Source organism: Ctenopharyngodon idella, chromosome 9 (assembly GCF_019924925.1).
Source record: "Ctenopharyngodon idella isolate HZGC_01 chromosome 9, HZGC01, whole genome shotgun sequence".
Taxonomy (NCBI): Eukaryota; Metazoa; Chordata; class Actinopteri; order Cypriniformes; family Xenocyprididae; genus Ctenopharyngodon; species Ctenopharyngodon idella.
Genome location: NC_067228.1, coordinates 9,325,304 through 9,890,215, shown reverse-complemented (window position 1 = coordinate 9,890,215; position 564,912 = coordinate 9,325,304). Strand labels below are relative to the sequence as shown.

At 37.2% G+C, this 564,912-nt stretch overlaps 3 protein-coding genes and 2 long non-coding RNA genes across 11 annotated transcripts; 3 read left to right on the top strand and 2 right to left on the bottom strand.

Moving 5' to 3' along the window:
• The first annotated feature begins 5,107 nt into the window (after window positions 1-5,107).
• Window positions 5,108-53,437, top strand: cps1 (carbamoyl-phosphate synthase 1, mitochondrial). Its single transcript, XM_051906829.1, has 38 exons — window positions 5,108-5,979; window positions 6,134-6,255; window positions 6,898-7,042; window positions 7,194-7,283; window positions 7,360-7,416; window positions 7,498-7,590; window positions 7,666-7,755; window positions 7,844-7,972; window positions 8,299-8,405; window positions 8,620-8,761; window positions 9,227-9,304; window positions 9,499-9,597; window positions 9,696-9,791; window positions 11,623-11,812; window positions 11,901-12,058; window positions 12,165-12,293; window positions 12,853-12,997; window positions 13,477-13,687; window positions 16,656-16,854; window positions 17,056-17,232; window positions 19,817-19,935; window positions 21,934-22,075; window positions 22,173-22,238; window positions 22,571-22,634; window positions 22,790-22,971; window positions 28,512-28,706; window positions 30,640-30,707; window positions 34,363-34,438; window positions 38,370-38,447; window positions 40,817-40,924; window positions 42,196-42,285; window positions 42,578-42,748; window positions 47,738-47,812; window positions 48,416-48,514; window positions 50,213-50,272; window positions 50,437-50,549; window positions 51,966-52,095; window positions 52,170-53,437. The coding sequence occupies exons 1-38, from the start codon at window positions 5,887-5,889 to the stop codon at window positions 52,296-52,298; spliced, it is 4,515 nt and encodes a 1,504-aa protein (XP_051762789.1). The 5' UTR covers window positions 5,108-5,886; the 3' UTR covers window positions 52,299-53,437.
• Window positions 53,438-97,590: 44,153 nt separating this feature from the next.
• Window positions 97,591-102,144, top strand: LOC127519103 (uncharacterized). Its single transcript, XR_007931724.1, has 3 exons — window positions 97,591-97,748; window positions 99,708-99,848; window positions 101,824-102,144. It is a non-coding gene; the product is annotated as an uncharacterized LOC127519103 (long non-coding RNA).
• An 18,035-nt stretch (window positions 102,145-120,179) lies between these two features.
• On the bottom strand, window positions 120,180-438,635 carry erbb4b (erb-b2 receptor tyrosine kinase 4b). Of its 2 annotated transcripts, XM_051905832.1 has the most exons (28): window positions 438,275-438,635; window positions 289,453-289,604; window positions 249,047-249,233; window positions 222,483-222,614; window positions 219,554-219,619; window positions 210,594-210,712; window positions 208,567-208,708; window positions 205,204-205,317; window positions 202,908-203,034; window positions 201,805-201,878; window positions 196,937-197,027; window positions 193,323-193,522; window positions 190,099-190,231; window positions 187,258-187,329; window positions 183,770-183,863; window positions 176,197-176,351; window positions 174,757-174,801; window positions 169,938-170,070; window positions 167,656-167,778; window positions 166,187-166,285; window positions 163,525-163,710; window positions 136,850-137,005; window positions 135,948-136,023; window positions 135,612-135,758; window positions 133,427-133,524; window positions 133,013-133,183; window positions 127,847-128,180; window positions 120,180-126,500 (listed from the first exon to the last, which is right to left on the bottom strand). In XM_051905832.1, exons 1-28 carry the CDS (start codon window positions 438,351-438,353, stop codon window positions 125,815-125,817), a joined length of 4,191 nt encoding a protein of 1,396 aa, XP_051761792.1. In that variant the 5' UTR covers window positions 438,354-438,635; the 3' UTR covers window positions 120,180-125,814. The 2 variants fall into 2 exon arrangements, with proteins under 2 accessions (XP_051761792.1, XP_051761793.1); XM_051905833.1 differs by lacking the exon at window positions 187,258-187,329.
• Window positions 438,636-449,756: 11,121 nt separating this feature from the next.
• LOC127518726 (uncharacterized) lies at window positions 449,757-465,575 on the top strand. The gene is made up of 2 exons (XR_007931626.1): window positions 449,757-449,820; window positions 454,569-465,575. It is a non-coding gene; the product is annotated as an uncharacterized LOC127518726 (long non-coding RNA).
• On the bottom strand, window positions 462,732-493,073 carry ikzf2 (IKAROS family zinc finger 2). Of its 6 annotated transcripts, none has more exons than XM_051905747.1 (9): window positions 492,896-493,073; window positions 488,183-488,231; window positions 482,206-482,310; window positions 479,496-479,585; window positions 477,555-477,758; window positions 474,606-474,773; window positions 469,867-470,004; window positions 467,550-467,675; window positions 462,732-466,472 (listed from the first exon to the last, which is right to left on the bottom strand). In XM_051905747.1, the coding sequence occupies exons 2-9, from the start codon at window positions 488,214-488,216 to the stop codon at window positions 465,745-465,747; spliced, it is 1,593 nt and encodes a 530-aa protein (XP_051761707.1). In that variant the 5' UTR covers window positions 488,217-488,231; window positions 492,896-493,073; the 3' UTR covers window positions 462,732-465,744. The 6 variants fall into 6 exon arrangements, with proteins under 6 accessions (XP_051761707.1, XP_051761708.1, XP_051761706.1 ...); XM_051905748.1 differs by lacking the exon at window positions 492,896-493,073 and adding an exon at window positions 491,269-491,796 and having other exon boundaries at window positions 477,567-477,758; XM_051905746.1 differs by lacking the exon at window positions 492,896-493,073 and adding an exon at window positions 491,269-491,795.
• Between the last annotated feature and the right edge of the window lie 71,839 nt (window positions 493,074-564,912).

Sequence of the window (564,912 nt, the reverse complement as noted above, 5' to 3'; positions counted from 1 at the left end):
GCTCGCTACATAATTCTTATATAACATTTTCTATATTTTATGACACTGTTCTATTCTATTGTGGAACTTTTTTGTTCTGTTCTTCTCTGCAGGTTCAAACCTTATCAGGTAAGGTAAATCTACTGTATGGGTGTGTCCTGGTCACATTTCAATCTATGATGTCTGATTATATTTAAATTATTTTAAAATTAAAGGTAAAAATAAAATGGAAATGTTAAAAAAAAAAAAAAAAAAAATCTTATGCCCTAGCCTATACACAAATTGTGTTTCAGACTGATCCTCTATATATGCTAGAAGCCCAGGGGTTTTCTCAGTTATGGGTCATCTGAGTAGGGAGAGACGTTTGTCAAAGAATGGAACTCTACCAGCATCCAAATTCGTCAGTGTCTGTCATCATGTGTGTGAGCAAAGTGCAGACAGTATGAGAAATGATGAGAGGCAGAGAAATCAAACTGTGAAGTGAATGAAAGCTGATAGTGACAATGAGTGACTAAACAGTCTTTGTTCATCTCAGCCTGGACTCTTGGGAAAGGGAGTTAGTGGAGTCTAGAAGTCTTAAGGAAACCTCAGCTGCTGATGCCCGTTACCTCACAAAGCGCACAGATGAGTTTTTCTCTCTCTCTCCAATCTAAATATGTCTTGCTGGCCATTTCCCCACCCCCAGAGGAGGGCCATTAACGTAGAGACTCAAGATATTCATTCACCTGTCTCAACCCCCCCTGCTTTCACTTGGACCTGCTTTCTCTGACCCCCTTCAGTTGTAGCCCCCCAGCTGTCATCAGGGCTCACCCCTGCCATGTAGAAGCACCTTCTCCAAGAACCTGCCCCCTCCCATTCCATCCACCTGCCCACCAGAAACAACAACCCCCTCAACTCTTAATGATTTTAGCAGCTAACTCACTTTTAGCCTGCTTGGTTATTTGGTATGATGTTGGGGGTGGGGAGGAGTCATCAAGTTTGATAGAACATGTCATCTTCTCTAGTATGTATCAGGTTTGGTGGAACCAGAGTTGTTTGGCCCTGATTCCTCATTTTTGCCTAAAAAAGGTCATTTTTTATGTATTTGGTGCTAAATAAAGGTGCTTAAAGGGATAGAGACTGGACTATCTCTTTAAGAACGTTTAAATATATTGAGCAGTGCTTGGCGATCATACGGTATAAACGGTATGGTATAAACACCTGTGACTCGTTTTACGTCATTTAATCATATGTTTTCAGTGTATCATGTGATCTGCACAAGAATATCCTGTTTTCCACAGCAACCCGAGACTGAGCTTTCAAAACATCAGTGAAGCCTCAATATAAAACTCCTGCATCACAAACATGCTACTCCAGATCAGATATGAAAACATCCCCATTTGACTCTCCTCAAACTACACAAGCTATACTAATGAGGTAAGCAAATTTATGCCCATCATCATACAGTAAAAGCCTGCAGGGTGTCATGCCAAGGTGACGCACATCTCTGGATTAATTTAGTATCTTTTTGAGAGCGCAACAGGGAGGACGTGCCAACCGTGAGGAAGGAGACAGACACTCTGAGGAAAGGTGAAAAGGTCTCACGGTGAAACACTTCACCATGTGTGGCCAAGGAAATGATGATGTTTTTCTTCGATAGCACACTTTCACATAATAAATAACATGCGTTGACATAACATTATTTGTTTGTATTATTTTTGGTTAAATCTTAGCACTTTTATATGTGGACTAATTTTTAATCTTAGCCTATAAATAAAATTTTGCTAATTGGATAATAAAACATGAAGTATCGGTGACTAAAAAGACACATAAAGTCAAAGTGATTTGTACAGTGTCTTTCCTATGTCTAAAAATATTAAAAAACTACTTGAGGCATTAGTCATTGGTGTCTTATAACATTAAGAGACACAGATATGGGATGATCATATCTTATATACCCACAACTATCTGAAACACAACACAACTACACATTGATCCCATAGAAATACTTCTTAATGTACGTTATCTTGTATTTGTGTCTCTCTTTGTATATTTTTTTATTCTGTCTGAATATTTGACTGAATGTGACTGAAAATAATGGCTTACGGTATCAGCTAACAACATTGAAACTAGATTCAGATGTGATGTCTCTTTTACTGTCACTGGGACAAGAAAAAGTCTCATGATGTCACATTGAATGTGACTCAAAGTGACACAAAATTAAGTGTATCTCCATCATAAATTCCTCTGACATCTTTAAAGTTGAGTTTGGGCCTTAAACACTCCACCGAAAAACACTTTTGTCCTTCACAAATATGATCAAATATATTTTAGACACTACTGACAGATACAAGTATGCAATTGTGGATAAATGTGAATAATGTATAGTTTCCCATGTGAATAATGTATTTACCTAAGTATATGATTCAAGATTTCAAGAGATACTGAAGGACAAACTGCGCTGAGTGAATGAAACATGGTGCTGCCATCTTAAGAATAGAGTAGGAAATGACTGGTGTTATTTTCAGATAACCTTAAGGCAGAGCAACAGAAGCATTCTGACTCATAGAGGTCACAGATTCTGCATAGTTCGGACCTCAATGGTTCTGATGTGAGTCCCCATAACTAACAGTGCCGCTCACCCTCCTGGACTCCTTACTAATTCCATAAGGAATGGGATTGTAACTTAGCCCCTGGACAGATGGGCCTTATTTATAGCCCTTCCTGAAGAGGTGCGAAGTTTTCTTGGGATCTCTCTGAGGGGGGGCCACAGCTCCTTAAGGGGGTTGATTCAACGTCACCTGCCTATCCCTTAAAGCCGTCTCAGACAGATTATAAAGGGTAAAGCTAAACAAAGCAGCACACAGCCTTGAAAAGCGGCTGCAACTCCCACTGAGGGTCTCCAAGCCATCTGAACGGCAGCCCCTTACTCTATAAGAATACCTATTATAGTTCCTTGGAATTGCTGAAGTCACCAACAAACGTCATCAGAGAGGCCCGCCCATCACTTCTGGTTCAAGTGCTGAGATGGAATAAAATACCAAGTAATCATTTGCATATACTAGAGGCTGCTAGAATGTTCTAGTGCTGCATTAGATATGCTGAGATGTGGATAAACACTTCAGGATTACAGCTATTACAACGTCAGGCCCCAAATCTCACACATAAATATAAAAAATAATTAAAAATAATGTTTGCTCAAGTTTCTGAAACTTCCAAAATGGCTTTATGTAATCTGCTTTAACTTTACATGCATCATTAAATTTGTTGTTTTACATTGGAAAATGGTCACTCATTTTATTCTGTTGTCATCTATAGAGGAAAGACACGACTAATGAGCATTTAGACCAACATGGCCTTGGTTATTTTCAGACCTTTGTATATGGCTGGGGATCTCTGAAAACAGCAAATGGGATCCCAGCCAAAATGGATGGGCTCCAGAAGAAGAAACTAACCGTATTTGTGTAGTGTGAGGATCCAGCGCTGAGCTGTAATAGAAAGCTATGCATTTCTGAAACACCCCATACCCCCTAATCACTTAACAATTTTCCGTCTTATTATGCCAGCAGGCTCTTAGAATAGAAAAGGAGCACAGAAGTATTGAAGGCTATGTTAAGACAGGGATGTTCTCTCCATTCAATTTCTTATGTAGACACAGGGATCACATTGCAGGAGAATCAGTTATTATAAACACGATGATTTCATCCCATAACATATTTGAGATGAGGAATACTGATGCTGAAGTACAACGCTAGATTTAGCTTGATGCTAGATTTACATATTTAAATTAAGATGAACTTAATATCTCATATTCTTGATTGTGAGGGGTTTCCCCATTATTATAATAACGTTAAAACTCAAAATACTGTTTAATCATCGCATGGTCTTTACAGACTTACCTCATAGAATCTCAACAGTAGATGAGTTTTCATAGGATGACGACTAGAGGGCAGTGCACTGTAAAACAATGGATCAGGGTTTGGCTGGTTATTTTCTACAGTATACCCCTGCTGGTAGAGGACGTAACTACACAACAATAAAAAGAGTTCTTGCATAAAACATACAAAAATGTAACTAGAACTAAGCTAATACACACAAATTATAATGCCAAAAACATGTGAACAGGTGAATGAGGGACCCTGTTTTCTGACTGAAATGGTATGGTCCAATTTCCTGGTGGTGTCGCATTAAGTTGGAGCCGAAACCTTTGATTTTACCAGTCACTCCTTTAGTTCAGAATCGGACTCGAGTGGGTGAACAGGTAAATCACCTAAATAGCAAGCACTATATACACGTGCAGTACTCTGTATATGATATCTGTGAATTCAGGTAGATTGGGACACTTTTTGCCATTGAGATGGCTGGGGAAAAATGTCCCAATCAAACTGAATTCACCCTAATATTCTTAATAAAAGTTGTAAAAGTTATGTAGGCTAATTTGAAAGAGTTTATAATTGAGATAAATAAACTATAATAAAACAAATCAAACCAAATGTTGATGAGACCAGTTTCACTCATGCATTTGAGTGTGCAGTGTGCAGTGTGCTACACATCTGTTACACAGAATACCATGGTTTAGTCTGTGGCCAAGTTTACGCTACTTACAACCTGCCACAGCTGATGTATATTGTTCCTGTTCGACTTTGTCTTTGCTGAATGGTGCCACACATTATGTGCTGTTTCTGACAGACTGCTGAATCCACCAGAGTGGCGGCCTTGGCACTGAGCCCTCCCAGCATGCTCAGCAAAGTCCTGCACCAGCATTAATCCCCTGATAGGGGCTCTCTCTATTGTCAGAAGGAGAGGGAAAGAGCAGAGATTTGCTCACTGTAGCAAACTGTGGATCAGGGTTGCAAATGTGAATGCATGGTTAGTGCTGTAGTTTCATCGGAAGTCTGTGTGATTCTCCTTTACAAGGCATATTAGAGCTTACTTTTAAAAATCCTAAATACAACATATGACATTTGCTACCTGGTCTGGCATGTAGACTGATGCAAGGTTTTGCATTGTTGAAATTATATGGAAATTAATTATATGCACATTGCATCTGACTCCACCTTCCCCCCTCCAATTTTTAAATTGTATTTTTTATTCTTCTCTATAAGAATTTTTTTGTGATATTTGAAATTTATTGGACGTTATAGTTTTACTATATTAATGCTTTTCATCATTGTAATTATCCGTGTTATTTTAGTATTATTTATAAACTATTATATCTTTATTTTGAATGAGCTTTTTATATTTAAAAATGAGCTTTTTATATTTTTTTATATTTTATAATTTTCGTTTAAGGTTTGGTAATTTATCTTTTGTCAACTGAATTCGTTTTTTAAACGTTATAGGCTAAGTTTTTTTTTTTTTTTTTTTTAAATCAGTTTTAGTTTTAGTAATTTTAGTGCTTCATCGGAAACTTATTCCATTTAGTTGTCAAGACAACACTTTTAGAAGTTTTTCCATATAAAATATTTATATTTCATTTGAGCTTTATTTCAATATCGGAAAAGTATTTTTAAATTATTTTAACATTAATTTTAGTTTTAGTTAACAGTAAAAACACTGCCATTTTTGTAATATATTTAAAAATGTAGCAGGTGTATGGACATGCGTTACTTTACACGGAGGTCTAAATATGATTTACAATTTTGAAACGCTGATAATGGCAAGAGTTATTCAATAATCACCTGCATCGTCTTCAGCCATCGAAGTCAAACTGACCAATCAGAGCACAGAGCGTTGAGTAAGCGATGAGAGTGCTAGTATCTCGTGCTCTCTCTCCATCTCCAACTTTACACAGCGGCAGCGGTTGAACTGAGCGCGGTGTGTTCACCGGTGCATGGAAATATTTTAAACCCTCTTCAAGCTGATATTCACATATACTTTGAAAATAGCGCACATTGTAAAGGAGAAAACAAAACTTCTGGACAGAATATGTCAAAAATCTTAACAGTCTGTGGAGTTGCCAAATCACTGAGGCTGGGATGGCGCAACTGGAGAACATCAACGAGGTTGCTCAGCTTTAAGGTGTGTTAACTTTGAGTTTATATGGTTGAGCACATTACATGATATGAGGTAAGAAAGCTTTGGTGAAAATTGAACTGTGACACGACAGTCAAAACTCCTGGAAATCTGTCTCACATTTTGCTTCACTTTGCACATCATGAATTCCTTGCCACAGTCTAACGTCCAGGCTCAGACTGCACACCTGGTGCTTGAAGATGGGACCAAGATGAAGGGATACTCCTTTGGCCATGATCACTCTGCAGCTGGAGAGCTAGTCTTCAACACAGGGCTAGTTGGGTAAGAAGGGATACTCTGAATATAGTCATGCATTAGAGTGTTTTGGCAGTTGTGGAAAGTGCAAAAAAGAAACATCTTTCTATTTTTTTCAACCAATCAGTGGCAACACTCATGTAATAAAACATTTTCTAACCTAAAACCAAATGTTTCAGCTGTAACTCCTCCTAAAGCTTTCAAGTACTTTAGCCTAGAATCAGTCTACCAGCCATCCAGAACACTCTTGTAACCACATCGTTTTCAAACTTGAAATCTCGCCTGAAAGTTTTAATTACGTAAGACCTAAATGCTTTATTCTTTGTAACGTCAATATTCCCAGTTACTTTGTCAAGTCAATATACAGAGGTTTCTGTCATTATATTAGCTTTAAAGTCACCACCAAGAAATCAAAATGGACAATTCTTGTATTTTTAGAGTATATTATTGCAGCATTTATAAATGATTTATATATATATATCCCCAACCTGTCGCATAGATGAGATCGCAGCAACAGCAAACCACAACGATCCCGTCATACATTTTTTTTTTATTGTTCCAAAAGCCGTTTTACTTGGATATACATCACAATAGAGAAGAAAAGATTATTGCAACTTTAGTTTGATGCTGACTTTAAGCATTATCTTAAAGTTTGTCTATTATCTCCAGCTATCCTGAAGCTCTGACAGACCCCAGTTACAGAGGGCAGATTCTGACCCTCACCTACCCCATTGTGGGAAACTATGGTGTTCCCAACACACAGGAGCTGGATGAGCTGGGATTGAAGAAAAATGTGGAGTCTGATCGCATTCAGGTGAACTATGCAGCCCGTACAGTACTAGCAATGCTAAGATCATGTGTTTTATTCTTAGGGAATGCACAAACTGATAAAAATAAATGTAAATATATATTCAGCCCTTACATGCAGTCATGATTGTTTGTTTCCATGTATTTGTTGTTGGAAGGTGTCAGGATTGCTGGTTCAGGACTACAGTGCAGAGTACAGTCACTGGAACTCTGTAAAATCACTGGCACAGTGGCTTCAGGAGGAGAAGGTGTGTATCCATTTATTCTACTTCTACTTATTAATATTCTTACTTCTACTTACTTCTACTTACTTTTTACTTTAAGGTGCCGGCACTTTTTGGGATAGATACCAGGATGCTGACAAAGATTATTAGAGACAAGGTCAGCATTTCCGCAACTTTGAAGTATGCACAGTTTGTCCTAAATACATTCTGAAGGTTCCTATTTTTTTCTTCTAATAAGGGTACTGTTTTGGGGAAGATTGAATTTGATGGTCAGCCAGTGGAGATCACAGACCCTAACCAACGAAATCTAGTGGCTGAGGTCTCAACCAAGGTAACCAGCATACTTGATTAAATTGCTGTCACTGCATTTTCAGTGAGTGTTCACCATATCTCTTCCTGCTTTAAGGATATTCAAGTGTTTGGGAAAGGTAACCCAATCAAAGTGGTTGCTGTTGACTGTGGAATCAAGCACAACATTATAAGACTACTTGTCAAGGTAGGGAATTTTGGTTGTGGTCTTCTGTGGAAACAATAAACATTATAGCTTACATTTAAAATCTTTTCTTTTTTTATATATATTCTAGCGTGGAGCAGAGGTGCATTTAGTGCCATGGGACCAAGACCTGATGAGTTTGGAGTATGACGGTCTCTTCATTTCCAACGGCCCAGGAGATCCTTCACTGGCAAACACTTTGGTTCAAAATGTTCGCAAGGTATGATAGATAGTATTGTCATTGCTTTGAACAATTCATTTGGAATCATTCATCTGAAACCACTTTCATTTTTTGCTGTCATCTATTAGGCCACTGGTAACCAAATCATTTTTTTTTTTTTCATTTAATGTGCTGTTTTTTTTTTTTTTTTATATGTTACATTACAGAAGTAAAGTGGGTTGCAAACAGCAGTTTAAATTGACTATTTACATTAGGTAACAAGTGAAAAAATAATTAAGTTAGGTAAACTATAAAATGGGATTTTGAAAATTAATAAATTGTCACACTATGCTCATTTTTCATCCTGCCATCATAATGACCTTTAGGTGCTGGAAAGTGACTGTCCTCAGCCAGTGTTTGGTATTTGTATGGGGAATCAAATCACAGCTCTGGCAGCTGGTGCACAGTCTTATAAACTACCAATGGGAAACAGGTACAAATCATTATTATTATTGTATTATAGACCCACCTAGTCTATTACATAGACCCTAGTTTACTGATTATATGTCAAATTTGATTTCATGTGGGTCTGGTAATGGAATACAAGGACAAAATACTATGGCAGAAGAAGAGAAAGCATAACTTTTGTCATTTGTACCCTTAGACTAATTAGAAAGACTTATTTTTAATTAGTTCTTTTTTTACAGAGGCCAAAACCAGCCAGTTGTGAACGTGATGACGGGCCAAGCTTTCATCACAGCTCAGAATCATGGGTATGGCATAGACAGCGAGTCTCTTCCTCCAGGCTGGAGTCCTCTCTTCATCAACGCAAATGATGGAACCAATGAGGTCTGTGTCGCTGGATTTAACCTAAAGGGATGCTTCTCCTAAAACAATTCATTTAATCACCCTTATGTCTTTCCAAACCTGTTCAACCTTCTCTCTTACATGGAACACGAGTAAAAATATGAATTTTTCCATATAAAGAAAGTAGTGGGGAGTCTCTCTGTCAAACTCAAAAGCTTTGTCATTGTTGGGTGACCTATCACTTTAACTGTGACTGACTGTCGAAAAATTAATTAAAAAGTGCCCGGAAGGTTTTTAAGTAATGTGTTTCGCTTCTGTGGTTGATCTCCCTTAAAGTAACACCTCAACATTGGTTTGACTACTATGGCCTCTGATATACTATGGTCACTGATTGATAATTAATTTTTAGGCTGTTTAGAAAAGATTCATATTTGTGAAAAGCTTTTGTTTTGCTTTTAGGGGAATCTGGGTTAACGCCTAACACTGTTTTCTCTTCTACTCTTCCAGGGCATTATGCATAATACCAAACCAGTGTTCACAGCGCAGTTTCACCCTGAGGCCAAAGGAGGACCCACAGACACAGAGGTACCACAGCACTGTCAGAGGATTGTGAAGAGTCTGATCTTTTTGTTTTTCATGGCTGAATGTCCTCTCTTGATCATGTTGTGTTGAATCCTCCATAGGGATTCATACATGACTTCCCTACACAGCAGGATGCTGATTATTTCATTAAAAACCAGTCAGTGTACTTGAGCACTTTCTTCAATTATCTTTTATAGTTCCTGTTTGATGCTTTCATCTCGCTGATAAGGAAGGGGAAGGAGGGGAGCATCTCATCTGTGATGCCAAAGAAACCTGTTGTTCCTCAGAGAATCCAGGTGGGGGAGACAAACTACATAAGTTTAAAGTCCTATCTGCTGGCATGTTGTGTTGAGTTCAGATACAGACACTTGTTTGTTGTCCTTCTTTTACTCAGGTATCCAAAGTGCTGGTGCTGGGGTCTGGAGGCCTGTCCATTGGTCAGGCTGGAGAATTTGACTACTCAGGATCCCAGGCTGTCAAAGCAATGAAGGTGAGCTGTTTTGTTTATTTCTGTGGGTTGTACCTCTTTGCAGTGACCTAGTTCAGTCCTTCTCAAACCTTTCAGGCCAAGTACCAAAAAGTACCACCCTTTTACAGTCATGAGTCTTAATAGAGTCTTTTTGAGCACACCTTAAATAAAGCCTTAGAATAAATTTCTGAAGGTTCAAGATTGTGTATGTAAGTTAGTGCTAATTTGTTGCCGATGAACTAGACATAGATGTGTTGTTCACCAGCAAAAATGTTTTGTGGTAAATCTGGTTGACCAAGGAAGTCTTGCTAGTAGTTGGGACATTAGCAGACCATCATCCAAAACGGCAATCTTAAAGGGATAGTTCACCCAAAAGTGAAAATTCTGTCATCATTTACTCACCCTCAAGTTGTTCCAAACCTGTATAAACAGTTTTGTTCTGCTGAACACAAAGGAAGATATTTGGAAGAATGTTTGTATTACCAAGCAGATCTAGCCCCCTTATTGACTACCATTTTATTTTTTTTCCTACTATGGTATTAAATGGGGGGCGAGATCTGCTTGGTTACAAACATTCTTCCAAATATCTTCCTTTGTGTTCAGCAGAACAAAGATATTTATACAGGTTTGGAACAACTTAAGGGTGAGTAAATGATGACAGAATATTTTAGCTTTTATTTTTATATTTTCAGTTTTTATTTTATTTTTAGTTTCAGTTAGAGTCATTTTGTGCTTTTAAGTTTCATTTTTTGTAATTTTTATTAGTTTTTTTTTTTTAAATAGTTCTATTTAGCTTTAATTTATTTTTATTTGTTTTAGTAAATCATTTTAGAACTTCAACTTAAAATCATTTTAGTTAGATGCCAAGGCAACATTTCAAATTTTTGTTTAACCCTTAAATGTATGAATGTTTCGCCAATCATTATTACATATTCGAGTCTTTAGCAACCCAGAACTATATCTAACACGAATGGATCTCTACCTGTGGTGATAACATAAAACTCTCCTGATATTAGAGTAACAATTACAGACGAATAAAATGAAGCATATTTTGTTACCTTTTGGAGCTTGGAAGGGTTCAGTTTGAGCAGATGTTTTATACCATAATCACTGTCCTCGTCAGAGCTCATTACTCAGTATTTTCAGCATCTGGCTTATATTATAGCTATAATGTTTATTGCTGACAGCTTCTTCACCAGATCCAACATCAAGTGACAGTGACACTAATATTTGATTGCATTCAGTACTTGCTCTGCAGTAAATTGCTGAGCCATTTCAAGTTTTGCTGATGATACTTCTTATTCTTTTGTTTTCTGTGAAACGTCACTTCATCATTGTGTATCAGACATTGCAACCTTGTGGAATAAAGGTGAATTGCACTTGTTCAGTCATCAAAGATTCAGTTGTTGTTGTGCAAAAAAAATATACTTTCACTGTTACAAGCCTCGAGTCTTTTTTCTTGTTATTTTGTTTGTAATGAATTGATGAAGTAATACTAAGAATGGTGATGTCTAACTTTAAAAAATGAATGAGAAGGAAGGTAGTGAATGATGTCTCGGGTCACTAAAGACCCGAGGGATGCTTTAAAGGATTTAGTAATATAGTATGTATATTTCAATTCATATTTCATTTCAATTACCGAAAACGATTTTTAATCATTTTAGCCTTAGCTAATGTGTGTGTATAGGATTTTAAATATTATTATTATTATTAATAATAATAATAATAGTAATAATAATAATCAAAATATAATTCTATACTTTTTTCAAAGAGTTGTACATTTCCAGAGTCATGTTGAAACAACAGTACAGATGTTCTTTCTCACCTCAGTGTTTCTTGTTTCTGTCTACAGGAGGAAAACCTGCAAACAGTGCTGATTAACCCCAACATTGCCTCTGTTCAAACTAACGAGGTTGGCACCAAGCAGGCAGACTCTGTGTACTTCCTGCCCGTTACTCCTGAGTTTGTGACGGAGGTGATCAGAGTAGAGCGACCTGACGGCATCCTGCTCTCCATGGGAGGACAGACTGCTCTCAACTGCGGTGAGCATTCAGCGTCACACATTACCAAATTTAACAGGACTGAAAAGGATTGATTAATGGTACATTATGTTCCTGTATGTGGTCCCAGGGGTGGAGCTCTTTCAGAGTGGCGTCTTGCAGAAGTATGGAGTGCAGGTTTTGGGCACACCTGTGGAGTCTATCATGGCCACTGAGGACCGGCAGCTCTTTTCAGACAAACTAATGGAGATCAACGAAAAGATTGCTCCCAGTATCGCTGTTAAAACGGTGAGTTGCAAAATGTGGTACTTTTCAATGTAAATGCTACATTTGGGCATTGTTTGAATAGATATTTGTCTGTCATGATGTACTGATGATTTTTTTTGTCTGGAAGGTGGCAGATGCCTTGAAGGCAGCAGAGGAGATTGGCTACCCTGTCATGCTGAGATCAGCTTATGCTCTGGGTGGCCTTGGTTCAGGCCTGTGTGCTAATAGAGAGAAGCTAGAGGACACCGCTCGCAAAGTAAGCACTGTAAAACATCACGCAACATGATGTTAATTATTTTTTTAATGCTGATGCTCTAAATTTAAATATTTTCTGCTTTATGATCAACTGCAAAAATAGCTGAATGTTTGTTCCTGAACAGAGAGATTTTTATAAAGGTTGTTTCATGTTTAAGAGTTCATGTTGTACCTTTTTATTTATGTTCCTCCCCCAATGTTAGTTTTTTTTTGTGCCAAATATTTTTTGTCGATTATTTTTTGATTCTGTCTTTAAGACTCCTACTTAAATATGTTTTTAACTTATTTGTCTGCAGTGGGTTTTCTGTTGGGCATATTTCAATATTTTGAAATGCTTCATCCATCAATAAACCTACATTTTTGCAGCTTAGGGTCTCAATAAATGGTCTTTTTTTCACTGGGTATGAAGTTGAGTTTTGAAAGTTATGTGTTCATAGTACACTCTTTCATCTCTGGAAGATCAAGGAAATTTTGATTCTTCTTGATATGGCCGCTTTCTAGATGGTTTGGCATGATGAAAGTGGGTTAAGTCCGTTCACTCTTACTCTGTTCTGTTACAGGCCCTGGCCATGAGCAAGCAGATCCTGGTGGAAAAGTCCCTGCTTGGCTGGAAGGAAGTGGAATATGAGGTAGTGAGAGATGTCGCTGATAACTGTGTCACTGTCTGCAATATGGAGAACTTTGACCCTCTGGGCATCCACACAGGTACCATATGTAGAACAAAATCTTGCATGCGTGTCAGAAAAAAGTAGTTTTAAAATATTATATATATATATATATATATATATATATATGTGCTAGTTAATTAATTAAAAAATTAACGAAATATGTAAATAATATATATTTTTTCTTAATCAGTTTTTTCAGAATGTTTTCAAACACATTGTTCAAGACTTGCACATATTCTAGGTGTAAGAAAAATATTTTATTTTATCTTATTACCTCAATGGTTGCACTACTTGACATGTTTAGAGTCATTAAATCAAAAACATGCATGTTAAACTAGATTTTCAAAAGACTTTTTCTCTTCATAGTCTTGTAAATCCTTGTTTGTCATTGACCTCTGCATACACACATCCATATTCATAACCCATAAACCCATGTGAATTGAAACACCAGTCACATGATATACATTGTAAATCCTCAAGCGCTTCAGTTAATAGCCCTTTCTGGTCATCTCAAAGGCGACTCCATTGTGGTTGCACCCAGCCAGACTCTGTCCAATGAGGAGTACCATATGCTGAGAGAGACCGCTATTAAGGTGGTGCGTCATCTGGGCATTGTGGGAGAGTGTAATATCCAGTATGCCCTGCATCCGTCCTCTCTGGAGTACTGTATCATTGAGGTGAATGCCCGACTCTCCAGAAGCTCAGCACTGGCGTCCAAAGCTACAGGGTGAGATCTGCACACTACAGTATTATTAAATAAAGCATTCATATTTTTAAAATATGTAAGCATGAATGCAAGCATTATGGGTAGCCACAGTTAGGCCCTGTTTACACCTGGTATAAAGATATGTTTTGGTCGATCGGATCACAAGTGGACAACGCTAAATACAGGTGCAAATGAAGTCTAAAACGTTTTGAACTTGTCCAATTTCAACCACTTCCAGAAAGTGTTGTCAAAACTACCGACTTTGACAACATACATTTTTTTTTATATATGTATATTTGAAGCGTTGATCATTGTAGCCAATCACAGACATATCTTTTGAGCGCGTGAACACAATGGCCAGTCAGCAATGTTTAAGAATCTGCTCAACATCGCTCAAAATGCTAGGGGGAGATGCTGGTATTGTCACGTTTGATAACAGTACTTTTGATAACACTACTTCCAGAGGTAGTCAAAAACGCATTTGACTGGATTGCTTTCGTAGTGTAGATGCTCATGTGGTCGAATGTGTTTGAACAGCCATAAAAGTCGCCTTCTCTCCGCCTACTGACTTAATGCGTAAACATTAATGGGAAGCGCACTAGCCAGACGCGATTTATATTTTGTTGGCTGAAGAACCAAGTTTGGTTTAAAGAAGATTTCTGCGTTCAGTTTGGTCTTGCGGCTATCAGAGCAGAAACAAAAGCTGAAGCTATCCGTGTGTTTTTGTGCAAGCTTATTTCGTCCTTTAGATCAAAAGATCTGAAAAAGCCCATAGATTTACCCGCCCATAGACCCTCATCTTAAAGAAATTAAGAGGAGGGAATGTGTCTCCCTCGTCTACTTGTGATCCGATTGATCAAAATACATCTTAATACCAGGTGTAAGCAGGGCCCTGATTACTGTAAGTCTTTAGGTACCTCACCGTGTTGTATTTGAGTTCATTTAATGCTGTATGGTACAGATTTAAGCATGTAAATTGCTTTGGCTTGGTTCAAGTTTTACCTGCGAAACAGACGTTTCCCGGTGATCAACTGAAGGTGTCAGTTTCACACTGTCTTTGGTTTTGAGTTTTTTGTCACCAAAATATTGAGAACTGACTGCAGCCAAAGTTCTGTGTATGTTGGGAGCCAGACTCTAAAAAAACAACCACCCACAACTCTGTCTGTTCAGTGTGAAATTAATCTATATCCTTTGAAAGAATTGATGCCACACGCTTCATAAGAAGACAAACAAATTGTGTGGAATAAACAGAACAGATTTTGTTGTCTTATAAAAAGATTAGTGTGAAGAAGCAAAAATAGTTTTAATACCTTGTGGGGCAATTATTATTATTATTTATTTTTTTCGAAAAATCATTATGGAGGGATTTTTGGAAAGCATTGTTATTTAAATTGTGCTAAGGGCTAGGTTTATTATTATTTTCGAAATCCCAATAGGAAAGACTAAGTAATTTTAATTTATTAATTTAAGTATTAACTTTCTCAGATGTTTCTCCTTAAATTCATTAGGAGAAATACAAATAGGCACAAATGAGATAATGGTTGACACACAGTAAGAGAACTAATGTTATATATGGATATCCAGCTTAGATAGTTGCCTACATAGTATAGGTGTGATCGTGATCTTTGCCAGTTTTGCAGACTTTGCTATCTTGACAAATCTGAACACGGTTTGGGACACTGTTGAAATCTGTGAAATTACTGGAGTCTCAAGCCCAAAGTATACTTCGGCCGTCCGTATCCACGCACCGTCCGCATGACGTCATTTTCGTCATCAGGTGGGTCCGTGTACAACAGCGCATGTGCGAGTGACTTGAGTGCTTGAAAACAAAATCCACTAGATAGTGCGCCGAACATGTCTTTCTGCGTTCACGGCCAAAGGAGTATACTTTGAAAGGCTCGTGCGCTCAACTGTGTGCAAGACGGAGCGAGGAAAATGAAGTATACCTTGGCCTTCAGTCACAATTTGTTCTTCACAAAATTTTATTGCTGTCTAGGAGAAACAATTGAGATCTTAAAAGAGTCTGGAGTCTTGGAGTCTAATGAACTTATATAATAATTATAAGCTGCAGTTACTATTGTTCTCCTATTGTAGATAATAGGGTGTAACGGTACACAAACATGATGGTTCGGTACGTATCTCAGTGTTGAAGTCACGGTTCGGTACGGGTTCGGTACAGCAGGGGGGAGAAAACTAAATATAATTTTTTTTTTTTCTTTTCCATTTAACAGTGGTTTACTGAACAAATTGTGTCTCTCTCTTTAAATAAATTCAATCATAATTAATATTTTCTTAAAGATTAAAGTTTACAATTAACAACAGAGCCCAATCTATTAAATTCAGTTGCTATTTATTATTAGATATAATAATCAACACTTAAATAAAAAAAAAACATGTAAGTTGCACATAAGGTAAGTTTTGCCTTAACTTTCATTTTTGAAATATGATTATTTACACAGTTACTGTCATAACTTGTTTTCATGGCAAATTTATTTAAATGTATATTAAATAATTAAGACATTACTTACAGGTAAAGTAAATATAATGAATATATAAGTTAATATAGTACATATATTTAGTGAAATGCCTCCCTCTAGAGTTCATTTCTCTAGTGATCTAACATGCTGTGGACACTAAATGACTTGCCTGAGGTAAATGTAATGCTACGTGAGTTATTATTTTCAAGCTGTTTTATTGATGTCTTTCCATGGTTGAAACACTGGTTGAGAGATTACACATAAACATTTATCTATGCATAGATCATCTGTTCTTCTTCTTCTGTGCTTCTTCCTGTTGTGGTGGTTAACAAACAGCATTGACTTACCGTGCGTGCCCCCTTCTGGATCGCCTGTATTCGTCGTCTAACTGTATGCACCGAACCATGACGTCCATACTATACAGTTCGGGACGAATACATGTACCCTTATACCCCTAGTGATTAACGTTATCCATTATATGACATTGCTGCTTTCTGACCCTTTCTCATTAGGTACCCACTAGCATTTGTAGCTGCTAAACTAGCACTGGGCATTCCTCTGCCAGACATAAAGAACGCCGTGTCGGAGCAGACCACGGCCTGTTTTGAGCCCAGTTTGGATTACATTGTCACCAAAATACCTCGCTGGGATCTAGACCGCTTCCAAGGGATGTCTCGGGAGATCGGCAGTGCTATGAAGAGTGTTGGAGAGGTGCGGCAGTTGCCATGGCAATCGAACACTGCTGCTTTCTAGCACAGATTAAAACAAATCCAGGACTGGATTAGGATTTTGATTGTTTATTGCCAATTTCGTTAAAGTCCATATCACAGTTAATTTAGTGCTGTTGATTTACAGTAATAGTCAAAAAAAGATTCCGTCTCCATTCTTTCCTCTTATTGCCTCCTCTCACAGGTCATGGCAGTTGGCCGAACCTTTGAAGAGAGCATCCAGAAGGCTTTGCGAATGTGCCACCCCTCAGTGGACGGCTTTGTACCACGTCTGCCTCTGAAAAGAGCCTGGGCAGAGCAGCTTGACCTGCAGCGAGAGCTTTCCATGCCTTCAAGTACTCGTATATTCTCCCTTGCCCAGGTATGTGACTGAGAGCATTAAGAGACGTGCATTACAGTCTAGATGATAGATTCTGATTGTGCTCAACTCAATATGACAGCCATGATTAATTTAGACTCATGATTTATGAGTCAATGAGACAACAGCTTTTACATCAGTCCTAAATCTTAGGTTAGACCATTCAAAAGTTTGGGGCCAGTAAGTTTATTTATTTATTTATTTATTTTTTAAAGAACTGAATAGTTTTATTCAGCAAAGAATGCTGTTTATACATTTGAATATTTATTTATGTTTATACAATTTAATACATTTATACTGTTGTAAAAGATTTATATGTCAAATAAATGCTATTCTTTTGAACTTTCTATTAAGCAAAAAATCCAGGAAAAAAATGTATTATGGTTTCCGCAAAAATATTAAACAGCACAACTGTTTTCAACATTGATAATAATACGAAATGTTTCTTGATCACCAAATCAGCATATTAGAATGATTTATGAAAGATCATGTGACACTAAAGACTGGAGTAATGATGCTGAAAATTAAGCATAAATTAGTTTAAATTGTAATATTTCACAATATTACTGTTTTGTTTTGTTGTTGTTGTTGTTTTTTTGTTTTTTTTTTAACTTTTTTTGATAAAATCAAATCAAATTGATTCTCAAAACAAAGAAAATGGCAAAACTATCTTAATAATTCAGAATTGTATACATTCTCTGTAAACATTCAGTGTAAAAATTAGGGAAATCATGCATTCCCACAGGATATTTAACTAAACCCTAATTTTATAGGATTATTATATAGAATCCTTGACTCTAATTTGTCAGTCGCCTTATTATGTGTTCAAATATTTTTGTATGATGACCATTAAAGTGAGTAATTGACCCATTGTCACTCGCCACCAATTTTCTAATTCCTCTCAGCGAACTCGTTCCTCTCCTTTTTCTGTTTCAGTTTAAATCAATATTTTGTGTATTTTGTTTATTTACTTGCCTTGTAATGCTGGGTACACACTAAAAGATTTTTGAAAATGTATAAGATTTTCAAAATGTGAGAGACCACAAACATGAGGACAAAAAAATCTTAGATTTAACCGTTTTGCTCCTATAGTGTGTGGTGTGCCGTGATGTGACTAAGACAGCACACCACACATGAACAGAGTCCCAACTGTGAACACGGGAAATCTCGCAAAATCTCTCGAGACTTCGGAATAAACATGACGTACAATAGGCAGGAAGAATTTGCGTTGATAGTGTTTGGAATGATTTTTTTTTTTTTTTTTTTTTTTTTACACCTCATGAGGAATAACAGTCAATTTATTATGGTTACTTTTTTTTTTTAATGCAAAAAAATATACATTATTAAGATTTATTAAGATTATTAAGATTTTTACATGCATATACAGCTCACAAGAAGTAGAAAACAAATAAGCATACATAAGAATCTGTAAAGTACAATATGTCATGCCAGGGGTAAAATTACAACAATTTAAAGTAACAAAAAGCTTCATAGGTCTGTTTGTAATGAGTTTGGTATGTTTTACAGTTCGTGCTGTTGCCACAAATCGACAAGCTGATCCTCCATCTCTGCTGTCCAAATCCTTTTAACTTTGTGCTGCGCCATGATTGTGTTTGTTATGCTTCTGTCTTCTGACAGCTTGCTTTTTTTTGGATATTGTTTTGTTTCACATGATAATGTCCAAGCGTGTGCGCGTTTGTCCTCGGGGTTCCCCCCACACATCAGGATTTCTGATCGCAACTCGCGATCGGAGCGGCTCCGCCGTTCTTCCGAACAGATTTAGTCACTCTTAACACACCTCACACCACAGGAAAATCTGATAAAATAATCTGTGGAACCATCAAGATAAGCAGGACATTACCTAGGATTGTCGGAAGGCAGAAATCGGCCCAAAATCAGCCTGATTATCTTGTAATGTGTGTACCCAGCATAGGTAGCTGTGCAGCACTAAGATAATGTAGTACTGTACAGTTACTTGTAGTACTGTACTTAGCTGGTCATTATTGCAAAATAAACCCCTTTAGGATGATACAAGACCGCTCTGTATCAACTGGACATTCATTAAAAATTAAAATTACCTGTCTGCCTAAAGAGAAAACAACCTACTTCTCATCAAAAAATGTGTCATGTGAGTGTCAAATGAATGCATTGATGCTGGCAGATTTATTAAGGAATAATAGGCCAAATCCTTTCAAGACACGAGACATCAATAACTCCCAAGGTTGGTCTCGCTTTTGTGGCACTAGAGTTTGATGTTAGTCTCCAGGCACATAATTTCATTCAGAGCAGGTTATGCCTCCTATTAAGCAGACAGGCTATTAAGTGCTGTGTCCTGATTGGCCAGGATCCCTGTCCCCCTCACAGCGCTACGGCAGCAGCGAGTTACAGCTCATTGGGCTCTGCTCTGTATTCAAGGGACACTGCAGGCTAACAGCCAACAATCAAGAGCCATTATTTCTCATTTAACAATGACCCAACAATTTCTTGTAGATCGCAATCATTTATTAGAAAAGCCTGTTTATGTTCATGCCATTTATAGTATCGTCTGCTGATTTTAGGCATTATGTTGATTGTTTTGTTTCTCAAGGCCTTGCACAGTGGTGTGACTGTTGATCAGATCCATGACCTCACTGCTATAGACAAATGGTTCCTGCACAAACTGAGGCACATCACTGAGATGGAACAGCACCTGGGTCAGTATAACAGGTGAGAGAGGTTAACAGTCACATTCGGACACTCATAACTGATATTAACAAGCAGAAAAAGAACTAAGCACACTTATAAACTAAACAAATTTATTGCTTATGAAAGTTAATCACCACATTAGTGGTAGTCAGAGAGAACTTATAAGTATTAAAGTACAAAAGGGTGATAAATTCAAATAACTAGCTTCCAGTGGACGACCATACGCAGAATGCGCAAGTCGACTTGGGCCAAATGAGTAATCCTCTGACGAGATGCATGAGGCAGGATGTGGGAGTATTGTAAGCTTAGACGCCTCTCATGGTTCAAACAAATAGGGCTGTGCAACATATTTAAGCTCCTCTTCTTTTATATCAAAATCCTCCAAAATTTCTCTTTAAAAATTATCGTTTTAGACTTACAATCCATGACCGGTGATTTGTTTTGCTCTATCCTCTGTAACTCCACGTTCATCATTACGTTGTGCGTCAGGTCAAAGGATACTCTTCCGCTGCAAATTGACTTGCGCATTCTGCGTACGGTCGTCCGCTGGAAGCTAGTTATTTGAATTTATAAAGTTTTAAATATGGATATTTTTCTTACAAAAACTCATCGCTTCGCTTTAGAAGGCCTTTATTAACCCACTGGAGTTGTGTGGATTACTTTTTTTATGGATGGATGCATTATTTTTGACTTCAAAACATGGCCCTCCATTCCCTGCCATTATAAACCTTGGAGGACTAAGGATATTTTTAAATATATTAATCTGATTGTGTTCGTCTAAAAGAAGATACACCTAGGATGGCTTGAGAGTGAGTAAATAATGGGATAATTTTCATTATTGGGTGAACTATCCCTTTAATTCAGTGTGACATAGATTCAACACGGTGCTGGAAACACTGTTGACCCATCCCTTACACCTTAACCCACTCTTATAAAGTGGGACCATTTGAGCTTTGTGAAATGCCGTGTTATCCTGCTGGAAGTAGCCATCAGAAGGAATGGACATGGTCAGGAACAATACTGGTTGTTACTTACTGGTACCAAGGGTCCCAAAGTGTGCCAAGAAAACATCCCCCACATTATTACACCACTACCAGCAGCCTGATCTGATGATACAAGGCAGGATGGGTCCAGTGTTATATGTTGTTTAGGCCAAATTCTGACCCTGCCATCTGAATGTTGCAGCAGAAATCCAGACTTATCAGACCAAGCAATCTTTCTCCAATTTTCTGTTGTCCAATTTTGGTGAGCCTGTGTGAATTGTAGCCTCAGTTTCCTGTTCTTAGCTGACAGGAGTGGTACCCGGTGTGGTCTTCTGCTTCTGTAGTCCATCTGCTTCAAGATTTGACGTGTTGAGCAATCAGAGATGCTCTTCTGCAGACCTCAGTTGTAACGAGTGGTTGTTCGAGTAACCGTTGCCAGTCTATCAGCTCGCTCTGATAGACTGGCAACGCTCTGTTTATTAACAATGCTCTTTGCATTGTTAATAAACAAAGATTTAAACCCGGATCAGTATACGTACTAAAGGCTTGCTGTATACATTGCTAAAAGTTTCTTTAGAGCTACTTTTTTCACATTAATATAGATCAAATAGTTTAACAGATGTTTTGATCACCTGAATTGTTTTATGCCTATGCAGAGCTTATAAAACATGAATGTTAAGGAAGAAAAATCTACATGTTTTGATTCCATTTCCCTTTGATCTTTGTTCAAATGTTGTATTGATTTGAAAATAAGTATTAAGCATCTTTAGCTAGATTTTCTTTTTTCTTTCCTTCCATATACACTGAAGTTTGAACTCTCTGATGATGATCAAAGGTCTACAGTTTGCTATTTATCCTAAAAGCATTTTCCCTCTAATGATTTTGAATGTATTTACCAAAAAATATTTAAAAACCACCTCGGAAAATGCTATGTAACCAAGCAGTACAGAACAACATTAAATAGATAACATTTTGCAAACTTTGTGTCAGCACATTTGTGTTATGTTGAGTTTCTTAATGCAGTTTACACCCTCAGCGCCACAGTGCCGAGAGATCTACTTCTGAAGGCCAAGAGGGATGGTTTCTCTGACCGACAGGTTGGCCAGGCTCTGGACATCTCGGAGGGAGAAGCTCGGGCACTGAGGCTCAACCAGAACATCCGACCTTGGGTCAAACAGGTTTGAGCCTATTGCCAGAAATATCCTTTTATTATTGAGATGCAGTGGTTATAATAACACTTGCTTCGTGATAAATGGCATTTGTGCTCACTTTCAGATTGATACACTTGCTGCTGAATACCCCGCAGCCACCAACTATTTGTATTGCACTTACCATGGTCAGGTAAACCAGTCTGTCCAACATTTATGTACAGTAGGTCTTTGATGATTGAAGTGCCGAGCAATTTTTGTCTAGACTTCTCCACAGTAGCACAATTTTTCTCAATCATTGTAGTACACAAAGTAAACTTTATTTAAGCTTTAGCAGCATGATTGTTTACATTTACAATATTGCTAAACCACTTACAGAACTTGGAGCACCAAAATGTGCAATAAATAAGGTAAAATAAGTAAATAAAATGATGAAATAAAATAAATTATAAAATTAATTGTGGATATTGAAGTTTGTGGCATGTGTATGAGGATGAATCCATTTTTTTTTTCTATTTTCAACAGGAGCATGACTTGGAATTTAAGGATCATGGTATCATGATTGTGGGTTGTGGTCCATATCACATTGGTGAGCTCAAATTTTTTTTACCTAATCATCCTTTGATTTTTTTTTTTTTTTTTTTTCAATTTACACCAACCCATTCATGTACTGTCTTCATTAGTTCTAATGAGCAATTAGTGCAAGAGTGGGTCAGGGCAGCGTTTTGGTCTACTCCCTCATAGGCAGCAGTGTGGAGTTTGACTGGTGTGCTGTGTCAAGCATTCGTGCCCTCCGACAGATGGGCAAGCGTACAGTGGTGGTGAACCATAACCCGGAGACGGTCAGTACGGACTTTGATGAGTGTGACCGTCTGTACTTTGAGGAGTTAACCCTGGAGCGCATCCTAGACATCACACAGCAGGAGGTGAGAGGTCAAAGTTCAGCCCGTACATCTGGTGCATTTGGGTAACTGAAAGGTATTATTCACTTTCATGTTTGACAAGGGCATTGTTATGATATGGTCCGATTTCTGAAAATGCCTTGCAAAAATGTATATTATAAAGTGGATAGGTCTTGATCTAAAATCTGATTGGATGAGCCGTGTTAAAAAAAGCTTATAGATGGGCTAAGTCAGTGTTTTCGATTATTATTACTAATACATGTAATTAATTTAAAATGTGCCTTTTATCATTGTGGTTGCTGGCATTTTATAAAAACATCTAGAAAAGGACATTTGTGCTTGACAAAGCTCTGTATAAGAAAGGTTCACTGTTAAATCACTGTTGTGTTGTTTGAGTACTTTAAAATCTATTTTTTGTAAAGGGATACTAGATGGATTGGTTGGATTTTGTTGGATTTTTGGGATATATTAGATTGTACGCTATGGGAAAATCATAAAAAAGATGTCAGAATGGACTGAAGGACTATGATGAATTTGTTACAGTGCTATTTCAGTATTATTATACTATTATAGTATTGATTAATATTTTGAATTGGCTTTTATTTTTATATTTTTAGTTTTGTATTTTAATTTTAGTTTAAGTTTTAGTAATTTTGTTATGTGCTTTAATCATTTTTATTAGTTATTTTTAATATTTCTATATAGCTTTAAAAATGTTTCAGTTTCAGTAATTCTGCTACATCTTCAGCTTATTTATTTCAAATTATTTAGTTTTAGTCGAGGTAAAATTTCAAATTTTCATTTGTTTTAAATCTAATTTTATTTTATTTTCGAAAACAATTTTTTATAGTTTAAGGTTTAGTTAACAATAACAACACTGGTTTTGTGGGCATAGCTATTGCACATCTTGACATTATTGTAGGGAAAATAGTACGTTCAAATAATAAAGTTTAATATGAAGCAAATACATTCATCTTATACTGAACCTGTTTTTGTTCACCATCCTTATATCTCAAAAAAGGAGCCTGATATTGTGTTATCAGGTTGTATGCTAGCGTCTTCAAACTGTGGAAATAGATTTTCTTCCATTTTGTTCCTTGCCTTATAAGAAATAACTTGCCTATAACGACTTTCCAAACTCCTCTGTTATCTTGTGTCTGAAAGTATATAAGAGTAAATGTGTTATGTTTTTTTCCCCTAATGTTCGCTGTGGAAAAAGTAGCAGTGTCTTCTATAAAAAAAACGGCAACAGACTGTCTGTAGAGTGCGAGCAATTCCTCATTTTCTTCTTTGATGTTCAGCAATGTGTGACCGTAGACAAGAGCCGACTGGTCCACTGGTCTTAATATGAATATCACAGCAAGACTGGCTCCACAGCTATTGCCATCAGCGCTAGACTGTTTATGCAGCAGTGTGCTATACAAACAAGATCATGTGTTTCCAGTGCATATGAATACTTTAATGCCTAGGATGGTACTTTTAAAATATCATCACATTTAGAAAAAGAGATATTCAAACACAACAGTGATGGCCCACGTTTTCAGCTGCATTGGTTCTTGAAATTGTTTTCCCATTAATTTTCTCCATAGGCACTTCAGAACGAATTACAACATACAGCATTTCATTTTAAGCAAAAAATGTTTTTAAAAAACAGAAAAATAGACATGCTATGTTCAGAATAGCATATCACAATAGAATTTCTGCAGGAAATACTAGTATTATTCATAAATACAGTACGATAGATAAGTGTTAATAACATTAATAATACAATATACAACTATTGACTTTCAATGATTTAAAGGGCTGATATGAGAGCGTCACAACATCTATACTCTGCTGTCTGCGTTGACCTAAAACTTTCGACTTTTCTAATCTTTTAAAAGTATTAAAATCATTCTGTTGCTATTATGCATATTGCAATTTGTTCATTTGCGATATTTCAATCTTGCAGCCCTACTATTATACACAGATTTGTAAACTGTCTGAAGACTGACTTGTTTATGTAATTTGCAAAGTTTTATGGGAATGAAATTTCTGTTTTCATGGTAACAAACTTCTGTGATTGGTCATTCTTCAGTATTATGTGTAGAGTAGTTCTTCACCAGGAATTTGGCAGTTTAAAAAGTTGTTATATGAAGTTGAAATCACACTGATTAGTAGCTACAGAATCATATACCATCACTTAAAAACTTTTAGATTTTATTGCTGGAAATGAACTCTGTTTTTATACAGCTCATTATCTCAAGAGGAAACCAGGAAATGCCTGCGAGCATCCAAGCAGCTCTTGGTGAGCTTATTTCTGTTCCCTTTATAGAGATAGAGCCACTCAAGTCTCCACTGATGATGCAAAGTCTGACCTCTGTAGCAGCCATTGACTTTTCCATTCAGACACATTATAAGCTAGTTTGAAGCTTATAGATTGAAGCATGGGTTGATCAAGTGTTTGTTGTTTTGCTCAGAGGTTGTAATAAATACCCAGGTGCTGTGTAGTGGTTTATTACCATCACATTAGCGTGCTCAGATAAACCTGGAGGGAAATGCAGAGCTGGCTTATGTATGGTGAAAATGGGCATACATGTGGTTGCCATAAGAATGCAACGAATGGGATTAGAAGGTATATGACAGCTCTCAGAGCGTAAAATAATGCCATGTCATGTCCCAGGTTCAGCTCCTGGGACCACAGCTCATCTCTGAAACAACAAGAGAGGGAGAGGGAAAACATCAGTGGATAAGAGTCTAGATTGAGTAATGCATATAAAGAAGAGTGGAACAGAAAATTATTGTGAATTCATGCAATGAATGAGCAATGATTATAGTCATTTCTGTCAAAACAGTGCTTTGATTAAAACATTCTTAGCTTAAAACAAACTTTCTGTCATATATTATGGAACGAAGCAAGCTTTATTGAGTTCATAAGCAACAGAATTTGTAGTCTCTGGTCTTGGACAGATAAAATCAGTCATATGTTAAATTGTAGAGTAAAAACTGTAATTATAAAATGCATAATGCTTGTCATTTTACACGTATGTTTACTGGAAGGAATAATTTGGTTTTAAAGGAATATTTGGGTCATTTACAAATGAATGCCTATGGCCAATAATTTTGTCATAGTGTAGATTTTTACAGATAATAATTTAGACTTGTTGCTCAGTTTGTAAAACAGAACAGGAAGTGCATTTAAAGGAACACTCCAATTTTTTTGAAAATAGGCTCATTTTCCAACTCCCCTAGAGTTAAACAGTTAAGTTTTACCATTTTCGAATCCATTCAGCCGATCTCTGGGTCTGGCGGTACCACTTTTAGCATAGCTTAGCATAGATCATTGAATCTGATTAGACCGTTAGCATCTCGCTCAAAAATGACCAAAAAAATGAGTTTCGATATTTTTCCTATTTAAAACTCGACTCTTCTGTAGTTACATTGTGTACTAAGACCGACGGAAAATGAAAAGTTGCAATTTTCTAGGTCGATATGGCTAGGAACTATACTCTCATTCCGGCGTAATAATCAATGAACTTTGCTGTCGTACCATGGGTGCAGCAGGCGCAATGATATTGCGCAGTGTCTCTCACAAATGTTTCCATGGTTGCAAGGCACGCTCCCTGTGCAAGCAGGGGGTCACAGGCGCTGAGTAATATCATTGCGCCTGCTGCACCCATGGTACAGCAGCAAAGGTCCTTGATCATTACGCCGGAATAAGAGTATAGTTCCTGGCCATATCGACCTAGAAAATCGCAACTTTTCATTTTCCGTCGGTCTTAGTACACGATGTAACTACAGAAGAGTCAAGTTTTAAATAGGAAAAATATCAAAACTCTTTGGTCATTTTTGAGCGAGATGCTAACGGTTTAATCAGATTCAATGAACTATGCTAAGCTATGCTAAAAGTGGTACCGCCAGACCCGGAGATCGGCTGAATGGATTCGAAAACGGTAAAACTCAACTGTTTAACTCTAGGGGAGTTGGAAAATGAGCCTATTTTCAAAAAAAGTGGAGTGTTCCTTTAAAGGATTAGTTCACTTTAAAATGAAAATCCCCCAAGCTTTACTCACCCTCAAGCCATCCTAGGTGTATATGACTTTCTTCTTTCTGATAAACACAGTCTGAGTTATATTAATAAATATCGTGACGCATCCAAGCTTTATAATGGCAGTGAACGAGGCCAACGAATATGAAGCTCAAGAAAGTGCATCCATCCATCATAAAAGTACTTCACGCGGCTCCATTGGGTTAATAAAGGTCGCTCACGTCCGGTGTAGACACGGTGTTATATTCTTTGAAAACAGCGACAACTTCGTTGCAGATAAAACACACCGGCTTTGCATTCACAAAACTAGGTAGGATGAACGCATAGTTGTCTTTCCATTCTTCTTTGTATGCCCTATTTTCGATGTCAACTTTCCTATTTAGACTCTTTGATAGTGCCATTTTCTCTCACCAGCTAGCTTAAATGTTAACATCACTCTGCACACGACGTAATAGCATACCTCCAGCATGCAAACAATTTAAAAAAAAAAAGTGTAAGTAAAAGTAGGCTACATCAAATAATTATTACAATAAGTTAGGCTCCATTGTGTAACAAGCAAATTAAAATGAGACCTTTATTATTCACAATATGGAAAGAGAAAATATAGTTCGTTAAGAGCATGACTCAAACATGCCATTAATGGACTTATTCAAGTCCTCTTTTATTTTTTGAGTTACTCTTATCCATTCCACATCTCCCACATATGTGTGTTTTAGCAAGGCGGTCTGTGTTGCAAGTTGGTGAATGAAGATACTTGCCAGGTCACTACTCTTTATTAATTTATCCAGTGTAAAACCCAGACTCTGCCACACAAATGTGGCTTTTTGTTAAAGACTGTACTACTACAGGATTTAACACGGAGTAACAGCTCAATACCAGTTACAAAAGACACTGTAACAGTCTGTCACAGGCAATTCTAGTTGAATTTTTCATCAATTAATTTAAATTATCCTTTGACTATATTCTGGCCCGCCATCTAGTGGCGAAAATTTGTTTTTGGCCTGATGCCAAACTTAATTGTCGACCCCTGGCGTAGGACGTAGTGTAAGCGTTTTGAACTGCTAGAGGTGTTACACTTTCTTCCTAAGTTCCGTCCTCCTGGCGGAAGCTAGATATTTTTCTTTATAACTTGTTAAATATGGGTATTTTTCTTATGATGGATGGATGCACTTTCTTAAGCTTCATACTCGTTGGTCCCGTTTGTGTTTTCGTACAAAGGATTTTTAAAAATTTTAATAATATATCACAATATTTCTGTTTACTGTATTTTGGTGAGCACGTGAGTTCTTTCAAAAACATTTAAAAAAAGAGTCTCTTGTTTACAAAGACTACACTTTGAATTGAGTTTTTTTTTCTCACACCTGTGCCTCTCTATTACTTACTCTATGGTCTCTTTACATGCAGACCAGGCATTTCTTCTCATCTATGTGGGCTGTTCTTGACCAGAATAAACTGCAATGTGGATCAGAATTCATCCCGATAGTCAGAAGTGTTTCATGCAAGACTAAGACTGCAGAGACTTTCCATCCCTCCACAGGGCTGCACAGGCTGTATAGTATCTGTGGGTGGGCAGATCCCCAATAACCTGGCCATGCCCCTGCACTTGAATGGGGTGAAGATTCTGGGAACCAGTCCTCCTCAGATCGATCGTGCAGAAGAGAGATCTGTATTCTCTTCCATACTGGATGATCTTGGTGTAGGCCAGGCCCCGTGGAGGGCTCTCAGCTCGCTGGTAAGGCCAGTTTCACTTCAAACACGCTTCATTTGTTTTTTATTTCAGTAAAGATAAAAGAGGTGTTGTTATTGGTTCTTAATTTCAAATGCATTTATTTGAACCACTGAGTAATAATTTTGTGTGCCACAATCTTGATGATGCTCATCACGTTCCAAGATAAAAGAGTCAGGATTATCTGGAGTCTGTTGATTTGGGTCAGTTGAGTAATATGGATGTGATTTTGCAGTAATAGTAACACCACCCGCTTTACTTATGCATTTTCTTGTTTAATTAATCATTCATTGCTCCATTCATCCCAGGCTTTCAAGAAATCATCCAACCGAGCAGCCGCACAGACATTTTCCCAATATAGTTACATTTCCAGACTTTACACTTTTACAAATGCTGCATTCACTCCAAATACTCCAGAGGTGTCAGAGTGCTTTCAAACAGCAAACATTAGAAGTGCTGAAACATGTTGACTGGAATCATGCTCGCTCGTCCGTTAGCTACATCCAGCCTTCTTGCCGTGGGCCATGGAAGCGAAGAGCTGAAGTCGGTGTGATGAAGGGGGAGAGAGAGAGGGCATTCTGCCCCACGGCGCTGCCCACTCACCCTCCGTTGGTTTCCGTCTCGCTGCTGAGGGTACATCCAGCATTTTAATGGCCTCCCTGTTGTTGAAACAAGCTAGAAAGGCAGTAGAGATCAGCAGAATCTTTTGGGATTCTTCGGTTCGCTCACTGTGCTGTTTCTGGCTAGAAGGGCAGTGCTTTGGAAATGTGAGGATAGAGGATACAGTTGCTTACTAATGTCGCACAGCATTTCCTGCTTAAAGAAGTAGTTCACCAAAAATGAAAATTCGGTCAGCATTTAGTCATTGTTGTGTCATTTTAAAGCTGTATAAGTTTTGTTCTAATGCAAAAGGAGACATCATGTACTGTACACCAAGTCTTTAAAAGCTTTACAGTACAGACTGCTGTAGGAATTAGTCCTAAAACCTGGAAAAAAATGATAAAAACACTGATGTTCATTTACTGAAGTGGTATGTGGTGTTCAGGAAGTGTTTATCTGTAATTACTTTTTGGCAATGTAATGTTGTCTTGTGTCTTTTTTTTTTTTTTTTTTTTCATTTTGCTGTATAGTGTAGGCAGAACTGTTTGTTATCACAAACAGTGGGTGTGTGTTTTACTTCAAATAAATTACTGAACAAATTACTGCCAAAAAAACATTACTGGCCATGATATCTTAACCAAAATAAGAGACCTTAGTTTGATCAATATGGACATATAAGTAAAAATATACAAATTTCAATAACAGATGTTGTATAAGTAAAAAGGTTAGGAGTTTCAAGTGCTTTTTTTTTAGGAGGGGTGTGGCGCAGGGGCCTCCAACATTAATTTTGCCTAGGGCCTCCAAATATCTAGAACCGGCCCTTGGAATCAGGGTGATGCAAACAAAAATATGTAGTCTCTGTAGTACTCTATAGCTTTATGCGACGTACAGACTGAAATTAACGTCATTTTTTACTTGATCTACCTTCTACTGTAGCTCTCAATTGGAATCTTAGATGTGTTCTCCTCTGATTTATTGAAGATCAACACCCAAGTATCCATTTTTACAATATGAAGCTTTACTGGGTGCATTTTAGCTCTAGTTAGGCAAAATCTCCTCCAATGCGATCTGTAAAAGATAATTCCACTTGCTAATAATGGATTATTCAGGTAGAGGGTTGTTTTATCTTATAGTTTTTCTCACTGTGAAGTAGCCAGTTCACAAAGCATTAAAAGTAAGGTGAATAGATGTGGTCAGCGGTAATTGTCTGGCCCCTTGCCCACAGCCTGGGACTCAAATGGAGAAAAGAGCAGAAGAAGCTTGACCTCATCTGAAACAAAGACTAGGTGATTCCATGCAGCTGATTGCAAAGGGATATCTAACTGTCTTTCTTTTTCAGGAAGATGCTGTTTCTTTTGCCAGTAATGTGGGCTACCCATGCCTCCTGCGGCCATCCTACGTTCTGAGGTGAGTACAAGGGGAACGATGAATTTGGAATTGATTTCCCATGTGCACATTTCTTTGGCAGAGCATTTTGGGTAAAGATGTTTTCATACAGAGAGCTTAAAGGAGCTGTTCACCCTAAAATTTTAATATTTACTGACCCTCATGTCATTCCAAACCTGTATTCTTCTGTGGGATGAAATATTTGATATTTTAAATAATCTTTATGCAGTTCACAACAGTTCAGAGATGGGAAAAATACCATAAAATCTATATTTCAAGTTTTGTACCATAGTTTTGTGTGGTAAAAAGAAAATGTTTTTAGTCACATTACACTAATAATCTTTCCCTCAAGTTATCTGTTAACTCAAACTACTGTAATCAGATCAGTGAGTCAGTGAACAAATCAGTTTGATTGGTGAATGAATCATTCACTCTGATTTGTCAACCAGTTCAACTGAAAAGAATCAGCTCAAAAGAATGATTTGCTTAAGTTCAGCTCAACGAAACCTGCTTGCACTGGTTCAGTTAATAGCTCCTTAGGGGAAGATTTTCAGTGATTTAATTAATAAATAATAATAAATAATACATTTTAATTAATAAATAACAACAATAATAATAATAGATAGATAGATAGATAGATATGTAGCCACTATCAAGTGTCATTGTAAGGAAAAGACCTGAGTGAATATTCTGAAATTTTTGCTTCACAAATGAATGAATGAATGAATGAACGAACGATTGAACAAAGACAGCATATATGTAAACTGTTGATTTGTCAAGAGCAGAGAAATTTTACTCCAGACTCTTCTCAATGACAGCCTGTAAAAATATTGGGTAAAATGCAATTCACCCTCATTCTAAGAATCCAGATTAGCAGGACTCGAACAGCTAATTTGCAACAATCAGACAGCAGGCATCCGTTTTGAGTGCCTTAATGGAAAAATTTGATTCCTTTTAAATCGATTCCGCTGTGCAGCAAGAAGACACAAAGAAATAGCAGGTAATATTGCCTTTTTACCGTTACTCAGAGCATGTCTCAATCATAAAAGCACTTTCATCAGTGGAGTTTCTATTTGTTCTCATTAGATGTTGCCTCATATGTTATTGTCTGTTTTGAGACCAGTTCAGATTTTTTTGTTTTTGTTTTTTAGGGAACCACAGCAGTCAAAAATACAGAGACTCGCATTGTGCCAAGTGTGAAGCTAATAGTTTTCAGTGGAAGGTGCAAAGCACAAATTTCAGTCTGGTTTTCTTGTAACCAGATTCACAACATATGAAACTGAAGCTGAATGAAAGTAAAGTGCTTTAGCACATCCATTCAGCTCTATAAAATCTTTATACTGTTGTACGGTGTAAACCAACAGCAACATACAGTATAGTCTCTTGCAGTGACAGTGATTTGCTTTTAGTTTTCAAGAAAAACTGCCAAAAACATGACTTTTTTTCCTTCTTTTATTCGTTTGAATATTTACTGCACCATGTGAATCCATCACTGCTTAGCTCCTCAGTTGAGAGCTGTGTTTTGAGTCCTACTCTGTGTTTCTGAGGGTGTTTGTGCCAACTGTGGTTTGGCATCATTATATTGCCTAAACCCGTGCCTCAGGCTCAGACTCTCAGGGACTGCAGCTCTGACACAGAACCTGACAGAAACACTGCCAGTTCATCTGGACCGTGAAGCGGTTCTTACTGAAGAGAGACACTTAGGGCTGTCTCAGTATATTTCTCTCTTGTCTCTCTGTGTCGACTGCATTTTTATATGTTAGTGAAACATATTGCTGACTGTCAATTAAATAGTGTGACGGTAAGCACTGGTCACCTGTTGTAATGTTTTTGTGGAGTTCCTTTAGAGTTCAAAATTAACTTTTTGCCATACCCGCCAATAGCGGGTGATTAGAGATTATTTATTTGCCATAAATTGGTCATTCTATGAAAAGGGAATGCCTTGTTTTGCAGTCTGATAAGGTGATATCAAACTCTCGCCTTATCAAACTATTGATGTTGATTAGTATGTTCTGATTTCAAACCTTCTATAAGGTATATAATGATGAGGAGCGTTAAAGGATTAGTTCAATTTCAAATGAAAATTAGCCCAAGCTTTACTCACCCTCAAGCCATCCTAGGTATATATGACTTTCTTCTTTCTGATGAACACAATCAGAGATATTTTAATAAATATCCTGATATATCCGAGCTTTCTAATGGCAGTGAACAGGGGTCATGAGTATGAGCTAAAGAAAGTGCTTCCATCCACATCCATCCATCATAAACGTGTACTCCACACTCCGGGGGGTTAATAAAGGCCTTCTGAAGTGAAGCGATGCATAAACCTTCCAGTTAAAACATTTAAAAGTGTAAAACTCTTGCAGTTCAAAAAGCTACGCCCCACGCCTTCCTTATTCAATTTACGGAAAAACGATGCAACGCCAGTTTACACTTTCTTCGTAAATTGAATATGGAAGGCGGTCTGGAGGAAGCTAGATATTTTACTTCATAACTTGTTAAATATAGATCATTTTCTTACACAATTACGCATTGCTTTGCTTCAGAAGGTCTTTATTAACCCCCCGGAGCCGTGTGGAATATGTTTATGATGGATGGATGTGGATGGAGACACTTTCTTCAGCTCATACTCGTTTGGTAACGCTTACTGCCATTATAAAGCTCGGATGCATCAGGATATTTATTAATATTTCTCCAATTGTGTTCATCAGAAAGAAGAAAGTAATATACACCTAGGATGGCTTGAGGGTGAGTAAAGCTTGGGCTAATTTTCATTTGAAAGTGAACTAATCATTTAAGCGTTAATAAATTACAATGTGGCATCTTAATCTAAATTCATAAATTCTGTCTGTTGGGACATAAGAAAGATATACAGTGTTAATTGTTTTACAGTTTAATTGAACTTTACAAGCCTTATGGTTATGACTGACAAAAGTTTGGGTTCAGTAAGATTTTTTTTTTATGTTTTTGAAAGAAGTCTCTTATGATCACCCAGGCTACATTTATTTGATAAAACATACAACAATACTGTGAAATATTATTACATTATTAATAAATTATTACAATTGTTTTCTATTTTAATAAATTTTAAAATAAGCAAAGCTGAATTTTTAGCAGTGATTACTTCAGTCTTCCAATATGCTGATTTGGTGCTCAAACATTTATTTTCATGATGCTTTGAATAGAAAGTTCAAAAGAACAGCACTTTGTAACAGTGCAAGTTTTCACTGTCACATTTAATCAATTTAATTCATTCTTCCTCTTTATATATATATATATATATATATATATATATATATATATATATATATAAAACATAGACAGATAGACAAGGTGGTCCAGATATATGGATAATCATCTGTTTGGATTGCTGTCACCGTTAGACGTCTGCCGACACCACAAATGTTAGCTGCAGGGCTGATGCCATTAAAATCACCAAAAACTGTCTCTTTTTTTCCAATATGAAATGCATTCAGTGCTGATCGCCCCAAGGAGCAGCTGACCCAAATATATTTCTCTAGTTTGGCTTTTTTCTTTCTTCTTTTACACAACTCTACATATCTTCCTGTTAGGTTTGACTCTACAACCATCGAATTATGTTTTTGTCTCATATTATTTCCTGATGGACTCATTTAAGTGTCAGAGTGATGAATGATACGAATCTTTCTCTTTTCAGTGGCTCAGCCATGAATGTGGTGTACGGTGAAGATGAGATGAAACGTTTCCTTGAGGAAGCCACACAGGTGTCACAGGTGAGGACTGCACATTTAACCATTTGGCCCAGTTGCAGCACAGATAACTTCATGTGAAGCTTGTTGGTTTTGCCACATGAATCATGCAATGGCTCAGTCAATAAATAATGTAATATGCACCCTTTATACCCATTATCACAAATGAATGATGCTCTTGGAATTATATTTCATCCTATCTGAACATACCCTTTAGAAAAAGATGCCCAAAAGAGCTTTTTTTTTTTTTTTTTAAAGGGGACCTATTATGCAATATTCACTTTTGCATGGTGTTTGGACATAAATGTGTGTTGGCAGTGTGTGTACACAACCACCCTATAATGATAAAAATCCAACCACTCCTTTTTTTTTTTTAATCCCCATAAATCATAAGCAGTTTCTCAGAACAAGCTGTTTCCAGATCCCTGGCAGTGTGATGTCACATTAGCTACAGGCCCCGCCCACGAATGTTGACAGACACTGCCGTTTTAACATTGAACCGTCCTGAGCGAGTTCACAGCCAGTTGTACACAGTCCGCCATTGCTGCACCGACGAGAATGTCTCCCAAGCGTTTTAGGTGTTCTTTAGCTGGATGGATTAATCCACATAGCTCTCTCCATTTGCTCCCTAAATCTGAGCCACTGAAGACGAGGTGGATTAATTTTGTTTTCGAAGAAAATGCTCCCTCAACTCTACCGAAATACGTTTATATCTGCGTGAATCATTTCACACCGGACTGCTTTGTGAACGAATGTCAATACAAAGGGACAATACAAAACAGAGGTTGTGCTAAAAATTTGTTACTCAAGGATGGATCAGTAAACTATTCATGATCCATCTTACAGTCTCCAGAGTGATACTGGATACGGCAGTAATGAAGGTGAGAGCACTTTATTACAGTTCATCGGAGTTGATTTACGGATATAAAGTTTACCAGTTTATTAAGCTCCACCCGAAAAGGCATAAGGTCTTTATATATTTGTTTATTGTTAGTTTTAACAAGTGTTTCTGTGTAATTCGCTGTGTATGTTGATGATAATGCAAAGGAGAGAGAGTTTATGGATAATATTTTAATGCACACTTGCACTGTTTTATGAAGCTCTTACAGTGATTTTCTAGAGTGAAAACGGACGCTTCATATTTTGTGTGAAGTATAATAAACGTTATAAAACTCATCGGTAAACAGGCTTGTATAATATAGTGGATAAAAACAAGAAGACAATATAAGTTATAACCTGTAATTGAACTAAACTATACCTGTTCTATCTCCATGCAGCATATATTTGCAGTTTCTGACATTATAGTGCGTCCTGACGGAATCCTGACCCCGGAGAATCAGCTCTTGAAGCTCCGCCCTCTTAGGCTGAGCGCAGCAGCTCATTTGCATTTAAAGGGCACACACTGAAACGGTGCGTTTTTGCTCAACCCCAAAAAGTGGCAATTTTAACATGCCTTGAAAAACTATCTGTGGGGTATTTTGAGCTAAAACTTCACATACACACTCTGGGGACATCAGAGACTTATTTTAACTTATTTTATGGGGCATAATAGGTCCCCTTTAAAGGCAGACCAAGCACATTTCCATCAGCTCCAGTTTTCCTGTACTTCAGGGCCAGTATTGATTTTCATCTCCTGTTCCTGCTGCCCCTTTCAGTTTTTCACTTAAGAGTGCAATAGTTGTCCTGAGTCCAGCAAAACTGCTTTCCCATCACTGTCAACATCATTGAGCCATTCCTGAGTGCATAAGCAAGGATATATAGGCCCGGTTTCACAGACAGGGCTTAGCCTATGCCAGGATTAGACCTTAGTTCAATTTGGATATTTAAGTAGCTTTTATGAAAGTACACCAGAAAAAAACATTACTGGTGTGTATCTTGAGACAAAACAATGGCACTGACTTATTTTAAGATATGTCAGTGCAATTTGCTTTCAGTTAAAACGGCTCCAACATGCAGTTTAGTCTAGGACTAGCTTAAGCCTTGTCTGTGAAACTGGGGGTAAGTATTTTTTTTCACCATATCTTTTTTTATTAATACCATCACTAACAAAAGATGAAAATGATTGTTTTTATATTGTTATGAGCTAGTTATTGAGACTTGTAGCTAGAGGATATAGAGAATCATTGAAGAACTGCAATTCTTTGCAATACTTACATAAAATCAATGTTTTCTTAGATCTAGATGGACCTCTGCCAAAGACCAACAACAATTAACTTTGTCTGAACTGTGAAGCATAGCAGGTTGCACATCACCCCATATCTTAGACTTAAAGGCCACATCAATGGATGAATAAATTGTATCAATGCCCTCAGCAAAATCTAGCAATGTTATAATCCATTTTGCCAAAAGAGAAAGGCTTTTAGTTTGTAAAAATTTCTATATTAGCTAAAAGTTAAATTAGTCAACTTTTCTTGCTTTCTTTGCTTGCTTTCTTTGTCACTGGCATATAGAGGGCATCTAAGCTAACAGACGTGACTAAAAGCCACAGAATTCAATGATTTCATGAGATATTTAACATCACAGTCATATAACGGAGCAGATCAATGAGATTTATAGAGTTGTGAACCCTTTTATGACTGGTAAAATTATATGGCTGGATTTAGAAGGAATGAATAATGTTCTCAAGCACTCAATTAGCCTTAGTGTGTCTTTCATCAAGTAATGATATATTTGCTTAGCATATGTGCTATATATTCTCTCTCTCTCTCTCTCTCTCTCTCTCTCTCTCTCTCTTTCTCTAGTGTGTGTGTGTGTGTGTGTGTGTGTGCTTGTTTTTGTTTTTTATGAGGACACAAATTTGTATAATGACATGGGTATTACACTGGTATTATGATGTAAACATGAAATATGAGGACATTTCATGAGGACATTTCATCAACATTTAAAATAGCTTTAAAAACATACTCAACAACATTTTATAAAAAATGTAAAAATACAGAATGTTTTCTGTGATGGGTAGGTTTAGGAGTAGGGGTAGTGTAGGGGGATAAAATGTACAGTTTGTACAGTATAAAAAGCCATTACGCCTATGGAATGTCCTCACTAAGATAGAAAAACAAACCTGTGTGTGTGTGTGTGTGTGTGTATATATATGATGTCTGGAGGGGATATTTATTTTTAATGACCCTACAAGTTTCATGAAACCATCAAAATATGAGAAAATATTTTATATTTTGTATATTTTTATTTTATTTTTTGATATTTTAAATATTAGGAAAGCTACAGTCTTTATTTTACTATGCAAAAAAAAAAAAGAAAAGAAAAGAAAAGAAAAACATCACAGGAAAAAGCATACACTGACTACAACAAAATCAGTTACCTTGGTTCTCTCTTGTTTTTACATGTGTTCATAATTTCTTAGTTTGACCATCTGGCCAAAAATTATGTCCGCACAATTTGGCAGGTTTCGCTACCTACACGGCAAAGGGTCGCCCTGTTACTTACTTTATATGAATACAACCAGCACACAGGTCAACTTAAAGATGAAAGCCTAAAATATTCAATACACATCTGTACATCAGCCACATTCAATGAAAATCTACCAGCCTAAAAGCTTGTTTCACTTTCCCACACAAATTATTATTTTCAAAGTGCCGGTCAGGTTGTCTTGGAAAGTCACTCATATAACTAATGGATATAACAAAATTGAAATATAGACAGGTCTTTCAGGCAGGTGCTGGGTGGAAGGGTTAAGTTCTGCACTACATGATGCTTATATTCACGCAAGTAACAGGATGACCCTGTGCTGCATGAGACTCAGGTCGACGTGGCTGTAAGAGACGGTTAGCAATTCTGGGAAGCACTTCACAAACACTCTGTCCTTGTTAATGTACAGCTATAGCCTTGAAAGACTTTTTGAATCAGCTTTTCAATACAGTGTTTTTGATGTCCTTTGCAGTATTCTTAAGAGATGTTTTTAGCAATGTTGTTATTTGCTGCATTTTCTTGGAAACAGGATCATCCTGTGGTCATCACCAAATTTGTCCGTGGTGCCAGAGAAGTGGAGGTGGATGCAGTGGCCAGAATGGGCAAGGTGAGCGATTCTAGAATCATGCTGGTGTTTTAATTCTCCAACAGAAAATGGGTAAAATGAGTAAAATAAATTTATCAGGTATTAAATAGAAATCTGTCTAGAATTGAAAGCAGAATATGGAACACTTGGTTTTGATTGAAAATGTCTCGCCGAAACAAAGATCTACGTTGCAGTGGTTTGATTGTTCAGAGGATGCAATTTGTTGTGTAAGACTTTTTAGAATGTTTTTTAGAACACTGTTATCCCACACACCCACACATAACAAAAACAAGACAACTAAAAGAACTTAAAAACTAAAAGCTGGCTCTGGCAGCTTCTCTATGGAAAAAATGCTTGTATCTTCTTCCTTAATCATGGCTTTATTTATCACCTAATTTTTGTGGTGAGTAAAATTAGGATTGTCACATGATGTGTATTTTGCATTAAAGTGAGTATAATCTTAATTGTAGGTGGTTTTGGTTTAAATAGGTGTCAAAATGTGTTGACACAGTAATTGTTTAAGTCTTCTGATTGGCTGAACAAAGACTCTGACTGCTCACGCTCAAACTGAAGTTGTCCCGAGCCTGTGTGTGCTCAGTTATCACATCCAAATCACAAACCAAAAATAAAAAAATTACTACATAAAACATATGTGATTTGTAAAAAGTCTTACCTAATGAAATTTGTGTTTGCTAACTGGAACTCCATTTTAGTCCTGGTGTCGTGAGAAATCAAGTCTCGTTTAAGACCCAGGTAGTAGCTGTTTTTAATGCCTGATCAAAAGTTATCATGATATCTTATTGCATGGCTAATCTGATGTTGTAGCCTATAGCAGGCTAAATTGCTTTACAAAAAAACAAAAACAAAAAAAAAACATTTAATAATGGTTCAAAATAAAAGCATTACAAGATTTTTTTTATATAATAATAATAATAAACAAACTAATAATTTAATAACATTACATTATTTTATTAACTAAAATAAATACATGAAATATTTAGACAGTTGTGAATATATCTAGGGTAAGTGCAAGTGCAAAGTGTATAAGCTAAGATAGCAGGTTAATCGGGTAGCTCTATGCTATGCTAGTACATAAAAAGTAAGAACGAGAAATGTTTGATTTCATAACCTATATATTTGGTTATACTAGTATATAATTTTAAAGACATTACTGGCATTATTATGCAGTTCAAACTACATCATAACTTCATATCATAACTTGGTTTTGTAGGAATTGTAATAAGGTACTAAAAAGAGTACCCACTTGCTTTGAGACCAAAAGGCCTATTCACACTCCACCGACAGACGTTGATCAATGCAGACAGTCACCAGATTATGGTACATCACTTCTCAGACATTCCAAGACCCAACAAATGCAGATTTAACATGTTCAATCTGCGAAAACAAACACTGACCAATACCAATAGACGGCGACAGGAGTAACACATTGATCCGACAAAGTGTCTGTTGCCCTCTGTCGTGCAGTGTGAATTGGCCTTAATGGAGACCCGATGTCATGTGAGGACCGTAACTTAGACTTGATATCACTTCCTCAGACATCAGTTCAATGTACAGGCCGTTGCATGTCTCTCTTTTTTTCCCAAAACAATATACGAATTATAAATATATGACACTTGAGAGCTAGTACCATTGACAAAAGTAATGAAGACACTTACAAAATTAATCAAATTACAAGATTTACAAAAAGAAATAAAGTCTGAGTCTTAGAGCAACCAAAGACACAAGATGATCCATTATATATTGTTACATATATATAGCGCTTTTCTCTGCACTGAAAGCATTTTACTTATGGAAGTGAAATCTCCTCAACCACCACCAATGTGCAGTATCCACCTGGATGATGTGACGGCAGCCATATTGCGCCAGAACGCCCACCGCACACCAGCTTATTGGTGGAGAGGAGACAGAGTGATGAAGCCAATCAGTGTATGGGGATGATTAGGAGGCCATGATGGACAGAGGCCAATGGGCAAATTTGGCCAGGATGTCGGGATAACACCCCTACTCTTTTCGAAGGACATCCTGGGATTTTTAACGACCACAGAGAGTCAGGACCTCGGTTTAACATCTCATCCGAAGGACAGTGCTTTTTTTGACAGTATAGTGTCCCCATCACTATACTGGGGTGTTAGGACCCACACAGACCACAGGGTGAGCACCCCCTGCTGGCCTCACTAACACCTCTTCTAGCAGCAACCTAGTTTTCCCAGGAGGTCTCCCATTCAGGTACTAACCAGGCTCAGCCCTGCTTAGCTTCAGTGGGCAACTAGTCTTGGGCTACAGGGTGATATGGCTGCTGGCGAACATGCTATATGGAGTTGAAATAAATTATAGCTAATTAACTGTTTTAAGTTTGGCTGTCTTTACAGGTGCTGGCTCATGCTATCACAGAGCATGTGGAGGACGCAGGAGTGCACTCAGGAGACGCCACACTTATATTGCCCACCCAGACCATCAGCCAGGGAGCTCTGGAGAAGGTCCCAGCCTCATTTTCATTCAACGAACTTGCTGTGTCCTTTCTAGTGAAGCCGGTTTGCACTTTGTTCAGACAGATGTTTTTTTTGCCTTTCCAACACATTTTTCACAACCCTCATCCAAACCATCTTCATAGTGTAGAACATTTTTAGTTATTTTTATCAGATTTTTCTTCTAGTCTGATTTTTATTTTCACCATTCATTGTAGTATGTGTTTTTACATCAGGGGCCGTATTCATAAAACGTCTTAAGGCTAAAAGTAGCTCCTAACTTGGGTGTGTCAGTCCTAAATTTAGTACTCCTAAATTTTTGCTCTAAGACTATTTCACAAAGCATTTTAGCACTAAAACCAAATCACAAACAATCCTAAAATGGTTGTTGCCAGCAATCCGCCTCAGCAGTCTACCCGAAGACACTGTACACCATTGAGGCAATAGGAGATAGAGCCTTGGGTGCTGAGCCTTTTCTTCATATATACAATAAATATTTTGATTTATAGATTTCAATCTGCGATGATATAACATAAAGGATTATTTATGTACAGGCAAAATGTATTGAATGATGGACCTTCGTGGACCTTTCCCGATCCCATCCCCCCCACCTCCTCTCTCCCACATCGTGTCCTGTCCTATCATAATAAAAAGGCAAAAACACCAAAAATAAATCTTTGAAAATAAATAATTTGGATACTGTCTTCATGAAAAACATAATGCTGAAACCACCACTGCTAAAATTTGTATTGTTACTATGACAATCAATGTGTGCTGGCAAAAACCACTGCAGTCTGAACAGGAAAATTCAAACCTGGCTACATATAACTTGCCATTGCTCTAAAAACATGCTGGTGTCATTTTTCATCTAAAGTTTCTTTCCCTCCTTTGGTGTGGTCTTTATTGTGTTTTTCATGAGACACAGATGTGACTTTTCATTCTCCTTCAAGCTGAATCAATGCCGACTGTCAAAAATAGTTAGTGTGTTTGTGAAATCCACAACTTAAAACACATCTGACAAAGCGTGTTTATTCCCAGCAAAGTTACAGTCTCTCAGAGGACCAGCAGTCAGTCAAAGTCTTCTCTTTTCAGCTGCCTCGGTTTATCAGAGTTGATATTAAACTTTCTGTGCTTCCTAAAATGTTTGTATATTTGATTGGTGTATATTTGACAGGACATGCATAACTCAGACTGTGACTGATGTTTTCCGCCTGTGCATATGCAAAGAGTTATTACTCATAGTTTTTATTTATATATTTTAATATATATATTCCTTATTTTAGGTGAAGACTGCTACACAGAAAATTGCAAAGGCGTTTGAGATATCAGGGCCATTTAACACTCAATTTTTGGTGAAAGGCAATGATGTAATGGTAAGTTATTGGTTCTCAGTTCTTCATGAAAATGTTTCTGACTTCAAAATATAGAAATTTAAACATTAATTTTTCATGGCTAGTGGACGAAAACATTTAGAAACATATTTTTGATCCAGAATGAACTATTTGCCAGTTTTTTTTTTTTATTTACTCTGTAAATTATGCTTTTCATTGAAAATCATTAGGTCATAGTAAGGAAAAAATAAATCATGCTAAGCTTTTGAGTTTGCGCTCAGCTTTATATTTGTAATTTGTAAAATATGCTCAGGACCATGTGTTTCTGTCTCAGGTGATAGAGTGTAACCTGCGCGCCTCTCGATCCTTCCCTTTCGTCTCTAAAACTATTGGTGTGGACTTCATTGATGTGGCCACCAGGGTCATGGTGGGTGAGCCAGTGGACGAGTCTCATCTGCCGTCCCTAGAAAACCCAATCATTCCAGTCGACTATGTTGGCATTAAGGTATGTAAGCGAAGTAAGCGGTGATCTAGCAGTTTTTGCACATGCTTCAGACACATTGAGCTTTTGTGTTCATGTGGAAGAAGCAGGTTCAGTTGTAGTTCTTGTCATGTCATCATCACATTTGTCTCTTTCCCCCAAAGATGTGTAATTTTACCAAATCACTGTATTGAAAAAATTTAATTTTTTCCTGTGATGGCAAAGCTGAATTTTCAGCAGTGTTTTCAGTGTCACGTGACCCTTCAGTACAAACTACTACCATAGATAATTTGTACTGCTGTTTAGATATTTTATTTGTCTTCTCATGTTCCTACTTACTGAGCAAGCCAGTTAAGAATGAGTTTTAAAAGTGATTGATTGTACAATTAAATTACTAGAGTGTTAGTGACGGTTTGTATCACAGGTTCAGGAGTCCGCCTTAATGGTGTCTCTATTCTCCTAAAGTCATTTCCTGTGAAATGATCAAGGAGTTTCAGTGCAGTAGCCGCAAAGAGGAGCCAATCACAAGGGAATAATCCCCGTCTCCTGCCAATCTCAAAGTTTTAAATACCTCATTTAGTGCTGAGAGGAATTTTAAACAGCTAACTGGATGTTTCCATTAGGGAGAGACGTATAGGGGATTTACACTCTCTCGCAAGATGAAAGATTAATTCTCTCTCTCTTTTTCAAATGCATCTCTCATGATCTTTTTCTTCAGTTTCCCATAGAAAAGAAATGTCTTGGCGGAGATTTTACTTATAACTTAGTTGTTTCCCCTAGACAGCTATATATATAATGCTACCATTCAAACGTTTTAGCCAGTATTTTTTTTTATGAAAGAAAGCAATACTTCAGCAAGGATGCATTAAAATCAGAGTAAAGACGTGTATAACGTTACAAACGATTTCTGTTTCAAATAAATTAAGTTTTTTTTCTATTCATCAAGGAATCTGGAAAAAGATTATCATGGTTTCCACGTTATTAAGCACCACAACTGTTATCAACATTAATATTAAGATATGTTTCTTTAGCACAAAATCAGCAATGATTTCTGAAGGATCATGTGACACTGAAGACTGGAGTAATGATGCTGAAAATTCAGCTTTTCTATCACAGGAATAAATTACATTTTAAAAAATATTTTTAAAACAGTTATTTTAAATTGTGCTAATATTTCATAATATCATGTTTTACTGTGTTTTTGATCAACTAAATGCAGGCTTGGTGAGCGTAAGAGACTTCCTTAAAAAACATTTAAAAATCATGCCAACTTCAAACTTTTCAACAGTAGTTTATGCATATTTATTATAATATTTTCTCTCTCTTTCTTGTTTGACATTATTGAGAATTAACAGATTTGTGGCACCTGAGAAAATAAATGTGTGGTAAAGATAAAAGGATCTTAAAGGATTAGTTCCCTTTCAAATGAAAATTAGCCCAAGCTTTACTCACCCTCAAGCAATCATAGGTGTATATGGCTTTCTTTTTTTCTGATGAAAACAGTCTGAGAAATATTAATAAATATCCTGACGCATCCGAGCTTTCTAATGGCAGTAAGCATTACCAAACGAGTATGAGTATAAGAAAGTGTCTCCATCCACATCCATCCATCATAAACATACTCCACACGGGGATCAATAAAGGCCTTCTGACGCGAAGCGATGCATTTGTGTAAATTTTTTTTTCCATATTTAACAAGTTATGAAGTAAAATATCTAGCTTCCGCCAGACCGCCTTCCGTATTCAACTTACGAAGAAAGTGTAAAACTCTTGCAGTTCAAAAAGCTTATGCTATGACGCAACGCCAGTTTACACTTTCTTCGTAACTTGAATATGGAAGACAGTCTGGCGAAAGCTAGATATTTTACTTCATAACTTGTTATGGATATTTTTTTTTTACACAACGCATTGATTCGCTTCAGAAGGCCGTTATTAACCCCCCGGAGCCGTGTGGAATATGTTTATGATGAATGGATGTGGATGGAGACACTTTCTTCAGCTCATACTCGTTTGGTAATGCTTACTGCCATTAGAAAGCTCGGATTGCGTCAGGATATTTATTAATATTTCTCTGATTGTGTTCATCAGAAAGAAGAAAGTCATATACACCTAGGATGGCTTGAGGGTAAGTAAAGCTTGGGCTAATTTTCATTTGAAAGTGAACTAATCCTTTAAATTAATTGAATTAGTTAAATTCTGTGTGAGCAGTCGGGTACAGGATGACACAAATAATATGAATTAATATGACAGAGTGCACATTGGTACATTGTCATTTTTCATGTTTGCTTGCTTTTGTGAAGCTGGGTAGCGTCTCAGAAATCGCGCACTCTCTGCCTAGCAAGTCCCCAATGTGAAGTCTTTACCACTTTCCCCAGCTTCACAGATAGCTGTTGGAGAAAGGTCGGCATGTACTGTAAGAGATTTTCAAAGTTCATGGACACACTTCATCTTTGTGTTTTCTGAAAGTGCTCATTATTCTTGTTTGAGAATTTCTACTCTTCACATTAACAAGAGTTTTTTGAGAAATACGTCCACCAAGATGATTCTGATACTGTATCACTCAAAAGATCCAATACAAATTTGCTCACTGACTTTTCTTCAGCGTTCTGCCGGCATTATGTGATACAATTGTCAGTGTACAATATTTGTAATTTTCGTCTTGTAATGTATGCAGTGACCCGATGGGACCAGGAAGGCCTGGTTTCCATGCCAACCACTGGCCTTTAAAGGAAGCTCTATAAATTGGTAATAGGAAAGACCACTCTTTGCTACTTCACCTAAGATGTTCTGAGATTCTCCTCACAGGGTAGAGTGAATCCTCAGGGGGTTCAGTTGTAAATAATATATCTGCTATCACGATGAACTGTCTCTGGAACGGTGCCCGGTTTGGAGTAGTGGTAGTAGTAGTAGTAGTAGTAGAACTAGTAGTGTCCTTCACCTCTACAGTTCAGCCTGGCGGAGGTTCCACTGGGATTCCTGCCACATTAAAAGCCAACAATGCATCAGTAACAGAATGAATCAAAGCTGCTTGTTTATTCCCGCCGGTGCAGCTTCCTCTCGCATTTACATGCGTAAGTGAGGCTGGCTTATCCAGGGCTGATTAGATGGCTTCAAGGATGAGTTCCCCCTGGTGGCACGCTGCAGTGCAGGCCGAGGTGGCGTGTTAATCTGTGTCCCGTTTCCCCTGTGCAGGTAATGGGAGCTGTCTGCCTTTAATTGGAGAGATAAGGATGTCACTTCTCACAGGCAATCAGCTCGCCCCGTCACTTGAAAACTGCTTGAATAGAAGTCAAACCCGCTCCCCTGTTGGTCTAGTCCAAAACATTCAGATTTAGCAGTCTCATCATGTTCTCTTCACTTCCAGTTATTTTTAGCTGTACAATTAATAATTGCAAACTATTTTTTATCACATTATTTTAATGTATTGTCTTAATTACAAACAAACAGTTTTACTGTGTACTGCCTTTGTTATTTTTCTAGTTGTTTATCTATAGCGGCTAATGAATCGGAAGTCTCGCACATTCACAGAAATTAGCTTGCATCCGCATTGCAAAATAACATGGATAAGCGGACTCTCAGTAGCACCCAAAATTGAAACTTACCCAGCATCCTTATTTTCCTTTTAGATGTGTTCTGCTTAAGTTGACCTTTCTGTTGAAGTCTTTTCATTGTGTCCTTGTTATGTCTCTTCTTCAAATGTTTTTTGAATGTCGCCTATGTGGGTGATTCAGGTCTGCTTATGTTTTGGCCTGTGGGTGGCAGTGGTGTAGCAGGTTTCCTGTTTTCTTATACACTCTCAATCAAGAAGTTTTCTTATAATCTCATTTGATTGGTGAGAATCACCCTAACATGTCAAATGCTCTTGAAACCATTAACCCTATATTAAAAATGGACACATTAGACTTTCATTAGGCTTGTATACATTTTCTCGCTTTCTTTTTCCCAGGATTCGTGATAAACACTGAGCAATAATGCTTCACAGATACGTGTCAGGAAGTAAACAGCATTTGTATCAGATAGCTTTTCTAAATAAATGGTACGTCTCCTAAATTGCAATTGTTTTTCTTGCAGGTCTATATATGCTGATCATTCTAGATGCTTAAATGTAATAGAGAAATATATTATATAATCAGACAATTTTATTGCCAACAGTTTTTAATGTTTTTAGTGAATTTTGAGTAACAATTGTGTAAAATAAGGGTTAAGTTTTTTTTAAAGCTTTTTATGTACAATTTATTTGCCAAAATAATTATTTATATATATATAATTCTATATAATTATCTCTCTCTCTCATATATAATGCATTAAATAGATCAAAAGTTACAGTAAAGACATTTATAATGTTACGAAAGACTTTCTGTTCACAAAATATGTGCAGCACAACTGTTTTCAGTATTGATAATAATACGAAATGTTTCTTGAGCAGCACATGATCAGCATATTAGAATGATTTCCTGAAGGATCATGTGACACTGAAGACTGAAGTAAATTCAGCTTTGCATCACAGGAATAAATTACATTTTAAAACATATTCAAATAGAAAATACTTATTTTAAATTGTAATCTTTCAGTATATTACAGTTTTTACTGTATTTTTGATTGAATAAATGCAGCCTTGGTGTGCATTAAAGATCTTTCAAAAACATTTTGAAACTTTTGAACGGTACTGTTGTCACACAGTCTGTCTGTGTCGTCTTAGTTTCACTTTCATGGATTTTAGTTAGTATTCATTGGTTTCTGTTTTCCTTTGTTCAGTTCCAGCTACTCGTTTGTCATCATGGTAACTAATATGATTTGTCATTCTTTTCATATATCTGTATATATGTTCCTGTGTTTTCAGTGGTCATTGTCTGGTCTCGTTAATGCATTGTGGAGTTTATCCTGTGTTATATTATCTGTGAGTTATATTGAAGTAATATTGATGCTTCAACAGTACTATTGATGCATTAGCCAAAAAAAAAAAAAAAAAATTGAAAGACTACTTGAGTTGAATATTTTTATACTTTTTGCTAGGCTCCAATGTTTTCCTGGCCTCGGTTGAGAGAAGCTGACCCTGTCCTGCGTTGTGAGATGGCCTCCACTGGAGAGGTATGGAGCTGCTTTAGACACATTGATTACTGTTACATCTGTCAGAGAATCTGAAGAGGCTCCAGCTCATGTTTTCATCACAGTTATCTGGGAAACAGCCCCTCCATCAGGGATAAACATTTACATATTGTCCACTTGTAGTCCTATTAGTTCGGAGGTGCTCGTGGACACCTACATCTAGTTTTTCTGTCCTGCCTTCAAATTCAGCTCTACCTGCTCTCCCTGGCAACGGGAAAACCATAGAAACCAGCCTGGAGGACAATGAAGCAGGAGGAACGTTTTTATCGTGCAGCACTGATTTTCAGCTTTAGAACAGGAAGTATAATATCTCCACCCCAGATTTTATGATGGCCCCATTCTGTCCGGGTTTTTTCTTTTTCATAATTTTAATATCACACCAGTCTACCTTTATTCAGCAACATCTTTAATATGTTTGATTTATCTCACTTTGGCTTTGAATATTGTACTGATGGAGATAAATGAATAATTTATCCAGGAGTTTCTGTATGCTGCAATGAAAATTTACAGATTTGCTCATGATCTTAAAGATCAAGATATTTCTTTCTTGCTCTTGTTTTTCAGCGTTCTCTTTTGTCTCTGCAGGTGGCTTGCTTTGGACCAAACATCTATTCTGCCTTCCTGAAGGCCATGCTCTCTACAGGATTCAAGCTTCCTCAGAAGGGGATTCTCATTGGGATACAAGTAAAGGAGAAACTTTTTTTTCTTTCCTTAAGGGATGAATTTCAAAAGACTGTCTGAATTACATCCTCTCAGATTTACACAATAGTACATAAACATTTCTGGCTTGTTTTGATCAGAGCAGGTTGTTATTTACTCATAAATTGATAAAAGCCATAATATGAAGTTTTCAAGTAGGAAAACAATTCCTGGAAATATTTAGAGAGCATTTATGAGCTTAAAAGTTAGCATGGGAAAAATATAAAATTATGTTAGTTTTTTACCCTTGTGTCATTATGAAATATAAGCTTTTTTTTCTTCTGGCTGCTTCTATACAATGGAAGTGAATGGGGACTAGGTTTGTCAAGCTAAAAAAAATGACAAAAAAACACCATAAAAGTATCATAACCTCCTTAAATAATATTTAATCTTTAAACTTTGCTAGATTAAGACTTCCCTGCTTCTCCATAACACAATGGAAAAGGAGACATGATATTGTGCATTTGATGGGATTTCTTCAAGCCCTTAAATTTTGGATGGCAAAATGTGATTGAAATTTAAACTGCACAATTATTGTCTCAAATAATTATGATTAGATCAAATAACCATGATCAGATGATTAATCAGTCGTCATGACAGGCCTAAATAAACACAGTCAGCCTGAAAGTGTATTATGTGTATATTCACATAAGTCCTGCTTGGATCTGATCCAAACTTTTCCTCATCAATATCGCAGACATTGATTATCTATAAATGACTACTGAAATAAGAAAGCAGGTATAGAGTAGTTTGAATGTATTGCATGTAAATCTCCCTGAAGCTGCACATGAACGTTTAACAGTCTCGAATGGACGGATACGCGATCACATATATTCACTGCAATCACATATATTCACATGAAATGCATCCTGAATCACCCTGTTACAGTGTTTTATGTTCTTGCAGTACTCCTGTTTTAATTTCAGTGAGTTGCACTTGACTGAGAATCAGAGTGAAATGTCTTGCCAAATTCGGCTAGTGCGACACAACCTCGTTCTGCAGGCACAAGATGTATTAAACAGGCTTTATAAAGAAATTCCTAAATGCTTAAAACACAAAGCACTTAATAGATATGATCTGATCTGTATCCTCAAATGGTTTTCTATAGGCAAAATGTTATTGTGGTTCTTTTTCCATGGGTGTAACTGTGTGATGTTCACACATCATTATAAGCCTCGACTATGACACTGGAATTCAGAGGCTTTGTTTTATGTTTTTATGTAATATTATCATCGGCATGCCCTCTTTCATTTCCTCCTGTGCTCTCTCAGATGTTTACGATTCATGCCCACTCTCAGCATGGAAATCAAATATCTTGTCAGGGTCATTGACGATGCTCAGACAGCATTGTGTTCTAATGTCTCGGGTATGAATGAGAGCATGAAATTCCCATTCGAAACAAACCTCCGGATTCTGTAGACGCAACCTGCCTGATGGCCGTACCTGGGGACTGCAGATCTGACGTGCTTTTTAAAGCCTGATTACCAGCCCGTGGTTAAGTCTCCGTGAACACAGAGCTGTGCCATTGATCTGGAAGTGCTTAGAGGAAGACTTTTCTTCTAGAAATAGTCTTTTACTCTGTGTCCATCCACACAGACTGCCTGACCTTTTGGCTTTGATCTTTTTCTTCCTGCTTTTTTATTTTGTTTTATTTACGTTTTTTTTTTTTTTGGTCATCTCCAGCATTCTTTTAGGCCTAACTTCCTGTCCACTGCTCATCAGCTTCATGAGGAGGGCTTCAAGGTGAGAAATTTCCATCCACTTTCTTTGTTGAGTTCGATATACAGTTGGTTTTACTATCGTGAACCAATAAAACAGCCATTGACATGCTTTAGTAGTCTTTTTCTTAGCTAAATTATATCTCATGTGGATAAAGAACAAACCTGCTTCTATTGTTCTGTCTTTAGCTCTACGCCACAGAGGGTACGTCAGCTTGGCTTAATGCTAATGATGTTCCAACGATCCCCGTTGTTTGGCCGAGACATGAAACCAATAACACACCCTTACCAAGCATCAGCAGGTGTGTACTTTTGACTTGTACTTTAGTACTTAGCACTATAAATTGATTAAATATTGAAATAAAATATATTTTAAAAATGTATTAATAGTCCTATATAAATAAAATATTATTATTATTGATTGCGATTTAATGTCATATATTTTTTCACACTTAAATCTCCTTTAAGGACAGAAAATATTTGTTACTTTAATGGCTAATACATGTACTGTTCAAAAGTAAGTAGTCATTTATGCTCACTATGGCTGCATTTGTTTGATCAAAAATACAGTGAAAACAATATTTAAAATAAGTTTTTATTTTAAAATGTTATTTATTCATGTGCTGCAAAGCTGAATTTTCAGCATCATTACTCCAGTGTCACATGATCTTTCAGAAATCAATCTAATATCAAATTTTCTCAAGAAACATTTCTTATTATTATCAATGCTGAAACAATAGAACAATAGTAAAAAATCATTTATTTGTGGAAAGAGTGATCCATTTTTTTCAGGATTCTTTGATTAATAGAAAATTGTAAAGAACACTTAATTTGAAATAATTGTCAACATTATAATATAATATAATATAATTACTGTCCCCTTTAAACTTTAAAATGTGTCCTTGATAATATTAACTTCTCATATATATATATATATATATATATATAATATATATTATCATTAATTCAATTAGATTAGAAAACAGACAGTCATGATGCTGAAAAACATGATTAGGTTAGTAGCTTTACTACTTTGAGTTACAGTTATGGTATTGCATAAAAATGAAAATGATTGTTGGCTTTGTTTGGCGGAAGCACTTAGCTGTGACAGTAACCGATCTGCTGTTGTGAGACCCAAGAAGCCAAGCCTGTCAACAGAGGATCCAGTCACCTTTTAGGCCTTCAGGCATCTTTGTTTCACATGTTAGCATTCTGCTCTGGAGCACGGCTGTCGTAGCAAAACGCCCTCAGACACTGCATACTGAGATACTTCAAGTATGTCTGCCGTCTGCCCTCAAGGGTTGCAGTAAAAGGCCTCTACCATTTTGGTTTAGTAAGAGATGTTTACTAAAGTCAGATCACAGATTCAGCTAATCACATTTATAACTAATCAGAGGGAGCTTTTAATGCAGCTTCACATACATTATTTGAGACTTAGGTTCACAATTTAAGGCTTGGTGTCTGGTTTGAATATTTAATTAACATTTTTGATACTTGGATAAAGGCGTATACCCTAAATAATGAATAGCACTTGTGAAAAATGCTAAATTTATCATGCATACTTACAAGAGAATCTAGTTATATCAGTAACGTAATAAAAACTGGTTAATTTTACATTGAACCGGTTGCCTCATGGGGACCAAAAAATTACTAACTATACCTTTTGAAATTTGTAAAAGGTTTATAACGTGCCACTCTTTGTATTATGCTCTGAATAGACTTATCAGTGAAGGACACATTGACCTAGTGGTCAACTTACCGAATAACAACACCAAGTTTCTCAAGGACAACTTCCAGATCCGGAGAATGGCGGTGGATTACGGAGTACCTCTTATCACAAACTTCCAGGTCAGCCTTGTCTTTTAAATGTATCATGAATAATTTTGGTTCTAGTATTAAATACCTGTTTCCCTTTTCTACAGGTAGTAAAGCTGTTTGCAGAAGCCATTAGGTATTCCAGTGACTTGGACGCCACCAGCCTGTTCCACTACCGCCAACGTGAACCCAGACTGTCGGAGAGCTCTGCTGCATGGTTAACTTGTAACCTCTAAAACAGGAAACTCAAACTCAAAAGTTAGCTGAGGAGGTGTTATCCATCCACCGGGGGGCCAGTCGAACAGTTACAAGTATTTTAACAAACATAAATCTAAGTAGACAGGACTCAACATTAAGGCTTTTTTCTGTTGGCCCAGTCAGGACAGTAACTCAGGTTTCACTGGCCACATTTCTTTAGTAACTTTTTTTAAAAATTTCTATAATTTTATTTAATTTATTATAATTATACTACCGGTCTACTGGTTTTTAATGTTTGTGAAAGATTTATTTGATCAAAAATTCAGTGAAAACAGTAATGTGTTTTAGTATTATTGATTTTAAAATGTAATTTATTCCTGTGCTGGCAAAGCTGAATTATTTTCAGCTTCCAGTGTTCAGTATCACATGATCCTTCAGAAATCATTCTAATATGCTGATTTGACCTTAAACATTTATTATTATTATTATTATTAATGTTGAAAATATTTTTGTGGATTTTTTTGACACTGAAGACTGAAGTAATGCTGCCTGCTATAAATAAGTATATATTTAAATATATTTAATTTGATAACAAAAACAACTATAAATTCATACCAACACACTTTTGCAGGAAAACATTACTGATTGATCCTTATTGTTGAGCCCTGCTACAGTTATTGGCACAATTACAAGTTTTTATCAGTGTTTGTCCACTTCTCTTGAAACGGTCTCCTTCCTTTAAGGTAAAAACTAACAGATCAAGACAAGCTAGCTATCCTTAACCATAACCACACTGCTTATATCCAAAAATCTAGTGGGCTCAATGTGGCATGTGAGTGGGTTGAGACCGACTTGAATCTTTCTGGCTGTTCTTAACAGTCAGCACTGTCTGTTCAATGTACCAAAGAGCGAGAAACTGCTGCTCTCAGCACACAATAGCAGATATGCGTGTGATTACACAAAAAGAAAATCATTTCTATGAATGTGTCCATGTTTGTGTCTGTCTTACGAGAGTGAGAGTGGAGGAAACATCTAGACTTCATTCCTCAATAAATATTAACAAACATCACAGAAAGTTATTTTACGCTAGAGCAGATCTTCAAGAACAGGTCATCTATAATTAACATGTTTAGTGAGATGGAGTATCCAATAAAAGACCCAAAATATTCATGCACCATTTCATAGCCTTTTATTTTGTGCTTTAATTTGAAGTGTTTAATCTAAATCACAAACAGAAGATACTGGGTTCATATCGCCAAGATAAATGAATGGATTTGAAGGTAATACGTTTATAGCAGCTTATTAATCAATGGAATGTTATTTATTCATTTTCTCTAGCCTCAAACTAATGTCATTCATGAGTGAAACATTTAAAGCTTCTTGGGAGATCCTCATTCAGCTTTATTAGTCTGCCAGTAATAGAGATATCAAGCATTTGGCCATTACTCTGCGCACACGCATTATGTTTATCACTTAAACATTGCTTAAACTCGGTGCTAATTGGAAAAAGCTAATATTATGACCAAACAGCCCACTAGAGTGTTGCACATTATCTTGTGGTCCAGATATTGATGCCACAATTAAACCCAACACATCTGCGATTGTGTGGGAGCAAAGTACGATACATGTCACAGCTCATAACAAAGAGAGACTGCAGGAAGGGAGAAACCAAACAGAAATGTAGAGTTTGGGGAAAAACAGCAGTAGAGCGTGGGAAGTTTTTTTTTGACCAGAATAATATATATATATTTTTTAGATTATTAGCACACATCACACAGACAGACAGTTCACCTCAAAATGAAAATTGTGAAGATTCTTCAAAATTTCTCCTTTTGTGTTTCACACACACAAAAAGAAACAGTTTGTATCGACTTGATGGTGAGTAAAGATACATTTTTATTTGTTGGGTGAACTATTCATTCACTTAAATGCACATTCCTATAGTTCAAGAGTCTCAGTTTAAGCAGTTACAGATTAAATCTTTGAGTTCATTAGATCAGCGGGAATCACGGATCTGGCACACAGGCATTTGAAACACCAGCAGGCAGATGGCACCTTATGCCAGCCAGATGAGGGGGCACCCATGTGGCAGCAATAGAGTTCATATTTAAGCCATTTCATATTGGCTAATGGCCATTCATTTACAGCAGGGCATGTTAAGGCATTATGCTGAATATGCCCATTTTGACCCTGATGCTATTTTGCAGCTGTTGGATCAAACCAGCTCTGTGCTGTACATTTGCACAAATGGATGACAAATGGATGACAAATGGATGGAAAGCTGGAGTTATTTTATCGTGTTGTGGGATATATTGATGAAACAAACAGCCTAATGCAGGTTGTGTGCAGTCTAAACATGCAGGAGTGCGAACAGGTTTTATTTCTGTTTGTCCATTATCAGGCCCAGGTGGAATCTCCATTTTGTTGTTTTTGATTTGTTTTTTTTTTTCTGTACTGATTTTGAGGGGAAATTTGCAGAATTTTAGCGTGGGATGGATTTAAAAATGGTAAAATGTGTTAAATGAAGCAGAAAGTATTCGAATTAAATCAGTATAGGATCATGAGAATGATGGCTGTTCTAATTCTGCAAAATATCATTTTCATTATAAAACTGCTTCTAAGTGCTGAAATCCAGTCATTTGAAGCAGCTGTACACCAAATAAATCAATTAAATTTTATATGCATAAGTTGTTTGGCACCCTTAAACATCCTGATATTAGGCTTATTACTAATAATAATCAACTACACTTCCCGACCAAAAAAAAAAGTCGCTGTTTGGATTTTAAAGGGGTGGTTCATTGCGAATTCACTTTAACTTTAGTTAGTGTGTTATGTTGCTGCATGAGCATAAACAGTATCTGCAAAGTTACAGCGCTGAAAGTTAAATGCAAAGGGAAATATTTTCTTTTAAAGAATTCTCTGTTTAAGGACTACAACAAACGGCTGGTAGGGACTACAACGAGCTTCTTCCCGGGTTAGTGACATCACTAACCCTATAATTTACATAAACCCTGCCCCAGAGAACACGCAACAAAGAGGTGAGGCCATGTTATTGCAATACAGTACGTAACACAAATGCAATAGCATGTCATAAAAGCAAGATGACAAAGTGACAAGTTATAACTGTAATTAAACTAAACTATACCTGATCTATCTTCATGCAGCACATATTCTCTGGCTCTGTAAGCATCTTACAACAGTTCCCACACAAGCGATTTATAGATTATCATGACAGAATATGCTAATCAATGATTTAACTCCACATCAGCTACATAAATTCATCATCTAACTGTTCAGAAGCGTCCTGTTGCATTCGAAATGTTGTCACTTCTTCTTGAGTCTCTCCATCATTGTCCGACTCCGATTTGAACATAAAAGGCTGAACAGTTTCTGACATTTTCAGTGAGTCTGCATGAGGTAATGTGAGGCGCTGCTAAGTGCTAACAGGAGCTCCTGAAACTCCACCCCCTTTTGAGAGCAGCAGCTCGTTTGCATTTAAAGGGACACACACAAAAACAGTGTTTTTGCTCACCCTATAAAAAAATGATCTGTAGGGTATTTTGAGCTAAAACTTCACATACACACTCTGGGAACATCAGAGACTTATTTTATATCTTGTAAAAGTGGCATTATACCACCCCTTTAATAGGCAAATACTTAAGAATCTATGAATGGATCATTATTACAGTGATTATTATGTTTCTAGCATGTTTGATGTTTGACAACAGTTCTTTTAACCCTTGAAGATGGAGTGTGTAGCTTTTCATTTCTTAAACAACCATGTAGGAAGACACATCATGACCATATTCCTGGATGACAATGCCAAGATTCATCAGGGTTAAAATTGTGAAAGAAGAGCATGAAGACTAATTTTCACACATGAATTGGGACCTCTGAGTCCTGACCTTAACCTCAGTGTAAGTTTTTGGGATGTGCTGGAGGAGACTTTACAGAGTGCAGGATCTTGACCAAAGATTGATGCACCTCTTGATGAAAATAACATCACAACATTTATTTCCATCAAGAGGTGCATCAATTTTTGGTATTTGCCCATTGAAATCCAAACAGTGACTTTTTTTTGGCTGGGCAGTGTATATTGCTTGGTGGTCGTTTTCCTACTTGTACATTACAATAACAATTTACAATAACTTTGTATAATTTAACATTAGTTAATGCAATATGATATATAATATAACAATAAATAGTACATTTACAGCATTTATTAATATTGGTTAATTCTTGTAGCCTACAAATTGTATGAATTAACATTAGCAGAAAATTGAACAATGCGCTATGAACATGAATCAGCAATGAGCAGTATATTTTTAAATTAAAAAGATAGATCAATGTTTTTCCACATTTTTTCAAATATCTTCTTTTGTGTTCCACAGAAGATAGAAAGCCGTGCAGGTTTGGAATGCTGAATGCTCATTTTTGGTTGCATCAATGAATGTGATTAAAGTTAACAAATTGAAGCTTATTGTAAAGTGTTACCTTCATTTTGCGTATGAAACTGTCTGTATGATTGACTCGTGTAATGAATGATCAGAACATGTAGTAAGGGAACAGGCAGTGCATTTCCTGTTCAATCATTAGTGCAGGTTTAGACTGGCTCCAGATCTGCCTCAGGCTAATTTCTTATGTGCTCTGGGTTAGAGAACAGAGCAGCCACACAGCAACTTAAGTTAATTCTCCAACGAATCAAACGATCCAAATTTGTCTAAAGTGCAAAGCGCTCTGTTTACCTTGTAAAGAGTTTGAAGGGGTCTTGCTGTGTTCTTTAAGCAAATGGAGGTTAATTTGTTTTAGTCAGGGGCTTTGATTAAGTTCTTTAGAGATGGCAGGACTGCACCGATAGCATCCTTTTTTCACAGACCTGTCTACATCCATTAAGACTAAGGACGGGGGAAAGAGTGTTGTCGTTAGAGCCCGTGAGGGATAGTCTACAGCCTCGAAAACAAGTTGAACTCAAACTATCTCAGCCTGAATCTAATAGGCCTATCCAATTTCAATACATCCTACAAAAACTCCCTGAATTAGCCAGAATTTGTCTATAAAAAGAGCCCACGAGAGGATAGTATGCTAATAAGCGTCTCTCACGTTGAGAGACTCAGGGCAAAGCTATTACTTTATTAGTTTAAAAAATATGCTATAGAATAATCAAGCTGCGCAAGACTACCCTAAATACTGTAGGCCTACTTATTTTTCTGGTAAATAAGGTGGGCCTATATGTTACAAAAATAAGACGCTTTTTTTGCCCACATAAATATATCGCTTCTGGCTGTGCAGCAGTTAAACTGTCGCATAATGGGCGTATAGAGCAGTGACTTGTGGACCCTGAGGGGCACTTGGTACATCGTTGCTGACAACGTGTCAAAATGGATCCTTAACCCTCTTCATATTATTATCACTCGAAAATGAAAAGCGATAGAGGGAGAACAGAGGCGAGAAAAGCTGCTGAACATAATTACCACGACATTAAGGCGCGCGTGATATTTTCCCCGCCATGCGAAACCTCTCGGAGGATTCCGATGTGCCTTGATATTCCGTTTGCTGTGAGAACTTTTAATTATACATGAATGAGTTTTAGTGCTGCCTCTCGGTGAGGACCTCCGAGATTAGAACGCTGTATGCCGAGCTTCCAGGGGTCATGATTAGCTAGTCACACAAGGCTGAACGTTTGATTGAATTTAGCCAGGAAAATTAAATGTTGAAATTTGATAGGGTAGAGATTACTGTATAAGAAACTTACAGGAGAGTGGTGTACTTTTAAGGGAATGGAATCAGAGTCACTTCTAACCCTCTGAGGGTCAGCAGAATATTATATTATAAAATGCAGAGTAACATTGATTAGAATGATATTAGATTGATGCTGATCCCACTGTACCGTGGTACATGTAACCTAAAAGCTCTTTAATGAGATAGAGAGTGCATTCCCCCTACCTTTATGTCTCTTTAGGTTCAGAAAGAATGAAAGACATCATGTAAAATGTGTTAGTGTGGCTATCAATACAGCCCCAAGATACTGCTGTGAGAAGCCGGAGATTAAGAGACTCGGTCTATATAGGCCTATATGTGTGTGTGTGTATGTGATTAAATGTGGTCCAGTTGGACATGGAGATGTAGACTTTGCCTCAGGATGGAGATTGCACTGCCATTCATCTGCATATGCCAGAGGCAAGGAATACATTTTTCATCTCCGTTTGACATTCTTTGGATACTGCAGTTTAGGTAATTTGGATCATACATGGGCCACGTAACTGATATTTCCATTTAATCTGTGAAGTCATGTCACTTCACATTCATTAATTCATTTTGTGGCTTTCCATTTTTTCTTTTTCTTGACAGCCTATTATATTTAGATATCAAATTTATATACTGCATATTTATCTCTCTCACACACACACACACACACACACACACCATCCATGTGATGTAAAAGAAAACATGATTCAGATTCATCAGACCAGGCCACCTTCTTCCATTGCTCCATGGTCCAGTTCTGATGTTCACGTGCCCACTGTTGGCGCTTTCGGCAGTGGACAGGGGTCAGCATGGGCACCCTGACTGGTCTGCGGCTATGCAGCCCCATATGCAACAAACTGCGATGCACTGTGTGTTCTGACACCTTTCTATTAGAACCAGCATTAACTTCTTGAGCAATTTGAGCTACAGTAGCTCGTCTGTTGGATCGGACCACACAGGGCCAGCCTTTGCCCCCCACGTGCATCAGTGAGCCTTGGCTGCCCATGACCCTGTCACCGGTTCACCGCTGTTCCTTCCTTGGACCACTTTTGATAGATACAGACCACTGCAGACCGGGAACACCCCACAAGAGCTGCAGTTTTGGAGATGCTCTGACCCAGTCGTCTAGCCATCACAATTTGGCCCTTGTCAAACTCACTCAAATCCTTACGCTTGCCCATTTTTCCTTCTAACACATCAATTTTATGGACAAATTGTTCACTTGCTGCCTAATATATCCATAATCAGTGTTAATCACTTCACCTGTCAGTGGTCATAATGTTATGCCTGATCGGTGTGTGTGTGTATATATCAATAGCAAATGTACTTAATCAGAACCCCTGATTAAAATGTATTATTATATTATTAAAATATTAATTATAATAATCATTAATTGATTTGCTTAAAGAACACAGCAAGACCCCTTTAAACTCTTTAGAATTAAGGTAAACAGAGCTCTTTGCAATTTATGCACATTTTAATCGTATCACACTTTCACGCCTAAATTCAAGTCCAATTTAATCATTTCCATTTAACAAAAATGCATATGATGATCACTACAGCAGCAAAGTTCAGCTACAATTTTTTCTTGCTTTACTATGAAAAAGCCACATATTAGGACAGGATTTGAACCTAGATCCTTTTGTGCACTAAAAACAACTGTTCCACAAAATCGAGATGATTGTGAGGAATTGTAAAGTTTCAACAAAGTTCTGACAGTGTCAAATAAAATAGAATTAAGTTCAAGACATGAAGTAACATTCATTTGGAAAATAGCAATTACTAAAACACAATATATATAAATCTTTTGTTTACACTTTATTGTAAGGTATCCTTGTTACGTGTAATTATACATTTAAGCACTGAATAATATTAATTAACTATGTGTTTTTACTATAGGTTTATGGGTAGGATTAGGTTTGTTGTAAGGTTAGTTGCATGTAATTATGTGTACCGGACGCTGGGCGTGTAAACCTCACTCCCCGGATCTCAAGAGGCGCTCTAGCGACTGATGTTAGAGACTGTGGTCTTTAGCCTCCTTGTTAGAGAGCCCGACTCCCATGCCGGAGGACCCGGGTTCGAGTCGCGCTTAGAGCAGGCGGTTTGAACAGGAGGGGTTACATATGCATTATGTATAGTTATTACTACAGTAACTACATGTAACGTGTAAGGACACTCTAAAATAAAATGTCAAACTTTTTTTTATCTAATTTTCAGCAAAAACCATCTACAGTATATTGTGATATATACTGTTAAAATGAGTGCTATATCAGATTTTAGTACCAAAGATAGTGTACTCTCCTCAATAACATAAAATAATTAGTGTAGGAGCATGGTCCTTGAGGTTAAAGGGGTCCTGCTTTGTTGTCCATGAGCTTTCTGAAGATAAATGGCCTGCAATCAGTGGTTTAGCACTGCAGAAAAAAGAAACCCAGATGACTGTAATTGCATCTCTCTTTTTTTTTTGCCATTTTTAACCCTCCTTTAGTACGGATGAGTGAAACTCGTGATGCTACTCTCGCTGCCTCGCCGCAGGTGGGAACAAATTGAGCTGAAGCTCATTAAGGTAAGTGTCGTGACGATGGTGATCTAACCTTCAGCCGTCTCTCAAAGGATCTCAGAAGAGGCCGGACAGCTGCAGTCGTCTCTGTCCCTGTGCTGATCGAGTGTGCAGACTCAGCCATACTGAATAATGCACGGCACCTGCCTGGGCTGAAGGAGGCATGCTGTGTGCTGAAGAAAGAAAAAAACGGCCTGCTAATTGACATTGGTTTCTCATGCTGTGCTAATGAATTATCCATGGGGCAGGGATACGTGCTGTCCTGTGAGGTGTGTGTGCTGGTATCTTCTAGAGAGGTTAACAGATAAATGATGGGTGTTTTTAACTGTCATCTGATTCATCAGCCATTATGTTTCTGGATTACTTTATGTCGGATGGAAGAGATGTCATGCAAGGGAGATGTCAAATTTCTTTAGGGAAATTACAGAATATGTCTTCCATGTTCAACTCATGATATTACCATGATGGTTGCCATTACACTGAAAGAACCCCAGGCCATTAATATGCTTGGGTTTGATCTCTAATAATAGGGTACTCCCCCAACCCCTCTACACCTTTTGATGTTTAAGTGATGTTTAAATTGTTCCAAAGTAAATACAAGGTTTTTTTTTTATTATTATTATTATTATATTACGTTTAAATGTATATTCATTCTTCTTTAGAACATCTCGTAAAAATTTATTATTGCTTCTATTTGTCTTCTTTAAGACTTTATCAAATTCTAAAATGTAGAAGAAAATGATAATAAAGAATAAGTAGTTGTTTCCAGACTTTTGACTGGTTGTCCAACAGGTGGTCAATAATGGAACAATGCAAAATGTGAGTAAATTTTGCTAATGTAACATTATCATTTGTTTACATAGGAGCCACTATCATACTTGGAACAAAATTGGCCACCGCATTGCAAGCAGTTCCTCTTCTGCATCATGAGTGTAGTGATCTGGCCAGATTTGCATCCAACAGAGCAGAGAAGGAAGGGAAAATCAGTTTCCACCATCCGTTTTTTCCCACCTGCTATTTAATAGTTCCTGTAAAACAAGTGGGTAAAAGGTAAGATATCCTTTAGTTGTTATGAAAGATTTTTATTTGATTTGCTGGGTCCAATTATACCTTTCTATTTTATGTGTTAGCTCTGTATAGTTCTCAAGTATTTGATATGCACATACTGTACATTCTTCTACACAATGCTAATTGCAAATAATACAATGCATCTTACCATATAATCAGATCAATTGATCAGTTTAGAACCATTGATCTAGTGCTCATAAAGTGTATTTACCTGGTATACAGTAAAAATGCAATAATATGATCAGTTTATTTTATTGCCATTCAAAGAACCATATTTTGTCAGATGACAGGCTGTATATAATGCATCTTCAATATGAGCAATCAGTCTGGAAATTGAACGTCAGCTACACATTTTATCCTGTGCATTATCACCCACAATAGGTGCTGATGTAGACAAACAAGCAAGAAACAGCTGTATACAAGCATGTTTAAATCACTGCAGGAGCCAATGTGCTGCACACAAAGACAAGCCATTTATGTCTGTTATTGTAAATTGATGTCGCTCACAGCTTGGTTTCATACTCGTCCGCTTTCTAATTCACTTCTTATTCTCTCTGTGCTCTTATCTGAAATTACTGTTCAAAATTACTGTCTCTTATGAAGAATTTAAAACCCTAATTAGTCATACCTTGTCTCAGAAAACCAGAAATGTAACTCAACAATTTCCCTGTCATATTTTCTGTGAAGACTCAAAAAACCCAAAATGAGCCACTCTGTATTTTGTATAACAAAACTGCCTGTAGTATTACTTCTCTTCTTTTATGAAAATATAAACAATTAGACATAACTATGAGAAGTGATTAGTATTCCAGTGGCAGTAAGACACTCAGTACTACAGTTAAACTCAAATATGTGCTTAAAGTAAAATTTAACAATGCACAAGGCCCTGAAAAAAGAGACTTCCTTTTTGGATTTAAAGCACCCAAAATGATGCTACATTGTTAGTAGTGGCTAAACTCAGTAATATAATGGTTTTATTAAAGGTAAACTATGTAACTTTTCATCCTCTAAACTGCATACATTTTGCAGAAGAACATTGTTTTGGTTGTGCTTTGGCTCAGAGTGACTGAGCAAATGAATATGACCCCTCACAATAGAAAATTCTTTACAATGAACTCTGTTATCTGTTCAGTAAAATACCTTACTCACCTGTTGAGTAATTAAAATGTTATCTACGAATAACTTTTACAACATTTCAAGTCCCTCAGTTTTTGCCATCTGCGAAAAGCCAAGCCAATGTTGATTCTCGTTTTATTATGAGCTGTCGTGTTATCTTTTTGCCAGCAGACTTCAAAACGGCAGACTTCAGCGTTCAAAATGGATGATTCCGCAGAGGTTTGAAATTTAGCGTGTTCCATGTCAACCTTTCTCGCTCATTGTGACAACAATGCCACTCCCACACCATACAAGCTTCAAAGCAGCCGGAGCAACTTTTCTGTTAACGGATATGACGAGTTAGTACAGGCGAGTGATGTATGTATGCAATTTCCCATGAAAACCATCCCGACAGATCTAAAATACAAACTTACCACGGTGAATTAGGGTAAGACAAAAACATGTTTTGGAAGAAGGATAGATGATGTATTGACTCATTATTTAAATTCTGTTAATTTTGAACAAAAAGTTATAGTGTACCTTTAACTAACATTAAAGTTCACCCAAAAATTTAAAAAATATCCCATGATTTACTCACCCTCAAGCCATCCTAGGTGTATATCTTCTTTCAGACGAGCACATTCGGAGTTATATTTAAAAATATCCTTGCTTTTCCAAGCTTTATAATGGTAGTGAATGGGGCTCGAGATTTTTCGCGCCGGTCCTGAATTAGACATCTAAAACGAGAATTTTTAAAGAGAAATGTCGGAGGATTTCGATATAAGAGAAGAGGAGCTTGAGTTTGTTGCCCAGCCCTATTTGTTTGAACCGTGAGAGGCATCTACTCTCACCTAAGCTTACGCTACTCCTACATCCTACGTCATACGTCGGGTCAGAGGTCACTTTTCCACCTGAACTTGACTTTCGTACAGCTGCTGCAGGAAGCCAGATATTATAGTTTATAAAGTTTTAAATATGGATATTTTTCTTACAAAACCCCATCACTTCGCTTCAGAAGGCCTTCATTAACCCCCTGAAGCCGTGTGGATGACTTTTATGATGGATAGATGCACTTTTTTGGGCTTCAAAATCTTGAGCGCCACTACAATTATAAAGCTTGGAAGAGCCAGGATATTTTTTAATATAACTCCAATTGTGTTCATCTGAAAGAAGATAGTCATATACACCTAGGATGGCTTGAGTGCGAGTAAATCATGGGATAATTTTCATTTTTGGGTGAACTAATCCTTTTAACAAACAATAACTGTAATGGCTCATAGTTAGTTAATGGTAATGCATTAATTAATGTTAAGTAATGAGACCTTTTTGTGAATTTTTACCGTTTTTCTTTTATAATATTTTATTGTTTGTGGAATACAAACAGAGACATTCAGAAGACTTTTAATACAGGTCTTTTTTATAGTGATCATGGCTGTCAAGCTCCAAAATGACAAAAAAAAAGAAAAAAAAAGTTTCATAAAAGTAATCCATACAAGTAAGTAAATGAGGACAGAATTTTCATTTTTGTGTAAACTACTCTTTTTAACTGTTTTGCAGAAGACGGAAATTCAAGTATCAACATGAGAGTGTATACTGTTTAAGTATTGAGCTTATAGTTAAAAAACTGGCAGTAAGAGCTGTTCTGTTTCTCCAGGGAATGAAAGTGTGGCTGATACCGTGGGTGTGGAGTGCAGAATGAGACTTTCCCTCCTCCTCTTCTCACCTGCTCCTGTTTTGTTACAACTGGCACTTGATGAACTTAATAGACCAGGGCGGATAATCAATATCTGAACTACAACATTCTCAAGAGGCCGTTTTCCAGTCCCAGTCAGGTGCGAGACCCCCCTGCCTCCAGACATAAACCCTGTGCTCTGTTTCCTAATAATTATCTCGCTGGTGTCTTCAAATGGATTTTTTTCTTTCTTAGTTGCAATATCTTTCTCTAAGATGTAATCAAATATTCAAGACTACGGAGACCAAATGTAAAACACTAAGTATCTTTCATTGTAAAAACCCATTTTAGTTGGGTTAAGTATTGAAACTGCCTATGTAAGCTGTAGACAACTTACTGGGTTTTTGAAACAGCTATAGCTCAAAATATCCTGAACTCTCATACTTTTAGACATTTAGACTATTAGACAATATTTTAATGGACTCTCTACAGGTGTATCATTTAAATTCTCTCATCCATCGTGTTCATTATGCAAAGTTTATCTAATGTGCGTCTTATTCTGCACATTTCTCTATTACATAAGAAAGGATTTGATACCTTACGTTGCTTTGTGTTCTGAAATGTTTTCTACAAACTCCAGCGTGGATACAGTAATGCCTTCATTTGCATGTTTTCATTTTGCTAGACATTTTCAGAGAGAGGGAAACAAGATGCTTGCAGGCTGATTACTTCTCCTCTGTGACTTTTAGTTAAACATCAGCCCACATTCAATTCTCTTTGCTGTGCTGTGTTTTTCCTCTCCTGTTATCTCGGTCCTTTCTCACAGCATTGGACTCCCTGCTCCTTTGCATCACTTTTTAACAAACACCCACTGAACTTCACATCTTAATTTGAGATATAATTTAAAATATTAATTCTCCAAAGTCTCCAACATTTTTTTCCCCCTCAGAACTGAAAGTAAATATCATATGATCAAGGCACGCTTGCCTCACATTCAGTGTGGAATAAATGCAAATAAAATATTTTTGTATTTTATTTAAGGGCCTTGTCTCAATAGTATTCATGTTTTAAAATTTTCATGTTTATTAGGCTATATTATATGTATAATTTTTTATGTATTTACCTGATAATATCTGTTTTGAATAACTCCATCCATCCATCCATCCATCCCAAAACCTTTTTCTTAGCTACATCACCCAGCCCATGTTATTCATTGGGTCATGGCCAACCAATATGTAGATAATATTTTAAGGTACTGTAGTACACTCAAAGATGCCAACTCATGCTTTATGGTACAGTATGTGCAGATCATCTTGAGCTTCCTCGTTTTACTTTATACCACCTTTAACCCTAACAAACTAATGTTGTCATGATAAGCAAAAAACTTTCTCTGTGCGGAAAAAAATTCAGATGTAGCAGCCAATCAGTTAAGCTTGGCATCTTGCTGTTGTGGGGTGAGCTTTTGTAATCTGTTGAGTGAAGCTTAATAAAATGCGTGAGTGGAGAGGGGTGCTAAAGCCGGGCCTGTTGTTGATGGTTTTGTATATCCCTCTAAAGCCACTCAAGCAGGTCTGAGGGTGGGCTCACTTTCAATATTTATGAAATTGGCTCTGTGTGAAATTGGTTTTTGCCTAATGGATCCTTGCATGACTGCACTCCTTAAAAGACACTGGAGTCACAAGAAAGGAGAGATGAAGAGAGCAACAGAGTTGAAGAACGGGATAATATGAGAGGAGTGAAGAAACTGCGAAACCCTTGAACCCAGGCCTACTAAATATATTAATACATTACACAAGAGAGAGAGAGAAATAAAGCAATAGGTTAGCACACATTTTAAGGAATTGTTCAATGAAAGAATACTGACACTTCACATGAACCCATAGTTATCTTACCCAACTATCCTATTTGCAGATTTGTCAGCTTTCAAAATTTTGCCTTGACTTTATGACTGAGCCATTTGCTTCAAATGGCAAATCAGTAAGTCGCACGATGAAGTCACCCAGAACGCCGAACGCAATTTACACGGTTTTCAGGAGAAAGCCATTTCGCTGCATGGAGGGAAGCCGAGGCTTTCCAGAGAGCTCTTTACGCTGGTTTTATCGTCTGGGACCCAACCAGCCAGCTAATGAGGATGACCGTGAGCTTGCTCACTGTAACGGTGATATGGATGCCGGGGAAACTAAAATGTAAAGCTGCCCGGACAGAATGGCACGCACTATAATACCGTGGTACATTAAGCAATAATTGGAAGGACCTCCTGATTATGAAGTCGGCCCATTTGGCTGGAGTGCCACATCTCCCCTCTTTCACAGATGGTTAGGTTAGATTAAGTGGGGGAAAATCAAATGTATGAGTCCTATCTCATTGGGGCAGTGCTGGAGCATCTTACTCAGCGGCCTTGGTAATTTACGAGGAGGACAGGGCTCCATGGATCCCTCTGTTTCTCCATATGTCTGCCTTGACATTTACCAGACTATCTGGATTAATTAGTTTTCATGGCCCATACGCACGGGGCATGTTCGGAAAGAATTCCCACAACCGTTTCAGCTTCTGATTGCACCAAAGCATCAGCCTGTCCCATGAGCCTTTTATAGCCATTTATATATGAAGTGTGACCTGAAGAGGTCTAAGAAGGCTACCCATTAGCATTCTCATTCATCTTAACAGTAGTTTGCAGTAAGTATGCGATTTGAAAATGATTTCTTATAATTTAGGGTCAATTCAGGGTGATTGGGAAACTTTTTGCCTTTGAGATGACTTGGTAAAAGTGTCCCAATCAACCTGAATTCACCCCTACTACATTGGACCCCATTGGTTTTCATGGCATAATCATACACTACCATTCAAAAGTTTGGGGTCGGTAACTGAAAGATGTCTCTTATGCTACTTATACCAAAGCTGCATTTATTTGATAGAAAATACAGTAAAAACAGTAATATTGTTAAACATTATTACAATTTACAATAACTGTTTTCTCTTTTAATATATTTTAAAATGTAATTTATTCCTCAGTTTCAACAGCCATCATCCAGTCTTTAGTATCACATGATTCTTTAGAAATTAATTTAATATGCTGATCTGCAGCTCAAGAAACATTTCTTAATATTATCAATATTGAAAATTGAACATTGAATTGAATATTGCTTAATATTTTATTGTGGAAACCATAATAGTTTTTTAAAATAGGATTAATTTGATGAATAGAAAGTTCAAAAGAACAGCATTTATTTGAATACCGTTTGAACGGTAGTGTAAAAAACAAGACATTTTTCAAAATATCTTGTGTTCCCACAGAATAAAGAAAGTCATACAGTTTTGGAATTTTTTATTACCCTCATGAGTGAGTAAATGATGAAAAAAATATCATTTTTGGGTGAACTATCCCTTTAATAACCATACAAAAAATGAGCTAACTAGGACAAAAATTATTTCAAAGAAGTTTCCCAAACGCTCCCTCCTTCCACTAGCACCTAAACTAACACCATTGGTTGAGATATTGTTGATATGTCTGGTTCAAACAGAGTACTGTGTTGACTGCACCACAGAGACCGTGATTTGGAGAAATTACCCTACAGCGACTGACTTACAGTCGTCTGGCTGGTGATGAAATACAGTATCGCAGTAGGCTATGTGGTCTGCTCAAGTGGGAGAGAGTCGCAGGCACACAATGCTTGCTCCAGTGCCCCGTGTTAAATGGGAAGGACCGCAGGAGGAAGCTCTTCATTATACAACCGCTTAAAGGAGTAAAATGCCTCGAGAAGGGGGGGAGGGAATAAGAGAGGGCAACTGACAGACTCATCCCTCTCTGTCTCTCTCCATCCATCCCGTGTGCTCAAGACAGCTGTCAGCCAAGCAGAACGCTACTGCCAGTGTGGTAATTCATATTCCCAGCCTGCAACCACAGAAAGGGATGGGGTGGGAAGACAGGATGCTAGATAGGGAAAAGTGAAGGATTAAAAAGGTGATGATACTTTTGTTTAAAGCCAAGGAGTTTTTAAAGAGAAATTAAAAAGATGTCCATGCAATAGAAAACATCAGTTACATCCCATCAGAACACTGATTGTACAGTATGAGTTTGAATCTCTCTCAAAGCTGGATCTCCAGGGGATCCTGCATGAGATCGAGATATTATCCAGGTATTATAACCATAGTTTGGGTGCATGAGAGTGGGTCTACCAGCTAGACCAGTACCAAACCAGTACAACTTATCTGATTTGTCCTTTGAGGTTCAGGACAAATCCATAAGAAAACTAAAAAGAAAAAAAAACTCTCCACATGAGATCTAGGAAGAGAGAACAGACCTGCTCTGCCTTGCGTGACCAATAGTTGATACAATTGTACGTAATTCTCCATAATGGGAAGGCAGGCTCAAGGCTGTTAGCAGTAATGAGAACAAGGTACGTGCTCTATAGGGCCGCACTCTCTGATGTCCCCTTTCTTTTCACCAGACAAACTCCACTTTAAAACAAGCCTGAGAAATAGCTCTTACAGACACAAGTGCAGACTCTACCTGACTTATTTCTGCCACACTGTCAAAACCCAGTTGCATTGCTGCTTTTTATATTAAATGGCTGATTCATAAGCAAGCTACACTGTAGAATATGTCTACTGCTGGAAAAAAAATATTTTGATCTATAAAGAAAATGAAAGGAGCATTCTCTCTCCCTCAAGGTGAGCTAAAGTAGACATCATGAATGGTGTGCTTTATTTGTCAAAGATTTAGCTCAATGTGACAGAGATATTCAAGGTTGTATTCATCATCCCAAGGAAGTGATGAAAAGCTGTCTGTCTATGTGTTTTGTTTTGATAAATGCTTTTGTAAATGAGGTTCACTCAAAGCCTACAGTTTTGCAAGCCTACAGTTTTGCAATTAGGGCTGGGTCATTCAGTTATATTTCTGTAATAATGTCCATTTTGCTTAGTGCTACATATGAAATACACTCTTATACAGTACAGGGTTTCAAACTGATATAAACTGATACATCTTCTTTTTGAACTAATCATAAAATAACCAGCTCACAAGAGTCATTAGTTTTGGGAATCAGGGTTTTTGATTCACTAAAAAAAGCTGACCTATATGCTGTGTCTGAAATCACTTAATCGTACACTCATTCTCTGTTCCATATAGCAAATTACATGATTTGAGTTATATGGGGAAGAAGTGAATGAAAATAAATGAATGAATTCAGACACTGTTGAAGTCATTAATTTCAGGCTACACTGTTCACACTGAATGTTTGACTCATAAGAGTCATTTGTTCCTTGAATTGAGCTACACACTTTCTGCATTGAAAAATCCAAGATGGAGCAGTGGAAGGAAAACAACCCCCGCAAGGTCTCGAGATGCGTTTTTTTTTTTTTTTTTTAAAGCCCTGCACATGACATGTGCAGGGCTTTAAAAAAATTAAATCATGTGCACGATTTACTAATTCCCTCGATTTACTAAATCGTTCACACAACTTACTATTTCGTTCCCTCGATTTACTAAATTATGCGCACGATTTATAAAAAGAGGGAACTAAATAGTAAATCATGTGCACGTTTTAGTAAATCGAGGGAACGAATTAATAAATCGTGCGCACGATTTAGACTACTATTTTTTTCCTGCATGTCATGTCCGGGGCTCCATATATTTTAACTTTAAGCGCCACACTACTTTTCCATAGTTTTTTTTAAAAAAAAACATGCCTAGACTGACGTGTTTGACCGTTACATTTGCATCTCACATTGTTTGCGCATGACCGCGGCGATCAAGTATATAAGGTTAAAAGTCTTTTTTTCCCCCCTTTCCACTGCCCTGCTTCTGGTGTTTTTAATTATGTACATATTCTTATTATAAATTAACAGCAGGGCACAAACTATGCAGTTGAGTAAGGGGTCATTCACACAGAACACATTTTTACATTGAAAAAAAAAAAAAAAAAAACGCAAGATGTTGGCAGTGGAATGTGAAAAAAAAAGTTCAACTTCATAGATTGAGTGCCACATGTTTAGAATGTTGTGTCATGTGTGAAACATTGAAAAAGATTAGAGTGAAAAAGTAAAAGATTGTTTCAGAAAAAAAAGTTTCAGCCATTTCAATGTAAATATTCAAATGCTGGAACACGCGAAAGGGAATTTGTTACTCACGCGCTGTGTGGGAAGTTTAACATCCGAAGTGCGCGACCTGAAATCCGTATCTCTCAGACAGCGCACAAAGTTGAGCTCTCTTTCATGACTTCCTGTGCTTCAATAGACAAATTCACACAAAATTATGTAAAAAAAAAAAAAAAAAAAAAAAAATGCCTGTCTCGGCAAGTATCCTAGTAAACGTAGTCGGTTATGTCTAAAGTGAACATGATCCATGTATGCATTCTGTCTTAAAGTGACAGCATCCTAATAATCCTGCTACTGTCTATGTTTTTAATGTTAACCAAACAAAAAAGGACAATCTAAAATTTTGTGTCTTCTTAAGACACCGGCTATTGGCAGGTTTGACAAAAAAATTAGTTTCAGGCCCTGAGTAGGCCTATCTTTACCCAGCTCTAATTGCAAATTGTCTCACTTTGTCCTCCAGACCTGCACCGCATTCGTGGAGAGACAGGTTGGCACATGCGGTGCTGCCTGCCGTCCTCTGCCTGGCACATGTTCCTGGCACTGGGATGTGCAGTGAAGACCCCCTTCTGTCCGTCACATGTCACTAGCATGTTGCCAGTGCCAGGCTTCCGCACCCCTGCTGAGCACAGTGAGTGTGATCACATCACCCTTCTGCTTGAGTCTTACACACACCTGCAGTAGTGTCAGTCCATGAGCAGGACAGCCACCACAACAATCACAATCAGTCGTACACACACCCGCCCACACACGCGTTCACACATTCATTTAGCATGCATTCAGAACGGCACAAGCAACCGAGATTTGTGGTTTCCTCACAGCTTGGTTTTGCAATGATTACTTTAAAAGTAAGTTTCTACAGTTCAATGCACTTGAATTGCTACATGGGAACAATACATCATACTCTCTCGGAGTGGATGGTTGATGGATAATTTGCTGGAATTACCAGGCACAATGAGCGACTGCGAAACAGCTGCATAGAAAGGGACTTTATGACAACCAGATGCTTTATTGTTCTCTGGTAAATCACAGATCAGAATCTGCTCAGGGAGGTAGAAAAGGCTGATTCAGAAATTTCAGGCCAGGCCAAACATCCCCACAATCTAGATCCTCCACAAAGAGGCACTTTACCTGCTTTCATGTTTGGTCGTCACCTTCTGTGCCACATTATGGCATGTATATGGCCAGTTTAAATATGCCACTGGATCATACACTATTCCAGCACAAACATTTGCTATGACAGTGTGCAGCCTTTTCTGTTCTTTCCGCAACTGTTGTGCGTTTAAACAATTTGTATTGTGAAAAACACTATACAAATAAAGTGCATCAAAACTTAACTGCACTTAGCGGACCATATGAATAGATCAACTGAATATTTTTGCTGTGCACTCAGTGAGGCTGCTTCACCAGCAGAGGGCACTATTGCCGCTTCTAGTTCTGAAAAATTGTTCTTGACTTCCCTGTCAACCTTCTTCACTCACCTTTTCATAAACATCCACATGATATCATGTGCGAGTCACATAGGGTGTTGTTAGTCATGTACCCTTTTGGCGCTCTTAAAACATTAAAGCACAGTGGATAAAAACAGAGCAGCTGCAACATTCGGATGCTTTAATGCCCAGACTTCAAGGCTTTGAACAGTTAATAAGAAATTTATGTCAACAAGAATTTAAAGCAAAATGATTACTAGTTTATCTAGTAAGGCTTTTTTTTTTCTCTGAGAGCTCTTGTGTAAGTGCATGTTGAAGTCTGTTGTCATTCATATGTACTGGTGGCGATGCATGCCAAATTACACATTACCGTATGCGTTATTCATATCAGGCAACAAAGGGGATAGACAAAGCCATACTTTCACCCCTATTAGATGATGATGTTATTGTGTACAAATGCTTTTATTGGCATATGATGTAAGTATTATAATTCATATATATATATAATTTATTGCACTTAGAGATTTAAACAGGTTTGTAGAGCAAAGCCAATAGCCCTCTTTTGACTCTTTACAGAGAGAAAGCAGATTTTAAAAAATCTGCTTTTCTCTGTGTTAAAGGGATAGTTCACACAAAAATGAAGTCTTATGAATTCCATATGACTTTCTTTCTTCCATGGAACGTTCAAGCTGCTCTTTTCCATACAATGAAAGTAAATGGTGACCAAAGCTGTCAAGCAAGATTTTAAAGGTAAGTTTTCCAAATGAATAAGGATTACATTTACAGCTTTCATGTGGCATCTGATGACTTTTATGATGCTTTTGTGGTGTTATTGTAGCCCGTGGTCTCCATTCACTTTCATTGTCATGAAAGAGAGCACTTCAGACATTCTACTCTCTTTAAAGGGGACCTATAATGCCCCTTTTACAAGATGTAATATAAGTCTCTGGTGTCCCCAGAATGTATCTGAAGTTTCAGCTCAAAATACCCCACAGATCATTTATTATAGCTTGTCAAATTTGCTCCTATTTGGGTTTGAGCAAAAACACGCCATTTTGTGTGTGTCCCTTTAAATGCAAATGAGCTGCTGCTCCTGGCTGCTTTCCAGAAGAGGGCGGAGCTTTAACAGCTCGCGCTTTGGTTGCTCAACAACAAAACTGGAGAATCTCACTCAGCTAAAATGATGATTGTCAGTAACGGTGTTCAGCCTTACATTGTTCAAACCGGAGTCTGACACTGATGGAGAGACTCAGGAAGAAGTTACAACTTATAGAATGCATCTGGACATTTCTGAACAGTTAGTGGATAAATTTATGTAGTTGTTGTGGAGTTGATTCAACTCTTCGACTAGCATATGCCGTCCTTGAATTGGCCCTCGTTTGTGAAGCAGTCTGGCATAAAATGACGGCATGGTAACAACACTCTACTACAACAACTCTTCCTCTTCTCTAAAGCAGCTCAACATGGCCTCACCCCCTTTGTTGCGTGTTCTCGGGGGCAGGGTTTATGTAAATTTTAGGGTTAGTGATGTGACTAATCTGGGAAGAAGCTCGTTGTAGTCCCTTCCAGCCGTTTGTTGTAGTCCTTAAACAGAGATTTCTTTAAAAGAAAATATCTCCCTTTGCTTTGAACTTTGAGCGTCCTAACTTTGCAGATGTTGTTTATGCCCAAACTGCAACATTACACACTAACTAAAGTTAAAAAACTGAAATCATAATCAACCAAAAGGGTTAAGATATACAATGAATACTTTATAATCATTATATCCATGAAATATATATGTCAATGACTAATATATGTCCTAATTTCTGTATGTCTTTCACTGTTATATACAGTAAACATGAATGCTATGACTCATTTTGAGAGAGGAAACAGAGATTTCAGAGTCTTTAGTACAGCTGCCGTTGAGATTTTCATGTCTTTCTTCCAGCTTAGTGAGGCTGGTCTTTGAAATACTTCAAGGACCTCGTTGCCATTAGTGTACATATTATCATTTCATCTAAACCTATACTGCACTCCATCCAAATTAGGCTTATTATTAGCTCAGATACATTCATTATTGATCCCAGACAGGAGGAGGTATGACCAATTAGAGGCTCTCAGATCTGTGCCGAGGAACATGCCAATGTGTGTATAGTAACAGATTTGTTCAGATGTGTTCATCATTAGGGCACAGATCATTTTCTTTGTGAATATAGAAGACCTTGTATGTGGTTTTAATGGGCTAAACACATGCATGTTTGAAGAGTGAAGAATAAAGTGTAAATGTGAAGGAATATATATATAATAACATTTAAATGTAAAATAACTCTTTTCTATTTAATATGTAGTTTATTCCTGTGATGGAAAAGCTTAATTTTGGAGCCATTACTCCAGTCTTTAGTGTTACATGATTCTTCAGTAATCATTATAATTTGCTGATTTCCTGCTCAAGAACATTTATTTTTATTATCAATGTTAATGTTAATGTTAGCTTAATATGTTTGTGGAAACAGTGATACATTTTTTTTTTTTCAGGATTCTTTAATGAATACAAAGATAAAAAGTTCTTTTCTTGTAAATGTCTGTCACTTCTGATCAATTTATTGCATCCTTGCTGAATAAAAACACTAATTTCTTAAAAAAAAAAAAAATAAAATCTTACTCCAAACTTTTGAATGGTAGCGTACATGAAAAATTACCTTGAGACCGGTTGGTTAAAAGTATCTCAGAAAAGTGAAGTTAGTTCTGAGAAAAGCTCTAGGATCATTTGTTTACAGATGCCAGTTGGTTTGATATTTTGTCTCTAATGTGAATTAGATTTAAAATGCGAATTGATTACATTTAGACATTCTTAAATGTGATTTTTAAGTGCCAAAAGTGTCCACATACTTTTTGAGCCACTGTATATACAGTACATATTTGTCAAAATAATATTTTAAATTGTTAATCAATACTTTTCACTTTCAGAATTGAAATATTCAGTGTATTTATAATTGACATTTCTCAGGACTCCTCCCCACTGAGCTCATTGTAGTGCATTCTGGGATTGCCTTCTCTGCAAATGATGCATGCAGTGGTACTTTGGAATTTGGTAAAAATTTAAAATCTTAGACGGCAGTATAATTTTGCTGCCTATAACATCTTAAAATGCTGACTAGGTAGGCAGCAGTTTTTTTGAACACTTTTAGCAAAACATTTGTTTTCTGTTGGGCATTACAGTGGTTGACCTCAAAACCTGACCTGACCTAACCTGACCTGAGATGTTCAGAATTTAGATTGCATTGCATTTCTCAAACCAAGCCTGAATCCTTTCAGTCGCTGATGCTTTAGAATAAAACAAAAGCATATAAATAAACCAAAACAGGCAGTGATGTTCTATGGGTTTTAGACTCATCACACGTCTCTCCACTCAGTAGCTAAAGTCACTGCAATACTTTATGTTCTGCTCGATTGGGTTTTTTGTCTCAGGATATGAGCACATTGTTCGAGCGAAACACCTGAGAGCTCTTTTTATCAGGTTACACTAAATGAGCAAACACACACACACACCGTAAGCTCAAATGAGGTTACACAGAAAGACGCCTGCCACTGTCGTCTTCCTCCAATTAAGGCTGTTTATTCTGCATGCAGCATTTTTTGGCTATGATAAGGCACAGCACGTTCCTGGTTCTTGCTGTTCCTTCAAGCATTTCCGATTTATCCGTGTAGGAGCAAGGAGACAAGCGGCACGCATCCATAATTACAAACTGATTCAATCATCATTGTTGTCATTACCGTGACTGATACATGCTGGCGATGATAGCACAGCAACACAGGAGTGTCACACTCAAAGACAATGTGCTTCCTCCCCTAACGTACCTGTGTGTGTGTAAAAGAGGGCGAGAGATCAGAGTGAAAGAGCTGGCTTTAATAAAAGCCATTGTTCTGATTTATGAAGTGTGACCCCAGATGATTCATTTGATCAGATGGTGCATGAGGGGCAGGCATGTCACAGGACTCGCTATGTGTGGCACCTTTTACATGCAAGATAATATGAAATTAAAAATTCTGTCATCTTCATGTCAACCTTAACATCATTCCAAGCCTGTATCACTTTCTTTAAGACAGTATGCCTCTGTTTTTTTTTTTTTTTTTTTTTCTCCATCCAATGATAGTCTGGTGTTGTTTTGATGTTCACTATATGTTACATGGACAAAACAGTTGAAACAGTCTTTAAAGCTGCAGTCTGTAATTTTTGTTTTGTTTTGAAAATTATCCAAAATCAATTATTGAGCAAGTACATAACCAGCCAGTGTTCAAAACTATCTCCTTACCTTAGCCCGATTCACGTTAAGCTTGTAACAATGTTTTCTAATTCGAGTGGTACTGGTAGGTTTCCTGCGGGAAATTCGAGCATGACGTCTTTGCGTCATTACGATCTAAGCGATCATTAGATTTAATCACCATTGGCAGCTCGATTTTATATAATGCTTTTTTACCTTCAGTTGGTCAGAACAAATGTGGCAGATTTGTTACTTACTTGTACAGATGACATTTTCTGGTGAAAATTCTTATTTTGGTCATACTTCCAAGACTACAATCTGTGATTCCGAAGTACCTGTACAGTATTCACCGCAGTGCAGTGACTGACAGCCACACATTCTCCTCAAAACATTAGAATCATCTGCACTGAGCTGTGCCAATGCACAACCCAAGTAAAAATGATAATTCCGCAAATAATTGCAATTGCAGGTTTTGGACAGAGATGGCGACAAAGAGGCAAAACTTACAGACTGCAGCTTTAAGTAAGCAATAAGGTACTCAAGGCTGTGCTGTATCGTGAATAAGTCACGGCTGAAGGGCATTGTTAAAATGCAACCCCGTTCAGCCGTGACTTATTCATGATAAAGCACTAGCCTTGAGTACCTTATTGCTTTTATAAAACGTTTACCACACAATACAAATATTAAAGCCAAAAATATGTATCAATGCAACTTTCATGAAGTAAACTTTCAATAAAAGCCTTCCTTCTGCCAAAAAAAATTGTCCCTGAACGTGAACAGCAACAGAAGTTACATTATTACGCCATTAGATGGCGGCAAAGACTGTCTTTATGAGTGTGTCAGTCAATAGCGAAGCAAACTTTTACATTGAAAAGACTGAATTGTTGTGAACATGGAACAAGACGCAATTGACAAATGCTTTGACTAGCACTGTCAGTTATGGGAAAACCCCTTAACTGTTAAAAGGACAAGATAATACATCGGACATTTAAACAGATGTTTTATTATGAACATAGGACTGACCTGAAGGAAAATGCTAAATCTGAATGCAGGTAATAAACTCGCTCACTCGATCTTTTTCTCACAACACTCTTCTACATAATACAGTAAGCTTCAATGAACAATATCAATTAAGAACAAACAGTTTATGTTACTAAGAGTGGTTATTAAGGGTGTTGTGTAGTGATACACAGAACCGTTGCATGAAGCGGCCATAGCCGTGTTTTATCGTGAATAAAACAGCTATTGACCAATCAGAATCAAGGACAGGAACTAACTGTTTTATAAGTAGGCCATGTTATGCCCTTTAACAAAGTCTTGATTTTGTTTTTGGTATCTGCTAGAATAGGTTTTCATGCTTGAATGTTCAAAAAACAAATTTTTTAAAAATTTTTTACATTGTTGCTGCACCTCTATTCCCAGTCTGTCAGTAACGCTCTGTTTAGTTCCTGTCTCTATGAAGCCCCTCCTTCCGAAAAAGCGAATGTGCTCTGATTGGTCAGCTGGACCAGGGGTGTTGTTATTGGTCAACCGCTTCATTTCAGAAATGTCACTGGCCTTACCATAACCGTGAGTTTCAACACACTACTAAAGCAACTCACCAGGCCTCGCCACCTTTTTGTTTTGCATATTATTTGTGCGGAAATTAATTCATGAGGAATATTGTGATGTGAACATTCCTAAAAGAAAACTCAAGACCACAATCAAGGCATTTCAGGGAGTTCAGAAACAGTGCTCATTAATATAAAAAATAACTTTCTTTGAAGCAGACTTTGTGCTTTGTAAACTTGCAGATATTTTTCGTGCTCGAACAGTAACATTACACACTAATGAAAGTTTAAAATGTTAAAATAATAACAGGTCCCCTTTAAAATATCTACTTTTGTGTGCCACAGAAGAAAGAAAGTAATGGTTTGGACCGACTGCAGGGTGAGTAAATGACAGAATTGGGTCAACTATCGCTTTAAGCGGGTCAGTAATTGCAGAAGTTTAATTCTTAAGGTTAGAGATTACAACAAACCCCAGACCAGATTGTTTGAGTAATATAAATACAGTCCTGTGTTTAATCAGTTATTGACGAGATCAGAAGAGTTCAGGAAGTTCACCAATGCTATGATCTCTACCACACTTACTTGATATATATTTTGCTGTTTTTTTCTTTTCTTCTATTTAACATTCATTCAATTACTTTTCTGATCAGACACACTTGTCTTTCCGAACACGTAGCGCAGGAGCAACATCTCACTCTGTTGCCGGGAGCGACACATTAAAAGCACACCACTCACAATAGAAATTTACCCGCAGACAGCCAAAATGACTTTTATTCACCACAGTAGTTGCTGGCCGTGACTGCTCTAGAGGGGATCACATCCTCGTGGAGTTGTGCTAAGCATGAAATCAGAGTGAGACCATCTGTTGCTTAAACATCTGCAAGTAGAGAGGAAAAGCACCGGAAACTACAGTGACACTGAGTGTCATGACACAAGAAGAACGCTCCATTACAATAAACAAATAGTCTGCATGACCACTTTCACATTACAATTTTTTTCATTCAAACTGAGCTTTTCAGACAAAATTGCCAGTGTGAAAGCCCTATTTCTGAACTGGACCCTAGTTGTTTGACCCTAATGTTTTTTAAAATATCTTTTGTGTTGAATACAACTCATGCAGGTTTGTAACGACATGAGAGAGTAAATGATGACAGAAATTTAATTAAATATTTTTTTTTGATATACATAAATTATTGATTGAAATGAAAATGATATAAAAAATAAATGTAAAATATGTTATTTTCTGACTTGAATGTGTACAGAATGTCATAATAAGGAATGCTCAACTCAGTTTTTTTTGTGTGCCATTCACCTGAACTGTAAATGTCATCTGACCTATATCACTGTAGCCAAGGTCATGACTTTTAAAAGAAACTGATGCTTTTTGTCCCCAGATTGTGTATAGAACTTACAGAATCTTCCATCAGGGTCATTCTAGCCTGTTAAATCTCGACTCTCTGATTCAGATTTTAAGCAATCAAGTGGTGGTCCTACATTGTACTGTGAGAGAGGTTCAAAGTCGGCCGTTGTCATGGTCTTGTGACCAAAGATAGCCAGCAAAAATTTTCTGACAGTGTTGGAAATTCTCACAGTGCAGATGGTGCTGCTACTCACTACTGATCTACTGACTAGCCAATAAAAATGCAAGATGAAATGATGTATGGATCAACACGGCATTGTGCTAAAACTTAAATACCATGGAGGCGAAAAGAGCTAAAAGGAATACCGGTATGTGGGATTTCAATAAGAAAGAAAATCTTGTAGAGTTGTGGCCATCTTGCCTATATGACACTTTTTTCAGTACACATAGAAACCACAATTGCCAAAGCATGATTCATCTTGCTCTATTTGTTTATCACTAGTGCATGCTGAGGACTTTTTATTCATTATTTAGACTATGATTTAGGTGTCATCATCGTACAGTCCACATACATTAGTTTATTAGATCCGTGTCATACAGTGTGTGAATCTTAATAAGATTGCTGAAATTGCACAGTCTGTAAAAAGCATTAACCATTAACTTCTAAAGTCTTGGCTAGTAATCTTGAACTGATATTTATCTGTGTAAATGTTTTGAAGGATTTAAGGGGAAAGGAAGTTCAAAGCAGCCATCTTTTCTCATGCAGTACAGTATACATTCATAACACGTTTTCAGGCCAGTCTGTTGAATTTTGAAAAATAACACATTCACATTTTCCCTCCATTTTGCTATAGGGTGATATAAACCTATATTCAGGTGTGATAACAGTAAAAGTGTGGATAACACGTTCAGAAGTGTTTGTAGAGAGAGCCCAAAAAATGTATGTATGACAGTCCAACTTTTTGACAGTCTACAATAATGGCAGAGAATTTCTTGCAGGGTGGGGCGGGTGGGGGTGGGAGACTGACCTATCTGGAACTTTGCAGTAATACTAAGAAAAAACAACAAACTGTTTAGCTAACACCTGCTTGCATCAAAGTTTTTCTGCCTCCCCCAACGTCCGTTAATATTCTGTGGCTGCGCTTGTCTCTGAAGATTTGTAACTTGGTTTGAGCACATTAAAGCCACTCTCATCTGAACAGCAGGCAGACGCCAGCGCTTTCATCTCCAATGCAAAACCGCTCATTTTTTACAGGATAGGTTCAATGAGTTACATGGGTGACATTAGATGGTATATCTCAGAGATGGATATAGCAGGTTAGAGAAGGCTCCGAAAGCAAGTAAATACTATAATTTCTGGGGGAGTCAGCTGGGGAAGAGAGAAATGAACATTAGAGAAGTGCTTGATTTAGGGCCCGTTCTGTGGAATAAGTCTGTCACCAGAGGACACCAGACTCTCAGCTGTTTCTGCTCTAGTGGAAGAGAGTCTTTAGACTCTTGCAATGGGTACTTTTGGCCTTGTCGACATTCAGAAAATCATCTTCCTGAAACTCCCACAGTTTTCTGTCTAGTAAAAATGTTGTTTTTAATAAACAAAAACTGGAATAAAGTAACAGTAATTGATTAAACAGACAAATATGCATGCATTGATGTCTGATAAATGAATTCAAATATATATTTGACGTCATTCATTAGTATCGTAATTTTTCAATTACAGCAAAAAACAAAAACATAAAACTTCAACAATCTGCTCTAATGACGTCCACTGTACAAAAAAAAAACAATTTTCATTCAGAAATTGCTACTAAATTTCACAAACTGTTACAAAGAATCAACAACATATTCAAACATAACATTCTAAAGTAGAAAAACAGAAATAATATTTTCTTGTAAAATGTACTCAATCTTTGATTTATTTGCAACTTCGAAAATTCTTTTTTTTTTTTTTTTTTTTTTTTTTTTTACAGTGTATATATAAATATGCAAATCATGTGATAGAGACATTTATTTTATCATCCAGCCTTTGAGTAGGTCATTGATAAACATGAGATTCCATGGTGGGAAGTCCAGCCAATAAGCCATTTCCCTGGAGAAGAGAGGGTCATTTGCTTGGCAGAAGGACAGAGGGGGTTTCATTTATAGCCTTCCAAAGAATTTGAACCAGTTCTTCAAATGAAAAGCACAAAAGAACAAACTTTATCTGTGTGATCTAACCTCTGCCATGCTTTCAGCAAAATATTCCCTAAAGAAGCCCATTTGAAGAAGTTCCTAATTTCTGCATTCTAAGTCTATTGAAATAAAATGTTTTGTACAATTTGCTGCAAAATTTCTGCTTTTAAATCTTTTCAAAGAACTTTCAGCTATGTTGTATGGAGGCTCAAGATTATGTGTTTTTGATCTTTTTATTCTTATTTTATTCTCTTTTTGTATATTTTTTAATACTGGCTGAACCATTCGTTTCAGCTGGAAAGAGTCCTGATTTGATATTGAGCCAACAACAGAAAATTAGCAAAAACCTCCCTCTCCATACAAAGTATATAAACAGAGATGGACCATTAGCTTCTACAGAAGCTAATATTAACTCTCTGTGGATACACAAACCTGGAAATGAAGAGGTAATGTGTTGTCATGGCACTGTTTACAATGTATTTGCATTGGTGAGAGGTTTGTAATTATGCGGTTTAGTTGCCATCACTGATGTTAATATTAGTTCGAAATGCCTCTGACCTTCGCTTGAGGAATCAGCTCTCCACCCCCAAATAGTTTCATAGGTCTGAATATCTGATTTTAATTCATTGTTACCATGGCAATAATGTAACAAGGGGACAAAGTCCACTACAATGCATATAAGCATAATTTTTTAAATCTGACTATTGCTGCCAAAGTTGCATAGTTGTTTTTGTTAATGACAGCGTTCAAAGATGCAAAAGTATATTTTCAAGTTGCATTACTTTAATGTGAGTCCCATAAGCAGATTTAAGGGCCTTTTACATGGTACACGACAACCAGGCAAACAAGCTTTGATTGCTGTCTTGAGTGCCAGCCCAAATGCAATGAAGCTCCTAGTGCCCTTGCTTCACCAGCTCAATGCTAGCAAATGAGAAAATGCTGCAATTCTTAATAAGGTGATTAGTGCAGGCTATTGTATTCTGTGTTGTAATAAAATCATGAAGTTAATAAAATGGCATTTATTTCTCATCTCCATACTCAATGTTAAATAAACAAGATTGGTGGACAAACATTCTGACCTTTTTTTCTACTAATGACAAATTCCTTTGATTATTGTTGTTGTAAGCATAGGCGACCTTGGCTGTTGCCTGGCGTTTCAATGACCTTCGTTTATCTTCGAAACACAAATTAAGGTATTTTTAATGAAATCCGAGAGGTATATGATTTGTCCATAGACAGCAATTTAACCACCACTTTCAAGGTATTGTTGAATAAAGTTGTTATTTTTGTTTTGTTTTTGTGCACAAAAAGTATTCTTGTCACTTCATAAAATTACGGTTGAACCACTGCTGTCACGTCGACTGTTTTAACAATGTCTTTAGTACCTTTCTGGACCTTGAAAGTGGTGGTTAAATTGCTGTCTATGGACGAGTCATATACCTCTCAGATTTCAGCAAAAACATCTTAATTTGTGTTCCAAAGATTAAGTTTTTACGGGTTAGGGAGTAATTAATGATAGAATTTTCATTTTTGGGTGAACTAACCCTTTAACATTAACATAAATACACTACATTTTGGCAAGAATTCACCGTGGGTTATGTACATTTAAAGGTGCTGTCCATAACTTTTTTTGGTTAAAAATGATCTAAAATCAATTTTTGAGCAAGTACATAACCAGCCAGTGTTCAAAACTATCTCCTTACCTTAGCCCGGTTCACAACGGTAAGCTTGTAATAAAGTTTTATAATTCAGGTGGTACTGGTGTGTTTTCGCAGGAAATTCGAAAATGTCACCATTTGTCTTTGTGTCATTGTGTCACGTCACATAAAGAACGAGTCCCAGCTAGTAGGCTATATCGCATGTGAGGCGGATCATTTATAGCCTTTTCTCACAGCAGCTGCAATAATTAAACTTATAATTTTGATGGCGGATTTTATGGTATGACAAATTAACGTTAGTGATTAGACTGTACAGAAATTGAAATCTACAGGTAACGCTAATACACACTAAATACACAGTCACACAATGCTGATGTTGTTAACATTAACAATTTGAGAACAAAGTATAACAATAATAATAATTTGCACGGTTTGACGTGATATGAGCTAAGCGATCGTTAGATTTAATCACCAATGGCAGCGCGATTTACTGTAATGCTTTTTTACCTTCAGCTGGTCAGAACAAAAGTGGCAGACATGTTACTTGTTCAGATGACATTCTCCAGTGAAAATTCTTATTTTGGTCATACTTCAAGACTACAATCTGTGATTCTGAAGTATAGTATCCACACCGGTGTGGTGACTGACAGCAAACATTGGATTCATACGCACTGAGGAGCCGTGCCGAGGTACAATGCATGTAGAGATAATAATTTCGCAAACAACTGCAATTGCAGGTTTCAAACAGAGATGGCGACAAAGAGGAAAAATTACAGACTGCAGCTTTAAGCAGCTGAATATTAGTATAAGAAAGTTTGTAGCAATTTTAAAATTTCAAATTTTTTGAGTGTATTGAAATTACGTTGTTTTTTAAATGAATGCTTCTGCAAAATAATGCAAGTAGGGTGGTAATTGCCATGACTGAAGCTTTCCTGTGGTTAAAAAAAAAATCCAGAAAAAAACATTTGTTCAGAAAAAAATGTTCCATTCACATTTGGAAATAAAATCTAAAGGCTTGAATATTCTGAATAATCATATCAACTATTTACAAATATAATATGAAAAAAATCGAATCAGTACTAAGAAACATTACTTAAAGGCCAATTCACACTCGACCGACAAACACAGACCAACGCTGACAGTCACCAGATTACATAAGTCACTTTCTAAGACATTCCAAGACCTGACAAACGGCAATTCAACATGTTCAATCGATGAAAACAAGAGCTGACCATCCAACAAAACCCAACAAAGTGTCTGTTTCCGTGTGTTGGTGCAGTGTGAATTGACCTTAAGAATGTTTCGCTTGTGAGATATCAATCTCAATTCATGTTAAGTTGGGACAATTATGAGTACGTTTTCTGGAGCACAGCATGACTGGAATGCTTTGAGTTTAGAAATGGGAAATTTTAACTTGATTATTCACACTTCTGATCAGCTGATTTGTTTTGCTTAATATTTTGATCAAGATTTGAGATACCAAAAAAGAGTGTATTTTTGTCATGACAACTCTCAAGAGTGTTTGGCATGGTAATGGATATGACAATGTTGATATGTTTGGTCTTGGTAACAATTTGCTACGTTGCTGCTGCTGTTGGTTATTGCTGCTGCTGCTGCAGAGCAAGTACAGGACTTGCTGCTGCCAATACATAAACAACACGCTAATGTGAGCAAGTAAGACATGCTGCTGCTGTACAATATAGCATACACGAATTACCTGTAGCAGATCTATACAGGTGGAGCTGGGGATGGTGGAGGGTTTCTGAAAGCGTGCTGCAACTTCTACAGCAAATGCTGACCAAGTATTTGAAGGTTGAGCAGCGAGCTCATCGGCTACTGATACAGCAGGAACCAATCAGCTGTGCTTTATAGAGAATGATGTGATTGCAAGCAGACTGAGTTAAGGACCTATCTAGAGTTTCATGCCACAACTTTGTATTAGTTTCTCTGCTTAACACATTTTACCATGTTTTAATCTATTCAGTGTAATTGGAAAACTTTGTTCTGACCTTAGAAACTAAAGTGTAGCCTGCATTGCTGTTATACAAAACAACAGAGGATTACTTATACCAGCCGACTGCACATGAATGGCACCTCAGCAGCAAACTTGACTTCATTACCTATTTTAAGGCTATGACAGTAAGTCTCGTCCTAACTTATGATGTCAGTCTCTCCTGGGCAGAGTCAGGGGAGATGTTTTATTCATCTGTGTGTAGCATTCAGAAGTGTTGTAGGAGAGTTCTCTAGTAAACAGATTTAATGGGCCAGGCTTATTTTTCACTGTCTGGCAGGAGCAGCAGCACTAGAGAAAACCATGTATAAGAAATGAGGAACAATGCTAGCCTGGGCTTGAGAACTATAGACGTGGAACGAGAGGCAACTACAGGAATGTGCTGAAAGAGGAGAGATACATGCTTGGGAGTGTATGTGTAGTGTTCTCATCTCTGCAGACAGAGCCATGCTGCTGCTTCTGAATGCAGTTTGAACATACTGGGAAGGCCTACCAGTAGCAGATGTGACATGACAGGAGATTTTTCCCCTATATAAATAGAAAAGAGCAGGATCGCTCAGACAGTTTTTAAAGGCCCACTGAAGTGTCTTGAAATGCGCAGCATTATTCAATGTGTTGACGTAATTTCCACTGAAAAAGGAAGATGGGGCAGGGCATATTGAACAGCCCCTCCCCTTTTTAAAATAACCAATAGCGTTTCATTTATATCACAGCTCGGCCAGAGCTGTTGAGCTTGGTAAAGCTGCAGTTTCCTCTTAATCTAACAGCTTCTCCTCCATATTCCTTTAAAATATAGCATTCTTTGCAGAATTCAAATGGGTCCGATACTGTCCGATATTCTGGTATGCACCAACTCGTGCATATGATCCTCTCTGTGCTATCGTGTCTCTGGACCGGAGCAGACTGTGTGCGTGCTGTGGTGGTTCACGTGACACTTGCGTGAAACCAGACTTCATTTGCTCTGATGGAAAGCATATTTACACTGTCTGAGTCATTCGCTATCCCCTATATAGTGCACTATGTGCCATTCACCATGTAGAAAATAGTGTGAACAAGTGACCGATTTTAGCCGCAGCTTCAGCTTCTGTTTATAATGTAGGGGGTGGGACACTTTAGATTCTAGAGAGCATTTAATTGGACAGAAAATCTGATAAGAAGCTGAAGTGCAGAGTGATGTCATCAAAATCATTGATCCATATTGGCAGAAGTGAAAGACTGTAAGTTTTGAATGCACTGTCAGAAAAAAAGGTACGGTGCTTGTCATTGGGGCAGTACCCTAAGGTACAAAAGGGAAAAGGTACTAATATGAATGATAACACATTATTTTAGTGTCCTTGTTACATAAGTTGCATGTACTTACTATAGTAATAACAGTAAACTATGCATGATTACATGCAACTAAGCCTAAACCAAACCCTAACCCTAATTATGTACAAAGTACATGTTGTTAATTTCTATTACTCAGTACTTAAATGTATAATTACACTGTAACAAGAGCACCTTAAAATAAAGTGTAACCATATGTACCTTTAAGGTACTAATATGTACCATTTAGGGGTAAGTAAGGTACAAAGATGTACCATTTCACTTTTGTACCTTAGGGTACTGCCCCAGTGACAGCGGCATACCATTTATTCTGAGAGTGTGCTTATATCTTCTAAATGTGAATTTTCTTCATTGTTTTGGACAGTAAACACTCAACATCCAAAATGAAAACAATTACAAGTAGGCGCTCTTTTGTAAAACTACCCTTTTTTTAAAAAAACTGAACAAAGTGGACAGAGTTTTGTTCCTGAATGAATCAGTGTGGTTGAAAGAGTCAGTGATTCAGTGACTCACTCATACTCAGTGCTGCCAATTTAGCGATTTTGTCGCTAGATATAATGACTTCCCCTCCCATTTTGACACTTTTTTCAAAAGCCTAGCGACAAATCTAGCAACTTCTTGGACAAACCTTATCTAGATTCCGTGACTCACCCACTGATCTATATTTATATTAATATAGATCAGTGGACTCGCGACATTTAGCGACCAGTTTTAGCTACTTTCAACTGAGAGCAACTGGCAACACTGCACATACTTGTTTTGATACTGAATGAATCACTGTGTTTGAACAAATTGGTTGAGTGAATGATTCATTAACTCAAAGACAGTTACTTCTTGTCACCTGCTGGTGTATCGATGCAACCTGCAGAAGGAGTCAGTTTACATGCACAGCACTCAGAATTTAAGGTCTGAAGAAAATTCCCCCTTGGTTTAAAACCAACATGAAAGCATGGGTTAAAGTCAATAAAAAGCATCAAACAGCATTAATAAATGGGAGACCTTATTTAGGAGTCCTTTAAAAATGTAGTAAATGTCTTTTTCTAGCTAAAAACTCATTTGCCCAGTTTCTCAGACAAGGCTTACTGTCCAACTAAAATTACTTGAACATATTTTGGAAAATCATTTGTTATCTAGTGCAGTGGTATTCAATCCTGGTCCTGCAAAGCACATACAATGACTTTGTATACTCAAAATGCTATTTATGAATTTGCTTATGTGTACACAACAAACTTGATTTAGAAACTTTCTTATAGTAGGCCTATTACATATCACCCACTCTGAGTGGAAAACAACCCGCGTTACTACCTCCTAAATTTTCAGGTGGCTAAAGTAAATCACGTTGAGTCATGGAGCTTAGCAATCATGAGGTCTGACAAATAAACAGTGGAGGATATGCGTTCAGGTGGTGAAATTTGAATAAATGGCACAAGCAAGCAGGAAAATGTTGATTACCCCGACATATTCATATTCATAATGCACCGACCAGCTATTACTCTGAAAAAGTGATCTCAACACATTTCTCTATGGCTGCCCTCATCAGCGAGTTTTCTACGCTGTGTATCAAACGCCACCGCTGTACTCTGCCCACCCGAGCCAGCAGCAGCCGTCAGACGTGAAGCGCTACCGGGGCGAGTGAGGTTTGAGCAGTGCATCACCGGGAGCAGGTGCCATACATCAGAGGAGCGTAACCTGTCAAGGCGTGAATGGGTTTTGTCATGAATGAATAACTACTGCAAATGTAGCAGCAAGGAGGAGAGCTTTACGCTACTAAGCCTTTTCATCTTCTCTGATCCAGGCTTTGGGCCAGACAGAAAATAAACAGAATCTTCTACAAACACAAAATCTCTGTCCCAAATGGAAATGCTGTGTGAAGAGATTTTTCCCCCTTTTTTCTATTCTGAGACGTGGGACAACTGACACAGAGAGCGTGTGAAAGTGTGAAGTCTATTTTAACTGACAGTACGGGTGTCTGCGTTGGGTTTTTGTGTGGTGGCAGCCGTCCCCTGTGGGCAAGTACAGCTGACTACAGTTGTGATCGTAACAGAAACATCCATTGGGTGTTTAAACCCAGTGAATAGTTTCATTCCTGAGGCGATACTTTAATTCAGCCAACTATAATAGATCCATGCTGCATACAGCAGTTTTACACTCTGCAGCAGGAGTCTGTGATGAAATTAATTAGCACTGTTGACATTATACAGCAGATTATGACCCACAGACGGATGCTTCGCCATCCTTTCCACACAAACAAAACAATTAAATACAAAAAAACTAATTAAATTATACACAAATCAGCAACAGCAACAACAATAGTAACTGATAATAAAATAAAAATAAAACAAAAAACAAATGAAATAAGGAATAAGGGCAGTCTTTCACAACAATACACTATTACAGGTCTATTTACCAAATAAAAGTATAAATGGACATGAAACATTGATTTGAGTTGAAATTATGATGTAAGAAAAAACTGACAAGTTATTCAAAATCTTTGACCGCAGACTAAAACATTCCAGAGATCCATGTAAGGGTACGTTTACACGACAACGATATGCTTAAAATGGAGAAGTTTTTTCTTTTGAGTCTTCCATAGAGACGACTATGGAAGCCCGTTTCCGCCACTAAATAAAAAAATAAAAACAGTAATTGCAACTTTTTTTTTCACAATTGCGAGTTCTAAAGTCACAATTCTGAGATATAAACTCGCAATTTCGTGATACAAAGTCAGAATTCTGAGATATAAACTCGCAATTGCGTGATATAAAGTCAGAATTGCGAGATATAAACTCGCAATTTGCTTGATATAAAGTCACAATTCTGAGATATAAACTTGCAATTCTGAGATATAACCTCGCAATTAAAAATTGCGCAAAAAAGTCAGAATTGCGAGAAACAAAGTCAGAATTGTGACTTTATATCACGCAATTGCGAGTTCATATCTCAGAATTCTGACTTTTTTCTCACAATTGCGAGTTATAAAGTCAGAATTGCGAAAAAAAAAAATTGAGAATTCTGAGATAAAAAGTCGCAATTACTGTTTTTATTTTTTTATTTAGTGGCAGAGACAGGCTTCCATAGCCGATTCCCATTTATATGAATCTGTAAAAACGACTAAAAACGCTGTATTCTGCTGGCAGGCCATTAGATAGCGATGAAACACTATAGACTGAACATGTAATGCGCATGTTGTCACATCCACGCCTGCCCGGACTCCGTTTCCCAGTATCCTCCTGTTCCGCACTCCTGTTTGCACTTCCCTCATCAGTCTTCCCGCCATCTCCCCGGATTCCCAGCACCTGTTGTCCTCGTCAGCACTCCCTTTAAGTTGGACTCACTCCCTGCACTCCCTGTCCGTTATATTGTTAACTTTACGTGTGTTAGTGTTGGTTTTCTGTCCCTACGTTCATTAAAGACCCGTACTTTGTGGATTACCGGGTATCGCCTCATCACTACACCACCTACACTGTAACAGAATAACGGACCAAAAAACTGACTGGTAATCTGCAACAAAGATGGGATTATTCCTGGTTCCCGAGCCTCCCCAGCAAGCTTCAGCTGTGGATCGTCTGTGTGGCTGCCGGCAGGACGGTCGCCCGCTGGAGAGGTATGTGGAGGAATTTACCGAGCTTGCTTATTTGGTGAACTGGCCAGATGCCCCGTTAAACGCTTGTTTTCTGGCGGGGCTGGACGAGAACATGATTCGTTTTATTGAACCAGCGTGTTTTTTTTCCCTAGTCGAGACTATTAATCTGATTCTCTTTCTGAATTGTTCTGATTTCGTAATTGAAGAGGTTCAAGAAAAGTCATGTATTCCTCGTCCAGTCCCCACAGAAAAACAGGCGGCCTGGCCAGTTCGCCAACCGCCGGTTTCCTCCGTCTACCCCTCCAGTGGGTGTTCTCCTGGGGTCCTGCCGGACCCAAACCCCAAGCCGGCAAAGAAAAGGAAGAAGGCCGCCAAACAGCCCCAGTCTCCTGAGTTTTTTGCCTCCGTGCAGCCCCAGTCTCCTGAGTTTTTTGCCTCCGTGCAGCCCCAGTCTCCTGAGTTTTCTGCCTCCGTGCAGCCCCAGTCTCCTGAGTTTTCTGCCTCCGTGCAGCCCCAGTCTCCTGAGTTTTCTGCCTCCGTGCAGCCCCAGTCTCCTGAGTTTTCTGCCTCCGTGCAGCCCCAGTCTCCTGAGTTTTCTGCCTCCGTGCAGCCCCAGTCTCCTGAGTTTTCTGCCTCCGTGCAGCCCCAGTCTCCTGAGTTTTCTGCCTCCGTGCAGCCCCAGTCTCCTGAGTTTTCTGCCTCCGTGCAGCCCCAGTCTCCTGAGTTTTCTGCCTCCGTGCAGCCCCAGTCTCCTGAGTTTTCTGCCTCCGTGCAGCCCCAGTCTCCTGAGTTTTCTGCCTCCGTGCAGCCCCAGTCTCCTGAGTTTTCTGCCTCCGTGCAGCCCCAGTCTCCTGAGTTTTCTGCCTCCGTGCAGCCCCAGTCTCCTGAGTTTTCTGCCTCCGTGCAGCCCCAGTCTCCTGAGTTTTCTGCCTCCGTGCAGCCCCAGTCTCCTGAGTTTTCTGCCTCCGTGCAGCCCCAGTCTCCTGAGTTTTCTGCCTCCGTGCAGCCCCAGTCTCCTGAGTTTTCTGCCTCCGTGCAGCCCCAGTCTCCTGAGTTTTCTGCCTCCGTGCAGCCCCAGTCTCCTGAGTTTTCTGCCTCCGTGCAGCCCCAGTCTCCTGAGTTTTCTGCCTCCGTGCAGCCCAAGATGCCAGTCCTGGACACGGAGGACTGGTTAATAGACTTTTGGGCTGAACCAGCTCCCAATCTCCTCGACCTTGTTTCAGCCGTCCATGTGCCAGCCCTCACCGAGCTCGCTCAAGGGTCCGCCGAGCCAGCCGCTCCAGCCGCCGCCGAGCCAGCCGCTCCAGCCGCCGCCGAGCCAGCCGCTCCAGCCACCGCCGAGCCAGCCGCTCCAGCCGCCGCCGTGCCCACTCCAGTAACCCATGAGCCCTTTGAACCCCTGAGTCTCCCAAAATATTTTTTGGGGGGGGGGAAGGGTATCTGTGGGTGGGAAAGATGGGGGTGGGCTAAGAGACCCTTCGTGGCCTGCCAAGGCTCCTGACCCTCCGTGGCCTGCCAAGGCTCCTGACCCTCCGTGGCCTGCCAGGGCTCCTGACCCGCCGTGGCCTGCCAGGGCTCCTGACCCGCCGTGGCCTGCCAGGGCTCCTGACCCGCCGTGGCCTGCCAGGGCTCCTGACCCGCCGTGGCCTGCCAGGGCTCCTGACCCGCCCTGGAGACCTCCGCACCCGCCTGCACCCCCCGCACCTGCCTGTAGGTCTCCAGGGTGCCCACCCCCCCTCCCCGCTGTTTCATCTGAGGCGTGAGGTCACGCCTTCCGGGGAGGGGGAGGTAATGTCACATCCACGCCTGCCCGGACTCCGTTTCCCAGTATCCTCCTGTTCCGCACTCCTGTTTGCACTTCCCTCATCAGTCTTCCCGCCATCTCCCCGGATTCCCAGCACCTGTTGTCCTCGTCAGCACTCCCTTTAAGTTGGACTCACTCCCTGCACTCCCTGTCCGTTATATTGTTAACTTTACGTGTGTTAGTGTTGGTTTTCTGTCCCTACGTTCATTAAAGACCCGTACTTTGTGGATTACCGGGTATCGCCTCATCACTACACCACCTACACTGTAACACATGTGCATGACGTCATCATTTTCACAGATACGTGTTTTTGTTGTTTACACAGAGACCATTTTTAAAAACTTGCACTTTGAAACCCGTTTTCAAAAGTTTGCGTTTTCAGGCTACCAAAACGGCCTTGTCGTGTAAATGAACTGCCAAAACACATAAAAAGTTTTCCATTTTTAGTTGAAAACAGTGTAGTGTAAACGGCCCCTAATAAATAAATTTAGCATCACTGATTTAAAATCAATAAATAAAATAACCAGGGTTGCAGGAATGGTCTGAAAAGTAGGGGGCACATATTTGTCTCGTTCATGAGTATTAATTAGGTGACATAATGTTTATCAGCGGCGCTAAATGATTTGCTGAAATGCAGGTATGTGTGCTAGCTATCCTAGATAACCGGCAGCTATCACCCTGTAGCCCAAGAAGCCCAGTGAAGCTAAGCAGGCTTGAGCCTGGCCAGTACCTAGATGGGAGACCTCCTGGGAAAACTAGGTTGCTGCTGGAAGAGGTGTTAGTCAGGCCAACAGGGGGTGCTCACCCTTTGTCTGTGTGGGTCCAAATCCCCAGTATAGTGATGGGGCAAAAAAGCACCATCCTTTAAATGAGATGTTAAAGTGAGGTCCTGACTCTTTGTGGTCATAAAAAAATCCCAGGATGTCCTTTGAAAAAAAGAGTAGGGGTGTAACCCCAGCATCCTGGCCAGATTTGCCCATTGGCCTCTGTCCATCATCATGGCCTCCTAATCATCTCCATATATACATAATATACTGATTGGCTTCATCACTCCGTCTCCTCTCCACCAATAAGCTGGTGTGTAGTGGGTGTTCTGGTGCAATAAGGCTGCTATTGCATCATCCAGGTGGATGCTGCACATTGGTGGTGGTTGAGGAGATTTCACTTTCATATGTAGAGAGAAGTGCTATATAAATGCCACAAATTATTATTATTATTATAACCACATAACGCTTGTTCATTCATTCAGTCCACTGCAGAAGCGACCGACTGGCCTGCGATTTCTAGAACAGGGACCCAGAATGTGATTTTAGTCATGGCCCCACAAAAAATTGTACAGTACATACACACTTATTTTGTGTGCTGTAGCACCAACCCTGTCATAGGCTACTGGTCTTAAAGTTGTCATTTTATTAAACCGAATGCAATATTTCTTATTAGCAAGGCATTTAAGATGCCCCGTTTGCGTTTCAAAGTACTGTTGTGGCTTCATATACCACAATGCGACAGTATTTCTTATTTTTAACTACATTACTCATTTTTAAACTAAATGATCAAGAACCTACTTTCCATATTAAAGAGAAAGTATTGCTTTACTAATGAATACAGCAGTGTTCTCCTTGCTGTGGCCAGGTAGGGAAGCAGTGGATTAAACAGCCCTTACTGTGAGAAGAGAAGAATGAGAGAAAGGAAGGACAGATTCCTCACCACATTGCATGTATTTTTCCTCACTCCCAAAATACCCCCTGCTGCTATCCCATCTGCCTTGGCACTCCTCAACATGGCAGCTGGCACGCAATCCCTACTAATATCAAAATGGCAACAATGGATTTACTACAAAGAATAGAGGCAAACTATAACTGTTTAAAGGGATTTTTAACTTATGGACTGTTTCATGTCAGTCACAGGCCTTCAAGGTACACAGGACAAGACGTGTGATTGTTTGATGCCAGTGATGAGAAAAACAACAATAATAGCTTTTCAGACTTTGCTCCTGGAGGGAAGTCTAATACTTCAATGTGTTTGCTGTAGAGATTCAGCTGTTCTCTCAATTATTTACTAAACTGAACAAAAACAACGACAACAAAAAATTGGTACATGAAGACCGTTTCTGCAGAGGTTAATCCATAAAGTAAGCCTACTCTAACTGCTTTTGATGAAACATTAGCGACAGATCTCTTTGAGCATACATGATCTAACTAGTGCTGTGTGATCCAGATATTTATCAGCTTTTTGATTCTATAGTATTCAGTATATGTAAATCACATTGAGTCATAGAGCTTAGCAATCATGAGGTCTGATAAATAAACAGTGGAGGATAAATTTGAAAACGATTCACTAAAACAAACACTTTAAACTGGTTTAAAAATATGAACTGATCTCACCATCTCTAACTGAAGTTTAAAGGGTTAGTTCACCCAAAAATGTAAATAATGTCATTTATTACTCACCCTCATGTCGTCCTTCGTTCATCTTTGGAACACAAATTAAGTTATTTTTGATGAAATCCGATGGCTCAGTGAGGTCTCTATAGACAGCAATGCCATTGAACTTCTCAAGATCCAGAAAGGTACTCAAAAAACATATTTAAAACAGTTCATGTGAGTTCAGTGGTTCAATCTTATTATTATAAAGCAACAAGAAAACTTTTTGTGCACCACTTTTTGAGGCCTCTATCTATAGAGGCCTCACTGAGCCATTGGATTTCATCAAAAATAACTTAATAACTAAAGCCTTACGGGTGTAGAACGACATGAGGGTGAACTAACCCTTTAAATCAGAGACTCTGTTTAAAACATATGTTATAATGCTCTCATACTCACAAGAAACAAATCGCAAAACATGTCTGATTGTCAAATAAGTAAAAAAAAAGAAAAAAAAAGAAAAAAGGTAGAAATAAAACACAGGTCCATTTTTGAAGCATACTTACCATTTTATGCAACCTGCAATCCAGGACCATAACTGTCCACTTAGGAGCCCCAGCATTCTCTTTAAAAGGCCTAGTAAACAAATAACAGGGCTCTTGTCTGTTTCTTAACTAGATGTTCAATTATTCCTTCATAAAGCTCATATGTTCCCAAGTAAATTTTAATGAGAACCATACTTCATGTACCTACAAACCCTTCCATTGCTAGGGGCTGAAGTTAAACCGGCGTCAGAGGGGATCCATAAAAGTGTTTTGGGTTTGTGTGATTACTGTTGGTACAAATGTAAGTTTCATTGGATTTATGGAGCCATTTCCCTGGAGTGTTCATTTCAGCCTGTACATAAATCCCCTGGATGACCAGCTCCCGAGGACTTCTGCAATTGTTACAGACTGATGTAAAGGTATGACAATATGACAACATACTGTAACGATATTATGGTGGGTGTATTTATCGGCAAACTGCATTACGTCAGAGACGGCTATAGATCAGCAGAAGGTGTCTGAACATTATTGTAATGCTGTCTGTGTTTATGTGCTCCACTATTTCAGGTTAACAATCACACACTCGCATCCGCATGCGTGCGCACACCTCACCTCTCGTTTCCCATCTCGGTAATTAGTTCATTAATCACAGTAATGGAAATGACCCAAAACAAAAAATGTTCTCTTTTTCCAGCTTCACCCATAATGCTCCTTTATGCACAGAAGGGGGCGGCACTCTTCAGCTCAATGGAGGGGAGGTGGGACACTCTATCTATCAATTACCTTATCAAGGATTCTTGCTCTGCCGGTGCTGCACCAGGACATTTCCCGCAGGACACGTTTTGTGAAAGTATTTCATTAAACAGCAATCAGACAGCACTCTGTGACAAGAAACTGAAAGTAAATTGCCATTACTAAGAAATATACGATTTGTTAGAACATATTCAAAATGTACGTGGGCATTTCTGCTTGGAAAACGTTTTGGGAAATAATCATTATATTTTAAGAACTTAGTTTTTCTTGGCCGCAGTACAAAGTTTGTAACCAGCCATGTAAAACGACAACTTTAAGACTAAGAAGCATCTGGTTGCATTGGTGGCAGACTAAAATAAACACACAAGCACTGGTCAGCACCCACTTGCCTGCTTTTCAAAAAATATCTTAGGACTATTGTGCAAATATTAGCCAAATTAATATTCATAAGTCAAGCTTACCACATCAAAAACCATAGGTTGCGTCCGAAATGGCATGCCTTCTGAGTCAGTACTTCTTTTGAATTAGTAATTACTTCACAGATGTTAAAAAAAGTATGTTGTATATCAGGGGCATCCAAACTCGGTCCTGGAGGGCCACTGTCCTGCAGAGTTTAGCTCCAACTTTCCTCAACCCACCTGCCTGGAAGTTTCTAGTTTAAGGATTAGTTCACTTCTGAATGAAAATTTCCTGATAATTTACTCACCCATAAGTCATCCAAGATGTTCATGTCTTTCTTTCTTCAGTTGAAAAGAAATTAAGTTTCCAGGATTGTTCTCCATTTAGTGGACTTCACTGGGGTTCGCCGGATGGAAGGTCCAAATTGCAGTTTCAATGCAGCTTCAAAGGGCTCTACACGATCCTAGCCGAGGAATAAGGGTCTTATCTAGCGAAACGATCAGTCATTTTCTAAAAAAAAATAAAAATGTATATACTTTTTAACAACAAATGCTCGCCTTGCACTAGCTCTGCGATCCGCACACATGACGCAATCACGTTACAAAGGTCATGTGTGACGTAGGCGGAAGTACCGATCCAGTGTCTACAAAGCGAATGTGCAAAGATTAAGCCAAAAAAAAAAAAAAAAAAGTAAAGTTGAAGGATTTTGAAGTTGAAGGAGAAATTTAGATTACACCCATTGAAGTCCATATGGAGAAAAATCCTGGAATGTTTTCCTCAAAAACCTTAATTTTTTTTTTCCACTGAAGAAAGAAAGACATGAACCTCTTGGATGAAATGGGGGTAAGTAAATTGTCAGTTAATTTTCATTCAGAAATGAACTAATCTTCTAATGCTGCATTCACGCCACTGCGTAATTACCGTAATCTTGAGATGACAACACGTGACATTATATTCGGAGCTGTTCAAGTCCTCGGACTGGGAATTATGCGTTTCTATGGCACCACGGTCAACATCTAAATGAATCTACAGTGGTCAGGTGGTATAGCGGCCACGTGGTACATGTGGGAGCTTTCAGAAAACTCCCAGCTTACAACTTACAAAGGAGTTTAGCCAGAGATTGTATATTCTAGGGAAATGAGAGGGTCTGTATCTCTTACAATTGGAGAAAGCGTAACGACTAACTTAATCACGTGCGGCACCTCTCAGCCTATTGTGTAATGGCAGTGACATCAGTGATCAAAGATCAGCGTTCCCCACACCTGCACTAGACTATGGACATAACTTTAACTGTATCTTCTGATCACACTGTAAAAAAAAAAGTGTTCTGTTTTTTTGTCTCGTTTTCCTCCTAAATCTGAGCGCTTTTTACGAGCCAGAATCTCATAGTTACAATAATTACGATATGGCGAGAATGCATCTTATGACCTTAAATAGCTGGTTCAGGTGTGTTTAATTGGGATTGGAGCTGAACTCTGCAGGACAGTGGCCCTCCAGAAAACAGGATTGGACACCCCTGTTATACAGTATAGTATGTTTAGTATGAATGTAATCCGGACGTACTAAATCTGTCATGTGACCTACAAGCATCAGTTGCATTTATTACCATTCACAAATGCTGTCCTGTGGCCTCATGGGATAGTAAAGTGTCCAACTATGCAATTTCGGATGCAGCTATACTTAATATTTCTATTTAAAGGGAAGCTTATTTTTAATAATTTAGTATGGCAATTCAAGATGCCCAGCTAAAGTTAAATTTATTTAGCCTATTCATACACATTTTTTTTTTCTGTGACTGTCTCTTTAACAGAAATCACTTGCCATATGCAATCGACATCCATGACCGCACTGTGCACAGCCACGGAAACTTGCCATATCATGTTATGCAAAAAGACCTTTCGCACAGGCAGCATGTGAGTAAAATTCAGGATGAAGAGATGAGCAGCAATGATCAATGGATGGGATAATCTCTTTCCACCTCATTTCCTTTCTCTAGTATGCTGGGTATATACATGCAGAAAGTATCAACCTTAATCTGGAGATGATCTGAGCCTTTACAGGTGAGTTCTTAAACAAGCATGCTGACAAGTGAAAGCAACTCCACCACAGGAGACGGTCTATACACTCCTGAACATGACATTACACCCGAAACAGATATCTTCCCTGTGTGTGCATATAGCTCGATTGCAGTCTCGACACGTATGGAAATGCAGACAAACACACTTCATCTCCCTGTCAGAACGCTCTGAATTTGATGTGCACACTGATTCTCGCAGGTAGTCTGAGGCCGTTTGCGAGCCACGTCTGGTCTATGGTTCTCTGCTCCGTGTCCATCACCTGTAAACTACACAAAGAACAGTAATTGCTTGTCTGGGCTGTCAGCTCAGCTTTTGGGGAATCTACACTTGCCGAGACCAAGCAGATATTTACACATGAAATGAAATTACTCCCTTTTCAGTGCACCACTCCAGAGAGACGTTACTCACGGACCTGTCAGTCTGTTTGGGGCATTTTTTAAAAAAATTTTTTATTTAATCTCACAGAATAATGTACAGCAGTTGGAGTAAAGTATTAAGAGTGGAGTCCTCACCTGTTTGCATTCTTGCGACAGCAAAGAAATCCCAATCGTTGAACTGCATTATTTGTTCAGTCTATCAGTTTTCTGTTATGTTTACACACAGACGTACTGCACAAGCTTCCATACTCAGTCAGAATCCCAAATTTCAGGGTCATATGATGAGGTTACATTCAGCTTATGGTTAAAATCTCACTGTTAAAGGGTTAGTTTACCCAAAAATTAAAATTCTGTCATTTACTCACCCTCAAGTTGTTCCATACCTAAGAGTGTCTTTCTTCTGCTGAACACAAATGAAGATATTTTGAAGGATGTCGGTAATCAGACAGTTGATGGACCCCATTGACTTCCATAGTATTTTTTTCTACTATGGAAGTTAATGGGGTCCATCAACTGTTTGGTTACCCATATTTTTCTTTGTTTCTATTTGAGATGAAACACAGTATGACCCTGGAAGATAAGACAGACATTTCAGTACAAACGGTAAGATTAGAAAGTGCACGTGAGAAAAAAATAATTACATTTTATTTTTAGATGTTTTATAAATCATTTGTCATTGTGAAACTGTCTTGAAGAGGCCTTCTCTTCCAAGTACGTGAGGATATTGTCTTATATAAGATGATCGTTTCAGATGATCTCTGAAAATGTAAAAATAGCAGCCAATATTCGCAATGCTCTATTTACTGACTAACAGCAATATTGAAGTCAATTTCACCACCACCCCAGGCATATACGCCTGTCATAGTGAGCATAACTTTTACAGGGCACTTTTCAAATGGCACCTCCCCTGGAGAAATTCACAAGGCTATGAAACTCCTTTTATTTTTAGACAGATCTCAGGCATACACGACTTTATCATTCAGCAGACCAGATACGTCAGTCAACAGACCAATCCACCAGGTCCAATGCTTTTTAGAGTGCATTATACACTCAAAAAAATGCTGGGTTAAAAACAACCCAAGTAGGGTTGAAAATGGACAAACCCAGCGATTGGATAGTTTTAACCCAGACGTTGGTTTAAATGTTTGCCCAACGTACTGGGCAGTTTTATTTAACCCAACTATTGTTTAAAAATTACTATATGGCTTGCTTACAATGAACCCCAAATAGGTTGGAAATTAAAAATCGGACATAATTACTAGAGGCAATCATTTGGGTTAAAACAACCCATTTGCTGGGTTTGTCCATTTTAACCCAGCATTTTTTAGAGTGTACACCCAGACATTGTGGAGGAAGGCTGGAGTAAGTAGACCTTAATTGTACGCAAATGAAAACGAGACTGTAAGGGACAATTTAATAGGTTCAACTGTCTTAAAGTGCGGACCCCACGCTAACCTGCTTTCATTATCTATATCCTCTAGAGTGCTTTCTATTACATTAACATCAGGCTCAATACAGTGACTAATAATCTGTGCATCTTTCTTTAATTCTGTCGGTTCAACAGGTGGCTGGAGCTCAGAGACACTCGCATCAAGAGTTGAGAGGAGGGAGAGAACAAGAAGGCATCCCTATGGACCAAACATGTGCAAAGAGAATGCGGCACAGCAGTACACAGTTCAGCTGTGAAGGGAACAACAGCACTGCAGTCAGTACATTTTTGTTCATCTTAAGATGGAGGTGAATGTTAACAGTAACACAGGGGTCATTAGACAAAAGATGAGAGAATCATACGACTGTTTCACATTGCACTCATAAGCAGCATGCATTATGGCTTTATGCATAAAATAAAGCCATTTCTGGGTCTCTACATTGAGTAGCCTATTTCCTTTAACAGCAGCCAGAACACATTTGTCTGATGTTCACAATGAGACATCTTTGTTTTTGGACTGGAAGGAAAGTTATATGTTTTAATATACATCAAGCACTTTTATCTTAAATGATCAAGAACATATTTGATGTCTCATGATACAACTTGTTTAATCTCTTCATGTTGTAAACTCGGTACAGAACCTAGAACTACAATCGCACTCAAATATATCTACTTAAATATTTAAAAGTCCCCATGGAACATTAACAGTCAGAGGTGGTATGATTACAAAGTTTAGACCCTCTACTTTTCACACAAAACCATATTTTTTTCATTTATTTTACATAACGCAGCATTTGAATATTAGGAGTGCATGACATTTAGGACATTGGTTTTACTTTTAGATTCCACATTAAAAATGTATAAAATATTATGAATTGCAAAAAATTAGGGATGCACCGATACCAAGCTCATGTACTTGTACTCGTAAAAATAGAGTTGTGGAAAATACTCTCTCTTTCTTGCGCGCGATCCCAGTTTTCTCAGACAGCGCGCGATCAGTTCTCACGCCTGAATGATCAAATGCGCACACAGTTGTCAAAATGTCCATCGTGTGGAGTATCTCATGTAAATATACAGTCGGTTATGGCTTAAATCGACGTAAACATTTGGGTGAAAACAGGATATGTGTCAGTATCCATGGATTCGGTCTTAAAGGTCATTAATGTTCATAAAACAACAAAAGATGCTAAATATATGTATACATGGTAAATAAACCTACTGTATCTGAAAAACAAGTTTATTTAATTTGTATCTCTATAGTATTTGTTTGTAATTTGTTTGTAAATTTCTTTTTATATAACAATTATATATATTGGTAATTATGCCCTTTGAAGGTTATTGGACACTGTGAAATTTTTGTTCTTTAAGTTTGTGACAAGCACATAAAAATTATTACTTTTTTCATTAGAGTAATAATAAAGAAGCTGTCCTACATTCATTAGTCTCACTGTGTTGTGCTTGGAAAACTGCAACATCAAAAAAAAAGAGAGAGAGAGAGAGAGAAATTAATAAATGTATAAGCATCGGTATCGGTGAGTACTAGAAAAAAATATCGGTACTCGTACTCGGTCCTTAAAAAATGGTATCGGTGCATCCCTACAAAAAATATATCTGGAAAATATTTATTTTCTATTAAGATCTTTAATATCTTTTATAAACCAGAGCAAAAACGAATTAATCACAATTATTACTCACTATTATAATTAATATTATTGTTTTTACAATTATTCCATTTAAATATATATTTCTCACAGTTATTACTCACAATACATTACAATTATTATTCACAATTATTATTTACAATTATTCCATTTATATATGTATAAAATATTATATTGTAAAATATTATAAATGGCAAAAAATATAATATCTGTAAAATATCTAGAAAATATTAATTTTCTATTAAGATCTTTAATATCTTTTTCAACATTAGTTGACATATAAACCAAAGAAAAAAATATTACTCAATTAAGTAATAATAATAACGTTATTATTATTAAATTATCACACAATTATTACTCACAATTAGTCCATTTTGATAATTATTTTACAATCAATCACAATTATTAATTACTATTATTAATAGCCATAGTTATGGCTAATAGAATAAAATAATTGTGATTAATTTAATTATTTCTAATCAGTCTTTAGAAAGCAGCAAAAACAGTAACAATGTCAAATTCTGCACATTTCAACTTTTTCATTTTATTATACTATTTTTCTCTGAACTTTTCTGCTGACCACTTTGCAGGCCTCCTGGGGGTCCCTGGACTGCAGTTAGAAAACTCTTGATATAGGCAAAAACACTGCAATATTTTCCTCATCCTCAAGGTGGAGTTGAGTCTGCCTGTAGCCCCGGACGGACAGCTTAACTCAAGCCTCCTTCCTGTCTACCAACTTACAAGAGCAGCAGTAACCATGGTAACTCCTTCAGAACCCAGGGCAAACATTTATAGGGCAATGGATTTGCTTGAGAAATACTCAAAAGAGCTAAAATAGAACACGGCAGTCGGAGAGAAGCATGTCTGTGCGTTTGCAGGACAGCATGATAAAAACAAAAGCAATCAAGAGCTTTTTATGAGTTAATATGAACACTTGCCTTGATCCTTCACCTCTCTTCCTGTCCTTTTTCTCCAAGCTTTTTTGGTTGCTTTGTTGTCCTTCTCCTGTTTCCATAATTACAAGATTATGAAGGATTTGAGAGTTCTGCGAGCGCTGCCTGGGTTTCTCTTTCTCTCTGGTGCTGAGTAGTGGCAGTAATTTAGCATCACTGAAGCCTGCAGCAATAGGGGAGCGTGCAACACTATAACCCTCACTCAGAGGAGCACAGGTGAGACTAGGAGCAGAGCTGCCATTACCTCAGGAAGAAAGACAGTCCTTATTGCTGTCTATTTCAGAGCCAGAGAGAGAACTGTCAAAGCTCGGTATGACACATATCCTTGTGATAATACTGTGTTATTAGGCCTAAAAGTTACAGTAAAGAGAGTATTCCATGTTGGAAAATCCAGCAGTTCAACAGTTAGCTGTGTTTTGGAACAGTAGATGGTTTCTAGCTGGCCATTAACTAACTACGTTGATCACTTTGAGTTGCTATGACCAGATGGTTTGTTGCTGGTCCAAGATGGTCTCCTAAATTTCAGAACTTTAGCATAAGTTGGATTTTCCAGGAGGGTTTGAAAGTGTTCTGTTGTTTGAGAGTGAGCAAAGAAAGATTAGTCTATGCCATGTCCCACTAGAACAGTCATCAGTACGGAGACAAGAGACGTTACACACCTTACATCAGTAAAATGATCCTGCTCGTCAGCGCTCTTTCTACTAATGAGCATCCTAATTCATGATTGTATCACACACACTCTGACTAATGAGTCTAATTGCTAGTAAAGGAAGACAAACAAAGTGGAGCAAAGGTTTGCACAGGAAGACTTCAGCTGCACAATGCTGCAGAAAACAACTCATTGTACAATAGCGATGGTTAGCTTTTTTTTTGTCACTGCCCTGCAGCAATAAAAAAATGCATGACCTTTCTATTTCTACTCTTATTTCTATATCTATTCTCAAAGGCTAGTGATCTGTATGTATTTCTTTTGCATTTATATATATTGGTAAACAATTTTATCCAAGGTAATTCATTGTACATATTTTATCAGTTCATTCAATCCCCGGCAATCAAACTCATGGTCATGATAGCGCCATGCATATGTTATTGTCTGATGTACAGAAAAACTTGTGCAGGGGGAAACACACATTCAACCCTGGAGGTCTGTAGTGGAACTGCAGTGTACTCTAAAATCTATGGTTTGTTGTACTGTTGAGCAGTACTTAAAAGGATAATTCACCATAAACTACACTAAAACTAAACCTTAAACTGAAATAAAAGTACATTTAACCTAAATATTAATATTTAAACAAAAACAAATAAAAATAACAAAAGCACATAATAAAATTATGCAGAGCGCATAACAGGATATGGTGACGATAAAATTGGGATGGGAGAAAAAAATTATATTTAATTTATATTTCATCCTCATGCAAACGTTTGTTTCACTGAGAAACTTTGGTTTCTCAACTTTTGTGCTCGAAATAATATGAGCTGGGAGGAAAAAATATATTTCATTGATTTTGCAAGCAAACATACAGAGCTCCTAAAAGGACATAGTGATGGAAAAAATAAGAGATGGGTGGAAAAAATATATTTCAATGCTTTGAAATTTCCCAGAGAAACTTTGCTGACTTCGCTTACAAAACCTTTATGTTCCCTCGCAAAACTTTTGCTTTTCCCCGTTCGCTCGAAAAGAACTCAAAAGTTTTGAGAGCGAACGCAAAGAATCTTGGGGGAACGCAACACATTTGCGAGAGAACGCAAAAGTATGGAGGTATAATTTTTCCTACTATCTCAAATTTTTTTCATCATGTCCCTTTAGGGGCTCCATACGAATGCAAAGTGCCTCAGGGAACACACTACTTTTGCAAGAGAATGCAAATGTTTTGCGAGAGAACGCAAGGTTTCTTGTGGGAATGCAATACAAATATAATTTTTCCTCCCATATTATATTTTTGTAAATATATCTCTGTAAAATTACTAAAAATTAAACTAAAATGTAAATGAAAACTGAAAATATAAAAATAAAAGTTAACTCAAAATATTAATAAAAACTAAAAATAGTATGTAAATAATACTAAAAAAACATTGTTCCAAAACAACATTGGACCCCGCTGACTTTCAACTAACCCATATGAATTGAACGGTTTAGTCCAAATTTTCTGAAGGGACACAATCACTTTATATGAAGAACAGATTTAACGGCTTTTATTCACATATAAACATTCATCAACGCATTCATCAATCATGCTTGATTGACGTGAGAGAGACAATGAGGTTCATTCTTGTGTTAAGCAGCACGTTTGAGCTACCGCAAGAACCAATGAGATTTGTTCTCGTGCATCAAGCAAGTACAGTTGAGCTTTATGTTTGCTGATCAATGTTTATATGTGAATAAAAGCCTAAATTCAGTCTGTTCATCATATAAAGCGGTCCAGGCTTTGGACTAAAGCGCTCAATTCATATGGATTAGTTTTATGATCTCCTTATGAACTTTTTGAAGCATCAAATTGGTAGTTGCGTGAACTGTCAACGGAGGAACAGAAATCTTTCAGATGAACGAAAGTCTTACGGGTTTGGAATGACATGAGGGTGAGTAATTTATGACAATTTTTGGGTGAACTAACCCTTTAACCATACTGTATATCATTATACTTCACTTTGATATTCATGTCATAGAATACATTTCTTACAAAAATTCTTACAGCGTAGGGAAGGGAACCTCTAAAATAGGTGCTGGATCAAATTCACACAAATGAAGTCCTGCTTTTGCTAAAGTTGTATGCCTATAGGTTTTACTTGGTTTGTACTACATATCTGCAAAAAAATAAATAAATAGTGAAATGGAGTTTAAATAGTTTTTATCTTATCACCTCAAGACATAAAAGCTCACATTCATTTGTTCAGGCTTCTCGGTAGAGAGCTTTGGAGAACAGGATTTGATATTACAGTGCTTCTGGTACAAGGACAAAACCTGGAGCGCTCTCTCCATCTCTTAGAGTTTGTCCGTAACGAAGCGCGCGGGGGTAAATGATTGATGTCAGAATAAATTAAAGTGCAATGGAAGGACGTAACGCACTGTTCAGACTGACATCCATCAATTTAACCCTTAAAACTTTTAAATGGCAATTACAGGACTGTGGAACAGCAGAAGAGCGAATGCAACATACAGTAGCCATTTGTCAGGAAGCCATGTCATCAGTCTATCAGCCTGGATTAACATGGCATCACCTTTGATTTATCTGCAGATGAGAAAAGCAATAACATTTCATACCCCTCATTAGTGTAGGATAGCACTGTATTTCTGTGACATTTTAACATATCCAGTTTTATCACAAGATGCTTGGCAATAACAAATGAAGCTTGGGTAGGAAACCAGGCTGAAATTATGTGTTATAATTTCAATTCAAGAACAAAAGATAGTTTGAAGCCTGGGGGAGCCTACCTTTGGATGGATTGGCATTTCTATGAGTGTCTGGAACACTTGTTTGCTCAACCAGTCGCTGAAAGTTTGTCATTTCAGACAGCCATCTTCCAAGGATGCAGCTGTTTTACAAAGATCGACTTTCACAGCATTTTCTCCTTCCCATACTCACAGCCCTTTATGTAAAAAATTATATAATATGCTGAAACTCATCTGAACATCTGGCCTTTTTTGACGTCACAACACACGCGTACACATTTGTGCATTTGACAGATGATTTTATCCAAAGCGACAAACAGAGAATAAAAGGTAAAAAAATAATTAATGCTTTTCTTGCATTTTCTGAGAATTGAACCCATGACATTGGTATTGTTAAGAGCCAAGTTTAAAAAGATGAAGGGAGAGTTATCTGAATAGAGACAGACTTGTACTTCTCCACAAAGTCATGCTAGGATAGTGACGTGAGGAGACAGAGGGAGATTGATACTGTCATTTTGCCATTGGACGGGTGGAGGACACAGCCTGTATAATGAATTGTGACACTTCAATTAGCCCCTCCAAGATAAACAATACAAAAATAACCCTCTTGCCTTTTCAGTTTTATGGCTAACTATCACAACACATTGTATTGTTGCCATAAATTGTGTACGAGGGCATAATTTCTACACTGGCACTAACGATTCTTGGAGGAATTAGTGAAAAACTTGAATATGTGTTGGATTACAGCAGATAGATGTCTTTAGCAGTAACACAAGCCTGTGCAGACTGTAAGTTCTTCATTAGAAATGATTCATCTCATTCGAGAGCTCTCAGCAGGACTGTCTGATACCCATGGAATAATAAACGAGAACTTATAAAGTCACAAGTGTTTTTGAATGTTAGTTGGAAGTATGAATAAACATTGGATATGAGGAAATCAAAATGGATTATGGGTGAGTCATTTGAATCATTCGCTGAAGCGATTCCCTCAGCAACGAGGCTTTCACAACCGAAAAGGGCTCCTTTTTTTTTATTATTATTAAATTTTTAATGCTCCATGAGGTTCACCTATAATGTAAATAAAAATTATTATATTTTTAAATAAAAAATAAAACAGAAACAAAATATGCAGAATGATTATTTTCAACCCTCATTTTGAGCCGCTGTCTGAATTGATTTGTTTTTAGAGGGCGACTTCTTTAAGGCTTGCACATGAGTTTTTTTTTAAAACATTATCCATTAAAAAATCCATTCTGAAATTGTTAACTTGCAGTTTGAGATGTAACTGCTGTCAGATCCAATGCAGTTGGCTGCTTCATCTTTCAACAAAAGTTTCTTTGCGAAGTCTCCATTAAACTGTGCTTCATTGACAAAACAATCTGCAGTCAAATGCTCAGAACAAACATATATGAGAATATATGAATGAGGATATATAATCCTCCGACGCGCATCTGTATACTGCAAGGGCATAAGTGATTTTGACATTGAAGGAGACATAAAAGCAATTTCATGTCATCTAAAGCCTTTATTTATAGTTATAAAACAGTTAGTTCCTGTCCTTGATTCTGATTGGTAAATAGCTGTTATTCACGATAAAACACAGCTATGACCGCTTCACCCAATGGTTCTGTGTATCACTACACAACACCCTTAGCAACCACTCTTAGCAACGTAAACTGTTTTTTCTCAGTTGATATTGTTCATTGAAGCTTACTGTATTATGTAGAACTAGAAGAGTATTGTGAGAAAGAGATCGATTGAGCAAGTTTGTTACCTGCATTCAGATTTAGCATTTTCCTTCAGGTCAGTCCTATGTTCATAATAAAAATCTGTTTAAATGTCCGATGTATTATCTTGTCCTTTTAACATTTAAGGGGTTTTCCCGTGACTGACAGTGCTAGTCAAAGCATTTGTCAATTGTGTTCCGTTTTCAAAACAATTCTGTCTTTTCAATATAAAAGTCTTCGCTACTGACAAAGACAGTCTTTGCCGCCATCTAATGGCATAAAAATGTACCTTCTGTTGCTGTTCACAACCTTCCAGTGGAAGGAAGGCTTTTAGAAAAAGTTTACTTCATGAAAGTTGCACTGATACATATTTTTGGCTTTAATTTTTGTATTGTGTGGTAACCATTTTATAAAAGCTGCTTTGCGTCATGCCTAACAACGCCCTTCAGTCGTGACTTATTCATGATACAGCACAGCCTCTCGTACCTTATTGCTTACATATGGTACTCAAATGTTTAGAACGTCTAAATAAATGTAATTTAAACTGTATAGTTTGCCACAAGAAACAAACTGACAAACCTACCTGTCTTGAAGTCAAAACTCAAGATTTGCATATAACAGACAGGTTTTATGACTTTATTTCGTCACGTCTGTTTAGTTTTTGTCCATTTGTTCTGAAAATGTATTATTTATTAGTGCGGTATGCAGCAGTTCTTTTGTATGGAAGAGTAAACAAAACTCTGTGGTAAATTGTGCAAAGTGTGGAGCTAAGCATGTCTTCAAAAGCGCTAATGATCCACGGGGCTCCAGCTCGCACTAAGATGCATGATTGTGTGTTTATGCTGTCTGTGGGTATATTTACGTAATAATGCTGTATGTGTGTGCACCACCATTAGCGCTACGGGCTCGTCTGAAGCAGGGGTATAATTGGAGGTACAGTTGCAATGAGAGTTAAAGAATATGTCTGTTTACTGGCGTCTGCCCGTGGTTTGGATGAGAGGAAAGGAAATGAGAGGATGAGATTATGTATTTTAATGTAGAAAGAATATGAGAAGTGAGGGGCCATATTATAAACCTTATCAGTTTGACCCATGAATATTAATTAGATGATGTACAAACTATCGAGCAGGCTGAATTCTATTCCCCATAGCTTTGTTTTCATTTGTCAAATTAAATATGACTTTTATCCCAGGGTTTTTACAGTTAACTAAAACCATAAATTATTTCTCGTTTTCATTCAGTTTAAATAACTAAAACTGAAACAATTTATAAAAAATATACACATTTAAAAAAAACCCACAAGAAATTACTAAAACTTTAACTAAAATGAAAACGGAAAATATAAAATAAAAACATTCAAAATATACACTATAAACTATAATATATGTCAATTATATTAATTAACACTGATCTTTTAGGTTGCTACACCCCGATCACAATCCATGTGCATTTGATATATGGAAAAATAAGTGAGGTTATTTTAAAATCAGCAAAAAAGTTGACACAAACCTTCTGTTTTCTGATTAGAAAAAAGTTTCAAAATATGAGAAGATAATATGTAGGGAAATTAATTAACTGATGTCATGGTTGATTTCATTTTTCAGATTTTTGGGATAATTTGTCAGATTGGCTGGCGGGGCTTTTTGAGGCTGAGCAGAATGGCAATGAATAGTCGCTAACATCACACATCCAATGCCGTCACTTTGTTAGAGCACAGACGCAAACATGCAGTCAACACAGTGGTCAGATGGCTGTTTATAAGCGGGAGCGACATGCTAATGATGTGCATTAGCAGCTCGCTCTGGCTCTAGGCCTAGTCATAATGGCTCCAATCCTACAATTACTGGACATAAGCTTTCGCGCTAAAATTACTAAAGCCACTTTGTTTTAGCGAAAGGCCATAGACGGAGAAATGTTGACTTGAGACCCAGTGCTGAAGCGGTTATTATGGTGTTAAAAACCCAATAACGCTGTCAGAGGACATTCACATTTATCCTGCAGGGATATTACTGCTTTGAGGGAACTCCCAAGAGTTTGCTTTAGGCTGATGCTCATTTTCTAAAGGAAACTGGACCAATAAGGCACAGAAAGAGTGGGCGGCCTATCCTCAGCCCTAGCCACCAAGCTGTAAGAAATCTTCCATCTTTGACACTGCTGTCCCTATAGAGGGAGTACAGGGAGTCATAGATCTGAGGGAAGACTGTATTTACCAGTGCTGGGGAAGCTACTTTGAAACTGTAGCTTGAGAAGCCATAAGATAATCATACGAGTGAAAGTATGATTATAGTAGCTTATAGTGTAGCTAAGTCAAGCTTAGCTACACTATAAGCTACTAAGTAACCTAAGAATTACACTGAATCGGATTTAGGTGGAATGTCTTTTAAAATAATAATCTGTTAATATGTTAACATTTATGGGCGGTAACACTACACGTTTTGTTCCATTGACATACACATGCAAATACCGGAAATCGTAAATGCAAATGTGAATTTCACTGCATTCCAAAGTTAATTGTCAGTTTGTATCATGTGATCACGTCTGTGTGACCAATAAAATTGCAGAATATGTGGTAGATTTTACACTTACTTTGTATTTACTATTATTTGTTATATGTTGAATTTATATTTTTATAAAAGATGAGTGTGACGTCATCATGACCTATTGCAGTGTCCGAAGAAATGTAGGTATCGTAAACAAAATTTTTTACAACATTTATTAGGTTAACTCATTCATAATACATTACCTATTAATGAATGGTTATATGAGAGAGTTTGTTTATTTGTTCAGCTCACTCTGTTGCAAGGTTGCATGCTTGATGTGACAAATACATTGATGTATTTATTTATTTATTTATTTTTTTAATCACACTTTGTTGTGGAAAAAAGCTTGTAAAAAATCCACACATCTGAAAGATTTAGTAAAAGTTATGAGTGTCCCTGCTTTTAGTTAGTTACTCCCCAACACTTGTGTTTACAGCACATAGTGTTGTGCTGTAGAAAAGAAAGTGTGTGGTTTCCTTGGAGGTTTTGTTTTGTTTTTGCTTCAGCATGTGCCATTTTGGCTTTTTTTGTAAGGATATTTATCTGTAGCCATGAAGGCATTATTAGTAGAGTTCATGACTGAATATATTTCCCCATGCCTTGCATTTTTCATTGTATAAATTTCCATTCATCGCTTGTTCTCATGGGATATGTGTAAAGACAGAAACATTCTCTGGACTGACAACTATATTCAGAAACGTATTGGAGCTGAGCAGCTGATCTCCATGAGGCAGTATATAGAGGTGATGACCTGGAAGAGGAAGATGATACTGACCCAGGATGACTGAATGGGCTTCTCTCCTCTCACACATAGTCTCTCCCGGCTGTCTGTGCAGAAATGTGTCTCATCACCCACCTGCAGCATGGAAGGTGTGACTCATGCCCTACGAGAGAGCTGTTTGTTGGCACTAGCGCTCACAGAGGCCACGTCTTGGGTTATTTGCTTGCCAGACACCAAGGAAGCTTTTTGGCTTTATGTTAGAGATGGATGCATGAGCCATATACACCGATCAGGCATAACATTATGACCACTGACAGGTGAAGTGAATAACACTGATTATCGTTTCATCACGGCACCTGTTAGTGGGTGGGATATATTGGGCAGCAAGTGAACATTTTGTCCTCAAAGTTGATGTGTAAGAAGGAAAAATGGGCAAGCGTAAGGATTTGAGCGAGTTTGACAAGGGCCAAATTGTGATGGCTAGACGACTGGGTCAGAGCATCTCCAAAACTGCAGCTCTTGTGGGGTGTTCCCGGTCTGCAGTGGTCAGTATCTATCAAAAGTGGTCCAAGGAAGGAACAGTGGTGAACCGGTGACAGGATCATGGGCGGCCAAGGCTCATTGATGCACGTGGGGAGCAAAAGCTGACCTGTGTGGTCCGGTCCAATAGACGAGCTACTGTAGCTCAAATTGCTCAAGAAGTTAATGCTGGTTCTGAGAGAAAGGTGTCAGAACACACAGTGCATCGCAGTTTGTTGCGTATGGGGCTGCATAGCTGCAGACCAGTCAGGGTGCCCATGCTGACCCCTGTCCACCGCCGAAAACACCAACAGTGGGCACGTGAACATCAGAACTGGACCACGGAGCAATGGAAGAAGGTGGCCTGGTCTGATGAATCAGTGAGGTTATTACCTACCTAAGCATTGTTGCAGACCATGTACACCCTTTCAGTATTCCCTGGTGGCTGTGGCCTCTTTCAGCAGGATAATGTACCATGCCACAAAGCAAAAATGGTTCAGGAATGGTTTGAGGAGCACAACAACGAGTTGAGGTGTTGACTTGGCCTCCAAATTCCCCAGATCTCAATCCAATCAAGCATCTCTGGGATGTGTTGAACAAATAAGTCCGATCCATGGAGGCCCCACCTCGCAACTTACAGGATCTGCTGCTAACATGTTGGTACCAGATACCACAGCACACCTTCAGGGGTGGAGTCCATTCCTCGACGAGTCAGGGCTGTTTTGGCAGCAAAAGGGGGACCAATACAATATTAGGAAGGTGGTCATAATGTAATGCCTGATCGGTGTATTCTATACATACAAATTTGAAGAGAGGGTCAAACATTTATTGGTGCAGCTATCAAATTATGTAGAGAAGAACTGTAAAGCTTGTGAATGACATGATTGTGAATGAATGAGGGAAAAAAATGCTTTAAAGTATCTTTTGAAGTTTTGTTTGACAATTATTTAGGCTGTTTTAATAAATAAATCAAATATAACTACTTTGAGTACAATGTAAGTCACTTAGTTTGGATAAAAGTGTCAGCCAAATGCATAAATGTAACCCGAAAAATGTAATTACAAAATATGACAATCATAATGTTACTCAGACATTATAGGCAAATAGAATAAAGTGGAGGATTCAGTAGAAGAAAACCTTTCGCTGTTCATTTTGTCCCTTTTACCACCAAAACTTAAAGGGTTAGTTCACCCAAAAATGAAAATTCAATCATTAATTACTCACCCTCATGTCGTTCTACACCTGTAAGACCTTCGTTTATCTTCGGAACACAAATTAAGATATTTTTCATAAAATCCAATGGCTCAGTGCGGCCTGCATTGTCAGCAAGACAGTTAACACTTTCAAATGCCCAGAAAGATACTAAAGACATATTTAAAACAGTTCATGTGACTACAGTGGTTCAACCTTAATGTTATGAAGCGACGAGAATACTTTTTGTGCACCAAAAAACAAAATAACAATAATATCAAACTGCCAAAGTCACATGATATCAGTAAATGAGGCTTCGTTACGTGGTAAGTGTTTCGAAATTTCAATGGTTCACCACTGGGGGGCGTGACTTTGGCAGTTTGATACACGCTCCGAACCACTGATTTGAAACAAAAGATTCGTAAAGCTTCAAAGCTTCATGAAGCAGTGTTTTGAAATCGCCCATCACTATTGTTGAAAAAAGTTGTTATTTTGTTTTTTTGCCGCACAAAATGTATTCTTGTCGCTTCAGAGAATACTTTTTGAGCACCAAAAAAACCAAAATAACAATAATATCAAACTGCCAAAGTCACTTGATATCAGTAAACGAGGCTTCGTTACGTGATAAGTGTTTCGAAATTTCAATGGTTCACCACTGGGGGGCGTGACTTTGGCAGTTTGATATGCGCTCCGAACCACTGATTCGAAACAAAAGATTCGTAAAGCTTCAAAGCTTCATGAAGCAGTGTTTTGAAATCGCCCATCACTATTGTTGAAAAAAGTTGTTATTTTGTTTTTTTGCCGCACAAAATGTATTCTTGTCGCTTCAGAGAATACTTTTTGAGCACCAAAAAAGTGAACTGAACTGAACTGAAACTGAACTCTGACGTCAAACGGACTCAAGTATGCACAGAAAGCGGCCTTTGAAGAATGGAGCTGATAGGCCTTAAAATCCCAATCAAACGCTGCTGATCACATGCACATGAGCGAGCAGAGAGAGACTCATCTCATTTACAAAGAGCAATGTGTGAGCTTCAAAAAATTCATGGAACAATTACGAAGAAAGAAGGATGAGGCAGCAAACGTCTGGAGATCAGATCACTTCACATTGGTGCAACAGAGGCAGGATCCGCAGTAATTACCAAGACAAACATGCAAACGCACGTCTTGCCACGGCTTTGCATGACGGCTGTTTCCTGATTGCTAATTGTGATTAAAAGCAGCACCTGAGGATGGAGCTGACCTAGAGAATGGTCCTGTTGTGGTAGAGAAATAATTGGGGTAATTTTCTTCGCTTTAGCCGTTCCGCTTAAACGAGGCTGCGTGATTTAAAATAAGCGAGAGAAACAAGAACATTTCTAACGACTATTCCTTCATAAAAAGGGAAAGAAAGGAGTCAGGAGAAAGAAGTATGTGCAGGAAGAAAGCATAAACAAAAAGCAGCCGTTGTAAATTGACAGACGATTCTGTAGCCACAGTTTACCTCTGTTACATTTCTCCAGGTGTGATGAATAAAATGAGACGGGCATCATTCCCTATTCAGACTAATGAGACATTGTGTTCAACAGTCTCCCCCTCCCTCTGAACTGATGACAACCCTCCCATTGGAAGTGAGTGTTTCAAATGCTCAGCGAGTATGTGGATGGTGGAGTAATCAAGTATGGTACCGAGGTATGTATGTATACATGATATCATACTGCAGATATAGGAATAATACACATACGTATATTTGGTATGCATACTGTGTGCAGAATGTGCATTTACTGCAGGACACTCCACTTGACCTTCCATTTCCAGCACAAACTGGAAGCAGTAGCAGTGAATTTAATTTCAGTATCTTTTATGACTCATTGTTAAATCATATTGCCAAGGCGTAAGACATTTTTTTATGCAAAACTGGACTGCAAATGCAAAATAACCATTTTTCTTTCCAGGATGATAACTTGATACTTGGTGAATATTGATATGCACATTTCTAAGGCCTCTAAATTATCATCATGATCCAAATGTTGCTGGAAAACCTGACCAAAAGCAAGTTAAAAGGCCTTTTAGTTTTAAAATGTCCCCTTTCAGGTCATGGTTGTGTCTTTTTGCTGTAAAATGGTTTGTGATTTTTATAAATTAAGCATAAAATAGCTTTTATATTGCTATTTTATGTTGCCAATAGGCATGTGACGGTATCTAATTTTCATGTTGCGATAATTGCTGAAGCTTTTATTACGGTATACGGTTTTATCACGATATTTAAAAAAGTTACAAAAAAGTGGTGTCATAGTATAACAGGTTTAAGAACTCTTTTTCTTATAACAAAAAGAACTCTGAACATTTAAATACAATAGTGCAATACACAAAAAATATATAAAGTAAAATGTTTCAAACAGATTAAAGTGCAAAAGAATTATAAAGACCAAGAGGTAACACTTTACAATAAGGTCTCATTATTTAACGTTAGTTAATGCATTAACCAAGATTAAAGAATGAGCACAGGGCATGTTGTAGTCCAGATTGAAATATAAAAATGTTTAAGTTTGAAAATAATTAGCCTATTAAGTCTTTAAGTATTAAGTATTTGGTGCTGTGATGAACAACAATGAGAATACAAAAAAGTGAATGGCTAATTTGAAGCATTTTAAATAACTGTTCAGTGGCGCAGCTGCTTTGTTTATGGCGTTTCCGGGGTAACCGCTGCATTTCTGCTGTTGCATCAGCGCCCTCTGCTGTCAGAGAGTGAACGTCCACTTTCATTCAGTGTGTCTCCATGTGCTTCTCGTGCATGCTGGGCTTGTTTACACAGTGCGCGTGTCCTTTTGACGCAGCATACAGCGGTGTTGTGCATTTTACTCGGTTGACGGGGAAAGTATTCTTAAAATGTATTATAATAGTTTGAATAATTAGTAATAAATAATTTTTCACGGTATTTTGCAACAATATCGTGCATTTTCATTAACGTGATATATCGTATTATCGATTAATTGCTTTTTATAATATTTCGAGATGAACACTTACTGGACTGAAGCATATTAGGTTTACTTAATTATCCATACATAATAAAACAAAATCATGTTAAAAGTGAGTATCAAATATGATACATCAGGATTTTGAGGAACGTCTATTTGTAAATTGCCCAATCATTGATGTATTGCATTATGTTATCCCTCACAATAATAATAAAAAAAACTGCAGAGCTTTGATCATAAGCATTTAAATATCATCTTACTAAAGCATTTTAATGGGAGATATTTGGGAGATACAGAGTGACAACTGATATTTATATGCATTTTATGTAAGTAGTCTACAGTTATAAAGATCTTATTGATTTACATTACATTACATTAAGCTATCAAAATTTTATCTTTCTTTTTGGCCATATAAATATCAGCAACTGCACCAATTTGCAAATTCCATTGCACAAATTGTTTGTCTTGTTCAATAAAAAACTGTTCCATTAAAAATAAATAAATAAATAAATAGTTCCATGAGAACTATGTGACTAATGCAGGAAAATTACATCATGACAAGGCTGATGGCAGCATAAGAGAACAACCCTTCACTAATGACTATGAGCTCTGATGTCAAAGGCAACAGAAAGATTTTCATGCTTTTAAGTGCACTGATAAAATATCTTCTATAATCTAATGAAATGTTTGTGATTTATATAATTTGTTTTTCATAATACACAGATACTTTTGAATGGCTGTCAATGGAGAAAAATGCTTGTTGCTGCCAGATGATGTAGTAACAGAATATAACAGCAGGGGCTTACAGGGCTGTGATACTGTAACTAGCCAATCCATGAACCCTAGTTACTACCAGTAAACAGCAAAATGTGCTACCCTGATACTGACAAACTGCATATCATTACAGAAGATGGAAAATGAAGGGAAGATTTAATAAAATGCTGTATCACTTAGTATGTCAGATTGCAGTAATCTGCTGCATCCACCACAACCTAGAACTGAGAATTGCAAGATGTGGATTTCAGTCTGTTACTTCATTTGCAGAGAGCACTTGAGAATAAACGTAAAATGACACAATTTTTCTTAGATTCTACAAAAGGCCAGCAGTGAGGATCTACTTTATATATCTCTGAACCCATTTTGCTTGAATGAGAAATTGCTCGGATGGTGCAAAAGCATTCCAGCCTATTTACTGAATCGGGCGACCAGTTCTAGTGTTCAGCAGGAAACTTGTTCACATCCCTAACATCTGTAGATCCAACAAGATATATATAGATATATGTAATGAGATTTAGTTCCACTTTTATAGATTAGCAGACTACAGCATTGCTCAAAACCACAGCAGCCGGGAAAATATCCAACATGAAATGCTAAAGTGTTTGGTGGCGATCGTTCTGTTAGATTCAAAAATTATATTTTGTAATGGGATTCAGTCAATGAGATTGCTCTGGAGATTGGCCCATAGGTTACCTGTAGGCAGAGGCATATCGATGGGCACGTTGAGGGAAAATGAAAGACTCCTGCTTGGTGGCTTTTGCGCCTCATCTCTCCACTGCAGGGAATGTAATATGCGTCCTATAATGAAAGCTCTCAGGGGAACTCTTCCTCTGCTTAGTGGTCTATACCGGGCCCACTCAATCACAAACGCAACGCGTGCTGATGTACCGACAGGGCTTTCAGTAACACCAGGCTGCGTAGTCTGGAAAATGCCTTCTATCGCCTTTAGCACCATACACTTTTCTTGCCACATGATGAAGCACAACATTTATCTCTGCATTTATGGAAACGAAGATGCTCGGCTCCACAATGCGAAAATAGAATCCCATTGCTCTGTTGTGAAAGAGAACACCATTGCCTTTCCCCCGGTTTAGCTGGTTCATTAATGCAGACAGTTGCAGTATATTTTCAGGGTAAATGTGACTCTAAAGGTGATTCTTTATACAATAGACTATATTTAAAGAATTGTAACATTGTAGGGAAAAGGTCTGGCTATGTAGGGTTGTAAAGACTGGAATACACTACTATGTGACTTTTGTCCAGATTTTTGCCCCGATTTGCAGTCTGGGAGGGTCGACGATAGTTACCTAAAGTCAGAGCCATTCACAGATTTAAGTGAATAGTTCACTCACTCATTTGCATTTCTTAAGATTCCTCATTTGAGGAATCTTAAGAAATAATGGAGAGAAAAAAAAAAAAGTACTTACCCCATACAGGTGTGGAATAGTGAGTAAATGATGACAGAACTTTTATTTTTGGTTGAACAATTGCTGGAGTTAAAGGGTTAGTTCACCCAAAAATGAAGTTTCTGTCATTAATTACTCACCCTCATGTCGTTCCACACCCGTAAGACCTTCATTCATCTTCAGAACACAAATTAAGATATTTTTGATAAAATCGGATGGCTCAGTGAGGTTAATTTACACTTTCAAACACCAAGAAAGGAGCTAAAGACATATGTAAAACAGTTCATGTGACTACAGTGGTTTAACCTTAATATTATGAAGTGACAAGAATACTTTTTGTGTGCCAAAAAAACAAAACAAAATAATGGCTTTATTCAACAATATCTAGTGATGGGCGATTTCAAAACACTGCTTTATGAAGCTTTGAAGCTTTACGAATCTTTTGTTTCAAATCAGTGGTTCAGAGCTTGTATCAAACTGCCAAAGTCACGCCCCCCAGTGGTGAACCATTGAAATTTCGAAACATTTATGACGTAACAAAGCCTCGTTTACTGAAATCACGTGACTTTGACAGTTTGATACACGTTCCGAACCACTGATTCGAAACAAAAGATTCGTAAAGCTTCGAAGCTTCATGAAGCAGTGTTTTGAAATCACCCGTCACTAGATATTGTTGATTTTTTTTAATTTTTTTTTATGTCTTTAGTACATTTCTGGGCGTTTGAAAGTGTAAATTAACTTGCCGTCAAATGCAGGCCTCACTGAGCCATCGGATTTTATCAAAAATATCTTAATTTGTGTTCTGAAGATGAACAAAGGTCTTACGGGTGTGAAACCACATGAGGGTGAGTAATGACAGAATTTTCATTTTTGGGTGAACTAACCCTTTCATTTCCCATTATTTTCAGTTCATGTTCACACATGAGTAACATAAAAGTACCTAATTTGATCCTAATTTAGAGCATATTATCCAATCATATGAATCATATTAGTGCAGAATGCAGAGGTTGTTAGAAAAAAAACAAGTACAAAAACATCGGCAGTAAACCACAGCTGGAGAGATCAGGTCATATTTAGATCCAGAGATTCTGATCATTTCTCTTCATAGGAAAATCTATACAGAATGTCACAGGTAAAGAGGGGAGAGCTGGGAGAATGATGGATTGCGTCTATCACACTCAATTATGTGCTTGAGAAAAGTGATTTGACTCGCTATGAGAGGGAAAAAAAGAAAGACATTACTGATCACACCCTCTTACAATATTGGATTTCCAGTGACAATACCATAAAATGTCACTGCGAGGAAAAGAGCAGAATCTGTCATGCACAAGCACACAACACAAATAATCATGCTTTATCATCTTGTGTTGTGATTATCAGAGATATTAAGTTTTAAGGTGGTTGCAATGCAATTCAGGTATAAGTGCAAGAACTTTAATCCGATTGCCGTCTAAAGCACTTTTCAGGCGGTAATGGTTTATCATGGTGATGTCTAACAGAACATTTGCATGGCTCCTCTATGCTAAAACCCAGGCATACAAATGTCAGGTACGAGAGAGTTGTAATGTAATTTTATTCCGCACACTAATATTACCTATACTACATTGCAGACATAGTCGGGACCTGTTTGGGTCAATTTATACGTGAGGGTCAGGTGTAAACAAAACAAGATGGTGCTATGCCTCACCAAAACAATTTTGTCAGCAGTGCCAGAATTCACTCTAAAAAAAAAAAAAAAAAAAAAATAGGTTCTATATAGTACTAAAAGTGGTTCTTTGGCTTGTAATCATAGGGGAAGCACTTTAGGTGTTGTATAGCACCAACTTTTGGTGCTTCAGTGGTTCTTCAGTGGTTCTTCACTGGTTCTTTTGGGATGACTGAGGTGCTATATAGCACCGCTACCATATACAGAACCTGTTAAGCCCCTGCATGGTTCTTCAGCGGTTCTTTGGGGTGGTTAAGGTGCTATATAGCACCACTGCCATACAAAGAACCTGTTAAGCCCCTTTAAAGGTTCTTTACGAGCCAAAGAACCACTGTTGGTGCTGTTTAGCACCATTTTTGTTGAAGAAATAAAATGCGATGACACCTCTTATGGGTTCTACATAGCACCATTTGACAAAGGTGCTGCCAAAAGTGGTTCCCCTATGATTATGAGCTAAGAAGCACTTTTTTTTTTTTTTTTTCCCTAAGAATACAAAATAACAAGCAATTACAATAAATAAAAACCTCAAATGACACATTTCACTGAAGTTAACTGTCCTGCCACAACTTCCCATGACTAGCAAGTAATTTGCCAATGAATTTTCTTCTGAAATTAGCTCACATTCCCATATAAAACAATTACCACCTAAAAAGGGCTCGAGTTAAACAAGACTTCTGATGAAATAAAGTGTTAAAATATGCATTCAAGAACATCTGGCCAGAATGTCTTCTAGTGGTTCACTGTGACATTTTGATGTTATATTCCAGCTTTTTTACGATGCTTAAAAAGGTTGTAGTATGTGATTTTGAAATCTGAAAGTGTTCTGAAGTGGTATATCTGATTTTAAGAGACTGAAATTCTGAATCATTGCCTTGAGATGACTGCAGACTTGACACACTCTCGCTATCCATCAAGACATTCAAAATGCTGTGAAAAAATGTCAGATTTTGACATTCAAAAGCAAAAATCTCTGAGCCGTCTTAATGTCATGTGTAAAGAATGTGAGATGCATTCCCTTTTGAAAAGGAAAAAAAAAAAAAAAAACCCACAGAGACTCACATATCAGGTGTTGTATTTATTTATTTATATTAAATTAAAAATATAGATTCAGGTAACAAAACTGTGAAACAGTATTTAAATGCTCTAGCTTTGGGGAATGGGAAAGCTGTGGTGGAGAAAGTTACTGTGACCAGAGCTGAAGATGGGCGTCTCAACTCTCACTGTATGCCTGGATCAAGAATGACAAGACTTGACTTCAGTTTTGACGAGCCGTCACTCAATAACAATACGGCCAAATGAACACTCCAGGCAATTAGTCCTCTTGACAGCATGAATAATAAACTCTGACTTATGAATCTCTTGGAGGATCACCGTGGCGGATGTATTTGAGAAGGTTGAGCTCAGGGACTGTAGCTTTTGCCTTCATTTTTCACCGTGTTTGCGCTCGCAACCCTCGGCTAAGCCTGAGCTCACCGCGTGGTTGGCTGCAGATGTGAAAAGAGATGGGAGATCGTGCACGATTATGAATTATATACTGAGAAAGAACTAGACACTACCGATATGACCAGGACTAAAGTCAGGAAAAGCCTAACTGGAGCTGAGAGAGATTTCTGGGAGATACAAATGCTATCGTCACACAGCTGCAGATTCCCCACGCTGGATTCTGTACAAAAAGAGAAAATTGTGGGGTGAACCGGGGAGGCTATACCTGACTGAAAGAAAACATCTACCTCTTGAGCATTGGCAGAGGTTAAAGAACACAAAAAGCACCAAGCCGGGCTACATACGGTCACGAAAAAACACACCGAAGTACTAAAAGAACCTGCAAGATCTACAAAATCAAATATGTGCTGTTCAAATTACAGATATATACAGCCATCAAATAAGAATAACCAGTCACACACAATATAAGTGAACAAAACATAATGGGGAAAAAAAGGTCAGTCGAAAAGAGCGCAAGTTTCCCAGCTATTTACAAATACATCTGGCCAATTCAACTGTCTATAAAAATACTATTCACATTTTCTCATTGACGTACAGTAGTAAAATCATGAGGAACAACCATTCCAAATGTCAATGTTGCAGGAAGATGTTTTTCTTCCCTTTATTTGTCCTTTGTGATATAAAATGACTTTTTAAACTGTGCTTAGTCTACCGATACTTTCCGAATACCTTGACACAACTAATGAGAAGGACCCAAAAGAACAACTTGTGCTTGTTTCCATCTGACACTGCAAATTTGATATGCAAATATGCATGATCAGATCAGCAATGGTAGACTCAATAACACTGCAAATTAATTTGTGTTAAACATTAAATGCCCTAACATATTATAAGTACCCTAACAGTAATGTGATAAACTGAAATACATTGTATTTTGTAAAGCTTATTGCCTCTCTATACTGTAAAATAAAAGATGGCAGGGTCTTTATAAATCCCTTTAGAATTATGAAGGGGATTTTATGTGCCTAAATCACATATATTACAACTAGCTGACAAATGTGTTGTTTTAAAAATGAGGGAGGAAAAAAAAAAAAGATCAATGGGTAAATTCACTAAGGCTCCGTTTACACTAGTGCGTTTTCGTTTTAAAACACACAAGTTTTGCTATGGTTACACCTGTCGTTTACAATACGCCGGTGTTTTCGAACCTCAAAAACGGAGACTTTCGAAAACGCTGCAGACCCCATTTTAGTTTGAAAATGTCGGGGTTGTGTTTCAGTATAAACGGAGACTTTTGAAAACGATGGCGTGGCTGCCCATGTTCGCTCTGTGTATCCTTAACAACCGTGTAAACAGTAACATGGAGACTGAACTGCAATCTTTGCTGGCTTTGTTGTCATTTTTAGCAGTCATTGTGCCGTTAAACTCTGCATTTTTTTTTTTTAATACTGCAGCTACCTACATGCGCAAGAGGCAATTGTTTACACTTGTACGCGGATGCCCAGTGTGCATGAACAGTCATGTGACAAGCGTTTTCGGCCGTGTAGTGTAGACGGAGATTGTTTCTGACACGCTGTGGAAACGCCAGTGTATACGAGGATCGTTTTCATTTTAAAACACCATTTTAAAACAAAAACGCACTAGTGTAAACGGGGCCTAAACAGTTGCACCACTTTTTTAAACTCAAAACCCTGTACTTTCTAACCAATCACCCACAATCAAGTTCAACCATACGCTAAAAGTGGTAAAATAGTTCCGCGCTTTATTTAAATGAAGTCATTGTTTTCAGCACAAACACGCATTATGTAAATTCAACTTAACTCATTGCTATTGACCTATTACTCCTGACAGAAATCAGGCCATTTTACAATATAAGCAGATGTTAGCGTACATTTTGCGTACATAATTCATCAAATGATGATTGAGTGATGGAGAAGAACATTACCACCAGTCATATATCCAGATGCGAGCTGTAGTAAAGTGCACTTTAAGCATTATAAAGAGTTGATTCAAGTGTCTGGATCTCAGTGCTGGAGATTCAAGTCTCCTACATTATTCACAACCAAGATCGGGATTTACAAATTGCATTCAACACAGATTCTCTGTGCATTTGTACCGTTACCTGATCTGCATAATTATTTTAGTGAATCGGTCACGTGTGCAAATAAGCGTTATCAGTGGTTTCATTCTTAGTGAACTCACCCATCAGATCTTTTTATGCAAAAAAAAGGGAATATAAGCCTTCACCAATATCTCACCACTCTTCACATAATTATCTCAAAGTCCATTCAGTTATATTTACACAAGTTCATGTCAAGATGTCTGTCTTGTGTTCTCCTAGATTTTGATAAAAGTGAGTCACCAATTAACAATGTGCAGCGAGACAAAATGTTTGTGTTCCAACTAAATCTCATTTCCCAGAAAGTGGAAATGTTTCCAAATATAATGAGTCCCATCCTCTAACAGTCTTTAACTGTGAAAGCCTTTGCAAACAGTCTCTCATATCACATTTCCCCTCCATTTTGGTGTAGTTGTTCCTCACTCGAAAGATTTAGTAGATCTTTCCCCACCCTGTATTCACAGCAGTTGCTACATATGTAGATTTAGACACCCTGACCTGCGGTGATGTTATCAGTAGCATATGCATGAGGTTCTTGTCTTTAATTGGGTTGAGAGAAGAGCTGTCCATCCCCCATATGGCAATTGAAAGCTTCAACCCTCTTGGAACAATAAGCAAGAGGGTTTTCATGGAGGTTGTACTACTTTAAGCTTTTCATAACCATAACCAAAAGCCTTTACATAACTATGCATTGGGTTTGTCACAAATACAAATAACAAAAGAATAAAAATATCATTTGGCCTTAGTTCTACACACTGTATGTACTTCATAACTTTTAAAACATTTCCAAATTCTATAGGAGCTAAAATTAAGCAGTTTCAAGTATCAGTTTCATCTTGTAAAGACGTCTTATATTATTGTTATAGGTAATCTTAGCGTTCTTTTACTGCAACCCAACTTAAATTCTGCTCTAATCATATTATTTTTAAGGTTAAAAGCTTGAGATTAATACTTCAATTAGTAAACATCTGTGTTTGGCAAAATTACTGCGCATCACTAACATTCCCTGATTTCGTTTCCAGTAGAGAGCCAAAAATGTCATTTGTCTAATCTGTTATCACATGGGAACAGCAATATCCACAATGAAAGGAACTCCACTCTATCTTTGTTATGTTCATTAATTAAAGTGCTCCATGTATCCGTAAACCTTCATACAAAAGGAAAAAAAATGACAGAGCAAAACAAACGCATGTTGGCGGGTGGTGTTTGCTATCGTCATGTGAGCTATGATTATAATAAATGAGTATTCAATCAGTGCCGTTGGTGTTTAAAACAAACTCATGCGGCTGTGCCAGGCTGTAAGTGCTATAAAACCATTTCACATCTCCAAACCAGCAACACAACATCATTATTATTCCTCTTTGCAGAAAAGCATAGTGACTGGCAGTGTTCAAAACTATACATGAACCTGGCCCTAGAAACCGGGATGGCGTGGTTGGTATTGAAGATGTAGCAGTTGTTTTCCAACATGCTCACATAAGCTGCGTTATCTTCCTTAACTTGTATCCGTGTGGCTCCATGAGATGCTTCTTATAGAAAAGTTGTTAAGGGAGACAGTTCAAATGGAGATGACAGATTTGAGGCAGTCTCATCTCTGACCTCGGGGCAAATATTCCATTCATACGTTCTCATTTGTTCCTCATAGTACTGTATGATGGTACTCCTTGTCTTCTCGATTTCAAAATGTCCCTCATTGTTGCAGTTTAAATGTACCCAGCTACAAAAAGCTGCCATCTTGGTCGCAAGTCTTGTGCATCTCATCGACTCGCACGTGGATAAAGTTTATACAGTTGTAACAGTTTTCCGGCCGTATTTCAGAACTGGAGCCAGGCGTTGTGTGCTGTTGAGTCTTCCGTGCAAACCTGGGCCTCCGTAGCTGTGTAAATATCCATTCGCCGCAGTAGATCCGTCTACGTGGACGCTGTTGGTCGCTAGTATTGATTTTAGCTTCTAAAGTTCAAGGTAGACCCAATCTGGGTTTTTTATTCCACACATTAAATGACAAAATAAGGAAGGCTACCTTAAGGTGACAACTCCGTGAGCGTACAGATCAATGCTGGCTAGATCGACAATAAAAATGTTATTACAGTAGACTGTTGCAGATCTGCTTTTATGAAGTTATTGATTTTGTGGCGGGCTGTGGTACGGTCTCGTTCATATGCGGGCTGATACTGTTCTCAGCACGGAGTGCTTCTCTTCATCAAATTGCCTTTACACAAGTAGTTTTACAGACCTCTAATGCGGACCGCTGGACTGTTTCCAGTTGTGAATCGTTCCAGTCTTGCGAATTATAAGTACGGCTCAATATAAGTAATAAAAAGTGCCTTGTTTGAGTAATATGATATATGTGCATAAAACCAGATGAATTATGGAGATATTTCGAACAGAACATCACACAATGTGTTGTCTTTTGAAGATCCGAGAAGGATGTGATCAAAGGTCCTGGTTGACACCACACTGTAATGAACATATGTTTTTGTATGTAACATACAACCAGGCCTGTCGCTTACATTTTTATGAGTTTCAGTTAGTAGGCGACATCAAGGACCTTTTTGGGCCCTGTTGTCTCAAGGGCCCATGACGATATTTCGAGTACAACACATCTGTCTCATATAATCATGTATGGAGTGCTAAAACAAATAATGCTAACCAAAGTCATAAATTACAACAGATCATATAATAGCTTCAAATAAAAATCCCAAAAACAAGATAAATGATAAACATTTCTGTAATTGCACAAAAGAATGACTCCTCTCTGCTATTGGATCGACCCACGTTGCATGTCATAATCAGTACTTGCTTTCAATGAGATGAGCGTAACATCTACAGTATTTTATGTTGGGAACAGTATCGCTTTTCAATAGGTGGGGTCAGGTAGAGGGAAAGGTCTTAATGGGGATCGGAGTGAGGAGAGACAAGCAGGAAGGAGCTTTGATTGATGTGGTCATATGTGACCAGTGCCTCTGGAGGAGAAGCTCACCCAAGTGGATCAGTTCCAGGTCGTTGGAGGTTGGGTGTTAAATCCAGTTCAGAGAGGAGCGGAGAGATCAGGATGCTGGTGTGAGAGCCAGGGTGAGAACACACTATGACTCTCTCTTTACCTCCATCTTTCCTTCTTTCTCTCGGTCGTTGTTGCTACACAACAGTGTTCCTCTGGCGGTAGGGAGGTGGCGGCAACACGGTGCCCGGTTTTAGCGCATACTCCGACAGGTACTCCTGGTTCTCGGCCACGGCGGGTCGGATCCGGCCGTTTTGCCGATAGAAGAAGCGTGTGCTGCAGTCCTGCAGATACTCGGGGTTGTGGAGAGTGGCCTTGGGGGGAAGACTGTGCTGCCAGTACTCAGGATTGTCAAATGTCTTTTTGGGCTTTATGTCGGCTTTGATGGTCCCGGAGTGAGCAGGATGGAGGGTGTGTGTTGGGTGGAGGGTGTGTCCGGGATGGGCGGAGTGGAGGGTGTGGCCTGAGAGGGTGGAAATGCTTTGTTTGCCTTGGTACAGCGGCTGTGTTGTGATGTGTGCACTTGGTGCTGCTGGTTGCATGGTCTGGGAAAGATTTTGGCTGTTGGAAGTTCCAGTATTTGCTGCTACTACTGCTGCTGCCACTGACGTGTGCGCCACAGGGGCTCCGTTCTTCCTCAGAATGTCGTGGCTTTTTTCTCCAGAGTTATGGAAGGTGTTGAGGTACAGCGGGTCATTGACGTACTCATCCTCCATCTTGGGCTGCCCGTTGGAGGTGCTGTGGTAACCTCGCTCCAGAGTGTGGACCTCTCCATTTCTGCGATGGGTGACAAAGGGGTTCTCCTCCACAGGGTTGAGATAATCTGTGAGAGAAAAGAAAAGAGCAGTGAGAATAGAGAAGGTGGGCAGATTGAGAACATTGTGTCAGCTAGCGCTCTAAGGATAACGTCGACTACCATTGATTTAAACAGGTTTTCTACACAGACTCAATTGCATGCCCTCTGATATGCCCTCAATTATAGTTATATAGCGAGTCCAGGACTGTGCAAGAATTAACACAAATTAGCCAAAGATTTAGTAACTTTTTTTCATACTATCCTAAAATCTTTAAGGCAAGACACAATATGTGAAAAGGGTAAAAATTAACTATATATATATATATATATATATATATATATATATATATATATATATATCACTTCTTTTCTAGTTGATTAATAACAGTAATAGGAATAAAACTGGAAAGTTTGGTGCATCTAAGTACTATTGAAGTGGAAATTTCTGGCTCAATGCATGAGAAAACACTCATTTTAAGAAAACAGCGTTTAAAGATTTGTATTGTATTTGAAATATTCAGATGCAAATAAAGTGTAATAAAAACTTGAATGTGTATTTTGGATATTTTCTTTCCACTAGCAAAATTAATGCCTGAAAAAGCATGTTTTGCTGTAGTGTCTTGTCTTAATGTCTTGGCAACTTTTAATGATTAGCAACAGTCAGCCAATCACATGCTTTCCTCATTAAATATGCATTAGATTTGAACCGTCAGAAACTTTCACAGGCTCTATTTAATTTCAACATCTAAGGGGAAGTCAAAAAGGTCAAAATGATGTCAAATGCTCCCTTGAGAATATATATATATATATATATATATGGTTGTGTGTGTCTTTGTTTTTGCATTTGTATTTATATTTCATAAGACTTAAAGGGATGGTTGACACAAAAATTAAAATTCTGTGGAACACCAAATAACATTTTAAGAATTTTTTTCATTGTCCATACAATGTAGTTTGGTTTCTAACATTCTTTAAAATATCTTCTTTAGTGTTCCACAGACGAATGTCTGACGAAAAATGACAATTTTTATTTTTTGGTGACCAATCCCTTTAAAACATCCAGAGTGGATATGGTGAAATTTACACAGATGAACAAGCAGTTATTAAACTAGGTTTTGTGCTGTATTTGTTGAGGCTCTAACCCAGGGTTTTTAAATTTACAAAGCGAAATCTCAAAACCTGACTACAAAGGATTAATCACTAACCACTGGGTAAAAGCATGAACAGCATGAATCATTGAACAAAAACAACACAGGGTTAGCAATGACACTGGATAAAAATTTCAACTGTAAAAAGCGTAACATCTCTATGTGAGCTCTCTTAGATCAATCTCCTCTACCACTCCTGCTTGCTCCAGTTTATTCCTCCAGTACCTGAGGGCTTTTTGTCCTGCATAGCGCTCATGTATCCATCCTGGTCGGGCTCAGCTCTGGCTCCACGCTCACACAGTATCACGGTTGGATCTGCGCTGTACCGCTGGCCACTGCTGTCCTCCCCAGTGCTCGCCCTGGGTGAAGCCTTCTTCCTGAGAGTGCCATTACAGCGACTGTCCTCAAATGCCTCAGAGGACCCTGAGGCCCCCTGCTGGGCCATAGACTGCTTCTGAGCGGAACAGCCTGGGCTGACCGCGGACACAGCCACGACCCGCGGGATAGTGGCCATCATCTCCTCCATGCCGAAGCTGCCGTCCTGGTATGCGAACTGGTTCTGCAGAATCACAAACAAGCCTATTTGTATCTCTGCAGTGAAATATTTCTGTTTGCTTTACAATTAAACACTTCAAAAGAGTCAAATATTTTATGCTAGTGAGACTCCAAATATTAATACAGTTTATGAGATTTAATGAAAACTTGGCAACAGTGAATGAACAGATGAAAGTGTGGGAACATAGCTCTCCTGATGCAATTAGAAATCTCATCACAATTAAACTATTTGTTTTTTTCTTATTCCTAATCCTCAGATTCTCTCCATCTGCCTGTCTTTGTTTTTCGGTCTCGCTGTGAACTTCTTTATAATAAAGTACTGTGGCGGCAAAACTGTTGCAAAAATTCACGCGGCCACGGGACAAATTTACAGTATCAGATGGTAAGACCATGTTAATTTAATATCTACCACGGTACTGAACAATACCATGCCATATTCATTCATTATGGTATATATATGGTTCTCTAAAGCAGGGAGGGCCAACGTCGGTCCTGGAGAGCCACAGTCCTGCAGAGTTTTGCTCTAACCCTAATCAAACACACCTGAACAAGATAATCAAGGTCTTATGGGTTACTAGAAATCTACAGGCAGGTGAGATTTCATCAGGGTTGGAGCTAAACTCCAGGTAACATTGACCACCCCTGCTCTAAAGTATTTCAGAGAATACAATGGTATTACTAATAATTCAATCAGAATCCAGGCACAAAGATCCATTTAATACCCTTTGTTTTTCTGTTCTACTTTACTAGTTCTACTTTTTTCTTTGTTTTAAAAACAAACAATTGTGCCGCTTAGCTTGTGTCCATCAAAATCCAAATACAAAGAAAAAAATATGATTTTTGTAAAGAATTCACTGCTTTATCCAAAAATAGGCACCCAATTTCCCCCCCCTAAATTTGAATTTCCCCCCAAAATAGCTATAGTGTGATATATACCATTACAAAAACATGGTAATACCTAGAACCGTAGTTGTACATTTCTATTAATGCTGCGATCTCTCTGCAGTAAGTTTGCAGGTGCTCTGTCTGCTCAGAGAAACTCTTGTCCTGAATTCAATGACTGTTTCCTTTTTTCCCCTTTCCTCCGCCTCTCCACTAACCACAACACACCCGCCTCATCTCTCTTTCTCTTTTCCCATCCTGTCTTCCCCAGCACACACCCACAATGCTCTTTGAGCAGTCTGGATCTAATGGATGCCGAAGAGTAATTGTCATTTATTATATCATTTATTATAGCTTGTCAAATTTGCCCGTTTGGGTGTGAGCAAAAACACACAGTTTTTGTGTGTGTCCCTTTAAATTCAAATAAGCTGCTGCTCCTGGCCTGCTTTCCAGAAAAGGGTGGAGCTTTAACAGCTCGCACTTCAGTTGCTCAACAACAAAGCTGGAGAATGCATCTGGACGTTTCTGTACGGTTAGTGGATAAATTTATGTAGTTACTGTGGAGTTGATTCAACTCATCGACCAGCATTGAATTGACCCTCGTTTGTGAAGCAGTCCGGCGTAAAATGATGGCATAGTAACAACACTCTACTACAACTCTTCCTCTTCTCTAAAGCAGCCCAACATGGCCTCACCCCCTTTGTTGAATGTCCTTGGGGGCAGGGTTTATGTAAATTTTAGGGTTAGTTTTGTCACTAACAAGGGAAGAAGCTCGTTGTAGTCCCTACCAGCCATTTGTTGTAGTCCTTAAACAGAGAATTCTTTAAAAGAAAATATCTCCCTTTGCATTGAACTTTGAGCGTCGTAACTTTGCAGATGTTGTTTATGCTCTAACAGCAACATTACACACTAACTAAAGTAAAAAAATTTAAATCACAATCAAACACCCCTTTAATTATTCAATAAATGAATAATCAAATTATTGAATAAGGAATAATCATCTAAGGAATACAAAATAAATATTTAAATATATGTATAAAATATATTTACTTATTACAAAATGAATAAAAACATATTTTTCAAAATTAACTTTAATTTAAAATACACAGATTTCTACCATCACATGGTACATTCCATCATACCATACAGCCATACTTAGGTTTGAGGAATTTACCAACTCATTTAAAAAAAAAAAAAAGTTTATTAAAGTAGTTGTTAATGTTTATGCCAAACCTGAAAAAAAAAAAGCTTTTTTCCTAGTTTCCCATTAAACATTTACAACTCCGTGACCAAGGCAGAGCTGAAACACACATGCACAAAAATGTGCTTTTTCCATTATGCTCAAACTTCACAACATTTTGAGTAGAGATGAATTTGAGTTAATATTGCAATCCGCTGTTTGGGTTATTTGGCAGAGTTTTGTTTTCCCAAAGCTCAGTTTATACGGCAAACTGCAGGCGAAAGATTTCTGTAATGTTCCAAAGAGGCTCTGAAGGATTGATGTCCCTCATTGATATTCATACCGCTCACTCTCTTTTCTCTCCCAGTTAGACGAAAACAAAACGCAAGTTAGAATACAAAATGGCACACATGGTTAGCGAACACGGTCCAGGCGAAAAGAGGAAACATTTCATCACACCCACCCCTCCCACACACTCTCACACCCTCACTAAATCCCTTCTAAGTCCCTGGCAAAGACTGATTGAACCCTGAGATTTTGTCTTTCTAAGTTACAGTTAAGAGCTGTTCGAACTGCATCCCAATTGATTGTCCTTTCCCATTGCCGGTGCGCATACCAACAGTTAATAACATGCTCATGGCTTACTAACACAGAGCAAATACCCACACTGGACTTCCTGTCTATGGGCAAATATCATCTTCACTTTAGTGAGGACCCAGTTATTTACACTGGCATGCCTCTGTAATGAAAGCCCAGGCATGGAGCCCATTATAGGCACACGTATTTGAGGGCGACTTTATTTTCCTCCCCCACTCCACAGGAAAACCTTAATGCGTGTCACAAAAGCACTGCCGCTTTCTAAGACAAATTAGCATCTATAAATAAAAAAAGACTGTGAATCTCAGCATTTCAATACCCTTCATCAACAGGGGGACATTATTTATGCTATGAATGAGACTTCTTTTTTTGTTGTCATCGCATTCGTGATTTCATATTTCAATGGCAGACAAGTTCGTTCTGGGAGATTATAGCATCTGTCAGTGTAGGAATGGTGGGCTGGGCTTTCTGAGATACTCGCATGGGCGGCACTTAATTGGCTAGGGGAGCATCCATCCACTCCAAGGTCAACGTCAGTTAGATGATAGACTCATCTGAAAACTCAATTCAGCCTCAGACAAGCAATAAATAGAGATTCATAGAGTGAGAACTAAAAGTGCATTAAAATGTAAAAGCTATCCTAAAATATGTAAATATGTGCAAAATGCCCAAATTTGAAGGTGTTGCATGCATGATGTATGTGTCAATGCATCAGCGACCTCTTGTCCTTTGCCTACTAAAGAAATATTTCAATATTTGACAAGACTCAAATGCTACATTCTATACAATTGTCCTGAAGAATGCCACCAAAGCTAATTGATTCCAAACCTTTTACCAAAACAAATCTAGGACTTACTAAAGTATTCAGATGAAGTGGTAGGAGCTTTAAAGAGTTAAAATGATGACAATACAATAATTTTGAAAGAAAATGCAATCTGATTTATGCACTAAACCTTGACGGAAATCCCTTTCAAGGCAAGTCAGTTCATTCAAGTCTGTCATACAGGTATAGCACCTATCTTATTGAACAGGGAAACACTCAAAAACTGCTTGTTAAAATTATAATGTGCTATTGTAATGGTCAGTAAGATTTAAAAAAAAAAAAAAAAAAAAAAAAAAAAAAAAGTTTATTTTATTAGTTTATTATAAGAATTCGCTCATGCTCACCAAGGCTGGATTTATTTGCTGAAAACTCAAGTAAAAAACAGTAATAATGTGAAATATTATTACAGTTTAAAATAACTTTTTTATATTTTAATATATTTTCATTTAATAATGAATAATAATGAAAATGATGACAATCCAATGATTTTGGAAGACTTCACACAATTGCATGGACAAAATACAATCTGATTTAGGCACTAAACCTTGACGGATCCCAAAGTCCCTTTCAAGGCAAGTCAGTTCATTCAAGTCTGTCATACAGGTATAGCACATATTTTATTGAATAGGGAAACACTCAAAAACTGCTTGTTAAACTTATAATGTGCTATTGTTCAAAACAGTCAGTAAGATTTTTTTTTTTTTTTAATGTTTAAGAAGTCTCTCACCAAGGCTGGATTTATAAGGCTGGTTTTATATTTTAATATATTTTCATTTAATAATGAATTTTAAGCAGCCATTATTCCAGTTTTCTACAGAAATCATTTTAATATCCTGATTTGGTGCTCCAGAATAATTTCTTATTATCAGTGTTATAACATTGTTGTGGAAACCATGATACATTTGAATAGAAAGTTTAAAAGAATATAGAATAATATTGAAATAATATAGATTTTTTTTAGGTAGTCTTTATTGCCACTTTTGATCAATTTAATGCATCCTTGCTGAATTAAAAAATAAATCTTACTGACCTCAAACCTTTGAATGCTAATGTATCAGCAATCAGCACAAAAAGTACATTTAGTACATTTCAGGTTTGGTCTAGCCAATTCTCATTTTGCATCACCAAACAAGAAGCAAGTGTTGTAAAGACCAAGCCTGACTTTGCTGAGTGGCTCTTTATTTAGACAGGACTTTCTTTACTAGAGGCGCCTCGATTGAGCATTTCAATTTCCCCCATTCATTGTAATACAAATGGCCCGTCTCTGCTATATACTGTCGCTGACAGCATGGTTTATTAAATTACTGAACCTAAAGACACAGTGTGTGAGTGTGCGAACTGTTAGTACACTCACTCTGTTGGGGTCCATGCGTGATCTGGTTGTGTATGCCAGTGGAGGAATACCGAAGGCTTGTGGCACCAAATACTCCTCGGCATCCATCAGATCTTCCAGTTCTTCCTCATCTAGCAGACTTTGAAAGAACTTACTATCATTGGGGCTGGGCAGCTTCATGCGGTCATCCCCCTGGTACAGAGAGCATCAGGCTTGAGATACTATGCATTATGCAGAAAAATAACACTTTTATGATACTCACTTGTTTTATACTTACTTGTTTTATTTATTATTTATTCTGTTATATATTTTATTATTGTACAGCACAACAGTCTGTTCTTTATAAGTGTGCTTTATAAATAAACTGAACTGAACTTAAGATCCTTGACTCTCATCACAATCTTGGTCATTTGATCTGAGCTGTAAGGCTCTTACCTGGATGACTAGGTAACGTTGTGGGTCTCTTGCCATTCGGCAGAACTCTGCTGCAAGCTCCTTGAATCTTGGTCTGCTGTCTGCATCTATCATCCAGCCTGGAGGGGCACACATAGCACAACTTCAGTCAGCAAAGTAGAACACAATGGATAAACAATGCAATGAACACTCTGTTAAAATACATTTAAAAGAAGGTTCAGTCAGGACCACTTCGTCAAGTATTACATTGTAGCATACAGTCAGTGCTGGCAGTATGGTTCTGTTCTGGGCAAAACTCCCCACGCCTGTCCATGCAGCCATGCTTGGACAGAGCGGGGAGAGCAGCAAGTAAAAACCCCCCTGGGGTACAGAACAGATCCAATATAAGCATACATAATTACAATTCGTAATTACATGAGTTGTAGAAAATGCAAAATACATTCTAGAAAATGTTCAAAATAGTGAACTGTGTACAGAAAAGAAACAAGTTAGATAAGATTACAGGTTCGGTTTGGTGGAGTTGGGGTTGGAGGAGGGAGTAGCAAAGCAATAGAAGAGATGCTGAAGGTGTGGGAATTTAAATGGCCCGCTATGATAGGTGTCGAAACTAGATTGGTACACGTCAGCAACAGCTGACTATCGGCCGACGCGAGCTTGCCTGACATGGCCTGCCTGAACTAACGCGATGCTTGATTTATGATTACAGTATCTACCACACGTTATTGTTTACCACATAACTGTAATCATTTTTCCCCTCTAGTTTTAAAAATATTTTTAAATGTCTTTTAATTATGAATCTACAATTTCTTAGTGATAATTATATAGTTTACTTAAAGGGGACATATCATGAAAATCTGACTTTTTCCATGTTTAAGTGCTATAATCGGGTCCCTGGTGCATCTACCAACCCAGAAAACATGAAAAAGGACAACCAAGTAACTTTGTTTTGGTAAGCCTTTCTCTGCAAGCATGTGAAAAAACGAGTCGCTCAGATTTCACTCCACTAGTGATGTAGGAAGGGGATCTTATTATAATATTACTGCCCCTTAATCTGCACATTTCCATACACGACGCCTCCATTTTGTTTTCGCAAGCGACAACCGTGTACCAATTCTTCTAAAGCCATGGCAAATGTTCAAGCAAAGCATGCTAACTGTTCTGTCGTTGGCTGCACAGACGAGCACAAAACACTATTTAGGCCATGTTGGGCTGCTTTAGAAAAGAAGAGTTATTGTAGTACAGTGTTGTTGCCATGCCGTCATTTTACGCCAGACTGCTTTACAAATGAGGGTCAATTCATCGCTGGATTTGAACAAAAAAATTAAAATGATGGCACATGCTAGTCGATGAGTTGAATCAACTCCACAGAAACTACATAAATTTATCTACTAACCATTCAGAAATGTCCAGTTACATTCTATAAGTTGTAACTTCTTCCTTAGTGTCTCCATCAGTTTCCAAATCCAGTTTGAACAATGTAAGTCTGAACACCGTTACTGACAATCATCATTTTGGCTGCGTGAGATTCTCCAGCTTTGTTTTTGAGCATCCGAAGTGCGAGCTATTAAAGCTCCACCCTCTTTTGGAAAGCGGGCCAGGAGCAGCAGCTCATTTGCATTTAAAGGGACACACACAAAAATGGTGTGTTTTTGCTCACACCCAAATAGGGGCAAATTTGGCAAGCTATAATAAATGATCTGTGGGGTATTTTAAGCTGAAACTTAACAGACACATTCCGGGGACACCAGAGACTTATACATCTTGCAAAAAGGAGCATAATAGGTCCCCTTTAATTTACTTATATACAACTACAAGATTCAACGGCTGTTGATCTACAGTATGAACGCAGAAGGTTTTCTTTAGCCAACCTACTTGAACACTACATCAGAACTTCTATCATGATATGTTAAAACTAGGGCTGTCAATAGATTAAATGTGAAATCGGATTTCAACAAAAAAATCTTAATTTGCATTCCGAAGATTAACGAAGGAATGCGTGTGGAACGGCATGAGGGTGAGTAACAAATGACATTATTTTCATTTTTGGGTGAACTAACCCTTTAATTCACGTTAATGATGCAATTACATGTATTTGCGTTAAATTATTTTAACGCTTTAAGGATTTTGAATTAATTGCATGCTGTTGACAGCCCTAGTTAAAACCAAAAAAAAACCTGGGATGAAAATTTGTGCAAAGCTCCTTTACATTTGACCATGACCATGTAGACATCAATAGTGCAGATGGGAGGTTGAGGAAGCCTCTCTCCTTTCTCCAGCAGGTCAGGGATCTCTCGGGTAGGGATTCCATCGTACGGCTTTCCTCCAAAAGTCATTAGCTCCCAGATAGTCACTCCTAGGAAAATAAAAAAAAAAATCCAATAAACATGATTTAAAATGCTTGTAGGCATGTTCCAAGACAGTTTGGTCAGTGTTTGCCCAATTCATACAGAGTGTGGTTGCACAAAAAGACTCGTAATTAGGCTTTAACTAAGATAAATTACATTGTACTGAGGCATTTAACTGCAATCAAGGCTCATCTCACCGTAACTCCATACGTCACTCTGGTGGGTAAATTTCCTATAGTGGATACACTCCAAGGCCATCCACTTTATGGGCATCTGACAATACAAGAGGAAACATTTCAAAGGCTTGTGTTGAATAATAATAATAATAAAAAAAACACAATAATACAGTACATGAAAATGTAATAAAGTTAAAAAATAGCATTCATCAAGTGAGCACAGGGAGTACTGGATTATTGTTTATTTACACAGCTTGACAAAGTTTCTTCAAAGCTTACACCACTAAAACCAAACCTTATCACAGTATCATGCATTATATATTAAGTCTGGTAAGTTAATATTTCAGAAATGGAATAATCAGTGATATCTGATTCTTTTCATCTCTTGCTTTAAAGGGAAAAATAAGAAACAGGTTGGGCTAAATGTGAGTGCAGCGCTGCTGGGTATCAAACCACACTAAAGCTTTAGAGTTTCAAGAGGTTTAAAATTTCTCCTATGTGGGAGAACAAACATGGCTGATTTAAAATGGTAGCTGGTCGAAGCTGAACAGAGCAGAGCGAGTCCCAGGATGCTCTATTCCGGTACGGAAACAAGAGGGAGATTTGATCACTCAAAAAATTTGAAATGGTTTGAAATCAACCTGTCATACTGTCCAGACTAGTCTATGGTTAGTTGTGTAAAGTGCACACCAACAGAACCTGTGAGTTTTTGAAAGCATGCGGAGCAGTAACCTTCGGTCTAGTCAGTGTATGGCCTTATCAAACATTGTTAATTAGCCTGTAATAAGAAGCTGCATTCTAAACCCATAGACAAAACCTTTGACTACTCTGTGTTCTTCTAACACAAAGAGCAAATATTAACTGATGCCATGCAAACAGGTCAATGCATGCCCTTTGTCTTGTAGGGGTCATGTGACACTGACTTTGCCACCATCTGCGTTGTATTCCTTCTCATCTGCATCCAGAAGGCGAGCCAGACCGAAGTCAGTGATCTTTATATGGTTGGATGACTTCACTAGGACGTTCCGAGCTGCCAGATCCCTGTGCACAAGTCTCCTCTCCTCCAAGTACATCATACCCTGCATCAACACACAAACACACACTTATTTAACATGGCAATAATTTAACTGTTGTGTGACAATCAAAATCATTATCAGCACTAACAATATCACAAGAGTGATGATACCATCTCATAAGCTAATCAAATTCACATAAAAAAAGCAAAAAATACCAGAATTTCTTGCTAGACAATTGAATAATATTGTGTATGTCTGCAGTACATTATTTTGCAGATTACTGGTTATGTAAATTTATCCAATATTACATATAACATATAAATTCAGACTAATGGGATTTTTTTTCCCTTATAGTACTCAAATATATGACAAGTTGCTGGTTGTAGTCAGGGTTATTTTAGTATTATTTATGTAGGCTACTATTGTAGTATTTATTAATATTTAGAATTAGCTTTTATTTTTTATATATTTTTCATTTTTATTTTCATTTCAGTTTAAATTTTAGTAATTGTTATGTGCTTTTGTCACTTTTGTTACCAAAAATGAGAGGACAATACACAATAATCAGGTTTATCAAGAGATTACCTAATATACATTTATATTTATGATGATACCATCATTATCTCTCATACAGTAAGCTATTCAAATTCTTCATATATATCTGCATTAGTTTCATCATGAGGAAGAATTTGTAGCCTTTAAATGTAATGGTTAATAAGAAGGCATTAGCAGTAAAATCAAAGTTTGTTTGTTCTGCCATCACTTTTTTCAAAGACTTTATGGAGGGATTACACTGGAAAAAAAGTCACAGAATTATTAATGGAGATTGTTCATATTGATAAGCGATGAGTGTCTTCTCAGGCGTGGCCGTGTATCGCAAAACAATGAAAACTCCAGACATCAATTTTCTGGAGGAGCGAACAATGCATGTAATCGATTTAAGTCCAAACCGCAGCATGGAGGCCTTTCACAGAGTCGCTCTCCATTCGCAAGAAAACTGCCTCTCTACTTTCCCCTCCAACGGGGCTTTCAAGTGCCCTTGAGCTGGTGGCTGGATGAAATTTAAATCTTAATGTGATTGGTAGAGAGGTAAGGACAGCTTGTGGCAAAATGGTTTAAGAGAGCGAGATAGTGAGAAGGAGCTTGTAAAAGTGGGGAAATACAATTTGAGAGGTCCAGTGTAGGCCATCACAGGTGCTCTCTGAGATGAGAAGACTGCGTCTGTCATCACAGAAAGAGTCTGGTTACAAGCGCTTTTAATATCAAATAACTGTGAGAATATATTCAGGAGGAAAGCGTATTGCACAACCTGTAAGATGGCAGTACATCATACAGTATACTGGGGGAAATCCTTGTGGCTACACATTCATTTTTATAGGGAACTGAAGAGAAATGTCAATATTTTTAAAAGAAACAAGTTTTCGTCTCTTTTGCCCATGATATAGAAAAACCCTGAACTTTACTTGCAAGACAGTTTAATAATACTGTGTATGTTTGCACTACAGCACTTTGTTTGCAGTAAATTTGTCTAATATTACATATACAGTAATGTAAATTCAGTTTGATGGGATAGTTTTTTTCTCCTACTTACTGTTCAAATGTATGACAATTTGCCAGTTGTATTTCAAGGGTATTTAGTATTATTTACTTACTATTATACAGTATTATACAGTAGTATTTATTAATTTTTTTTAATTAATTTTTTTAATATATTTTCAGTATTTATTTTTAGTTCTAGTAATTTTGTTGTGTGCTTTTTGTTGCTTTATTTTTACATTTCTATATAGGTTTTTTTTTTTTTTATTATTATTTTTTTTTTACTTTTAGTAATTTTAGTACTTCAACTTCAACTTTTAAGTTAAAGTTTTCATCTAGTATTTATATTATTTTGGCTTTATTTCAATCACCGAAAATGATTTTAATAGCTTTAGTGTTTGTTAATTACAAAACTGAACTGAATCGATGGAAATATCAAAGTATGAATAATTATGCTGCTAATATAAAACTAGAGGACAATTAACAATATTCAGGATCCAGCTGAACACACTAATTTTATGACATTCACTTTATCTCATTTATTATTTACTTATTTAAAATATGCTAAATAGGGTCTAGTGCAAGACTACAAGATACGCAAAACACACATTTAGATTTGTGATTCCACAGGCGTTTCTTATTATCTTGTTGCTGAATTGCTTGTATCCACTGTAGTCTTGAGTAAACTTTTTATATTTAAATGAGATTTTCTGCTTTTATTTGAAGTGCAAAACAACACATAAAATGAGTACTTTATAAAAATAGCCAAATCTGTTGTATATTCTTCTATTTTTCCCAGAAGAGTGTATCTATGCTAATAACATGGTCACATGTCAAACCTGAGTGAGAGCTCAATTCTAATTGGGAACAAAACAGTGACACATAAAACGTATAATGAATGAGGAATGTGGCTTGCTTTGCAGCAATGTCAACAGTCTAGACTCATGACTTGCAGCACAGTCAGATCTGAGAGTGTGTTTCCCACTGTACTTATTAACATGATGGCAGCAGCTCTGAAAGAGCAATCCCCCAATATAAGATGAGCCGAGAATACATGAGTGGACCGGCTAAAACAGTCTAGGAATGGAAAGAGGGTTTTATTTCAACCATATTCAAATGGGTTTGGGTTAAGCTGGGAAAGAATATAATGATTTACTAACAAGAGTAAAAGAAGACTAATACGTTGCTCAGACAGTTCTATTATGAAACAAGTGTTCTTTACTAAAACCAAGTGATCTGGCTATAGAGGCAGATTTCCAAGGCATTATGCATTGTGATTAAATCAGTAAGACATAAAAAACAATATATGGCACCACATTATTATATCATATCCATTACAAATATACATAATTCATTCTTTGCATTTAAAATTTCAACCAACATTGGCTGACCTGATGCGTCTCCCACAGTAATAATTGATGGTCTAGTCTAGTAAAGCCACAGATGGAGGTATTGTGAATGGGATTTGTAGGATATGATAAATTAAACAATAAGCCCTTAGTGTCCCTCAGGGTTGAGGTCAGTGCAGTCCACCACCATGTTCATTATGGGTCACAGCACAGGAAAAATGCTAATCGGTATGCTTTAAAATACACAAATGTCTGCAGAACTGTGAAGGAGGAGGGAACAAATCTCTTTATGCCATGCGTATGCAATCTTTCCCCAGCAAGCAAGTATAATCTGAGGTAATGGTGTGGGGATTACACCCTCTGTGCCTGCTGAAGGAAAAAAAAATCACTTCCTCTGCTCCATAGCACCACATTTCTTACAGAACTGTATCACATCTAGACATACACTACTGTTTAAAAGTTTCAGGTCAGTACAATTTTGTAAAAATAAATGAATGCTTTTATTCAGAAAGGATACATTAAATTTATTACAATTGACAGTAAAGTTTTCTATTTCAAATAAATGTCATTTTGCTGTTCTTGAACTTTGAAAATGTATCATAGTTCTCAAAAATATAAAGGAACACAACTGTTTTCAACATTGATAATAATAAGAAATGTTTCTTGAGCACCAAATCAGCAAATTAGAATGATTTCTGAAGGATCATGTGACACTGAAGACTGGAGTAATTCAGCCTGGCCATCACAGGAATAAATTACTTTTTAAAATATATTCAAATAACAAAAACAGTCATTTTAAATGGTTTGTTATTGTATTTTTTATCAAATAAACGCAGCCTTAATGAGCATAAGAGACTCCTTTGAAAAACATTTTAAAATGTATTATCGACCCCAGACTTTTGAACAGTAGCGTACATGGTCATTTTGATATATTTGATGTTCGATGTAGCACACAAAACTGAAAATCACTTTAAAAATTAGATTGACTTCAAGAAACATTCTTATGCACACACAAAAACCCACATTCACAAAATCACAGGCCTTTGAAGCAAACATGAACATACACAAAAGAAGTGACAATCAGATCAAATGACCACGACTGGCAGCCATTCTGTTGCCTTCCTCCTCCCTCAGCACACACTGCAGGTACGTCTTACCAAAGACATGGTCTTAAGAGCTTTTCAAAGATTAATGAGCCTACATTAGCATTAATCGTCTATCAAAATGCAATTATCTTTGCGTTTGCAGAGCTGAGGTAGAGAGGAGGGAAACGTACATTTCAGGGTAAATAATCTTGACTTCTGCACAGCTGTACCTGCAAACAGGGAAAGTGCTTGCTTGTCCCACATAAAAAAGCATTTATGTCATACTGGCATGGCTTTTCAAGAGTCTTATTTGGACATAAAGCATATTTAATAATCATATTAAATTTTTAAAACATTTAAGCAGTAAAATAATTATTATGATTATAATGTTAGTGGAGGAAAATGAAAATAAATAAATAAATAAATAAATAAAAAACATTACATAGATGTACCTATATCAGATGTTTTCCTTGTCTTTAGGAAGGTTAATAGACAAGAAAAAGGGAGGCACTTTTTCAAAAGCAGCTGTTTTTGCATTGAGACCCTGGAAAGAGTGAGTTTTAGCATTGGGGCCTCTCAAAAAACATGGAGAGAGTGAGAGCTGGAGTGCTCTCAAGAGCCATACATTACAGTCAGGAAGAAAATCACTGCCTACTCAGTAAATATGAAGGAATTTCTTATTTATGTTCATATTGGAGCCATGCAAACAAAGGTTCAGTCCATAGGATTGTCCTATAGAATGCGTTTTGTCAAAAAAATAAATAAATAAAAAATGGTGCCAGTGGTTAGATATTAAAATTATTTTTGTCGACTTACTTTTGTACTAAGTATAAAGTAAAAAATAATATTTTTGTTTTAAGTATTCTTATACTCATTAGAGAATCAAAATGTTAGCTTAACATGGTGAACCAAACTCTATTATAAAGTCACTTGTGAATCTATGTAGTGTTCCAAATCACTTATTTATGAGGTTCCATTTCACTTAGTATGCTGCCTTAGAAGGATGGTGTTAAAGTTTTGGAACAGAGCCAAATTCTGTCACCCAAAAGCCTGATAAAATAAATATCATATCCCCATGTATTAAAAACACAAGCTACACAGTGCTTCTCTAGCTCAGTGTGAGTGAGCAGTGCACTGCAGTTTCTATCAGTTGTTCCACGTCTCTCGCAGGACTAAATTCGAACCCATTCCACAGTCAGATCACAGGCCGCTTTGCCCCATTCACTCTGGTCCCAGTGTATTTAAAACAGATTACTTCTGCAGCCCGGACAGCCAATCAATACTCACTCTGATTACAATAAGCCACAAGATGGCCGCGCCACACACTATTTATCCCCAGAGTGAACTTCAGTGTAATTAGAAATCAATGGCTCACACAGTCCATTAATGCAGCGGACGTGCTGATAGAGCAACAGAGATTGTCGCATGCGTGAGTGTTAAAAGCCCGGAAGAGAGAGTTGATCAGCTAAAGGCAACCCCCTTTTAAATATAATGTTCAGTCAGGGGATTCTACATATTAACATGTGTTTATAAGGGCTAACAGAGGTTTTCAAAGTGACACTGAACTCACAAAGTGTGCAATATCTATTCAAGGCTTATAGAAAACATGGGTGACCATAATTCACCATAAATCAGTATAGAGCAGGTGTCTTCAAATAAAATTGAACGAGGGCCTATAACATAACATAAATAATAAAAAAACGTATTCAATACAACATTCATATAGTCAGAATGAGCTCTTGAAGCTCCGCCCTCTTAGGCCGGGAGCAGCAGCTCATTTGCATTTAAAGGGACACACACTAAAATGGCGGGTTTTCGCTCACTAATATTAGACTAATAATAATAGTCATAATAGGTGCCCTTTAATGTATATACATACATTGTAGTGATGCTTGCATTAATCTCTTTACTCCATGCACTGTTTGTTTACTGCATGCACTGCTTTGTGGCATCGCTGCTGAATGAGCAAAAGATGTCATATTTAAGTATTTTGATTTTGCAGTCCAAATATGTGATAAGATAAAAAAGGGCATGGACTGCAAAATACTAGCAAGAAAACCTCTTTCTTTTAAGTTGTAGTTACGGACTATACACAGTAAATAAAGCCTGACCAGTCCAATTCACAAACAAATGACTCTTATGAATCAATTCTTTTAGTGCATAAAAATAAGAGCGAACCAGTAAAGTCTAATGAATCCTTTAATGAATCATTCAAAAAGACTCATGAACTCAGGAGTTCCACTTCAAATCAGTCTAATGGAATCGTTCACTGAATCAACTCAATAAATCCTTTAGAGCTGTCAATATCAAGTGAACATTAAATATACTACAGTCTATTTCAACATCACATGGGCAAAATGATGTTCCCAATATTAGTACAGCTCTTATTTAGCCATAGATCAGTTATGTTTATATTCTGACCAACAGCAACAGAGAGTGTGATTATCTGAAATATTGCTCTTTAACAACAGTTCAATAAACAAGAAGATAATATTGAGTAACTTACATTTTTACACACAATATTGCAAATTGTCTAGTTTTGTTCAGCCAAGGAAAATAGTCCCAAACAAAGCAACAGCAGAAACTGTTGTGCATCGACACTGCTGCATTGCTCTTTGAATTGTGAAATCGCATTGGAAAATTCGTATTGATACCCAGTTCTACTTAACTAGCTAATTGCTCTAATTCTTATTATGTTTTTAATTTTAATAACACATTTTAATGCAGGAGGGACAATGTTTATACTTAGCTTTAGTTTATATTTAGCTCTACTTCAGCTTCATTTAAACTGTTGTATTTTTGCAACACATTATTTTAATTTTTTCACAAAAATTTAGGTCTTAATCCAACAGATTGACGGTTCCTCTACAGTACACCTCCCCCCCCGCTGAAGACCATCAATATGGAGAGATCATTCTTGCACTCATCAAAGGAATCTCAGATAGGATTTGTTTCCATGTATAGTAATCATGTTTCAAAATGAGAATCCTCCTGTTTCATTATTATTAGATTACTATCCCTACGCCCATACTGCTTCCCCCATAAACTGCTCTGATTAAATTAACTTCCTACCCAACTTGCTTTTGACCTTTTGAATGATGTCCTCCATTCCCTAAGAGACGGATTTAAATTGTGTTTGTCACTTATTAAGTGTTTGTCATTTTGCAGTGATGTGAACTTCTCTAAATTTGAAACCTAAAGCCTTCTGCGCACTTCCTGTCTCTGTGGAGGATGTGTATTTGTGAAATAAGACTGGGAATAATCTCTGAGTAAAGAGTGAGGAGGGTGACCTGTGAAGACCCACCGCAGAGAAAGTGATTCAGTCCTTCTGTCTCTTCACCCTCATCCAGTCTTTATCCTCTCTTATACCGGTAACCACATCTGACTGGGATTAGACTCAGCCATTTTTTCCCCATCCGAGCCAAATAATCTGTCCCTGCTATTTCATCTGCACAGAGCGTGGAGCCGCGTGATAGGCTTAGTCTTGCAGGTGTCATCATCAGTATTCTGAATGTGCTTTCTGAACAGTTTTACCAGCACAAAACCATTCCATTAATTCCAGACCTGTCAGCAGACCACAGTCGCTTAAAAAAATTATGACAATCAACAAAATTGGAGGGGAGATCTGTCTATCGATTATAACTTCAATCACACTAGTGACTCCTAAATAATGCCAGCAGGCTCTTTTTTGGGAAGAAATTGGGGCTTTGACCTTGTAGATAAAATTCACTTCTCCTTCTTTCAGGCAATTAAAAATCACTGTCCAAAAATGTAGTCATGTCGGAAGAGATTGTATCAAACAGTACATCAAGAACATCAGCAAACTGCATCAGATTTAAAGGGATAGTTCACCAAAAACGAAAGTTCTGTCATCATTTACTCACCCTTATGTTGTTCCAAACCTTTTTTTTTTCTCTATATAATGAAAGTCAATAGGGTCCAGTGTTGCTTTGTACCCCAGTGACTTTCATTGTATGTGCAAAAACGGTTAAACACTTCAAAATATCGGTAACACAATAAGGTTCAATTGTTAACATTAGTTAATGTATTAACATGAACCAACCATGAGCAATACATTTGTTACAGGATTTGTTAATCTTTGTTAACGTTAGTTAATAAAAACACAGTTGTTCATTGTTACTTCACAGTGCATTAACTAATGTTAACAAATACAACTCTTGATTTTAATAATGTATCAGTAAATGTTGAAAGTAACATTAACAAAGATTAATAAATGCTGTAGAAGTGCAGTTCATTTTTAGTTAAAGTAAATAAAGAAGTTAACTAATGTTAACTAATGAACCTTATTGTAAAGTGTTACCAAAATATTTTCTTTTGAGGGTGAACTATCCATTAAAGTTTTAAAAGTACAGCACTTTATAAAAAGCTATGATTTACAAGGATCATGATTAACACACACACACACACACACACACATTATATATATATATATATATATATATATATATATATATATATATATATATTAACATAATATACCGTACCCTACACATTAGAATGATTGAAGGATCATGTGTCACTGACGACTGGAGTAATGGCTGCTGAAAATTCTACTTTGCCATCACAGGAATATATTACAAACAGAAAAAAGTTATTTTAAATTGTAATATTTCACAATATTACTGTTTTCTTTACTGTATTTTTGATCAAATAAATGCAGCCTTGGTGAGCATAAGAGACTTCTTTCAAAAACATTAATTATTCCAAACTTTTGACAGGTAGTGTAGATTGCAAAATAGCTTTCTTGTTATTTATATTACTTCATTCTAAATGCCCAGTAGATAATCATGAAGAAAAATGTTTAGAAAAAATGTCAGCAAGAAATTGTTCCAACGACAGCTCCAGCAGGGACGTCTGCTCACCCTAGTCTGTGTGTCCCAATTTGAGACTTCAAAAACTGGGTCCTCCTACTTGCTGAATAGAGGAATAAGAAATGCTTATTAGAAATGATGTCTCTTTTTCCTCTGTCAAGCATGTTATTATCTGGCACCTGGACTGTGCATTAATAGAGGTTAAAGAATCTCTCTCTCACCCACACACACACACATACTGGCTGCAGAAGGCAGGCGGTACACTCCCTCTGTGACCAATTTTCAAGCCAGTGTTTGGAAAGAACACAGCGCAAGCACAGGAAAAATAATAAAGAGCGGCATGCTGCACAGACAAAGGGCTAATTAAAAGCTGAGCAGCACAACATGGCTGACAAAAGAGAGGCCTGTTTAAGTAGTTTGTGTAAACATGCCACTGAAGACTACCGGTGCAATCACAGAGAGGAGGAGGATGGGTGTACCAAACAATGACAGGTGGTGAGAAAGAGAGAAAGAGAGAGAGAAGAGCACAACAACAAAGAAATGAGGTGCAGTACTTAGAGAAAGAAAGACGCAAGAGAGAAATTAAGTGTGGAAACATAAGAACGAGTCTTACAGCATGTGTCTCTGAGTTAATGCAAGTTGCGCTGCATTAAATAGCCATGTTGTGGTGTTAATGAAATGAAATCAGTCAAAAGCAGGGTTGGTTCAAGGTTGCCAATGATTTATTTGTTTAATACCAGGCATAAAATTACTTTAATTTTAAATTTAAATGATACACTTATTTTTAGTTTTTACTTATATAAATGTGTATAAGTTTATATAAACTTATATAAATGTTGGGTCATGTGTAGGTAGACACATGACCCAACCTAATATCCATTTTATAAAGAAACCAAGCAAAATGTAAAGCCATGGTTCATCATGCATTTTTATAGCATGGAAAAGAGCAGCTTTTTTTTTTTTTTGAAAAAGTTGAGGGACATGAGTTAGCAGTTGATGAAAGAATTCAGTTTAAAGAAAATGAAGGTGTAGATCAATGTGAATGTATAATTTCTGCCTCCTTATATGTGTAATATTATAAAAATTTCATTATTAAAATGAAAACAAATAAAAAAGTATTTTTTTTTAATATATATTATTACAGTTTAAAATAACAAATTATCTATTATAATATATATTATAAAATGCTATTTATTCCTGTTGCCACGTTTGTTTTGTGGTTTTATAATGTCTTATATTTTGAAATTCTCATAGTAATGGTTCCTTTTTTGTCATGTGATTCCTTGCCCTCATGTGATAGTGGCTGCATCTGAAAACTTAAAAATGCTGCCTTCAGAGGAGTCATTCCATGGTAGGAAGACATCAATGTTAGCTTCACTTTCTGTCTCCTGAGATACCTTTATCTGATCGATTTTTGAAGGCAGCATAGATTATCCCACAATCCTATGACAGTTGAGCTAGAAACTGGTTCAGTGGTTCATTGATTGGTTCATTGTGTTCATTGCTTTTAGGTGTGTCTTGTTTAGTCATTAGTCTTGGTGTATAAATAGCCCTCATGTTTCCATTGTCTCTTGTCTAACTTTGTTTCTTGTTATGTTTAAACCTGCTGTCGGTGAGTCTTAGTCATGTTTATGTTTCAACTCAATGTATTGCCAAGTCAGTTTCACTTTTACTCCAATAAACTGCACATGGATTCTCCTTCAACTTGCCGTCAGTAGATATTTGTTACAGAAAGCTAAACAAGAGACAATGGGAACATGAGGGCTATTTATACACCAAGAATAATGACTAAACAAGACACCTGAAAACAATGAACACAATGAACCAATCAGAACATGACACATGAGATAGGGACAAAGCCACTTGAAGGCAAGCCTGCAAGGTTAGCAAAAAAAACAAACAAACAAAAAAACATAACACCTGCTAATGCTGTGGTGCGCAGGGAAAGAGACCAGAGGCCGTTTTTTTTTAATGGATGTCAATGGAGGAGAGGCTTCATTATGCTGAATAAACTGCTTTTGTGGGAAAATGGCTCATCCTTGAATGAATCGACAGCCCATTGGCTAATCTTCAACATATTTGCTCTTAAACATTCATTTTGGATTGATCTATTTCTAGAGTTTACACAGTAAAAATGCTGTTTTATAAGAGAAGTCACGGCAAATTGCACGATAGGTACAGTCTGATTCAGTTTACAGCACTTCTCATTCATTTCTATGGTATCCGCAAACAGTGATTGACTGTCGCACAACTCTGAATGAAATTCAATGACGTCAAGGCTGTAATGTGATTAGTTATCAAGGCACACGTGATCCAAGCTAGCAGCTACACTTTTTCCAATGGTAGAGCCACGGACCCTCGTATCTTCCAATAATAAGATGTGGGCTGCGTTTAAGTCCAATTTTTTATGTCCTTTCCTCGCTAACTTCCCTCTGTCTCGTTCAATCAGAGGTACATCATTGCTTATGTTGCACGAGCGCCCACTACTGGCGGAACCCTTGAAATGTGTTTAAATGGAACACCCGAAGCCCTTGATCACTTGGAATCTGCAATGGAGCCAATTTATTATTTATCTGTTTTATGCACCGTTCTGTAGACCTGTATGTATGTTTGGGTTTTTAAAAAATTAAATATAAACAAATATTAAATATGAATATATTAATATATTTATATTAAATATTAAAAAAAATACACAAACAAAAATGATAGCAATATAATGCACTATAACTGTTAAAAAAAACTGCCAACAAGTATTAAATGTGGATACATGTCAAAATAATGCAAATATTATACACTAGAGTTGTTTGTGGGTAAATTAAGCACAAATTAAGATTAATTTTGACCTATACAATGCATCCTTGCTGAATAAAACTATTAATTAATTAAATTAATTAAATTAGACCCCAAACTTTCGAACGGTAGTATATGTAAATTTAAATGTTGCATTCAAAATCCACTTGGCATCACCCCAACATTGCCGCTCTTGTCAAATCAATTAGTGTGCCTTGTTTTCAGTCCACTGCACCAGTGAATAAATGATGCACATTCTAACAGGGGGTAGTCTAATTCTAGAGGAAGTTAGCAATACTACTGAAATGTCTTACATCACCTTTAAGCCTTTACAATTCCGTTCCATGCTCTTTCAGAGTGAAGCTCACGGTGGGATTGTGGTTACTTTGGTAAAAATCAATGGTCTGTTTCCAGGTTCTGCATGCTGAAGTGGGTGATTTTCCAAATACTCATTTTTTTTTATATACAACTACACACTTTGAATTGCCAAGAGCAGTTCCAGTATGTAGTACGCTGAGAAACAAGGCCATGCTAATCAATACTGACATGATTCTGACTTTCTGGTGTAAGTTTACTACAAAAAGGGTTTTTTAGTGATGAGCATGATGTATTATTTCACTCTCTAGCATTCAGATTCATAAAAATGAGAGGGAAAGAGACAAAAAAGAGGAAATTGGAAGTGTATGTGTGTGTTTGTAGTGGTGTGAGTGTATATGTGTGTGAAAGTGTGCCCTTGTGTGTAAGAGCTTGGCTTCTGTCCGTCACACTTCACTACCCATTCAGCAGCGCTCAGAGTGACAGAATACCAATAAGGAACTTAGACAGGAGAAGGACAACCAGGCCACAGTGAAACCGAGCTGGACGCTGACAGAAAAAGAATCAGGCAGGAGAGGCAGGACCCTGATCAAATCCTTCAATATATCACTGACACCTGCTTTGTAAATCATGGAATTAACATTAACCTGTCATTCCTATTTATAGTTAATCCATTACGGCCAAGACTCTGGAGTCACCATACAGTGCTAAGTTACACTATGCTTCTTTTCTGTTCTGATTGCTTTAACAAAAACTCACAAAAACAACTTTCAAAGTTCTGAATCTCGCTAAAAGTTCAGCCTGTTTTAAAAGCATGAAAAAGAGCTGTACATTTGTATATCCAGTGTTTAAAGCTTAGATGCCAATGAAAACAACATAATGAAGAAAATGATATCACAGTCTTCTCATCATAATGTCTTTCTAATGTTATAAGTGGTGAGCTGTAAGTGTTCCCAGATTTTACTCGCCGTCTTGATGAATTGATTTTGGCCTGCATGCATTATACTGTATATGGCGTTCCAACAGCTCTTAAAATCTGATTGGATAAGACAGAAATGAAGCTGTTACCAAACAGCTAGTATATAATATAGGATTACCTTCATTTCTTGGCAAACATAGACAGTCTATAGTTAGGATAACAAACTATATTACTTAAAGTTACTATATAACTCTAAGTATTTGCAGTGGTTCTCAATTTTTGGGGGTGTTTTACATGTTCTTAGAAATACTGAATAATGGGGAATAATTACCCCTAATTGTTGCTTATCGATAATAAGTAAGTTAGTTGTTGTAGTGGTTAAGTTTAGGTTTGGGGTAGGGTTAAGGGATGTAGAATATGGTCATGCAGAATAAGGCATTAATATTATGTGCTTTATAATTACTAATAAACAGCCAATATGCTACTAATATGCATGCTAATAAGCGACTAGTTAACAGTGAATAGTGTCCCTAAACTGTAAAGAAGACAAAAAGATGAGAAACACTGATTTAAGGTATAGATATGGTTTTTATGAGAAAATATAGTTAAAAAGTCAAATTTGACATCTACTGAACACATTTTCTTGTCCATAATTATAGTATACTAGTATTACATCGTGTCCACACCGGACGTAAGTGGCGCGATGCATCAAAAGACAATAGATCCCATTATAATTAGTGATATTGTTTACACTGGATGCAGCGCGATGTGACACAATAAATTCCCGAGAGTAAACGGATTCCCCATTCTATTTCTGACGTAGTCCAAGTGCTTTGCAACAGTCGGTTTGTCACGTTCAGTGTAGATAGCTTTCAGCTGTTGCGACGCACGGTGTTACGCTACAAATACCTCTTTAGTTATTACTAGTCCTTGATCACTGTTACCAGAGATCTTTCTCTTTCTCTGGCAAAATTACCTCTAGTTACGCCTCTAGTTGGCTTCACAGCACACGGTTCTGATCTCAGGTGTTGGGCCTTTGGGGAGGGAAATGGTGTGCCAGAACATATGCCAACACATGACCTTGTCCTGACGGACTGGGCTGTACTTGGCATGGGGCGCAGGGCACCAGATGGGCTTGGTAATGTGCTCGGCGTGAGGGAGGAGCGAGACCTACGTGCTCCTCTCAATCAGGTGAGACCTGAAGACCTGGAGACCTGTGGAGGCCTTAGGGGTGGGGGTCCAAATTCATTAACGACACAGTGTGGGGGGCACAATAGGGGAGAGGGGGCATCACCCCCACCCAAAACACACGCTCTTATTTGTCCTCTGCTGTGACCTACAATCGTTAAATGACACAATGGAGTCATAAAACGGAATGATGTTGTTTTCCTTCATACCATATTTTACCACAAGGGATAGTTCACTCAAAAATGAAAATTCTGTCATCATTTACTCACCCATGTCATTCCAAACCTTTATGGATATTTTGAAGTCCAAACTACTTTGGACAAAATACCTAAGACGTTATTCCAAACAACATCATTTATGTTCTACAGAATAAAGAAAGTCATACAGGTTTAGAATAACATGAGTATAAATGATGACAGAATTTTCATTTTTAGGTGAACTATCTCTTTAAAAGCTTCCCAAGGCCTACTAAAACAGTTGCTATGAACAACAGTAGGCTATATAACTGTATATTTCAGAAGAATATTTAGAAAAAAAAAAAAAATACAATAAAAATGCCATCCAAGATGGAGCTGCATGTATTGAGGTTAAGACTGACTTCCACTCTTTAGACTTTAAACTTTAAGGAAAAATTAGTGATGGTGGCAAATGCACTCACACACTCTCTCTAGGATGCTGTCACTCTCTTCACATGACTTGTTGCTGTTAATTGAACCTCATATCCACCAATTTACTGCTCAATTTGTTGGCCTGGATGCGTCTCTTTAAGCTGTAACGGATGCCTGGCAACACATTAACCATTCAGTGGGATACAGACATGTTCCCAGGGAATCACACTGAGAGTGAGAAAAAAGACTGATGACTGAATAGGCTTCAAATGACATCTATAATTCAATATTAAATCTTTAGTAACCATCATCATAAAGAGCTCTTGACTGTTTATGCTTTACATAATGGAAAGGTTTTTAATTACGTACAGATGAACCATGTGAGTGATATGAGGTCTTAGATGAAACGCAGTTGGTGCAAAGATCTCAAAAGACAGAAAGAATAACCTGCAGACAGGCCTCCAACCTCATGTGTGCAATTCATATAGACTACTTTTATGTCCTTTTTGAAGCTTTTCTATAATATTTGTATGAAAACGTGCACCCTACACAGTCAGCAAAACCTCCCTTTGTGTTCCACAGAAGAAAGAATCTTCTTTGAAATGACATGAGGGTGAGCAAATAACTCCATAATTTTCCTTTAAATCAAACCACTCAATCCAGTGTGGATTCATCTGCTGTAAGGTCATGCAGTTGTCCTTCGCCTCATGTGGCATTACACCAGGGTACAAAGAAGAGCTTAACTCTCATTTGCTGGGTGATTAATTTACCCTCGATATGATCTCAGATAGCTCATTGGCACCGCCGCCCATTTCCTTTCTAACAGCATCAGCTTCTCCCCCATTTTAGAGTCTTTTTCTCCCCTTTTTTCTCCCAGTTCTTCATTGCCTCTGACCTGGCCTGAACAATTGTTTACAGATTCAGAGCGAAATCTGGCCTTCCTCGGGCCACAGTAAATAATACACACCTGTCTGTTCCTCAAAACACTGCTCTGTCTTCTAGTGTTTGTTAGGCACTGGTCTTGCAAATCAATATTGCAGGTTGTGTTTGGCGCTCGGGGCCGATGTGTGTATTTTTTTCAGGAAAGGGGATGTACATGCCTTTCCTCTGAGGCTGGTCTGGCTCCATTGCAACAATGAGTAAACCTCTGTGGCAGCCACGATAAGGGCATCAGCATAAGGCTTCTGGAAAATGTAATGAAATGTCACTGGTGTGTGAATATTGGCTATTTTACAACGGCTCATGCAATCATATTTACAATTTCTTACGGTTTTGTTGACTTAAGTGTTATGTAATTTATGTAGTGATAAACTTGTCGATTTGCTATTATTAATCTTTTTGGGTTTTGCCAATTAATACAATACAAATAAATCCCCCCCCAAAAATAAAAATAAAAATAAAATAATAAAAGAAAAGAAAAGTAATTACACATAAAATGCTCACAAAGGCTGGATTTCTTTGATCAAAAATACAGTAAAAAAAGCAATATAGTAAAATATTATTACAGTGCAATTTAAAATAACTGTTTTCTATTTTAATATATTTTAAAATGTAATTTTCAGCATCATTACTCCAGTGTCACATGATCCTTCAAAAATCATTCCAATATGATGATTGGGTGCTTAAGAAACTTTTATTATTATTATCAATGTTAAAAAAAGGCATTTATTTGTTTATATAATAAAAGTGATACTAAACTCATCTGTTAGACCATAAAGGCCTCTGTGTATGGATGGCGCTCTGCTGATGTTCGCATGCCTGGAAGAAAAATTAAACAAACAAACAAAAAGCATTTTCCTCAGAAATGAGAAAAATGAGAGAAGGGAAAAGTCATTTTGCTTGAGGCGGCACAGCACATTCATTCTTACGCTCCTTTAACTTAAAACGCTATGCCAAGTGTGTGCGTGCTTTATGTTTCAGAGCAAAAACCTCCTTCTGACAGCAAATGCCTGGCTTGGACTACACATGCACAAGCTAGAAATACAGAGAAAACAGAAAAAAAAAAAAAAAAAAAAAAGAATGTGGGAGAAAGGTCTGAGATTACGACAGCAGGTATTGCGTGTCAGAGCTGAAGACAATCCTAATGTGGGGAAAATCAATTTTTAGCTCTAGGTTTTAAATATAACAATCAATAGTCTGTAATTTTAAAGCTAGAATCATCTTAAATGTAAATGATTATCTTCTGACAAATATGATACAACAAATTCAAAAATTAAATACATTTAAAGAGTTTGCCCAAACATGTCAATTATGTCATCATTTATTTAACTAGTTACCATGTTGTTCCAACTCTGTATGGTTTTCTTTCATTTGTTAATTATTTCATTACCACATATTAAGTCATGTTTTTATATATTATATATATGAAGTCGTATGGACTAATTTTATATTAATTTTATGATACTTCTTTCATGGTGCTTTTTTGTAATTTTTCGAGCTTTGCACCACATTTTTGAGTGTATGGAAAAGAGCAGCTCAGACATTCTGCATAAAATCTCCATTTTTATTACAAAGAAGGAGGAAAAAACAGGTTGGAATAACATGAGGGTGAGTCATTTTTTCTTTTCTTTTCTTGTACTTCTTTAAGCTCCAGTCTATTAATCATTAACTTTGTCCATGTAGGCGTCTCTAGGGGTCTAATATTGGCTGTGTGTATATCAGTTCATTTCCACCATAAGTGCTCAAAGCGCTGACTTAAAACTAATTAAAACCCTGAACGTTATGAAACTGTAGCCCTGGTGGAAAACCTCAATACCAACTGACAAGCGCTAAGTGTCAGTCAGCGATTCAGACAACCTCTCCTATTTTCCCAGACATTTCTGCTCCAAATGTGCATCTGTGCTCCCAGCTGTCTGTCTGCGTGCGAGCGGCCAGTGAGCAGTCCGTGATACTCTCTGCACGCAGCCACATGGCTAGTCATCCTTTCTGTACACGCTTCAGCATAACAGATGGCTGCTTGTGGTAAATATGGCTAACTTGACCTGATGAAATAGCACAACAATTGATCCAAGTCATTATCGTCTCCAGCTAATTGCAGAGGCCTTGATGAAACAGCAAGAGGAAAACCGTTTATATTCAGATTAGATGTTTAGATATGCATTTGCAAATGACTCACGTCTCTATTGCTCTTTAAGTCTGATAAAAGCAATTATATGCAATTTTCTCTTCTTGTCATTCCAATTCAAATTCAACATCCTGTAGTAGCTGTGACCAATTCAATTCCAGGGCTGTGTTCGAAATCGCCCCCTTTACCCTTAAATAGGGCACGTTATTGAGTGCACTCATTCAATCCCATAATGCATCGCAATAGTGAGTGTACAACTGATGTACACTCACTGGCTAGAGAATACCTATAATGCACTGTGAGAGTCGTGCCGGATGAATACCCACGTCTCCCTAGAAGACTCCACCGGCAGCTGAATCATCCATCCATCCATTTCCAAAACGCTGGTCCAATGTGGATACAGTGTAATATCATACAGGTAGGCTATACATTTCTTTTTATTTGATTATTACATTGTTTAATTAAGGTTTATACATGCTAGTTTTCATGACAGAGTACAAGATAAATCTTTTCGTTACTACTGGAGCTGCCAGTTTGCTAAGTTCCAAATGATTATCAAACAGCAAGCACAAATTATGCGAAAGGAGCAACCCTTCCAGTGCACTCAGTATCCGAATTTGCTAACTTGCTTCATTCAGGTGAATGAAGCAAGGTGGACTATATTAGTGGACTAATGTAGGGAATAGTGAATGAGGGTATAGGGAGCGATTTCAAACACAGCCCAGCTGAATTAGAAAGGGTCCAAATTCTCAAAGTGGTAGTTCATGCTAAAATGAAAATTCTTCACTCAATTCTTCAATCACCATCATGTCATCCCAAACCTGAATGACTTTTCTTTCTTCTGCGAAACACACAAGAAGATATTTTGAAGAATGTTGATAACCAAACAGTTTTGGTGACCACTAACTCCTTAAGTACGGACAAAACATCTTTTCACATTTCTCAAAATATCTCTATGTCTGTATTTTTTACTGAGCTTGTCACAATGCATTCTGGGTTTGCATTATCTACTAATTATCAGTGCTATTTTAGTATTATTTATACCATTACAGCTTTTATTAATTTTATTAATTAATGTTATTTTTTATTAATCTATTTTGAAATAACTTTTAATTTTATTTTTTCAGTTTTCATTTTAATTTCATTTTAAATTTAGTTATTTTTTATTATTATTTTTATTATTATTATTTTAATATTACTATTTAGGTTTAATTTATTTTTAATTGACCGTTCGCAAAGACCCGCCTCCTTTAGTTACTGTTGCTATGTCCGACAAGCCATACCGCACATCTCATGCCACACATGTTCTCACGCAGTGAAAAATACATCGCGGAGCAAAGAGGACACTGACAACGTATCGACAGACAAGACAGAGCAGGTTACTTCTGATATGAAACAAAGTCTCAAATTTCAAATTTTGTAATTTATTATTTATTATTTAAATAATAAATTCCGTTTTGTGGCTCTTTAATGTGAAAAAACATTTCTATTTCTAACATTTATATTTTATTTCTATTTATTGCAATTAACAAAAATGTTTTTAATAGTTTTAGTTAATGATAATAACCCTGCTAAGAACACATGCAAAGCTACTTTAGACTGTGATCACAGCAAAAGACTTAAGGCAGCATAATGTTGCCACCTTCCTTTAGCAATGCACAGAGTCTGCCTATAATGCTGTCTTTGTAGGCAGCCCACTAGGGTTTAGAACATACTAAGCATATCTTTCATAAATCTCAGTAGAAAACTCTTTAGAAAGTTACTGTTGTGTGTGTGTGTTTTTTTTTTTTTTGCATGTCACATCATGTCACAACCCCCCTCGTTCCCACCACAAACAACCGACAGATCCACCGAGGTCAAAGCAATTAAAGCTGCTCTGTTAGACAGGCAGTTTTGATATCCAGATAATTGAAAGTGAAGCCCCTGCTAAACTGTTGGTGTCCCTTTAACTTCATCTCTAACACTGTCTGCAGGTCTACTGAGCTGACAAACCCTCTGTGTTCCCTGACACCTGTGCTGTCTTCCTCTCTCTTACCTGTTTAAAATCTCAGCAGCCCAACATCGAAAAAGAGCAAGGTTGAGAAAGAATGAAGAAGAGGAAGGAGATGTGAGATGAATGATTGTGTGTGGGAGAATGACAAAATATATTTCATATGAATATTGGAAAAGATCTGTACGGATGGCCTTTAAAGTAAATTGCTTTGGATCCATTTGTTTGTCTTGGGTTTGCAGAACCCAGAGGATGTCTTTAAAGGTTCAATTCAAACAGGAGAGTTCTAGGTTCAGGTATGAGCCAACCGGGATGACATATCCACGATGTTAAATTACAGCTTTATTTAGCTAATTAGGTTACATTGTTCAGAAAAGGTGTACTTTCAAGACATCTTCAGATGTCTTTATCTACGGTCAATCCGTAGCTTATAATTAGCACGTTAGAAGCCAGACGATTGTCATCTCAACTAAAACCACCGAATATCAAGCGTCAATTTAATTACAACTATTGAAAATTCAATTGGATTTGCTTCAAACACGAAGAATGGGAGGATTCCAAGATTTCCTCAGATGAAATGAACCATGAAAGGATAAAAGGGATAATTGTTGCCTGTGATTGTATCAGTATCATCATTGTGCTTAATAAGAACCCTGTAACCTGAAATAAAATTTAACCGTAAACCACCGTCTACCCACAGTGTATTTACTCTTTCCATTATAAACTTCTCTTCCAATTGGTAGAACAATGTCAGGTGTGTTTTGGAGGATATATTATATATATATATATATATATATATAAAATTTACTTTATTTCTCTCTCTATACACCTCTCTCCCCTAAAATATATTCACATACTATCTTGTTTTACCATATTTATGTTAGCAACAGTCTGCATAATATAAGCCAAAATGCGTCAAACTTGTAGAAATGGATGGACTAATTAAAAACTAAACAAATCAGACATAGCTTTCGGTTACATCAGAATTTGAACGTCTTATTACTTAAAAACTACTGTGATGTGTATTTGTCCCTTTGAGGATTGCCATAGGTCATATTTTTCCTAGAAACTGATGGACAGTCGGCAGGGCCGTTAACTCAGTATTCCCTGAAAGACGCAGGCATAAACACCAACTCTCTCTGATTCCTGAACGACTATGTAAATGAAGCTTTACATCAGAAAAATGGGCTGAAAAAGAAGTTCATGGGATGCAGCCTTAATGAGTGTGCAGGCATGTGTGAACATTTTGCTGTTTCATGCTGTGTGTGTGTGTTGTTTGCCTGTGCTGTCACTTTCTATGTGTCACAGTCTGATTCCTTAACAATTACACCTCTAAGCCGCTTTCCTGAATGCCACTCGGAAAATACAGACTCTAGTGGTAAACATTCAAAACACAATGACCAAATGTGTAATTACTGCATAAATGTTATGGTACAGTGCCTCACAATTAGTATTTGAGGGAAACTTCAGTTTTGCATGGCTGCAGATGGTTGTCAGCTCCACAATGTTAATTTGAGAGATGGTGTTGCTTTGTACTGCTCTACAAGATCCTTACTTGAAGATCTCACCTGTTCACAAACACTGCCACTATCCAAAAAAAAAAAAAAAAAAAATACTCATGCTAAGAGGATGAGGGTTGTGACAAATGACCAATAGAAGGCACAATAAATCATTGTTTTTGTCACACATATACACACACACACACACACACACACACACACACACACTGCAGTGCCTGACCTTTTCTTCAATAAAAAAGTACTACTGGGGTCTCCAGTGATCTCACAGGGCATCAAAATTTAACCTTCACACGTAAGGCTTGTGTTGGCTCGAGTCAGTTTTTAAGCGTCTATACTTGAACACATCTATTCTGTTTCACACGTACATGTGCAATTCATTAACAGAGCACACTTGAAATGTGAAGGAAATAAGGAAGCGCAAATGCTGGTTTAGTGCACCTCTGGCCAAACTCATTTCTATTGCATTATTCATTTATTAATCTACTCATCAAAATTACTTTCATGCCTGATTATTTCATCAATAATCTATTGATAGTGCATTTTTTCTCCTCAGACTGCCATTAACCTGTTGGGCACAGAGAGACAAACCAGAGAAAATAGGCTTGTAGTCTTTTAGAACACTTTACCTTGTTCTTTCCCTGTGAATGTTATTTGTTAAAAACGCTTTCTGTTAAATTTTTTCTTCATGTCCTACTCTTGCATCTCTTTCACTCTTTTTTTTTTTTTTTTGTGGTACATTACAGTACCATCTCCAGAAGAACAATCACTTTGTCAAGTTCCAGTGGTAATAACTGCAGGGCTCAACAATAAGGATGGCCTGCTGACTCAGGGTCAGTGACGGAACAGACACATGACCTTTAGGGTCAGTGCTGCGTTCTTACATTCATTGATCTTGTACATCTATTTTGTATGCCTTACAAATGTAAATGTTTGTTTTTCTGTGATATATTGTATTCTACATTTTCATTGCAAATTCATCTTTTTTTGAAGTTTTGTCAAATTTGCAAACATGACGAAAAACTTATAGGGCCCTATCATACACCCAGCGCAATGTGTTTTTTGCTAGTTTCAGCCTGACGCCCATGGACGTGCTGATCTGAAAACGAGGTGTGTTCGCAACTGAAAACGACTGCGCCATTGACCAACAAAAACCTGGTCTAAAGTCAATGACGCAGTATTTTTTTTGTTATTTAGAGCACGTTAGTAATATGTGCCTATAGGCGGGTGCACAGCGCGCATACTCTCTGTTTGTTACACACACAGGGATGCGCAGCAGCTCACAAACATTTTCAAATATTAAAAATTAAAGGATTCCTCTCTGGAGAAGCGTTCAGTCTTTCTGCTTGCAAATTCCGCCATGTAAATAGCAAATCTGCCATGGCGTGAGCGCAACTGACTTTTAAAGGGAATGGGAGATGAAACTCTGATTGGTTTATTGCATGTTATGCCTAAAACACACCAATGACTCATTAAGAGACAAGGATAACCCTTTTGGACCATGCGTCTGGCGTGCCAACCATTTTTTCCGTCGTTAAACTAGCAAAAGAGGATCGGGAACACGCCCTAAGTGCACCTGCGCCATGCGCTTCAGACCTTGCTCTTAGATCGTTAAAATAGGGCCCATAGTCTTAAAAGCATCAATAACATTGTTGTAATGTTTTTGAAAATGTTTGCAGGGCAAGAAAAAAAGTGGACTACTTGTGCACTGTTCAAGGACTGTCAGCATGGCTTGCATTATAAGTATAAAAAAGATGGCACTAATTGTTTTGTGCACTGCAAGGAGAAGGACACACATGTTTAAATACTTGAAGAATTGTCAAGAGGACATTGGGCAATTCATTGTCTCCAAAAACAACTGAGTCCGTTCTTGTTATCATATAGAACTACACAACGATCTCTCAAGTACAGTGCTCAAAACCTGATTGTGAAAGAAAGTACTTTCACTGTGTTCTTTCTCTGTTTATTTGACATTTTTTCTTTTCCTCTGGCCTCATTAGAAGAAGCTCCTCATAGCCAGGTGGCCTAACACACACACACACACACACACACACACACACACACACACACACACACACGTACGTTTGTGTTTGAGTATGGAGTATATGTCAGAGGAGCTGCATGAAGAGGGCATTGCAAAAACAACATGCTCTATGTCTATAATAAGGTACTTGTAAATAATGTATATATCACAGTTTTACTTCATCAATAATGCATGGACCACAACAAAACATAAGTAAAAAATGTATTTTTCCTTCTCAAAATGAGTTGGTGTATAGTAACAGGCCAACTTTGTGCAATGGATTAAAATAAAAAGTATGTAGAACAAACAGTTTTTGAGACACTAAAGCCTTTTTTCACTGATAAAGATTAACCACATAAACAATCACCACAGTTGTTTGCAATAGGGCTTAATATACTGTATATGCCCAAGAAATTGGCTCACTAAAATATCCCTCTATATTTTTGTATAATTCATCTGTGAAAGGTTGGTTTAAGGTATTATTTTGAAGCCAGTAATTTAACACTATGAGTATATGAGGTGACATTTCTAAAGCCTCGGCTCGTTTTGCCCATTATCTTGAAAAGAACAGGGCAGACACTGTCTGATTTTACTCCCACATTTCAGCCTGCATGCTCTTAGAAAGACTTTCATAAGGTGAGACTAATACATAAATAATAACCTCCGGTTGTATCACTTCAGGTTAACATTTCTCAAAAGTATTGTGCCTAAAATCTTTATTCTGTACAGCTGATTTGGAAAGCCTCTGAAATGGTCATGTGAGTACAGCAACAAAATGCCTGAATACCAACTAGCCCTCTAAAACTACGATTTAAATGCATGAGATTCATCTAAACAGCTGAATCACACATAAAAATATATGCAACACTGGCTTTTGTCTGTTCATCTGTACAATACAAAGCTAAACTCACACCAGCAGTGGATGACATGGACATGAACATCTTTTGGTTAGAATGTTTATTTGTATGCATAAGAGAAAGTATGTATTATACATAATTTCTTTATTAATTGTTTTTCAGTGACCCTTTCTGCATGTCTGTTTGAGTGAGTCATGAATCATTCACAAATGATTGTTAAAAAAAAAAAAAAAACATTAATTCAGGAACCAATCAAGTTTATGAGTGAGTCACTGAATCATTCATTCAACCGAAACGTTTGCTGAATTTGGAACCGCGTACTAGCATAGTACTCTTACTATTTTTACTACATCATTATGTGTGTGCTGCCATGGTTAAAAAAGCAATAAGCTCCAAGAAGCCATGATTTATTTGCGCCTTGGCTTTTTTTGGAACTATTTCCATTGACAGAGCCAAAAGAAAGAAAGTAACTGGCAATACTGAGTGTAAAATGTAAATTAGTCAATTTTAATATAACTTGAATTGTGGATGGATGGATGGATGGATGGACGGATGGATGGATGGACAGAATGAAAGAATGATGATGGATGGATGGATGGATGGATAGATAGAACAAAAGAACAATGGATGGATGGATGGAATGACAGACAAAATGAAAGAATAATTGATGAATGGATGGATGGATGAATGGATGAATGGATGGAATGATAGACAGAGCGAAATAACGTCGGATGGATGGATGGATGGAATGATAGATAGTCTGTTTGAGTGAGTCATGAATCATTCAAAAATGATTGTTAAAAAAAAAAAAAAAAAAAAAAAAAAAAAAAAAAAATCATTCAGGACCCAATCAAGTTTATGAGTGATCATTCATTCAACTGAAACATTTGCTCTATATCATTATGTGTGTGCTGCCATGGTTAATAAAGCAATAAGCCCCAGGAAGCCATGATTTATTTGCGCTTTGGCTTTTTTTGGAACTATTTCCATTGACAGAGCCAAAAGAAAGAAAGTAACCGGCAATACCGAGTCTAAAATGTAAATTCGTCAATTTTAATATCACTTGAATTGTGGATGGATGGATGGATGGATGGGCAGAATGAAAGAACGATGGATGGATGGATGGACAGAACAAAAGAATGATGGATGGATGGATGGATGGAATGATAGACAACGAAATAACGATAGATAGATAGATAGATAGATAGATAGATAGATAGATAGAACGATGGATGGATAGATGGATAAATAGATAGACCGAACAAAAGAACGATGGATGGATGAAACGATAGACAGAACGAAATAATGATGGACGGATGGATGGATGGCCAGTCACAACACATATAAAAGTGTATAAAAAAATAGGGCTTACACTACCGTTTAACAGTTTGAGGTCAGTAAGATTATATTTTTTGAAAGAAATTAATACCTTTGTTCAGCAAGCACATATTAAATTGATCAAAGTGACAGTAAAAGACATTTATAATTTTGCAAAAGATTAGTATTTCAAATAAATCAAATTACAGTTATTTTAAACTATAATAATATTTCACAATATTACAGTTTTTACTGTATTTTTTTTTATTAAATAGATGTGCCTTGGCGAACATAACAGACTGTTTTCAAAAATACTTTAAAAAACTTAATGACCCCAAACTTTTAAGGTACTATATGTACCCTTTCTCTCTCTCTATTTGTTTTTTTTTTAATCATCAAATACCATTCAGTCACTGCTTAAATTGTCATGTCAACTACCACCTGTTGTGATGTAACTCCTGTATAACCTGGTGCACTCATATTCAAGAGCCCTTTTTTCTTTTCCTTTTAAGAATATTTTGTAAACAATTTCTGAAATAGCTCTGTTACTGTTCTGCTCAAATCATTGTTTTAACCCCCCTCCCCCCCTCCCACACACAGAACTGATATACAGTTCTGCATCTCAGAGGTGTCAGAGGTTTTTGTTTCGAATGACAAAAAGCAAAGCTCAAAGATACAACGTGGAGCTCAGATCAGACAGAGCGTGCTGTACGCTGCTTATCTATCCCAGCAGCCTTTGAGGTGCTGCTGCTCTGAGATCATTCACATGCACTCCTAGTCTGGGAGACACACGGAGGAGGAAATATGACCACCATTGGTGTGGGAGGAAGATAAACAGAGTGGTACAGACAGTAGACGGGGTTGGGGGTCCAATATCAAAGAAATAAGGCAAAATGATTCTCGCTGCATGACTGGGAGGAAGAGAGATTGAGTGAAGATTTGAACAGTGTTTTAATGTTTAGGCAGCAAACCAAAAAACAAAAATACACTTCAACACTTTTACTTTAAACATACAGTAAGTTATTTATTTCTACTTTAAAAATTTAATATCTAAAGAAATGATTAGTACTTCTGATTAAAAACTTGAGCCATATCAATGACCACAGAAACATAAGATACATCGGTCTCAACTAATGTTGCATTTAACTAGATCCTTAAATCTTTGGTTCAATCAGGATATGGGGTGTCTTACCTTGGCGATCTGAACACACCAGTTGAGCAGTAACTGGGAGCCGATGTTGTCTTTGTGTTCGTGCACGTAGTCCAGCAGACAGCCATGGGGCATGAGCTGAGTGACCAGCTGTATGGTGGGGCTCAGACACACACCCAATAAACGCACCAAGTGAGGATGCTCCATGCTGGCCATGATCAGAGCTTCCTGAAGGGAAAAAAAAACAGCAACTCAGGGCACAGGAATCCATAACCGATCAATCACAATGAGTGGTTTAAATGTAAGGTGTATATATATATATATATATATATATATATATATATATAGTCAAACCAAAAATTATTCAGACAAGACATTTTTTATATTTTTGATATATTTTTACTAGTGGGGGCAGGACACTATAGTTCATTTATGTAAGTGAGGATAGCAAAATAAAGTAAACTGTGACATATTATACTCAAAAATTCTTCATACAGTAGACTACCAGTAAAATTGATAAAAATTTGTAACCAAAAATTATTCAGACACTTTGACCTGACCATGTTTTGCTTAAGTGTTATCTGACATAATTAATATAATTTTTTTCTGAGACAGTTTAACTCTGAGATCTTGTCATATTTTATTACCATTTTTTAAACTATAGTGAATAAACTGTAATAATGAATGAAATGTTCAAGGTGTCTGAATAAATTTTGGTTTGACTGTATACACACACACACACACACGTGTAAAGTATATATATTAGGGGCGTAACGATACCCTCATGTCGATATATATCACAATACTGAACTCACGATATAATATTATTGCGATATTCCAAGACATATGGTAAAAGGTTAACAAAAAATGTACTGTTGATTAAAATGCTAAATTTGGTATTACATTGGGGGTGGAAATGAATAGGCTTGGACTTGGTGCTGGTAAACCAATGCACAGGACAATGGTGACACCAGAATAAAAATATTCATAATTCTGAAGCTGAAAATACAGAATTATTTTAGATGAATATGCTTACAATCTGTCACTGACTAGATATATTTAAAGTAATGTAGGCCACCAGTAACATAAGACATTTGGCATTATCAGGACCCACAAATATTCCCCCATTATATTATTATGCATTATATTCAACATTGTATACAGTAGGTTAATGTCGTACTGACACTAAAACTCTGTAAACTTGAATTTTTTCTCACACAGTAATTTTCATTTTGGATGAACTATACACTATACATATTGTCACTATCCACGATACATATTGTTGCATTTTTGTATTGCGATATAATGTGACACAATATATTGTTTCATTGTTGCACAGCTCATACCAAAAATAAATTATCTGTTAAAAGATGGCACATTCTGAGACGAGATAAAACACTGCATGACTTATTGGACTACAAATATGTGAGACTGAATGACAGTGTGTTATATTTGACAAATGAGAGCATGTTTCAATTACAAAAACCGAAGTGCACACATCTTACAGTTACAAACAGATTTAGTACAGACAGTTTATTAAAAATGTGTTCTGAAGCACTTCTCATGCATGTTGAAACACACACCCATGATGTCCCACTGAGATTCATCTGTGAAACAGCCCCACAGTTATAGTCTGCTACAATGAGCATAGTCTGCAAAATGAGTGTTGGATTTATTCGCTTTGTTTCACGACACTTGCATAAGCTGGAGGATTTACAAGGCAGCCTTATTACCCATAAATCACTAACACAGCACACTCGCATGGTGAAGATGACCATCTACAATATCCGGTCTTTATGCTTGCATGAAAGAGTCTTAGGCCTATCCAGTCTAATTCCAGTTTATATCCAACATATTTAACCTGTGGTCCAAACAAAAGATGGCACAGAGTATAAAAGCATCAGGGACTAAGAACGTAAAAAATACATATAATTTCCACAAACAGCTGAGGGGATAATTCAGAAATAATATCCAAACCTCGGGCCATAAGGTTATATTACTGCAATAAAAGATACCTCAGCCATTAATATGATTTCAAGCCTTCGAGGGATCCTCTTACGTTTGTTCGAACATTTTAAAAACTAAAATAGTGTGTAACACACATCCTACATCCACAAACACACACACAAACCCATTATCTGAGCACTACATAAAATTACACACTTGACAGTTATATAATGAGCATTCACACTCCTGCTATTCTCCAGCTGCTGAGATGATTGCGTGCACGCATGCTGCTCGCCCAATCAACAGCGGAGGCCAGTGTCTACACGTCCGATCCGCCTTCACGTGCTTCTGTGGTTTAAGCGCAGTATGAGTGGATCTACAAACCCCTAAGAATATTCTGAAAGTGAAATGCCCATTAACACTGATGAATTGTGGGAGATACCATACATGGGGGAGTCATGGAGAGGCTGCTCTAATACATGCACATATGCACAAATATCTTAGACAAACACATGAGGAGCTAACATGAAAAAGAACTGGCATCTACACGCAAATAGGCAAAAGTAACCTATTTTAGATTGCACTCAACATGTGCGTGAAAAGGGCTTTGGTAAGTGTTTCATAGTCCTTGCATCATCTAAGAGGATGTTTCAAGGTTTACATGCATTTTTCCTTTTGAACTACTAAAGAGCTGAATATTCGCTTAGTGGAATTACACAAACTACAGCTGCAAGCCTTGCAGCATAGTGACACTCACATCCATGAACTCTACATTGGCTTTGGGGCCCGTCGCCTCGTTCAAGATCTTTATGGCAACGGGAATCTTCACAGTCTCACCCTCAGGAACCCAGATGCCCTGAAATCACAAAAGAGATATTTCTTAGATGGAATTGGGTGAACTTGGGTGGACTTTTTTACTGAAGAAAATATGAATGTTCATGCAAAACTTGCATGCATAGATGCTAGGTTGTTGATAAAATGTTCTGGCCTGTTCTTAACACACTGCTAAGGTGTTCTTGGTGGTTAGTTGGTTGTTAGGTGGTTAAAAAGAGTCTACCCACAAATACCCATTTCAAAGTAAGTCTATTGGATATTTTCATGATTTTTGATCACTTTGATATGAAGTGTACTATAGATCCAAAGTTTAGGGTTGGTAAAATGTTTGGTTACATTTTATTTTACAGTGCCGTAGTTACATTGTAATTACTCAAATAAGTACTGAGTACTATTAATTAACTACATGTACTTATTATAGAGTTACACTTAGGGTTAAGGTTTGGTTTAGGGTTAGTTACTTGTAATTATGCATAATTTACTGTTATTAATGTAGTAAGTGCATGTATAACGTGTAACTATGGCACTGTAAAATAAAGTGTTATCAAATGTTTTAATGTTTTTGAAAGTGGTCTCTTATGCTCACCAAGGCTGCATTTATTTGACCAATACAGTACAAACAATAATATTGTGAAATATCATTACAATTACAATTTTCAGCAGCTATTACTCTAGTCTTCAGAAAACAGTTGTGCTGCTTAATATTTTTGAGGAAACATGAAACTTTTTTCAGGTTTTAAAAAAAATAATTTTTTTTTAATAAATAGAAAGAACAGCATTTATTTGAAGTAGAATTTTTTGTATCGATGTAAAAGTATTTTTTGATTAATTTAATACATCCTCGCTGAATAGAAATAAAATAAAAAATAACAACATACTGACTCTTAACTTTTAAATGCTAGTGTATCTTTCATGTCCATAGCACTGTATGGGACAAGTTATGCACAAAAAAACAAAACAAAACAACAACAAAAAAATTTAATATTTACTGTTAAGGGTTTTGATAATCACCCAGCAAATGTATGTTCAGTAGTAATCATAATGTTTTCCTTATCAAAATATATGGGTTATACAGATCTTTCGGTGACACTTTGGTATGGGAAACACATATTCACTATCAACTATGACTTTTGCCTCAATAAACTCCTAATTTCTTGCTTATAAATAGTTAGTAGGGTAGTTGTTGTAGCGTTTAAGTTTAGGTATGGGGTAGGATATAGGGATATAGAATATGGTCATGCAGAATAAGGCATTAATATGTGCTTTCTAAGTACTAATAAACAGCCAATATGCAAGCTAATAAGCAACTAGTTAAAAGTAAGAATTGTTCCCCATACTAAAGTGTTACTGATCTTTCTTCAGTTCCCTCTATCTACACTCTGATGTTATTACCTTGTAGACGGTGCCGAAGGCCCCGGCTCCCAGAATCTTCACCCGTTTCAGCTCGGTCTCTTTCAGAATGCGCAGTTGGGCCTGGTTTGGGGCTGCACCGCTGGGCGTCAGAGGCTCTACCAACTGAGACACACAAAACAACGGAAGGGAGACACTGTCAGTGACGCTACAATCAATCTGGACAATCAATGAACATTCGGCCCTAACTCAAACAAATTGAAGAGCCCAGAACATAGTGTATGAATTCCCTGTAATTTATTTAGTCTTTCTGTTCCCTTATGTGGCGCATATAAGAGTTTGGGAGTTCAATCAATGCATAAAAACCCCTGGCGATAAAGGAGCTATTGAAATGTGACGAGAGAGAGAGAGCGAGAGAGACAGAGATAAGAGGAAAAAGCAAAGACAGAAGATACAGGAAAGAAAGACAGAAATAGAGAAGGTTAACCTGATAAAAATATGAAGGGAGAGAGTGTGTAGGAGAGATTGGGAAGCGTAAGAGAGAATGAGAGATAGAGAGAGAGAGCGTAAATCAGCCGTTCTATCGACCCTTTGCGGCGTCCCCCGGCTCATCACAGCCGCCTGATTAAAAAACAATAGCGCTTCTTCATTTAAATGGAATTGTAAATCAGGAGCTCGAACACAGAAGGCGGAGGAGAGCCAGGGGAGGGGACGAGCTGTGATCCAGGGAGCTGTCCGCTGCAGGCGGTGCTGAAACACAGATCAGGAGCTGTCCGTGGTGCTGATAAACATAAGCAGAATTCTGCTGCTCCAACTTGTAATTGTGTTGCTCCAGCTAAATATGAATTTATAGTGAGAGAAACACCCTATTCCGGTGAAAATTGAGATATGGGAACGTTCAAGACCATTTGGGTTATTGGCATACATGATGTCCATTTTCACAAATATGTGCTTTCTTATGTGGCATGCGTGGGCCTGCTCCAGATTATTCTATGGAGTAACTGAAGAGAGCATTACAAAGCCTGAGGCCATACGGATATATGTACGCATGACGAGGAGAGGTCGGAACCTTCGGGCACAGAAACGCGGGATCCTTGCGTAACCTGCACTCTTATGAACCCTCCACCCACACTGCAATATGAAAAATAAACTACGATATTAGGAGGATGAATAGAACGAGAATAAGTAAATGAAAAGGAAGGACAGAAACAGTAAGCATTAAGAGGAAAAATAAGCCATAAGTGAGGCCATCATCCCACCAGCAAGGACACGACTTCTCATAAATGTTAATTTAATTAACACATACAATCTCTTTATAAAGAGGTGCTATTATCCTAAGAACTGGAATAATCCAGTTTGACTGTTCATGAGGTTTACATAGTAATCAAAAGTAGATTGAGTTAAGTAGATTTTAAAAGTTAAAAGTCTTTATAAGTTTATTATATAAAAGTCTTTATAAGTTTTATAAAGTTGAAATATGTTTGGTTATTGAAATCTTAATTAACTGTAATTTTCCATGAAAAGGGTACAAAATAGGGCCTAAAAGAGTAATTTTTTTTTAGTAATTTTCAATAAATGGTCAGTAAAAGGAAGTGGTTAACCTTCGGAAAATGTGGATGAACAAACTTAGGAGGCCATACTTAATAATATATATGCTCTTTTCTATTTTATTTTCATTTTACAATGAGGTTTGCCATTTTTGCAACTCCGTTACCAGAATTTGTGACATTTAAATACAGTTTAATACCTTGATTTGTGTCATTTTGCTATTTTCTAATTATATACAATACATTTACTTAATACTTAAGATAATACAGACATTTGATGTGTTTAAAACTTTTCATGCAAGGTTAATTTTGTTAGATAAAAGTTCATCAAACATGTCTAATAGGTGTCTAAACAAAAAAACACTGGGTGCTGCTAAAGCTTTGAAAGAATGTGTGCCACATTAAAAGAACTAACTTTTATCTTATTGTGTTCATGTGAGCACCATTTGTGGTGTGAAACTGGTTTGAAAAGTGGACCAAGTCAAGAATTCACCTTGTGTAAAACAAGCACAATATAATGACTAAACAAGGGCAAGTTCCTTTTTCAACTTATGAAAAATTTCATAAGGAAAGGACCTCACTCATCGTCCCTCACTGGTGGGTACTTCTCAAGAGACTTATCCATCTCTGATTTGTTTTCAAATTCCTTCTGGTTTTCAGGCCCCATGGAATTGGGGGAGAGAATGGTCTTTAGGAAGTTTTCTGTCTGTTTTCTGAACCCATGCTTAGTAAAAAAAAAAAAAAAAATAAGAAAAAAGAAGCTGGTCTGTGTCTAACCTCAGTCTCCAAGAAGCGTCTCAAGGCTCTCTTCTTCTTGATGCTCTTCCTTCTGACTGATATAGCAACACTCAGCCCCACGATGATCACCACAAACAATCCCCCAATAACCCCAGCCGCAATGAGGGGAGTCCTGAGGGAAACACAGGAGAGAAAATAAACATTAGCCATAAGCAATAACAATAAACTACTAGGTAATTGGTCCCATATCACATAAACCAGTGCTTCTCATCTGGTTCTGCTTCATGACTAAGATATTTTATAAATAACATCAGACATCATTAAAATGAAACACTGAAATGTATGAATAAATAAAAACATCCATTTATTAATTTATTGAATACCACATTTTTGGAAAAACTCAACAGACTTATCTTTATAGTTGAGAACCACTGACACATACTATAGAAGAACAAAAGAGCTGTACAGCTCACTAGAGAAACCCATCAGAGGAGTGGGCTGAGAATTGCCAATATCCCATAAATGAGAAGGAACCTGAACAAAGCCTCACTCTCAGAAAGAAAGGAGATATTTGGTTGGATGTGTCTACAAAAAGCCTTTCCAACTGCTGTCATCTTGCATCAGTCCTCTCTGGGCTGTACTTTGAGCTTTCAGTTTGAATCTCCATCTGAAAATGTTCCTTTAGCATTATTGAAAGGCCTAATTCAGTTAGCATGGAAGACGGCAGCACTAAATCAGTGTAGACTGCATACAATACATAGCACATGCTGTCCTATTACAGGTCTTTCATTAAGATCCAACTCTTCAGACTGCCAGTCTTACTATCTAATTGTCTCTGCACTTCTTCATCCTTATTTCTAACAGCACATGGATATAAAGTAGACTCGCCGCTTTGGGGTGGGTATTAAAAAATATCCCGGGCCCAAGTATAAAGTGTTCTTTTTAGTTTTTCTGGGAAAAAAAAGATGTAAGCAAGCATATAAGCGGCATACACACAGGATGTGCTCATGTTCCAACTGTGCTATTTTATAATTGTTGGATGGGTATCTTTGGCATTTTATCTCAAATTTGCCATTTGTTTTTGCATCTTGTAGGTTTAGCATTGTAAAGACACCATATTAAGTTCAAAATAGCTAAATTGTTATGCAATGAACATCATGTTGAAGGACCAATAACAAATACAAATAATTCATCCTTTTTTTTCTCTCTCTTTTTTTTTTTTTTTACTGTTTAAAGTGTCTTGTGCTGTTTATTTCTCAAGACACTTACTTCAGTGATTTCTGACAGGTTGCAGGAACATTTTTGGTTATTCAATAAAACAAATTGCTTACAGCAAATTTAATATCTTAATTACGGCTGACTGGCAAAAAGCCTGGGCTTAAAATGCATCTTGAGACCCTCCCGTTTTGTTCTATTCCATTAAACTTGTCCAGTGTATATCTCTGTACGGAAGAGTTTAGAGCCTTAAACCAAGCTGTTTGTGTTTGGTCTTCCCTCCTGTGTAAATTTGGAACTGTAAGTTTGTGAAATGGAAATGAATTCCCACTCAATATAGTGAGGACAGTGAAGCATTGCCCAGGCATGATGAGCGATAGACTGCTAGATTATCTATGGGCGAGATGAGAATCTCTCCCGTTAATTTGATATTGATCTGCAGTCAGAATACAAAGCTTATGAGCCACGGAGACCATAGCTGAGTGCATACCATCACCCACCAAAGCCTGTGTGAGTGTATAGATCCCACATGCGTGAGGGAGCTTCTTTCGCACTGACAATGAGCAGGCAATTATGTTGATGCTGCATTGCTGTCAGCACGCACCGTGCCACTGCCGTATATTGCAGGGGAAGGAGGACAGGATACCTGACATCTTGTTTTATGTAACCTGCCATGTCTTTTCCAAATGTGCAAGAGAGACTCTAGAGAGAAACACTTAGAATACACATTACAGAGAGGTTAAACAAGGATTTTGGGTGGTACGGCTGTGATTCTGATGCCCTAGGCGAGATAAGACATGACCCACCCATCCAGTATTACTTACATTGAAACCATTCTGTGATAGTATTATATAAACAAAGTATCTAGAAAGAAAAAAAAATACTGTTACAGCCTGTGCCTTAAGAGTGTTTTGGTTTTCTCTATGTGTAACATCATGACTCTGTTATTTTCATTCTCTGTCTGAGTTTGATTGTTTAGGTCCGCCCCTGTGCACCTGCGTCTAGTTGTGTGCGCTGTTTGATTGACTATATGAAGGACGCTGAAGCGGAGCATGGCAGGAGAGAGGAGATACACCAGCAAACAAGCTTCTTTGTTTCTTTATTTGTCTTTCTTTATTTCTTAAGTGGATTTGTTAATTTCTGTTTTGCTTTGGTTAAAGTTTCAGGTATTAATATTATTAATTTGGGTTAATTGTCTTCTGTTATATTTGGAATTATTTTATTTGTTCTTGTTTTTCGTACGATACGTGTTCCCGATTCTTTGCCTTTTAATAAATATTTAGTAATGTATTTGGGTTTCATGTGTCCTTCCTTTATGTTACATTTTCCCCTTTCTGACGACTTTAAGTAGGGGTTTGTAACATAAATTGGGGGCTCGTCCAGGATTTTTTTTTAATTTTGTGTTATTGAGCAAACTATTATAATTGTGCAAAACAAACTCCGGATAGAGTAAACCATGAGGACCATGACTAGTGCCGGCCCTTACTATGGTTTACTGATTTGTTGTTTTCTTTTGTTATTTTAGTTTTTTAATTTTAGAGGTAATCTGGGGGGAGGTTTGCTTCTCAAATGGTACCCTCTGAAGACTAGTTAGGTCTTATTTAGTTTTTGGATAGGTAGATTTAGGCCTGGAGTCATTTGCACTATTATATTATGTTTGCACTATTATATTCTATTATATATTAAATAAATAATCTAATATAAACGTAACAATTCTATTTAATATATATAATATGTACACTACCATTCAAAAGTCTGAGGTCAGTAAAATTTTGGGAACAAGATTTTTTATTTTTTTTTAATACACATGTAATATACGGATAAATATGCAAATGCCATTAAATAGCCACTCATGCTTTTTGTTGTGAAAAATATCATCTTTATCTGACTCTACAGGCTGTTGTGAGTGTTGACTATCACCTGCCTCTCACCTTGTCCACACTAGAGATGTTCAACTCTCTCCTGGGCGTGTTTGGTCTAAAAGGATAGCAATGTGTTTTATCAGGATTACTCCCTCCAGCCTTTACTCTGATAGTCTGTCCAAACAACCAGTATACACTCTTGCTCTATAGTACACTATTAGGACAGGACAGAACTATATGTATGTGTGTGTGTGAGAGAGAGCAAATAGTCTAGATATAAATCCTGGTCCACATTACAACTCATTCTGGCCAAAAAAAAAAAAAAAAGTCTTTGGAAATGCTCAGTAAAGAATAAGACTTCATATGCCAGTGGATATAAACCTAAGCTCCCTGTTTTTAAAAATATTATCTAAAGAGAGCCAATCAGATTGCAGCTTGTGAGAACCTTTTGCCCTAGTTGTTTTCAATATGCATCAAGCAGTCCGTGAACAGTCAGTGGTTGTGATGTGTGAGGCCGAGACAAACGATTTCTAGCTTAGCTTCCCTCCCCTGCCAGGACTGTGTGTAACACTATGGCGGACATGAAACAGCAAACACATTTGCTCTGAGCAGTTAATGGTATTTTGTTCCAGCTTTCCCATGAGAACAAAAGAAAGTGATATCAATTTATCAAATATGCCATGAAGCAAATGTACACGCACACACACGCGCAGGCCTCACAGCATCACATTAATCACAGAACTGTGGCCTGGTCATTATATAACATTTTTTTCCCCCATTGTGCATTTTTGTGTTAAAGCAGAGCTCTATGTTGAAAGGCAGCTGGCACTAAAACAATGAGCCATGTGTGTGTGTGTGTTAATGATGTCATCAACACAGGAATGAGCCAATCAGATGCAGCTGGGTTTGACAAACCAAGAGCCTTGTACTGTACGCAGCCAGTGGAGGATGAATTTTATTGTACAGTGAGAAACCACTAGTGAAAATGCCTCTATTTTGCAAGCTTTGCTCATTTAAAATAACATTTCATTACAAATTATATTATAGCATATCTATTTGAGTGAAAACTTCATGTGATCAAAGTCCCACATTTGCTTATTTAAATAGTAACCAAGAAATTAAAAATATATTAAAATTACAAATAATATTTCTTCATTCTACATCAATGTTTTGTAACTTTTCTAAAGTAAAACTGAAAAATTCTGAGATTTTCAATGTAGTCTTAGACATTTGGATCCCACTGCTTGTGTACAGAAGTCTTGTAACTGAATCATCAATATGACATAACAGTGTGTGTGTGTGTGTGTGTGTGTGTGTGTAGAACTGTGTGGTGTAAAGGATCTCCAGACACAGTGATTTTCTATTGATGCCAGTCTGACTAGAATCAAGTGTTGGACATTGGGCAGAACACCAAAATAGAGACCATGAATAAATGATGGCTTAAGGTAGGGCGAGCAAGACAGAAAATAAAGATAAGAGAGAAACTGGTGACAGAATTCTGACCTTGCAAACCTACTGACAGTGGAAGTCACTGTGCCTTAGAGAATGTGTGTGTGTGTGAGAGAGAGAGAGAGAGAGAGATAACACGCAGAGTAGTAAATTATTTTATATAAAAAAAAAAATCAAGAAATCTGAAAAAAATCTAAATCATTTGAGCCATGGGAGACCCAAGTCCTGGCTCAAGGTACTGCTGCCCTCTCTCTTCTCCCATTGTTTTCTATTAATTAAAGGTGAAAAACCCTAAATATATATAAATATAAATATATATTAAATGAGTGTACCTGTCCATCATGCCAATGCAGTCTTGCAGACGAGGCCCTGTGCATCTGAAACAATAATTACAGAAAACAAATGAATAAATAAGTAAACATCCAAACACACACACACACACACACACACACACACTTGTATATGTGGTTTACGGGGACTCTCCATAGACGTAACGGTTTTTATACTGTACAAACTGTATATTCTATCCCCCTACACTACCCCTACCCCTAAACCTACCCATCACAGAAAACTGTCTGCATTTTTTAAATTAAAAAAAAAAAAACACCATTTAGTATGTTTTTTAAGCCACTTGGTTTACGAGGACACAGGAACCATGTTTACTTTGTAATACCCATGTCATTTACACATTTGTGTCTTCATAAACCATGTATACAAGAACACACACACACACCCCCTTGTTCATACTACTTTGTGGGGTCCAAATGACCCCACTAAGATAGTAAGATCAGGAATTTATGACGTTGTGGGGTCCTTCAGTTCACAAAAAGTATTCTTGTCGCTTCATAAAATTAAGGTTGTAGTCACTGTAGTCACGTCGACTTTTTAACAATGTCTTTAGTACCTTTCTGGACCTTGAAAGCGGTGGTTGAATTGCTGTCTATGAACGAGTTAGATACCTCTCAGATTTCATCAAAAATATCTTAATTTGTATTCTGAAGATGAACGAAGGTCTTATGGGTGTGGAACAACATGTAGTTAACAACATGTGAGTAATTAATGACAGAATTTTAATTTCTGGTTGAACTAACCCTTTAACGGTCAAACAAAAACACAATAAAATCATCTCAAAACTGCTTAATTATATATTGTCACAATTCATGAAATCTACCAGTGCTAGACCTATTTTCAAGACACTGTCTCTCCTTTCTTTTTCTTGACATCTGAGTTCCTGCCCTTCCACCCTGATGCTCACAGCTCTTGTCGTTTTGTCAGCAAACCGCTAACATCACTAATCGTCCCTGGCTGACAGCGATCGCAGATCAGACAGTCAGCAGATGAGGGCTTTCATGTGACACAGGAGGAAGAAAAGTGAATCCATGACTCAGTGTGAAGATTCCTTGAGCAGATAATGTTTTTCTGCAGGAAATTTGAGCCGTCTCTCATGTAACCCCAAGGGGCTGAGGTTAAGTTGCAGGTGCCCAGCTGGATAAATTCGGAGAGCGTGATGGTTATCATTTAGACTAAAGTTAGATGGCAGAGACGCAGCAAGGGCAAACTCCTTCCTCTAAAATTAATGATCCTTTATGCACAGCCAGCTCCGAGGACACAAGAGCTCTAAAAAGGGTCAGTGCATTGACAAATAGGCTCTCTGAACTTCCTGAGGCTAGAACTGACGTGGCAAACAAGCACAGGAAATAGTTGGACTGCTACAGATATATTTCCCCCACACACACTCACAAATTGCAAACATTTAACAAACATGTCCATACCCCTGGGTGCAGTTGACATGGCAGGGGTGACACTCATTGTTGGCCTCAGCATATTTGAAGATGAAGCTGTTTGCTCCCTGTAGGCCATCAGGGCATTTTTCCACGCAGTTGGGTCCGTCTTTAAAGTGAAGACATTTAACACAGTGATCAGGACCCTGCAAGAGAGAGAGAGAGAGAGAGAAAGTGGAGAAAAGAGACACATAAAATACCAGCAACTATGGATAATAACCATCCCTCACCACACACACAATGACCATAACAATCAGCTGGCACAGGATTTATGGCGGTAATATGGAGAGAGGAGACCGAAGAGGGGGAATTGTTAGCTTAGATATCAATATGAGCACCCTTAGAGTCATCCGAACACCTCATCAACCAGAAAGACAAATAACACTTTGCGGACAATAGGAAGAGATACTCCGTATTGTTCTATTAAGGGTGGAAAATGCACGCTGCGCCTACCTAACCTTGAGGAACATCTGTATGCGAGTGTATCAGTCTGTGCTCTTTGAGACCGAGGCTGATATGTGCTTCTTTATGAGTGAATCTCTTGTGAGAGATGAATAAATGCCTTGCAGCAATTACAGCTGCTCTTCATTTCATGCTGTAAACCTTCTCTGATGCAATAAAGCAGCAGACGGCACCCAGACGCGGCCGTGGGAAGCACGCAACAGACACAGCTTCAGGTCCGTAAATATACAGTTTTCAACCCATATTAAAAGGGACACACAACCGTAAAAGAAATATATACAGGAAAGACATTTAAAATGTTAGAAAAGATTTCTGTTTTAAATAAATGCTGTTCTAATTTTCTATTCCAAAAAAATATCAACTTTTCAACATTGGTAATAATAAGAAATGTTTCTTGATTACCAAATCAGCATATTAGAATGATTTCTAAAGGATCATGTGACACTGAAGACTGGATAATGATGCTGAAAATACAGCTTTGCCATCAGAGGAATAAATTACATTTCAAAACATATTAAAATAGAAAAAAATTGTTTTAAATTGTAATAATATTTAACAATATTACTGTTTTACTGTACTTTTGATAAAATAAATGCAGCCCAAGTAAGCATAAAAGACTTCTTTCACTGTAAACCCTAATGCTCAAAATAATTATTTGGTTTGAGTAGGGTAAACTTAAATTAAACAAATTAGTTCAGTCAAATGAACTTTTATGAGTATTTAGAACTTTTTTTTCTTTTGAGTTAAAAAAACTGACATTTTAAGTTCTGAAGTGTTTCATTGTTTTGAGTTTTATGAACTTGTTTCTTTTAATTTAGACAAACTGGTCTGGGATTTCTATTTCCCAGCATGCTTTGCCATGACAGTTGAAAGGAAGAGTTTTTTGTTCAAGATTAATGTTAAGTGTGAGAAATAGCAGTGTTTAATGTTTTGCTATACTAATTTGGAAGAGTTTTTTTGGTGATGTGTAGAGCATTAGCTTGAGAACAGATATATGTTAAATTAGAGGTCTGCATTCCGCGGGACCCGATAAGATTTCTTGCTGCGCGGGATTAAATTTCGAATGAAAGGCGGATTGCGGTCAGTAACTATAGAGTGCATTAGGCGAGAGCGGGCGGTCTGACAATAACCCGGTCGCTCCCGAGATGCTTTGAACTTGAAGTGAACAAATCTTTCTGCAGTGGTGGCGTTCACACAGTCCCCAGTTCCCTGTCCTGAGAAACCTAGCAAAATATGTCATTCGCATTAGAGGTCTGCGTGAGTGCACCTTCAGAGAACATTCAACCTTTGTGATCGGATTTTGGAGGAGAGAGACGTTCTGAAACGGTCGTCAGTCAGCGTCATTCTGTTCTTGCGTGGATGTTAAAAAATATTTCATTTTACAGTATAGCTAGTAAGCCAACATTTTTTCTCTGACATTTTTTAGGGTGTTGACAGCATCATAGACAAATAACAAATCTTGTATATATACACAACATTTTATATTTGTTATCCCCAATCACTCTCTTTCTTTAGGGGAAGTTTAAACGCGAGATTCTGGAAACGATCTTTAGCGGGACCCGTCGGGTCGGGAAGAAAATCACTATATGTGGATAGCGGGTGAACACAGAGTGAATTTTAGGCGGGAGTGGGTTCGTGCGGAATAGAACCATTGCGGGAGCGGGACGAATAAAACAGTCCCGCGCAGACCTCTATGTTAAATGTTCTGTATTCATTCAGCAATACTCATACCAAAGCATTGTGTTACCAATTAGCATTTACTGAATTAGCTAGCAAGTTTCCACTACTTAAAATATTTAAGTTGAGATTACATGATACGTTTGTGTTAAATGTATGAATTACCTTTTTCAAATATTTCAAGGTAAAGAGCAATTAAAATGTATTAGTACAAAATAAAAATCTGCCAGTTCTACTTACTTAAACTTTGAATTTCTTAACTTAAAAATGTTGATGTAACTGATTACCTCAATTTTTTTAAGTTTTGCCTTATTCGGGTTTACAGTGTACTGACAACAATATTTTGAAGGATAGTGACCAAAAATGACACCTCTGTCATCATTTACTCACACCTCATATTGTTCCAAATCTGTATGACTTTCTTTCATCTGTGGAACACAAAAGAAGAATTCTTAAGAATGTCTTTGTCCATACAATGAAAGTCAATAGGGCCCTAAACAACACTGGACTCCTTTGACTTTCACTGTAAAGACAAAAAAGACGTTTTACAAAATATCTTCTTTTTGGTTCCACAGAAGAAAAAGTCATACTGGTTTGGAATAACTTAAGAATGATGTTGAAAGAAGTTTAATTTTTGGCTGAACTATGCCCATCATTTCTCATTTACTCTCTACTATTGCTATAGCGGCAAAAGGCTTAAAACAAAATAAATAAATTAACATTAAACCACAACTACATGCTCTATTTAGCATTACATTATTTATTTAAGATATTAATAAATCTATTGCATTAATTTTACCTTCAAGTCTTATCAAAATCATCTATAAGAATAGCATGCATGAACGTCACCAGAATGACATAATTACCAGTGGGGAAACTCTGGATATTCATTGAGTTTGGGGCCATGTTAATTAAAGAATCCAGGCAGAAGCAAATTAGTATTGGTTGTGATTAAGTTTTAATTGAGAATGTTTACTGTACAATTTAGTCTGCGTGCATTGTGTGTTGCTATAAAGCTTGCCAGAAAATACTCATCATTTAGCTTGTTTACGAGATGACAGGCTTGGCAACAGAACTACATTTCCCATCATTCTCTGAGGGAGAACAAGAAGATAAAATACATAAAGTATCAACTAAACACCTAATGTGCATCATTTTGTTATATACTTTAGCTCTGAAAAACCTTACTGTCTTTCTTGGTAAGTAAAAACGAGAGAAAGAAATATGATGGCCGGGCAAGTCATTTTTATTCCGACATTGGGCCTGCCAAAATCGTGCGGAGCATTGCACAGCGATAAAGGTGGATGTAAAACTCCTCCAAGGCTATAACTAGAAAGCATTATCACTTTCTCTGTTAATTGTGCTGCTTCTCCAGACACCTGCTGCAAACAAATCTCCACACAAAAAACACTGTTTGTTAGTGTTGTTTAATTATGCCTTTGTGAAGCAGATGTTGCTGATTGCTTCACAGGTAGGTTAGACCACTCAGCAGTTAATCTGCACTAATAACAACAAACATTTTAACAGCTTAGCTAAGCCTGGCATCATCTGAGAGGCTCATGGGTGTGTATGTGTGTGTAAAGTCAGTTGGATCACTTGGTTATAACTTTAGTGTCTCTATTATTTGCATATTGTCTCTAGTGGTCTAATTTATAGTGGACCATGAAGTTATCATAATTCTCAATAGCAATTCTCATAACATTCACATTACTGTAATGAAGGTTTTTTTTTGTTTTTTTTTTACCACATTGCATGCAGTAAAAATGGTAATGCAAATGACTTTTGTTAAAAATGAATAATTAAAGGATTAGTTTACTTTCAAATGAAAATTAGCCCAAGCTTTACTCACCCTCAAGCCATCCTAGGTGTATATGACTTTCATAATGGCAGTGAATGGGTGTCACAAGTATGAGCTGAAGAAAGTGCCTCCATCCACATCCACCCATCATAAACGTGTACTCCACATGGCTCTGGGGGGATAATAAAGGCCTTCTGAAGCAAAGTGATGTGTTTGTGTAAAAAATATATCCATATTTAACAAGTTATGAAGTAAAATATCCAGCTTTCGCCAGACCGCCTTCTGTATTCATCGTACAAAGAAAGTGTAAAACTCTTGCAGTTCAAAAAGCTTACGCTACATCCTACGCCTTCCCTATTCAACTTACGGAAAAAGTGTAACTGACGCGACACCACTTTACACTTTCTTCGTAACTTGAATACAGAAGGCGGTCTGGTGGAAGCTGGATATTTTACTTCATAACTTCATTTACTTCATTAAATATGGATATATTTTTTTACACAAATGCATCGCTTTGCTTCAGAAGGCCTTTATTAACCCCCGGAGCCGTGTGGAGTACACGTTTATGATGGATGGATGCGGAAGGAAGCACTTTCTTCAGCTCATACTCGTGACCCCTGTTCACTGCAATTATAAAGTTCGGATGCGTCAGGATATTTATTGATATTTCTCTGATTGTGTTCATCAGAAAAAAAGAAAGTCATATACACCTAGGATGGCTTGAGGGTGAGTAAAGCTTGGGCTAATTTTCATTTGAAAGTGAACTAATCATTTAAGAGCAGTACAACAAATACTACCATGTTGTATAAATATTTTACAATTTAAATACTTTTTAGGCATGACATTTTTTATACATTTTACTGTAATACGAGTTACAAGGAAATGTGCTTAACTGTAAATTTCACAATGCAAAATATATTAATGATTCTTTATGGAAATGTCTTTATTCTTTATATAACAATTATTAACATATACACGCACTAGGCCTCATTCACGAAACTTTTAGTAAATATGAGTCATTTTGGAGTCATTTGCGCATAAAACAGACCTTCTTGAAAACTCTCCTCCAGATTCACAAACACTTCGTAAACATCAGATTTTATAGTTAAACGCATGTATGTTAATGAATTCCAATCATTCGTAAATAGTAAATTCATAAATTTACACATGGTAGGGAACAGGTGTACATTTCTTTCATACCAACTAACATTTTAAAAATACAAACATTTTCATGAATCTGAAAATTTACGTCAGAACAGCTTTACGACCGATTTACACAAAAATTTGTTCAGCTTGTGTTTCATGAATGAGGCCCATACTGTATTTCTCTCCTCCGAAGACGTTTTTGTAAAAGGCTCCATATGGGTAAAATTTGTTTGGGTAATGGTTTTATTACAAAATTATATTTATTCAAAAACAATAGAAATCTTTTCTAAGTTAGTTTCTAAGCTGTGAACAGGCAAAAACAACATGAAAGAGAATATTTATCCTCTAAATTTCCAGGCACAGGCGAAAAAAAAAAAATTGTCAGGACACACACTCAGTTTTAGACAGTTTGTTTTTGTCTATGTTTGTGCTGGTATTGGTCTCGGAGGGCTCATGATCGCGTCATTTGCGAGACCTTTCTGTTTGACTCAAGCAGACAACAGCCCGAGGCCTTGGAGCATTAGAGACAGATCGGCTAAATCCTCTTTCAGCAACACACACAAGTGCACGGCCGTACGCACCTTGTCATGTAGTCATCAATTTAAACCAAAGTGCTTGAGGCTGTTTTGAAAAAGGGGCAGCGCTGAGCGCACAGCCCATCTGTGGTAATGTCTCTAACCTGATCAGATTCATGGACATCCAAACAGCTTATTCATCCCAATCCCAGGTGTCTCCTATGGGGCAGGACTCTCTGTAAACACTTGCCAAGATTAGGCAACTTAATCTATTTTCTCACTAAATTAACAAGAAGTAAAATCAATCCCACGGCAGCAAAAGTACACTTCAACAAGGGATTCAATTAATCATTGGACCAAGCCAATCGAAGGTGGTGTCTGCCGTTCAGCTCTGTTTGTGCTTTAAGCTAATACATATTCAAAGAGATTGCATTGAAATTAAAGAAACATACACACAGAATCTAAAATTAATAATCACCAAGCACCAAATTCAAGAAAAATCAGCTTTTGTGAGTGACCTTGCAAAATCTCAGTATGATTATTTTACTCAAAAAAAAAAAAAAAAAAAAAAGTTAGCATGAAAAAGTCAAATCAAATTGCCATCAATAAGCTCTTTTCTTTTCTGTTATAACAGATATTTTTAAATTATGGCACAAAAAAATACAATTAAAATATAAGCGAACACAATATTATATGGTTCTGAATATGATGCTATGACTGACACAACGGCCTCTTTGCCTTAAATATTGAAGAGAAAATCTGATTCATTATTTGCCTTTTTTTTTTTTTTTTTTGCAAAATCATAATGCAATATTGCAAAATACAGTTGCCAGTAAGAAATAATGATGGTCGGTCAATTATCTAAATTCACTTGCCATAGGAAGGTTGTCTTTGTGACAGTCCTATACTGTGCAAAGAACAAAAGAAGATTGAGGGGAGTGGCCAATCAGAAACACTCTGCCTGTCAATCACTATGACATGCCTTTGAAGGGTGTGGTTTATGGGCGGTCTAAATCAGTGGCTAAGTCTGGTGAAAAAAACGACACAGTTATATATGACAAAAATATGAGGTTACACTTTAGTTTACAGTGCCGTAGTTACATTGTTACTCAAATAAGTACTGAGCACTATTAATTAACTACATGTAGTACTTACGGAGTTACAGTTAGGGTTAGGGTTTGGTTTAGGGTTAGTTACTTGTAATTATGCATAATTTACTGTTATTACTATAGTAAGTACATGTAGTAACATGTAACTATGACACTAAAATAAAGTGTTACCAAATATGAAAATAAAAATATGAAAACGTATTTCAAAATACTTTGACCAGACTGATTGATCTGATTATTCATTATATTTATGAAGTTAACACTACCTTTTAAAAGTTTGGGGCTGGTAATATTTTTTAAATGTTTTTTGAAAAAAGTCTCTTATGCTCACCAAGGCTGCTTATATTTGATGAAAAATACAGTAAAAACAGCAATATTGTGAAATATTAATATTAATTTAAATTTTTTTCTATCTAAAATGTAATTTATTCTTGAGATGCAAAGCTTAATTACTCAGTGTCAAATGACCCTTCAGTAATTATTCTAATATGCTGATTTGAAACATTTCTTATTATTATCAATGTTGAAAACAGTTTGCTGCTTAATATTTTTGTGGAAACTGTTGTACATTTTCAGGATTCTTTGATGAATAGAAAAGCAGCATTTATTTGAAATCTTTTGTAACATTATAAATGGCCTCAATGTCACTTTTGATCAATTTAATGTCCTTGCTGAATGAAAGTATTAACTTCTTAAAAAAAAAAAAAAAAAACTTGTAATCAGAAAATGTCTAAAACACCATGGCAAGTAAAATTGTACATTTTGTTAATGTTGTTGTTGTTTTAAAAGACTGATATTATTAGCTTTATTTTGTTTGTTTTGTAAGTGTAGCTGGACAGAAATATAACTGAACTCACAGGCCCAGTGCAGGTAAGACCGTCATCATCTGCCACCTCACACTGTGCGTCACACTCCAAGCACACTGAACCATTTGCGAACTCACGTACATCCCTATAGAAGAGAAAGAGAGAGGGCACAAAGAAAAAAAATGAGGTATCATAACACACTACAATAACATTTAATGACCGTTTAAGAGCATTCATGTTTCAGATGGGAAAAAATGGCAAGTCAAATCTTCAAAGTTCTTCCAGGAATTCCTGCTCAAGGATCTAGATGATTCAATCACTAGCCTTTTAAAGTCAAGACAACTCTCCAGTTTCAAACTAGATATTGCAGGTCATTATGTACACTTCAGATTTCAAGACCTGAATGAGGAAAGGCTGAATCACAGGCAGTAAAAGAAGAGTCACCGCACACACACACACACACACACACACACACACACACACACACACACACACACACACACACACACAGGTAGATTGTGAAAGCACAGCCAAAGGGAATTCAGCGCTTGAGGCGCTGCAAGGCCGTAGGGAGGCAACAGTGGAATCTAACACATCCGCCGGGTGTTTACAGCACTTTTCGGATGGCTGCCACAGCTGGCAAACACAGTTACTATTGACCAAAAGTAAACAGTCAGCCTTCACCATCTATCGAGGTGACAATTCATCAAGCACATTCAGGGACACCTCAAAGCACCACACGGAGGAAATCAGCCTGGGACCTCTGAAACAAATGATCACAAAATGGTTCAATACGGGCAAACACAGTCGCTTCCTGGTCCCATCACTCCTCTGAAGATGGTAGTGACATGTTAGAAGCTGACATCCGTTACCGTGACAAGTGGAGGATGACAGCTCAGTGAGAGAGAAAAATATTTTAAATATTTTTTTATTATTGACATGTGCTACATCAATGAGTGTTAAATTAAATGAGAATTAATTATTCTTTATCTAAAAGGCACAGAACATTTTGTGCAGAGTGTGGGGAAGCTTTTAAAACAGCCCCTTATCATTAAAGGACTTCTCTTTCTCCCTTTATGTAAACGTTAACTTCACAGGTTCTGTGGTGTTTGCATGTCCACCGCATGTTTCATGGTTCACTCTGTGTTCTCTTTGTTTGGTGTTTTCTTTAGGACACATATTTTACATTGGACATCAAGTGGAGACCCAATACAGACACAAAATGGCTTTTCATTCAAAAGTAAAGAAATAAGTACTTTAAATCGTACTTGAAATGTATTAATGCTACTGCTTTGGAAATGCAAAACATGTTTCTGTATTGGGTCTCCATTTAATGTCTATTGTGAAACATGACTTGGCTGAATTTTGCAAAATCATAAACAACAGCAGATGATGTGATTTACAGGAGAAAAACAAAAGGTGCACTGCTACTGTTTATACTCAATAGTTTGGGGTCGGTAAATTTTTACTTTTTTTTTTTTTTAAAGAAGTCTCTTATGCTCACCAAGGCTGCATTTATTTGATCAAAAATACAGAAAAACAGTATTATTTTGAAATATTATCACAATTGGCAAACAAATTTTTTTCTATTTTAATATATTTTAAAACTTATAATTTAAAACAGTAATTTATTCCTCTGGTGGCATAGCCGAGTTTTCAGCAGCCATTATTACTACAGTCTTCAGTGTCACATGATCCTTCAGAAATCATTCAGAATATTCTGATTTTGCACTCAAGAAACATTTCTTATTGTTATCATCAATGCTGAAAACCATTATACATTTTGTTCATGATTCTTAGATGAATAGAAAGTTCAAAAGAATAGCATGTGAAATAGAAATCTTTTGTAAAATTTTAAACGTATTCACTGTCATGTTTGATCAATTTCATGTATCCTGGCAGAATAAAAGTATTAATTTCTTAAAAAACAAAACTGACCCCAAACTCTAGAATCATATCATGTCCTCCCTCTCTAATATCACCTGACACTGAAAACTGGATCAGAAAGCTTTATGGACTGTTTTCACATCTGTATTTAGTAGGGGTGTGACGAGAGTTAGCTCACGAGACAAAACACGAAATATAGTTCACGAGAACGAGACGAGACAAGATTTTTATTTTTAAGAAATCTTCAATGATAAAATACATGACTAGAAAAATAGTCTGCAGGTGCATTTAAAATGTTTTAAGTAATCATCTTGTAATGAATGTCATTTCATTTCTACTTTCTCAGTATGAATTATCATGTGTAATAAAAGACAACAACACTCAAGCACTGTAAAAGGTTTTGCCACAAACTCAACTGAATGGCTTCTCTCCTTTATGATTTCATATGAGTCTCTTCAGACCTTAGAACTGTACATGATTTATGAGTTTCTACAACTTTTCATCTCCTAACTGAACTCCTTTCTACAAATTGATCAAATAAAAACAGTATAAATAAAAATTAATAACAGTTTTCTCTTAGTCTTATTAAGTGCAAACAATAAGTGCAACCATAATCAAAGTACTCTTTCAATATTCAAATTGCAAACTGAGATACAACTAAACAGCCCAGCATAAGATAGCTTTCATATTGGGAACTCGCGGTTTACTTTCGCTTTCGATTTCATGCTCAGGCGTACTCTTGTGAATAGGAAGCGCCGGTGCTGAGCATGCATTCTACAAGATAAAGACATTTGTCAGACGCTTTTAGGCTTTGTTGAGCCACGAATCCTCCACCATGGTCTTATCAGTCATCTCGTCACTTGATCAGTGAACTCTGATTCCTGCTGCACTACGTATGTGTCTGTTGCCCATGTTGGATGAGCTGAATGGGATTGAAGCCACCGTTATCCAACTGAATGAAATGGTTTTTATCTCTATAAAAAGCAAAACAACAGTGGAAGCATAATGTAAATGTAGCAGTAGCATATTCAATCCTAATTTCTCCCTCACACTCCGTCATGGCAATATCGCGAGACAGCTGTTCAACTTGACGAGCAATCTCGTCACAATTTAATCTTGCATAATCTCATGGCACAAGATCTCATCACACCCCTAGTACTTAGCACTAGCCACTTGTGATCCAATCATCTGAAATGAATGTTAATACCAGCTGTAAAAAAGCATACAAAATTATGCTTACTTCCAACAAACCACACAACAAAAACTGCCCTAAACATCTTCAAAAACTTTCAGATAGAGTTCAAAAACTAATACCAGCTGTAAAAAAGCATACAAAGTTATGCTTACTTCCAACAAACCACACAACAAAAACTGCCCTAAACATCTTCAAAAACTTTCAGATAGAGTTCAAAAACACCACAGTGGGTCTTTTCAGTTTTTAGCTGTTTGTTCTCAAAAACTGAGTGAATCATCTTGTGCGAACAGCGAGTTCGACCGCAGAGGTCGACAACCAGCACACAAACAAAACACAAACACACACGCACACACACAAAAAGAGCAAAGATATTGGAGCACTGGGTGACTCGTGTGGGACGGGTGAGTAGGCAGACGTGACAGTGCGAGACAGTGATGCGTCTGTGGCCGTGCCGTACCTCTCCAAACCCGCCTCCCGCTTCTCGACCACATAAGGCCTGGTGAGCAGCTTGGGCCTAGAGCTGGCCAGTCTGCAAGGCAAAAGAATCATGTGGGACGATCGCAGGGTGCACGAGCCCTGGTGCTGATTCACTATCAATGCAAAACCAACATGGATGTGGCATTTATATAAAATACAGTGCACCCATCCATGATAGTCCTAGTCCTAAACACTCAAAGGACGAGGGACCGTCTTAAAATGGCAAATGGCTGTTGTTTTAGAATGTGAAAATGGATGTCGTTTGTTTATTGTCTTGTTTTAGCTCTGGGCAAGGGAGAAATTAAATTTTGCTGCTTCGCTCAGTCAAATCAATCAAAAGCTGATATTCATCTTTCCCTTTGAGCAGTACGTAAGTACACAACAAATAAAGAGGGAACTCAAAACCAATCTGTAATTTACCCTCTTCACTGCACTGATCAACACCTTTATTGTTTATTTATTCCAATTGTGTTAACCAAGAGAAGGAGCTTAGTGTCAAAACAATTTTATGAGGAATCAGACAAAGACTCACTACCAAAAAGATTTTTCATGCTGGTTTGATACTGATAAAAGGTGGTTTACCAAAGAAGGCTGGCTGGTTAAGTTAGTTAAGTAGCATAATAAGAATATCAGCACACCAGCATTTAAAAACAGAACATGTGCACTTTCTAATTTACAGTGCCATAGCGAACAAAATTATTAATTTTACCTTGGGTTGTTTAGGAATTTATGATGAGATAAAGACACAGGGTACCATGAAATAACACAAAGACAATAAATAGATAAATTGTCTGGTTACACTTTATTTTGATAGTCCACTTCAGACATTCTACTAACTATAAGCAACTTGACCTGGCAACTACATGTCATTAATTTGCAACTACCTGCCAAAAACTCTCAGAGTATTAGTAGACTGTTAGGTTAGGATTAGAATAAGTTGACATTCTAGCAAGCTGACATCCTAATAAGTTGCAAAGTTACTTATAGTCAGTGGAATCAGTTGGGGAGCATCAAAATAAAGTGTTAGCAAAAGCAGATAGTCTACTAATTCTCTGATAGTTGACATGTAGTTGCAAAGTTACTTATAGTTAGCAAAAATGTCTAAAGTCAACTATCAAATTAAAGTGTTACCAATTGTCTATCTATTATTGGCTACACATGAAACAAGAAAGGACGACAAGAAAATACACAGATTTACTACACAAAATATGTTTTCTAGAGTGCTTTGGCACATATTACAATTTCCTGTGCCCTACATAATCCACCTACTCTACTAGTAACTAGACTAGTAAAACACACTATATCTACAGTATTTTTTTCTTTTATTAAATAAGTTCTTTTGTTGTTGTTGTTAAATGACTACAGGTTGACTAGACCTTCATTTATTTCCCCTACTTTTTAAATGCTTTTAAAAGAATAGTACACCCCAAAATTTAAATTCTGTCATCATTTACTCACCCACATTCATTCCAAACTTGTATGACTGAAAGTTTTTGTTTATGGGTGTGTTTGCCCATACAATGAAAGTCAGTGTGGTCCAAAACAACATTGTCTTTCAAGCATGGATTAATAAAAAGCACTCAGATATTTTTTCCAAAAAACATTTTAGTGTTTCACAGACGAAAGAAAAGATTTTGTGAGTAAATGATGACAGAAATCTTTTTTTTCTTTAATCTTGAACTATCCCTTTAAAGTTTACATTTTATTATTTTAACCTTGTCACATATCCAGACTATCAAACATAAACTATGATAATCTGCCATATATTAATAAATTGTTTAAACTTTTATTAGTAACATTAAACCATCAATTAATGTCATGAAAAATTATGTTATAAAATATTTATTGTGTGGAAAGGATAGTGAGTTTGAAAAGCGTGTGTTAAAAGAGTTTATTTTCTAAAAGCCCACAGGCTCAAAAGTGCCCATAGTTGAAGAAGCACTCGTATATGTGTGTATGTGTGTGTCTGTTTATCTGCCGTAAATCTTTGTGCCTGTGTGAAAACAAAACCAAGGCTTTACTCAGTTCTTCACTCTGTCATGGTGCTCACACACTGCTGTATTTGATGTAAAGGTAGGAGATGTGATCACTGGGATAAGATATGTTCCTGGATCAACATATTTTGTTGATCATGGAACAATATTCTTGCTTGAAAATGTAGTCCTAACCCTATCCTTACCCCTAAACCTAACCCTTCCCATAACTTCTCCCTAAAATCAGAGGGAAATAATAGGCAAATAACACTGATATAGAAGCACCTGACTCTGGTTGTAAGCCTAAACTTGACATAAACTGTAAACTTGTCCCTCAAATCTGATTGGTTGATTGGAATTTTGTTCCAGGATTAACAAAGATGTTGATCCAGGAACATGTTGTACTTGGTGAAATCACGTTCACCTGGGAGATGTACCCAGCTCATCTAGCTCACCCAAACACAGTTATTTGTTTTCCAGCTCAACCAAGCTTACGTTTCATCATTGCAACCTGCTCTCCAAAGCCAGGGGACGTGCTGCACTGCTGTTTTGTTATTGTTTGTCTAGAGGATGGAGACATGAATCTTTGTGAAATCCCTGGAGAACAGAACTAGCTTTTGTTCAACCTTTGGAAGACACATCTTCTACAAGCGAACATTAATAAACAATGGCGCGAAGTGTATGCAAATACTCCAACAACATTGCTGGAGCACACCTGTGATACTTGAGATTTGTAGATTCATATAGTAAAACTCCTGTACAAATATAGTTTTGTGGAGTTATATATACATATCTATATAACATATAAATATTACATATCTGTGGGAGTGTGGCATTTAACAACTTACCCTTCGTGCAGGTTGCAGGATTCAACACAGGTGCGTCCCCTGCTAAAGAACCGACAGGACAGGCACTGGTCGGGCCCCGGACCCCAGCAGCCAGCATCAGAGCACAGCGGGTCACATATCATACGATCCAAAACTGCAAAAGATATGTTTATTATTAATACAAGAGCATTCATGCCAGTAAATACCTAACTTCCCCATAGTTTCCTATCATCTCTCATCTGTCCTACCACTGAAAGTGGCAAAAAACCTGTCTTATTTAAATAAATGATAATACAAAATTTATATATATTATACATTTATAATGCAGCACAACTGTTTTCAACATTAATACTAATACAAAACCAAATAAGCATATTAGAATGATTTCTGAAGGATCATGCGCCACTAAAGACTGGAGTATTGACTGCTGAAAATTCAGCCTTGCCATTAAGGGAATAAATGACATTTTTAAAATATATTGAAATAATAATGGGAATAAATGACATTTTAAAACATATTAAAATAATAATAAAAAGTGATTTTAAATTGTAATACTATATTTAATTGCAATACTAATACAATGTTTTTTCTTTTTTTTTTTTCTTTTTTTTAACTAATACTGTTTATTTAACTATATTTTTGATCAAATAAATGCAGCCACAGAGAAACTTCTGAAACTTTTGAATGGCAGTATATGTAATTTTAATATATATATATATATATATATATATATAAATATTTATTATTATATTTATGGCAATAGATGATAATACGGATATATTTTTAGAATAAAAATGCTGAATTTTATATTTGCCTAAATTATTCTGTGTTAATTGTGCAAGTGACCACTCTAATTGACTTTTTCTAATAAAATGTCACCTGTTCCAAGGTGTCACACTGAAAAATTAATTTCTGTCCTGCATTTCAATCTATTGCACATTTGTCTCAGAATGGTGCTGTCAGTCCACCCCAGGGATACGTCCAGTCGATAGCGGGAAAAGATCCTTTGTCAAACCATGATTGAACACAATGTACACGCCATCTGTGAAAAGTGTTACTTGTCCGTTCATGGATGTATTACGCCTGTAAGAAGCTGGCTGTATATGAACTGCTGGCATTTCAATTTGAAATGAGGACAGAATGGTCCTGGCGCCCACCCACTGAGGCGCTGGATTTTGCAGCAGCTGGAAGAGTGTTTTAAAATACTGCTGACACCACTTCAGAAAGTTTTACAGACGTCCTCTTCAACACACTAACTTTTTAAACTAACAATAAGAATTTCATCATCGAAGAGTGTATAGCGGGGTCAAACGTTTTGAAACCACAGTTAAAATATGGATGTAAACTAATGTGGATTAAATGTGAGCAAACTTGTGACAATGAGAACAGAAAGTCATGTTCTTGCTTTCATTGAACGCCTTTGGAACACCTCAAATCATGCTGGATTTTACAGCGTGAACTTGTGGAATTCATACTGCTCACGTGCTGCTGATAAAGTCAGCATGAAACGGAAGTTGCGATTGTCTTTTCTTCCCTATTGTTATGTACATCCGAGTGAAACGGCTTTTTGACAGAGAAAAAAAAATGTAGAGCAGGACTTGATTTTGTCCATGGGGAATTTATTGGATCATTTGAATTGTTACAGTTTGCTATTGCTGTGATCTCATGTGAGTGACAGGTTGTCACACGTCATCAAAGAAGAGAAAAGATGTCCTAGCAAGAGTGAGGGGAAGTTATTTTGATTAAAGAACACTGCAAGATTCCATAAAAATATCGTCCATTTTGATATTGTGGTGAATTGAAAGAAAAAAATAAAATACTAGAAATTTTGACATTTATGTATATTTTTAAATTCAACTTTACACTCAAATTGTTATGCTGCTAATATACAGTAATATGTAGTATGAACACCTGGGAGGGGTTATTTTATATGTGATTACATTTTTTGGCAAAAATCAATGTATAAATGCGTAATAACATTAAAAAGCACTCCAGAGAGCACTATACAAAAACCTAGCATTTCTCAGGGAACAACATGTTCTAGTTCAAGGACCAACTTGGTGCTTAACGCAGGTATCCAACAGCATGAGGAGCGACAGAGAGAAGTGGGAAGCCCTTTCAGCTGTACGTTTGTGGCAGATGGATCAAAAAGATGCCAACTTCAAAGTTTTAACCTGGTTGAAAACACACAATTCGGGTTGTGTTGACGTCAAAAGCAATGCTGGTTGGTTACCAGGGAGATAGGTAAGAGCCAGGGGGATCGCTAAGCCCAACAAAAGGCTACGGTTGCCGTGAGACTTTAATGATTGCTGTTGCATCACAACATCCTGCACATTGGAAAAGAAGGGGGAAAACAGCTTTTTAGATAGTCATAAACATCACTCAGCAGAGAGAAAAGAGAGAGTTCTTAAAGACAGAGGTGAAGGTAAATTCCCTGTGGTGATTACAGCTTCTCCTAGAAAAAAACTGAAATGTCAAAATTGTTGCAGGGTCTCCCTGCAATTAATTCCCTGTGATCGTCTATAGAGCGACTTAACATTTGCAGAGAATGGGTAATTAGATTGGCGGTCCATGCACAAACCTGAGGCATTTGGGGTCTTTTTTCAGGTTTACAGTAACATCGTTCCACACATCTTCAAGTCTTCTATAAAATAATAAAAAAAAAACCTCAAAGAAGTCTTTATTCTGGATCTCGGGGTGATTTTGAAAGGTAAAAAGGGAGCACATAGTAGGGGGCTTGCATCTGTACTCGTATTTCACTGCGGAGTGAGACTCTGATCGTCTGACATCTCCTGACCCCCTCCATCTGCGGAGGAACCCGGGGCTCTCATGGCCCCCGCTAGGCGCAGTGAGGTGCACTGACCCAGCCAGAACGACAGGTATGACGGAGCCACACCAGCACCTTCCAAAGTGACCGAATTTACTGCCTCAAAGTCAGCAAGCTCTGTGTGAGGCATCGTGATCCCTGGCTGTGGTTCGGGTGAACCAGGACAAACAGCAGCTGGGAGCCTGAGAACCACCCTAGCCTCAAGACTTCTTCTCAAAGGTCAGATGCTGCAGATTGTTGGTAGATGTTGCGAAGAACTGTTTTTTGAAGCATTTTGATTTGATTTTAGATTTGTTTCCTGACCAGAATAAACTGGACCAGACCTTATGCTGTAAGTGTAATGTCTGGCTGTGCTAGAATATGACTAATTTCTCTTAAAAACGAATGGAATAATAGTAAAACAGAGCGATGGACTCACTGCACTCCTTGGGGTCGCGGTTGTTGCGGATCAGGGCCTTCTGGGTGTTGGTGCGGAAGAGTCGTGTCCAGTTGACGGTGTTGTAGTAGCAGAGTTGGCTGTTGTTGGTGACATACACGTTTCCAGCACTGATCTCATTAAGAGACTGCAGCTGCAGTGATGAAATCCACTGTTGCTTCAGCACCAGAAGAGAGATGCCACTAACAAGAGAAAACACAAGGGGGACAAAGTTACCGTTAACACTTTAAAGAAGAGTTAATTCAGTTACAAAAATAAATGAAATACAAAATATTTCATGAGTTCAATCACATATTTCATGATTGGTTTATGTAAACACTTGTGCATTAAGTCATCATGGACTTTATACAATTTAAAAAAAAAAAAAAAAAAAAAAAGAATAAGGCAGAAAATAGAATACCTATCAAAAGTTTGAAAACATTACAATTGTAATATGTCTCTTTTGCTCACCAAGGCTAGATTTATTTCATCAAAAAATGCAGTAAAAACAGTAATATTGTGAAATAGTATTCCAATTTAAAATAGCTATTTTCTATGTGAATATATTGTAAAATGTAATTTATTCCTGTGATGGCCAAGCTGAATTTTCAGCATCATTACTCCAGTCTTCATTGTCACGTGATCCTCCAGAAATCATTCTAATATGCTGATTTACTGCTCAAGAAACATTTCTGATTATGTTGAAATGTTGAAAAACAGTTGTGCTGCTTCATATTTTTGTGGAAACCATGATACCATTCAAACATTTGTGGTAAGATTAAAAAAGAGAGGGAAATTAATACTTTTATTCATCAAGGATGCATTAAATTTATCAAAAGTGCCAGTGACAATAAATGCAAATAAATGCTGCTCACTGAACTTTCTATTCATCAAAGAATCGAGAAAAATTAAATGTATCATGGTTTCCACAACAATTTTTTAGCAACTGTTTTTAACACATAATAATAAGAAATGTTTCTTGAGCAGCAAATCAACATATTAGAATGATTTCTGAAGGATCATGTGACACTGAAGACTGAAGCAATCATGCTGAATACATTTAAAATACATTTTAAAGTATATTCACATTGAAAACAGCTATTTTAATTTGTAATAATATTTCGCAATATAACTGTTTTTACTGTATTTATTATTTCATAAATGCAGCCTAGGCGAGCATAAGAGACTTCTTTCAAAAACATTAAAAAGGTTGTCAATTAGCACTGCATTATTCATATACTTTATTGTCAATAAATACCTTGAGACTGCTTGGAAAACACACATAAACCATATCTTGTCGCAATCGTGTGTTTAATGTCTTCACGTTTCATCAGTCAATACGTTTCTGCATTTTATTCAGCTGCTGCTAATAGCTGAATTACTTCTACGAAACCGTTTTGGACATTCTGCGAGAGAGCGCCCTCTGGCTTCCAGTATGAATGAAACATATTACATGAGAGTGAGAGCTCCATAATGTTTAGATCGTCTCATTTTAGTGAAGATGCAGGTCATGCATAGACTATCTTGTCTATTTGAATTTAAATCAAGATTTATTCACATTGGCCTCTATGTGAACACACTTGCCCGAAAAAAGTGCGGGGGACGAATTTACGCTTTATTAATTGCAGGGGACACTCCAATGAGAGTTAGTAGACATGTAGGTGCAACGTTACTTGTAACAAAGAACTTATACTGACTATATGCTTGTAAAAACAAAATGTGTTAAAGGGACCATCAAAATAAAATGAAACCTATATTTCAAGAGTTAAACGTGTTAGTCTAAATAACTGCTAAAATTATTATTTTAACAAAATGTTGTCTTTACTCTTTTGTTTTATCATGATTTACACCCGTGTGTGAAAACTTGATGTAGTAACACAAAACCTAGGTACAATTAAAATAATAATTTGTGGTCATTGATGTTTTGAATATTCATGGATCCTGGAATTCATAGATCATGGAATATTAAATGCTGAAATAAACTGATTTCAAAAGATGAAACAAAAGGCTCAGCCATGCATGAAATAACATAGGAAATGAATACGGGTCATTTTAGACCCATGTTGTGCATTAGAAGAAGGGGTTTGCATAGCTTGTGCATCAAAGGGTTAACATGTTAAATTAACAGCCACAATTTTAAACAATCAAAAACAACTAAGAAGACAAGCCTTTTTTTTTAGCCTGGACACTTGATCAGATCAGAATGAGTAAGAATGAAACAAAAGAATGAGATCTGACACAAAGAAAGCTGAAATGATGTCTTCGTGAACAAAAGGCGTGAGCAATTTGTCAGTATGAGAGATACTGTTCCCTTTTTAAAGCAAGTGTTTAGCTTGCGTCCCCCATCTAGCGTCGCATAGGATTTCCCACTTCAGATGTGATGAGATCGGTTAATGCTGAGGTGTAATCACAACAGTGTTTTTAATCACAGGCAGGCGTGCTGAAGAGCACATCAAAGGGGCTTTGAGACGACCATCAGCAGAGAGTCAGAGAGCCGCGGCAGAACGTGCAGGTGCACTTAGACACTGACATCGCTCTCATCTCGCCGATCTGCCTCTCGGAGACTTCTCTTCTGTTTCTCTTTCTCTCTACATTTCTCTCTCTGTGTTTCAGGCAGAAAGCCAATGTCAGACACAGAGCACATCATGTGACAAATGGTAATTGCTACAGTGGTAGAGCTTTCAACAAATGACCCACAAATGTTAAAACAGGCTGGCGGATCTGTGCTCTTGCTCTCTTTCTGCCTCTCCTGACTCTTTAACTCTAAGCAAATGGGTGTTGCACAGTGTGAATAGAGCTTTTTATTTGTGCTCTTTGAACTCTTGGCAAGAAAGCCTTAGCCTTTAGAAAACACGAAAGAGGGGATTCACTAAGAATGAATTAGGCATTTGCACATGCTGTCTGTGCTGTTTTACTAAAAGAATGATGCAAATCAGGAGATAATAGAAAAGTAGTCAAAATTACAGTTTAAACAGCTCTAAATCTAACAGGCTTACAGGCTAGATATTCATCAAATGATAATATTGCAGATTATCATTTGATGAATAAATGCCATGATTAATAGAAACTTCTCTTTTAAACAAATATCTCTTTTAAATAAACATTCATTAACCACCTCTTTAACATGGATGATAAAGGCACAACACATCAGACAGGCTCTAAATTTTGCAAGCGGAACAAGTCTGTAGCGAATTATAATGAATGATTTTGCAAGTTATTTTAACTTCACATACTGTATTCCAATTAATTTTTAGGTTTGATTACCGAACCGCTCAAGGACAACAAATGAAAAGTTATTCACTTGATTTTCACGGTTTGCTTTATGTAATACAATCATTTAGTTTTGATACCATGTAAAAAATAGAGATTTAAATGAATCATTTTCATCATTTTGAATTCAGGTGTACATAGATATTTGGGTTCACTTCTCACAATATAATTCTTTTGTTTTGTTCAGGCTACTTCTGTGTTATGTTTCCGACTTGAATGTGTGACTTGTCGTAATAACGAATGTCTGAGTTTCCCAGGTGCACCTGAAGACAGCAACAGACCTTTAGAAGTAGGAGGAAGGGGATTAATTCTGGAGCTGGCAACAAAGAGTGAGCTCTGGATCTTACCTGTAGAGAGACCTGCCTCCGATGGTTGCCAGATTGGAGAAGACACTCAAATCAGTCATGTTTTCTGGCCAGGACTGAATGTTTAGAAAACCTGCAAAACACAAGATAACACATACAGTGAGCCAAAGGATCAGCCAACACATGGTGCCACCTACAGTAATTATTAAGAGAAATGCATTACTTTGATTGCAGCATGAAAAAAAGCTCCCTCTTAGTAGCTTATTAAAGTCATTAATGAGTGTGGATGATCAGTGCTGAGCATACAATTGTGTCATTTGAGAAATATGACCACTTTATAATGCCTGACTATATTTTATTCTCATATCCTGCATCTATCTCCGTTTATTTAATGCAGATTGAAGAGCTGATAGCTATAGATCAAGGAGACATTTTAATAATGGATTCAAAAAATGAATAATTTATCGAAGGGAAAACAATCCTGTGCATGCGGAAAGAAAAGACAAACAAGACAAGAGAAAGAAAAAAAGAGGACTTTCTTTTTAAAGGACAAGGAGAACATAATTTACTCCAATTACTTTAACAATGCAAAGCTTGGATGGTGCATATTTCCAGTAATAACTGATATTTGATTGCCTTCAGACTAATTCATTACTTTCAGAGGGACATGCTTGAGCAATAGCAGTCTTGTGTTAAGAAACTAATATAAATATTATTCCGGCTGAGAGTTTATGGTCATATCTCTAGGCCACAACTTGTAGTTATCATTCCTGGTCTGCTTTGTTGTGCTTCATTAAAATTTTGGATTCAGAAGTTTGGATTCCACACTCATTAGCATGTCTACCGGAAAGGACTACAGTAAATATTAATGTGGCCATTTGATTAAGACATTTGCCTCCAGTGATGGTTTTCTGGAGAGAGAAATGCCATCAATAAATCTAAATTTGACATATTCTGACATTAATGGAACTCTGTTCACATTGTTGATAGCCAGACTGTTTATTATTAATGCAAAACCTGCAAAAAGTGGGCATAAAATTTCACGATTTTCACTCTTAGAAATTGATCGTTTCAGAGCTGAAATGGGGTTAAACGCTTCAGCTTTTGCATTTTCCGCTGCCTGAGTTATTTCATCTAAGGTTGTGGAAGCAGATTAGAGGAAGTGCCTCAGTGAGGTGTCGTTAGCGTGGTGTCTGCTGACACTAATTGCCTTAATGACAAAACTGTGCGATGGGAAGTCTAAGAGAGTGTGTGTGCAGTGCCTTGAGAGTGGGCCGCTTGCCTGTCTGTGTTGTAATCTGTTTATTTTACGTGTGGAGGCGAGACTTCATCATGATAATAGTGCTAACGAGGTCCCGGCGAACACCTGTCGGCTCCAGACTAACATCAGGAGAGTAATGCTGCCCCACAAATGAATTACAAGCAAGAATCACAAAGGGAACTGCTGCAAATGAGTCTGAGTAACACAAAATATAGCTGCCGACACCAGAGGGTTTATAGATGTGCACCAACATGATCCTAAGGCTAGGATTTAGGTCATAACTCAGAAATGTTCATGCATATACCATATTGTAGGCTGTTTACTGTAACAGTATTGTTATATCGGTGCATATAAAGTACAATACTGTTCAAACGTTTGGAGTCAGTAAGATTTTTTAAAGAAATGTATGCTTTTATTCAGCAAAGATTCATTAAATTGATCAAAAGTGATAGTAAAGACATTTATAACATTACAAAATTTTTCTAATTTAAATACATGCTGTTCAACATTATATATTATCGGTCAAAAGTTTTTGAACAGTAAGATTTTTTAATGTTTTTAAAAGAAGTCTCTTCTGCTTACCAAGGCTTCATTTATTTGATCCAAAATACAGCAAAAACAGTAATGTTGTGAAATATTTTTACAATTTAAAATGAACTGTTTTCTATTTGAATATATTTTAAAATGCAATTTATATCTGTGTTGGCAAAGCTGAATTTTCAGAAATCATTCTAATATGCCGATTTGCTGCTCAAGAAAGATTTGACAATGTTATCAATGTTGAAAACAGTTCAACATTTTTTTTTTCAGGATTATTTGATATATAAAAAGTTCAAAAGAACAGCATTTATCTGAAATATAAAGCTTTTGCAACATTATAAATGTCTATACTGTCACTTTTGATCAATTTAATGCATCCTTGCTGAATAAAAGTATTAATTTCTTTAATTAAAAAAAAAAAAAAAAAATTGAACAGTAGTTCTTTTGAACTTTCCATTTATCAAATATCCTGCAAAAATGTATCGTGTATAATATAATAATTGAATTAATTATTAATTATATATTAATTATAATATAAAAATATGTTTAATATTTGTAATAATTTATCTAATTATTAAAAATATTAAGCATCTTTCAAACCATCATTTAACAAAAAATAGTGTGGAAAACTATATTTTAAACTAGATTTATAATATAACATTTGCAACAAACATTCTGAATCTACTTTGTAACACTCTCTGGTTGGTTGAAAAAAAAAAAAAAACCATTTCAAGTAAATTCAGAGAAAATACAATAAATAAATTTGGAGAAATATATCAGACTGCGAAGGCTGCAAAATATTTAGTTTTTTTTTTTTCTATTAGAAAATATTGATAATTTTTCAAAGTTGTATGTTCCAGTGCCAACCCCCTCCCTCAAGTCCTGAGACAGAGCAGAGGGTAAATCAGGTCAGCCTCTTCTGTCCATCTCTTTTGAGAGATGATTCACACAGGGCTTGAGCTGAAGGCAGTGCCGGCAAGAGCCGCAGGCATTTCCTCAAATCGTCAAATACTAGTGAAGAATCATCCATCTGAGGCTGTGAAATGATCATTTAATGTAAGTCAGGGTTGTTTGGGGTTTACTGGGAGTCATACTGATCATGCAACCATACAAAAATTAAATAAAATCAATCTGAAGGGTCTTTCGTTTCAGCTGCAACTTCTCACAACTAGACAACCTTCTTCAAGTGTGTTGGCAATCTTCAAGCCAAAATGTACACTGAATTCAGTCAAACGGAGTAAGTAAACACATTCGATTTAAAAACCCGCTGTAAAGAAATACATAGAGCAGGCGCCTCTGGATCTGTCAAAGTCTTCAAGCTGGGGGTCACAGAGCAGAAATAACACCTTCCAGTGAAGACGTTGTTCTGTCAGAAATTGTGGCCACCTGCATATAGATGTGACAGCCTGACATGCATGCCTCACTGACTTGGAAAGCCCTCTTTGCTGTCACCACAGCAAGAGAGAGCGAGAGAGATAAAGAGTGAAAGGAAGAGAGAGAGAGAGAGAAGTGTTTTCAACTGCTTTCATGTTTCTTATGAGCCAAGAGTCCTGCTCTCCTATGGGAAGCTCTCTTCAGTTGGAGAAATCTCCCTCATCATGTATTCATCATATATAGGGCCTCCCCGCTGAGATACAGAGAAACGGACACTTGTACAAACACACACATTTACACACATCCCACAAACTCGTCTACAAATGCACAAACACGCTAGATCTTCCTCTGTGCTTTGCTCCATGTGTTTTTGATGTAACTCTTCAATAAAACAGGTGGATTATGTAAATCTGGGCATGTGAATCAGCTATTTTTATTTTACAGGCTTCTTTATGGAAGAATGAGTTAAGGAGTGTTCCAAAATGTAGGAAGCTGGCTCGCTGTCTACTGTCTGTTACCTTCTAAGACAGCACCCTAACTGAAATGGACCCTCGTTAGTGACTGGTTTGGAACACTCTCTTAGGCCCTGTTTAAACCTGGTATTAAATATGCATTTTGAGCATTTATATACAGGTGTAAACAGGGTCTAAAACGTTTTGAGCTTGTCCACTTTCTACCACTTCCAGAGGTAGTTGAAAACGCATTCGACCAGATTGCTTTCATAGTGTAGACGCTCATGTAGTTGATTGCAAGTTGTAATTTTGTGGCCCTTTGCATTTTATGTGGTTTAAATGCGGCCCTCTTGACCTCCGAACTTGAGTATCCCTACTTTAATGTATTTAACAGGCATTAGATGAAAAAAACTTAAGTAAAAACAGATAATTTAATAATTTATTAAATAACTTAAATATTGCTATAAATACGTTGGCGACCAACATGTTGCATTGAACAAGATGAGGTTATAATGTGCAGGCAACCCAAGTTACAACAAGACTTTATATATAGAAAGACGGTCCACTCCTATTATTAAGAATAGGAGAAAGTGCAACGTGCAATATGGTGGAATAAGTCCCGCCTTCTAAATAAGAGCCAATCACCGATTGGTAAAGTCATCGCGTCGCTGCAGCTGCCGTTAGAAGCGCAATTTCCTATAGAAACAGTCAGAGGCGTGCTTCCTATAGAGACGTGTGCTTAGGACTGTGCATGCACATTAGCTTGATTCAGCCTGAAAAATGCAATTTTTTGTCATGATTTGAGTGTTTAGAAATAAAATTTATGAGGCAGTTGTTGTCAGATTTCATTGGTGATTTTAAATATGAAATTTAATCAAAAGCTTGGCGAACAGCTTTGGAGAATTTGATGTTTCCCCATTCAAAGAGCTGCACTTGCATGCCCGAAAGACGTTTCAAAGATGGCTGCCAAGTGAAATCACTTGTCCTAAAGGGACTTTGGTTACAATGAGGTGAAATAAGTCACTTCCAGATAAATAAATAAACATAAAAAATCATGATGTAGCCAGTCAATATTACCATATAGCATTTATTTAAATATGTGCCTGCCAGAGAAGGATAGGCTCTCCCTACTGAGAGCTGGTTCTTCAGAAGGTTTCTTGTTTGCCATTTTTGGCTTGCTCGCTTTGTGTTTGTAAGGCACTATACATTATTCAAGGATGCATTAAACAATGTGTTGTATTATTATGTAAAAGTCCAATCTAAATAAAACTAACTTGACTTACCAGTGATTTCTCGAACGGTGCGGAACACATTGAGTTTCTCTGGATCCAAGGGCTCTATGTTGTGGTATATGTCCCTGTAACACACACAAAGATCGATGCAAATACACATCATGCTAAGTACATACTGAGAGCCACATCATTTCTTTAAGAAATCAAGAAAAACCTGGCATTTTGCTACCAGATGAAGCTGATCGTGTAACAAGCTCTAAACCTAATCGTGGGAAGCCCATTTGCAAAAAAACCCCCAAAATATTATTAGAGAGTCCAGAAGTGCAGACTATGAATACAAAAGCATTTAACCAGTGTCTGCTGACCACATCCATCCCAGTATTTTGCCTTATAATGTTCTTTTGAGCAGTACAGCAGGTTTTAATAGCACCACTGAGCTGGAGATCTTCAGGGAGGACGTGTCCAGAACACCTGCTGACTCGGCATGTGTGAGAATGTGCACATGGGAATACGTGTAAGAAATATGTGCACTCCATATCACAGTTGTGTTGGAGATGATGTCATCTGCATGCCTATCAGGATGTGTGTATGTGTGCACATGGGTTTTCCCAGCATGCTGCGGCTGCTGGCCCTGGATTGCTCTTTAAGAGCAGAGTCAGCTATATGGGGTTAGAAGGCTGGCCAATCGGGCGCAGTGGGATCAGAAAGAGGCCACTGGAGGGAGCAGGTCAACCAGAGGTCAAATGGCTTCTTGACAAGCTGACAATCAAATATTTCACAGCACTTATATAAAGAGGGGGCAGCACATTTCTCATATAAAATCACATTAACTGCGGCCGTCTTGAGAGTCAGTAGAAGGTCTCGTAGGTCTTGCTTGACTGTCTAAACTCGCAAAGTGTGTTAACGGCACTGTTATGTGAGCTATTAAACTGACCACTGTAGTTTTTTTTACACAGCCATGATGTGAATGGTTTCTCTAGAGCTTTTCTTCCACATGAATCCCCTCCTGCATCATTAAAGCTGATGTTATCTGATAAAAAGAAGCAGCATAGGTCAAATGGCTTCCGACAATCCAATATCCGATATTCAGCTGTAAAGCAGAGTGTAATGGCTGTGAAGTGAGCCGACGTAGGCCGTGAAGGAGCCACTCTCACCCTTTAATGCCTGTGATGAGGAACACCAGGTTTCCGTTGATCTTGGTGCAGTTGATGAATCTGTCGATGTTGCTGGAGTCGACGGTTTGAGACGTCTGAAGGCTGGCAGTGCCAATCCCATCACATGCTATAACATAAACCAGAATAGAAATTTCAGGTGATGCTTAATAACTTTGAGAGAAAGAATAATAAATGAATGGTTAATGTCTGGTCAATTCACACTTTCAGAAATTGGTTTGCAATTGGGTTCCCACCAAAATATAAATAATTACCAAAATATAACATTACTGTTACCGCTATAAAACACGGTTGAGGAAGCTAGCTTAAAATTGTAGTTTTTAGCTTGCTAAAAACTACAAGGTACTCGTCAAGTCAAGCTACTCTAAAAAGTAGTAGTATGCTACAAGCTATTAACAAAAGAAATTAAATTATTTAACTGAGCAATATCTTTTTCAATATATAACAATGAGATTTTTTTTAACTTAATTTTTTAGTTTATTGCTTCACTTCACCGTGCACAATGCATGTACTGTGATGCAGTGTTTTGTCACAATACACAGCTGCATAATGAACAAAGTAGCTTGTTTATTGGAAAGGCTGCGCTATCCTGATAACAGTGAAGCTACTGTCACACTATTGATAAAAATTTGTTAATTTAATAGTTATTTATTCTCCAACGCAGGTAGTAAATTTGTGTTTGCCACCTCTGTCATGAAAAAAAAAAAAAAAAAAATGCAATGCACAAAATGACAGAATAATTCTGAAAACATCTTTCAGTGGTTGAAGGAGATTTAGTTGCTGATGGGGAAAAATGGCCAAACAACTTTAGATGGTCAAGTTTTTTTTGGACTAGCAACAAACCAGCTACCATATTACAAGATCAACCTCAGCTAGTTTTCTAGCTGATCAACCATCTACAGTAGATCAGTTAATGACCATAAGTAAATCTGTAGAAAAAATAATTTTAAGCTACACTAGTAAAATTATTAAAACTAAAACTGAAAAAATCTAATTCAAAATATTAATATATAGCATATAAATAATACTAAAATAATACTGTTATAAATTAAGGAGTGTGTTCAATAGCATTTAAGTTTTTGCTTTGATATCAGATTGTGAAATTTCACTGACAACTGAAATTTTGGTTTTGTGGCAATCATCATAGTAAATATAACATTTTGGTGAGATTCAAAGAGATGAAAATGAAAATTCTGTCATCATTTACTCGCCCTCTCAGCAAAGTAGTTCCAACCCTGTATGAATATCTTTGTTCTGCTGTACACAAAGGAAGATATTTGGAAGAATGTCAGTAACCAAACAGATCTCGTCCCCCATTGACTACCATAGTATTTATTTTTCCTAATTTCCAAGATCTGTTTGGTTATTGACATTCTTCCAAATATCTTCCTTTGTGTTTACCAGAACAAAGAAATTCATACAGGTTTGGAACTACTTGAGGGTGAGTAAACGATGACAGAATTTTTTGGGCAAACTATCCCCTTAATCTTCTCAAGCGTGAGTTTAAAATATTCTAACTGACTCCCCAGAGTGAGTTTTTTTAAGGCGGCCGTTATTTTTAGAACGTTTGCCCTTATTGTTAACACACCACAGCCACAATAACACTGTATGACAGATGTATCGCTATTATTTTGTTTTTTCTTTATTTAAAATATATTCACAAACTTGCTTACCATGTCATCAACCATCTGATATTCCGATTCTCAAATATGTGTAAGAGTGTGTTTTGTCATTTAAAAACCTTCATAAATGATCTTTATCTTGATCTATAACGCGAGATGGGTGCCGCCATCTTAGTTTGCGCCGCAGTTCGCAGAGTCCTGTCAGTCGGATTTACAGCACGTAAATTCATTGGTTTCTCCGAAAAACATGCAAGTAAGTGGCTGGTGAACTGGAAGAATAATAGAGTAAACTTCATAGTTACTTAGGCCCACTTTGTGTGTCTGATATGAATAAACACTGGCAAATTATATTTGAATGGATTGTTATTGCTGCTTCCACTGATGTCTGACATCAGTGTGTATTTTATAAACTCTACATGTATTGTTTTACTGGTGCTTATGTGTATTTAAATGTCTGAAACCTTAAAAAAAAACAAAAAACAAAAAATAAAAAATAATGTGGCTAAAAACACTGCATAGTTGTGATATCTGGCAGTTATGTGACGTCATTGAACGTTCTAAATCCCATATGTGGGACCGTACTCTCAGGGGCACAGAAATAAAAATCCCATATGTGGGACCGTACCGCTCAAAAGGTTAATGAAGTGTGTGATCACCTTTAGGGCAGATATCAGTGCAGGGGATGCACATCTTGATCCTGTTCTCCTCCACCTCCATCTTGTTGCTGGGACAGGCTCTGACACAGGAGCTGTGGTCCACCACAAAGTTATCTGTCACGCCACACACAGAGGCAGAACAAAGTGTCAGATGGCAGCATGCCCCTGAACAAACTCTAAGCAATCTCTGTGAAAAAGGCCATTGACATTTTGTAATGGTAGAGAAGAAATATCCATTCTCAGACAAAAACCATTAACACATCTGCACAAACACAGCGGGGACTGTGGCGTGTGTGTGGAAAGAGCCTATTTTCGGGAGTGACTGTGCAGCGTGACATCCATCACCAGAGAGGAGAGAGGGCTCACGGAGGGCCAGATAAAAGAAGATGGAGCTCTCAAGTGCAGACGTCTCTCTTCACCTCTTACATGTAACGTGAATCTCAGAGTCTTACTGTGGCATTACATTTAACGTGACACCAGAAAAACGAATAACCCTGGGTAAAAAACACAACCCTCACTTAGCAGCTTAGTGAAACACAACCAAACTGAGGATTTCAGAGCTGTACCATTGAATGAAGTGGCCTTGTGTGACTGCAGAAGGTGGTTAAGGTTATGGGACGGGTCTCTCAGTACTGCACGATAACATTCATCGTGGACTGAGCACTGGAGTGGGCGTCTGTCAGTGTGCAAACCCTTCATTCTGCAGCAGTGGCGGCCCAGCAAGGGGGAATAATGGCACTCCTGCTCACCTATCATCACCATTATCACAACTCTCTTTCATTATTTTGATGCTGCTTTCTCTTTCCCCGTTCTCTCCTCTTCAAAGAAGTCAGGCCAGTTCATAAGAAACATTCATCGTTTCACTGAGAAACACATGAGATTATTATCTCCATAATTACCCCATGAGGTCTTTTCACAGTCAGCTCTGTTTTATATTGTATAAACTGAGTGTTACATTGTATGCATGTGTATAGTACTACATGTACATACTTTGTTATGGTGCTGACATTGCAAAGCCATTAAAACATTAAAAATGTACTTGTACATCATATTTACATTTTTTACTTAATACATTTAAATTTGAGATGGAAAATAAAACATTTGAAACATGGTTAAAATTAAGTTTATCTTCTGTTTGGGGTCTCAGGTGGGATTCCCGCACTTTTTGACCAATTAATTTCCATGATTTTTTCATGAAATTTTATAGAGATTGCACCCAAAAAGAGCTATTTCTAGCCTTAGCCAATTAAATATTTTTAGGATTTTGTTCATTTCCACGACGTTACCATAGTTTGATCAATTCCCTGATATTACCAGGTTAACTATAACTGTGGAAAATCCGTCAGGACTACTATCGTCAAATATGATTGACAATTAGCATACAGTTTGGATTGGCGGTATGGTTCTGTTCTGGGTAAAAACTCCCTGCCCATTCATGTAGCCTAGCATGGATAAGAGCAGGGAGAGCAGCGATAACCCCCTTTAGGGTAACAGAACAGAACCAGCATATGCAGATATCATTAATGTTCTAATGACAATGACAATTATTTAATGTAACAACATGATTCAAGAAACATAAGTCTGATTCAAAGAGGTATATCAGAGGCCAAGTCCTGACTGGATGAGAGGAGGAGCTGGGGATGGAGGAGGGTAATTAGCTCCTGAGCAATGCGATAAAATTGCTGATAATACTGAATGGACCTTATATATAAGGATGCTATGATAGGCGTCATATGCCTATAGGTAGACATGGGTCAGCTGAGAGTCAGCTGATATGAGCTTGACTAACGTGACCTGCCAGAACTAACGCTATGCTTGATTTCTGTTCAGAGACCCCTCAAAAACATAATGAAGATTGAAGTATCAGGTTGAAAATTCATGACTTTTCTGATTAAAAGTAAAATTTCATAACTCATGATTTAATCTACATAAGGTCGTTTGGGGTCAGTAAGATTTTTTTAATGTTTTTGAAGTCTCTTATCTTTACCAGGCTGCATTTATTTGATCAAAAATACATTAAGAACAGAAATACTGTGAAATAACATTACAATTAAAAATAACTGTTTTGTATTTTAATATGTTTTAAAATGTAATTCATTCCTGTGATGACAAAGCTGAATTTTCAGCATCATTACTCCAGTCATCAGTGTCACATGATCCTTCAGAAATCATTCTAATATGCTGATTTTCTGCTCAAGAAACATTTCATATTATTATTAATGCTGAAATCAGTTGTGCTGCTTAATATATTTAAAACCAACATAAATTTTTTTCAGGATTCCTTGATTAATAGAAAGTTTTATTTGGAATAGAAATATTTTGTAACATTATAAATTGCTTTACTATCACTTGTCAATTTAATCAATTAACTGTCACTTCTGATCAACAAAATCCAAACTTTTAAATGGTAGTATATGTTTGTGGACGCCAGTTATAAAATGCAAAGATTATACATGCATAGATGCTACAGTTCTCTAATTAGTGTCCACACCGTTAATTATTTTTATTGTATTTCTGATTTCTGATATATATATATATATATATATATTATATATATATATATATATATATATATATATATGTATATATATTGCTTTTGCTGGTGTCAAACTCAGTCAAAAAGGAAGAAACAATAATAAACACTGATCCCAATCACATTTCTGAAAAGCGCATTACTGCCTTGTGGTTAAAAAAAGAAAAAAAAAGAAAAAGAAAAAAGAGGATCTTATAATATCACTCTACCAGAATTTGATTAGGTTAGAATAACTTATAATAAGTAAATTAATTAATTAAATTAATGCGAAGGGAAAATAAATTTAGTTTAATTTTTACACACACATTATTGTGTCTGAAATAAAAATAAAGTAATTCTCAACAGAACGTGGGGGTTAACTTAGTGTCGTTTTAACGCATATTTTAATATTTTCACAATAATTATTTTGAGATCAAACAGTTGTTGGACCCCCTGCAGAACTGCCACAGATCCCCGGTTGAAGACCCCTTTCTTTTTCTTTCTTTCTTTCTTTCTTTCTTTCTTTCTTTCTTTCTTTCCCTCCCTCCCTCTCTCCCTCCCTCCCTCAAGTCAATAGGGAAAACAGAGGTCAAGAATCTGAGTGAGATTTAGCAGACAGGTTCACTCCTGGGGCTCTACGTGTAGGCCGCACCACATCAGGGGCTCAGAGGAGCGCGAGGACTCAGGTGCAGCCGATCCGCCTCATTTGCATTCAATCTGAAACATGCTTACATGCCCGCTTGTGAACACGCCTAGACGTGACACCTGATATCCATTTATGTGAGTGAAAGATCCAGCTTGAACCGTGTGCGTAAGCATACAGAGGTTTGTATTCATTCTCTCTGTCTTACGTGGGCACTTTTTGACGCAGAAGGCTCCATATGTGTATTTGGCCCGTGGGTTGTGCTCCAGCTGGAACGTGGTGGGGTTGTAGACGAAGGGCTGTGGGCATTGCGTCACACATGCACCGCTGTCGTTGAAGTTAGTGCAGGCCTGGACACAAGGAAACAAGGTTATTGACAGCAATACACATTTATTTAATAAAACAGCTGACAAAAACTATTACAGACTCATTTTAGGGCATTATGCAATAGAAGAATGTGCCAGAACACCACTAATCAGCTCCAACCCACAAAAAAGTATGTCAACCAACACCAATACTACATAAAAACAATATAAAGCAGCAATACTACTAATAAATAATGATTCAAACAGGTTAAAGGAATTGAAAAAGCTCTATACTTTATAAATCTGACATGAGAAAATATATGTTTTCTGTCATAGAGTTACTGCATTGATCCAAATCCCAATGCATGCCACGAAAGTGCTTTTTCAATTAAAAGGGAACAATTGAGAAGTACAATATCAATGATTACAGCTGAGGATAACTAATTAAAAAACCGGAGAGGTGCGATAAATCGCTTTCTCTGAGGGCCGGAGGAGCGAGGAACAGTCAGAGACGGTTGGGATCTGCCCAGGCAGCACGTAACAAAAGAGCTACAGAGGTGTGGCCCCCACTCTCATTCACAGCAAAGCATTGTGGGAGGAAATGAGATTTTAATGGTATCTCTGGTGCAAAGAACGTCTCCTATAGGGAGATTTCTGGTCAAAAGCGAGTCATCTGTAGGCAACATGGATCTCTTTTGCAGAAGTGAACATCACAGCTGAACAAAAACTCACAGATAAGGTGAGAGAGCCAGAATAGGTCTGCTGCTGTTACCGTAACACTTATACAATTGCAGGTTTATGGGATGCTGATAAGGCCATAGATGACTGACAGACTGTGTGTGTGTGTGTGTGTTTGGGGAAAAATGTTATTACATACAGTACTGAGACATCTAAGAGAGTTGTGTGCAAGTATACTCACTCTGGATGTAAAATTTGAAGTTAGGGCTTCTATTCAACTTGTAACCCGGAAAAGATGTTGACTAGTCGTGAGGCACAATGCCTCTAGTTTCACTTTAATTTCACATTTGCATAATTTCAAACACAGAGAGGTTTAAAAGCCTGATTTCCTATTCAAATCTGAGATTCAAAATCTAATTTAAACCTATAAAATCAAAGTTTTAGAATTTTGTAAAAATCTTGAAAACAAAACATTATCACATAAGCTGAAACACAAATATTTAACACTGCACAATTTCTAGACCACTAGGCAGGTATGTTTGTGACATTTTGACCATGTTCAAAATCCCGTTCACAGGATAACAACAACTATAAAGTTTTAAGAATCACTCTAATTCTATGAGAATAGGGAAGTCCACACCACAACTATAATAATAACGACAGAGGTATGACATCATTGGAATCACAATTTTTTCCAGCTGATAAATGATAAAAACACTGAAGGCCAATCAGAATCCATCCTGCTTTAAAGAACTTGAGATTTAAAGTAGCAGATGTTATAATTGCAGCGTGTGCTTGTAATAAACAGAATGTCATTGTGCGTTGGTGTGGACATATATATAGTTTGTGTAAAACCTGATCATCATCATATATATATATATATATATATATATATATATATATATATATATGCTGTATATATTCATGTTATTTTTTCAGTTTAATTTTTCAATCAAATTGTGTGTGTTGATAAAAACCCTATTAAAACAGAAAAATGAAAAATTGCTAGTGGACTTTAGTTTGAAACTCCACTTTATATTTGACTATAACATGCAAATACACAAGGACATAGTTTGTGGACAGAGGAATTTTCGTCCTGCTGTCACAATATAGGACAAACTGTAGTCATGTGATCTGTGACTATTTGACACAGAGCTAAAGCATCAACTAGTGTCAGAGCTAATCGACTATATTCTGCAAACACCAATATGATTGGGTGGGTGTGTGTGTTACAAAAATACTGAAGACATACAAAGCAGTCTGTGTCCTTTGGTCCTGAACAGCCTCCAGCACATTCACGATGGCAGCAGTCACTGACGTACGGCCCAAAACAGCGGCCATCACACTGCTCGGCACACACCGTCTTCGTCACTGAGAAGGAAGCAGAGAGACAAGTTCAGAAACTGTTAGTGAAAAATGCATTTTCTTATAACCATAATGCCTCATCATCGTACTGCACAGCTGTCTAGATGCCATAGGAGTGGTATTGTGAGTAAACAGAGCTCTAGCCAGAGAGAACAAGTGGTGATGTGTGGTCTCTTAACTTCAGAGTGATGGTGAACATGGAGCAGAGCTGCTTTCCTACTCCTAGCGATACTCACAGTAATGAATATAGACATTCACAGTAATTTCTACCATATGGCTTGCCGAATACATCTCTGGTGTAGCTGCTGAATGAGCTTAGGAGCTTTCTGAAATAAGGCCAGAAATATACTCTACATGCTGTAAATATGCAAACGCAGATGCGAATGCTTGGCTAATGCAACTCTTCTTACATTGTTAGGATAGTAACAAACCTTACTCAAGGATGTGATTGAGTTACTATAAAAATGTATACAATATTATTTGCCATTTAAAAATGTTGGCTTGGTAATTTTTTTTTTTATTTAAAGATATATTGTTAAATATTATTACAATTTAAAATAACTAATTTCTATGTTAATATATTTAAAATTTTAATTTATTCCTGTGATGGCAAAGCTGAACTTTCAGTAGCCATTACTCCAGTCTTCAGTGTCACATGATGCTTCAGAAATCATTCTAATATGCTGATTTGGAAACATTTCTTCCTATTATCAATGTTGTACTGTTTCATATTTTTTTGTGGAAACAGTGATACATTTTTTTCCCCCCACAATTCTTTGATGAATAGAAAGTTCAAAAGATCAGGCATAACATTATGACCACTGACAGGTGAAGTGAATAACACTGATTATCTCTTCATCACAGCACCTGTTAGTGGGTGGAATATATTAGGCAGCAAGTGAACATTTTTTCCTCAAAGATGATGTGTTAGAAGCAGGAAAAATGGGCAAGCGTAAGGATTTGAGCGAGTTTGACAAGGGCCAAATTGTGATGGCTAGACGACTGGGTCAGAGCATCTCCAAAACTGCAGCTCTTGTGGGGTGTTCCCGGTCTGCAGTGGTCAGTATCTATCAAAAGTGGTCCAAGAAAGGAACATTGGGGAACCGGTGACAGGGTCATGGGTGGCCAAGGCTCATTGATGCACGTGGGGAGCGAAAGCTGGCCCGTGTGGTCCGATCCAACAGACGAGCTACTGTAGCTCAAATTGCTCAAGAAGTTAATGCTGGTTCTGATAGAAAGGTGTCAGAACACACAGTGCATCGCAGTTTGTTGCGTATGGGGCTGCATAGCCGCAGACCAGTCAGGGTGCCCATGCTGACCCTTGTCCACCGCTGAAAGAGGCAACAGTGGGCATGTGAACATCAGAACTGGACCTCGGAGCAATGGAAGAAGGTGGCCTGGTCTGATAAAATATGTTTTCTTTTACATCACGTGGACAGCTGGGTGCGTGTGCGTCACATCTGTGGGATGTGCTGAACAACAAGTACGATCCATGAAGGCCCTACCTTGAAACTTACAGGGCTTAAAGGATCTGCTCCAAACATCTTGGTGCCAGATACCACAGCACACCTTCAGGGGTCTTGTGGAGTCCATGCCTCGATAGGTCAGGGCTGTTTTTGCAGCAAAAGGGGGACCAACATAATATTAGGAAGGTGGTCATAATGTTATGCCTGATCGGTGTATTTGTAACATTATAAATGTCTTCAATGTGTCTTTTGATCAGTTTAATGCATCCTTTAGCTAGCTGTAAATGTGTCGACTTTAACTAACTTCCTGAGTAAGATTTTCCTAAAATGGTTCCTCTGCCATCACAAATGTTGACCAGAAAGAGAAAACTAGCTATAGTAGAATACAGTTTACCCTAATGGCCAGTGGGTTACGTTATGAATCGTGGTTCTGGAACGCAACAAATGTACAAAATCACAAAGACTCAAATCCTACAAAGACTGTCATTTTAATTTATCTACCAGCCCCCACATGAATGTTAGTGTGAGTGTTACTAGCACGGTGCTTGTAAAATGGTGTAATTGGATTTCCACAGCAGCATTTGTATGTGCAAGCTTGTTCGGGCTGACTGCACTCTACACAGCCTCTTACAAATGCATGTTAATTCTTTATCAAGAGTTCATAAGGCTCTCTAAGCGTGGCAGGATTCAGGTGTACATGGATCTTGGTACATTGACATAAAATTTCAAACAGTGACAGCAGTGTCCTGCTGGGTAACATGCTACACTTAATCTAAAATATTTTTTATAATTTTAGTATAACTATTATTTATGCAGTTTTTAATGTTCTCATGCTCACACTGCTTACTGAATCACTTCATTAAACAAAAAAGAAAACTTATTGAAACTAAACTGCACAAAAAAAGGGTTTGAACTTCAACTTTAAAGATAGATTAATAAATTATTATAGGATCATCCATGTTTACATATGAATGATGCCTACTGGGTGATCAGAAACATGGCCCACCCAGTCATTGTCAGACAGATACGATTAGCAGGAGAATGAACAATATACAGTAAGAGTAAAGTGTTTTACTAAACATAAAGTTCACCAAACCTTTCTGGTTGTGTGTAGTACCTGCAGCTCTGCACATCCTTGTGAATTATCTTAAAGTTGGAATTTTATTTTTATATTCCAAGGTTGATCAAGGCTGATCATTTCGGTCTAACCTTATTAATTAGAAGTTTAATTGTTTTATGTATCTGTCACAATGTGATGCAACCTAAAAGTTGTTTTTAAAGGATAAGGCAGTTAATACTATATTAAACACAACAACAAACCTGCTTCCCATATGAGTGAAAAAAAAAAGTCTTTCTAAGGAAAGAGGGAGGAAAATTGCACTTTTTTACTACTTTTTTTTTTAGGGGGGAAAACCTTAATACCTTGGTACCAGGGGAAATAATAATAATATAAATTTTTTAATATGAACCCTTCAAGAGAACTATAAAACAGGGCATTGGAAAAGATGATTATCTCAGCACCTATACACACTTTCCCTTGTACATTTATATAACATTTAAACTAAAATGTTGATAGAAAAAGGTCATCGACCTATTTACATTCACAAGTGTCTCTTGTTATTACAGCCTCCCTATAAAACCTGCATAATGTAGCTAAGAATTTTATCTCTATGAAAAGGTACATAATCAATATGATAGGCATATGTATAAAAGTTATTAATTGAATAGATTCAAATGATGCGAATTGGCCTTCCTCTGAAATACCACTTTTCCACTGCCGTTATGGCAGTGCAAGCCATTACTGCATAGACACCAAATGGCCTATTTTACAAAACAAAAGACATTTTACTGAACTAAAGGCCCACTCAGAAGGGCGATGTTGATTCATTTGCCACAAAACATGCTTTTTAAAATACACCCAGCTCTGGCAATTATACACCATCAATCTGATAAAGTACACAGAAGACCATAAAGCACAGAATATTTAGCCTCTGAGAGTTTCATTAGCAGCTCAACTGCCGTGTTTTATGGCGCAGACACATTTTAGGTCAAGAAGCGCCGCTCTTGTTTAGATGTAATCCCCGTTTAGCTATGCACAAATTGATTCCAAATCTAATTATGTTTCAAAAAAATCATTATTTGAATATACTAGATTGAAATATTTACTCAGTATCCACTGGGTTGAGGAGAAATACACATTTAAGTTTGCAGAAATGACAGGGAAGCTACAGTGAAAATCCAACAAGAATGTTTAATGCTCTCGACTTAGTAAATAGCTTCATTAGCGTGAGATGGAACTCGAATCCATTTCACAGTCGTGCAGTTCTCCAATTACTTCGTCCTTATCGTTTCGACAATTAAGACTACTCAAGCTAGGCGGCTGGTGGCAAGGCGAGCTGCGGATTTAACCGCTGTGATGAGAGAAGGAAGGTGAGGACGGCGAGACGGGGGGAGAGGAGAGAGAACAGACGGGACTTATCTGGTGCAGTGCGGTGACATATAGTGTCTTTGTGGAGGCAGTGCAAAGGTTTGCTTACGACTATCTAAATGAGATCAGAATATACTAGAGAGAGAGAGAGAGAGAGAGAGAGAACAGGCTACGGTCCAAAACCTAGTGAGCTGCTTATGTCGGCAAATTTTAGTTCACCCAAAAATGAAAATTCTGTTATTATTTACTTGTGTTGTTCCAAACCCATATGCTGTTATGTGTGCTATGGAACAGACATTTTTTGAGAATCGTTACACTGATTTTTCCATACAAGAACAGCTCAGATGAGTTTGGAATGACATGAGGATGAGTAAATAATGCCAGAATTGTTATTTGCTGTGGTGAACTGCCCCTGTAAAGGTACAGTAAGGTCCCAAAAAAAGTAAGCAGCATGATTATAATTCCAAAATCTAAAGAAACATCACATGTACAATATCTTTCAATGATATAATAATTCTGATGAGCTCAATAAAAGATCAACATAATAGAAACTCTTTCGAATGTCAAAAATAACTGAACGTTAAACATTAACAGATGTTTCCCTTCACTCAAAAACACATAAAATAACACTTAAATGGTTAGTTCACCCAAAAATGAAAATTTGTTATGAAGCGACGAGAATACTTTTTGTGCGCCAAAAAAACAAAATAACAACTTTATTCAACAATATCTAGTGATGGGCGATTTCAAAACACTGCTTCATGAAGCTTCAAAGCTTTACGAATCTTTTGTTTCGAATCAGTAGTTCAGAGTGTGTGTCAAACGATCTCAAACTGCCAAAGTCACGTGATTTCAGTAAACGAGGCTTTGTTACGTCATTACTGTTTTGAAATTTCAATGGTTCACGTGACCTTCACTAGATATTGTTGAATAAAGTCATTATTTTGTTTTTTTGGGGCACAAAAAGTGTTCTTGTTGCTTCATAACATTAAGGTTGAACCACTGTAGTCACATGAACTGTTTTAAATATGTTTTTAGTACCTTTCTGGGCGTTTGAAAGTCTAAGTTAACTTGCTCTCACTGCAGGCCTCACGAGCCATGGGATTTTATCAAAAATATCTTAATTTGCGTTCCGGAAATGAACGAAGGTCTTACGGGTGTGGAACAACATGAGGATGAGTAATTAAAGACAGAATTTTCATTTTTGGGTGAACTAACACTTTAATTTCAATATGCATAATTGAACTAAATCTCTTAAAATAAATAGGTAGCCTTCTTTCCTTAATTGTATTAGCCTCATCGGTTCCTCAATTCAAGCCTTAAAACTGCTTAAGTTTCCTTCAAAAAATTAGGAATATTATATATATATATATATATATATTACAAATTCAGCTTTGCCATAACAGTATATATATATACTGTTATGGCAAAGCTGAATTTGTCTTCAGTGTCACATGATCCTTCTAATATGCTGATTTGGTGCTCAAATTTCTTATTATTCTCAAAGTTGTGCTGCTAAATATTTTTGTTCATAAGAACAGCATTTATTTGAGAATAGAAATATGTTGTAACAATGTAAAAATCGCTTTTGATTAATTTAACGTATCCTTGCTAAATAAATGTATGAATTTCTTAAAAAAAAAAATTAAAAAAAAATAAATACTGACCCCAAACTTTTGAATGGTAGTGTACAATTCTTTCAATAAATAACATTTTATTGATGAGCATTAATAAAATAATTAAATGTAATCAAACATTGAGTGTTCTATCCAATGTCTGTGTGTGCTATGTATATCCACATTAACAACAACAATGAAATCAACTAAAATTCCAGTCTTTTGTGCACTTTGCTATTTGTATGAGTTGCAGTTCCAAACTGCTTACTACATATGAGGTACCATTTTTGTTAGTATGCTTGCTTGATTCAGAACCCAGCCACAGAGAGACAGAAGCTCCTGTTCAAATAAATGGTTTCTCCATATAAATAACAGATTTTCTCTCAGAGGTCTTGAAGATGGAATGAAAACAAAACTGAGCGAGAAGAATGAGAGTGTTGGTACCCAGATGGAGGGACAGAGTAAAATGACAGGTACATCTGCAGAAGAGAGAGGAAAGAGGAAGCAGGAAGGACATTATGATTAATTAGAGAGTATTTGAGAAGCAAAAAGGCTCATATTCTCCTACTTGACCCGCCAAACCATTTTACTGTATGGAGAAGTCTATAAAAATGATTGTCCATTACGTGAATAAATGGTGATATCACCAGAGTAGTACAAGTTTCAGGTACATGATAGTTTTCCTGCCATTCCATAAAGTGAAATTGCTCTGCTCTGCTCATCTGTGTGATGATACTGTCGTGAATACCGATACATGGTCTCATAGATGTGCTGAAATACCATTAGCAGCTCCAGACAGAGTCAGCAGACTCTCTGCTCTTTTTTAGGGAAAAATCTGCTAAATTTTGTGGCAATAATTTAAATATGTTTTTTATAGAACTCGGACAACCCTAGTGAAAAATAAATTATACCAAAATGTATTTGAAATACATTTATTTTATGCTAAGAATACTACAAATACATTTACATATTTATGTACTTAATAAAAATACCCTGCAATTGTACTTTTGGTATACTTAACTGATACACTTAAAGTCTGCTAAATTGGAACAACTAATTTTGTACTTAATGCACTTTAGTTATCCGGAAGTAGTGCTGAGGTCCAACTAAAGATATACTTAAGTATATTTAATTGTGCTAAATTGGAACTATTGCAAGTTTAGGTAAACTTTAAGTATCTTGCATTTAAAGACTAATATTATACAGTGATCATTATATCCTTACTAATAGTAATATTAAAACACATTTTAGGCTTAATATTAAGAAATGTGCATTGTGCAACAACAAAGTACTACAAATAAAGTTTAATTATAATATTTATATCAAAGTCTCAAGTGATATGTCAGTAAATATGGATTTGTACCATATTTAGTGTAAAATAAATGTATTTTAAATACATTTTGGTATAGGTTTTTTTCACTATGGAAAACAAGCTAGAAAACATGAAAAATAAAAGTGTATGGAGAAAAAAAAGAAAAAAAAAAAGTATATGTTCTGGTAAAATTTCTGCTGCTTTAAAGTTTTCCTTGCCAATCATTAGTATGGAACAACACCATCAGATACAAAAATATATATTATTTAATATAAAATATCCACTAAGTTCAATGAAAAATGAATGAAGACTACAGAATATGCAAGGAGCAAGCGATATGCATAATTTTTAAATGAAAGGCGTTCAAATTCTGTAGAAATCTGTGTAATATTCTGCAAAAATGATCGGGCGCAGATTCCGTGTTGGCCTGCCGATTAACTTTCCATCTCCTCCAGCTCATGCTAATGACATAAGAGTACTGTTATGCAAACTACCTGCCATGAGAGGTTTTTCTCTAAGATGAAAATTTCGAAAAATGGTTTCTTTTTTCAGCAGAAAAAAATCCAATATAAGTTACGAGTGCTTTGTCCTTAAAAAGAGACCCTTACGGCTGCATTAGCAAGCTTTTCGAGGCAGGGGTAATGACATGTTTTTGAGCAGTCTCACTTAGCATTTGACTGCATTATACGAGCACGTCGGGGGAAATCAGAGTTACTGCGTGTTGTGATCAAGCATGTTGAGAGGAAGACTGCAAGAGAGAGACAGAGTATCTGTCTAGGTGTGAGAGTTTTGAGGGTCCTAAAGTAATTAATCCTGGCAGTTTTAAGTGCAGCTGGTTTCCGCAGCTACATGTGAGAGGAGAGGAAGAGTCAGGCTTCCCGTCTCTCTCTTCAATTATCCTCCACTGGGAGGGCAGCGGTTTGCCACGGCCTGCTGGAGGTGCCGGATCGGGCCTGTGGAGAAAGCTGGAGAACTCTCACAGAGTGGAACGACTCTTCACCTCTCTCTGGCGGCTGTCTCTGCAGAGTCTAGATATTATATTCATGAGTAAAAGTTACTTCTGAGAGATTTTTCTTCATCCTAGGTTGATAAGCTTCAGTATGCTTATCGACTCTTATTGACTTATCGAGCAGATTCATTATGCTCCGGAGCTTCCTGAAGCAGTGTTTTGAAATCAGCCATCACTAAATAAGTTGTTATTTTGTTTTTTTGGCGCACCAAAAATATTCTTGTCGCTTTATAATATTAATATTGAACCACTGTACTCACATGAACTGATTTAAATATGTTTTTAGTACCTTTATGGATCTTGAGAGAGGAAATATCATTGCTCCCTATGTAGGCCTCACAGAGCCATCGGATTTCAACAAAAATATCTCAATTTGTGTTCCGAAGATTAACGAAGGTCTTACGGGTGTGGAACGACATGAGGGTGAGTAATAAATTACATTATTTTCATTTTTTGGGTGAACTAACCCTTTAACATGAGCTAATAATGAAACTGCACTTATACAGCATTTATTAACTAATGTTAACAAATGAATCTTATTGTAAAGTTAGGTTTTTTTTTACATTTTAGTTTTGGTCTTTTTGTCACTATATACATGTAGATAGTATAAGAAAGACCAGAAACAATGGTTAATTGAAAAAGGACATAAGCCAGATTTGAACTCGTACTGAGATTTGAACTCATATTGCCCGCATGAGCACCAGAGTTCAAAGCATTGGCACACATGTGCAAAGCCGCTAGGCCAATGAATGAAAATCTCTGAACATCAAAAGGATGGTGGCATCATTTCAAACATGTGTGTGGTACATTGGTTAAAGCGCTATGCTGGTAACTGAAAGGCTGCAGATTCAAATCCTGTGAGGAATGACTGTCAAACACTAGTGGAAGTGACACTCTGTCATGTGACCAAAGGTTGAGAAAACAAACTTTTGCACATTCAGATGTAGGCATACATTTATCATTTCACAATGTCCTGCTTTTTTTAACCATTTTGAAGTCACTAGTGAATGACTTACAGCTCTGACACTGGTCCTCCTTTGGCCCCCAGCAGCGTCCATTACATGCTCTATGACACCTTTGACCTGCAACAAGGAATGACAAAAACATTTAATTATTGCAAGTTTATGCATTTTAATAAAAGATTACACAAACAAATGTTTTATTTAAAATAACATTCACTTATGCAACTCTGCAAAATAAGACCAGAAAGATCAGTGCATTTAGAAAGTTAACTTCGAGTTCATTTTTAAGTGTGCATTCTTATCACACTATTGTTATGGCGTTGTATACTGTTTAATCACAGTAACCATAATCTGGATCATTCCGCTTTGGGATAGAACTCTTTTCATCCGCACTGACCCTGTTCTGATGAAGTGGGGAAGAGTCGTCACTGACTGACAGAACAATGTTCTCCCTGACTCTCTGGAGCTCTGCCTGAATCCTCCCCGCCCCAGAGGAGACGGCCCGTATGGCTTTGCTACACTCATCTGCGGTGGCTGTTCTGCCACCCAAGCTTAATTGACTGTTGGGTAATTGCAGTGTGAGCATGGCTGACTGATGGAGTGTTGTCCTCTGTCCCTGTTCCACTTCAGTTAAGAGTAATTACACTAGTGGCTTGCTCTCTTCAACTACATGGACCAGGCACTTTTGACTATCTCCCCTTTTTAAACATCACCCTTTTTTTACACTCTCTCTCACTTGATTTCTCTCTCATTCATGGAAAACTTTTGTGAGATATGGTGAGAAAGGGCCACTCCATTGCCTTTCTAATAGCTCAGCCTAAATGAAAATTCTGTCTTCATTTACTCACGACCATGCAATGGAAATTCACACTGTAGAGCTCCAAAGAGGACAAAAGATCAGCATAAAAGTAGTCTATATGACTTGTACATTATAATTCATATACAAAAGTTTCTTGTGAGGTATAGACAGCTTACGAGTCGTATGGGCCACTTTTATGGTGCCTTTTTGAGCTTGGAAGATCCTGGTCACTGTGAAGATTATTTCACAATAATTTTCCTCTATTCCACTAGAAAGAGAACGTCATTCAGGTTTGAAAATAAAATGAGGGTGAGTAAATAATGACAGAGACGCTTAAGGTCTCATTTGGTTCATTTTAATGTTTACATTGACCATCAAGATCATTCTATGCTTCTTCTTACCGCCCACACTGCTGCTTCTAACCGAATCTGAAGGTTACAAACATTGGAAATAAGTAATTGATAAACATTGGCTGGAAGGGCAGGATTGCATTTTAATTGGTGAAAGGAGCATTGCCTATTCCCTGTTGTTTTTTTGAACATCTAATGTAAATAACCTCGCTAAATAACTAAATAAAATCGATGAGGACAATCCCTCCCCCAAAACACTAAGAGATTATAGTGGATTACAGATTCAACACCCTTGATCTGGGAAGTGGGGAGAGAAAAGATCAAAAAGATTGATTGATTGGATATAATATAATCTGCCTCTCCAAATTTTCATTAAAAGCTGTAAAAATTAGTTTTTAAGAACAGTTAACCCCAAAATTAAATCTCACCCTCATCTTTTTACAACCCAAATTCAGGAAATGTTGGGACGTTTTTTAAATTTGAATAAAATGAAAACTAAAAGACTTTCAAATCACATGAGCCAATATTTTATTCACAATAGAACATAGATAACATAACAAATGTTTAAACTGAGAAATTTTACAATTTTATGCACAAAATGAGCTCATTTCAAATTTGATGCCTGCTACAGGTCTCAAAATAGTGTTTACCATGGTGTAGAATCTCCTCTTCTTTTCAAAACAGTTTGAAGACATCTGGGCATCGAGGTTATGAGTTTCTGGAGTTTTGGTGTTAAAATTTGGTCCCATTCTTGCCTGATATAGGTTTCCAGCTGCTGAAGAGTTTGTGGTCGTCTTTGATGTATGTTTCTCTATAGGTGAAAGATCTGGACTGCAGGCAGGCCAATTCAGCACCCGCACTCTTCTATGACGAAGCCATGCTGGCTGTTGTAATAGCTGCAGTATGTGGTTTTGCATTGTCCTGCTGAAATACACAAGGCCTTCCCTGAAATAGACGTCATCTGGAGGGGAGCATATGTTGCTCTAAAACCTTTATATACCTTTCAGCATTCATAGTGCCTTCCAAAACATGCAAGCTGCCCATACCGTATGGACCTATGCACCCCCATACCATCAGAGATGCTGGCTTTTGAACTGAACGCTGAAAACACGCTGGAAGGTCTCCCTCCTTTTCAGCACGGAGGGCATGGCGTCCATGATTTCCGAAAAAGAATATCAAATTTGGACTCGTCTGACCATAGAACACTTTTCCACTTTGAAACAGTCCATTTTAAATGAGCCTTGGCCCACAGGACACAACGGCGCTTCTGGACCATGTTCACATATGGCTTCCTTTTTGCATGATAGAGCTTTAGTTGGCATCTGCAGATGGCACGACGGATTGTGTTTACCGACAGTGGTTTCTGGAAGTATTCCTGGGCTCATTTAGTAATGTCATTGACACAAGCATGCTGATGAGTGATGCAGTGTCGTCTGAGGGCCTGAAGACCACAGGCATCCAATAAAGGTCTTCGGCCTTGTCCCTTACGCAGAGATTTATCCAGTTTCTCTGAATCTTTTGATGATGTTATGCACTGTAGATGATGAGATTTGCAAAGCCTTTGCAATTTGACATTGAGGAACATTGTTTTTAGAGTATTCCACAATCTTTTTACGCACTCTTTCACAGCTCTGCCCTCTTTACTTCTGAGAGACTCTGCCTCTCTAAGACATCCCTTGCTCTCATTTTGTGTCCAGTAAGATTTTGTTTGAAAGAAATTAATTATTGAGTCTTCTTTCAAAAACATTTAAAAATCACACTGACCCCAAACTTTTGAACAGTAGTGTAGTAACAATCCAGTTTTGAACCTCAATCTCTAATGGTCAATACTCACAGAAGCTGCTGCTATTAGACGGCACAACCAGGTGATCAGGGCGGGCGTTCTTCACTATATCCTGCCAGTGGATGGTATCAGCATGACACAGGAACTTGTTCTGGTCCACGTACACACCTCCATTCAGAATTTCTGTTAAAACACAGACAGCAACAATAAAACACCATTCAGTACTTAATGACTTGTGTCAGCGGACACCTCTGAGCCTATCATTCCAGTGAAGGTGACCTCATCACTATCTTACCTTACATGGAATATAGCAGGGTTAGGCTCTCCTGAGAACAAAGATAATGTATAAAATAATTTGATTTCTTCACACAATGTCTCTTTTTGACCCTCTGGTGTCAGTACTGGCCTACTTCTGCTGGTTAGTCAACCTGGAATCCAGTCAGACAAGACTGGTGCTTTAAAGGGACAGTTCACTCAAAAATGAAATTCTGTCATTATTTACTCACACTAATATCATTCCAAACCTGTATGATTTTTCTTCTGTAAAACACAAAAGGAGAAATTTTGAATAATGCACTAGTCATTGTTTTTTGTAATGTATATATTGATTTTATTTCATTTTCCTTATTTATTCAAAATATTCCCAAACTTGTTAACTATATCATGAAATATCTGATATTTCAATTCTTAAATACGTGTAATTACGTGTTTTGTCCCTTCTTTTGCCAGCGTCACATTATGAGATAAATCCAGCCCCGTCTGTGTATGACACAAAGCTATTGTGTGATATACATAACTCATGAGTCAAATATGATGCTTTTATGATATTTTTATGATGCATTTGCATCCGATTTGGAGCTTAAAAGCTCCAGTCCCCAGTCATTGTAAAATAATTTGGTTTGGAATGACATTTGGGTGAATAAATAATGACAGATTTTTATTTTATTTTATTTTATTTTGAGATGAACTATCCCTTCAACAAAGAGGCCAGACAAATTCCACTATTATTAATAACCCTAATCTGTTTTTATTTTTATTTCTTTCTCTATTTTTCCCCACATCCTTCCGCTCCTCTGAGAGATGTCTACTCCCAGCAGACACAAACAGAGGGAAGGAAATGATTACATTCCCCGACAATGTCAGAATCAGATCCATCCTGGATTTGGAGCCCCGACACTTTGGACAGCAGCGCTAACAGATTTCTAATTTCATATTTCATCTGCAGGGAGACACTTCTCAATCCTTTGCCCTAATATGCATCATACTGTTTCACACGGATCACCGGATCTGAAGAGGAATCAATCTGTTGTTCCCCTCCCCACACGTTCATGGGTGAGACGTCTCTGTTTGGGCACACCAGACGACAATGAACATTATGATCTTAACGTGTCTGGAGTAATCCTCAATTGCGTGGACAAAAACACTGGAGAGCTTATAACAGATTTGCATTATTTACTGCACTGGATTTCTCTTTCACGGCTACAGGAGATTAGCTGTGTGGCGGTAGAACAGATGAGACATATTCATAACCACGGGCCATCTGAAACTGATAATAGCCTAACAAAAGCTTGATTAAACTGTACTCCATGGATGATTGGAGACAGTGTTATTGTGTATTTCTCCTATCTCTACAGGGCATTGAGAAACCTGTCGCTCAATGGATAAATTAATTTTAGCGTTCTCTACGTCTGACATGCTGGGAGGGCTGAACGCAAATGTCTCGAGCTCTCCTAGAGGCAAGAGACAGAAAAACAAATAAATGCAATGGCAGAACTCGGCAGGGGTCCTTAGACGGCCCAACCGGTTGATGGAGAGCCGGGAACGCTGTCTTTCTCTCTACAGACTATTTCACTCCAGCTTCACTGAACCTTAGCGTGTACATCAGATAAGAACACCTGAGGGAAGAGAGTCCACAACTGAAGACTACATAGTCTCAGGCAGCACTAATTATGCTATTAGCTATATCATAAAACACTGACCATACAAAAGAAGACTAAACACTAAAGCAGATAATAGTCTGTGTTTACATGCAAGCCTCATGTAAATGGTACACCAGGCATTGCGGCTAAAGCTAGTTGCTAGTCTAACTTCCTACTCAAAGGATCATAATTCCCAAAGACAACATTCAAAGCCCCCTACACAGGTTATGACATACCTGTTGTACTTCCCGCCAAAGATTTTTTATGTAGTTGTTCCTATTTTAAAGGGACAGCTCACTCAAAACTGACAATGTTGTCATAATTTACTCACCCTCATGCTGTTACAAACATGTATGATTTTCTTTTTAATCTGTGGATACATAAAGTGAAAATCAGTGTTGTTAATCTGGACCCCACTGACTTTCACTGTATAGACAAAACCATTCTTAAAAATGGTCTTATTTTGTAAACCTTTAAAGGTCACCTATTATGCTTATTTTTACAAGATGTAAATTAAGTCTCAGGTGTCCCCAGAATGTGTCTGTGAAGTTTTAGCTTAAAATACATCACAGTTCATTTATAAATCCATTTCTGACTACAGTCAAGAACAGGCTGTTTTCGTGCATGTGCCTTTAAATGCAGTGCCCCGCCCCCTTTCTACGATCACAGTTCCTGCCTCAATCGGATTCTCTGCAAACAAGACATCTGCTGGGTTTTGATTATCATCTATATCGCGAATACTGTCACGGATAGCATAGTTTTTCTTTCATCATTAAAATTTTTTTTATTTTTCACGCATTTTAAAGCTATATTAGTTTAAACTTCTAATGGATCGTTTTCTGAGCGCACTTATCTGAAGCGCACACACACAGACAGCTGTCAGACGTCAAGTCTCGTGAGTAACTTCTCTTTCACATTTTTTGTTTTGTTTAAACTGTCAAATACACACAAGGTTCTGTCAAAAACACATACAGTTCACATAAACACAGTCAGTTATGTCTGTGAACGTAAATAGCAGGCAATGTTACAGAAATCGTATGTGTATATTAGATCTGTGGCGCATTCCCTTCAAAAATAAAACTAATCCACTGAGTTCAGCGGCTCAGATGTTAGTAAATGAAGACTGTTATGTTCACTCTTACCAAAGACTTAAAGGGACTTTGCTCTTACATCCAAGAACGGAACATTACTTACCAGACATTGTTGTCGCTACGGCTAAGTTACAGCTGCTTGAGCAAGGAGAAAATGGCGGACAGCGCACAGCTCGCCGAGGGCGAAAACTATGGTAATACAGGACTGTCAGTCAGTGGCCGTGGGCGGGGCATGAGAAATGTGGCGACACATTACTCAGAGAATCAGAATACAATGGAATTAAATAGGGTCAATCAATCAAATTCAAAAGATCTCTTTTGTGTTCAGAAGAAGAAAGAAACTCATACAGGTTTGGAACAACTTGTGGGAGAGTAAATAATGACAGAATTTTCATTTTTGGGTGAACTATCCCTCTAAGTTAAAGATTTAGATTTATTATTCTGATTTGATATTTAGATTTATATTTAATGTTTATATTTAATACTCATTTACATCTGACATTTACATTAATATATTTGCAATGCAATATTTGCATTTATTTAAGCTTACAGCATAAAAATGAAACCTGAAAGAACATATTTGTGATAAATCTGGAAAAATGGGGCACATTATCACCCTAATTCCAATTTCTCAGCTGGCACAGATTGGCAGGCAAGTTACCTGTATCAAAGGACACACAGCTGGAGGGGTAGAGGAGCGCGCGCGCGCACGCACACACACACACACACACACACACACACACACACACACACAGCCGGTCTAGATGCCAGCACTGGCGCTGGGTTCAGTAAAGCGTTTCTCTTTGCAGCGATGACAGCTGGTTTCATTTGAATGAGTGTTTGACTTGTTTTGGGGTCTGTAAAAGCTACAGGTTCAATTTTGACTCAAATGCTGTATAAAAAACACACACACACCCCTTTCATTTCTGCATATCTACAAACTTAAAACACACGGCTGAACTTGTAGCATGTTTGCTGTCTACTGCCTACATAGGCAGCATCCTTCTAAAGCAGTAAAATGGAACATCACAAGTGATTGATTTGAAACACTCTACACAACTCTGTGCATTTTACAAACAACGTAAAGTATGCAGGAGAGACTCCACTTGATAATTGACTTTAATAGATTTAGCTGTTAACATGTTGCTAAGCTAATGACACAAGACTCTAATAAAAATAAAATACACATTTTAGTCCATTTTTAATTATACTGAACTTTTTTTTACTGCTACTCTTTAGTATTTAATAAAATATATGTATATTTATAATTGTCATTCACTTTGTCCACCAATTTTAATTTAATTTTTCACTGATACTTAGCATTGCAATAAGTGATTGTCTTCTCTGCTGAAGATAAATGCTATAAATGAGAATTTGGCTAATCTTGGAGTATTAAAAGGTATCTTCAAGAAAGTGCCTATAATGACTAACTTACAGAACACACAAACTTCTGGGCTTAAGGCAATCAGTTTTGTTTAACTAAATGGACCAGAACAGGACATCATTTTGGCACCAACATCTCCTTTAACAATCACAGAGTCCTAATCCAGTAGTTCATTCACACTTTCTCTATAAGATGATCAAGTCAATCGGGCATAGATGTGGCTGTCTATTCATCACAGAGTGCCAACATCACCTCGGCCTTACGCCAGTCACTGCCAGCAGTCTGGCTCTGCGTGTGGCACAGAGGGACTACGCCTGGCAGGGCTTATGAGGAATGATATGCCAGACTGTGCCAACTTCCCCTGCCGCCACTGTACAAATAGGTGATCTTCTGCGCCATCCATCAAAGTGAGGCTCTGCACCACACAGCTCGGCCTCTCCAGCCGCGTTACCAAGGAGATGCTGTCTGGGTAAAAAATGCAACGAGTAAAGTTGAACAAACAACAAGAGGGAACAGAGTGATTTTTCTTTCCGATAAGGAGAACAAAAATTGCCTGTAACCCAAACACATTAGGACTTTTGTGAGAAAAATAAACACTTTTTAATCGTAGTTTAACCTAACATTATTGTCCTTTTCACTGTTGAGGGTGATATCTGTCATGCTGTCTTTTTCTTTTGTGGGACTTAGAGCCCTAAAACAACAGCATAAGTGCAAAACAAGACCTAACCCTGTTGACAAAACCAGCATATTCTGGTTAGGTGTGTTTTTTGGCATGGCCGCTGGTTTGAGTTGGTTTAAGCTGGTCCTTATTTGGTCCTTAGCTGGTTATGAGTTGGTTTAAGCTGGTTAAGTGCTGGTCCTAAGCAACTAGCTCCAGCTCAGGACCAGCTTACAACCAGCTCAGGACCAGCACAAACCAGCTCAAACCAGCTGCCATGCTTCTAAACATTCCTAACCAGCATATGCTGGTTTTTTCAACAGGGAAGTGAGAGAGAGTATCTTACATATCTTTCACCGGATATTTGAAGATCAAGTGTCCCTCTGTGTCCAATTTGAGAGAAAAAAAACCCAAGTAATTCCTTCAATGTGTCCATTAGAGTCTTATCACAACTGGCCGACACAGAAATGACTCAAAAGCAGGCAGAGAACACCTCAAAGTCTTCTGGATAAATAATAGCATTCTGTGCTCTTTTTTGTCTGACAGAGACAACTACCTGAAATGTTCTTACTACCTGACAGATAGATTTCGGTGGTGTCTGTCAGGTAGTAGGGACATCTTCTGTGTGTTATTTCACAAAAAAGTCACAGTTCGTAATGATTTTTTCTACCTTTTGAATCTGAATTGGATACAGATGATAATGGCTGATCGTCAAAATGAATGAAGATAGGTGTGTAGCATAAATGTAAAAGATTTTAATTAAAATATGCTGCAAAAAAAATCTATGATCTATGATGAACCAAAAAAGCTCTAAAAACCAACACACTTTGAAATAAAATTACAGTCAGTTAAGCACATGCTAAAGCTTCTCATGCACACACACTACCATTCAAAAGTTTGGGGTTGGTAATTTTTGAATGAAGTCTCTTATATCTAAGGCTGCATGTATTTGATCAAAAATACAGTAAAAAACAATATTACTGTGAAAAAGTATTACAATTAAAATAACTGTTTAATACATTTTAAAATGCACTTTATTCCTGTGATGCAAAGCTGAATTTTCAGCAGCCATTACTCCAGTCTTCAGTGTCACATGATCCTTCAGAAATCAGAAATGGTGCTCAAGTAACATTTCCTATTACTATCAATGTTGAAAACAAATGTGCTGCTTAATATCTGTGTGGAAACCGTGATACCGGAGGTCACTTTTAGTCATTTTTATACATCCTTGCTAAATAATAATATCAATTTCTTTCAAAAAAAATCTTACTAACCCCAAATATTCGAACGGTAGTGTAAAAGCCCACAGTTGTGTACCATTGCTCATTTACTCGTTATTTAGCTAAGATAATAAGAAGCTTCAGTGATGGGCTTTCCACGAACACCTTAACCAAGGTCAGAGCAAAAGAGCCACTCACATAAATCTAGAGGAACAGGGGTGGCAAACTAAGAATAAAACACAGACAGACTCCATTTGAATTTAATTGCACTTTTATGTATTTAACTACTGACCTGAAAAGAACAACGGCTTTAATTTAACTACATAAAAGCATTTATGAGGAGTTGATGCCGCAGGCGTTCGGGAGAGAGAAAGGGGGAAGGCACGGACCTGTGCGGGAGTAGTTCAGCAGGCATCCGTGCCGTGCTGGCTGCGAGCAAATGCACTTTTAACGAGACACTGTTGACATTCAAGCATGAGTGGCCACGGCAGGCAAAGCATCATGGGAGCCTACTGATGGCCCATATGTGATCGGCGCTGACAGCAGAACATGTGTTCTACTGGTTACATGTGTCTGTTTCGGTCCTTGGAATTCATCTGAACCAAGGACCCTCTTGTAGCGCTCAATGCATCTTTTTTTTTTGCTCAGGCTACAGAGGGACAAAGACCAACTCGATAACAACTCTTGAAAAACCAATGACAAAGGCAGTAAATAACAGGCAAGAGCTGCATTGAAATAAATCCCTTTCAAATCCAACCAAGGTTGATAAAAAAAATGGTGCTGGGACAAATAGAACACCCTTTCTATCTACAGGAGGGCAATTTTTATTGGCAATTGTTATAAGGGGAATTGTCACAGTGACGGTATGATATATAAGCAATAAAGAAAGAATTGAAAGTATATTGAACGCTGAGTTGAAAACTGCAGTGCTGGACCAGTGGTTTAAAAGCTGTGACAGATGCTCGCAATACACTATAACATCTATTTATGAACAGTTAATGCAGAAGCATTTGAACCCAGTCTTATTTTGAGTTGTTTGTTGGGTTACAAGGTATTTCAGGGTTCAAGGCTGGTCGGCTCAATAAATATATATAAACAGGATGGACGACAGCTTCAGACAGTGGGCTTAACTTACAATCCTCCATGCCCCCTGACTTCCTCAGGGTGGTAATTGCATTTAATGCAGGCTGATTACATTTTGTTATCCCTTACGCAATTGTTTCCGATGAATCTTTATGAAAAATGGCTAAGATTAAAGGCTTATGGAATTATCTAGGGCAGGGAGCATCTGCTTATTTATCTGGGAAAAGAACAGAAAAAGAATAGCTGTATAAATGAGAGAGGGCAAAGGGATAAGAGAGGGCAAGACTTCCCCTTTCTTATTTCTAGTAACTGAAATAACCTTTCATGTAACATATCTGGGTCGGGTAGGTGAGCTTGTTGAATTAGAACAGCTAAATCACTACATGCAGTGGCACACTTGAAGGAATAGATTTCTAAGGGCTAGAGGAATGTGAACATACAGTTATGGTGCGTCTGCTGATAAAGAACACAGATAAAGACCGCCGTCCAGAAAACTGTACACAGCGTGTATTCGGCCAGCTATCTGCTCTGAGAGGATTTGAACGCAGTTACTGAGGGTCAACACTGTGAATAATTTTATAAGAGAAAGCAGTGCAGAGTGCCTGAATATGATTTTAGTGCAGTGTTGGGGGATAACATTACATAATCTCCATAATATCTTTCTGTGTATTAATAAATATATAATATAATATAATATAATATAATATGTTTTTGATAAAAAATGTACAAACAGTGATCAAGAAAAAAATGTGTTTCGAGAATTCAGCTGTGGTGAAAGCTGTTGTCAACTCTAAATAGCAATTCAAACATTCATTCTCTCTTTCCTTGGGCAGAGCAAAATGCCTCTTTAACTGTACAATGGCTCAATCAGAGAACACAAGAGAGCTTAAATGCATGCTTCAATAAAAATAAAAACCACAATGAAATACATAGGTAGAGAGAGTGGAGGCCAAGGGTGGCTTCTGACTGAGTGACACTTCAGATATCAGCGCAGGACCCCACACCAGCCCTGCAATGAGCTCTGTACCCCGCAGCTCCACTGAGAGGGGGGAAAAAAAGCCAAACCTAACTGAAACAGAAGAGCACCTGCATACAGATGACTGTACTGTGACCTCTCTTAACCTCAGGGAAAGGTCAGCATTCCCCTGTTAGGCTGCAGGGGCAGCTAGGAACGCCTTTGAACTCAACCTCTAAATCTCATAACAGCTTGAAAGACTATCTATATATGGAAGGCTTGAAAGGCCATATATATATATATATATATATTTTTTTTTTTTTTTGTCTGCATTCTTCCTACAATGACAATGTACTGCTGTAGTAATAATAATAAAAATTCAAATATAAGCATTAGAGCTATTGTCATATCTTATTTTATTTCAGAATTTTATAATGTCTATTCTCAAACTTACTAAAGAATCCGAAGAACAAAAGAATCCTTGCGAACGGTTATAGAACCAGAGTCATTAAAATTCCTTAGTTAAAGTGAATTAAAAAACTTTTCTTTTGACTTCAAAATTTTTGACTTCAAAACTTTTCTAGGGCCAAACTTAGCTCTGCTACCAAAACTTGATATGACATAAAATACCTTGTGTAACGCATTATAAATTAGTTCATGAGTAGTGCTGCAAAGTGATGCAAGAGGGCTGGATGAGGTAATTCTCTGTATTCAGAAAAGTGATTTCAGATGTGTGCTGAAAGTAAACAAGAGGCCAGGTGGGGAAGTGAGGGAGGAGTTTGGGGTATATTTAGCATCATGCATTCATCTGCATGGCAGACCCCACCTGGGCAGTCTGAGCGCTTGGCAGGGTGGCCGTAGCAGCAGCAGGGGCTATTCATGTCCTATTACCCTCCACTGCATTCAGTACAGCCCCTGAGCCTCGTCCCTGTGAGCCACTATGCAAAAAATAAATACATTAATTATTAAGCCACAGAGGGAGACGGGGATGCTGCGGCAAAGACCTCACTGTGCCAGTTTAGCTGAAACACAAGAGCCGGCGCATACTCGATTTACCACTCCAGATGCACACCAGCTGCTTTCTGCATCTCTCGCTCCTTCTGGTGTTTTCTATGTCACTGGGCATGTTTGGTGGTGTCATCTGATGTGCCATGACTTCATGGTGGTCAGGTCTCCCAGTTACGTTCACCTGCTTCTTCCTAGGTAATGACTCACTAGCCAAAGAGAATAACTTATGCTGCTTTCACGTGCTATAGGAAATTTGATAATTCCCACTTCTGAAGTCATGATTATGAGCTTATCGTATTCAAGTTTTGACATGAGAGGGCATTCATGTGCAATTTTTGAGCCCAGTCTCATTAGAAAAACGTAGCTGTGTGAACATTTTTGCAAAAAGAAAATACGTAGCGCCCTGTACGTCTCGTAACAGTTTCAATGTGAAATGTCCACTGAGTGGCGCTAAAAGCGTGTTCAGTTTTTTTTTTCCGAAACAGATGAACATGAATATGGCACGCTTTAGCTTGTTTTTGATCTCTCATCTTTGAGCTCTTTTACTGTGACTCGTTTTTCCCCGGATTCGTACCCAAGCCTTCCGCATCCTAAGTACAACTCTGTATCAGCTGAGTTACCAAGCAAACTTATGTTAGAAAAGCAAAACATATGGAGCTGGTTAAGCGATACAAAGTCCAAAATGTATTTGTTTACAAATTGTGGACTTTGGTAAAAGCGTTTTGAGATCATAACATAATATTGTGCAAGGAGACGTGAAAACAAGTCTTTATTAATCCATAATCTGACCCTGTAATCATAGCTGTGTATGAAAACGATTAAAAGCGCTTGCTGTTTTACTGCCTCTAGTGTTCATTTCTGTTGGAAACTGCAGTGATATGTACGTATTGGTACGTATTACGTATTGCAAAAATGTTACCACAAGTATGTCTTTCCATGAGAGCAGGTTGCAATTTTTTTGCCTAGAAAACTCGTAATTACGATAATTCCGAGAGCACGTGAGGGCAGCATTGAAGTCGGCCTTTTAAAAGAAATGATTTCTGGGCATTTTCCAATTATTTTCTTGTCCCTAGCGTGTGCCTCCATACACCCATATAACATTCATCATAATACTGCATAATATGTATATGGACTTCAAACTGCTAAAGTCAAATGTTTTACATAACATTGCAGAATATTTTTTATAATTAAATGAACATTATACATAACATTATACAAATGTCTCAGCCAGCACATCTATGGACTATCGAACATCTACAGACTATCTTTTACGCTTGAAGAGAACACAAAACACAAAATTATGCCAAAATGCCCGTTTTGTCGAGTATCCTCGTAAGCAGTCATAAATGAGTTAAGTAAAGTCTTAAATGAACGTTGTGATGAAATGGGATGCATGTCAGATCCATGTCATGTGCGTCAGGTTAAAGTGACAGCAGCCTAATAAACCAGCTGCGGTCTGTCATTAAGATTAATCAAAGAAAAGAACCAAGAAAAAGAGAAAATCACTCACTGCTCCTGAATAACTTTTATAGCTTTAATGAGGATTGTTCTATATTTAATTGATCATTTATGCAGTTAAGACTGTGGTGTTTGATAACTTTATTCAGTTTCTGTAAATTTCCTACCTGTTAGTTCAATTATTTCTCTATTTAAGTATTACATTTCTGCACTATATATACTATATACTATACTTGTTTCTACACTAATTAAATGTGAAATTATTACAATATAAAAATGTATTAACTTTAATGTTAGGTGTGATTAATCATGATGTGAGTGAAAATGTGTGAGTTATTTTTTAATTGATTGACATCACTAATAAACAGTAAAATTACAAATAAAATTATTATAAAAAATAAAGTATCAACTGAAAGTATTGTAGATTAACCTGCTCCTAAACTGCCTGAAAAAAAAAAAAAAAAAAAAAACTATAGCAGGTTGCTTTATATGCTAGTCTCTTCCTGTCTAAATGAAAATTAAGCGATGTGAATTAGACTTCATGACGATATTCTGGCTACGCAAACCTATACAGGCTCCATCTGATGTATCAAACATATGACCAAACCACAATCCGCAGCTTCAACAGAACAACCATTCCATCACATTCCCTCTGAAACAAGAGTTCTGTGATTCATCAGGAGCGGTGGTAATTGACTTACCACTCTTAAATGTTTCATTAACGTTTCCTGCTGTGAGCTTGATGAAACAATGCCAAATCTGAGGCGACATCAAGAACAGGAGGACTAGCGAAGGTGGAGATGTTTTTTATCAGTCTGTAGTGTATGTGTCACTTGAAAGCGTAAGTGTTTGTGTACGTATAGATGTGTCTGGCTGTGTGCGGACTCTTCTCTGCATGTTATTGATGCCAATGACACAGGCTTTGGCTGGCATACACTGTGAAACCCAGCCAGAACCGCTGGCAAGCACAACACACCACTGTTTAAACATCCACAGCGTTATACACCTGCCAGGAAAAGCTCGCCTCGATCACCTGCTACGCTCACTGATCAGGTCTATAGCAGGATAACAGGGTGACTTTGATGTCTCTTCCTGCTCCAAGCACCCCACAGTCTTCGCTTTGGTTGCATTGTGTAGAATGGCCTCGTTTTTGACTCTAAAAAATCGCTGCAGGGCTATAGAGGAAACTGTTTTGATTATTAATTGGCATTAACATTCTTTGCACGCCTCACATTAACTTTTAATGAGGCCCAAGTCTGATATCTGAGGAGGTGGAGGGCTGAAACAGTTCGAAGTGGACAGACGAGCAGAGTTTGCAGCTTTATGAGTGCTGCTGATACACATTGTGTCTGTGTATGTGTGTGTGTGTGTGCAGGACAAAGGTGAGGTGCGGGCACACTGCTCATCAGTGGCTGGAGTTCCTGCACTCCGGCTGGCCCTGAAGCCCCATGTGCTGCCAGTTCTGAATTATTCAACATCCACAGCCGCTCTACTTTTTTCAACCGTTTTTTGCTCCTCTTTTCTCTTGACTATGAGCATTTGCCTGCACTCAAAGCGGCACACGCATATAATCAAAGGCATAAATGTACAGAGTCATTTAGCATTATTGTGATGTACAGCTCTGGGTCACGGAACAGCTCTATTTGTGTCAAAAAGCTTGCACCAGTCTGTGTTCGGGCTAGAGCATAATGACTGATTTTACAAAGGCTCGAATCAAATGGTAAAGTCAGGTGCTAACAACACCCTAGAGACTCTTTGACTCCATTAGCAGAGGCTTACGGGTAATGGAGACAAATGGGGGAAGCTAAAACGTGTGTATGTCAATGCTTTCTTAACACAGGAGCAAGCTGTCGACTAGCAGCAACACACTAAAACAGGTATAATGTTATTGTTATACTTACATTTCTGTCTGTTGAACATGTCCTTCCACTAAACATGATTTAAGGCTACAAAGTTAGCACGAAATGGCATGATAGAGGCTTTAAAGGTCATCATTTTCACCTGCTAACTTTTATTAACCTCCAGCTCTTTGTTTGGTCAAAAGCAAAAGGAGATCCTTAGGCACAATGTTTGAGCTTCTGTTTTCCGTTTTCCATTGCACCAAAGGTAAAAAAAGGCACCATAAAAGTTTTATAAAACTCATGCTGAATTTTCCAAGCCTTATGGAGTCTTGCTTACTTGCTACTGCCAATACATTCACAGACACTGCTGTGAGCATGTAAGACATTCTGCTGCTGCATATGTAACATACATGAATTAACCCATTAGCAAATCTATAAAGGTGGAGCTGTGGAGGTGGAGGGTTTCTGAAAGTGCGCTGCACACTACTACCAGCAACACACCAGCATTTGTTTGAATGTTGAGCCGCAGCTCATTTGCCACTGATGCAACAACAACCAATCAGCTGCTATGTAGATTATGACGTGAATGTTACCAAATGGAGTTCAGCTTGCACCATCTAGAGTTGCATGCCAGAACTAGGTATTTAATTTTATTTACAAGTACAAATGACATTTGAGAGCACCATAGAAGGGAAGATTATCCAAGAATAACATCTTAAATTTCAGTTTGTTTCTCACAGATCTTCAGAAGTCTTGAAATATAGACTTAGTATCTCCCATCATCAAACTGTCAAAGATAAATCAAGCACTAATTTCTCTTCTATCAATGCTTGTTCTACACTGATATTCTTTCCACCTGCCTCAAATTATATAACCGCTCTGTGATGCGCTCCAGTTTCTCTTTGCTGGGATTCTTTTTTACAGTCCACAGAATGTGGTGATGTTAATTGGCTGTTGTCTCGGGATGCTTCATGCAATTGAATTAACTATGAGGCCATGAAAAGCTATACACACATTAGAATAACTGATGGAGTTGGCTGTTGTCATGATGTTGGGTTCATGTTTTTCTTTAGGCTCAATCCCTCATTATATCCAAAGAGGAAAGTTTATTAGCTGCACATTTTTGCATATTTACTTCATGGATTATGGGGAAAAATCTTGGAATTCTGTAGAATTGTTTGAAACATTTTAACAAGAATTAAACAGAACATAGTACTACGTTCTAATAGGCAGTTTTTAAAGGCACAATATGTAGGATTTTTGGATTAAAATGTTATATATTTTGTTGACTTGTGTACTTACATTATCCCAAATGTTTCCAAGAATGTTTAAATCCAGAGAAATAAACAATTTTAACCAGGACACGGGCTGTGTCTGTGAGTCGCCTATCAATTACATCATACCCACGTTACCCTCGGTTTCCGGTTTTATTTTGTAGAAACCATGGAAACACCAAAGATGCTTTAGTATATTATGTGTTTTATTAGAGAGGTGAGCAACTGTTTGGATGGATACATTAATCGACAGAAAACTAATCATGTTATATAGCTCAACACAGTAAGTCTTATTGTTTAAATCTTGTTTTCTTGATTTACTGTGAGTACCATGTTTTACCATGCCTAATATCGATCTAGCTTACTGCAGTGTGCATATCTAATATGATAAACAGCGCTGCTTTAACCCCACATACTCATGACCAGAAGAAGCGGAAGCTCTTCTTCTGCCCGAGTCCCATCCCGATTCTTTTCCACCGGATGTAGACGTGAAGACAACACATCCCATGATTCCGCGAAATCAAGCTACCCCTTTGTTTTGAATAAGCGACCTCTAGCGGCGAAAATTTAATGTTGAATGACTTTTTACTTTCTCAGCTTAATGTGTAGAGATAATAAGCAATTCAAGGGCTCTGTGGCACTTTCAAAACAATGTTCTCTGTGTTTAAGCACCTAGCATATAAACTTCTGGTTCAACCAATGGTGCAGAAGTTACACACTTCATCTTTAAAGGGATAGTTCAACCGAAAATGAGGGTGAGTAAATGATGGCAGACTATTCATGTTGTTCCAAACCTGCATGCATTTATTTATTCTGTGAAACATGAGATTTTTGTAGTAACTTTGTGAATGACAGACAATCCAATACCATTTAAATATGCAGACTTGGTATGTTTCATGTTTCGTAAGTGTTTCATATCATTAGTTTTCCTTCATGTATGTGTGAGCTCCTTTTCTTTTTTTCCTTTTAATGTGAAATGTGGTGTTTGAAGCCAGGAGATATGTTTAATCATTCAGATTCTTAATGATAACACTAGATTCATTATTAATGGACCTGGTTTCTCCAGTGATTGGGTTGGGCGAGTGGGTATTAGCACTAACTCCACGCTCTCTATTTGATCTCTGTGTAATTACAGCTTTTCTTTTCTCTCTCTTCCCAATTCACATTACAGCCTTTAAATACAGACAACTTCAAAAATGGATTCTTCCATTTTTCTACTCCACTTCTCAGGGCTTTTGTTTTCTTCTCAGCAGTTCTGTCATCCTTTCATCTCCATGGTAAAGGAAAGTACACTCTGCATGTGTTCTGTATACACAAACACACTGCTGTTAGAAAGAGAATCACATTCACTAGGGTTAAATATATATATTTTTAAATCATTTTACACACATTTTTTCTCTTCACACTGACCAAGGAAAAATTAACTTCTTAAAATATAATCATTAAAAAAAATGAGGAGGGCGTATGTAGTATTTTGTAAAAGAGGGTCCATACAGTGAAGTCGTCACACAACAGGTATTACAGCTCAATGAAAAGTCATCCATCCCACATCTTTAACTGCTTCGATTACAATCACATGCATTTTCATTCCTTTGTGAGGGCAGAAGGGTCAAATCTTTCTAATGATTAAAATTTTGAAAGTCCTTCTGTGGTTAGGCATCAATATTTCATTACATTCTTTTCTCACAGCTTACATAATTCCCATAAGCTTTAATTAATGAGCTTGAAAACAGTCAGCAAAATTAATAAGTGAAAAGCACAAAGAATATGTAAGTAGGAAATGTAAAAACAAAAAAATTGCAACGGTCTTTTCCAAGGCCTAATAAAGAAGCACTTGTTTGTGTTGTTGCAAATGAGCAGAATCATAATACTGTCACTTTTAATGCTGTTTTTCCTCAATGCCCAGGGAGAAAATGTCCTGTCATTGACACCGTCCTTTCCACCTCTGTAACCTTGCGTTTGTGGTTTATGTCACTGGTTATTACTGCACTACAGCTGCGCAAAAAGATTAATAATACGGCCACATTCTAGATTTGCTGCAGTGCAACTGTTGTCCTTCAGAAGGAGGATCGCTCCCCTGCGCCTCAAACAGTGAAAAATCGAGTATGACACAAACGTAATTGCATGGGAAGTAATCAATTAGACACACAATTGGAAGTGACCCGGGGTCTGGAAGCCTCAGCGCGAAAGATGGAAATGAGTGTTGTGCAAGCACCAACAAAAGTAATTTTCTTTTTTCTCCTCCCGGATCCCTTTACACAGACCACTCTGAGCCGAAAAAGAAACGAAACGGGTAAAGAGAGAGAGCAAGAGACAGACATGTGTCTGAGGCAGTCATAGGCTGATCTCCTTCTTTTCTCGTTCTTTGTCTTTCATCTCCGGTGTGCTGTTCCAGAACGCTTTCATGAGACGCTGAGCAGGACTCAGTGAGGTTAATGCACGATCATTGAGATTTTCTCCTTGAACAGGTGCAGGTTTATTGAAGAGTAAACTGCTGCTCTCATGTGTACGTGAATGTGTTTGTGTAGATTTCTGTCTCTTTCATTCCGTCCATCCATCCGTCGTTCTTTCGTTCTGTCTCTTTCATTCCATCCATCCATCCATCCATCCATCGTTCTTTCATTCTGTCTATTTCATTCCGTCCATCCATCCATCCATTCCATCCATCCATCCATCCATCATTATTTCGTTCTGTCTCTTTCATTCCATTCATCCATCCATCCATCGTTCTTTCATTCTCTCTTTCATTCCATCCTTCCATCCATCATCCATTCATCCATTGTTGTTTCGTTATACCTTTCATTCCATCCATCCATCCATCCATCCATCGTTCTTTCGTTTTCTCTTTCATTCCATCCATCCATAATTATTTAGTTCTGTCTCTTTCATTCCATTATCCATCAATCCGTCGTTCTTTCATTCTATCTCTTTCATTCCATCCATCCATCCATCCATCCATCGTTCTTTCGTTCTGTTTCTTTCGTTCCATCCATCCATCCATCCATCCATCCATCCATCAACCTTTCGTTTTGTCTCTTTCATTCCATCCATCCATCCATAATTATGTCGTTCTGTCTCTTTCATTCCATCCATCCATCGTTCTTTCATTCTATCTCTTTCATTCCATTATCCATCAATCCATCGTTCTTTCATTCTATCTTTCATTCCATCATCCATCCATCCATCCATCCATCCATCGTTCTTTCGTTCTGTTTCTTTCATTCCATCCATCCATCCATCCATCCATCATCCTTTCGTTTTGTCTCTTTCATTCCATCCATCCATCCATAATTATGTCGTTTTGTCTCTTTCATTCCATCCATCCATCCATCGTTCTTTCATTCTATCTCTTTCATTCCATCCATCCATCCATCCATCCATCGCTCTGTCGTTCTGTCTCTTTCATTCCATCCATCCATCCATCCATCCATCCATCCATCCATCCATCGTTCTTTCATTCTGTCTCTTTCATTTCATCCATCCATCCATCGTTTTTTCGTTCTGTCTCTTTCATTCCATCCATCCATCCATCCATCCATCCATCCGTAAAGGTCTATAAAAAGTCACTGTTTTTAAAACTTTTAAAACTATAAAGTAAAGCTTTGTAAAGCCAGTATTCAAAGTTTGTCATGACAAACAACAGGTGGAGGAACTGATATTTCCTCCACCTGTTGTTTGTCATGAATCTGCAAGAAACAGCAAAGAGAAGTAGTAGAAGGTGGACAAAACCACAAAACGCATGAGAGCAGTACCTACACTAGCTGTGCATTTCTAGCTCTAAGCTGCACATTCACAATTCACATTTCTAAGCCTCAAAATACAGTGTAAGATATAGTGACAACACACTTACATAGATGTCAGTATGTAAAGATTGCAGTATTCAAATGTCCTGTCTGCATTTGTACTTGTGCATCTGTAAAATGTCCCTCAAACGTACTTTCTTGGCATGTAAAGAAATAAAAAGGTTACGCTTACAATACCACTGTGACCATTCTAGTCATGGTGACTCTAAAGCCAGGCTCACACTATACAGGAGTTTTAAATTCCTAACTGATTGTGAAATCTGGTTGCAGTACATACATTAGGGGAATCTTCACAGATTTTATTCTCGCAAATCTCAAACATGCACACACTACAAAATTTGAAATTTGTAGTGCAGCACACATTACAGGATATTATTAAGATTATCATGACCAGAGGAGCACCACACATGATCTCATGGGGAAAAGTATGTAAACATATATACGTAGCAGGTTGTCGCTGACATCTAAACAGGTAACTTAATGTTTATATTTGCTAGCAGCTTTCTACACTCACCCAGTATGTTCAAAACCATAGCGATTTCTCCCCAGCTTTTCTCTTTGTCCGTACGTCATGTTTTCGAAGACGCGTTATTCAAGCAGTCATGTTGTTGCAACACTTCCAAGAGCCGCTGTCCAAAAGATCCATTCAGCAGCTGATTTCGCGGTCGTGATTTCAAAAGCGCTCTCATTCACTTCTCTCATTAGATGTTGTTAAAGAACTGATGTAATCTTCCTGATTTAAAATCCTAAATATCAAACATGTTTGATATGATCGGGGCAGCCCCGATTTGTGTGAGAGCAGATCGGGAGGTGCAAGATTCGATCTGTGAACGCCTCACATTACCAGATAATCTGCGCCGAACATCGGAACCGATTGAGGTCCTCAAAAAGATTTTTTTCTCCGATTCTCGGCCTAAAACTCCTGTAGCGTGAGCCAGGCTTAACATAGAAAAAAAATAACACCACTGTACTTTTAAAAAATGCTTATGCTTAAGAGTGCAGCTGAAAGTGTTTTTTTTTTTTTAAGTGAACAAAATGGCATAAACTACATAAAAACCCACCATCCACTTATACAAAAAGCCTCTGTTCAAGTTAATGTTAAAGACAAGCAGAGAAGTCGGCAGAACAATCAATAAAAAACTAGTGTACAGTACAAAATCAGAACCTTGAGACAGCATAGACACAAACCTTGACAAAAACAAAGTCCTCTTTCAAGATAATTTGTTCTAAAAGGCAGGAAAATAAATAGCTTGCATGAAGGACAGGACGTTGAAGCCCATTTTCCACAGCTGAAAATAAGAATAATGAGCAGTGCTACTACACTTCTGAGTGTGTGAGAGGCAATCAGCAATTCATGATAATATCATATAATAAGTCTAATCAAAGGTTGAATTATGAATTTCAGCTCAAATAAAAATTAGCTGGGAAAGTAGAAGAGGAAAGTAAAGTAAGTAAACGCTTAGTTGCACCCATCCCTTACAAGAATTTACTATAGCTACAGTACAATGTAATAAGTTACTACTTTTCAATAAAACAAAAAACAAAACAAAAAACTAATACCTTGGTTGTCACCACCACTATAATAGAAATATTAAAACAAATGTATTAATGAATGAATCAATGAACAAAAACAAACAAACAAACAAACAAATTAATGAATACAGATGAAACACATTTGCTGTATTGCAGCACTAAAGCACAAAAATACCATATGTTTGCAGAGATTTAGGAAACATGCTAAGTTCACATACTTGTTTCTCCGAAAAACAAAGCTACAGCCAGATATTCTACTTTGAAATGTGCGTTCCGTGTCGGAATATCTGTTTTTGTTTTGGTCTGTGTGATCCCGCCCACTGCCAATTTACCCAATAGTTTTTCGCCACCCCAGGTTGCCAGTTGGCGGAAAACACAGCGTATTGTAGCCACGGAAGCCAGCAAACAAACTGGGTCAGAGATTGCGGATTCTACCCGACCTAAAAAGCCTCGGCATCCATCTAAAAAGCTCTATATCCAGAGGAATATTAAAACGCAGATAAATCAACTCATCAACAGTATAAGGCTCATAGCCTTCCATTATCATTTGTGCTCATTCCTGTTGCTTGTCCTCAATTTGGCAACCTGTGTGAGCATTAAGTCTAAGGAGGAGGGGGCGGGAGAAACAGCCCTCTCCAATATTTTGAATTTGGACTGTAGTACCCATTTCAATCACTAGCTGTCAATATTACATACTGCACCTTTGGCATTGATATTTTTCTATTCAAATTCTGAGTAGAGAAGAAAATGATGTGTAATAATCAAAAGCACTCATCAAGGGCAAAAAGCAAAGTGGGAGAAAGAAAACAGACAGCACAGAACTAAAGAAACTGTATACTAGCTGAAAAAGAAAAGCAAGTAAATGGTTAAATTACACACTCATCTGTTCTTATGGAGGTTGTTATTATTGTGAGGTAATTACTGTCTAAGCTGCATTTGTGTTCGGCTGAAAAAAAATAAAAAAAATAATGAAAAACAATGAGGTGCACAAATGTTGAGTAAAAAATCTTTGCATAGCCATGAAAAAAACATTCTAATTCTTCTGAAAATGACAACAGAGAGCCACTTTGAAATGTCAAAGAAGGGATGCGAAGTTTAACCTTTGCCTTAGCAGTGGGACGAGGTATAATTATTACAAATCACCTGCCTCTCGAGGCCTTTGAGGACACGGCCACAAGATGACACAGCTCCTTCTGGACTGACAGTAGCAGATGGCAACACTTTCTATGAAGCCTGTATACATAAAACAATACAATGCGCATTCTAATCCATAATAACTTTTCATAAATAATTGTAACCAGAACTAGAATTCATGATTATATGATTATATATTACAAGCTATTCATTGTTACACTTAAAAGAGTAAAAATACAACAAAGGACATGACATTTTGACATGCACATTAATGCACACAAAAAAGATATAACCGTGAATATTATAATGTATTATTAACTATTGCAATTATTTATGAGAACATGCAATGTATAAAATGTATTATATATTATAAGGCATTACTGAAGCATAAAGAATACTTTTACACTACCTATCAAAACGTCTACTCTTCATTGTTGTTATTGTGCACATTTTTAATAAATCAATATCACAGTCATTAAAACTCTAAATGAAGTATAGGAATTACAGTATGTAGTGACCAAAAAAAATAGTTATTCAATATTCAAGCAGAAGCTATATCTAAAGGTTTTGAAGATCATGAGAAAAATAAATTCAGTTATGTGTGTCCAAACTTTTGACTTCTTGCATTTAATGCATTATACTTGCAGTCTTCATAGAAAGTGTTAACAATCAGACAAAAAAAACAAAAAAAACATGATGGTTGTACAATGGAGTTTGCTAGTGGGCAAATTACATCATGTTGTGGAAACCAATAGATACAGGAGATATAAACAGCCTAAAACTATATATATAAAAAATCTTGGTTATTATTTCATTCAAAAATCCTTAATCAACAACAATCAAATGTTTCAAATGCTTTTCAAGGTGAACTGAAAGTAGTGTTGTACCATTTTGCATTCAAACAAATAGCTCAAATAGCTCACTCCATTGACTCCTACTTAATAACCCAGCAGGGAGGACGTTTGAAAGCCAGTCGCAAGGGAAGCCCGAGCACCACATCACTGTGTCGCCCACACACCACCTCTCAAAAAATCAATAGAGCAATATCAGAATATACCAGCGACAAATTGATTTTATCCAGGGCAATTTCTACCTCCGTGGATTTCAACTCTGGTAGCAACGCGGACAGGCTGGTTTGATCAGATTCGGGATTAGACCCAGTGCAGTTAATAGCCTTTGTTCTCTTAGATATCGTTTATGGATGGTATTGATCACTTTACACATCTCTGGAGAACTGCTATGAGAGGAATGACATGATAATGTGACAGGATCAAAAGGCTCATAATGTGTAGGTCTGACAAGCTGTAGTCCTCGAAAGAGAGCGAGAGAGAAGTTGCTGTGCTCTGTTTCAGCTTTGATCTGTCTCAGGGTTACAGGGCACTGACTGACTTCAATGTTTAGAAGACCAGTGTTAGGAGTCAATGACTATGCATTTCTTTCTTCTGTGGAACACAAAAAAGAATGAAAAGGCCCAAGAATGACTAGACCCTGTTGAATTTCGTTGTACCAGCAAAAAAACACTGAGATTTTTAAAAAATATCTTCTTTCCACAGAAGAAAGAAAGTCATACAGCTTTTGTACTACAAAAATTTTTACAATTTTCATTTTTGGGTGAACGATCCCTTGAAAGAACAAACGGTACAATTCCAAAGTCGCTTCCTCATTGCTGTGGAGGACACATGCAGCTTCTTCTAGGCCCATAATCCTTCGCTCAATGAAAGAAAGAGAAAGATACAGTTAAAGTTAAGGGGGCAGCCAAAGCAGATTTCACAAAGACTCACAGAAAATTGGGTGAAAACGAAAAGAATGAATGTATGCAGAAAGAGAGATGGATGAGAGAATGTGAGTAAACGAGAGAGCAGAGCTTCTGTGTTCTCTCCTTCCCTGTGGGTATGGCTTGGATTTCAAACGTTCCTTGACTCCACTGCTGTTCCGTGTTAGTCTGCCTAAGACGGGATCACAGTCCTCTGGGAGCACCTGATCTTCTCGACGTTCCTAAACACTGTCATCTTCCAAGAATACAACATGAAATGCAGCACGGTTATGCTTTAAATGATGTCAGCATTGCAATGTGGCATTTGGGTTATGTACGCTGCGTCGAGTGGACTGAATAGGGACTGAGTAAGTGGAACAATACACGCGGCTTGAATTATTTACCCAGTCTGCTACACCATGTCTCTCTCTGCTCTATTTCCTTTGCCTACACAGCAAGTGAATGAAGATGTTTTCTGGACCAGAAACATTGTTCCATAAGAGCCAGACAGTGTTCCCGAACCATTTATGTGCACTAGGTTAAGTACCTAGCCAGATTTCACATTGTAATTGGCTTGTTTGCAGAGATATAGACTAAAGCAATTGCAATGTAAAATAAAAACACAACTGTCTAGAAGTCCATTCTTCACAGTGTAGCTCTTTCTTCCCTTGTCTGCCACAGGTCACAAACAATAGTCCCACCCCCAAACTTATACCATTTGTCAGGCTTAAAGTCCCCCTGTGGTGAAAATCAAGTTTTTAATGTTGTTTATAGGGTCTGCTGATAGACGCCTGCTTTCAAACTCTCCCGTGTGTATCTGTGTAAGCGCTCGGCGATGAGCATCATTGATGTGTATTTACAGCATGTTTTTAAAGCTTTGATCATTGTAGCCAATCACAGACATATCAAATGAGCGTGTGAACACAATGGCCAATCAGAGGTGCTCACGAATCCGCTCAGCAGTGCTCAAAGCATCACATTTTTTAAATTTTAGTACTGACTTGGTACCGAAGTTGGTACTTTTGACAACACTAGTTGTGTATATGTCTATGTGGTGTTTTTAATACACTTTAACAACCATGTGCAAATTCATAAGTCAACTCCATTGTTGAGTATGTTCTCTTTAAAACTGCAGTGATCTAAAGACAGTTTCAAAAACACAGTTTGAAATCGCTGGTGTTTCTGACATCACAAACTACCTTGTAACCAATCACGTCAACATGCCGGTGGGCATATCATTAACTATGACCACTCTGTAGCAGTGGAGTCTCAAGAGAAGCCAGGTTATCCCAGGATATTTTTCTGTTCATTTGAAAAATCGGGTAGATTTAGCAATATAGTGGGTGTATGATGTATAATACGATGTTATGATGTACTATATGCCTTTCTCCAGTTCAAAGCGTTTGTAAGGATACTGATTGTTAGAAGGCAGCTGTCTAACTCTGAGATGGCGAATGGAAATGTGTAACATTAGCAACACATTATTAGCTGTTTGATAACATAGTTAAGCAAAAGGCTAATCATGTTACATATGTATCCGATGTTGTAAAAAGTGATACCACTGTGCAACGTTTACCTCAGTAAGTCTCTGAGCTTGTGAGACTGAGTGGAGGCGGAGCTAATTAGCATATTCATAGTTCCGCGTATAGTAAATGAAGCAAGGGTGTAGAGTTCCATTCAAGCTATTTTAAGGCATTTTTTTTCCACAGGAAAAAAACGTTTAAATATATCATTTTGGTGATCAAATATGAGTTTTAAGGGATAAAATTATTGACTACGGGGGACTTTAAAGAAACAGTCAACAACCACAGTGTTTTGCCCTCGTCAAGGAATCAAGCTAAAAATGGCTTGTAGTCACCTCATTTTAAGCTGGGATACATTTATGCATTTGACAGAAACTATTATCCAAAGCAATTTACATTGCATTCAAGATATACGTTTTTTTTTAAATAGTTTATGCTCACGCACTACTGTTTAAGCTACAGAGAAATATTGTACAAAAGTTTGGGGTCAGTAAGATTTTTTTTGAAAGAAATTAATACATTTATTCAGCAAAGAATGCATAAAATCTATCAAAATTGAAAGTAAAGGCTTTAACCTTGTTACAAAAAAAATTCTGTTTTAAATAAATGCTGTACTTTTGAACTTTCTACTCATCAAAGAATCCTGAAAAAAATTTATCAGCTTTCATTTCACAGGAATAAATTACATTTTATTGCGAAGTATTATTATAATTTAAAATAACTGTTCATATAAAAAAATATTCAAATTATTTTATATTAACCGGTATTTTAAATTAAAATAATATTTCAGAATAGTATTTTTCGAATGTATATCATCAGTATCATTACAGTGGATAAAAATCAACTGTGTATAGAGTACATAATGTTGAACCTAAATGTTAAATTTATCAAAAAAGTTTTTTTTTTTTTTTTTTTTGTAGTGTATTATTTATTCAACAAGGTCATGGGTTTGAGCCCATGTGATAACTCAAACTAATAAGATGTATACTGTAAACTGCCTTCGATAAAAATGTCTGAAAAATAAATTTTAGAGCCCGAATCTCCTTCTTCAACATTACAAGAACACTCTGCGTCCTGGTTACACTAAAGGCTGACTAGTAATCGCCGCTGATTAATGCTGGTTAACATTACCAATTTGAGCTTAAATAGTTCTGGTCCTGTTAAGTTTCCTCAGTGTGGCCATAATAAACGAACAGACACAATTACTACCACCTCCAACAACTATTACAGTCTGTGCCATCATGGATGTGTCTGGAGGAACAGTTAAGAAGAAACATACTATTCATTTGACAAAGTAGACAAAAGTAGCGCATGGTAAATGTCAGGCCCATGCACTTATACTAGTGCTTTCAGCCAATCAGAAGGAAGCGGAGCTGTTGTGTAACAGCAATGATCAGGTACTGTGAAGAAGAGACATTTCCAACTGGCCCTGGTAGTGAAGCAGAAAGTACAAAGACATTTACAAAAACATTAAACCCCCAAACTCACCATCTCTGTTCTGAATTATGAAACATGGATCTGCCAAATTAAACACTGTAATTTGTATGTAATGCTTATTTACCACAATGTCAGACTCCACAGAGGTTTGTGTTTGGTATCTGTCTTACATAGGGCCTCATATTTTTTTAAACTCATGGTGAGACATGCATTTAAATTTAGCTACTGATTCAAAATAACAATTTAAAAACCTCTAAATGAGTATATACTGCATGTATGTCCTTGCAGTGAACTGAACAACATGCTAACGCACTCTAACTGAACAATACTGAAGAATATTTAATAGGTACCACACAATAGGTGTGGTACAAAGAACAGGGCTGCTGAAAAGAGGTCCTTCACAGACAAACTGCAGTAATTAGAGTAATGAATGGAAAGGACGTTTACCCTCATGTCTTTATTCCTCATCTAAATGGAACATACGTAATGCTTTCTTCCTCTAAGAAGAATGAGCAATCATATAGTGTTATGAGCAATCATATAGCGTTAACTTGGTGTAAATCAAAGTAATGTATATCTGTACAAACATACATGACTCTCACACACAGCTTGGTGAGTAACTGATGTTTCTGCTATACGCCACTGTAAGAGTATCATGTTATATGGACTGAATTTTGCCTGCCATGTGTATGTGTGTATATTTAGGAATGGATGAAAATTAAGCTTTGCCATCACATAAATATATTACATTTTAAAATATATTACAGTTATTTTAAACTGCCTAAATATTTCAAAATATTAAAGTTTTCTCCTTTTTTAATCATAAAATGCAGCTCAAATGTAGCAGTAAAAACTTTTACATCATTACAAAAAACAAATCTATGAATGCTGTTTTTTTTACTTCCTATCCATAAAATAATCCTGAGAAAAAAACTATTGGTGAGCATAAGAGACTTCTTTCAAAAACATCATTTTGATTACAATTTAAGGAAAGTAAACACAATCCAATGTAGACTCTCTGGCATTTTCAAGAAGATTAGCCTTTACCACTCCTGCAAAACTGACAGATCTAAACTATAATAAAGACTTGGTTCATGTGAGAGCAGCACCATCATCAAGCTGGTCAAGCTCCAGCATTCCCCACCACACCTCTCACTGAGTTTTATGGATCCAATTCCAGGTGCAGATATTTAGCTGTATTTCACTGCCACCGTCAGTCCTCATCCATCCACCAGCTCAAACACCAGCTAAGTCATTTCTGATGGAAGTTGTGTGAAATCAATCTAGTATGATATCCATAATCATGAATACTCTCCCTCTCTTTTCTGCGAGAGAGTTCGGAGAACACTCCACAACTTCACAAAGGCCTCGACCAGTGATTTTCAGCAGGCATCAATGTATTAAAGTCGATATCAAAGAAAACGACAAACCGTCTTTAACAAAGATAAAAATTTTAGGCTCAATGCACAAAAGATAAGCAAGACAGGGAATGAAGAAAAAATGAACACACAAGTCATGTGACTTGTAAGCTCATATTGTACCTGTGAGGTTCTTAAGGCCAAGCTGACGGAGACCGAAGTTGCCGTCTCTGCGGTAGTTGAGGAAGATAGCCAAGCCATAGCGGTCTTCATACAGCCTGGTGCCGCGGATGATGCGAAGATTCTCCAGAGGCAGATATTCAAACTGATTTAGCGCCACAAGCACATAGCCGGTCACCTCACGAATGGACTGCAGACAGAATAAAGCACAAACATTAATCAACAAACATTAACCAACCAGTCAACTGGAATTCTGGAAATAAATTATATAGGTAAAGAAAAAAAAAAAAGAAAAAAAAAACTTGATTTAGAGCGAAAAAAACAAACAAAAACACATATTAAACTTTTGCAAGGAGGTGTATACAGTACCTGCACCGCACTATTATGTATTTTTTTTTTCCATTGGTGTCCAATCAAAAGTAACACAGAGTATGAGAGTGGTGTGGAGTGGAGAAGAGAACGATTATTTTTTTCTATCACTCTGATTCTGCTATATCAATTGCATAATAGCCCATAATGCAATGTTAGAAAGGATTCTCTGCTTGTTAAATACAGAGTTAATAGGCATTTAGCAGTCAGAATGAAAATAAAATCAAATCTGTTATATAAAATTGAATAAATCAGGGTCAGTTTTCTTGTCAAACTATAGCCCTGTTAGGACAGGACTATTTTTCCCAAAGAGAAATTCCTGTTTCATAAATGTACTTTGCGATTTTAAACCCGTCCGAATCTGCCAAGTCTGTATTTTTCCTCACACAACCTTTGTAAAAATTCCAGAGAAAATTACCTACTGTTTTTCAGAAAAACACAATGGTTCTCTGAGAAATCGAATTCCATCTGAATGCGAATGTCTGTGATTGCTGATGTTGTACTAACGCTTCTCCTCATGTTTTTTTTTTTTTGAGCTACCGTTTGCACACAAATCTTCTGCATGCTTGACGTTCAATATCGATGGTATCTGACGAAAATATAAAAGTATAAAATTAATAAATAGAGCCAAATCGCGGAAACTGCAAAGATCAAACGTTGTTTAGAAAACAAGTTCCGACCAAATAGGACTTGCTTGTTAAAAAGAAATTTCTAAAAAACAAAACAAAAAAAAGTGCCTCTCCCATATGGTCCTGTTGAAATATGATTGTGTCTCAATTATAAAGGCGAAATCTAAAGTGGCTGTGATGTAAACTCATGCGTAGAGTCACGTCAGACCTCTTGGCTCATCATACAGTCATTAGTTGAAGTGTTGGGAGTGGGCAGCACTCTGGGCAGCAGTAGGACACAATAAGCCAGAGGGTTATCTCTCTCTCTTTCTCTGTCTTGTTCTTTTTTACTATCTCTCCCTCTACCCTCTACTAGACAGATAATGATCTTGGGGATGACTCAAACCCATCCAACCACATCCGTGAGACCCTCGCCGTGACATACTGGTGCCGTCACCGCGCCTGTCATTAGGGCAGACACAGTTTCATTCATTCTGACAGAGCGCCTCCTGCTGTGAATGATGACACTGCATGTGTGTGTGTGTGTGTGTGTGTGTGTGTGTGTGTGTGTGTGTGTTGGGGGGCAGAAATAGCCCTGAGGAAGCGCTAACAACAGGAGTGCTCTCACTGACAGCCGTCAGTTAGCGTGAGCTTCATCTCAGGACCCATGCAGTGTGACAGGGCCGGTCCTGCTGCTGTCATCGTCCGCCATGTCCAGCTAATGGGCAGAGACGTGAGCTCTTTTTAGCAGCAGTGCTAGAAGGCCAGTCAGAGCCTCAGTCATTTATCTGGGCTAATGAACTGTTCTAATAGCTGCAGGGACATTGCAGGAAGCACTTCCTGTCCGTGTACGTGGGGTATCACTGATGTGCGCTGTGAGGATTGTGTCAAGTGGGGTTACAAGACTTCTGAGGAGGAGGTACGGAGAGTGGACCAGCTGGAAATAGCATATACGCAGCTGTAAGTGAATCAGTGCTACTTCGGTACACCCTGTACAAAGTAGGAGTGCAGTGTGGACTGGAGACGAGAGCGCTTTTTTATATATAACTCTGATACTGCTTCATCAAGAGCACAACACATTAACGGACCATAATGCAACTGTATATTAGCAAGAATATTCTACTTGTTTGACAGCGTTGGGGCCATTTCTTAAAAAAGGGAGATGCAGGAGAAGTGGAACTAAAACAGATAATTTTTTAAAAATGTAACTATTCTTAACTTGAGCGCCACAAAAGATGCTGCAAATGATGAGAGATGTGAGTGCAATGGACAAACACGTCTGTCTGGTGCATGTTTACATGAAAAAACAATGGGAAAGCAGTGAAGAGAATGCAAAAACTTGTTCCTTTAAAGGGGACTTATAATGCCCCTTTTACAAGATGTAATATAAGTCTCTGGTGTCCCCAGAATGTGTCTGTGAAATTTCAGCTCAAAATACACCACAGATCATTTATTATAGCTTGTCAAATTTGCCCCTATTTGGGTGTGAGCAAAAACACGCCATTTTTGTGTGTGTCCCTTTAAATGCAAATGAGCTGCTGCACCCGGCCCACTTTCCAAAAGAGGGTGGAGCTTTAACAGCTCGCTTCGGTTGCTCAACAACAACAAAGCTGGAGAATCTCACGCAGCCAAAATGAAGATTGTGAGTAACGGTTTTCAGCCTTACGTTGTTCAAACCAGAGTCGGACACTGATGGAGAGACTCAGGAAGAAGTTACAACTTTTAGAATGCAGCTGGACATTTCTGAGTAGTTAGTGGATACATTTATGTAGTTGCTGTGGAGTTGATTCAACTCATCGACTAGCATGTGCCGTCATGTTAACCTTTTGTGCAAGTCCAGCGTTGAATTGACCCTCGTTTGTGAAGCAGTCTGGCGTAAAATGACGGTATGGTAACAACACTGTACTACAACAACACTTCCTCTTCTCTAAAGCAGCCCAACATGGCCTTTGTTGCATGTTCTCGGGGGCAGGGTTTATGTAAATTTGGGGGTTTGTGATGTCACCAACCCGGGAAGAAGCTCGTCAGCCATTTGTTGTAGTCCTTAAAAAGCAATTTCTGTAAAAGAAAATATCTCCCTAAAAAGTGAAATCATAATCAAGGACCCTTTAATAGAAAGTGAGATAAAATCTGTAATGTACTAACAAAAAAAATAGGCTTTGGGAAAATTAACGACGGACAAACGGATAAGGAATAACTTTTTTTTTTTTTTTTTTTTAGTTTAAAAAGACATGCGTTTGGAAAAACTACAAACCTTTTACATTTGGAAATAAAATGGTTAACATCAACTATTATACACACATTATGTGCACCAATATTAATATTGTCTAACACTGATAACCAATATATTGTGCATCCCGTTACAAAGAAAGAAAAAAAAAAAAGAGCAAATTTTGTTATAGGGTGAACTTGGTTTTTTTCAGCGCTGAGCGAGGAGCAGAAAGCGTAAAAAATGCCACTCCACTCACATACTCTGATCCCGTCATGGCATCTGAATTTGGATGAAAGCACGAATACTAGCCAAGCCTTTGACCTTGCTGTGGTCCCTCCATTTCCTCTTCCTCTCCTTACGGCCAACAAAAAGCCACTGCACTTGCCACATCCTGCCAACAACCCCCTCACCCCTGGCCACCGGGAACTAAACCCATCCCAGTTACCTAGCAACCTCTGGAACCTGCTGCTGTCTAAAAGACATGAGAGAGTGGGGGAAAGTAGAGGGTGGAAAAAAAAAAAAACAGCAACATCTTTGTTGTACTTCTCCTAATTTAATTAAAGGATTACTTTGCAGAGATTTTCCACACAGCCTATTCGGCTTCCCGCACTCGCTTTCCAACACCATTTAATTCCTCTTTCTCAAACTAATTTGTTATTTTCAAGCCAGTGGATCGATACTTCCCAGAGTGGAGAAGAGAGCAGAGGAAAGGGAAAGGACGGGGTCCTCTTTCTTCTTGCTGTTTGCTCAATAATGAAGCACATAAATAAAGGTAAACAGCTTGTTGTGATTACAAGCGCAGTTTATAGCTAATGTTGTGGCGTCAATGAGGAGCTCTTTCCACCTGTTGTTAAACATAACACATCCAGCCTGAGCTGTATAGAGATCAATGGACACACAAAGCAACGCCTCATTCTGTTACAACTTCTACTGTATCTTCGATGGTATCTTCTCCTCTCACAGTTAAGGCTCTGCACCTGTAACACAAGGATGACTTTCACTGCTTCTTTGTTCGGGATGTCTGTGTTCATTTGTAAGAACTTTCAACCTATTTGTATCTGTTGTATTTGGAGTAAGAATTTTTTGTGTTACACCCAAGGTGGTCGATCCTCTACAGAGTGAAAAATAAACTCTAAAACTTTGGATGCAGTGCAAACCTACAGCTCTGACTTTGTAAAATTCAAAGTTTTTAAAATTCATGTCTAAAACAAGTAGTTGAACAACTGCAATTCATGGTTTTATCTGTAGATCAAAACAGTTCATCTTCAGAGAAGAAAAAACTGTCTTTTTTAAAAGCAGGGATTTTTTTTTGTTGCAAAGATATATCATAGAAAAAGTTTCAAAAGTTTGGCGTCAGTAAGACTTTTTTTTTATATATATTTTTGAAAGAAGTTGTAATCTAATGCTCACTAAGGCTGCATTTATTTAATCCAAAATACTTTAAAATAGTACTATTGTGAAATATTATTACAATCTAAAATAAATATTCTATTTTAATATATTTTAAAATGTAAGTATATAATATATTTTGAAAAATATTTATGTGATGGCAAAGCAAAATTTTTAGCATCATTACCCCATGTCACATGATCCTTCAGAAATCATTCTAATATGCTGATTTGGTGCTCAAGAAACATTTCTTATTATTATTAACAATTCTGAAAACAGTTGTGCTGATTAATATTTTGTGATAACAGGATTCTTTAATCAATAGAAAGGTTGAAATTAACAGCATTTATCTGAAACAGAAAACTTTTGTAAAATTATGTCTTTATTGTCAGTTTTATGCATCTTTTTCTGACTAAAAAAGTATTAAATTAAAAAAAAAAAAAAAAAAAAAAGTACTGACCCCAAACTTTTGAATGATAGTTTATATACCTCTCTTTATGGAAGCTTGTTTCCGCCACTAAATTAAAAAATAAATAAATAAATAAATAAATAAATAAATAAAAAGGTAATTGTGACTTTTTTCACAATTTACTTTTTTCTCAGAATTGTCAGATTTAAACCCGCAATGGCAAGTTATAAAGTCAGAATTTTTTGGTATAAACTCACAAATGTGACCCTGGACCAGAAAACCAGTCATAAGTCGCACAGGTATATTTGTAGCAATAGCCAACAATAGATTTTATGGGTCAAAATTATTGAAAAATCTTTAGGATATTAAGTAAAAATCATGTTCCATGAAGATATTTTGAAAATTTCCTACCATAAATATATCAAAAATTTATTTTTGTAAGCAATATGCGTTGCTAAGGACTTCGTTTGGACAACTTTAAAGGCGATTTTCTCTATTTTGATTTTTTTGCACCCTCAGATTCCAGATTTTCAAAGAGTTGTATCTCAGCCAAATATTGTCCTATAACAAACCATACATCAATGGAAAGCTTATTTATTCAGCTTCCATATGACGTATAAATCTCAATTTAAAAAAATTTACCCTTATGACTGGTTTTGTGGTCCAGGGTCACAATTATATTATGTCACACTTAAATTATGTGTTATAAAGTCAGAATTACGAGATATAGTCACAATTCTGACTTTTTTCTCACAATTGTGAGTTTTTATCACGCAGTTCTGACTTTATATCTCGCAATTCTGACTTTTTCCTCAGAATTGTGTTTATATCTCGCAATTCTGACTTATAACATGCAATTACGAGTTATAAAGTCAGAATTGCACGATACAGTCAGCCTTTTTTTCCTCATAAATTGGACATTATAACACACAATTGCGAGTTTATATCTCACAATTCTGAGAAAAAAAAGTCAAAATTGTGGGATATAAACATGCAATTCTGACTTTTTTTTATCACAATTGCGAGTTTATATCTGGCAATTCTGACTTTATAAGACGGAATTGCGACTTTATGTCACGCAATTCTGACTTTATAACTCACAATTCTGACTTTATATCACGCAATTCTCGCAATTCTGAGAAAAAAAGTCAGAATTGTAAGATAAAAAGTCGTAATTACCTTTTTTTTATTCCATGGTGAAAACAAGCTTCCATATCTCGCAGCATTTCTACATATCCTATCTGCTGTACTTATAAACTGACAACAGACACCAAAGATGCTTTTAGAAGCCAATGAGAGAGACTCTTATACAGGTGGTCTAATAGAGCACTTAAAGATACACCCAGCACTAGGGGCAGTTTGAGCCCCTATGATGCCTGTTAAAGGTAACTGTCCAACAGTCCCGATAAAGCCAATCTATAAATATAGCTCATGTTCCTGCATGAGGTGTAAGGACAGAGTGGGAGATATGGGAGCCCTGATGTTGGGTTTGGAAGCTCTGATGGCAGTGGTCCACTTAAAGCTCTCGTGATACTGACAGGAGAAGGACATCTGAGCTTTGAAAGCCAACTTAGTGCTGGTAAAGATACTGTTATATGAACTAGAAAGTGATTTTAAGATATGGGAACACAGACCAGATTGTCTGAAATGAGCCTGTTACCATTCAAATTACAGCATGGATTCAGAAAGATACGAAAAATATGTCCCGTTATAATGCTTATTTCCATCATTTAAAGAATTACCGAACAGGTTTCTGTGGTAAATATAGTGAAAAATACAGTGAAATATAGTGAAAAAATATAGTGTGCAAAAGTCACAACTGTTTAGTCTATTCGCCCTGGGCCTTCCATTCAAACACAGCCAGAGAAAACACAAAACAGCAGTGAACAAAATATAGGAGAAAGATATGGACAGATTCGCTAGATTTCCAGGGATTCTGTCTTTTCTCAGCAGTAGAGTGTTGGGGTAGAGGAAGTGTGCCGCGCAAACAAAATCCCCTTTCACTCCCCGAGACGTGCTCAGTGTGGAAATAAACTCCTGCAATTCACAAACAAGAGTGGAATGGAGAGAGAAACAGGGATGAGGAGAAAGAAAGATGGACAGAGAGATGAGGATGAGGCGAACGACAGGGCTGCAGTCGAGTGGATCATAGTTGGTCTTCTGTATATTTTAATGCATAATTAATACCCCACCTGTTCCAGTTCAGAGACGACAACAGAGGGGTTGAGAACGAGAGACGAGGAGGAGGACAGACTAGACAAAGAGAGATTTAGAGAGATTTAACAGAGAGAGTGTAAACATATAGCAACACCATGACCCCTGTGTATACCATTATGCTAATTAGTGCTCATTTACATACATATAGATCTTGTTGTGTCTTTTGGAAGAGTGGGCGGAGACATACATAGAGGTTCCGGGGTTTGGATCACTGAGTGTCCTTATGCTAATGCATCCTACCCTCAGAAAATACAGACACAGCATCTCTCTGCTACATTTCTATACAGTTTTATAATGAGTACATATTTATCATTATTATGCAAATACTTGTTCTGATTATTATAATTACTTATTAGCAGAGTTGGTAGTCATCATTCATTATCAAAGTTCAACATGCAGGTGGCACTTTCCATGCAGCTGGTGTCATAGTTTTTTTTTTTTAAAGGCATTAGAGGTGAGAAAAACTTTTTTTGTAAGAAATGCTTATTAAACTATTACTATTATCAAAACAAAAATTATCCTAGAATGAACGGTAACTAGTTTTAAACACATCAAATGTCTGTATCCCTCTGCCACGCCATCCCACCTCTGACCTTCTCTGTATCCAACAGTGAATGTAATACTATATGACATAACCATGACATAATCTGTTTAATGTAAAAAAAAAAAAAAAAAAAAAAAAAGTCACAAAAAGTCCTAAAGTCCTAAAGTTCACAAACCTCAAATAAAACAAATAGAAAATCAAACATTTTAATAATGAGTTCAGCCTCTTCAGTGAAATTTCACTGATTATTTGTTAAAAAAGATGAAAACAATAACTTTTGGCCCTAATTAGGGGTCAAGCCCCTTCTTCCGCTCTTGAGTCTATGGCAGCCCATAGAACCGTATGGAAAAAAGTTATACAATTTGGCACACAGATAGAGGACAGTCTGAAAGGTTACCCTATCAAATTGTGAGTCTCTACCTCAAACCCTCTAGTGCCACCAACAGTTCAAAAATTCACTCATGTTTATGCTCATAACTTTTCTACTTCTGATTCCATGGCTCATGCTGATTTGAATGCACCCTATGACTTCATTTCCGCCATTGAAAATTTTTCAGCCATTTTGAATTCTCTGAAAAACCTACTTTTTCGAACTTCTCCAAGAGTGTTTGTTCAATTTGCACGAAATTTGGAATGTAGCATCTACTCACACTCCAGGCAAAAAATAATTAAAAGATATTTGATCAGCCAATCTGTTCTCGTAAAGCGCGTCAACGAATTTGATGGCGAATGCGCAAAAATGCAATGATTTGATGTATTGACACCAAACTTGGTATATGTTATTACAGGCATGACACCAGGGTAGATGCATAGTATTGTCACAACGCCATCTACTGGTGCCGAGATTGGAAAAATGGCTATTTTTGCTTATAACTTTTGAATGCCTTGCTCTAAAACCATGACGCATGCCGAGTTGAGCCATTTTGGGTGTCAGCCATTTTGAATTTTGACATAAAATGCTGTGTTTTACTAACGCATGAACGCATCGTTACGAAACTCATTATGATTCATCGAGGCCATGTACTGAGAGGACTTGTAAAGTTTTAGGTCAATGCACTCTCATGGGCAAAAAATGATTATAACATATGAAAAATTCAACATATTGTTATTTAACTTCCATCATTAGATTTGTTGGCTTATGCCGAGTCCGATACCAAATTTGCCATATTCTACCATACTTACTGTCCGCCATATTGAATTTTATTTAAAACCTACTTTTTCGAACTTCTCCTACAAAATGTGTCCGATTTGTATGAAATTTGGTATGTAGCATCTACAGACACTCATGACAAAAACGTATTAAAAGATTTGATAGACCCAACCGTTGTTTTAAACTGCGTCAACAAATTTGACTGCGAGCACGCCAAAATGGATATGCGGCTGTATCTTTGCAAAAGTTGTGTGTATTGACATGAAACTTGGTACATGTTATCACAGGCATAACTTGAGGGTGCATGCAGAGTTTAGTCATAGTGCCACTTACTGCTCAGAAGTTATAAACCGTGTTATTATGTTATAAGTGCTTTAACTGATGTAATTTAAACAGCTTTATCCTAAACACATGATCACAGATGTCCACAAATATGTCCTTTTCTGCCCTTATTCGGCTTGACCCCGTAATTGCTGCTTACAGCTATATTTTAAACTTTGTTATTACATTCACGAATGTATTTCCATCATATCTCCATGTCATACTAAAGTTGAGAATGAAGAACGCATTAAAAAAAACAACACCAGTGCTGAATGACATTTTCATGACATTATTTTGTTAACAGTTCTTGAAACATCAATGTAGTGTTTCCTGCAACTAGTATTCTGCTAAACTTACAGCGCCACAGCAACAAACAAACAAACAAACAAAATAGAAGTTTTAGCTGTAAATGGAATTGGAAATCCTTATGCTTCCCATCCCGAAAACTATATGTATAGCCACAGCTAAGGGAAGATTCATCATGTTCCAGAGTTAAGCAGTCCTGAATTCTCTCCTGCTCCATTTACCCTTTATTCCTCTCCTTTAAGTTTACTTCAAATAGTGACAGTTGAAATAAATAATGCTTATGTTGATATTTTGATCTTACAAAGTCTGAAGTGTTTCATCTCACCCTTAAACCAAAAAGAAGGACGTTCTATCTTGAACAAACTGAACAAAAGTACAATCAAAGAAACTAAAATCCCTTTTTTCTTTTCTTCACAAAGACAATATTTTATGAATGAGAATTCTAAATGTAAACAAGCTTTTGAGCTACATTAAACCAATTTTAAAATTTATGGATATCCCTGTCACCATAGAACATACAGCATGTCATCTGTCTAATCTGTGTGGACTGACGGAGACGCCATACTTCCACTGTGAGGGGAATTGTGAATGAGAGGCGCAGCACAGCGCTCTGTTTGATTCTCATTGGCTTAGACAGTGCAACAGACACATGTCAGACTCGCTGATAAGCAAAGCCTGCAGGATATGTTGATTACCACAAAACATTCTGTGACAGCAAATATTTGAAACTCAGGCGCAGACATGACAGACAGGAAGGTGTTCTCTGTAATTTCATACTGCAGGTTAAAGAAATGGATTGCTGCGTTTTGGAATATTACCTTGCTGCTTGTGCAGCTACATTCTGAGATAAACATGCAAATACTATTTCTATTTGAGAAGCCCAGATACTGCAAGTGCCTAGACTCATACTGTAAGACAACAGAACACTGTAACAAACAATGAAACATTGTCTACAATGATGTGAGCAGACATTTACTCTGAGGCCTCTGACAAACACTGAAGTCACAATCACATATGGGTAATTTGCAACCATGGGGATAAACAAAGCCAAACACAAGACAATACTGATTTGAGTTTTTAATGGTAGAGTACATTAAATAAGCAAATATAATCCGTGAGTCACAGAGTAGTGTTGTCAAAAGTAAATGTGTAAGAATAAAAAAGCACTATTTACTATTAACTAGTTGCTTATTAAAATGCATATTACTAGAATACTGGCTGTTTATTAGTACTAATAAAGCACATATTAATGCATTATTCTGCATGAGCATATTCTTGATCCTTTAAACTTACCACATACCTAAACATAACCACTACAATAACTACCTTACTATCAACAGGCAGTAATTAGGAGTTTATTGAAGGAAAACTCCTAGTTAATAGTGAATATGTGTCTCTAATCTAAAGTGTTACTGCATTATTTGTGCATATGGAAATGGAAAATGCAATATCACTAAAAAAGGCAGAAATTATATTTCTCATATTTTCAAACAGTGCCAAAATATGGACGATTACACACTATCAAAAACAAACACGTTTGTTGTAAAACACCATATCTATGCTTTAATAGCTGTACCTCCAGCGGGATCAACCTGTCATTTTAGAGAAGAGAGAGTAGGTTGACATGTTTTGAAGGTGGAGTGAGCTGTCGTTAAGAACTGACAGCACTGTAAACAGTTCCTATAGCGATCCTTCCTGTTCCTTCGCACTGCTGCTATGGACTGCTATCTCACACAGAGTAGACGCCACAGGAGCAGACAGCAGCCCCGCTACAATGATGTCACCGATCATTAATGGAGCTTTGGGCTTTGTTTTAGCAAACATGCATTTTCAAACCATCTGGCTCAGCGGAGTGTTGATGCTCCAATGTGATATCTTTATATTTCACTGCCTGAAATATGTTTGGGAAACATGTCTGGCACAGGAGTGCTCCATCTGTGTGCACACAGACGCTGGTTTTGAGATACAGAACAAGCTTTTCCAGTTGTATTGATACATAGGCCTAATGAAAAATAAATAAATACATATGGTGCAGTTTTATTTTTGGCATGCTTTTGGCATGCTTCCGAAGTATAACATCAAAACCGAAATCCACTATCATGTAAACGTGAAAGGAAGCAGGTATTTGAATAATCCAGATATCGATTTTTTAAATGACAAGATCAATTGTTAGCCTACGTGAAAGCATATCCTGTGCAACCTATCCTGTAAATATCACTTTACGCTTTGCTAAGTAAATAGACTACTTTTGGAGCAGAACGTGATATCATGATTCTACTTTTGAAGAAATATTGTAGTATCGTGCTATAGTGCATTCTATCAGCTCTGGCACCTCCGTCCCAACATACTGTACAATGCGACGTACATTCACATCACGTTAACGCAGAGGTAGGGTTACACTCACATGGCATTGCAGTTATTCACAATCACGAAAGGTTATTATTTGCATGCGTTTTAAAGCTTTGCACGCTGTTCTGACATGTGCTTCTCTGAGTGCTTACAACCAAAGCGCGCACATTTAAAAGCCTGTCAAACAGCACTTGAGTACTAAAATAAGTTATCTTTCGCATCTTACTGCGCCTAAACTGTCAAATACACACAAGGTTTACATAAACACAGTCGGTTATGTCTTAAATGAACGTAAACAGAAAAAAACGGATGTGTGTCTGTATATTAGATACGTGCGTAAGGTCTTAAAGGATTAGTTCACTTTCAGATGAAAATTACCCCAAGCTTTACTCACCCTAAAGCTATCCTAGGTGACTTTCTTCTTTCTGATGAACACAATCGGAGAAATATTAATAAATATCCTGACGCATCCAAGCTTTCTAATGGCAGTGAGCGAGGTTAAACAAGTATGAGCTGAAGAAAGTGTCTCCATCAACATCCATCCAACATAAACATACTCCACATGGCTCCAGGGGGTTAATAAAGGCCTTCTAAAGTAAAGCATTGCGTTTGTGTGAAAAAAAAAAAATCGATATTTAGCTAGTTATGAAGTAAAATATCTAGTTTCCGCCAGACCACCTTCCGTATTCAAGTTACAAAGAAATATCGCTTCAGAAAGCCTTTATCAACCCTCTGGAACCGTGTTTATGATGGATGGATGTGGAAGGAGGCACTTTCTTCAGCTCATTATTCATATTTCTCCGATTGTGTTCATCAGAAAGAAGAAAGTCATATACACCTAGGATGGCTTGAAGGTGAGTAAAGCTTGGGCTAATTTTCATTTGAAAGTGAACTAATCTGTTAAAATGTCAGCAGCCAAATAAACCTGCTTCCGCTTTTTATTAATGTTAATCAAACAACAAAAGACAAAGAGAAAATCGCTTACTGCTCTTCACTGAATAACTTCAGTAGCTTTAATAAGAATCAGTGTATATATAATTTATACAGTGAAGTCTATGTAGCGTTTTATTTTTACATTTGTTTATTCAGTTCCTTACTTTAATGCTACTGTTAAATACACCTACTGTGAAAAAAAATAAAGCACTGTTTATTTAATTTGTATATTATATTGTATTTGTAATGTGCACCTCCGTCCACCCCTACTTTGGCCTAAATGGTCTGTCATTCTTTTTCTTTTATATTTTGTTACCTTGTAAGGCTATTAGAAATTAGAAATTAGTTTAGCTGTACTGCTCAGTCACTTGCAAAATAGTAAAACCAACATGAAAAAATTGTGATAAAATCGTGATTTTCCTGAAAATCATGATATGATATGTTTGCCATATCACCCACCCCTAGTACGTACCACCACAGAGAGGCACAAAATCATGTTTTTGTTCACTGTTCCTTGCTGGTGGAATGATCTCCCCAACTCTATGCAGACAACAAAATCCCAGACAATATTCAAGAAACAGCCAAAAACGGGTGTCTTCCATGAGCAACCTCATCCTGCTAATAATAATAATTCGATGCTTTCACTATTCCCTTGTCTATGCTCTCACTATTCCTTAATACCCCCCAGCTCTAGCTTGTACTATTCTGTTCAGAACTATGTTTTTAAGATGAATCGCTTGTTGTATTCCTCATTTGTAAGACGCTTTAGTCTGCTAAATGAATAAATGTAAAGGTAAACATCTGTGTATGCGAGGCCAGTCACAGGTGTGAAGCTCATTACAGGATTGAGTGGCGGTCCCTTCGGACCCTACAAACTCTTTCATCTCACACTCCGAGGGGGTCGGAAAGTGTGGGCGCTCTTACAGGGACGCCACATTCTAAGATGGAGGCTGGCTGAGATTGTGTGTTAAGAGCTTTGATTATTGCGAGAGAAAGAAAACCAGTCACTCTGCAGGAAGTCTGTCTTTTATCCTGTTTCCTCTACTTTCCACCTTTTCCCTGTGGACTAAGGATCACAACAGCAGAACTGCTGTGACACTATATACGGCCCTCTCATCCTCTCTCTAGAGATGTATGTGTGTGTGTGTCGATTTATTGTGATTCGCTGCAGGGGAGATGCCTCATGAAAACAGAGTGTTTCCTCAGATGTCTTAATATAATCATTCATCTATTTGTTTTATCTGCACTTAATAAAAGCTTTCACGCACACAGACTTCAGCACCCCACAATGAACTATGCTTGATTTCCTATTGTATTGATTGGGCTCAACAGTAATTAAGAACGATATCCATCTCCTTCTGCTGACTCTACCCATGATACAGATCACTTCCCTTTGCTCTTTTTCCTCAACATGTGCTCACGTCTGCCACTGAAACCCTCTGCCTCTCTTTAAAGGAATAGTTTACCCAGAAAAAAAAACAAAAAAATGTTTTCAGAATTTCCTCACCCACAGTGCCATTCTAACCCTATAATATATATATATATATATATATATATATATATATATATTTCATCCATGAAACACAAAAGGAGATGTTAGGCAGAATGTTTGATCTTTTGTTTTACATACAATGAAAGTGCATGGTGATTTATACTATTTCGTCCATGCTTAATATAAGTATTCATTTCTTAAAAATAAATAAATAAATAAAATAATCTTTTCTTTTCTTTCTTTTTGGGAGCTTTTGTTAGTAAAGAACAGCCATCTCAGACATTAAATTTTATATTTTTCAAAAAAAAAAAAAAAAAAAATACTATGGGGTCAGAATGACATGAGTGTGTGTACATAAAATTTTGGGGTAAACAAACTCTTTAAATGGACGTTATATGGTCTATCTTCATATCTCCATAGTCAAAGTGAATATGTCTGCTCCATTTTGTCTTCAAAAGTATTTTCTCTTTGATTCAGATGACATAACAGTCTGTCTGTGTCCAATTCCTTTTTATCCTGTCCTTTGCACACTGAGATGTCAAATATGTGATGCTGACAAGAATTGGAGTGCTTGAGACAAACCTTCACATTTTTATTTGATCTGCCACTGCAAAGATTTCCTGTACTGCAGAGCCCAGTTCTAGATGTACTTCCTGTGCTGCTGTTTCAAATGCTTGGTAGATTTCTTACAGACTCAGTGAACCTCGTTATTTTTTTACCTCTTGGTTTAAAAAAAAAAAAAAAAAAAAAAATCCATATATTTACATTCGTGAAAGGTCACCCTATGGAAAAAGATGTCGTCTAGAAATGATCAGCTTTGCTTCTGATGCATTAACCTTAAACTTTGAGGTTTGGCTCTGTGTGCATAGAATGTCAAAATGTGCACTACACTGCAGCTGAACCCGGGACGTCTTCAGAAGCTGAAGAATTTCCAACTTTGCGGGCGCTGAATCTAGGAAATGACATCATCGGCAGCAGACAGTGATGTATGAGCTTTGCCCTGGCAGGTGGCAGATCAGACTCTCTGTCTCTAAAGCAGATGTTAAATCATGATTTAAGAACATTTACTCTTCTTGAGTTTTAAAGGTCTCTTCGGCTGGCTTGTTACAGGAGTTGAAATGCAGATTTTCCAGACATGAGAAGGATTAAGATTCCGCAGCTTTGTTAAAAAAAAAAAAAAAAAATCTGGTCATCTTCTATTGGCATTGCAACCCTCATACATTTAAGATCTCACTTTTAGCCACTTTTTCCCTTTCCATGGGGTAAACTGAGTAATGCTATGTCACAGAGCAGAAGAACGATGAACGAAACATTTGCTCAAACATTTAAGATCTCACTTTTTATCCACTTCTGCAGTCTGTTTCTGGAATAACACTTAAATGTCACTGTAGATGTTCCAATCACACTAATTTTGTTGACAGAAAGCATTAAACACTGGCTATAGTACAGCATATCATACTACTCTTATGTATACAGTCTGCAGTATGTGAATTTATGTTTAAACAAAAGTGCAATAATGCTAAGCCTCATTGGTCCCCATGAGGAAAACAGCTTATAAATCATACTAAGTGATGTTTTTTGAAAATGTAAAAATGCAGAAAGTTTTCTGTGATGGGTTGGTTTAAAGGTAAGGTTAGGGTTAGAGGATAGAATATACCTTTTGTACCAATAGTCATTTTGTCTGTGGAATGTCCCCATAAAAAATGTAAGCCCAACATGTGCGTGTGTGTGATTTTTTTTCTTTTGTGCCTCCGAAAGTTACTGAATAATTTGTACATTTCCATGGAACAAATCCTACTTGGCAAAATCACACTGATCAGCCCAAATAATACTATATAACTGACTCAGAGGAAACACATTCAGCATATGTACACTACCAGTCAAAAGTTTGGAATCGGTAAGATTTTTAATGTTTTTAAAAGAAGTTTCGTCTGCTCACCAAAGCTGCATTTATTTAATTAAAAATACAGTAAAAACAGTAATAATGTGAAATATTATATATTTTATAAAGTAATTTATTCCTGTGATCAAAGCTGAATTTTCAGCATCATTACTTCAGTCTTCAGTGTCACATGATCCTTCAGAAATCATTCTAATATGCTGATCTGCTGCTCAAGAAACATTTATTGTGTACAACTGCACAAAATATTTGTGTACAATATTTTTTTTCAGGATTCTTTGATGAATAGAAAGTTCAAAAGAGCAGCATTTATTTGAAATATAATCTTTTGTAACATTATAAATGTCTTTACTGTCACTTTTGATCGATTTAATGCATCCTTGCTGAATAAAAGCATTAATTTCTTTAATTTCTTTTCAAAAAAATAAAAATAAAAATTCTTACTGACCCCAAACTTTTAAACGGTAGTGTATAATGTTACAAAAGCTTTGTATTTCAGATAAATGCTGTTCTTTTGAACTTTTTATTCATCAAGAAATCCTGAAAAAAAAATTCAACATTGATAATAATCATTAATGTTTCTTGAGCACCAAATCAGCATATTAGAATGATTTCTGAAGGATCATGTGACACTGAAGACTGGAGCAATGATGCTGAAAATTCAGCTTTGCCATCACAGGAATAAATTACTTCATAAAATATATTCAAACAGAAAACAGTTATCTTAAATTGTAATAATATTTCACAATATTACTGTTTTTACTGTATTTTTAATTAAATAAATGCAGCCTTGGTGAGCAGAGGAAACTTCTTTTAAAAACATTAAAAATCGTACCGATTCCAAACTTTTGACTGGTAGTATATAATAAACATATTTCATGTCTAATGTTTAAAACGGTATTAACCAGTACCATCAGTAATATTTTTAGTGACGGTCCTGCAATATTCATCCCTTTCCACTGGATGCTATCACAGAGCAGAAGTTTCAAATAGTTTAACTTTAAAATGATTAAATTATCTAATTTTTTATTAAATACGTGCATTATTATATGTTGCTTTAGAGCGATATTTATTGTGACATTAGACATTAGACATGAAATATGTTTTCAGTGTCACATGATCCTTCAGATGGGTTTGAAAAACACTTTGCAAATCTGCACTTTATAAATCTGGATTGAATTGAAAATAATTTTCTTCAGGCTTTAATTAATTGGCATTACTCTAATAGTGGGTAGAAAAAAAGATACACGGTCAAATTAATTAGTATATATTTTCCAGATAATAGTGTACAATTTTCTGTGGCTATAGTACAGTGACAATATAAAAGCCAATTAGTTAATTTTGAAAAAAAAAAAAAAAATCCTCACAAAGTATAAATGGGTTTTTGTACATGAAAACACACAGCAGCCCTAATATTTTCAAAATGGGAGCCCCTCGCAAACAGATCGTCATATTTGGGGGTTATAGGCATCAAGGAGTTTGAAAAATCCTGCCATAGAGAACCTCATACAGAGCTCATACAAACTCATCACAGAGCCCAGGACAACACTGCCATTTTTTTCTTTCATCCCAGACAAGAACCATCAGTTCTTTTATGTGCAACATTAGTTTAGACGCATTCACATTAAAGATGTCCTTTCATGCCAATCAAATTTCATTTTCTCTATCTCAGGGATTTATGGATAGATGATTGAGCAGAAGAGAGGAACAGCCCATAAAGATCTGTGACTTTGACACTCCAAACATCTCCTTGAGCAGTGTAAATCTTTCGCTGCGTACTGGGTGAGCTAAAGAAGAGCAGTGTCTCTCCTCCTGGGAGCGGGACTCCATCAGTACCCTGATAATGAGGGGCTCTCCTGCAGGAATTCTCCAAATGGAGTGATTTGTAATTGATTTGGTGCATTAATTACCGTCCGGTTCTGCCTGTGTCATGGTTAATATTGCACACTTTTGATGAGAAGAGGATCCGCACTGGGATCGTTTGGGCGAATGGCAATTATTCAATTAGAGCTGCGGTTCCCGCTGCACATCTTCATTCAGTAGTGGTAATCACACCAGCTGATGATGTCCACTGCAGAGTACACTGCAGAATGCCTAGTTGTTCATGATATAATGATATATATTTTTAATAAAATCATTATTCAGTATACACACAAGTGTTTGTATTTTATTTTGTATTAAATCATATATTTAAACATATTAATAATTTTTCACATTTATTTTATAAAATATCTTTTTTGGATATTACCTTTCATGTAGTGTGTAATATAGCTGTTTGTGAATGTAAAAGGTCTGCAAAGTTTCAAAGGTGAAAGTGCATGATACATGGAGTTATATAGTCTCCCGAACGAAAGAACCGATTCTGCCTGAAACAAGTCATCAGTAATTCCAGTCTTACTTCCTGCATGAACCTACATAGGTTTGTTACAAATATGCATAATGCAAGCCATGGTTTTTCATTGGCTGTTCACAAACAATGTCGACTTTGACCCGTCCTTAAACACCATATTTGTAGCTGAGGCCTGGAAAGGCTTGGTTCATGTTGTCGACATGTCAAGAAGATGCTGTTTTCTTGCTGCGAAAACAAATACAATTTGAACCATTTCCCACAATAAGAAAAGAAGTAATATTGTATATTAATGTATATTATGAGAAATATACATTGTATGTTATGAGAGTGTTTTTGACCTTGGATGCATGTAAACCTATTGTTGGAGACCTCTAAAACAAAATTAAGAACTTTTAAAATATCATAATAGGGGTAACTTAAAAAAAAAAAAAAAAAAAAAAAAAATATATATATATATATATATATATATATATATATATGTATTTAAATAATAATATAACAAATTCAAAACTTTGTTATTTTTATCCTTTCCCTCTCTATCATTTTTCCCTCTCCCTTTTCTGTTTAACATTTTAACCTGTAGGTTTGCTACAAAAGACAAAGTCAAGTAGTCCTTGAGAGTCGTCTCTGATGACTGAAGATGGAGATCACAATGAAAACAATGTGTCTTTCAAACAGCTTCATTCACAGCATTCAGAGTCACAAAAAAGCTTGTTTATGATTCTCTGGCCATTTAAAGCTTCTGTAAAGGCAGTGATAAGTTTGTTATTCACTAGCTTATTTTCAGTCATTGAAAGGTTTTGTTGGGCATCTCACGAGAGATGGCCTAATGCGAAATGCACCTGAGTGAAACTTCTCAGAAAACCCGTTACTTCTGATTGGTTTTGAATGACTTTTCCCCTGATATCAACAACAGCATCAGGTTAATTGCTTATTTTCAAAAATATGAATATGCATAAGATCTGCTGCATCGAAATTAAAATGCTAAATGAAGTCATTGTTCATTAGTTTAACCCCTTCAGGCGGCATAGAAACGTGAGAAACGTGCCCTCTGAATGCATGGCCTTGTCATATTAATCCAAAATAATTACAAAATGATAAGAGTATTTTAAATTATTTACGTGATTTGTGAATATCGCGAACGGAAGTTATGATGAACATGCTTTAAGGGTTGTAAATCTAACAGTCTCTCTGGAATGAGTTGGTGTTACTGAATTACACACCGATTTCATTTAGCCGAGAGAGTATTGCTCATTTAGTCACACAAACTAATTTTAGCTGTTTGTCACAGATCTGTATTATGAGGATGAAATGGTATGTCTTATTAGACTAAATTGGAGAGGAATAAGCTTTCCTTTTAGGCTTATTTAGAGCCTGAACACACATTAGCCATTAAGAGATGTCTTTGCTGCTTTTCTTTACATTTGCAGGCATTTTTTCATTGTCCACTCAACAATATCAGAAAATGAATCAGAATAAATACTTGCAGTCATAACCAAAATATATAAGATTTTGCATTATTGTACGTTTCTTTTGTCAACAACATTTGTCACTGACAAAAACAAGATAATTGCATAAATAATTTTTGATGACAAAGATGATGATGGAAATCTACACTAAAGCTAAAACAATTCTGATGACTAAAATATGACTAAAACTAAAATGACATTTTAGTCAAAAGACTGTGACTGTTTGAATTTGCTGTCAAAATTAGTTCTCAGTTATGTTTCATTTAGTTAGCAACTCTGTCTCATTTTTTTCCTAACATTCCTTAGAGAAAATAAAAACAGGCACAACTGACCAAGTGTGGCCACAGGCTGCATTTGAAATCACATACTTTTTTATTGATTATACGATTATAATATTAATATGGTACAATTATCCTATTCAAATCAATGTGATAAACGAGTTAGGTCAAAAGTAATCTAAAAGTAATCAAGAAGAAGTCAGATTATATTTTTGTCATGTAATTTGGAATCAGTAACCGACTACAATTTTGAGTTTGAAATCTCACATTGATTGCAGACTTTGAGATATCTTCAGAAACTCTAGATGAAATATATGAGATTACTGGGGTCTTTTCTTAAAAGCAAAAGCAGGAGCAAATGTCTCGCTGCTGTCTAGGAGAAACAACTGAGATATTAAAGAGACAAGATTAGTCTTCTCTTCAACTAAATTCCAGCAGTAATCCATTGTGGTCCCCTCCAGCATGTCAGTCTTTTTTTTTAAACAGCTACCACTAATGGGAGATAAGACAGTAATGCATCTGAGGTCAAAACCATCTGTCCCAGTATCACCTGCAACTTAACTGTCCCCATTAATATAAAGACCGATGGGACGTAACCCACTTTAGCTCATGCACTGTTTCTTGAGACGGTTGACTTCTGAACTTGTTACTCAAACCTCAAACACAGCGATATAAGTTATTTTCAATAACATATACAGTTTATAATGAAAAAAAATGTACAAAAAATTGTACTAGGACTAAGCCTTGTTTTTAACCTTCCAACATCCAACAGTGCTGCTCTGCTAATAACCATGTGGTAGGAGCAGCTGTAGCACACTTGCTAATGCTAACTAGAAATAGCCAGGAACTACCGGTCTTGCTGTATTGAATTAAGACTATCAGTTCATAATTGTTGGTTTGTGAATTGATTCACCAGCTTTTTAAAGTACTCAAAAGGGATGAATGTTTCCTGTGTGGATAGCTGATGATCTGAAAGCTAATTAGCCTAACCTCTGCTGTGTCTTTTTCTTAGCCAATCATTACCACTGCTGAGGTGTTTTCAGATAGGGTGTCAAATCACGCTGAGATATTGGCGAGCCCAGTTTTTAGCTTCACCGCTTATGCCGCAGGGTTGTTATCCTGATGCCTGCAGAGAATAGTTCTGTTTAATAGATGCAACAGTGATATTAGCTAGTATGTTGATAGGTTTTGTTTAATATAAGAGGTAAGAGCTTGTGAGAGTTTTTCTCTTTGTTCTCTCTAGCTGTCAGAGACAGACAACATAGTCTACTGGGAGAATGCCCGGCATTTACAATAGATTTCCCTCAAGAAATCTGCTTGCAAACTCTTCTGAAGATCTACATTACTGTTTGTTGGCCCTTGTACCACCCTAAAAGAGGAAAAAAGTGAGCTTTGTAACTCTGTTCGCCTTCCAGACACTCACTGTTAAGAGATGTTCACACTGACAGCAACAAAGCAGCCATGAGCCATTCATTTACAATGAAAGCTGTGCGTGATGGGGCAAAGAGTAAACTTTGATACAGCTGGATTCTGAACACCTGCACAGAGACTCAATGATCATTTTTAACCATCTTTTGAAAATGTGATATTATCATACAGTTTCTGCTTGATTAATAACACAGAATTCATTGCTAATATATATTCATTTTTGGAAAAACATGATTACAAATTAAAACAACATTCCCTAAAAAACCGTTTGATTACAGAAGGGTTAAAAAAAAAAAAAAAAAAAAACATAATACATAATATAATATAATACATTTCTTGAAGCTTTTTATTGTAGAAATCGATGCATAGAACAAAACTAGCAACATCTACCCAAATTAGACTGGGTAAATAATTAAAAAAAAATAAAAAAATCAATCCATAATCAATCCCTGTGATATTATATTTTTTCCCCCATCTTTTAATAAAAATTGAGTCTAATATTTGATCTACTATTTTAAGAAATTTATAATGGGGGCATGAAAATGTGCTGCATAAGAAAGAATGACCCAGTGGCTTCCAGTAATTTGCCCACTGTCAGGATGAATGCTCCTTTACAAAGAGCCAGGTTGCGCTTTTACATTAACAATCTTTAATTCGATGAGCTTGTGCTCACCTTCTAGAGGGCTGTTGTGGCCTCTTTATTGATCAGAGCACCTGGACAGACACAAAGTCGCATTGATTTTTTTGTCTGTGATATGGATTCAGTAACAGTTTGCTGAAACACAACCACTCTCTTGGGTTCAAGCAGAGTTTATCAGGTACCACAATCCAGTAGTAACAAAAGGAAGCTGAAAAACAAACTTCTTATATTCACTGTGACATATTTACGATGTTCAGGTGCACTAGAAGTAAAAGATATACAAAATATGTTCCAGGACAGTCATGAATGCATGTCTACTCTATTTAAAAGCACTGTACCAAATTACAGTGCCCCACAAAAGTATTTGTTAGTTCACCCAAAAATGAAAATTCTGTCATTTATTACTCACCCTCATGTCGTTCCACACCTGTAAGAACTTCATTCATCTTCGGAACACAAATTAAGGTATATTCTTGTCCATAGACAGCAATTTAACTGATACTTTCAAGGTACAGAAAGGTACTAAAGACATGGTTAAGAAAGTCAACGTGACTGCAGTGGTTTAACCTTAATTTTATGAAGTGACGAGAATACTTTTTGTGCACAAAAATAAAACAAAAATAACGACTTTATTCAACAATATCTTCTCTTCTGTGTCATTCTTATATGTTGTTTATGTCCAGCGCTTCCATGTTCTATGTTAGAACGCTGATTCATTATTGGCCGGCTCCTGCGTCAGCATCACACGCATGCGTCGTGCTGCTCACGAGATCAGCTTTGGCCAATACTGAGCCGGAATTCGGAAGTAAACACAGAAGTCTTCACTGTGCTTACTACATCACCTGCGTAAGGATAATGACAGGGAAGAGAAGAGATTGTTGAATAAAGTTGTTATTTTTGTTTTGTTTTTCAGATACCTCTCGGGTTTCATCAAAAATATCAATATGCGTTTAATTAAAACATTAATTTGCGTTCTGAAGATGAATGAAGGTCTTACGGGTGTGGAACGACATGAGGGTGAGCAATTAATGATAGAATTTTCAACCATTGCATAGATGCATTATTTAACCATTTAAGCCACAATTAAATGCATGTATGTCTTCACATTATATATCAAAATATCAAAACAAGCGGCATTTATTTAAAATAAACAACACAAGCGCACTTTTCAATCAAAACACTGAAGTTTGCCTAAGTTTTACAGAATGGAGTTAAGTTTCAAAATATGAAGCAATAAATGCTTTTTGGCGCCACTGTATGTATCAGGCTTTTCCCTAATATGAAAAATGACACTGGAATAAGCAGGAAACATACGTGTTTGGTTTTGTGATGGTGTCACATGGCACGTTTCAGCACAGTCAGTCGCTCTCTTTAAACAGTGTGCTCACCGTCCCTACAAGGGAATTTATGAGCTTTCCTGAGAAAAGCTCTCTCGGCTAGGCAATAAATTCAGACCTGCATCCATTCAGAGGTCTGAGGCATTATCATCAAATTTTCTAAAGGTTGCGATGCTGTCAGAACTCCGTCCGGCCGCATCCAGATTTACAGGCGGCTCTGGAAATAACTGGCTTTTCAAACACACATTACTCACACAGCCACTCCACTTTCCCGCTCGCTCATGTTTTTTTTTTTTTTTTTTTTTTTTTTTATTATTATTTGAATTTGACTACTTATGAACAAAAGAAGAAAGAGAACGAGCAATTTGCCTTTCATTGCTATTCGTGCCTAAAACTATACAAAACGTCTATAATTACCCAGCTCTGACTGTATATATGAGGGGAAGATGAAGTCCTAACACTGGTGCGGGGAGGAGCTGGCATGCTCTGTGACAATGCTTTAATTTCACAGTAAAGGGCTGTAATTACACAACCGTTCTCTCTTTCGCTCCCAATTTCTCTTTTTGCCTCCCGTTCGCTTTCTTCCTGTGCCACTGTCCCCTCATTGGTTCCGTCGGTGCTCTTATCAGCCTTGCTGTCAGAGTGAGGGATATTAGCGCTTTAAAACAGCATCATTAGCTGATGAGCAATTAAATTAGTCTGTCGCCTCTATTAAAGAGAAGAACCGAGGAATACGTCTTAATCCTCCCTCTTCCTTCCCGCAAAGTAGCCTTTGTTTTAAAATTTTGCAATGAAAGGGGACGGCTCTCGTATTGAACTCTTTTAGCCAGCAGGGTGGCATGTTACTTGAGCGGAGCTGAATATATCTGCTCGTTCCATCTCAATTATAACCCCCGTTCATTAGCCAAAGGTGCTGCGCCACTGCCTCCTGCTCCCACAAATCAAAGTGAGGTTACCGAGTGTCCTCGGCAGTTTGGCCAACTACAGTGAGAGAAACGCACATAACATCTCCTCGGTGAGCACTGTATTGTAAAATTTAAAGTCCCCCTATAGTGAATAATTTTATCCCTTACAACTCATCTTTGATCACCAAAATGACATATTTAAATGTTTTTCCTGTGAAAAAAAAAAAAAATCTTCATGCCTTAAAATAGCTTGAATGTAACTCCACACCCTTGCCTCATTTAATATACGTGGATTGATGAATATGCAAATTAGCCCCACCTCCACTCGCGCACGCCAGCTCAGAGATCCACTCGGTCAACTTACTGAGGTAAACGCTGCACAATGGTATTGCTCTTAACAACATCGGACACGTAACGGTAATTAATATGATTAGCTTTTTGCTTGACTATGTTATCAAACAGCTAATAATGTGCTAATGTTACACAAACCATGTTCCCGTTCGCCATGTCAGAGTCAGACAGCTGCCTTCTAACAATCAGTATCCTTACAAACACTTTAACAACTCAGAAAGTCAGTGGAGAAAGGCATATAGTTCATCATAACATCGTAATATACATCATACACCTGCCATATTGTTAAATCTACACGATTTTTCATATCAACAGAAAAATATACCGGGATAACCCGGCACATTGACATGACTGGTTACAAGGTAGTTTGTGACGTCACAGACACCAGCAATTTCAAATCACAGGTAATTTTTTTTTACTACAATTTTAAGGAGAAAATATTCAGCAATGGTGTTGACATATGAATTTGCACATGGTTTGTCTTAAAGCATATTTAAAAACACCACATAGACATACAAACAACTTTAAAAACTTGATTTTCACCACAGTGGGCCTTTAAAAAATATATTGTGCACCTAGAGTTGAAATGATACACTAAAAAGTAGAATTTTATCATTTTAAAGATCATTTCAGAATGTGCTAAAAATAGACATATATAAACATATGCAAAACGTATAATAATTATAAATAAATATGAATGAATGAACAAACAACGAACAGACGGACGAACCAACCGACCAATCGATCGATCGATCGATCGATCAATCAATCAATCAATCAATCAATCCATTGATTTTCATTGTTATTAAAAAATAACGTCAAAAGTTAGTGACATAAAGGTGTCAAGAGTGCTTTTAAGAAAATTAAGATTAAGAAATTTAAGAACTCCTAGTTATGATATCCTTGTAATATGTGCATAGTGAACTGAGTAACTGAACTTTATCATACAATGCAGTGCAAGCACTGGCATTTCCTCCAAAAACATACTAATCTAGCCAGTGGTATAAAGCCTTAAAGACTTTTTCTAAGTAAACTTTTTCCAAGTAAATCAGTATGAAAAAATATATATATAAAAATCCCAATCCAGTAATCACAAATGGCTGTTTAAGAAAAAATCATGTGAATTAATTGGTCAAAAGCTCTGGGAACCAAGATTAAGCACTTTAAAAGTGGTCTATACAACTTCTGTGCTATATTTGAAGTCTTCTGAAGCCATATGATAGCTTTGTAGGAGGAACAGGATGAAATTCTGGGGGAGGGATTATCAATGAATAGAGATTGGAGCAGGTAGGACCACAGAGAAATTTCTGTGTGATTTTTAGCCCACACATGCTCAGGGACGAGGAGTGTGAGAAACGGCCCGGGCAGAGCCTGTGCTTTTTGGTGAACTTGATTAATGGCTACACTAGTCCCTAGTTAAAGCCATAATTATAGCCCGGCAATTGGATTTTAGACGGTCCTCTCTTCAGAGAAAGAAAGGGCAACAGGAGAGAGGGGAATATGTGGCGCTGTTGTTGGCTCTATTAAGCTGCAACAACACACAGGAGGCAGCCTCACAGGCAAACACTGCACATGCTAACGCCTCAGGACAGAAACAGACAGAATGAGGGGAATTCAAAAAGAAAAAGAGAAGGGCAAGTTAAGAACGAGGAGCAGTAAATGAAGAAATGATAAAAAGACAGGAAATGGAAAAGATAAGCATTGAAATGAGGGCTGAAAAGACATGAAATCAGGTTACAGAGAAAGATGAGGGGAGACATACCAGTGAATATTTCACAGGGTATGTTTTTGAAAGTCTAGGTAAGTTTTGGATAGCAAAAAAAGCTACTGAAAATTTCCACCGTTAACGCCCAGGAAAAAAATTGACCTTTTGTGACAACATGCCCCAATAGCATCACACTGTATAGGGTAAGTTGTCACAATGGAATTGTGCCATTAATCAAACAGTAAAAAATGAATATATTGAATATATAATAATTATAATAATAATAAAAAAAGACAAACCTGTTCCTGATATAAAACTTCCCTGTGTAACCCCAATCACTACTTTACTTACAAGAATAATTCTCAGCAGAAGACGGGATATGAGTGGGTTGGCTCTCACACAGGGGTAATGATGACGTCTTCATTTGTTTTAAAAGAAGTTAATTTGGCCCACACAGGTCAGTAAATGTGACCGGCTCCTCAGAGGGCGATTTCACCTTGCCCCATGGCCCTTTTTTCAGTCATTATTTTCAGCTACACGAGAAATTGGCCACCGGCTAATCAACATTCAGCTCTTCCAAGTGTGTTATTACACACAGCAATTGATGGATGGTACAATTACACCCAATGTCACTTAGCTAAATGGCTATGTAATTCTAATGAGTTCTTATTTAAACAGCCACTAGTTATTGTGTGAAAGTGTAAGACAGGGAGGGGGGCGGTAAACAGACCGGACGACACGTAGAGCCATTCGTTTACTAAACTGATTACGGTGATGCTGCGTCGCACCATAGTTTAAGCAGAATAAATGACATTTTAATCTCTCTAATGAACATCTCTTAAATGCAGGTAAGTCCTTGGTTAAAAAACAGGCCCTTTCTCTCACATTCCCCAGCCTTAAAACAAGGTCAGAGGGACAAGCACCGACCAATCATAATTAAAGTCAGGCAACACAAAGACCAACCCTTCGCACTCAAGGACCCCGCTCTAATAGAAACAGAGGAGTGCCGTTGCTGTGGCCTAGCTAGAATGGCATAAAACATGATGGATTCCCAGCCATCCTGGCGCCTGCCATCTCTCCCTGTCACACACAGATACACACACCCCCTCACATGCACCTGTCTGACTGTCACCCTCTCTGCGGAGAGCCGGCCTGGTGTGGACACGCCGCTCAGGCAGTCCTATCATGCGTCAGAGCGTGTCGCATCTGTTCAGCCCTCTTTCTGCAGGTATTAGTCTTCATTTCCATTGTTTACCCATTCTGTCCTTCCTCTGAAACTCCGTCCTCAGGGCCTCCTTCCACAGCTAGCTCCTTTATCTTGACTGCTATAAAACCAGTAAAACCCCCAACTGAGGACATTCTTTCTTGTTTCACAAGCTCAAATACAGAATTGTGTGTTGTTGTTTTTTTTTGTTTTTTTTTTCTGTTTTCTTTTGGCACCTTTGGAGATTATTAGTTTTAATACAGATTTTTTTTTTTTTTTTTTTTTTTTAATGTATAAAAGTCAAACATCAAAAGTCAACATCAACCAAAATGATCTTATTTAGATTCTTACATTTATGGTCTTACTGTGCATGTTGGAAATCATTTATCAAAATGTAAAATTTCTCTATCTCTGAAATGACCTTCATTTTCAATTGAAGCATTAGCATCTTAAGAGTGAACTTCATCCTCCAAGGTTCACCTTTAATCTTCCTCAGGTGCCAGTGTCTAATATATAATATAACATAACATAACATAACATAATATAATATAATATAATATAATATAATATAATATAAAATAATATAATATAATATAATATAATATAATATAATATAATATAATATAATATTATATTATATTATATTATATTATATTATATTATATTATATAATAATAGATTGTCAATATTAAAAACTAAAATAAATTAAATTAAATTAAATTAAATTAAATTGAAATGATTTAAGAGGGGGTTTGTGTCATTTTCAGGCTGCACTGCAAAAAAAACGGCAGCTGTGGTTGCCAGAAATTTACCGTAAAAAAAAAACTGTGGCAACAATTTAGGTTTTACAGATTTAACTTACATTTACAGTAAAAACGTATTTCATTAACTGATATAACATTAATTTACCAACCTATTGAAGTACTAATATCTGTTTTGTACCTTCTTAATACACTGACAACCACCAAACACAGTGGTGACGGGAGTCACATGATAAATCAAAGCTCATCACAAGCAGCTTTTCCAAAAGCTGAGAAGGACAATGCTAATATATATTTAGAAGGTGCACACAGTGTCACTCACACAAACACTAAACATCATCACGGTAACACCGTGATGCATAATTAAAAAAATGCAATAAACATTAATTTAACAACATTAGATGTAACATAAAACCCTAATGTACATAACTGATTAGAAAAAAACTAAGAAAAACTAAGAAGAAACAGAGTTATTTGAGTAATAATTATTATAATTATAATTAATAAATTAATATATCAAATGTGAGGTGTCACACAGGGAATTGTAGGAATGTCAATTTACGGTTTTTCATTGTAAATTATACAATGACTTGTCATTCTTCACTCCCAAAAACTGTAAATTTAACGGTATTTTACTGTAAAATTACATTAAACGCACGGTTAGATCTATTACAGTTATTCACTGTATATAGTATGTAAACTTTCTGTAAACCACTGTTTTTTACCATAGCATTTTAACAGTCTTTTACCGTTAAAATCATGGTCATTTTTTACAGTGTGGGAGACCAGCTAGAATGGCTAAAAGTGCGTAAAAATTGTTTAGTAAGTTTATTTTTACATGAACATCCCTTTCTTGGCAGCCAAAGAAAAAGAAAACCAAAAAGAGACTTGACTTAGTCTTGGACAAAAGACAAAAGCAATGGCGAAATAGACTGTATAGTATAGAATAGTAGCTTCCCCAACACAGCTCCAGAGAACCCATTAAAAGCCGTCTCATATTGTGAATGAGAATGAGATCTCCACTTAATTCCAGATGGCTTTGTTATCAGGAAGCAGCAGTTAATAAAGTATGTTCAGCCATTGTGAGTACGGTGAGCCTGACACGACCCATACTGAGAGCGCGGAGTGAGTGCTGCTTTTGTGTAAATTGATTTCATTTAGCGTGCGAGAGTGGTCTAGTCCCAGATTCACCTTCTCGCTATGGAGAGCGGAGGGAAGATAGGACAGCGAGACGGCTAGCGTAAGTGCGGCCCCCGGACAGACTATTGTGACTCTCTTGCTGCTTTTCCTCTCATACGCTTTATTCAATGACCGGTGTTCTGTTGAGATAAGAAACCAACGCTTCTCCTCCTCTTTATCTCGTTTCTCTCTCTTTCTTTTTGACTCTCTTTATCTGTCTGCTTCTCCTTTCTCTGGGATTGGAGAGTGTATATGAGACATGTGGAGTGCTTGTCAGGTTGCGCTCTGTTGTGGTGGGTGTAAGACATCTCAGTTAACACGGAGGAAGTTCCTGCAGACAGTGGAGCTTGTCACCTTCATGACACGCCTCCGCTCTACTGAAAGTCACCTTCACTCTCTTGAGGAGAAACTGGGGCTTGTTGTCACACTTTGTTCTCCAGTGAATATTTTTTAGTATAGACATAAAAATTTCCATTCGAAAGTGTGGGATTGGTAAGATTTTTTTATATTTTTGAAATAAAGTCTCTTATGTTCACCAAAGCTTCATTTATTTGATCAAAAATACATTAAAACATTAATCTTGTGGAACATTATTACAATTTACAATACATTTTCTATTTTAATATATTTTAAAATGTAATTTATTCCTGTGATGACAAAGCTGAATTTTCAGCATCATTACTCCAGTCTTCAGTGTCACATGATCCTTCAGAAATCATTCTAATATGCTGGTTTGATGATCAAGAAACATTTCTTATTATTATCAATGTTGAAAACTAATGTACTTCTTAATATTTTTTTGTGGAAACTGTGTTTTTTATTTTTATTTATTTGCAGGATTCTACAAAAGCATTTATTTGAAACAGAAATCTATTTTTAGATTATAAATGTCTTTACTGTTTCTTTTTATCAATTAAATGCATCCTTGCTAAATAAAAGTATTAATTTCCTAAAAAAAATAAATAAATAAAAAAACAAATTGAACAGTAGTGTACCTTAAATGGACTGGAACCTGAAACGGAATTATAAACTTTTCAATTATGAAACACAAAACAGCAAAAATGTAAAAAGTCATTGTTTTGCTCAATAAAAATGTACTTACTAATTTGCATAAAATTACATATAAGTATGTTAAACTGACAGTCATTGTCAGGCAACACAATAAATAAATAAAGTAGGAAAAAATTATTAATATATCAAATATGTTGTAAAAAAAAAAAAAAAAAAAAAAAAAGAGGTTAGAGCTTATGGAGATACTTACTGATTTTGAATCTTGTAGTTTCGAATACACTTATTGCGATATTTAATAAATGAAAAACCCACTGAATGCTTTGGTAATATGCAGACACAAAGGTTAAAAAAAAATCCAGATCCTGGAAAAACCAGGTCAAATGCTTGCACAAGTAAATATTTACAAGCCTTGCTCAAACGTTACAAAAAATACAATAGAAATGTACAACAGAGGTCCCCAATTAACAATCTAGATCAAGAACGGTTCCACCTGGACTGCATGTCATTCAGTAAATTGTAAATGAATCTCTTTTTGAATAGTCAGCTACACTGAAAGAGAAGCATGATTCTAAGTGAACTACTTTAAACTATGTGTAGCTTGCAGTTTGGCAAGATACAGTTTCAAAGTAGCTTCCTCAACACTGATGTGGTTTGAAGCAACAGTAGAATGATAGATCTGACAGTAATGAAGGTGTCCATCAGGGCTTGTAGCATCATTAGTGTGCACTGTGAGGGGAGGATGTGCCCTGACTACAGCTCATACATCTTCCTGACACACAGAGTCAGGACAGACCCTGTGAACTCCAGCCCTCCCCACTAAACACTGACCCAGCCATTATTAAACACATGACCAGCACAACCTCAGCAGTACTTTCCTGCTGTGAGGTTACGAGGCTCAAACACACCACCTACTACATCATGGATGAGTGAACGATGACTACCTGGGCTGAACAGTATTTATTCTGACAAGTAATGTAAAACCTTTAAACTTCTAAACTGAATTTATTTTGAGTTTCTTTGAAATATTTAACCATATAGTTAATAATTCAACAGTCAGGATTCCCACACTTTTCCATAAATCTACCAGCTGTGGTTACTAAGATAAGGACTGTTAAAAAATAATGCTGGGTAAGAAATTCTACTTGTTTGTCAGGCACCAACTCTTTTAAAAAATAGAATTAATAAATTTAAACCATCATACGACCATCAGAAGTCTGCTTCTACCTCAGAATAATAATAATAATAAAAATAATAATAAAGGTAACTGTAAAATACACTACCGTTCAAAAGTTTGGGGTCAGTAATTTAAATTGAAGCAATTAAATTGATCAAAAGTGAGTAAAGACATTCATTATGTTACAAAAGATTTCCATTTCAAATAAATGTTGTTCTTTTGAACATTCTGTTCATCAAATAACCCTGAAAAAATGGTATCATGGTTTCCACAAAAAAAAAAAAAAATAAGTAGCACAACTATTTTCAACATTGAGAATAATAAGAAATGTTTCTTGAGCAGCAAATTAGCATATTAGAATGATTTCTGAAGGATCATGTGACTGAAGAGTGGAGTGCTGAAAATTCAGCTTTATACATTTAAAAATTCATTAATAAATACTTTTTTTAAAAAAAGATTAAAAACAACTTATTTTAAATTGCACTAATGTTTCATAATATTACTGTTGTACTGTATTTTCGATCAAATAAATGCAGCTTGGGTGAACACTAGAGATTTCTTTAAAAAACATTTTTAAAAATCTTACCGACCTCAAACTTTTGAATGGAAGTAATAAGTATATAAAGTCACAATTATGAGAAGTGCAGTCAGAGTTATGAGACATTAAGACATAAAAAGTCATAATTATATATGAAGTTTCAATTATGAGACAAAGTTGCAATTATCTTTTAATTTTTTATAAATTAAATAATTTTTTATAATTTTTTTTTTTTTTCTCAAAAGGGAGACTTCTTTATATAAGTGTATAAATTTCTTCAATATGAAAAAAAAAAAAAAAAAAAATTTGTTCATGTTTGAGGTCAACTCAGAGGATTTTAAGGCCCCCATATGCCAGATTTGTTTACTCTAAAATCCGCTATTAGCTACAGTACAAATATTTGCCAGTCAAAAATGTCCATCAAAACTCTGGACAGCATGTAAAATTTCTGAAATGCACATTCACAAGTATCTGTAGAAAATATATATTTAGGAATGAAGGATAAGGTAAAGAATTTTGGTAAACTTTCTTTTCTGCCTTCTATTAGCCTCAAAATATATCTGCTAGTCATCCACAATAGAGAGTTAAACCTTCTGCTGACAAACACTGACTGGTCCCAAACACATACAACCCAACACTATAGTAAACAAAATGCCATAATGCTTGCCTGTTACTCTTGTCCTTGTCTCACTATATCACTGTCTCTTCTTTCAGCTCAAACACCTGCTCTTTCTTCGACACTGTCTCCTGAGGTGTAGTCGCTCTGCCAGAGCTGGACGACACTCATCATTACAGGAAGTGAGACATCCCTGACTGCAGCACTGCCGCGTGTGCGGAGCCTTTGTGAATGTGAACCTGTGGTGACATTTGCCGTAGGCAGGAGAAGTGAGGAGACACTGGAGCGGGCCATGAGCCGAGAAACAGGTCTCTCTTCCTCTCTTTTTCCATGCATGTGTGGGAGTGTTTATATTTCTTTTAAAACTCCATTAAACTGTGCGTGCATAAACATAAGGTAAAAAAGTTTCAGTGATTCTCAACTCGTTTTGCTAAAGGACCCACAAATTCGCTTATACAAAAGTAAATAAAAATGTCCTCAAACTCTGACATTTATTATTATTATTACATAAATACATTTACAATAATATTCACATACTATATGCAATATTTTTTACACATTAAATAAGTATTATGATTATTAAGATTATTATTACAACAACAACATAAATATATTTCCAGTAATATATGCAATATATTTATAATAATTAATAATAATAATAATAAATTGTTTTATTGTATCTGACAGTCAAGATATGTACTGATATTCTGTGAAAGTGATATTTTTGCTTTGTGTCCTTTAATTGCACTAATATTTTACTAATTATTCCCAAAGCATATGAAATTCCCCTCCTCTCTTGCTCCTTCTCTCTCCCCCCATTTTAAGCCCGTCTTCATGTCACCTTAAAGTGATGGAAATGAACTTGAGAGTTTGCTAATTGCGATTGTCAATCCTATCCAGTCAGAGCTGAAAGACATGGACTCCCAAACACTTCATCAGTCTTCATTAATATTGAAGGGCACTGTGAAAACGTCTCTCGATCACAGCTGATCTAACGCAGTACGTGTGAAGCACTTGGCCCTGGAAAAACTACATCACCAGGGGTATAAAGTACATGAACTTCATTACTGTACTGTTAGTATGCATTTTTAGGAATTTAAAAACACTATTAGGGCTGTGCTGTGACAGGATCTCACAATATCATTTACTATTATTACTCCACATCCCTTTTACTAAACTAACGCACAAATCCAACTGCTCTCATAATTTTGACTTCCTTTTAGTCCATTTTGTCATAAAATATAAGTTTTTTTTTTTTTTTTTTGTCATTGTGTAAAGACTCAATAAGTCTATAAACAACTATACACAAAAATCAAACAACTATAATCAGCTGCTGTTGAATTTAAAGCTGAAAAATTTTGGCTATCGCTTGCAAGGCTTTATTACTACTGTAGTAGGCAGTAGACTATGTAGTTTACTAGAGTTTTGAAAAAAGCCAGTGAGTCATCTATTACCAAACAAAATAAACAAAAACTTTTCAAATACTTTGTGCCATTTTCAAGTTTATGGAAGTAAATTGTATCTCATCATCATAAGACTGAGATGCATATTCTCAGGGTTAAATGGAGAACCAAGTATTCACATCCCACACAACAACGGCTGCTTAGACAGCATTTGCCAGGAAAACAATCCTAAAATGTTCTCTATTCCAAGGTAAGTTTGATTTGAATCAATATTTAAAGTCAGCAAACAAATAGGAAAGTTTATATGAAGTGGGGGTGAACGTTTCTGACAGTAGCAACCTTCGGCCCATCCGAGCTCAGAGACGCCTCGGGCTGTGAAAAACAATGGAGGACACTGAGTTTCCTTCCCGATGTGATTGTTTTATTTAGAATTTGCTTATATAAGACATAAAACAATCACAAGTCACCCAGAATTGTAGTCCATACAGTCTTTTATGGTAATTTGATAAATATATATGCAGATTTGTACATATATTTACATTCAAATGCTGTCACAACACTTTAATTCAGGGCAGGGCCGTAACCAACATAGACATTGAGGGGGACAAGTCCCCCCCAATAATTAGAAGTGGCCAATAGAAGTGCCCCCCCCCCTAAACAAAGTAGCTAAACATTTAATATTTGACAACTGTTTTATGATTGAAATATTCAGCTAATATCCAGTGATGCAAACTGCTCAATTTCATTTTTATGAAATTTTGCCGTTTTGAATTGAAAACATGCTATTAGATTCATATGATATGATTAATGTATTCATAACTGAATGTGATGAGACAAGAAACATTTTGTGTTTTTGACATATTAGACACAAATAAGAGTGAATATATTTTTAAAAATATTAATTGCAAATAGTTTAAATTGATTACTTAAAGGTGCAGTGTGTAAATTCTAGCGGCATCTAGCGGTGAGGTTGCGAACTGCAACCAACGGCAGCTCACCCCTCCCTTTCGAAGCAAAATAGAAAAGCTACGGTGTCTGTCTGGCCGACACAAGACAAAGATGTCGTCGTTTGAGACAGCAGAGAGTACGTTAGCCAATCAAGCAATGAGGTTTCTTCTTACTTCTAACAAAGAACGGTCTCTGCTTCTAATTAACCAGACGACTACTACTACTATTGCTTCTTTGTGCATATTCAACGTAGTTATGATGTAAGCTGCCTCTAAAAACATGAACGATTTAGAAAAAGAACAACATAGTGACGAAATGCAGTAGATAGAAATGGCTCATTCTAAGGTAATAAAAACATAGCGGTTCATTATGTAAGGTCTTTATACACCACTGAAAACATAGTTATGTATATTATATTGCATTTCTGTCAATAGATCCTCCCAAATTTTACACATTGCTATGTTATTTCTTATTCATTATTCATAAACATTTCCCTTTTTAATCTTTTAATTATTTAACTCCTTTTAATATATATTTTTAAATCCCCTAAATCTGCAATATGTCACTGACAGTTGAAGACCGGTGACCCTTTAGCAAAGTCACGTCAGAGCTACAGTGCCAAAAGACAACTTCCGATCACTTCAGTTCAGGATCTGAAAGCTATTTTAGGAACATTGCTTATTTTGGGAAGCCACTTTAACTGACTAGAACAGACAACATGAGGAAAAAGAAGAAAAATACATAGCAAGGAAAAAAAAAGAGACAGTCAGCGAGAAAAAAAGAGACATGAAATTAAAAAGAAGAACCATTCTGGTCCCTGTCAGGGCTCCATGGCAACACCGTATCTAGTAATATTTCCAATCAGACCTCGCACTCTAGGCACTCTGCAGTATCTAATCTTCAGCCTAATGACATGCTGCCTTGTGGAAATATTTACGCTTTCCTCTTGGAAATGATAACCGGTTATTAACTCTATATCGGCTCATTAAATCCTGAACTAAGCATATAATGCATTATATGCGGATGGAGGGCCGAAAGACGGCCTAATCAAAGATGGTGGATTCTTGCAAGAGGGTGACAGTAGCTGGATTTTGAAATGTTTTACATTTTTTTAGAAGGTGTTTCGGAAAATTCGACAAAAGAGAATGCAAAACATTGAACGTTATACAGTAGCACCGTGGAAAGACGTTTCCAAATAATGAAAATACGGCATCAGTTTTGCAAAAAAGAAAAGTGTCTCCTCTACCTTAAATTCCACCTCAGCCTTGCACATAAACCTTATGGAAATAGAGAGTTTATGGAATACCAAGTGTTTAAATTTAGTGCAAATTTAAAATGCGCATAAATGGGATGGAAACCCATGGACTGAACATCCATGCAAAACATCTAACTCTGGGATGCAATGTAACCTTTGCCTTTAAAAGAGAAATGTGGAAATTTTAAGAGGGCAGAATTACAGTTATTCATCACATAGAGGGTTTAATTCATCAGCCCTGAAGGCACGAGAAGATGAACTCTGTTTACCACTAAAGCTATTCTGGCTGTTTTGGAAGTGGCCATCAATCTCCAGCTATCTTTAAAAAAGAAAGCATCAGTTTCAATCACCCAAGAGACAGCTAGTCAACTGCTGAAAAGATTTCTCTTCTCCTTCTTGTCTCTTCAAGGTGAAGTTTTCCCCAACTGACATGAAGACCCTGGGGAAGCGTGATATTAATGTTTGAAAATATTAAAAATCCTACCAAAAATACACATGTGACTTCACCCTTTGCCCCTGCTGTTGTTCTCAATTAACAAGTTCAATTAACCTGTGCAGCTGAGGCCTCTAGATACACCAAGACCTCATTGGCCTACAAAGATGGCAGCCTAAATGTTAAAGCATCTTCCTACGAGTGATTTTCGCTGTGCTCTATCATCCCCTATGGTGCGACGAAATAAACATGGACCAGAATTGTTTTTAGATTGATGTCTAAGCACAGAATGTGTTCTTCTGTCTAACCATCATAATCCTATTTAGCCTGAGCAATAATACAACTCTGTTTATCAGTGCTCTTACTTTAATACCAGTGATTGCATTGGCCAATTACCCCAGCGGGAGGCCAATGGTTGCCCTGCTCAGTTGCACATTCTTCCTGACATGCAGGGTGCCATTGTGTGTTTTTGTGGTAAGAAGATCATCACAGTTTTTAACTCATCTAAAACAGATTCCAGAACAATTAGTAATGTAGAAACTCCATCTCTGAGGAAAAAGCTGCTGTTCCCGGCTGCTTTCCAGAAGAGGACAGAGCTTTAACAGCTCAAGTTTTGGTTGCTCAACAACAACAAAGCTGGAGAATCTCACGCAGCCAAAATGATTGTCAGTAACGGTGTTCAGCCTTACATTGTTCAAACTGGAGTCGAACACTGATGGAGAGACTCAGGAAGAAGTTACAACTTTTAGAATGCATCTGGACGTTTCTGTACGGTTAGTGGATAAATTTATGTAGTTTCTGTGGAGTTGATTCAACTCATCGACTAGCATGTGCCGTCATGTTAATCTTTTGTGCAAATCCAGCGTTGAATTGACCCTCGTTTGTGAAGCAGTTCGGCGTAAAATGACGGCATGGTAACAACACTCTACTACAACAACACTTCCTCTTCTCTAAAACAGCCCAACATGGCCTCACCCCCTTTGTTGTGTGTTCTCGGGGGCAGGGTTTATGTAAATTTTAGGGTTAGTGATGTCACTAACCTGGGAAGAAGCTTGGTGTAGTCCCTACCAGCCATTTTTTTTGTAGTCCTTAAACAGAGAATTCTTTAAAAGAAAATATCTTTGCATTGAACTTTGAGCGTCGTAACTTTGCAGACGTTCTTTATGCTCTAACAGCAACATTACACACTAACTAAAGTTAAAAAATTTAAATCATAATCAACCACCCCTTTAATCATTGAGTCCATAAGAACCAAATCAGTCCAACTAGTGAATGAATCATTCAAATTGGTTTTATGAACCATATACATTGATTAACTGAAAAGATTTGTCTCAAATAAACAACTAAATAATGAATTGAACACTGCCACTTCAGTGACCAAATGATTCATACTGTGTTTTCAAAAGAATGTTCAGAACATGAGCAAATCATTCATTTGAATCTAATCTGTTCATTGGATCAATTAAACCAGTTCACAAAACGTATATGAACGATTTGATCACTTAAGTAGAATTGTCTGATTAATGAGTGGACTGTTCTTTTGAGTCAAATGTTTTCTATGAATTGGTTGATCTGAATCACAATCGCTACTTTAGTAAACGAATCATTTATATTAGTTTTGTAAAATGGATCAACCGATTCCATGAAAAGATTAAATTTAAAAGAACAATACTGTCATGAATTTGACATCACTACTTCAGTTAACAAATAATTCTTTTGATCTGGTTGACAAATCGACTGAACCTGATATTGGGTAAAACTATATGGGTAAACTACTCCTTTAATAACTTCACAACATCTTATGCCTCAAATGCCATAAATATAATCAGTTCAATTAGTATAATTTGAACATATTCAATTAGTTTTATCAAAACTGCCAAAACAATTTAGAGCTATACATCTCACCTACAAAATACCACATTGAGGTTCTCCTACATTTCCAATTAAATCAAATGAAATCAATTGAGATTGGTCTTAAATTTAGGCAAGGGATGTGTGATAAGTAACTAGCAGGCAATGTGTTCACAAGGAAGTTCAGAAAGCCTCGCTAGTCACGTCTGAACACACATTAGACACACAATATTTACACCTATATTCTTCCTGAAGAAAAGATCCCTGACCTTTCTCTGACTACCCATTATCCTCATCATGGCAGGCTGCAATGTGGATAAGGGGAGGTGAGCAGGGAGGTCAGACTCCCATCTAGCTCTTTTTTTTCCTTCACTAGTGGTATTTTTGTCGTGAACAAAAAAATGTTTTATAAGTGAACAAATCATTCTCATTCATTTCCATGCACTTACAACTCAGAAATCTCTCCTGTCTGAATTGCAGGATTGCTTTGGTTACTTTTTTTCTGACTTCAAAGGCTTCATATACAAATAGCACAGAAGTTCAAGTAGCATATCATTGATTGGACCAAACGAATGAATATGCCCTTCACTGAACGACTTAGTGTTTTGGATCTGAACGAGACAGAGGCATACTAGTATACAATTCCACACTAAATGCTTCTCTAGCATACTACTTTTATTATTTCTGCCATACTTTTCTGATTTCAGCCTTAAAATGGAGTCAATGAAACATCTTGTCTGGAAAATGAATTTAATGAACTGGGATGGGTCATTTGCGAATGAAATGAACAAAGAAGCTACCTCATTTGTGAACAAGGATCTGCTGGTTGACTGAACGAAAGTGAAATCTGAGTTCAGAAAACTACTTTCAGATTTTTTTTTTGTTCTAGCTGTTGCTGATTTATGGATTAATAAAGAGAGATTAACTCTCTTTAACTCTAATATGTCAACAAAATGAAATAAGAATTTTGAACCTAGCTTTATCCAATGTTCAGATTTCTGCTCTTGAAACTTATGCAAATGTGTGCATATTTAATTAGATATTGCCTAATTTGCATATGTAAAAAACATTTAGAAAAAACTTGTAATACAAAACAATTGTCTTAACATACTGTGTTTAATAAACTGGGGAATGTATGGTGATATATATTAGTTACAATTCTTTTTAAAAAACATGGTGCAGAGTGTTATCATATTACAACTGTTGCAGTGTCCGAACTCTGATGCTAAACTGACTCTGGCAAATCAAGTATGGTATTTAAAATACTATTGTAATTGACACCTCGAAACTCAGACTTTGATATGGCACAGAATATCAGGACACTACGGAAAACAAAAAATACTATACGAAATCTGAGATGCAATGAGTACTTACCCTAAGAAATGACAGGTCACGACTGCGATCGATGCTGGTGATCTCGAGGTTACCCATCACCACCTCGCAGTTCTCATAGTATTTACGAAGGGTCCGATACTGCTGGTCCAGGTCTGATAGAGTACTCAGTTTATTCTCTGTGCCAGTACATACTGCAAAATGAAAAGAAAAGAAAATGAAAGAGAGAAATTACATTCTTATGATCCAAACAACAGGTGCAGGAACTGGTTGGAGGTTCAGTCCATCCAGCAAAGCAATTCAATCAGGCCTGAAGCCCATCTAAGACAGACAAGGAGGCTCCAGCCCCAGACGGACAACTTGACAAGTAATTAAACAGAGCCATTTCTGCTCATCAAACACCTTGCACCAATCAAAGACATTTGCCATCTGTTGCATCAGCTGGCATTGCCTTTGAGCCAAGAGTGTAACCCTCCCTCTCACGCCTCACTGAACCACTGTCACAACATCCATGAGCACATCCACGCCTATCCCATGCCACCCGCTCTGTGCCCACCAGAAAGACAGACAGAGAAAGGAGAGTCAGCACATGCATTACAACACCATATGATTAGACTAACTGTCAATGCAGTAACGCATCTTTCTATTATACAGCTACAGCTGTTTGAGTAATGTTATGCTAGTTTCTTAACATGCAACAGCAGAGACCTTATTCATCAAGTGCTCATTAACAAATTCACACAGAATGAAGCGGGGGTGGCGGCTTCGTGTAGAATAAATACTTTTTCTAGGCCACATCTGCGATCCGTCAATTTAAAGGAATATTTGACCCATAAATCAAAATTTTGTCATCATTTACTCACCCTCAAACCCAGTCTCTGAGATACAAAAGAAGACATCTTGAACAGTGTCCTCCTTGCTGTTTTCCATGCTGACTGGATCATTGAGTTGAATTTCAAATCAATTTGATTCATGATTAAATCATTGAGACCAGGGCTGCATTTCTTTAAATCACTGTAACCCTACGTAGATGGTAGAACCATTGGCACCAATGGTCTCTACGATAGGCTTAGCTCACAATTCTTTTGAGAACTGTTTTGTGAACTGGCTCAAATGATTTATTGAAAAGATATGACTCAAAAGAACAATTCGCTTACAAAATCTTTACTTCTCTCTTAAACATACTCGGGAGAGCTACGTTAGATGCCCAGATTTTCAGTGAATCACAACTTTCATTTCAATCTGTTCTATTATATGGATTCAGAAGTCTGGTGGACTAGTTTATGATGTTTTATGGTGTTTTTGCAGCATTTTAGAAGCTTGAAAGCTTATTCTTTTCTTGTTTTTTAAGGAAGAAGGAAAGCCATAACACGAGTTTGAGTAAATGATGACAGAATCCTTTCATTATTTGACTTCAATCACACTGGTCAAAAGTGCTATTTATTTCTTAGTTTAAAATTTTAATAAGGAACAAATTACTGAATGCACTTTAGGAAAGTAAGTATGATTAATTTTGATTTTATGTTGTCTTTTTTTAAAGGCATCAAAGCTCTTAAGTCTTCATTAGTAATCAAGACAACCACATAACAGCCTCTCAATCTCCCTCAAATTATCGGCGTAGAAAAACCGCAGAATTGTTCCCTTACTAAAAATACAGATTTTGAGAAGAATATGAAATGAAGAGAAATTGAAATATGTCGCGGTCAGGTGTTAGACTTGGGTGTTTTCAATAACCTTTAACATGCATTAGAGCGAGGAAGGTATTATGAAAGAAGCTTAGTCGTAATAAACATTTATTGCACCCTCAGGGGCTCCGTTGTGAGATTACAGGTGAATTGTGGGATATAATCTTGTTATAGGGGAGGTTCCTTTCTATACCATATTTGACAGCTAACACACTTTAAAAAAGAAGGGAAAAAAAAAGCCACCAACATCAAATTCATGAGGGAGGCAAAATACACTGTATTCAAATCACAGATTGACATTTTTTTTTTTTTTACCACCAACCTGCTTACAGTTCACCCCAAAAACTAAAGTAAAATGATGTCAGATTTTTAATTTGTGATATTTTTCAACAAACTACCTTTCAGAGCAAGATCTATGTATAGTGACACTAAGCTAAGATGTGCTGTGCGTTCCTGCTAGGCTCTTTTTACACACATATTTTGTGTAAACAAACCACAGGTAAACATCATGCGAACATCACAGCATACATGACACTCATTGATTATACTTCTTTGCCATGGGCCAGAGTAGACGTTAAAATGAAGCACGGCTGCTTACAAACCCTCTCGTTTGTCTTTTTCAATAAAGAAGAACATAGTCTTGCTGCCCCTCAGCAAACCTCCTCACTGACGCACAAAGACAAACAACACAACGAAATGGTATCTTTATTTCCAGTTTATGCCTCTGACTGCAGCTTGATTGAACTGTCTTTTATTTATTTATTTATTTACATACCCCAATCCATAAATTATGGATTGGGGCATGAATCTCAGTTCTGAATTTTATATTATGATCAATTAATGTGAAGATTATCATTCTGTTTCAAAACTTAGTGAGCTCTCTATGGCCTAGATAGGTAGCAGACACAGGAAGCATAATTTAAATAGATCCTCGTAAGTGACTAATTTTGAACACAATACACATGAAGCAACCTCAACTTACACATGATTTTAATAGAGATTGCCATTATAATAACACTTTATTTCGATGGTCCACTTTAGACATTCTATTAAACTATAAGTAACTTTACAAATACATGTCATTACAGTATTAATAGACTGTCTGCTTAATATCTGCTAACACTTTATTTAGATGGTCCTCCAACAGGCATTCTACTGACTATAAATAACTTTGCAACTACACATCAACTTACTCTACTAACCTGAAGCCTAACACCTAACCCTAACCTAACATTCTACTAGTAAAGTTAGTTGACATGTAGTTGCAAAGTTACTTATAGTTAGCAAAGTGTATAAAGTGGACCAGTGAAATAAAGTGTAACCTTGGCATGTTGCTAAGCTAATGAGATACTCCAACAAGCATAATAATGCATACATTACACAAAAATAATACAAATAGACCATTTTACAATAACTTTTTGGTATTGAATGAGTTGAAAGTATATTTATAATCAACGTTTTTGTTTTCAAACATTTTTCTTCACATAGCCCACTGCAGTGCATTATGGGATTATCATAACCACCACTTCTCTTACAATTTAGCTAAAGAAGGTATCTAAGAAGACATGATCGCATTGTCTATCCTTTGAAAAAGTATTTGTGTCTAAGATGCCTTAAAATCCAGCTCACTAGATTTTGGAACAGAGCTTCTAATAACAAATACATGTGTTCATATGACCACATGCTTTTATAATTTTTTAACCCCAAAGGTGACATTATTTCTATCACAAAGAACAAACTTGAAAAAGTGGACCTTCAAAGTAAGAGAATAGAACATGAACAGCTCAGAAGCACTAAGCCTTGAATATTTTTCATTTTTCTTTCATTTTTGCAGACATATGGTGTTTGCAGAATAGATTTAAAGACCTCTGTAACACACACACACACACACACACACACACACACACACACACACACACACAATCAATCCTTGTTTGAGATAAATCGTTTTAAAAGACACTGTTGATGCTGCTTTGCAACTTCTGTAGTTTTATAAACACAAACATATTCTAGACTGAAAACGTAGCTTTGAAACATTTTTATTTAGCGCTTTATGTATTAATTTTCTTACTACAGCAGCATGCTAAAGCGCACCTGATTCAATCCCACCACATGTCTAATGCGTTTCATCAAAGAAATAAAATGCTCTCTTTCCTTACTCAGTCACAGATACACAAACAAAACTGTTTATCATCCCCCCATAGCTCTAACTCCTGCCGGCCTTGCATTTGTCAGGAAGGTGTGTGTATATCCAACATGACCGGAATACATAAAGCACTTCCTTATCACTGGGACAGTGAAAGATGCCTTTAGACCTGCGTCTGAAAGGTGCGGCCAATGGGAATCTAAACAGAATTTCAGCACCCATTTCCTGAAGACATGGGATGGGAAAACTAAAAGAGAATTAAAAATGACAAATTCTGGCATTATTTACTCACAGAGAAAACTGTGTGAGACTTAACCCCGATTAAACCTGTAAAACCTTCTACAAACTGTTTTTGATTTTTGGTTTGACAAGGGACCAAAATATTTGTCATCACAAAAACAAAATAGCATTTTTATATCATTAGAGTTTCATATCACAACTGCTAATAAACAACTCGGCGTAAACATGACCTCCATTCTCATCAATTCCGACTCCACTCTTGTATATTTATATTCTCATTGGAATTAAACACTCCTCTATTAGTCGATGGATTTCATAAGTATTGCACAAAATGACTTCATCAATGAAGAACGGGGGTTTATTGAACATCAATATAAGCGAGAAAAGAAGTCGGAGTCTCCAAGGCATATTGGACCCACAGCAATGGCAGAAAAGGTCATGCCAATAGCCGCCAACTCATTGAACTAAATAAAGTTGCAAATGTCACTTCCTGAAGTAAACATCGTCAATGCATCGGCTTAAAGGACGTGAGCGGATTGGAAGATCGGAGCTGATCGCCAGAGGGGTATGGTGATGGTGTGATCCATGCAAGCGTACTGCAGTCAGGTTTGGTCGCCTGTTAAGAGGGCATCTGGTGAAGGACTAAACGGTAATAATGACAGTCATGATTGCATCTCTGCGTGACAGTGCTACGGTCCGGTAACCGTGTCCTCTACAGTCCCAGTCACTAGTCTATGGGTCTGCCCTCTCCATATGGGACCGGCTGATATTAGTATCATAAACACTTTAGCAGACCGACTCGAACGACTGAGCACTGGAGCTTTGAACTCACCCGTGAGGTCAGGACACGGTGACATTAACAATTGTCCGAAGGCTCGTGCACCTATAAATAATCGGTTTATTGCTCTCTGAACACCCAGAGAGACAATTTATCAAGTAAATGTCTCATGAAATGATCATGAAAATAGTATCAGATTCACTAGAGGGCTCAGATTAAACTTGAGTTAAACGTTTTAAATTGGATGGCGTTTAGCTGTCAGGCCAATTTTTGTTTTAAGAGCATACTGTGACAGTTCACCCAAAAATGAAAATTTTGTCATTGTTTATTCATTCTCATATTGTTCTGCCGAAGAAAAGGAGATTTTTTTAAGAACATCCTGGCCGCTTTTGTACATGTAATAAAAGTGAGAAAAAAAGGCACCATAAAAATAGCTTTATGTGAGGAACAGAACAAATGACAGAAAATGAAAAAATAAAATATAAAATAATATATAATATAATATAATATAATAAAAAATTAAATAAAAATAAAGTAACCTTTAGATGCACATAAATACATTTCAGTCTGTTACTCAGAGATATTTAATGATTTTAAAAGACTTGGAATATAGTGCACAAGTTATACGGATCGCTTTTATGACTCGTTATGCTGATTTTCTTTTTTCTTTTTCTTTTTGGAAAAATGCAAGCAATACAGCTTTAAAAACAACATGAGGGTGAGTAAATGATAGAAATTAAATTTTTGGATGAATTATCCCTTTAAAGAAGACAATGACAGTAAAAGTGCACATGGTACATCTGTATCGCTGACGTCACAGCATTACTGAAAGTGAAGTACACCTATTTAGAGTGGGATGTATTATTCTACAGTATACAGTCTGTCCCTCAGACCCTTTGTTCCCAAACAGTGCCCTCCTGTGTGTCCTGGAGGAGGACAGCATAGTCCAAAAGCAAACAGGCTCCTTTATCTATCTTGTTTTCTCTTTTCCAGGTCTCAAAATGTGAAGACAAAGTACTGGAGTTCACAGTGTTCTCAGTTGAATGGGCTGTGCTGACCAAGGTCCATGCCTTATTACCCATAATCCCATAGGCCATCTCATTGACACCAGGCAGAGAAAAAGACATACCTCTGGGAGAGAAGAATGTATCGGGATGGAAACTAAAAGACCTCAGCTTATCCTGACAGGAATTCGAAGAGAATAAACTTTGGTTTATCTCTACTGAGTTGAGTGGAACAATTTCAACTAACCAAATAATTTTTTTTTTAAGGCTTTATTTTAAATGCTGAATACAGATCTATACAGGTGGAGCTGGGGAAAGTGGAGGGTATCTGAAAGAGTGCTGCACTGCTAAGGCAAATGCTACCCATGTATTTGAATGTTGAGCACGTGAGCTCATTGGCTACTTATACAGCAGGAACCAATCAGCTGTGTTCTAATGATGTGATTACAAGCAGGTTGAGTTAAAAGACCTATTAGCCTGCACCATCTAGAATTTCATGACAGAACTTTGTATTGTCACAGACGTTCAGCTATCTTTAGGCTTGTTCGACCTACACGGCGTATGACATCAAAGCACTGCGAGAGCGATTCAAGAGCATAAGCCTTTTGTCTTAGTTTCACTTTCATGAACTATTAGTTTACGTTCAACTTTATACGCATACGTACAGTACATTCACGTATAGCGTTTTATATATATAGCAAATCTCATCTGCCTGATTTTTTATTTTGCTGCGAAGTGTAAATATATAATATTATATATATATATACACACACACACAAAAAAAAAACATATCTCAACTGCTTGATTGCTTGTATTGATGCAAAATGTAAACCATATTAACATATAAACATATAAAATGCAACCATAAGGAATAAGGATATTAAGATATTATAAACATTAACATCATGATTTTCTGTAGAGCTGCTTCGATACAATATGTATTGTGAAAAGTGCTATACAGATAAATTTGACTTGACCTGAAATTCTGAAATATAGAAAAATATATTATCCTTTAATTTTGATTCATACAGTATTCAAAAGACAAAATTACTAAAATAAAAACCTGTGTAAAAAATATGATATTTCAGCATACTGAGTGTCATCTTCCATGGAAGAGGAAGATGGCTCACTCTTGTTTTAACCCTATCAGCATGATGACTATGACAAGCAGCTTCCTTTCAGGAGTCTCTGCGTGGATGACTTGGAGGAAAGCCACAAACCCTGAGGCACAGAGACTGCTTAAACCAAGGACAGGCCTGTATTCCCATCCTCCCATCTCACGGAGGCCCAAATCCTATTTTTGGTGATGTTGATCGAGTCATAAATCCACGTCATCTGCTAATAGCAGGAATATTTATTATCACAGGCCCATCACATGGAGGCCGCAACCAAAGGCATTTAATTTGCTGCAGTATGGCAACTCTCACAGTTTCAGAGCACTAGGTCATTGGCAATTAGAGAGTGCAAGAAATGTGCTGACAGCTGGTGGGAACTCAGTCTCAAAAAGCCATATTTGTGTCTGAGGAGCACTTCTTTTCTGTTTTCGTCATTCTCTCGGGCTGGTCTATCTGTGCAGGCATCAGACGGGTGTGACTGAAACCCTTCCTAATGGCTTTTACAGCACATTTACAGCAAAGGCGCCCCCGTCATCAATTACCCCCCTGCCTGCTCTGAGTGTTGCGGCGTATCCTTCATGCGGGAGAGAGGCCATCTCATCCCTTCACATGGCCCATGAAATGAATCTTCATCTAGTAAGCGAGCAGTCCTCATTAATTACAGTGGCTTGAGCCTTTGCTCCTCCCCCTCTTCCGTTTCTGTCATTAAAAAAGGGGGAAGGATTTCTCCGGCTAATTTTTCTCTGGACTAGAATTTACACGAAAGCTGGAAGGGCAAGAGACATCTTCCACTACAAGGGAAAAGGAATCTGTGTACATGTGTTTGTGTGTGTAATGTGGGACTGATCAGGAGAAGGAGTAGGCAGGGAATGAATAAATGGCATGTCAATGCCTAGTTTCCAGACCAAATTCTTGGCTTAAAAGAGGTTAGTGGTTCCCCAGTTTCAGATCTGCCACCGCAGAAAATATCCCACAGGAAACGGGATGATTCTGAAATGGATTTCATGCAGAAAAGGCTTTTGCACAATATAAAAAAATCATAATTTTTTGACGACAATACCTCATTACAGATAACTAAATTTATATATTAGTAAACGTGAATGACCTCGCAGCCACAATGCTTGGGTGGTTTCCAGGAGGTTGCTACATGGTTGCTACATGGTTGCTAGGTTAGCTGCTTGCAGACTCAAGTATTATCTATGATCTCACTCATGGTTACTAGAGACGAGGCCTTCAAAATTAGCTTGTTATGCAGAATGTCCCAGATCGTCACACCATGCACAAATCTTTGTGCTACCACAGCAATGGACGAGCTGTTAGAGTTAACACTAATCTCTGCGATCCATCACTGTAGGCCACTCATGACAGGGTAGGCTGTTCTCCTCATTTCTCTCTTCATCTGTCTTACAGCTTGCAAAACAGGGCTCTGACCACATTTCTCTTTATCCCTTACGCTAATTTCATCTGCTTCCACTCTTCACGGTCGTATGACATCATCTGCATAAAAAAAAAAAATCTGTCTGTATCTCTATTATGTTGAAGTTCCTACAAGAAACCATCTGTATCTAGTAAAGTGGTCACTATGGCACATTTAAAGAGAGGAGTGAAGTGCAATCATCTTAAGCATTGCAGGGTTGTGCGTCATTCAGAACTGAACAGAGAATGTTTTTTAAATTCAATCCAAATCAATTCCTGAATTTGAATCGAGGTAGCAAACAGGATACAGAACTGCAGTTTGAATTTGAATGTAAAAAAAGTACAATTAAAATTAAATGAAATTCCTATTACTTTAATATTTAACTATTATTTACATACAACAGTTAAAATGTATATAAAAAAAAAATACTAATAACCTTTTCATTGCCATTAAAGTGAAATTACTGAACCTAAACATAGGAGCCTGGTAAAAAATGCTCATTTAAAAGAAAACATGTCAGACGGACTTGTCAGAGGTTTTCGCAATGGAACTCTTCAAATTTCGTGGACTACAGTGGAAGAGCACCTGCATCACTTCTAAACTGAAGTTCACTAATTCACAAAATATTCCACTTCCTGTCATTCCAGTTCAGCTTCCTGTGGGGTGTGGCCAGCTCAATTCAAACTCCACCTCATGAACTGAAAGGAATCAAATTCCCGACCTTTCTGGAATAAAACACACAACTTCCTTAAATATTCCAAAATCAGCAAACTCTCATTTCCCTCAGAGTGCTCTCTAATGGAAGGCAGAAAATGGATGAATGATTCTAACATACATCACAACCTGCCTGAAGGCTCGTTTCATATAATAGCCGCGAGGGTTACGTGTAAGAGACATCATAACAGATGGGTTGGAGGGTTACGCAAACACTTTAATGAATGCAGGATTGCATTGGTATCCCTGACCTCTTCCATCATGAACATGCAGAGCTAGTACGGTGCCTGTAAGTGAAGAATATTACTCCATCTCCGAGACTTTACATGCCTGAGCTCTGGATGTTGGCTGTTTCCTTTTAATTTGTGCTAGCCTGTCTTGCTCATTATGCCTTGAATCGATTATAATTTGTTTTAATGCTGCACAGAGGAATGTAAACTGCAAGTGGTTGGCATTTAAAAAGATATACAAACGCTCAGCCAACACAGGCACGGCAGAAACAGTGATAGAATTTAACTGGGGAGGCAATCTACACTCACATTAGGGGTGGGCACAGATTCAAACAGTGGTATAATATATAAGGTGGGTGAAAGGTTTGGCTGTGTGATGAAGAGCTGGGCAAACCGTATGAGTTATCAGAGCTATCAAGGGAAAATACTGCTCTCTTAAATTGCTTGGCTATGCAGGTCCACTCACACTATAGCTCTGAGACGTCAGCTCAATATTTTGGCCCTTCAAACAGCGATTCTTGCTTTATGCTCTACCATATTTGTGTGAGCCAAACACACTGCCATACCACCAGTGACTATCACTCCAAATTATGTTTTCTTCTTGCTAGGGATGTCAGATATTTTGGTCAGTCTTTTCAAACACTCAAAGTTTCAAAAAGATACCCCAAAACTCACTGCATTGTAGGACTGGGTATTAATTAAGATTTATTGATTCAATTCAGTTCCATTTATTTTGATTCAGTTTGATTTGATTATAATTCATTTAGGGATATTTAGAACTATTACACCGTGCCTACACCAGACGTGACTTTCATCGTGCCGCAACAGCTAAAAGCTGTCTACACTGAACGCAACAAGCCGACTGTTGCAAAGCACTTGGACTACGTCAGAAATAGAACAGGAAATACGTTTACTGTCAGGAATTTGTCGCGTCGCTTCGTGCCGCGCCGCATCCAGTGTAGACAATATCACTGATTATAGTTACTCTACTACTGCTGTATTATGTTATTACAATATCTACTATTATGTTACTCTACTACTGCTGTAAACTGGTGTTTCAAACTGATTCAAACCAATGACTCTTTGAATTATTCACTAAAGGAACTAGATCGTAGCAGTCTTCTGTTTTTGAATCCGAATGCTCCAGTAGAGAAGCTCCAAAGAATTGGCTTAAAAGAATCATTTTCTTTGTGAATTGGGCAATAACGCTGCATGTTTTTGATTCACTAAAAAGAATCGGCTCATTAGAATTATTTAATTGTGAATCAGACTACACTGCTCATATTAAGGAAACACTGATACAGGAGTTTTCTAACTTGGTACATTACAACAGTGTTTATTTTAAAAAAAAAATAACAAAAGGTCCAACAACAGCTAGTTTAGAAGAATAATTAATGATTAATGGAATTAATCAGAATTTTTTTCTTTTTTTCTTTTTCCCCATCCAACCCTACTCCATTGCTTAAGGCAATGTTATTATGGCCGCTCAAGTCGAATGCAATCCCACCTGTTGCCACTAGGGACAGATAAATTACAAACTTCACCTTTAATTTCCTCAACATACCTTCATGGAGCACGCAAATAAGCGAATCAGGTTCCAATAATAAAAATGGAAATTTGACAGTATAATCTGTATCTCCAGCAGAAACAGCCAAACATGAGCCTTATAAATTAGCTTCACGCTTTAAACAACGACAGAGCCGCTGAGGGAATATGGATGTGTTTGTTATTGTTTGAAAGTGTTCATTACCACATCACCACAAAGAAGCTGCAGGTTAAAGCAATTATAGTCTGGCCTTTGTACGTGCTGAATTGGAGAAATGCTAATTTGACATGTTATTACAGCCAAGCCAAAACATCCCCGCCAAACACACCCGGGCAATTCCCTCTCCTTCATGCTCAGCCTTGGTGTTGTTGAATTACAGCAGGGTTGTGTAGGTGATGGTAATGCAGGTTGAACAGACCCACTACATCTCCGTAACATCGGTAAAAGCTATGCCAGGGCAATTATTAATGTCTTGTGTCTGTTCTAGTGCTGTTTGGGAGAAACTGAACAAATTGGCTTCGTGGTGCAGAAAGAGGATGCTATTGAACACAATGGAATGGAGTAAGAAGTCATTAAAGCATTGCGAGCCAAAGGAGAATGGGTTTAGTGTCTTCCATTTCAGCTAATTTCTGAGAGTTTCAATCTAGTTCTAACCTCTACAGGTTTAACTGTTGTAACTAAGTTCTACTGCAAAAAAATCCAATTCAGACCTCCATGCAAGTCAATCAAGAAGCTCCTGCGAGTGTAAGGTGGTCTCAGGTGTTATTTGAGCCCAGGACAGACAGGAGGAGCGTAGCACACATCCCAGAAGTTCTTTCAGGCCAGCTCTAATTTGTTGTCTTCTCTTGGGGCTCACTGGTAGTGTTCATCGAGGGCTCAGGAGCTGCTAATTGTTTAATCTTCAAGGAGGTCAGTCTCCTCACTTACACAAATTAGCCCTGAGCCTGGATCCATGGGAAATTAGGCCTTGGGCTTCTTTTCTGGCACAGAAGCCATTTTCACAGCAAGAACTGGCTGTTTTCTCTTTCTTTTCACATTTTCTGCTTCCTTCCATCTCTCTGACACTCCCTCTTGCTCTTTTCCCCTCTCACTGTTTTCCTATCAGGAATCGATACATCGCCTGGGACACGAGAACGAAGATGAAAGCCGAGTTGATTTCTTGGAAGACCGTGTCACTACTAATACAAGATGAATTGCTTAACTCACCGTAAGGAAGAAATACAGCCATTGATCTTGGAGGTGTTTGAGGTAATTGAATAGACTTACAGATCTCAGCTGGCAGCTGAACAGAGCAGTTCAGTTCGTACGGGTGCCGACGGTGACGCAACAACAAGGCCTTTCAAAGACCTCTGCTTTCAGAGCACATGGATGTACAAGACATTTTATAGTGACAGTCTTGCCTCAATCGATAAATGTGAGCTGCACATCACACTGTATGCTAATATCTTGTGCTTTGCAATAGCCTACAGACACTTGATGCATTTAAGCAGGGCAGCACAACTACTTTTAGATTCCCCAGGGGAAAAATAACTTAGAAGTTAGACTTTTGGAGATCTCAAATGTTTCACCTAAAGTGCCTTAGGAGAGATTAAAAAAAAGACACAAATTATACACACGCAGTACAAATATAGAGCAAATGTGAATTGCGTAATTGAGATAAGTTGGTCATGGAAGAATTTATGTTTCAGTTCATTTTGAAATATTTTCATTACAGACTTTGGTATCTTGCCAAACCTGAGCACAATTTGAGGCATTGTTTCTTCTGAAACACTACCAGACACATTAATTTACAGGGATTTATTCTCAGGAGAAAAATCGGAGAAGCAGTAACTGATCACCATTCAGTCTCACTATAAGAGAAACAATTGAGATCTCCTCTTTTGTGATCTATTGGATATCCACACTTATTAAATTACCGTACTGAATTAATCTTCATTAAAAAAAAAAATAAAAAAATTAATTGAAATAAAATAAAAACTATTTAGGAAAACAATAAACTGAACTAAAATACATTTCCATGACTCTAAAATGAGTTAAAAATTATATTTTTATTGTTCAATAATTTAATACACACAATTTATCATTTATAAATATTTTCGCAGCACAAAAAATACTAAATCTACAACTAAAATAATAATAAAAAAAAATAAAACTATAATAAAAAAAAACTGTAGTAACTAAAATTATAATAGATTATAGTTATAAATATATTGTATAAAATTAACAGTCGTGGAGTGAATTCTAGGGAAAATGTAACTAAATCAAAAGGACTAACTGAAAACAAAATAGAAATAAAACTAAATTCAAAATTATAATAACCCTGGATTTTTTTACAAACCGGTAGCCTTCTCACCTTCACACAAAATATGTTACATTCTCTAGCATCATAACCTCTGTCAGAGCTGCACATCTGCCTGACCCATGAGCCCTTCAGCTTTTAGGTTCAGGTAAGAGAAAACATGACGACTTGCAGTCAAAAAAAGAGGTTTAAGTGGAGTTCTTTAGACATGCAGCCTTCCCTTCCAGAGCAACACTACAGGAAGCCCAGTTCACTCTGTGCCCAATCAACTGAGACAGGAGTGCAGAAAACCTCCTCACTGCAGAGATGTCCTATCAAAACTGAAATATCTGTACTCTACAGCAGAAAAACACAGGAACAGGAACATTATCTGTAATGTTTGCAGATTCCATCTTTTTTAACCTTAATATGTAGAGATAGACCCAGGCTTGACATTAACTTTTTTGCTCACCAGCAAAAGTTACTAGCCACAAATTTTGACTTCGATACCATGGGGAAAAACTACCATATAGATATTTTTTAATATTATCTCATAAATTGCCAGTATATATAGTAAGCTGCTGTCACTTTAAGACCTGATTCATGGATCTATTATGCTGTTACACACGCGTTTTCTTTCTCAACTGTTTATGTTCACTTAAAACATTACTTGACCAGCATTTTGACATTATTTTGTGTGTATTTGACTGTAGCACAATACGTAGCGAAAAAGAACTCAATTTAGTACTGAGAGGTGGCTTTATGTGCTCGCACTTTAGGTGTGAGCACAAAATCTGCAGGAATGAGTAAAATTATGTGCAATATGTGCAATCCCACGCTGAAATTCAAGCCCTGTAACACCAACAATATTCATTCAGAGCAAATGAAACGAGTTAGTGAGGGAAGGCGGGTTTGTGTGTCAACTCGCTGTCGGAGATATGAGAGAGTGAGTAATTGTGTATCTATTCTGTGGAAAATGAGTATTGGAGGCGTTTCAGATATTTCAGTATCGATATGTATCGAAAAATCAATACTTTTGACAACACTACATTTCACTTAGTTTATGATTTCAGATGCCTATTTAAAAGACTACAATTGAAAAATGTATATATTATATATAAAATTCAACCTGCCAAAGTGGCTAGTAGGAGTGACTGCGTTACACGCCACTGTTGAAATCCACCCGCATTTGGTAGGTTGGCGGGTGTTAATGTCAAGCCCTGGACAGACCTAGTAGAGAGTGATGGAAGGGAAATTAAAGGGGACATATCACGAAAATCTGACTTTTTCCATGTTTAAGTGCTCTAATCGGGTCCCCGGTATTCACGGAGCCATAGCATTGTTTTCATTTTTACCCGGTAAAGCTTGCAGTCTGTATAATTCATAAACGCATCTTCATTCTTATTGAGAATTATCCAACAGTGTGTAGCTTCAGAATCGAATGTTAGCAAGCATCCACAAAATACATGCCATTCCTACGTGATCTGATATGCTGCATCACGAACAGTTTTTAATGATCAATTTTGAGAGTTATATTTGCTGTGTGAGCTTCTTCTGTATTATTTATGCCTCAGTGTATTGGAATCACGAGCTTGGGGGCGGGGAACACAAGCTCATTTGCATTTAAAGGTATACACACCAAATCAGCGCATTTTTTCTCCACCATAATAGGCAGTTAAAACATGGTATAATAAAAAAATCCATGGATTTTTTTTTTATTTTTTTTTTTTTACTTCACAGACACATTCTGGGGAAAACTGAGACTTATATTACATCTTGAAAAAGGGGCATAATAGGTCTTCTTTAAGTGGAAAAATTACCCAAAAAAAAATTTAATCAGTTTTTTTGTAATAATAAAAAAAATAATTGCATGGCCTATAAGCACCATGGCTCAATGTGTCAGAGCACTAACCACTAGGCCATGGCTCTGACCAGATTCCAATCTATTAAACTACTGATTAATGATGAACAAATTATGAAGAGCTTGACACCTATAACATCTGTAACAAATTCTATTCATTTATGATCACTTGCTGAACACACAAACATTAACGAATCATCCTGCTAACTAGAACCAAACCCACACATGTGTACCTGAAGTCGGCATGTGAGGGTCTAACCTGCATGTGCCATAATTGTTATATACCCCTTGGCTTCGGGCAGTTATGCTTCCTGACGTCAAATTAGGCACTAATGAAAAACAAGTCACAATGAATAAAGCTCAAGCTCACCAGACCCTCCATCTGCCACCCACCATAATGAAGAGACTCCGAGAGAGAACTGCAGGATGACTTTGGAAACAAGCTCTGAGACGGAGCGGTGGAGTGAAACAGGGACGGAGGTTTCCGTAGAGGGGTGCCGTCCGCTCTGTCTCTCACTGTTTCTCATTAAACCAGCCCAGACACTTCACATCTGAGGCTCACATAGCTGCCAGAGGATGACACAAAATGAAGGACTACGAGCTTCAACTGGCCGGTCTTTATAACTCAATTTCTTTAAAGTGGGTTGACATGTGCTCTGACCTTTTATCACTGTCATTACAGAGAGAGCACGTCTGTGCCCATGCCTCAGCGGAGGTTTACCTGATCCTGGCTGCAGTGGCGCTACGACATGCAGGGACCCACACAGGGCGGCTGCTGCTGCTGCAAAAACATAAGTGGTGCTGACTAACTCATTATGCTTAATGAGAAAGTTTCCATTCTAGACACAAATCATGGAGTCTCACTCCTCAGCCACAACATTTAATCCAGGCCCCAAATTTATCCAGGACCCTGAGTTCTGTGGTTACACAGTTGCAAGCACTTAATTCCTTCTATAAGCAAAACCTTCCTTAAAAATCAAGAACTGATTTGAATAGAGGTGTAAAAATGATTATGATGCACATTGGTCACAGAATTTAAAATGATAACTTATTTTCTAGGCTAAATCTGGCCATTTAGTCCATTGAATTGATTATATTATTCCCAAAAATAAAATAAACAGAGGTATAAAATGCATTAATATAAATATATGCATCAATATAAAAATGCAATGCATTGACTACAGAGTTCAAAAATCTGATTATAATTAAGTCCACAATAATTAAGCAATTTTATATCATAAAAAAGTAAAATTGCTAAAAAAATCTTTTAATTTAAAAGAAGGTATAGAAAGCAGAACCAAACTATCCGTATCGTTATTGGCAGATCTCACTCTGAATAATCGGCTATCGGTGGAGAAATTTAGTATCAGTGGAGAAATTTAGTATCGGTGCACATAGTAAAAATAATTGTTAAACTGTTATGAATCTTTAAAAATCGATACAAAATATAAAATTCTCACATTTTAGTAAAGATTTACAGCTGAATCAAATAGTTGTCAGAGCAAATATTTTCACTACTAAGAATCAGTATCTCTGCAAGAGACACTTATTCAGTTTTATTTTCAGTTTTGTTAAGCATTTCAACTGCAGAGAAGCTTCACCTTTTGTTTTTGAAGCTAGCGACTGTGAGGGTATGTTTACTCTCTCTCTCTCTGCCTGCAGTTGGCCTGGGGCCCTCCCTCCCTATGGCCCCTGACAGTGCAGTAATATTATCTGAGTGCAGTGGCAAAGCCTTATTGCTTTCCTCTAAATCTCATTTGAAGGATACAATGTGTGTTAGAGATTAATGATTAAAATAATATTGCTTGAAAATAATGATGGCAGTAAATCCATAGGTTCTAAGCTAACCTTGACGGATGCATCTGTTTTTATTTGAGGAATGAAAACTGCACAATGTGACAGTTTTTTTTTTTTTTTCTCCATGCCTCCCTCTTAGACAAGTACAGCAGGACTGGTCAGACCAACCGAGCATCACAGAGGCTTACTGGAGACTGTGGCATGCTGTGAAAAGCCCCCAGGAAATATAGGGAAAGAAAAGGCAAGAAGGATAAGTTACTTTTTCTACCTCTGCTACACTTAAAGTTGAAGTGAATAATTTGTTTTGATTCTTCAGTGTGGAGACAATAGAAAAAATATCGAAATAAAATATCAAATAAAATAAGAATCAAATAAACCAAAATAGACCACAAAAAAACTGAAAAGATAAAATTAAAAGAAATGTATAATATATATATTCAATTTACATTTATTTTATTTCAAGTAAAGAAAATGTTTTTATGGTTTTATTTTTAGTTAACTTTAACAACCCCAGTTTGTGAGTGAGTGTAGAATCCATGCAGGCTTGTTCATAGCATCCTCTATTTGGATTACACAAGATAGTATAAGCCAATATGGGTTCTTAAGTCTTATTCTGAGTCAGTTCTGTTCATAAAATCTCTCAGTAAGTAGATATATTGGTACAATTGCCTGGAAGCCTTCATTCCATCCTATCATCAGGATACTTGATAAAGAGTAACACTGAAAAAATGGTAGTAGAAGGAAGAAACAGATTGAGGCTTTTAATAAAGAAGTATAGTGTGATTTCCCTCACCTAGAGTGATCTTGCTACATTGAGAAATAAAGTTTGGGATCTGATTAGCATAACCAAATACAAAAGCGCTGGAGGTATGGAGAACTGGAGATGGGCATCTAGTGCTGAATAAATCAAAGACTGTGAAAGGAAGAGAGAATAATGCATAGATCATCTCTGATTCTCCTTCAGAACCTCTTCATTCACATCTATATTTAATGCATGATACACCACATTTCCTATGAACTAGTTTTACTTAATTTAAGTGGCTGTTCACACAGAATGCATTTTAAAAAATTAAAATGCAATAAACCTAAAAGGAAGGCAAGTTTATAGGTGTATTAAAGGTGGCATGAAACGGAAGTTGCGATTGTCTTTTCTTCTCTATAGTGATGTACTGTACATCTGAGTGAAACGACGGAACTTGATTTTCTCCATTGGGAATTGACTGGATCACTGGATCGTTGTTGCTATTGCTGCAATCTCATGTGAGTGACAGGTTGTCCTCGCGCAGAGAAACACGTCATCAAAGAAGAAATGAAATGTCGCTGCAAGAGGGAGCGGAAGTTATTTTGAATAAAGATTACGAGAGCACATGAATTTTGAAAAAAAAAAAAAAAAAGATGTGCACGGATAAATCATTTATAATAAATACTAAAATATTCCATAAAAAATTGTCAAGTTTGATTTCATGGTGACTTTATCTCCCATAAATTCATCATTAATATAAACTCTCAAGATGCTCCATCCTAACTTCTCCAATATTATAATATTGGCATCAGCTGTACTGCGTGTTGAACTATTTTTTTACTTTTAAAATGTCTTAAAATGCCGTATTCATGACATTAAACTGTGGAAAAAACTAATACTTATCGCAATGACAAAAAATGGCCATTCAAAGCATGATTTCATAGATCAATTAAAAACCAGCTCAGATGAAAAACTGCAACAAAAATACCCCTGCACTGTAAAACATTTCCAGCTGGTTAAACTTAGAAATTAAAGTAAACTCAACTAAATATAAGTTCTGTCATGACAACTCTCGGGATATTGGTATGATAATAGATAATGGCATGGTAATGGATATGACCATGTTAATTTTTTTGGTCTTGGCGGAATAGATCTGCTACGCTGCTGCTGCTGCTGCTGCTGCTGCAGAGCAAGTACCAAGACTTGCTACTGCCAAGTTATTCACAGACATTGCTGTGAGCATGTAAGACATGCTGCTGCTGCACATGTAACATACATGAATAATCCCCTGTAGCAGATCTACACAGGTGGAGCTGGGGAAGGAGAAGGGTTCTGAAAGTGCGCTGCAGACTGCTAACAGCAAACAATGCCAAATATTTGAATGTTTGAGCAGCAAGCTCATTGGCTGCTGATGCAACAGCAACCAATCAGCTGTGCTGTGTAGATAATGATGAGATCACTACCAAATTGGTTAAAGACCCATCAGCCTGCATCATCAGAGTTTCAAGACAGAACTATGTAATTAACTCAACTTGAAGATAACCTTTGTTTCAACTCACAAATAGTCAAGACAATGGATTAAGTTTAATTTTTTAAAAACTTATAAACTTGAGTTCAAAACCCAAAACTTGTCATGTAATGTTTATAGTGTGTCCCAAATGGCCCAAGTGTGTCCCAAGTGTCCTATAGCCACTGTAAAGTTCATTAAAAAAAAAAAAAAATATTGGAGTATCCTCAGACAGTGTCCAATGGTAGAGAGTGTTTCCTGAAGTGAAGGTGTCTATGGTTGCAGGTTCAACATAATCCAAAAATAGAGAACAAAAACTTAGAGTTATATATATATATAAAGCTATGAAATATCCAGGATTGAATGAGGATTTAGCTTTTGGTTCTTTTTTCTAACTTTTTTTTTTTTTTTTTTGGTGTGTTTGAATAATGTCTTTGTGACAAGCAGCTTAATAATAGGCTTGTTCGCGATGCATCGGCGCTGCGCAGACCGATCGGCATATGACATCAAAGTTCTGCGAGAGCAATTCAAAAGCATAAAGATTCGTCTGCTCTCCAATCGCTCTCGCTGTACTTTGATGTCATACGCCGATCGGTCTGAGCAGCGCCGATGCATCTTGAACAAGCCTCTTAGCAAATGTTAAACACTATATGAGATGGAGTCACATGACAGCTGTTTGCCAACCATGTGACTTAAAAACTGAATAATATTACACACACCTGTGGAAAGTTTGTTGTGTTACTCTCTCCGAGGAAGGCCTGCAGGAGAAATCTTTTAACTTTTTTTGCATGTAGCCATGAGATAATAAAGGCTTTTTAATAGAAAGAGTGCCACGGTCATCTTGCGTTTTGTTGTTGAATCATTGGAGTATGTTTTAGAAGAAAATACTATTTCAGTCTTTCTATGTCAAAATTTCATGTTTAATTCAATGTGTTGCTTGCTGTTTCTTTGTAATTAGTTGTAAAGTTTACTAGCAATTTCTGAGAAAATCAAGGTATATCAAAAATATACCTGTGTGAACGGCTCAAGCGTATATGCACATGCATGTCCAGCTAGGTCTCTATTAGGAGGCCATTGCCCTTTGAAGAGGCCATTTTTGCTCTGTGGCTGCCTCCTCATTTTGAATGACATTTTAAATTTCAGGTGAGCACAAGGAAAACATTGACCTTTCTGCCCATAGGCCTGTGGAATCGATAATCAAGGAATTAAGTGAATTAGGCAGCGCCAGGGCCGCGTGCTAACTGAGGGAGGGTAGAATGTTGAGGTGTAATGATAAACTCAATGGCTTGTAAGTAATGCTTCATCAAACGGTCGTCCACGAGTCACCGGGTCTCGTGTTATTAAAATCCGCCACGTTCCTTTGCAAGAATTGTATTGCTCACCATTTAAAGTCTAGACGTGTAAAGTGTTAGATGTAGGGAAGCTGATTTCTTATTGAAGTGCCTGCTAATCACAGCACTCGTAGGTTGTTAATGAGAATGAAACAAATCTACGTTAAGCATCATTCCTACCCATTAAGTCTATTATTTAATTCAATAGAAGTACACAAGCCTCATGGTGAGATCATGCTTGAGGGAATGAATGTGCTCCATCATTGAAAGACTTGAATGAATTAGTGCTAAATAGCAACATGGTTGCTTTATTTGGTCAATTTGAGTCTTTTTACAATTTAGGTATGGTAATTCTACATATGTTTGTTTAGGCAAGGAGGCACAGAAGTACAAAACAGAGCTGTTTCTAAGTTCACAAACTGAGGAATAATCACTAGACTATGCAGTCAACCTCATTTCTGTATTTTGCAAGGAGTGGTAATGTGAAGAGCCAGATTCCATTTAAAACCAGATTGTCTGCTTTCATTTCACTGCCGCCAGCGTGCCTTTGGTTCCTTTTTACCATTTCTCCTAACTTGCTTCTGAGAGCTCAACAGCTTGTCACGACCTCTCCGAAGAGGAGTCTTAATTGCTGTCTGAGCCCTGTTAAATGGCACGGTACATTAAGGCATTCATAATTTGCAAAACAATACTAAAACTCATTTGAAGAACGTGCCCTCCATCACATTTTGTGTGAGTGTGCGTGTAGCCAATAAGTTGGTGTAGGTGTGTAGGTATACTTCAGACCAAATGAGGTTACTGGGGCTCTCAAATGAGCATTTTTGACTGGATCACAATGTGTGGGAGGTGATTTGCCTGAAAATTGGATGGTAATGATTCAGTTTTAAGGAAAGAAACAATGCAGAAAAATACATTAAAGGGATAGTTCTCCCAAAAATGAAAATTCTGCCATCATTTACTTACCGTCTTTATTCTAAACCTTAAGGATATTCTTTTTTTTTCCAATTGTTGGGCACAAAAGGGCAAAAACAAACTCAGAGCCATGTTTCAATGAAATATTACATAAAATACAGTGAAATATTAATACAATTTAACATAACTTTCTTTTTTTAAAATATTTTTAAATGTAATTTATTTCTGCGATGGTAAAGCTGAATTTTCAGCATCACTACTCCAGTCTTCAGTGTCACATGATCCTTCAGAAATCATCCTAATACGCTTATTTGGTCCTCAGGAAACATTTCTTAGTATTATGAATGTTGAAAACACTGTGATAATTTTCCCCCCATGATTTTTCAATGAAAAGAAAGTCAAAAAGAAATCATTCTTTTTATGGAAAGCAGCAAAATAGACAATCTACAAAATATATAATACAACTTGACATGTCATGACATGACAGCATTTTTATTTATTTATTTATTTTTGGGGGGGGGGGGGGGGGGGGGGGGGATTATTACTTTCAGGGATTCTGTTTTTATCATACATTCGGATGATTCATAAACATGCTTGAAAGAACTAAACACAGGTTCAGAAACACCTCAAATCTGATTACAGGTATCAGAAATAAAATAAAATGCTTAGTAAATTGCAAAGGTGCATAAAAGAAGTTAAAATGAATATGAACATCTGAAATGTCATGTAAAATTCTCCAAATGTTGTGATATCCACAGTTTCCTAAATAAACGATTCATACCAAGGACACAATATCATAGTACCGGTACTAAGGGAGCTGAGCTGCTGGCCAGGCAAAACATTTAAGAGCGCATCTGCTAAAGCTTTACAGCTCTGGGAGAATCCATCTGGACCCATCCAAACCAACCTCGCTCTGATTGACCCCAATAAAAAGTGAACTTGACTTGGAATTGCATCAGATAGTCACTGATGCATTGTTTGCAAAGCCAAAATCACATTAAACCCAACTCACATCATTCAGTTTCTACTACTTTATTCCAGACTATGCTAAAGTTTAAAACAGAAATCAGGCAGAGCAGAGATGCAAGAGCCAAAATACCAAGTTATTGATACTGTGGTACAGCGTTGGAAAATAGCCAGTGATGTGTGAGGTGTTGTACCCCTGATGCTACAGGAGAGTCATTCTCTTAGATGAGGAACTGTAATGAATAAAAGATGTTTGTGAAGGACTCAGTGGCTCTGTAATATTCAGAATAGGATACACTGAAAAATATTTGGTGTATGACTTTAAAGCAATTTTCACACAAAAATTCCTAGTAAATTGTATAAATAATTACAAAGAAATGACAAGTAACATGATTTTTTTAAGTAGAAAGACTGAACAGTATTTCCTTGTAAAATGTTCTCCAACTTCAAAAAAAAATTTTTTTGACACTTTTACACTTTTTGTTCCAAGTATAGTGTGCAATATATACTGCTCGTATAGAATAAAACTGCATACATTATGTAACAACATTGTGTAAAAATGTGTCAATTATTGATGGTCCAAAGAAATATTACATGATGTTTCGATCTCTAAATCATCTATTAGTTAGTAACCACATCTAAAAACTACCCATTACTGTAGCACAAAATCTCTAGTGGCTTATTGCAAGTAATTACATGGAAGTGCATTGCAATGCGGGATGGAATACCTAGTACAGTGTGCCATGTTGTATACTTCACCTGTTGGCTAATGTATCTAGTATCTAGAATATCTAGATATTCTATGCATACTATATACTGCAGGAATAGTAGGAACAGTATGATAGTATGCTATTGTGAATCTGAACACGGCCATGAAAGTCCATTGATAGAACATTAACATTAACAAGGGAATGATGGGTGTCTCAATCCACTCCAGACAGTGTTTTTACAGCTGGGCAGAGCCAATGTCATCGCAGACAGTCATTTACTAGCTCAGAACAGCTGTGAGCAGACAGAGGCCAATCTGTGACAAGAATCCATCAGAAACCAGATGACACCCAATGAATGCGGCCTCACAAATGTTTCGTTTATGATGATGAAGTCTTGAACAATGCTTTGGCTCGCGTGCCTTGCTACTCTTTATCCTGCGGCACCGTAACTGCCCAATCAAACTGCGTTTCCGTCACATCTGAGACAGCGACACACAGATAGCACGCTGGCTGATTTATTCAAAACAGATGTCCAGTTCATGTTAGATTATGTGTACAGTACACTACTTTTGCTATAAGCAAATTATATCCAAGAATGAAGTATATCCATGAATGTAATTAAAAAGTAAACAAATATGCTTCGTTCCAATTCAGTTCAATGCAAGATTTCTTATACATTACATAAATATATAAACAGCTGAGTATATAGGTAGTAGGCAGCTGACTAGGTTTTTTAACAGAGGCATTCTAAATCAAATGAACCTAAAATTAGCAAATCGAAACCATATGTATCCAAATATTTCATCCAGCATCTATTTGGTCTACAAACACAAGTCCCAAAGCAAAGATCCTGTCAGCATCGTGGCACAAAATGTCTATAAGCGCTACAAACAGGATTAGCACCAAAGCCTCTGATCTTCCCTATTCATTACAGTCTATTCTATTGCAAGGATGTAGCACCATCCCAGACCGTACACAAGTCAGCTTGTGTACGGTCAGCATTCAGCACGTCTTATTCATTAATATCAGATGTACTTGTAGATTTTCCCAATCACAAGATGACACTTTTCGAACTATTCCCTCTGCAATTTTAATAAACTTCAGTTTTACTACATCAATGTGTGGCAGCAGAACACACAAGTTTGGAGTTCAGGACAAAGAGATACTTTCTAGCCCAAAATCATGTGAATGCTGGTTTTGTGTCTTTATACAGAGGCCAATTGTTCATCATGGCTGTTTCTCATGGGCAGAAATCAGTTATGGGTTATGAAAGCTTATTTAGCATGTTTTCATCTCAGCACAGAGGGTTCATACCAAAAGAAGCTTCTATTGTACGGAAAAGGGCTACATTCTTTCTTGGTAAAGGACTCTCATGTTCATACTGATCATGTTTCTTCATGAAAGACTGCATAGAGATTTCCAGAAGTAAAAATCCCATTCATTTTCTCCATGTGTTAGCAATGTGTTCAATGATTTACCATAGAAACTACAGCATAAATGCTTCATTCCTTTTTTTATCTAAAAAATTCAGTATTGATATAAATGCTTTACTATAGATCAATACCAATCAACACCAAACAAATATTTTTCAATGTTTCATTTCCATTTCTTTGAGTTGGGGTTATTGTTAGTGCTTCATAGCAACGCATTCAAACTGTTGATTTCTGCCAGCTGTCAGTTGGCTTCTGAAATAGACGTCATGGTTTCTCAGTTCTCATTCTGTCTGCTGCTGTTGACCTTTGGTGGGAGCTGTTGCAGACATTTACAGGGGTGATTCATATCTGGTTCATCAGCACTGATAGCAAATGTACTGTGGGAGTTCCCTCTGGAAGTCATCTGCCAGCCAGGAATCAGGCAATCCCATGCTACCGCATGACAGAGCAACGCTGAGATAACATCTCTAAAACGTTCACATTGCTGTATACACTGCCTGTGATATCCTAAACCATGATTCCTGCACAATTACTACAGGTAAACAGACCTTTGCCTCAAAATAAATAGAGTTAAACATTTATACATCCTGCTGTAAAAGAAATGCAGGCACCAACAAGTAATTTTCTGCCCTAAAAGATTAGATTTTTTGCCTCCAGACAACTAAAATACTATATACCCTCATATGATTATTTACACAGACCTTCATTTTCTCCCCATGTGGCATTTTCATGTCCTCCAGATTCAATGGGGCATTTAGAGCTGGAGGACTGAAGTCTGTAAGTTCTAGTGATTGACAGGATCCTGTGGATATGTTGTAGCAGCACAGCAACTCTCTCTGCCTGGTTGGGCCCTAATGAAAACATATCCAACAGAAACAGCTTTGCTTTAGCTGATGTGATTGACTAGTCCACGTAGACCTTGAGAACTCAAATGGTGGATGGGAGGTTGGTCGTAACACTGGGTTTTATCCATTGCTTACACTTAATGTTTATTTTATAAAGATGTGGAACGACATTAACAAAATCCTTCCCCAGTCATCGGCTAAAATCAATAGCTGTGTATTCGGGACATAATAAAACAGTAAGAATTGTGTCTTTGATAACTCATTCTTAACATGTTTGCACTTGGTGAGTTTCTGCACAGAGCAATAGTAAAACAGCTGCATCTCAATGTTTGATCGATTGCAAGATGCACTTGAGCCTTTCATCACAGAAGAAATGGCCATGATCAAGAACAAGTTCTGTGAGACATGTGAGCAACATCCTATTTTGTTTCTCAATACTTTGCTGCCACACAGGGCCTCGGGGCATTGTGCTTCAGACCCCATTAGCACTGTGGCACAGAACAGTCTTGTCCTTGAAGCTGATGAAAACAGAGAGTTAAAAAAGCCTGCCTTTTCACCATGCTTGGTTCCAGAAGTATTTGTCCCATTCATATTTTCTATAGGTATTTCCAATTTTTCTTTAAAATTCAACCAATCTGCTCTAAGATAAAGCCAACAATTCAGTCAAAGCAAGAATGTGTTATTTTATAAAATTCCAAATGAACTACTCTTCCTCTTGGGATTCAACTTCCTGACTTACTCTGGGGTGTAGCCAATTAAATTAATCTCATGAACTAAAAGGGAGCCAATTCTTAAATTTTGAATTTTGCCCAACCCTGCTGGATAACATATTGCATTATATGCTTAAAATATATCCGCAGTTAGAGTACATTATTATGAGGACCTTTGAATAGGAGCTTGTTTAACTACATACACAGAACCAAAATAAAAGCAGGAGCTGCAGCTTGTGGTGTGTGGGTGGGCCTTTCGCTTCTAGAACTCTCCGCAGATCAATCTCTTTTTATGAGGAAAAATAAGGTGTGAAATCAGCAAGCTGTTACTATTGGTAGAGGATGCTTCTCGGCTTAATGACTTGGCAGATGAGCAGAGAGCAGATAACCCTGAAGACATCATCTTCGACTGTTTATACAACCTACATCCATCACTTGGAGCTCCTTCTAATAAGATGGCCAACGCAGAAGAAGAAGCGATATATTAGAGGACGGAGGATAAGCGTGGAGGAGTCAGCTGGCGTTCGGGAGGTGACCTCTCCGTCGCAGTGAGAGATTGGGAACTGCCACAGGGAGACAGACAGTCGGGTTGGCAGCTCTTGAACGTTGCCCGAATCATGCCATCTGACACAGGGACGAGAGAGAGCAGAGAAACAGGGCTGCCAGCACTGGGCACACACATGGTTAAGGGCCGGCTGCCACGAGTCCTGCCTCCATGTCAGGACTTAGAGGGCTGGACAGGGTCCTTGCTACGGGTCCAAACACCCCTGTGCCCCCATCACACTTACAATCAGTCCTTGAGTCCTCTTGTCCTCGAGCCATGCCATTCCTACATAATGGCAATACATCAAACTGGAAAGACAGACTCGGAGGGGCAGGCCAGGACATGTCACCTTGGAGTGGGTTTCAGGGTGTGCGGTCAGATCTCGAAGCCTGTCAGCTTGGTGCTGGGCTCAAAAAACTGCCAAGGCCTGTCTTCAGCAGCTGTGGCCAGAGCCTGAGGTAAGAATCCATCCCGGCCCATACCTTTGCTGAATAACAGAGGGTCCATCCTCTCCAACTACACCAGATGAAGGTTAGGACCAGGGGCCCTGACAGAGGGTCTCTGCCCCATGAAAGCAGAAATACTCATTGAACAGAATATTGCAGAGAGATTCAAGCTTGCAATGTGTTAACTGACATAAATAAACTGCATTTAAAGTCATCTGCTTTATATTATCAAACACAACGCGGTATAATACAATACTACTCTTACAAGAAAATATAAACATTAATACGATTAATATTTTGAGTGATTAAACACAAACATGTTCTAGCAATGGAGTAAAATAAAACAGATAGAAATGAAATTCAACAAAAGTAATGAATTCTAGGAAATGAAGTGTCGTTACCAGCTGACCTATAGCAGTAAAAGGAGATGAAGGCCAACCTTAAGCATGTGCAATAATGACAGATGCTGTATTAGAAGGTATGCCACTTGAAACAGCACTTCACACACAAAGGTGACGATCAGACTAAAGGATGAAATGTGGAAGGGATGTAAACACATCACCCTGAGTATTCACACTTCAGCAGCCTCATGCTGTATGCCTTGACTTTTATGAGTTAGAGTTACTAATAATGTATATGCTGTGAGATAGAGGGGAGTAAAAACAGTTGTGCTGGTTCAAAAAGAGAGTCATGAAAATGTAATCACGAGGCTGGAAACCGCATACGATCCAAGAAGATGTGATATTTGAGTCAACTCAGGAGATGTTATGTGTCACAGAATTCAAATATGCTTACATTAAGTTTTCCAGCCTGACTTGGATGTGTCACAGCTTATTTTCTTAGAGGACTGTCAGCAGTCCTCAGTTTACTTCAGGAAGGTGAGAAGAAGGAACGAGCAAGGATGAAAACGTTAAAGAAATACAGAAAAAAAGAAGCAAATACTTTCAGCTTGTCCTAATACATTTCTATATATTCTTCTGCTGTGTTTTTGATATTAAAATTATTAAAAAAATCTCTGTTAAATACCTAAACCCCTAAACATATTTATACATTTGAAGTTCAGATATAAATGGGCCAATGACGTGACGGGTCATTTTTTTGTCCAAAGGCCTTAATAATAATAAAAAACAAAGATATGACATCCAAAGTATGTAAGGTAGTACAGCTAGATCTCTTTTATTGAATCCAAAAGGTTTTTATTATATTTTGCTACATATAAAGGTATTTTAAAGATTTTGAAATGTCAAAAGGTCATTTGGTTTATTATTATTGATGTCATTCGGAGTAACCAATATAAAGGGACCATTTTGGATCAAGTCATGCATTCAATATCATGTGACAGGATGTGACATCATTCAGACACCTGTAAAGGACCACATGGTCGTGAAGCAAAGTAACTAACTCTCTCTTTCATACGCATGTCCCGAAACATCAGGTCATTCGGTACGACTGATATAAAACATGTTGTAATATTTTAAAAACATACTAAATATAAAATATTTGTCCTTTTGCTAGCTAGCTAGATATCAGTCTATTAGCATTGTTTGAACATATCGTCATTCGGTATAACCAAAAGGGTAATTTGGTAAAACCTGAAGTTTTGGTTAAACCGAATGACCTTTTTGGTGACAAATTTTGTCCATCTTGTAAAAAATGACAAAAGCAGTGTTAATTGATTATAAAAACCACAAAATCTCATTGTTAATACTTAATAAAACTTCAAAATTAATTATATCTCCATTATGTTTTTTTACACTTTTAAAAACCTTATTCGTCAATAACCCAAATATATTGTGTTTATGAATAAATTATTAATGTACATATATAATATATAATTTTATATATAATATCATATAGTATAATATCTAAAATAATTCATAAAATACAATATACATTTAATATAAATCTATAATATTTTGTTTAACCATGTGGCGCAAATACAGCAAGGAGGGTGAAAAAAAAACATTTACACATTTAAACAAATATATCTGGAAGCATGCAGATAAATTTTGCACAAATAAGCTTTAAAATACAGCAATCCAAAGTTTTGCGACATTAAGCTGGGAATAAATTTATTTACACAAAGTCGCTACATCTTGTGTAAGATGACTTATGTAAGTAACAACCACATTCTACACTGCATTGTGTTTATCAAACCTTTTCTTTTACATTACTTCAACATCACTCTAACACGTAAATAACAGAAAACAGGCCTGCTCACTGACAGCCGTGCAGATATATATTTACCATGGTATAAATGATGTAGCAAAATCTCAGATTTCGACCCTTGCATGGTGTATGCCATCATACAACCCAGCTCTATCATAAACGTGCACACACACACAGACAATAAACCAGTGAGAACAGCGATAAAAACAAAAGGACAGAGAAAAGAGGCCGAGAGGGAACGTGAGAGTAAGCAAGCGGAGGAATAAGAGCCTCTTATTCAGAGGAAGAGTTAAGATGAAAAGATGGGGCTGGTGGAAGATCAGAGGATATGAAAGGAAAAGGAGATGTCTGGCCTCTCTCAAGGGTCAGATATAAACACAGAGACCCAACTGCCAGAACTGGGCTACAGTACATCAAGTAGCTTTTATGTAATATGTGCTGAATTAAAGATGCGTGAGGTGGCGACCACAGCATTAATTACTCTACTGTCTGTGATGCTGAATTTGGATGCAGGCACTATTTTGTTTTGGTTTGATTCCCACATCTAAAACGACAGCAAAAGTGCTTTGATGCTTTTACTAATTAGCCTGCCAGATAAAGTGACCACTGTTCTACCAAACTAATAAAAAAAGGCTATTAAAAAAGAACAATTGTGAGGGAAAACATGAAGTTTCTGAAGTACTTCCTCTCATAGTTCACTCTATAGTTGTCAAAAGTACCAACTTCGGTACTGAAATATTAAAAATGTGACGCTTTGAGCACTGTTGAGCGGATTTGTAAACACCTCTGATTGGCCATTGTGCTCATCGGATATGTCTCTGATTGGCTACAATAATCAACGCACAGGAGTGTTTGAAAGCACACGGAAGTGTTTAAATTTGAAAGGGGGATCAGGAACGTTTGAAAGCAGGCGTCTATCAGCGGACTGGTCCGCGATAGACGCCTGCTTTCAAACACTCCATGTGTATCTGTGTAAGCGCTCATGGAAGAGAGTATTTTATGACTGTTTACAACGTTTTTGAAGCGTTGATCATTGAAGCCAATCATAGACATATCCGATGAGCGTGTCAACACAATGGCCAATCAGAGGTGAAAATTTCAAAGTCAGTACTTTTGACAACTCTAGTTCACCCAAAATTTAAAATTCTGTCTATTTATTCTCTTGTCCCTGCGATATATTTACTCTTATTCATCCGGTATGCTGATATTATTTCTAATGGAAAAAACCCCCACCAAAAACTACAAACCCGATTCCATAAAAGTTGGGACACTGTACAAATTGTGAATAAAAAAGGAATACAATAATTTACAAATCTCATAAACTTATATTTTATTCACAATAGAATATAGATAACATATCAAATGTTGAAAGTGAGACATTTTGAAATGTCATGCCAAATATTGGCTTTCATGAGAGCTACAAATTCCAAAAAAGTTGGGACAGGTAGCAATAAGAGGCCAGAAAAGCTAAATGTACATATAAGGAACAGCTGGAGGACCAATTTGCAAATTATTAGGTCAATTGGCAACATGATTGGGTATAAAAAGAGCCTCTCAGAGTGGCAGTGTCTCTCAGAAGTCAAGATGGGCAGAGGATCACCAATTCCCCCAATGCTGCGGCGAAAAATAGTGGAGCAATATCAGAAAGGAGTTTCTCAGAGAAAAATTGCAAAGAGTTTGAAGTTATCATCATCTACAGTGCATAATATCATCCAAAGATTCAGAGAATCTGGAACAATCTCTGTGCGTAAGGGTGAAGGCCAGAAAACCATACTGGATGCCCGTGATCTTCGGGCCCTTAGACGGCACTGCATCACATACAGGAATGCTACTGTAATAGAAATCACAACATGGGCTCACGAATACTTCCAGAAGACATTGTCGGTGAACACAATCCACCGTCCATTCGCCATTGCCAGCTAAAACTCTATAAGTCAAAAAAGAAGCCATATCTAAACATGATCCAGAAGCGCAGGCGTTTTCTCTGGACCAAGGCTCATTTAAAATGGACTGTGGCAAAGTGGAAAACTGTTCTGTAGTCAGACGAATCAAAATTTGAAGTTCTTTTTGGAAAACTGGGACTCCATGTCATCCGGACTAAAGAGGACAAGGACAACCCAAGTTGTTATCAGCGCTCAGTTCAGAAGCCTGCATCTCTGATGGTATGGGGTTGCATGAGTGCGTGTGGCATGGGCAGCTTACACATCTGGAAAGGCACCATCAATGCTGAAAGGTATATCCAACATATGCTCCCATCCAGACGTCGTCTCTTTCAGAGAAGACCTTGCATTTTCCAACATGACAATGCCAGACCACATACTGCATCAATTACAACATCATGGCTGCGTAGAAGAAGGATCCGGGTACTGAAATGGCCAGCCTGCAGTCCAGATCTTTCACCCATAGAAAACATTTGGCGCATCATAAAGAGGAAGATGCGACAAAGAAGACCTAAGACAGTTCAGCAACTAGAAGCCTGTATTAGACAAGAATGGGACAACATTCCTATTCCTAAACTTGAGCAACTTGTCTCCTCAGTCCCCAGACGTTTGCAGACTGTTATAAAAAGAAGAGGGGATGCCACACAGTGGTAAACATGGCCTTGTCCCAACTTTTTTGAGATGTGTTGATGCCATGAAATTTAAAATCAACTTATTTTTCCCTTAAAATGATACATTTTCTCAGTTTAAACATTTGATATGTCATCTATGTTGTATTCTGAATAAAATATTGAAATTTGAAAATTCCACATCATTGCATTCCTTTTTTATTCACAATTTGTACAGTGTCCCAACTTTTTTGGAATCGGGTTTGTAGTAAGATTATTACAGGTCTCCTGAAAGGAATATTTAGGTTGATAACAGCTTCTGTTTTGCTTTCTAAAGCTGCCATATTACTTCAAAAGATCAAGTGAAGTCAACTATTGACCAGAAGTCAACTATTGTTACTTCAAAAGAAATATAGTTCAAAATTGACCAGTTTATGATGATTCTTCGTCTTTTTGGAGCTTCAAAGTCACGGTCACTACTAACTATTTGGAAAAAGCTAAGTAAGCTCTATAAAATTTCTCATTGTGTGCTTCAAAATAGCTGCACTGGGGTTTGGAATGACTTGCAAGTCAGTAAATAATAAGTAAATTGTCATTGTTGGGTATATTTGGGTCACTATTTCTTTAAGAATGAACTTTCAATGATGGTGGCCACTTTTCTCCTGCAGCTTCTGGCATCTGTTATTAGACGTCCACTGAGAATATGGCATATAAGCACAGGAGTCTTGAGGTCATGGATTCACAATATCTGGCCAATACCAAAGCGGAGAGAAATATTGAAAGAGGGTGCTTTCATATGACACATATCCACATAATTCTCCTTGTGCAAAGTCGCGCCGTGACATAAGTGACCTCCCTTTGTCCTCGTGATACCTTCTCAACTTCAGCTGCCAGAGAAGAAAGAAATAAAGAAAAACATTTCAGCGCATTACCTTTAGTCCAACAGATGAAGCAGGAGAGAGAGAAATAACATGAGCCAGGAAAAGGGCTTTGATTCCTGCAAGGAGGAACGGGTTGGTCTAATAACAGACTTGGGATTAATGCCGCCTAAATGATTTGTTATTAGACACCAAGCTGGTTTTGACAATCACCTTTGTAGTCTGTAATTTCAGCTAAATGGTCAGTGATTCCTATAATTTCAGCCTAATCGTTTTCTCATTTCCCCCAGGCGCCTGGTTCACGCATGCTTGAGTTCTGCAGGACAGGTTCGTTTCAGCGGCAAAAGCAGGACGGTATAAGATTGAATTGCTAAAGAAATTAGGTTTTAAACTGAGGATTGCAGTTTTACTGAGGGAAGGAAAGTGAATATGACAAAGTCAAACATCTGTGAGAGGCATTTTGATAATACTTTATAATAATTTTCAATAAAGTCAATAAAGGAATAGTTCACCCAAAATTAAAATTCTGCCATCATTTACTCACTCCTAGGGGCTCATGCTCAACAAAAAAGGGGGAAAAAAGAAAAAGAAGTTGACCATAGACCTATTTTGACATTAAAGGATTTACTTCAGAATTAAAATTTCCTGATAATTTACTCACCCCCATGTCATCCAAGATGTTCATATCTTTCTTTCTTCAGTTGAAAAGAAATTAAGGTTTTTGAGGAAAACATTCCAGGATTTTTCTCCATATAGTGGACTTCAACGGCTACCAATGGGTTGAAGGTCCATGAAATGACCGATTGTTTCACTAGATAAGACCCTTATTCCTCTGCTGGGATCGTGTAGAGCCCTTTGCAGCTGCATTGAAACTGCAATTTGGACCTTCAACCCATTGGTAGCTGTTGAAGTCCACTATATGAAGAAAAATCCTGGAATGTTTTCCTTAAAAATCTTAATTTCTTTTTGACTGAAGAAAGAAAGACATCTTGGATGACACGGGGGTAAATTATCAGGAAATTTTAATTCTGGAGTGAACTAATCCTTTAATGATCGCAAATGTTATTGGTTTTGCAAATGTGGTTTGAGAGCTATGGCAAAGGTCAAGTTTTTCCAGTTAATATTGACTTAAATGTACTCATAAACTTCAGAAGACATGGGATATATAGAACACAAGTCTTATGGACTACTTTTATGGTGCTTTGCTGTCCTTTTAAGAGCTTTAACAGCATGAACAGTCACATCTCCTTTTGTGTTCCACAGAAACTAGAAGGTAAGGCTGGTTTGGAATAACAAAAGGATGAGTAAATAATGACTGAATTGTCAGATTAAGATGAACATTTCCTTAAAGGCATGAAAAACTTTTTGGGGGACTTGTTGGCATTCCCATCAGGAGGGTCTGTGATAGTTTGTGGAGCTCAAAGTCAACCCAAGTTATGGTGCCAAAATAAAAAAAAAAAAAGCTGTCAGAGTGTCAGCCAACTCTGCCTTCAGTAACGCTTTGTCCCTGTCTGCTGCTGTGTGTTCAAACAATGCCAAAGTGCATGCTGGGAGAAATAAAACAGAGATAGGTCTAAACATCTGGACCAAGAGTCAGAAAAAACAAAAATCATACAACAGCTTACATCTGCACTAATTATCATCACAAAATATTTCTAATGAGTCTAATATCTAAATTATTCAAAAGTTCTGCTTTTTGTATTCCATAGAAAAAGAAAGTCATTTTTGGATGAACTGTCTCTTCATTAGAAGACAAATGTGATGCTTTATATGTAAGCATCACAGTTCCAGAGATCGTATTTGACATTTCACAATCCCTCCTGTGACTGGTCTGTTCACTCCCTCCAGCCCAGACGTCAGAAATTAGGGTGAGGAGCAGAAGTCACACAGACTGACAGAACATACCAGCAGCGCTTTGAGGGAAAACAAATTGAAAGGGCTGTCTTCATGACGCAGCAGTTGACGGACACGTACACGCAAAGAACTACATCCTGTCAGTCACGAGTGTGCGGGTGTGTTTGAAGCATAATTGAGATGGTGAACTATGGGCTGCTGAATATGTATGCATGTGTCAAAAAGAGATCAAGTCAAAGACATGAGATGGTCTCTGTCAAGCTCTTAAATGCACATGCACAAATTTAAATCAAAAGCAGGAAAAAATTTTTTATTTATTTAATTTCTTACATTTTTTTTTTTTCCCCCATGTTAAAATACTTTCTCCCACCCTACGGCTTAAAAAAGGTTATTTTTGCATCTATAGAAAAAGGTTCTTTTGATTATTAAAATGTTCTTTACACTAAGAAAAAATGGTTCTGTTCACAGAAAGGTTCTTTGGAGAACCCAAAATGGTTCTTCTACTGAATCGCTACCAAAAAAAAAAAAAAAAAAAAAAAAAAAAACCTTTTGAAACCATTTTGTAGCTTAATATGCAGAGAAAACACATATTGTTGAAAATGCACATGGAAACACTGGCTCAATCAATAGTGAGTTTGGGGCGGGACTATCTACTTGACCGACAAATGACAGTTCAAGAAAGCTGATTGGAAACAATCATTATTTTTGCAGTTCTGTTTGGTTATAGTAGTTACGACCCAGAAATTGAACATTTCACCAACAAAAATAGCATAATGTGAGAACCGAATACATCAGCAGTCAGACTTCAAACCTGTATTATGAGTCTGGATCTCAACTGTTGCATTATGGCAATTTAGTGTAGGACTTTTAAAAAAAGCATGTCAGTATTTTTTTTTTTTTTTTTTTGGAATAGCCAATAGCTGATCGTTATGTCACAGCTACACCTCTGAGTGCAAGATGAGTCATAACAACTTTTGTTCTGTTTTCCTGGTGGAGAAAGACCAGAAGAGTTCATTATGCTTATATCTGCTTAAAGTGAATTTTGACAACTTTTAAGAGTACACTAGCATATAGATGAACTCAAAGCTAATGGACATGAACTAAAAGCCACAAAAATTCAATTATAATGTCAAGGCACTTTAACAGTGAACATGAAAGCAACTTGATGGGGTTGTGGGAATGATTCGTTACCGTGTCAGCATATTACTCCTCATAAGAGGCAGTTGTCTTTTACAGCTCTTATACCTACTCTCAAATTCTATATGTTTTTCTTTCAATAATCCATTTTTCTTTTTCTGACCTTCCTCCATGATTGACTTGACAGAAGACAATGACCTGAAGGGAAGTGTGTCATTAACAGTTTAATGAGAAGAAACAGCAGAAAAGTGAGTGACAACACACACAAAAAGCTTTTCAGCTCACATTTAACAACGGGAGCACAGAGATGCAATATTTCCTGGAACTGCAACAGGTTCCCAACACATTGCATTTGACTTTTACCCAGTAAATCTGTTTTAAAAGACTGTCAATAGTTCAGCCAGAGCCAGTAATACAGTGTTTCTGCTGGGCTGTACATGCTCTTGAACACAAAAAACCTGTAAGAGGCGGATGTGCGGAAGGAAATAATTGAATATGAGGTCCCAGCTGAATGACCTCTTAGAGATCAGAGAAGACATGCACATTCTGCAGTACGAGGGGGAATGGAAAATTGACCATTAGACAATGTCTGCTTCAAACAGCTGAGAGTCAGAACATGTGATTCTTAAAAAAAAAAAAAAAAAACATTCAGAAAATGAAGTTAGTAATTAAATACGGTTCACTAAATGGAAAAGGAACAGGAAATCAAATAAAGCGGACCAGAATGACATGGTTGCAAAGACCAAATTTCAGATTCCATGTCATTCTTAAAGGGATAGTTCACACAAAAATTACAATTCTGTCATTACTTATTGACCCTCATTTAAAAAAAAAAAAAAAAAAACGGATACATTTCTAAAAATACTGTATCTTACTTTGTGTTCCACAGTAAATGATGACAATATTTTTATTTTTGGGTGAACTATTCCTTTAAAGGGGACCTACTATTTCCCTTTTCACAAGAAGTAATATAAGTCTCTGTTGTCCCCAGAAGTTTCAGCTCAAAATACCCCACAGATCATTTATTATAGTTTGTCAAATTTGCCCCTATTTGGGTATGAGCAAAAACATGCAGTTTTTGTGTGTGTCCCTTTAAATGCAAATGAGCTGCTGCTCCCAGGACCCTTTCCAGAAGAGGGCTGAGCTTTGACAGCTTGCGCTTCGAATACTCCAGCAACAATAAAACTGGAGAATCTCATGCAGCCAAAATGTCAGAAATTGTCAGTAGCGGTGTTCAGCCTTACATGTTACATGAGTCGGACACAGATGGAGAGACTCAGGAAGAACATAAGAGTAGGGGGAAATCTGGAACCGCACGTTTGGAGAGACTGTTTATGATTTATGGGGATTATAAAAAAAAGGAGTGGGTGGATTTTTACCATTATAGGCTGGTTGTTTACACACACTGTGGACACACATCTGTGTTCAAACACCTTATAAAAGTGAATTTTGCATAATAGTTTCCCTTTAAATGTGATGTGTAATTTCTTCCATAATAAAATACTTTCCAGTTAAACTTGAATTTAACTTTTAAAAATGTCCAAAAAGAAAAACCCAACACACTCCTGTGACATATCATAATAATTCATATGAGATTAATTTGATCATATAAAAATGTTTTATTGGGTATTTTTTCCATTTAAAATGATGGTTTACATTTAGGTTTAGGTCATACATGTCTTGTACGACCCAACGTTCGGCATCTCATATGAATTCTTGCGACTTCTCATGAGATCAAGTTAAAAAACTACAAAAGAGAGAGGGAGGATAAAGATATTGCGTGTGTGATATGAGAAAGAAAACTCATTTCTCAAAAGGGTCCGTTTCGTTTGTTTCCTGCACAAAGGCCACACTATAGACTGACTTGTTCTGTGTTTCTGGCAAGGATGGTTAAATCAAGATGCCTTTGTGGAGAATTTCTCTGTTTTCGACTGGTAGGACCTGCCGGCTATGCTTTTTTTTTTTTTTTTTTTGGCAGTGAAACCCAAATCCTTTCATTGATTGGCAAACCAACAGACCCGTACTGTTGGCGCAGATGCCTGATCCTCCAGCAGTGTCAAGTACAGACTCAAATCTTTCTACCTGCCTCATGAATTTCCATTTCTGGGAGAACACTCACGTGACACCAAGAGCTGAATAAAATAACAAATGAGAAAACAAAACCAGTTTTTTGAAACATGTGAGGGTGTGTAAATAATGACAGAATTTTCATTTTTGTGTGAATTATTTCTTCACAACTTCAAAATCCAATTAAATAAAAATGCACATCCCTAAAGAACGAAGAAATGTATTCCATCCTCTCCAGTGATCAATGGAGGACGATGATGACAAGGAAGAGAACAGGAGATGAAAGCATACTAACACACACTATATTTCAAGCAACAAAGCTTTCACTAAAGATTTACAGTTAGAGATAAAAAAAAAGAAATATTTACATTATAGCTTTGGAATATTCTTCTTGAAGTTTACTCTCAGTGCCTCAGCACCTTATTCAATATAAATAAAAAGATGCAGACAAGACTCAACTGAAATATATTTAAATCTTCATTCTAACACTCCAGACACAACAATGATAAAATGACAAGTGTTAAGAAACTCTCTTCCATGTAAATCCGAGTTTTTGCCCTAAAAAGCAGTGACTGAAAAAAGCAAAACAACATTTTGTTGGTCACTTGCTTCAAGCCATAATTAAAAGGGAGTCTGACCCACTTAATTAGGACTTGAATTCACATAGTAAGTGAATTAAAAAAGGCTCTTAGAATTAATATTTGTTTCATGTACAGGGCCCTAACTGCCAGTCACAGATCAAATATAGAAACATCTTGACAGCCTCTTGACAACCCGTTAAACGCTTAAGGTCAAGGTTAAGATGGACACAAGCGGAGCAGCTGCTCTGAGGAGGAGATATTCACAAAACACCAAGCCTTGGGCTGACTGCGCTCGCACCCCGACCGATGGCCTCATGTTCACCCAGAGCAGACGAATGCAAAGTTATTCACTGGATAAGTGGGAGGCAAGCGCGTACACGCGTGTTTGAGTAAGAAGGGGTGAGATTAGTAGAAAGATTCTAGCTGAGAGATGGAAACACAAAGAAAGCGGGTGAAAGAAAGGTTGAACATTTGAAAAATGACGGTGGTGTGTGCAATTTGTTTCCTCAGACAGCGCCTGAAGCTACACAGGTGGCCGCGTTTGACACTTTGCGCTGCGAGGAGTAACGCGACAACCCTTCTGCTGCGAGGTCCACCAGACGCTTTTGCTCTTAACCCTTTCTAATTCCATCAGAAAAGATGAAGGCATGAAAAAGAAAAAAAGGAAAGTAAGCCAGGGGGTGAGTGGGAGTATGTGGGCCGAATCAGAAGATACACAATGGAGAAGTGGAAGAATGGTTACACAGTGAGGTGTCATGCACTGGTCCTCTCCATTTTGGGACGCCTTGAAATTCCGCACAGCAGATGGTCCTTCAACCATCCAGGCTGAGGAGAAGACAGAGCGCGTCCACTAAGACAAGCCTCCCGCAGCTCCTGCAAATGGCAGCAATGAATGGAGCTGTCTACAGAGAGGAGGAGGATGAGAAGAAAAGGAAATTGTCATCATCGACGTGAGAGGAAATCAAGCAATTATGCAAAAAGGGTTGAGAGAAATGGAACCATGAGATGAATGTGAGAAATTGCTTTCGCAATTTACTAAATATGGCTGTTAGGAATTAGAAGAACGAGGCTGGTGATTTCCACATACCATACAGTTCATCACACTTTTACTACGAAAGTCAACCTAGTTAATATATTCATAGCATAATATGTTTATTGATTATCAGATCATTAGAATGGTTTCTGACAGATCATGTGACAATGAAGACATGTACACACATGCAGATCTGTTGCAGTGGCTCTTCAAATAACCTAACAACATTTAAATAAGCAACATCTTTAAATGCTGAATTGGCATTGACTTAGCTTTAAGATACATTTCTAACCTAGTTGCACACAAACCTGAAGACTTGGTACACTAAACACATTAACAGTAACAGTCAATGGAAGTCCAGACATCACAAAACATCTTATTAATCTTGACAACAAAATAAAACTGGGGAACAGTGGCAGGGGGAGGGGGGAATACTCACACTCTGGTGCATGCTGGGAACACAAAGTTAAGCTGATTTAACCGAATTTACACAGCAAACAGCAGAGCATGGCACTAGCAACACCAAGGTCATAGGTTTGATTCCCAGTGAACGTATAAACTGATAAAATGTTTATCTAGAATACATTACAAGTCACTTTAAATAAAAGCATCTGGCAAATGCATAAAGGTAATGTAATGTAAACACACAGTATCACGTTATGGCTTTTCACAGAGAAATTTGCTTCAAGTCTCTACTGTCTGCCTTAATCTTCTGTGGTATTTGAAAAGGGCATGGAGGAAAGAAAGGAACACACTGTTACCATTTGTATACAGTGCATTTTCATATTAAACATTTAATCATCTCTGGTTTGCGATCTTGTGTTTTTGAGGTTCATTAGTGCGCAGAAGTCATTAGTCCAACCACTAACACAGATACTTATTCACAATTTTTCGAACAGGATCAGTAGATTATTTATGTTCACACAGTACATGGTATCAAAAACATGACCACAACATAACAATTAAAAAAAATTTGGGGTCTTTCATTTGTTTAATGTTTTTGAAAGGACTCTTTTATGCTCGCCATTGCTGCATTTACACTCACCAGCAACTTTATACAATTGTTCAACTGCTCGTTAATGCAAATATCTAATCAGCCAATCACATGGCAGCAACTCAATGCATTTAGGCATGTAGACATGGTCAAGACAATCTGCTGAAGTTGAAAGGAGATTTATGAATGTGACTTGGAACGTGGCATGGTTGTTAGTGCCAGACAGGCTGGTCTGAGTATTTCATAAACTGCTGATCTACTGGGATTTTCACACACAACCATCTCTAGGGTTTAGAGAGAATGATCCAAAAAAGAGAAAATATCCAGTGAGCGGCAGTTCTGTGGGGGAAAATGCCTTGTTGATGCCAGATTTCAAAGGAGAATGGCCAGACTGGTTTGAGCTGATAGAAAGGCAACAGTAACTCAAATAAATACTTGTTACAACCGAGGTCTGCAGAAGAGCATCTCTGAACGCACAACAGGTCAAGGGCTACAGAATCAGCAGAAGATCACACTGAGTGCCACTCCTGTCAATTAAGAACAGGTAACTGAGGCTACAATTCACACAGGCTCACCAAAATTGGACAATTGAAGATTTAAAAGGGTTGCCTGGTCTGATGAGACTGGATTTCTGTTGCAACATTCAGTTGGTAAGGTCAGAATTTGGCATAAAAAACATGAAAGCATGGATCCATCCTGCCTAGTATCAAAGGTTCAGGCTGCTGCTGGTGGTGTAATGGTGTGGGGGATATTTTCTTGGCACACTTTGGGCCCCTTAGTACCAATTAAGCATTGTTTAAACACCACAGCAGGAGTATTGTTGCTGACCATGTCCATCCCTTTATGATCACAGTGTAAGCCATCTTATGATGGCTACTTCCATATCTAACTGGTTTCTTGAACATGACAATGAGTTCACTATACTCAAATGGCCTCCACAGTCACCAGATCTCAATCCAATAGAGCACCTTTGTGATGTGGTGGAACAGGAGATTCGCATCATGTATGTGCAACCAACAAATCTGCTGCAACTGCGTGATGCTATCTTGTCTATATGGACCAAAATCTCTGAGGAATGTTTCCAGCACCTTGTTGAATCTCTGCCATGAAGAATTAAGGCAGTTCTGAAGGCAAAAGGGTACTAGCGAATTGTACCTAATAAAGTGGCCAGTGAATGTATTTGACACAATTTAAAATATTTGATTGCTGTTTGAAAAATATTTCATATAATTTGCTGTTCAAGAAACATTTCTTATTATTGTCAAGGTTAAAAACTTATTAATATTTCAGTGGTGATATTTTTTTCAGGATTCTTTGATTAATAGAAAGCACAAAAGAACAGCATTTATTTGAAATAGAAATTTTTGTTACTTTAGAAATGTCTTAACTGTCACTTTCGATCAATTTAATGCATCCTTGCTGAATAGAAGTATTAATTTCTTTAAAAAAAACATACTGAACTTTTGAACGGTAGTGTACATGTCAATTACTGTGCTAGTATGGCTAATGCTTGAACCCAAGGGCATAAACATACTGTATATAGCATTCACACATACTACCTGTTCTCTAGGTTCAGTATAAGGGTCTGGCGGTGGAAGAGTGAATGTGTGTGTGTATACAAACTATAGAAACTGATATTATTAATGATATGATATTAAGGTCCCACAGCTCTGGCAGTGTGTTCTCGCTGCTGGAGTTTGGCATTGGCTCTCACCACAGTGTAATCCCTGCGCAGTGCAACAGGGAGCGCACCTGTCCAAACTGTGTAAACACACACACACACACACACACACACACACACACACACACACACACACACTCACACACTATGTCTGTATAACAAAGATGGTACTGTTTAGGTTATGTGTTGAAGTTTAATACTTACCTTTTTTCTTTTTCTTTTTTTTAGAGAAAGCACCACTAATTACAATATTTTTATGTACACTTCATAGTATGCTATGACTCAATCTGACTAAAGCAAGTATTATTAAAGAAAGTCTTCTGCCAAAAAATAAAATCCATTTCTCTAAACTCTGGAGAAAACTAAATCAGGAGGACCTAAAGGACTGAGGCGAGACAGAAACTGACAGGTAGGGGTGATGAGAGAGGATGAATGCAGATTGGAGGAATGAAGGGACGGGATAGTGTTTGGACACAGGGCAGCTGTTAATGTACCATCTGTGAGTCCAGCCTTGCCAGGGCAGTAATCAGGCAATCTATCACTCAGTTTCCTGACGCTGTCAATTAAATTCTTTGCTTCTCACTTTCCTTCTCAACTCCTCCTTATTCCTCTTCTCTCTACCTGATCTCATTAATATTCAGAGGTATCTGTATGTGAAGTGCACATCGTTTTTTTTTTGTTTTTTTTATAAGCAAGGCACTGATGCGTACAATATCAACATACAGAGAGCATCTAAAATGTTAATGTGTTTACATATTTAACGTGTAAAAATCTGTATGAACCAACTTAATTTGATTGATTAAAACTACTGAAAAGAAAAATTACTAGTGAAAAAAGTATGCCAGCAAAACAATGACTAAACTGAAATAGTAAATATAGACTAAAATATACACAAAAACTCAATGAAATTACAGGAAAATTATAAATAAATACTTTTTAATGTTTAAACAATCTTGAATAGTCTGATTGAATCAAATGTATTCTGTGAAAATCTAAATCTTGTAAAAACAAAAACAACAAAGATTATTAGAGCATGTAGAGATTATTGAATAGAGTACTTCACAAATTCCATGTTTAATTTAATGTTTCTTTGTAAATACTTTATGTGTGAAATTTACTAGCGATTTCTGAGTAAATATTGTTTCAAAGTAAATCCTACATCAATTTTTTTTCTCAGTGTAACCAGTCAAACAAGAACCTACGGAGCCCCTAAAGGGACATGCTGAAGAAAAAAAAAAAATGAGATGGGAGGAAAAATTATTTGGCAACGCTTTTGCATTCCCCTGAGAAACTTTGCGTTCGCTCGCAATACTTTTGTGTTCTTTGTGAGTGAATGCAAAGTTTCTCAGGAGAAGGCAAAACATTTACATTTTTCCTCAAATCTCATATTTTCACTGCTCCGTAAGAACCAGATGTCTGATTTGTGAAACTATTTATAAAATAAAAATTAAACTAAAACTGAAAAAGCAAACATACAACAATATAAAAACTACAGAAATTCTCAAAACTACAGTATAATAAACCTGGTGCCTTTCTAAAGACTGGTTAAAACTTGAATTAGTGGAAAAAAAAAATGTTGCACATATATAAAAGGCTTTGTTTTTAAAAGCTGTCCATACGTTTATATTGTTTCAAGGTCTATCCTATTGAGTATGAAATATGCTTTACACATGAATACCAAAGAATACTAATGAGATCATTACACTCCTCTCCGTATGCATTAGCAACAGCAGATGATACATTCACCATTTAGATTAAGGACACCACTTTACATTAATCTCACTGATGGGATGTATAAAATTCCATAAAATCTCTTTGTTATTAACATAAGAGTGCTTTACTGATTTTTTACGCAGAATCACACTCTTTAGCATTCAATATTATGTTGTGATTGGGGCATAAGGTCCCATTTACATCACTTCCTGTTACATTTCACCAAACGCAAAATGAAATAGCCATTTACATATGCTATACTGTATGCTATATACATAATTGCTCTGTTCAAAAATGTATAAGTTTCCTTTACAGGCAGGATTTTAAGGCTTTCCATACGCAAAGTGGTTTTTAAAAGGTACGCAGCCTCATTTTGGCCAAAAATAATCCCAGAATGCATTGCACCAATCATTACGTGTTCCTTTAGAAAGTATAGCATAGTTAGAATTCTGTCTTAGACAGCAGGTTTTAAGACAGAGCAGTAGATGCATTGTACAAAATCTTTCAGTATAGGAGTTGATGGCTCACTATACATTTATAATTTTGAAGAAAAAGAAATGAGCACATGATTATTAAAGATTCCTTCATCTAAACTTTGTTCCACATAAAATCGCAGAGTCATTGTCCCTGTGACTCTCTGTGGAAAAAAACAGGCAAACACGCAGCAAACACAATCAGTGTAAAGATGCATCCAGCTCCGTTATTAACGGTGCGAGCGCGTGACGGACCAAACAATGAGATCTGCAGAGTGAAGAGAGGAAATCATTAAACACAGCCTGATCTCTGTCACACTGCATCAAACTGTCTCCTTCACGATACCCGTGGCTCAGCCATGCTCTGTGTTCAGAATCAAATGAGAACATTGCAGTTGTTCACTGGTTTTCCTTCTTTTACCTTTCCCCTCCTTCCTGCTTCTTCTAAAAAGCGACCCTTTGTGCAGCAATTAAAAATCTTTAATTTAGAGGTCACAAGCTCTTAGAGAATGTGTTGCATTCAGCTGGTAAGTGCCTCGCAAATCTAATTTACAAGGTGCAGAGCAGATTGTCCTCATGCCCTGATCACACTCACCCCTCCCCTGGGCTGCTGGGACATAATCAGAGATCTCAAATTGGGAGAACAATGTAGATCTTTAGATGCAGATCATAATTCTGTCGGTTCACTGACAAATCCATACTGCACTATGAAGACAAAATATAGTACCAATGCCAACACTGAAACAGACATAATTATAAAATAACTTCCCTGACCAGTCGTGAAACTGTAATTTGTATTTTTTTTATATATATATTTAATTACATATTTGTGACGAACAGTACATAGTCATATGGTCACTCAGAATCATATAAAAAGGAAAACGGTTGTAATTTTGTTCCTCAAGTTTTCATATTGGTGACATAATGCAAGGAATATTCCACAACAACAGAGTTCCAGAGTGATAAAATTCATTTATTTCTTCTTCATTTATTTCTTCATATTTTAAGAAAGGTCTCTGTGTTTTTTATCCATACAATGAAAGTCAATGGGGTCCAATGTTTTTTGGACCCAACTGACTTTCTTTGAAAAACAACAACAACAACAACAACAACAACAACAAAAAACCAACGTAAAATTCATACAGGTTGACATGAGTAAATGATGACAGAATTTTAATTTTGGGATCTCTATAACTTGTGGCCGAGGGTTTCGTAAAGTTTACATCATTTTTGAAAATAAATGTGCATCCCAATCAGATGCTGAGCAACAGGAACAAGGTGCTGTTGAGCAGGAAAACCCTCCTCACAGCTGACAGGAGCCGCAAGAAGCCCCGACACCCACCTCTCACACACCTGCTCACTCTCCCATGGAGAAACAACCACAGAGAAGGAAAGAGAGGAAAGCAGGGGAGAGTGATTGGCAGGCGGCCAGGATCTCTGTACTACTTTAACTAGTGCTCTATCTCCCTGTGTGTGCCACACTCTCTCTTTTTCATTTTCAGTTATCTTTAAGTTCTGTCACTGTACCCTCAAATCACAAATATATGCAAAACCCTTGCTTGGTACGGCGTCCTGCTCTGTGACTGCATATGAGGAGACATGCTTATGCAATGAGGACCTCCTCTTCCAGTACACACACAAATACACACACATCAACACTCAGAGAGCAGTTGTGGTTGACTGCTTAGAAGTTAACACCAAAAATGTTGGATTCATGGCTAATTGGCTTGCTTGCTATGAATTTTAACATTGACAAAAAGGGCAACAGATGCATATTCTGATCTAACTGTGATGAAACTGACACCAGAAAAGTATGGAAAGAAACTCTGACGGACAGTGTGACATGGCAATTGCTTATCTCATGAATATATATTCAAATGTTATATATATTCAAATGTTATGTAATCTCAAAACTAATGTTAAATAATACAAGTAAAGCCATTGCGAGCCCAAAGCTGTTCTGACATAAGCTTTATGTTTAGCTTTATTTCAGCAGAATTGCAACATCATTAATCAAATCACTATTAGAAATAAAAAGTACAAAATATTTTAACATACATTGACCTCAAAAAGTATTTTAGATATTTAAGACATAATGAAAAAAATGCTATTCAAAATGATAATAAAACAAATTGTGAAATGTTTTGCTAGAAAATAGTGTTTGTGCTACATTAAAATAAATGTAGTAAATATTTCATTTGATATTTTGTTTTGTAATGCAGAAATATTCATACTAATAATTTAGTACTTTTGGGATGAGACTGCAGGCTACTTTTCTACCTTAATATAAGCAAAATCATTTTAACAAATCATCAGTATGAGAACTTTTGTTATTACACCTGAAAGAACATGCAAAGTTATTTATATTTCTCAGATCAGTGCCAAAAGAAGTACATATTTAATATCTATTGACTAAATTTGTTTGAGTGGGCTAGTGAAGAATCTTTTCAGATCTCTGAATCCTAAGCAAAGAGATGGATGACACACAGGATCTGTAGAGATGACTGATTGTCCACATCTACATATAAACGCTGCATCTCACTAAAAATACTGTAATTGTAATTACACGCTCTGTATGTGAAGATGTGCCTGTTTGTGTGGTTCAAGCTCATTTGAGCGGTTTAAGTTCCTGTCTAAAATTCTTTTGTATGCCTGGGTGGCGCTACTGATTACCTGGAACAGGAATTAAGCTCTCTGTGAAATACTGAAGAAAAATAACAGCACATCTCCTCTGCATCAACAAATCAACTGACTGGTTTTGTGCCCATCACAAAATGTTGCAAAGAGAATTGTCTGATAAAATTAAGGAGTGAAATTTAATAGGGTGAAGAATACTGCATTATTACGGGACTCTCTGAGACGAACGCGGTGAAAATACCCTGTGATTTGCTAATGACACTCAGTAGGCCATCAAGCGTCCAGGCTAACAGGCATTAGAGCTGCACTGCAGCTAGAAGGTGAGCTTAATAGGGCACAAACATCCCTCCTCATGCACATCACACTCGTACCCGACCCAGAGCCGTGCTTTATTTTCTCTCTTTAATAAATGAGCTGCCACACAAGGACATGATTGCATAGGAAACTCTATAGGAAATGAGATCTCTTTAATATCTCAATTGTTTCTCCTAGACAGAAACAGAATTAAATGCAGATCAAATAGAGGATTGCTTAAATGTGAAGTGCCAGCACTGCAGCAGCATCACCAAATGGAGCTGCAAAAAAAGAAAGAAAGAAAGAAAGAAAGAAAGAAAGAAAGAAAGAAAGAAAGAAAGAACAAAAAAGGATGACTGTTTTCTGCCATTGGTCAAAAAATGTAGTCGTGCCACAAACTCAAACTGTGCTCAAGATAGATCTGTCTTGAAAAGTCAAGAATTTCCCTATGAACTCTATCCACATCTATCCCGTTGCTTTATACTCTTGCAATGTGCTCACAATTGTCTGATTTGTGTCTATCTAGTTTTATTTCAGTTGTAGAAACATCCAAAAGTTGATACTTAAATGAAACATAACTGAGATTTCTCAGTTATGACACAAACCCATAAGACTTTGGTTGTCACTGTCATAGCGGTGGTAAGCAAACGCATGACGCAGGGAATCTAAATATACAGTCTTTAATAGACTAAGAGAACACACAGGATAATATCAGGAGAAATACAAACACTAACCAGACTTCCAACAAAGACAAGAACTGACATTGAACTGAACAGAACCAGGAGTATAAATACACACAAATTAACAAGGGAACTATATGATCTCTGTGATGAAACTGGCAACTGCTGGCCTGGCATGCATAATACAGCATTTTTAGTCTTTTTTGCATATCCGTGTGAATGGGGATCATTTTGACAAAGATGCCGTCTGTATGCGAATCTTTTCAAAAATGCTGTTTTTAGTACATCGTTGTTGTGTAAACATACCCTAGGAAACGATGAAGGCTAAACTGAAAAGATATAAAAAAACATGACACATGAACAAAAACACAATGAAACTAAACATAACCCTGACATTGGTAAATCTTCAAAGCACAAATGCAGATATTTTTTAATGAAACCTGAGAGGTTTCTGTTCCTCCACTGAAAGTCCAGGTAACCCAAACTTAGAAGATCCAAAAAGTTCATAAAGGCATCATAAAATAAATCCCTATGAATTGAGCGGTTTAATCCAGATTAAAACAGATTTAATTTAGGCTTTTATTTACATCTAAACAATAATCAACACATACATAGAGTGATGTGCTCTATGTGTCAGTCATCATTTAAATAAAAGCTTTGATTAAGCTTCGAGAAAGAGATTGTATCTCTTCACAAGACTATTAAACAACTCTATTCATATGGATTCATTTTACAATGACTTTATAACTTTTTGGGATACTTGGACTTTCAATGGAGGGACAGAAACCGCCCATGTTTCATTAAAATATTTTAATTAAGTTGTTTGCACTATACACTTATACACTATGAACGTATGCACTGTGTGTACTCAACTATGTAGTGTATGAACTTTATAAGGTTATTTTGTCATTCAGCACCAGAGTATGAAAGCCTCTCCCGCTCCGCTAATTAAAGCTGCGACAGTTGAGTGCATTTAGTGTCCAACATTCCACTTTTTTTTTTTTTTTTTGATTAATTTAAGTGCACTATCCAGGTATTTAAAGTGTACCCAAAAAATGAAATTTCAGTCATTAATTACTCACCCGCATGTCGTTCCACACCCCTAAGACCTTCATTCATCTTCAGAACACAAATTAAGATATTTTTGATGAAATCTGCGAGAATCTGGAAGCTCTGAACGTAAACAGCGTAGAAGAATGTCACAGAAGAGAAGATGTTGAATAAAGTCGTTATTTTTGTTTTGTTTTTGCGCACAAAAAGTATTCTTGTCGCTTCATAAAATTAAGGTTGAACCACTGCAGTCACATCGACTATTTTAATGATGTCTTTAGTAGCTTTCTGGACCTTGAAAGTGGTGGTTAAATTGTTGTGTATGGAAGAGTCATATACCTCTCGGATTTCATCAAAAAAATCTTAATTTGTGGGTCTTACGGGTGTGGAATGACATGAGGGTGAGTAATAAATGACAGAATTTTCATTTTTGGGTGAACTAACAATCACTAGGTTACCAATTTGAGTTAATTGAGTTTAACCCTGACTGTGACCTCAGCAGGTTTTCTCTTTCTTTTTCTGTCATCCAGTTTGTTTAGGTTGCATTGTCTCATTCGTTGAGTTATCTTTGTTTTACTCCACTGAGTCCTCCCATTCTCCCCTCTCATGGGTGGAGTGCAGCAGAGCATGGCTGTTTCTCGGTGAAGTTCACCCATGTGCATGTGAGACGTTTGTAATGTGCAATCTCTGGATCGCCGCCTTGGGCATCTGCCCACAGAACAACGAGCCAGTTACGACCTCTCTCCATCAAAACATGACCTAATGAGGAAAAACACTGTGTTTAACAATTTAACACTTTACAAAGATGTAAATGTCACAGGTTCAGTACTAAATGGCAATTCTCAGTAGATAAATTTGAGAGCTACAGATAAAGGGAATAGTTTCCATGAATATTGAACTAAATATTGGCATGTTCTTCACAGCTATTATAAAGCTATTACAGCTATTAAAGCTATTAGAAGACTTTGAATATGGCACACAAGTCATATGGACTACTTTTATGATACTTGTATCATGTTTTTTTTTTTTTTCTTTACAGTCCCAGTCCCCATTTACTTTCATTATATGGAATAGTGCATTTTTGGGTGAACTTTAATGAAATGGACTCAGATTTCACAGGTGACTAAAGCATACATCCACACAGTTTTAGTGTTGTCAAAGTAATACAGTGATTAGCGACTGGGCAGTCAGGGAGAAAGACTATTAGCACCATTATCATTCATTAGTGTCAGACTGTTGATGGACTAATGCATCCCACTGCTTCATTCACCCATCATCGAAGTTCAATGTAAGGAGACCCCTGAGCAGCACATGGGAGGTTGACAGCCATGAATCAAACACTGTATATGCACGAGGGCCACATTTGCCCATACAGAGCTCTCAGATATCTGTGTGGTGATAGAAACTACTGTCCCTACAGGGGGGAATGGATCGTTTCTGTCTGCGGTCTCTGGTTCAGCTGTCTTCAGTGTCCAGTTCCATATACTGTAAATGAAATGAACATCCTCCATCTCTGACAACTCAGTAAAGGTCAAAGCTAGATGGTAAAATGTTTGAATAACTATATATTCTTCTTTATTAACATAAATCTACTGGCATGAAATTAATAAATTATAAATTCTTATATGAAATTATAATTCTTACCAATAAGACAGTGGTGTTTTATATATATATACACACACAAAATATTTTTGTTTATATATATATATTTTTATTTTTTTTTATTTTTTTTAATAGTTTTTGTATATATACAAAAAGAACCACAAAGAAAATTAAACGTTTAATTAAATTAAACTAACTCAAATAAAATAGGTTTGAATAAGTTGAAGAACTAAAACTAAAATTAAATTAAATAAAAAATTAATAAAAATCTAAATAGAAATGTAAAAAAAAAAAAAAAAAATAGAAATTCAAAATATCAATAAATACTATTATAGTATATTAATAACACTAAAATTACACTGCAATAAGATAAGCAATAATTATTTTGATGTTGATAACTGATAAAAATAACAACTGATTTAAAATTCTAAAATATTTTGTGTAATAAATTAATTAATTAATTAAATTAAATGCTAGTTTTAAAAGTACAGACTACAGTAAAAGAATTGATTACATTTAAAATAATTTATTTATCAGTGTTTTTAAAGATTAAATTTATGGCAAATGAACATTGACTATATATAGATTTAAACTGTATAATAATAATAATATACATTATAATATACATTAAAATTACTATATAATATACAATAATATAAATTACTTCACTGTTTATTTGTTAAAAAAACAGGTCCCACTTTATATTAAGTGGCCTTAACTACTATGTACTTAATATAAAGTGGGACCAAAAACATGTTTCTATTTTTTAAGAAACTTCTAACATTTTATTATCTTTATTTTGAAAAAAAAAAAAAAAAAAAAAAAAAGTTTGCACATGCATTTGACCACAAATGCCAAAATGCTCACACACTCGCTCTGCTCTCCCAGTGTCGCATTTCTCTCGCCACGCGTATCTGTCACGGCACACAGATATCAGAGAGAGCAGTCACGCTCTTCTGTAATACATGAGATTCAATTCAACAGATAAATTAGTGTCAGTTTCCACATCCCATTCCTTGCCAGCAGCCTCTCTCTCTCACTGAGTGTTGGGTGTTCTGCATTCTAAATGAGACGGCATCAATCACAGGCCACCCTACAATCCACACTGGTTACAAGAACACTGTAAGTCTTTGTGTGTGTATTAGTGTACGATATTTGTAAAGGGACGGGTGTGTGTTTGTGGGTGCTTGGTATCATATCTCACCAGTCAATAAAAGATACAAGACAGATTCAAATTAAAATGATGGAAGAGGCTGTTGGTGAACGAGTTATTGAGACATGGGGAAAGGAAGCATTAACATTGTGCATCAACCATTTGTGCGCAGCGCTGCTGTTTTTAATGACTTAAGCTACCATTAGAACACAACTACACTACAGTGTTGTTCACTGGCTGTATAAATATTAAACAATAGATATTCAATAAATAGCTCTAACATACAGTACCGTTCAAAAGTTTGGGGTTGGCAAGATTAAATAAATAATGTTTAATAAATTTGTAAACAGAATTTGTTCCTGTGATGCCAAAGCTTAATTTTCAGCAACATTACTCCAGTCTTCAGTGTCACATGATCCTTCAGAAATCATTCTATTATGCTGATTTGGTGCTCAAGAAGCATTTCTTATCATTATCAATATTGAAAACAGTTGTGCTGCTTAATATTTATGTGGAAACTGAGATACATTTTTTTTAGGATTCTTTGAGAAACAGAAAGAACAGTGTTTATTTGAAATATTTTTTTGTAAAAAGTCACTTTTGACAATTTAAGGCATCCTTGCTGAGTAAATTTGTATTTTTAATTTTTTCTACATTTCAGCTACACTGGACAGTTCAATTGTATGTACAGGAGAGCCATTTCAACATAATTTAAATGATAGACACATATTTAATGGGAAATACATCAAAAGTAAAGAAAAAACAACGCTCAGCAAGATACAGTAGCAAAAGCTTCATTATGAGACAATTGGAAATCTATATAAATGTCTGTTTTTGATGCAAGAAACCTTTATGAACATTGCAAATTTTCATAAAAATGGGGGGGGGGGGGGGGGAATCTACAAAAGTGTAAAAAATGTTTTATATAAAACAGCCCTCCAGGCCAATCATTAACAGAATCAGTTTTTGTCTATTACGTCATGCAAATAAAAGCAGCAGCATCATTACGCTAATGTGGAACGGATCTGAACATCTGCCAGCGAACTGGCCTTCACGGCAACAGGTCTCAGAAAGAAAGAGATATGGTTTGCATGTGCATGAAGAGAAAGAGGAGTCTTTAATAAGGAGGATGACATGGCTGGGTTCACACCAAAGACCTCGGCAAAAAGATCATCCCTTGACCTGTCACTCACCTATTCTCCCTCTCTCCCGCGCTCTTTTTTTTCTCCCAAGGTTTGGCAGACTAATCCCACACAGCGTGCAGAGTCAAGGGGCAAACACAATCTCAGAGCTGAATGAGACGCTCTCTCACACCTGGAGCACTGTGCAGAGAGACAGTCATGCCTCCCCAGCCACCTTCCCTGTTTACCCACACTGCACCGGGTGTTAATTGCTTTTGGGGGGATTAGTCCTGACTGAGCAGGGCCTAAGCCACAGAGCCTTTGCGCTGTCACACACACTCCGGGCCCCCGGAGTCCTCTCTGGCTCTGGACCAGCGGCGGCGGAGCTGCGGTCTGGATCACCAGGTGCCTAAAGCGCCGGCGTTTCCTCACAGCTGATTGGATATCGAGTTGAGCTTAGGCTGATTGATGGGGCTGAGGTAAGCAAAGAAGATCAGCTCATTTCGACCTGGGGATCTCAACGAGGTTGCTGGGATACAAATGAGTGGATAGGCAGAGCAAGGAAAGCATAGTGAAAACGTGATAAAGAGCAGATGAAAAACACGTGAAATCACATTCTGAAGGAGTATGCTTGATTGTCTGCTTTGAGATTGAGAGAGTCAGAGTAGTGAACCCTCAAGCAGGAATGGACCGTCCCAACCAGTGGTGTATTTCTCAAAAGCATCGTTAGCCAACTAACATTGCAAGTTCCATCATTACTAACATAGTTCAATGATTTGGTGTTTCCCGAAACCATAGTTCAAACGAACATTTGCAAACTGCATCGCAAGCTCTCGAACTGTGGTTAGATGCATAGTTTCTTGTTTTTTTTGACGTGGGCATAAGATACCGATTTATTGAGCAAAATAAGCAAGCTGACATTAAGTACAATGTATATCTTTTATTTTGATTATATATACAAATGTCATACAAGTCTCATACAAATGAGATTTTAAGCACCGTTTTTGAAGAGTGTGTATGTGTGTACATGCTCTAGTAAGTAAGAACAAGCCTATGATTGAATCTGGAAATAAAGCAAAAGTAGTCTTCAGATTCCATGTCCGTTATTTATAGCAAAAAAAAAAAAAAAAAAATCTAGCATTAATTCGATCTCAAATGGATTCATATAAAGAAGTTATTACTCCACCACCTATGTGACATCATTCACCAACTTGGCTGAACGACAGGCGACATTATGGTTTCGGGAAACAGTCGTGACTAGTTAATTTGTTCAACGATGCATTGTACTATGGTATTGAAGCAGCGAGTTACATCGTTGTACGGGAAACGCACCCCTGATATACGCCTCTCCCATGGGATACCTAAGAAGGCTGAGTGGACACTGATTTCATTTTATTAAAACCTATATACATATATATACATATACATATCTACACACACAAGATATTGCTTCCATCAGTAAGGCTCAATATTACTAAAATTGTCATTAATACAGTAACTCACTTTGAGATGAGCAAAGAGCACTGTTGCAATAATCATCAGTATTAATAATTGTAGCATATTTATGGTTGGTTGGTTGGTTGGTTGGTAGGTAAGTTGGGCGGTTGGTGGGTCAGGTAGGTAGGTTGGTTGGTTTGGTTGGATGGTTTGGTTGAATGGTTGGCTTGGATGTTTGGGTTGGATGGGTAGGTGGGTATGTAGGTAGATAGCCGTGCCAGAACAGCTCCTGTCTACTTGAATGGGGAAAGTGAGTTTATCTCATCCTACACTCTCCCTGGTTAATTAAGTCCCAACCTTAGGGCATAGTCCCAGTCCCTAATTAATATTTAAATACATTTCCTTACAGTAGCTTTTACCATTGCTAGCATGTGAATATCAATTGTCACAACCAGTTTATAGGCTAATTTTTTTTTGGCATAAACAAAAAGCAAATTTACAAGATGAATTGAATTGTCTAAAGTAAATCTGACAGATTAAACTGTCTTGTTTGCCTTTTTACGTCTTGCATACCTGATAGCCTGACTCGTCACTGTTTATTATAAGAAATATGATAAAGTGATTGATGGATGGACTCCCGAAAGAGGAGTGACAGCTCAAAGTGTGTGGAGATGGCAGCTAAATCGATCTGAAGGAAACAGGAAACCGCCATTACCTAATTCCTTGCATCAGGAATCGTTTTAGTATTACTTATATACTAATATTTATTTTATTTTTATATTTTTAGTTTTCATTTTCATTTTAGTTTCATTAATTTTATGTGCTTTTCTCATTTTTATTTTTATTTTTTATGTTTAATATTTTAATATTTTTCTGTCTGAATGCAATGATATGATCATGTCAGCATATCTATCTCCATACCTCCGCGCACCCTGTTCGTGCAGACATCACAAGTCATCAGCGCGTTCCGTAAGGCAGAGTTGTAGACAGACAGCCACCGAGTACCATAAACAAACAGAAACCACCTTTTACATTTTCTCCTAAACCAAAAATATATAAATAAATAAAAATTAAAACAAGCTCATGCTGCGTTCACGCCATGTTGTACCCATAATTACAAGATGGCAACCCATGACGTTCTACCCAGAGCTGTTCAGGTCCTCAGACTCTTCATTGTTATTGTAATGTTATGTGCTTTGAGACATGAGGTAATTTAACGCCGTCTCTCATGACACTTAGCAGACCCTACTCTGCACGTTCATGTGTTTTGGAGGAGGCGTGGCTTTGGAGAGCTCTCCGAAATTACCTACCCTACCTTTAAACTTAATAATTTCAGTTAGTTGCTGAATTATATATATATATATAGAGAGAGAGAGAGAGAGAGAGAGAGGAAATTGGCTCCAAAAATGGCTTGTTTAGATAATGTGGGATCTGTGATGTCACACGGGCAAATACATTTGCATATGTCTGCCTCCAGAGCAAGACATCAATAATAGTTATACATCATTGCACCATAGGCCCCGCCCACTGGCATTGAGGAACATTGCAATAATCAGAAATTGCTCGTTTATCGCTAACAGTTATTAGCCAATTAATTTGTTTAATGCGAGCAACTTTTTATACAATAGAGGCTCAGATGTGCTGACTCAATGTTTAACACTTTCAATGGTCATTAATGAATAAAGAGGCGTTCTTTTTGATATGTCAGTCGAACACGAATGACTGCAGGTGAAGCCATGTACCTGCACAGCATGTTAAAAAATCCTCATTATGAGAGGTGCTTCAGTCTGATTGATTAGCAGATTGATCCGCGCTCTCCTGGGCGTCTGTACTTGTGCCTGGTCTGCTGGGAGGGCCTGAGTCTGTGGCTCTCCGCCATCTCATTAAAAAGCACCCCATCGGGTGGTGCTGAGAAGAAGGAGGGATGTTCTCTGTAATGCCAAAACTATCCTCTGAGACCGGAAAAACAAACACTAACATTTAGAGAACAGCTCAAAGATAGAGCATGCCACTATATCTGTAGTTTGTAGGACTCGCTGTGACATTATGGGTGTTTGTAATATTACCAGTCAACTGACAGTCAAGACTGAGAGGGTGGCATTTGCCGCTACAGAAAATTAAAGTCATACTCATACTTGACAATTTATAATCATGCCACTGACTAGGGACGAGAATCGTAAGGAATGTAACACATCCCATTCCATTTCCTCTTAGAGATTCTGAATCCTTAACAGCAGTGTATATAATAATTATTTAAGTACCTCTGGAAAAGAAACTAAAAGCTGAAAAAAAAAAAAAAAAAAAGAAAATAAATTAAAATAAATGAAAAAAAAAATAAAAATAAATAAATAAATAAATAAAATAAAATAAAATAAAATTCCATTACCAAATAATACTGAATTTTGATAATAGGAAACAAATTCAAACAAATTCAAAGGCCATTTTACACAGTTTTCAGCCTTTAAAAGTTGACTGAAAAAACAAACAAACAAACTATTTAACATCTAATTACTTGATTCATTTTTTTTCAATACTAATGCCAAAACTCATATTGTGTATCTTTAACTACACGTCCAAGTAAAAAAGTCAGTAACAACGTCTTAAGCCCATTCATTGATGCATTTGATTAACTAAAAAATAATCATAAAAATCATTTTTTCAGAATTCAGACTACATTGGTCAAACTTTATGGTTGTGATTCACTAAAAAGAATGAAATCATAAGTGTCATTTGTTCTGGAATCATACTATACTGGTTGTGCCGTATGTATTTAATTCACTGAAAAGAACCTGTTCATAAGATTCATTTGTGTGTAAAATTGACTACATTGGTCACACTGTACGGTTTTGAATCAGTACAAAGAACTGACTCATAAGAGTCACTTGCTCGAGGAACGGACTACACTGATGGCTGTATGTTCCATTGTTCGGATCTGGTATTTTTCTGTTCTGAATAAAATCTAGTTCTCAGTGTCCAAACCTAGTGTTGACAACACAAACAATTTAGGCCTGTTTCACACATCTTACATCCTCAGAACATAAATGAAGCAGCAGCACAATTACAACAGCAGGCTCTCATCAAGCTTTCACATCAACAGGGTTCCTGAGCCATGGCTCTATACAGAAAAATAAAATTACTTCTGGGTTATCAAAGTTCAGTGCTGAAATGCTACATGCAGCAGGGCACCAAAATGAATATGTGCCACTTACATGCTGCCAAAAAACAACAACAGAGGATACAAGCCATATTCTTATTTCTTGTTCCTTCCAACACTTTTTCCAAAGTCTCGATCCACTTTCTCTCCTCGCCCTTTTCTTATCGAATTATCCCATTTCCCAGTACTCCCTGTTTTTATAAGCAAAAAGAGATCTAGAGTATTCGTTTTAGCCATGTGAGAAGTATCATCCTGCTGGAAAAAGCCTGGCTGAGCCGATCTCCTGCAGACATTAATTGTAAGAGGAAGTGGATTAGTGAATTAAGGGGGATCAGGGAACTGGTCGGCGCTGAGCTGAGAGGAGATTGGGGAGAGGGGTATAACGGAGAGATCAGATCCGCCCGCCTGCACAGCTCCAGGAGTCCGTGAGGAAGCTGAGCCTTAGACGAGGGATCAGAGTGATGGAGAAACCAAGAAAAAGACATGCAAGACCACAAGCTGTCAGAATGTGTGCGGGAAAAGCTTTGGAGCCTGCACGAATTATGGACCTAAGGTTTGTTTCACACATGCCCAGCCTCCTGCATCGCAGCAATGTACCTACAACAGCAGGTCCACGGTGTGTTTTCACACTGACAGCGCTTCTGCTGTGTAACAGACTTGAGGCTATGATTTATGGGTTATTGAATATTTCCTTTAGCAATGGCCAAAAGCTATAAAATGGTTATCAGGAGCAGGCCATTTATAATTTTTTTCAAACTTGATCATCATGAAATGTACACAACTGTTTTTTTTTTAATGTCTCTTATGCTTATTTGATCAAAAATATAGTAAAAACTGTGAAATATTATTACAATTTAAAATTACTATTTTCTATGCTGAGTGTTGATGTAATGGATTACTAAGTAATGAATTTCTGTAATTTAATTTTTTTTTTTCCTTGAAATTTAATTACAGTTACTTCTGATGTAATTGCATTAAATACTTATATACTATAGAACAATTCTATATATATATAAAAAAAATAGCGTATTTAACGTCTAATGTTAAAATGTATGTTTTTGTAAAAAGTAACATTCTCCCTTTCAATAATTTGTTCAGTTTAAGAATAATTTATGCAAATTATATTGAAAGAATTAAAAGAGCAGTTTCACATGTCTATCCTTGTTTTGTGCCGCTGGTCGAGGTTGATATGGGACTTATAAAATAATTAGTAACAAGTAATGCAATACTTTTTTAAAGAGAGTAATTAGTACTGTAATCTAATTACACTGTTGAAGATGTAATTAGTAGTAATTAATTACTTTTTTAGAGAAACGTACCCAACACTCTATTGTAATGAATTTTATGCAGATTTGGTGTTTAATAAACATTTCTTCTTATTATCTATGTTGAAAACAGTTGTGCTACTTAATATTTTCATAAATTGTTTTAGAATTTTTTTTTCATAAATGGAAAGTTCAAAAGAACAGCTTTTACTTGAAAAATAAATATTTTTAAACATTATAAAATTTTATCCATCACCTTTCATGGAGGCAAGCAAATGTCAGCCACCCATAAAATAAAATTTACAACATAATAAAATAAAACGAATGAATGAAAAAAATGTTTTTTATAGTAATTATAACAATGGAAAAACACACATCACACACACAAAAAAAAAATTATTTCACAGAGGCTGTGTTTTTTCACAACATAATGGAATAGAAAGTGTATGAATCATAATAGAAATAGAAATCTTGAAAAAAAAAAAATTGAGCTATTTTTCCTATTTAAATCTTTGAGCTGCACATATATCACCTGCATCATTTATTCGGGACGTCTCGCTCTCATCGCATTTTTCCAATGACTCACAGGGGTGTGTAATTTAGCAGCTTTATGGCTGGGCTAATTGCTGATATATTTTGGTGGGAGTCTATCGAGGAGCGGGTCACGGCCTCCTTCCTCCCTTGATTAGCACAGGTCAGAGATAATGAGTGAGAGGTTCATAGCGGCTGCCAAGCCCCTCGACTTATCAGTACGCACCTCGGGTCAACCTTTTGATCTCGGCTTTTGGAGTCCAGGGCAGGCTGACCACATGAGGATAACAGCAGAGGTGGAGGAATGGGGGTTCTAGCCTTTAATTAAGAGCTGTCTTTCATAACTCCCCATATTATGGATAAAAAAAATGACTCATTTAAAATGTGAATTTGAACTAAAATAAGATCAAATAGTTTATTCAGTTTAGTTGAACCCAGCATTGGATTTGACCAAAGATTTATCTATTCCCCAACACAAACTACTGTTTCGTTTTTGTTTTTTTTATCCCAAACACATGAACAGAAGCTATCTTAAAATGTTAATGTACGATTAAGATTGTCCGAGCTCTCACACACACACACACACACACACACACACATACAAAAAAAAAAAAAAAAAACAGAATTCAGACTCAATATGCATTGCACTTTTTGACCTATAGAGGTCACTGTGTGTGTAAACACCATTGTGACCGAGCTAGCTACTGTAGGTAGAATGAGGCTCGTCACATGACTACACCACTCTGAACCTGTACTTGACCTGCCAATCACCCAATCACCAAACTAGTTTCCCATATTAAGCAACATCTAAACCACAGACAGTTTTCTGAGGAATCGCATTTGTAAATACTGCAAACGGTCAGGGGCTATCGGTGTTGGTCATACAAGTATGTGAACTGCCTTCCAAGTATGCTGCAAAATGTAATGGCCTGGTGAGTACACCTGGATACACACCAAGAGAGGTCATATGTTATCTGTGGTGTCAGGTGTACCTCTTTACCTCCAGATGGGCAAAACATGTCACATTCAATTCTTAAGGTAGTTTACAACACTTAGATCCGAGACATTCCCAACCCAAGTATGTGAAGAAAAATTCTTCAAGTTACACAATCTCAGTTGTGAAACATCTCACTGTAAAATGTGGGAGAAAATTTACTTTTTTAAGAAAAATGTAAAGCTAATAGAACTGGCTGATACAAGGGGTGTTACACAGGTACTGGCGTAAATTCCCAAACATCCTTAAAACAAAATAAAATTTACTTATGAAAAAATTGCATAAGATATTGATTGTTCTTCTCAAACCATGGGAAAAATTGTTCTTATTTTAAGGATAAATCTAACAAAACAAAACAGTGTATAAAATTAAATTAAAATAAAATATAAAATAAATAAAACAAAACAAAATATTTTTAATAGCCATAGCATTGGTGCTTAAAGTCCAATTCCAGAATTATGTTTTGGAGTGACGACAGGCGTGTAATGATACGATGCTGGGCACCAGATCAACTGAAACAATTTTATCACTCCTCTCTTCGTGCAGAGTGTCTTGGGCATGTGTTTGTTTTACGATGTTCCGTGACTAAAATATCCACGGGCCCCTTTATAGCATTTGCTGGTCCTGAGCCAAGTGACCATGACGACACTGTACTGACTAAAAGTGATACACAGAGAGTTTCCAGAAACAGCTGAATCACTTTGCCCTGCCCATCCCTTTCTCATGCTGTCTTTTTATGTAGGTCTTTCTCATTCTCTCTGTTTCATTTTTTTTTTCTTTCCTTCTATATCTCACTCTCAACCTGAAGTAACAGGTTGTTGGAACAGTAGGGGTTTGTGTTAATAAGCGCTATAGGAGTTGTTCGGCCAGGTCTGAGGTCAGCGCTCTGCTGGAAGTAGAGTTGCACACAAGTGTGTGTCAAAAGAAGTAAAAGATCTGCTCTCAAAAAGCCCTTGAAACCATTTGAGTCACAGCGCGTGGGGCAAATAATCACCAGTGACCTAACATATAGACATAAACCTCCAGGCATTACATCTTTATTTCTGGTAAACTCTGAACAATAAATACTTAATCTTGAATTCAGTAAGAATATAGGCATCAGATTATTCAAATAACTTAATCTCAGTTTGTAGCTTTGGCTGAGGGAATCTATGTGTCAAAGCTTGCAGGAAAGGATTGAATAATTAGCTATAAAGCTTTGGTTAGGGTGACAGAGTGTGTACAAATCATTGCAGTTCACTCATTGTCAGTGTCTGTGCTGTAAAACAGTGACTGACAGGTAGGATAGATGAACCAGAAAGATATGTACTGCTAGACCTGTTCGTCCACACGAGAGAACTTAGATGAGCCGGAACACTCTCACACACATATGAATATTCACACATGCATACACACACACCTCTACAAAACATAGTGCTTTAAAAAAAAACAACAACAAAGCTGCGTTTACATGGACCCTAATAATCCGACTGTAATTGTTCTCTACCATTTAAAAGTCAGTAAGATTTAGTTTTTTGAAAGGAATGAATACTTTTAAACACCAAGGGCACATTCAATTGATCAAAAGTGACAATAAAAATATTTAATAAATAAATGCTGCTCTTTTAAACTTTCCATTCTTTAAAGAATCCTAAAAAAAAGTTTCCAAATAAATATTAAGCAGCACAACTGTTTTCAACATTAATAATAATAACAAATGTTTCTTGAGCAGCAAATCAGTATATTTGAATGATTTCTGAAGGATCATGTGACACTGAAGACTGGAGAAAATTCAGCTTTGCCATCACAGGAATAAATTACATTTTAAAACATTCAAATTCAAGAAGGATTATAATAATATTTCACAATATTAGTTTTTTTAGTTTTTACTGTATTTTTGATCAAATAAATGTAGCTTTGGTGAACATAGACTTCTTTCAAAGACATTTAGTATGTGAAGTCATTATACCCTTGAATCTGTCTAGCAACCATACAAATTGACCTAATTGACCTCAATCTTCTTCTGAAATGACAGACTTCTTAACTGCCTAGTAAGTAGCAACTACACAGTACACTTTAGCAACCATCTAGCAAGGCCTACATCCCTTCAAACTTCAAATCTCTCTTCAATCAACCCAAGTACACACGGCTTATATAACCTTCAGACTTCAAAATAACCTCCAAACTATTTTAAACTTCCAAGACTTGTCAAGCCAACATTCAAAGTATGTCTTGATGAAGCCTTACTTGAAAATGTCTGCATAATCCTTTGACTGGTATTTCAAGGGATTGGTAACATCGCCAATCCCTTTCTTATCAACTTATTCTTGGACAACACTACCAATTCTGATACCTAATGTCCACTTTTCACAATCCAATCAATTCCTGATGTCTCACCCTACAGTTTTTCACATTTAACATCCTGTATTACTCTGAGAAAATGTCAGATTACGCAAGTACAATGAGTTGCAAATGCTATTTCATGTTGACACTACCAGATTGAATTGGTGCTCGGCAGCTTTAAGAAGAAAACACAGTGATCTCAGACAGTCATCTGACACACAAAAGAGAGATCAGCAGGTTATAATTACGAAACCATTGTGTGCTGACAAACTGACTGACAAGCCAACTGATTGTTCCAGTATTGTAAGTATATATAAAAGTGCAATGTGAAGAACTTGCTGTTACTCAAGGCTTGCTCTGCATAGCTGTTTTTGGGGAGTTCAGAGAGGAGAACAAATGTCCACATCTTACCTGCAAAGACAAAAAAAAGAGAGAAAACAAGACAATTTAATTTCCTATCACAGTGGAATTCACAAACATATACCACAAACAAAACTACCTACATGTACATTCACGCTGCATTCAAAAGATTGACATTGCACAAGCCGTTCTGCATTGTTTGTTGGCTTCAGTCAATATACAAACCAAAGGAAATGCTCTTATTTATGCAAACCAACATAAATATTTTTGTTTGTTTGTTTTTTCTGCTGAATCCATTTTACTTGAGCAATCAGAGCATTCTGAGAGAGAGGTTATGCATAACCCCAACACATGGGGCCGTGAACAGGTTAGAAACCTGATTGCAGCTGGGACTCACGCCAGAGAACTTTTTTTTTTTTTTACCCTGCTTCTCTGTACCAGACAGACAGGTTGCATATTTGACCTGGCAGTGATGACTAAATACAATCTTACTATGTAACACGGGTAAAACGACAAGTGTTTAACCCTTTCAGGAAACCCTTTCACTCAGAAATTAATGACAAATCAAGCCATGAAGGCTGGCAAAATGGGGGGTCATGGGAATGGTCTGTGTGGACATGTTTTTATTATTATTATTATGCACTAAAAGCAAAGTCCCTTTAAGACAAGTCATTTCACTCGGCAGCCATCTTTAAAACACCTTTCGGGCATGCAAGTGCAGCTCCTATCTCTTTGAATGGGGAAACATCACATTCTCCAAAGCTGTTCGCCAAGATTTCCATTGAATTTCATATTTAAAATCACCAATGAAATCTGACAACAACAGTCTCATAAATTTTGTTTCTAAAAGCTCAAATCATGACAAAAAAAGGCATTTTTTAGGCTGAATCAAGCTAATGTGCATGTGCAGTCCTAAGTGCGCATCTGACTGTTTCTATAGGAACCAGAGCTTCTAACAGCTGCTGCAGTGATGCGATAAATTTACCAATCGGCGATTGGCTCTTATTTAGAAGGCGGGTCTTATTCCACCATATTGCGCTTTGCACTTTCTCCCATTATTAATAATACAAGTGCACGTCTTTCTATATATAAAGTCTTTGCTAAAAGTATATGCTTTGCTGGTGATGCAAAAGTCCATACTTATGAGTATATATAGTAAAACATACTCAAAGTACTGGGACGTACTTCTTACTACAGAACACACTGTTGTGCATTTGCATAGATTTTTTTTTTAACATTAAAATGCATTATTACATTACATTTCAGTTTTAACATTAAAGAAAGCTGTAGTAACTTTTGGTCGACTGATCAAATCATAAATAAACATGTGTTGCACATTTGATTGTGGGTTATATTAGCCTAGAAAGCATGCATAATACTGTTGGGGGGGAGGAGGGTATTTCTGGTGTACTTTTTCCGAGATATTATGAATTAGGACACACTAATTGCTATTTAGGATAGAGAATATGCTAATTGAGTTAGCGTGCTATTGTGCAATTTAGGAGTCAGCAGAGGCGGGAGAATGTGAGGAATATCAGTGGCTTCTGGTTTAGGCATCAGTGTGCCAGTGTGTGTAAACTACCACTGCTTCAGTGCACAGGAGGCTATTGACTCAAATAGAGTTAATATTCCCCTCATCTCCTGATAGGATTTATTGTCATGTTGATTTCATGGGAGAGAGATAAAAAGATGAGAAGATGAGGAGAAAATCCCAGATCCAACTTCTCTTCTCTTCCTGAACTCCCAGAATCCCTCAAGCCCACCGCTGCTGCTATGTGTGGGAGAAAACAAATCACTTCACAAATCACAGCCAATGGGCAGTTCTCTAAACTATAGTCACCACTCATTCTGATTGGATGAAGTAACCAAATTGGCTGAAGAAACAAATTTTGATCTCAAAACTTAATTGGGCGCTAAAAAAGACTAAATGAATGAACGTATGAATGAATGAATAAGCTTAAAAGGCTGACATTAGAGAATGATGCTTTTTTGCCTGCAGAAATTCAGTAATACCACTTTTCAAATAACAAGAAATAACCAGTGAAACCACAGTATCTTAGTAAACCATGCTTTTTGACCAGCTTTAACCGTTCACCAGGTCCTCACAATATGGACCAACATGGAAATTCAGTTGTGTTGAAGATGGATTCAAACTGCAGCCCCATGATGCCCACAGATGCTTTATATTTCTGGATCTGCCAGGAAAGACACTCTATGAATAGTGACACTTGAGGAACGAAGAGGCTTTGGAGGGAATCCAGTATACAGGAATAGATGCACCTCCTATAATAACATGATTAACGAACCATTCACACTTCCTTTTCTGTAGTAAACTGCTGTACTGGCATATGGCAGTGATTCCTGAGACAAAAAGAGAATCTCTCTAGAGGAAGCAAAGCAACAAAGACAACACTTCTATGACCTGCAGCCATTCGCTACAGAGCCCATTGATTCTCCATTAGCACACACAAACGCTGTCTAAATCAACCTAGACTGTGCTCTTCACATGTCTGACAGTGCAATCTTAATTAATTCTGATCCAAGGCCAGAGAACGAAATTCCTTACTGTGTTCAACAACCGGCAGTTAATTTGTCCCGCGCAGCTTGGTTTTAATGGTCATTCTGTTTTTCAACACCCTCATACTGATATCTGTCTCTCTCCACTCTTCTTTCTGTATTCTTTATAGACACATTTAAACAGATTTCTAGTCTTAGTACCATTCATGTTCATACAGAAAAAAAAAATCTCAGCTCAAAGCTGGAAATTTTTAGTGTAAAAATAATCCATCCTTTCTCTTTCCTAGAGTCAAGAGAACACCATATAGGAGGTCCAGAGCATTGATCTTACAGACTAACTCATCCTGTCAGTTGTTGTAAACATTACTGCATCCTAACACACAATGTAAACAGCCCGAAAGCTATTCAGATAACACTGTGTAAGGTCATATCAATGTGAATTGCTTCTGAATGGTACAGTCACTGTGATTGGTCTTTAAAGGGATAGTTCACCCAAAAATGAAAATTCTGTCATCATTTACTCACACTCATGTTGTTGCAAACCAGTAAGACTTTTGTTCAGCTTCAGAATACAAATGAAGATATTTTTTAATAAAATCTGAGTAATTTCTGTCCCTCCATAGACAGCTACGCAACTACCACTTTGACGCTTCAAAAAGGTCATAAAAAGATCGCAAAACTAATCCATATGAATCGAGCGGTTTAGTCCAAATTTGCTCAAGAGATTCAATTTAGGCTTTTATTCACATATAAACACTGATCAGCGAACAGAAGCTCAACCGAACCTGCTTGACGTGCGAGAACATATCTCTTCTGGAAGCTCAGACGTGCTGCGTAACACGAGAATGAACCTCATTCGTTCTTGCTGAAGCTCAAATGTGATGTGTAACACAAGAATGAACCTCAATGGTTCTTGCACATCAAGCAAACATGCTTGAGCTTCCATTTACCACAACAGATGTGTGTGTTGATCAATGTTTATATGTGAATAAAAGCCTAAATTAACTCTGTTCATCATATACAGTGATCATGTCTCTTCAAAATTTGGACTAAACCACTCAATTCATATGGGTTAGTTTTACGATCTCTTTGTGAACTTTTTGTAGCATCAAAGTGGCACTCTCCATGGAGGGACAGAAATCTCTCAGATTTCATCAAAAAGATCTTGATTTGTGTTCTGAAGATAAACGAAAGGGTGAATAAATGACAGAATTTTCATTTTTGGGTGAACTAAACCTTTAATATAATTATAAATATAGCAAACAATCAAAGGTGGTTTAAAAAAAAGATTCGAACATAACCTTATTATATGACCTTAAAAAACTTTGTCACACAATAACCTGATTTCCTCTTTAACTAAAGGGGTCTGACTAGTGTATAGCTGATGCAGAAGGCTATTGCTGCCTTCACGTGCTATAGGAATTATCGTAAATTAGGGCTGTCAATGTTAACGCGTTAACGCATGCGATTAATTCAAAATCCTTAACGCATTAAAATAATTTAACGCAAATAATGCAAATAAATTACTGAAACGTGTAATTGTCACGCAGCAAGATGATCAATCACAACAGAAGTGGGAAGTAGAAAATATCTGATAGCACGTGAAGGTAGCATAAGTCCCCGTTGTCTAGATTGCAAAAGGCAAGTCTTCACTCCTATAGAGGAAAGCAGCCAATGACGCACGTCCTGCATGTCCTTCCACCTCCTTATGGAACAAGCTGACTGCAATAACAATCTAAATTTCACGCCCTAGTGCCCCAGCCAGGACGAATGAGCCTAAGAATGTGAGTAAATCTGCTGTCCTATGCCTCCTGATCGATGAGGCCTCCGGTTGAGCTCTATTGATCTGCCATTTGTGGGCTATAATCAGACCTTGTACCTCGGCGTCCCCTCCCGGCCTCTCCGCTTGCTGGCAGAGATTGGCATAGAGAACCATAGCAGGCAGAGGCTCGCAGATAACATGGCCTTCTCACCTCTGTAAGTGGAGCTAAACTGAGAGATAAGGAACTCCCCGGGGCCTCAGGCCAGCACTTACGGAGCTATGCTCACCATGCAGAGCCGTTTCCGTCTCACTCTTACTCAGCCGGTACGGCAGTAGTGCCAGTGGGACAGGAATGCTCGACTGGTGAAGTTCCAAACCTCTCCTCCTACTTGCTATAAATAGATTAATCTCCTTGTTTGAATGTGTTCCAACTGGCCTGTACTTATTCATAATTACCTATTAGGGCTTCTTAATGGAATAAGCAATGCTAAATGTGAAATTTAATTGTAGCACAAAAGAGGACGCGGGTCCATGCTGCGTTATGCAACCAAACGGTAGAAGAAAATGGTAGTTTACAGATCGCCAGGCACCATCTTGAGAAAATCAGATTAGCCAGTGTAAGTGAACAGGAGGTCTGGAAAAAGCCCAGGGCAAAAGAAGCACAGCTGAATTCCAAAGGAGGCCAACAGCTGGCCAATCGAACCACTAAATCAAGACTCAAAGCCATGAAACCCTAAATGTCACAGCTGAGGGCAAAATTCTTGTTTTATGAAATACGTTACTATAAAAACTCCTCTAAGAAAGATATGTATGTATACATATGAAGAGTTCAGATGCAAAAGCTGCTAAACGCCACCTCCATCAAAAATAAGATAATGATATTGAGCAAATGCTCTCCGCACATAGTATACGTTCATCAAATCCTTTTGCTTCAAATCCGCTAAATCCCAGCGTCAGCCAATTCAGAAATACTGGTTCATTGGCAGAAACCGCTAAATGCCACTTCCCTTTGTCAGCAAAAGACTCTAAGTCCACAGAAGAACCAATCGGAAGACACAAATCGAATCATATGATGTCAAGATGACAGGATTTCATGAGTAGCAAGTAAACACAACAGTGTTTCTTTTGCTGCTGTAAAAGTGACAGAAATTGATGTTTTACTGTCTTGTTGTTCAAAGAGGTGACAAAAAAAGTGACAAAAAAGTGACAGGCAACAATAACTGAGTAATAACCTTTTCATTGCCATTAAAGTGAAATTAGGAGCCTGGTAAAAAATAAAATTGCTCATTTAAAAGAACTCAGACTTAGAGATTTTTGCAATGGAACTCTTCATATATATATATATATATATATATATATAAATAGACATAGATACAATAGACATATTACAACACATTTTGGAATTCATCTCAGCATTCTTCAGACCATATGAACGGTGTCTCACACTCATTTTCAACTGCTAATAAAGTAGGTTTTGAAAAACTGTCTCAAAGCAGTCTCTTTCAGAGCTCACTTCAGAGTATTACAACACTAATGGCACAAAGCGATAAAGACATCTACAAACCTTCAGATCTATCAAACACTTGGCCTCCAGCTCAAGAGTTCTGGTGGAATGAGGCCATCTTTGTGGATGTGAGGGAGTACGAGAGGAACAGGAGGAGACGCTGTATTGAGCGTCTCTGCTCCGGGTGCCTTGAGACTCTATTAACAGTAAAACAAGCGGCATGCACACACACACTAATTAACTAAGTTTCCCAAACGAACCACTGCGCAGAAATAAGTGCATCTGGGAGCCCCTTCAAAGCAGCAATGGCACAGTGGCATGCCAGAGATTGTGCAATGCAAATGGGGCTGAAGAGAACTTGCCAAGAGCCATCAGGCTAAAAACACAAAGACAATGGATCAGACAAAACACTATAATACATAGATCCGTGCAAACACTAATTCAGTGTCTGGGGAACTGAGTGCTTTGTGACGACAACCGGAGTGGCTTTTGACCTTTAAGGTTGGCTCGTGACTCCTCGTTGAGCTTTGGGATTGGGACAATAATAACTGAGATCGATGGACGCCCTGGGTAAAAGTGGATCGATGAGTGTCATAAAACAATCGTCATGATAGCGCATGCATAATCCAGATGAGCAGAAGTATGTGACATTGTCCAAGACGCATGACAGAATTACACTGGCTGTGGATTTAAGCCTCGTCTTATTGGATATCAGTCACTGTGAAAATACAGGAGAGAAAGAATTGTTTATTAAAAAGGTCACAGTGAAGAGTTCACTTTGTCCACTAGTGTACCATAAAAAGTTGTGTTGCTAAATCTCCATCTATGAAGACACTGATGCGAGTTATCTTCAGTGAGGTGGGAAAATCTTCTACCCACACTTCTTTGCCAAACTTTACTTCCTCACACCTTCGATGATGTTTTGTGAGATGGGGTTTTACCGCCCACAGTGCTCTCTGTGCTTGCCCAGGGCAACGAAGATATCAATCTAACTCTTTTGTTACTGGCAGAGGTCTTCTCAAACCTCCACATCCCCTGTGTGTCTCTACAGACTGATTCTTAGATATAAATAAAGTTCAGGTATAAGTAAACAAATGAACACACACATACACACACAAATCGGCATATTAGAATGATTTCTAAAGGATCATGTGACACTGAAGACTGGAGTAATGACTGCTGAAAATACACCTTTGCCATCACAGGAATAAATTACATATATACAATTACTGTTATTCATAATTACTCATATCATGCTATAACATTTTGGTCATACAATGTAGAAACGGCTAGTTCCAGATAGAGAGAGTTATTACTAAATTCTATGCAATGCATATACAGTATATAATATAAATAGAGTGAATTCAGGTTGATTGGGACACTTTTTGCCATTCTAATACATTCTGAAACAAATAGAGAATAATGATTAAAAAAAAGATTGTGACGCCAAAGCACAGTGAGACAGTTTTAAGTCCTTGCATTCCTTCCAGACAGTTGGGTAATGATCACCCTACTGTAAACAGCCTTCGGCAGTCACTGCATACACACACACACACACACACACACACACACACACACACACACACACAGAGGGAATCTTAAAATCTTCCACCGACCAAAGGACCTGTGTCTTATTCAGGGGATAAGTGGAACTTCCTGAATTGTAGGTGGTATTGAGTGCTGTGAGAACAGAGCATAGACATACCCGAAGTCCTTGGCTCACATTAATGTCTACGGCAAGACCCTGACCTGAACCAAACTCCATGAATAATTCTGTCCTTAAAACCCTGCTTGAATCTACGGGATGGGTTCTCAGAATGGTCTTTGTGTTCAACTCCGACCTCATTAATTGAACGCACTGACAAAAGGGTCTACACAGGGCCTTTTCCGGACAATTTGCTCTACAAAGCTTGTGCACAATGTCTTGTTCTTTATGAGCAGGTGAGAGCAATGTCACGCAGTGTCACACAATGTACCAACACATTGTCACACAACAATTTTCTTCCTGTTATAGTGCTAAAGCATCCTCTACATACATAGGACATGCATTAGAATATATGTAAACCCTGTAAGCTATGTTATAATTATGTGGTACTCTACTGAAGTAACAAATGAATCTTCTATTATGTAAGGCACTTTAAATGGGTCATGAGAAGAGTCCAAAATTAACCTTTGCCACATCTGAGAATGGTGGGGACAAAATTTACTATAACTATATTTTGCATTTATAAAATCAAATAAATAAAAAAATAAAACAATAAAAAAAGATAAATAAATAAAAAAAGTATTTTGGATTTTAATAGGCAAATACTTAAGAGTCTATGGATGGATCAATATTACAGTGATTATTATTTTTCTAGCATGCAACAGTTCTTTTAACTCTAAAAGATGGAGTGTGTAGCTTTTTCACTTCTTAAACAACCATGTATGTATCATAGACATATTCCAGGATGACAATGTCAAGATTCATCAGGCTCAAACTGTGAAAGAATTGTTGGGAGAGAGCATGAAGAATCATTTTCACACATGAATTGGCACTGACCTTAACCTCAGTGTAAGTCTTTGGGATGTTCTGGAGGATGACTTTACAGAGTGCTCACTTCTTGCATTGTCAATACAAGATCTTGACCAAAAAATGATGCACCTCTCGATGGAAATAAATGCTATGATGTTATTTCCATCAAGAGGTGAAAAAAAAAAGTCTCCTCCAGCACATCCCTAAGACTTTTAATGAAATTAAGGTCTGGACTCAGAGGTGCCAATTCATGTGTGAAAATGATTCTTCATGCTCTCTGAACCATTCTTTCACAATTTTAACCCTGGTGAATCTCGACATTGTCATCCTGGAATATGGCCATGATGTGTCTTCCTACATGGTTGTTTAAGAAATGAAAAGCTACACACTCCATCTTTAAGGGTTAAAAGAACCGTTGCCAAACATATAACATGCTAGAAACATAATAATCACTGTAGTAATGATCCATTCATAGATTCTTAAGTATTTGCCTATTAAAATCCAAACAGCAACTTTTTTTTTTTTTTTTGGCCAGGCAGTATATTTATAATATATATTTTTTTTGTTTTTTTGGATACATTTTGGAGTAAAAAAAAATTTACAATTCAGTAAAAGTTGATAGTAACTGACTTTATTGTGCACATCACTTACATCAGAGAGGGTTTGATTATAGTTCTTACAATTATATATAAACCATGTATAATTCTGCAGTTCTAATAATGTTGCAGACAAACTGATAAGTATCTCTTTTATTGACTTGCAAAACCCAATTTAATCTCCAATTTGCCACTTGCCAAGTTTTAGTTTTGGATCATGGTCACATGGCATGATAATAAAACCTGACATTGTCTCCAACTCTTCATCTCATTACTTTTTTAACAAGTGACAACATGATCAAATAACGTCTTTTGCGAAGTGCAGACGTTTACAACCATGTCCCTTTTGTAAAACACTAGGAACATGTGTTTTTTTTAGCCCCAAAACTAACTTACTGAAAGGCTTTTTAAACAAAGTAGTACCCTGAAGGAGTTTCATAAACGTTATTATACAACATACTCTCAGTCTCATTAACGTCAATGTCCCTGTTCTTTCCTCTTAAAGACAAGGTGAAAACGACTGCTCCCCAAACTCTGCCATAAAACATTTCAATTTACCCTAATAAATAGGCTGACGGATAAATTAATACATTAGCTCATTCATTAGATGTTTAACCAGGTAATTATGCATAGGCACAGCGCAGCTCTCTCTTTGGTTAGCATAGAAGTGTTAACCTAGGCATAATATCACTCTTTCTAAAATGCACAATTTTCACTTATTAGTTTAAGTTGTGCTTAAAAGGTGAGAGAGTAGGTAAAAGTGACCGTATCTGAAACAGCATACACAGGGTCCACAATTTTGGCACACCATTTTGTCACACCTGGCTGCCAAGTGAGAGAATCTAGAAGATTTATCTTCCATTAATATTTATAACTGGCCACAAAATTGTACATATGCATCAAACAAAACAAACAAACAAATCATTCTTGCCCCTTAAAACTATGCATTATGCCTGCCATAGTAATACAAAGTTTGTGAATTTTACTCTTTTACTCACTTTAAGGTTTGGCTACTGTTAACTTTGGACCCTGCTAAATGGTCAAATAAATAAATAAATAAATAAATTAATTAATTAATGAAACAAAGATTACTGGAGTGGGTTTTTACAAGAAAATACTATTTCAGTTTTCCTACTTCGAAATTTCACATTTAATTCAATGTGTTACTTGCTGTTTCTTTGAAATTATTCGTGAAAATACTAGTGAGAATTGTTTTTAAGTAAATCCTACATCTTTTTTAAGTGTATATATCTAAAAAAAAAAAAGCCTTTGCACAGACATTTTAATACACACAGATGGCATAAATGTACTCAAAATATAAATTACAATTGAGATAAACTGTATGAAATCTCATACATATACACATGATTGACATGCACAGCCAAAAAAAGTGCACAAATTGCAATGTATATCAAGAAGGGTAGATGCAAAAGTCTGACATATTAGTTTATTTATAATGACACACAATGCTGATAATAATAATCTCAAAATTGTATTTTATTTATATAAGTTGGCTTATTTACAGGCTTATTTACAGGCTGAAACAATGATAAAAAAATAAAAATGGTCCACTACACTCTATAAGCTGGGTAAAGGTTAATGCAAAAGAAAGGTTTGTTTTCATTTTGGATACTTTGGATAGTAGGTCATTTTCAAAGTGAATGAAAGATGAAGGTATAGAAACAGCCAATAAGCTTGCATTGTGCATATCACGTCCTTGGAGCTAATCATTTTCAACTGCAGCAGGTTGACGTTGTTCTGCGCCAAATGTGAACAAATTAAATGAGGCAATTAAAGACTGAATAAGCCGGCGTTGATAATTGTGGCCTGATATGCCAGCGGCAATTATAATGAGCCCAGTTCTGCTTCACAGACTTAGCGCTGTTCAGAAACACAGCCAGGAGTTAAGTTTTTCCATGAGGGCACTTGGGCCAAGGTTTCCAGAGCAGTCTCTTAGCTGTACCACGCTGTAAGATTTTCACAGCGGGACCGGCTATAAGATATCCCTCTCACGTCGAAAGGCCTGTTGGTTACAAGCGGACGGCTGTGGCGGGAAGCAGTCTGCTGGAAAATTGGGCCGCTCTGTTATATCCTGCGCTCTGTCATGTCCTGTGCTTCTAGCCTTTGGGTTTATTGTTCACGAAAGCTCGGTTGCTGCTGAGCGACTAGAGTTAACTAGCCCTGTCACTTCCATTAGGAAAACATGCATGGATCTCTTTTAAAAGGAAAAAAGAAAATCATATTCTGGTTTAAGTTGTGCAAGAGTGTTTTTGTGTGTAAGTGTGTCCTACGCCTTGCCTTTTTCAGGTCAGACCTGTTTGCTATCAGTGGAACTTATATAAGAGTGTAGAAGAGAGAACAGCAACACAGACTCGTTCGCGGCCAATTAGAGCTACTTATTAAAATGAGGCAAAGATAAGGAGCGAGACTGCACTGAGACTGTGTAATAGCAACACAAGCATGTCTCTCTCATCTTCTCCATATAGTCCACAGATGACTTTCCTCTGTCCAAGAATCAAAAAACTTGCCAGCGCAAGCTGACAGAAAACACTTTACTGAGGATGGGAGTGCAAACAGGTTAAGATGTGCAATGCATTACTCGAGGGAGAATATTACATTATAAGATAAACAGGTTGGTGATAGCGAAGTTAATGAAATTTATAGCCATATAAGGACTGTAAAGGTTGAAGGTCAAGATTTCCCCCTGTTGGTAGATACCGTAACTACACCATCTGGAAACATCTTTCTCCATTGCATCTTTAAAAATTAACCTAGGGGTTTGTGGAGTAACTGCAGGGCATTTCTAATGGAAATGCCAATATTAAATTAAAATACAAATGCACAATAATAATAATGACAAATACATAAATAAATAAATAATCTGATTGAAACGTATTCAGAAAAGTTTTTAAAAATACAAAAAGCAAAAAAAAAAAAAAAAAACATGCAAGATTATTTTCTGAAAGGTTACCATTACTTAAAATATTTAACAGGGTTATTATAGTTAACTAAATCTAAAACCACAAAAAAAAAAAAACATTTTCATTATTTGAAATAAATTACATGTTAAATATGTATGTATAATCACCATAGTTTTACGTGATACATACATCAATGCTTTTCAACTGTACATCCATTTGAAACTGAATTTTCAAAGCACAAAAAGGCTGACAATTAATTGAAAATCCTTAAATAAGCAATAGTCTGAGCAGTTGTGTTTGCTTTGCCTTGGCCCAGTTCTGTTGTGTTTCTAAGCACTGTTGCTTTAAGTATTCTCTCCTCTCAGTAATGATGGGATAAACAGCTCAGCCTTGGTTCTCCTTTCTCTGAGATCCAATGTCCTCAGCTCTCAAACAGCACATCAGCCCTGACCCACACTTTCTGCAGCCTCTTCTAAAAGTGTACACAGCTTCATCTCCGAGGAGAGACACTCCATGCTTTACCGCTCACATTTTGAATGACTGTCATATTGTTCATTTACAGGGGGAAAAATTGGGCAGGAAAACTGTGGCTTGAATCATCCATTTAAAATTGATCAGTAGTGAAAAAAAAAAAGAAAAAAAAAAGATTTTAACTGTGGTTTACGTCGTTGTTCCAAATTAAAGGGATAGTTCACCCAAAAATTAAAATTCTGTCATCATTTACTCACCCTCATGCTGTTCCAAACCTGTATGAGTTTCATTCTTCTGTTGAACACAAAATAATATATTTTAAAGAATGTCAGTAACCAGACAGTTAAAGGCACCCATTGACTTTTCCTACTATGGATGCCAATGGGTGCTGTCAAATGTCTGGTTACCAACAAGAGTTGTCAAAAGTATTTTAAAAATGTGACATTTTAAGCACTGTTGAGCGGATTCGTAAAAACCTCTGATTGGCCATTGTGTTCACGTGCTCATCGGATATGTCTGTGATTGGCTACAGTGATCAACGCACAGGAGCGTTTGAAAGTGAACTACCCCTTTAAATCAAAGTCCCTTTTAAGGAAAGTCTGTTCACTCGGCGGCAATATTTGTAACGACTCCGGACAGCTATTTCAGGCATCCAAGACCAAGTCCTATCTATTTTAATGGGTGAATCCTGAAATCTCAAAAAAACTGCTTGGTGAACTCACAATTAAATTATATATTTCAAATCAGCAACAAAATCTGATATGAACCGTCCCATATCTGTTGCTTTTTATGCTCAAATAGCATGTGCATGTGCAGTCCTAAGCGCGAGTCTCAGGTTTCTATGGGAACCGGAGTCTCTAATGGCAGCTACAGTGACGCAATGACTTTATCAATCAGCGATTGGCTCTTTTACTTAGAAGGCGGGACGTTTTTCCGCCATATTGTGCGTTGCAGTTTCTCCCATTCATAACTAATAGGAGTGAACCGTCTTTCTATATCTATAGTCTTTGTTTAAATTAAATCAAAATAATATGCCTTCAGAGGACTAAATATATACTAATATGAATATAGCATGAATATAGTATACAAGTTATATGGACTGGGTTTACACTACTTTTAAAAAGATTTTTTAAAATGAGCCTCTTATGTTGACCAAGGCTACATTTACAGTATTTGATCAAAAAATACAGTAAAATCAGTAACATTGTGAAATATCAATGCAATCTCTACTCATACAACTCTTTTCTATTTTAATACATTTTAAAATGTAATTTGTTCCAGTGATGACTAAACTTAATTTTCAGCAGCCATTACTTCAGTCTTCAGTGTCACATGATCCTTCAGAAATCAATATTCTAATATGCTGACTTGGTGCTAAAAAAAAAAAAAAAAAAAAAAAAAAAGAAGGTATTATTATAAATGGTGAAAACAGTTGTACTGCATAATATTTTTGTGTAAACCATCATACTTTTTTCCTCAGGATTATTTGATGCAGAAGTTCATGAGAGCCAGGGTTTTGTTAGTGTCATTGTGATACTATTATAGTTTTTAATTAATATTTTAGCGCAATTTTTATTTTTATATATTCCGTTTTTACTTTAATTTAAAGTTTTAGTAATTTTGTTGTGTTTTTGTTGTGTTTTGTGTCATTTTTAATAGTTTTAGTTTTTTATTTCAGTTTTAGTGATTTTAATACATAACGTTTTTTGGTTTCAGTTTTAGTTTTAATTAAATATAATATCCCTGAAAAGAGTAGCATCTATTTGAAATATGTATCTGAAATCTTTTGTAATGTTATAAATGTACAGACACTAATGCATCCTTGCTCAATATACATAAATTTCTTTAAAAACAAAACATCTTACTGACCCCAAACTTTGGAATGTTAGTGTGTCATATTTATGATGCTTTTGCATCATTTTTCAAGAATGAATGCTTCAGTTCCCATTCACAGGAATTACACGGGAAACAGCAATCAGCATAATTCCTCAGAATTTCCCCTTTTGTGTTCCACAAAAAGAAAGAAAGTCATACAGGTTTGGAACGACATGCGGGTGAGTAAATGATGACAGAATTTTTATTTCCTTTTCCTCACTGAGAGGAGGGGTGATGACATCCCCCATCTCTCCTGCCCAGAGGACCTTTCTGTGGAGTGTGCAAGAATCGCCCCCTCACGCGGCTCTCTGGGATCTCACTCGAGCTGCACGAGTCCTTTTCATCAGCTCAGTAATTGAAAAATTTAAGGAAAAAACAAGACTCTGATTTCCTTGGGATGGGCCTTTGATAAGGCCTTTGCTTTGAGAGCTTTGAAGAGAAGCCTCCTCTCATCTTCTGAATGCTTTACTCTCATTCAACCCCCGGAAAAGAGTGAGAGAGAAAAATAAAGAATAGGAATGAAAAAAAAAGTAAAAAATGTCAAAACCTCTCATTGTATCAATGGGGGCAGCAACTGATCTAGAGCAGACAAATACTATTATGCTTAAAATGCTGAATTGAAAGACATTGCAGGGGCTGTTGGGGGAGTGAGTTGGAGCACGATAGGTTCAATGTGACCTCCATTAGTGGCACCAGAGTGTGAAATGACGTGCACACACGTGTACAGGTCTCCTGTTTCTGCTCTGAGGCAGTAACAGCGAGTCAGTGGGGAGTCATACTCTGTAGCGGCCTAATGGAAAGTAATGAGGATCGACTCGCGGCACGCTGGGTTTCAAACCTAACGCCACCACGGCCCATCTGCCTGCCGCTAACCAGAGCGACAACTGATGGATGCTGGAAATCAGACATCTCACCCATGTCTGAAACCTCCCAGGGGGACATTCCTGAAGGGAAATGAGGAATGAGCTGTGGGGATTGTGTAGGCACTTTAGAGGATGGTTTTGATAAAATGCTGACGTCACTAGTACTGTAAGGTTTTTTTTTTTTTTTTTTAGAAAGTTTTTGTTTTGCTAAGCTTGAAGAAGCTTTCTTTATATGCAGAAAATATTAAAGGCCCACTGAAGTGCCTTGGAACGTGCAGCTTTATTCACTCGTAATTTCCAATGAAACAGGAAGACAGGGCGGGATATATCTAGAAGCTCCTCCCCTTTTTTCAAAATAGTGTTCTGCCGAGATCAAAGCTCAGCCAGAGCCGTTGAGCTCGCAAAACTTAATTTTCCTCAATCTCTAACCATTTCTCCTTACACAGGGTTTTAAAATAGAGCATTGTTTGTAGAATTCAAATGTATCTGAACGTTTTGTAGTCTGTGCTGACTCGCACGTATGACTTTAGATTCTAGAGAGCATTTGATTGGACAGAAGATTTGATGAGAAGCTAAAGTCCACGGTGATGTTATGAAAATCCGTGATCCATTTTAGGGGAAGTGAGAGACTGTAAGTTTTAAATGCTTATATCTCCTAAATGTGAATTTTGTCATTGTTTTGGAACACACCAGCTTATTCATAACCTCAAGGCTAACAAATTAATACTAAAAGCTAAAAAACTTAAACTTTGATTTCAGGGGGACTTTAATTCTCACTATGATAACATAACATGGTGGACAGAGAACACTGTTAATCCATTGATTTCAATGGGGATAAGCTTGCAAGAGTAAGGAAAAATGCAAATGTTTCAAAAGTGACACTTAATCATGTGACCAAACTTTTCCTTCAACTTTTACCTCCTAACTCTGAAGTGCTCCATCAGAGCTTTCTCCAGTGTGCAGGTAAAATTACATGGCCATCATTTCTTAACTTGGATTAAAATGCCTATACACTACCATTTTATTATTTTATTTTATTTTATTTTATTTTTTAAATTTTAAATTAAATTTTAAATTAAATTTAATTTAATTTAATTTCCATAATAGGAATAAATGACATTTTAATATATTAATATAGAAAAAATATATATAATAATGTTTCACAATATTACTTTATTTTTGAATAAATTATTACAGACTTGATGGGCACAAGTGATATACAAAAAAAAAAAAAAAAAAACACACAAAAAAATATCCCAGCCTCAAACTTTTAACTCTTAAATGGTGCTGGTCAATGTTTGAGATACTAGAGTAGCTAAACTATGGCCAGAAACAGTTTAAACATGCTCGATTCTGGTCAGATCCACTTGGTGTTTTTGAAATTATTCGTAATTTTTGCTCTCTGATGTATCAGACACTGCAACGATTTCATCATAATCAATTGAAGGGCCGCATAAAATGATCAATGGTCTGGATTTTGCCTGCGGGCCACTGGTTGAGAGATCCTGCCTTAAGTAATTAAGATACTCACAGCTTTGCACAGAGAATCATGGCTATGTCCGAAACTTAGGCAACAGCCTCACAGCCCAGCAGATCAATTTTTCGCAAAAGACAGAATTTTTATATGAAAGTACATCAGGAAACAGGTTACAGACAGGCTTCTAAGCCAGGCACCATAATGTTGTCTAATGGTCTAGAACAAATTCAAATGAGCTTTAGAGGTAACCAACCAAATATTTAAGAACTGCAACACTTATTTCTTGCTAAAAATGAAATCTTAAGTTGAAAAAAAAAATATATATATATATATATTCCTTCATCTTTCCAAGATGAATCATTCTTTCCACCGACCATTAAACCGCATGAACAGAATTGTGGGATATCAGTTAAAAGATGCTGCCATCAAAATCCAACAAGATCGACAGGATGTTATGCAATCAAACCTCTATAGGCTATACCTATATATACACTATATATACAAAACAACATTGGACCCCATTGCCTTTCATTTCACCAACCCCAATTACGCATTTGGAACAACATGAGAGTGAAGAAATTATGAGAGAATTTTCATTTTGGGGTGAATTATCACTTTAATATACAAAATAATAGGTGCTATTATTATCTCTATCACATGCTTCACGTACATATCTGCTAACATGTCGAAAAATGCGAGCATTTCATGACCCTTCAAGCACATCATCAATTCTGTTTGTCGGGTATGACTTGAGAGAACCGGTTTGATCTCACTGGTTCAAGAACCACTTGGGTCAGACCAGGACGGAATTTTCAGTTTTGAGTGAACTAACCCTCCAGGCACATTTTTGACACACAAACATACACAACGGGGTGACACAGCAGCTGCTAGCGGTTCAGAGAGTTGCACAGTGAGCGATGAAAACAATTAAGGGCTCTAATTACCACAGTACATCAGCTCTCAATATGCTGGCCATTGATTTGATAGAGTGCACACGACTTTGGATGAGCAGTAATCAAACAACTTCACACAGGAGGGAAAATATTAAGGAATGGCCTGCTGTTATATCTGGCATGCACTCGAGGTACTTGAATCTCTCGTTTCCTCCATCTTTTAGTCTCAGTCTCACACAAAACTCCTACGAACAATCCAACAACATCTGCGAAGAGTGCTTAATATCAATTAATGGGAATTCCTCTGGGAAAACTGCCAATAGTGATTAGTAGTGATGAAAAATGTAATGTCACACGTGGTCAATTTACATCATCAGAAAAACAAACAAGTAAGCTATTAATCGATTTCAGATTCTCAAAGTATTTATTCACACACTAACTTCCTGTTTACTACACCTAGACACATGATTTTACAGATTTCTCCCAGAATGAAACCAACTGACAGCACAATGCAGCGTCTATCAGATAGGTCGGTTGTTTAGAAATAAGAGATGGTTTTATATTACACAGATAAGCGGAAGAACAAGATAAAGTGATGGACCATGTCAGTTTGCTCTCTTATCGCATTCTGCTTGGGGAGAGGAAGTGAGAGAGGGAGAGAGAAAAGGTGATTGGGTAGTTTGCTGAGCCACAGATGCATTCCTCATCCTCGGAGAAGTCACCGTTCAGGACTAGTGAAGTGTGACAGCAGAAATGCTGAAACGCCCATATGGCAGAGCACAAAGTGAAGAATACATAAACATTCAAAAACACCTCGGGCACAAACAGACACACCTGCAGTCTCCAAGAACATGGCAGTGTATTATACAACATGCAACTGCGCTCTTGCTAACTGCCTGTGACGCAGAAAAAACAACACAATGTTGGCCAAACAAAGAGTGCTATTTACTAACCAGCCATGTGTATTATAAGCCTGTGAGCAAACAATCTGCATTTTATAGAGCCCAACTAATTAGGGGTGAAAAAATTATAAAAACTAAAAATTAAATGCATTGATTATAGTATTTAATAATCGATTATGATGATTGCAATAATATCCAGATGTTGTTTCAGATTAAATACACATTCTCAATACAGCAAGTTTGAAGAAACAAATGCGGACTTTAAAAGAAGAAAGTTCATGCTGCTGATTTCAGATTTCAGCATCATTATTCATAATTGCATGCATCCATTTGAGGAAAGTAAGTTAATTGTTCTTGTTTTCTTCCCCAGTCGCAATTTAATCTGCATATTCAGAAATTTAGGAGATTGTAGTGTGAAATATGTTTTATCATGCCTTGACTATACATTTGTTATCCAAAATTCATTTTTTGAGACTGAGTATATAGCCTGATGTATTATTTTGTCAAATTTGACTGTAGTGCAAATTGCCTCTTGAATTGTCTGTTACAGTCAGTGCTAGGTAGCAACTGATTACATGTAATCTGGATTACGTAATCAGATTCCAAAAATGTGGTACTTGTAATCAGATCACAGTTACTTTTTATGGATTACATGATTACATATTATTCACACAATGGCAGTAAATTAACTCTTTTCCCTGCCAGCGTTTTTTTTTTTTGTTTTGTTTTTTTTTGTTGCCAGCCACCACCGCCGTTTTCGATCATTTTCACAAAAATTTGATGGCCCCCAGAATATTTATGAATATCTGAACATGGAATATATCAAAAGAAAGAACTTGCTTTTAAACCAAAAAAATCCTGTTTATTCTAGCTTCATGCATTCTTTTTTTATCAACACTTGAATGTGGGTGAGTTTCATAAAAAAAAAATAAATAATAAAAATAAACATTTTGAACAAAAAGCTGAGAAAATTGTGTTTTTTCCAAAGACTACAACGTGCATAAGCAATGCTTTTATCACTTGTTTCTGCCCATTTTTTGCCTGTGTTTTGATCCAGAGATTCTGTACTTTTTCAGATGATGCGTAATAGAGAAGCGCTGTCTCATAAATAACGGAAAATTCATTCTGTGGCGGGGTATGAGTTAAAGGTGCAATATGTAAGAATTTTGCAGTAAAATATCCAAAAACCACTAGGCCAGTGTTATATATTTTGTTCACTTGAGTACTTACAATATCCCAAATGTTTGCAACTATTTGTAAATCGTGAGAAAATTGCAATTTTAACCAAGGCTGTGAGGAGTCACCTGTCAATTGCGTCATACCCGTGTTTCCCTCGATTTTGTAGAAACCATGGAAACACCAAAGACGCTTTAATATTTACATGTTTTAATAGACAAGGGAACAACTGTTTTGATATATTTATAGACAGAAAACAAATTATTGTTATATAGCTCAACACGTTTAGTCTTACTGTTTAAATCAAATTTTCTTGATTTTTTGCGAGTACCATGCTTTACCATGCCTCAGAGAAAAACACCATTTTGTGAAGTAGCTAACATAGCATAATCAGATGCAGCTTTATTTTTAGTAACAGTAATACAGCATTTTCTCCATCATACAATACGTTTTAAAATTAATTGCATGCCATTTATCAACACAAGCCATCCAGCATTTAATATGATATTCTAAAATCGATCTAGCTTACTGCAGTGTGCAACAAGTGTCTTACAGCAGCCGCTGAGCGAACGCACAGAGTAACTTTATAACATCATTTTCAACACACTCAAATGTATCTAATATGATAAACAGCGCTGTGTTACCTCATACTCATGACCGGAAAAACGGAAGCAGCGCCAGGCGTCTGTGGCATAATAAAAGTTCCGCTGCTCGCGGCGTGTGTTGCGCAATCGCTCCAGCGGCCTCGTTCAGCTCCCACAACACTCGGTCCAGCTCTGCTTCACACTACAGTAACGTTAATAATCTCATCCATGAACATGATTTCTTCCCGAGTCCTATCCCAATTCTTTTCCACCGGCTGTGAGGTGAAGACCACGTGTCCCAAGATTCCGCGCTCAAAGAGACCTCTAGCAACCTCTAGTGGACAGAAAATCGTACATATTGCACCTTTAATCATAATTTATTGATTTTCCCTAATTATCTTATACCTTTGACTATATACAAGATGAATAATTATGCAAGTTACTAAACACTGTTGATATATAACTATGAACCACTGTATCTTCATCAAATCCGGTAACCTTCACTAATTATTGATCTGGACAAAAGTCTCGACAAAATATTTTATATATATAGCCTGGAACACAATAATCCCATTCAAAATCTAAGTGATAAATGAGTTAGCTCAAAAGTAATCTAAAAGTAATCAAAAAGTAGTCCAAATAGGCTACATTACCTAAAATGAGATCTTGATTACTTCACTAACAACAGTTTTCGTCATGTAATTTGTGATCAGTAACGGACTACAATTCAATAATTCAAATTAACAAACTGTTTTTAAATTTTAAAAAATAAAATTAATAATAATAATAATAATAATAATAATAATGCAAAGATGCATTTTAATGCAACCAAACAAATAAACACTTTTCTTTTGAACTTTTTATTAATCAAAGAATAAAATATCTGTTTCCACAAAAATTTTCAGCAGAACAACTGTTTTCAACATTGATAATAATAAGAATAAGAAACATTTCTTGAGCACCAAATCATCATATTAGAATGATTTCTAAAGGATCATGTGACACTGAAGACTGGAGTAATGATGCTGAAAATACAGCTTTTTGATCACAGGAATAAATTACATTTTAAAATATATTAAAATAGAAAACAGTTATTTTAAATTGTAATAATATTTCACAATATTACTATTTTACTGTATTTTTGATCAAATAAATGCAGCTTTGGTGAGCAAAGAGATTTCTTTTCAAAACCATTAAAAAAAATCTCACTGCCCCCAAACTTTTGAACAGTAGTATATGTATTTAGCAATTTTTTGGAGATAAGTATCATTCCAAAATTGTCAAAACAAGACAGTATTGAATCAAATCATTACACAGTTTCAGAATTCATAATACAATTGAATAATAAAGCAAAGATTTGTAAACAAACTGAATCATCTTAAAACATTACACTCCTACTGTACTTATAATAACCTGCCGACAGGAAGGACTTGATCCAGTGCAAATCCATGCATCCCGTATCATCCTCTCACCTGAAGCCCTGGACTGCCACTCACCCATGAAACTCCACAGTTGTGGGTTGCACCGCAGACAACAGCAGTACCAGATAGCATCAGCCCCCGCCTCACTACCACAGACATGAGAAATCTACAACCAGTAGCCTATTTGGCGAACCCTGTGCCAAACAAAAATATTATCTCACTGGCTGGGCTGAGTTTCTCATGGAAAATGAACAAAACAGGGCATCGATGGAGGGAAGATAGTGTGTAAAGGTGTTAGTTAGCTAGTAGTGAACAAACCATGCTCATGCTGAAGAGCTACACAAAAATCGATTTCTAGTATGTAGTGTGTACATGACCAAAATACATGATTTCTTCTGAATTATTCTATGACAGAAATATTTCATGGATAATATTTGAGCAGATACTTCCTGCACATATTCCCTCCTGACAAATTCCCATACGACTGAACGGTTTGTTAAGGCCCCTGCAATGTTTCTTTGAATCTGACTTGAGAGAGCATGTTCATGAGGGTACCATCCCCAACGGCAGAAGACCGATCCAAGTGTTCCAGCTCGATCGCATCACAAAAGAGAGAGAGAGAGAAAAAATACTAACACGAGAAGCCCGAGAATGAGCTCTACCTCTGAGGCGATTCAGAGCATGGAGCAGGAGCCTCAAAGCGGTTGATATGGCATATTCTTACATTACAAAAACAAGATAAAAACAATGTAAGGCCTTATAATCAAAAAGAAGAAAGCAAAGGCGAGGAGGGGTGAGGGAGCTTTGAAGTGTCTGTGTTTGCATACGACTGAGTTTCCTCACAGGGTGCATCCTAAAAATAAAGAGGGTACATCAGGCTTTTCAGGGCTGTGGAGATAAAGTAGGCCGTTGGTTCTCTTATTTGGGCCTGTTATTCCTCTGAGTGCCTTTGAGAAGGGACAGGCCGGGCCGCTCTGTAGCATGACTGTGCTGTGATTGAATTCCTGTGGGTCAAAGCCTCTGAAGAGACCACGAGAGAGTACTGCAAACTTCACAGTATGTACACTGTAGATCTGTTCAATGATGGGGCATTTATTGTTTTATTATATACATGAAGGGGAATCGTAAGGAATTTAATGATTCCAGTTGCTGATTGATGATACCATTAATCATTCAAGGATTTCGATATAAGAGAAGAAGAGCTTGAGTTTGGTGCCCAGTCTTATTTGTTTGAACAGCGAAAGGCGTCAAAGCTTACAATACTCTTACATCGTGTAAGGGGTTACTCTTTTGACGCAAATCGACGTGCATACGGCCATCTGCCCGAAGCTAGTTATTTTAGTTTTTAAAGTTTTAAATATGGATATTTTTCTTACACAAATGCATCACTTCACTTCAGAAGGCCTTTATTAATCCCTGAAGCCATGTGGATATCTTTTATGATGGATGGTTGCACTTTTTTTGGCTTTAAAATCTGCCATTATAAAGCTTGGAAGAGCCAGGACATTATTTAATATATCTCTGATTGTATTCGTCTGAAAGAAGATAGTCATATAGACCTAGGATGGTTTGAGGGTGAGTAAATCATGGGATAATTTTTATTTTTGGGTGAACTATCCCTTTAAGGCCAATCTATAAAAAAAATAAAACAAATTAAATGTTTAAAAAATAAAGAAATTCATGCATTGATCATCCCAGCCTTAGTTTGTAATTTGTTGCACCCATTATTTTCTCTCCAATCACAAATATAATTTAGACTGCAAGATCACATTTGAGCTAAAATATAAATTCTTTTTTCCAAACATCAAATGTAGGTTCCAGTATTTTTTTTTATAAACCAATTCTGAATAAGAACTGTTTTTCAACACCTAGGCTAACCCTCATTATCAGTAAAACAACATTAATGATTTTTGCTCTTTTCCCAAAGAGTTCTTTTACAGCTAGCTATCCATTTCTTCATGAGTAAACATCTGTCTACACTGTAAACGAACAATATGTAAGACACAACAAAACTACAACATTCCTATTCTAATCACCAAAGCAGCCTACACTGCAAGCACGCAACACCGCTTGTCAGACTGAGGGCCAAGATACGCTGGCACTCCCCGTCAGCAGCATTCAGCGCCGAAGGCTTGGCACGAATGAGAAGGCTGTTGAATCTCGGCAACGGCGCCCACTCCTGCCACCCAACCCTCTGTTTATTTATACCCACCCCCAACCAGGTCTGGCACTTCAGACCTCCTCATCCTCCCCCATGTGCCCTTCCCCTCAGCTTCCAACACGCAAGCTATATTTAGCCGTGACCGCGTTTGGCAGGGCCGCCCGTGGAGGGAGACAGGTGGGGAAGAATTCCCCAGCTGCACATTCCCACAGCTTGATGATGGGGGCTGATGGGGACCAAGGCGGCACGAAGCACAACTGTCCCTTCTTAGCAGCTGGTGCGGCCCATTAGATGGGATTAGAGCATGCAAACAGGCCCCGTCGTCCCTCTCTCGAGGGGAACGGGCTCGGAGGAAAGCCACCTTGACCTTGACCCAGACTGAGTCACATTTGTTCGTCTTTCATCGCCTATAAAGCACCGCCACGAGACTGCTACCATTTTCTTCTGCCAAGCTAACACCCCTGCAAAAGAATAGACCAGGACTCAACAATAAGGACTGTCCGATGGCCCGAGGTCAGCCTGAAAGACACTCGGGACAACTGTCACTGACCTGATAGACACAAAAGTTTATCATTTGCTTGCGTGTTTCAACATTTAAGTGATTTTAAACCATTGAAGCACAAGAAGACATGAAAGAAAACACAGTTCTATACTTCCATGCTGTTTTCTGTGCATTCACACCAAAAGCACATACAGAGAGAGTCGCGTCTCAGACAGTGTGTGAATACCGAATTGAGTTCTCTTTTGCATCTTCTACCCCTTTTCCACCAGCACGAACCGGGTGCTAGTTCACAGCTAGTGCTAGTGCCAGTTCGGAGTTGGTTCAACTGATGATAAGATATAAGAACCGGTTTGCCTTTCCACGGGTTAGAGAGCTTATGTCACTGTATACGTCTCATCATATTTAACAGCAAAGCTAGCGCGGCAGTGCCAAACACAAACACACCAAGCTTGTTCGAGATGCATCGGCTTCTCGCAGAGCGATCGGCGCATGACATCAAAGCACTGCGAGAACAATCCAAAAGATCCAAAAGCACAAGGAGTCGTATGCTCTACAAACGCTCCCGCGGAATCGCGGCACTCCGATGTATTTTGGTGCTACTTACGAACCACTTTTCCTGGTTCGGAGCTGGTGCTTTGGGTGTCGAAAGACAAGGAACTGATTTGAAACTAGGCTCTGGCTCCGAACCCGCACTTAAACTGCCTTGGTGGAAAAGGGGTATTCTTGCACTTGAATGGACAAATACATGAGGCTGAGTAATTAATGACAGAATTTTCATTTTTGGGTGAACTAACCCTTTAACCATTCAAAGAAAAGGATCATTTGCCCAGTGCAGTCCACAGGAGTCACTTTATCCATTAGGGATTGCATGTGGCAATGAAAGGCCTTGATAATAGAACTGGGGAAGAGATTAACTGGGGTTAGAGTTTTTAATGAGTTTTGCTCTTTTACTCTGGTAAGTAAGCGACCAGACATGAAGTTAATGTGATCGAAAAATGCCTTGAAAATGGACCCATCATTAGTTACTCTACTAATTAAATCAATAATCAAAATCATTAAAGTGCTTTAACAAAGGTTGCTTATTCATCGCTGCTTGTATGATATTTTATCTGCTTGAAAAGAACATGAATTATGCGCGTACTCTGCCAATAACCATGGGTGCCATGTGGGAGAAGAACATCATTCATGAAGGCAAAAGCCAAACTTGTCGAAGACGAACAGTGACAGCAATCGTTAAGATATACCTCATGGTCCAGAACAATCTGCTACAGCCTGTTCGGCACTTAATAACAGTTGACATTTAACATGAACAAATAAAAGAACATCGGTACAGGTGTCTGCCTCCTCTGTCGTGAGAAATGTGCTTTACACAGCACTATAAAAATATCTGACACAATATACCCTCTAGTTCTCTCATTTTTCAGATGAGGCCGGCACAAAAGAGATTTTGATAGAAATACGAAAAGAAGAACCTTGAGCAGTAAAAGGACCAGCGCACTTATTTCGATCATTAACACAGCTTCCTGTAGAGAAAGGCATTTTGTGCCTTGGGGGAATAAAATGAAAAAGACTGTTTCTCAATTTAATATAGTATACAAATTTGGGTTCCAACTAGTGCCGTTCCACAGAACTGGCCCTGTCCACAAGTAGTGACATCAGATAGTAGCACTTGTTTTAGGGTTAAATACCATTACAGATTGAGAAAGTGATGATATTTTGGGCAATTTAGCCCTCTCTTGAAAATGTTTCATAACATTATTTTACAGTTTTTGTGCTAAACTATTTTCAGTTCATGTAAAATAGTGTCAAAACAGTTCTAGATAGTCTAATGTAACTTTAATTTTAAAGGTGTCATGACATGAGAAATAAAATTTTTCTTGATCTTTTGAAATATATGAAGTGTTTGTTGGTACCATTAAAAAAAATAAATAAAAATAACCAAGCTCCAAAAATCATTCGCTTTGATATTGTGAGATCTGTGACGTCACATGGACAAAAACATTTGCATATGACTACCTCTAGAGCAAGACATCGAGATCATCTCACCATAGGCCCACCCACTGGCATTCAGCCATTTGTCTGTAAATGATGATGTTTTCAAAACACTTACTCTTGCAATAGCAAATGGGCATTGATACAGTTTTGTTGATACAACTTGTTAAAGTCGTCATAAAACGGAAGTTGCAATCGTCTTTTGTATTCGTTTGCTATTGCTGCAATCACGTGTGAGTGACAGGTTGGTGGAGGGAAGGGATTATTCATAGATTAATGAATTAGTTATTAGATTAGATATTATTTGCAATAGAATGTTTATAAATTAACATTAACCGAGATTAATAAATGCTGTAGAAAATGTTTATTAAATGCTGTATAAATTGTTAGTTTGTGATACCTCATGCACTAACTAATGATAACATACTATAGAAGCTTATTGTAAAGTGTATTAACCCCTTCCCTTCAGTTAATCTTTAGTTTAAGTTAGTCACAGTGGGTATCTGTGAATACTCAAAGAGAGGTGTTGCAATTTCAGCAAGCAGGTGTCCGATTCCCAGCCGTACATGGGTAATTAGTGGAGTTTTACATGGTAGACTATGAAGGATCCACAGCATATATGACCACTGCTATAAACACGACCCTGCAGCGGGTGAAAGAAAACATTAACCCAGCAACCGTATAGAGCAAACGATTATTGAGCAAGACCAAGTAGAAATATCACATTATGGCTAATTTCCTGATGGCTCTGACATCATGACATAATTACAGGTAGGTTATCTATGGTAGTGTGTGATAATAGCAATATGGGGAAAAATAAAAAATAAAAAAGTCAGAGAATCAGATGTCAGTTTTTAGAGATTTACATTTCTAGACATCTGTCTTTACTCAGGGATCAAGACTTATGTTAAACTAAAATACTCAACCCAGTTCCTCTTCTCTAACATGGAAACAAAACAAGTGCACATGCCTGCCATGCACGGATCTCTTGTGACTCAGTAACTCAGTGCTTTATGCCATATCGCCCGCCTGTCTGAGCCTGAACATTTCTGCCTGCGGTTCTCCCATCTAGCACCTCTTCAGGAGCAAGCGCTGTTGTTCAAAGCCAGCGGCACAGCATCGCTCCGCATATATTCGCTGCTTTGCTGTTGGAGTGCCATTTGTGCTCTTAGAGCCCATGCTGTTTATTTTATCACTCTCTTCGGTCTAAGTCAATATTATGAGCTAGTTTCAGAACAAAATACTAGTTTACTACTCCATGTATTCTGCACAGTACATACTATATACTGTACTACATACCTGCCTACTGTGTGAAGCAATGCATTATGCTATAAATGTTAAAAACAGGAGTTGTCACATGACCATCACATGTTTAATTCAGAAATCCTCTTTCTATACTCCTTTCAGTGCCAAAAGCTGTTGGACATAAATTCCAATCAAAGACATTTGACATGCATAAAGTGCAATACACACTCCACTGAAAAACAATTCACGTAGGATTTACTTTGAAACAATTTTCACTGTAAATTTCACAAATAATTACAAGGAAATGGCAAGTAACACATTGAAATAAAGCATTTTCTTGTCAAATATGCTCCAATAATCTTTGTTTTATTTATAACTTTGAAAAATCATTTTTTTACTGTACAAATTGTGCTCAATGTGCATTAAGCGGTCTTAGAAATGGCATGTTCAATGAAATTGAATGTATTACAAAAACTTGTTCAGGAGCGTCTAAACAAATTGTAGTAGAAACTGAACAACGAGGTGTGGGTGGATAGAGGGGTTTAGACTCAACAGCAAATCCACATGCTGAGGGATTTCTGTCAGCCACAATCCTGACAAATGTCTTTGGCTGAGACTACGGAGTAAAACAAACGGACTGAGACAGCTCTGAAGGTGAGGAAAACACACACACACAGACACACACACACACACACACACTAAACATCCCTGAGAAAGCTGCCCGTGTGTATGTGTGTGCTTCTCCAAAACCTAGTAAGTACCATTTTAATGCATTGTAGGTGCAATATATCACAAAGAAGGCAATCACAGAATGCATTGCAATGAGCAATGCAGGTCAATGAATTAAATTGTTAAGGAAAAGAAAAGGAACAGGAAAAGAGAAAAACGAATAGTAAGAAAATATGAGAGGCTGAAAAAGGATATTAAATTCGGCATGGAATGACAATCCACCATCTAAGTTCTAAATGCATGTTTTTGATCTTATTGTGAATGACTCACCCATGCATGCGTTTCATTTTTTTAATTTTTTAATTTTATTTTGAGCTTGTTATTTTAAATAAAAATTCAACTCCCAGACTTCTCTCTAGTGATGTATGCTGGACTTCTCCAAACATTAAGTCCACTTAAAAGGTCCCTTTCTTAAAATCAACCACTAGCTTTCATTCAGACCTGCCTCCAGCCAATTAAGGACAGAATAATGCCCTAGATTTTGGAATTTTTTTTTTTTTTTTTCACACAAATGGTTATCACAATACAATAGAGTACTTCAGGGATGACGTGTTTTTGTAGGCCAACCCAGAAGTTAGCAGCACACGGGTTCCCTCGATCGAAAGCCTATGCATTTTTCCCATAGACTTTTGGAAAATCGCAAAAAATAAGCTCTGTGTTTAACAAAGGGTTATGACACTTACACGTTTTGTCTATCAAGATAATCTTTACAAGTTAACGCAACATTTATACATTTTGAAGCCTAAATAAAGTCGTCAGATATAAAAAGCTAACAGTAGGCTATAAACGGACTACAGCACACCATGGTCGCAGATCAACATCACCACCACCAAGCTTCCTCAAACTTTATTAAAACAACAACTTTATTTAAAAACATGCTCGCTGATTATGATCTGCGCTGTGTATGAATACTTATCCACTTTTTCATGAGAAATGCTGTCCAAATGTTCTGTTTGTCATGATGACATCTAAAGTCCCCGCCAAAGGAAGTAGTCCCTTTTAGCAATTTGTTAGCAACCGCCGTTTTTAAGACACAATAAACGTTTAAAAAAATCACAAGCGGGTTATAACTGGTGTGTTTTATGTCATTAATCAAAACATAAAAATATTTAGAGGCTTTGTTAACCACAGACCTTATTTCAGGCGATTTAGCAAAAACCCATTCAAAAAACCCATTGGAACCGGAAGTCCTAAAATGCTAACTCGCTTCCGGGTTTTGCCTACAAAAACACGTCATCCCTGAGGTACTCTACAGAAAAGATCTGCCGCTACTTTCGTTATATCATGGAAAATACAAAATGGCTTACCATGTAAGATAGATGTATAAATGTACTTACAGTTACTATAAATACACATAAATATAGATTTCATATAGATGACAATTCAATACCAAAAACAAGCAATATAAATCATTATCTAATTAAAAATGATATTTAACCCAATATGGGTGTGCGCTATGCATTTTTATGCCTAGCAGGGCACTGCTGGCTTAGCAAGATGCTAATGCTAAATTCTATTGGAATTAACTGACTGAAGTTTCCATGTGAAGCGCTGTATTGTTGCCTAAGTGCCTTCCAAATTAGTCACTTATGAGGTTCCATTTCTCTTAAGATACTGCATATCTTAACAGAAGAGGTTAAGATAAGAGCTTAGAAGACAGCAACCTATGTAGGAAGTAGGTAGCTCACTGAGTTTTAGAACAGATCCTGTATGTGTGTGTGTGTGTGTGTGTGTATGAATACTGATAGAGGCCCTTTGCTGACAGAAACTAGCAGGTGACACATGGTGAATGGGCTTAATTCTGAAGGCCACTCTAAAAATATCTCAAGCCTTACACCAGACATAGTTCTACCAGCATCACGCACACTCACCAACATCCACACACCAACAGGGTGCACATTCCTGCCAACTGGTTGGCGTAAGTTTAAAATGTTGAGTGTTTAGCAGCACTGAATTCCTCTCCATGTGTGCTGGGCTCCACCCTGAACTCGAGGGCCCTCGACATCTGTCTCCAGGGGGTCCCGAGTCACAGGCTGTGGTGGCCGGTTGTCGGAGCCCAAAGGAGACAGACTGGATCCTGGCTCTGTGTCAGGGAGAGCCCAACGACACCATCTGTCTCTCATCTGCTCTACTTCAGTGCGACGAGTCATGCCGCAACACTCGAGGGGATTTAGGAGAGCGTTTCCAAGCATGAGCGTGAACATACCGTATGTATGTTTGTACACACACACACACAGAGAAAATCCAGACCGATGCTTTCTCCGGTGACAGCAAAAGCCTACAGTGACTAAGGTATGTCCTGACAGGCAGCTGTGTACACACCTGAGGTCTGCTGTGGGATTGTCAGCAGGCATCTGGAAGGCTTGATTGTCTGCATGCTGAAACGTTTCTCAGGCTCTGTGTTGCTGTGGTGTGGAGCTGTTCTTTTTCTCCCCTCCTCCTTTTAGCCTTACTGTTTGCTCTGAGCTGGATAAAGACAGCCAGAGTGATGTGGACTGTCTGAAGCATGCCTGTCAAGTTACAAAAAGCAATACGTCCACCTGTCACCTCCTCTAGTCAGACTCCCATCACGCTGCTGTCATGCTGCCACTGGCCCCTGCACTGAAACCAGCTCCAAATTTGCTGACACAGCAACAACAATCACACATAGAGAGTGTGTGCACACTAACATGCTCAAACACATTAGACACATACACACTTCCAAGCACATCAAAGGTAGAGAGGGGAAAGGAAAGGAAAGGAAAGGAAAGGAAAGGAAAGGAAAGGAAAGGAAAGGAAAGGAAAGGAAAGGAAAGGAAAGGAAAGGAAAGGAAGATGCAATAATCTAGAAATGAAATATGGAATAATTTGAAGAGATGGAATAATCTGTAAAATAGAAAATGTAAGGAAAGATGGACGGGTAAATGGAACAGAAACAGGTGAAAGGAAAGGAAAGGAAAGGAAAGGAAAGGAAAGGAAAGGAAAGGAAAGGAAAGGAAAGGAAAGGAAAGAGAGGGAAATGGATAAGGGGAAAGGGAACAAAGAAAAAAGGAAAAGGGAATGGGGAAATGAACAAGTAAATGAAAAGGGTACAATCTTAGAAAAAATTACAAAAGCTGTCACTGGGGTGGAACCCTTTCAAAGGGTACTAATATGTACCTTTAAGATACTATTATGCACCCTTTAGATGAAAATAAAGTACAAAGGTGTACCTATTTAAAGGGTACCACCCCAGTGACATTTTTTTCTGAGAATGTACACTAAAGGGAAACTAATAAAGCTGCAGGACCATTAGCAGCTTGCAGGGGTTTTTTTTTTCCACCTTTTGGTTTGGACTGTATCCAAGCCTAAACAAACTGGTGGAGGGACTATGAAAGTGTTGAAGTTTTGGCCTCAGCCAGCGCTCTGCTCACTGCCATCACAAAAGCACAGCGTAGAATCCCATTCATCAAACTTGTTCTGCTCTCAGACAGATGGAGTCTGAACAACTCATGGGTACCCCCCAGAAACATCACTACTGCGAGCATCCATTCACAACATGCTTTATTTCAACTCATGAGAGCTGGCATGAAGGCAGAAGATCAGAACCAATATTGTGATTAGATAGGTCCAGGACTTGTCAAGCTTATCTGGACTGGACTGTTGCTGTATGTGGGCTGCTGGGTCTAAATTTAGGTAGCCGTTAACAGTTGTTGAATATCTGCACAGAGATCTCTACTGCTTTAAAAACTTCCTTGGATGTACAGAAAGGCTTTTCACACTGCACTTAACCCTGGGATATCATCATTCTAAACCCCACTTTTAAATGTTTCAATTTAATTTAGAAGCAAAGTTACCACCGCTTTTTACCCAGAGTAACGAAACCCTGCTCTGAAGCAGTACTTTCAACGTATGAAGGGGAAAAAATGTCAAATGGTAATGGGAAACGTGTCAATTGGAGTGAAGAAGATACCATTTCATTATTACCTTTATAGTGCAAAAAAGTCCATTCAGCATAAACTTGATAGTACAGCCGACAGGATGCGCAACGCTACAGTTCGGGTGCTTTGTTCGCACAGTCAGTGACAATGACACTGCAAATATGCAAATAAGACCATGTACTGAATGTACAGTGTGAAATGTAATTTTATGAACCCCCATGATTAGTTGTTAACCCCGGGTAAATTATGAGCAGTCTGAAATGTGAAGCAAGATAACCCAGGATTTCATTTACTCTGAGTTTAGAATGACCCAGGGTTAAACATTTCAAGTGTAAAAAGCCCTAAAGAGGGTTTTAGACATGGATGTGATCCTTGAAACTCTTCAAGAACACCGTGAGTGTGTACCTATCAAAACTATTAACAGACTGAACTTCCCCTAAATTTCCTGGCAATGAGTGAGAGCTGAATTAGCCTCCCCTGAGATCCATGATTAAATGTTCTTTTAATAGAGTGTTCACTGTTGAGTCAGTGCTTCAGTCCTTTAAAGGGATTTAGTTTAATTACATCATATCTAAAACTAATGACTTCGATATGGTCTTTAGTCATACATGCTCTAAAACACTGTTCAACAAGACTCCACATGGGATGACAGCACAGATTAGACCAGGATTTGTTGCCTTGATTAGAAACATAAGTCTCCCCTCACACTGGTATTCTTTGATTCTTTGTTTCAGAGAACACACTTTCCACCACTTTAAAGGAAATAAAATATATGTGTTTTTCTACACCACACCTTTGTAAAAACCATCAAAGGATATGTTCCAGCCAAACACTTGACATGATAATTGCAGGCTATCAAATCCTGCTGGGAAATGTTATGGACACTGATCTGGAAGCAGCGCTAGCAAACAATATAATGGCTCAAGCGTAGCATCCATGTGAATATAAGTGAATAAGAAAAGGGAGAGAAGCTTCTCTCTGGCTGGAAGTGTGAAGTGGGCAAGAGGCTGATGCCAGCTCTTAATGGCATTCTCTAGTGCCCTCTGCTCCACTCTGATTGGCCCCAGGGATGTTGCTGGCATGCTGTAGTAAAATGGCAGGGCTGGATAACCCGGTTATGAACAGCTATAAACAATATAGCAATGCTCAGAGTGCAATGCTTTGATGGCATGACACTTTTAAGTAAGCAAATAAAAACTTTTTTTCTTCATCTCTTTATCAAAGATTTATACAGCTTATACAAAGTAATGAATATTAAATATATTTTTAAAAGCAAGAATTTTTGATATGTGCATATTTTAATCATATGTATAAAATTATAACCTTATACATCTTAAGTAAATGTACATTTTTAATGAAGGCATTTTTAAATAAATACTTCTTTTTTTTTTAAATATTATAAAACAATGTAAAATAATATATAAAAAATGGTAACAGTTTTCCTGTAGCTCAGATTCCTTAAAGGATTAGTCCACTTTCAAATAAAAATGTCCTGATAATTTACTCACCCCCATGTCATCCAAGATGTCCATGTCCTTCTTTCTTCAGTTGAAAAGAAATTAAGGTTTTTAAATGAAAACATTCCAGGATTATTCTCCTTATAGTGGACTTCAATTGGCCCCAAATGGGTGAAGAATTCAAAATTACATTTTCAGCGCTGCTTCAAAGGGCTTTAAACGATACCAGACAATCGCCTCACAAGGGCTTCCGCCAGACCGCCTTCTGTATTCTTCAAAAAGCTTGCGCTGTATGTCCTACACCTTCCCAACTTACGGAACGAACGTGGAGCCAGTTCCGTTTTTTCCGCAAGTTGAATAGGGAAGGTGTAGGACATACACCGTAAGCTTTTTGAAGAATACGGAAGGCGGTCTGGCAGAATTTCTTGCGAGGTGATCATTTGTGTTTATAAAGCATATACATTTTTTTTTTTTTTTAGAAAATGTTTTGCTAGATAAAGCCCTTTGAAGCTGCACTGAAACTGTAATTTTGACCTTTAACCATTTGGGGCCAACTGAAGTCCACTATAAGGAGAATAATCCTGGAATGTTTTCATCAAAAACCTTAATTTCTTTTCGACTGAAGAAAGAAGGACATGGAAATCTTGGATGACATGGGGGTGAGTAAATTATCAGGAAATTTTTCTTTGAAAGTGAACTAATCCTTTAAACATACACTCCTGCAGATTTACTTTAAAAGTTGTACAAGCTAAAAATATCTCTTTTTAGGAAGACGACCCGTTCTGGGACGATAATCAGCTCTTAGAAGTAACTCTTAAAAGTATGCATAATCAGCCAAAAAAACTAAAAAGACCCACTTGAAAATTGAGCATTGAGAAAAGTTTTCCATTAAAAAGAGATTGAGGGCCAAGTTTAAGTACATTATATTCTCTGTACAGACCTTAAATAGAAGTGTAAGAGACAGAAATCAAAATACTGTACAACGGCACAGTCGTTCTGACTGCATTCATAAGAGTGTGAGCGATGCTCATGCAAAAAACATGATTTAAACAAGAGTGCACGCAGGAGATCAACGGCGCAACTCATAAATGAGCTCTCGTCTGCCTGAGCAGAGATGAAAGAGTGTAAAGGAGAGATAGGTCATCCATTTACCTCAGATCTCTGTTCTCTGGTTAAAGCTATTCTACAGAAAACTTACAGATGAAGTCTGCTCTCTGCATACCGAACAGAGCTGTGATTTATGTGCTAAGACAGCACCAAACGTCTTCATAGTGGGAAAAAATCCTGTGTTACCTGCATCACTGCAGGCTTCAATGCCATTTACCGTCTCGTCAAACTCTCATTCTTAGAGAGGGGGAGTAATCTGTAGGAAGCCATGCTGGTTTCATTCATAAACTGTTTCATTATGGATAATGTCTCTTTCGCTCTCTCTCTCTCTCATTTCCTCTCACTGTTTACGACAGAAAACCATATATTTTCATGATAATCTACAGATAAATTGCTTCAGTGCTTTATTGTTATTGCCTCCCTGCTGTGGGAGAGGGCAGTTATCAGTTATAAAACGCACAGGGTAGTACTTGAGAGAGCTTGGCCAGGTATGAGGAACTGTCTAGAGTGGAACAGTAAGTCAAAACTGCTACAGAAAACAAATCTAGATATAAAAGGAAGTTTAGCCCAAAGGACAGAAGCCTTGAAATGGAGGAAAGTCTCCACAGGTCTAAAAAACCTAGAAATATTCTACCTATATATGGAAATGTGACTCCACTTTACATAAAATTCATTAGTCAATAATGACTGGTGACAAATGTGTCACTGGGGAACATCGGTCAATGCAATGTCCTTGCAAACTTTTAAAACATCATCTGAGTTAAACTTCTTATGTAAATTGTGATGTTACAACCATAAACAAGTCTCAGATCATCTATATTCTGGATGCGGTGTTAGAAAAACAAATCCATCAACAAGCCATAAGCTCCACTTTTTTCATTTATCTCAGACTGGATGCAGATTTCACAGGTAAAAATCTCATCGCTTTTAATTATTTATTTTCTCTAGTATTGACCTGTGCTTCATCACACTGGTTCTCAGTTCATTAAGAACCAGCAGCGTTTGAAATTGGTCAATATATTTAACAAACGACCTCTTCAGAAGAGTTACTTGCCATCTCAGCAACTTCAGCAAGGCCTTCGTGCGGATGTTATTTCTCCTTGACATTACATGATGGGAAGGAAAAATAGATAATAATGAGGCCTGAGGGAAAATACATGGAAGGTATATCAGTACTATTTAGAAGCAAAAAGGCAAAAAAAAAAAAAAAAATTAGGCAATGGTAAAGGGACCATTAGCAGATCATTTCTCACACACACACGTCTCTCAATTTGAAACTGTTTCCTTTAAAATGTAGGAAGTGGAAAAACTGATAAAAGAGGTAAAAGAGAGTCTAAGGCAGTTAAATAAGGTTTAAAGCTGCTCAATTATGGCAAATACACAATTGTGATTATTTTGGGCCATACTGAGATCACAAATATTCAAAACTTTTATTGACTTTTTTTGAAATATCATGCATCTATTGAACTTTAAAGAAAAAAACATATTTTTAACAGTTCACTTTAAACATAAAATAATGTTTGAAAAAGGTTATATCACAATTATAATTGAAAATACAATTCGATTAATTGACCAGCCCTAGTTAAAGGTGCAGTAGGGGATCTGTGAAATGCTAACGTTAGCCTGTTAGCATTGAAAGCATACGATCCCACCCTCCCTGCAAATTGCCGTCCAAAGCCACGCCTCCTCCAAAACATGAACGCACACCCACACACAGCTGCTCTTGGCAAAGCATCACAAGAGACGGTGTTAAAAAGTACCTCACAAAATATTACAATAATAATGAACGTAAACAACTTAGACCTGACTGCTGCAGGTTAATTTCGGTGTTGATACTGTGGTCATTCCGAGTCTGAGGACGTGAACAGCTCCAGTTAGAACATCACAGGTTGCCATCTCTTAATTACTGTGGCGTGAACGCAGCATAAGCTCATTGTTTTGATTCGGTAGGAACTGTAAAAGGTGGCTGCTGTTTATTTGCGGTGCTCGTGACTGAGTATCTGCATAGCATGAAACGCGCTGATGACTTATGATGTCTGCGCGAACAGGGTGCGCGGGGGAATGTAAACATATGTTGACAGGGAGGTAGGACATTATATTATTTAATTCAGACCAAATGTAAAGATTGGATGAACATTAGATGGTCCTAAGCCTTCCACAGATGATATATATTTTTATAAAAATACATGTTAAGACTGTTAACATAGTAACTGCTATGAGGATATGAGGAGATTATCAGTATAACAAAAAATGTTCCTGCAGAGAATCACCTATTGCACATTTAAGGTACAATAAATAAATAAATAAATACATAAATATCTTACAAAGCTCCCAATTTGGCATTTTTGCACACGTGTTACTATTGATTTTTGAAGGTGGTGGGAAAAAATCATGCAATGAACATGTTTTTCCATTATCGATCACTGCTGTCACTTCTGAGTACTCAAGCCCATCCCCACCCCTGTCTCCTCTCTAAAAATCATTGTGGTTCTATGGTGTACAGTGCCATACTATATGATGCTGTCTTCAGTGTTCGAATGAAGTGTGACCATGCCACCATTAAAGAGACAGATGACCGCAAGAGCCTTTGTCTCCCTCCTCTCACCACTGGGTGGCTAATGACAATGGAGGGCCCTCATGTTGGTGAATAGAATATTGACTGGGGCTGAAGATTTACACCTAGACTCCTGAATGCGGACATGACAAATACAGCTCGTAATTGAGTTTGGTCAGTGAGTCGTGTTTGAACAGAAGAAGTGGAGAGGGAAGAAATGAGTGTTTGTTGGTTTGAGCCCAAGTTCCTGCCACCAAATAGATGAAGAGGAAATACAGAAGGTGTTTACCAGACAGGAAAAGAGGGAAAACGGCAGAAGAAACAGTGAGGTGCTGGGTGGTTCCTCTCCATCTGTTAGCAGAGGAGCAGTTCACTTGATCTGGTATGTGAAGCTCTTAGTGTGGGGTGAGCATGACGGCCATCATCGATCTGTGACGGCCAGCAGAAATGCCACGTCCCTGTTGGTGGGCAATAAGGTGACGGATGCTCAGCTGGTGACAGCCACCACCCTCTGAGACTACACTGTCCAGGTGAAAGATCAACCAATGAAACAGGGACTACTTTCCGTTCAAAATCAACAATGCACCAATATACTGTATGTGTTTTGGATGCTGGTGTTCTTAATTTGCTTAACCAGTAAAGGGTTAGTTCACCCCAAAATGAAAATTCTGTCATTAATTACTCACCCTCATGTCATTCTACACCCGTAAGACTTTCGTTCATCTTCGGAACACAAATGAAGATATTTTTGATGAAATCTGAGAGATGTTTGTCTCTCCATAGACTGCCTTTGCAACTTGATCTTTGACACTTCAAAAAGTTCATAAAGAGATTGTAAAACTAATCCATATGAATCGAGCAGTTTAGTCCAATTTTTTTTTTGAACAGACTCGATCGCTTGTATGATGAACAGATTTAATTTTAATTTTACTCGCATATAAACCTTGATCAGTGAACATAAAAAAAATGCTCAACCAAACATGAATGACGCACAAGAACAAACCTCTTCCTGAAGCTTAAATGTGCTGCGTAACCAATGAGTTCATTCTCGTGTCATGCAGCGCGTTTAAGCTTCTGCAAGAGGTTTGTTCTTGTGCGTCATTCATGTTCGGCGTAAGCCTAAATTAAATCTGTTCATCATAAAAAGCAATTCGAGTCTCTTCAGAAAATTTGGACTAAACCGCTTGATTCATATGGATTAGTTTTATGATCTCTTTATGAACTTTTTGAAGCGTCAAAGTTTCAGTTGCAAAGGCAGTCTATGGAAGAAAATCGGACAGCATTCTGTCATCAAAAATATCTTCATTTGTGTTCCAAAGATGAACGAAAGTCTTACGGGTTTGTAATGACATGAGGGTGAGTAATTAATGACAGAATTTTTGTTTTGGGGTGAACTAACCCTATAAGGTTGAAGTCTACCAGTTTCAACTTCTAAATTTTGCTTGCTATGGCCATCCTGCCCTTTTCCTGTGTGGAACGACAAGGCTTTTCCCATGCCACACTCCAAAGAGTAGCAGCATCCAAGATCGTGCAAACCCAGTCTGTAGCAGCTCTGTGCCAGAAGTATGATGTCATACATGGAGCAGAGTTTTTGTCCTGCAAGGCAGGATTCTTCCAGATGGACAGAGCACCATCAGGGCCACATGGATCTGCACTCATTCTGCTGCCGAGACTTTCAGAGACTTTGCCAGGTAGAATCCTCTGAAAGTACATAAAGATATATTGTGCTTCTGCCTCGAAGCATATATCCATCTATCTATCTATCTATCTATCTATCTATCTATCTATCTACTGTATATGACTGACACTCCAATTTCTTTTAATTCCACTTCCTTACATTCAAAAAATCAATTTTAAAACCAGGAATCGAACACAAAATCAAAATTCTGAACTCAAATCAGAATGGCGTACAGACATGGTGGCCAAGACTTCACACGGATAGTTGAAAGTTTGGCCTTGCAAGACTAGGTGGGTCACAGAAAACTGTCAGACGGCTCTCGCCATGGTACTCTTGCTGCTGTTGGAGATGAGCTCAAACTCAAAGAGGTTGGGCTGAGTTCCAACCCAAAGAGTCCAGCATCATATTTGGGATAATTATGCTGAAGAGCTTCATCGGCGTGGATTTTGTTTCCAACAAATGGCTGGCAAAGTGAGCTAATTAAATGCGGAGCAGGCAGAGAGTGGCGCTGAGATGGAGGGCTGGAGAGAATAATGACACTCGTGAAGAGCAGAAGGAACAAGATAATGAGAGTGACTCGGATATACAACACACACCATTCTACATCAAGACTGAGACAAGACAACACACAAGATGGACCAGCGAGCCGTGTGGCGCACACACACAATAGTAGAGATGGATTTGATGCCAAACACACACACATATCCCTCAGCACCAAAGCAAATCTGTGAGGCAAATGAACTACAGGAATGAACGATATGAAGTAGAGATTACTGTAGTTGAGTATCGAGGGTAAAAATGATGCACACTGTGACATGCCGCCACAGTCATTATGTGCGTATGCGGATGAAATGTTTATGTTAATGAACGGTGCTGTGGTGAAAACAAACACTTACTTTTTCTCCCCATATAACTCATTCTGTATGGCTGACAGGCAGAGGACACGGGGAACCCTCTCATAGTCCACTTTTAAAATGCTTTGAAACAGAGCTGATGTTTTCAAGAAATTATTATGAAAGCTATTTGCTTGTCTGCGCCAAAATCCACTCTGATACCATTAACTGGTTTTAGATGCTTAGCAAAGATTGCATCCCACATGCCAACAACATTTAAGAGAAAATAGAAAGAGAAGCAAATGGAGCAATTCCTTTATGATGAAATTATGTACAGACTTCTAGAATCAACGATGTACTGACAAGGTCCCCCTTTGTGTGGGAGAGGACGTGACAATGGAAAAATTGAAAACATTTGTATTACAGTATATGCTGCCCATCAGAGGCCTCCTATCTGAGGAGGTGAGAATTAGAGTTCTTGACTACAGGTCCTAATGGGGGACACAACACCATAAAACATCAGGGGGACGCAGCTGGTGGTGCCAATATAAGCCAGAGTCTGCCTGCAGTACCATCCAGGCAATCAGAATGAAATGAACTGCCTGTAACAGTAAACAGCAACCTTTTTTAGAGTTGGTATCTGTCTTATCAAAACAACCTCCTGTACTTCCTGTTTCTCATTTGATACACAACACCACACAGATGCCTTTTAAAAAGTTAAGTTCAAATCTTATGATATCAGCTAGCTAGAGTAAGGGTATATTTTTAATACAAATACTGAAATTGGAATTAACTTATATATAACCTATATATATATAGGTCAAAAGAAGAGCATTTATTTAAAATAGAAATATTTTGTATATGTCTTCACTGGCACTTTTGATCAATTTATTGAATCCTTGCTGTACAGACTTGTTGAATATATTCAAAGTGTATATGAAGACATACTTTAAAGTGAAATTTACAAATTAAAATTTTTAGACAATGTGCAAATTGCAAAAGATGTCTTCTTTTGTAGACATTTTAATGTCTTTTATTTTTGTTACTTTTAAATTGTACAGTTTGGGCGATATAATGTTCCTAATAAAGTTACAAAACTATTTTTAAGCTTTATTTAATCACACTGAAAAAAATTTACTAAATTTTTCTTTTGCAAGTTTTTGCACGCATGTTTTTAAGTAAATTTCACATATGGAATTAAGAAAACTCTACTTAACTAAGTTAAGTAAAGTTAACAAAGAAAATAATTAACTTTAACTTAGCCAGTAGGCTAAAAGGTTGAGTAATTTCTACTTAGTTCAAGGTTTCTTTGCAATACATTTCACTCAAACAATATAACACTGAATTAAAGCATATGCTTTACTTAGAAACACCTAAGTAAATAATACAATATATATTGTGTAGATACCATATTTACATATTAGAAGTAACATGGCATCTGAACACAGAGACCTCAATATTTGGTACACAATACACAATGACGGTAACATTCGATGGATCGTTTGAGTATGAATGTGCCATTTTGAGTAGAACATGAACTGTAAATGTCACAAAATGTCAAGTTACTAAACCTAACCACAAAAGCAATGATAAAAAAAGTGTAAATACAGCTAGAAAACAGTGAAAAATCAACCTCATTAATTATTCAAGGACCAGTGCATGATGGGAACACCAGTATCAGAAAAGTTAAGTAGTTTTACTTCATTTTATAATGTTGATATTTACGCTTTAATTTCTACAAGCTTGAATTGAGTACTACTATAGAATTTACTTAGGTTTTTTTTTTTTTTTTTATCAGTACACCCAAGCCAATTTTTACTATTTGGCATTTGGTGTTAATTTTGGATCTTGGTTACTTGCTTTTAAACAACAATCTGAAGTAACTCTGAGTTTAACATGCTGGCATTGTCTACATATGAGACTAAAATTAATCAGAGGAGGAAGTGCAAGACCCGGTGAACACAGCACACATTTCCTTAATCGAGTCACTCATCCTAACATAATAGACTCTTTCACTCAAATGCCAGTGCATTGATTAGGAAAATCCCTGTATGAAAACGAACATGCATCACCACGTGGCAGAACAAGAGGCCACTGCTAATTCTGCTGTTAGCTCGACCGAATGCACCAGACAGCAGACTTGCAAGCGCTGACATATTAAGATGAGCGTCTCATTCAGTGCTTGTCGCACATTCGAAAGAGCACTTTATTTCTGCTTGACCCCTACATCCCAGGTTTTGCTCATCAATCCGCCAACTTCATTAGCTCCCACAGCCCCTGCCATCTCTGTGCCTTTGCTCTGCGCTCAATGTCTCCCGCCTGAGGTGATAGCTGAATCAGAGCTAAAGCACTCCTGAAGTCTGAGTCTTTAACGTTATACACTAAGCACCAGACACATTTACTGGCCCCTGGGGTCTTTGTTACATTGCAGCTGAATGTAAAGTGTTTTTTCCCTTCTCGCCACCAATCCACTTGACCTTTCCTGCAGATTTGTGTGGGTATCGAACTCACCCAATCAATCTGGAAACTAAACAGCGAAAGCGACCGGGGCTGAAGGAACCTTGACCTGGGTGCAGTCCAGGGATGGTGGCCTCATTGCAGAGAGAAAAGAAAAAAATGAAGAGTATGAAAGATGATCGATAGGCCCCTGTTTGTCAGGAGAAAGGAAATAGAAGGATGTATGGGCTAAGGAATGATGACGAATACAGAAAGAGCACAGATCTCTAAATACACCACAGAACACACAGGCCAGATTAACAAAAATCTTCTTAAAAAGTTAAGTTCTTAAAATAAATAAGAAATTCAATTTGAAATACTTGAAAAACTTCTTGAATGTATGTGTTGAAGCTTGTGTGTGTGTGTGTGTGTGTGTGTGTGTGCATATATATATATATATATATATACACACACACACACACACACACACACTGACAACAATGCAAGCTTTTGCTTCAAAGAATACTGGAAATGCTGAAGCTCATAACTTCATTTGTATGTGTGATGGAGTCTGGGTGAGCGGGCCAAAGAGAGTGAAAGTCCATCTAATTATCTGTGTTGCAACGTTGTCAATATCTTTAGTGTCATTGTTTTTATTGTGTGTGTTGTTGACTCAACTTGCCCATATGTGATAGCAGGCATGATTTCACTGCAATTATGATATTGATTGAAGTCATGTGCAGCAGCATGCAGTTCTTGGACGCATTCACTATGCTGACCTCACTGCTTATCAGCTTCAGCAAACATTGAAAACAGAACAGAGCTAAACATTAACCTTCCCAAACTCCCAGACAGACATACATACACCAAAATCATGCCATACTACTATGCTCAGCAACACAAACACACCAAAACCCAATACATACCACAAGCAAATCCTGTTGAATCATGATAGCTACATCTACCACAGCCAAAGCTTGACACAGACGTACTACAAAAATCACAGAACTGCATTCTGACAGCAAAATGGGTATATATATAGTTTCAAATTTGTAATTCAGTAAGTCAGTCCCTCCAGGATTTCGCGATTCTGCGATCGCTGAATTTATCGCAAAATCAAGTAAACTCCGCAGTAATCGGAGGATCTTGCATTCTTTCTTAATTGCTGCAGATTTGCCGCAGATTTTGGGCTTAGACATGTCCCGTGACGTCATCGCAACATGCATTTAGTCAAGTCGATTAAGCTGCGCAGCTCGAATAATAGACAACGCGTCACGACTAGAGTTCAGAGCAGTGGGCCCATCTCGATCACACAACAACATTTCACGTGCGCTGAGAAGAAACCGCTTGAATTCACCGCAGAATTAATTTCATCACTGTGAAATCTTGTGAGAAGCGTTCACATTCGTCGCAGAATTCTCTGTTATACCACAGATATCAGATCAAATGGTGCCGCTGTGGACGCTGTTTGATCTGATATGATATCTGATATTTGATCTGATATCTGTGGTTTAACAGAGAATTTAACCTAAATGCTTCTCACAAGATTTCACAGCGATGTTACTAATTCTGTGGTGAATTCAAGCGGTTTCTTCCCAGCGCACGTGTAATCTGGAAACAATGAGAAACAGTGTGACACTAACAGAAATAACTTGTGGCAGAAATGGTCTAATGTTTTCGAGTACTTTTAAGTGCTTCACACAACTTTTCCCAGCACTTGAAAGCTTTAAATATTGCCCAGTTTGAATGTAATTTTTTTAATGTGATGTTCAAAACATTATTTGTTCATACTTCATAGTTTGTCCCCATTTGTAAAACTAAAGGTTTCACGATGTAGGAAAGCAAACACTTATTTAGAAATAAAAATTACCACTGTAGTAGATGCTGCAGAGGAGCACTTATTGGCTTATTAGCCATTTCCACACCCTAGTATATATTTTTAATATTTATTAATAATAAAAAAAAGTTAATATTATCTGCATCTCAACTCAAGCTCAGTGCTTTTCCGTCATTCCTCACAGCACTGCAAAATCAGGGGCTAGTGCCACCTTAGAAAAGGGTTAGTTCACCCAAAAATGAAAATTCTGTCATTAATTACTCACCCTCATGTCGTTCCACACCCGTAAGACCTTCGTTCATCTTTGGAACACAAATTAAGATATTTTTGATAAAATCCGATGGCTCAGTGAGGCGTCTGTTGAGAGCAAGTTAATTAACACTTTCAGATGCCCAGAAAGCTACTAAAGACATATTTAAAACAGTTCATGTGACTACAGTGGTTCAACCTTAATGTTATGAAGCGACGAGAATGCTTTTCGTGCCCCAAAAAAACAAAATAACGATTTTATTCAACAACATCTAGTGATGGGTGATTTCAAAACACTGCTTTATGAAGCTTCGCAGCTTTATGAATCTTTTGTTTTGAATCAGTGGTTCGGAGCGCATATCAAACCTGTCAAAGTCACGTGATTTCAGTAAATGAGGCTTCGTTACGTCATAAATGTTTTTTAAATGTTTCGAAATTTCAATGTTTCACCACTGAGGGCGATAATCTCTGTAAAACCATGAAAACATGCTGTAAATATTGCCGCAAATTTTGAGAAAAGCCGCCGCAAATTCAGTCATTTTAGGCCGCAAAAATCAGAAAAAAATCCCGCGAAATCCTGGAAGGACTGGTAAGTGGTCTGGCTTGGTTTTGTTTGCCAAACACAAATGCAAAGACTGTTTATTGGTATATTATGCAAATCCCCATAGAGAGGGGTGTCATCGGGACCTGGAAGGAACTGTACAGAGCTCGGACCTGAAAAAAGAAAAGTATCACAGTTTCCATGAAAATACTTAAAGGCTTAGTTCACCCAAAAATAAAAATTCTGTCATTAATTACTCACCCTCATGTCATTTCACACCCGTAAGACCTTCGTTCATCTTCAGAACGCAACTTAAGATATTTTTGATATAATCCGATGTCTCAGTGAGGCCTGCATTGACAACAAGATAATTAACTCTTTCAGATGCCCAGAAAGCTACTGAAGACATATTTAAAACAGTTCATGTGACTACAGTGGTTCAACCTTAATGTTATGAAATGACGAGAATACTTTTTGTGCACCAAAAAAATGATCGACTTATGAAGTAACAAAGCCTCGTTTACTGAAATCACGTGACTTTGCCAGTTTGATACACTCTCTGAACCACTGATTCGAAACAAAAGATTCATAAAGCTTTGAAGCTCTATGAAGCAGTGTTTCATCACTAGATACTGTTGAATAAAGTTATTCTATTTTTTTTGGTGCACAAAAAGTATTCTCGTCGCTTTATAACATTGAAGGTGGACTCAGTATTATTTCAAATACACTGTTTGGAAGTTAGTCGGGCCGATACCAACAACAAACGTGTAACCAATCAGCATTAGGGGGCGTATGGCGGTTGAGGAGAGAAAATGAGCAAGGGGGGATTTGAAAATAAGAAGAGAAAAAAAAACTGCAGACTGAGAGATGGGACACAATACAAAAGAGCTCAAAAGAATATCACTGCAATGAAGGTTAGATAGTGAGGCCAGATAGTGAGAGTTTTGCAGTTAAACTACTGCACACTAGAGAATGAGGTGTTTAACGTCATTGGTAGTGCATTCGCCTCGCATGCCAGCAGCGATCGGGCCAGGGTTCGAGACCAACTCGGAGCATTGTGGTTAGTATTGGTGTGTGAGTTTTGTAGGCGGAGCAATGAAGAGAGGGGTGGGTTTGTTTGGGTTGATTTCAAATATCAACAGTGTTCAACAACGAATTTGAGAAATTGCATACAGCACCTTTAAGGTTGAACCACTGTAGTCACATGAACTGTTTTAAATATGTCTAAATAAATTCTTAATTTGTGTTCCAAAGATGAACAAAGGTGTGGAACAACATGAGGGTGAGTAATCAATGACAGAATTTTCATTTTTGGGTGAACTAACCCTTTAAGCAGCAACTGTTTTCAAACATTGATATAAATAAGATATGTTTATTGTGCACCAAATGACCATATTAGAATGATATGTGACACTAAAGACTGGAGTAAAATTCTGCTTTGTCATCACAGGAATAGCCTATATTACATTTTAAACTATATTAAAATAGAAAACAGTTATTTTAAATTATAATAATATTTCACAATATTACTGTTTCTACTGAATTTGTGATCAAATAAATGGAGCCTTGGTGAGAAGAAGAGACTTCTATCAAAAACATTAAATTCGAACATTTTACCAACACCAAACTTTTGTGTATACTAACATGATTACATCACTCCAATTCTGAGAGATCTTCATTGGCTACCTACTCAGTATAGAATTGATTTTAAGATTCTTTTATTTGTATATAAATCTCTACATAACCAAGCTCCTATCTAGTTATCTGAATTGCTGCATCCCTATACCCCTTTCAGAAGCTTAAGATCAAGCGACCGAAATCTCCTTCTAGTCCACGCTCACGACTCCAACGTAGAGGGGATCGAGCATTTTCTGTGGTTGGGCCACGGTTATAATAACCTGCCCTTAGAGATCAGAGTGGCACCTTCCCTGACAATTTTTAAGTCTCTCTTAAAAACTTATCCGTTCTCTCTGCCGTATTAATATCTTTTGTATTAATATATTTTGCACATCATTTTATTTTATTTTTTATTTCTTTATGTTTTTTGTCAATATTTGATGTGTGTATATTTTAGGGTTTGTATTTAGATGTTCTGTACAGCACTTTGGTCAGTCTTGTGGCTGTTTTTATACAGTAAGGCATAATGGGGTTAAAGTTTCCCCAGAAAAAAAAAAAAAAAAAAAAAACCCTTTGATGCAATGTTCTCTTAAAACACAACATCCCAACAAAAAACACAACAGCATTTTCCTAAACACCTGGAGTACTGCACCAAATTGTTTTGCATAAGTGAGGAGGATGGATTTTGGAGGATAGCTTTGTTGCAATGGATGCGCAAAATGGGCCCATGCAGCCACATTGGAGATTAATTTGTGAAATATGCTGGTACTAAAATTACAGCTTTAAGATGTACACAGCTCATTTACTAAAAGCAGAATAATACAGAATTTGTTACAAAATACTAGATAGACTATGCAATCAGGTGTGCAGCTGGAAAGAGGTATCTGTGTAGAGAGAGAACGAGTTCGTGTTGAGAGGCATTTAAAGGCATTACTGCCAATGTAGTGACGGGAAAATGAGCCACATTAGCAAGCTACCTTTCCCTCAGGGGCTTAAGCTTGCTAACTGTGGGGTCCATGTTCATTTAACACATGCATAAGCATGTTAGGAAGACTCAAGAGGGTTTTAATGGAGCCTGAGCAGAGGGCCAAGAAAGCAACCCCTCAATTTATTCTTTTACAGGTCTGCTTTTTTCACCTTTTTGCTAGCACTGCAACTGCAGACAGTGAGGTACATCCTCCAGCATGGGGCTCAAGATGTTATTAGTTACGCTACTATAAAAACAACAGGTGCTTGCTGCTTTAAAACAGCGGCACACAAGTGTTCTGCCTGCTAAACAGCCGCTCGTGACTCACATAAGTGCTAGAAACCATTCCACTAGTGTCAGATTCAATATAAAAGCAACATTTTTACGGTGTGGTGCTGCAGCTATGATCGTAAAGGTATAGTTTACTCAAAAATTTAAATTCTGCCATCATTTACTCACACTCTTTGTCAGGGGCAAGTGTAGTCTAAAATCCAAGGATGATGCAGAAAGAACGATCACAAGCAACTTTTAAAGGGGTCATGAATTGAGAAATTAAATTTTTCTTGAGCTTTTGATATATAACAGGTCATCATACTACAAGAATATACTGTAAGTTTCCAGAACTGAAAGCTACCTCGTTAGTCCAAAAACAGCTTTTATTGAAATCAAGCCCAGATTATGACTCGTTGTGGAATGTGCCTATTTATTACATCATAGATAGGTGAAAGACCGCCTCTGCAGAAGAAGATTAAACCCTACTTCTACATCATTACTACAGGTGTTAACTATTAACAAACCGTGACAACTAATGAAGAACTAGAGCACAGGCAAATAGAGACAATGAAAACCATGACTAGAAACTAAACAAGACAATGAAACTAAACATGGCCATGATACTCATGTTGTTACAAACCTGTATTTTCATTTCTGGGTGAACCATCCCATTAATAAGAGTTCTTCAGTACAGAGAAGTTGTTTAAATTAGTTTTATGTCTGTCTCTGCCACATGAATTATGAGATTGTTGTTTGGGACAGTACTGTTAAATGAGCCATTCATGAGTGATTCACAGAGTTGTGTTAGCAGTTGTTATTCCTGGTCATTCGAGGGTCAGTTTTAGACAGGCTTCGCTACTCATGGCCATGAGTCATAATGGCAAAAGTGTGCAAGAAACAGAGAAGCTCTGCCTCTTATGAGTGCATCAGTGAGTAAATACCTTCAGAAACACAACAACATTTCTTAGCACTGCCATAAAGTTTCAGACCGAACCTATTCAGTGTGTCTATAGTAGGGATGTACAAAACATTACAAGAAATTAAAAAACAACAACAACAACAACAAAAGCGATACACTTGAGGCAAAGTAGAATACAGTAGCACAGCATGAAATCTAGGCAAATGCAAAAAGAGAGAGAGAATGAATCCATAATTTATGAGAGAAAATGTCAATGTCCAGAGATGCTCTCATTAAAATCCATCAACTTTAATGTAGGAAAAAAGGCTCTTAAGGAAGAGTGTATGGAGACACAGTGTCTAATCTATTAAAGATTGGTACAGTATAACGCAGTGTAGAACCACTATTCAAAGACTACAGTCTAGACAACTTCTTGCTGTGCTCACTGGGATGAAGAGCACACATCCACTTGATCCAATTGATTTTTTTACCATCATTTGAAAACCAGACACTAACAATATTTTGTTGAATAACTAGACCCAGACAAAAAAAATATATATATTTTTTCAATAAACATTATTTCATTGACCCTAACACAAAACACACAGACACATGTCTATCTGAGTCAAGCCCTGAATGTGTGTGACACAACATGGTGAATGAGTTCTATCCTTCCACTCACACCTCGCCATCCTTTCTCTAAATGAATTATTATAAGGACCATTACCCCCATTTTAGGAGCTGTCTGGGGCAAATCAATGGGCCTCTTGTCTGGACTCCCCCTTTTTCCTCATGTGAATCTGGGGTGGTATTAGAGGAGGTACGTGGTGTCAGAGGGTAAGGCCTCCAACACTCTTCCCAGAAGTCTCAAGCATCGCAGAAGGAAAAGGATAAGCGCGGCCCCTCGCATGAGCTCAAGAGGATGAAATAACAATGTCTCCACTTGAAGAAACACTGGGGCCTGCAGGCTAAGCTGTATTTATATGTAAAGTGGTTAGTATCCTCAGCTGGGGGTTTACCAGACTCTGTAAAACTCGTGTAACTTTTTCTATGTTAAAATATAACTAAGGCATCTGTAGGCTGACTTCTCGAAGACACCTTTGCCTCTGTGGTGCTTTCAACATTGCTTGTTTGTCAGCTGACTCAACCTATGGTTTGAGTTCTCTACAACGCAAAAAAACAACAACAACAAACATCTTATCATATACCAGTGACTCCTGGCAGTAAAAGTGAAAGAATAGCCCTCAGAATAAAGTTATTAAAACAATTACTATATATATATATATATATATACATATATAAATGGTTATCTAAATGTAAAATCAGGGAGAATGAGCATGCCCAATAATATCCAATATCGATAATATCAACCAACCAACCGACAATACCTACCAACCAACCAACCAACCAACCGACCGACAATACCACCCAACCAACCAACCAACCAACAATACCAACCAACCAACCAACCAACCAACAATACCAACCAACCAACCAACCGACAATACCAACCAACCAATCAATCAACCAACCAACCGACAATACCACCCAACCAACCAACCAACAATACCAACCAACCGACAATACCACCCAACCAACCAACCGACAATACCAACCAACCAACCAACCGACAATACCAACCAACCAATCAATCAACCAACCAACCGACAATACCACCCAACCAACCAACCGGCAATACCAACCAACCAACCAACCAACCTATCAATCAATCAACCAACCAATACCAACCAACCAACAAATCAATCAACCGACCAACCGACAATACCACCCAACCAACCAACCAACCAACAATACCACCCGACCAACCAATCAACCAACCAACCAACCGACAATACCACCCAACCAACCAACCAACAATACCAAACAACCAAACAACCAACCGACAATATCAACCAACCAACTAATCAATCAATCAATCAATCAACCAACCAACCGACAATACCACCCAACCAACCAACCAACCAACCGACAATACCACCCACCCACCCAACCAACCAACTGACAATACCAACCAATCAATCAACCAACCAACCGACAATACCACCCAACCAACCAACTGACAATACCAACCAACCAATCAATCAACCAACCGACAATACCACCCACCCAACCAACCAACCGACAATACCAACCAATCAATCAACCAACCAACCAACAATACCACCCAACCAACCAACCAACCAACTGACAATACCAACCAAACAATCAACCAACCAACCGACAATACTACCCACCCAACCCACCCACCCAACCAACCAACCGACAATACCAACCAACCAATCAATCAACCAACCGACAATACCACCCAAACAATCAACCAACCAACCAACCAACCAACTAAATCAAATAAATAAAATTTTAAGTAAAAATAATGTGTAAAAAATAGTAATTTATTGACATACATTAAGAGAATAAGGATATGAACTTGTACAAATTTACAAATCTGCAGTAAACTAATACTAATTTTAAGTTCATCTATGTGAACCAATTAAGATATTAGGGATCTTTTGTGATTTTCTTTCCTATTGATAGCAACAATCAAAGGCTTATTTTCAGTAGAGGAGGAATCCTGCTGTGTTTTTTGGAGAGGGAACTGGTTTCACTTTGGCCTAGTTTGAAGGCTGTGAGTGAATGCTGTCAGCACATACATTCAAATGACTGTCCACATCTTGACAGAATGAGGCTGCCCGAGTCCCCAGATGCATGTTTCTCTGTCCTGAGCCCTTGAAACCCTGCAGGGGACACAAATTCTCCTACCTCAGAGCCAACACACCTCACCTTTACGCACATGTATTGTTTAGCTAAAGACAGACACAAATGTTTTAACTCTAATACCTCCCTGTTTTCTTTTCACACAACAAAAAAAGAATCCAAAACAAACAAAAATATAGACATGATGCTTTTGACAATGCTTATTGTCTTTATAAACTGAAAAAGCAAGCAGACAGAACTCTTTTTAATTGTCACGTCTATACAATGACTACATCTGCCATAAAGTAATGTCTTTGAAATATCTTAATTTGGGGGCTTTTCTTAGGAAATGAATGATGTACCTACTTATTTGTGACTAGTTTGATTAATCAAATGATCAAATCACGTAATACATTTGATTACCTTTGTCATTTGATTGACTGCACTAAGTAAAACAACAATAAAACAAATGAATTCATGCTATGCAGTATTAAAGATAAAATTATGTTGCCATGTTAAATTCTACTCAAAACAAAGGACATATTTTGTGTGCAAGAAGTGTGTCTACAACAACATCAACGGTTCTAGTCGGAGTAAGACAGATGCTAATGGAAGGCAAACAGAAGCCTGATTAAAAGGACACTTCCTCCTTGGAGACCAGGAGACACTAACTTCCCTTTCCCTCGGAGCGACGGAAACCTTCACAGAGCAGCAGAGGGTCCCGATAATGGGTGACTAATTAAATTAAGCCTCCTTTAATAAAAGAGGAAGCAAACTTAACACTTTAATTCTCCCTTTGCCATCAAAGGCACCAGCAGAGTAATAAAAAAAATAAAAAATACATAACCGGCAGTTATGAATATCTGTTCTCTTTCTCATCCTCACACACACTCACTCTTTTGGAGCTGAATGCAACCAAGAAAAAGAAAAAAAAAGACTTATAAATAGAGTTGGGTCTTGTTTTAGACAGTCAAAACACTGGTTTTGAAACTTCTCTGTACTGCACAACTGAACATAAAAAAATATATACTGCAATTTACTATTTTTTATTATTATTATTATTATTTTTTTTTAACAATTTAGGACCCAACAGCATCCTGACGATCCAACTGAGTCGAGTGAAACAGGAATGCATGCATATCAGAAGGAAAGATTTCAGAGTTCTTCTGCGGTTAAGCGGAAAAGACAGAAGGATTATCATAAATTTCCATCTATAAACTTTTCGGCAACTTAAAAACAGCAAATACACTGGCTTTGAATTGTTTAAATTCTGTTATCTTTTAACCCGGGGTGAAAAAATAGAGTGGGGGTCCAAAAATATGAGACCACTAGAGCAAATTAATATAAATCTGCAAAATAATTTGAGTTAAAAACTGAATTTGGTATGCTAATTTTTCTTTACTCACACTGTGTACTCAACAACATGACTTGTGAATTATTCAAATGTGAATGACTTTGTAACATGATCAATGTCACAAAGTTGCTTATTAAATTAGTGACCTAGAAATAGTGCAGAATATTTCTTATTCATTTTACCTTATGTTTTTCTGTTTTACTTTTTTTCAAAACTTTGTTTATTAACAGATTTAAATCAGATGTCATCTGAGACGTTTGACTTCACTGTACTTCCTGTAGTAACTGTCAGGAAACTGCAGTATACGAAGTTCTTCTTTGGGCTCTACGGCACATATGCATATAGAAAGGCACATCCTGTCTGACCAAACAGGGAGAGAGGCGTCAGAAAACCTTTCCTCCTTGTTATGTAAACGATATGCAGAACTATTCATCGGGGTCCCCTGAGAGATAATTACCAGTGGCTTCCCACCCTAATTGGCTAAATCTAATTTCTTTCTTCTGTGTTCTTCTCACTCACTTACGCACTTACTCGCACACACTCTCTCTCTCTGTTTTCAATTTCCTTCTTATTTTTGTTTTTAAAAAGGAAGCATTTCTTACTTCCGCACTGTTCCTCTCCTCTTTCCCACCTTCTTTCCTCTCTTCTTTTGAGCTTTGGACTTTGTCTTTCAGCTTTATCTGAGCATCTGCTCCAGCTGGCAAACAACACTCACCAGATTTTACAAACCGCTAATTCCCGCTATTTGGCTGGACTAATTACTATTGGACCAGGAAGATATAAAATTCATCAGAGAGTGAGGTTGCTGTAAAATACATCTTTTACGATAATGATGATTTGAGAGCAGTTGTGATGGGGGACATATTGCCTTTTTCTGACAGAATAACTATATATTTCTGCAATTGTCTACTATAAGAAGTTTAAGTTTTCCTAAAACTGAAAAACGTAAAACTAAGAAAGTGGAGTGCATGCCAAAAGCCATTAAAAACACGCACTCATTCACATTCTGTACATTACTCACAAAAAAAAAAACTTCTTGACAAATGAAATTCAGCAAAAACAGAATATGTTTGGGAATCTGGCACAACAAAAGTCATTAGTTTTATGTGTTAGCAGCTAGCAATAAATAAATGTTCTTCAACCTAAAAGCTTTTTGCAGCTTGATGCCATTGAAGAAACTTTAAACTATAATATTTTAATCTTTAGAAAACAATATTAGTTCAGGGGTCTTCAAATTTTTTCATGCCTATTTCATGCTATCTTGGTGGATAGAAAGATGGAGCAGGGACCCTCAGATGCATATTGTATAAAATAGTGTTGCATTGTAAGCCTAGCTTATAATAACAGGCATATATTTGCATATTAATTTATGTACATTCTTTGTTATGATGCAAAGTCATTAAAACAATCATTATTGATGTAAAAAGTCATTAAATTGAAATCCTACTCAATACATTTTAATGTGGGAAGAACAATGAATCAAAACTTTAGCTTCTTAATTTCAGCTTTGGTTGAAATGAATATTGTATTCTTGCAGCACAGATCCCTTTTTGAAGACTCTTGTATTAGTGCTTTAAAACCAATACTGATGAACATTGTATGTCATTGCAACAAATAACAATCAAACAGATTCTCCAAACATTGTTTGGACTAATAGCAAGTCCATTTATTTAGTTATTAGTAAGCCAGATAATGTAAAGTCCATCAGTCAATATCAGTAAATAAACTCCTTCAGGGTGGTATAAGACCCTTTTGCTTTGTGTCAGGTTCAATTTTGCTGTACATTATCCCTTACTTAATACAATTCTGTGTGTGCTGTTCATTTCTACCATTGCAAAAACTATCACAGATTTAAATCAGACACAACTTATGGTCAGTGCTGGTGAGAGAACAACCTCAGCATTGCTGCATTTGCATTCATAGGAGGAGGAGAAGGTGGAGGAGGTGACACTGGAGCATAATGAAACTTCATTTATCTATTCATCTTTCAGGGCTGGCCGGACAGAGGGAGAACCCTTCACACGGCCGTAGATTGATGGCCTGCCAAATCACATCTTACCACTACACCAGCCGGGGCGTGGGCCGCACACAAAGGAAAAGCCGTTAGGCATTTAATTAAATGACAGTCAAGAGATATGGATTATGACCCAGGGAGTAAAACCTGGGCCATTGTACCGTGACAACATTGCTGTAAAAGGCAGCAGAGCGGTGTGGCTGAAAAGCTGAGACAGGATTTTCCTTAAGTGTGTTTTTGAACAATGCAGTCAGCTAAACAAGGAAGGAAATGTCTTCTGTTTCCAGCAATGAAATCAAAGCCCATGATCTTAAAAAATAAGTCTCTTTTTTCTGAAAATGGAGGTACATACAAATAAAATTTAAATCAATACTTACTAATACAGCATTTCTATTTTAATCATATGCACAACTATATCTCTTTATATATAAACTTTGCTATGATATTGCAAAATATATTTAAATAAGTAGAATGTTAGAGAGAATTATGTGTTTATCCATTTTCAACTTTAGCTCTTCTTATTTTGAGTGGGATATAGCCTTGCATAGTATGTCTCCAGTGTTATCCCCTTAATTATTTTGTCAAAATCCAAAAAAAAAAAAAAGAAAGAAAGAAAGTCTATTGTCTTTGACGATGACTTTGAGGATGATTCATAACCAACCAACAGCCAAGTTTTTGTTTTTTTGTTTTTGCCACAGTCTTAACCAAACAGAGTTAGACCGAAAGAAAATCTGCTAACACCCACTTTTAATGTTCTAATAAATTCCATAAGGATTAAATTAAGTCTTGCCCTACATTTTATTCTTATTAAATATGCCATTTCACTCAGAAATGTCAAATTATGAAAGTAAAATGCAACAATTCACATCAACTTTAAAACGTATAAAAGGCTGTTAAATTTAGCATATATATTTAGTGTACAAATATATGTATGTAAGAAATATATGTAATAAATACTTAATCCAGTATTGAAAATTCTGTAATTTACACATAATTCACTCGTGCTCATGTCATTCTAGCACAAAGTCAAAGTACTTGCTCCTGACACACATACAAAAATATGTTTTTAAGAGTAATACTGACTATTTGTATGTATTTTTTAGAGCTTGACATCCTCTTGTCAATGTATGCTTTCATTGTATGAAAAAGAATCACATTTTCTTTTGTGTTCCACAGAAACAAGAAAGTCATATGGGTTTGGAATGACACAAGGCTGAATAAATGATGGCAGAATTTTTAAACCATCCCTTTAAAAGCAGTATATATCCCATTATCCAGTCTAACCTACATAAAAGCATATCACAGCAGAGTTTATGTATGTACACCAAATTTTGAATCATTTTAATTTTAGTATAATAAATACAATTTGAGACCATTTCATTTACTCTTTTAGCCACAGAAGTCCTTTGCAGGTACCAAAGCTGCTGGCTGTTCTGCATGCAGCACTATCAGTTCAGCTACAGCTGCTCTTTTATAGATAACTACAACATTTAACAATTCCATTTCGTGAGTGCTATTTACAGACAATAATGAAGAGATAGTGTAGAAAATGAAAAGAGAGGATGAAGACAGAAGAATAAAAAAGAGATGATAGAAAACGAGGAAATTATGTTGAATAAACATGGAAAATTAAAGCATTGCAGGGACAGAAATACGAGGATAACACCAAAGTCTAAGGAGAAGCTTTAAAAAGGAAAAAAGCATAGAACATTGTTGCTTCCGTTTAGTGATTGCTTTCTGAAAAGTTGCTGCCAACTTGGAAAGGTTAAATAGCTGAACATGAGCACCACAAAACTGTCTATAAATCCCACATAAAAGAGAGGAGGTAGTAACATGCGCTCAGTGTAATCTCTAAACGCTCATATTTGACCTGCACGCTCTCTATAGCAGCATCTGTCACTCCTAGACCACCGCTGAACATCTGATGATTACATTAAGAAGAGAAGACATTTATTTGTCTCTCCCAGCTCCTCTATGATCCAGGTTCACCCTGTCTTTGCTTCCACTCATCATCTGATCGGATCAGAAGAAGGCCATACTCCAGAGGCTTTTCTCAGAGACACTGTTGGCAGAATTAAGCTCCGCCAGCTATTATAGTGATTAGGAGCAACATCAATCAAAGAGTGCCCCAGAAGCTAAAGGGGACATGCTGACGAACAATTAAAACACTTCATAAAGACAAAGCCTCAACATTCTGCCCACCTTGAAGAAGATAAAAAGCGGTCCGTTTTTCAATTAGTATGTCATGTGGACTCTCTGACCAGAGACTACATTAGTCCATTGGCATACATAAAACAGCAATGCATCAAGTTATGCTAAATTTACACTGTAAAGGTGGCACAGAAGCACTTCTGAAGTGGCAATTAGGTGTCTTTACACACAGACTGTTTAATGATGCTCAGAGGTGGCATAAATGCATTTACACAGCAATTTTAATATACTTTTATAATAAGGGATAAGGTGACATGGGCTCAGAACAGGCATATTTACAGCTTTACACAGAATTTTGAGCAGGGACAGAGCAGCTTACCTTAAGCAAGCAATTATTTACAAATTAACCCATCATAATCATTTCTTAGTGATTAAGGGTGCGTTCACACTTGGCATGTTTGGTTCGATTAAAACGAACCCTGGTGCGATTGCTCTGTTAGTGCGGTTCATTTGAGCATGTGTGAACGCTGCCATCCGAACCCTGGTGCGCACCAAACAAGCGGCCCGAGACCGCTGAAAAGATGGGTCTCGGTCCACTTCCAAACGAACTCTGGTGCGGTTCGAAAGATATATGAACGCAACACGGACCAAAGACATGTAAACGAACCAAAAACAGGAAGATGAGACCCTAAAAAGGACAGAATCCTCACACATATCGTTTTTTTCTCGTCATAGTCGTGAGTTTGCCCATCACAGGCATCAGACACGCGTCTCCATGCAGCAGATCGTTTGTGTGTGTGACGGATGGATTCCCGCCGCTGTTTTGACAGCTGGCCAAAATACCATCAAATGCAGTCTACGCACATACAATGAGCGCATTTACCTCAGCACACAGCATTGTTTTGGATGTACATTGTGAATGTATCCCTATGTCTTTAGGTTTGGTATATTTTGGTTCGTTGATAAAATTGCCAATCTGAACACTAATCAGACCAGGACTAAATGTTTTTTTTTTTTTTTTTTTTTTGGTCTGGACCAAATGAACCAAACGAACCAAACTACAAGTGTGAACGCACCCTAAGACTCAAAAGAGTCATGAGGAAACATTATCTTGAGACTTAAGAGTTCAATGTACTATGACACTATATTAAAGGGATAACTCACCCAAAAACGAAAATTCTGTCATTAAGTTTTTTCAAAACTATGATTTTCTCTCTTCTGCTAAACACAAAAGAAGATATTTTGAAGCGTGATATGGTTATCCAAACAGTTGGTGGACCCCATTGCCTTACATAGTATGGAAAAAAAAAAATAATAATACTGAAAAATGGTGTCCATCAACAGTTTGGATATGCATATTCTTCAAAATATCTTCTTTTTGCTCAGCAGAAGAAAGAAATTTGGTTTGGAACAACTTGAGGGTGAGTAAATGATAACAGAATTTTCATTTTTGGATGTACGTTCCCTTTAACTTCCATCCTATTTCGAAAAAGACAATATATTGAAAACCAGTTCACAAATCTCTGGAAGTCAGAAACCCAAAACAATAAGTGAAGTAATGCAGACAAAGTAGGATACTATTTTCCTAAACACCAGAAGAGCTAGTAAGTCCTTTTGAAGGATTTATTTTTAGACAATATTCCTCATAATTTTGCAATATTAAAAATAAAGATCTTTTTTTTATTGGCATTGATGGTTCTATGAAGAACCTTCAACATCCATGAAAACTTTCCATCGCGCATAAAGTCTTATTAGTGGTAAATGGTACTTTAGATATTCTTTACTGAGAAAAAAATTATTCTTTTAAGAACTGTTCACTGAAAATTTCTTTGGGGAACCCCAAAATGGCTCTTCTACAGCAGGGATGGGCAACTTTGGTCCTGGAGGTCCACTGTCCTTCAGAGTTTAGTTTCAACCCCAATAAAAACTCATCTGCCTGCATCTTTCTAGTATTCCTGAAGACACTGATTAGCTTGTTCAGGTGTTTGATTAGGTTTGGAGTTAAACTCTGCAGGACAATGGACCTCCAGGACCGAAGCTGCCCATCCCTGTTCTACAGTATATGGCATCGCTGCAAAAACCCTTTTTGGAACCTTTTATTTTTAAGAGTGTAGTCTGATTATTAACAGTTCGATAAATTTGAAACCTATATTGGACTCAACATATTGGAGTGCAGTAAAGAACTCAATTTTTTTTCATATGTGAACAAGGCATCGTCTTAAAAGGCACAGCGCATAAAATGTTTTGGCACAAAAACTATAATTATATACTATTATTAAAAATATATAATTTTATATTATTGTATAAAAATATTATACTGTAAGTGGACCTAAGAGGGGAAAAATATTAAAAAGTATTACATGACCCTTTAAATACTTCATTATACTTTTATAATTATACTGAATTTAATTTAATTGTTATATTTGTTAATCTATGTTCAAATTTGGATTAATATCCTCTCTGATAAGCAACTGCTAAAGGCCTGCCAAGTATATTTATCACTTCATACATTACAGATCACACATCATTCATACAGAGTGGTTCATAGTACAACACATTTATATTATATTTGCCTAAAGCCGGAGCGGTCAGAGTAAGAGTAGCGGTGAATGAACAACATTTACACTCTTGCACTCTTAGCCTCCACTCCATCGTAAGTGTGGATGGGTCTCCTGAGCACTAAAGAATGACACTTCAGCAGAAACAAGAGGTCAACTCAGTTACAGACCTGCCATTTATCAAACACTTCAGATGGAGCTCACAACCATACACTGAAACTGAGTGACAACACTGAGAATCCAGCAGACATAAATCCCATGATGATCTCTGATGCTATGCATCCCTCCTGTATGACATGAGATCAATGATGTCTGGTCATCACGAATGCTGCACAATAAAAACAACTGTTTGATTATTTAAGGTGCACAATGATAAAAGCATGTCACACATAAATAAAACATATAAAGACAGCTTTCTTCCACTATATTCGTGACCATATGACCATTAAGTGTGTCTTACATAACATTTATTATGAACAAGTGGAATGATGGGCTACTTGGAGCACTTGCTTTCCCAAATTGGCTTGTTCTGCATGACAGCGCTCTGCTCTGGCTGATTTTATTGTAACAATTCTGTTTTTGATTTCACTTGACATTTTTGGTTCGTCAATGATTACAACAACAATTCTTTTAGTATTTTCGGAGAATGCTGCCCTCCATAATTGGTCTAAACTATACAAAACAAAGCCTACTACACATTATCGTAAGAACTTGTCAGCAATTTAGTTTCAAGGTGGAAAATTAACACCTACCACCAGCCAAAAGATGAACAAATCAAAAGTAGACCAAAAAGAACAAAACACAATTTCAAATCAAGGGACAATGAAAATACATAAACAATATTATATAATACACCATTTCTATTATATATGATAATTTGTGTTGTTAATATATAATTTATATAAAACATTAAATCATACAATTCTCAGACAAACATATACAGTACATATATTTCACATTAAATCGATCAAAAGTGACAGTAAAGACTTTTAAAAATGTTACTTTTAATTATTATATACTTTCATGTATTAATGATCAAATAAATGCAACCTTGGTGAACATAAGAGACTTCTTTCGAAAACATTAAAAAAAAAAAAAACTTTTGAACAGTAGTGTAGTGTATATGTGTGTATGTGGGCAGAATGCATCTGTGGCAGACCTGTCTAACGTGCAAACCGGTCGATCAGCTACTGTTTGAGCTGGCAGTAATGAGGAGCAAGAGCTCGCTGGCGTGCCGACCACGGCTGCAGTGTTGTGATGCAAATTAAGTCGGCATCATGCCCGCCCCTGTGCCAGTACCACCTTTAATTGTCTTCTTTGATCTGCAGCTAATTCCACTAATTAGGTGCCTATTCTGGAAGTTTTGCTTTGCTTCCAAGCAGCTACAGGAACTCAACTGGGTAAACCAGGGGGAGATGGGAAATTGGATACCTAGATGAGCAAACAAACATAAACAAGCTCATTCAGCTCCAACAAGAACAGACCCCTAAATACAAGAGACAGATGAGCAGTCACATGCAATCACGCTGCATGGTTGAGCACAGATGCTGACTGCTGCCTTCACTCGCAGAGACGCAAATGCAGAAAACATGAGCAAATCTGGTAAGGCACACATATTAAACACCTTCCCCCATGCCATTTGCACCTGATGCCACATTCACTGGCATTGGAACTAAGTAACTGTCCCAACAATGATGATCTGGTCCGATCAATGTATGTCAGTGCTAAATGGCCATTTAAAGTACACACAAAGGTTTTACAGAAAAGCCAATTTTTTTTCAAACCCAATCAGCATAAAAAACTATTATTATTATTATTATTATGAGTAGTAGTAGTGTTATACTTTACAGTATGCATTATTACAATATGAATATACTGTATTCTTAAATTTCCCGACTTTTAAACATTGAACCTTTGAGCTTTTGGTCTGCTGGAAAAAAGAAGTTTTAAAGGGGTGGTTGATTATGATTATACTTTTTTAACTTTAGTTAGTGTGTAATGTTGCTGCTAGAGCATAAAGTTCAATGCAAAGAGAGATATTTTCTTTTAAAGAATTCTCTGTTTAAGGACTACAACAAACGGCTGGTAGGGACTACAACGAGTTTCTTCTCAGGTTAGTGACATCACTAACCCTAAAATTTGCATAAACCCTGCCCCCTGGAACACGCAAAAAAGGGGGTGAGGCCATGCTGAGCTGCTTTAGAGAAGAGGAAGTGTTGTTGTAGTAGAGTGTTGTTTCAATGCCGTCATTTTACGCCAGACTGCTTCACAAACGAGGGTCAATTCAACGCTGGATTTGCACAAAAGATTAACATGACGGCACATGCTAGTCGAAGAGTTCAATCAACTCCACAGCAACTACATAAATTTATCCTCTAACCACTCAGAAAAGTCCAGATGCATTCTATAAGTTGTAACTTCTTCCTGAGTCTCTCCATCAGTGTCTGACTCCAGTTTGAACAATGTAAGGCTGAACACCGTTACTGACAATCGTCATTTTGGCTGCGTGAGATTCTCCATCTTTGTTGTTGAGCAACCGAAGCGCGAACTGTTAAAGCTCCGCCCTCTTTTGGAAAGCGGGCCGGGTGCAGCAGCTCATTTGCATTTAAAGGGACACACACAAAAATGGCGTGTTTTTGCTCACACCCAAATAGGGGCAAATTTGACAAGCTATAATAAATGATCTGTGGTGTATTTTGAGCTGAAACTTCAGATACATTCTGGGGACACCAGAGAGTTATATTACATCTTGTAAAAGGGGCATTATAGGTCCCCTTTAAGTTTCTGTGTATAGTTAATTACAGTTTTTAATACATTTCTCATTACAAATTTGGTGAAATGCTGTAAACGTGCATAAAATAATTTTTAAACTGCACAAATGTAAAAACAAAGTGAATGCATATGGACACCTGCTGATGCATAATTTACATGATTTTTAGCTTGGTTTTAAGATAAAAGCTTAATGAACATACACTATCGTTCAAAAGTTTGGGGTCAGTAAGATTTTATAAAAGAAATTAATACTTTTATTCAACGAGAAAAAATATTAAACTGATCAAAAGTGACAGTAAAGATATTTGTTACAAAAGATTTATATATAAATGCTATTCTTATGAACTTTCTATTCATAAAATAATCCTGAAAAAAATATGTATCACAGTTTCCAAAAAAAATATTAAGCAGCACAACCGTTTTCAAAATTGATAATAATAAGAAATGTTTCTTGAGCATCAAATCAGCATATTAGAATGATTTCTGAAGGATCATGTGAAACTGAAGACTGGAGTAATGATGCTGAAAATTCAGCTTAGCATTGCAGGAATAACATTTAAAATATCTAACAGTTATTTTAAATTGTAATAATATTTATTTTTTACTGTATTTTTGATCAAAAAATGCAGCCTTGGTAAGCATAAGCAACTTTCAAAAACAAAAATAAATCTTACCAACTTAAAAACTTTTGATCAGTAGTGTATTTCATACTTCAAGAAATTGAATATAATTTCTTATTTCTCTAGCTGTCCATTTATCTTAAAAGGTGATGACCTTGAATGGTGGATATAGTAGACAAACCTGTTACATATATGACATATATTATGTATATGAAATGTAAAAAAAAACCTGATTGCATACAAATACAGCACATAAAAACTGGGTCAGAGGCAAAAAAGAGAAGGAAAGAGGTTAGGAGCTAGTGCACTAAAGTGAGGAGACGTCCCATGCCAATTGGTGCATGGCCTTTTAGCCTCACACTCAGCCTGAGATGCCAGTTTGATGGACGATATGAGTCCGGGTGACAGTTGTGTGTGTGTACAACTGGGAAGGCAGCGAAACGCACTACAGCGCAGAACACCGCTGCCAATTTGCAGCTGCCTGTCGTTAGAGCTTCTGCTAGCACGACTGCACATTTCCTCACCTCACCTGCAGCTCTCATAAACAATCCCTCCTCTTAGTTATTCATTCATGCCTTCATTAGCATCCCTGCCATTTGTGCTAAATCCTTCACAGCCCGTCAGGCAAACATCCCGTCTGTCAGCGAGAGAGCGAGCTGTCCTGCAATCCTAATGCTCTGGGTCCAGCGGTCTTGCAGTTTTGCAAAGCAAGAATGGTAAGACGCAAGCAAGAGGTAAATGAAAGATTTGGATATTAACAAAATGTATTTTGTGCTCTTACTCTTTACTAAAATGTCTTTATTTTGGACTAACTCTTTACATAGTATTGGTCAAACCTTTACAGTGACAATATCAAACAATATTTGGAGATTACTGTCAATTGGTAGCATACATTATTTTTGTTTAAAACTATTTTAGTGAATAATAAATTAAATATTAAATATTGCAGAATAATGTTTAAAATGACTTCATTTATTAATTTATATATTTAGTTATCTATTTATATACATCTTATATATTTAATTATATCATTAATTTTTTATATTGAATATTATACTTAAAAATATACAGTATTTATTAGCAACCATGCTGTTTATTTATTGTATCACCTTTTTAAAAAAAAAAAAAAACAAAAAAAAAAACTGGTCAACCACTACTTTATTACTTTGCTAAATTTATGTAGAGATAATCAGTTCTTATACTGAAAATTTTAAATAAAAGATTCATGAGTTTTGGGGTTTAGCTGTTTTCAAACCTGTCTTTTGTATTAAAATATTCTAAAAGTGTTTCCGCACATCCCATGCACTGTTTAGTGAATCAAAAACACTTATTAATCAGTTGGAGCGATTACTGAATTAATCAGACTCACTTACTGAATCACAAGTCATTAATTTAATCATGTCTAACTCAAGCACTATTCCTTTGTACTTAAAGGGGTCATGAATTGAGAAATCAACATTTCCTTGAGCTTTTGATACATAAGAGGTCATCATACCATAAGAATATCCTGTAAGTTTGAGAACTGAAAACCTCATTGTTAGTCCAATAAAACCTTTTATTGACACTAGGCCCATCGAACGACTGATCCTGGAATGTGCCTATCTATGTCATAGATAGGTGAAACGCCACCTCCGCAGAAGAAATCAACACCCACTTCATCATTGCAACGTTAGCCCCACCCACTGGCGTGTTAGTGAAATGAGGAGGAGAGAATAGAGATACAGGACAAGAATAACATTATCTTTCAAATGATCCTAATGCTAGGAATATGGTCATTTATTTTCAACAATGTGAATGTCTCAGTTGAGCTTTATTTATTTGTATTCGGGATTTCACTGTTGATTCTTTGGTAAATCAATCGCATTTCTGCACAGGCTTTGTAAACAGACTTTTACAATATGGACTCGACACTAATGCAACAACATGTAAGTAACTGTGTTCATTCTAATGCCTGATTTGATATGTAAGGATTAATGTACAGTCAGATGTTTTTTGTCTATGTGTCAGAGTAAATCAAACCAGTGACTATGGTCAACTTCACGTTGTTTCTCTTAGTAGGATGAAAAAATCTGTTATTTAAACGGTGATTAAATTATATAAAGAAAGCAATCAAAGAATGCTCCCTTTACAATCGTTGGATCTGCCAATCAAACAGTGAGTTTATCAGTGACTAGGGTTCTGGACATGCGCCAAAACTCCCATTTTATTCAACGAATCTCTTAGTTACAATTCGTTTGCACTGTTAGTTACGATGAAAGCTTTCATTAGTGTGCAGAAATTGAGTTGCAATGACGAGATCAGTGCTTTCATGCGCTCAACAACATGTCTGTAATCGGCTACAATGTTCTAATGCCATAGATATAAATGTAATGCAACATTTTTCATAATTAGTTAACCTTAAGAGCTGTAATAGTAAAAACGAGCTAAAAGTTTTCAAGAGAGTAATAGGCTACTTAGCTATTTCAAATGGAAAGATGTCAGCCAATCACAGTAGTGGGCTTTTTCACTTAAGTCCCTTAAACGCCCCTTAAAACAGAGCGTTCAAGTAAGAGGGCTAAAATCAGGGTAGGAAAAATGCCTTTTATTTCTAAATTATGATGATTTTTGATGTAAAAAGCATACTAACATTATAAGTGCACCCCAGGAAACATTATAAAACAATAAAACAATAAAACAACGCAGTTTAACCGCTTTAAAGAGTAAAGACTAAAAAAAAATTCAATTCACATGAATTTGCTAAGCACCTTTTACAATACATATAATTTCAAAGCAGCTTTACAGAAAAGTCATGTTTCAAGTATTACAACCAAGAAGCCAGAGGTGACTGTGTCAAGGAGAAAAAAAAGAAAAAAAAAATGGTGATGGTATTAGAGAAAAACCCTGAGGCTCAAAACAGCCTAGTTACTCACAACAAACTACTACTCAAATGCTGAAAAACTGCGCACAGACGCAATATAGAACAAAATACACATGAAAAATATTCGATTAATTGTGCAGTCAAGTTGGGGCGGAGCCATCATCTGTCCTCCCCACCCTTCCTACTTAACTGTGACTGGCAACAATCTAAAGTGTGGCTCTAACGAGCATTTTGTCAGGTTTGTTACTCTAATTAATTCAATTAGGGAAATGCAGGGGCAGATGGCTACAAAGCAGGGAAATGTTCCCACTTTCTCCCTCTCTGATGCCCCCAGAACTTTCCAGAGGGATCTGGTACAGATGTGGTGGCTGGAGGACTGGTGAGTATGCGCTGTAGCCAGGAAGCTACTGATTCTTAATTAGATGCTGCTGACGTATTATTTGTATATACATATGATAGATAGATAGATAGATAGATAGATAGATAGATACTATTATAGTTTTTTGTTATTATGTTCATTTCAATTTTAGTTAAAGTTTTAGTTGAGTTTTAAATGTGTCATTTTTATTAGTTTAGTTTTTTTGTCTATAAATTTTTTATTAAGTTTTGGTTTTAGTTTTAGTTATTGTAGTATGTCAACTTAAACTAAACTAAAATGAGATTTTGCCTTGGCAGCTAGCTGAAATAAAATAAGTCTTTTTTTTTTTTTTTTTTCCTTTTCATTTTATTTCAGTTATTGTTCATTTTAATTCAAGAAATGACATTTTTTGTATGGTTTTAGTTTGTTTTAATTACTGATAATAACCCTGTGTACAGTCCTTGTGTTGTGTTGCTTTTTATTTTTTCTTTCTTTCCCTGAGTAACTTTCTACTTTTTCCTTTACCTTTATAGGGTCCGTTTACATGATGCTGTTTTCAACTAAAAACTGAAAACTTGCCATTTTGGGGGCTTGAAAATGCAAACTTCTGAAAACGTCATCTGTACGCGAAAAACGCAAAGGAAACACTTTTCAGTTTTACATCGTTGTCATGAAAAAGTACACTAACGGTACTTTTTCATGACAACGATGTAAAACAGAAAAGTGTTTCCTTTGCGTTTTTCACTTAGTGTCATGTAAACATGCATCTTTTCATTGCATCAGTGTTTCTTTTGGATTGTCTTGGCACAGTACACATATATAATATATATATATATAATGTATGTATGTTCTCTCTGAATGTTAATGTTTTACCCTACAACCCCTTGGCTTTACATTTGGGGTTAGAGGGGTTAGTTACCCAGCACACCTCAACTCCTGAAACTCCAGAACTCAGTTCTTAGAAAACATAGTGCTTATGTGTGTGTGGAATCAGTATGTCATATGTGTGAGTTATTATAAATTCTTGCTGGCAGCTGAGCAGAGGATTTAAAGGTTGCTGTGCTCTGCAGTTGAAGATGGCACAGAAACTGTTGGAAAAACTGGCCAGAGAAGTGTCAGTGCTCTGTTCAGACCAGAGCGTCCTGGATTCCCTCAGCCTTGCTTTGGGCTTCTCCCTTCACAACATGACAGATGGTTACAGAGAAGCAACAGAGCGATCAATAACACGAAGCGCTAAATCTGCTGAATAAGAAGCTTCTGCATAGAGCTTTGCATGGCTCCCAAAAGTTAGATTTTTAACTTAAGATTCTTATGCAGCAAAATATTAGATGACATTTAATAACTTACACAACTGAGATTCATAACACTGTGTAAACTGCTATAATATCAAAAAGCACATTAAGAATAAAAAAATCAATTACAGCATTGAGAATATGGTAAAATTTAATCCTGCTTGCACAAACATGCAGTGGGGTCCAAAAGTCAAAATCTAATTAAAAAAATAAAATAAAATTTGAATAAAAAATAATAATAAATTAAAAAAATAAAGAACCATTTCAGGGAAAAATAAAATAAGAAATATTCAAGATTCTATAATAAAATTCTGTCACTAATTAAATAAGCACATTCTGAGCATATAGTTTTTGTACAAAAGTTCATATTTCATGCTTCCATCGAGGCACAAGATGTTCTTTTGTTAATTCACAAAATATACTGGAGAACATGTTCCTCAGGTTAGCATTCATGTCTGCTACTGTCATTAAAGCAAAAGTTTACATAATGTTAATTTTTATTTTTTTAAAAAACTTCTCAGTCAACATTTTATGCTGATGAATTAATTCTCAATTAAACTTTTTTAATATTACATTTAAAAAAAACAAAAAAAAAAACATGTTCACTTGTAGACTTTTTGGATTTTCAGCAGAGAAAATGATACTCTCTCTTTGCTGAACTGGCTCATGGAGGAGTGTTAGTGGGGAGAGCAGCTAAACCTGCCAGCTCCCCCAGGGGCACAGAGTATGAGTGCCCATTAGAATGATGGGACCTGGCAGCTCGGTGCCCTTATACCATGCTAATTAAACCCATGCCACACTGACACTGGCAACACTGCTGATTGTAGCCCGTCGAAGATACGCAGGGTGTGAGGGGATGGACTCTGGGCATTGTGGGATGAAGTTGGGCATATGGGTAGGTCACAGTGTGATTACAGGCTTTGCAAGGCAGCACATTACCGATATTCCTCAAATATTCTGATCTAAACCCCAAACCCACAGTAAGAGCAACCCCAGTCAACAGTCCCTTTCACAGATTCAACCTGGTAAATTACTGTAAAATGGCCAGATTGACTTTTCCGGCAAATACACAACTGTGCAACAGCAACATCATTCTGTCTTTTTACTGGTAAAATACCATTCACACATCAGTACCAAAATACTGGTAAACTCAGTAATGTCAATAATCAGAAATTACCTTAAAACATGCACTGTTTTCTTCATCCACCTGGATAAGAAGTGCTTTAGTTTCACTGTCTGTCATTGTCAGAACTGATTTACTGGTATTTTTGTAAAGGTCCTGTAATAAGTGAGGCTGGTAATGCTGTTTGTGGAGTTGTTTAATCAGATCTTGAGAGATTTAATGTCTTCTTTTATCTTCAGCTGATTTCAAGGCTGTGGCTGAAGTCAGCTGTAGTTCTTCTGTTTCTCTTTTCTTCAGTGATTCTGCTTGTTAACAGCAGGTGTTCATCATTAATGTTTAGTCATCACTTAATTAATTGCTTAATTATCTCAACTTTAACTCTGCTTCAGTTTTACTTTAACACTATATAGAGAGGGACCATATGTACTTTGAGCAGAGTTGATTTAACTCTGGGGATTTTGCTGTGTATGTGTGAAAGGGGCTAATATGTATTCGATTTTACAATGAAAAAAGACATTATGATTTAGAAATTCCATTAAAGGAAGTTTATACTGAAAGTATTATGGCCATATAACCATGAGCACTCCCAATCTCAAGGTTTAGCTAGTTTAGTACTCGAATAAGAGACCACCTGGAAAAAATCTAAAGTGTTGCTAAAGATATGTCGTGTAAACTGTGCATACAGGTCAGGATGGCAAGAGTTACCATACCATACCTTGGTTTGCTCAGGCAGAGATGGGGGCACTGAAAACATGTATAAAGAAAGTCGAACAAGCATACTCTAATTAGAAGTGAGCTTGAACGAGTCATGAACTCCAAGAAAAGAGAGCATGAAGTGGAAAAAGGCCCAGCAGGAGCCAGTTTGCATACGAAAGAGAAAAAAGCCTATCTGGATGTGTGAAGTCATTTCACATGAGAGAGAAACAAGAATAGATAGGTTTTTCTTCAACTGGGCAATTAATACATAAATAATCAACCAATCAAATCAACCAACCAACCAGTCAATCAAACCCACCAACCAACCCTTGGGCCATAAAAGTGGCCATAGCTGAACAAACAACAAATGGAAAACAATTTTTGCATTATAAAGAATAGCAATGTATAATTTTACCATCAACTTCTTTGTAAACGGAAAGAAAGTGTTACAACTAATGACAAGTTTTCTCTTTCCCAATGTGAAAATCTGTACAATGTCTTGTACAATGTTTTATTCATCCTGTGCCTGTCAGCGGGTGAGTGGGAAATCTAAAGAAAGAGACAGCACTCTTACCTCCCACATTTCCAGCTTCCAGTATTTACACTGAATAAATGCAAACCTGAATCCACCAAACTGCTTTCAGGTTGAAATACCTGAGAAGACACCGTGTCTGAGAGGAGAAAAAAATGCAGGATCTGTTCCACAGTCGGTCACGTGATCAGAGAAACCCCTCAGAGATGGCTCCTCCATCACAGGGGCTGTTTAACTCTGAGACAGCATGTTTGTTGTTCGGGGCTTTGGCCCATCTCCGAGTGCGGTGTTCTTTTACAGGCTCAGCCCCAGGAGAGAACACAAAACTCTGGTAATGGGAGAGGAGTCTGGGAAACACCAAGCTGGCTATTATCACTCCGCAGGCCACAGCGCAGACACCTAAAAACTATACTTCTGTATGCCTATAATGCTATTGGTTAGTTGCACAATTGGCCATGGTAAGTTATATTAATTGACCCAATTAGGGATCCTGTAGCAGAACATGGTGCTTGAAACCAAGGTTATAAATTTGTGTGAGAAATTACAAAATGATTAAAATGCATACTTTAGATGTATTGTAGGCTAAGTCACTTTAGATAAAAGAAAACTGCCAAATGCATTAATATAAATGTAAAAATAAGATCTAATTTTACAAAGAATCAGCAATTCTGGAAGGAAAATTTCTATATAAATTTCAGCAGTCCACAATGCATCATCATCATGAATTTACACTTGTCAAATGCTTTTAACCTAAGTGACTTGCACTGCATTCAAGATAGACACTACCATTTTGGGGTCTTTAAGATCTTTTTTATTATTATTTAAAAAAAAAAAAAAAAAAACTACAAAATACTTTTATTCAGCAAGGATGGATTAAACTGATTAAAAGTGACAGTAAAGACTTTTACATGGTTAAAAAAAGATTTCTATTTCGTAAAATTGCTGTTCTTTTGATTTATCAAAGAATCCTGAGAAAAAAAAAAAAAAAAAATCACGGTTTCCATACCAATATAAAGCAAAATATTAAAATAATAACTTATTTTAAACATTGATAATAAGAGGAAATGTATCTTGAGCAGCAAATCAGCACATATCTAACACTGAAGACTGGAATAACGGCCGCTAAAAATTCAGATTTGCCATCACAGAAATAAATTACAATTTAAAATATATTCAAATAGAGAATAGTTATTTTAAATTGTATTAATATTTTACAATATTGCAGTTTTTACTGTATTTTTGATCAAATAAATGCAGTCTTGGTGAGCATAAGAGACTTCTTTCAAAAACATTTTAAAAATATATTACCGACCCAAAACTTTTGAACGATAGCATATATTTTATCAGTTCATGAACAATTGATGCAGTAGCCGGCAATCGTGTTTCCGTCCCTTTGTGCCAATAACTTCCTTTGAACTTCCTCTTCTTCCTTAAACAGATTTACTCCACATTTCTGCTTACCCATAGTGTTTGCGGCAATTATGGTGTGTTGGTCAAGAAAAATAAATCACACACACTAGCTTTTGGCTTCAAGACCTTAAGGAAAGATGCTGAGAGAACAAGTAAGCTGCGGGTTCCCTCCAAAAAGTGTTTAGTCAGGCTATAAAATCATCAAAATGAATAGTTTATTCACTCAAAACAGAAAGACAGATGACCAAAAAAAAATGACTGTGAATTTACCAGATGTCGACAGATTTACACGACCCTCCACACAAATGCACAATCACAAATAAAATCACTCTCAAATCAAATCCCAAGCTATGACTTAACAAACGACAAGGGGAAAATTGGAAAATGTCAAACAAGGGAGAGCGGATGAGTGAAAGAGACTGTGGGGTTACAATCTGTATGCAGAGTTAACTTACTACGTTGCTTTGGCAACACCTGCATTTCAACAAACAAGTAATTTCAACTAAATCTGCATTGTTGTCAAAAAAATATATACATATTTATATATTCATAAGGAAACATGCACATAGGAATCCTTCCTCTGGACATGGGCATGTTGTGTGTATATGCTTACATGCAAATGCCTAGTGATTCGGGGTGGAGTCATCTCACTCAATCCACTGCCGGCTGCTTTTGATTACTGCTCTGTGAATAAAGTCATAGCTGTAACTGCTGGTCTATGATCAGTTTCTCCAACTCCAACCTTAAAGACCCACTGAAGTGCCTTGGAACGTGCAGCTTTATTCACTGTGTTGACGTATATCTAGAAGCTCCTCCCCTTTTTTCAAAATCGCCAATAGCATTTCACCTACATCACAGCTCAGCCAGAGTCGTTGAGCTCGTAAAACCCAATTTTCCTCATAATCTCTAACCGTTTCTCCTTCATATTGCTTTAAAATATAGCATTGTTTGTAGAATTCAAATGTGTCTGAATGTTTTGGGGTCTGTATGATCTTTTGTGGTGGTCTTTTGTAGTCTCGTATGATCCGCTCTGTGCTCTCGTGTTTCTGGACCGGAGCAGAATGTGCTCGCGCTGTGGCCGTTCACGTTTGTTTGTTTGTTTGTTTTTATTTATTTTATTTCTATTGCATAATTTAATACAACCATTGTTGCCCAATGTGCTATACAAAGATAGAAAAATTTTATAAACGTGGCACGTGACACGTGACACTAACGTGAAAACGGACTTCATTTGTGTCAATGGAAAGCATATTTACACTGTCTGAATCGTTCCCTACCCTCTATATACTGCACTCTGTGCCATTCAACATATAGAAACTAGTAAATGTGTGAATAAATGACCGATTTCAGCCACAGCTTCAGCGTCTGTTTATAGTGTAGGAGGAGGCGGGACTTCAGATTCTAGAGAGCATTTGATTAGACAGAAGATTTAATGAGAAGTTGAAGTCCACGGTGATGTCATGAAAATCCGTGATCCATTTTAGGGGAAGTGAGAGACTGTAAGTTTTGAATGCTTATATCTCAAGGCTAACATATTAATACTACAAGCTAAAAAACTTAAATTTTGATTTCAGGGGGACTTTAACCAAGTAGGTGTGCAATACCTGGAAAAAGCTATCAATTAGCATTTCCAGTCATCTCAAAAGCTATGCGCAGTCTCAAGTCTTTCATTAGCGATGCTGATTGCCGATTTGGTGCTCAATAAATATTTATTACTATTATTATTTGTATTATTAATGTTAAAAACAGCTGTATTCTTTGATGAATAGAAAATTGAAAAGAACAGCTTTTATTCAAAATAGAAATGACCTAAACTATTAAACAGTAGTGTGTTAATCAATACAAAAATCACCAAACAAATCCCTTTTAATCTTATGTAGAAGGTGGACTGTCCAGTAGATTTTATCCCAACTTCTAAAAATGTTTACATTGGTATTGACGCAACTGAAGTGGTCTGTATGATGGCATTTGATAACAGGTTCAAATGTAGGATTTTGTGGATCGAGTAAAGTAATCAGTATGATAATGTATATAATTTACCTGTCTAAATAACAATAATAGTAAATAATTCATCGGAAGTGGACGCATACAGTATGTAGCATGACTCATAACTTTTTTTGGCATATTTTTCTTCTGCATACCACAGATGGCAATCCTTCGGGCATCCCTGAGGTTTGCCAGCGGTGAGTTTGGAGGGAGAAAAGATGGAGATGCGGTGTGAGATAGAGACACACAGTGGTTGTGTAGATGGCAGACTTTGGGTGTCCGGTGGCTGGCCATAATAAAACGTCCCTGTCAGAGGCTTGTGGCTCCCCAGAGTGAGTTCTGATTAATTGGGCTGTCCAGCCTCTCTGATAGTGGCTGCTTTACCCACTGCTCCTGGGAACCGTACCCATGCCCCTTCACTCAACCTCATGCCAAAAAAGGGAACGAAAAAAAGAAAGAAGCGAATATCTGGCCTTCGAGCCTTTGCGGCTAAAATTAGAGACTCTCTTCCCTCGCCTCTCATGTTTGCTGTCTCTCTCCCTCCATATTCCAAAATGATCCTGCATCAGCATTCTGTTCACCTTGCTGGGGGGTTTAATGTGTATTTATGCAAGTGTATCGGGAAGCAGGGGACATTCAAACAGCAGACACCTCAGCATGAAGCATTTACAAGTTTCAGTCTCAGTCATGTATGCGTGTGTACAAGTGTGTAACAAACTGTTAAATCTATAGCCAGGTCACCTGCAGGCCTCCTAGATTAAGCACCGCTGTCCACAGTAAATAGCCACAGAAGGCAAAACTCAACAGAGATGACATTGCAACAAAATTGCTATGCAAAGCCCAAAGTCCTACTCAACCCTGCTGTGCTGCCCTTCATTCTCTGCTCTACCATACCACCTTATACTAGGGATGGGAAATGTGAGAAATCATAAAATTGTAATTGTAAATAGAAACTGTAGAAAATGTTAAAAATAAATAAATAAATTACATTCCGTTTACGATTGCAGTTCCATTAACAATTCTTTCAGTACTTTTGAGGAAAAATTATTTGGGGAAACAGACATGCAATTCCATATGCAACTGAATAAAATTAGATAAATATTGAAATTCATGCAAAAGGTCTGTTTACACAAATATTTTGATGATTTTTCTGTCTTTTTACTGGCAGCATAAATGCAGTCCAGTAATTGCCATTGATCTTAAATAAAACTAAACAAAAGAAGATGAAATCATTTGACTCATTTATTCATTAATTTTCATAAAATCGTACTAACAAAGAGATTTGGCTAATAAGAGTAATTTGTTCAGGAATCAGGTGGGCTACACTGGTTGCGCTGTGTTTTGATTCACTAAGAAATATAGGGGCTTATAAGATTCATTTACTCGAGAATCAGTTGGAAAAAAAAACAACACTAGTGCGACTAAAATTTGGGAGGATCTATTGACAGTAATGCAATATAATATACATAACTATGTTTTCAGTGGTGCATAAATACCTTACATAATGAACTATTATGTTTTTATTACCTTAGAATGAGCCATTTCTATCACATCCATGTCAAGTCGCCATTATGCGCCGGCATGTTCCTACAGAAAGTTTCTACAGAAGCCCTAAATGGACTAACACTCTACAGAGCATGTTTAGTCACTATGTTGTTCTTCTTCTAAATCGTTTGCGTTTTTAAAGGCAGCTTGCATCGTCACTACGTTGAATACGCACGTAGTAGTAGTAGTAGTAGTCGTCTGGTTTATTAGAAGCAGAGACTGTTCTTTGTTAGACATAAGAAAAAACCTCATTGCTTCACACAGGCTACTCCCTGCTGTCTCAGACAACAACATCTTTGTCTTGTGTCTGCTAGACGGCCACCGTAGCTTTTCCGAAAGGGAGGGGTACGAGGGGTGTGCGCCGTTAGTTGCAGTTCGCAACCTCACCACTAGATGCCGCTAAAATTTAGACATTGCACATTTAAAAGCAGGTGCACACTGTGCGATTTATAATAGTCCTTTACGATTGTTGCTTGTCAGACTGTACGAACATGATCCTCCTGTCACACTGTGGGAACTCAGCTGTCCTATATGTCAGACTGTACGACAGTCATGAGGCGTTAAAAATGGACGCACACTTGAAAACTTGTCCGGAGTTTTACATCATCAACCCACACACATTCGGTGACAGTGAGCTGCGTTACATGCGGGACTGAAATGGTGGCTAACAAAGAAATCTCTAGCGTTAATTTTGATCACGGCTTATCTTGAAAAACGAAGACAATTTGATGTTTGTCTTAGGAGGAGTCACACTGCAGGACTGTGCGCCAAATCTTCTGGCACTGCCAAAATCGCAGTGTGCACCCGCCTTAAGTCTATTTTATGTCCTTCCCTCACAAATTTCCCTCCGTCTCGTTCACTTCGATGTACGTCATTGTTTACGCTGCAATAGTGCCCAATCGTGTTGAACTGCGGCCTATGGATCTGCCTGAAGTGTACATATTGAGTAGACTCGCTCTCTCTGTCAAAATCGAGGGGTCAAGGGTCTGGCCATAAACTTCTCTCATCCACTTGATAAAGCTGAATGGCAGTGGGGATTCCCCTGAGGAGAAGTGCTTAGGGAAGTTTGCGAGTGTATGTCTAAAAACGGAGTTAAACACAGACTGAGTTTTATGAGTTGTGAATCAAAACCATACAGAGCGACAAGCAATTCAATAAAAAGAACTGGCTCATAAGAGTCATTCACTCAGGAATCAACTGGACTACAATAGCTGCACTGTATGGTTGATTCAGTAAAAGTAGCAGCTCATAAAGAGCCATCAGAACATCATTCAGTTCCTAGTATTTTAAAAAATAAAAATAAATAAATAAACAAATGAAGAAATAAAAAAGTAGTTCTCGGCTCCAACTCTACCATCTACAGAAGAATGAGCTTACTTCAAAGTCAATTCATTGGGGAAATCGTTTACCATACTTCCAGGTAAAACAGAGCTAAAAAAAAACAAAAAAAAAAAACAGACTTTTACAGAGAAAAAATAACTCAGCAGACAGACACAAAGACAGCAACTCTCCCTTCCTCTAAGCTTCTACAGGTTGAACGACAGTCCTTGCTCAGCACATGGCTCATCTCTCCCGCAGTCAGTCAGCCAGCCAAGGTCAATTGCCTTTCCCTCTTTCCTCTCATTCAGTGCTTTATGTGCCTTTACGGCCAACGTTTTTTCTCCTCTGCACCAAGGTGACTGCCGGCCCACAGAGACTGGCACAGACTGCTGGGCAGCGTAAACAGATCAGCAAACGCAGCACAAGCCTGACCCTCTGATTCAGTCTGATCGCTTTCCCTTTCCACCTTTGGTCATTTTATTTTTATATTTCCTCAATCTTTAAATCACATTAATGCTTCTTTCTTAACTTCACCATTAACTTTTATTTGGCATTTCTCCATTTTACTCTCATAAATAGCATAAGCATTCACATTTCTCTTAAGTACTCCCTTTTATTCTTCAATGTCTTTTTCCTCCTCTCTAAATCTCTCATTTTCTGTCTCTTCCATTTCCTCTCTCCCTGATGTCTCCTTACGGGCTGTAAAATCACCTATAAACTGCTCACATCCATAAGAGCTTCATTAGCGGGGACAAAATGTGTCTGTTGCACACAGCACAATGAAAACCTGTCCCTGAGAGGGAATACAAACATTTAATTATACAGCAATGACATAAAAATACAGAAAGAGGAAGACTGAAAGAGAGAGAAAATAACTTAAGGTGAAGTGTGCAATCCATACACCACTACTGGAAGCAAACGGAACTGCAATCTGGTTAAACAAATATTATTTATTTCTTTTTTTTTTAATTAATGGATTTTAAAGCAAATGCCATGAATTTAGGGTGGGACTAAATATTTTTGGCAGATGAAGTGTTTGAAACGTGTTTGAGAATTGTAAATTGGTGCTATTAGTGGTGCTGAAATTACACACTTCACCTTTAACTCATCAAGTGCTTACAACATTCATTCTGACTGTCCATTCTAGAGATGGGCAAAATATTGAATATTTAAACTCACAAAATGGTTACTTAATAGTGACAGTTTAAAATGGTCCCAAAAGTTGAATCAGTGACTCAGCTGTGATGCTATGTCCAGACTGTTTCTTACAATGAACTGATATAAAGTCAGTGGCTGACTTTATTTATTTATCCAAGAATATCCTCCTAAATAAATAATGGACCCTTTTCACATTTCTGGGGTTCTTAAATGCATAAGTCATCATGGTTATGTAAACTTCTATAGGGTCATTCCATGTCAAATCAATCAAATTTAAGAAACTTCCCCAACTCAAATTTTTGATTTTGTTAATATATTTTTCTGAAGAAAAACAAACATGAATGGTGATGAAAGCCAGAATATTAAATGTCATGGATGTATATTTATTGAGTAATCTACTATTTTATAATGGGAGGTCAAGGGGGTACAGATGGCAGTATCATTATTTTATTTTTACACAGAGATTGGTAGAGATTGATAGTGATAGATTGATGAACACACATCCGGAGCACTCACCCCACCTACATTTCCTGCTGGTACTGAGACTCAAACCCATAACCTTAGGGTTTCAAGTCACACTCTTTAACCATTAGGCCACAACTGCCCCAAATGTTCCTTTAGCAATCTTTGTTCCATTATACGCCAACGGTGACAGTTCAAAAATGGGGAAAAAGAAGTTTGCATGCCTGTATTAAAGATCTCTTAATATCCTTTTATATATTGATTTTGGCAAACTTTTCTATTGGTATCCATATTTTTATGGCCCTATATGGTTCAATTCCAGTGATATTGTGATCTCAATATGGCTTCATAAGAAAATTGGCAAATGATACACATTTTCAGTGGTCAAAAACCAAATGTGTTTTTTCATCAAAACAATTGCAAAGAACATACCTCTCTTTTTATTTGTAATCTTGATTTTAAAGGCCCTATATGGTTCAATCCCATAGATATGGGATCCATGACATTTAATATTTTGGCTTTCTTCTTCATTTATGTATTTCTTTCACCAGAAAAAATTAAAAATCAAAAATTTTAGACGGGATCTTATGATCTTTGACAGAATGACCCTACAGTCGACAGAAACTAACAAATATAATTTTAATTTAGCGCTAACCAGTTTTCTGTCATTTAATAAAGGTATAAAACTCAAAGTATAATGTACGTAAAATGTACATATAAAAGTAGAAAAAATGCAAATACATATACAAAAAACTTATCTAGATTTAGGATGTTAATATTTATGGAAACGCATCACAGTCTGTGAAAAGGGTCCATATATAAAATATATTAAAAAATGATGTTCGCCGGTGAAATATTCAGCGCACATCCACATATTTGACTCTTCTGATATTTACTCAAACACATATTAGCAAATCAAGATTAAGTTCATTCGGGCAGCACAGTCATTTTGAAACAGTCAGTATCGCTCAAAGCCTGCCTGTAATTACATTGTAAATGCAGATTAGCACTGAATATTTTAAAAAAGGATTACAGAGAAAGAGTGCAAGGCATACAGAGAAACTGCCCCTTCAGCAGCCCCTCACAAGAAAGAAAAACATGAAACGCTCATTAGAGGGAGGTGCATTTTGTTTATAGCCAAGAACACGAGTCTGTAATTATTCTTTTATTTGTTAAGTTCATTATTCAGGAGTTTTAAAAAAGCGAAAGGGGGAGGAGGGCGGGGTTTAAATGAGGAGAAACAGCTCACTTAGTTGTCAGCGACCTTAGAGGGAACAACAAGGGAAAAAAGACAAGAAATTGGGGATGCACAATTAACTTTAATTCCGTACAATTGCTTTTAATTCCATGCGCTGCGGTAATGAGCGTATTTTAGCAAAGATTAGGCCTATATCTATTGTCATACTAATTTCTTGCTTTTGTGACATGCACAAGAAAGGGATGAAAGAAGTTGAAAGGAAGAATTGAAGCAGACGCAGGGAGAAGCCTGGAGAGCAGGACGACTCCGTATTAAACGATTGGCAGTGTCAATCAGAGCCAATGTTTCGTTTTCTCCATCTCTGTCCTCAAGCAGACAAAAATCCTCGGAATGGCACTTATTAACAGCCCCTCTGCTGTTCTTAATTGTAGGCTGACAAAGCCTGTCTTTGGCTTTGGGAGAGAGGGACAAAAGCAGCTCTCAAACATCATAGTCACAGACGTCTGAGCTGCTTATGTACATTTGAATAGCACTTTGTATAATGAGTCAGAGCATTGAACGTTATGAATTTTGTCAGTGTGGAGAGGTGGAACTTGAGTTTGCATGAAACAATAGCTAGCGGCTGTTTGCCGCTGATTGCCGTTGGACTGTTTATTGCCTGCGTGGCTGTCACTTTTTCACCCTTGTCACTTAAAAGTGAGGAGAACTATCATTAAACTTGACTGTTCATCTGAACTCTGATTCGCGTGAAATGGCCAACGTATACAGTCTGCAAATCTGATAATTGCAGCAAATGGTTAGCTGGAATGTTCAAATTGTATCAATAGCAGTGTTTGCTAAGGTTCATACTTAGGGTTAGAGGTTTGAACAAACCCATATGACACTGTGGCACAGACACAAACATGAATGAGCCACAGTGTGGTTTGTCAAGGAAAAAATTACTTTACAAAGCAGCTCTACTGCAATTTTTATATGGTGGATAAAACTAGTGGAAAAAAAAATCCATAGACAGTAAACGAGAGACTCGGACCAATGACCAACCACCTATAGTAACCATCACCAACACCTTTGCAACTTCATGACAACCTCCCAAATTCATGTTGGCTTTTTTTTTTTTACAAAAAACTAGTCAGGCTTTCTCTAAACAATAAATCAAATTAAAGTTTCAGAACAAGTTAATTTCAATCAACAGCACTGCTCACAAGAATTAATTTTCACTAATCTGGGTTACAGTGAGGCACTTAAATTGGACATGAAAGCACCAATCTATAAACAATATGCATCTTAACATGATTTCTGTCAGGACCACTATCGTCAAATAATGATTGATAATTGCATTGTGTTTGTATTGGCGGTATGGTTCTGTTCTGGGCAAGAACTCCCTGCGCATCCATGCAGCCTAGCATGGATAAGAACAGGGAGAGCAGCAATAACCCCCCTTCAGGTAACAGAACAGAACCAACATAAATGTGCAGATATCATTAATGCAGTCTGATTCAGGGGAATCAGAAGGCCAAATCCTGACTGACGAGAGGAGGAGCTGGGGATGGAGGAGGACATTTAGCTTCTGAGAAATGCGACAGCTACTGATAGTACTGAAGAGCTTATATATTGATGCTGTGATAGGCGTTGTATTCCTATAAGTAGACGTGAGTCACCTGGAAGTCAGCTGATACGAGCTTGACTGACGCTGCCAGAACTGACGCTACGCTTGATTTTAGTGTGGTAAAAATCCCTTACTAACCATTTCTGTGTAAAGATATATACCATTTTGCAATGCAATAAACCCTAAAATGACTGTAAAATGATGGCTGTAAACCTGTTTTACAGCTCAAATAATACACATTTTACCAAAAGAATTATTGTATGATAAAATAATAAGCTTCACATTTTTGCTTTTATATCCTCCAAAAAATGGCCCTATTTACTTCCACTTTGGGCCTCACCATACCCTCTATTACTTTTAAAGAAAAGTAGGGACGAGTCAAAATTATTATTATTTATTTATTTATTTATTTATTTTTTGTGGAAATCAAAATTATGCCACAAGTGCTATTGATTGAAATTCCTGTACTCTCACATATTTAGAAGATATGAAAGGACAAAGGATGCTTGGGGCATTCAGAAGAGACATTCCTGGGCACAGACAAAACCGAAAATTACAAAGAGTTGCCCGAAAACAGACAGAAAAGTGTTGTCATGCTGTAATCATTCTACTGCCTCTCTTAGCTCAAAACAATTTGATTCCAGCACATTCTCTTCAGGCCAAGATTGCTCGTTTCAATACATCACTGCTGAACTTGTAAAGATGGAAATCAAGAAAACAGCCACATGGGGTCGATCTGGCAGTCATCTCCAGCCTGCCGAGCTGTGCAGTCAGAGGTTAAATGATTTGAACTTCTGACTTACCGTGTAACTGACCTTGAAAGGAAAATAGCCGACTTCTGTCTAATGCGATTCTCTTAAATACTCAGTGCATGGGAAAAGCTATTGTCAGAATGAACATTTTGTCTGCAAACAATTTTGCGTTATGAATTACACACGAGTTGCCATGTCCTTTTAACCATGGTCAAACACTGCACGTATGAATACTGATAACAGTTCAGTAATGTGTCAAACCAACAGAAGATTGTAAACACAGCATGTGAATATGAATGCATAAAAGACCACATTATAAACATGTTCTCATTTTCTCTCTCTCTTTCTCCATCTCTCCCTTACGGACTCTGTGAGGTATCAAGTCTTATTAGACTTCAAGCTTATAAAGGCATTTCACACTTGTTGTTGGCACTAATTGTAGCACAACTCTGCTCAGTAACTACTGTTGAAAGGCCATGTAATTGGATTTATTCTAGACGAAGGGAGAAAAAAAACAAGACAAGTAGTTTGGAGAGAAAATCACTCGTACGAATTCAAACGATTTGTCTAAACCCCAGTGACGGGAATGTTTAGGGGCGGGGTTAGGGTTAGGTCATTCATACAAATTAGCCACCTTGTAAAATACGTACAAATTGCCATGAGATCGGGTTGGATGTTCTATGCACATTTTGGTGTTTTCATACAGAATGTTTAATTCCTTAATTCTCATTTTAAAACAATGGACTTTTGTTTGTATATTTATATATGGACACAAGTTCATGTGTTATATATGTCCATATGTTTATATATTTATATATGGAAGAGGAAATTGATTGTTTATTTTAGGCAACAGTCCCAGACAGCAACATAGTGTCGGCCCAGATCCAGCCCACATCTGGTCCGCGTGTAATCCGCATGTACCAGATGTGGGCCAGACCTTGGCCACACTATGTTCCTGTCTGGGGTGTAATAATAGATCCAGAACACATCAGCTGATAGATCTAGAACACATCCTGAGATGAACAAGATAAACACCATAACACTTAAAATCTTGGATAGTTCATCCAAAAATAAAAATTCACATCATTCACGACTTTCTTTCTACTGTGCAACACCAAAGAAAAATATCTGTTTTTTGTACATACAATGAAAATCAATGTAACAAAATGTTTAATTTTAGGTGAACTATCCCTTTAAGAAGACCTTAACATTTAGACACGATCCTTAAGCCATTTCAACGAGTCAGCGGGCAGGTTTTGTCAGTTAAATCAGCGTAGAAATCTAAGACAAGTCTAGAGAGAGGAAGTGACAGAATGAATATGCAATGTGTTTTGAGCCAGTAGCAGGTCTACCATGATCAAATACACAAACAAATCATCAAATTCCCATTAGCCTCTGGAAGGATGAGGTAGCACATGTACAGCAGCAGCAGCAGTCAGTCAGTCAGTGCAGCTCCAAAAGGAGGGAGACACTCAGAGCCGGAGCAGAGAGCAGCACGCTGCGCAAGAACCCGCCTTCGCTTGGCAGGAGTTGGCGCTCCTAACAGAATCAAAGGCTGCTTTTCTTCCCATTGAGACACACGGGCTCAGAGGTCAGCCTGCCTTTCTTGGACCAAGATGGAGAAAAACTGAATAAATGGGCTTTGTGAGACAATGGGTTATTGCTGCGTGGGCAGGCGTTTGTAGCACTGTGGCCTCTCACTTTGACAAAATAAAAAGCGAGCGAGAGATGATGCGCTTCGATTGCCACGATAAAAGCAAATACTTTACCCTTCTTTGTTGATAGGGCATCCTGTCTGTGCCACACTGTGTAAACATTTAGATGTACTGTGAACTTGAGATGCGTGTGCCTGGGAATAAATATACAATGCCTCACGAACAAGCCTATGTCATATCATAAGTCGCAGACGGAGTTACATGTTATAAAGGATTTTGAAAAAAAAATATCTGAGTAAACAACAGTGTTAAAAAGCAAGGATTAAAAAGATTATGGAAGACAGCATGCTCAAAATGTATTTGATAGAGGAATGAAACTTCTCCAGAAAGTGAGGAGGGGAAAAAGGATTCCCATGGGATACTTTGGCCTCATATGGGACCTGTCAGTCAAAAGCTTGTATGAAACCTCAAAAGGCCAGATCAGAATTGACAGAGGTGAGCTAAGGAAACGTACTTTCCCACAGTCAACAAAAAATTGAATATTCATATTCTTAAATAAATACTACCTAATTATTCGGATAGATAGATGGATAGATTCAAATATTTAACTAAAGCATGCTTTTCTTCTGGGTTTATGTTGTTTACACATGCACTTTCAAAGCAAGTATCTTAGTTTAATTTAACCTACATTAATAAAGGCAATTTAACACCTAAAATGATTCTGCTATTGTCGCAAGTCAAAATACTAAAATCTTGTTTCCTCAATTTTTAAGAGATATACAGACAAACTACCCTGTATTATTCACATGCCATGCTTGTTACACAGCTCCATTGTAGCAGGGAATCCAAGAAAAAGATCAGATAGAGAAAAGGAGAGTTAAATTGCTGAACGATTAATTTTCATCAGCAGCCAGTCTCACTGACGGGACTTAATCCAAAGCTAAGCCGATTAACAAACTGATATTTGTGTTCCTACTATTTCCCACAAGTCTTGCTATTGGCATGGCTCCTAAATGTCACGGAAGAGACTGATTTAAATTCACGACCGTCTTCAGACAGACTGAAGCGATAGACGATACAGATCAGAATAATGAGTAATACAGCCAACTAAACACAACAGCACACTGCAGTGGTCAGATCTCTCATCATCATAATCATCATCATCAACAACAACAACCCTTGTTCAACAGGAGGACACACTTTTAAGATTTGTCCATATTATAGCCAGTAACTGATGAGACAAAATTGCTCACAATGACAATGACAGCAACTCCCCAAAATGAACAAATCATTGGTTGCATAGTTTAATAATAATTTATATATTAAATATTTAACATTAAATATTTTATTTATTCATACTATTCAACTTTGTATTTATGCAGTTATGGACTTCTGCATTTTTAATAAACTTTTTAATGATTTTCAGATTCAGGTTCATTAATTATATTTAGCTGACATAAAACTTTTGATATATTAATGCTTTATTTTCTTCAACAATTGGGATTTTAGGCTAAAACTGACATATGCATATGGAAAAGTGCACATTATGCCATGCTTTATCACTTTAAAATCACCTTCACGTTCATTTAAAATGCACCTTTGGTGTGACAAATTAGTTTTTACAAGTAGTAAAATGTTTCCACATTAATATGGGTTTATAAAACCTGCATGCACAATAGTTGTAGATGAACTGCAAACATTTAGCCTACAGTAGTTTTAAATGAAGTATAGCATGTCAAACCACTGGGCAACAGCTTGAAAGTTTGCCATCTAGCCAATTATAGTTCAACCAGTTCTTTATGAAACGTTCAAAGGCTGTTTAGTGATTCAGCTATTGTTGAAAGCCAAAGAAACCAATCCGGAGCTATGTACAATTCCTTAAAAATCATTTTCGAACTAAGCATGTTATTTATTTACTTTTCCCGAGTGTAATTTTGCAGAATATCCTACAGTAGTAGTGTTGTTGTTGTTGTTTTACCTGTATACTCATTAATATCGCTTTACCCTCGGGCTTTTTAATTTATTTAATCTAAAATAACAATTGGATCAGCATCGTGTCTCCTCCGGGCAGCGCAGCGGAGCGCAGAAGTGCGTCAGGAGCCCATGCCTTTGCCAATGACACTGAGATCAGTAACGAACTATGAGAACTGATTAATTCATGATCTTTACCTGCTTTCGACAACTAAAATGGCTCGATTTTGCCCGTAAGTCAAAGGTCAGTGTGTCTAATCGCCACTAATAACTGATTAGCGTTGAAAACGCCGAACGCAATAAACACCTAAAGACACAAACATTTCCAAGTTTTGAGCGTTTCAAGTACATCAAATGGCGTAATGCTTTGCTCTAAAGTTTGCATGGATGTTTTAATGAGGTCAGTTCAGCTCGACTGTGATGGAGGATCGTGGCTACAGCATCATTTATACTACTGTAATCGATATCGAGGTTTCATATTGATGAATTTACCTATTCTGGATGGACCTGCGTTTGAAAATTAGTCACGATGACTATTCATCAATGCATGTTTGCGTGCGTGCGTGTGTGGGGGGTTAGGAATGAGGATGCCAAGCTAAAATTATTTCTTTGTCTTTTATTTTATGTGATATATTTCAGTTATTTTAATAACATTGCGTGTAACAATTATATTATATATTCGGAATTGGCTACACATTATTTGCATGTATACATGTATACATATAAACTATAATGCCAATAAAGTACAGAGAGAGAGAGAGAGAGAGAGAGAGATGTGATTCAGACTATCTCGGTTCATATACTACCACCATGTGGAGATGTGGACGCCACATTGCTGTGTATTCAGGTTATTCTTATGTCATAAAATCTGCCAGTTGTATTATGTATTATAGTTTCCAAAATGCTACTTACATTTTAAACACATTGAGTCTGTTTAGTAAACTTTTCAATAAAAAAATGAAATAGACCATAAATTCCCACTAAAATGGTACAGTAAGACAGCTTACAAATAACTATATTCCTGCATGTTTACATCTACAAATTTAAAGGATACCAAATCAAATATGGCGCACTTGATTGCACGATGACATTTCAAGTTTCCAGTTTCTTTTCAGGAAAACGAAAAGTCAACTATAACCCAGTCACACGCACCAGAGGTTCGACTCAAGGCAATAGAAGTGATTTTTCACATGCACAAAAAGCAATGACCACTCAAACTCTTTCTCAGACAGTGTACGGGCTGAGAATAACAAAACAAACGTCCAGTGAGACTGAATGCCCCTTTCAGTGCCACTTCAACAGTGCCATTCTGCGCTATCAGTGCCATTGCTCCAACTGTATGCCAGCCTATTTCACACAAACACACATAGAGACTCTATGCATGAAATCTATGCATCATTGTGGTGGTGAATGAATGGCACTCATTTACCATTACAATAACGCATCTTATAGATCCCAGGGTTTATTGTTAAGGGAGATTCCCAAGGCACAAAAAAGGTTCCTCGCACCAGAGGATGGGTACTGCGAGAAGCATCCTCACAAAAAAAGTAAGCAGAGCTCATAGGTGCGTGCACGAGACGCATAAACACCTTTGCGCACGAGACGATGGTCAGTCGTTTACTCACCTTGCTGCGAGTCGCTCAGACGGACCGCCACAGAAGTGAGAAGAAACCCGAGGCAACACAGAGAAGATGCCAGCTTCATGTTTGAAGTTGCCCGTGTGTTTCACATGTCCAACACCATATCCTTTTATTTTAAATGTCTTAAGACAGGAACGCAACTGCGGTGGAGTGACTTCTCAAGTGCTGCTGTTGCTTGTCAGTGTAAATAAGGAAATAAGACGTCCAGTTTAAATGGTAAAATAGTCCTCAGGAAAGAATGTAAAAGTTCAGGTGCGAGAAATTTGCTGTTTAGTGCTTTGACAGGATCTCGACGCAAGGCTCATGCCATTACTCTCTTCAGACGCTCTTCAGCGCTGCGACGGCACAAAGCATAAGACACGCCCCCGTCGAATTACGCACCGCCCTCCGCTGATATGATTGGTCCAAAGTCTGTATAATTAGACAAGAGCCCGCCTTACCACGCTCAGCGTAAGTTTTTGATTGGCTCAAGAGGCGCTCGCTTCTAAATACACCTGTCTCGTTCTGCATACAGCGTCTTCTTTCATTTTAAGAAACTGAAAAGCTCTTCCCATCATGAATTGTCAGAGAACGCATGTAGACGTTATTATTCTGAATAAAGCTCTACAGAAGTTGGATGGTTATACAATGGTAGGCTAACACCCCAGTCTTTTTTTGTAAGGGTGGGCTATAAAAGGTACATGAGCTTATTGTTTGTTAATCTTTTAATTTTACATGGTTTTTCCATGACTTTCTCTACATTTAGATTATTATTATATATATTTTTTTTTTTAAATCACCGTATTACTTTCACTCACAAAGAGCAGCATTCAATTAAATCTTTTAGGGCCAAACATAACTATAACCATGTATAAAATCTTACTTTTGTATAAAATGTATGTATAAAAATGTATAAAATCCATTACTTTTAAAGATTTTATGAATTTCCATGTCTTTTTCAGATCTGAAAATTACAATCAAACAGGTTTTCTATTACCATTGAAACCCTATAAACAACGTTATTAATGACAGGAACACCATATTACAAAGTGTTACAGAGAAAATCAATGTTTTATATTAGGGGTCCCTGAGTTAGTTGCGCATCCCTGGGTCTGTAAATGTTGAAAAACTCCTGGTTCAGACCAGTAAGCCACAATCGGACACTCAGCCAAGTCCTTTCAATGACACACTCCACGTTCACACCTGCTATCAAAGACGAGGACAGTCAGACGCAATAATACAGTAAAGCATCTGGTATGCTTCACACACCCTCATAAACAGGTCACACAGTATACGGAAGAACAAAATATAGGTAACAATGCCAAACTTTGTATTTTTTCTTATTTTGCTTTTGACTAAAACTGCCAATGTTTCAGCGCTCCTCAATGAATTTGTAAGTATTCCATAGTTTACGAAGACTTGTACAAAATATATTCATTTGTAACAGAAACATTACATCCAGCCCACACTGATATACACCACCATTCAATATTTATATGGAGTTTTTAAAAATACACAAAGGTCTGAGACAATTTACTGAGGCAAAATATTAAAAGTAATATATATCACAATATTTCATACAGTTTATGGTGATTAAAAGAAACCAGGAAACTGGGTTGACCTAGAAAATCACTTTCATATTCACTACATCCTTATTCTTGCTTTTCACATTTCTGATGGAGTCAAAAAAAAGTTTGACAGCTCGATCTGCAGGTGTGGCTTATCTGCATAGTTACTGTAGTACTGACCTTTCACCACAGGAGGGAGTCATAGCCACACCTCTGGGGTTGCCAAGGGTCAGAGCCAGCAGGAGATCAAGCTGTTTCCACCCAAGCATACAGCCCTGCAAATGACATTGGCTTCTTCTTAATATTATATGGAGACGACAAACTCTTTTAAATAAGTAACTAAGTTCTGTAATATGATTAAATATTGTAAAACATCAGCTGTCACTTAACAAGACACTTTCCTGTTCTCATTTGTCAGCTCAACAGTGAACAACACAATTAAGTGACAAAATATTCAAATGGGATTTTTTGTTCCTTTAGTAAATCTCTCAGAATGGTATGTATGACAATATCTTCCAGATGCTCTCAATCGCATAATTCATTCTCCGGATTAGGAAAGTGAATAGCAGAGGTTCTTCGGTTGGCAAAAACACCCTTGATGCCGGGTGTAGAGCTAATCTAATACATGACTCCATGATTTGTTTAATGGATGAGAGTTAGCTGTGCAAGGACCGCCAATAAAACCTGAGCCTCCAGAGGCCCTTCCGTGCATAATGATTCCAGACACACAATATCCAAGTAATGAAGCGGCTTTATCAAACTAGGCAGAGCTTATTTCCACCGGTGTCCGTCTCTCCCCTGCTATCTCCCATTACACTTCCTGCATTCAAACGGCATCGACGCTCAACAGCCTGCCACAAAAGACCAACAGCAGCACGTGCCAGAGAATTAAGTCAATTTTGGAAAAACTGAAATTATTTACATTCAGGAAATGCTATTTCCCGACAGACCATCACACTCACGAGAGATTATATCAGACTGAATGTATTATGGCTACAGAAGTGGGCAGCGATGGCTCAGGGAACAAAATGAACTGAAATAATAACTCAGGTGTTAGTTATCAAAGCAAATGCAGTCCTTTTAAAGAGGCCATATTATGCCATTTTACGAATTCTTGGTTGGACTTCTAGAAAAACAAATTACTTTTCACATATTTTACATTGTTGCAGCACCACAGTAATGCTGGGTACAACTACACACTGCACGATTTTAGCCCCGATTTTTACTCGCCAACAATTTTGTGGAAATCTCCATCAAATGCCTGAAATCGGAGGCAAATCAATGCTTGTTCAAGTGAGTGACAATTGTGTAGTGTATATTATCAAAGACAAGGTCTGAGAGAAGCGCCAATTTGTCGAGTCATTATTGGCCGGCTCCTGCGTCAGCATCACACGCATGCGTCGTGCTTTTCATGTGACCAGCGTCTGCCAATACTGAGCCGGCATTCTGCCGGCCTGGAAGCGCTGGATATTGTTGAATAAAGTCATTATTTTTGTTTCGTTTTGCACAAAAAGTATTCTCGTCGATGAACCACTGCAGTCACGTCATCTATTTTAACAAAGTCTTTAGTACCTTTCTGGAGCTTGAAAGTGGTAGTTAAATTGCTGTCTATGGAGGAGTCAGAAAGCTCTCAGATTTCATCAAAAATATCTTAATTTGTGTTCCGAAGATGAACGAAGGTCTTACGGGTGTGGAATGACATGAGGGTGAGTAATTAATGACATTATTTTTGGGTGGACTAACCCTTTAAATGAGGAATGTTGTTATGTGTACGTTCCCGGAAGAAAATTCAAAGTGTTTCAGGAAGTTCAGAAGCAGCGTAGGGTAAAGTCTGGGATTTTTCCCAAAATAACCACTAGATTGAGTCAAGATACGGTTTTGTTTTTGCTATGGACTACGTTGACAAGAGTGATGTAGAAGTATTTACTGTGAAGCTTTCACTGGCGACATACTTGAGAGAAAACGGATTTCACATTAAGTGATCTCATTTTCAGCAGTAAGAAAATAAGTGTTTTAAATCTTTATGTTTTGCAGAACATCACAGTTATATATAATATGAGAATAGTAAGGCTTGCAGTTAGGAAGCACATGTAATTTAAGGAAAATATATTTATATTTTATAATGACCATTTCTTTTCCAAACACTGTCTGTGGGGTAAAATGCCCCCAGCCACGAGGGGTAAAACCCCCTTCTCACTATCATAATTACTGTATTACTCTGTTCTGAACATCAAATCCTTTGTTTTTACATCAAATGTAATCTAACTAGGTGGTTGAATAAAAAAAAATTTGGACTTTATATTTAAAAATTACCTCAAGTTAGCATCAGCTAGCTAGTTAGCTACCATCAGCTATACTTTTCAAATAGTCTACTATAATTGTGTAATTCATAATTATTCGTTATGGTTAACAATTCATTACTGAATTAGTTTATTTTAGTTGCGGTGGTAATAATACTAGTAGATTTTGCTGTAAATGTATAAAAGCAAATTGTTTTGACAGAGTGGGAAAAACGCCCCCTTGATTCAAATTTATTTTTTGCTAAAAATCTAACATGAAGCAGTGTTATCTCATCTAGTAAACCCCATGCATAGAGTGACATGTTTGCATTTAATTTCCCTCTGAACAAACATTTGACTCTTTACCAGAACTGAATTAGTCTACGGCGAACTGGAGAACAGATTATGCATTTTTGAGAAAATAACTGAGCTGAATGACACAGAATTAACTTTACTATCTTAGACTGTAATCGATATTAATACATCACAATGTACAAATGACCAAGTTATGACATAATTACGCTCTTTTGAATGAGTCTGCATTCAGTAATCTAAATATGCCCTAAAGTTTGATGATCTGTTACTTTTTTAATGGCCCGGAGTCAATTGACAAATTGTGTCGTCTTTAGGCAGCTTAGATCTGGAGTCGCTGAGCAATGAGAAGCATTACCGAATTACACACACACCATTACGTGGTCACTGCCATCGCTAACCGCCCTCATCAGAACTTCGAAGGGGATTCAGTGACTGTGTAATTGTTTTCCGTTCGGTAGATGCTCTCTGCCACCATCTCATCGCGAGAGTTTTCTGACTCACTCTGCGTTCTCGCGGTTTTCATCTACTCAGACCTTTCATAACAAACATTTACCCACTAAAATACATGTAGAGAGGTATGAATGTAAAGCTGTTTGAATAAGAGAGCGAGAGAGACTTTGATTTAGCTAAGTGCTAATTAATAATAGCAGTCTGTGTAAAAAAATGCTGTCAATAGAATTTTAAAACAGGCTCCTCGATGTTTTATAATTTTCACTGGGACCCTCGGATGACTTGAATGGAGTTAGATTTGAACAGAGAACTGAATCATTGTCTAACAGACTGATGAAATATAGTTGTAATAATTCAAAGCGCTTCTGCTTGTAAATTTAAGTGTGCTCTAACGGCAGTCTTCTGAATCTGGACCACTACGATGACAGCAGGATTTGCTATAGGATGCTGCCATCTTCAGGATCACAGCGGCACTACAGGCAGCGTGATAAATGTGGCTGAAGAGATGACATTCAACAGATGATATAATCATATAAAAACTTTAGCACTGAATTTGCTAAGGTTTTTACCTCCAGAGAAATAAATAGTATTTTATATGTAGGCTATAAAATGAAAACTCCAGCCATATCAAACCATAACAATGACCAAGAAAAAGACCTAAACGAGTTTGACTATTGTTGGTACTGTAAATTACAGGATGAGTTCACGGATAATTGTAATCTTATATTTCATAATTAAAATTATTGAAAATAAAGACTAAAAATTCATGACTTTACATATTAACAACAGAAATACAGGGACATGATGGTACAACTGGGCTAAAGGCACACCTTAAAGGTACACTCCACTTTTTTTGAAAATAGGCTCATTTTCCAACTCCCCTAGAGTTAAACAGTTGAGTTTTACCGTTTTCGAATCCATTCAGCTGATCTCCGGGTCTGGCGGTACCACTTTTAGCATAGCTTAGCATAGTTCATTGAATCTGATTAGACCGTTAGCATCTCATTAAAAAATGACCAAAGAGTTTCGATATTTTTCCTATTTAAAACTTGACTCTTCTGTAGTTACATTGTGTACTAAGACCGAAGGAAAATTAAAAGTTGCAATTTTCTAGGCCGATATGACTAGGAACTATACTGTCATTCCGGCGTAATGATCAAGGAACTTTGTTGCCGTACCATGGCTGCAGCAGGCGCAATGATATTACGCAGCGTCTCTCACAAATGTCTCCATGGTTGCAAGGCACGCTCCCTGTCCAAGCAGGGGGTCACAGGCGCTGTGTAATATCATTGCGCCTGCTGCACCCATGGTATGGCAGCAAAGTTCCTTGATCATTACGCCGGAATGAGAGTATAGTTCCTAGTCATATCAGCCTAGAAAATCGCAACTTTTAATTTTCTGTCGGTCTTAGTACACGATGTAACTACAGAAGAGTCGAGTTTTAAATAGGAAAAATATTGAAACTCTTTGGTCATTTTTTAACGAGATGCTAACGGTCTAATCAGATTCAATGAACTATGCTAAGCTATGCTAAAAGTGGTACCGCCAGACCCGGAGATCGGCTGAATGGATTCGAAAACGGTAAAACTCAACGGTTTAACTCTAGGGGATTTGGAAAATGAGCCTATTTTTTTTAAAAAGTGGAGTGTTCCTTTAAGAAAAAATGTGCTTTTTCACTACTCTCAAAAGTGTATGATTGCAGGAAAAATATATATTTGTATTGAACATTGATGGAAAAACAGATTATGTGTGAAAATAAATCATAAAAGTGGTTCATTTTGTTTAAAAATCTTATAAATGTATGAGTTGGCGAGGGGGGCCTTTTACACCACACACAGGGTAAAAGGCTCCCCAGCATGGGGCAAAAGGCACACAGTATTGATACAAATGAGCTAAAATAATATTTTTTTAATAATGTCTAGGTTAATACTTGATCAAAAGAATCACTTTAGCAAAGTTTGTACTATTTTCTGTTTATTTTTGATCAATAAAAGAATTCAATTTTGTTCAATGAATATACCGTCATTAAAATATGTTAATATAAAAATATATTTTAAGAATACAGAAACAAATTTATTTTAAAAAGTAAAGAATCTGAAAGCATTGAATCCCATAATATTTAATATAGATTTACAGTAGTAACAATGAATGATATGATTAATATCATAAAATGTTTAAATATGATTGTTCAATTATAAATATTGGTATTATCTCTTTCTGCACTTTCAGGAAAAAAAAAAAAAAAAAAAAAGGTACAGTGTTTGTCACTGGTACAGTACCCTAAGGTACAAAAGTGAAAAGGTACATCTCTGTACCTTCTTACCCCTAAATGGTGCATATTAGTACCTTAAACCTTTTTACCTTTGCCCCATTGACAAGCACTAAACTTTTTTTTTTTTTTTTTTTTCTGACAGTGTGAATCTAACCATGTCATATCAACAAATGGAAAAGTCAGTCAGCTATTTATTATCATGTTAATTGCGCCTTTTTCCCCAACAGCAGGTGCGCTTTTTACCCCAAATACCATACTTTTACATATTCTTCCATTACTGAAAAACAGTTGCTTGAATTACCTTGAACAAAAATGGAAATCATTAAGAAGACCTTTGTCTGAAAATACAAACTTTAATTTAATCGATTCTCATTTGCTACTTAAATCAACATTTTAAAAAACATCAAATATTAGATCAAACTACCTCAGAATCGACTTTGCTGCCCGCAATCGCGTCAAGGATCAGACAAATTTGCTCGTGCATCTTGAAAAGCGGATGTTTAGGAAAGTGCTGCGGCAAGTTTTAATGCCATCTAGTGGTTTAGAAGAAAATAAAATAAAATCAAAGGTGCCTTTTGCCTTGTGGCGCCTTTAGCCCTGTTGTACCCTACATCAAATCAAATTGTTTTTTAAAAGAAAATTCTGACAAAATTACAATTTTCTGTCATTATTACTCACAAAAAAATCTAGGAAAATAAAAAACTAAGATTTAAGTCTGATATTCTTGCCCTCTGCCAGTGATGGAAAATTAGCCCCTGGTTTCACAGACAAGGCTTTAGCCTAGTCCCAGACTAAAATGCATTATTGAGCTGTTTTAACTGAAAACAACTTAAACTAGCATATCTTGAAATATAGCAGTACCATTGTTTTGTCTCAAGATGCACACCAGTAATGCTTTTTTTTTTTTTCTAGGCATGTTTATAAAAGCTATAATGTCCTAACAGAACTAAGGCCTAATCTGTGAAACCAGGCTTAGATTTAACTGATTCTGTTTCTCACACAAAACTATTGTATGACTTCAGAAGACATACACTAATATATGATTGCAGATAAAAGTGCAATCATATGGACAAGTGTTGAGATTAAAAATATCTCATGCAAAAATAAATAAATAAATAATAAAATAACAGCATATATGAGGGTGAGTACATAATGACAGAACTCATTTTTGGATGAACTATTTCTTCAAAACACAATGTACTTCTACGTATATTGTTTGTGAAATGATGACATCTGCTGGACACTTGGGAAAAACACTACTTTCCTAGTTAGAGTGGAAAAAAACAGACTAAAATTTAACAGAAGAGCAAAAAAAAAAAAAAAAAAAAAAAACCTCTGCCACTTGGAGGCAGCATCAGTCTTGGGTAAACTGGGTGTTTTAGATATGGCTTCAGCTGGTATGAAAACTGCATTTGTAGTCATGCCGTTCACCATTGTATTTTTAAGTCGGACATAAAAATGGTACAATGAAAGAGACACAGGGACAAGTAAACACTGAAAGTTCAGTTCCAACTTGTTACATAATTACCCCAGTTATCTTTGTCGTTAAGGTAAAGCGGGCCACTGAGAGGCCATGCACATATCTTTTTTCTCATAGATAAAAGGGCTGAGAAACCCGCTCTGAGTCTCTATAAAAAGACAAGAGTGCAGTCCTGCGGTCTCGAGTGGTTCGGGGTGTATGGACACGATGGTTCACATTAACAGCTATCACTATTTCTGTGCAGATAGAGAGGGGGGTTAGTGTTAACACCAGCTCATCATGTGTGAATGCTCATATGCGTCTGTATATACAAACTGAATCAGCCTGATATGTATTGGTATGTGTTTGCAATCCTGCATGCACGTGCACTTTTACATGTGTGTGCAGGAGTGTTTTTGTCCATGCACAAGTGTCAGTTTGTTTCTGTACACTAAGACTTTCCACTATCGCACACTTAAGTTACTCCCACCACTTAACCTCCAGCAGCATCCAGACTCTACACAATTTCCTAATTATTCAACCTACTTCTGTTGTGATGAAAGGCCCATAGCCACAGAGAGAAACATACTCATACAGAAGAAACGGTATGAGTTAGGAACTAAACAGCACAAAAAAACCACAGCCTTCATACTGTATGTTCACCACAAATCAACGGTTGTCTTTCTTTTTATTATTATTATTGTCATTATTTGTGAACTCGGGGCTGTTTCTATGACACGGAGTGAGGTTTTGTTTTTATTAGTTGCAGTGCTAGTGGGAAAGAGAGGGTCAACCAAGTCTCTATCGAAAGTAAACTGGAAAATCAATTTACAACATGTCAGAAACGGCCCTGTGTGAACTCAATGTCATATTCGACAGCAGATACGGGAAATGAGCCATGCTATTCAACACCGACACATGAATTTGATGCCATTAAGTTTAACACTCAAGTGAACTGACCGTTCGCAAAGACCCGCCCCCTTTAGTTACTGTTGCTATGCCCGACAAGCCATGGCGATCTCACACCACACATGTTCTCATAAGGACACTGACAACGCGTCGACAGACAAGACAGAGCAGGTTACATTTGATATGAAACAAAGTCTCAAATTTCAAATATTGTAGGCTAATTTTTAGAGAAGTTTAAATAATAAATACCGTTTTGTGGCTCTTTAATGTGTCATGACAGATCGCTGTAGTGCCTCAGTTCAAGCGGCTCGGGAACCGATCATTTCTTCCTTCTAGTTAATTTATAGCATTAAATAAACATGACTGATTATCATAAGGAATGTTGTTTCAACCGCGGAAAGACGTGAGTACACAATTTTTTCAAGTTCAAGTCCACCGACTTGTCCCCTGACTGCTTCGTCGGACATAACAGCAGATTCGGCGTTATGATTGGTTAGATCGCCTGTCAATCAAGCTCCTGGCGAAGGGTCAATTCGATTCGGTTACTATCTGCAATATGTGCAATAAGTCAACAAAAGGACTTAAACGTCTGAAATTAATTCAGCCAAACTGCTTGATTTACTTTTTTAAAAACCTTCAGCAAGATGTGCTTTGTTACATTTTGTAAACGCCACACTTCTCAGAAAAAAAAATGAAAGGATAGAATCCATCCATCGGAATAGAGTACCTCAGGGATGACGTGTTTTTGTAGGCAAAACCCGGAAGCAAGTTAGCATTTTAGGACTTCCGGTTCCAATGGGTTTTTTGAATGGGTTTTTGCTAAATCGCTTGAAATAAGGTCTGTGGTTAACAAAACCTCTAAATATTTTCATGTTTTGATCTATGACATAAAACACACCAGTTATAACCCGCTTGTGACTTTTTAAACCTTTATTGTGTCTTAAAAACGGTGGTTGCTAACAAATTGCTAAAACGGACTACTTCCTTTGGCGGGGACTTTAGACGTCATCATGACAAACAGGATATTTGGACAGCATTTCTCATGAAAAAGTGGATAACTATTCATACACAGCGCAGATCATAATCAGCGAGCATGTTTTTATATAAAGTTGTTTTTTAAATAAAGTTTGAGGAAGCTTGGTGGTGGTGACGTTGATCCGCGACCATGGTGTGCTGTAGTCCGTTTATAGCCTACTGTTAGCTTTTGACGACTTTATTTAGGCTTCAAAATGTATAAATGTTGTGTTAACTTGTAAAGATTATCTTGATAGACAAAACATGTAAGTGTCATAACCCTTTGTTAAACAGAGCTTATTTTTTGCGATTTTCCAAAAGTCTATGGGAAAAATGCATAGGCTTTCGATCGAAGGAACCCATGCGCCGCTAACTTCCAGGTTGGCCTACAAAAACACGTCATCCCTGAAGCACTCTATATTCCCAAACTACATTGTAATTGGTCTTCTTTCTAACATTATTTACATACTGGATTGTGATTCGCTTGTCTTCCTTATATGTACTACTACGTTATTGTTGAGCACCGGTTCGTTCGGACGGTTCCTTTCAATGAATCTGGTAAAACGATTCACCGATTCTTTCTGGTCATCACACAAAAGACCTTTTTATATACCTTTTATATAGCCTATATACCTTTTATATAGCACATTTATATACACACTGCATGTCTAATATAAATAGAGATGTTGTCAGATGTTTTTATTCATATTAATTAAATTATTAACATTAATAATGTTAATTGTTAGGCTACCAATATTGTTTTCACCTGATGGGTTTGCAATGCAAGGCCTCTAGTAGGTGGTGGTGTGTTTGTGTAGGCCTTATGTGTGAGTGTTGGTTGCTCTATCCGTCTGCCAGTACCAAGTCAGATCAAGTATCATTAGCGCCATCTTTATTATTATTTCTACAGAATCATAGTAAGTAAATATGGGATCTCCTTTAAACATGCTATCCATCTTTTGCCAGACATTAGGGAAAACCCATGATGCACTGCTGACAGTATAACTCTGGATCTGAGATCTGGATCCTCCTGTCAGGGCAGAAACAATAGCTTTAAAATAATGCTCCACCCAATCTGTGTGTGCCGGAGTGAGAAGTGTCTCACATCTGACCTGCCTTAACCTCTCACTGATCGTGCCATTCACAGACAACCAATACCAGCCCACACAAAGTACTTTATCCACAGACAGTTACTACCATGAGTCTTCCTACTCATTACAGTACAGTGGAGAAACAGTGGTCTCTGTGACATTTTGGAGAAGAAGGCACAATGCCAAATGAAAGAGGTGAAATTTGTCATACCATACGTTTATGTGGGCTAGACGTGATGTAATCAAAGAACTGCAGAACCAAAAGGTTGGAATTTTACTAAATTTGTTTCTCGTGATCTAAAAAACATTTGGTCTGAAGGCTTTTAAAGCAGAACGCTTGAATATAAATATGAATAGCCTAAATGCTTGAAAATAAAATAAATTGTGCCTACATATGATTTTTAATAAATAAAATACAATAAAATATATTTTATTTTAGCTATTGCCAAAGAAACATTTCTCATTTTCATTTAGTTTACCTTGATGTACAAAAATAACTAAAAAATTCTATTTATAAAAAAAAAAATTAGTAAAACTTTAAACTAAAATTAAAATGAAATGTGGAATATATATATATATATATATATAACAAATTCAAAACAAAAACTATAATAGGAATAGTGCCTCAATAATACTAAAATAACACTAAATGATCTGAACTGGTTTGAGAGAAGAGTGTTTTATCTAGGCAAAGGGCAGCTATAAAAGCTAAAATACATGATAATTTTTTTAAATATATATATATATACTTTTTTCTGGAAATGCATCTACACTGTTATTTTATTTTAATATTGCTTATTTAATTTAATATTTAATTTTAAATAAATAATTTTAAATGTAACTTCATTTTATGTTATGTTGACATGCTTCTGGAAATGCTTCTACACTGTTATTTTTCATTACTTATTTTGTAAATGTAATTACATTTTTTATTTAACAAATTTTAAAATGTAATATTAAATAAAATAAAATATCAATTAAATTAAACTTTTCTTTTCTGTTATGTTGACAAGGAAATGCTTCCACAGTGTCAGGGACATCTTTGCGATAAGGGTTTGCTGAGTAAGTGACACCACACTCCATACATAGATGTGAGACCAGTGTTAGGCCTTTGGTTGTCACAACCGGCTCCTTCAGCTCCTCTGTGGTTACGTTCCACTGACCTTTTCAGTCCGCAACGCTCAAACGCCTGCTCAGGATGTGAGAGTGTGAACAGAGCGAGCAAGTTGCTAACACTCAGATTCTGAGGCCTAATGTGTGCCTCATACCCGCGAGGAGGGCATGCCATGATATCGCGCGCCGGGGGTCTGTGCGATCGGACAGAGGTCAAAACTTGTGCTTCACAGCATCCAGCCAAGAATTCTCTCCCCTTCTTGCATCCTAAAATACCTTCTGAATGTCATCATGGGGTTGTCAGATGTGTTGGGAGATGTCATCTTCATTTGTTTCCTGTTTTCACTTCAGCTATTGACAGCTGTGCACCCATTTTTATCAAACCACTGTTTCACAGTTTTCCTCCAGTTATCTGCCTCTCTCTCCCCACACATACAACTCCCTCCAGCCTTCTCTCACTTTCCTCCACCTCTCCACAGATGTCTCTTTCCACACATCTCCTTTCAACCGGGCTCCACACAGGTGCAAACACACAACCCTCGGTTTTCTGCCCATGTCGTTAAAGTTTGTTCCCTCCTCGAGCGAGTGCAAAGTTCTTTGCAAGCTTAAGGGTTCGGTGATCATATTTTTGTGTGTTTTTGGGCTGTTTTGCCCTAAATGGGTCCCGCTTTGGGAGTTTCCCCCTTGGCAGTGGCTGTATGAATTTGGTGAGCGGTAGGAAGGAAAGTGGAAGCCCCCCTCCCGCTCCTCCTTCCTCCTCTCGCTTTAGATTGTGAACCTAGCTCTCCGACTGCATAACCACAAACCAATACCCAGAGGCCTTTGCAGCAGTCTCTTTCTCTCTCCCTCTTTCTCTGTTCTTTTTTCTTCTTCTTTTTCTTTCTTTCACGCTCAGCACAGGAAATAGCACTCCTCAGCCCCTTCAGACAAACCAAGATGGAGGTGTAGCATCCCTGTAACTAGGCAAAATTGTGATATTATAAGGTAGAGAGGGTCAGGCAATGACTATTTTGGAAAATTGTGAGAATTCAGCCCCAGTACTCTCTGAAGTGCCCATGTAGGATCCAGTAAAATTTTGGACTGAGCAATAAAAAGCATTTACTTACCCTTAATATGCTGCATGCAACACTGATGTTGAAACACAAAAGGAGATCTTAGGCAGAAGGTCTGAGCTCCTGTTTTCCATACAAAGAAAGTAGATGGTACTTAAAACTGCCAAGCTTCAAAAAAGACAAAAATCACCATAAAATCTCATGAAAGTGCACATACGGAGACCCTAAAGGGACACGATGATTGGGAAAGAAATAAGGCAAAATTGTATTTCAATGCTTTTGCATTTTCCTGCAAAAGGTTCACACTTTAGATTAGGGTCCAATCCTCACTATTAACTAACTATTATTTATAACTTTTGCCATTGTGTTCCCACAATGGCAATGAGAAACTTTGCATTCGCTCTCAAAACTTTATCATTCTCTCACAAAAATATTACGTTCTGCCAAGAAACTTTGCATTCACTCTCAAATCTTTTGTTCACTCACAAAAATATTGCATTCCCCCAAGAAACTTTGCATTCACTCTCAAAACTTTATCGTTCTCTCACAAAAATATTGTGTTCTGCCAAGAAACTTTGCATTAACTCTCAAATCTTTTGTGTTCACTCACAAAAATATTGGGTTGCCCAAGAAACTTTGCATTCACTCTCAAAACTTTATCGTTCTCTCAAAAAATATTGCGCTCTGCCAAGAAACTTTGCATTCGCTCTCAAATCTTTTGAGTTTACTCACAAAAATATTGCGTTCTGCCAAGAAACTTTGCATTTGCTCTCAAAACTTTCTCTCGCAAAAATATAGCATTCCCCAAAAAAACTTTGCCTTCTCTCTCAAAACATTTCCGTTGTCTCACAAAAATATTGCATTCCCCCAAGAAACTTTGCATTCACTCTCAAAACTTTATCGTTCTCACACAAAAATATTGTGTTCTGCCTAGAAACTTTGCATTCACTCTCAAATCTTTTGAGTTTACTTAAAAAAATATTGCGTTCCCCCAAGAAACTTTGCATTCACTCTCAAATCTTATGAGTTTACTCAAAAAAATATTGCATTCCCCCAAGAAACTTTGTATTCTCTCAAATCTTTTGAGTTTACTCAAAAAAATATTGCGTTTCCCCCAAGAAACTTTGCATTCACTCTCAAATCTTTATCGTTCTCTCACACAAATATTGCGTTCCCCCAAGAAACTTTGCATTCACTCTCAAAACTTTATCGTTCTCTCACAAAAATATTGCATTCCCCCAAGAAACTTTGCATTCACTCTCAAATCTTTTGAGTTTACTCAAAAAAATATTGCGTTCCCCCAAGAAACTTTGCATTTGCTCTCAAAACTTTCTCACAAAAATATAGCATTCCCCAAAGAAAGTTTGCATTCTCTCTGAACACATTTGCATTCTCTCACAGAAATATTGCATTCCTCCAAAAATCTTGCATTCCCCTGACAAACTTTGCTTTTACTCTTAAAATTTTTGCATGCTCTCTCAAAAGCATTGCATTTCCCCAAAAAACTTTGCATTCACTCTCAAAACTTTTGCGTTCTCTTGCAGAAGTATCGCATTCCCCAAGGAAACTTTGCATTCACTCTCAAAACTTTTGCATTCTCTTGCAGAAGTATCGCATTTCCCAAAGAAACTTTGCATTCTCTCTCAAAACGTTTGCACCATCTTGCAAAAAGTATTGTGTTCCCCGAGAAAACTTAGCATTCACTCTCAAAACTTTATCGTTCTCTCACAAAAATATAGCTTCCACCAAGAAACTTTGTATTCACTCTCAAAACTTTATCGTTCTCTCACAGAAATTTTGCATTCCTCCAAGAAACTTTGCATTCACTCTCAAAACCTTTGCGTTCTATCGCAAAAGTATTGCTTTCCCCTGAAAAACTTTGCTTTTGATAGATCATGCAAGCGGTTTGCGAGCAAGTGCAAAGTTTCTTGAGGTAATGCAAAAGCCTTGAATTTTTTTTCCATTCACCATTTCTCGTTAGGTGCTCTGTAGGTCCATACCACTCCAATACCAATACAGTAGCTTTGTGTGGGGAACAGACAACAATTTAAGTTGTTTTCCTCTGATATTTTTTTACTTTTAGCTCTCGCAAATTTGATGTATTTTCAAATTTTTTTTTTTTTTTTTTGATTGGTTACACGACATGCAAGAACCAGTGCCGTTTGTTGTTAACCATGTCAATGATTTATAGAATACAACACACACACACACAAATTGAATTCAGTTTTAGTGTAATTTTTTGTTTGTTTTTATTTTCATTTACACAATGAAATTCAACAGGGTCCAGTGGTCTTCAAAACAGCCATTTTTGTGTTTCACAGAGAAAAGCCATTCACATGAAATACCCAAGACAACATAAATGATGACAGAACTTTTATTTTTATATGAATCATCCTTTTAAAACAATCAACCGATAGACTGGCACTCTGGGACTATACAGCTCAACAATGGTACACAACATGTGATATGACAGTGAAATGTAAACCTACAATAAGCTATGAATAACGCCCTAAAACCATTTCACACACTTTTGTAGTCTTAGCAAATAACTCTAATTTGTTCCCGGCCGCAAAGCATGCTGGGTAACCAGCAGTGTCACAGTATAAATGACCAACAAATATTGGACATGAAAACAATGATAAAATGCTTACTTTCTTGGTGAATTATTTTTTAATCAAAACTAAGCAGATCACACCCAAACTTTTTTTTTTTTTTTTAGTTTTCATGAAAGTGGCTTCAGGCACAATGTTGACAGCATATATTTTTCCTCTCTCACAGATATTCACCTCCCATGAGTCTGTGTTGGATTTCAACAGTAGCTTCAGGCACTTAAGATACTGGCCTTGCTTTCCTGAGGCTTTGTAAGAAAGGATACTGGCTGTTGGAACTCCATGACAGTGGCAGCAAACCGCCCACACCAGTGGAGCTGGATTCTCCTGACACTCCCAGTGCTAAATACAGCATGACAATTGTTCTGTTTTTCCCACATCATTTTCATAACTCTCTTTCTAGCAAATAGACACCGTGACACTTAAGATTTGAGCTCCGTACATTTTTCGGATGTTCTGTCATAGCACACGCTAAATCCATGGCCTCTGACTGTGGAGGCGTCTTATAAAGGCATGCATTTTTAATAGGGTGTGTTCTCCAGTGCAATGGATGGCACAAAGGCCAACTAAGACAACCCCCACACTACTGGGCTGGAAAAACTGGAATAGGAGTCACCTGTGATGATTGCACAACAATCCTGAAGATATTTCTGGGTCATGGTGATCAGTTCTTACCAACACAACACAACACTAATCGTCCAAAAATTAGCTTGCTTCACTGGAGCCCTCATAAAGCTGACTCGTCTGATTGGTTCTGATCATTAGAGAGAAGAGGGAAGCATAAAAGGAGGTTGAATGTTCCAAAATATAAATAATGTTCCATTGAATTCTGCTGGAAGTTTCAGGTAATGAGTGACATCCATTTATAAACTGAAAAATGAGTTAATCTCTGACAAACGACACTAACTTGTTGCTTGTTACTCTGATATATACACTACCATATACACTACAGTATGGGGTTGGTATGTTTTTTTGGGGTTTTTTTTTTAATGTTTTTGAAAGTAATCTCTTATGCTCAACAAGGCTTTTTCCTCCCCAGACTTTTGAATGGTGGTATATATTTATAATACATATTTAGAACAATTCATTCAAAAATCATTAAAACTCATCAAAATCTATGCATGGCAAATTAATACTGCAACTTACATGTAAGTTATACAGTTCTTTCCATTCTGACGCTCGAGATGTGTGAGAATATTGAAATAAGGAAGCAACAAAATGCCACAGAGTAAGGTCACACCTAGCTGAGGGCTCATTGTACATTTGCCACAACATGAGGGCTAAAGGCCAAAAGCATTTTATGGCACAAGTCACACATCAGTTTTAGCTCCCCTTCACACTGTGGTGGATTCTGGTCTGCAGCTTCCCTAAGATTTTACACAGATAAAATGTGAGACATGAACATCCCCACTTGTTAATGTACTGACAGACTTCATCACTAACCAATGTTAGTGCTGAAGCAATGCTACTAATTAGTTCACTCAAAAATTAATGTTCTGTCATCATTTATTCACCTTTATGTTGTCCCAAACCTGTAACTTTCTTTCGTTTTTCTGTGGAATATAAAATAATATATTTTGAGTGCTTTTGTCCATACAATATAACTCAATTGTCAACAAACAACTTGGTTTCCAATATTCTTCAAAATATTTTCTTTTCTGTTTCACAGAGGAAAGAAAGTCATACAGGTTTGGAACATGAGGGTGAGCAGGCCTAAATGATAACAGAATTTTCATTTGTGGGTGAACTTTTACCTACATTTTCAAAAGGCAGTAGCTCAAGCTATTTTAAAAACAGCATAGTTCCCTTTCAGTAAGTCACGTTCAACATTAACGTCAGCGACTGACAAATTGATCTTGCCTGAGAGCCCAAACACTTTTCCAGTGGTAATAGAACAAGCCAATGCACATTGGTGAGTGAGATTCGCAACGTGAGCCGCACCTCTGCTTCCGGGTATATAAGGCAGCGTGCAAATACTCGCATTAAGTTTTTGCTTCGGAGCCGAGCTGATGTTTCTTTCTCTGCTCTACAATCATCATTCCTGAGTATCAGAACAAGAGGGTTTCTGTTCCTGTCATGTGTTGGTGTGACGGCGCGTTACAGCGGAGGTCGCAAGTGCTGAGTGTGCACGTTCAGAGTGCAGCGGCTGTTTCAACATCAAAGAGCAGATTTTCCTAAAATTTTTCTGGATGCTGTCGTTTCCTGGCCCTCTCTGACAGCCATGATCATTGCCTCACATGTCTGTGCCGTAAGCATGCTGAGCGTTTGTGGATGAGTCATGGACTCACTGCATGAAGATGACCATCGCAATGTTGAGGTCGAGACTAAGATACCTCGAAAGAGGTGGAGTCCCCTCTGCTATCCCCCGATCTGGTTCTTCTGTACAGCAGAGGACCACTTTGGTGGATAAACAGGGTGACCTAAAGAGATTATGGTCGGAGCGCATCCACTGGATGAGTCCCCATGGCCCTCCCATTCCTCTTTTCTATTGCAGGCTGTGGAGCTTCCGGCTGGGGTCGCTGGTCCTTCTCAAGGGAGGACCCAGCATCTCATTTGGAGCATAGTTGGATGACCAAAGGGTACGTGGAGGTCCCTAAGATAGGACTCCTATACCTCAGACACCTCAGCCATTTGGGGCTTTAGATCAACTGGGAAAAGAGCAAACTCTTCCCTGTGCAAAGAATATCTTTTCTAGGTATGGAGTTGGACTAGATCAACATGACAGCGCATCTCACGAATGAGTGTGCCCAGTCAGTGCTGAACTGCTTGAATTTGTTCTGAGGCAGGACGGCGGTTCGATTGAAATTGTTTCAGAGGCTGCTGGGGCATATGGCATCCGCATCAGCGGTCATGCCACTTGCATTGCTTCATATTAGACTGCTTTAGCGCTGGCTTCATGACCAAGTCCCGAGATGGGCATGGCACCGTGGAAATCATTCCGATCTGTCACAGTAAGGCAAGGTCCAACCACGTTCAGCCCGTGGTTGGACCTTGCTTTTCTACGGGCAGGAGTGCCCCTAGAACAAGTGTCCAGGCATGTTCTTGTGTTAACAGATGCATCCAGCATGGGCTGGGGTGCTGTATGCAATGGGCAAGCAGCAGCGGGCTCCTGGACAGGACCTCGCCTGCAGTGGCATATCAATTGCTTTGAGTTGCTAGCAGTACAACTTGCCCTGTGCCGGTTTTTACCATCGCTGCTGGGCAAACATTTGCTGATCCGTACGGACAACACATCGACCATTGCGTACATCAACCGTCAAGGTGGTCTACGCTCCTGTCTTCACTCCTGTAGGTGGGCTGGGCAACACCTAACACATTTGCGAGATTCTACAATTTCTGAGTAGAGCCGGCATCTTCCCGAGTGTTGTGTACAAACAGGAAATGTGCGGGAAGAATGGCTCGGCATCTCACTTGCTGCGTCATTCCCCTCTCGGGACGGGTACGAGTGCCTATTCTGCTCTTCAGGTGAGTTCCCTGGCTGATGAACCCTGGGGAGTTCCTCCAGCAACCTCAGCAGTCAGATGCGGCGGAGGCATTTGACGGCAGGTCTAGTACTTACATGTAATGCCTGGTTGGTCAGTCCCTGTACTAGACTAGATGCCCATATGTTGTGGTTCCCCCCTCTGGGTGACCACATATGTGTATTCCACGGTAATGCTTACCTGTTGGTGAGCCCGTGTCTTTCCCTCAGCAGAGTCTACTCTGCCATCTCTGTAACGGTATTGACTTCACCCCTGCATAAGCGGTATCTACCACAGAGATCTTCCATATGTAGCACTGCCCCTTGTCCGTCCATATGAGTATTTTCCACATGGTACCACCCTACAAGTAGGATGTGGTCTCCGCAGCATTCCTTTCCAGATTGTAAAGGGTAGGTTAAATGGAACATCAGTGGTTGACATTCTCTGCGTTAAGCCCTGTCCTTTCTTCCACCCCAGGGGTTGCGGGGAACGAGGCGGATTACTCGGGATGCTGGAAGGGAAGGGATCCCAATTCGTCAGTTACTGACATTAATTCACGTTGCGAATCTCGCTCGCCAATATGCATTGGCTTGTTCTGTTATCACTCGAAGGTGATTGGGCTCACAGGCAAGGGTTCGTCAATTCGTCAGTCACTGACATTAACGACTCCGTTCCCTCTTTCAACCTAGACGTTTTCCACTAACAATCTACTTCTTCCAACCATTAGCATTTTCATGTGACAAAATACTACATTGCTATTATGTCACAAGTTTACTGTGTTTGCACCGTTTTATAGCACAGATAATGCTGCTGAAACCAGCCTATGTTGGTTGGCTTATCTTAGCTGGTTTAAACTAGGTGTACCTGGTTTAAGTTGGTCAAGCTGACCAGCTAAAGAAGTAGTCAAAGCCCCTCTAAAACCAGCCTGCTAAACCAGCTAAGACCAGCCAACCACCTTAAGCTGGTTTTTGCTGTTTGTTTCAGCTGGTAGCTTTTTAATAAGTCACAGAGTGGAGGTATCACGACACTGCATCTGGATGGAGAGTGAACTGTGATGATACCCAGAAAATGTTCCACTGACAATAGTGCATGTGTCCTGTTTGGTTCTTTTATTGGGATATTCTATTCTTATTGGGCTTTACATTTTTTTTATTTTTCCCTGCTGAAACAAACAGCTAAAACCAGCCTGAGCTGGTCTTCTAGCCTGGTTTAGCAGGCTACTTTTAGAGGAGTTTTGACAACTTCTTTAGCTGGTTAGGCTGACAGACTAACTAACCAACCAGCTGAACACCAGCTTGCTCAGGTTGGGAGACCAGCTTAAATCAGCTAAGACCAACCAACCAGCAAAGTTTAATTTTAGCTGGGTTTTTTCTTTTCTTTTCTTTTCTTCTTCTTCCCAGGAGGCTTGTCTCTTATATACCACTGTAAAATCTGTTTAATTCTAGTGAATCGATTCGTTCGGAAGATTTGTGTAAATGAACCGATTTACTTGGCATCTTCTATTTTATATTAAAATATTTTGTTAAATACTGCTGTTCATCACTATGTTTTTCATTCAGTTATATAAAGGTGTATTCTAGCTTTTCTTTAGCTGCATTGGGTAAATGTATCTGTCCAATGCTGTTGCCCTAATTGTTCTTTTTTTTTTCACAAATGTGGCTCTGATTAAACTACAAAATAATTGAATCTGATATTTATACATTTAAAAATATATTGTCCTCATAGGCAGCTTCAAAGTTGTTAGCTTCTTGTTTGTAGCTTTTAGCTAACAAGCTAAAAGATTAGCTTGTGAAGCAGGAGCTTCCCTAACACTGGCCCTAACAGTCCATGGAAGTGAAGTTTGTCTTTTTTTAGTATATAAAAACATTATAAAACCAAATTAATACTCTGATACCTTCCAGATTCATACACAGAGATCTCTCATGCTATGCTATGTCTTTAAAAGATTATTGGCCTGTATGAGCCGGTGCATTGGCAGCACTCCTAAAATCAAAGCTAAGCAAAAAGACAGTTGAAGAGATAAAGCTCACCTCCACCGTTAAGGATATGAGTCATGTTCAGACAAGATCAGGCCAACAACCTTTCACAAAGAGAGAGAGAGAGAGAGAGAGAGAGAGAGAGAGAGAGAGAGAGACAGTAGCAAACTGACAAAACCCCAAAACAATAGGGAGGGCTGAGTAGAGGTTTAGAGATATTCTGTTGCAATCATGTCTTAACCAACACAGCCCCTTCAACGCAAACTTATCTCTGCCATCTCTCTGCAAATGCACGCATCTCAGAGGGGCTTTGACATTGTGGGCACACGAACAGGGCCAGGACTTTGATGCATGTGGACTTTGAGAGGTAGAGGGGATGCCAATGTTGCTGCATAGAAAGCCACAGACAAGGAGGTACCCACCGCCTCCTGGCATTTGGCGCATCACCTAAGAAACACACGAGCCAAAGCAAAGGTCACAGACTGTGACAAGACGTGTCTTTTTTGCAATGCTGGTGGAGCCCCGGCTGGTTCAGTGCTGTTAGAGGTCCCTCAAGGGCTTCTCAGAACACATTCAGTGTAAAATAAACAGGATCGCATGTCTGTGTCCAGATAAAACATTTAAACATCCTGCTCCAGCAGACGCTTGCAGGCAGATAATACCTGCCTTTACCTGTCAGTCAAACTTTTGTCAGTCAGAAAGCTTTGAAAGATTAAAGTTTTTAAAGGGAGGTAAAGTATAGCAATAAAATGTAATCAATAAGGTTCAAAAGAAAGTGTTCAATTAAGTTTAAAAGAACATGGTTAGACATTACAAACAGACTTGAGGGCCTTGTTGCTTTTATAAAATGGTCATAATAAAAAATAATTAGGGATAAGTTTTTTTTAAAACTTTATTTCAAGTAAATTTGGCATCCTTCTGCTATTGGGCATTTTAGCACAACTGAAGCATCGACCAATCAGCATGCAGGACCAGAAGTATCTGGTTTATAATAACTTTTAAATATTGAGTTAAAAATTAATCAGTAAAAATGACAACACTAATTATCCATACATAAATGCACAATCTAAAACACCTTGCAAACTTCTGTACCTTTAATCAAACTAATTTCCAATAGATCTATTATGATCACACTTATGATTAATTTGAGATAAAGATATAATTTTGAAACGTTGGCATCAGGAAGGCTAAGACTTTGGTTTTTGAGGTCAGCCTCGATCTGTTTTGCACATGTTTTCTTGGGCATCATTAGTTGGAGTAGTTGAGTAGTTGGTAAGGTAGGCCGAACCACTGTAGCAAACTCCTTTGGATTACTTCTTCGACTTGTCGATTTTCGCACCTCAGTCTGATAGTGTAATTTTGAAGCCGGTCGCATAGAGAGGCACCTAGTATTCACCGCAGGTACCGCATTTGAAAGTTTTTTAAGGTCTGCTTTTTGGGGCCGATGCCAGAAGAGGGTTGAAAGAAGAAGGGTTGGTCCCCTTCCGAGGGACCGTAAAAACCCCGTGAGTATCCACTGGATCACAGACAAATTGTAAAAATAACTTGCTGTACAGACTTCTATTACTTAAATTATTTAATTTTGTATGTTATTTAATTGAACACAAGGATTCAATAGAAATACAAACACACATATACACTACCATTCAAAAGTTTGGGGTCGCTAGGATTTTTTAATGTTTTTGAAAGAAGTCTCTTATGCTCACCAAGGCTGCATTTATTTTATCAAAAAACAGTAGAACATTGATATCATTAAATATTATTACAATTTAATAATAATATATTTAATCTATTTTAAAATGCAATTTATTCCTGTGGTGGCACAGCTGAACGCCATGAGTCTTCAGTGTCACATGATCCTTCACAAATCATTCTAATATGATGATTTGATGCTCAATAAACATTTTAATGTTGAAAACAGCAACAAAACTTTTTTTCAGGATTGTCTGATCAATAGAAAGTTCAAAATAACATTTTATCAGAAATAGAAATCTTTTGTGAGATACATTATAAATGGCTTTACTGTCACTTTTGATCCATTTACTGCGTCCTTGCAAAAAAACGTTTCTAATGGCAGTGTATATTACATGAAAATTATTCATGCAAAATAAAGTAATTACTATGGATGCTTGTTTTCGCCATGGAATAAAAAAAAAAGGTAATAGCGACTTTTTCTCTCACAATTCACTTTTTTTTCTTGCAATTGCGATCTCGCAATTCATACTTTTTTCTTAGAATTGCGAGTTTATATTTTGCAATTCTGACTTTATAACATGCAATTGCGAGTCAATGTCAGAATTGAGATATAAACTCGCAATTCCTCAAAATTAGGCTTTATAACTTGCAATTGTGAGTTTACATCTTACAATTATGAGAATTGTGAGATATAAGCTCGCAATTTTAAGAAAAGTCAGAATTGTGAGATAAAAAGTCGCAATTATTATTATTATTTTTTTTTTTATTGCTTGGCGGAAACAAGCTTCTATAAATTACTAATGACACTCCGACCAAACTCATGTTAAAAAATAAATAAATAAATAAAAGAAAAGAAAAGAAAAAAACACTTGATTTTCTTATTCTTCCGGCCACTTCATCACCCGGTAATAGCAGTATCAGTCTCTGGCTTGTTCCTGTAACACTGCATGTGTTTCTTGGTCTGACATATGCTCTCACTCTGCATATTTGCAAACTGGAGAAGGACAGCGGAAACAAAAGAGATGGTCTTTGACTAAAACCACAAGTCCTTAAAAAAAGGGGGGGCCTCATTCTATATGAGACCACATATCTATTCTCAGTATACAAGATCGAAAGATTCACACAAAGCAACAATATAAACACCACACAACAGCTCTGTGTCAAAAGTGAGGAGGAAAGGAGGGGAACAGACAGCAACAGTTTCATATGATGACAGTATTTAATGCAGAAAAGCCCATGCTTTAAAAACCAACATAGAACGACACACTTTCCTTAAAGATGCCAAGGTTACAAAAGTCAACCTTAGAAACAGTTTACATCAGTAAACCTTGGTTTTACTTATTAGATTTCTTTCTTTAAAAATAAAAATATATATTTATATATATTTATTTGGATATTTGACCTTGTATTTTAAGTCAAATAGTATTAAATTCAATATTAATTCATATCTCTCCTACAGTTCCATACAAATGCATTTAAGAAGATTTTTGACAACACTGTACCTGAGAAAACCCAAAGAAGCGAACCGACACACAGCAAAAGATAACCCCTTTCAACATTTTTACCAAAATATACTGTATATAATTCATACATTTATTTACTTATATAAAAATACACTGCAAACCCTTGTTTTACTGTTTGTAAGGTGGTCCACAGTGAATAAGAACAGTTAAAAAAACACCTTTCTCTCACAAAAAATATATATTTACACAGATGAGAAAATAGCAGTCCCATACACTTTAAGGTAAAAAGTGAAACCTGACTCTAGAGTGCCTTTCATGTAAGTTCAAGTACTCTCCACTCCCAAAAGTGTGGACTCATCGTAAGAACACGTTTTGTTCATGTGCTCTTGTTCATTCGGTTGTAAACATAGTCTTACATCAATGTTTCCTTCACCTTGTTCCTTTTTTGAAACTAAACAAATACATATACAATAAGCTTTGATAATCATTTTATAAAATGCCCTGGAATTGTGGAGCACAATCAATTTCATGCCTCAAAAAACAAAACAAAACAAAAAAAAAAAGCATCTAAAATGCATAAAGATATTCATGCTTCACAAGAACAAATAAAATTCTTCAAAATGTTTCAGGATTTAAGAGGCGGTATGTGTGTGCGATTTGTGTCATTTTTTGGAGGTGTAAAAAAAGGCAAAGCTATTTTTTTTTAAAAAGAACAATAAAATGACATTCAAACAATATGAATGCATTTCTATCAGTGCTCTTGGTTGCCTTTTAAGTCTTTTTCCTCATAACGTTTAAAGGGCATATTCACAGTTTTTTGGAGTTTTCCTCAAAGCAGAGAAGACAAAAGCAAAGCTTTAAAACAATAGGTACAACAAAGTCCGATAGTGATGTAAGGCTCTTTTAGCACTGACATAAAAGCCCAACAAATGTGCAAGGGAGGTTCTGAACGTTGTGAAGGCTGCAGTTGTACAAGTTGAGCCGTATGTGTTGATTGAAGCTGGATTTATGTTTGTGCTACAGAATGCTTCATGTAAATATTCAACAACATCGAACAGAAAAAAAGAGTGTGAAAGAAAGAGAAAATAAAAAGGGAAGAGAAACAGGAAGGGAAAATAAACTACTGTGAACATTAAAACAAATAGTCTAAATTTTTACGGCTGATTTTAATGCCCTGAAAATATTGAGAAAAGTTCTCTGCACCAAGCATGGGAAATTTTAGTTGGGGGGGGAACATTGTCTGATTTATAAACCGCATTTTATCTTGTAAAGCTCTCGTGCAGTCCGGGTTAGCGATGAAATCTCGACAGCAATCTTCTAGCATCTATAAAAGTCGTTGTTTGATTTTAAAGATCTACAATTTTCCATTATCAGGCAGATTTTAACTGCACATTGGTTATTTATTTATCTCTCCATGTCCAAAAATGGTAAAATGCATTAGCTAACTAGAGTCGAACGAAAAATGCATATGCAGCACATGTAAGTGCATATTTAAGCTCTTACAAAGCTCAGTAACAAATACGTAGGTCCATGTGTGGGCTAAAAAAGACAACATCTGTGGATTGAAAAGAAAAAATCTAAACACTTTACTGATCTAAAGAGTTTGTGCTGTAACACTGAAGACAGTCAGAGGAGTTTGATTTAATGAGGCATCAATAATGAGGCATTTGGTCTGAAAGGCTGAGTGAAATTCACAGATTTCAATCAAAAGTATGGCAACCCTGTTGTTAAAGACCTGTTGTTAATGTCTATACTTAAAATAGGTGCAGACTTGTTCCCTGCTGAATCAGAGATGACAAACTACTGCACTGGGACTAGCTAAACTACACAACGACCTTTGTTCCGTTTATCAATAGCATGGAAATAGCATATTTTTGCCCAAGGCCTCAAGCTAATAGTGCAAAAACAGGTTTATCAAGGCATGTCGCAGTGCTGTTTTCAGCGAAGTGCATAAGAACGCAAGAGATGATAGTAAGTGTGCAACAGCAGCAAAACACAGCGCGGAAAACTCATCTGTCCTTAGCATGGCAAAAATATTTCGGTCTCCCGCTAAAATATATGAGACACGAGGGGATTGTCATCAACACTTCATTGTAATGTGTCCGAAAGACTTTGTGCCAACTACAGAACTGCGTTTGTGAAACTAGCATAGCACCGACACGAGGAACAGGAAATTAGCACGAGAACCGAATCTTCGGTCCACACGCCCCGGGAACTTCATCGAAATGGAGCGAGTGATGAGAAAAGACGCTAAAAAGATACAAAGCACTCTGTAAAAGGCAAAATTGTGCGGTTCAAAACATCAGCAAGGCACTAAGAAGCCACAGCAGCATGAAGCTATGAATTAAAGTCTTTTTTTGTACACAAAACTAAACGGTTTAGTTCTCCAGTGGTCCTCTGGTTGCTTGGTTCACCTGTAATATTGATTGAGGTCCATGAAACAGGAATGACAGCATGCATCGAGGTAATAAAGATGACAAAAAAAGAGAAAGAACTTCACAACTTTAGATAACACATAGCTGCTCTGCTGGAAGGTTCAGTACAAAAAAAAAAAAAAAAGAAAAGAAAACGAAACAAAACATTCACAACATAAACTTCTCATCCCCTCACCCAGAACAAAAAATCTTCAAACAGCTCCAAAATGAAAACATTTCTATTGGACCCAAACCTTCATATATCTGCCGATTGGTGCTCACGTAATGCTTCGGCAGTGAACTCATGCCGTCTGCAGTAAACTGACTGCAAGAGTGCTAACGAAAGGTGTGTTCTCCGCGAACGATGTGCGAGGAGAACTCGTAGCGATCTTTGCTGCAGTGGCCGCAGATGTTGCACTCCAGCGGGTCTCTGTAACCATGGCAACCCATGTGGATGGTGTACATGACGTGGTCCAGGAACAGAACGCGGCAGTGCTCGCACTGGAACACTCTCAGCTCCTGGCCCTCGCGGCTGAAGACACGGACGCCGTCCCTCGCGGTGATGCGGCTGGTGTCGATCGCCCTGCCTTCCTCTGCCCGGCCAAACCCCGGGCTGGATCTCGACCTGGGCCCGGCAGCGCTGAGCTTGTCCCGAGGGCTGCTCCGTGCCGAATCGGCCGAATCCTGTCCGCTGTTGCACGGCGACCCGTCTCGGGCCAATTGAGGATTCTTGGGCCTGACCAAGGAAATCGCGCCATTGGTTGGGTGCGGGAACTCTGGGTTTGGGTGGGGCAGTGGAGGAGCCTCGCGACTGCTGGGCCGGTCCATGCGCGGGCCGAGCGGGTACACCGGATGGAATAGCGGGTTCACCATAGGTACCACTTCGGCCATGGAGAGGGATGGGTGATGGACCACAGGCCTTAAGGAGTCAGAGCCCAGGTAGTTGATTGCATTGCTAATGGCATGGTCCATCATTTGGGCCTGCATCAACTCAGCTTCCTTTTCATACTTCAGGCCCATCTCATAGTTCAGCTCAGGGTACGAGTATCGAACCATTTTCTCACCTTAATAGACAATTCAATAAAAGATGCATTAAAAATAGCCTCAAAGTACTTTCCATTATAATAAAAACCTCACAATTTACTGTAAAAGGTGCATTTAAAAATCTGCTACTATGTTTTCATTGCGTTAATGATGGAAAGCCCCGTTTGGAGACTGAAGTGAGAAAATTTAACCCCTGCATAATATGGATGCGGTAAACTGCACTGGCGTAGTCAGTAAAAGCAATGGCAAAGATACAGGTGTGCAAAAACCACAGAATGAAAAAAAAACAACAACTCCTACTCAAACCTTTTTTTTCTCTCTCTTTCACTTTAATACTTAGTTTGATTTCCGCAGATATTGTCAATAGACATGTAATGAGCTTCCTTTCAAATACTGTTTACTGTCTCTCTCTTCAAATAATATATTTTTTTATCTTCCTTAAGAGACCTTCCATTACAACTTTATTGTATTTATGTCTTTACTTTTTTAATGTGAGTTCTGCTCTCTGTTCCTTCATGTGGAAACTCAAGTGTTCACTTAACAGTTGCATGTGGTATTTCAGCTCAAAAACCTGCGTATTACTCACTAACCACCCGCAATCCAGTTTAACCAGGCGCTAAATGCTCTGAAACAATGCTGTGCTGTATTTAAATAAGTAACTGTCTTTATTTGTAAGCACAAATACGCCTCCTTAGACCTATTATAGCTTGTGCCTTATCCATCCAGCTCTATTTGCTGTTGCTTCTACAGAAAGTAGGAGGTACTCTTTTTTTTATTATTAAAAAGAGATTTTTGTGTTCATTTGTAATGATTATGGTGGAAGTAATTAATGAAATGTTGATTAAATGATGGAAAAGTTTTAATCAGGTATATATCTTGACCTGCGGTTTATATTTCTGTCTGTGTATGCACCGGTCCCTGATTTAAAACAAAGCAGACAGAATGTGCATTTTGCAACAGGGACTGTATGTGTGAGGCTGAAAATGTTTATTCCGTCGTGTGACCTGCCTTACATTCATTAGCACCGCTAGAACTTTGAAGATCAGTTTGTTGCATACTGTAGATTCAACCACACTTACTGCTGAGGTGACACTTACCCACAAACTTCTGTGGCGTGGTGCTCTTCCGTTTACCCACATTCCCCAGTCTTTCAATTACAGGAGGCCGGTCAAAAGCCGCCATACCAGTGGACTCCAGCGACCTCTGCTCCTTTGGAACCTCCCCTGGGAAAATGATAAAAACCATTCAGTATATCAACCAAGCTAGTCCATAATACATGAAGAAAACTATTCATTAGCATTTCCATTCATTTCAAAGTTTTGCAGCCAGGTTCCCTTACGAAAAAGAAGTTTATTCAAGTGTGCTATTAGTATGCTTCTTTTAAACTAACAATAAGAAAGTATACTTTCAGTCTACTTTTTATGTACTTCTCAGAAATATACTTAAAATTGCACTTAGGTATACTTGACTTATACTGTCAGAAATATATATTTGTCCTGTACATGTACTCAATCTTTTGATCGAGATGTGCTTAAAAATATAATTAAGTATTCTAAGTGTACTTGGTTTGTAGTTGTGTTTTCCCTTTTGATTGAGTAGCATAATAATGACGTTTTTCACATAGTTTTACATACTGTCTTATAAATTTAAAAGGCTTAAGCCTTGTCTCAGACTCAGGCTCTCAACGCGTGTTTGAGCTGTCGTAGCTGAAAGAAACTTGCTCTGACATTTCTTAAAATATGTCAGTGACATTGTTTTGTCTCAAGATGCAAATCAGTAATGTTTTTTCTAAGGCACGTTTCTCCAGATTGAATCTCCAGATCAAAACACAGGTGAAGAAGAAGCAGAAACAAGCGATAGAAGATTGCTTACGCAAATGTAATATAACACAATCATCAAACATTAAACAGCATATAAGTTGAAAACTGCCTAATGTTACCGAATAAAATGTCGACCCAGGAAGGGTTAACGACTGTGAAGTTTTGGGGGTGCTGATGGACTCGATCTACTCCAGCTATGGTCATCGTTCTGAATCCCATCTGGACGTAGTCTTTGACAAAAATGTGATTTTCTCAGCTTTTTGTTTTAAATGTTGTTTAATTTACTTTTTTTTTTTTTTTTTTTTTTTTTCATGAAACTCACCCACATTCAAGTGTTGATAAAAAAAGGATACATGAAGCTAGAATAAAATGTTTTTTTTTTTTGTTTTTTTTTTTTAAAAAAGGAAAGAGTTAAAGTACAATTAAAGGTATATTTCAAATATAAAACATTAATGCCATATTAATGCCATAATTAATAGGAACATAGTAGTATACTTAAAGTATAAAAAAATAATATATATATAGTAAAGTATAATTATAATGTTATGTTCACTTAAAGAAAACTTACAAGTATACTTGCAGTATAAAACTACTAAACTAGTAGTTTACTGAGAGTATACTTAAGTGTACTTTCATAAACTAAAAATCTACTACAAGTATTTGACTAGTAATCTATCAGTATACCTAAGTTCACTTGTGGTATAGTTGCAGTACAAACGGAAAACTTAGTTGTAAACTAGTTGTGTACTCAAACTTTCCTACTGTAACACTTAAAGTATACATAAAAGTATGCATTTATACATTAAAGCAGGCCAATTTAGTAGTATTGAAACAGTAAGTATACTTCTAGTACATTGATACTACTTGCTACATAAAGTATACTTAAAAATATACTTGATCTTTACTTAAGTATACTTAATAAAATGAAATTGAAGTATAGTTATTTGGCTTTTACAGGGTTGTTTTGAGCCAATCACATGGGGCCTCATTTATAAAGACATGGTCATAAATGTGAATGTACGACAGTTGATTTATAAAACGTCTGTACGCACAAAACTTTTCCTAAATGCATCAACTCCACGCAAAAAAAAAAAAAAAAAAACTTTTTCACCTTAGTTTCTGCCTTTACAAATCCTGATTTGTTCCTCACTTTCGATGGAGGATAAAATCCATGGTATTTAGGATCAAATCTGATCGTACGTGCATTTTATAAATGAGGCCCCTAAACCATAAATGCCATGTAACTAATTTCTCTGGACAACTGTAAGAATAATGTCAAGTCAAGACTACTTCTAGCTAGAATGATAATGTGTCAATGGCTGTCAGATAATGTAGTTTGGACATCTACCTGCAGGGGTTAACCATGCTAACCAGCGAAACCTTGTACCTTTGGTGTCAACAAAATGTACCCCACAAATGTTTAGTGTAGCAATTCTATATTCATATTGTTTTGTTTCCAAGAAACATATCAGCTCATGGAACACCGTTGTGTCATCCAACACCAAAACGATTTCACAATAAGTCATAATAACACTTGATCGATGATGTGGAAAACCGTCATCTTACAATCTCAATGAAGTCATCAGCCACTCACCTGGATAAGGGCCAGGATTGGAGGCGGAGTCCATTCCGACACTCTGCAAGTAATTATGACACCGTTCTTTGTGCTCCTCCAATGACGTGCGCTGCTTGTAGCTCCGCCCACAGTAGTTGCACTTGTGTGGTTTGCCCACTAAAAGACATGAAAGAGTAGTAAAATAAGTATTAAGATGTAAAATAACTCATTCAGACCGCTCACACAAATGAGTTTCAGTCTCCAACTGAGTAAGCGAGAAAGTGGGCAAAGTCAGATTTGGAGATGATGCAACCACTACAACGCACTGAGGGGGTTTGCTCCAGAGAAGGATAGAATTACGTACTATAGTAGTTGTATTTGATGTCGTTTTATCGTCATCAATCTGTAATTGGCACCACGAGTGATGACTTGGAAAGTCTCTTTGAACAATAAACAGAAACCGAGTGAGTGTTTCTCCTCAGCCGGATAAGGTGTGAAGTGATTCACAGTCAGTTCCACTAAGATTAGGTCAGTGCAAGGGCGATAATGCGGGACAGAACCTCCCAAGAAAGATGCAATAGAAACAAGCATCTTGTCCTTCCGTTGTAGGCAGAGAAGAGTAGGAGGAGGACGATGCTTAGCCTCCAGAAACAGATGTGAGTTTTCCAGTAGCTAATGGAACAATTCGTTCATTGATTCATTCCATGTTTCATTCATCAATTGGTTGAGTCATTCATTTATCTGTCATGATTTTCTCATTCACTCATCAATTCGGAACATAGCCCACCATTACGTCTGCGCTGTTCTGTTATGTCAGCTAAAAACATAATTTAATTTGAGACAGGGGCTGTCAGTTCTGTGGTCAATCCTTGGTGTAAGGGACTTTCAGAATTATTCATAAAGAGTGCGGGAGTGAAACAAAACAGCCTAGCGAATTGAGTCATCCTGTATGAACTCAGTTAACCAGTCTCTTACTGCACGTGAGAAAATAATGATAATTCACACCTGTTACTAGCAAGCCTGTGGGATTACCTGTAAAGTGTGCCAATTGTAAAAATACCCCCTACACTTTTCGGTAACCCTCTTCAAAGCACCATAGTGCTTTTTCAGTCAGAAGCAAATAGTGAAAGTGAGACAGCTACTGAGTGAGACGCTGTGAAGTGACCTTTCACATGTAGAACGCATGTCAAACAACCGAGGCCCTGTCACTTCTGTGGGAAAGAATGGATTACAGCAACAAAAAAAACAAACAACAAAAAAAAAAAGTTTTAATTTGCTTGGAATATGTCTCATAAAATAAATAAAACATTGAAGTTTCAATTTCAGTGTGTTTCAAGAACAGTGTAGCTAAATTCTAATTTAAAAAGAAAACAATATTTTAATATTTTAATTTTAATATTTTAAAATCTTTATTTTATATATATATATATAATTAAAATATTTTAAAATAAAATAGTCTAATATAATATAAAATTAAGTAATTATAATAATATAAACTATTTTATTCATAAAATAAAAAAATATATTTTTATAATTATAAGATTAAAAATGTATTTTAGTATCAAATGCAAATAAAACTATTTTTTTAATTTAAAAAATAACTTTATATTACAATAGTATAAAATAGTATATAATAAATACATTAAAAAAACAATTTAAAAAGTATTAAAATAATATAAAAAAATATATAAAAATAAAAATATATATGATTATATGGCATTCACATGAACTGTCGCACCATGTCATCTGTAAAGATTGACTAAAGTTGTTTATTATTATTATTATATTTAAGAAGTCTTTTATGAACTTGGTCTTTATGTCATTCTGTAAAGGTCAGGTAATCAAGATATCTAGGGCAGATTCTTACACGTCAATAGTTTTGGGGTCTTTATATGTCAGTTGGTGACTGTTTTGGAAACAGTTTCACCTGATGAGAGAGCTCTTGAAAGTGACATTTTTTGTCACACTTTCAATATTTCTAATAAATGGGAGGCTTTTCAAATTTAGGTGTGTGTATGACAGCACATCAGAAATGATTTGGTGCAGACATTTTACAGGATACAGTGCATCCACCCAGACAAATATAGACTATAAATGGAAAAACAGAACTGAACTGTTTGGTTCAATGAACTGTCAAAACACCTGCAAACTGCAAAGTCTGGGACAGGCAATCATGCTAATATGTGATGGAGACAAAGATGCGAACTGTTATGGGGCAAAAGAAATGCAACGGTTTTATCGATTAATACCAACTGTTCAAAACCCTATGAGTTCCTGTAGCAGAGTTTGGATGATTTAGAAAAAAAATCCCTTTCTAAGCACTTATTCAAATGCAAATTCATGCACATAGTGATGCATTAAAGCCCTCTAAACCGCATCCATTCGGGTTGAAAACAGGAAACAGTGAGATGAGGATGACATTTCATTTCAAGTAAATGCCTATCAATTGTAGAGCATCAGCAAAAGTGCTCGACTTACTCAACTGGTAGTTAAACATGCACCCGGCTTAAAGCGTCCACTCCCTAAATCAAGCGTTAGCCACTCACCTCACATTTCTTATTTTACTAATCTGCCAAAAACAGCCAAAGCAACCCAAAGCAAAGTCACCGACATTATGAATCATGCCTAAAACTGTGGTGCAATATATGCTGTTTCAGTTTCATCGCTTAGAGCACGTCTGTGGTCTGCGTGCATGCATATGGATTTCAGCGACAGCCATTTGTCAACGATTGGATGTGTTTGCATGTTTTTACTCCCTCTCAGCGTAACTTTCCTGGGCTGTTTGCCACCAATTCTCCTGTTGCCAAGGGCCAAAAGAGGATGAGTCCTTTCATGTGGCGCTCGTTGCACAAGAAGTCGTCAAACCTGCTGAGTTCCTTGCATTCCGCTCCAGCTGAAGTGGCTGCTGGGAAGGCGGACAGGTCACCAAGGAGTGGGGATGGACTTGTGGCAAAAAGGGCGAGACCGCCACAGGTGACATTGCTGCTTAAGTCCTTAAATTACTAATCAATACAACTCCAGCAACAACTACACGTCTCACACTGTGGTAGAACAAACCTTTCTTGTGGCAACTCCTTAACAATGCCTATAGAAATGGATATGCAAATCAGTTAATGACTCTCATCGGCCACAAACGTTTATATGCTGAGGTAGTTGGGTGCGTAGGCTTTAGTGGTAAAAGTTCTCACACTGACATTTGATATCAATATGATAGACCACAACACACAGACACACACACACCACAAATTTTGCATAGTTTGTTGATTAAATGATGGAGAATCAATACTATCAGTATGGATACACCAACTCCTCCTGTCTCATGATTATTCATGACATTTTTGTAATAACAGTAAAAAAAGTCAAAACTATGAAATAAGACAAATGGAAGTACTAAGTGACCATAAAATGGTCACTTATATATATATATATATATATATATATATATCTTATAATTTAGCTCATTCAAAGTTGGCATCATTCAGAATTATTCATCACAAAATAATAACAGATCACAAAATTCCATCCATCTCTTTTTTTACCGAAATGTAAGTTTTAAAAGAAATTCACGTGTAGACAATTTACACTAGTGTTTAAAAGTTTGGGGTCAGCAAGATTTAAAAAAAAAAAAGAAATTACTACATTTATTCAGCAAGGATACATCAAAGCACGCAATAAATTGATCATAAATGATATTCATAAATGATTTCTATTTCAGATAAATGCTGTTTTTTAACTTGTTATTCATCAAACATTGCTGAAAATGATTACAAACAAAAATACTAAGCAGCACAAATGTTTTTTAACATTGCTAATAATAAGAAATGTGTATTGAGCAGCAAATCAGCATATTAGAAGGATCAGGTGAGACCGAAGACTGGAGTAATGACGCTGAAAATTCAGCTTTGAATCACAGGAATAAATAACATTTTAAAAAATGTTCAAATAGAAATCAGTTATTTTAAATTAAAAAAATATTTCACAATAGTTCAGCTTTTACTGTGTTTTTGATCTTATAAATGCAGCTTTGGTGAGCATTAGAACATTAAAAAAATCGTACAGACCCCAAATTAGTAGTGTATTTAATATAAAATTATATTGTTTTGAAGACTAAAATAGCTTTCCCACCATGACCATCAGCGCATATGTGAAACCAAACCTTAGCTATACCTTTAAGAATTATTTCATATATTCTGCCCACAAAAACAGGACACCACAGACATCAGCTGCCTGGCCTATAAAACTGCACTATCCCTGCGCTGTGATTAGAGCTGCAAAACAGGAAATGACAAAAGACGAAGACAGGCAGCAAAACACGATGAGAGTGATAGGCCGCTCCTGCTCTCCCTGTGCATTTCAACAAGACTCTCCCTGAGTGACAGCTTGTGAAGTCCCGAGCTGAGCGCTGATGGTATCGTATGACCCGGATCTTCAACGATGAGGACTAGACAACTGATGGTGGGCTGATATGAAAGTGGGTTAGAGAGTGATGCTTCACCAAAGCGACACTTCCCTTTGGTTGACAGAGAGCGTTTCCTTTGGTGGAGAGCACGACTTGCAGGCAACACAACAGCATGTCCTAGGTGGCCTAACCGCAGTGTTTGCTAGGCTGTCTGTACACGTCCCTCAGGACAGAACAGATCTGCTCGGTTTTTCCAGAACATGTCAGCTGCGGCCACAGAACACCAATCGTTTTGTAGGCTATGGCACACATTAATACCACACTACCGCCCATACATGTGTGTTCTTATAGCAATTGCATAGAGATGTGGTGGCCTGACCTGAGTGTGTGCGCAGATGTCCGGTTAGGGCGTCACGACGGCGACAAGCATAGCTGCAGAACGGGCATTTGAAGGGCTTCTCTCCCGTGTGGAGTTTGATGTGCCTCAGCAGGTTGCCCTTCTGAGTGAATGAAACCCCACACTGGTTACACTGGAACGGCCGGTCACCTGATGGACAGAGTCACGAACAAGAGAAGAGACACATACTGATCACCGGTTTAGCTAATGTTTATAAACATAAATACTGCAGTGTTTTCAATGCAGCGGGTTTTATATAGACCGTTCACTACACAGCAAATGCAGGGACTGCTTTTTCTACTCATGGTTGGCTGATATATTAAATGTAAAAATCTAAAAAATAAAGCAACAAGACATTTGAATAGTGACTTCAAAGGAAAAAAAATGGTGTAAGATTGTGTAAAATGTATGTAAAAGACTCATTCGCGCCATAATCTGAAATGTTTGTGGAAGTCTCAGTGTGGCCTTTTTCTTATTAAAATGTATTCAACCATCGGCCCATTTTTCAAACCAAAATGTATACCTTAAACCTTAGTTTGATTCATTTTCATGAATCTGTTCAATCTGTCTGTTTCAAAGAATCGAATCAAAACTCTGATTCAATGATTCATTTGTCATCAACCAAAGCGTTTTTCACGTTTTATTCAAAATGTGTTGGTACATATTGGTGTTTATATTGATGCATATAAATGAAAATTATTTAAATTTGTTGACATGCACTACCATTCAAAATTTTGGGGTCAGTAAAATTTTCTTTTAAAGAAATTAATACTTTTATTCAGCAAGAATTAATTAAATTAATCAAAAGTGAGATTTCTATTTCAAGTAAATGCTGTTCTTTTGCTGTTCTTTTGAAAAAATATGAAATGTTTCTTGAGCAACAAATCAGCATATTAGAATGATTTCTGAAGGATCATGTGACACTGAAGACTGGAGTAATGATGCTGAAAATTCAGCTCTGCCATTACAGAAAAGGAAAAAAAAAAAAAAAAAAAACATTTTAAAATATATTAAAATAGAGAAAACTGTTATTAGAATATAGTATAATTGCATTGGAAAGATGAAAAATACAGTGATATATAATTTTTAGTTGTATCACCCAGCCAGTGTTGCCAAGTCCATGGTTTTCCCGCGGAATTGGGCTAGTTTAATACTGTTGCCTTGGGTTGTTTTTCATGTCCGCGGGTTGAAGTGACCCCAAATAACATGATATTTAGCCCCTGGAATGCGAATTTTATCAGGGGAACCCCCGCCAAAAACGCGGATTTTACCCCCGGAACACGATTTTTACCGGGGGACCCCCCTTGAAACGCGATTGTGTTAGTTTTGGGCTAGTTTTGAGTAGCAGTTGGGTGGGTTTTGTTGTGAAAACCTGGCAACCCTGCACCCAGCCCTATTTACACTTTTTCACAGAATAACGCAAACTAACTGTCGGTTAAACATAAGGTGCATCCCAAATCACATAATTATGCACTATTCTATGCCATTTTGAAGTCTAAATAGTGAGAGTAGTGTGTTCACACTGAAAATTTCAAATACCTGGATGATGAACTTAATTAACTAAAAAAAAATGAAGTGTGGAATGTTGGACACTTTATGCACTCAACTGACGCAGCTGTACAGTGCATAAGTACATAGTGTATAAGAGCATAGTGTATAGTGTATTATTTGGGACACAACTATATTATCATACCATGTGATACCATGATACCATGTGACCTTAATCATTGCCATTTTTGCCATTTATAAGCACTACACTTATAATTGTTTTTCATGAGTCTTCATCTCAAAAAGTACCTTTTACAGCTATGATAACTATGCTAAGCCTCTTTGATACAATTTTTTGATTGGGAACCTAATTATGTTCAATTTATTGGATTAGTCATACATCAGACCTGCTGCATGAGCACCTGCTCTAAATATAGCCTGTGACTCTAAAACACACATTTAATTGACACAGAAATTTCAACCATCAGTTCTAGGTGAACGTTTTATCATTATGGGCAGAGATGAAACCCTGGAAAAGTGAAATATGACCCTGTCCTGCTAGCGTGTTGTCTGGCACTATCAGCGTCAGCCCAGGGCTTGGGAACAGGTTGTGGAGGATTCCTAGGATGCTTTCCCTGAGAATAACTCCTAGTCTTAACTATTGTCTTCTTATTGAACAGCTACATGTTCCACACCCTTTTAACACTGAAAAAAGGAAGAACACATGATTGACAAGCCCTGGTCACGAAAGGGTTTTGCTATTTTAATGGGAAGTCAGTGAAATGTGCTCTGTCGAAACTTACTTGAGAAGTGTCACAATAAATTTAGGCAAATCATGTGCACTTTGAATTGCTGGATCATGGTGCCATGATGATATGTGTAATTAAAATAAATATGAATTTTTTTTTTTTCAAATTATATTATAAAATAAACATAAATTTATCTTTTAAAAATATATCTTCTCTTTTAAAGCTTTTGATTTTATTTAGGGTTACCACACTTTATTAATTCTTTGACTTTTCCATAACCTTTTCTTGTCATTTATGATTATGCTAATGTATGCTGACTTGCGAGCAAGTTTTATTCTAGCTCAAGCTCATACATTTATATGTATTTTTTCCATGACTTAGTAACTGATATTATAAAAAAATTGTTAAAAGGAGATGCTCTACCAACAGAAGAGGAAGTGTAACCAAAAAAAAAAAAAAAATTAATGTAAATTGGAAAAAGTGCAACACTCAGCCTTGAAGAAATCCATCTTTATTGATTAAAAAAAGCGTGACGATTAAAAAACACGTGACATTTTGGACATTGTCAAGCTTGACAATGGCCGAAACATCAAACATTTTTTAATCAATAAAGTTGGATTTCTTCAAGAGTGAGAGTTGCACCTTTTCCAATTTACATGTTAATAACTGATATTAAAATAATCTTAATATTTACCATTATATTTACCATTTGGCAGTCTTATTCCCGTCTCGCTCTGCGCTTCTGTTCCTGGCCCACCATCTTGTAAGTTGTTTGGGCTGTCAATCATGGGCTCCTCCAATCCAGAGCCTTCCTCACCGCTGTGACCCGCCTCATCTGGACCATTTGGCCTTCTCTCCGTCTCCTCCTCAGTACCTTCCTCTTGTTTGATTGTGCGCGCTGCAAGAAAACATTCAAGCTTTTAAACAAGTTTTCAAGCAGTACAAAACAAAAGCCAAACTTCATCACCCACTGCACTACAATAGTTTCCATACACATGATCAAGCACTGTGTGACAAGACTCTTTTGAAGTCACTGGTTACTATGACAGCACACTGACCAAGAAATCTGTTCTCCAACATGATAACAGCATTGGAATGACAGCAAACAGGAAAAAAAGGCAGACGCAGCTGTAGTCTCTAGGGTAGCGAGGCAAACAGTGGGCAGGTGGAGTTCTACATGACTGACAGTGGGAGACAGAGAAGAGGAGGTGGGCCAGCGCTCTGGTCTGGACTGAGCGGGCCTCTCCATTTATCTCAGTGCGCAGGCTGTCGAGCACCTCCAGGGAGGCCACCCCCACATGCAGAGACACACAGAGCGTGACAAAAATAGACATGCAAAGGGACGTATAAACACATAGCGACACGTAAACACGCGACAGCCCGACCCGCAAGTTTTCCGTCTCAACCACGCACACTCTCCAGGTTTCACGACAGGTGGAAAAAGAGCAGGCAGCTCTCTATACCATCCAGACAAACCTGTTTGTAAGTTTACAGTGAGTTTAATCTCTGGGCGAGAGCTTGAGACTAAGCTTTGAGTCACCTCCGTCTTTCCCGTCCATATGAGTGTTGTCCCTTAGGCAAACCGCTTTGCTGCTTCGCTAGATTTGAGTCACAGTCTGAGTGAGAGTATGACTGATATCTCTCTGATCCCCTTTAAAAAGCTCAGTATTTCCTTCTGTTTGCGGACTTTCACATCAGAATGCTATCACTCATAAACACTATTTGATGGGACTAGTTTTCCCTGAGGAGGTAAATGTGTGTTTCACAAACATACTTTGAGATTTTAATCTTGTTGAAATTGTATTTTCTCCTCGCTCAATCTTCGTAGAACCTCTGAATCAAACTACCCACCGTTTTTCAACTTCTCCTAGTTTATATTGACCTTTAAATACCGTAGCCAAGACAAAATTTGTCGCTGCGCTCCCTAATGGACCTTCATTATTGATTTTGACCTTTTTGCCAACTTGTAGTTCTGGGTAAAATAGTTGATGGCTCAGGTACTCTTCTTATTGAACATAGAAAGAACATTAAATCAAGGAAAGTCTGATCAGTCTGAGTGTGAGGTAAGCTTCATTAAACCATCCATTATCATACACACACACACACACATATATATATATATATATATATTAGACCACCATAAAAAGAGAAAACAAATATTTCAGGAATCTGTCAAAAAACAAAAGTAAATAAACTAAACATTTTATTGTCATTTATTAATATTCACACATAATAACCAAAAAAAATTATAGATTTTATTATTATTTTGTATGGTCTCCATTGGCCTTGATAACATTGGCCTTGTTTTTATGTACTTTTCCACAGTCTCTGTTGTTATTGACTTCCAAATAGTTTCTAGTTGTTCCCAAAGACTCGCTTTTGATGAAACTTTTGTGCGATCTATCTTTGAATTCATGAAATCCCAACAATAATTATATGGTCTAATAAATTAGTTAAGAACTGTATATAATTTAGGTATAATTGATCATAATTGGCATATAAAAAAAATGTAAATAATAAAAAGTTACTTAAAATGTTTTTTTTTTTTTTTTTTTTTTTTTTAAATTATGGTTATTTCAGTGGGTTTTGTGGTATACATATCAGGAGCACATGACCTACTGAAACGATCTCTTACCAATACACTCTCCCAGATTAGTGTCAACTAATAAGACTCCAATCCCATTCGAATCAGTATAGTTGTTTAGAAAATCCCCTCTCAGTAGCACTACACATACAAAAACACTGATTAGCAAGTAAGTTACAGTCAAATTACATTCAAACATCTCTTTAAAATCATCCCATTTCGATTAAGAGACTGTTTACACACGGTGACATGCAGGTTGACAGAGCTTTTGAAAGATAAGTGCTGTGTGGCAGTGCCACAAGATAACCCTCACTTCACTCGCTGGCACTTCCAACGAAGTATTACAGGCGTAGTTGCTTAATATTGCACAAGAGATCTTCACTTTCAAAGAAACACTTATGACTCGCATGAACAATTGCAAGCTTCGGCTCTTAAAATAAAAACTCTATACCCACCACAGCAAATGCAGGGCAATCCTGTCAACACATCACAGTCGAACGGCATTACCTCAATGTGTCGAGACGTATGTTTCTTCCTATTTCTCTGTCCATTCTGTCAATCATGACATCAGAAAACAGCTGCCTGCGGTTTAACTATCTCTAGCATACACGGTATGGAGTGTCTATGATGGCTGCAGCTGAGTGAACTTGAAATGGTTGCCGGGACAACATACAGAATCCTTTAGCATTCTCATCATCATATGATCAAAGGAGATGAATGAGAACAAAACGCACTCAGTGTTAGGGATACATACACCTGAGTCAGTGACTAACAGGCTCTCATGACAGGCACAGTGCAAAAGCAAAGTAAACCAACATAGTCGGATGCATAAATGATGTGCCAATCTAACTCAAAGGTCTCTTTCTATTAAAATTTCACCTTTGCGGAATATTAAATTATCATCTGTGCATCCCTCCATCTCTGAGTGCAAGTATGGGGTTAACTAAACCGAGTATGTGTAGATTAGACTTCTCTTTACCCAGTAACATGTTTCTCAACGTCCTGTGCAACATGACCAATAAATTATCTAGAAGAACAATCTCCATCTGGGATCATGGTCTCTGCCTCCATCCCTCAGCGGCAAGCGCTTCCCTTTTCTCAGTATGCACGCTCATGCTGACGAGCCCTCCATCTAACCAGCAGTTGATTTTGAGGAAGGGAGATGTCACAGACTGGGCCTATCCCGTCAGATCGGAGATAAAGCTGTAACTTCTTTTTTTTTTTTTACTAACTGAGAGATAAAGGTCCTTCCTCTGTCCCTTGCAAGCTGATGCTCACTCATTTCTCCTTTTTCATATCTTTTGCAATGGGCAGTGAGATACTGTATTTCAAATTCTAATGTTAAAGGGATAGTTCACCCAAAAATAACAATTCTGTCATCATTCACTCACCCGTATTTCAAGCGTTAAAACTCTTTCAAGCTTAGAAAAGGAAACAAAAGCACAGTAAAATACTGTAAAATATTGTAAGATTAGTCATATATTAAATATGATGCATAATGTTCTGAAGCCACATGAAAGCTTTGTGTGAAAAATTCAATTCATTATTAACTAATAATCTTCCTCTCCAGTAAGCTGTTAACATGACAACTGCTGCTGCTGCTGCAGTGGAATCATTTAGTCAGTGAGTTTATTCAAATGAACAAATCATTTAAAACAAGTTTTATGAACCAGATCAGTGATTCACTTAAAAATCTGACTCAAAGAATGATTCACTTGCAAACCAGACATCTCGTAGCTCTCGTAGCGCATTTGTGAGAGATGTTTTCATTGAATAATGACTGAAATTTTGTTCTTTCATCATATAGAGATATTACATGATTTTGGATAAATTTAGATACATATCAATTAGACGTAGTGTGCACACATCCAAAATTGAAAAAAAAAAAGGTAAAAAATGACACACTGTTTTATCTGTTCCCATGAAACTTTAATAAATCAACAAATTACAATGTTTTGACCGAACAAGGTCTTTGTCAGGCCTTAAGACTTTAGATACAATCATATGGACAAGATTTATGACATTTGTTTTATTTTGCATCCTTTTGAAGCTTGAAAGCTCCAGTTGTGAAAAAGAGTGACCAGCACATTATTTGGTTACACTTTATTTCGACAGTCCACTTTAGACATTCTACTAACTATAAGTAAATGTGCAACTACATGTCAACTAACTCTCATTATTTTGCAACTACATGTCAACTAACTCTCATTAGAGTATTAGTAGACTTTTAGGTTAGAATTAGGGTTAGTACAATAAGTTGACATGCACTTGCAAAGTTTCTTATAGTCAGTGGAATGTCTGTTGGAGGACCATCAAAATAAAGTGTTAGCAGATATTAAGCAGACAGTCTACGAATACTCTAATGACTGGAAGTTGACATGTAGTTGCTTGCAAAGTTACTTATAGTCAATAGAACGTCTAAAGTGGACCATCAAAATATAGTGTAAGCATATATTAAGCAGACAGTCTACTAATACTCTAATGACTGGAAGTTGACATGTAGTTGCAAAGTTACTTATAGCCAGTAGAATATCTAAAGTGAGATATCAAAATAAAGTGTTATCAATTGTCTCTTTTTCCATTCCAAGAAAGAAAGATAGTCATACAGGTTTGGAACAATATGAGGGTGAGTGATGATAGAAATTTCATTGTTGGGTGAACTATCCCTTTAAGCTAATCTAATCAATGCACCACATCTAAGAAAGTCAAATGAGAACAGGCACTGAGGGGAGTGGACTTGTTAGAAGACAGGCCTACTTACCAGCAGGGGAATCAGGACTTTGGGAACGCTGGCCATTGGGTGTGCTGGTCGACAGGTCCACCAGCATTCTCGAGTTCTCCTTCCTGGGAGAGCAGTCGCCGTTACCTAGGAGACAGACAGAAACAAGTGCACTGAGGACATTGCCTTGCTTCAGGCAGCACAGCTATTGTGGCTAAATGCAGCTCTGAACTCAGATCTATACAAGCAGACAGTTCAAGGAACAACTCTCTTATAAAAAGCCACACTTTTTGATTATCAGTCAAAGATAAAACAGAATAAAGGATAACTGCAAGAAAAACTCTTCTAGGTTCATTTCTTACTGTCATTTACTACTTTAATTTACTTTCAACCATACTCTACAGTTTAATGCTTCGTACTGAATACTGTTCAATATATTTTTTTATTGCAATCTACTGTTTAAAACTGCTACAGTTTAGGTCTGAGATGCTGACTGGCTAATACAGTGTTCTAGCCATGATAAACACAATACAGTAACAGATATGAAGTAAAATGCATGTTCACCTAATTATGTATACTGCATATGGCTCATAAAATAATGTTATTCCTTACACAACAGTGACTAAATTCAAGCAAAGATGATTTGCTTGAATGATTTGCTTTTTTAATACAATCATGTAGCCTTCTGTTTAAATCTCACATCTACTTCCTACTGTAGCCTACTTCTTAATACTTTTTATTTCCTATAGTCGAACATACAGTTTAAAACTCAGATATGCTCCCTACAATGTAAAAATGTTTTGTCAGGTAACCAAAAAATGTATATATACGCGTGTAATTAATATATATATATATATATATATATATATATATATATATATATATATACCATAGTATATATTACTATAGTGCTTAACAAATTTATTAGACCACCACCCAATGTAAGGTTTGTGCCACAGCTGCCCTAAACTAACAGTATTGGTGATTACCAAAATCATTTTTTATGTGTAAGCTCTTTAGTCACAGTAGTGTTTCTAACGCTAAAATATAATTATTGTTGGGATTTAATAGACGCACAAAAGTTTCATCAAAAGCAAGTCTTTGGGAACAACTAGAAACTATTTGAAAGTCAATAACAACAGAGATTGTGGGACATAAACACAATGCCAGCAAGAATGCAAGCTGTTATCAAGGCCAAAGGAGGCCATACAAAATAAAAATAAAATATATAATTTTTTTGGTTGTTATGTGCGAATAAAGATTGTTTAGTTGTTTCAGTTTGTTATTTGCCTAATAAATGACAATAAAAATTTTAGCTTTAAACAAGTTTTTGAATATTCCTAAAATATGTGTTTTCTCTTTATTATGACAGGTAGTTTAATAAATTTGTTAAGCATTGTATATATATATATATATATATATATAAACTTTTGTCAGGTAAGCTGTGGTGCATCTAAAAAAAATGAATAAAAAAATATAAATAAATCTTTTTATTTAACATTTAAAATAATATTTATATAATACAATACAATGTATATAATACAATTACTGAATTAATCTGACTGATTAATTTTCACAACTGCTTATATTCACTTTGCACAATACTGAACCCTACTGTTTAATACTCTAATAGATGTCCATCTAAAATGTCCTACGATCCTCTATAATACTCGCAGATACCTTGGTAAAGGAAAGCAACATATCCCATGGTTTTCTGGTACTGTACACACTAACTGCTTTTAATAGCACCCGTCTCTGTTACCAGAGCTGAAATTTCTCTAGGGTCAATGACCAGCTCAACACTTCAGTTTACAGAGACGGTGAGCCATCAACTCATTTGTGGAGAGGTTGTTAAGCTTTCAGCCACATCCTTAGGATTCAGATTGGATTTCCTCATCTCTCCGCACTCGCCGCGCACCGGCTTCGGGAAATAATACGGCTTCAGAGCGTCCACTCAGGGGGAGCGATTCCTGCTCCCTGATCCCGTTACCCACTGACCCCTTCAGAGCCAAACACTCAATACAACGGCAACGACATTAGACAGCTCTTAATGCTTGCATTATGCATACACACAACCACCAAGGGCGGTATTACAGCTCAGATCATTCCTTGAACTCCACATTTATGACTGGAAAGTACCTTGGATGTCACAGTTAAGCTGGCTGTTATATCTCTAACCAATACACTAAATCTAGTCAGTCCCTCCTTCAAACAGGTTTGTTAGGTAGCAGAGTGAGTCTGCCAAAGGGCTCTAAAACAGTATTCCTGGCATTTTTAATGATTAATTGGTCAGTGTTCTTCTTGTGAATCAACAGGTCCTTATTCAATTCTTAACCTACTAAACAACAATAAACACCACCCTTCATGAGCTATAAAGGTTTTAAAAAGATTCAAGACATTACATTTGTGATTAAAGTAAATGAATCTGTAAATGAGGGCCTTTGAGGTACATCAGGCGACGGATATCTGTGCTGTCAAGCTGGCAGACAGACACTGTCATTCTGACAGGGAGAGCAACTCGGGGAGACGCAGCCAATGACACAATCCCAAAGCCTGTCTCCGGTTACGGTGCCGGGGTTGAGGGAAATCTCAGGTAACCGGCAGTCCCTTGGCAACGGGAAACAAGCAGCCACTTCGATTTGAGTGACGGCCGAGGGGAGGATTTTCCATAACAGAGCGCTGTGTCTGATGGCCTCCCGGCATGAGAGCGGTTCTCAGGAAAAAAGATCTGTGAGAGCAAACTAAACTCTTGTACAGTAGCAGCTGAAAGAGCTCTCTTATCCCACATCTAAACAGAACCGCGATAAATATCATTTCTAATGCCAAGCGCATACAAGACTGAAGCTTATCACACTGTGCACATTTAGACTCACAGTTTGACTTTAAAGTCAATTAGATGTTTTTCTTTCCTATCTATCCACCCACCCACCCACACACGCACACACACACACAAAACCGTTCAAAAGTTTGGGGTAAGTAAGATGTTTTAATGTTTAATGCTGCATTTGCTTGATCAAATATACAGTAAAAAAAAACAGTAATATTATGAAATATTATTACCGTTTAAAATACCTGTTTTTAATTTATTCCTGTGATGGCAAAGCTAAATTTTCAGCAGCCATTACTACAGTCTTCAGCGTAACATGATTTTTCAAAAATCATTTAAATACGCTGATTTGGTGCTCAAGAAACATTTAATATTATCTGCAATGTTGAAAACGACTGTGCTGCTTAATATTTTTGTGGAAACCATGATACATTTATTTCCAGATTCTAGAAGTTTCAAAAGAACAGGATTTATATAGAAATGTATATAGTATTTATAAATATATTATAAATAGTTTATTAGATATATACTTTTTTACAGTCACTTTTGATCAATTTAGCGTTTCCTTTCTGAATAAAAGTATTATTTTATTAAAAATGAATAAATACAAAATATCTTGCTGACCCTAAACATTTGAATGGTGGTATATTATAAATTATGCTAAAATTCTTTGCTATTCATTTCCTTTATGGGTCTTGCTTCCCAACTATGCAGTCTTGCAGTGTGCACTTGGCTGTTATCAATTGAACAATCTCTGACGCACTTTAATATGTGGTTTTCTCAGTTTTAGAATGATTCCACTTTGTTTAATTTGTTCTATAAATCACATTGACATTCCTACACATATGATTGTTGATGGCCCTAGAGCTCTATTGTAATGACGGCCTACAGCACACGGTTTATATTAATAAGGCTACCATCTGCCCCCATGCAGTGATGCATGCTGAAAATCCGTAGGCCCTTTGGAGACTACTGGAGTGACTACAGGTCTGGCCTGTGACAGTGCTGAGTCAGAATCAGATCCCGATTCACTCATTCGCTGAGACTGTGTATACAAATCAAACAGCAACCTACAGAATGGACTGTTCCATGCACTTTTTAGTGGATCGATGAGGAAAATAACTGGGGGTGTTTTTAATAGTGGCCCACGGGTTAAAGTCAACGTGAAACGCAACCCGTATGACTTCTATAATATATTTTTAAAGCAAAATGGGATATTCAATGAGGAAAAAAAAAAAGATTTTTATTCATGAGGTATTGATTGAATCATAAAAAGTGGGTGTTAAATATTGGAAAAAGTTATAAAATTGTAATTTAAAGAAATAATAATATTTTTTTTCTTTTAAATTGAAATAACATGCACCCATGAAACATTTGATAAGTGATACAAATAAATGGTCAATCTGGATTTCATGCTGACTTCACCAGAAACTCTTTGAAATCACCCCTGTTACAAAAGGACTGTGTTACTGTGCAGATATTTTCATTAAACTCAATGACTTATAGAGCATTGAAGTGATTTGTGCATCATGGTTGCCGTTGGCTGTATTGCATTAGTGGGGGTGGAGCCTGGAGGCAGGTTCTGTGCCAGAGCGGCGATACTAAACAAAAAAAAGAGGAGTTTTTAACAGGATCGGTTCTCCTAGGAAAGAGAGTGATTGGTTGTGGCATGTCATAGACGCTAAAGTTCGAGCATGGATCTGGTTTATCCTGTCCGTCCACACACCTCCAAACCATCCTTCCACATCAAACACAAAACACATTCCCACTCACACTCCTTGCCACCTGCCACCACTGAACTGCTCTTCTTTAAAAGGACACACTGAAGGGGACGGGGTCTTATTAACATATCAATAGCAGTTTACTGCACAAAAGGTTGAAGTATTAGCCTGTGATCTGAGATGGACAAACTTAAGACTGTCTTTTTAGGAAACAGAAACCAAGCTGTTGATTCCTAGTTTGAGGGAAACTATTAGCATGTGGTTTTAAACCATAAAAGAAAAAACTTGAAGAAAAAAAGATGTGTAAATGATGTGAAAATACGCAAAATATTGCTGTGAACACACACTGACACATCTGAGCACAGTTTCAAGTCCGTAACAACTTCATTATCTTGAACACTAAAGAGTTACGTTTTCTGAAATGTGATAATGCTATTCAAAAACAAGGTGTGGATTGGCATTCATTCATGTTTTTAAAATATAACGAGCCCTTTAAGAAAGGAAAAATGCCTTTAAGAGTCTATGGAACCAAGTTAAACTGTAAACTTTTCATTTTCCAAGACACCTGCAAGAATTTTTAGATGAGGGACGTTTTATCAGCATGTTCTATCTGAGGGAATCTGCCGGGGGAGTTAACGGGCTTGAAGGTACCACTGTGCACCTGGTACTGAAGCCCCGTCCAGATAACAAATCTCAAGGGGAGCCAAGAGTCGATGCTTTTCAACTGGATCTTGGGGGCAGCTAGTGTGCTTGACTACTGCACATATTCATAAAGCAGAACTGACTTTACAGCTGCAGACAAACTCCCACAATGCTGTCGGAATTAGATAGCATATCTAAAATAAATCAACACATCTTAAAAAACAAGCAACAAAATATGTCTACAATGCAAAAGAGTTATTAATAGATAAGCTTTTACTTGACCAGGTTTTCCAATTTGATTTACGTAAAACATTCCTTGATAAACCTTGGTCCAAATATGTGTCATTCATTTTAAGAAGTCAGATAAAAGACAATTATCAGTAGTCTAAACCTAATAAAGTAATTGTCACACTCAGCATTAGAGAAACAGAAGCAGGTGACATGATAAAAACATTGTGATGACGGAACTGCTTGACTATTTTAGGTCTGCATGTGTTCTGATTGATTACAGTAGAACTATTACTGTACTATTAATATCCTGTTTATCTTTCATTGTTTTCAATTATCTCTCGTCTATAATAACAGAATTATACGATTGGGAACACAGAGTAAATTTAAATGCATTCATGAATTCATACAAAACACTCCCCATCTTCAAATTTTCACTATAAAGGTTAAAGAAACGTTTTTGAATTAACTTGACAGACATGAAACCCCTAACAAAAAAAGGCCATTTAACATGCTTGTATATGCTAAATAAAGGATGCTTATATATTTTTTATTTTATTTTGAAAGTGGTCATTGAGATGTACGAAAATACTTTACTTACTCGCAATATAGCCATTCGACGCCTCCATGTCCATATTCAGGGGGCAGAGCTGTGAAATGAAGATGAGTTATAAATTAGATGTGGGATTTTGTATTATTCTGTAATGTAAAAATACTAATTTAGCAAACATTACTGGCACAGGTTTCTTTAAATATTTGCAGTAAAATTTTAAATATCTTGTGAAATTGAATATAGGAAATAAAGAGTCTTTAAAAAAAAGACTAAGCACGAAATTATATAATAATATTCTGTTTTTCAACAAATTATGCAACAACAAGGTACAAACACTAGACGTTCAATGTCGACAGTTCATTTGTAATAGATTTTTCAATTCAAAATCTGTACACCAGTATCTCTGGCACATAACGCTGCTGTGAAAAAACACACAAATGTACGATTCCTCAATGTTAAACTTTTCTGTTACACTTTTTAGCTCTTCTGAGCTGAATGCAACTGTCTATATCACTGCCGTGTATACTCTTAAAAATAAAACCGGTTTTATATAAAACATCTAAATTGTCTTGTGAAGTATTAGGGAAGTAACATATAAAGTGACAACTTCCTGGTTAGGCAAAAAAAGATACATGCAAAGTGTGAAAATTGCCATGTTTTCACTGAGTTTCAGGTCCTTATATTGAAAAATAAGTCTAAAATTAAATGCTTGGATGGAGTAAGTGAGCTGTAAAAATCAGCAGTGCTTCTTCTGATGTACAACATATCGTCCATCAGATCATATCAAGCTGGCCTCATTGCTGGATATAAACACGTTTAGCCACGATATAACCGATTCTATAAACTATACAGGTTTAATTAACGTTAACTAAAACAACAAATCTAAGGCTTATATTAGAGTACAATCAGATGTAATCATTACAAAATGTTACAAAGAAAAACAAGCACAGCATTAATACGCTTTTACTAGTTTATTATTCTAGAACGGACTTGGAGGAATGTCATTTTCACTTGTGATGACAGATAAAATTAGCAATTCCGTGACGTTTGTGAAGTTCCACAAATAAGAGCTGCTGTATGCTGTTTATGTTTTGCTGGATGGAAAATGCAAAAATGGCTCCATGTACACGTGTAAAAATATATTCTCTTGGCCTGGACCCAAATTATCCTTATAGTACCTCACTTATGACAGATATTAGGGCATCTACAAGCCAGGTTTGGAAAGAGAAATGTGATATTTTTCTATTTTAACTTTAAAATGTTCAATTATTAGTTGTGATTTACTTCATAAAGCACTGACATTAATATTTGTACTTACAAATTCTGTTAAAACAGTATTTGAAACCTAATATACCTAAGTAAATATCACGTAAACCAATTAAGCATCTTATTAAGTAAACATTCACCGTTGTGCTTTATTAAATCACAGATGCTAAATGCACAAGAATGTAAATAACAGTTTGATTAATAGAATTATAAAATCATTTTTGATTTTTGATCTCTCTACTCTTCCTTAACGATATGTAGCAATGCACGGTCCTTAAAGCATTAATAACGGTACATTAGCACACATACAGTACATTAAACACAGATAAATCAGTAAACTATAAAGTCAACTATTTGGTACCTAACCAGACCTCATCAAGTCAGGAACTACACAATATCATGAACCAGCTTTCCTGAAATCCCATAAATTACGAGGAATAATCTGACACTACACAAGAGTGCACCTGGATACTCTGACCCTGATCAAAGTTTCTGAAATAAAAAAGCTCCTTGATATGGAAATACAACCAAATTAGTACAAGAAATGATTGCTTAAATTACAAGCACTAAACAATAATAGAGTGATGATATGTCATGCAATAGGAGTGAAGTTGGCCTTATGTATGGCGCTGCGGTTCTCCAGGGGCCCCAGCATACACACCGATCACGACACGAGTGTACACAGCCTTCACTATCCAGGACTACAGCATAACACTACCCTCCCCGATCAATTCCTGAATATCAGTAGACTACGTTCCTCTACTAATTAAACCCCTTTGAGATTAAATGGATGTTACATGCATTATACCGGCCAATGACGAATAAGGATGTCCGAAAAAAGAGAACCGTTAAAAACAGAACGCAAAACACATGAACCATGTTCTTAGAAATGTAATCTTTGGGTTCATGATGGTATGATTGGGGGGATGGGGGTGGGGGTGGGGGGGGTAATTTAAACCATTTTCTACAAAAACAGAAATGTTGTCATGTGGTGTAAAGGACCAAGAACCTACACCATATCATTATCACCATATCATTGTTTTTTTTTTTTAAACACATTTTTAAGTTAAAATTTAAAAAATAATTTTAAAATTATTTTTGAGGCATGAATATCAAGAAATTTTCTTGGAATTACTCTATTTGACCTGAACAAAAAATATTTTAATGAAAAAGTCCCAAAAAAACACATGAAAAACATGACACAGTCATGAGGGTCTACAGGGGTCTCTGTTTTATGGTTCACATTAACAAACAAAATGGCTTCCTGCACGCCAGTTATGCCACCCTGACTTAATTGTTTTTAAAATATTAATAATATTACAAATTTTATTAATAATATCTAAGAATTTCTTTACTGTTTTTATAGATACTATAGATTGTATCAACCTAATTACACAAACATTTTCAATAACGTTAATCTTTTAATGACACTTCCGATATACATATTCACAATTTACGGACAGTTACAATATCTTTTTTTTTACTTTAAGCCACACTATATATATATATATATATATATATATATATATATATATATATATATACATATATATTTCTTTGTATATACTTTATACTCAGACACTGAAAACATGTACATCATTGAGGATATGTAGCCTACTCAATAAAATTTAAACAAGTTATTAGATACGGACAAAAATTAGCGTCACATCACTGACCCATAAACGATGTTAATAAAGATATTATACAGTATCTAGGCTATAAGTGTCACCTGAGGTATGTAGCTGAATGGCAAAATAAGTATATAAATATCAGCATTAAAATATAGAAAAAAGTCTTTCCGGACTTTAATTGAACTACAAGTATCTACGAGATGTTAACCATAAAAGATGATTACATGAAACTTTTACCTTTTTGTTTGGTCTCCCCCCTGTGAAAACGCAAATAAGTGTCCAAAGAAATCCTTGCGTAAAAAAAAAGAAACGCGAGAAATTATTTCCAATGACAGGCTTTTCAGAGTCTACTGTGATGATGAAGTCCTCTGATGACTGTCATGTTCAACTGGAGTTCATATTGGTCACAAACAGGGGACGATCTTGCACCAAAACGAAAAAAAGAAGAGAAAAAAAACTTAGGAAGCAAACTGCTTCTTGGGTTTCTATCGTTTGGTGACTTCCTTTGCGCCGAACAAGCCCGTCAGCTTTTCCATTTCACACGCGTCTAAGCGCTTTCCCCCTGACTATTAGATTTCTTCCTCTGATCTGAAACTGCTTTGACATAGTGAAGTGAAACCTGTGCCTGCTCAACACCTGGGTCAATCGATGTCAGGCTGGGGCGAATACTCAACTGGATCCACCGGTTCCAAGGGAATTAAGCCATAAATAAGGAAATGATGGGAACTGCCTACAACAGGCTTAGAGCCCAATATTTCCACCTGTCTGACACTCCATCAAGGGTTGTGGGATGACTCTGTGCATGTTTCCTATATGCTTCATGTGCAGCTCAGTATTCATGTGACACATACGCCGACAGTAGGCTAATTCACATCCATTACAGGATCTTGGCAGATGCGTCCTTAACTTCTCATGATGCGCAATAAATACGGCAATAAACACGAGTCATAAATAATGATAAGAGTGCGAATTATGGGGGTATGTCAATTGACAAGGCTGGGGGTGGGGGTCTTAAAAGTATTATTACTGTTTTTATACAAGTATAGGTTTAAAAAAGCATTTTTAAAGCAAACGTTTTGTTAACTACAACGTTTGATTTCAAGTTAAATAACGCTTTTGCTTTGGAGACGACCATAGCAACAGCTGCTATCTATCTCTAACAAAACATAAGTACCGCGTAGCCTAATTTATCACAATAATACAAATTTAACCATCACAAATTTATCACAAAAACATTTAGTGATGTCTTTTAAAAAGAACGTTTAAGATTAACTATATGCGCGCGCTAGGGGCGCCAAAACACTACGGAAAAAAATACGTTACATAAATTATTTTGAAGAAACTTGATTCCTCTAAAATTCCTTTAGCTATTCGCTCACTGTTGGAGACAAATAATTTCACAATCGCAACAAGTGATCCAGGCCATTGTACGAATTATTCAAGTGATAAATACTTATAGTAAGTTATTTATGTTTCATACTGGACAAACGGTGAGCACGCAGACGCCTGTTGCTATGGTTACCTCAATTAGAGGTAGCCTATGGTAAATTTGTTCGCGAGCGATACGTTTAGCGTACTCTGACTAACTTGAAATATAACTTTATTAGTTACTGAAACGTTGTTTGGTGGTGAAACGCAAGTATACTTACATGTAACATCAACAAACACTTTTAAGACCCACACCTTTTCCTTTGACCTGTTTTGAGGGGTACACCCTTTAATTAGGTGGAGTCAAACTCCCCCATAATTCGCACCCTGATCCAAACGCGTCCTGGACCTGTCAAAGCACAGAATTTACAGACGCATAAACCATTTAAACAAAGAAAGAAAACCCTTAACATTCGCAACGGACATTTTAGCTTACCTTTAGCAGTGCACGGGGTGACACACTTCCATCTCATCTGATATGGAGTTACACACAGCGTATCCACTGCAGTGCGATAGACGCGCAGAAATAGTGATTCCCTTCGCCTGCTTCCTCCATCTTCAGAACGGACAGCAGCGACCGTCTGACTCAGAGAAACGGATCTATCAGTACCACTCGGTAATCGATTAGACGCCTTATCACTGCATTTAAAATGCGTTTGACGTGATCTCCACTGTTTAGGTATCTATAAGAACACAAGGAAGATAAACTGGAATTAAAGCTGCAACCCGGTGGCATGTTATAATACATTCACATCCTATATTTTAACTGATTAATATAATTATTAATATTATAAGCCTTTATTACGATGATCTATTCATTATAATTCCAGTAATGACCACTGTTGGGCTGTGGTCTTACACATCCTCAAATACCTCTTTAATGGTCTCATATAGCCTATCTTAGGCTACACCGTTTTTGTTATAACTATATATATATCAATCACATTTGTAATGGGGAGGAAGAAATGGAGAAATTAATCAATTATTAAAGGTAAAATTATTTTTTTTTTTTTGTAAAAAAATAAAAAAATAAAAAAAAATAAAAAAGATTGAGGGTGGGCATCAGTTTAAATGGCAGTAATATTTCTCTTGCGCCCCCTCTACTGGTCGAGGAGAGAAATACACCACTGACCTAGTTGGAATCTTGTCAGAACTGCGGAGAGCGGTGATGTCAGTGAAACAACTCTTTTTTTTTGCAAATGATGAGGAAATCACAACTTATTAAATGTCATATTATTACATTATTACATATCAGATACAATTCCAAGACAGATCTTAATATTTAAAAAAATAAAAAAAAAAATATAAAAGAACAGAAAAACATTTTGAGTAACTATATTCAGAGAAACCAGCCACTAATGATCTTGTCATTTCTTTATCATCCCTGGAGAGTGAATCAGAGCTATCATTAGGTTCTGAATAAGAATAAGTGTTATTGAGACGTTTCACTGAGATGAATGGCTGAGGAACTGAAGCAGGTCATATTAGTCATGAAAGGTTGTGCATTTCCATTTTTTTCATTGTTTCTTTTACAGTAAATTGAACATGTGGATATTAAAATTTCTTACTGTAAGTGAGGTGCTTTAAGAGGGTTACATAAAAAAACAGGAAAACAGCTTTTCAATTTCACTAAGCACTCTTTCCTTGACTATTAGATTGATGATGTGAACTGAAACGTGCCCATTCAGCACCTGGATCAATCTAAAAAATCACACACACACACACATACAGTGCTGGGTAGTAACTGATTACATGTAATCTGGATTATGTAATCAGATTCCAAAAATTAAGTACTTAGTTTATTTTATGTTTTAAAACATGATTACATGTTATTCACACAATGGCAGTATCATTCATAATTTATTGATTTTCCTTTCTAAAAAAAGAATATCATTTATATACACTCAAAAACCCAATATAGTACCTTCACAAACCCAGTTTGGGAAACTGACATAATATAATGTTTAATGCACTTCATGCTGATGATAAAGATTACAAGATATTTTCTTTCTCTTTGTATTTTTATATAAATATTGTACAATTCAATGTGATAAATGAGTTCAGTCAACAGTAATCTAAAAGTAATCAAAAGCAGTCAGATTATATTACCTAAAATGTGTAAAAAAAAAAAAAAAAAAGAAAGAAAGAAAGAAAAAAAAAGCAATTATAAAAATAGGCAAAGAAGGCATTTCTCACCCACAAATATTTATAAAAGTGATCTTGTGGAAAATGAACAAAAGTTGATTTTCTTTGAACATTTTAATAAGGTCACCATTTGCATGTGTTCAACTGTGTTCTTTGAGGCCACATTGTTTGTTTACTCTACTATCAACTCTTTGATTTGTAGAAGTATCCTCAGATAACAATCAGTTGCTTTTGTTCAGAGGCTGCTGGTTAACTTTCCATGGTTTAAAGAGCACTGTTTGAAGTAGAGGGGAAACCGTTAGACGCCCCCTCCTCCGCCACCCTCTACCCCCTACCTTTCTTTTATGTCTTTATTTTTTTTATTTTTTTTTTACATTACTGTCTACTTTCCTCCCCTTTTTAAGGTTTCAGCCATCCATGAATTACCTCATTCATTCTGTAATGGTTTCCACAGTCCTTACATGATCATAATACATTTAGTGCCAGTAAATGGACAGTCTCCCAGATGTAGATTTAAGCCCAGTCCTAAACAAGGATTCTCAGGTGAGTGTCAGCATGATTTCATTTTAGTAAACAGTTTAGGCTATTAACTGGACCCAAAATGTCTCAGGAGATAACTAAAATCAACGGATTTGATTTATAGGCTCACCACAGCCAGATTCTGACAAGTTATTTAGTTGCACATCTTTAAAAAAAAAAAAAAAAAAGAATTAAAAAAAAAATCAAACAAAATTGTTGGCAGAAACAAGTTAACTTGAACTTGTAAAGTTAAACAATGGACACTGAAGCCAGAAAACAAAATCAGTCACCCAATAAAACATAAAGAATGTAAGTAAAATAAATTAATGAATTCAGTTAAGTTTACAGTATAAAAACAAGATTCAAACAGATTTGACGGATGATATGAAATACACTGTCAGCAGCAAGGGTACATACAGTATTGACAATAGAAAAGCAAATTTGCTAACTGAAGCGTGAAGTTCATTGTACATCCTGTGCTGGTTTAATCATGGGTAACAAGGTTCATCTAATACATGTACAGTGTTGTAAATGTTCTGAAGAAACTCAAACAATATAACGTCTTATAATTTCATGGGCTGAATTTCCACCTTTTCATTCTAAGCTGTATTCGTGAGAGGTTAACAAACATTGCATGTTTTCACTTAGGGTATAATGGGGCTAAAGGTCCTCCTTAAAGAAAATGTGCTTGTTTTTTGTTGTTGTTGTTTTGGTTTCAAAGTGTATTAAGATTTATATTATAAGTACGATTTGTCTGAAAAGAAATGATGAAATAAGTTTGTTATAAATAAACATCAGTTTTTAAGGTAGTGTTCAATTCAACAGTTACTGGGGGGGGGGGGGGGGGAATTGATTTGTTCACCTTAAAACTGAAAATCATAAAGTGCACTGTCTGAAAATATGTGTGATAATTTCAGTGATTGTAATTAGCCACATAAATGTAGATCAAATGACCACAAAATTGATCTTTTGTTCTTTCACTCCAATGGATTCATGCATGAAAATTTAATTTTGTAAATAGCCACAGTAGGCGTTTAGGAAAATGCTGCTGCTTATTAGTGTTTTCACACACACACACACACACACACACACACACACACACACACACACACACGCACACGCACACATGCACAAATGCACAAATGTTGGGTTTTCATGTTTTATGGGGACTTTCCATAGACATAATTATTATACTGTACAAACTGTTTTTTACATTTTCAAAAACATCACTTAGTATGATTTATAAGCTAGTTTCTTCATGGGGACCAAAAATGTCCCCACAAGGACAAGGATTTGTCCCCATAACGTAGGGTTTACCAGGACCCCACACACAGGTTTGTTTTGCTATCTTAGTGAGGACATTCCATAGACGTAATGGTTTTTATACTGTACAAACTGTACATTCTATCCCTCTACACTACCCCTACTTCTAAACCTACCCATCACAGAAAACTTTCTGCATTTTTACATTTTCAAAAAAACTAATTCTGTATGATTTATAAGCTTGTTTCCCCATGGGGACCTCAATTTAGGTCCCCAGGGTGACAAGTCCTCACAAGTCTGTGTGCATTCTTGAAGTCCACACCGGGATAGAAAAACATGTACACACAAACACACACACACACATTGGTCTGGTTCACTATCCTTGTAGGGACGTAATGGTTTTTATACTGTACAAACTGTATATTCTAGCCCCTAACCCTGACCCGACCCCTAAACCCACCCATCACAGAAAACTTTCGGCATTTTTACATTTTCAAAAAAAAAAAAAAAACATCATTTAGTATGTTTATTAATCCATTTCCCCATGGGGACTGCTGGCTGGTCCCCACAATGTATGTGATCTCTGGTTTTACTATCCTTGTGGGAACCATTTGGTCCCCTCAATGTAATATAAACCTGTACACACACACACACACACACACGCACACATGCACAAATGTTGGGTTTTCATGTTTTATGGGGACTTTCCATAGACATAATTATTATACTGTACAAACTGGTTTTTACATTTTCAAAAACATCACTTAGTATGATTTATAAGCTAGTTTCTTCATGGGGACCAAAAATGTCAGCACAAGGACAAGGATTTGTCCCCATAACGTAGGGTTTACCAGGACCCCACACACAGGTTTGTTTTGCTATCTTAGTGAGGACATTCCATAGACGTAATGGTTTTTATACTGTACAAACTGTACATTCTATCCCTCTACACTACCCCTACTTCTAAACCTACTCATCACAGAAAACTTTCTGCATTTTTACATTTTCAAAAAAAACTCATTCTGTATGATTTATAAGCTTGTTTCCCCATGGGGACCTCAATTTAGGTCCCCAGGGTGACAAGTCCTCACAAGTCTGTGTGCATTCTTGAAGTCCCCACCGGGATAGAAAAACATGTACACACACACACACAGGTCTGGTTCACTATCCTTGTAGGGACGTAATGGTTTTTATACTGTACAAAGTGTATATTCTAGCCCCTAACCCTGACCTGACCCCTAAACCCACCCATCACAGAAAACATTCGGCATTTTTACATTAAAAAAAACCAAAAAAAAAAAAAAAAAAAACATCATTTAGTATGTTTATTAATCCATTTCCCTGGTCCCCACAATGTATGTGATCTCTGGTTTTACTATCCTTGTGGGAACCATTTGTTCCCCTGTACACACACTCACACACACACACACACACGCACGCGCACGCACAAATGTTGGCTTTTCATGTTTTATGGGGACTTTCCATAGACATAATTATTATACTGTACAAACTGGTTTTTACATTTTCAAAAACATCACTTAGTATGATTTATAAGCTAGTTTCTTCATGGGGACCAAAAATGTCCCCACAAGGACAAGGATTTGTCCCCATAACGTAGGGTTTACCAGGACCCCACACACAGGTTTATTTTGCAATCTTAGTTCATTTGTGTCCTCATAAATCATGAAAACAAGCACACACACACATACACACACACACACAGCTCTAAAATAAGCTTTCAATACTGTTACTCTTAGGTACCCTTTATTTTACTCAACTAACACAATCATAACTTGTTATAAATAAAATAAGATTTTACTGTCTCTATCAATCAGGGTAAGAAGACAGGATAAGGATTTTACAAAGAAAGTATATGTCTGGTTCAGGATGAACTATTTCTCCAGAACAACCATCTCCTATTAATTCAATATGATTCAGAATAATCTCACAGATATATATATATATATAGGTCCTCTGTTCACATGCTCTATAGCAGAATTATGGTGGGCGATTTCCATATGAATGTCATCTTTCGTTTTTATAATCAGAATGATTTTGTGGAATGAGTCCTTATGATTCTAAAATCATTTAATTATTCTCCATTTGAAAAAACTGAGGGGGATGCTACACCGGAAATAAGTATGTAAATAAGAAATACCTGAGAAAATCTGACAAAGTGTGGATCATATGATTGAGTTTGACAATCATGGTTGCAAAAACTTGTCTTGGTTTCACTTGAGAAGAGAAGCGAGTCTCATTACCTCTAAAACCGAAACGAAGGAATTTGTTTCATCTTCATCTGGCATATAACTTGCGTATAACAACATGCAACACATATTCAAACTTTAAATGTGTCACAAAACCACTGATTAGAAAAACAGCCTAAACCACAGGCCTCGTTTTTCCTCATATTCTAATTGAGAATGTTTAACTTCTTTTTCTCTTTTTTTTTATGCATTAACCTCCCCCAGTTCCACCCCTTTGTACCCCAAAGCGCACACACACATGCAAAAAACATACTGACATGCACAAACACATATGTACAACAACAGTCAGTGCACCCTCTCTAATGTTTTGCACTTTATTTCTGATCTTTATATTTGATGCAGCTACTCTTTTGCCCCAGTATCTTGTTCTGATAGACTCAGAATAAATGCACATCTATGTATACACAAGCACACATACTGCATTTTTTTTTTTTTTTGCATTTCTATAAAAAAAGTTGTTTTATTTAAATTGAAAAGGTCTAAAATGAGGTTTGTGACAAATGTAGTACGCGCACACACACATACTCAACATGTACTAATTCACCACAGATACTTGTGTCACCAGACTTATGCTCTCTACACACAGAAAGAGAACCAAAGCAACCTCAGATAGGCTTGAGTTTCAAACACCCACACTGAGATCACATGTAGTGAGGTTGGATATCTGCACAGCCCTACACTGAGGATGGATGGCCAGAGATGTGAAAATGTTTCAGAGCATGTGAGAGCGTGCAGGGTGCACGTTGGCTTCTCATACAGCCACTGACGCACTTTAAAACAGGAAACATCTTCATACCCATCACTAGAAACAACCCAAGGTCTTTCACAGGAGAAAGCCATTTCCTGCTTTTGACTAAATGTGGCACCTCGAGTATATTAATGTTGAACATAGGAAGCATTTCACTGCCTAGTGACAGCATGTAAACAAAATGCCTACGCTGTTTCTTATGTTGTAGTATAAAACCTAAAACCATTTCTCTATTACATAGAGTATTAAGTGTATATCTATCTATCTATCTATCTATCTATATATATATATATATATATATATATATATATATATATATATATATATATATATACACACACACACTAGACTACCGTTTGTTAAAGTTTGGGGTCAGTAAGATTTTAAGATTAGGATATGCTGCTCACCAAGACTGTGTTTATTTGATAAAAAAGACAGTAAAATGGTAATATTGCAAAATATTATTACAATTTTAAATGTTTCTTTAAATGCAGTTTATTCCTGTGATGGCAAAACAAAAAGCATTTTCCCGTGTAGCACTTTCGTGATTATTGTGGTGATCATTATTCTAGCAGTTTTTCTCCTCAGAAGGGCCTGGAAAACTCATAAAGATGGAAGAAAGAATGAATGAGAGCACAGAAAAATCCTGAAAGACAACTGAAATCCTGCTGAAATCCACAAATCACTGGGATTTAGAGGATGAGTCATCATCCAATGGGACAATGACCTGTAATATACAATATATGTCTGTCCTGGAGTGGCCCAGTCAAAGCCCAGATCTCAATCCAATTTAGCATCTGTGGAATGACTTTAGTCAGGTACTGCCATTAATGCTTCTCATTCAAGCAGGTTGAAGGTTGTTAGAGGTTAAAAAATACAGACATTTTTCTAATAGATTTTAAATTAAATATCTTGAGCCAAATACATCCACAAACCCTCTCATAGTACCTCTGGCGAGTTCTATCACTTTAGGAAACACAGCAATAGAGACCCAAACTACATCAATTTCAAAAGAAACCATTTCCAAACATTTGTTTTGGAATTTTTACCACAGATGTTTAGTTGAATTGTGTACAAGGCTTTTGACTGAACCACTGCTGGTTTTGAGCCACTCCAGTGTAAGTTTTGTTGTATGTTTAAGGTCATTGCCCTGTTGGAACATAAATCGTCCTCAAAAAGTCATAGTGTTCTTGTGGATCAACACATTCTTTCCTCCAGGATATTTCTGTGCTTGAGTTCTCTAGTTCGCAAACCAATCGGACTGAACCGTCTGAAACAGTTTGTGGCTCGAGTCAGCACAGATCTACAAGTTACTCAATCGAAACTCACTTTCGGAGTTACTTTGTCTCGAAATGAGCCAATATCTCGGAGTATGATCGCATATGATGCCGGTTTTTGCAAACTTATCCAGCACTCCAGTTAGTTCAACAGTACACTGAACTGAGAACAGTCTTACAGATATATATTCAAAATGCGAACTGCCTTCTGATGGTTTTATAAATGGGTGGTGAAATGTGTGTTTCTGATGTCTTTTGCTGAAAGTATAACAAATAAAATGTACTGGAAATACAACAATGATCTGATGGCAGTAGTTCTCAAGTCAATAGCAGTACATTGATAGCTGTTCTCTCTCAAGAGTCTGTGTACAGTTCTCGATTCACCAGTACACTGAAACTGTTCGGAAACAGTTCGGACTCTGCAAAGAACCAATGAGCTGCTGATATGAGCATGCGCAAATGAACAGTCGACTCGAAAGAGAGGGGGCGAAATGAAAGTTTTTTTTTATGGTTTCTCATGGTTTATGTAAAAAGGTGAGCTGATTAAGATTACTTTATTCACTCTATATGCTTTAGACATGCAAAACATACATGTTTTACATCATTATTTGGTGCTTTAACAACAGAATTGTCCGAACTGTCTGAAAACAACAGTTTGTGTAAAAGAATCAGACTTCCCATCAGTAGCTAATCACTGTATATGCTTTACACATGTAAAACATTGATGTTTCACATCATCATTAGGTGCTTTAACAATAGAATTTTGTGAACTGTCCAAACACAACCGTTCATGGAAAAGAAACGGACTATGCTCCCATCTATGCTCCCCTCAGTTTGGGTTGTACAGCTCCTGACACAGGTTTCAAAAATGTGATGTTAAGAATATTTAGGGTTAATGTACTTGTGTGACACTAAGGTTAAAAATTTAGAATTTCTTTTTGATGCCTAGGTCCTCCAAATATGATGTACCTCGTGCAAGGGACATCTTTTGAAATATAAAGGCAGCTTCATTTTAATAATATATCTAAAATTCACACATTAACCCTAACGTCACAAACAAAAGAAAGAAAATACTTTCTTTTTTTTTCTTTTTTTTCACACATCCCCTTGAGATCTCCTTTGAAAACCTCTGGAGTGGAGAATATTACTTCAAAATGTCTTCATGCCGTAACACCATTTTCAAAGTGAGTGGGGGCTTCATACAGTATACATTGGATATAAAAGTTCATATCACATTTGCATTTTGATGCAAAAATTACAACCTATGCAATGCCACTGAAAACCAAAGCGACACATTTCAGAGAAAAATAGAAAAACAAAAAATTAACCTAACAGTCTGTTTTAACAGGGGTGTGTAGACTATTTATATCCACTGTAGTTTCCATTAGGATAAGGATATCTTTTGGTAGCTACTAGATGGCACTATTGGTCTTCCAGATTTTCCAGCTGAACAAAATTCAATATTCACACAGCATGTTATGCAATAAGCCTGTTTTCCTAACTCAATCTCCTCACATCTGAAAGATTTAATCAGATAAATTACTTAATTAATTGACCCTCTTTCTCCTGTTAAAACACAACTGAACCATAGATATGAAAAAAAAAAAAAAAACACATTAACATTAATATTAAACTCATGCTTGCACTCTCAGTTTTTAAAATATAACATAAACCTTGCTCAATCTTACATTAGATGAATGTTTTCTGTCATTTTGCCTAAGGCAGAGAAATATAGATCCAACACATGCTGATGAAATAAACACTTTTCCCCTCATAATTTCACAAATTCAAAGCAGAAACCAGGTATCAAAGCACAAAATAATATAACTTTTTATTTAATTTAGGGAGCAATAGGGATTGCACTGTAATTCACAGTGATATTTGCTCATGACTTTCATGTGTCCCGACTTCTCATAGCTGCCTTATTGATCTAGACGTATTTCCCAGCAGCCTCCTCCATCCCAGGTTGCCTAATTTCTGTGAGTGGAGGGAGCTGAATATGTCTGTCTGAAAATCATATAATAAAACAAGACACCATACAGAAAAAGTGCCTACAATAAGTTGCTCCTTGTTACAGCAAGGAACAATGATGTATAGAATTGTTAATTGCACAATACAACCTGTGCCACAGCAGCATGCATCCAGGGTCGGCGCCAGCGGGGCAGTGACAATTCTAGGGGCCCCTGCGATTTCAAACGAGATTTCAAGCCCGATTTCAACCCCACAACACCCCCTCCCCCCATGCACCCTTCATATATCTGCCCTACTTAAGTGTGGGAAGAAGAAGAAATAGTTGATTAAGAAAACCCAAATCATACATTGCATCGTGGCTGGCATTATGCCCGAAGGCATGTAAGAGACTGAACAATCTGGATGGATTCTACAGTCAACAACTTGCAGACACAGATAACAGAATGAACATAATGTGTGCAAAAGGAAGGGAAAGTGTATTTACAGCCAGGATGTTACAAAATATCAAATATATGCAGCCGCCAATATTTTTGGCTTTTAAACTTATGCAAATGTAACTTCATTGATCATATTGGTCAGGAGGACCAGGGTCATGACAGAGTAATTGATGTGCTCAGAGGAAACCATTTTGGCAGTGCTCTGTGCAAGCAATTACAAATGAGCAGAGATGGGAAGAGGTATATGAGTTTGGGATCAGTGCAATTTGTATTTTTTAAAGAAATTAATATCTGAATAAAAATTCAGCAAGGATGCTCTAAATTGATCAAAAGTGACAGTAAATAAATGCACATTTTTACAAAGGATTTTTCTGTTCTTTTAAATGTTCTATTCAACAAAGAATCCTAAAAAAATTATCATGGTTTTTAGAAACAAAGCTGCACAGCCTTCAACATTTAAATTATTATTTCATTTATCTGCTAGGCTAGCATAACAAAATGGAAAATGCTGTGCAAGGTCCATTCACATGAATCGGTTCATTTACATGAATTGGTCAAACAAATTCTATAATCCAACACTGTATACAAGCGAGAAAGGACAGTTTAAGAGAGTTTGTTTGCTTATTAAATCAGTTCGCTCTTCTGTAAAGACAAGCATAAAACACAATGCGACCAAAAACAACGATGTTGCAGCGTTTTGCAACACTACGTCAGTACTCATTGGATAAAGCAGCTTGTTAAGAGAAAAGCTATGCTATTTTGAAAACAGCTGCCATGCTATTGATAATCTGCATTAGTAGTGTGGCTACTTTTAGTTAACTTCTTCCCACTGTTGCAAATGAGCTCCAAATGGTGTGAGCGGTTCTGAGCGTGGGTCTATTGTTACAATAGAGTTGACTGCATAAAAGGAGTAAAAATTATAAACCATTCTTTTCAGTATGCTATTGAGAAAATTAAGTCGACCATTTGTCACAGCATGAGCCTGAAGTGGGTTACCTACACTTCTATTAGATCATACGTAGGAGTCATGAGTTGACCCACAGGCACTGCACTGAGTCATTGGGACCACAAAAAAATGATTGCCATCGCCTGCTGACTTTATCAACACCACATTTAGAGCAACTGCCCCTGAGACCTACACCAAGATCATTTTCAGCTCGCTAAACAACACCAGGATGGAGCGCACAAAATTAGACCACTCATTTTTTGGCGATAAACAACGATCAACAGATAAAAATAAAAAAAAAGGTTGCACATTATGGGTTTGCGTATGGCGTGACTAGTTGTTTCCCAATAGTGAAAATATTTTGAAGGAATAGTTCACACAAAAACAAATATTCTGTCATTATTTACTCTCATGTCGTATGACTTTTCTCTCATGTCGTATGACTTTCTCCATAAAAAATACAAAATGAGCATCCAATTATGATGAATGAGGACTGAAACATCAAAAAAGAAGCAGATGTATCAGATATTAATTCTACCATCTGACTATATTCCAAAACTTGAGAAACCATAGATTTGTGTGCTGGTTGTATTTAAATATATAATTAAGCAAGCATTGGAACCGTAAGTATTGGAATAGTAAAGACAAAACTGCTCTGTTAGCGGTCGTGTCAAGACATCTATAAATATGATTAAAAGATTAATATGAGGCAGTACAGAATGTCATCTTTTATTATTGACTGTTTCCACACAAAATGTTTTACCAACTAAGAAGTACAGCACTTTTAGAGTTTCACCCCTCTGCCTAATGTGAGCATAAGTATTGGGACGGTTTAACTTCAAGCAAATTTAAGCTAATATTTAATTGTAAATCCCTTGCAAGCAATCACAGGAGTGAGTCTGTGCCCGATAGACATCACCAGACTCTTGGTTTCACACAGTGAAATGCTTTTCCAGGCCTTTAATGCAGCCATTTTCAACGGTTGCTTGTTTTGTGGAGTTTCTGCCTTTAGTCTCCTCTTCAGCTGGTGAAATGCTTGTTCAATAGGATTTAAATCTGTAGACTTGGCCAAACTAAGACCCAAAATTTCTTTACCATAATAATCTCCTTGATTAAGTTGGCAGTACTAGTGTTTTAGGTCATTGTCCTGTTGCCATATGAAGCACTTCCCAGTGAGTCTGGTGGCATTTTCTTGATCACTGGTAGGCAAGATTCTTTTATACACTTCTGAATTCATTCTTCTGCTGCCATCATTGAATAAGTCATCAATAAAGATGAGTGAGCCTGTTCCAGAGGCAGACATGCACGCCCATGACATGACACTACGTCCACCATGCTTTCCAGATCAGGTTGTATGCCTTGGATCATTTGCAGTTTCTTTTTTTCTCCACACTTTTGCTTTCCCACTTTGATAAAGATTAATCTTTGTCTCATCTGTCCATAAAACTCTGTTCTAAAACTCTACTGGCTCATCTCTGTGTGTTTTTGCAAATTCAAATTGTCTTTCCTATTTTTGGTACTGATCCTCTGTAATTCTGTTGGTGAAGTCTCCTGTGAATAGCAGATTGTGAGACCATCACCACAGCTTTCTGGAGGTTGCTGGTGATTTTACTGACAGAGGTTTTTTTTTTTTTTTCATAGCCCTCGTCATTTGTCTATCATTAACTGCTGTTGATTTTCTCAGCTGACCTGGTCGTTGTCGGTGCTGAAGCTTGCTAGTGGTATCTATCTTTTTCAGGACATTCCAAGTCAGTCCCCAGATTTAAATCCTATTGAACAAGCATTTCACCAGCTGAAGAGGAGACTAAAGGCAGAAACTCCCCAAAACAAGCAACCGTTGAAAATGGCTGCATTAAAGGCTGGGAAAAGCATTTCAAAGTGTGGTTGCTTGCAAGGGATTTACAATTAAATATTAGCTTAAATTTACTTTGAGTTTAACCGTCCCAATACTTGTGCTCACATTAGGCAGAGGGATGAAACTCTAAAAGTGCTGTACTTCTTAGTTGGTAAAACATTTTGTGTTGAAACAGTCACTAATAAAATGTGACATTTTGTACTTCTGCCTCATATTAATCTTTTAATCATATTTATAGATGTCTTGACACCACAGCTAACAGAGCAATTTTGTCTTTACTGTCCCAATACTTACAGAGGGCACTGTATATATATATATATATATATATATATATATATAGTCAAACCAACATTTATTCAGACACCTTGAACATTTCATTCATTAATACAGTTTATTCACTATAGTTTAAAAAATGGTAATAAAATATGTCAAGATCTCAGAGTTAAACTGTTAAAAAAAATTATCTTAATTATGTCAGATAACACTTAAGCAAAACATGGTCAAGTCAAAGTTTCTGAATAATTTTTGGTTCCAAATTTTTATACATTTTGCTGGTAGTCTATTGTAAGAATTTTTGGGTATAATATGTCAGTTTACTTTATTTTGCTATCCTCACTTGCATAAATGAACTATAGTGTCCTGCACCCACTAGTAAAAATATATCAAAAATATAAAAAACACACACATTAAAATATAAATACAATACAATAAATACAAACATTGTATAAAAATAACTGTATATACAGCTCTATAAAATCTTTAAATGCACTTGTGACAAAAATTGTAAAAGTTGGTCCATCTATAAAATAATTCCTTCAAAATGTAATAGTTTTGAATGAGAAACTGACTGCAAACAATCAGCAATGTCCGATTCGTGTTCACTAAACAGATCTGGTTCTCTGAGTTCAACAAGTTTTGAAGCTGATAGAATGTATGATGTCGTATTTAAATGTTATTATTTTTATTATTCTCTATTTTTATTTTTATTTATTCTTGCTTGATCTGTAAAGCACTTTGTGTCAACTTCTTTTGTTTTTAAATGTGCTATAAAAATAAAGATTGACTTGACTTGACAACTCATTGACTCAGTCGCAGTGGTTAACAGCTCATTGGAGGGACTAGTTATGACTGTAAGTGAATAATTACTTAACTTTCAGTCTAGCTACCATATGGCTTCAGAAGACTTGGAATTCAGCACACAAGTCATATGTACCACTTTTATTTACTGGCTGAACTATTTCTTTAAATGTATGGTGATGGTTAGAACATTTACAAGCATCAAAAAGTGATTGAAATCATGACATCTCCCTTCAGGGTAATTGGAAAATACATGTGCTCAGTAGGCAGCAAACTGACACAATCTTTAAAACAAGGGCAGCTTTTCTCAAGGTCAACACTCTTCATTTTGGTATACTGGCAATGGCAAAGGAAGGAATTACTCCCAGGTGAGTGCTGCCTTTCTCTGTAAAATCTCCTAAAGTGAGTTCAAGAGAGCATGTTAACTTACTTAAATGTGCTGTACAGCTATGGTGGTACAGAGGCTATGATATTTTAATCCTACTAACAGCATTATAAGCTTTCTGCACCATGTCAGTACATTTATTGAGGCTAAAGGTCTCACACCCCAAAGGAAAGACTTGACACTCATATTGTTCGTGATATTACAGTCTGTAATGAAATGCGGGTCCAGCTGTGACACGTGAAATTCAGGAAACTGTTGTTGATGAGATAAAAATGCTTTTTTCAGTCTAGTCTTTGCCACCTGCCACATTTATTCATTGATTGAATGGCAAATCACAATTTTGCATTGAAGTTAAATTGAATGAAAACCTGGTATGCGTGTGATTTTTCTTTTTTTATTTCTCATTTATATGTGAATCTTTGTCTCCCATGGGGCTAAGGAAAAGGGGGAAAGGACTGAAATTGCACATATTACAGCTAGTTTCAGTAAAGTGAAACATTATGAATCATAGTGGTCACAGTCTATATTTCTGCGAATTGACTCCATCATGCTTTTAGACTTCAAACACATCATTTTTTTTCACTGTCTTAGTCGTGGAAAAACACACACACACGCACACACACACACACACACACACACACACACACACACTTACATATTACACTACAGATGGACTTTCCAACATTAAATTTGGCCACTAATGAGGTTTACAGGAATCCCTGAAAGCTCTGTGCATTCATTGTAAGACTATTCACAGAAATCCTATTGTTTTCAGAGAGGTGGGTTTCTTTGTGTTAAAGGCAATCGGCCTTGACACACAACGGTTTGGCTCATTGCTTGGTTTGGACAGACTGCTAGTTTAGTACTGAGTCACAATCCTCCTCCAGTTAGCCACAGATCAAGATGCTGTTTAATCCATTCATGGTAGAGAGGATAAAGGTTACACTATCAAGTGAGAAACGAAATGCTTCTTTGGTTTTTAACTGTAAATTGACATATATGTTTCAAGTATTGAAATTCTCAGAAGTTCTTGTCTCTGTTGCTTATTTGCAGATATACAAAATTTGGAAACTCGTAAAAAATAAAAATACAAAAAGCTACATTCTGGTATGCAGATCCAAATTACTGTGATGAGCATTTACAAAGTGGTCTAAACACCTATAATGTTGAAAATGGATCATTAAATCAATGACAAATGTTTTAAAATCTAACAGAAACGTTTTAAAATCTGCAAGATTTTAATACGAACTCGATCATTTCGCATTACTGGGATTCAAATGACTGCATGTGATGAAAAGTTACAAAGTTTCCCAAATACTTTCAACATTGAAAATGGATCATTAAATCAATGATAAGATACAGCAAATGTTTTAAAACCGGACAGAAAAATTTTACTTTAAGTCATCTCTTAATAATATATTTCAACTGTTTCTTGTAGATGGCAATGAAATTAAATGAAGACCAAAAGTAGATTTTTCTCCTAACAAAAACACAGCAGTAATCTCACAGTCAATCAGTTTTCGAGTTTCAAAAAAGATCTCGATAACGTCTCATGCTGTGCTCAGATTTACCAAAAAACCAAAGTCTGCAAGATTTAAATATGTACTCAATCATTTCTCATTCCAAATCAAGACAAAATCATCTTAGCTCTGCTACCAACATTCATTTCATATTACATACTTTATTGTAAGTCAAAAATGTCTTGAATTCTATGAGAAACATCAAGATGACACTTAGATGAAACATAACTGAGTGCTCTGAGCTACCAAAGAACAACCTCTAAGCAAAAAAGCATTCCCCTGGGTTATGCTAGCATCATTATTGCTAATGATCACTGTTATGAGCCCTAAAATGTGTTACTTTCAATTTTCAGCGAAACTACTGTGAGACTTACATTAACAACTCATCCAAAGTGTTGACATCTGTAAGCACAACAACACCGCGTGAGTAAGTGCTGCATGCGGTACCTCTGTTAACCCTGCAGAGCTATGCTGGCTTTGAAGCGCATTTCGTACACTTGATGAAAGTTCGTTTGAGGTCAAAACAACAGAGCAGACAGGCATTGTCATATCAATATCAGTTCTTGAGATAAAATTAGGAGACTTTAGCACTGCTAAAATCAACCTTTCAAGATCTATGACAAATTCACATTCTTGAAAGTGACGCTGTGCTCCTTGTCTCTGTGTGTTCTCACCTTGAACACCCCAGACCACAATGTTCATTCTCAGCCCCCATGGCAGATCTATCATCTCACCCCCTCCCATTCGAGAACATGTGTTAAGCCCATACATGGGAATGTAAGGTGGGCTGTGGAGAAACTCTCCTGGGGTTTGTAGTGTGATAGCACCTGTAAACTTCCAGTACTGTGTGGGTGTCATCGCCATCAGCCAGGTAAGATATGACTATCAAATACTCACTTCACTGTACCCTTATCTTAACAAACCACTTCCACTCATAAATAGACTCTTGACTCATCCTTGGAAAAAAAAGGCAATTAGGCAAATTACTGAAGTCATTACAAAACTACAGTAACTGGCCTGAGAAAACAAAAATAACCATTACTGGCATGTGTACATCTTTAAAATCACTGCTGCATCAGTAACGAATGCACAAAGAAAACTTGCTTAATAAAAGGACCAACTGTTCCTTAAATTAAACGAACAATGTAACTAAAATAGTGAATAGTAAATGACACAACTCTAAAAGTCTGTTAAGGTTTTAAGTTGTGTGTGTTAATGTAAATAATGTATACACACATAACTTAAAACCATAACAGACTGTTAGAGTTGTGTTATTACTATTTAATATTTCATATATATATATATATATATAAAATAGTACATATATACATACACACACACACACACACACACACACACATATATATATACATACATACATACATACATATTTACATTCCACTTTTGCTGTGATGACAGACTAATTCCCAGGTAAACAACACGCACGCACACACGCACACAAACACACACACACACACATATATATATATATATATATATATATGTTGTTTACCTGGGAATTAGACTGTCATCACAGCAAAAGTGGGATGTAAAAATACTAATAAATTGTGAAATTAATTTTAACTAATTTTTCATGTATTGTATATCTGAAAATATGACAAAAATGAAGAAATGCTATTAGTGGCATAAGACTTTTAACCCCACTGTATATAAAATACACTATATATACAAAAGTAAGAATAATTTCAAGTATAAATATTATATTTAAAAAAAAACATATTTACATTGTCATAACTGAAGGTAAATAAAATTCCTTCAAATTGAAACAATCTTGCTTTCCACTCTAACACAATATTTCAATTTTGCGCATTCAATTGTTATGTTTCATAATGATTTATCGGTAGCTGAAAAACAGTTCTGCCAACACTGCTTTAAAGTCACCATGAAATAAAAAATGGACAGTTCATCACAATAGGAAAGAAAAGACTATTACAACTTCCATTTCATGCCGACTTTAGGCATGTGACGGTATCAAATTTTCATGTTGCGATAATTGCTGAAGCTTTTATCATGGTATACGGTATTATCACGATATTGAAATAAGTTGCAGAAAAGTGAATAAATAGAATTAAATAGAATAACATAATAAACAAAAAAATTATAAAGTAAAACGTTTCAAACAGATTAATGTGCAAAAGAATGATAAAGAACAACAGGTAACACTTTACAATAAGGTCTCATTATTTAACGTTAGTTAATGCATAAACTAAGATTAAGAATGAGCAATAGCTACATTTGTTACAGAAGGTATAATTTTTTGATAATTTTAGTTAAGAAATACAACTGATCATTGTTAGTTTTAGCTCAGGTCCATTAAATAATAGTTGCAACTTTTGATTTTAGTAATGCTATTAAACATTAACTAAGAAATTAACATTAACTAAGATTAATAAATGCCTTATAAGTATTTTTCATTGTCAGTTTGGTAATAATGAATTAACATGTTAACTAATAAAGCCTTATGTTACTGAACAATAACAAATAATCAGAACATTTTCAATCATTATAGGGCATGTTGTAGTCCAGATTAAAATATAAAAATGTTTAAGTTTGAAAATAAATAGCCTATTAAGTCTTTAAGTATTAAGTATTTGGTGTTGTGATGAACAACTAGAGGCCTATTCAAAACAAAAGCGTAGCCTGATCAAAGCCACTGGAAGGCAAGCCTGCAACCTTTAGCCAAAAAAGCGTAACGGCTAATGCTAAGGCTCCGCCCCCGGCGGTATGCAGGGAATGAGACCAGATGCTGTTTTTTGAATGGATGTCAATGGATGAGAGGCTTCACTATGCTGATTAAACAGCTTTTGTGGGGAAATGGCTAATAATTTAATTAATCTACAGCCTGTTTGCTAATCTTCAGCATGTTTTACACTAAACAATACTTTCAATACTTTATATGTAGATTTAAGCTTGATAAAAAAAATTTTTTTTTAAGAGAGGGCAGACTAGGGAATGTTGCGACTGATGTCACTGCCATTACATGATAGGCTGAGAGGTGCCGCACGTGATTAAGTTAGCCGTTACGCTTTCTCCAATGGTAAGAGATACAGACCCTCTTATCTCCCTATAATAATACGATCTCTGGCCTGATGACGCCAAGTTTGAGCGTGAAATCTTGGAACATGTGGTCTTCTCCTCACAGCCGGTGGAAAATAATCGGGATAGGACTCGGACAGAAATCATGTTCATGGATGAGATTATTAACGTTACTGTAGTATGAAGCAGAGCAGGACCGAGTGTTGTGGGAGCTGAACGAGGCCGCTGGAGCGATTGCGCAACACACTGCGCTAGCAGCAGAACTTTTATTATGCCGCAGTCGCCGGCGCCACTTCTGCTTTTCTGGTCATGAGTATGAGGTAACACAGATACATTTGAGTGTGTTGAAAACAACATTTTAACGTTACTCTGTGCGTTCGCTCGGCGGCTGCTGTAAGACACTTGTTGCACACTGCAGTAAGCTAGATCGATATTAGAATATCATATTAGATGCTGGATGGCTTGTGTTGATAAATGGCATGCAATTAATTTTAAAATGTATTGTATGATGGAGAAAATTCTGTATTACTGTTACTAAAAATAAAGCTGGATCTGATTATGCTATGTTAGCTACTTCACAAAATAGTGTTTTTCTCTGAGGCATGGTAAAGCATGGTAAAAAATCAAGAAAATTAGATTTAAACAATAAGACTAAACGTGTTGAGCTATATAACAATAATTAGTTTTCTGTCTATAAATATATCAAAACAGTTGTTCCCTTGTCTATTAAAACATGTAATATATTAAAGCGGTGTTTCCATGGTTTAAAACCGGAAACCGAGGATAACGCGGGTATGACGCGATTGACAGGCGACCTCAAGTACTCAAGTGAACAAAATATATAACACTGGCCTAGTTGTTTTTGGATATTTTACTGCAAAATTCTTACATATTGCACCTTTAAATACTGTTCAGTAGTGCAGCTGCTTCTTTTTTTACAGTGTTTCCGGGGTAACCAATGCATTTCTGCTGTTCTATCAGCGCCCTCTGCTGTCAAAGAGTGAACGTGCACTTTCATTAAGAGCGGCACCATGTGCTTCTCGTGCAAGTTGGGCTTGTTTACATCTGAGTGGGCATGTCCCTTTGACGCAGAATACAGCGTTGTTGTACATTTTACACGGTTGATGGGGAAAGTATTCTTAAAATGTATTATAAAAAATTTGAACAATTCGTAAAAAATTATTATTCACTGTATTTTGAAGTGCCAACGATAACAATATCGTGCATATTCATTATCGTGATATATCGCATTACCGAATATCAGCACATGTCTAGCCGACTTTAAGTCTCAGTGTGTGTGGTGAGTGTGATTTCACCAAGTACAACATGTTTCTAGATCAACATCTTTGTTGATCCTGGAACAACATTCCAAACAACAATCAGATTTGAGGGACAAATTTACAGTTAATGTCAAGTTTAGGCTTAGAACCAGGGTTAGGTGCCTCTATATCAGTGTTATTCACTTATCATTTCCCTTTTTTAGGGAAAAGTTATGGGTAGGGTTAGGTTTAGGGGTAGGGATATGGTTAGGACTAAATATTTGGACAGGAATGTCGTTCCAGGATCAACAAAATATGCTGATACAGGAGCATGTTTTACATGGCAAAATGACGGTGACCGTGTGGATACAGCTTTGGCTTTGTTCTTTCATTAGCAGCATTAATGTGCTGTACAGGGTTGCGGCACTTGAACGCTTATTAGGATGAATAAAGTCTCTGTGTGCATATTGCTTTGACCTTTTACTCTTGCACATCTTAGTTGCTGCAACAACACAAGCGCCGTTAACCTCTAACCTTTCTTGTCAGTTTTAGATCGTTTGCCATGATTTTCTTTCTCACACTGTCTGTGTCTGGCATTTAAAGAGATAAAGAAATTACAAGTTATTAAAAATGTGGATTATACTCAAGCCTGAACTAATAGTTCAACCCCATTTTTTATATAATTTATTCACCCTCATGTCAGTTTTTCTTCAGTGTAACAAAAGCAGCTGCTCTTCTACGTACAATGGTGATTATGGCTGTCAAGCAACATTTCCAGAAAATACCGAATTAAATGCACAAAAGGCATCATATGGACTCAGGGGACTTGGGACATTGTGCATAAGTTGTATAGATTACTTTTATGAAAAATGTATGCTGCTTTTGTGTCCCTTTGGAGCTTGACAGCTGTGGTCTCCATTCACTTTCTTTGTCTGGAAAGAGGAGCTCAGACATTCTGCTAAACTTCTCATTTGTTGTTCCATGAAAGAAATAAAATCATACAGGTTTGGAAGGACATAAGATGAGTACATGAGGACAGAAATTTCATTTTTAGCTTAAAATCGCATTAAGGTGTGCAAATTTGATATTAAATTATGAAAAATTGAATCATGAAAAACACAAGAACTACTCCGAGATAACTGTCATTTCAAACACCGCTGCCAATAAAAATAGTTTCGTTTCAGACCTTTTGAAAGTTTCAAAGACAAGAATGCCTTTCCATTCACTTTCAGCTTGCTCAAACAAATCCTACTCTTTAAATGTCAAAACCATTTAGCAAAAGCTAAATAGAACCTTCTCCAGTTTAGATCCCAATTCTTACACTGTACTACCAATAGATTAATCTAACTGGAAGGTCAGATGTTTAAAACAGTGTCCTTCACACATCATACTGTAGCTAAAATTCTGTCGTCTTTTCAAGACGCTTTTGCTTGAGGTTAATGGAAATGGCAGTAATGGTAAATAACCACAACTGGTAGAAATGTCAAGTAAAAGGAACTTAAGAGGGTTCGGTGGTTATAGAGTAGGGGCCTTCCTTTAATTTAAACTGCCAGACAAAGACTGATCAAGACAAAAATAGATTTAATGGGTGCTTCTTTAACATTCAGAAAATAATGTTAAACAAAATAGTTAAAAAATACTAAAATGAATAAATAAATAAGGCATGGAAATAAAGTTTAAACAGTGGAAAGACCATTTAAATGTTACCCTAATATAAAAAATTCAAAGCTGTTAGTTTTAATAAATATCAACCAAAGTGCCTGTAGGTGAAAAATCACTCATAAATATTTAAAACACAAAGCTTTTCACTCACAGAATCACTCAAGACTTCAGCTATTCTGACCTTTACGTTTTTCCAGGAAGTCAGAGAAAACCGAGCATGAGCCCAAAAGGGGACGACAGCGCTGAGGAACAGAAAAGAAACAGGCAATCAGTCACCACTGAGAATTCTCCTGTTCCAACTATACATCCACCATCTCTCAAAACAACATCTTACTGATCTGAACACACCAAAACACCATCAAAAGAAGTGAGTCACATCTACTGCAGGATCTCTGACATACACACAATACACTATTTGTACTACCATGCTGAATGATTATCAAAAGAATGTGTCATTAACGTTATATGGTACTCTAAAGTATTTCAAAGAATAACAAGGTTTTTCCAAGGTACCATGTACAAAATAAAATCACACCCTTCAAATATATAAATAATCAATACGATCACACCCTTGAGAAAAATAAAAAGTTAAGAGGGTAACACTTTACTTTGATACAGTCCACTTTAGACATTCTACTAACGTTAATGGGTTAGTTCACCCAAAAATGAAGATTATGTCATTTATTACTCACCCTCATGTCGTTTTACACCCGTAAGACCTTCGTTCATCTTCTGAACACAAATTAAGATATTTTTGATAAAATCCGATGGCTCAGTGAGGCCTCTATTGTCAGCAAGATAATTAACACTTTCAGATGCCCAGAAAGCTACTAAAAACATACTTAAAACAGTTCATGTGACTATAGTGGTTCAGCCTTAATGTTATGAAGTGATGAGAATACTTTTTGTGCGCCAAAAAAACAAAATAACGACTTTTCAACAATATCTAGTGATGGCCGATTTCAAAACACTGCTTCATGAAGCTTCGAAGCTTTACAAATCTTTTGTTTCAAATCAGTGGTTCGGATCGCGTATCAAACTGCCAAAGTCACGTGAATTTAGTAAACGAGGCTTCTTTACGTCTTAAGTTTTTTGAAATTTCAATAGTTCAAATAACTTTGGCAGTTTGATATGCGATCTGAACCACTGATTCAAAACAAAAGATTTGTGAAGCTTCGAAGCAGTGTTTTGAAATCACCCATCACCAGAAATTTTTTGGCGCACAAAAAGTATTCTCGTCGCTTCATAACATTAAGGTTGAACCACTGTAGTCACATGAACTGTTTTAAATATGTCTTTCGTAGCTTTCTGGGCAACTGAAAGTGTTAATTATCTTGCTGGCAATAGAGGCCTCACTGAGCCATCGGATTTTATCAAAAATATCTTAATTTGTGTTCTGAAGATGAACAACGGTCTTACGGGTGTGAAATGACATGAGGGTGAGGAACAAATGACATGATTTTCTTTTTTGGGTGAACTAACCCTTTAAGTAACTACATGTCAACTACAAGTCATTAGAGTATTAGCAGACTGTCTGCTTAATATACTTTATTTTGATGGTTGACATGTACTTGCAAAGTTACTGACTATAAGTAACTTGGGAAGTACGTCAACTCATTCTACTAACCCTATAACTAACAGTCTACTAATACTCTAATGAGAGTTAGTTGGCATGTAGTTGCAAATTAATGAAAGTTAGTTGATATGTAGTTGCACAGTTAGTAGAATGTCTAAAGAGGACTATTGAAATAAAGTATAACCATTCAGAAGATACCATGTCCAAAAAATGTCCATGGTAAAAACACGATTTCAGAGTATGATTTGTTTTGTTATACATTTGTGTTAAATTACAACACAATAAAATAATTGCATACAAATGACCTATTTGTCAAATTTGACCCAAATCTGTACCTTTGCATCCAGTGTTAAACAACATTTGCAAAGCTTCTGAAGCCTGAAATTCATTTGACATTGATGAAGCTCATGACAGTAATGATGGGATGCCCTCTGGTGGTAGCTTGGCATCTTGAGAATTTGTTTTCTAATCGCATTACTTCAAATACACCTGCAGAATGAATAATCTACCGTGCAACCGAGTTTCTGTTTTCTGTTTACTGATAACACAGTTCGATGTGCAACCAACCAAAATGTACAGGAGCGAGGAATCTGTTTAAAACACCAGGTTAGTGAGTGCTGGTATTACACCGATAAAACCATTGAAATTGCACAGATGCAGAGAGAGGGGGAAAGACAGTGAGAGATACAGCATGTTTGCTCTTCCATATTCATGTTGAAAATGTCAGCCGGTGTTGTACTGCAGAACTAGTCTACCTGTCTTGTGAATGCAAAGTGCATAACTGAAATGAACTAGGAATCCCTGGCTTTTCTTTAATTAAATGTCAGCTCACTAAAAACATTGACAGTAATCCATTTAGAACTCCAAATATCCAGCTGAACCTGTTGTGATCCTTCTGATGATCATTATCACAGAACATGTTCACAGGCATTGGAAGCCTGGAGTCTGTAGGGCCCCTATTGTGGCACTATATTAGCTAATTTTAGAAATGTTAAAGGGGATGTCTAATGCTATTTCATGTATTCTGACTTATTTACACTGTTAAAGAGTTGGATACTCTTGCTAAACATGGCCAAAGTTTCAAAAAACTAGTTGGACATATGACAGAATATTTCTGTTCCAAATACACTCCTTCAGGGTTCGTATAAGTTTCGGAAAGATTTTTTCAGAGTTTGGCCCTGTATGATGTAATAAAGGGTGGAATTCCTTATATGGCCACTTCTCCTAGAAGAGTGTGCGCACACATCAACCAGAGCAAGAGAGCAAGAGCACGCCCTCAGGATCAGTGCTTATATGGTTTTATAAACAAAGCATAGTTCGACCTTGCATTTACAGATCATTTGAAACTGAAAGATGGAGCGGTCCCAGGGATAAAAGATCCCGGTCATGAGTTGGAACCACAGGTGGTAAGTAAAACTGCATCAAATGTCTGTTTTGTTGACAATTGGCGCGTAAGTGCATATAATGTAAACAACACAAACGTATAGTGAATCAAAGGTTATCCAGGGATAATGTGATGGTGTATTGTGTGTTTAAATACATTTGTTTAGCTGACCATTGATAGATTGCAGACGATCGCTATGCAAAAGCTGCACGTGCTCATGACTCTTTAGCTTTGCCCACGGCACGCCTCCAGGAGGAGCTCGGCTGTTTTCGGAAAGAATCGGAACAGCGTATCTATCTTTTATAAATCTGATAAAACTAAAGACTCTTTTTGGAGATATGAAGGATGGAGTACTACTCTATAGGTACTCATGATTAACATGAGACTGGCAGAAACTGTGTGTGTTATGTACCCTTTAAATTTATCCTATAGTTTCATACACTAGATGGCAGAACTACTTGTTATTGCTATTCAAAGCCATGTGCTATTAGAGATAAAGACTGCCCTTTTAATGTGCATATTAGCTAAAACAGTGGTTCTCCACTAGGGGAGCCTTAGCACACTTTCACGGGGCTCAAAAGATCACTTAAAGCTTTGTTTTGGAAATCTGTTAAAAAATAATCTGAAACAGCTAAAAATCAAGATTAAAAAAAGATATTCTTATTTTACTTTATTCCCTCATCAACTTTTTTTTTTTTTTTAATAAGAACAGGGTTCCCACTATCATGGAAAGCTTAAATTTATGAGAGAATTTTAAAGGATTAGTTCACTTCAGAATTCAAATTTCCTGATAATTTACTCACCCCCATGTCATGTTCATGTCATGTCTTTCTTCCTTCAGTCAAAAAGAAATTAAGGTTCTTGAGGAAAACATTCCAGGATTCTTTCACCGGGTTCACCGGGTTGAAGGTTCAAATTGCAGTTTCAATGCAGTTTCAAAGGTCTCAACGCGATCCTAGACGAGGAATAAGGGTCTTATCTAGCGCAATGATCAGTCATTTTCTAAAAAAAAAAAAAAAATGTATGTACTTTTTAACTACAAAAGCTTGTCTTGCACTAGCTCTGCGATCCACAAACATGACGTAATCACGTTACAAAGGTCATGCGTGACATAGGCGGAAGTACCGATCCAGTCCAGTGTCTACACAGCGAACGTGCAAAGACTAAGCCAAACACCCTTTACAAAAAAAATAAAATAAAACAACTATATCGAACGATTTTGAAGTTGGAGGAGAAAATTAGATGTTTTCGCCCTACCACGGTACTTCTGCCTATGTCACGCACAACCTTTCAAAGTAATGCATGGCGCATCGCAGAGCAGTGCAAGACAAGCACTTGTGGTTAAAAAGTATATCTTTTTTTTTTTTTAAATTAAGGATTGTTTTGCTAGATAAGACCGTTATTCCTCGCCTGGGATCACGTAGAGCCATTAGAAGCTGCACTGAAACTGCAATTTGGACCTTCCACCCGGTGAACCCCACTGAAGTCCACTATATTAAGAAAAATCCTGGAATGTTTCCCTCAAATACCTTAATTTCTTTTCAACTGAAGAAAGAAAAACATGAACATCTTGGATGAGATGGGGGTGAGTAAATTATCAGGAAATTTGAATTCTGAAGTGAACTAATCCTTTAAGTGTGTGATTTCTAGACCTTGAAAAGCCATGGAAATGAATAAAATCTTAATTTCATGTAAATGTTTCTGTTTTTTTTTCTAAAAAGCAATTTTTTTTTTTTTTTTTTTGCTGAGAACTTGCTATTTGTCAGTAAGAAGATAAAGTAAAATTATTGGGCATAAAGAGTAAATATTGCGAATCTCTCTTTTAACCTGATATATGAGAACTGCTTGATTGCCCATTAAAACCCCTGTGGAAGATTTGAGGTTTGTAAGTGAATACGCAGTAGTCTAATGATGCAATGTCAGAAAAAATTTAAATATGTATCTAATTTTGCATACTTTTCACACTTTCACATTTTTCACACTGAATAGAGAAAGACTGCTCTTTTTAAATGTGCATATCAGCTAGTAGTTAATTTACATTTTAGTCCATTTTAAATGTTGGACTCAAAGCTTAGGGATGGAATAAAAGACACAAAACTCATAATTTAATTTGCTTACATAATGTCCATTTGCAGTAAGATATGATTTGCTACATTTGCAGTCTCGGAAATGTTCAATTATCAGTCAATAAACTAACCAATCAATCAATGACCAAATGTTATTATCTCACCTCCTCCTACTCATAAACTTAAAAATACAGTAATTGGAAAAAATAATTCAGTTCATCATATTTTACACAGTTCCCTCATATTCCCAGTGTTGTGAGCGTGACTAACTACTGGTGTTCAAAGCTATTTAGCTACTGAGCTGTTATGAGCTAGTTGAAATCTTTGCCAGTGTCAATATTCAAAGGGGAAATATCAAAAGGGGACACATCCACAGGGAGAAGCAACAGGAACCAAAGAACCCCTAATTGAAGAATGCTGTTGTAGCATGCTGCTGTTTCCAGTCCCTGCCTTCCTCAGCGCTGTCAGCCCTCCACATTAAGTGAGTCTTAACAGTCTTATACAGCTGTTCCATCAACCTCCACTTCTTTCCCAGCTCACCTCTCAATTACCAGATACTGTTCCCCCCAGCGAGGGATCTGTAGACGGTGCCACGCGGAGCGCCTCGCAAATTCAATCTCCACCATCTCCCTCTAATTACACCGTGATGAGGAGCAAAATGGGAATCTGCCATGGAACACATTCCAATCCCATGCACGGATGAGGCTGCTAAGTAATTGAGCTGATACAGGTGCCAAAACATTGACAAAATGCCTTGGGTGTTTTGTCTGAAAATCTTCTGCCCTTTGTAGAGGAGCTGCAGGCAAAGATTGTGTGAATGAAACTAATGAAATGCTCACTCCATGGTGACAGATTTAGAGCTAAGAGTAAAAAAAAATCATGTCTACGACTACAGTCTACTCTACTTTTAAGAATAAATAGCCAGCAAGTCATTATCAACTCAGGATCAGCAACAGACTCACTGCTGTGTGTCTTATTTTTAATGCACTAGGCGAGTTGACAAGATTACATCCTGTAGCAGTTCTTTGGATAATCTCACAAACTTTAACCCTCCGCCTCTAACGAAGCCTCACACTCATAAATTCCTACGGTGGATACTTCGGCATTAGACGCAACATCATTAGATTGCAATGATGTGGAATTTATCTTGCCCCATACATCCTAAATGAAGAGCTACAGCACTGATAACCTGCTTCCTGCTTAGAATGATGATGAGGAAGAGAAGAAGACTAATTTAGCAGTCTGCCCTATTTGATCTTTTTCCATCTTAATTAACTACTTCACGTACTGTGTCACTTTAACTCAGCATCATAAATATACATCTAAACAACGCGTTCAATTATCAGCATCTGGATTGACCTCCGACTGAACTGCTATTTACCGAATTATCTTTTATGGTTCTTTAATTTACTGCAGTTTAATTTTAAACCATTAATTAAATGGGGAAAATTTGTTCTAGAGGTGCGCTAATAATAAACTAGAAAAGCAAAGTTTGTCAAGACAAACTTCTATGGTGTGACAAAGCCATGCCTGAAAGTTTAACAAGATGGATCATCTGATAGACAGACAAACACATAAAGACAGACAGACAGACATGAAAAATAGAGACATTAAAAATAGAGACAGACATGAAAAAATAGACACAGGCAGACAGACATGAAAAATAGACAGACAGACATGAAAAATAGAGACAGACAGACATGAAAAATAGAGACAGACAGACATGAAAAGTAGAGACAGACATGAAAAAATAGAGACAGACAGACAGACATGAAAAATAGAGACAGACAGACAGACATGAAAAGTAGAGACAGACATGAAAAATAGAGACATGAAAAATAGAGACAGACATGAAAAAATAGAGACAGACAGACAGACATGAAAAATAGAGACAGACAGACATGAAAAATAGAGACAGACAGACAGACATGAAAAGTAGAGACAGACATGAAAAATAGAGACAGACATGAAAAATAGAGACAGACAGACATGAAAAATAGAGACAGACAGACAGACATGAAAAGTAGAGACAGACAGACATGAAAAATAGAGACAGACATGAAAAATAGAGACAGACAGACATGAAAAATAGAGACAGACATGAAAAATAGAGACATGAAAAATAGAGACAGACAGACAGACATGAAAAGTAGAGACAGACATGAAAAATAGAGACATGAAAAATAGAGACAGACATGAAAAAATAGAGACAGACAGACAGACATGAAAAATAGAGACAGACAGACATGAAAAGTAGAGACAGACAGACATGAAAAATAGAGACAGACATGAAAATAGAGACAGACAGACATGAAAAATAGAGACAGACAGACATGAAAAATAGAGACAGACAGACAGACATGAAAGTAGAGACAGACAGACATGAAAAATAGAGACAGACATGAAAAATAGAGACAGACAGACATGAAAAATAGAGACAGACATGAAAAATAGAGACATGAAAAATAGAGACAGACATGAAAAATAGAGACAGACAGACATGAAAAATAGAGACAGACAGACATAAAAAAGTAGAGACAGACATGAAAAATAGAGACAAGAAAAATAGAGACAGACATGAAAAAATAGAGACAGACAGACAGACATGAAAAGTAAAGACAGACAGACATGAAAAATAGAGACAGACAGACAGACAGACATTAAAAATAGAGACAGACAGACAGACAGGCATGAAAAATAGAGACAGACAGACAGACAGACATGAAAAATAGAGAGACAGACGGACATGAAAAATAGAGACAGATAGACATGAAAAATAGGGACAGGCAGACAAACATGAAAAGTAGAGACAGACAGACATTAAAAATTGAGACAGACATGAAAAAATACAGACATGAAAAATAGAGACACAGATAGACAGACATTAAAAATAGAGACAGACATGAAAAATTGAGACAGACATGAAAAATAGAGACAGACAGACAGACAGACAAACGTGAAAAATAGAGACAGACAGACGTCTACATCAGTACTACAGATATTTGTAGTAGTACTGATGTAGCATTTCAAAATAACCTTCAAAACTGAAATTAGAGGACTACTCATTTGCACCCTAATCAATGTGCCAAGTACATAATTAAAATGCACTAAACAGCAAAATTACTTTCAAAATGACATTGAGCATTCTTGGAACACAGGGGATCATATTCAGGTGTTACGGGGCCCTTGATAGATTAAAAAAATAAAAATCTGGGTATTAAACAGTAGTTTAAAAAGCTCCACTGTCTACTTAAAGCTGTCTTCATAGTAGAGAAAATTCCCATTAATAGGAGCTGTGAGAGCAGTGTTCTCTCGAGGGTGGCATGGTTAATGATCTGTTCCCATTGTGCATAAACCAATTAGCCTGTGTGACCCCAGACATGGCGTCTATGCCATAACAGTACAGAAGATTCTTGCGGCTGCCACTCTCTTATCTCCAACCACCAATACAAGGCTAGAGGCAATGCATTATGGGCTAGCGTTAGCCGCATGATGAAATCACAGACACTAGGCAGGGTCAATTAGTGAGAGCTGTAGAGAATGCTAGGAAAGAATTCTTCACCTTCCTGCCTTCACTGTGTTAATGGTGACTGCTTGAACCCACAAGTCTTGTTACTGTTTTTAAAGTTCAGGAACTGAAATGTTCTCACATTAGAAGCTTCGACGTGGACATTTGAAAACTAGAATTTATAAACCAGAAATGACTTGTTCACTATTTATTATGTAAAGAATGTTGCATAGTTTGCTATAACATGATCAACAGGGTTGGGCAAAAACCAAAGACTTTAAACAAAGCCAATGGAAGGCAAGCCTGCAACCTTTAGCCAAAAAGTGTAATGCCTAATGCTAACTGGCGGTATGCATTGGCGGTACCAAAGAATATACACTAACAAGAAGCGACACTCAATAGAACGTTCCATCGCAACACCAGTGCCCAGCAGCAGCCCTGCGTTTCCGCCATTTTGGGGTGAAAGCGAGTCGGCAGCCCACTAGTTTCTATGGCAATATCAGCTGCTTTGTTAACAAAAACGTACATTAAAGCTGAAATCCAACCTGAATGATGACAACACAGAATAAAATACTATCACTAGTGATCAAATCCTTTTTACAGTTTATTTTACACACTTTGTGTTTAAGTCTTCCACTTTTTTCACAAAACCTTTGCTCTCTAGAAACCCAGTCAGTTTGGGTTAAAATTCTTTGAAGTTCTAGTATTAGCATTATAAACACTGAATTAATACCAACATATGAAATTAAATTTAGGACATGCATCAGAAAAATTGGGAATGTTGGACAATAAATATATGAATAGAACTGCTTGATTTTGCAGTGTTGTCTAATGTCCATTGAAGCAAAAGTGTCCAAAAGTGTGAATTATGCGATAACGGACACAGCAATGCATCATGTAAGATCGTTATGTTTGTAGCGTGATCCATTAAAACGTACAATATAGCTTATTTCAATTCAGACCTAGATATTACTCCACTAGGTCTAAAATATATTGTTTGCTGCAAACATGATGATCTTAAATTTATTAATTATTAATTTACTATTAATAAATGTGTAAAGTTGCATAAAATGGAAATACTCAATAAAGTAGACTAACTACGTTACCTCAGATGGTTGAATGGTTGGATTCCACAACTGGTAAAATAAAACATATATAAGACAATACAACATTTACTGTGGGAGCCATACAATACTGGTGACTTAATTAAAAAAAAAATGTTCTATTGCACTTCTGATTTGGCAGTGAAATTTGCCGATTTTGGGTGCGTAAGATGTGAAGGATTCTATGGTTAGTATTTTCAGCCCATAATGGCCGCTGCGCTACCGGAGCGCCATCTAGTGGCTGTTACCAAAAAAGTATCATAGTGTCGCCTCTTGGGTTCTAAGCTCTTTGGCGGTACGCAGGGAGAAGTGTTGAACGGCGACACGATACGCTGAGAGGTGCCGCACGTGATTAAGTTAGCCGTTATGCTTTCTCCAATGGTAAGAGATACAGACCCTCTTATCTCCCTATAGACCTTATTTACCAGAGAAACAAGCGCGCCGCCATCTTTAGAATATTGTCTTTGAACTTCCGTTTTTGCGGTAGCTCTGTATATTTCTATGGCATCGCTGTTGAAGAATAATTAGCTGGTAAAGTGGATTTACCTGTTTAATGAAAGTTATCATGAGCATTGTTATGTTTAAAGCAGATGTCTTAACAAATGTCAGTAGACCGGGAAGGTTTTAAAATGAGCAGTTCTTTCATAAATACATAAGATCGCTGTGGAAATACAAGCCGGAAGTCAAAAGACAACGAGCGCAGCCTGAAGAAACTGCAGTCTGGATATGGGAAGGTTGACAACGCAACCAGGTGAATTATAAGTTGAATCTAAATTCATTTTAGGATTCTGAAAAATCTGGTTTCAACTACTTTGGGTGATATCAGTATAGTAGAGATCTTTTGATTTACATAGCCTAATATAAACTGTTGGAAATGTTGAGAAGCAACTCCTGTCTCTTTCCATTAAACACATCTAAATGTTTTCATCTAACAGTCCAGAGCCTGTTCCCACACTGCCTGCCTGATCAAAGCTACTAAATATACACTCTGTTTGCCTTGTTTTCATTCAGTTCTACGTTGTTCAAAAGAACGCTATGAAGATTTTAACAATCTTTGCAAACATAGGGTACATTTCTGTTAAGTCATCTTCAGAGTAGTTGTAATAAATACTATTTCAAAGGTATAGATATAAGATATGCAATCTTAAGTGAAATTCCAAATCATATGGAGCATGTAGGCTATATGTTCAGTCCAAAGGCCACTGCATGTGTCAAAGGAGCTTAGATAGAGTACATCTAATACAGTGTAATTTGTGTAAATTATACTAATGTATACCTTTCAATGTCTTGTTTAGACATTTGTTATTTTCTGTGTATTGTAGTGTTGTCTGCATGATAATGCACTTTACCACATAGAATAAATAAAGTACCTATCATCCAGTCATATCTTATACAGGTGACAGGTCACATTTAAATGAATGTATGCATTGGAAAATGATGAGCATTACAGCTCATATTTAGTGTAAATGAGGCATTGAATTATTGAAGATGTTTATTGCATTCAGGGGTTGGTTGCATACATTTCTTAAACTAGTTATACATGTTAGTCATCTATTTTTTTTCTTCAAGATTGATAATAACTTTTTAAAATCAGTTAAATAAAAAGGTAGACTGGTCTAATTGGATCAGAAAAGACTGATTAGCCCAAACTAAATGCTAGCTGTTCAGACTAGTTGTTAAGACACCGTCTTAACTTACGTTTATGCAACTGGTCCCAGGTCTTAAAGGATTAGATCACTTCTGAATGAAAATTTCCTGATAATTTACTCACCTCCATGTCATCTAAGATGTTCATGTCTTTCTTTCTTCAGTCGAAAAGAAATTAAGGTTTTTGAGGAAAACATTCCAGGATTCTTCTCCATATAATGGACTTCAGTGGGGTTCACTGAGTGTCCAAATTGCAGTTTTGGTGCAGCTTCAAAGCGCTGTACGCGATACCAAACGAGGAATAAGGGTCTTGTCTAGCGAAATGATCAGTCATTTTCAAAAAATAAAAATAAAAATGTATATACTTTTTAACCACAAATGCTCTTCTTGCACTAGGCTCTGTGATCCACAAGCATGATCCTTGGCGTGACATGGCCGATCCAGTGTCTACAAAGCGAACGTGCAAAGATTAAGCCAAATGCCCTTTACAAAAAAAAGGTAAAACAACAATATTAGACGATTTTGAAGTTGGAGGAGAAAATGAGATCAAGTTTTTCGCCCTACCGCGGTACTTCCGCCTATGTCAAGCGTGACCTTTCAACATAATGCGTTGCGCATCACAGAGCAGTGCAAGACGAGCGTTTGTGGTTAAAAATTATATACTTTATTTATTTTTTTTAGAAAATGACTGATTGTTTTGCTAGATAAGACCCTTATTCCTCATCTGGGATCGTGTAGAGCCCTTTGAAGCTGCACTGAAAATGCAATTTGGTCCTTCCACCCGGTGAACCCCACTGAAGTCCACTATATGGAGAAAAAGTCCTGGAATATTTTCCTCAAAAACCTTAATTTCCTTTCGACTGAAGAAAGAAAGACCTGAACATCTTAGATGACATGGGGGTGAGTAAATTATCAGGAAATTTTAATTCAAAAATGAACTAATCCTTTAATTGGAATTGACCGTTGCTAACTAACATCTCACAGAAATGAAGCATGTAAAACATGCCTGTGGTAAATGGTAAATTGGTAAAAATTTAATACTATTCTGTTGGCTGGATTGAATAGGTACACTGCAAACAATTTTTTATCCTACATTTTTCTTTAAATTAATTGTTAAAATAACTTGATTTAAAACTGTAGAATCAAGACAATCGCTTTACAGCCAACTAAAAACTATAAATAAGGCTTTAAAACTAAAATTGCTTGTAACAGTATATTGATCAGTAATGTTTTAAGGCCAGGCTTAGCAAAGAATCAATTCAGCAGTGTATGTTAAACAGAATATTGAGCACTGAGAACATTGTCAGTTTTATGTTATAATTGCCTGTTAACTTTGCCAAAAGGTCAAAAGAAAGCAGCATGCAAGTTAATCACTGTTTTCTCAGCTTTTTCAGTCGTCATCTCTTCATGTTTGAGAGCAGTACCACACAAATAAAGTGGAAAGACTGCTCAGAGTGTATGAAATGGTACTTAGTGAGCCAATTGTACAGAGGCATGAGGCCATGGCAATGTCCTCATCCGACTGAAGGAAATGTGGGTTAACTCGGCTGATGTGAGCTCCCAAATCACATAACAAAGACTTTTTGAGAGTGGAGGGTCACATGGCTCATGAGTCTCACTAATGTAAAGCCTGTCATTCTGGGGAGTAGAGCTGAGGAAAGCATAAATCAACAGTATGTCAGTCAAAGATTTCCCACCATGGAGATGTTCCAGAGGAAAAGCTTCTGCAGCAGATGCCCCGAAGTCTGTCAACCCTTAAAGGCGGCGCTTTAGAATTCAGCTCACAGAATGTGTCAGACTGCAGCACCGCACACTCTGTGCTGATTCTCTTGGATCTGGTCCACGTGTCTCTTCTGCTCAGGCGAATCGTCTCAGGGCCCTAAGGCAGGGCTTTAAAAGGTCTGTTCTGATAGCGGGAACCTGCTCAACTCTGACCGCTTCCGAGAGAGGCCTGATCTGCCGTGACGTGCCGCTTCTTTCCACGTTGCAATTCACCATTGGATTCATATGATGCCATTAATGGCTGGTTATTTCTGTGAGAAGAACACACACACACCATCTAAGAAATTAATGAGGACTGCAAAATCATCATGGCATTTTAAAGCATGTTTTGATTACTCCGCCAATCCATTCATCATCACGAATGATGGATGTGATGGATGTTTCTATACGGATACTCATGATACAGCTAACATAATTAATCCAGACAGGAAATGACATCAGTATCCCCGCCCACTTCAACTCTACTTCGTTTTTATAGTCTCGCGATGTGCAACACTCTAAGTGGCCTTTCACATTCTTTCATTTGGAATAATGAATTATGTCAAAAATGGGAGTGGTGTAGATCATTCTTAAAGAAGCCTTGTAGGCATTCAATGCTTTCCGTCACTCTGTGATAAATCACACCTGTTAGCTTGGTGTCTGTTTCGGATGCGTTATAAACTCAAGACAGTCAACAAACCCCCTCCCATTCATGCTCAAAACTTTTTCAATGATACTGCTGGAGGACAAAATAAACATATGAGCACCTATCTGCAAAAGATGTGCAATTACAACACTCCAAAGATTAATTCACGATTGTTTCAAGTAGTTTATTACCATTATTACCATCAAGTAGTTTATTACCATTCTCTATTCTTTGGCAGGAGAGGATTCGTGAGGGTTCTTGGCACACAAAACACAAAACACCAATTTAGTAGGACTTTTTTTTCTTGGATTCTCACATATATAATGCAAATTAAAGAATTATGAGCGAAATGAATGCTTTCATAATGGTCTGTATCAATGTATATATGTATATTCAAACAAGCCAGAGTGGGAAATGAAACGTATTACCTGTAATTGCTTCAGATTAATTATTCATAAATAATGAAATCAATATCAGTTATACAAATCTTAAAGAGGGGTCTAATGCTATTTCATGCATTCTGACTTATTTACACTGTTAAAGAGTTGGATTCTCTTGCTAAACATGGTCAAAGTTTCAAAAAAACAAATTGGACGTATGACGGAGTATCTCTATGCCAAATACACGTACAAGTTTCGGAATTTTTTTTTCGAGTATGGCCCTGTATGACTTCATAAAGGACTGATTTCCTTGTATGGGCACTTGTATGGGCCCGGAAGAGCGTGCGCACCAATCAACCAGAGCAAGAGAGCAAGAGCACACCCATCAATGCGCTTCGTTTCTTTTTACAGAAGTCGTCGGCAGCGCTGCACATGACTTGCTCGAGAAAAATTTGTCACTTGCTTCCCAAAGAACACAGCATTAAGTGAACAGTGGAGCTGAGAGATTTGTGCTCACGTATTAAATTGATGCGCTCACCGACATTTGTCATTAAAATAACCATACAAACCGCCTTAAATTAACTATCAAAATAAGGATAAAGTCGTGTCTGAAAGCTGCAATCAATTTTTTATTGATTAAAATGAATGGAGAATATATTTTTCCGTGGCTGCTCAAGCCATCAGGATCAGCGCTTATGGTTTTATAAAACCATATATAAACAACCATTTATAAACAACCATTTATAAACAGCCCTCATAGAAACGTGCACAGATACATGTGAACATTAGATTTAAATAACAACATGTTTTGGCCAAATTTTAACTAGTAGTGAGGACCAGTAAAATGTCCTCTCTAGTTGGTTGTTGTAACACAGTTCGTAGATACGGGAAGGCGGAGGCGGGAACCGGCGAATGTTTAACACTTTAATATATAAATAAATAAACAAACAACAAAACGAAAGTAATGCTGGCGGTCCCTCACGGACGACTGCCGGCCACACAAACATAATAAAAACATAAAGTAAAATCCAGGCCTGGTCCTCTCTCGTCCTTCACTGTCGTCGCTCCTCCTTTTATGCTTCCGGAGCTCATCTGTGAGAGATACGAGACCGGTGCAACGCACAGCTGACACTTGTTATCACTCGCGTCACCAGCCTCGCGCCATTCCCCGCCCTTCTCATCACAGTTGTCATAATATTTCAATATATACAGGTAAGTTAGGATATTTTGCCCTTATAAGCAGGCTTATAGCAAAACCTGTATGCATACACACACACACACACACACACAAACTTGATTTCATTATCACGCCACACAACCAAAGCATTATTTACTTATTTATGAATAGCTTTATTAACTTTCCTTTTATGGAAAAGTCAAGGCAAGACTTATTTATTAAACACTTCATACAATACAGATTGTTTCAAAGCAGCTTCACAGTAATAAATAGGAGAATAACAGTATTAATGTTTCAAAATCCATCAATTATGAAACAACTTCAATTTCAGCTGTAAAGCAGCTCTACAGAAGACATTAGCGTCATCATGCAGCTCAGTTCAGTTTTTGTTCTCATCCGACAGTGTCAGTACAGTCAGATCAATAGTATTTTCTGAATATTATTGTGTTTTAAGCCTCAGTGTAAAGACCAACATGAGGGTGAGTAAATAAACTTGTTTGTGTGTGTGTGAACTATCCCTTTGGAGAGCTTTAAAATTAACATCTTGATGTGTTTCTCATAATTAACATTTTGAAATATCTAGTGTGTAACGTACTTACATAAGAATGGTAAGGGACAGAGTCTAAATTGCTCCCTGTGAAAGTTGCTGGGTCTCAGCTCCTCACCACCTAGCGAGAACAACAAATATATTTTTCCTTGTTAATGCCCTGAGCCTAATGAAACATGGACAGCTATGCAACCAATACAGGGCTCAAAGTTACACCTGAGAGGCCTAAAAAAGTCATTTTCTCTTCCTTATGTCATTTTTTACTGCTCCATCCAGCACAAACTTCCTATCTAAGACATGCATTGTATTTCTGGACCTACTGGATTGCTGTTTTGGCATGATAAGACACTGGCAATGGAGCTAAAACGCATCACAAGCCACTCCCTGATGATGACAGATTTACTGTATTTGAGGCAGAATAATATATATGTCACATAAAACAAGGATACAAATGCTAATATGCCTTATTATTATTTTATTGCAAACCATTTTGTTCCTTATGACATCCCTTTCTGTTTTGTCGATGTGTCTCTCAAAGGTATTAATATCTGTTCTCATAATATACCACGCTCTCTTATTTCTCAGTGAATCCTCTAGGGTCTGTATAACCAAATGGGATCTTTCAAATATTTTCAAGCAGATTATCTGAAGAGGCAGAAGAACAACAACATCTTTTCAGGGAATTAGAAGAGGTAATTTTAAAACATAAAGAAAACAGAACTAATATTAAAAACTGTCAGGTACAATAAGCCCTTTTTAAAGGATGGCAGTGTGATTTGTAGTCAAAGTCGCAGCAGTTCCTGTGCATGAGTCATTAAGCACCTTTGAGGTCTTGTGTTTTGCACGTATCACAAGGGGGCAGAGTTGTCTCAGCGTTGTGGTAACATACAAGGTGATTTTCAACTCAACACGTAAATATATTATGAAATGCTGGGTCACTGTCAGAAGCGTAATAAAATAATAAGAGCATCATCATTCAGTGAATCTAAATCAAAAGCTCATTCTTAACGTACAGACTTGATAGTGAGGAGAAAAATGGCCTTATTCACTGACCCCTCTGTTCACAAGCCCTAATTACTTCTGAAGGGCACAGCTCCTGCTATGTCAGATTATTAGAAAGTGATTTTAAGAGCATGTCAGACTGAATTACAGTAATTCACGCTCTTATATTCTAATCATGTGCTGTCACAGACAGAGTACCTGAATATCTGAACTGTTGATTAGATGGTTCATCTAACCATGAACACAGAGCAAGTAATTGGAAATTGAAATGTGTCACACATCGCGAGGAATTTGTTCCTTAGGGTTAATTTTAACATCAAATTACGCTTGAATAAAACAAGTTTATCAAAGTAATACAGGCAGTCAGATTAAATTGAGAGTACTGGCCCAAGAGAACTTGGTTTTGTAGCTTGTCAGCTCATCAAATAATCTCATAAACAAATAAACAAAAGAAAAGAACTCGCATTTTCTGAAGAGCAAACCTATGTTGGTGTTTGCCAGACTACTTTCCATGTCGATACAAAGTTGTTCTGGGTGGTTGCTAGGATGTTCCTAGATGGCTGCTATGGCGTTGTCAAGTCAGAAAAGCCCCACTCTGAAGTCTCTGTGACCACATACACACTGCAGCTAAATTCTGTTGCTAATTCACCTTTTATTGCTTAAACCTGTTCTGTACACACAGTTCAGTAATTTACGGGAGTGACAACTGCATTCTACATCCGAATTAGCTTCCAAAAATGCAGTGGAAACCGCATTTACAAAAAAAAAAAAAATCTGTGCAGTGTATACGGAATGTAAATAAATCCATATGCTTTATATTAAAAACAAGGCAAAAATATCGGGACCTGTACCAGTCCACTTTAATAACTTCATGAACTTGATCACTTTATGAGCCAAACCTAAACAACAAGCTCAAAAACACTAATAACACATATATACAAGAGAGTGCTTTGCAAAGCAGACTTCCAAACATAATCAGAACACGATGCAGCTGTTGATGGTGGTTTTGTTATAACTGCAGAACATAACGAGTCATTGGTCGCTGTAATATTAATTTAGTCAAAAAAACAAACAAACAAAAAAATCAGATACCAAACGCATGAGACGCTACATTTGGCCATTGTAGGCTATATACGAAAGAGTAAATTATCACAATTTCGTGAGTGAGTTGTTTTCCGTACACACGGAACAATAATGTAGGGGATTCACTCCTGCATTTAAATGCGATTCATGAGTTCACACTTACAAATAATTAGAGTAAAAGAGTTTGCGTATTTGGCGTGCTGTCCGTGGTAGGGCTCCGAGCTCGGAATGTGGCCCGAACCCAGAGTACTCCCCCGTATCCCTGGTTGGGATAGGAACTAGCCTAGAGTGAGGAGTCGGGGTGGTGGAGGGATGCAGAAAAGACGGTTGAGGAACATAGGTGAGTTAGATATATACAGTATATAGGCCCCCGAATAGTACTGATTGGGTAGATCATCTGAACATGCTCCTCCTGAACTTTGGTAATGAAACATAATTTGTGACCCCGTGCTAGCAAAATGAATCCGACAAAAAATGACTGAGCTACACCTGTCAGCAAAGTCAATTTTGAGAAAAATCGAGTTAAAGTTTTCTGAATGTTCCAAAACAAAATCCCCTAGCAACAATACCTTAAAATCCCTGGTAATACCACCAAATTTGGCACAAACTAAGTCAAAATAAAGAAATATATATTAAATTTTTTTCCCATAATTCCACACTTGTTTGATTAACATTAACGAAACAGTTAGCCTATATATATTAAGACCTACTGTGTTCACACAGATCTAATATAATGTTACACATCAGATGTTTTTCCCCTACAGTTAACCAAACGTTCACTTAAGACATAACAGATAATATTTGCATGAATACTTGCCTAGACAGATTTTTTTTTAAATACTGTAATTATGTGTATATCGGGATCGCTGCGTTTTTGTGCGCGCGCTTCGGATCTGTCAGTCAGTGCGAGTAAGATCGTTTTGTCTACATCAGCATAAGTTTGAAAATCACATTTCATTGGTTCAGACTCATGCCATCAAAAATTTGCTATGAATATTCACAAAGTTGGATTGCTGTGCTTTACAACAATACCAAACTTGTGCTGAGAGGAAGCGCCAGTCGTCCAGAAGAGAGCAGAGAAAAACACCATTTTTCATGGACAAAGAAAAGGTACTCCTCTCAGAAAATGTACAAATAAAGACACTTTTAGGTGTTTAATTGCTATTTGGAGCATTGGGATCGCTAGACGAGGGCTTAAAAGGATAGTTCACCCAAAAATGAAAATTCTGTCATCATTTAGAAGATATTTGGAAGAATGTTTGTAACCAAGCAGATCTCACCCCATTTTTTAGTAGGAAAAAACATGGCAATCAGTGGGGGGGTGAGATCTGCTTGGTTACAAACATTCTTCCAAATATCTTCCTTTGTGTTCAGCAAAACAAAGAAATGTATACAGGTTTAGAATAACTTAAGGGGGAGTAAATGATGACAGAATTTTCATTTTTGGGTGAACTATCCCTTTAATGAACCCATTTTTGTGAAAACCTCAATTTTGACCAAAACAACAACTGAACTATGTGCTCCCATGGATTGAGAACTATTGTCTGTCTCAAACAAGTATGAACAGGGGGATGACAGTGAAACTGTATACAGTACCCTCTCGAAAGGGTAGTCAGCAGCCACTGATTTGTTGTTATCAATCTCTAATGATCCAGATGCCTTTCTATTAAATGACCTACCGTTGACTTATCTGCGTCAACGATCCCGCTTTAGGCACTCTCATGCAAGCTCGATGTCAGGTTTGGTTGCCTCTTCTTTCTTTGTCAGAGGTATGTTGAAACAATTCGCAATGACTGCAGTTTGTCCCTGGTCGAATTTTTGGACTATCTACACAGGAAGCCTTGGACTGGCATGTGTCGGTCTCTGAAACTCGTTCCTGTCATGTGGGGACAGCCTCAGGATCCAGATCGCCTCCAACAGCCTCTGGTGTCCATTATCACAATGTTGGTGCAAGATCTGCATATAGGCCTCCTCAGCATTTCCAGCATCGCAACCCACAAGCTCCTCCACCTCCTAGGCATTGTGGGACATCAGTTTCACACACAACACCCAGGCCCCCAGCGACGTCCCCCCAACTCTACAGAAAAGTGTCCGCAAAGATATAAACTCTTCCAAATAAATGTAATAATATAAGCAACCCTCAGCCTATGGGATTTTTTCCATTGACTTTATCGTCCACCAGGTGAAAATTCATGCCTCTAGCACAAACAGTGCGAGACGAGTGATGCCCTGAAGTTTAATACTTAGTGTCAGAGGTTTGTTTACATCACTATCCTCAAGTATGAGCAATAGTAATACTGATGCTTGCCTTAAAAATCCACCACTACAAAACCAAAAGCAACTGGAAACTCAAAGAAACAAAGGTGTTTGGAGCTCTAACAAACCAGTCGGAATACCAAAATTCCTTTGCTTAGATGGGCAAGGACATGCATCCCACTGTGAGACTGGCTTTATTCAGATGCAGCAGGGTCTGGTTCAAGTCATATTGTTGACAGTGCCCCTGTCAGTCAGTCAGGAAAGCCTTTGTCAGGTACGACCACTGAGACATAATCCCCATGACAATGTGTGCCCACTGAATGTTTTTCACCTACTGAGAGAGAACAAACGGCAAGCAATACAGGTGCCAGTTAAACATCAGATCCATGCTGTCGTGGTGCATCTGGAGGAGCAAACAAAGTGTGAACAAACAGAGAGCTGCATTAAGATCTCATAGTCATGACAAAACAGACAAACAAAGCACTTTGGACCAAAGGGAGCTGTCTTACAGTCAGATGTCTCATTAAAAGTAAAGGAACATGTTTGCTTGCAAATTTCAGTGTCCTCTGTGGTTCTGTTACTATAACGACAGAAATTATGCAAAAGAGACACGGTCAGACACCCAGCATACTCATTTTCCCCATCTTTTATTTACCTCCTGTAAATTCTCTTATGAGAGCAATGTTTTCTTTCGACCACAATAAAAATTACATAGAGGAATTTGTCTTCACTACAAAAATGAAAAGCAGAAAATGGATGTATTTATGCAGCAGAATTTTGAATGTTTTTCTTGCTCCAGGATCATTCATAGCAGGGTTTCTCTTACCAGTGAGCATGGAGGGAGCAGGAATTGGAAAACTAATTTGGAGTTATGGCTCATTTTAAACTATTTCCATTTTGATTTTCATATTTTGGTGGAGAAAAAAATTAACATGCTGCTATTCAGTAAAACAGTAATCTTGCTTGTACGATATTGCGTAAATATATACATTGTTTATACACAGTTCTGGTAATGAATTCCATAAAAACAATTCTCTCATACATTCTCATTTTCAGAAAAAAAATAGGAAAAAAAGTTGCATATGAAATTCACGTGTAGTGTTTATAAGTGAATGTTTAAGGTGCATTTAAAAGTGCAGTACGTAATTTCTGAGAAACACTGTTGATATTTAAAAACAACCCAAACAAACACACCCCTCCCATCATTGCTCCACCCCTAAACACACAAACACACAATGCAAGAGTGGATGTCTCTTTATCATAGGCCCTGTCCCAAATGACACCCTAAACACTTCCTCCAAGTCTGCACTTTCGTGACGTAATGCCGCTTTGACTGTCGGGAAGAAGTGTTGCTGCGGAGCTCGCTTCAGTGCAGGCTTGGCAAAAGTGCGCATTTCGAGCACAAAGGGGGTACTCGCAAGCACACTTCTGAAACTTAAAATGTCAAATGCTTAGGCCACTTAGGTCTCTCCAGCACTGGAAAGCTTTTCTTATATTAGCACGGGTCCTAAAGCTGTTGCCTGATCATATTCCTTCTTTTTCCAGTAATATTCCTCTGACCTTTTCTCTTTTGTAATGTCTCTCAGCCATCTCTCTTTCTACAGTTTTCAAATCTCCCTCTTGCACACTATGGCTGCATCCGAAATCGCATACACTCTTGAGTAGGTACTTATTTTGAACAAGTATTAACTTCACGACTGCTAAAAAAGTATGTTCTATATAGTATGAACGTGTGGTATCAATGTAATTCCTCACTGCCATTAACAAATCTCCTCCCGTGGCCTCATGGGATAATAAAGTGTCCATCTCACTGGAAGTAGTAGGTCATTCAGGTACTCTTTGCCTAGTCTTTTATAAGTACTGTGAATTCAGACATATTCTTTTGTCACATACTGTTTTTTGCCTACAATATAGTTGGGAAGTATACGATTTCAGATTTAGCCTCTCTCCTCCCCATCATGAGTGTAAATGCCCCCTACTGCCGATTGGCTACAAGTGTGTTGTGGTGCTTGGTCCAATCCACTTTCAACAGCATTTGTCAGAAATCATTTACTGGACTTTTAAAATGAAGTGAATTTTAAATGCAACTTGCAAATTGCAAAAATATTATATATATATATATATATATATATATATATATATAATCTTATACATCTTAGTGCTGCAAACTTTAAAAAAAAAAAAAAAAACACACAACTCTGCAAATATCTTGCAATTTTATGTTTCGAACACACATGGAGATGGAGGCCAAAACTCAATTGTGCACCTTTAAGAAGTGTTTTTTTTTTTTTTTTTTGTACCACCTCTGTATTCTTTCCCAGGTATTTTGATGTCTCATCCAGAAATTTGACAAAGTACTAACCCATTGATCACTGGCACCTCCATTTATCAACTGGATCTGGACTTGGGCCCACAGTCGTCATATGGCTCACACCCAGGATGAAAGATGAAGGAGATGCAGGTGTATTCAGGGGTGCTGGAATAAATCAATAACACTGCCAGGGATTCATCAAACAAGAAAAAAAAAAAAAGTTTGTAGGTAAATGAAGCATTAATACTTAACCTTGAGAGATGTTCTTTATCCTCTTTAATAACTACTTATAGTATTGCCTAAACTAATCACTGTCTGGCCCTGTTTACACCTAGTATTAACATCCATCTTGGGTGATTCTTATTAATTTCGATGGCAGTCGCTTGACTGACGCAGGAATTTTTGTGACGCATATTAAACAGGGTCACTGCTATACAGTACATCTGTACATTCTGAATGGGTCTACAATGAAGTACCTATTGTATCTAATCACAGCTGTCATCTCAGGTTTGACCATTCTGAAAGGTGATTATGGATAATTTGTCAAAAATTTTAACATGTTGTATTACTGCCATTACTTGACACGAGCCATCTGCTTTTTGGTTGTTATAGCTGAATCATTTATTTTCTGTGATAACAACTTTGCCCTTGCATCACTATTTATCCTTCGGTTTAATCACAGGGTGGTTCCAGGAGTGCTGGGCAAAACAAAGTCTTGCAGATGTGTTTTTGTAGAGAAATAAATAAAAAATAAATAAGAAACCACACAAGGAGTCTCCATCTGAACAAAGAAGTCAATAAAGTGAGAAAAACAATCTTTTTCTCACAACTTGGCTTTCTGTTAGTCATTAAAACAGCAATTCTGCACAGTCACTCCACAGTGAATTTTCCAGTCACAAAACATGAGACTTTACCAACACATGGCATACATGTATAACCAGCTTAAGTGTAAAACATGTCCATAATTTATAGCAAATCTAGCATTAATTCGATCACAAACAGATTCATTTAAAGAAGTTATTACTCCACCACCTGTGTGACATCATTCACCAGCGTGGCTGCACGACAGGTTTGCGACAATATGGTTTCGGGAAACAGTCGTGACTAGTTAGCTGACTTGTTTATCGATGCATCGTACTATGGTAGTGAAGCAGCGAGTTACGCCATTGTACGGGAAACACACACCAGGGTGACCATGCAGTGTAGTCCAACTGTTGAACCAATGACTCTTATAAGCTGATACTTCTAGGTTGTGTTCACACTTGACATGTTTGATTTGATTAAAACAAACCCTGGTGCGATTGCTCTAGTGCGGTTTATTTTGAATGTGTGAACGCTGCCATCTGAACCCTGGTGTGCACCAAATAAGCAGACCAAGACCGCTGAAAAGATTGGTCTTGGTCCACTTTCCAGAACTGCGGTTCGAAAGAAATATGAACGCAACACAGACCAAAGACATGTAAACAAACAAAAAACAGGAAGATGAGACCCTAAAAAGGACAGAAAGCTCACGCACATCGTTTTTTTTCTCGTCGTGATCTTGCCCATCACAGTTCAGTACAGGCATCAGACCCGCATCTCCTGTGTGTGAAGGTGGGAATCCTGCTGCTGTTTTGACTCCATGACACATTTTATAAGCTCTTCACAAGGTCTCAGCTGGTCAAAATACGATCATATGCCGGCTATGCACATACAATGAGCGCATTTATCCCAGCACACAGTGTTATTTTGGATGTTCTGTCTCAAAATAGGCAATATGTCATAAAAGCCGACCAATCAGATTGTGAACGTATCCTTAAGCCTTTAGGTTCGGTGCAAATCTGAACGCTAAGCGGACCAGGATTAAATGATTTTTTTTTTTTTGGGCCAGACCAAACAAACCAAGTGAAGTCGAACTACATGTGTGTGAACATACATGCCTAACCATTCCATTCCATGCCAATCCAGGCCAGCTGGTGTGGTTCCGGTTTCATTTTCCACTGTGGGGCTGATAACGGCCGTTATTTGAAATGTAATACAAAAGCGTCAGTCGTTGCCTTGGTAAATAATGACCGCGTTATGGAGGATGATAAGATATTTCTTTAATTTTATTATTAATTTGTGTTTACGTTGCTCAAATAGAGCGCTTAGCCAGCTACAGAGAAACTGGTAGCCAGGCAACAGACAAGTGACCAATCCTGAGAGGCAACGTCACTTCACGGATTCTACCAGCTCGATTCAGCACGGTTAGACAACCGTGGTGAGAACTCCGGGGCGAGAACGGTTTGTAATCGTGCCATGCCGAACCATGCTCCAGTGGAAACACAACTGGAACCATTCCTCACCATTCTAAGAACCGTTCGGCCCGACGGTGGAAAAGTGGCTAATGATTCTAATGGCTCAGATCTTTTTTTGACTGCTGATTAACATTATCCAATAACACATGTGCCCTCAGTGATGTCAGCAGAAAAGGAAATTTGTTTCAGATAAGGGGAAAATTATTATATTTTGATTAAGAATTACAAAGACAAATATATTTTTCTTTTTGATCGAGCACCAATGCATAATTTAAAATATACCTAGGAACATGCATTAAGAAAGTAAATAGGGTTGACAGTTGTTGTCATAGACCTTATGTAGCTCCGCCCCTTTTCAGCGCTGCGCTCGTTGTCTTTTGACTTCCGGTTTGTATTAAAAAACGGCTGGATCAAGCTAAGGCTAACTTCCGGGTTGGCCTACAAAAACACGTCATCCCTGAGGTACTCTATTAGAAGCTCCGGTTCTTATAGAAACAGTCAGACGCGCGCCTCCGAAATGAGACACAAGAGACACGCATTTAGGACTGCGCATGCGCATTAGCTTGATCCAGCCTGAAAATACTGTTTTTTTGTCATGATTCGAGCATTTAGAAACAAAATTTATGACAGTTGTTGTCAGATTTCATTGGTGATTTCAAATTTAAAATTTAATCGAAAGCTTGGCAAACAGCTTTAGAGAATTTGATGTTTCCCCATTCAAAGAGATAGGAGCTGCACTTGAATGCCTGAGAGGTGTTTCAAAGATGGCCGGCGAGTGAAATGACTTGTCTTAAAGGGACTTTGGTATTAATGAGAGTCAGCACTTATATTGATTTCAAAAGCGATGAACAAACACTGTTTTTTTTTTTTATATCAAACTCTAGAAACTCAGCATTGTGAGTGTTTGATCTTGTGGATTTCTTTTTTCAGCTCAAGTGCTTTACAGAAAGTGAGGAAATGTCAGCTGCCAACTCAATCTTCTGTCCACTTTGGAAGTGAATACAATCTTGATTTCCTTCCCATCATCTCTCTTTAGAGCTCTGGACCCGCACATTAACATTTTCCAGACTTTATTTACCCACCCCCAAGGTTTTCATGTGGCATCTTTCATGCTCAGCTGCTCTATTGTCTTGAATATAGTTTAGCATCGCAGGCTGCAATCCTCCCTCTCCCTCCCCAGAGTTCAGTCTTCCTGCACACACACACACACACACACACACACACATATGAAACTCTGCCTGCTGGCTGTTTGTTGCTGTTGCATGCAAAATGTGTGCCAAGGCAGAGCAGCTGGAAACCAATTTGATGCATTTCAAAAGAAAAACTTCCTCTGCTCTCTCTGCAAAGCCAACTGATGGAGAGAAATGGAGGGATGTGCTGTGGGTCTGTAATTAATTGTACCGCAAACATATGAATAAATCATGGGGATGCATTTATGTCCACACACAAGAGCATTGTCACATATCATTTAGTAATGAATGCAACACTCTATAGGTCAAAAAGTTCAAGGAATCAGATACTTATGGTATGAATTAGGATACAAATTTTGCTGAAAAACCAAACTTTGAACATTAACTTTAAACAGCAACATTTTATTTGTAGATACTACTAAGCAAAACAGTAAAGTTCTGAAAGTAAAACTCCCTTGTGTTTTCTCAAAAGAGATAAAACTTCAGAAAATAAACTGATTTTTAAATATAACAAATATAAACCTTTCAAGACAGACCTACCATGAACAAACAAGCAATGGTACTTCTGTAGACCAAAATTTAGCATGTTTTTTTTTTTTTTTTTTTTTGTAAAAAATGATCTTCAGATTATTAAAACATTCTTCACACTACGAAAAAAAAAAAAAAAAAAAGGTTCTTTTAAGAACTGTTCACTGAATGGTTCTTTGGGGAAACAAAATGGTTCTTCTATGGCACCGCTGTGAAACCTCCCTTTTTATTTTTCAAAGTGTAAATTAAATAATATTTTTCATTTCATAGCTCAGTGCTTGCGTACCTCTGCCCAATTGTTTCTTAAGGAGAAAATTAATGGGAAAAAAAATAAAAAGAAACTGTAATATTATCAAGACTACAAAGAAAGAGAAATTAAACATTTATTAAAGCTTACTTTCAATCAAATTTTAAACCTGGAACAAAAAAGTGCTACTGCTCTTTCTTCACTGCATGTTTTCATCAGATGCCCTTGAACAGCACCACTTGAACTGCAGGTCAGAGAAGACGCATCACACAGTTCTTTACAATCACTGATGCCTGAATGAGAGTTCTGAGAAAAACATCGACCTCTTCTTGGGAGTTTGAGCATTTACCCTGAGCATTTTACTCTCCAAGACCAAATATCCCTGTTCCTAAAGAGGATAACTCAGACAGCCCTTCATACAGAACACATTTTTGCGTAAAACAGCTAGATGGAGCACGTTGGGCCCTACCGTACAGTACACCCGGTGCAATGCAGCACCAGGCGTGACTATATTGTGGCAGTGTTCATCTTATTGCAAGGCCTATTGTTTTATATATTTTAATGAACTATTTCTTTTTCATTTGGTCAGGTCATTATAAAAAAACAAAAAACGACAGGGTGATCGAGATCCCGATGTGGAGCGGAGTACATTATCCCTTACAGAATCATTGTAAACATTAATTTTGTGAACTTCTCTTAAATCTGTAATGAGAAAGCAGAAGAAGGGTGAAAAATATGCCATAAATAAGTCACTTCATAGAAATCCTGTATATCTGTATCCCTAGAAACATCACATGCATTGCGACTCCAATGTTTCTAACCATGCCCAACATCAACAGTCGAAGCTGAGGAAATAAACGTGTGTGACTCACTATTAATCTCTCAATTATTTGTCACACCATATTATGCGTCAGGCAAATCATCATCTGTGTGATTGTGAGATATTAGTGAATACAAAACCACGGGTATTAGGAGGCCCATCTCTAATGTGAATTTCTCACGCTTATCTGTCTTCTTGTGATCCTCATATATGGAGTGCTCATGCTGTCCATCCCTTAAGGAGAAGACAGTCGAGAATGTGCCTTTGAACGTCTTTAGGTTATTACTCAAATCCGTTTAATTAGCCCTCGCTCTTTCAATGCCATTCCTCAGAGAGCCGCTTCATGATAGTGATTACTCCTTCTGTCTATGGAGTCACCTACTCTATCCGCGGTTTCCAAACTCACATGCACACGCTCGATAATTCCACATAAGGTGAAAATAGGTAAATAAACAGAGAAATGTTCCATATACAGAGCCATCTCTGCTCTTTATTTGAAGTTTTGAATGAAAAGGAGTGGCGTGTTCCAGAGGAACATATTTACATATCAGAGTTTTTTTGTACTGCAAAAAAATCCTGTTAAATATATGGGGGAAAAAAATGTGCTGTGGTTGGCTGAAATTCACTGTAAAATATGTGGAAACAGTTAAGGAATGCAATTTCTGTATATTTTACAGCGCATAAACAGCATTTCATTTATTGACATAGTAATATGACTTACAGTTTACTGCATTCAATTATTACATTTGTGTTATTTTTACCTCCTTTTTCCAATAAAATTACAAACATTTTTTGCAATGTGCCTTTATATCACCTTCACTGTATACTTTAGACCTCTAAATGTCTGCTGTAATCATGCTATAATCTATTTTCCTGCTGAAATTACATTTTGTGTTAGGAGACAGATGCTGAGCAACATTTTGGTAAACAGTGACTCACAGCAGAATTACATTTTAGAGGCACATTTGATGTTATTCTCAAACCAGCTATAAAGAAAGAGGGAATTAATCCGTACCTTTTGGACCACAAACACCTCTGAGGCGGTCCTCTGGCCGTGCCCCTGTGCCAAAAACATGATGTCACATGAATTTGAACACAACCTAAAGATGGGGGCACTAGCATAAACAATGAATCCCATTACTTTGGAAACCAGCAGAGGTTTCCATCTTTCCATAACAAAATCAGCATTCAGTCCTTTCCAAAAAGCTGACCTTGACAAGCTTCCCCTCACCAGCCTAGTCCCGTCAGCATTCATGTTTTATAACCGGGGCAATGGCGGTTCATCAGCCCTCATGGCACCTGGGTCATATGTGAGGCAATCTAATCAGAGAATTGCTGCAGTGTAGAAAAGGCTGATCCAAACCCACTGAACAGTCACAGTCCAGGAGCCTTTGTGCACCACTGAATATGCTCTGTTCAGGTGGTAAAAACAGGCCCCACTGCTGGCCAGATGGTGTTATTAAAGGTTGGGCAGACGTGAGGCAGTCGGGAGCCAAGACACGAGTTCTGTACCTCCCACTCACCAGCGTATGCCATTACCTGCATTTAACTCTGTGCCAATGGCAGAAAACTTTGATCGGGAGCATGACACTACTTCCTGTGGACCTCATCTCCATCTGCTAACAAAAAAATTATTCAGAACATCTCAGATGATCTGGAAAACTTGTGTAAATGATTTCCTCTCTAGGGACGCTACTACTAATTTCAAATAATTTAATTATTTTTAAGGGAAATAATCAGCCCAATACACATTATATATGTATGTAGGCCTATGTATACATATATACATACACACAGTACATACACACACAGTATGTAATATATTTGATATCAAAATAAGTTTTGTGTGTGTGTGCAACACTCTTTAAATGGTTAGTTCACCCAAAAATGAAAATTCTGTCATTAAAGGGGTGGTTGATTATGATTTCACTTTTTTAACTTTAGTTAGTGTGTAATGTTGCTGTTGGAGCATAAACAACATCTGCAAAGTTACAACGCTCAAAGTTCAATGCAAAGGGAGTTTCTTTCTTTGAAAGAATTTGTTGTTTATGGACTACAACAAACAGCTGGTAGGGACTACAATGAGCTTCTTCCTGGGTTAGTGACATCACTAACCGTAAAATTTACATAAACCCTGCCCCCGAGAACACACAACAAAGGGATGAGGCCATGTTGGGCTGCTTTAGAGAAGAGGAAGTGTTGTTGTAGCAGAGTGTTGTTGCCATGCCATCATTTTACGCCGGACTGCTTCACAAACGAGGGTCAATTCAACGCTGGATTTGCACAAAAGATTAACATGACGGTACATGCTAGTCGGTGAGTTGAATCAACTCCACAGCAACTACATAAATTTATCCACTAATCACTCAGAAACCACTCACAAGCATCCAGCTGCATTCTAAAATATGTAACTCCATCAGTGTCTGACTCCATGAACAATGTAAGGCTGAACACCGTTACTGACAATCGTCATTTTAGCTGAGTGAGATTCTCCAGCTTTGTTGTTGTTGAGCAACCGAAGTGCGAGCTGTTAAAGCTCCGCCCTCTTTTGGAAAGCAGACTTTTGGAAAGCTCATTTGCATTTAAAGGGACACACACAAAAATAGCGTGTTTTTGCTCACACCCAAATAGGGGCAAATTTGACAAGCTATAATAAATGATCTGTGAGGTATTTTGAACTGAAACTTCACAGACACATTCTGGGGACACCAGAGACTTATATTACATCTTGTAAAAGGGTTATTATAGGTCCCCTTTAATTACTCACACTCATGTCGTTCCAAACCCTGAATTTAGGATTTTATTCACATATAAACATTGATCCGTGAACATAAACTCAACTGAATCTACTTGATGCACAAGAACAAACCTCTTGTGGAAGCTCAAATGTGCTTCGTAACACAGGAATGAACCTCACTGGTTCTTGCACATCAAGCAAACATGCTTGAGCTTCCATTTACCACAACTGATGTGTGAGTTGATGAATTGAAAAAAGCCTAAATTCAATCTGTTCATCATATAAATTGATCGTGTCTCTTCAGAAAATTTGGACTAAACCGCTCAATTCATATGGATTTTTATGAACTTTTTATGTTAAAGTGTCAGTTGGATTTCTGTCTATGGAGGGACAGAATGCTGTCAGATTTCATCAAAAAGATCTTCATTTGTGTTTCAAAGATTTACGAAAGTCTTACATGAGGGTGAGTAATTAATGACAGAATTTAAATTTTTGGGTGAACTAACCCTTTAACCTACACATACAAAACAATTTGAGAACTATTTCTGAATAAGTTTATTGCTGCTATTATCAAATCAAGACAGTGACTAAACAGCCAACTTCACATTGAAAAACAATGAAAAACAAAACGGTTATTTAAATCCTGAATAATCTATATACAGAAAGCTAGCAAAGAAGGAACGAACAATCCCTTTTTAATGACTGAAGATGTCAATCACTTCAGCAATCACTCAACTGAGCTCTGCACTAAGAGTATTCGCAAGAGTGTGAAAATAAGTCTGCATGTGCTGAACAAAATTCTGGCGTCTTTAGTAGAGAATATTTTTTCTTATTAATTGTTCTATTGATACTCAAGTAAATAATACTGTAAACATCTTATTTTGTTTACTTACTATTCTGAAGTTCTACACTCTAAAAAAAGTTGGGTTAAATATGGACAAACCCAGCAGTTGGGTTAAATGTTGACCAATCTGCAGGGCAGATTATTAACTCAACTATTGTTTAAAAATTACTATATGGCTGGCTTAAAATGAACCCAAAAATAGGTTGGAAATTAAAAATCATACTAGAGGCAACAGTAATAATCAAAAGGTGAACATTTATTAATAAGCAATTAATTATTTTTTTAAAACTTATTAATAAATGTTTATGTATTAAACATATTAATAAATGTTAATTTCCAAACTATTTTTGGGTTCATTTTAAGCGAGCAATAGTAATTTTTAAACAATAGTTGAGTTAAATAAAACTACCCAGCAGGTTGGGTTAAATGTTTGGGCTCTTTTGGCCACTGGGTCAAAACAACCCCTCGCTGGGTTTGTCCATTTTTAACCCAGCATTTTTTAGAGTGTAACATCATGCAACTTTCAGGACCACAAGTAACGAAGTCAAGTTAAATTAAACTTAAAATATTAAGTTCAGTCAAGACATTTCCTTAAAACAGTAAAGTAAATGACTGTTCAACTAAAAATTCTACGAACATGAGTAATACTGTTGTTGAAATTATGCTACTTTAATTTAATTAACTAAATAAAATTACATAATAAAACAGTTGATGCAAAAAAAAAATTGATTAAAATGCTAAGGAAATAGAGGCCCTCAGGTGCCCTGGGCAGGACATTTAGTCAGCTCTCACAGTGACTAGCGCTTAGCTCCCCGTGAGCTTGCTGAAAATCCAGCCTGGCATTTGTTCTCTACATTATCTGCAGTCCTGCCCGTCCTTCCAGATGGAACCAAATATCATCTCACCCTCCCAGCAGCTCTCTACACTCAAGGGTTCTGCTTCCTCCTCCATCCCGCTTGTAATTACTCACCCAATGGACAAATAGACGGTTCCATTATCTGAGTCATTATCGTTCGTATAGGCCAGCAGCATCAGGCAATTTCATGCCCCAGCATTTGTCAGCTTTGTGCTCTCATAGAGATGCAAGGGTTGCGAAAGAAAAATATCTCATTTTTCATTATTGCTAATTATCCTCTACACACTGCCCTCTACTTCTTACATTCTGTTTAGTACATTTCCCAGGCTGTTAGCAATAAATGCCGAAAATATGGCCTGAAAAGGCACTCGACAGAAAATCTCTTTTGTCTTTCTGAGACGCACTCAATGCATTTTCATTAAAATTTGCACTGCAATAAAGAAGTGAACTTGAAAGCAACATATAAAAGCTGTTCCACAAACCAATTTAATTTGCCAACTCCTAAATGAGACAACAGAATTCATCAACACTGCACGCCAACACTCCTCCGTTATGACTCAAAGCCACCCACGACATGGTCAAGAAATACATAACAAAACTAAATGCTTAAGCCACAAGGCTTGTTACAGTGTTAAACCTAACTATATTAGAGTCTATGTGCTAACCAATTAAATTTTTGTTAAAACATGTAGAAAAACATCCAGAACAGCCCGATAAACAATATTTACTATACATCATCTCAACATCGGACAAAGTAAATTTCAATAGCTTACATAAACAATGGATGAAAATACCCACTATGCTAGTCAAACATAAAGGGTCAAGGTTTGACTGCTTAGCAAGACCCAATTAGCCCCTGCTAGATACTGTAAAAACAAAATCTTTTTCCACTGATAAATATGAACAAGTAAAATGTTTTGCAATCAACATATCTACAACATTTCATTGCACTATAGGGATTTTAATGTGTAAATAAAAACAACAAAGATGTCATAGCCTTACAAGATTAAGATAACAGTGTTTTGAGAGAATAAAGTCAAAATTATGTGTATAAAATCATTCATTATGAGATTAAAACTAATAATATGAGAATAAACTAAAATTGTGAGAATAAAATCATTGCATTATGAGATTAAAATACTAATATTGTGAGAGGAAAAAAAGGGGTAAGAAATGCTAAAAGAAAGTATCAAAGTGATGTTAATATAATATATAATCACACCTTTTCTCATAATTGTGATTGTTTTTTTTCTAAATATTTCTTCTCCATTCACACAATATAACTCATTTCATCTTCCAATTTTATGACTTTGTTCTCCAAAAGCATGGGTTAATCCACATAATTGTGCCATAATTGAGGTAGCACATGATGTTTATTCAACAGAGGAATAATTTTAACAGTCATGAATAGGCCACATTCAAAACTGACAATTAATTATTTACTTCAAAGCACCTACAAAGAGCCCCAAACAATTTCAAAGGGACACACTAATTAATTTAATCATCATGACTATTTTTAAGAAAACGATAATCTAAACATACATTACGTTATAATCATGCAAGGTGCCATAAAAACTATAGAATTCATTCTTGGGCATACATTATGTTCTCTAATGTTGTCTGACTCTCTAAATCCTTATTCTAATTCCGCCAGCAGAAGTTGGTCATATAGAGAGGCTGTCAGGCTGAGTGCAGAGGCAGAATTCTCTTTTTGAAGAAAGATAAAAGAATAGAGAGCATCCTAAGCACTCTGGCTAATTGCATTTGACCAACAAGTCCATCCTTGCCAGCCATGTTCTCCTCTGAGGTTCAGCATGGTTAGACAGAACAAAGAGCTGGATTCACAGGTTTGTGAAAAGAAAGGGACGTCAGTAGCAAAGACAGGCGTTCGGCTTTGATCCCACATGAGGCCAGCGCTGACAATCCCCTATCCTTTTGTCTTTGACAGCATAAAAATTAGTTAATGATCTCAGCACTTGTTCAAAAGTTGCCAGAAGATGGTAGTAAATCGCTTTTTAATTACGCACCAAGGAAAAGCAAGTTATGCCGTGAGTTTGTGTAAAACATGACTTTGCCTTCCTTTTAATTGAGTGGTCATTTTGGCCAACCACCTCGTCTGTAAACATAAATATTGATTTAACAACATTCTGTTACAGGAGAGACCGGGGCTAGTTGTCACAGGTATTAAATCTCATTATAAAATTGTTAGTTCCTGTCTTTGATTCTGATTGGTCAATAGCTGTGTTTTATTCACGATAAAACACGGCTATGGCCGCTTCACCCAACGGTTCTGTGTATCACTACACAACACCCTTAGCAACCACTCTTAGCAACGTAAACTGTTTGTTCTCAGTTGATATTGTTCATTGAAGCTTACTGTATTATGTAGAACTAGAACAGTATTGTGAGAAAGAGATCGATTGAGCGAGTTTATTACCTGCATTCAGATTTAGCATTTTCCTTCAGGTCAGTCCTATGTTCATAATAAAAAATATGTTTAAATGTCCAATGTATTATCTTGTCCTTTTAACAGTTAAGGGGTTTTCCCGTGACTGACAGTGCTAGTCCAAGCATTTGTCAGTTGCATCTTGTTCCTTCTTCACAACAGTTCAGTCTTTTCAATGTAAAAGTCTTCACTACTGACTGACACACTCATAAAGACAGTTTTTGCTGCCATCTAATGGCGTAATAATGTAACTTCTGTTGCTGTTCAGTCAGGGACTATTTTTCTGGTGGAAGGAAGACTTTTAGTGAAGCTTTACTTCATGAAAGTTGCATTGATACATATTTTTGGCTTTAATATTTGTATTGTGTGGTGACTGTTTTATAAAAGCAATAAGGTACGAGAGGCTAGAGTTTTATCGTGAATAAGTCACGGCTGAAGGGGTTGCAGGCACTCTGCTTCGCATCGTGCCTAACAACGCCCTTCAGACGTGACTTATTCATGATACAGCACACCCTCTCGTACCTTATTGTTTATGTAAATAATATATATATATATATATATGTAAAATGGTTAGTGTTGTCAAAAGTACTGACTTCGTCGATACTGAAATTTTAAAAATGTGATGCTTTGAGCGCTGTTGAGCAGATTCGTAAACACCTCTGATTGGCCATTGTTTTCATGCGCTACGATGATCAATGCACGGGAGTGTTTGAAAGCACATGGAGGTATGACTAGCAAATCTGCTCAACAGCGCTCAAAGTGTCACATTTTTAAAATTTCAGTATCGACTTGGTATCGAAGTCTGTACTTTTGACAACACTAATATATTGTAAAATAATAGAAGTATGGGGCTAATTTATACCATTTAAAAAATTGTGAGAATAAAATCATTTTATACAATTTATATATTTTATTATTTACAATATTTGATATTTTTACCTTTAACATTTCTGTTTCATAATTGCTTCACTATTTAAAACCTACAGTAGGCTGTTTAATGGCAGGCTCTATTACAACTTATATACTGTGACAACATGCCCCAGTATTGTGGCTATAAAAAGTGACTGCAAGTTAATGAATCTTTAAGCAAAATATACATGCAAAACTACCATTTATTTTCTTCTATCTTCTGTTCATTTGCTTCCCATCATGTGATTTACGGCTAATTGAACTCTCAGCAATCACAACAGCAAAAGGTTGTATTTCAAACCGGTGCAGTAAAAACAGCAGTATCTATAATTTAGTAAAACATCCCATTATGGTCCAATCCACCTCATTAGTATGTGAACAGCATAAGACCTGCCTTTAAATCAACAATATTACCAGTGAGAATTTCTGCCCTCACTATGCACATGTCTTATACCTACATGCTTGGCTTTTTTGTTCTCAAAAGTGTACTTGTTTTATCCAATGCTGTTTATGTGATTTTAATTTCAGGATATCACAATCAAGCAATCATTATTGTGTACGCAAGGCCCTGCATGCTCATTATCATACAGTTAACTTTCTGTGTGGCATATGGAATCATTATCTTGACAGCTACAAATTTCAAAACAAACTGTCATGTTCGCTGAGAACACAAATGTAATTTACTGTTTAGCTATGAATAGACTTGGACATATTTTCTATATGTGTGGTCTGCAGTGTTGTGGAAGCTACTTGAAACTGGATGGCGGATTGTATGGTATGACAAATTAACGTTAGAGATTAGACTTACAGAAATTGAAATCTACAGGTAACGCTAATACACACTAAATACACATAGCTGATGTTGTTAACATTAACAATTTGAGAACAAAGTATAACAATAATTATAATTCACATGGTTTGACGTGATCAGAGCTAAGCGATCGTTAGATTTAAATCACCATTGGCAGCGCAATTTACTGCTTTTTTTTGCCTAGTTGGTCAGAACAAAAGTGGCAGACATGTTACTTACTTGTTCAGATGACAAACATCATCTGCGCTGAGGAGTCGTGCCAATGCACAACCCACGTAAAGATGATAATTCCGCAAACAACTGCAATAGCAGGTTTCAAACAGAGATGGCGACAAAGAGGCAAAACTTACGGACTGCAGCTTTAATATAAATAACTAAAATAAGACCAGCTAAACATTCTGACCAACACTATCTCACAACCAATTCGTATGTATTTTACGAGGTGGCTAATTCGTACAAATTCGTACGACCTCACTCGTACAAATTCATATGATTTGTCTAAACCCCAGTGACGGGTAGGTTTAGGGGCGGGGTTAAGGGTAGGTCATTCGAAGAAATTCATATGAATTTGGTAACTCATAAAATACATACGATTTAGCAAAAAACGTAAAAATTCATACGAGTGAGTTCGTACGAATTAGCCACCTTGTAAAATACGCACAAATTGCCTTGAGATTGGGTTGTTCTGACTGACTGCCTGATAAATAAATAAATAAAATAAAGTTGCTGTTTTTTTAATATGTCTACATAGTTTTTATTAATTTTTATTTCAGTTTTAGTTTTTTTAGTTCTTCAAGTTAAACTAAATTAAATGCCTTGGCAACTACCTGAAATAATTTTGTTATTTTTATATATATATATTTTTTTATTTCAGTTAACTGAAGTATTTTATTTGAAAAAAAAAAAAAAAAAAAGTCTTTCAGTTTTAGTTTTTAGTTTTAGTAACCCTGCCATGTAGCAACTCAAATCTGTGATCTTTGTTTAATCTGCTAATTTCTGCTAATTTAAAAAAAAAAATGAGTGAACCGATTCACTAAAATGAATGGGAGAGAGATGTTTACACTTAACTGATTCACTGTGTTATATGTGATTCATGATGTGCGATACACAGTACATATGGACCACTTTCATTATACTTGTATGGAGCTTTTGCATCTCTTGTGAAGCTTTACAACCCCAGACCTCAGTGAAATTTGGAATTCTCTCTCTGAACTGTCCCTTTAACTCAAATGACAACAATGCATTGGGCCAATGTATAAGCCATGCAGATTAGACATTAATATTGGGAACACAGCAGTCAAGCCGTAACAGAACATCTATCAGAGAACAATTTAGCCCATTCTCCTCATCATTGACAGCTTATATTCTGTGTGTAATATCCTCATGTTGATGTAGTTAAGCTTTGCCTCTATTTATTAATTCATGAATTCACATGAATCTCTCAGCTTCCCTGAGTAGATGCAGAGTAACAATGTGGGGAATTATGCTACCACAGATTGGTACACAAACAGTGGGCACTGCAAGCTTGGCAGAATATTCTCTGGAGGGAGAGAGATAGATCAGTGTGTGAACAAACTTCAGCTGAGTCAGTGTAAACAAACACAAATTACAAGAGAGTGCGCCATGGTGACACAGCCTTCATTTTTAACATAAGACTCAGACTGGGAACAAGATTTGCAAGGGTAAACAAAAACCACTGAGTAAATGAGTTTGCTATTTTCAAATTTCAACATTGTTCTTCTATTTATAGTTGTTTTTAGCTGCTGAAAAAAAAAAAAAACACTTCCCACACTCACACAATTAACGGTGTATTATTTCAGTTTTTGATTACCTAATTTTGAGCAACATGACATGACAAAACAAGCCCTCACATTATCAGGGTTCCCATTATAATCAACAGGGATGTTCCTTTGCTTTCTCTATACATTACATGGTGTAAACAGGAGATTTATTCAGCAGTGTAGACAACTTCATTGATTATAATGGGAGTTTTCACATACAGAAGTTTAGTGCTGCCTTAAACTGCAAACCTGCAGCTTCGACAGCTTTGTTGATTATAATCAGAGCATTCTACTGTAGGTTTGTCGCAATGCTCAATCGCGGTCTAGTTTATTCAAAATTAATTTGAAAAAAAAAAAAAGGTTTGTTTTTGATGCTGCTTGGAGAACCAATGTTAAAGGTATAGTTCACCCAAAAATTGCAATTTTCTGTTAATTTACTCACCGTCAGGCCATCCAAGATGTATGTGTCTTTTTTTTCTTTAGAAGATTTTTAACTGAAATCGTGTTCTTTAGTGATTCATATGATGCATGTCAATGGTTACCGTCACTTTGGGAGTCAAAAAATACATACAGGCATAAAATTAATACCCATAGCTCCTGACAATTCACTGCGGTCTTATAAAGTGAATCTATCAGTCTGTGCGAGAAACTGAACATTATTTACAGTATTATTGCCTGTAATCCACAGCTTCGGCAAATGATCCTGAGTGCATATTCACAACAGTCTGGAGCGTGAGCTTCACATAAGAATGTATGCGCAGGAGCTCAAACGTTGAGAATCGCGCAAGTGAAAGTAATTTAAATTTTTTTATATAGGTTGCGACTTTCAGGATAAGCACAAGTAAGTACCATTTGGATGAACAATACAACGCATGCGTTGTCTCTCTCTGATGTAAACAAACACACAGCGTCAGCTCACGTGTGAGTTTGCTCCTGTGCGTACATCATACTGCAATTGGAAGCTCACGCTTCAGCAGTGTTGCCAAGTCCACGTTATTTCAGCAGAACTGGGCAACTTTTACACTGTTGCCGCAGGTTGTTTTTTTAGTCCGCGGGTTGAAGTGGATTGGGGCTAGTTTTGGCCGTGATTGGGTGGGTTTTGAATGGCAATTGAGCCGGTTTTCTTATACACAAACCTGGCAACCCTGTGCTCCAGACTGCTGTGAACACACTCAGTACTGTTTGCCAGGGCTTTGGATTACGGGTAATAATGTTGTAAATAATGTTCAGTTTCTTGCACAGATTTCACTTCATAAGACCTCAATGTAGGCCTATCGTCAGCAGCCACGGGTATTAATTTCGTTTTGCCTGTATATGTTTTTTCACTCTCGAAGTGACAGCAGCCATTGACTTGCATTTTATAAATCACCAAGGAACACAGTTTCAGCTAAAAATCTTCTTTACTGTTCTACTGAAGAAAAAAAAGACAGCTATGTCTTGGATGGCCTGAGGGTGAGTAAATTAACAGCAAATTTTCATTTTTGGGTGAACTATCCCTCCAAGTAAATAACAGTTAAATAACAGTATGACAAAAGCTGTAACAATAAGTGTGATAATAAAATGTTATATAAAATATATCTTAAAAATGTGTACATCAAGTATAGGCTATGGCATGTAGTTGGCCCACAAGTAATAATAAAAATGATTAAAGGGGTGGCTGATTATGATTTCACTTTTATAAAATGCGTTAGTGTGTAATGTTGCTGTTAGAGCATAAACAACGTCTGCAAAGTTATGACGCTCAAAGTTCAATGCAAAGGGAGATATGTTATTTTAAAAAAATCATTGGCTCCTACAACAAATGGCTCCTAGGGACTACAACGAGCTTCTTCCCGGGTTGGTGACATCACTAACCCTAAAATTTACATAAACCTTGCCCCCAAGTAAACGCAACAAAGGGATGAGGCCATGTTGGGCTGCTTTAGAGAAGAGGAAGTGTTGTTGTAGCAGAGTGTTGTTGCCATGCCGTCATTTTACGCCGGACTGCTTCACAAACAAGGGTCAATTTAACGCTGGATTTGCACAAAAGATTAACATGACGGCACATGCCAGTCGATGAGTTGAATCAACTCCACAGCAACTACATAAATGTACCCACTAATCACTCAGAAACGTTGAGATGCATTCTAAAAGTTGTAACTTCTTCCTGAGTCTCTCCATCAGTGTCCGACTCCGGTTTAAACAATGTAAGGCTGAACACCATTACTGACAATCGTCATTTTAGCTGCGTGTGAGATTCTACAGCTTTGCTGTTGTTGAGCAACCGAAGCACAAGCTGTTAAAGCTCCGCCCTCTTCTGGAAAGCGGGCAGGGAGCAGTAGCTCATTTGCATTTAAAGGGACACACACACAAAATGGTGTGTTTTTGCTCACACCCAAATAGGGGCAAATTTGACAAGCTATTATAAATGATCTGTGGTGTATTTTGAGCTGAAATGTCACAGGCACACCAGAGACTTAATTGTAAAAGGGGCATTATAGGTCCCCTTTAATCATGATTAAAATATCAAAGGGAAATAACTGACAAGTATTATTTATGTGCTTTAATCATGCAGCCCTAACATACAAACATTAAAATCTTATTACAAAATGCTTCATTAGTCAAGTCAAATGTTTGGCCTAAAGCTATACCAAATCCAAACCTTATCCCAACTAATGAAAACCCCTATTGGAGGAGTCTGGATCAATACCCATGATGGACTGGATCTTTAATTCGATTTGTACTCAACTGCAAAGCCTAGTATTCAAAAAAATACCACCAGAAACTCACCAGCTAGGTATTTCCCTTTAAACTGTGCAAAAACATTGAGGAGTTTAGACCTTTTAGAATGACAGCTTATCAAATCTGAATGAGGCACTGTCAGTCAGTTTTTTTGAGTTCATGTATACCTGTCAAATTCCTGAAAATGGCAGCTTATATGACATAGGAAGTCATTACACAAAAGCTAAATGCACAAAGTCAACTCCACTGCATGCTGGAAAAATAAACTAATGAGCAGCTGAAAAAACATTTCAAAATGTAGCTACAATCTTAAGATAGATCTTCCGGCAGGCCTCACCTGTATGGTGGTGCATAATTTTCTTTCCGACTATTAAACTTTTTCATTGTTAACATGCAAGAAAGGCAGTTCAAACAGATGTTTCAGAAAATATCAGCCTTAACTTTACAATCTAACTAAATAACACTCTTTTGAACTCTAGCCATAAGTTCCACCATATTATATGAAATGTACAAAATCTGTTTCTGTATGTCTAACTCTCTGAAGCAGAATAAGAATTTAGCAGCAAGCATCTGTGTGGGAAGCATCCACTCTGTGCAACCCTTCCGACAGATGTCAAAGTCAGAGCTATTTGAATAGATAAACATATGTTGAGTGTTGGAAACACATGCATGCTGTTCTCATTTACATAACAAGATGAATTAAAAGTACAAAGGCTTTACCAGTAAGCTGAGGCATCTTTGGCTGAGATTCTTTTTTTACACATTTCCTCAGTTTCTTCTGAGAAAAGTCAACAAAAGCATTCAATGCATTTTACTTAACCTTTAAAAGTGGCCTTTCCATCATATTATAAACTTTCAGATCATCTATAATTGCATATTTAGGCTTGATGTATTATGAATATAATGTAATGATTTCTGAAGGATCATGTGAAACTGAAGACTGGAGAAATGGCTGCCTAAAATTAAGCTTTGCCATTACAGGAATACTTTACATTTTAAAATACATTCAAACAGAATGCCTAGTTCTGTTATGATACTCTAGATGGAGCAGGCTGATGGGTCCTTAACCCAAGCTGATGATTTACACAGTTAACTACTTGGCACAAGCTGATTGGTTCATGTTGCATCTGCAGCCAATGAGCTTGCTCAACATTTAAATGGCTGGTTACCATTCACTATAGCAGTTTGCAGCGCACTTTCAGAGTACGTCTAAAATCCTCCACCTTCCCCAGCTCCACCTGTATAGATCTTGGGGCTGGGTATTGACACAATTTTCACAATTCGATTCGATTTCTATTCACATGCTTGTGATTCGATTAGATTCCGATTTGATTTGATTCAATATCGATTATTTTGGATGTAGTATATTAGTTGCAGTACATGCCACATTTTCTAAAGGAAAAAAATCTCTCAACTAATGCTGTAAACTACACATGGGAGTCGGTACTACTTTACTATAATAATGAAGGATAAAATTAACTTATTTATATACAAACACTTAAATTACACTCAATTATGTTTTTTTTATAATAAATAAAGTTTAGAATTACATAATCATATTTCTACTCCAATTTGTTTTTTTGAATTATAAACATTTAAATCGTGGCTGTCACAACTGATTTATTCAAACATGCATTAAATATTGAAGAACATTATAATGAATATGTAACGGTGCAAAGCTATATCAGAATGCTGCTTTCTAGAGTTCACTTTTCTAGCTGACTAATGAGTTTATGGTCACTGAATATGTTTTTCTGAGGTAAATGTGACGTCATGTGACATTGTTTACAAGCTGTTTTATTGACGTCTTTCCGAGGTTGAAACACTGATTGAGCTATTACACAAGACATGATACAGATTTCGGTAAGTTGTACTGTATCTTTTAACATACCTTCAGATGTTTATTCATGTTTATTTCGTGCTGTAACTGGTATTAAAGCGGAGGAGAGGGTGTTCACATGCGCTCCTTGCTGCCACTTCTCTTTAACTGTCACGCCACATTAAAGAGCGCCAAACCGGTATTTATTTTTTGAATCTCATAATAAGATGGATGTCATTTGAAATCGGAGACTTTGCTTCATATCAAAAGTAACAGAGCACAAAGATTATTGCGATGTATTGGTAAGAGGCGCGCTACATGTTCTGTTCATTCATCAACTGAAAACAGACTAGACTAATCGATTCTTGGGATTTAAGAATCAAAATCAGTTCGTAAAAAAGAGAATCAATTAAAATCGAGAAATCTATATTTTTTACCCAGCCCTAATAGATCTGCTATGGGTAATTGATATATGCTATTTGTGCAGCAGCAGTATGTCTTACATACTGTACTCACAGCAGCGTATCGGCGTATGTATTGGCAGTAGCCAGTTAATCAAAAACAGCAATAATCAACAGCAGCAGCAATTCAGCAGTGTAGCAGATCTATTCCACCAAAACCAAATACATTAAAGGGATAGTTCACCCAAAAATGAAAATTATCCCATGATTTACTCACCCTCAAGCCATCCTAGGTGTATATCTTCTCTCAGACGAACACAGCCGGAGTTATATTAAAAAATATCCTGGCTCTTCCAAGCTTTATAATGGTAGTGAAAGGCACTGGTAGTGAATGATTTTGAAGCCCAAAAAAGTGCATCCATCAATCATAAAAATAATCCACACTGCTCCAGGGGGTTAATAAAGGCCTGTAAGAAAAATATCCATATTTACAAATTTATAAACTATAATAACCAGCTTCCGGCAAACATCCGTACACTAGTCGACTTACAGCGAAAGCGTAACCTCTGACTTTACACATGACGTATTGACGAACACAGAGGATAGAGAACTCAACAAAACTCCAGTCACGAATTAGAACGAGAAATTTTAAATAGAAATGTCAGGGGATTTCAATAGAAGAGGAGCTTGAGTTTGTTGCACAGCCCTAATTGTTTGAACCGCGAGAGACGTCTACTCTCACCTATTCCTACGTCATAAATAGATCTAAAATTATTATTATAATTGTTCAATAATAATAATAATAGTAATATTATATATGATTATATCTGTAGTCATTCGTGACAGTTATGAAGGATAGTTTTGTCCCTGCTGGTTTGTCCTGCACACAATTTTTTACAAAAAAACTTCCAGGTACTGTAAATTCTTTGGTTTTCTTGCATCCTCTGCACATTTGAGTTCTGCTCAACAGTGGCTCTATGATGTTGAGATTCAGCTTCACTACTCAGTTAGGACAACTGATGGACTCAAGCACATAAACATTTTGCAAAATATTGTTTGGTTTGATATTGTTGTGAGTCTAAATCAACAGAGGCCAACTTCTAAAAAACAATCGAAGCAAGACTGTTGGCTACATTATTTCTATGGTCCAAAGAGAATGTTTATATATATATATATATATATATATATATATATATATATATATATTTTTTTTTTTTTTTTACCTTCTGCTGCTGGCACCTCATGTCTTCACGACTTTTGGGACTTTGAGAATCTTATATGCAGAGCTTGTGTGCATCTAATTTAGAATCATAAAACAGTGCTTTTGACGTGGACCGCTGTTAGAGTCTCTGCGGTTTCATCACCTTGTAATCCCCTCTCTACTTTGTAAGCACAGCACTGACTAGCTGGTGAAAAGAATGCAAAGACAATAGCACAAGCTCTTTGATGGTTCATTTTTTTGTGATGGAGATGAAAGAATCCTTTCTTGAAAGGCGATGGTTATGATGTGCCCCTGTGTGTCCTTGTTGCCGCAGTGGCTGCTGTAGGCAAAAAGCACTGAGATACACACACACACACATCGAACAAGTGTAAAATCATGAGTCATCTATGGAAAATCAATAATTATATACATGAATTATAGATAAGTTTCTGTCTCATTAAATTTGCCATCTACATCAGCTTTTTTCTTTAATATGCAAGCTATAACTAACAAAGTATGTAGCCATAAACTTTGTCTACACTAAAATTAAAGGCATAGTTTACCCAAAAGTGTATGGTGATTTATACTCCTAGAAAGACAAAATACAAAATATGGTCTATATGATTCATGTGCCATATGTGCTGTTTGAGGAACAGACAGAAATTAAAGGATGCTATTTGGTTGTGTTCAATAAAGAAAAAGGCAGAGCTTAATGTCGCTAATATCAAACATTATTGGTTCCCACATCATGTGATTGATCAAGAAGATGAAGTGGAGTAAATGATGACAATATGTTAATTCTTGGCTGAATTATTTCTATTAATCAAGATATAAAGAGTGACTGACAAGATGATTTACTGATATAGCCTAACTGAACAAATAATGCTGCACAGTATTGTGTCGGCCTCTCACAGTGTCTCCATGCTGTACATGAGGGCTTGTATTGATAATTCACTGATCTTAATGATCCACACATATTTAGGTCAGTGTTTTCTAAAAGGGAAAAAATGAAAATAAATGGCTTTGAAGCTCATATAAATTCATAACTCAGGGCATTTATGAGGTACACAGATCAGACCTGTAAGAGATGAGAGCAGATAATGCTGATTCAGCAGTTGCTGAACAGCCAAAGTTATGCAGAAGAAACAAGAGGGGAAGTTGTCCTTTAAAGTTACTCATCTTTCCTCAGAAGTGCAATCAGGTGTAGCTAGATGTCATGATTAATCCTAAAAAGAGGCCAATTAAAAAAAGTTTTATAAAAAAAATATTAAAATATAAACTATAGATCAAAAGCACAATAAGGTGTAGCTGGATGTCACAAATTATTCATAAAAAGAGTTTTTTTATTAAAAAATGTTTTTAATATAATAATTTTAAAATAATAATAAAAAAGTTACACCTTATTTTAAGGTGCCCTTGTTACAGTGTAAATATTCACTCAAAAATATTTAAGCCTTTTTTAAGACACAATTTATTAATAGTAAAATTCCATCAAATTAAATCGAATAATCCTCATGTATTTTAATTGAATAATTAATTAAGGATTGTTCAATTCAAATTTGATGGAATTTTATTAAATTAATTAAATTAAGATGTAACCAATTAATTAAATTGGTTACATCTTAAAAAAAAAAAAAGGCTTAAAATTTTTTTGTGTACAAATAAGTACTTATTAATATTAATTAACAACAGGTATACTTAGTATATACAACCCGAATTCCGGAAAAGTTGGAACGTTTTTTTAAATTTGAATAAAACGAAAACTAAAAGACTTTCAAATCACATGAACCAATATTTTATTCACAACAGAACATAGATAACATAAATGTTTAAACGAAGAAATTGTGAATAAAATATTGGCTCATGTGATTTGAAAGTCTTTTAGTTTTCATTTTATTCAAATTTAAAAAAACGTCCCAACTTTTCCGGAATTCGGGTTGTAATTAGGGTTAGGGTTAGTTGCTTGTAATTATGCATAATTTACTGTAATTACTATAGTAAGTACATTTAAGAAAAAGAGTATATATATATTAGGGCATACATACATTCATGTGCACCAAAGCACCCATAAAATCACAGCAAAAAAAAAAAAAAAAAAATGTTTCAGAATTCACAGTGTATAGTATGTGCAACAGCAAAGTGCTTGTTTACATTTTAGACAAGTCAAGTTATGATACTGAACAGGACCACATGGAGATGCCAAAAAAACCTAAACCAACTGCCTTGACCTGCATATATACTAAAGTACACAGCAACATACACAGGACAAATCCAAACATTATCCTGAATGTGTGTGAAAACAACATGAATGTACTGAAATGTGTCTGTGCATAAATACAATGTGCGATCAGTGCGAGAGCGGTCATACATGATTTGTTTGCCCATCAATATAACGGACTCATGCGTGCTTCTGTACGTCACCGCAATCGTCTTTACTTTGATTGCAATCCTCATCCATCAAAACTTTCATAGCAAGAAGCTGGTTTGCTTTATCCAGCCAAGAAGCATAGTTTCTATATACAGCAGTGGGATGTTTCGACGTTCCGTTCAGACAGGAACAGCGCAATGCGGGAGAGCTCGTGCTCTTCACATACAGTGACAGAATATGACAGAGAGTTTGTGTTTTAAAGTGAAACAGACACTGGAACGAATAATTCTCTCTGCCATCTCTGATATAATCAACATGGACTTTTAAGATCATCTAACTGCATGACGTAAATTACGTTATGATGGTATTTCACATGCTTCTGTAATTTTTTTGCGTTAAATGCATCAAATTATTTTAACGCGTTAAGGATTTTGAATTAATCACATGCGTTAACGTAATAAATATATATATATATGTGATAAATATATATATATATATATATATACGTGATAAATATACAGGTGCTGGTCATATAATTAGAATATCGTGAAAAAGTTCATTTTTTATTGTAAATTATTTTAAAAAATGAAACTTTCATATATTCTAGATTCCCTACATGTAAAGTAAAACATTTCAAAAGTTTTTTTTTGTAAATTTGTTGATTAGAGCGTACAGCTCATGAAAGTCCAAAATCCAGTATCTCAAAATATTAGAATATTTACATTTGAGTTTCATTAAATGACCATCCCTACAGTATAAAATCCGGGTATCTTTTGTTTTTTGAAACCACACTAATGGGGAAGACTGCTGACTTGGCAATGGTCCAGGAGACAATCATTGACACCCTCCACAAAGAGAGTAAGTCACAGAAGGTCATTACTGAATGGGGTGGCTGTTTACAGAGTGAAATATCAAAGCATATTAAATGCAAAGTTGACTGGAAGGAAGAAATTGGGTAGGCAAAGGTGCACAAGCAACAGGGATGACCGCAAGCTTGAGAATACTGTCAAGTAAAGCCGATTCAAACACTTGGGAGAGCTTCACAATGAGTAGAATGAAGCCGGAGTCAGCGCATCAAGAGTCACCACACTCCGACATCTTCAGGAAAAGGACTACCAAGCCACTTCTGAACCAGAGACAATGTCAGAAGCATCTTACCTGGGCTAAGGAGAAAAAGAACTGGACAGTGAACAGTGGTCGAAAGTCCTCTTTTCAGATAAAAGTAAATTTTGCATTTCATGTTGAAATCATGGTCCCAGACTCTGAAGGAAGACTGGAGAGGCACAGAATCCAAGCTGCTTGAAGTCTAGTGTGAAGTTTCTGAAGTCAATAATGATTTGGGGGGGGCGTGACGTCTGCTGGTGTTGGTCCATTGTGTTTTATCAAGTGCAAAGTCAATGCAGCCATCTTCCAGGAGATTTTGGAGCACTTTATGCTTCCATCTGCTGACAAGCTTTATGGAGATGCTGATTTCCTTTTCCAGCAGGACTTTAGCACCTGCCCACAGTGCAAAAACCACTTCCAAGTGGTTTGCTGACCATGATATTACTGTGCTTTATTGGCCAGCCAATATGCCTGACCTGAATCTATGGGATATTTTCAAGAGAAAGATGAGAAACAGTCGATCCAACAATATACAGATGATCTGAAGGCTCAATAGTGCCTCAGCAGTGCCACAGGCTGATCACTTCCATGCCACACTTCACTGATGCAGTAATTTGGGCTAGGAGCAAGTCATTTGCTGTAATATGTCCTGCCGATCAAGTATTGAGTGCACAAAAGAACATACTTTAAAGAACTTGAACTTTTCTGTTTTGCAAATCCATTTTTTGATTGATCTTAGGAAATATTCTAATATTTTGAAATACTGGATTTTGGACTTTCATGAGCTGTACGCTCTAATCATCAAAATTTAAAAAAAAAACTTTTGAAATGTTTTACTTTACATGTAGGGAATCTAGAATATATGAAAGTTTCATTTTTAAAAATAATTTATAATAAAAAAATGAACTTTTTGATGATATTCTAATTATATGACCAGCACCTGTATATATACAGGTGCTGGTCATATAATTAGAATATCATCAAAAAGTTGATTTATTTCACTAATTACATTCAAAAAGTGAAACTTGTATATTATATTCATTCATTACACAGACTGATATATTTCAAATGTTTATTTCTTTTAATTTTGATGATTATAACTGACAACTAAGGAAAATCACAAATTCAGTATCTCAGAAAATTAGAATATTACTTAAGACCAATACAAAGAAAGGATTTTTAGAAATCTTGGCCAACTGAAAAGTATGAACATGAAAAGTATGAGCATGTACAGCACTCAATACTTAGTTGGGGCTCCTTCTGCCTGAATTACTGCAGCAATGCGGCGTGGCATGGAGTCGATCAGTCTGTGGCACTGCTCAGGTGTCATAAGAGCCCAGGTTGCTCTGATAGTGGCCTTCAGCTCTTCTGCATTGTTGGGTCTGGCATATCGCATCTTCCTCTTCACAATACCCCATAGATTTTCTATGGGGGTAAGGTCAGGCGAGTTTGCTGGCCAATTAAGAACAGGGATACCATGGTCCTTAAACCAGGTACTGGTAGCTTTGGCACTGTGTGCAGGTGCCAAGTCTTGTTGGAAAATGAAATCTGCATCTCCATAAAGTTGGTCAGCAGCAGGAAGCATGAAGTGCTCTAAAACTTCTGCGTTGACCTTGGACCTCAGAAAACACAGTGGACCAACACCAGCAGATGACATGGCACCCCAAACCATCACTGACTGTGGAAACTTTACACTGGACCTCAAGCAACGTGGATTGTGTGCCTCTCCTCTCTTCCTCCAGACTCTGGGACCCTGATTTCCAAAGGAAATGCAAAATTTACTTTCATCAGAGAACATAACTTTGGACCACTCAGCAGCAGTCCAGTCCTTTTTGTCTTTAGCCCAGGCGAGACGCTTCTGACGCTGTCTGTTGTTCAAGAGTGGCTTGACACAAGGAATGCGACAGCTGAAACCCATGTCTTGCATACGTCTGTGCGTAGTGGTTCTTGAAGCACTGACTCCAGCTGCAGTCCACTCTTTGTGAATCTCTCCCACATTTTTGAATGGGTTTTGTTTCACAATCCTCTCCAGGGTGCGGTTATCCCTATTGCTTGTACACTTTTTTCTACCACATCTTTTCCTTCCCTTCGCCTCTCTATTAATGTGCTTGGACACAGAGCTCTGTGAACAGCCAGCCTCTTTTGCAATGACCTTTTGTGCCTTGCCCTCCTTGTGCAAGGTGTCAATGGTCGTCTTTTGGACAACTGTCAAGTCAGCAGTCTTCCCCATGATTGTGTAGCCTACAGAACTAGACTGAGAGACCATTTAAAGGCCTTTGCAGGTGTTTTGAGTTAATTATCTGATTAGAGTGTGACACCAGGTGTCTTCAATATTGAACCTTTTCACAATATTCTAATTTTCTGAGATACTGAATTTGGGATTTTCCTTAGTTGTCAGTTATAATCATCAAAATTAAAAGAAATAAACATTTGAAATATATCAGTCTGTGTGTAATGAATGAATATAATATACAAGTTTCACTTTTTGAATGGATTTAGTGAAATAAATCAACTTTTTGATGATATTCTAATTATATGTCCAGCACCTTATATATATAT

Bases quoted from the DNA above. Each gene is read 5' to 3' on its own strand.
- ikzf2 (XM_051905747.1), bottom strand. From the start codon at position 488,216: ATGGACATGGAGGCGTCGAATGGCTATATTGCGA. The intron at 477,759-479,495 runs GTAAGAGATCGT...GTTTTCTTGCAG, and splicing joins TAATCTGGGAGAGTGTATTG to CGCGCACAATCAAACAAGAG. The intron at 466,473-467,549 runs GTAAGTGTCACC...TTGTCTATTAAG, and splicing joins CACGCCACAGAAGTTTGTGG to GTGAGAAAATGGTTCGATAC.
- cps1 (XM_051906829.1), top strand. From the start codon at position 5,887: ATGTCAAAAATCTTAACAGTCTGTGGAGTTGCCAAATCACTGAGGCTG. The intron at 9,305-9,498 runs GTACCACAGCAC...TATCTTTTATAG, and splicing joins GAGGACCCACAGACACAGAG to TTCCTGTTTGATGCTTTCAT. The intron at 42,749-47,737 runs GTATGTAAGCGA...ACTTTTTGCTAG, and splicing joins TCGACTATGTTGGCATTAAG to GCTCCAATGTTTTCCTGGCC.
- erbb4b (XM_051905832.1), bottom strand. From the start codon at position 438,353: ATGAAGCTGGCATCTTCTCTGTGTTGCCTCGGGTTTCTTCTCACTTCT. The intron at 190,232-193,322 runs GTGAGTCCATCG...TATCTTTTGCAG, and splicing joins CCGCGACCCCAAGGAGTGCA to TTTTGGATCGTATGATATGT. The intron at 133,184-133,426 runs GTAAGAGCCTTA...TCTCTGTACCAG, and splicing joins AACGTTACCTAGTCATCCAG to GGGGATGACCGCATGAAGCT.